At 38.2% G+C, this 483,111-nt stretch overlaps 22 protein-coding genes and 3 non-coding genes across 59 annotated transcripts; 17 read left to right on the plus strand and 8 right to left on the minus strand.

Moving 5' to 3' along the window:
• Positions 1 to 11,435: 11,435 nt before the first annotated feature.
• Positions 11,436 to 143,016, minus strand: sema5ba (sema domain, seven thrombospondin repeats (type 1 and type 1-like), transmembrane domain (TM) and short cytoplasmic domain, (semaphorin) 5Ba). Of its 7 annotated transcripts, none has more exons than XM_056754515.1 (23): positions 142,733 to 143,016; positions 121,980 to 122,049; positions 88,020 to 88,260; positions 73,387 to 73,486; positions 72,721 to 72,766; positions 59,130 to 59,192; positions 57,538 to 57,636; positions 57,236 to 57,449; positions 53,173 to 53,458; positions 48,227 to 48,362; positions 47,777 to 47,984; positions 46,631 to 46,838; positions 39,311 to 39,428; positions 38,902 to 39,083; positions 31,664 to 31,807; positions 31,048 to 31,195; positions 29,025 to 29,250; positions 27,510 to 27,722; positions 24,871 to 25,041; positions 22,686 to 22,820; positions 20,189 to 20,233; positions 19,276 to 19,481; positions 11,436 to 14,403 (listed from the first exon to the last, which is right to left on the minus strand). In XM_056754515.1, the coding sequence occupies exons 3-23, from the start codon at positions 88,204 to 88,206 to the stop codon at positions 14,236 to 14,238; spliced, it is 3,303 nt and encodes a 1,100-aa protein (XP_056610493.1). In that variant the 5' UTR covers positions 88,207 to 88,260; positions 121,980 to 122,049; positions 142,733 to 143,016; the 3' UTR covers positions 11,436 to 14,235. The 7 variants fall into 7 exon arrangements, with proteins under 7 accessions (XP_056610493.1, XP_056610491.1, XP_056610496.1 ...); XM_056754513.1 differs by lacking the exon at positions 142,733 to 143,016 and adding an exon at positions 123,912 to 124,364; XM_056754517.1 differs by lacking the exon at positions 142,733 to 143,016 and adding an exon at positions 123,912 to 124,365 and having other exon boundaries at positions 14,267 to 14,403; positions 19,259 to 19,481.
• A 132-nt stretch (positions 143,017 to 143,148) lies between these two features.
• pdia5 (protein disulfide isomerase family A, member 5) lies at positions 143,149 to 192,381 on the plus strand. The gene is given in 17 exon segments (XM_056755767.1): positions 143,149 to 143,264; positions 151,396 to 151,522; positions 156,421 to 156,512; positions 159,442 to 159,524; positions 159,641 to 159,686; positions 161,436 to 161,528; positions 162,377 to 162,437; positions 162,910 to 162,977; positions 165,008 to 165,099; positions 167,152 to 167,223; positions 169,022 to 169,158; positions 172,770 to 172,840; positions 174,442 to 174,605; positions 180,718 to 180,848; positions 184,109 to 184,179; positions 189,503 to 189,637; positions 190,223 to 192,381. Coding segments are annotated over 17 exon segments (1,629 nt in total). The 5' UTR covers positions 143,149 to 143,159; the 3' UTR covers positions 190,304 to 192,381.
• Positions 192,382 to 195,213: 2,832 nt separating this feature from the next.
• Positions 195,214 to 201,257, plus strand: sec22a (SEC22 homolog A, vesicle trafficking protein). Its single transcript, XM_056755937.1, has 7 exons — positions 195,214 to 195,353; positions 195,856 to 196,051; positions 197,470 to 197,633; positions 197,853 to 198,032; positions 198,940 to 199,058; positions 199,454 to 199,519; positions 199,940 to 201,257. Exons 2-7 carry the CDS (start codon positions 195,870 to 195,872, stop codon positions 200,138 to 200,140), a joined length of 912 nt encoding a protein of 303 aa, XP_056611915.1. The 5' UTR covers positions 195,214 to 195,353; positions 195,856 to 195,869; the 3' UTR covers positions 200,141 to 201,257.
• Positions 201,258 to 203,809: 2,552 nt separating this feature from the next.
• Positions 203,810 to 267,462, minus strand: adcy5 (adenylate cyclase 5). 2 transcript variants are annotated; one of them, XM_056754963.1, is made up of 21 exons: positions 265,445 to 267,462; positions 232,468 to 232,617; positions 231,403 to 231,524; positions 224,896 to 225,007; positions 221,826 to 221,953; positions 220,079 to 220,237; positions 219,024 to 219,165; positions 218,586 to 218,723; positions 216,086 to 216,108; positions 215,518 to 215,662; positions 213,680 to 213,777; positions 212,766 to 212,853; positions 211,029 to 211,145; positions 210,573 to 210,737; positions 210,240 to 210,415; positions 208,540 to 208,560; positions 208,239 to 208,371; positions 207,747 to 208,010; positions 206,567 to 206,771; positions 206,161 to 206,285; positions 203,810 to 206,041 (listed from the first exon to the last, which is right to left on the minus strand). In XM_056754963.1, exons 1-21 carry the CDS (start codon positions 266,366 to 266,368, stop codon positions 205,913 to 205,915), a joined length of 3,564 nt encoding a protein of 1,187 aa, XP_056610941.1. In that variant the 5' UTR covers positions 266,369 to 267,462; the 3' UTR covers positions 203,810 to 205,912. The 2 variants fall into 2 exon arrangements, with proteins under 2 accessions (XP_056610941.1, XP_056610940.1); XM_056754962.1 differs by having other exon boundaries at positions 215,518 to 215,677.
• A 990-nt stretch (positions 267,463 to 268,452) lies between these two features.
• On the minus strand, positions 268,453 to 274,516 carry hacd2 (3-hydroxyacyl-CoA dehydratase 2). The gene is made up of 7 exons (XM_056755865.1): positions 274,317 to 274,516; positions 272,367 to 272,484; positions 271,896 to 271,914; positions 271,251 to 271,339; positions 270,482 to 270,603; positions 270,202 to 270,380; positions 268,453 to 270,018 (listed from the first exon to the last, which is right to left on the minus strand). The coding sequence occupies exons 1-7, from the start codon at positions 274,436 to 274,438 to the stop codon at positions 269,936 to 269,938; spliced, it is 732 nt and encodes a 243-aa protein (XP_056611843.1). The 5' UTR covers positions 274,439 to 274,516; the 3' UTR covers positions 268,453 to 269,935.
• A 447-nt stretch (positions 274,517 to 274,963) lies between these two features.
• On the plus strand, positions 274,964 to 286,310 carry stam2 (signal transducing adaptor molecule (SH3 domain and ITAM motif) 2). Its single transcript, XM_056755763.1, has 14 exons — positions 274,964 to 275,112; positions 278,924 to 279,008; positions 279,226 to 279,301; positions 280,611 to 280,706; positions 280,818 to 280,964; positions 281,961 to 282,027; positions 282,622 to 282,814; positions 282,998 to 283,092; positions 283,174 to 283,262; positions 283,346 to 283,433; positions 283,520 to 283,574; positions 283,652 to 283,808; positions 284,011 to 284,156; positions 284,805 to 286,310. The coding sequence occupies exons 1-14, from the start codon at positions 275,073 to 275,075 to the stop codon at positions 285,004 to 285,006; spliced, it is 1,536 nt and encodes a 511-aa protein (XP_056611741.1). The 5' UTR covers positions 274,964 to 275,072; the 3' UTR covers positions 285,007 to 286,310.
• A 1,682-nt stretch (positions 286,311 to 287,992) lies between these two features.
• Positions 287,993 to 307,559, plus strand: cacnb4a (calcium channel, voltage-dependent, beta 4a subunit). Of its 2 annotated transcripts, XM_056754928.1 has the most exons (14): positions 287,993 to 288,140; positions 289,246 to 289,329; positions 300,035 to 300,151; positions 300,224 to 300,346; positions 300,436 to 300,563; positions 301,291 to 301,367; positions 301,661 to 301,680; positions 301,796 to 301,876; positions 302,246 to 302,304; positions 302,404 to 302,513; positions 302,638 to 302,789; positions 303,025 to 303,120; positions 303,821 to 304,006; positions 304,137 to 307,559. In XM_056754928.1, exons 1-14 carry the CDS (start codon positions 288,078 to 288,080, stop codon positions 304,398 to 304,400), a joined length of 1,560 nt encoding a protein of 519 aa, XP_056610906.1. In that variant the 5' UTR covers positions 287,993 to 288,077; the 3' UTR covers positions 304,401 to 307,559. The 2 variants fall into 2 exon arrangements, with proteins under 2 accessions (XP_056610906.1, XP_056610907.1); XM_056754929.1 differs by lacking the exons at positions 287,993 to 288,140; positions 289,246 to 289,329 and adding an exon at positions 293,098 to 293,400.
• A 105-nt stretch (positions 307,560 to 307,664) lies between these two features.
• On the minus strand, positions 307,665 to 314,836 carry si:dkey-219c10.4 (high affinity cGMP-specific 3',5'-cyclic phosphodiesterase 9A). Its single transcript, XM_056754927.1, has 14 exons — positions 314,739 to 314,836; positions 313,724 to 313,873; positions 313,484 to 313,535; positions 313,238 to 313,340; positions 312,654 to 312,796; positions 312,307 to 312,366; positions 311,386 to 311,563; positions 311,041 to 311,163; positions 310,867 to 310,959; positions 309,176 to 309,243; positions 308,987 to 309,089; positions 308,751 to 308,855; positions 308,501 to 308,647; positions 307,665 to 308,375 (listed from the first exon to the last, which is right to left on the minus strand). Exons 1-14 carry the CDS (start codon positions 314,824 to 314,826, stop codon positions 308,205 to 308,207), a joined length of 1,584 nt encoding a protein of 527 aa, XP_056610905.1. The 5' UTR covers positions 314,827 to 314,836; the 3' UTR covers positions 307,665 to 308,204.
• Positions 314,837 to 315,781: 945 nt separating this feature from the next.
• nifk (nucleolar protein interacting with the FHA domain of MKI67) lies at positions 315,782 to 318,269 on the plus strand. The gene is made up of 6 exons (XM_056755205.1): positions 315,782 to 316,005; positions 316,280 to 316,408; positions 316,718 to 316,826; positions 316,909 to 317,120; positions 317,216 to 317,275; positions 317,680 to 318,269. The coding sequence occupies exons 1-6, from the start codon at positions 315,892 to 315,894 to the stop codon at positions 317,842 to 317,844; spliced, it is 789 nt and encodes a 262-aa protein (XP_056611183.1). The 5' UTR covers positions 315,782 to 315,891; the 3' UTR covers positions 317,845 to 318,269.
• LOC130428089 (small nucleolar RNA ACA64) lies at positions 316,511 to 316,634 on the plus strand. Its single transcript, XR_008907390.1, has one exon. It is a non-coding gene; the product is annotated as a small nucleolar RNA ACA64 (small nucleolar RNA).
• LOC130428090 (small nucleolar RNA ACA64) lies at positions 317,474 to 317,601 on the plus strand. Its single transcript, XR_008907391.1, has one exon. It is a non-coding gene; the product is annotated as a small nucleolar RNA ACA64 (small nucleolar RNA).
• A 474-nt stretch (positions 318,270 to 318,743) lies between the features above and the next one.
• On the plus strand, positions 318,744 to 374,755 carry clasp1a (cytoplasmic linker associated protein 1a). 23 transcript variants are annotated; one of them, XM_056755253.1, is made up of 43 exons: positions 318,744 to 318,847; positions 320,898 to 321,464; positions 332,749 to 332,827; positions 332,920 to 333,023; positions 333,476 to 333,567; positions 333,748 to 333,823; positions 334,231 to 334,328; positions 337,284 to 337,354; positions 344,879 to 345,019; positions 345,796 to 345,869; positions 345,983 to 346,075; positions 346,173 to 346,318; positions 347,137 to 347,272; positions 347,484 to 347,554; positions 347,834 to 347,893; positions 348,374 to 348,451; positions 348,585 to 348,752; positions 350,215 to 350,261; positions 350,339 to 350,509; positions 351,175 to 351,198; positions 352,626 to 352,733; positions 353,418 to 353,444; positions 354,440 to 354,595; positions 357,458 to 357,619; positions 359,005 to 359,067; positions 360,016 to 360,119; positions 360,295 to 360,318; positions 360,993 to 361,222; positions 362,116 to 362,179; positions 363,602 to 363,765; positions 363,856 to 363,934; positions 364,018 to 364,161; positions 364,980 to 365,075; positions 365,753 to 365,947; positions 366,035 to 366,141; positions 367,267 to 367,414; positions 368,046 to 368,286; positions 368,760 to 368,816; positions 369,500 to 369,672; positions 369,856 to 369,984; positions 370,471 to 370,677; positions 370,776 to 370,892; positions 371,018 to 374,755. In XM_056755253.1, the coding sequence occupies exons 2-43, from the start codon at positions 321,270 to 321,272 to the stop codon at positions 371,102 to 371,104; spliced, it is 4,806 nt and encodes a 1,601-aa protein (XP_056611231.1). In that variant the 5' UTR covers positions 318,744 to 318,847; positions 320,898 to 321,269; the 3' UTR covers positions 371,105 to 374,755. The 23 variants fall into 23 exon arrangements, with proteins under 23 accessions (XP_056611231.1, XP_056611236.1, XP_056611238.1 ...); XM_056755258.1 differs by having other exon boundaries at positions 365,753 to 365,899; XM_056755260.1 differs by having other exon boundaries at positions 357,512 to 357,619.
• On the minus strand, positions 332,076 to 332,203 carry LOC130428088 (U4atac minor spliceosomal RNA). The gene has a single exon (XR_008907389.1). It is a non-coding gene; the product is annotated as a U4atac minor spliceosomal RNA (small nuclear RNA).
• A 3,166-nt stretch (positions 374,756 to 377,921) lies between the features above and the next one.
• ddx18 (DEAD (Asp-Glu-Ala-Asp) box polypeptide 18) lies at positions 377,922 to 382,239 on the plus strand. Its single transcript, XM_056755459.1, has 14 exons — positions 377,922 to 378,051; positions 378,371 to 378,535; positions 378,741 to 378,935; positions 379,010 to 379,145; positions 379,238 to 379,338; positions 379,451 to 379,650; positions 379,732 to 379,846; positions 380,019 to 380,158; positions 380,238 to 380,399; positions 380,493 to 380,645; positions 380,749 to 380,862; positions 381,066 to 381,122; positions 381,217 to 381,394; positions 381,690 to 382,239. Exons 1-14 carry the CDS (start codon positions 377,949 to 377,951, stop codon positions 381,833 to 381,835), a joined length of 1,965 nt encoding a protein of 654 aa, XP_056611437.1. The 5' UTR covers positions 377,922 to 377,948; the 3' UTR covers positions 381,836 to 382,239.
• Positions 382,240 to 382,530: 291 nt separating this feature from the next.
• Positions 382,531 to 389,719, minus strand: ccdc93 (coiled-coil domain containing 93). The gene is made up of 23 exons (XM_056755460.1): positions 389,625 to 389,719; positions 389,196 to 389,309; positions 388,930 to 389,024; positions 388,709 to 388,820; positions 388,503 to 388,601; positions 388,328 to 388,384; positions 388,144 to 388,244; positions 387,376 to 387,412; positions 386,814 to 386,912; positions 386,652 to 386,702; positions 386,265 to 386,351; positions 386,031 to 386,144; positions 385,868 to 385,930; positions 385,715 to 385,788; positions 385,461 to 385,542; positions 384,880 to 384,954; positions 384,732 to 384,803; positions 384,547 to 384,655; positions 384,300 to 384,382; positions 384,130 to 384,167; positions 383,921 to 384,005; positions 383,655 to 383,768; positions 382,531 to 382,905 (listed from the first exon to the last, which is right to left on the minus strand). Exons 1-23 carry the CDS (start codon positions 389,706 to 389,708, stop codon positions 382,849 to 382,851), a joined length of 1,902 nt encoding a protein of 633 aa, XP_056611438.1. The 5' UTR covers positions 389,709 to 389,719; the 3' UTR covers positions 382,531 to 382,848.
• Positions 389,720 to 391,326: 1,607 nt separating this feature from the next.
• On the plus strand, positions 391,327 to 397,759 carry plcd4b (phospholipase C, delta 4b). The gene is made up of 16 exons (XM_056754081.1): positions 391,327 to 391,452; positions 392,318 to 392,375; positions 392,470 to 392,628; positions 392,877 to 393,105; positions 393,281 to 393,410; positions 393,501 to 393,732; positions 393,941 to 394,142; positions 394,431 to 394,575; positions 394,665 to 394,817; positions 395,437 to 395,574; positions 395,650 to 395,803; positions 396,026 to 396,142; positions 396,320 to 396,498; positions 396,586 to 396,718; positions 396,853 to 397,002; positions 397,073 to 397,759. The coding sequence occupies exons 2-16, from the start codon at positions 392,354 to 392,356 to the stop codon at positions 397,174 to 397,176; spliced, it is 2,247 nt and encodes a 748-aa protein (XP_056610059.1). The 5' UTR covers positions 391,327 to 391,452; positions 392,318 to 392,353; the 3' UTR covers positions 397,177 to 397,759.
• A 100-nt stretch (positions 397,760 to 397,859) lies between these two features.
• On the minus strand, positions 397,860 to 405,872 carry znf142 (zinc finger protein 142). The gene is made up of 8 exons (XM_056754080.1): positions 405,674 to 405,872; positions 405,023 to 405,180; positions 403,963 to 404,085; positions 403,048 to 403,875; positions 401,929 to 402,106; positions 399,126 to 401,850; positions 398,358 to 398,463; positions 397,860 to 398,282 (listed from the first exon to the last, which is right to left on the minus strand). The coding sequence occupies exons 2-8, from the start codon at positions 405,105 to 405,107 to the stop codon at positions 397,876 to 397,878; spliced, it is 4,452 nt and encodes a 1,483-aa protein (XP_056610058.1). The 5' UTR covers positions 405,108 to 405,180; positions 405,674 to 405,872; the 3' UTR covers positions 397,860 to 397,875.
• Positions 405,873 to 405,924: 52 nt separating this feature from the next.
• LOC130427059 (mitochondrial chaperone BCS1) lies at positions 405,925 to 409,439 on the plus strand. The gene is made up of 8 exons (XM_056754083.1): positions 405,925 to 406,075; positions 406,223 to 406,613; positions 406,703 to 406,842; positions 407,000 to 407,194; positions 407,396 to 407,459; positions 407,742 to 407,914; positions 408,199 to 408,316; positions 409,039 to 409,439. Exons 2-8 carry the CDS (start codon positions 406,294 to 406,296, stop codon positions 409,289 to 409,291), a joined length of 1,263 nt encoding a protein of 420 aa, XP_056610061.1. The 5' UTR covers positions 405,925 to 406,075; positions 406,223 to 406,293; the 3' UTR covers positions 409,292 to 409,439.
• Positions 409,440 to 410,248: 809 nt separating this feature from the next.
• On the plus strand, positions 410,249 to 422,316 carry LOC130427058 (sterol 26-hydroxylase, mitochondrial-like). The gene is made up of 9 exons (XM_056754082.1): positions 410,249 to 410,530; positions 410,787 to 410,977; positions 411,756 to 411,955; positions 412,518 to 412,715; positions 419,788 to 419,951; positions 420,812 to 420,978; positions 421,194 to 421,275; positions 421,358 to 421,558; positions 421,649 to 422,316. Exons 1-9 carry the CDS (start codon positions 410,291 to 410,293, stop codon positions 421,778 to 421,780), a joined length of 1,575 nt encoding a protein of 524 aa, XP_056610060.1. The 5' UTR covers positions 410,249 to 410,290; the 3' UTR covers positions 421,781 to 422,316.
• A 597-nt stretch (positions 422,317 to 422,913) lies between these two features.
• On the plus strand, positions 422,914 to 435,633 carry mcm3ap (minichromosome maintenance complex component 3 associated protein). Of its 2 annotated transcripts, XM_056755365.1 has the most exons (31): positions 422,914 to 422,957; positions 423,254 to 424,751; positions 424,865 to 425,100; positions 425,212 to 425,293; positions 425,428 to 425,578; positions 426,343 to 426,545; positions 426,635 to 426,774; positions 426,870 to 427,067; positions 427,209 to 427,477; positions 427,786 to 427,948; positions 428,231 to 428,391; positions 428,475 to 428,698; positions 428,799 to 429,052; positions 429,165 to 429,265; positions 429,374 to 429,505; positions 429,587 to 429,691; positions 430,531 to 430,683; positions 431,507 to 431,704; positions 431,790 to 431,858; positions 431,937 to 432,071; positions 432,149 to 432,296; positions 432,378 to 432,648; positions 432,761 to 432,858; positions 433,052 to 433,442; positions 433,536 to 433,799; positions 433,955 to 434,084; positions 434,217 to 434,393; positions 434,497 to 434,644; positions 434,748 to 434,851; positions 435,085 to 435,235; positions 435,358 to 435,633. In XM_056755365.1, exons 2-31 carry the CDS (start codon positions 423,353 to 423,355, stop codon positions 435,526 to 435,528), a joined length of 6,426 nt encoding a protein of 2,141 aa, XP_056611343.1. In that variant the 5' UTR covers positions 422,914 to 422,957; positions 423,254 to 423,352; the 3' UTR covers positions 435,529 to 435,633. The 2 variants fall into 2 exon arrangements, with proteins under 2 accessions (XP_056611343.1, XP_056611344.1); XM_056755366.1 differs by lacking the exons at positions 433,955 to 434,084; positions 434,217 to 434,393; positions 434,497 to 434,644; ... (1 more) ...; positions 435,085 to 435,235; positions 435,358 to 435,633 and having other exon boundaries at positions 433,536 to 433,569; positions 433,680 to 433,802.
• A 460-nt stretch (positions 435,634 to 436,093) lies between these two features.
• lss (lanosterol synthase (2,3-oxidosqualene-lanosterol cyclase)) lies at positions 436,094 to 441,750 on the plus strand. Its single transcript, XM_056754935.1, has 22 exons — positions 436,094 to 436,247; positions 436,679 to 436,847; positions 436,934 to 437,072; positions 437,216 to 437,324; positions 437,571 to 437,692; positions 437,765 to 437,861; positions 437,944 to 438,079; positions 438,179 to 438,287; positions 438,376 to 438,494; positions 438,599 to 438,696; positions 438,780 to 438,807; positions 438,884 to 438,940; positions 439,040 to 439,111; positions 439,504 to 439,554; positions 439,653 to 439,802; positions 439,960 to 440,056; positions 440,185 to 440,290; positions 440,368 to 440,433; positions 440,525 to 440,605; positions 440,762 to 440,932; positions 441,024 to 441,102; positions 441,201 to 441,750. The coding sequence occupies exons 1-22, from the start codon at positions 436,231 to 436,233 to the stop codon at positions 441,336 to 441,338; spliced, it is 2,211 nt and encodes a 736-aa protein (XP_056610913.1). The 5' UTR covers positions 436,094 to 436,230; the 3' UTR covers positions 441,339 to 441,750.
• A 389-nt stretch (positions 441,751 to 442,139) lies between these two features.
• On the plus strand, positions 442,140 to 450,115 carry lmln (leishmanolysin-like (metallopeptidase M8 family)). The gene is made up of 17 exons (XM_056755601.1): positions 442,140 to 442,412; positions 442,688 to 442,785; positions 442,869 to 442,899; positions 443,009 to 443,091; positions 443,197 to 443,314; positions 443,434 to 443,612; positions 443,725 to 443,830; positions 443,917 to 444,011; positions 444,252 to 444,369; positions 444,464 to 444,571; positions 444,675 to 444,751; positions 444,857 to 444,967; positions 445,135 to 445,267; positions 445,593 to 445,752; positions 445,841 to 445,971; positions 446,057 to 446,267; positions 446,351 to 450,115. The coding sequence occupies exons 1-17, from the start codon at positions 442,263 to 442,265 to the stop codon at positions 446,449 to 446,451; spliced, it is 2,010 nt and encodes a 669-aa protein (XP_056611579.1). The 5' UTR covers positions 442,140 to 442,262; the 3' UTR covers positions 446,452 to 450,115.
• A 469-nt stretch (positions 450,116 to 450,584) lies between these two features.
• Positions 450,585 to 461,098, plus strand: osbpl11 (oxysterol binding protein-like 11). Its single transcript, XM_056755600.1, has 13 exons — positions 450,585 to 450,856; positions 451,566 to 451,634; positions 451,713 to 451,888; positions 452,102 to 452,181; positions 452,419 to 452,604; positions 452,733 to 452,931; positions 455,671 to 455,813; positions 456,578 to 456,718; positions 456,865 to 457,318; positions 457,390 to 457,576; positions 458,055 to 458,237; positions 459,025 to 459,178; positions 459,452 to 461,098. The coding sequence occupies exons 1-13, from the start codon at positions 450,777 to 450,779 to the stop codon at positions 459,548 to 459,550; spliced, it is 2,151 nt and encodes a 716-aa protein (XP_056611578.1). The 5' UTR covers positions 450,585 to 450,776; the 3' UTR covers positions 459,551 to 461,098.
• Positions 461,099 to 461,966: 868 nt separating this feature from the next.
• Positions 461,967 to 472,709, minus strand: tgfbr2l (transforming growth factor beta receptor-like). Of its 3 annotated transcripts, none has more exons than XM_056755604.1 (7): positions 472,609 to 472,709; positions 467,971 to 468,121; positions 467,144 to 467,346; positions 465,139 to 465,968; positions 464,307 to 464,448; positions 464,083 to 464,210; positions 461,967 to 463,358 (listed from the first exon to the last, which is right to left on the minus strand). In XM_056755604.1, the coding sequence occupies exons 3-7, from the start codon at positions 467,310 to 467,312 to the stop codon at positions 463,080 to 463,082; spliced, it is 1,548 nt and encodes a 515-aa protein (XP_056611582.1). In that variant the 5' UTR covers positions 467,313 to 467,346; positions 467,971 to 468,121; positions 472,609 to 472,709; the 3' UTR covers positions 461,967 to 463,079. The 3 variants fall into 3 exon arrangements, with proteins under 3 accessions (XP_056611582.1, XP_056611580.1, XP_056611581.1); XM_056755602.1 differs by lacking the exon at positions 472,609 to 472,709 and adding an exon at positions 472,067 to 472,248; XM_056755603.1 differs by lacking the exon at positions 472,609 to 472,709 and adding an exon at positions 470,362 to 470,442.
• Positions 472,683 to 482,423, plus strand: snx4 (sorting nexin 4). Of its 2 annotated transcripts, none has more exons than XM_056755605.1 (14): positions 472,683 to 472,819; positions 473,443 to 473,567; positions 475,702 to 475,840; positions 475,931 to 476,080; positions 477,178 to 477,225; positions 477,638 to 477,693; positions 477,796 to 477,868; positions 478,272 to 478,333; positions 478,579 to 478,644; positions 479,675 to 479,764; positions 480,187 to 480,286; positions 480,748 to 480,893; positions 481,002 to 481,116; positions 481,257 to 482,423. In XM_056755605.1, the coding sequence occupies exons 1-14, from the start codon at positions 472,733 to 472,735 to the stop codon at positions 481,302 to 481,304; spliced, it is 1,305 nt and encodes a 434-aa protein (XP_056611583.1). In that variant the 5' UTR covers positions 472,683 to 472,732; the 3' UTR covers positions 481,305 to 482,423. The 2 variants fall into 2 exon arrangements, with proteins under 2 accessions (XP_056611583.1, XP_056611584.1); XM_056755606.1 differs by lacking the exon at positions 472,683 to 472,819 and adding an exon at positions 472,852 to 473,004.
• Positions 482,424 to 483,111: the final 688 nt, after the last annotated feature.

Below are 483,111 nucleotides of genomic sequence, written 5' to 3' on the forward strand. Positions count from 1 at the left end.
TGTGCTTTGTTCTTGTGTGTAAAAGTACAAAAAATCAATGTTGGAGCTTGTTACTTTAATACTTGTTTCATTTATATTTGAATTTAGTCATTTAACAGACGCTTTTATCCAAAGCGACTTGCATGTTGGGTAAACAATGGAAGCAATTGGGTCAACATTAGGACAACAAAAAGCATAAGTGCAATAAAAACATGTTTCACAAAGCCTACTAGAGTGTACAAGTTTAGTTTATCCACGTTTAAATAAGCATACTTTTGTTCTAGATATTGTAGAAAAGATATAGAAATCAAAAATGATCGGTCAGGTGCTGACGGAGGAGATGTGTTTTCAGCCGATTCTTAAAGATGGCCACATAATCTGCTGATCTTGTTACAGCAGGCAGATCATCCAGAGAAGGTTCATGAGAGCGATTTTTTTAACCTTTTTGGGATTGCAGAAGAAGACGTCGTTCGTTTCGCAGATCGTAAGGATCTGACGGCCGTATAAGTCTGCATAAGTGAATGAAGATAAGGGGGTGCCAAACCAGTGCTGGTCTTGTAGGCCAGGAGCAAAGCCTTGAATTGAGTCTTGAGTCTACAATTTCATGCTAAGAGAGTGCGTTGAATTATTGTTCGTGTGCTAAATTACTTTTAGAATGTACGACTAAGTGTACACTTTCAAAAAGTACATGTAAAAACTGCATGTTACTACATTAAAGATACACATGTGTACCTAAATGGTAAATATAGGACCTTTTTAAGGGGTACCCTCTCACTGACAGCTGGGTAAAAATGTGACCGTGTACGCGAAGCATTAAATGATCAAGTGTGTTATTTATAAATAAAAACAATTCCACTCATGTCAGGATCATGTGGCAGATTTGCCAGCTTCATGGTGAATCTCAAATATCAGGAGCTTTTTAAAACTGTAATTCTCCGGCCTGCGAATGTCAGGAAAATCAATAAAACATCTGCAGTATAGCCAAAAGAATGTGTGCACTTATGCTCTGTTCTAGAATGTTTTATTGAACATTTTGCTTATTCAATTGAAATTTTATATGAAATTGGACTATTGTGTTTAAGTGTGTATATCGGTTTAGATTTAACAATATAAGGAAACCCTTCACAGACGGAACTGCAAAAGTTTAAAGACTTGGATAAGTGGCACTTTCAAAACATCTGTTCGTTTGAATGGTTTGACCTGACAACTTTTGAATCAGCCAGTGATGTTTGTTTGGAGGAGGATGACTTGTCTGCAAAATTATATACAATTTTGTTAGCGACGTAGAAAATACTTCCCCTTAAAATTGTTCATACTCTGAGGAGATATTTCATGTAAAAGCTGCGTAATAACAATCCTCAGAGACATCAGGTACCTTTTAAAGTGTTTTCCCTTCACTTTTTGAAGTCAAACTTTTTCCTCCTTTCAAAGAGAAAGTATTGAAATTCTTCCATTTGTTTTTGTATCATAGCACTCCTGTCAGATCATTGAGAGAACATTGATCCCTTCACTCCACCATACCTGAATACCAAAAAGCAGCAGTTTTGCATGTCGTGTGGTGAGTTTTCAGCACACAAAAGCCTCAATCTCAAGGGGTATACTTGTCAATGATGATGACAGCGGCGACAGGCATCCTGGGAGAAGATTGACTTAAACAGTGTTTTCATTAGATGACAAGCAATTTTATAAAATCCATTCTGGCTTTGTTTTCCATTCTTGCGTACTTCTCCGACATGGTTTCTGTTCTTGAGCACATGACGTGCGCTCTTTTGTTAAAGAAGACCTGCTGTCAGTCTAGGTGACGGTTTTATAGGAATTGATTTGTTTTCTGTTTCAGCATTCGGTCCTTATATGCTCTACACATCTTTTTTTGTTTCCAGAAGGATGTTTTGCAGATGACTTGCACAGTGATAGTTAAACTTCACCCTTGTCATATGGACAATTTGAGCAAAATATACACGACCAGAAATATAAGATGTTGTTTGCATAAATTGACATACCCCCTTTTTTTACAGTGCATTATAAAGTATTTAACCTTTAGTAAAGTAGTAAAGTTATTTTCTTTTTACAGATTTTCCACGTAAAATAAAAAAAAAGACACTTTATTTATTTTTGAAAGATGGTAAAAACCGTAAGATTACAAAAAACTGCACATTTACAAGATAAACAATTTATTATATAACCTGTAATATTACAGGGACATTTTATTTTACAGTATATTTCTGTTTTCTCGAGTTGACAGAAAATGTAATTTCTATACAGGTTTTTGTAACACTGTGTGAACTAACATATATCTTGAAATAATAAATATATTGCAGTTCTGTATCACAGTATATCCATCTGCACTTATCATCACTCTTCTTTTGTTCTTAAACTATACCGTCAAATCCAGGTTGTCAACTACAAGTAATTGTTTTTGAAGTCTCATTGGATTGTCATTGTTTTAAGTCTCAAGGATACATGTTTCGGCTAGCACCAGATGGCTGGCAGGATGGTGACAAAGGCATAACCAGCCATCGCGCTCCATCCCTGACTGTGACCGCTCGCTTTGTAAGAAGGTAGGCATGAAACATTGCAGGGTAGAGAGCCAACAAAACATAATGGAGCTTGATAAGAATCTGTGTGCATCGGTTCAGATCGGGACTCATCTTGGCTGAATCTCATCAAGGTGAGTCGCTTTTGTTCCAACAACAGACGGCGTGTTTGGATTCCGTTGCGCAGCTATAATGCTGTTATGCATGAATACATGGTGAAACCAAAGCAGCACTTTACACAATTAAGAGCTGTAGGCAAGTGGAAATGGAGGGTTCAGGACAGTGATCGAGTCTTTGATCAGGCAGTCTTTCACATTTAATCCCACGACACACAGTTTCTGACAGTCATGCTTTACTAATTCAGAGATCTTGGTGGCATAAGCTTAATATAATGACAACGGCATCCAGCAAGCTAAATTTGTGTTATTAGATAGAGAAAGGAACATGAACCCACCTCATACATTTTGTGTGAGCATTTTAAGTTTGTCCTATAATACAGGCTATACAAAAGGGGTTTACGAGGCTTTTTTACAAAGATATTAAAATAATCATTCATGGTGTGCAGAGTCTAAACTTTGTCATGCTCATAGGCTGCTATTGTTCTCTGTGTAACCATGAGATATTTGAAGAAATTATATTGTAGTATGTAGCTTTGTGGGACTAAAGTTTGGGTAGATTACAGAAAATCTTGGAATCCAACGTTTGTAATAAATACTTATTAATGGTGATTTTAAGAGTATGTTTGAAATTTTAAACATACACAGTCATGACACTGTTATTAAATGAAAAATAGCTAACTATTCTGTTTGCGTTCCATTCAAATGTAAAGAAACATCAGCATATTGGTTTACAAACAGAATTTCAAAGTGAATTATTCCTTCAATATCACATAAATAATATTTTGTTGAAACTTGAAACGCATGATGGCTGCAAAAACCTCACGTTTCTATGGGGACATGTAACCTGATAACATGTTGTTGGTGTTTTTAATACATTATGGATTTGGTAAATATTGGACTTCCAAATCCAAGTTTTATGAAATTTGTTTCTTGAAAGACGTGCAAGTGTCTGCATGTGTAGATTGTTACAATCTTGTACAAGTGTTTGGTTCACTCATGAATGAGACGGTAGCAGAAAGTGAGATGTGCTGAGACATGTTAAAGGCCGACAGGTCGGGACTTGATCTGTTCAATCATAAGTGTGGTGAATAGAAATAGCAGGAAATATCATGGGCAGTTGTGTGAGGTCAGGGCCTCCAGTTACCTGTTCTTGCAGTAGAGGCCAAACTAGTAGCAAAAGCATCACGACAGATGCCATGGCCGCTCACCTGCCAGACTGATCACACCTGTGAGATGCTGCCAGTGCACAGAGATACTAATTAATAATTAGTCACTGAGATGATAAGCTTCTGTCCAGAGCATCTTAAAGAATAGGGCTTCAACGGCACGAAAACATTGTCTTACATTTTAAGTTTAACTAAATTGCCTGAACAAATAGTTTTAACATTTATTTCAAATCTTGACTTGTAATCTAACTATAATTGTTTTATAATTGATCCAGGCGTATTTCTGCAAAAACATGTTGACATGACCTATTGATGACATCATTTTTTACAGTGTAACCCAGATTTTGAACCACTAAGGTGTACATGTATTGCCATGGAGATGTGATATCTTGACTGTTTATTGTTTTGTGACATTTTACAAGTTTTTTAATTGTCTGTGATTGTAAAAATTTCGGTAAGACAATATTCGTATTACATCTCATAATTGTAACATTTACGTTTAGACATTTGCCAGATGATTTTATTCAAAGCAACAAACAAGAGTGAGGAAAACTTAAGCGATACAAGCTGAGAGATTTTTTTACCTTAAAGGACCCCGAATGTAGACCTTCTACAATATATTATAAAATATATATATATATATATATATAATAAAAATCTCAGAAATCCACAGAATGTGTCTATGAAGTTTCATTTTTTATTATGCTGTTCCCTAAATGTCCACTTTTGCCTGTCTGTAAAAACTGTAAACATGCTCTCTTTGAGTGAATGTACTTCGTGTTATGTCTTTACAACGTGCACATTGTTTTTCTATGTGACAATACATGGGGCAAACGCGGCATATGTAAAAAAAACTGAAAACATGACCCATTATGATTTCAGGATTTTTCTAACATTCGTTTGTGAAGCATCCCGGTGTAAAGTGACTTCACCTGATGTCCTCTGCACATTCTGTTGAGAAATAAAACTTATCCTGTGGCTCAGTGGTTAGAGCATGGCAGTAATGCCAAGCTCATGGGTTTCATCTCAGGGGATTGCACATAGTCAGAAACAAAAAAATGTATAATACAATAAGTAAGTCGCTTTGGATAAAAGCATCTGCCAAATGCATAAATGTAAATACACAGCGTCTTCAGAGGCTCAATGTCGGGTGTAAATCAAGACCTATGTTTAGTCTTGCATCCAACAAAAAACCTTGTTTGTTTACAAAACATTCTTCTAGCTCACTTTAAGTAGTCCAGCGTGAAAACAATGGCAGACAATGTACAACTCGATGAGGGGGGAGACAGCAGAGTCCATCAGCAGTCATAGAAAGGGCTCAATAAATGTGATGTCAAGTTACTGAGAGAATGGCAACAACTCGTTCAAAGGGACAGGTGAGGTTTATTGGTGATTTAAAAAAATGAATGGGTGAATTTGTGTCATTCTAGGGAGGTTCTGTACACAAACTACTGACACACAAATAAAACAACATTTAAAAGTGCATTTTCTGGATTGGGGGGCTTCATTTAGTCACCCTCAAGTTGTTCCAAATCTGTATATATTTCTTTGTTCTGATGAACACAGAGAAAGATATCTGGAAGAACATGTAACCAAACCAAACATGTAACCTGCTCCACCATGACATAGTTACATAACTTTATGAATGTCTTTATGAATGTCTTTGTTCTTTTAAACACAAAAGAAGACATTTTGAAGAATGTAGGAACTCAAACAGTTCTGAGGGACTTTTGACTACCATTGTTATTTTTCCTACTATCATAGTCAATGATGCCTCAGAAACATCAGTTGCTAACATACTTCCAAACATCTTTCTTAGTCTGTTCTTAACCGACCAATGAAATGTTTACAGGTTTGGAACAACTAAAGGGTGAGTGACCCCTTTTTTTGGTGAACTATCCCATAAAAAAAAAAATACAGAGTGCTGTGTACTAAACCTTCCTGCTCAGCATCTTCTTTGGTGAAATGACCAATGGGATGAAGAGGGGCGATAGATCAGTATATGTTGACAAGCAGGTGGTAAGGTCTTTTTGCAGTGTTCTACACTTCTCTTATTTAAGATAAATTTATAGCATCGCTATACTGTACATAGCCTACTGACCTGCAGAAATCACATCTAATAGTTTGAGAGACGTGTGGGTTCTATGCAGAACTAATTGAATATATTACCAGCAACAATCGGTTCACTTAAGAGACATGAATAACATGGAAGCCGGCATCCAGCAACCAGATACTGGAAGTATATTTTCCGCACCACAATAAGAGAGAAGCATGAACAGCAATGCTGTACAGAAAAAACTAGAAAATACTGAAGAATGTGTTTTCGCTGTGATCAGAATTTTTGCCGGTCTAAAAATAAAATATTTCACAGGCACAAGAAACGCAAACAAACGTCAAATTCAGTGACTTTACTCTCATTTCTGTAGCTCAACTGATAGAACATGACACTAGCACAAGTTGTTCAGTTCCCAGTGAAAGTGAATACTGATTAAACGTATAAGTTGAATTCAGAGTGTCTCGTTGGATGAAAGCATCTGCCAAACGTGAATGTGTCAACCTTGTAAACATGACTTTGTTTTTGCGATTTTCCCTCTGGAAATTGCACAAAGTCGGCCAATTAACTTAGAGCTTCCAGTTATGACAGATTCCTATTTTCTCCAGTATAGCCCTGAATTGACAGCACAACCTTCGGTACACGGTCAAAGCAGTTGATTCGGTTAGTGAATGGTGCTGAAGCAGCGGCCGCCTTTCTGTTATCTTGCTTCTTAAACCCTGTTTTCTTCTCCCTCTTGTTTTAAAGTTTTATGCTTTGAGTGCTTTTTTATTGTTCCGACACAAAGTTCTCTGGAGTTCTTGTTTCACAAGAACAGCAAGAGTGTGTGTTTTGATGGAAAGTTGTAGCGCTATGAAAGATTCAGTTCTGTCATTTGTTCCTCTTTTGTACCGCAGTGCTAGTTCAGTATATAGAAACTTTCTTAAACAATATTAACAACATACATTTGAAGTGAAGTTTTTTGCTTTATAAATGACAGAATTCAAGAGTTGTAAGAAAAGCTTTGACTCAGAGTTTCAGTATTGCTCTGTGATATTTTCCAGAGATGTCAAAGGCATTGTTTCCATTTTGTGTTGTGTCTTCTTTTGCAACCTTAAATTTAGAAAAAAAAAAGATCAATATTGACTGTTGTCATGCACTACATCTTGTATCTAATGAAATACATAAAGTTTGTTAAATGAATGCCCCGCTAAACAAATAACATCTGAGGACAGTCAGATGAGACTTTTCATGGCATTCGTGCTGTAAGGTTTTTTCTGCAGAATATATAATAGAGGCTCCATTTACCTAGAAAAGTGTATGGGTTCAGTGAAGTAATTTAACATCATTTGCTTCTGCTCCTGCTTTCATTAATGTGAATACTCCGGAGGGGAAAAGACCCTTTATCACTGACCAATTATAGTCACTCGCCCATTCTTTAATGTCACATGCAAACAAGAAAGAAAACACTGTTCACTGGTCATATCTGAAATGCTGAATTGACTTTCAGAGTCAGTGAACAGCAAACTAAAAAACGTATGAAACATTGCGTGTTAAGAAAATTTAAAACAATATTCATACTGTAGCATAAGAAATCTTAATAGACATGTTTCATGTTCGTCAAACGAAATGTGATTTTTAATTTATTTGTGACCCTGGATCACAAAACATTTTTAGTAAAAGACAAAAATACATGGTTCAAAATTTTCTTTTAATGCAAAAAATCATTAGGATATTAAGTAAAGATCATGTTCCATGAAGAGATTTTTTAATTTCCTACACTCTGAGATTCCTGAGTTTTAAACGGTTGTATCTCAGCAAGATAGTGTCCTATTCTAACACGTCTTACATAAGTAGAACGCTTATGTATTTAGCTTTCATACTATGTCAAAATCTCAATTTCGAAAGTTGACCCATAAGACTGATTTTGTTGTCCAGGGTCACATTTGGGCTATATCACCAGGACATGTTCTTGACAGGTGATATTCCTTAGGCTAGTGACCAGTTCTTGTATACATGAGAGACCCAATTTGTGACACCTGGTCATAGTTGGTATCAATCATTTCAAAGCATTTTATTTCAAAGAGCCGCACTGCTCCATTTTCCTCTGAGAATAAAGGAGATATTCTGTGCTGAAATGCAGAGCTGTTTATGGCTCTGAGACCCACTCGAAGTGTCTGGTTTGCTCATCTAAACACGTCTCCGGCTTTCTCCCCCTGGATCCCAAACACCCAAAACAATTTCAGCTTTGTTCATAAACATGGTGGAAAAAATAATGTTTATCAGATGTTCCCCACTGTGTTTTCAGACAGAACATTGATTGTATAGAGAAAATAACAGCGGGATACAGCTGTGTTAGACTCGGATGCAAACTGATGCTGGTACTGTGTAATCTGATTACTCCAACTTTTGGCATGCAGGGAACCCATCGGGAAGTATAAAGCCAGATCTGCAGTTTAATGATGTGATGCTATTTCTTTTTATTTTAGTGTTATGGGAACTATTAGTTCCTTAAAAAATGTATTAAAAATGGAATTCATACACATGACCTGAATACACCTCTTTGCACACATTTGAAAGATGCTTTTTAATCTAAAGCAGCCCACTCTGCATTTAAAATACACGTTTTATAAGTTTGTGTGTTCTCTGCAAATTGAACCCACTACCAGAAAAGTTATCAGAGAAGAACGAAAACTACCTTAATTCATTATTTTAGATATTTTGAAGTATTTGTGTAGATTTAAAGATGTACGGATGTTCAACCCGAGCCATCAAACTGGTGTCATCAAAGGATCTGAAAGGATTCCAAAGAAATAAAACAAAAATATGAAAAAAACAACATGGGGTTCAAAATTCTGTATATGTGACCCTGGACAACAAAACCAAGCGTCAATTTTTCATAATCTGAAAGCTGGAGAATAAAGTTTTCTATTGATGTATGAGTTGTTAGGATATAACAATATATGACTGAGATACAACCATTTAAAACTCTGGAATCTGAGCGTGCGAAAAAATCGAAATATTGAGAAAATTGCCTTTGAAGTTTTTAATCTTAGGCGCTGTGGCAGGCCATCCACTCACAAAAATAAAGTTTTTATGTATTTAAGGTAAGAAACTTACTAAATATCTTCATGGAATATGATCTTTACTTAATATCCTAATGATTTTTGGAATAAAAGAAAGATGTATTTTTGGCTTTTACTAAAAATGTCCACGTGCTACTTAAGACCAGGGTTACATATCATCGCTTTCCATAACCTCCAAATTTTATATTTTTAGGGAGAAGGACATTATTAAATACTGTGTCATCAAAGTTTAAAATAACTTTTTAATACTTTTTATGGGTTAGATATTTACAAAACCCATTGACAAACATACATGGTGACTACTAATGATTTAGGCAAAACAATAAAAATCACGAAATATGTAAATACAAGGTTTCAGTAGGACAGCAGCGATAGTTTTTTTGGAATTGCAACCATTCTTCCAAACAAATTCGTCCTTCCTCGCCGTCAGACAATCTTATTTATCACTGAGCTTGGTGCACAGTTTGTGCAAGAGTGAATTTTGGTTATATCACAGCATGTTTTTGAAAGAAGTTATAATGCTGATGAAAACGCATGGATGTGCTGGTTCCTGTCTCCTGAAAGCAGCACAAATTGATTTCACGAGCTTTGCAGTACGAGCCACAAAAGCATTTGTGTCACTTCTCGCTTGATGGCTCGCAGATTCTGCCCGTGCCGTCTTCATGCGACTCTTCTCTGGCATGAGGCCAGCTGGGCACTCAGGGAGGACGGAGGTGGTCATCTGTCAGTGGTGGTCTGTCAGCAGATAGCGGTTGATTGATGGAGCCTCGCGCTCATCAATAAAATTCACTTTGAAATAATTGCAGACCCGTACAGTGACCAGGCCCTCCCACTCAGCCGAGTCTGCCCTTCACCTTACACCTCAAAACATTTGTACGTTTGACTTTCGAGATGAGGAACAGTGGATTTTCTCTACTACAATCAGGAAATGAAATAATTCAAACTGAGGTAAAAAGTTACAGGAAACACATTTTACGTCATGATAATTGATCGGCGCAACAGTTCTGCAATTAACAGAGTATTGATCGTTTGTAGAGACACACATAAATACAGCAGTTAGAATACAACATCACATTGTTTAAAAGATCAAACATCTCTCAATTAAGACTTCAGTCTGACATCTTCTGTAAAAACAAGCAATTCTCGCTGCGAATAAAATAAATCTTCTAATCCCGACTTCATTATTTGTGACCCTGGATGACAAAACCAGTTTTACGTAGCACGTGGACATTTTTAGTAAAAGCCAAAAAATCATAGTATGGGTCAAAATTATCACTTTTTTCTTTTATTCCAAAAATCAATAGGATGTTAACTGTTAACTGTCGGAGCCTTTTTTGAGTCTACACATGAAAACGCATGTTGGAACTAAAATGGCGGTAACTCATGAATTCTTTGGAATACAGACTTACGATTGGTCTTGTTTGAAAAAAGAAAAGTAGCTGATTATTGCAAAAAATAAAATTAACACACACACCAAAAAAATGTAAGGTACGCTGTGTATTGTATATAGCTTTCCTGTAACTCAGTGGTAAGAGCATTGCATTAACAACGCAAGGTTTAGGGTTCGATCCCAGGGGATTGCAACTACCTATGTAAAAATGTATAGGATAAAGCAATGTAAGTCGCTGTGGATAAAAGCGTCTGCCAAATGCCTAAATGTAAATGTATTGTAAAAAAAAAACGTTTATGTTTATCTATGAGTAAAATTTTTTTTTTTTAAAAGGACGTTCAAAAGGATATCAAAAAATCTGAGTACACTCTTTATAAAAAAGAATCAACTACTCTCCCTACAAAAAATATTTTAAAAAACACCAGAGAAATCTGTATTGTTGAGTCAAACACCTTTCCAATGACATATAGTTTGTCATGATTTGATTAGAAATTACATGCACAATATTGACGCAAACTTAGGTGTCCCGTATACGGAACGGGTGACAGTTAACAGGCTACGTAAAGGTCATATTCCATGAAGATATTTAGTCAATTTTCTACCTTAAATATATAAAAACTTTATTTGTGTGCGTGGATGGCTTGCAACTGCGCCTACGATTAACAACTTCAAAGGCAATTTTCTCAATATTTAGATTTTATCGCAGAGTTTTAAATGGTTGAATCTCAGTCACATATCCAAACAACTCATACATCAATAGAAAGCTTTATTCTTCCGCTTTCAGATTATGTACAAATTTCAAAAAATTTACCCATAAGACTGGTTTTGTTGACCAGCGTCACATTTATGCCATCAGGTTTCGGTGAAAAACTCAATCAAGGTATCATATAAAAGACCAGCATCTATTTTCCTCTCGGCGGTGCAAGAAAATATGACGCGTATGTGTGTTGTCAGCATCTCCGATTTCCCTCGCCCCGCCAAACAAATCACTACACCCATAACCTCACATTGAATTGAAAAACATGCCGTGTTGAAAACGCTTACCTTTCACTCTACAGGAGACAGCCGCTTGACCTAGATGGATGTCATGTGAAACGGTTGGGAAAAGGACGAATCAGCTCAAGTTAGAGCGGGTTGGCATCAAGGTTTATTATCTTTTACAATGTACAATGTACAAAAATATAGAGTACCAAAAATTCACAGTGTCTAAAAGGCAGTGATTACAGTCTACATCGCATATCTAAACACCAGGTCAGTTGCATAGAAGGACACCAAGCCTCGCAGGGATGGAGCACCTCGTTGCGGCGTCTGGATTTTCATGCCTGTTTTCGATGCAATAGCAGAGACATTCCTTTCAAATCTCAACAAAGCAGCCACACTTTTGAGCCTGTTTTATCAGTGGAGGCACATGGGGCAAAATGTGGGGGTTTACTTTAGAGCCTTGCCTATTCTGTAGATTGGGAAACACAAGTCTGAGACCACATTTCAATTTAAAACAGGAAATCATATTTGAAGTTTTTTAATTCGTAAGATATAAGAGGAAAATTTACGACAAGAATTGTTAATAATTCTACACTCTTCTAAGGTCATTATAATAACATTTAAAAGCAAATTCTTTTGTACAAAAGCGCAGGTTTCTTTGCTTCTATTGCAAATAAGATGCTTTTTGGAACATGCTCAAATCGAGCTGGGAAAACATGGATCTTAAGCTTTTGGAAACTTGTGGGGTCCATGCCAGCCTGAGTGCATGCTGCCATTAAATCAAACGGCTGGCGTTCTTTTCACTTATTGGCATGCTCGTGATTTAAATGGTAAATGTTGTATTATTTAAATTGAAAATGTTTTAAATCAGAAAGAAAACCAAATACACACATAACTAGTGGTCTCAAACTTGTAACTCATGTGTGGCAATGTAAAGAAGCTTGGTAACTTTAGAGAGCCTGAATCTTTAAGAGTAAAACAATGTTTTATTTACGGACTTCTGGAATTCTGATTTTAAAAATGGCTTAATCAGAACAGGCGCTGTGCCTTAATTCAAAACGTGAACAAAGTGTCATCTACACCAACGTTTTGTGACCAATTTTGTACAATCAATATGAATAATGCACAATTCAATTATTTCAATTTCAACAAACAGTTTTGTAAGGATTCTAACAAAAAATCTTGAATGTTAAAAATCAAATTTGGCCTAGAAGACAGTTCTCTCTAGTGCAGTCAAATTATGGAAACATCTCACCAGATTTACTCCCAAGCTCCATCCCTTTCAATCCCTACGGTTTATATATTTACACATCTGCTGCCCATATTATTTTACAACTATAAGGCTTTTAAAAACAGTGTTAGCTTTACAATATACATGTACGTTATACTAACGTTTGCGTGACGTTACTTTTTCGCAGCGGGGCATCACTAACAGTATGTACAACCCAGGTAGTCATGCTTAACTAAAAGCATGGCTGTCTTAGCATTCATGAATAATGATAAAAAAAAGCTTAGTTTAGTTTTTCAATGCCCTTTAGAAAACAAGCATACCATAAATACTAAATCCCGAACAGAGTCACCATTCCTGAATCGCTTTTATTGACAAGTGTTTATGAAATATTAGCATCTGGAATGCGAACGCGATGTCGTCACACATCATGACCGAACCGCAGTGTTTCATGAGTTCAGCACATAGTGCTACACACAAGCCATAAAATCATATTTAAACTTAAAATATTGTTTAAGATGATGAGGATACATTGATCTGTTCTGACACTGTTTGAATATGATGCTTCATATAACGCTGTAAGACTTTCCTCATATCTCTGATAAATGTGCTGATGGTTATGAATACTGTACACCATCTGGAAACAGTGAAAATATTATCTGAAATCAGAAAAAAAACAAATCATATTATCTCACCGCGCATCTTAAATAAACTCTATCGTGCACCTAGCCTACAGCTTTTCTCCACTGCTGAATAGTTTCCTCTTTAATATAACCGTAAGAAAAAACAAGTGCCAAGCTATCGGTATTTCCTACGTCTTTTCTTGTTATAAAATATAGTCCGCCTCGGTTTGAACCCATATTTAATATGACTACCAAGGCATACAGTAACATAACAGAACTTGTCTGCTTTAGATCTAAGCATAATCCATGTCGGGTGCAATATTCCTCCATTTCCATGCATTCGCAGGTAAAAAGGTGTTTCCGAACGGCAGCATTCTTTTTTTAACCTTATGGTTCTGTTACGTGCTGAATATCATTATTTGCGATCTGGTAGTCCGTTCAGACTAGTCATTATATACGGACGCCGACAGTATTCCTCTTGAGATGGGTTGCTCATATCCAAACGGAGAGGATTTTATGTACGCTAATCCACCTGCATCTGTTCCTTGTGGGTTGTAAAGAAGCATCCCTCCTCTGTTAGGAGTCAGTGGCACTTACATGTGCATCCAAAAGTGACACAATTCTGCAACCTCTATCCAAAGCTTCTTTTATTCTGTCCGTATTGATTTCTCTCCGTCCTGTGGTCTCCCCGTGTTTAGCCTTTGTACTTTTAAGACAAAGCCTACCACGGCTGTGCCAGACCACATTCCTGTAATGAACATTGCCGGAGCCAGCACGATTTTGCCTGCCCACCTTCCAGTAACTGGAGTTCTGCAAAGATCAATGGAGACATCCGTTCATCAACGTCAGTGTAGCTACACGATCTTGTTCGTCCGTTTAAAAGTGCCGTTTGAATAATTGGTCCGTTTCCCCTCACCGTAAGGCATGACTTAAGTGACCCGGTCCTGTCCTTGGGGGAAAATCACTCGGAATGGTGGAAAACAGCACCTGTGTTTTTTTTTCATCAGGTGCAGAGAGGGTGTGGAAAAGGGTGGGTTTAGGAGACATGTGGACTGGAGCAGTCACCATGGTGATAAAGCAGAGTTGGGACATGTGTCTCAGCTGTGGTTATAGGTTCTGCAGGGAGAGGGGGAAGAGTCTGGACGGTAATCATATTTGCCCAGTGCTGTGGGGTAGTACGTGGTCGTGTACACGTTTGTCTGCTGAAGCGGTGAGGGGAAGTAGTTGGTCCTTTCATCTGGCAGCAGGTTGTTCTTGTTTAGAGTCTGTGGATGAGAAATAAATAAATGAGCGTTAGAGGAGCCGAGAGGGAATGAACTAGACATCAATCCTTGAAATGAAGAGGACAACTGATCTCCTTGAACACTATGTAAAAAACCTCACATGACGTGAGAAAGAAAAGATGATTGGAGGCACGTACTTTAGCAAAAAATCAAACCATCAGAAAACACTCCAGGTCGAGGTGTATAAAATCAGTATGCTTTTTCCAAAAACCAACCAATGAGTCAAAATTATCGATTTTTCTTTCATGCCAAAATGATTTAGATTTTAATTTAACACTATGTTGCAAGAGGATGATTTGTAAATATCCGACTGTGAATATATAAAAACTTTGCTTTTGTGAGTGGATGCAGCATAATCACAAACAAAAATGACTAAAAACACCTACAATCTTCGCTCCCTGCTGCCCGCACTTTGAGAATTACACACTCATGTTTGGTATCTATGAAAAGCTTAAAATTTCAGATTTCTACTCTCCTCCACATCATTACAGTGGTGAGCCAATTCAGAGCATTAAAACAAACCTGTTTCTTCTCAGCAACAGCCTGCTAAAGCCCCTCTGATGGAGAACCAAGATGGTGAATTTCTCAATATTTTGATTTTTATGCACTTCAGATAGTCCTATCTCGGTTAAATATTATCCTATCCTAACAAACCATAAATCATCAGCGTTCGTATGATGAATTAATCTCAATTAAAAAAATCACCCTTATGACTTGTTTTGTGGTCCAGGCTCACATATTTCAATTTCTTCTAGACATTAATGAGATTAAATAGAGGGCAATTAGAAAGTTCAGCCTCAATCTTATCTCATATATCTCATATATCCAAAATGTCTCTATTAGAGTTTCAAAAGAGATTTAAACAAAATCACAAACTGACCTTAGATTTGTCAGATCTGGAATTATTAATTGATTAAATTAGGATGAACAGAAAGATTATTTTAATAATATTGTCGATTCACTACAAAATCAAATTTAATCCAGATTATTTGACCTATACGGTCTATATTATTTTATGTACAGTTATCTAACAAATCTCCTTTTATTTCTCCCAAACAATTTTAAGAGAAACTGCAACAATTATATTTTTAAATTAAAACTTAAATGAAACACAACAGAGAACTCTGTCAAATCTTCTGAATTTAATTTCCCAAACCTGCCTCACTAGTAGCACAGAATGGTAATGAATCGTACAAAAAACCTAAAAAGGATCAAATTCCAAGACATACTTAGGACCAAACATTACAAACACTTGAGACTACTTTGATTTGGACCAGTAGGGAAGCAGAGAACAAACTAGCGACCACATGTCAACATGCTAAAACCACTCAGGGCACCACTAGCCACATACGGTAGCAAAACCTTGGCAACCATCCACACCGCTCTAACACTATGATGTAAAATTTCATCTGAAAACATAACATGTTGGTTATTTTTGCAGGGTTGTTTGTTGCTGTCAGCAGTGGAAGATTACCCACATCACTGTTAAATATCTAACACACCACACAGAAGACAACCCACAGCACTTCACCTGCAATATTCAATAGTGTTGGACTTGTGGGTCATGGATGAAACCGGCGTGCGTATGAAACAAGCTTTTCTTGAGAAAACACATCAGTCTAGTTTAAAAAAAGACTCAGTGACTGAGGGAGTAGAGCTATGAAATGCACAAAATTGATTTGAGTGACTCCACCTGAGATCTGCTGTGCAACAATTATATTTTTCAATACCTGCCAAACAATAGCACTCCAGAGGGGTCTGAGATACGGTACCTTTTTTCAGTCTGAACAAGCAGGCTAAAAATGCTTTCTGCCGGAGTGTTATACAATAACAGGTGAAATTTGCATCCGTTGACTCCTCCCCTTCTACTGTCAGTCTGCTGTCAGTTTCATTTCAAAATCAACTCAAACGGCTGTCTCTAAACATCCTATCAATTCGCATTGAAAAACACAAGCCACGCCCACCAACTTTAAGAGAGTAAATTGCATCTTTCTGTGGTGTTTTAAACAGCATGTAGTGTACATGCAGAATTTTCAGCTTTCAGGTTTTTTTTGCAAATTTACAAAAAAATGTTTTAGTTAACTCATTGGCCGCCAGCCTTTTAAAAAAAAGTTGACATTTTCATCCTAATTTAATGGCTCACAGTAAATTGTATGTAAAGAATATATGGACAAACAATATGTCAAATGAAAGAACAGAGTCTCAGCTTTTAAACAAAAGAAACCGTATTCTTCTATCTTCATTTGTTCGTTTTTTATCACTCCCTATATGAGGGTAGGTTTCTACAAAAATGCATCATTTTGATTAAACAGCTGAGATAATTAACGTTTTTGGTCAAAGATTCCGCCCATATTACACTCAGGACAATCATTACAAATTGCTAAAATATATACATTCTAGGTTCTGGGATTCTGTACTTTTTCCCAAAGGTGTGTAATTGCGCCACCTGCTGTATAACAGTGCAAACACTAATTGCCGTAAAAACTCGTCTTTGGCAGGGAACCGTTTTTTTTAAATGACGAGATAACTCGTCAATGGCGGTGAAAGAGTTAATAACAATAACAAACAAATCAGCACAGAGTGGCCTAAGCAACAATCTTCTGCACGTTCCACTTCTTTCTTGTGAAGATCCACATTATTGTCGGAGTCTCATAATGTGTTCAGAGTGAGCGCCGGGCACGAAAGAGATCGTTAGAAAAATGTGGCAAAAGGCTCGCGCAGGTGTCACCGCAAGGACACGAGGTGGAGGAAAAGCGAGCCGAGCCAAACTAATTGGATGAGCTTGACGATCAGTCACAACCAGCTGTGGGAGTCCACGGAACGTCTGCCGCTTAAACATCCTAATGGAGCCCATTAATAAAGACGGAGTGTGTGCCAGGAGCCGCATGCAGCCAGAAGAGGCGGCTAAACAAGCAGCCACGGGGAGAACGAAACCAGCGGTAATCTCCAAACTATCAGCTTTCCTGTGATGCTCATTTCAGAGCAAACAAACCAGAGTCTTCTAACGCAGATCTCAGTTGCTACTCTCCAGAGCTGACTTAGTAACTGTTTTGCTAGCTCACCTGTTGTGTACATTGTCCATAGAGGGAAAAAATAGCATTACAGGAAGGTTCACCCTTAAAAGAAAACTTCCTCTTGTCGGTCAAAACAAGGGATGTCATAATATGCCAGATATACTCATAAAAAAAACTGATATTAAAAACTATGGCTATCCAGTGTTGGGTAAGCTATTCTTTTATAAGTTACTAGTTATTAATTACATATTCAATAGAGTAATTAGATTACTGTACAAATTACTCTCTCCAAAAAGTATTTAGTTACTTATTTCTAATTACTTTCTATATCCTACATCAACCTTGATGAGATAACTGATTCAAGGATAGAGATGAAACGGCTTATTTAATTAATTCAAATAAATTATATCAAACTACATAAGGTAGTATTATAAACTGACCAAAGTATTACAAATCAGAAGTATACATTAAAGCACAATTCCACTATTGCACATGCATATATTCTACTAAGTATTAAGTTTAATTACATCAAAAGTAACTAAATAAATTACAGAAAAAATAAGAGTAGTCCCTTACTTAACTTTTCAAGGGAGAAGTAATTAAATTAAAGTAACTAATTACATAGTAACTAGTTACAAACAACACTGTGGATATCAATATTGTGTTAATTTTATGCATTTTTTGTATTTTGCCTCTATACGGTTCTATCTGCATTGTGAGCAGATTTGAGGAGCTTCAAAGTTTTTTTCAACATCCCATAATGTAAATAAGTTGTTAGAATAACACCTTGTCTACATCGGATGTGACACAGCGAAAGACAATAGAACGCATTATCATTTTACATTTTGTCCACACTGGATGCGTCACGACATGAAGAACAAGCCGGTTTTCGTGTCTGTCGCGTCCAGTGTAGACACAATGTTAAAATATGTGAATAACTCAATTTTGACAAAAATGTCACAGAGAACCTTATAATTCAAAGGTGATGATATATTTATATTGAAAATTAATCAGAACCAGTTTAAAGTTTTCCTTTAGGGGCCACAATGATTAAGATGTCTTTGTTTGAATCACTACACTTCTATTTTTAGTTAAATTCATTGGCCAAAAAAGTGAAAACACAAAATTAGTCAGACTGATATGATTATTTGATAGTATCTTTTTTTAAAAGTGAAAAACATTATAGCCCTATTCCAAACCCATTTGCTGTTATTTTTCTATGAAACGCAGAAGAAAAAATGATTGAAGATGTTTTTATGAACCTCTTGCCAAACAAAGGCAGGTCATAGTGACTCGGAGCTGTCAAGCAAAATGAAAAAAAACACCCCCAAGGTTCTCGCACTTGTGCCATATTTTCTAATGCTTTACGGGTCATGAAAATATTGTGTTGCATTCTACTAAACTATGACGTCAATTTTTAAATCAAGTTGCAGACAGTCATTTAGCTTTAGCAGAGGTCACGATCATCTTTAATGTCTTATATTTTAGTCTGTCCTTCACACAAAGCCATCATATGGCTTCACAACATTCAGGAAATAGTCCACGAGTCATATAGTGCGTGACTATTATGCTGCTTATATGGTGTATCCTGTTCTTTATGGAGCTTGACAAGACTTGGACACAAAAAACGATCATATTATGGCAGAGCAACTCTAACTGATCCATCAGAAATTTTGACTCGTGTGTTTCACATTTCATATCATTTTTTTCTAAACTACAAAACTTGTTGCTAATTATCACAAATCTCACTGCACAAAGCAATAATGATGATGGAAAAAAAGTTTGTGGAGAATTGCTATGAGACTACAGTGAATGTGACAAACCAGGTTGGAGAATTGACCTTGAACTCCATGGGTGTATATTTCTCGTTCTTTGGTGTGGTGTTGCCCTTGTAGTTGAGGTGGTTGGGAGTGGTGGGGTGGATGACGGCAGACTCCTGCGAGGGCTTGTGGAACCGCTGACAGTACACGTACACCAGGAAGGACAGCAGACCCGCGCCCAGGAAGCACGACACACCTGTAGCTATCAGGTGAAGCAGAGTAAAGCCTGGAAAAGTGAGACAAGCCAATATTACAGTAACTGCCAGTCTGCAAATAACTGTAATATGTCATCGCTCCCTTCGACTACATGTGATTTCTTTTGAACAAACAGAAATATAGTCATCCCAGTCAGTGGAATCAGAATGATGGCATCAGATCATCCCTCATCATTAGTTTAACATGTCCGTAACCATCATCCAGCAGAAGGCAGGTGCTGGACGGCGTCTTGCTGAATGATGCCGTGTCGAGGGACTGTGCTGTGATTATCTGGCTGGCGTGATGGACCGGGCATCCTGCTGGCTTGACCCATAATGAGCGTGAATTGTGAGCAAAGTGGACGCCATACTCCCGGACTGAACTGCTTTAATTGGACAACCATCACTCAGGAGCGCACCGCAGCTGAGGCATGATGGGTAATGCACGCGACCCATAGCTGGCTCGGGCTGCCATATGGAGGAACACCAAACTGGCACAGCAGTACTATCTCTGGGCTGAGCCAGTGCCCGGAGTGGCCTGGATACGCAACCTAAATATGCCTCTGTGCCCCCTCGAGTTTGGGATGAAAGGAGCGGATGTGAAACATGACACACAAGCACATCGGCACGGGTCCTCATGCTACATTGATAGCGCATGCGCACAATGACATGCATCTGCCGTCAACACAATATAAACATCGGGTTTCAAAACAAAAAGGGGGGCAGGTAAAGCACTTACCTCCGCAACGTTGGTCCTTGTCATAACTAGATGCTGGGAGAATCGCTGTGAACAGACAGGGAGGGACAGATTTAGTTTGATCTTGAGTTCAAAAACAGCCACAGCCAAGACGTACATCTGCAGATTGTAAAAAACTGTAATTACAGTTTTATGTTTCATCATTTTCATAAACAGCCACAGAAAAACTAAGGAGACCTTTCAAAATGTTCAATCAATCAGCATTTCTAGATTATTGTGGCCATTCCAGTCCAGCGTCTGTTGAATTTCAACAAAATCAAACCTCAGGAGTGACATAAAGTCATCCAACAGCATTATGAAAAACTGACAGCATGATAAGACACATGACAACTGTAATAAAAATATTGGTCATCATAATTATAACTTTTCCTAAATACATGTACATATATTACTGTTGTATTGCTTAAAAGTGAATATGAAATTCTTTGCAGTATTTGAGGTCTGAAAAAATACAGAGCTTCTTTTCTGTTATTTTGATATATTTCTACAGTTTTCATTTACTGTAAATAAATGCAAATAGAAACAAAATTTTTAATCGAAATTTGGTAGAAATGTTGTTAGTTTACATTTTACCAAACACATACCTATGATAGTTCATTTAAAATAAAAAACCTGAATTTGAAACGGTTTCTCCTTTTTTCCTGCAGCTGTATTTTTTAAATGCAATAAAATGAACGTCAAATTACAGAAACAGATTCCAAATTAACAAATTGGTGTAAAATAACATGTTAAACAAAACAATAAGTTACGTTTTTTTTCGCTTGCCTCTTGGCATGCATCTACCCAGTGCCCAAGTAATTGTATCATTTATTTCCACAACAAACTATCTGAATAGTTTTTCGACCTTTTAAAACACTAGCCTGTTTATTTACTCTCTTAACAATGCATGATTATACAGTTAGTTGCATCTTATTATCTGCGTAGTTGTTTCCCTGCCAACTCATCAGGTCTAATGCATATTTACGCACACCAATAATTTGACAATATCACAAACCTGATGCGATCCAGTGCAAACATCCCCTTGCACAACACCCTTGGCTTTATTTTGATGATCAACAGCCAAAACAATCAATCTCATCCCATCTTATTCCACTCTGTTCTCTCTTTTCAAAGGCAACCTTGCTGAAACTTGGACAATTCAAAGAGTCATAGATCAGAGGAGTGAGGAGATATAGTCTCCTGTGTTATACCTGAGGCATCTGCAGGGCAGCAGTGATAAACTACAGCAAATCACATCAAAGACTGTCAGTCGAATCGCATGAAAAAGATGAAATTATTACCGCCTGCTTCCGAAACACAAGGTTCTCAAGATTGAATCTCTTATGAATCAGTGCTCATGGAAATGGCCATAAAACAATTCAAAATGCGTCTGTAAACTTGCTTGAAGCGCTCGCTTAAAATAAATATTCCATTTTGGTTGAGGCAATGAGAGAAAGTGATCTCTCACTGTCGAAATATATTCAAGGTGTTCCATCAACCTGAGTAACTCTTTTAGGGCTCTATCTGAAATCTTGACAAAGAGCAGAGATGGATGAGGAAGGGAGAGAAAGTTTTGATTGAGATGCGCAATTGTCCTTCATCTCCTCACTATCTAAGACACCTTAGGATGTGTAACCTGTATCCCAAAACTGAAGAGGAATTGGATGTGAGGCCGGCTCATGGCGTAACATTAATATTAATTAGTCTGCCTCATTCACTTGGTATTCCGCTCTGATAACTCATGTTCTCGCAGGCTGCGAGCATTTAGTTCTTCACTTTGAACACTTCCACTCCTCCAGCCAAAGCAATGAATAACCACAAGTAAACATATTACATCTAATCTATTAAGAACATCAGCGGATTTGACAGGGTTTAAAAGTGCATTTTTATTTAATATGAGTAACATTTTAATTGGGAAATATTAGAAAAGTTACCAGTATGGAAGTGTGTATAATAACTACATTTGTATGTCTTTATCTTTAATGTTGTTCATTTATCCCTTCAGCTTTAATACTTCTTGTAAAGATGGCTCGGCAAACTACCGTTACTAGTTTAGCTCTTTGACAAAATGTTAAATGCTTTTTCAATCTTGATAAAAGAGTCTACAAAATAAATAACTGTATATTTCTTTCAATTGAAAAATCGACGTCTTCATGGATAAAAAATGTATAACAACTTGCCTGACATGAAAAACAAAAAAATCTGTGTTGCCCAACATTTTTATGCAAAATCAACTTGGTTTTGCACGTCATTTCAACTTCTTTACATTTTGGAGAATTGCGAGTTGATAGGAAATAATCAAATAAAAAAGTCAGATCAAATATAAAATAAAAGTCTTTATTACTGCGATGCAGATGTAATGTAAAAGAAAACAGAAATCATTTGAAAAGCCGAGTTGATTGTAGGCAGAAGTGTTGTTTTACTGTGTACCTTTATTTTATTGTACCCTGAATGTGACATCTTCCCCATGTGACAACTAGGCCCGGTCTCTTTCTCTCACCTGGGATCTCATTGCAGTCTCTGTGCTGGGTGCCGTTTCCCACACATTGTGTGGATTGAGCCCCACACACCCGACTGCGCAGCTGCAGTCCCTGGTCGTCGCATTCGGACCACGTGGACCATGCCATCCATCCACCTGCACACAAACACGGTCACCAACAATTGAAATGAGCAGAAGTGTGTCCCTCCCCTCAGTTCAGATGGCGACCAGAGTACTGCTGACTCGACGCCACCCACACATATGAAACAAACACCGCCACGGTCACACAGGACACAAAAATAATCACAGTCTCGCTAAGGCGGCACTTTCAGAGAGAGCGTACCAAGAATGTTACTTTGTAGAAACTTTGATTTAAAATGTATTTTGTTTGCGGCTGGAAAAATCCAATCCACAAATATACACATTCCTTTTATGTTTCAGCTTTGAAGATGTTTGTCAAGATTACTCGCAATCTTATAATTTTATCAGAGCCTACAAGGAATTTGTCATTCAAGACGGGTGCAGATAGAATGTTTCGAGGATTTAAAGAACTGAGTTTCAGTCCATATCATTGCATTTTTCAATAATGTAAAACATCCCAGATGATGATCTTCATTAAGTTTACATGGCAAAAAACGATTCTATTTTAAATGGAAAGACAATAACTGTGTCCTAAACACAACAGAATATGACAATAAAGCTTTAGGGCGGCCCAGTCTGTTTGCACATATGCAGCACACTTCCATATGCATACAGCTCACATATGGGACCATCTGTAGCCTGGAGGGATTCTCTGAAGTATGTGTTTCTGGTGTATACTGCAGGTGACTGACAGACTTTAAAAGCAGTGGTGATCAGTCAGTCTAAAGTAAAACCACGCTTCAACCGGAGTATGTGAGCAGTGTGTGGAGTGGAATCAGGATTGCGTGATTCGCCTGGAGCGAGAAGCATTTTTGTTTTTGAATTTGCACCGTTTGAACTGTTTTCATACAGCTCCATTACGAGCACAGCATGTTAAAGGGCCCTAACAGACTGTGTACAGTCATAAACACACCATTAGCAGGCAGATTTAAAGAATGACAGAGTTTGTAAAACACTATTGAAGAGACAATACAAATGAAAATAATATAGTAGAAGAATACACATAATAAAGATTTGGGTACAAAATGTTGGGAAGTAAGTATTACTAAGTATTACTTTTACATATGGAAAAAGGTTATGGTAAATAATGGAAATTTTGTATCAAAATGACACATTACATCAACCTAGCAACTATATCTAAATTACACAAAATTAAATTAAAAAAAAATAATAAAATAAAAAAAAAAAGGAGGGACTTTATATGTCGTGTAAATTGTGAAATAGACAAAACTGAAGTGGATTAGGGAGAGGAAACTGGTGTCACTCCACTTACTGTACATACAGCCTTGGAACAAAATAAGAAATATTTTTAAGAGACAAATTTGATTAAATCATATTTTCTTGATGTATTGTGGTCACCGGTCTAGTCCAGTTTCTGTTAAATTCCCTAAATTCCACAAAATTTACCCAAAAGCAGCACAAAAGACTGAGAATATGCGACAATGCATGAACGATAAGATACAATTTTTATCCAATAAATTAATAAAATATTTCAATATTTATAGGAATAGTTCACCCAAAATTTTTCCCAATTGACTTTCCATAGTAGGAATAAAAATGACTAAGGTCAAGTCAATTTGGACCATTTTTGGGTGAACTATTCCTAATGAAATATTTCATTAACTTATTGGATACAATTGTAATCTTATCGTGAACTATTCATTTGAGGTCTGAAAATATCACATTTTTTGTCAAGTTTTCGTTTTACACAAATAATTGCAAATTAAAAACAATAATTTTAAAATGTGGAAGAAATGTTGTAAGGAATATTAATAAATTATTTGACCTAAACACATACCTTTAATTAAATACAGAAAACTTAAAAAAAACTTTTTCCAAAGCTGTACTCCGAACACAACTCTATATAAATAAAAATATTTCTATATATGGTGGTGGTAATGAGTGTTTATGGATAGACAACACAGTCAAAACCAACTGTATCTGTATCTTGTGCATACAGACAGAGACGCAGCCCTTTTTGAGAACATTATTTTCTTAAACTGTGATACAGCATTTAAAAACGTTATCATACATGGCCCAGCGTTTCATCTTGTTTTCATCTTACCATCACAGGTGTGCGTGCTGCAAAGGGCCTCCTCTGTATGCAGACCGATGCAGATGTCCCCTCCATTGTTAGGGGTGGGGCTTGTGCATGTGCGCGTTCGTTGGTAGTGCCCCCCTCCACAGGGCACCGAACATTGCGACCACGATGACCAGCATGCCCAGGCGCCATTTACTGCACAGACCGAACACGCACAAACAAATACGACACACAAAGACAAACACAAAACAATCAGGCAAGCGGGGAGACGCAAACATCCAAGCATCAGATAAGCGGATGCGAATGCAGCCCAAACGCAAAAGACGAAGGATGCAAACAAATACAACCATGAAACAACGTCCATCAAACAAGCAAATGCACAGAACAATCCAAACAAGGACATGGTTGGGAAAATCGCAAAAAGCAGACGAGGCAAGCAAACATCTGTTATGGGATGTGATGGTGATTCAGACATTCCCCCCTTAGCACACAAGAGAATGTCCTTTTGGAGTTTCAAACTGCTTTATTTGACCCACAAAATTCCTTGAGCAACACTTGGCAAGTCTCATTTCTTCCTTTTTTATTTACCCCAATGGAAAATCATGTTTATGATGATAGCAGAGTTATAGAAAACGTGCCCTAAAGTTGCTTTTAGCGGGTCATCGGCTGTTCCAAGCTGTACAAACAACCCACCAAAACAACATCTAATGTAAGCAATATTATCCAGAGTAAATTGACCATCACAAACAGCTTTGGTATTTTCTTCTCTCTGTAAGCGGCTCGATGTCTCATCACACTGATGGAGGAGACGGTTAACACTGGCTCCTCCTCCCTGCCCTTAAAAAAAGCACCATTTAACTTCAGTGGATTAGCATGTGTGTGCCGGGGCGCGACTGAAGTGTGACAACAGACCAATCACAATCACAGCGAGTCCGCCTAGAAGTCACGATGGTGGACTGGAGTGCAAGTGTGAGGTCAAAACCATGATTAAAATGGTTGCAGATGTGGCGGATATAAAAGCTGTGCTTTAATCTATGTCTCCTTCCAACCCGCTATTTCAATCTTATTCTCACTTTTTGTGGAAAACAGTGAAGGAATTGTTTTGGGTGATTTGCTACAGAAAGGGTTCCGATTGATCAATTGCTTGGCATGTGGCTATCAATATGCCTCCAGAAACATGTCAACCTTTGTTGAGAAGCTTCAGGATTAATGGACGGATATGTGCATACATGTTTTTAAAAGGTTTTATCAATGTTTGTCCGTGTCACTTTTTCAAATGTCTAAAGTAAAGTGTAAGTATATCATGTCGACAAACAATGTCACAACAAATTAGTTTTTGTCCGGACAAACCGTGACAGTGACGTGATGAGCTACAGTGGATTCTACATTAGTAGTTTTTTGTTTTAAATGTCATGGATTGCGTCTGGTGTAAACACAGGTTAGCCTTCTTACTGTAGCTATATATAGGATTCAGGCAATGAGTGTAAACTGTGGGATTTTAAAGTGTCAACTTGTAGGTAACCGATGTTGAGTTAAGTCAGGGCTGGTGCAAAAATTGGAAAACCGAAATAAAAAATATTTTATTATTTATTCATAAATGTTATTCCCTCATGTCAATCCGTATGACTTTCTTCGGCAGATCACAAAAGAATATATTTTAAAGAATGTTAGTAACCAACAATATTGCCCCTCTCATTGACTCGCTGACATTTCTCAAATATTCTTTTGTGTTCCACAGAAGAAATAGTCATACACAGGTTTTAAACAACATGACAGAATTTTTTTATTTTGAGGGAACTATGCATTTGTCAGCACGCACCTCTCACGTTTGAAATAGAAGTACACCAAAAAGAAGTATTTTTGCTTTCTTGTTTGGTTCCACTACACTGAAAAAAACAAACTGTTTACATAAGTAAATTTAATTTTAAAAAGCTTTTGCACTCTGAAAATAAACTGTGCAAAAACTTGAAGAAAAATGTACTTCTGCAAGAAATAAACACAAAAATAAATTAAAAAGTAAATCCTACTTGTTATTTTGGAGACGCTTTTCTTGAAGCACGTATGTATAATGCATTATAAAAGTAGTTTTAAGCATTGTAATGCACCTTTTAAAGCATTGTAATGTCTTATAAATAATTGTCATTACAGTTAAAACATTATGACACTTAGCAATTAATTGTTACACTATGCATTTTAAATTGGTTATACTTCTTTACAACTACATTGCAGTACGACACACATTATGAAGAATAATAAGGCATTTTAAACTTTAATAACTCTTTATAATGCATTATACATACATGCTTCAAGGAAAGTGTTACCGTTATTTCTTCAGTGACTACATTTAGCAAATTAAGCACACACCTGCCCCTTACAATTTTTTTGGATATTTCGTAATTTCCAAAACAAGCAAAGTGTTTTCAATTTAACCTTGAGATGGCATTTGTTTGGAATTACAGTGAAACCTCTTGATTTGAACACAGCGGGTCCCAGTGGGGCTTCTCAGCTTTCCATTAGCTAATGAAATCACTACAACACTTCACACACTCTAATGGATACAGCGGCTTTCTCATCATGATGAGCGGCTACCCAGACTCTGACCATACGTGTGTGAATCTATTTCAGTGTATGTTGAGTGTGTTTGTGTTTGCTGTGTGTGTTACCTGGACAGGGCTGTGGATTGCAGTCCTGATATTCCACCGGAGAGCCACGGCAGGCGGTGGGAGCGTTCTTGCCCTCGGTGGTGGTGCAGGTGCGTTTTCGAGTGCGGTAGCCTTTGGCGCACTCCTGAGTGCACGCTGACCACGTCTCCCACGACGACCAGCCTGATCCTGTCAGTCGCACACCGGGCATCCTGAGGAGCTCTTCGATCAAAGCTGCAAAAATAAACATTGCACAAACATTCTCATTATACACTTTCTTTCTTCTGCAGAACACAAAAGAAGATATTTTGAAGAATGTTGGTAACCAAACAACATTGGACCCATTGACTTCCGTTGTATGGACACAAAACCACTGAGACATTTCTCAAAATATCTTCTTTACAGGTTTTAAATCATTTTGGTGAATAAATGACTGAATTTGTCATTTTGGGTGAACAATCCCTTTAATACATTCACAGCACAGTCCTCCAGACTGCCATAATCTCAAATAATGTTTTGCTACTTCTGCTCCCCAATGACACTGTTAGACTTGAATTTATTAGCGAGTCATTCCAAAGGTCGCCCTTTTTCTGGTAATTCAAGGTTAGTTCAGACACCACGCCAGGATTTTTTATACAGCATCTCTGACAGAACATTCTGGACACGGCAACCTCCACAAGGTGAATTCTGACACTCTGTTGCTTCTGATGCATTCATTGTGCACCGTCCCACATTTGACCTCCTGTGAGTTCAGACAAAAACTTACAGTTAATCAATGAGCCGACATGGGGAAAGTTGGCAAGTCCTAAACTCTGACCCCAAACTGAGATTGAGCTGACACTTTTGGCTAAAACCAGAATATTTATACTCGCACACAAAACACACTTTGTGAAACGCATTGGGAGAACTTCCACTCAGAAGACATTGACTAATGAAAATTGAGCATTATAAGACAGAAAATGGAGGCCATTGCCAACACTCACATAGCACTTCATATTCTGCTGAAGTCAGCTCTGTGAAACGCTCTCAGGTACCTGAAGTATTTGCACTTTAGCACTCAGTGTCAGTGCAGTTTGGATTGCTTTTGTGGAAAATCCATCCCTTGAGACTTTGCATAAAGAGTTTCTACATACAATAATGTTTCAATATGCCACCTTAGCCCAGGTTGTCCCTCGGTCTCCTGTACTGTACTGTACTGTACTGTAAGTTGCATCTGCTAGTGCACAAGTAGCTGACTAGTTAGGGATAGTTCACCCCGAAATGAAAAACAACGGCGGTACCCATTCACTTCTATTGTATGGAAGTCAATAGGTACTGCCACTGTCCGGTCACTGACATTCTTCAAAATATCTTCTTTTGTGTTCCGCAGAAGAAAGAAAGTCATACAGGTTTGAAGGTGAGTAAATGATGATTTTTTTTCTAGACTTGACTATTAAAAGCAATGTGACTATGCAAAAACAGAGTTTTGGGCTCTTTTATTTGCATTTTATCATGTCAAAAAGGAAAGGTTGAAATTAAAAGTATCTATACACTCACTGTCTGTCTCGCAGGACACTGTTCCATCATTAGGGCAGTAGCGGGTCTCCACCTTCCGTTTTCCCAGCTGCAGCTCGTGAGGATCAGGCAGCTGGGCCCTGCAGATGTACCGTACCCTCTGCTCCTGCCGCGCCCCTCCCTGGGTTATATTCACCGGCACCCAGGGCGTCCACGGGGTGTTTCGCCGCACCTCCGGGCAGGATTCCAGATTACAAGCCTGGTACTCCTGCAATGATGATTGACATGAGTAGAATATAAAAGATGGATGACATCATCCGGTAGCCTTTCATCATTCATCATGTCTGCGGAGACGGGACAGACACTTCACTTCCTAAGATACACATGACGCCGCACAGCCCGGCATTCATGAGCCGCTACCACGAACTGTTAATAAAATGTAATGGCTCTTTGCTAGATACCCCAGGGGGTGTTACGGTTCTTCGCAAGGAACGTTAATTTGAGTCCTGATTAAGTCGATTAAATCGGAATTAATTGCAGCTCTTAAGAGAGTTGAAGAGCATACTTTTAGAGACTAAAATCTGTCTGATTTCAAACATAAATGCACAGGAGCATCTCTACAGAGACTACATGTAGTCGAGACTACCCTTTTCATAGTACATGCCCATTGTATAGTATTTTCCTAATATTGTATTCTGTATTTATTCACACTGTATATCCTGCACTTGCTAATTGCACTTCTGGTTAGACCTAAACTACATTTCGTTACACTGTTCTTGTATATGTGTAATGACAATAAAGTTGAATCTAATCTAATCTAATCTAATCTAATGTAGATTCAGAGGATTTGTCTAAGTCGGATTTCTCTAAACTTTTTGCACTTTTTGTTTTATATAAAAATGCATTAGAGCATATATTTTATCAACAAATACATTTTGAATCTACAATAACTCTAAGAAATTATATATTATATACAATATAATATACAATATACACTGCATAACAAGACACATCAAAACTATGATTCAAATCGAGGTTATCACATACAAAATCACTTTTGAACTTTTCCTAAATACAAATATTACTGTTGTATTGCTTAAAAGTGAATATTAACATTTTTCTTTGCAGTATTTGAGGTCTGAAAAAATACACAAGTTATTTTGGCCTGTTTCTATAGTTTTCCTTTTCTGCAAATAAATGCAAATAGAAACTATTTTTATTTAAGATTTGGGAGAAATATTGGTAATAGATCACACAATGAAACAAAAATGACCCTTTTACCTAAACACATAAATATTAAATTCAGAAAAACTGAAAATGTACATTTACATTTAGTCATTTAGCAGACACTTTTATCCCAAACTACTTAAAGATGAGATAAACAATGGAAGCAATTGGAACAACAGCTTTCCTGTAGCTCAGTGGTAAGACCATTGCGTTATCAACGCAAGGTTTAGGGTTCGATCCCAGGGGATTGCAAATACCTATGTAAAAATGTAAAGGATAAAGCAATTTAAGTCGCTTTGGATAGAAGCGTCTGTCAAATGCCTAAATGTAAATGTAAACAACATAAGGACAACAAAAAACATAAGTGCAATAAAAAACTTGTCTCATATAGCCTATCAAAGTAAACAAAGCAAAGTTTTTTTTTTTTCTTTTTTTTTGAAAGAGTAGAGAAGAGATAGAAGTCAGAACTGATCAGTCAGGTGAAATAATGAAAATAATCTTTGAAATTCTTCAATTTTTTCGATGGTTGTATATGCAATTTATATTGCTTCCCTGAATGTAGTTAGAAGAATGAACTATGAATGTAGTTCATTCGTCTGCCAAACGAATGAATGTAAATGTAAACAAACAGTAAATGTAAATATCAATGTGCTTTTATTAAAACCCACAGATAGTTTTGATTCGTTAAGTCCTTGAAGTCTAATCCGAAAACAGTATCTGAATGACCAATGAGGTGTTCTCTAAAATCACACATACATTTCTGTGAGAGAGCAGCTATTATCATGGACAAACAGGAGGCTCCAGGATGTATGAGTGTGTGTATTTCAGGTATACATACCAGTGCACAACCCGGACAGCTATTTCCATTCTCACAGTTCCTGGAGCGAGAGTGAACCCCTCCTCCACACTCCGCACTGCACTTGGACCATGGCAGCCATGATGACCAGAAGATGGGCTGAGGGCAAGGCACCTTCTCATTACAGAATCTGAGGAGCATACAAAAAACAGTTCAGTGCTATCAAGAGCCTAGAGAGGCTCCGTTCGAGAAAGCTAAAGAGGAAAATATGAATTTATGAAACAAATCATATCATAAGAAATCACATTTATATTACACTTTTGAAATAAATTGTTTTGATTCTGCTAATCCTGACTTTTGTAGTACCTGATTAGAAATAAGCAACATTGAACAAAAAACTTAAAATGTACGACCCAACTTATAATAGAGCACATACAATAGACTTATCATTATTACATTTTCCATAAAAACCTTCAGGGGGAAAATGTGTAAAACAACCCTTTTAAAGAAAATGATTCGACTTCCTTTATCACGTAGAAGTTAAAGGGTAATTTGCGTTTCTGTAATTATATTTTATCATCTGAATGTAATCTGTATGAAATAACAAAAGGACGTCTAATTACAATAATGACAGCTTTCTGATTTTTAAATGTGATACCTCTGTTCTCTGCTTTGTCCCACACACACACGGCCACCGTGCCTGGGCGAAGGATTGTTACAGGATCGCTGGCGAACTTCAAACCCAATCTCACAACTTGTGCTGCACTGACCCCACGACGACCAGGGTGTCCATCCACCATTCCTGGAGAAAAACAATATGGATCAGAGAACGTCTTGGTTACGTATGTAACCTCAGTTCCCTGATGGAGGGAACGAGACGTTGTGTCGAGAACGACAGATGGGGTTCGCCCTTGAGAACCAATCAACTCTGACTACTATAGAAAAGGCCAATGAAATTTGGCGAATGCAATTTGCATGCCGGGCTCCGCCCCCGGAAATCCGGTATAAAAGGAGGCCGGCGTGCAGCATTCACTTACCTTTGTTCTGAAGAGCCTGAGACCTCTCAAACTGCAGCAGAATACGATACGTGTTCGTGGCATAAGGGACACAACGTCTCGTTCCCTCCATCAGGGAACTGAGGTTACATACGTAACCAAGACGTTCCCTTTCTGTCGGTCTCTCGACGTTGTGTCGAGAACGACAGATGGGGTTGCCTATGGAAAACGCCACAACGCTGTATCGCGTCACAATCTCTAGCGAAGCGACGGTAACAAGCCTGGGCGTGTCATCTCGAAGCTTTCGTGAGACTGTAACCTTCCAGTGTGGTGGTCGGGGGGTTCCAGAGCTTTCTTGGAGAAAGATGGGTACAGCCCTGACCGGTAACTTTCACGGACGGGGCCTTAGCTCTCTATAGGCGAGAGGCCATTCAGATCAGTTTACACCGGGTAAGCGCGACTCTTAATCAGAGAAGCGCTACAGAGGCCACCTCCTACCCGTGGGGAGGAATATGGTGGATATAGGTATGGTCTCGTCCTTGGAGGAGAACGCATGGAACGTGCGGACTGAGTAGTTAACCGCGAGGTGGAGGCCCACCTGGGGAAGCTCATGGGTTACCAGGAGTGGGAACCATTCTCATGAGGATACATCAGACGGAACAGCCCACGGAGGGGGTGTTACAGACGTCCGGTAGCACTAGGTCCGGTTAGAGCTATCTGTGATAGCTCACATGGTATCCCGGCCTAAGGGGGAAGGCTGCTCTGCCCAGCCAGCCCCCAGGGGGTGCTTGTTTGGTGATGGATGGAATGCCTATTCTTAACCAGTGTCTGGGTAAGAAGGGAGGCTGGTGAGGTACCAGTTTCTTAGCGATGTGTTCGGGTAAGAAGAAAAGGTAAATAGCACACTGACCCAACCTGTTAGAGGGTGGAAAGGTGCTTTCGCAGGCATACGCCCCCCCGGATGCCAGTCCTACATGTCGCCACGCAGGACGTGGGCTGACACCGGGTTTACGCGAAGGTTGTTAACCCTTGCGAAGGTGTTTGGGCATAGCCCAACCCGCAGCTCTACAGATGTCTGCTAGAGAGGCGCTTCTGCCAGTGTCCAGGAGGTGGCTAAACTCCGTGTGGAGTGAGCCCTCACTGCCAATGGGCATGGGAGATTCTGAGATCGGAATGCCGTCGTAACGGCGTCCACGACCCAGTGCGCCAGCCTCTGTTTGGAGACAGCCTTCCCCTTCTGCTGTCCTCCAACAGACACGGAGCTGGTCAGAGCTTCAGAGCTCTGCGTGCGGTCCAGTACGTACTGGACACAACACTAATCGGGTTGGGTCTTCCTCCCCTATGGGGAGCGCCTGCAAGTTCACCACTTGGCCCCGGAGGGAGTAGTGGGAACTTCTTGGGCACGCATCCGGGCCTGGGTCTCAAGATAACGTGAGAGTTTCCAGGGCCGAGTTTAAGGCAATCCAGGGACACGGAGGATGCTCGGTGGTCCCCTACCCTCTTGAAAGAAGTGAGCGCCGTCAGGAGGGCCGTCTTACTCCATGAGGAAGATCGGAACCTCCGAGGGGCTCTTTGGGGGGCCCTGAGGCTCCCCAGGACCACTTAGGGTCCCAAGAGGGTATGGAGCGGAGATGAGGCGGATTCCGCCCTCTCGCTGCTTAGGAACCTGGTGACCAGGTCGTGTTGCCCTAGAAACTTTCCACCGACTGAGTCGTGATGAGTGGCAATAGCGACTACATACACTTTCAGTGTGGAAGGGAGATGTTAGTCTCCAGTCTCGTGAGGAGGGGAACACAATCCTGATCAAGCACCTCAGTGGGTCTTTCTCGTTGAGAAAGACACCAGGACGAGAAGAGGCACCGTCTAGAGGCGTGTAACCGCCTAGTAGATGGGGCCCTAGCCTGGGTGATGGTCTCAGCCGTATAGGGGGAGTAGCCATCTTAGGATCTTCTCGTCCCGTCTAGAGACCAGACATGGGTGTTCCAGAGGTCTGATCTGGGATGCCAGAACGTGTCCTTCCCCTGAGAGAGCAGGTCCTCTGTCAGGGGAATGGTTCAGGGGGAGTCGCTGTCCAGAGCATCGGCTCTGAGGCCAAGTGCGGTTAGACCGGTGTGGTGTAACCAATAACACTTGGTGCTCCTGCTCCCTGACCTTGCACAGAGTCTGTACAAGAAGGCTCCTGGGGGGGGGAAGGTGTGCTTCCGCCCATCCCGCGGCCAGCTGTGCGCAAGGATATCCGTGCCGAGGGCAGGGACTATCAAGCGGGCAAATGGTGGTGTTACGGGAGGTGAACAGGTTTTACCTGGGCCTACCCGAACAGCCTCCAAATGAGCTGGACTGCACGGGGGTGGAGTCGCCACTCTCCACGAGGCATAAACTGGCGAGAAAGCACGTCGGCTGTCTAGTTCAGTTTGCCCGGGGTGTGTGGCCTGCAGGGAACGAGTCACCTGTTGACTCCACCGGAGGAGGCGTCGAGCAAGTTGTGTTTAGCTGCTGTGTGCGAACGCCACCCTGACGATCTGTATTCGCTACAGCTATAGTGCTGTCCTCGGAACAGCACGTGCATGTCTCGCACGAGAGGCCGTAGCCTGCTCAGTGCAAGTAGCATAGCCCACAACTCTTGGCAATTGATATGCCAGCGCAGGCGGGGGTTCGTCCAACACCCCACCTGCGTGCCCGTTGCACACTACACCGCACCCCTGCAGGGAGACTTCAGTCGTCACCACGACCTGCCTCATAACCTGCTCAGAGGGACCTGAGTCCGTCGAAAAAGTCATAAAGACTAGGGGTTATGGTGCGTCGGCAGCAGGGCGGCATCACCATGCGCCTGCTGCCGGTGTGCCACGCTCTCCTCGGAACTCGACTCTGAAACCAGTGTTGGAGCGGTGTCATGTGCATCAACTCGAGGGGTATTAGCCCGCGAGGACGCCATGTGTCCCAGGAGCCTCTGAATTGTTTCAGGGGGACCGCTGTCTGCCTAAAATGTTCATTTCAGACAGTTCAACACTGGTTGGGCACAACTGCGGACAGGTGTGCCGACATGGTGACAGAGCTGAGTTCCATACCGAGAAAGAGGATGCTCTGCACTGGGGAGAGCTTGCCCCTCTCTTGGTTGACCTGGAGTCCCAATCGACCTAGGTGCCGGAGCACCAGGTCCCTTTGTGTACATAACAGATCTCGCGAGTGTGCCAAGATAGGCCAGTCGCTGAGATAGTTTAGTACCCGCTCGCCTTCCTCCTCTCAGGGAGAAAGGGCGGTCAGGGACAGACCGAAAGGGAGGACTCTGTACTGATATGCCCGCCTCTCGCACGCGAACCGTGGGAACGGCCGGTGTCGAGGAGGATCGAGACATGAAAGTAAGCGTCCTTCAGGTCGATTGCCACGAACCAATCCTGACACCTCATAGATGTCAGGACGCGCCTCTGTGTGAGCACCCTGAATGGCAGCTTGTAAAGGTGCTCTGTTCAGGGTACGCAGCCTTTGGGGGCAACCCGCCGTCTTTCTTGGGAACGATGAAGTGCGGGTGGTGACCCACTGAACATCTTGGTTTTGAGGGACGAACTCGATGCCTGTTTTGCCAGAAGGGTGGTGACCTCTACCCGAAGTACGGAGGCGTCCCTGCCTCTGACAGAGGGAGAGATGATGCCCCGAAACTTGGGTGAGTCTCTGGCGAACTGGATCGAGTAACCAAGACGGACCGCCCTCATTAGCCAGCGAGACAGTGTGGGCAGCTCTCGAGCTCCCAGGGACTGTGACAGGGTGACCAAGGGGACGGTCTGCTTCATCATTCCCACGGGGGGTGGTTCGTCGGCTGGCGGAGCTAACCATGTCGCGGGGAGTCCCCGGAGGGAAGGTTTTTGCTCCGCCTGCTTATCTGCCTGGCGGGACAACGGCACGCACTGTCAGTTTGAGAGTGGTGACGGCTGTCGTATATGTGTACGACCTCACGCCTCGCCAGGGTGTGAGGTCGGTTCGCCGAGCACAGTCCAGTGGAGTGTGCGATCGGCTGCAAGTAAACCCGGGGAGAACAGAAAACTCAGTGAGTAAGTGGGCGCCAAGCCCTAACAAGGGCCCGGCTTTGGTGACGAGGCAGGAGTCGTCCCGTACCGACCGATCAGAGCCGTGGCTGTGAAGGTTCGGGCCCGATGTTGTTCTCCCTGGGGTCTTCCCGTCAGTGTCCCTTCTCGCGAGGAGGTTGCTGACGGGGTGGAGGTTTCCCCCTCGACCTCTGCTTCCGGGGTGCCGCCTGTGGGGGCACAGGAACCGGAGCCGATGTCGAAAGGGTCCTGGGTTGCAGGGAAGCAGACGTCACGTGAGATCTCGGAGGCCTGTAGGCGGCCGAGTCGCGGCGTGAAAAAAATGTGGTTAATTGCCACTGTCTGCTTCGCCGTCAAAAAACTGCTGAGCGCAGTCCTCGACGGTGTTACCAACAACCCACCCTGCGAGATGAGTGCATCAAGAAAGCGGACTTCCTTGCTGTCACTCTTCTGCACAAGGTATAGCCGGGGGTGTCTCTCCTGGACCACTACCGTGGACATCGTCCGACCCAGGGCCCGTGCCGCCGCCTTAGTCGCCCGTAGAGCGCTGTCAGCGGCGGCACGGAGATCCTGCATTATACCCGGGTCGGCCTTACCCTCGTGGAGCCCTCTCAACGCCCTGGCCTGGCGGACCTGCAGGATGGCCAAGGCATAGAGAGAGGAGGCAGCCTGGCCCGCAACATCGCAAGCCTTCGACACCAGTGATGCCGAAGTCTTACGTGCTTTGGACGGTAGGAGTGGTCGATCCCCCCCCAGGTGGTAGCCGTCCGCGGCACAGGTGCACCGCAGGCGGACGTTCCACCCGGGGGATCTCGACGCAGTCCTTGGCTGCCTCACCATCGAGGGAAGTAAGGGAGCCGGAGCTGGTTTCACTGGAACGGTCCGTGAGAGGAGCGTTCCAAGTTTTACACAGCTCCTCATGCACCTCCGGGAAAAACATGGCACCCGGGGTGGGCGCGGTTTGCACCGCGCACCGACCTCGGGAACCACGCATCCCCGGGTTAGCACGGATGACATCACTTCTGCTTCCTCCTGAACTCGACCGCTGGGGGTGGAGTTTGGATTCGGCAGAGTCGGATGCCAGTCTCCCTCCGATGCTGCGAGCGACATCTCATCTACGTCACACATCGTTTCCGAGTGTGTGCGTGAGGATCCGGACGGTATGCCACCGCCGGTTGGGGAACGTTCAGAAGAGCGAATCGGGGTGCGATCGGCCCGTGAGCACTTGGCTGGCGGGTTTACGTTCGCAGAGTTCCCCGTATCACTAACGCTGCTAACGTGGGTGGTCATCGGGGCCGTAGCCACAGATGTCACAGCCCGGGTAGCAGACGAAATGGTGGCTGGTTCCCGTAGGAAGACAGCCACCCGTGACCGCAACTTCTGAATGACAATCTGCCCGCAGTGCAGGCAGATGTGTCAACGAACGCTGCTTCAGTGTGCTGGACGCCCAGACACCTAATGCAGCGATCGTGTCCATCCCCCTCCTCGATGAGGGTGCCGCACCCAAGAGAACAGCGGGACATGCCGCGCTGGAGAATGCTCAGTCAGTCCTGAAAAGGACTTTTAGAAAAAATCTCTAACACCTCCGGAACCGCCGAGACGCCCAGGGGAAGGTCGCTGCAGAAAGGGACGATCCGCTGTAACACGTCGTAGCACCAGCGTGTAGTTGTAGAGGATTGAATCCTGAGTTGTACTCATGAGCGATGGCTCTGAAGAACAAAAGGTAAGTGAATGCTGCACGCCGGCCTCCTTTTATACCGGATTTCCGGGGGCGGAGCCCGGCATGCAAATTGCATTCGCCAAATTTCATTGGCCTTTTCTATAGTAGTCAGAGTTGATTGGTTCTCAAGGGCGAACCCCATCTGTCGTTCTCGACACAACGTCGAGAGACCGACAGAAAGGGAACCACGAATGATGTCATTCGGAATGGAAACTGTTATTATATTGCAGCACTGTCGGATTTGATGAGGATAATGTGATAGAAAAGGAAGAGAAAAGCTTTGGTAAGGAACTCATTTTGACCGGGAGTCATTCTTAATTTGCTAAAGTGCTCTGTTTCTGCATTGCATCTCTTGTGATGAGAGAAGTGCCACTTTCTGTAAAAATACCGCTGAGTGTGGATATAGTTTTGTATGACTGTGCCACAGGGGGAAAGCTGTTGGGTTGAAATTTTTGTAAAATAAAATTCACTAAACAGTCGTAGCCTTTCATGCATATTATTTTAGAGCAAAAATATTTACTATATTCAAAAGTAATATTCTCAAATCGTCTATTAAACACTAATCACTATCTGCTGTAATATAGGGCTGTATTTAAAGGGATAGTTGACCTTAAAAAGGAAAATCTTTCATTATTTTCTCAACCTCATGTCATTCCAAACCTGTAACACTTTGGTTGGTAACCAAACATATGAAAGTTGGTAACCAAACAACACTGGCCCCCTTTGACTTCCATTGTATGTACACACAATTACCCAGACATTTCTCAAAATGTTTTCTTTTGTGATACATAGAAGAAAGAGTCATGTACGGGTATTGAACAACAAGGGTGAATAAATTAATCCAGATTTTTTATTTTTGGGTGAACTATTCCACATTTATCCCTTTTTACTATGTAAAACACTCATATCAAAAATCGCACCTTATTCACAAAAGTCAATTATTTGCCTAGAGCTATTGCCAGTTGTTCTCTTCTTGAATTTTATTTAGGGGAAATGTTTGTGTGTTTGCTATTATTCACTGAAGCACTGAATGATAGAAAAGAGCATTCACTTTCAACCTTTTCGAGTTTACTTCAAAGGCAACGGCATTTATTACAAAGGGAAATCTTTTTATACCGTACACCTGGTTGGGAAAAATACTTGCCTCGAACAGTTGGAAACCTCAATCGTTGGACCCTCGCATATTTTTCCCCCGCAGCGAGGAGGTGGGCTGTCGCATGCCCGCGATCGGCAAAGGCACGTACTGGTACCTTCGCCGTCATCGTGGCTACATGGTTGCCATGGAGCCCAGGGCCCATACGCACCATCTGTGGTTTGGTTCCTCAGCTGGAATAAATGAGAAATTGTTTGTGAATTTGAAGGTTGGATGCTTACGGAATATCGTTCCTAAAAAATAATGACCGCAAAACAGCTGCCACAATGATGTCATCGATCATGCGGCATAGCACCTTACACGCACCAGAGATTTCAAAGCTGACTGGGAGTCTGACTGAGAGCTATCGAGACAATCAAAATGAATCATGTATGGAGCAGTGAGCATGGTGAACTCTTACCGGGCATGCGGTGATGTTCTGGAACCACTGGCTCATGTTGGAGCTGTCTTCTATAGTGGTGCAGCGTCGCTGCTTGCGGTCCCAACCACAGTATGGGTCCCTGGCTTCCAAACACATCCTAAAACAGAAAGAGACAGAAACAAATATGAGGGGTTTAGGTTTAAAACTTTTTTTTAATTCCTTGTGGCAGATAAAGGTGCAGACATTACAAAAATCTGCAAAAAAAGGGGCTCAATGAGGTGTAATTTAATGTAAACCCATTTATGGAGCTAAACACCAAGTGCCGTTTCGAGGGCACAGGAATTTGGGGTGGTATGTTAGTAAGCAGCAGCAGCCTCGCAACCTTCCCGTCAGCTTGAAAGCCTTGTTTTTTGGCACAAGCGCATCGGTTTGTTTGAGCAGCCCTCTGGCGTTCCAGCCTCGAGGTTGTGGAAACACACAGAGTGTTGATACAGCGCAGAGTGCCAAAGCGGAATCCTGCCGAGGAGAGAGCTCGCGCTGAGTGCTAAAGCACTCCAATGCTAAAAGCACGTCAGAAACATTCAGAAGAGAGTGAAACATTGTTCTCTTTGCATTCTTCTTGTGGATGTGACGGGACGGATCTCAGAAAAAGTGAAAATTGTCATCTAATATTATTAACGAACATGTATTATCAAAAATGTATCATTTAAGAACCATAAAACACAAAAAATAAGTTTGCACAACTTCTTTTCTCAATGTTTATACTTTTTGAATTAAATAGACAGTAGTAGGCAAACAATTTTTGCCAAGATTAGAGAATTGTGGAAACATTGTCGAGTTCCATACTAGGGGACCCAACCAATGATGATAATGAGACAAACAAAATACTATAAAACAGTTATTATCATGCATTATCGTGCACCATATTACCAGTATGAAAAAACATCATATAAATTATCACTTATTTAAGCAAATGTTTCCAATACACATAATTTTGATAACCAACAATATTCCTATTTTAAACTTGTAAAATGCTGGGTCAAATATGGTGGGCCAAATATTATTCTTTTACTGGGTTAAAATAACCAGAAAGATGGGTTTGTCTCTTTTTGACCCAACGTTGGGCACGTTACAGCACTCATGTAAAAAAATATCTGTATTTGGTTCACTCACACTTTGTAGTATCTTCAACAAAATCATGCATGACAGATATAACAGGGGTTCTCAAACTTTTTGACTCCCCCCATGCACCATCTCTCCCACTCACAAAAACATTTCTAGGCAAAAAAATATAAGAGCTTGACATAAACATGAAAAGTGTTAGGCTGATCCATTATAAAAATGGAATCATAATTCAGTTTTTTAGAATGTATTTAAATGCTAATTTTATCTAATTTTAAAATGTTACTCATTTTGGTTCCCCCATCGATGTCAGCTGGGGCCCCCTTGAGGGCCCCGGCCCCCCTGTCGAGAACCACCGAGTTAATAAGTTTTAAAAAAAGCAGACGTAGTAAATCTGTAAAACATCATATGATATGCAAGAGTAAGCTCAAACTTAACAGCTAAAGCCTGTTTCACACATCCCGTGACTGCGGTGCAAAAGTGAAGCGTCAGTGTAGCTGGAAAGCAGGCACACACGGAAATTTCACACCGACAGCTCTTTACAGAAAGTGTTTTGTGGGTCACCACATTAAGCATTTTTTAACCACCGCCATTTATTATGAACTGGAAATTTAGGCCACTGAAAACTATTACAAACTTGATTGTTTTTTAATGAAATCTCAAATAGGAGTTGCTATTATTTTATTCAAAACCCAATCCCTAAATGCAAGCAATAGTGTAAATCGCCATTTTTATTGGCTGAAATACAACAGAAACGTTTAATGTTATTTAGAGTTATCGCATTGCATAATGGTTGCCACATTGTACATTCAAATGACTCGAACCAATTAAAAGCATGTGAGACAGGAAAGAATAATAATAACTTCCTTGTGTAAATCTAAGGGCCAATTACCCCCAGTCACCGGGGGCAGAAACACAAGCCCCGGGGCCAGTGACCTGCGTTCACTACCCATTTAAACAAAAACTTTTGCTGTGATTTCATTAATTACAGTGGAAAGATTTACTCCCGTGAACCGAAGGCAGTAAAAGTCAGTCGTCCATGTAATCTCTTAAGACTATGAAAATGTGGCAGCGCGGAAGGAATGCTGATTTGACACGTTGCTTGGCGTTCGGCAGCAGCCTGTTTTCCTGATGAGCTCAGGAGACAAGAACACAACCCCGAGGCACTGCCAGGACCCGACTGCTCCCAAAGCTGTGCCAGCTGACCTACTGAGAAAAAACTCAATTAAGCACCTCCTAAAGGAGCTTTTTTTAAACTGTGTTCCGCAACTCGGTCCGTAGAGAGATATTTCCGCAAACTGAAAGCTGACCGCCGTCTCGGAAACAAAAAGACAACCGCAGCAGAAATACTCCGCAGTCTGGCATTCTACCCAACCATAAAGCTCACCTACTTTAAAAATAGACTGTTGGAAAAAAAACAAGTGCACTTGTAGGCCAGTTCAGGTTGCATCTTAATTCAAGGTACTATATTGAGAGAGAGCGAGCTACAGCAAAAACAAACCGACACTAATCACACTGCTTTATAATTTAACATGGTTTCCGTACAGCGTACAAGATCAGGAGCAAAGCCACAAAACATGGCTTGTTAAAATTTAAGTAGTGCAGAGAATGAACACACAAACAATGGGGCAAAGCAACGGACAGAGCACAATAAATCTTTCTCGTTTCTCATTGGTTTAATGGATGTTTTAAAGTCACTGGAAGAGCTGCAAAAATGTCTTTTTTATAGGCCTTTAAAAGACGGACAAAAGCAAAAAGTTATTATCATCCATTTAATAGCAATTCATGACCTTTTCGTCGTAAACAAGGGCCAATGATTGGTTTTTATAGAAGCACGGTGAACATAATGCTCCGAATCAATAAAACTGCCGACGTTCAGTGTGTGTTTAGAACACGATTACAATCCATTAAACTCTCACTATTTTACAAATAATTAACATTTTACTCCATTGTTCGACGTGAAATGGTGCAGAACAAAGATCAAGGCAAAAATCCATTGGTGATATGACCCCTTTAATTCTCTGTGAGAAAGGACAGAGTCATAAATTTCAGCTAGAGGAAATTTCTGCACAAACCCACAGTTGACAGCTGCGCTCAGACAGAGATAAGACGGTCAGTCAGATCCTTTAATGGCTTCATCTCAAGAGAAGAAGAAGAAAAGATGCTATTTGTCAGAAGTTCAGGACAGCGTAGTTGGAGACATATTGCCTGTCTTAATCAAGAATGGGAGAAAGCGCGTGAGAAAAATGGCTTCAATTTTGGGGCTCCGCCAGTGGAGAGTCAGTTAAAAGCCAGAAGTAATAAATGCTCTCACCTTCTGATTACTTTCCAACCCCTTCGCTGTTCTATCTGCAGCTCCTCCAGAAGCACAAGAGCTGGGCGATGTGCTAAAACAAGTGGTGAGCTCTAGAACTCTGTTTTTTAGCACCCTGTTGACAAGCTGGCGGCAACGAGGACCGTAAATTGTTTGTGTCAGACTGGGCCTCTGAAATAAGAGCTCCAAACTGACCGGCTATAAGGGCTCAGCCACAGGTAATGGTGTAAAACTCTTTAGAATCTGTATTTATTGCTACATCACCAAGGCCAGTGGAATTTAATGACGTCATTTTACTACATGGACTTGTGAGACATAAAGTTAAGTGACCTGTTCAAGTAAAAAATGAATTATAATATTAAATTATATACTGTAATATTATGAATTATATCTTAACATCATATATGATATAAATATATATTAAATGATTTAGTTAGCATTTTAAATCATAATAATAATAATAATAATAATAACAAATAAATTATGAAAAAAAATGCTAAAGAAATAGTGCTTTAGTATGTTCAAAAGATTACTGAAATGATTCTCCATAAAAATATTTAAAGCTGAAAGTGTAAGTTTAAATGTTTGAAATTACTTTTGTGCCAAAAAATATATATATTTTGAAATAGATGGCTTGAACAAAATAATAAAGAAAACAACAGCCAATAAGAGTCGATAATAAATGGAAAATTCTGTTTATATAATTTTCAAACTTCAGGGCATAGGGTTTGAAGACTCTAGAATATGAGATAAGTTTTGTATATATTTTATTTTTATTTTATGCCTTTAGAAAAATTGAACTAATTCCAAAGTATTGATAAGTTTACTATTATTCTAAAATGTATAAAAAATAAAATAAATTAAGAATGAGTTAATGTTTTCAAACTTTTGAACAGCGTACAGTTTTGGGAAATTGGTTATCGTACGGTTATACTGATTTAAATTGTATAGAATAAAATAGAACGGAACAAAATAAATGATTTACATACTTAGCATAATTCAATGATTAAAGTAATCAAAGTTACAAAAAGGTAAACAAATAAAGCAAATATGATGTAAAAGTCAATGCCATCTTCCGTAACTCTCATTTTGATTGGTAAATAAAGCACTTCTGTAGACATGAGAAAATGGAACTAATGAGATTGGCCACATCATAAATGAAATGTTGTAAAAACATATTTGTGTTTTTTCAAGCAAAGGAATGTTTACTGTATGCTCAGCCTACTACAGTGAAACACATTACAACCTCAAACCCACATTCATCAAAGCATTCCAACACATCATCTCAACCTTTAAACATCACAATAATATACATCATCACTAGCTGTGCCACACTTGCTTAAAAGTTTCTAATGAGCCATAAAAGACCTGATTTTAATATACTGCCAACAAACATGTGGATTTGTTAATCTCCAGCAGTATCTTCATCCTACACACTCACATCTTGGCCCTGTGCTGCTGCTGGAAGTCTCTGTCAAGTGTCATTAGGAAAGAAAGTGTTACCTAGTCCATTCCTACATCAATGTCCACATTCATTTCTTCTTTGATCCCGAATCAGTGTGTCTCAGGGGTGCTAAGGTGGTCTGAAGTTTATTGATCTGGCCGGCCGTTTGATCCATTTAGCACCGTCAAACAATCAGTCGGCTGATCAGAGTAAATTAGTTTCTTACAGAAGAGGCGAGAGGTTAAGGTCCCTGAACGTTAGCAGGAAACAAGAGTTTGAGGGATCAAACTCAATTAACACAACAAGAGTCACCAACAAGGTGAACAATTTACATTGAGCCCTCAATAAACATTTCTCAGAGGAGAATACTTGGGAGACTTTGTTTTTGTTCCTTTTTAGCCAGAAATGGGAAAAGATGTAAAGCACAGAAACCGTGAATAAAAGAAGAATGATTTTGAAGTAATTGTATGTTGAAACTGCCATTGTTATCTTTGTGTTGTTTACATTGATTTGATTTGTTTCCTCTAGACAACGGTAGACTAGAATTTGTCTCGCACAGCACAGATGTGACCTTGCACACCTTATTTACATTAGTTACATAGAAACCTTTTCTTTAGATTGCTTTGCTTGAAAACAATTTCTTAAACAAAGTAAATGTATCAGTAACTAGAAGAGTTCACCTTTCCTGTCAGAAACATGAAAAGTATGGGGCTAAAAATGGCTTATTTTTCTCAGATTTAACATCAATAGCTGTCAAAATTTTTATATGTAAAATTTACATATAGATTTAAAGTTGCTGCAAGCACTGTTTTCGGAAGAAAACACATAAAATGTACTTAATGCCTGACTAAAAAAATGTGTCTTGAGAAATCACACCCGTCTGTGTGATAACCCTTACACTTTTTTGTCCAGTCAGGAAGGGCTAAATTGCTTACATCATCTGTAATATTTTGATCATGGTTTATAAAGATTTAGGTATAAAATATTTAAACATTAAAAATATATATATATGTAAAATTTAGATTTAAAGTTGCTGCAGGCACTGTTTTCGGAAGAAAATGCATATGAAACGCATCACATTAAAATATAAAAAAAATCGTACAATTCTATTTTAAAATAAATTTAACCAAAAAAGTTTTAGGATAAATACGAAAGAGAAATCAAGGGTGTAAAAAAAATAAAGCTAACAGACTGCCCCCATAAGAAACTATAAATCACAGATCAGATCTCTGTTATATCTCAGTTTTTACTTTTATCAGATGAAATGGAGTGCAAATGAAAGCTTTCGCTTAAATCTCATCTGCGTTCAAGATATTTCTTTGAGAAAAGAGCCAGAAATCTCACAAATGTCTCCATTATAGTTTCAGAAGAGAAACTGAGCTCAGAATTGCCAAGTCTGCAAACTAAAGTCAATATTGTTAAAGAATTCATTCTGAAGTCAAACGTTTCTCTTCAAATTTAGCCAAAGCAAAATTATTTTATCTACATAATATAACATCATTTTTGCAGCTACAAACTCTTAACATATTTTATCTCTATAAGTAGTCTATATTTTTATTTTAAGAAAAGCATTTGAGATTTATATTTATATGAACAGTGTGATTGTTCTGTCCTGCTTTAAATAGGGCACTTCCGCTCCATCTCACCCACACCTCATTTAGTATGCAACACCCTCAAAGCTCTTCAACACCGGCCTTTCGTGCATGCACGTATGCGAGAAAGACTGTAGCTGCCAAATCAAAGCGCTGACTAGTCACCTGCACGCACTCAAATATGTTTGAAGAATAATTCACTTGAGACGTCACCCTTTCTCTTTTCTTTGAACCCTCCTGCCTTGCTTTATGTATATTTCATTCATCCACATGCACAATCGGCATTTCACCTACAAGGACGGGGCGCCGAGAGCGGACACAGAACCCTATTTGTCCCTCTGGCAAATTGAGCCTGACTGTTGTCCCCACCCTACGCGTGGAGCGGAAAGTTGATGGAAAGCCTTGATAAAATACACAAGGATTGTGAGAAGGCGCTCTATTCTTACTTGTCCAGTCACCCGTGAGGAGGAATTTCTTTCTCAATGACAGATCAAGGGTATAATTCTGCAGAGGTGGGTAAGAGGAGCTCTTTCCAAAGTGAAAGGGCCCATTCACGCACCTCTGTCATCCAACACCTACAGTCTAATGAGAAAGCATATTGTCTTTTGAATCTGAAATGTGCGTTTGTGAAGCTAGTTTGAATGCAGATGTCAACTATGAAGTAAATAGCGCAGGACAACTTTTTTTACAAATCTAAGCTTTTGTGAAACGTTTCGTTTTTCAGAGCATATAAACAATGTAGATGTATTAAAACTTTTCCTTTTTATCGCTCCAATCCACTGAAAAAGTACAGCAGCAGCATAAGATTGGAACAAGGTTGACTAAATAAGACAGAAGTTCTTTTTTGGGTGCGAACTGTTCCTTTAAAGATGAAATACGGTACTCACAGTTCTGTTTTGTAGCTGGAACATCTTGCCAGCGGGATCTTTTGCACTCTGTCATTCAGGCCCACAAAAAGAGTCCTGTCGCCATGGAGAATTTGAAGGCTCAGGATTGGCTCTCGTACACCAGGAGGGAAGAGTTGCATCTCCTCCAAGTAACAACCTTGCAGGGTCTTGTTTGTGGTTGCCAGTGCCTTAAGAATAGTTCCGTATTCTGATAAAGTCAAAACAGAAGGCGAAGTATAATAACGCGAGGCTGCATGAATAATGTTATTTATACAAGGTTTTAGGAAGGACTATACAGCAAGAGAAAATCTTTCAGAGAAATGACTGAATCATAATAACAGTCTTATGCAATATTCTAAAGACTATAATACAAGCACGAGTTTTCTATATCAAAAGAGAAAACATGAATGGGTTATGGATGTGACGAAAAACAACATTTGAGAGATAACACAATTTGTAGGATTTTTGTGAATTAAAATGAACAAAACAGAAGCTATGATCCCCAACAAATGGAGAAGGGACAGCACTTTATAAAACATAAAATAGTAATTTATTTCTCTTTTATGTGCTCCTTTATGAGGAATATGGATCGTAATGGATGTGATAACTCTTTTAATTGACTATGGAAACTACGCTTTATAATCACAAAAAATGCTTTAAAAACTTTAAGAGAGACTTCACATGGATACTTAAACCAAAAAAATATGGACGCCTGACCTATCAGTATGGTGAAAGCCTTGGGTAGAACTGATCTTAAAGGGATAGTTCAGCCAAAGACTCAAGGGGAGTCTATGGTGTCCACCTGTCTAAGAGTTCCTAAAGCATATAATTCCAAAAAGTGGCTCCTGGCGACATGTTGACGTTTCGTGAAGCAAATCATTTGATATTTTCATAAAACTGAACGTCATTTTTAATACTATTAGCCATAATGTGCAGCCTCTGCACACAATCGCAATCTTCTTTTTGTAGTATTTGGTGGCGGATGGCATACCGGCGTCTGGTATGTTTAGCGCCACCTGCAGAGAGGGAGTGTTGAGGCTGTACAGTATGGCTAATATTAATAAAAATGACCGTCAAATTTATGAAATATTGGAGTTTTTGGCTGAACAATCCCTTTAAGGTTGACTTTCAAATTTCTCCAGTTACCTGTGCCTATGTACATGACATGGTGCAAAGTGTCCTGCCCCTGTACGATGTCAACAACCAACTTGGAGAACCGCACATCATCCTGCCAGACCAGCGGGTCCACGGAAACAGGCTGAACCACGTCATTCATGAGGAAGAGGCGCTGGGCGTCCTGCAGACTGCGTTCAGTTAGTCCCTCATTGGGCCCTTCTTCATCAATGGTCCCACACTGTCAAAAAGTTAAAAAAAGAATAACTGGTGTCAAGGACAACAGAGCAATGCAAATATAAATCCAGAAAAACATCTGACAAATAAAAACTATCAACTGTGAATTTCGGTGGATGCCGAAACATCCAGCTGCTATCGAGGAATGAATCTCACAGTGCTAGACTGATTGCCTGAATTTATATGTTGAATGTTTTAGACACACACAGAGAATAAAATATGAAAGATAATGGGTATATAGCGCACCTGGAAGTTTGGGATGGGGTTTGGGGTGGGCAGCCAGGTGGAGCGAGGGTTCTCCTGGGAGCGGAAGGGTCCGTTGAAAGCCTGCGTGATCGCACTGAGGTTGAATGCGCAAACTGCAGAGGCAGCAATGCTGTTCCTGCAGGAAACACAGAAAAAAACATAGATTGTTGATTTGAATATTTATAGTGATAAAAAATACATAGTAATAATAATATAGTTTATAATGAATATCATTGAATTAATTGTATTATTTATAAATTTTAGTTTAAATAGGTATTATTATTCAAAGGTTGTGAGACACTTAAAATAACTGCATTATTGTTGAATAACAATATAATGTATGTCAAGCTCTAATACAATGACAGAATATGTTTACAGTTTTGTGTAAACTCTTTCTCAAAGACGGACCACACACTCCACATACTGTATCTTGCTCACATGTTGCAATAACCACCTGAAAGACTGCAAACACAGTTTGCCTTTTGACTAAGAAAAGCCTACATGGATAAGACAAAAATACAAGTTTTGAATCGGCTCAGCCAAGCGGATCTTCTCAGCTTCATCTGGCACCAATTATTCTCAAATACACCGAAAGTTAATTCACTCCACCGAATGTGAGTGACAGGTGGCCCGAAGACAATCCTAGACCAAAGTAAGCTGTCAGCAGGGGAGATGAGAAGCTCTGCGGCGGATGGACTGGATGGTTCTTCTTGTTACAAGAGTTTTGAACGGATGACTGTGCAGATTCAGAGCGCTGTTGGTAGGATGTAGTTTAGTTCTGTTACCCTGAGAAATGTCCCCTGAGCAACCTGTGTGCCAGTTCATATTCCTGCAAGTGAACCACACTAACAAGCCCCTTGACATGCACAGTATAGCTCTCAGTAGAAGCGAGAAAGGCGAATGACCAATGTCACTAAAAGTGGCTAAAACGAACTATAAATAGCAATGCAAGTTCTTATGTTCCTAGAGCTCGGTTAGTAGATCAATGTGAAGGTCGTGGGTTTGATTCACACACACATGATCAAATAAACATATACCTTTAATGCACGATAAGACATTTTGGATCAAAGCGTTTGCAAAATACATATATGGAAACTAAATCAATACAACTAACATGACAGTAACTCACGTCGTTTCAAAACATAGCAGCTTTTCTATACAGATGCAGTCATGCAGCATTACGTCGCAAGTTACCGAAAACAGCCGGTGGTCATTCGAAGCCAGCTGACAGAATCATATATTCAAATCAAACAGTTATCGTGGGTAGCACGTAAATGAGCAGCAATAACTGTGGCAGTAAAGCAGAAGCCACAGACAGATGGGCTCACAGGCAGAGCTCCAGGAGAGAGTTCTCACCATGCCAGACTCTGCTGTCTGGCTCAGGGTCTAACTGAAGTCCCTGAGACGGTTCAAGCCTGGTTATGCGGTTCTACCCTGGGGATCTCATATGAAAGCTTCAACACGGAAAGTTAGCATGCTAAGAGAGAGAGCGAGAGGCTGTTGGCCATGCACCTCAAAAAGCTTGTAGAGAGATGAAACGCAGTGTATGAAGAAAGCGGTCAGCCCTCGAGAACACATGAGCTTGTTGTATCCCAATCAGAACTGATTCTGACATATGATTGGCCTGTCATAGCAACTTTTTATTACAAGACTTCAAAACTCTGTATGAGGTTACAGGTTCGGAGATAGAAAGAAAAAAGCTCTGTTTCAAAACCAAGCGTCAACAGCTACAAACTAAAACAGCATTTTTTATTTCTCCTTAAAAACAGATTTTAACTCAAAACTAAGTTATTTTATAGATGAATACCCACTCATCTCCCTCAGGTATGTATAAAAACTATCTAAGGCAACATGGTTTTGCTTTTGGAACAGCTTTTGCGGTAGGCAGCTCAAAAGGTTTTGGAACAGAACTCATTTCTCCCAAAAGACGGAGGAGCACAACATTTCCTCTCAGCCTTAGTCAAACCATGTTGTGTTTAAAGCCTCAGGACTGTAAACAGAACTGTTGACAAGAACACGTTTGCCTTGCGCTGTTGGCCCTGTTCTGCTGTGAAACGGACAGAAAAAGACGGAGAGAACAGCAGGTAGGATACGTCTTCTCTTGCTATAATAAGGTAGGAGGAATTACAGCTTCAGGGCTTAAAAAACAGATTACTTTTACTGTATTGATTTAAAGCTGAGCAGGTAAACCTGGGTCACAGTGATTCAGATCTTCACTCCATGAATAGTAGACAAGGTCCTGCTAAAAGTACAAGCGTAAATGAACTCAGTGTGAAAATAGTTTTTGGTGATATGTTGATATGGGAATGGGGGTTATTGTGATATTATAAATATACTCTTTGGATCACACATAGATATTACAATTAATTTTCTGAATTTGTATTTCCAAGTTATTAAAAATAAAGAGTTTTGAGGAAGATAGGTTGGCCCCCACAAAGCCCTGATCTCAACATCGGTCTTGGTCTGGGGCAACATTGCGCAATTGAGACAGCCTGAATTCATAAAAGAACTGTGACAAATTCTCCAAGATTCCTAAAAAAATTTCCTGCCAAATTCTTTGAAAAGTGTGTTTAGGAGAAATGGTGCTGGTTTAAAGGAACAGTACGCTCGCCAAATATCCATTAACGTTATGCTTTTGCAATAAGTGATCATTTTGCAAAAATTTAAGGCATTATTTTAAAAATGATTTTCAGCAAGTGTTTAAGGCATCTGAATGTAGTGTAAATGCAAAACATCAGCAGAGATGACAGTGCCGTTTAAAGCATGGATTCTCAACCAATTTAACTCCTAGGTCACCCATTGTTCTCAACAATATTCAAAGCCCCCCCTGCTCACAAAAACTCCCCAATAAAATATTTGAGAGCTTAACATTAACAGGAAAAATATTAAGTATTATCATTTTTTCGTATGGATTTCAAAGCTATTTTTTTCTAATTTTAGAATACTGCTCATCTTGAGCCCCCCTTGTGGGCCTCGGCCCCCCTGTTGAGAACCATTCGTGTAAAGTATACAATAACAACAGAATTTGGGCCCGTAACACAGTCACCTACTGTACGCAATCCCATGACATGCATGATATAACACACAACATATGGGCATGAAGTCTTCTCGCTGTGAAAGCAGATGACTATAGAGCTGTCCAAGCAACATATACAGTAGATCACGTGATTAATAAAATGAAGTCATGTTGGGTTGTGGTGACAGGACACACAATGTGGAAATTAACATAGGGTCCTTTAAGGTCATCCAAGACGACCTTTATGTTGATTTAGATGAAACTAGGAAAAAGAGAATACCTGTATCGCAGCAAAAAAAAAAGCAAAACAACAAGGAGCCGATTCAGCATCCCTCCACTGCAGAGACACAGTCAGGAGTAGCAAAAACATTTTCCTGTATCGTATGTACAGTGTTAAGTATATACAGTTGTATATTTTAGCGTATTTTATGTGCCAATTATAAAAACTCGAAACTAGTAAGATATACAGTACATGACAGTATATTTTTGTGCGTGATTTCATTTAGCAAGGATTTTTCTGTTTCATCTATAGACCATATGAAACCTGCTTTAATTTATGATACATTTTCATAAAACGCTTTAAAAAATATGATATCTTTGTAAAGAAGTTTTTAACCACAATAAGTTAACGCTGGTCCAGAAGCACTTCCGTCATTTAATGTTATTCTAAAATCGGATGTATAAAGTATCTTATAAATAATCGTTGAACATTTTGTTACTGTAATGAAAGTTCGGTTGGATTTTAAAAAACACAATATCTTCGACATGTGCACTTTCCTCAAGAGTGAGCCGTGGTAAATAAGTGACTTTTGTCACATTTTTACACTGCAGTATATTAAAGTGTATTCAGATTGCAGGACCCCCACACTTTCATGTGCAAGAAATAAGCATAAAAATAAACCTTGAGTTCAGATTGTTGCTACAGGGGACAAAAACTCATTTCAAGGTGGATTTTGTCTCGTTGCATCACGCAGAGCAAAGTGATGTGCTCGGTTGTTATTCTGTATTTGTCGTAATTCAGGCATGCATGCTCAAGATAGACGTGCTCATTCACACTGGCGGATCTGTTTTCCAGAGAGGTTGTCTGCTACCCTATGAACTGCCAAAAAGCCAATTTCACAGAAACGAGAGCGATAACAATTCCTTAAAAAAGTTAATTAAAAAAGAACAAATATTTTTCAAATACAGTCTTTGCATTAAATAGGCCTTAATAAAAATATAACTTTTATCAAACGAAAGGGTGTTTAAAAATAACATTCCTAAACACTATGGTAAAATCACTACACGGCGCAGCCTGTCACGTTTTATTGTGTTCATAAAATAGTGACAACAGCAATGATAACAGGAACACCTTCATACCCACTGAAATAATACCCCAACTCAATTCCTAAACACTTCACTAAAACTACAACCAACTTTCAGATATTTCTGCCAGCTCTCCTCATTCTCAACCCCATTCCCACACCGCCCTGCCAGTTCCGCAGCCCCAAACCCTTGGGAGGATTGCTTAAGGTGTTCAATTCACGACAGCCAGATGGAGACGCCGTTATTTTGATTGCATTACCATATTCTGTTCCTACTGGGGCAGTGAGTGAAAGGGGACAAAACAAAGACAATAAAGAAACAGTAAAAATGAGGGTGACTGAGAGAGAGCGAAAAATATAGGGAATGAGAGCAAAGTGATGTGCTCAAATTATGTACTACAATACACATGCTATTCAAAACTTAGTTTACAGTATGCATATTTAGGAACGTGCAAAGGAATCCTCAGATGATATGAATTCAAATTTGTGGCATACAGATGTTGCACACTACATAGATCCCAATAAATCTATTATACGCTGTATTTTAGCAGGGCTTGGGCTTCCCAAACAAAACCAAATTCTGTTTACAGTAGACTATACTGTAAAACTCTTGGGTTATAACTTACACATTGGTGGTAAAGATGCCATAAATGAGGTCCTGTTCAGGCAGGTAAAAGGTGCTCTGCAGCTCATTGTAGTAAAAAGGGATCTCTCCCGACCGTGAGCAGTTTAGCCGAGCTTTTGTAAAGGTGGTCCAAGTGTCCTCCAGCAAGAAACGTCCTCCTATGTCGTTCTTGCAAACCCGAGCCACCCGTGAGTACACCGTTTTGCCGCAGTCATGCTCCACGGCATTCTCCCTCAAGAAGAAGAAGGTGAAAAGACCCACGTCGTATGCCGAGATGAAGTGAGGTTCTGAAGGACAACAAAAACAAGAATGCATGGTAAAAGACATTTAAAATAGGCGCATCTTTGGTGGGCTGTTGGTTGCAAAGAGCATCAAAAAGTCGATTACATTCCAAACGGCTTAAATTCCGACTTTAGATCCCCAGCCATTTGGCCTGTGTCCTATTTTTATTTCCTTTAGGAAGGCCTAGAACGGTGGGAAAAGCGTATTTGTATGCGACGTGCAGAAATTGTTCTGTATAAACAAAGCTGTCCCCGTTGGTCCAGGTGGCATTGGTCAGGATTCCATTACTCAGAGTTAATATCACACACTCTAAATAATATCCTCCCCCCAAGGCCTGTTTTTCCCCAGCCGAAGCGTGCGTGCTGTAGATATTCACCTGTAAATAGCAATGACCGCAATCTCTGCTGGGGCTATCACAGCAGTTTAAGAAAATGAGATTACTGTTGGGCTGTGAAGCACACGAGAGGCATCAGGACATTACTGCTTTTTGATTCAATTTTAAACGCTAATACATAATCTTAGTGGGTACAAGTCTCAAAAAAGCAGTCTAGGGAAAACTCAGCATGCATTAGAAATGATGATGCATCTGCAGGAACTAATGTACGTATCTGTATGCATAAGGTGCAAAAGTTAAATGTCTTCTTTTTTTCTGGCACTGTGACTGTCATAAGTAATAAAATAGATAGGACAATATTATGAGACCATTCCAAATTTTCATTCGATCAGCATTTCTAGATGAACTGTGGCCATTCGAATCCAGTGTCTGTTGAATTTGAACTAAATCATATTTTCAGGATCCAACAGCAATGTGAAAGGACAGCATGAGAAGACACACGGAAACTGCAATAAAAATTGAGATTGTTGTATTGGTTAAAAGTGAATGTAAAAATATTTTGTAAAAATATATATTTTTTGAATATAATCCAATTTTCATTTTCTGAAAATAAATGCAAATAGGAACAATTAGAAATTTGGGGGAAATATTGTTAGTAGTTCACAGAATGAAATAGAAATGATTTTTTACCCAGAGCTCGATTTGAGGGGGGATTCGATGGGATGGTATCTGACAGAAAGCCTCCCCTCTGGGATGGCTATGTTAGCCATCCCACTTAAATTATTAAAATAAACATTTTATAATGTAAATCCTCTGTAAGTCATCAAATATTTAACCACACCGTCCCCCTGAATTTTTTTAACAATTCGACCACTGATTTTACCTAAATACATCTTTAAAATATTTGATTCAGAAAACTGAAAATACTTTTGAAATAGTCTCTTAATTTATATATGTATTAGAATTGCATTTGCATTGATTTGTTTGGAAATAAATACATAAATGCACCATAAAAACAAAATATTGTGCTATATGATTTATTTTGAAACTATACCAATAGCTTTGTGTAAGGAGCAGACCAAAACGTTTTTTGGGTAGGGTTAATAATGATCAAATAATGAATTTATCAGATTGCAGAGACATCACAACTGCAGTTTCAGACAGAATATGGTGGATATGGTCAGAGAGACATACTGAATACTAATGCTGGCGTTAGTATAACAGTAATTATATCTCAGGGCAAAATGCATGAATTAATCAAGTCGTTTTGACTAAGCTGGGATGGGCAGTGTGCGCGTGTTGGTTTGCGAAGGACTTACAGTAACATGACAAATAGGATTTTTTTTTCCGGCTGAAAGTAAACACTACCTCATTCCCAGACTGCCAGGGTCAATGTGTGTGTGTGTGTACTGTAAACATGTTTAGATGCTGACCACAGTCAGTGAAAAGCAGAAAATTTAATTCCAAAGGAGAGAGATGTGCTAATATCAAAACTGTTTGCAAATGATGACATCTCTCATTGAAACAGAGCAGTGCTCCATAGTATATCTCATTTCAGGTCTGACCTCACACAAGCTAAAGTAAAAAAACATCCAGTCAGCGCTTGGCAGGAAAGGTACAATAAGGTCCAGATGGATTTCATTCTGAACCCCTGAGGTTCATGCCGTTCCTCCCTGCACTCCACGGGAGCAGCCTTGAGACTACAAATACGTTTTTGATTCACAGATCATTTCCACGGAGTCCGCATCCCTCAGCATCCAGCTAACACGAATGCCTAAATTTCAGTGGCTTTTCTCAGGTCAGGCTGACAGAAGGTGCACTCAGGGGAAAAAAGTTGTTCACCCTATGTCAATACAAACTTGTATGACTTTCTTTCTTCTGCAGAACACAAAAGAGGGTATTTTGAAGAACGTTGGTAGCTGAACAACACTGGCTCCCCATTGATTTCCATTGTATGGACACAAAACCAGAGACATTTCTCGAAATATCTTCTTTTGTGTTCGACAGAAGAAATAGTCATACACTGGTTTTTAAGGACAGGTGAATAAATTCCTTGAATATGGAATAAGGAATATGAATTCGTTTTTGTGTATCTAGCTTCCTTTGGCTGTGGTTGAATTCACATAAGTTCACTATTAGCGTTCTCCCACACAGGTGTGAATCTGCAGTGAACGTGTGGAGTCCGACTGAGTGACATGAAGCATTGCAGCAGCAATTTCACCCTCTCTCTGCCATAAGGAATAATTACACTGCTGGAAGCCTGTGCGTTCGTCCACTCCGCTCAACCCAAGCCCACACTTACACCAGTATAACCTCTCTAACTCCATCCCCTCTCAATGCGCTTTACCCTCTACCTCAACTACTCTCACACCTCCTCAGTGAAGCATCACTGTGTGAATCACAGCTCCGGCAACACAAGTGTCTTCATATTCTGTTTCTACTGGTGTCCGAATTAATATTCCAGAGCAAACTGTTAGCAGATGGGAGATTACTGAAACCTTTATTAATTTTTCAGTAACTCTGCTGAGTATAGTGTTGAAGCGTTATGTTTTTATTATCTTAGTATAAGCTTTTTCTATCTACAAACACTGTGAGTCCCCTTGTATGTTGTTTCTACAGTGGCCCTTAACGGACAAATTGCTCTATAGAGTGTGTTTCATAAATACGTTATCTTCATCAGAAAAGAAGCAAAAATACAATGACATCTTAGCCCAGTGAGTTGCCGCAGTGCTCGATAGAGAGGGGGACGAGCAAGCCGTTGGTTGCAATTAGGAACCTCCCCACTAGATGGTATCTTTGCATATCTGAACACAGTTTATGAAACAAATCTCTGTACCTCTGAAATATATGTAATATATAAACTATAGAGAAAATAAATCTGAAGAAGAGTTTTAAAAGAATTTTCAGGTTGATCCCCTTTTATTTCTATTACTGTCTAGGAAACATGCATTCTGTTTAGGGTCTATAAAGACTAATAGGACATTTTTGCAGATTTACAGTATACAACATTTACCTCAAAAATGTACATTTAGCAGAAAAATGTTATTAGATTGAAAAGCATACACCAAAAATGTAATTAAATAATTTTTTTAATGAGTTCATTTGCAAAATTATATTTTCAAAAATCATGTTTTTTATTGTGTTTTTCAATAAATCAGCCTTCAGTCGGGTTTTTTGATAAGTAATAGTAACAAAAAAAATACAGCTAACGTACACAATGAAACAATAAAAGAATGATAACAAAAATATGTTTTTGCAAATAAACTCTTCAAATGTAAATTTTCATCATTACTGCATATACAGTACTGTATAAAGAAATCAAGAAACTAAAACAAAACCTTCAACTTTTTCCTTTCAAATTTGACGCTATGCTCGAGAGATGGTGAAGCGTTCCAAATGTTCTCTGATATTATCAAGACAGTCAGACAAGATAATGAGATTAATGTACCATTAAGCCATTTGGAGTTGTACTGGGCGGTCCGCAGCGGAGGCATCCCTCCGAGGCTGCGATAGATGACAGGATCCCGCCCTGAGAAATCAATGACTGTAGCGGCGTACAGCTCTCCGTTTTCGGTTACCATGGCTGTGGAGTTATGACGAGGGTCATAGGGACAGCGGGCCACTCCGTTCACCCTCTCCAACACCCTGCTCATGTTCCCTGCCTGAGAGAGGGGGACGGTATGGATCACACACTTTGATAGCCAAGTCCAGATAAGCCATTTGATATGGAATATGTTAAGCACTGTCTACCTCTCTGGTGATGCACAGAGGCTGGAAGGCATTGGTGCCGCAGGTGATCACCTCGGTCTTGTTGACAAGCAACACGCGGATGTAGTTTTGACACTCCACCTGCAGGAGGAAAAGCACTTGTCAGTATAAAAGATAGCAGCAGTAGCTACATTAAAGGGATAGTTCACCCAAAAATTTTAATTCTGACATCATTTACTTACCACTTTGTCATTTCAGAACTGCATGACTTTTACTCTTCTGCAAAAATAGATATTTAAAAGAATGTCAGCAACCGAAGAACAGCGGTACCAGTTGACTTACATTGGTTTTGTGTTCTTACAATGGAAGTAAATCGGTACGTACCACTGTTATTAGGTTACCAATATTCTCCAGAATATCTTATTTTGTGTTCAGCAGCAGAAAGAAAATCATACAGCTTTGTAATGACAAGAGATAGATGATGAGAGAATTAAAAATTTGGGGCGAATACTAAGTGTACTATACTGAATAATGCCCTGGATATGGTGTGTATGGCAAACAATGCAGTAAAATATAGTATAATATAGTATACACTGTTGTCACATAACCTCACTAGCTGAACGCATTGCATTTTGGGATATGTAGTGTGCTCTAAGGGTAAATTGTTAATTTTGAAAATGCCATTTGATTACTAAAAGAGTGCTTGATTATTATTCATAATCAATCCAAAATGTGTTCAAAACAAAAAGCCAAAGAAATATCTTTGTGAAATTGAATATTTTGAATTGAATTAAAAACTTGAATCCTTGGCAGATTATTTCTTTATCCTATTAGGACTGCTTCCAAATTATTAGAGAAATTCCATTAGCATTCCTTTTACATTTCTTTACAAAAGATTCTACTAAACCATTTTAAACAAACCCATTGTCTCTACCGGGAGCAATTACGCATTACCAAAGAGTGATATTACTTCATCTCTCATTTGTCTTATTACAAACTAACAATAGTCCCACCTAACACTGGATCAGTTAGCCTAGGCCTCAACCTTCATAAGCACTTCAGTGTAAAAATGACACCATTTCAAACAGGAAGGGAAGTGATAAGCAGAAAGCCACGTGGCATAGGGGAATTGACTTCAGATGAGAACTGCCACCATGTTGGTTTATAGTCTATCAAATAAGTGAGTGCATAGCAGATCAGTTCTGGCTTTTAATTAAGGAACAACAACAAAATACATATTTAAACACCAAAGACCTCATATAACAATATCTTATTCTTGTATAACAAAGAAAACAAAGAATTAAATAGCTAGTAATTTGAGTGTTTTTTAGTAGTGGAGAAAAAAATATTCCTTACTGTTTTCCTACAAAGCTAAGCTCACCTCTGTACATTTTATTAAATGTCATGCAGTGCTTTAATCGGCTTTGTAAAATTGTATTTTACCTCGAACATACAGCTAATTATATGCTCGAGGAGAGAAAATACTGACCCCTGGGTTTCAGAAATACTGAATAACTAATCCGAACATATTGCCCTCCCACAAACCTCAACAATACCCAACCATCTGACCAATGGCTTGCCAGCTTTTTGAAAGAAATGTGCCTATTCAAGAGAACCTGAGGGTTTAAAGTTACCTCTGTCTTGCCTTTGCTTTGACAGGACCTCCTGGTGTCTTCGTCTGGGCCCCATTCTGTTGCCTAGGAAACCAAAATAAACCCCAAAAAGTGACTTGCAGCAATTCGCAGTTGCCCGGCAGCTGCCTGTAATAATGGACAAGCAAGGTTACACAACTGTTGATGACGACATCGCATTTAGCCAGATGTACCAAAGACATTAACCTTATTTTTTGTGTATTGTGTAAACACCATGATAAGTGGGCCAGTGGCTTAAAAGGAGTTACAAGACAGTTGGAAGACCAGATGCGATTTGCATATAAATACCATCTCCTAGTCTTATTCATTGAACAAAGACAAGCTACTCCATTTACGTCTGCCCAATTATTTCCCTTCGGAGCTACGTGTCCAGCCAGCAATACCAGAGCCAGTGCCTGGAAACTAAAAACCTGCAGTCTAAAGGTGTGCGTAACGGTCAAGATATTCACAAATCGTCGTCTTTTTCGAAGCTTCCTAATCTTTATGGACCCTCATAAGTGGTTAAATAAGCAGCAACTCTTCTCAATTCAATCCCTCTTCTGTCATTTTTCTCCACTGAAGAAATAAAAGCAAGTATACTTCAAGGAGCCATTCTGGCTCTACAGATGAAACAGAGGAACTTTGATGGTAATTGGTTAAGTGCAGTGTTTCACAAACTTTTCACAATGGCTTACCCCTTTAAATACAAACATCATATTGTGAACCCGCTCTCTCTGTACTCACACAGACAACAGTTTATATAAAGGTTACCTATATTATAGTAAATATATTGTGTACAACTGGTGCATTTAGATATAATCTGAATCAATTGAAATAATTGAATAAAGTTTACATATTAAATATTATATAAAAAGAATAGCAAAAGCCTGACAATGAAATCAATTCAACTTCTCAATCGATGTCATTTGCTTTTCATTTGATCTGCAGGGAAATAAAAACTGCCCAATTCAACCTTCAGCTGACATCTTATACTGTTGTGTTAAGATGTCCATATCTGCAATACATTATAAGAAAATAGAGACTGGTAATGTCAACCTTAAAACAATAAATGCTCAGTGTTTCATATACAGTATTTAAAAGGTACAATGTGCAATTTTTGGAGGATTTGCTTCTACAGTAGCCCTAAATGGACAAACAGAGCACGTTTCGATTATACGCAATTTCTTTCAGCAAAGAAGCAAAAACGTGACGACATTTTAGGCCTGTGTCAGCCACCGTAGTGCTTCGAAAGGAAGGGGTGACCGGAGAGAATCGTTGGTTGCAATTTACAATCTCACCACTTTATGCCGCAAAGTGTAATACACTGGACCTTTAAAGTCATGCAACAGCTACAATATGTGTTAGGATCACACATTTTTACTTAGCCCCCTGATATCATTCACACTTCTACACATTCAAACTGGAGTCAAACCTGGATATATGTGAACGCAAATAAGATCCCCCACGACTTTAACGTTTATGCATCTCAACAACCTTTTAAGAGAAATCCTTAAATGTCCAACATGGCTTATCTCACACCCTCATCCATAGATGGCTATATTTAACTATAACCTTAAAAAAAACTATACATTCACACCTCCTCCTTGCTGTACTAACTAGTTCTCAAAGCTGTCAGGTACATCACAAAGCCACATAGATCCGGCTAGCTTTTGTTTGTTTCTCGCATTCATGCGTGTTTCAGGGCACAGGCATGTTTGTGATGGATGCCTGAGGAGTGAGTCATCGTTCAGGTCATTAACATCTCGTCTGTGAGCCCCTGTTTTCGGGAAGAATCCGTCAGCTTAACCCTGACCCCGGCTACGGCAGCCCCTCTCTTCACACCACACTGGAACAATGCCAGGCCTCCGATGCTATTCCCAAAGACCCTTCTGAAGAGGCGGACTGTGAAAAGCACACTGTATGGCATGTTTGGCGAAAGGCCTGAATGTGAAGCTGGAAACCTTGCCACCGTTTCGGGGGTCCGCTATCCACCAGACAGTGGCGGGCGGTGACCGGAGAGCCTTTCACTGGTGGGAGGCTTGAACCTTTGAATGATAAATTGCTTCTGACAAGCGTTATGCCAAAGAGGATGAGGTAATAAAGCCTAGAATGAGAAGGTAATGACGTAACTGTTTGTTCAAAGCGCAGTGTGTGAACGATCATGGTGAATTTATACAGTTTTGCCATTTAAGGGTCAGCTAGACAAATATGGGAAAACCTTTATAAACCTAACACAAAAATACAATCTATATAAACAATTGCAGAACAACAAAAAACATAATATTAAAGGGATAATTCAAACATGTCATTCCAAGATTGTATAAGTTTCTTCCTTCAGCAGAACACAAAACAAGATATTTTGAAGAATGTTGGTATCTAAACAAAATTGGTCCTCATAGACTCCAAATCTGTCAAAAAGTAAAAATCACAATGAGGTGTATTTGTTTGGACTGTAAGGTCTAATGAGCCAACTAGATATGACTGGTTTAATAAGGCCGTCGCACAACAAGCACAAGCTTAGAAAATCACTTTAGTCACCATTATTTGTTTCATAATTGCTCACCCTTCATCTGTTCTAATAATGTGGCGTCACCGAGCTCTCAGCCCCTGGCATCCTCATGAAATAGTATCATGAATTTTTAATTGAGGAATAAAATAGTTGGGATTTATTTATACATAAATTAGTACAGCCGAGAAACAAAGTTGGGCAAGAAATTGCGTTCCATTTATTGGAAGTATCGAGGAAATGCTAATAAAAGCATAAGAGGAGCATGATGGTGGAAAATTGTCATATTGGCAAGCAGTGTGCTGCCGTTGATAAGGTTATTGTGTCTGTCACACATTACAAATGTTATAAATGAAAAGCATATCTGCAAATGGATACCGCAAGTGTCCCTCAAGGGAATGCTGCTTACACAGAAGCATGTTTTCCATTAGTTCATTTAAGGTTAATTTAAAATACAGTTTTAAATTAAGAATATGGTTGGAAATCCGTTCAATATGCTGTATGAGGTCCTAAAACTGAAAAAGTATATAATTAAACTTAAAGAAAAGTATTGTTGCTTTCAACTGTGTTTTATAGCACTTTTCTAACAGGTAATGTTCTGAATTATATGCTTGCCATTTGATACACAGTCTTAAATGTGAAGGAACAACAACTCTTAAGATGTTTTAGGATAAAAGCATTTGCAAAGGCCTCTTAAGGTTAAAACGTCAGTTAGCAATAAAAAAATCCCACAGTCTATTTTCTTTTGCTCATACCTCAAAATCAATCAAACTTTTGCACAACTTAAGAAAAATGTCCTTTTTAAGGTTTTACACAGGTACGTCTGTAAGACGTCTGCTTAAGATCTGGAGGTCTGGAAAGCATCTGCTGTGTAAAACATCTTTCAGGCATCTTCTAGATGTCTACATGACGTCCGCAGCAGACCTTTCGAGACATATTGCAGATGAGCAAACTATGTCTTGCAGATGTAAATGCAGATATCAAAAAGACATCTGTAAGATGTTTGTGTGCTTTCAGAGTTTACCCAGGGTTGTTTCTAGCAAAATCTACATAATCAGCATTGCAAAACTGTTTGTTTATTTTTTGAGGTTGTAATATTTAAAACAAGAGAAAAGCAAATTGCCAGTAGGGTGAGAAAAACAAACTTCTTTAACACATACTCTCTAAAACCAAGTCTTGTTATCTTAAGTCTTATATACATTGTAAAACTTTGCTGTAGTTTTTGCAGCAGGTTTGACAGTAACTTACTTTATATTTAATTACTACTTAATAAACTTTCCAATTATGTACCGTTTGATTTTTGAGATTCAAAATGTGCAAGAAGAGACAAATCAGCAACGCTGCAAATAATATTAATAATGATATTCTTCCTAAGTATGTTTCGCTTGTTTTCAGTAAAAATATTGAAAACTTCTTAAATTAAGATACATTTACAAAACAAGAAAAATGTGACTCAAGATATTTAGTCTTGTTTTATGAAAGAAAAATAAATAAACTAAGTAAGTTTATGCTTAAAACTAAATTTTACATTAAAGGGGTCATATTGCGGAAATACGTGTTTTTCTGTGTCTTTGGTGTGTTATAAGTGGCCGTTGCATGTATAAGACATGTATAATTGCTAAATTTGAAGTGTTGGAACAAAAGATGTATTTTATCTAAAAGCGAATGCGAACCCAGTCCTGCATGAAACGCCTCGTGTAACCACACCCCCACGCATGTACGTCACTTTGTGGAATGATTTGACTAAGACCGCCCAAATGTATATGCGAGTAAGGTGGGCGGTCTTGTAAATCTTATTATACCGTCGCCGATGCAGCCTGATGTTCCGAATATGGTAAGAGGCGTTACATTTCCTTTCAGTATTCGACCAATCACTACGCACTAGTGACCTGGCCAATCATAGCACACGTCGCTTTTCAGAGCGATGAGCTTTGTAAAATATAAGCGTGTTTCAGAGCGGCAGAGCAAAGAGGAGATACAAACATGCAGGTATGAGGAAAATACAGCATTTTTTTACCTTAAATCGTGTATACACATTGTATTACATCTAAAGCAAATAATAATATTTGTTTTAGCCGGGTCAAATGACGCCTTTAAATCTACAGTAAATTACTGGCAAACCTGCTGCGAAATTACAGCAAAGTTTTACACTATATAAAAGTACGGTACACTCTATAGAAAGGTGCTTCACAACGCCCTAGAAGAACCATTTTTGGATGAATTGCTCCACAAAAAACGTTAACTTCTAATAAAAAAAAAACTTTCTATTTCACACAATAAAAAAGGTTTAGACAATAAAAACTACGAAAGAATAGGAACTTTTGAGCAAATAGTAAATCTCTATGAACAACCTTTTGTAGCACATTTTAAAGTGTAAATGTACCTTCTTATTATTCTTACACAAAAGAAAAGAAAAAACTATAATAAAAATAAAGAAAATATTGTTTAGTAGTGCAGTCAGTTGTGCATGTACACTCTATTCCCTCCAGAACTCCACTGACTCTGGAGTGAAAATGTCATTTGCATACTCATCAACGAGGTCCCTGATTAAAGTGCCATGACTCCGCCCCATTCTTGCCGGCTGGATCGCTGGAGCTATCCGTCTCACTGGCGGGTCTTCGAGGTCTGCAGGCTTCAATAGCCAAGCCAAGGCACCGCCCTGTTTTGTCCTTTAACTGAGTGCCCTATTCAAGTGGCCCCATCCCTATTTACCGCCGCCCAAGGATGTGACATGACTCTCAATATCTTTGCCTTATTGTCCAAAAACGCTGAACCTCTCACAAGAGGGCGCAGATACACACTCTACCATCTCCTCCTGCCCCCAGGGCATTCCCTGGATCCAGGACAACAGTCTCCCTCTCACTTCACATACCAACACACCGTGCGTATTCAATGGCCTATTAGAAAAATAGAGCCAGCGTTGGACGGGGGGTGTACACCCCTCTCTGCAGGCTTGAATAAGGGCAGTGCATGGTTTTGTCTGGAGGCGTGTGTGTGCCTAGGCAAAGAGGGGACATGCAAATAAGGAGCCCTTTGAAGTTTCACAGCTGTGCCGTCTGAACACATTTACTTTAGGTTAGAAAAACAGAAGAGAGAGAGAGAACAAGATGAAAAATAGAGCAACAGGTCTAAGATATAGTGGCACAACAACACCGGATCAAATCACTATATACACAGCATATATAGTCTTGGAAACATTAAGAGACCATTCCGAATTTTCATTTAATCAACTTTTCTAGATGTATTGTGGCCATTCCAGTACATGTCTTTTGAATTTCAACTAAATCAAAACTCAGGAGTGACAAAGTCTTCAAACAGCATTGTGAAAGATTAACATTAAAAGACGAAAATCTAAATTATTAAATGAAAATGTTTTTTTTTTCTTTTTCTTAATACATTTACAAACATTACTGCTGTAATGCTTAAAAGTAAATATGAACTTGTAACTATATGTGAACTTTGCAGTATATGATAAAATCCTGAGCATATTTTCTGTTATTTAACTTGTTTCTCCAGTTTTCGTTTTTCTGCAAATAATTGCAAATAGAAGCAATGTTTATATTCGAAATTTGGGAGAAATATTGTTACTAGTTCCCAGAATGAAACAAAAATGATCCTTTTACCTAAACACGTACAGTGCCTATAAATAGTAAATTAAAAATTAAAAATAGTCTTTTAATTTTGAATGTTGAAATGGTATCTACATTTTGTCCTCTGCTGTATGTGGATGTGAATGATGGTTGTTATTTAAACACAGACCTTTTATATGAAGAGTGAAACTTGAGAAAATGCCACAGCGTCTAATGTTTCACATTTCAGGTTTGAGCATAAAGTTACAAAAAGTCCTGTTGTGCTTAGCTGCTAAGGACGACAATTCACATTTACATAAAATGTCGCCTTGTGATTGAGTGAAAAATTCTCATTTTCAAAAATAAAACGCAATTCCTAAATCAGTTTTATGCTAATCGGATCGCTAAATATGCCAATTCAAGTCAACTGTAATCATTTCCTCTTGTTTTCACTTTAAGCTAAGAGGATTTTGCTACTGGGGTTCACTGCACGTGCCACAAATGAGCCGACTAGTGACAAAGACTGCATCAATAATTAAAACTGAGAATATTGCAGAGGGAAATTAATCATGAATAGGCCGGATAATATCAGCCCGACTCTCAGGTCAGAGAGCTGACATGTGCACCTCTGGCGACCGCCGAGCGGCAATATCAAACAGGAGACGCTTAACATGGCTTTCCTTCATTTGAGAGCCTTCCCAAGAGAGCTGAAATCTAAAAGATGGAATACGGAGCATAGCCTCCGCTGTGATCCTGTGAGCCGCTGTCATATCATTAGAATAAATTATAGCAGCAGTCACCATTGTTCCCGAGCTGCTGTTTCATAATCACCGCAGAGTATTTGTGAACGCTGGGCATATTTCAAAGCAAAACAAAACCAGAATAGAATCTAATTGGCTCTAAATCCCATCTGCTATTTGTCCACGTCCGGCACTTCCTGTCTTGTTGGTTACAGCTGAGGAGGGCAATCACCTCTTGACCACAGGGGCCTCTGTCCAAAGCAGCTGTAACAATGTCTCCTGAATGCATTCGGCACATATCAGTCTCAGACCCTTGTCTGTTGACAGAGCGCTGAGAACTCTCTCTTGAGGATGTGGAAGACATCGTCTTGGATGTTTGCGTTTGGGATATAGACCATCCAAAGATTCAAAATGTAACTTTCAGTGCGAAAGGATGTGGATTATGTGCATAGAGGGTGTATTATTGACCTCTGTGTCTGGATACTGTTCAAATAAAGAGAGGAGACAGACATGAAGATTTGTAAATGAATACTGCAAAGCTACAAAAAAAGACATGAACACTTCATGTTGATTCGTTTCTTACAAAAAGCAATCACATGATATCAGGGAACACATTTATATGAACTGAGTGCCTAAGAACGAACAACTTTAATGGTGTTTTTTTCTCCTTTAGCTGATGTGGTAAAAATAAAAATATCAGGCGGTCACAACAATGAGACTAAGAAAATGACAAATCTTCACTTTTCGTTGAGCTATTGTTTTAAAGGGATGGTTCACCCCAAATGAATATTCTTTCATCCATTACTAACCTTAATGGACTTTCTTCTGCAGAACACAAAAGAAGATATTTTGAAGAATGTTGGTTACCAAACAACATGACTTTCAATGACTTTCATTCCTCAAAATTTATTTTTCTTTTCTGCGTCCGAAAGAGTCATATTTTGAACGACATTTATGTGGTTTTGAACGACAGGTTTTGAACAACATTTATGTGAATAAATTATGACAGATTCGTTATTTTTGGGTATCCATATTTTTGGGTATCCATATTTTTGGGTATCCATATTGCACGTGTCTGATGGTGCTGCGTTCCAAGAAATACATCAGAACATTCAAAAGCCTCCAGAATTTTCCCCATTCTTTTTTTAGCATATATGCTTGATAACCACATGAAAACATCATGTGTAACATCAGGTAAAATGGTGATTAAAAAAATCTATCAAGCATGACCCTATTTCGAGAAAATTCGTGAGGTGGTACATTGCAGAGCAGCGTGAAGAAAGGTTAATCTCGAATGCTCTTATCTTGGCCAGGCGAAATGCACTGAAATGGCACTAAAAGGAAAGCTGTGACAGCCTTATTAATCTCTCGGTTTACATTTACCTGCGTTGCTTTCACTTATGTATTCCCTCCTGCACTGATTTATTACTTAAACCTTCATTCATTTTTAGAGGCCAAATAAAACTGCCCAGTTACGTGTTGGTAATCTGCTAGAACTGTCTGTTGTGACATTTTAGACAGTTTTATTGGTCAAAATAAAAAAAGGTCTTTTCATTTTCTGGAGAAAATGTGAATTGTGCACATACTACTACAGTGCTAAGGCTACATGGCAAAGTTTAAGGTTGTGGGTTGTTCAAATCTCTAACCAATGTAAGTGCAAAACTAATACTTTTGCTTGCCTTAGCGACACTAATAACGCAGCATGCATATTTTGCTACAAATACATGACAAATGACAGCCTAGAATAAATAAACAGAATACAGTAAACGGGAACCCGCAGGCAAAGTCAACCATACACAACTGTCTCACATACAGAAAAAGACGATACATCAAGCACCATCCCTTATTTGGGTTCATGCATGAAACTAAACCAAAAAACAACACACCAAATAGACTTTGAGATTGAACAAAGACTTCTGTTTTCTCCTCAGTGGCACTCATTTCTTATGCTTCACTCTCTTTTTGTGTTGTATACATACATCACACAAAATCAAAACACGCCACAGACAACAAAAATAGGTGTTTTGAAATATATGAATCCATAGAGAACTGCAAGGAAGCAAGTGTAATAGACGATGGAAAGTCTAGATGGAGACTTGTGATAGATGGAGACAGATCCCACAAACATACTCCATGCTGCATACCAGGGCTGTTTACATTCCAAACCCGTCAAACCTAGGGCCTTATCTCATTCTTACAGCTCTTCATACCCATGTGTAACATCCTCACATCGCTTCTTACTGACCTTTGGGTCAAGCTCGGGTCTGATCACTGGGGTCTGAGCTAATCCTGAGACTCTGATGTATCAGATCTAAGCTTTTCAACATTATAAAGTTGCGCCACATCTGTGTGAATGATTTTAATAAACCATTAGGACAAATTTACATGATTTATAATAATGGTGAATAAAGATCTGAGACGTACGTGCCAAATGCTAATATCACCATTGAATACTGTGCATAAACTCTTAAATGATGAAAAAAGAAAAACAAGATAATCTTACAAAAAGTAATCAAACCACAAAACATGATTCAGTGACTTCAAATAATACAATTTTTATTAATTCTCTGCATATTATAAAATGACATATCATGTTTAACTGATTGTAATTATCTGCATAATAATCTGCATTATCTGTATTATGATAATTATCCGTTAAGATCTTAATACACTTTAGCAAAGGATTTATTCAACTTCATTTCAAAATCACATTGAGATGATTACTGTTCATCTATTGTTTCTGTACTTCTTACAGCATTAACATCCTGTTTAACATCAGATACGGACATAATACAAATTAATCGCCTTGAGCAATGAAATAAAATAATGTAGCTACTGAGATAAGACCGTCATTTTCCCATTTTTTCACAACTTCTGCATTAGATACAACATCCACAGAGAAAGATGTGCTATATACTTCAACAAGAACATCGAGAGAAGAGCTTCATTCAACCTTGTAAACCGATAAGGATGGAGGCGGATCAGGGCTGGGTTTCCCGAAACCTTCGTATCACCAAACCGTTATATATAATATATATAATATATCGCTTCATCTCTTACGGTATAACTTAAGAATGACGTAGCGTTAAGAAGATTTCGGGAAACCCAGCCATGTCCATTTGCACAGATGAACACCAAAGGGACGGCAGCAACAGACAAGAAGAAACCGGACTTGACAGAAACTGTTCTTTTCTATTGTTGGTGTAATAGGACCTATTGCTCGAATCAAGAGAGCACAGCATGTGGGTGGGACTCAATCACAGCACCTTGAGCCCACCCGTCGTGCCACCAACATCATCAGATGTTCCCGCCTCATTCCACCTGATCCTGTGAGAACTGAAGTCATGCTGCGTCATGCAACCGTTCTCAGGCACTTTTGGGACGTGTCGAAGTGATGCAGGTTGCGTGAGCACTGTGGATTGATCTGATCTCAGGATAGCAGCGTTCCCTCGAGACCATACATAAGTGGCTTGATGCTTTGATGAGGGTGAGAATGATGAAACCATTGTTATAAAGAAATGAAAATGTCTTTGGGGTGCACTTGATGAAAATTAATAGATGTTTTAATTTCGGAAGAAAATCAGTGGTGCTTGTCTATGTATTCACTACCACAATCCTTGGGTGGTTGCCAGGGCGTTGCTAGGGAGTAAAGCAGCCAGAGCTGCAATGTGGTTTCTAGTATATATTTTTATAATATATTTTATCTACTTAATATCCCATTTGAAAAAAACTCACAAAAATAATAATATCATATTCTGCATATCGATATGGGTCTTTACTCTATATTTGATATATACATTTTGACCTATAATATTTTATCCACGACAACAAAATTTGAGGTGAAGGCTCCTCTATTCATAGCCATTGCACAAATTATGTGTAATGATTTAGGTTTTGCTGGTTGTTCAGATCTAAAATCCTTTTTGAGCAAAAGCTTAGAGGGCATGTAATAAATACAAAAATTAAATAGTGTTGAGTTACATTATACCTTGCGATACACTACAGACCATGGCAACTTTCCCATATTCACACTTTCATGGAAATAAGGACAGCAGGTGCACACCCAAAGGTTATCACAGTGAATAACTCAGGGAAGCCTTCAAAGTGTAGGAATCAGCTCTTTCTGCCCGGGAGAAGTTAAAAAGGCTCATCTGAGCTCCAGCCAACGCCTGCATGTTTGGCACAGAGACATACATTTCTGAGATGAGCTTGCTTTTCTCAGTGTCATTACTCGTCTGGCAGAAAGATGTAGGGTAGCTTTAATAGTGTGAACGGAAGGACAAAAGGAGACGGCGAGAGGTGGGATGCCAGTGGTTAAGGAACAAAGTGTGGACAAAAGTACAAAGAGTGAGATGATATGATGGAAAATGGATGTTCTAGGAATAAGGTGAGAAGATACGTTACAGCACCATGACAATGGCTTATTTCAAGAGAAAGGATTAAAGTTTGTAATGGAATCTCCAACTGTGGGATATGATATGAACATTCTGAAATTGATATATAACAATACTGTGTGATAATCAGTGACTGTTGTTAATGTAGCTATTGTTACTCCTTCTTTAAAATCATAAATCATTTTTGAATTAAATGACATCTTGCGCACGTCTGGCGTACAATAGCAAATAGAGAAACGACGAAGACGTTTTGCTCAAGCTTCACACTTCTTAGATAATCTCCGAATATAATAACCTGAGTAATCTAACGTGCCTCTTACAGAGTTTCATGAAAGATCGCATTTTATTCAGATTCCCTAGAAACCAAAGTCAGCTATTAAAAGGTCAGAGATTTCAATATGAACAGCAATTTCTCATCAAATTCTTCCAAGACCAAATTATCTGACCTATGCTAACCACATTCATTTTAAAGCTCTATTCCCTTTCTGTATGTTAACAGTTGTCCGATTCATTTTTTATGACTCCTATGAAATTAAGGAGAAACATCTAGGACAAAGTTCATTATTAGACGAAAAGTAAACTAGCTTACCATTATGTCTCCTGAGCTATTAAAGAGAAAACTATTATCAATAAAATACACTTTGTATATAATATTTTTAGTTGAAATTTTGAAAGAGATGCACCGATATATCGGCCAATAATCGGTAACGGTCGATAAAACTACATTTTTACAGTATCCGCAAATAGTTAAAAAAATGTCCATGGTCAGGGCCGTTTTATCCTGTCAATCAAACGAGAACAGGAAAATGCAATGAATTTATAGAAAATGTCAAACATCAATAGTTTGATGTTTAATATTAATAGTCATTATTTGAATTAATAACATTCAGAAAGTTAAGAAATATTAATTAAATCTTCAGAATCGGTATCGGTTTCAGCATTGGCGTTTATCACTGTGAATATTCGGCTATTGGTAGGAAAATGTAGTATCTGTGCATCTACAAATTTTTCAATATGAAATTATGGCATAACTTAACAATAACCAGTAGCAAAAACTGCAACGTTTATGGACAGTTTTAAAGACATGTAGAAGTTCCTGTGACCTCACACCAGACTTGCCTCGTTCCTCAACCTTCTTTTCACCCACTGTCAGCTGTTTAAGTAAAGACACTTTGCTTCAAAGGCTGGTATGGTGCTGCTCATCAATTTAGGTCCTGCCTCCACATGTGACGCTCCAGTTAGTCCAAATGAAGAAAAATTGGTCTTGTTTATTCCCAGTCTGGGATCACCCGGGAGTGCGAAAGAGAGCTACACAGACGGAGGTGAGATGGAACAAAATGAAATTGCACCTAATCTCTACTGGGACAGCTCAGCAAACTGCTTTAAATTTAGTAACGCCACTGAAACAAAACAGTGGGTGCAAATGGGAATACGAGAGCGGAGCATAAGTGACTTTTAAGTTGTGCAACTAATGTTTGTTGTGATCTGAAGTGAGAAAGAATGGAATGCTATAGCGTTCTGGTACAGGGGTATATTTTATTCAGCCTTCAGCTCTGGCTGTTTCATGCATGAAACATTCTGTGCACCCTGCGAGTGAGAGCGTTCAATAAACATCTAATATTTCTATCAGACAGAATAGAGATTGTATGGGACTTAACTTGATATATGCAACCATGTTGTACCCACAAGTGAGTACGCATCCAATGTATCAAAATGTTGAATTTTTTTAGACATCAGAAAGTCTGTTTGACCTTCTAGAAGTTGTGATGTGTTCATTGAAATTAAAACGATATACTGTCTTACACATTTTGTCTCTGTGCTGGGCCATCTTTCAGATGACTTTTTCAGCACCAATAATCAATAAGCAACAAAAGAACTCCCCAAAAGCCAAAAGCTTTCTAGCAAGCCCCTAATAAGGCTACAACGGCTGCATCACACTGACAGAATGATTTAGAAAAACAATAGTTATGAAAACAAACAGAATGGGAATTATCTATCAACAGAGAATTGAAAACTTAAAACAAAATTTCTTCAAAACAAGCTCCTTTTGTATAAATTACAGTTCTTGGCATTCTCTCAACTACACATGGTACCACCTGGGATGTTTTCAAACTGTGCTGAAACAGTTCCAATTTAGGCAGGACACTTGCTGGCTGCATATTCTTCACTATCCAATCCAACTCAACAATTTAAAACTATTTCTAAGAATAAAACATTTGTGAGTTTTTGTTGAAAAATTCATACATCCATATTATGTAACCCTTGCTACACAACTGATTACGAAAATGGTAGGCCAAAAGACACTAATTCAAAAGAAAATCATATGAAATAAGTTCAGTACACTGTGTCCAACCTTTTGTGTTAATGTGGGGCATTGCTTCTTACCTGAATTAAAGAAATGTTGCTTAGATTCAATCTGAAGAGGTAGTTTCTGCAGAGACATACAAAAAGATTTCAGAAGATTACCAGATCGTCATCAGGAGAAGATTAGGAACATCTAACCACAGGAGATGAAATGCAAAAGTATTTCCCAATGTTTCAAAAGTCTGCATTAAGAGTAGAGAAATAATCGTAAGAAACACCAAATACAGTGGGGTCCAACAGCCTAAAAATGCAATTTTGCATTGTTCTACCATAATTTAAAGCAAAATTTTAGATTAAAATATCAACAAAAAAATTAAGAAAAAAGTATTTTGTAACCTCTTTTGCTTTTATAACATTATTCCATTGAGCGACATGGACTGCTTCGAAACACAATAGACAATTTCATCGGACACTGGCGCAGGCCCGAAGTTAACTTCCGGTCTCTGTATCTGATCTGTTTGATATTTTATTTACATAAATATTTTTTTGTACATTAATTGTATTGAATTAATTCAAAACTACTCAAAAGTTATTGACTCTTTGCATAGGTCTACCAGCAGTTAAGTTTGGGCCACATAACGAAAAAAACAAACTGTGTTTCTGAATTGATGTTCAAGCATCACTTTACATCTTGGCCACATCACATTAAAATATTCATCTGCACAGCATAAACCTGTAGGTTTTTACCTCGCTCCCACTATAAGTTCATTCCTCGTGAGATCCAATGTGAGCTGGGAGTAGTCCCTTACACCAGGGTGGGAGAAAGTGGAGATCAATGGATTTAATGCTGAAAAAGAAGACAGAAAGATACAAGATATTTAAATATCCAAAACTCCCACAGGTTTCCTTTAATATAAGGATTAATAGAGTTCCACCATGGGTATCCCTCAACCTGGAAGTAGGTTCCTCCCATGACTTCTCAGGAACATAAAGCAGGAAAGCTGTACTATACAGTAAAGCGTAAATCAATAAAACGTTGAAAGAGCAAAAATATCTCAGATGAAGTTATATTCTTGGTGGGACTTAGTTGAGTATATTAAGCCTGCAAAAATATTTTTAAATAACATTAAATGAAGACTTATTTTCTAATTCAGTCAATATTCAGAGTGGCTAAAGTTGAAAGGACTAATAAACCCAAATCCAGCCAATATATGATAATACAGCATTACGGAAGCGAAAGAGAAGTGGTTCCCACAACAATTTAATATAGACATTGTTTTTAAGATTTTATGAACTTTACCTGAATATAGGATGTTCTAATTTTGGAAATACATGCATAAGAGCATGGCTCATTTTTAAAAATAGATGGTTAATTTTAAATTCCATGATTCTGGGATAGTTAAAAATAGAAACGGGATAGTTCCAAATGGCGCTTTTCGGGAAGGGGTGAGTCGTGTTTAGGGTGGGAGCGTTATTTCCAGTGTATGTTAAAATGTGGAGTAGAATAATTAATAAATATTTTTAGTTATTTTTAAAGCATTTCAAGCAGCATTGTTAATTTCTTTCTACAACATGTGGCCTAATGGTTCATTGGCACGTGACTGTTCCGTTTCATCTAAAATATATACTTGACTAAATGCCGATTATTCAAAAATAATGCCGATAATGTGTTCATATGTTTTTTTTTATGTGATGTGAAGTTATGCTAATCAAATTATAAAGCTTAGATTAAATAACATAAAACTTTAACTGAATTTGCTGTGGTAGCAAAAATTTACAGACGAAAACATTGTACTTAAATGAACTATAAAACTAGTACTTAAAATTTATTTTTAAAGTTTGAGTCAAGTTTTGGCCGACAAAAAATAACAATTCACGTAAGACTTTGGAGACAGAAATTGAGTGAACGTAAAATTTCTGTGGAACTAGTTACTAAATAATAATGTTATGGAACAACTTGACATTTTTTACAGTAAAGCTGGGCCTCTTCAGGCCTGCTGATCCTAATTCAACATGACACTTCAGTCAAAACTCAGCTTACCAAGGATTCTTAGAACATAAAAGCGCTGTGTGATACAATGTTTCAGAAATCAAAACAATTTGTCCTGGCAGATACTCACAGCACCCACTGAGCCTATTGAAGTGGGAATTACATGAGACAGAAAGGGTATTATGTAAAAATAAAAAAAACACTTGATCCACTGGTGACCTTAATGTGGCTTAGTAAATGGGATTTCACTGTAAGAGGAAACCAATAAAAAAGATTTGTTATCTCTTCATACTGATAAAATCTTGCAGCGGAAAACGTCCATCTAAAATTGGGAAATTCGTCTCTTATAATAAATAATTCCGTTTTCAGACTGTGATTATATTACATGTCAGACTCGGGATTTAAAATTCTAAAGCAGAGGAAAAGCACAGCGTTTAAAATTCATGACAAAATGCCTAGTCATGGGTTACACAATGAACTCCTAAAACATCTATGAGAACATTTCTGTTGTTCATAGCTTAAAGGTGCACACAGCTGCGGCCATCTTGCAGCGCAGGTCAATACCGCAGTGTCACTGGTTTCCATTAACATCACAAATACCACTTCATACAGTTTGAATCTGGCATGGGATGGGAGATAGAGTCATCCAGATGTTGGGGTCATCCAAAGCAATCCGTCATTCACACGGGTACTCAAATCTCATGAATTTAAAAAGTTTGCTCACAAATCACAAGCAAATATCTGGGAAACAGACTACCGTCACTACATCAATCTATTAGAGAGACTGCGACCATATGGCTGTATCACGCAGACATTCTTTACAGACAAATAATGCAAGGTCTACAAGCACAGTCTGTATCAAAGACCTGTCAAATTCACAAGTTACAATACACCCTCAGCGTTGATCTCTTACATGATTATGGTCTTTGATAGTTCTAATAAAATGTGTTCATTGAGATTTATAGAAAATCTTACTGGATAGAGTACATTGTTTAATAATGAAATAAAAGCTGCCTGACAGACAGTAATGAATGAGAACAAGAAAGGAGAAGTACAAGAAAGTGCTCTGTTTTTTTTTTCATTAAATATATATATATATATATATATCACAGCAAAAGCTTGAGGGGCGATGGAGTTTATCGATCTGTTACTGCAGGTCAGAAGTCAGTGGTTCAGACTATAATATAACTCAAGAGTTCTCATACGATTTTGTCAGCCGAAGCCCTGTAACCCAATTTATTAGACCCCCCACCACCGAGATTTTACATGACTGTTATCCTCATCTTTCACTTCCATTATCCAAAATTTACTATTATTTTATATCTTATCTAAAATTGAATCAAAATAGTACTACTCAACCTTTTTAAAATAATGCACATTCTTATTACATTTAGGCATTTAGCAGACAATTCTATCAACAGGGGCTTACAAGAATTAGGAAGCAATGAAGCGATATATCAAGAAGTGCTTACACCAAGTTACAAGTTTTCATGATTCTGGAAGAATAGATAATGAGAGAAAGAGTTTGCTCCCATCCTTCTGAAGCCTTGTATCCATATTTTCAGATTTTTTGCCATGCATCGTTATTAATAGTCAGCCTTTATGTTTGTCACTGGGTTTTGCAAATATCTAACCAATAAAAACATCCAAAAGTGATACATTATTTAATCATTTTTGTTTCAGTTCCTAACCATGAAGTGCAATGTGAACACAAAAAATAACATTATGAAAACGGCTGTATACTGTAATCACATTCCACTGCCTGGTTGTGTGCACTCCATACCCTTCCAGAAATAGCTGAAGCATTGCATGCAATGCAAGGTAAGCTGTTCACCTGTGGGAACTCTGATATTCCCCCTATCGAGCTGCCTGTATGAGGGTTTGTGAAACTTTATAAACAGAGCATGAATAAGATGCACACACATAACACAGCTGGGATTCTGAAGGTTGGAGGACTCTCATAATAATATCCTCTTAGTAACCTGATCAAACCACTGTGCATGTGGTACACTGAGGAGAACGAGAGAAATGCCTATAACTGCAGACAAGAGTTTGTCTATATTAAAGCAAAGTTAAAGTCAGGAAAAGCAAGAAAAAGCTGATCTTTGCAAAAGCAAAGAGTTGTTGAGTTATGTCCAATAAGGCAAAAATGCTTTGCCAACTGAATACTTCTACACATAGACACACATACAGCTGTGGACATTTTTATTTCATTCTGTGAGCCGTTGAGAGAGAGATTTGCGACAACAAAAGTTCATATTTTAAGAACGTCACGTAAGACTTTGGAATCTATTGAGAGGGTCAATGAACCACCACTGCTGTGAAAAAACTGTTCCATTGCAGTCAACAGAGTTGACGCGACTCTCTCGCCCAAAGGCTCTGTGAACTACTAACTATATGTCTCCAAAATTTCATTTAAAAATATTGTTTCTGTTTGCATTTATATGCAGAAAATAGAAACTGGAGAACCAGGTCAAAATAACAGTTAAGATGCTCAGTATTTTTTCAGACCTCAAATACTGCAAAGAAAACTTATTTAATTTAAGCAATACCACAGTCATATTATTTATGAAAATATATATATTTTTAATTCAGTGATAACCTTGTTTTCATGTGTCCTGTTATGGGGTCAAGTCTTTCACATTGCTGTTGCATGCTTTTATGTCACTCCTGAGATTTCTCAGCTGAAATGTCCAAAACACATCTAGAAATTCTGATTAAAAGAGAATTTGGTCTTTTTCTGTGGCTGTATACATGCTGTATCTTACACATACTGTGTACTGTACATACTGTACACACAGACTACGCACACAATCCCATATACATTAAAAAAAATTGTATATGTTAAAGCCCCAGTGAGATTAACATGTAATATGAATAACATAGATTTTATAAATAACTGGAAGAGTTTTGAGGGCAGACCTGACCTGTTGAAACGAGATGGTCTCCATCCCTCCTGGGATGGGGTTTCCCTCCTCTCTAGAAATTTGGCACACAGTCTTAATAATGCTAAAATCTGACTACCTAGGGCCCAGGTCAGGAAGGAGACAGAATGGCTTAACCAACTGTCTGCTTGCCGTCTCGCGTTACAGAATACACAAAATATACAACATGTAATAATCCCTTCTTACAAACAACATAAAATAGAGACTGTGTCTGTCCCCCGGATTAGCAAACATAAGATATTGCGTAAACCTCTTGAAAGTAATTTAATAAACGTTAAACAAATCAAACATGAACAAAATACAGATAATCAGCTGTTACGACTCGGATTGCTTAATATTAGATCTCTCCCAAATAAAGCACTTTTTGTTAACGATTTGATAACCGATCATAAAATAGACATGCTTTGTTTGACAGAAACATGGCTAAAGCCAGATGATTTTATTACTCTAAATGAATCCGTTCCCCATGATTATTACTATAAACACGAGCCTCGTCTAAAAGGTAGAGGGGGAGGTGTCGCTGCACTTTACAAGAATTCTTTTATTACCTCTCAGAAGTCTAATTTTAAATACAATTCTTTTGAAGTCATGGTACTTCACGTATCGACACCTAATACTAAGGACAAAACATTTTTAAAATTTATTCTAGCTATTGTATATAGGCCTCCAGGGCACCACACAGATTTTATTAAAGATTTTGGTGGGTTCTTATCAGAACTAGTACTGGCCGCAGATAAAGTCCTTGTCGTCGGTGACTTTAATATCCATGTAGACAATGATACAGATGCCTTGGGACTGGCTTTCAAAGACACTCTTAACTCCATGGGCGTTAGTCAACATGTGTCAGGACCCACTCACCTTCGTAATCATACTTTAGATTTAATAGTTTCTTATGGTATAAATGTGGACGATGTTAAAATCGTTCAGCAGAGTGAAGATATTTCGGATCATCATCTGATATTATGTTTGCTTCAATGGCCTACGGCTGCAAATCAAACTCCTTGTTACAAATATGGTAGAACGATCACTTCAACTACCAAAGATGCGTTTCTCGATAATCTGCCTGAATTGTCTAAAATATCTAGCATGAGTAATAACGTTGACGATTTTGACACTACTATTGAAAATTTTAACTCTACTTTCTCGGAAATATTAGACATAGTTGCTCCTCTGCGTTTAAAGAAAATTAAAAATAGCAGCCCAACACCGTGGTATAATGAACACACTCAGACTCTAAAAAAGGCATCCCGTAAAATGGAGCGCAACTTTAAGAAAACGAATTTAGAGGTATTTCGTATAGCATGGAAGGATAGTACTCGAAATTACAGGAATGCATTAAAAACGTCTAGATCCGCCTACTTTTCAACACTAATAGAGGAAAACCATCACAACCCTAGATTCTTATTTAACACCGTGTCTAAATTAACAAAAAATAAGTTGTCATCGACGTCAGATTCTGATTATCAGCATAACAGTGATGAATTTATGAACTACTTCACGAGTAAAATCCAAGATATAAGAGAAAAAATTATAACAATGCAACCTGTAGTGAAATCCGCTGAACAAACTAACTACAGCACCCCTAAGGAGAAATTGCAATTATTTTCTACAGTAGATCACGATGAACTCTCTAAAATCATTAGATCATCCAAATCAACAACATGCGTGCTAGACCCTATACCTACAAAACTACTGAAAGAAATGCTTCCAGAAATTATAGATCCTCTTCTTAGTATTATTAACTCATCTCTGACATTAGGACATGTGCCTAAAGCATTTAAGGTGGCTGTTATAAGGCCTCTTTTAAAAAAAACCAAACTCGACCCTAAAGAACTAGGGAATTACAGGCCTATATCGAATTTACCTTTTATATCTAAAGTTCTGGAAAAAGTAGTTTCAACTCAATTATGCTCCTTCCTCCAAAGGAATGACATTAATGATGAATTCCAGTCTGGATTTCGAGCATGTCACAGTACAGAGACTGCTTTGATCAGAGTTACAAATGATCTGCTTTTAGCGTCTGACCGTGGCTGTATTTCGTTATTGGTGCTGCTAGACCTCAGTGCTGCATTTGACACCATTGACCACAGCATACTTCTACATAGACTCGAAAATTACGTTGGCATTAACGGAATAGCATTGAAATGGTTTAAGTCTTATTTATCCGACCGTTTTCAATTTGTAGCAATAAACAATGAGGTGTCCCGCAAATCACAAGTCCAGTACGGTGTACCACAGGGCTCAGTCTTGGGACCCCTGCTCTTCGCATTATACATGCTACCTCTAGGAGATATAATAAAGCGACACGGAATTAGCTTTCACTGTTATGCTGATGATACTCAACTTTATATTTCCTCGATGCCTCATGAAACCCAGCAGTTTCATCGAATAAAGGATTGCATAGTTGACTTAAAAATGTGGATGAGTAACAATTTTTTACTACTAAACTCGGACAAAACAGAAGTGTTACTTACTGGACCGAAAACTGCTATGCGTAACAACCAAGAATACTGCTTAACGATTGACGGATGCTCCATAAAATCCTCGTCATCAGCTAAGAATCTTGGCGTTGTATTCGACAGTACTCTCTCATTTGAAAGCCATGTCGCAAACACCTGTAAAATTGCATTTTTCCATTTTAAGAATATATCTAAATTACGTCATATACTGTCACTTTCAGATGCAGAGAAATTAATTCATGCATTCATGACATCAAGACTAGATTACTGTAATGCACTTCTAGGTGGTTGCCCTGCGGGCCTATTACAAAAACTGCAACTGGTTCAAAACGCGGCAGCTCGAGTTCTTACACGTACAAAAAAGTATGAGCATATAACCCCGGTTCTGTCAACCTTGCACTGGTTACCTATAAAGCATCGCATTAACTTTAAGATCTTGCTTATTACCTATAAAGCCCTACATGGTCTAGCGCCGCAGTATTTGAATGAACTTCTATTGTATTACAGACCTCCACGTACATTACGCTCTAAGGGGTCCTGTCAGTGGGTAATACCTAGAATTTCAAAATCAAGTGCAGGTGGTAGATCGTTTTCTTATCTAGCGCCTAAACTTTGGAATATTCTTCCCTGCACGGTCCGGGAGGCAGACACACTCTGTCAGTTTAAATCTAGACTAAAGACTCATCTTTTTAATCTTGCATACACTACACCTCCATAATATTAATCCTCAGAGGATTTAGGCTGCATTATCTAGATCAACCGGAACCAGGAACACATCCCACAACAAATGATGCACTTGTTGCATCAAAGAGTGCAGAACAGTACTCTACTCTCAGCCAGTCTTGTCTCTTTGTTCCAAGGTTACCGCAGGATGCAGTTCATGCCCAGACCTGATGGCAGAGCTGAGAATGGAAAGCGGTGACCTGACAAGTGCTAAGAGGATAGAGCTGGATAAAGGACGCGACAACTTTGTTTTTCCTACAACATTTCAAATGCTATTAGATTGTTAATGATAATCTTTAATCCTTAATTTTTATATTTTTACTAAGCCTTGTTGTGCAAGCACTGTTGAGCTTGTGCAGAGGCAGCAGCTTTTGCCAGAGGGGAACTGGAATCCCCTGGTTGGGCCTGGGTTCCCCTGAGGTTTTTTTTCTCGATGGGAGTTTTGGGTTCCTCACCACCGTTTGCATATTGTTTTGCACTTTCTGCCTGGCCGGGGGGGCTGCTTTAGAATTCATACTTGTATTAAATGTGTCTCATGTACAGCTGCTTTGTAACAATGAAAATTGTAAAAAGCGCTATATAAATAAAGTTGAGTTGAGTTGAGTTGAGTTGAGTAATCTGTGGTTTTATATGCAAGGACAGTTTCCACACATCATCAAGCAATGCATGCTGCCCAGTAATCCATAGACAAAAACTAAAAATGGGGAGCAGTCCAGAAAAGAGTTGATGGACGATTATTGCGTTTCCTCTCCAAACACACCGTGGAAGAGATTAATGCATTTGCCACCGGATCCAAAGAACAAGAGCGGGTTCAACTGTCAGCATCTTAAACGCTCCCAAGGAAATAAATCATGATCATTATTGTTTGTTCACTTTAACAGATTTAGGAATGACTGCTTATTTATGCTACAACCCGGGAGGAAGATAAAACAGGAAGTTTGGGCGAAAATATTGCCATGGTAAACAACTAATCATGTGACTAATTTATATCATACAGCAGATTTAGATTCTTCTAAATATCTACAGATATTTTCACATTTATTGGGACACATTCGAAACTCTGGAAAACGTATTGGGACCAAATCATATTGCCCAGATTGAACAAACACCTTGTTGAACTTTGTATACTGTATAATGGGAGTTTTAAATCACAGATTTTTCACAAACTGCAATAATGTTACAATGTTTGTTTGTTTGTTTGGTATGTCACTTCTGGGTCATTCCCTACACAGTGAATAAATGTTTATGTGCATCTCAGCGTATAAAAACCACAAACATGCGACTACAATTATTCATATGAGGATCACAACACTATAACAAATGAGAAGGATTTAAATAAGTTTTGTCGCATATTTGTGACACAGGTTGTGAAAAGTGTAAACCCACATTTGTTGTGAAAATAATATTTCATAATTCATCATATATAAATAATGTAAAGAACATTCTGTGATAATATAACATTGATTTATTTAATATTGACTGAGTATAGACATGTTGAAGATTGAAATCATAGTGAAATGAATGGTTGAAATCAAACTGCTGCTGGTTATCTCAAAATTTGATTGTGAGACTTTAGTCTGGTTTTCATAGACCAGGTCACATGTACAAACAATACATTGTCCAAATTTCTGTCTTAACGACCAATTTATTATAGAAAATCCATACATAACATGGTATGTTATGTAACTTAAAATGTCTGTTTATACACATTAAAGGGACAGTACACATAAAAAAAAAGTGTTGTTCCAAATCTGTATACATTTCATTGATATGATGAACACAAAGAAATATATTTGGAAGAAGGCTTGTAACCAAACAGTTCTTGGCCACCATTGACTACCAAGAACTACAATGGTAGTCAAAAGTGCCCCAGAATTATTGGCTTTCTCACATTCTTCAAAATATCTTCTTTTGTGTTCAATACAAGGCAATTTTCCTATGGTTGTCCATGCTGGCATTTTGCTTACAAGCACTCTTCCAAATATCTTTCTCTGTGTTCATTAGAAGAAAGAAATGTATACAGATTTGGAACAATTATTTATTTTTAGTAAATAAAGACAGAATTTAGATTTTTGGAGTGAACTGTCCCTTTAATGGTGTACAATTAAGCTATAAAATTCACAATGTCTGTATATAGTCATGGGGTAGACACGACCGACCATTATTTGTATGCACTACTTGTATGAGGTATAAACAAGTTGTCTTTGAGAAATACTTTTCTAGAGCAACAAGGTGAAACCAATTCAATACAACATCAGTAGCCGCTCTTCTAAAGTCAATATAAGAAAGTGAATATGGATTACCATGGATACAAAGCCACACCCTCATCAGGTAATGTCACCTTTGAAAAGTCAAAAAGCTCGGAGGAGAAAGACATCCACATATGTTGATTAAAGCCACATTATTCTTATTGTGTTATTTTCCATCTCTCTACTCAAAAGACCGGCCCATCTCTCATCAGACAATCTTATCAGAAGATGCAGACTGCAGCTTATCTAAAAACAGAATTTGCTTTTGTTTTGTCTTCTGGTCTCCTTCCACATGCCTGCTGTGATTTCCATGTTGTTGTATCTCTAGGGAACCGGTGGTCACTGCATGAGTGGAGAGCCCCACAGGCATTTAAATCCTCTTAGCCGGACGGCGCTCCGATTATAGAAATAGGAAGACAATGAGACCGCCGCAAGAAATGCCCCGGCACAACAGGAGCGGATGAACTCGGTTAAGGGCATTTGGGGGATAAGGCCATAAATCGAGGGCCGGTTCAACCAGGCAAAGGTCTGAAAGAACACCTTTCACAAAGCCAATGAGAGAAACATTCAGCTCTGGCAATTTCAGACGTCCATTCAAGCGTAGCACGTCACTGTCTACAATGGATGGAAAAGGGCAAGCAGAAGTGCGGAGACGCTGGAGCACGACATGGAGGCCGCTGCTATCTGTTCAAACCACTTACCAAGTTTCATTTCATTCACAGTCAGCAAATGTAAGCCTTGCCTTCCAATTGCCTTCCAATTGAACCCCAAGGTTAGACTCACTTGAAGCAAAGTTAACAGCAACCCCAAGAGCTACTTTTTGTCTCTTTGGGGACAGAACATTGGACAACGTGACAAGACCTTTCAAACATCGGTACCTCTGATGTTACAGACCAATTAAGTATAGTGAGACAGCAAAAGGGCCCAAGGTAAAGCAACTATTTTTCCTCAAGGTCCTTTTATGGAAAGCCGGTGGTTAAACAATCGCATTATTACCCACGAGAGATCGGTTTCTGAACATGTTCTACAGACGAGACTAACACTTTCGAGCCAATTACAAAGACAGGAGAATGGAAGGTAGAGATTGGCCCTGTGACACCAGTCCTCTTGGGACAGATTACTGTAATTCAAGTTTAACAGGTTAGAGATTTCCATTAAATTCCTGGCATTGGACATCCAAACACACACCATATCCAACATTAGCTTATAAATCAGTGTTTTTTTTAAATCTATGTCCAAATGCTATCATTTTATGATTGAAGTTTTATCCTGCAATCTTTGTCAAAAAGACCCCAACGGTTCCAGAAGCTTAAAGGGATAGTTCAACCAAAACTGGGAATTCTGTCATCATTTATTAACCCTCTTTTCATTTCAAATCTGTATGACCTTCTTTCTTCTGCAAAACACAAAACAAGATATTTTGAACAATGTTGGTAACAGAACAACAGCAGCACTACAAATTGACTGGAATTGGTTTTGTGTCTGTACAATAGAAGTGAATATTTGGTTACTAACATTCTTCAGCAAATGTTTTTTGGTGTTCTGAAGATAGTCATAAGGGGTCTGAAATGACAAGAGGGTGATTTTTCGGGTGAACTTCAATGTGTTGGAGATGATAGTGTATGTTGAAATCCTTGTATAGACTAAAATACAGATGAGATTGTGCTGGTTTACTCGTAGAGGAACACGTACACACAAATCCATTCATGCAATGTCCCGAGATATCTAAACTCATCTGAAATTCCTTGTAGTATCAGCATGTTATTGCTACTGCGTGTTTACAGATATCACTGCCATGCTTTTAGATGTGACTGTCACGTATAACCAGTGAGAAAATTTCTCTGAAGTAAATAGGTATCAAGTTACTTTTAATGAGTTGGTATCATATAACAACAAAAAACATCTCTGTAGTCGTGTTTTTTAAAGTGACAGTTTGCACCAAAAATGAACAATCTGTCATAATTTACTCACTCCCGTGTTATTTCAAACCTGTATGACTTTCTTTCTTCTGCAGAACACAAAAGAAGATATTTAGAAAAATTTTGGTAACCGGCACCCATTGACTTGCATTGTTGAAGCGAATGGGTGCTGGCGTTGTTCGGTTATCAACATTCTTTAAAATATTTTCTTTTTTGTCCTGCAGAAGAAGGTCATACAGGTTTGAACTGACTAGTCATACAGGTTTGAAATGACTTTTCATTTCTGGGTGAACTTTTACTTTAAAGTGTTAGTCATACTAACATTTACATTTACGCATTTTAGCAGACGCTTTTATCCAAAGCGACTTACATTGCAATGTCCTATACATTTATACATAGGTATGTGCAATCCCCTGGGATTGAACCCACAACTTTGCGTTGTTGGCACGATATTCTTACCACTGAGCTACAGGAAAGCTATTAAGGATTCTTTCTTTGACATTTGGAAATATTGCAGTATACCATGCAAACATTCTGGAAAATATGTCCATGCTTTGTCCTAAAAAAACCTCTATTGAAAGCAAGTTAAAAAACATCATGTGTCAATGTCTGTACAGTTTCAGAATGTTGCACAAGCTGGCCGTCCACATTTACACATCAATGATACCTGTTGGCTTGTCTAGTCATGGTGAGGTAATCCTGAAGAAACTGCTTGTTGAAACAGAAACAGACTGCTGGCTATAACAAAACACTAAAGAATATTCCAACTGCCAGAGCGTAAAGAGTAAGACACTGTATAGTGAAAGGTTCCCTAATTCCATTCTGACCTTAGAACCATGTAGCATTGTTTTATGAACCAGCCACAATGCAACGCAGGTTTTGCAAAGAATGATGAGGCCAGAACTATATTGGACCTTCTAAAAAAAGCTCTCTTATTTTCTATGCAAGGAGGATGCTCACACTGATGACCAAAAGTCACAGCAAAAAGCAACCTCAGGGTCAGAGAGAGGATGTAAAAGTTATGACAGGCTAAAATATAAATATATTTTGTTGCAAGAAGCTAACTTTTTTACTAACATTGGGCATTATTAATAAAACATTACCAAAACAAATGTTTGTATAAATACATTTTAATATAAAATGTCATACTGAATTGAATGCAATGCAAAAATGGTTTCACATATTAAAATTATAGGCATGTTTTATGTATACTCAATTTCCCTAAAATTCAACCTTTTTTCCAAACAATGCTTTCTTGTTTCTAAATAAAAAGACTTAAAACAAGTCAACCTCTAATGCAGTTGTTAAAGGGCCATTTCACCCCAAAAACATTCTGTTCTCCCTCAAATTATTACAAATCTGTGTAAATTTCTTTGTTCTGATAAACACAGAGAAAGATATTTGGAAGAATGCTTGTAACCAAGCAGCTCTTGGCCACCATTGAATTACAACGGTACTCAAAAGTGGGAAAAGTGTTTGCTTTCCCAAATTATTCAAAATATCTTCTTTGGTGTTCAACAGAACAAAGAAATTAATAAAGCAATTTTTCCTACAATGGCAGTCTATGGTGGCCAAGAACTGTTTGGTAACAAGCATTCTTCCAAATATCTTTCTCTGTGTTCATCAAAACAAAAAAATATATACAAGTTTGAAACAACTCGAGGCTGATTAAATGATGAGAGAACTTTCATTTTTGGGTGAACTGTTCCTGTAAGTCTCTACACCCCAAAAGACATTCGGAAAGAAGAAAAGACGATGCTCCACCATGCTTAACTATCTCAAAAGAGGATCATTTCCATGGTTTATCTTTAGAAAGGTTCAAAGGCATGTGTGAGGCCATGGACCTTGTCAAGATCAGAGATAAGGGGCCCCCGGTACGCCTCAGGAGACTCAACTGAGTAGCTGTCCAAAACTGCCAATTACAAAAATCTCAACTATCAAAGAACCTAAGTAGAGCCAACATTGTTCACAGGCTACCGTACCACTGATTTTACATAAAAGAAGGAATGGAGGTGTACTATGGGTCTTTCAAACCATTGAGTAAACATAAGAAGAGGTATTTGGTGAGGTATGTGAGGTGTGCTTGCTTACAATGCAAAGCCAATTGTTCAACACCTGTTATCATGAAAGTTACGCCACAGTGCGTGCGCTCAGAAGAGCTAAAATGACGGAAAGAAATAGGATACCGCAAAAAATGAAAAGAAATAGTCACCTTGCCGATAAAATTGCGGAACAAAAAGATAGCACCTTTCTTATCCAGCTTTACAATTTACTGCTTGTTTCGCAAATAGCAGTGTTTTCTAACTTTGCAAACAAGGGTGTTTGTAATTCTAGCCCTATTTCAACACCCTCGAAAGGGGAAAAAATCCTGCCACTTTGATAAAGTATAAAATGAAAAATCAAAATGCAACCCGAATTTTCGGTAGCAATAAAAGAAGGGTGCCATAGGCGATGTCCATATGAGCCATGGCGGTCTCAATTCCAGGCAGGTTTAATATATAATATAAAGCCCCCTGGTCATCCAATTCTCCCGCCCCCCATGAGGCTTCAATCTGCTATCTCTATCATATCCCTCAGAGTCAAACAAATCCAAACTGTCCCCACAGTAACCTTCAACAGACCATACATTCATCAAAACACCCGTCGTCTAAACAAAAAATGTGTTCTATGTTCTCACAGTGTAAAAACATGTTTGCATAAAGCTTTTCAACCAATGGCTCCAAATTCTTGGATTTTATTTTGTGTGCTAGAATGCAGGCAGATAGAAATCTTGGAGAATTGAAAGACATTTATCTCTTCTGCAGTACGTCCATCAGAGCTTGCCATCTGTAACACACTCCATCTCTATCTGACAAATGTGTTGCACCCATGATGAAGATATACAGAACAAAAAATGTAGATGTACAGTCTGACCCTGGCAAATATAGGACAGCGATAAACAACACACAGCACCAGGCACTTGGGTCCTCAACGCTTAGAAAACGTTCTGAATAAATATAGGTGAATCTTACAACAGGCAACTTTTGGGAACGCCAAGATAGCTTCGATGAAAAGGCTAAGCTGAAATATTCACAAAAGTCAGGTGTATGCATCACCTTGGATAGAGATGATGGGGTGCTCTAGACGGATACACTCCGGCCTTGTGTGAGGGGCAGGGCTGGGGGCGGGCTCTGTGGGGACCGGGGGCCTCTGGGATAGTATAACAGGAAATGGAAGCGTGATGAAACAGAGGATAAGGCCGGGCACAGCCAGGGAAGCCACGACCCGTGGCAACACTGTCATGGTGACGGAGGCCGACCTCTCCTCTAGCTGCCAAGGTGGGCCTCTTGAATGCACCTACAGGAGGGAGACAAAAATGAGACGGAAGTAAATACTAAGGCTATAAATATATTAGAACTTTTAAACCCGTTTCGTGCAATTAACTACGATTAATCGCAGACGTATAGTGAAATTAAACTTATTATGTTTAAGGTTTATTTTAGTGCTGTCAATCGATTAAAAACATTTCCTTACTAATCACACACATCTAATAATTTCACATTCATTGATAATAAACACATTTCTTTAGCATCATTTTATGAATGAAAGCCAACATTCTAATATTGTTGGCTTTGCAACTGGTTTCTTTATTACATATGTTATTTTTCAAATCCATTATAATAACTCTCAATACAGAAGAATCCTCATAAAAGCTACAAAATCACATTGATTTCTTCTTTTCTTTTGTTTTTTGAATAACAGCTGCAAGTTTAAGAAGTTCCACCATTAAGAGCTGCCGCTCTGAGCAGATCCAATGCGCTTCCTATTTTCACTACTCATTGCATTCATTTGAAGGGGTGAAATGACACGGCTAAAACAAATATTATCTTATATGTGACCCTTGATCTCAAAACCAGTCTTGAGGGTGTCTTCAGGGTGTCAACCAGTCTTCAGGGTGTCATGGAGGGGCTCGCTGTCCACGGCTCACCACATGATCACTGGATAAAAGCATCTGCTAAATGTCTAAATGTAAATGTAAATGTAAGTAGCACTGGAACATACAAAAATATATTGTATGGGTCAAAATTATCTAATTTTCTTTGATGCCAAAAGTCATTAGGATATTAAGTAAAGATCATGTTCCATGAAGATATTTTGTAAATTTCCTGCCCTAAATATATCAAAACTTTATTTATGTGAGTGGATGAAAAGTAACACTGCCTGTTATTTACAACTTCAGAGCCAATTATCTCAATATTTTGATTCTTTTGCACCCTCAGATTCCAAAAATGTAAACAGTTATATCTCCGGCAGATATTATCATATCCTAACAACCTATACATAAATAGAAAGCTTAATTGTTCAGCTTTCAAATTATGTAAAAATGTAGATTTCGAAAAATGTACCCATAAGACTGGCTTTATTGTCCAGGGTCACATGTATATTATTAGCTTTTAGATAGAATGTAATTGCAATTCCAGTGTCTAATACATGTATGGAGATCTTATAAAGCCCCAAAGACCCATAAAACCATGTCTTCGCACCATATGACCCCTTTAAGACTTTATTTAACTCGTTAAAGACTGTGCTTGCGAAAATTCTAGACAAAATCTGCTTCCTGACATAATCTTGTGTGTTTTTGTTCATTCAAGCACGAAAGAGAAGTTAATACTGGTGCATGCGCTGTCTGACAGATTCTGACGCAGCCTTTAGCCCATGTGTACACCAGACGGGACTGCCATCACGTTGCTTTGAGACGTGTTCCACAGCCAGAACTGTCAATCTATACTGGACGTGTCAATAAAACCATTTCAAATCACGCCTTAATAGTTTAAAGGCCTTGAATAAGATATATGAATAAGAGCGTGATTATATAATGTAATGTAAGGCAATGATGACAGAAAAAACGGATGTTGCGTTGGAGTTGAATATTTTTAACGTTGACGTTGACAGCCCAAATAAATACCACAAATACACTTTTCTTATTATTTTAGGTCTTGTAACTTGTTTTTGTACAATGACAGAGTTAATGAAGGCATCATATCAAGAATTAAAACTGAAATCTATCAATTTGGCCTCTATTTGCTTTCAAAACATGAAATTCCAGGTTGTTCATCTTTATGTGGGTACGTCAAGTCAAATTACATTTTTCTTGTTCTGTATCATTGCAAAAGCAAAGTTCACGGAAAGTTGCCTGCAAAATAAAAATTTTGTTGACATGAAAAGTTCATTTCATTCTGACCTGAACAGTTTGTGCAGTTAAGTTCAGCCCTGAATGTTTTGTGATATTGTCACAATGCACTGCAGGCTTTGCACAGAAAGTGTTCTTGAAGGATTTCGCTGACCCGCTGCTACAGGCGCTGATACTCATTTCACGAGTGAACAAGTCAGAAAATCAAAATATAGGTAATTTACATACTGTCTTAAAGACAGTTGCCTAAAGTGATAGTTTTATTGTAACTCTGTCCTGAAAAGGACAAGTTCCGTCCACAGTGAACGCAAAAGTGCTAAGTGACATGATGCAACCATGGCATTTAAGTTTAGACCAATAAGACAAAGGCTGTCAGGTTTCCCATAACAAAATTAAATGGATAAACCCCCCCTAAACTTCTGTCATTATTTACTTTCCTTTGTGGGGTTGAAACCTGTATATCTTTTCTGTGGAACACAAAAGAGGATATTTTGAGAAATGGTTTTGTGCCCAAGCAATGAAGGTCAATGTGTTCAGTGTTGTTTGGATAATAAAGATATCAACATTATTTAAAATATCTTGTTTTGTATTCTGTAGAAGAAAGAAAGTCATACAGGTTTAAATGACATGAGGGTGAATAAATGATAAAAGAATGTTAATTTTTGGGTGAACTATCCCTTTAATATCAAATTAAATCTCGCTCCACATACATTAAAGGCAAATAAACAAACACTGAATATCTTCTGACTGATTTATTTACAGATTACTTGTGACAAAAAAGCAAATAAACACTCATGTAAACCTAAATAATTGTTATTGAGAGTTTTCACCAACATATGTCATGTAAAACGTGCTCTGTCAACGAAACAAACTCTTCAGAGGCGCCCTTAGGTCAACAACATTTGACAATTTCACGGCTAGAACTTCCAGCTTGTCCATCAAATAAATGACGATGATATAATAATGCTAAAACATGTCTGTCAATATTCTCATTCGGTAATTGAACTCTCCGAGGTGAGAAGTGAGGTTGGGGCATTGCTGTTAAAAGTTTCTGGCAGTAAGTACTGGCTTGACTTGATCAGCATAAAAACCCCTTAAGCACCAGTGCACTTCCGTCTCCTTCAGCTGCGGAGGAGTTTTAATATCACTGCCGATCTTATTAGAGGTGAGGGGAGGCATGACATCTCCATCTTTTCTCAGAGCAGTCCCAATGCAGTCATATTACAACACGCAGGAGTTAGCACAATCATCGCTCTCTCTACCACCAGCCACCTGTCAATCTTCTTACACGTAGTATTTGCTGGCTGCTTGACACGCACCTCACACCTCATAGAACTCGAAGCAGGTTGATAGGCTACAGCAGACAGGACAGCGGAACTGGAAGACTGAGGTTTAATTGAACGCCCACTTTCTGATAACTGGAACCCAGTGCACCCATTAGCAAGAATAAACTCCATTTCCCTAAACATACAGTAGCGTCTAATTTAAGCAGCTCTAAACAAGTCAAGGAAAACTGAATATAAACTGTTTTATGTATTTTACAGCAATGAACATTACAAAGCAAGTATATCCGGTAAACATTCTCGAACAGATCAGCTGTAGAATCAAACATAAAGCTGTACAAACCATAAACCCTTTATTTAACATATGGTTGTTTTACGATTATACACTATTTACCTATGTCGTAAAAATGTAAGTGCTCCCATGCATTATCTTGTCTGAGACTTTTAACTTATGCAATTTGTTTAAACAACTTTTATCGCTTTATATAACACAAGCCTTCAAAAACACAAATAAAGACACACTATCTATTCTTTCTGTATGGTTATTTAAAGTTAAACTAAATAAAGTTAAACACATTCCTTGTTTACAGACAAAAAGCACCAGAACGGTTGCAATGTCAAGCATGTTTTTCATGGTCAAGAGTCTTTATTTCATGAATAGTAGTAATCCTAATTTAAAAGATTAAATCCTGCATTTCAAAAAAGTTGTCACTCCCAAAGCATTACATTGTATATAGCCATAGTCACACAGCTAATAACCCATAAAACGTCTGAAATAAGCCTCTCAAAGTAAAGCACCTCCCACATTAATGCCATTTCACTGCAGACATGATATACAGAGTTCAGAGGCACAGAGATGCAGGCAGCACATCATCAAGTCCATGCAGAGTCTGAGTTAACACTGCGGCATGTAATGGCCTTTAAGTGCTTTTAAAAACAAGAGCGAATTCATGCAATCCACCGAGCAGCACCGGCGGCTCATTTTCAGTTTCTCCATTAAATGAGTCAATCAATAAGAAATTATTAGCTTGGTTATGTTGCAGATTATCATGATGGCTGCTCAATTATCTCTCTTGCAACAGTGGGGAACTAATTAGGCAAATGAACATGGGAGGTGAATTGCTATGAAGTCAACTGTTTACTTTTCAAAGTACACATCATACCCTTTCTAGGAGGGTAGATTTTGGATGTGTCGTACATCCATTGTCATTCATTCAAAAGTGCATTATGGGTAAAAAAGGGAAAAAAACAAATGTAGGGAATAAGGTAACTACAAAACGACTGACATAATCTTTATAATGCACTGTTTTATCACTTAAATTACATTTATTGGACCACTAGTCAAAATAAAGAGAAAATGTGAATATTTTAAAGGAGCCATTCTTTTGCTTTTTTTAGGCTTTGAATATGTTTTTTTGGGTGTTTAACAATGACTGTTCATGTTTCTAGTTTCAAAAAACGCTTTATATTTCATATATTTCAAGTCTTTTGTTGACCGCTGTCCCTCTTCTAAAAAAAAACGATTGGATTTCTTCGGTCTATATATTGTCCCTCCTTTTCGAAACACTCTGATTGATGGGGCTGATCAGGTCTGTCATGATTGGTTCCCCGCTTAGAGCGTGTGTCGGAAGGTGTCCCACCCATACCATATCAGCGAGCTTCTTCTTCTCAGGCTGTTGTGATTGGTCGGTGCCCCTCTCATTGCACGTAATAAGCTTTGGCTTTTAGCAATAAACAGTAACAATGGCGTAAACTTCACTTCATCAGTTAAACACATGCTGATTGATCGACCCAAGGTGCATAATAAAACAAGCAGATTGACCAGGAGACAGTTGCAAGCAGGACTTCAAAGGCAATTTCCCATAGGTGTTTAAGAGGTATGCGCACACGCACACAAAATCAGTGTATTACATAGATCAGCTTTCACAGCCGAAGTTAAAGTCATGGAAGCTATTATTTGACCGTTTGTTCTCTAAGAATGTGTGTAACTGAATTCTTATTACCAGCTGTAGGACTAATGAAAGTGAAAGTAGTTCAGCGCGTAGATCAGTCAAATGTTTACAATCTCAAACACAGAGAGAACAGAGAACCAAACACTACTCCAGCGGCTCTTCCTCTTCTCTAAGGAAGGCCTCGCTCCTATTTTTGCGGATTCCTTCTGGAGTTTTTCCAAAAACTCAGAATAGTGACATCATTTAGTCAGGAAGAATAGGGCTGTAGGGCTGTACATAACTGTAAGTGGACTTCTGAATAAAAAAATTAAGTGCTTTACTATTTTTGTGCCTTTCTTGAAAAACAATAAACTCGAAAACCGAAAATAACAACAATAAGTATATTTTGGCATAAGGAATACTACTATGACTAAAGAGATTACACATTATGGCGGATTAACCATTACAGAAACATAAAAAATGCTTTGGGTAATAACCAATACACATTGGGTGGTGGTGGTCTAATAAATTTGGGAAGCACTGCAGCAGATTTCAGAGACTACAGTACAATATGTGCCACGGATCAAATGTGAATCAGAAAGTGAGAAAGAAGCGGAAGTTGGAAGAACGGGAGTAGGAAATTGCTATTTTTCTGCTTTACTTTGTACACCCTTCTGGGTTTGGATCTGTTGCAGATCCTGCCACAGCATAAAAGTGTAACTGGGGACTTGTGCTTCCGATGGACGTCAGAGGAAGCAAGCCAAGCCTGTAAACATACAGTAAGAGACGAGTGCTGATGTGACTTTGTACCATCTGTGCTAAACCCAAGAGACAAGTCTGAGAAAGATCAACACATAAAAAGCGAATGCACACAAAACAAGCACGCATACGTGAAGTTCAAAAGCAGTCGCTAAGTGCTCGCTTCTCAACAGGGACCCAACAGCTGTGAACTAATTATTCCCAATCCTAAATAGCAAAAGCATTAAAGATCTACACAGACATGTCCGTACACAAGCACTGCCCACACTAACAAATTAAGGCGAAACAGCTGGTGGCACTTCTCAGCAGGCTTTGGAGTGGAGTAGATACTAGTGCGTTCAACAAAGTGGCAGAAGACGACGCAAGCCAAAAAAAACACTTAAACCTCTTTTCCTACTGGATACTCACAATATGGCTTATTGAACTTTATGACATGTGTAATCTGTCTTTTTTTAAAGCGTTAAACACCGAGACACTCTGCTAGATTCCAAAGAGAACCGGAGAGTAACAGTGGACGGTCACTTATCTCTGGACCGTGTGCGCTTAAGGAACTTCCCTCCATTAAATTAATGAATGCACACGCAGCGTTTCTGTCAATAGATCCGGATCAGGCGCGATAAAATGTGCTGGCAGGCTTCTCCCTGTTACCCAAGCCCCTCGCATGTTTCCATGGAAACAGACCTGGCTAATGAACAAGTCGTTAACACTGTCGGACAATCGTGGAAGACGGCGTGTTTGCCGCCTCCCGCAAAACCTAAGCCCCCGCCGAGACAAGACAACAAGCGTAGCCAAAGAGCAAACAGAATCTCTCATAATGAGCAGCACTTCTTTATTTAACACCTCATCAATTGAGATAAGAGCATCCAGATCTATCAGGGGATATCGTGTTGAGTCTGGTGTCTGGATGTGAGCAGATTGTAAGACTTCACTGGTGGCACTTTCCGGGCTGCCCATCATGAGAGAGAGATGAACAATCTGCTCTGAGAACACACTGGGAAGGAACATAGAGCTGTTGCTTTGAGATACTCCAGCCCAGTTGCTAGAAAAACATAATCAACACCGAAAGTGTTTCTTCTGTAGCTCAGCTGGTAGAGCAATGTGTTTACAAGGTCATGGGTTTGATTTCTTGGGAACAGAAAACCAAATTACATTGTATATTGCATCGGATAAAAGGGACAACTCGTTTGCATTACACACTGCATGAAATGTCATTTTCATGATCTCATGTTATGTACTCTATAACATGGTAAATGAACAGAACTGTCAATTTAACCTGTTAATTTAGTAAAATTAAGGATAAATAAGTATTAACACTCTAAATCATGCTGACAGATACACATTTTCTGTAAAGGAATTGCCATTTAACCTTATTGCTTTGACAAATAGCAATCAAGGCAGCTTCAGCATCTATAGCGAACAAGACACCTACCAAACCACTGGAAACTAAAGAAAAGATCTGTTCATACCAAAACAAAATCTTAATTTTAACAGGTTAAAAATTTGTGGTAATTTTCAGTGTTGGGGATTAGCTAACTACAAGTAGCGACGCTACTAATTTAACTACATTTTTCTGTAGCTTGACGGTAGTTAAGTTACTTTTAAAACAGTGTAGCTTTTCCGGTAGTTAAATACTTTTACAAGCAGGTAGCGGTGTAGCGTGCCCAAACGCTACTCGCAACATTCCATTGCGACGAACTTTAAAGCAATAAGTAGTGCAGCGCACTGAGCACATGCGTCGTCACCTTACTTACTACTGAAAATGTTTGCATTACTGCCAGCTAGTGTCCTGTGACGCATCTCGCGGCTTACGCACAATATTCAGATCGCGTCTGATGATTACGTTAATTTGCCGAAGTTAACTTGACACACACACATCCATCCAGGATGGAGCAAGGCATGTCGACTGAATTTCAGATTCAGAATCGGAAGATGTATAATGTTTCTATAGCCTTTTAAAGTGGAAAACTGTATTTCTCCAAAACGCTACAGTAAAACAATCCATATGGTGTGCATATATTGCGGGACGGCCCCAACTGAAACCCACCATCCGTTTTTTCTACTTATTAAAAATAGGTTATTGACAAGAGACACGGATCCTCTACATTTAAATAAAGCTTTAAAAGCAGCATTCCTGGAATTTACGGTAAACCACTCAATATCTGCGCATCCAAATCTAAACGGCGGCTGGCTTGACCCTCAGTGATTAATTGCTCATGGCCTTATTTGTCCAAGTTCATGTCTCTTAAAGATGCAAACAGTAATGGTTACACGTTTTTATGTATTCTTTTCAAAACTAAAAATTAAAAGTCTGCATCAAAGACTTTAAGCACAAATTTAAGGAAACACATGCAGGTGAGTTATTTGGCCCAACATTTGTTCTTTCTGTTGTTTTAATAATTCACATTGTCTACATTTTGCAAACTTGAGATAAATTTGAGTTTAACTTTAACTTGCGTACTGTGTAGTTTACAAAATAAAACAACACTGAAATCATAACTGTATTGTATTACATTGTTTTTTAAAATATTTTTCATTTACAATGAATCAGTTATTCTTTATATACAATGACACTCTAAAATCAAAGTAGTTTCAATGTAGCTAGCTACTTTTTTATAGTAACTTGTAGTGTAGCTAACTGCTTTTTCAAATGTGTAGCTAAGCTGTAACTTAACTACTTTTATTGATGAGTAGCTTGTAGCTTATCTAACTACAGTTTCAAAGTAGCTTCCCCAACACTGGTAATTTTATATTAATGGAAATTCTCCAAGCACAATAAGAAAGGACACAAGACAGTCTATGGCATTTTAAACACTGCTACAAAATAAAAATCGTGTTAACAAATCAAATTTATGAATGACTTAATATTTTTCTTTCCACTCATAACTCTCCATCTTTGAATCGTGAGAGGTTCATAAACGTGTTTAATTTTGTTATCAGTTTTCAAAACCATACTGGGGCATATCGATCTTTCCAAAATCGAAGTTAAAGGGGAGACTTTCACATTACACAGGCTGTTGGGTTGCCAGCTGTGTTGATTTCTCTGGCTGCAAGTCACATGACTTCAGCAGCTGTACCCTGTCACCTGCCGCTGCGCTAAGACCTCTCCTCACAGCACGCTGCTTTCCATAATGTAATCATGACAAATTGTGAGTCACTTTAAGGCTGAAATTGCATTTTTATATCAAACACTGGAAACAAGAAAAAGAATTGGACAGTTTGACCATAATCATGTAAGTAATTTTACATCACAGACAATATTGATATAATGTAACATAATTTTGCTGAAAATTGTTAAATAATTAGGTAATTTGCATTGTTTTATATGTTAATTAAATACCTTTGAAAGTACTTTTTATTTACCAAATATTCCCAAAGAAAACAACAAAATATCGCAAAAAAAATCCCCCAAAAAATTATTAAACGTTCAGTATATAAAGTTTAGTATACTTTGACAAAAAATGATTATGTTTAAAAAAAAATGTAATATACATTTGTCCATCAAAATAATAAACATTATAAACAAATAAACAGAACATTTACAAACTTTTAAAGGGGTGCTGCAACGATTTGTCATGCATTCTGAGTTCTTTACTTCTTTCAAGGTCAACTTGTCAAAAAACGAGTTGGGCGTATCACGTAGTATTTCTGTGCTCAATACACTCCCCCAGCGATCATACAGGTTTCGGAAAGTTTTTTTTCGAACATATAAAACTGTTTTGTAACCATTTTTCTTAGTCCCTTATTGGACAATTATCTCAGAAAAGCAAGTGGCAGGATGGACAGCAGGAGAAGGAGCATGCGCAGACGTCACATTCACTTGTGTGTAGGAGAGAGAGAGAGAGAGAGAGAGAGAGAGAGAGAGCATATGTTCACGAAGTTCAGGTGTTTGTTTGTTCACTGCATTTGGTTGATGAATGTTTTATAAACGGTGGTTATAACGCTGGATTTGGAGATCGTTTGAAACTGATATATGATACCATCCCAGCGCTAAAAGATGCCGGACATGAACCGCATGCGGTGAGTGAAACTGCTGTCTGTGTTTTGTTGACAATGTGTTCAGCCTACCCCTCACCCCCACACACGCCATATGATTTCAGAAGTAAATGTACAGCTGTATCTATCTATTATAAATATGATCAAACTAAATACTCTTCAGAGATACGACGTATGCAATGCTACTCCATAGGTACTCAAGATTAATATGAGATTGGAAGAAACCCTGTGTGTTAGGGCCGCTTAAAGGTCTATAAAAGATAGCCGACCTTTTCAACCTTGTTGCATCTGAACAACACAAACCCTTGTGACTAAACATCAGTTTACTGTCACACTGCATCTATCAACATCCCAGCAATGTCACCTTGACAATATGCAAATGTCTGGTGGTATATTGCTTTATTTACAAGAAAATCTTATAGTTTAACAGTAATTTCGATTTGGAGAATAATGTTTCCATCAGTAATTCCTGTCAGTCCTGGCACACTGATTACCACTTATAATATTCTCCAGGTTTAGCATCTTGTGTGCACTCATAAGTCCTCATAAATACCAAAAGTAGGAGAAATCAGTCATCTAGATGGCACATTACACCAGGGTAACCTTGTCATTAGCTTCAGCACTGCAGGAATGCTGATGAGGACCAGTGAAGCACAAAGCCATTTAGAAACTCTGCAGCTCAGATTGTGGGAGGTCTCATTTGCAGTGGAGGGTTAAGAAACACCTGTTTCTCAATTAGCCTAAAAATACAAGGAGAGCTCCACAATGAGAATCTCATTGTCTACAAATTAAACAGGTTTTCTGGAAGAAAAATACATTTGTAAGCATTTCACACTTGTCATTTTCCCATTCACAAGAGGAGTTCAAGAAGAAATAAAACTTCTGTTATCATTTAAACATCCTCATCATTCAAAACTTGACAAAAGGATTCTTTGCTTTTTTTGTTTTAAGATTAACAATTAATTTACAATTTTACAATTATTTACATTTTAACAATATTAACAACTTGCTATGTATTTACGTCATATTACATAACGCCCATGTCCTTGCCATTGCTTTACCACTTAGCACTAGCCTACTACAGGGAAAGTTATATATTTTATCCCAAGTTGTTTGAAGCCATATTGATTGTGATTGATTGAAAAGATTTGACTCAAAAGAATGATTCAGTCCCTATTCATTGTAATTGCCCAGTGTTTAGAGTTTCTCTTTTTGTGTTTCATAAAAAAACAAAGTAATTCAGGTTTGGAACAACATGTAGGTGGGTGGGTGGGTAAATAATAACATTTTCATTTTTGGGTGAACAATTTAAGACAGAAGCCAAACAAAATAAAACACTCTTCACAGGTTGAACGTTCAAAAAATGTTTGTAAAATAAATCTTAGAGTTTCTCCGAACCAAACAAAGCATAAGAAAAGGCAATACAGGGACAACCAAAAAAGGCAACATTCAGCTTTTTTCCTAAAACTTTTTCTCTCACCCCACGCCCCAGATCTGGGCTCAGGTCGGTCAGGGTTATAATGAGCATGTCTAATTCCTCAAAGGCTGAGTCACACCAAATCTCTTTAATGCCTGCTCCAATGTGCACCATCAGGGCCGATGGAAGGACAAAGGGGGCCCTGAAGGCAATGGAATGGGGGTGTGATGGAGGTCTACGCGGTTAATGTCGGAATTACTAAATTCACAGCAAAATAGAAAGAAAGCTGCATAAAGAACCCTTTTGGTATGAGGGTGAGGAGTGGGTCATGGCAATCAGACTGAAGTCATTCATCTCACGCATGAACGTGTATGGCGAAACGCCGCAAGGTTGTCCTATAGAACGCGATTCGCGAATACATAAAAACGATAATCTGACTCAGACAATTGGCGGAGACCCTCGCCGTGTCCAGGAATGCATGATAACGTATCAAAGCTCCATTCCCGGAAAAGGGGCATATCAGAAAGAGCCTTCGGGGCAGGTTGGCATCTGAAACTATGCAATTTCGCACTTATCTGCAATTCTAGAGTGAAACCGCCATCGAGAGTGTAGGTAGGTGTTTTGAGTGCGCACAAGTTTGTTTGACTGATTTTCAGAGCTTCTAGATGTGTGGGAGTAACACAGTACATTAAAAGCAAAGCCATGCGTCAATGCACCAACAAAATTAGGTCAAAACAATATGAAAGCTCAAAACTTTACGTGAGAGCTCGTCCAATCCAGTGGACGTTTTTTTAAAACAAAGGTCTTGACCATATTTCAAAGTGGATCTAGAACCACACAGACATACAAACACAATAAAAACATCTGTCATAACTGTGAGACAGTTCCATTTGGTGTGGGCCAATTGGTCTACCGGTGGTTGGCGCAAGAGTGAGAGAGCAATCATCAAGTTGAGCAGAGCATTGAAGCGATGCTGGTCGTGATCAGCTCAGCCATTTCATCCCTGAAGTGCCTCTTCAAAGACCCTAGAAAGAGCAAAACCTCAATAGCGCTCAGAGTAGCACAAACTCCATTAAAAGCGCGACTTGATTGCAAGTGCCGGCATTTAATTTCCAACTGCAGTTCTAGCTGAATGCAAAAAAAGGTGCTTATCGACTTATCTGGCCGGTTTGCGTCGACTGTGACGGAACCGCTCCGAGCAAGAGATGTGTGAGGGGGATTCATTAGGAATGAATTGTGGCCACTGTGACTGACACTTATTTGCAAATGCAGTGTGCGTTTAGTGGCCGATTCAATAAAGGAATTATGCAAACCAGTTAGCGGTCCATCGTGCCCAGAAAATCAGTGCCGAACGTAAATTGCACGGCACAATTCCCACTCTTGTGGGTTAGTTTTGTGTGCCAGCTTGTCGAAGTACCCCTTTTAGCATACAGTGCTGGAACTGGAACATTACAGTATCGCTACATAACGCCAACCTGGAAACTGAATCAGCTCTTTAAAATGCCAAAAGTGCTCGAAAAACGTCTGCTTAGTGCTTAGTGTACAGTGTGTCTGAATATAAAGCTCTTCGCTGTTTTATGAAAAACTGCTATGATATTCCAAAATATGTATCTCCAAACACTCACAACAAAACTTCATTTGCTATCAATGGGAGGTAGCACGATTTTAACAGCACCAGCAAATAGCACATTTTTCTGTAAAATAAGAAAGTAAAATATTACCTAGCAATGTTTATGATGAAAAGAAACAAAGTACTCATTTATGAAGTATTAGGAGTGCATTTAGACTTAACTACAGGCAGTCAGTGAATAAAACACAGAGTTTCACTCACAAAAGTATCAGCAACTGTTCAGTAAATCCCACAATGCATTGTAATCCTGCAGGATGCTACTTTGCTGCTTGACTGAAGGTCAAAGAGAGATGCTGATTAAGAAAAGCATGCAAATTACAGCTTGCTGATCGCCTCCTGAGGATCCAATCAGAGCTCTTCGGATGAGGTTAACAACGCAAGGTTGTGGGTTCGATCCCAGGGGATTGCAAATTCCATTCCATTCCATTTTCTACCGTTTATCCGAACTACCTCGGGTCACGGGGAGCCTGTGCCTATCTCAGGAGTCATCGGGCATCAAGGCAGGATACACCCTGGATGGAGTGCCAACCCATCGCAGGGCACACACACTCACTCATTCACTCACTCACGCACTCACACCCTACGGACATTTTTTTCCAGATATGCCAATCAACCTACTTTGGACCGTCTTTGGACCAGGGACCAGGGGAGGAAACCGGAGTACCCGGAGGAAACCACGGCACGGGGAGAACATGCAAACTCCACACACACAAGTCGGAAGCGGGAATCGAACCCCCAACCCTGGAGGTGTGAGGCGAACGTGCTAACAACTAAGCCACCGTGCCCCCCGGGATTGCAAATACCTATGTAAAATGTATAGGATAAAGCAATGTAAGTCGCTTTGGATAAAAGCGTCTGCCAAATGCCTAAATTTAAATGTAAGGTATATGAGGCTACATTTACATTACAGATAGGCATTTTGCAGATAGTTTTATGTAACACAAGTTACATATTTGTTTCTGACTATGTGCGATCCCCTGGGATCGAACCCACGAATTTGGGAATCCTTTGGTACCTCGCGATTTGATTCGTCACGATTCTTGGGGTCATGATTCGATTTTTGATAACAATCCTCCCTTACAATTCGATGTGATATATGTTTAGATTTTATTCCTTTTGCAAGAATGATGGCGTTCGATGTGAGCCTTTACATTTAATGTTCTCAAAATACTTCACCTTTGCTTTACAGAGCTTGAATATTGAATACGTCTTGTCAAGCTCCTTCTTTCCATAGAGTTGATAAAATCAAAGTTTTCCAAAAACTTGCCATTGCTAAAAATGGGACGGGGTGTGTTTCTTCTACCCCCTCCATCGCTGTTGCAGAGCTTAAAATGCACGGCCTCACGACTGTCCGGGTGCCTCTCCGCTCCCACAAAAAAGTTCAGCCTTTTTTGTTCCGACAACATCAACAATTGTTAAATTAACTAGAAAATCGATATTTGGAAATCTGTCAATCGATAAGAATCACTAGAGGACTGAATCGCGATTCATATGTGAATCGATTTTTTCATCCAACCCTTAATAACTAGTGTGACTCGGGACAGTTTTTCAACAGAATGCAGGCCAGTAGATCTCAGAACCCAATCTAACGCATAAGTATTCATTGTGGAATGGTCACTTTTTTATCAAGGTTTTCGCGGAGACAGTTTACCCATATCCACGCCAGGCTTGGAGGAGTGCCAAATTGACAATTTTTCACAAAATAGGCCATTTAAAAGGATCTTAAATGTAATGTTTTGACACGCAACTTCAAAGCCCAGAGTGAAACCATTACCAATGACAAGTAAATTGTCTGTCAGAAACCACAGCTGTTTATGCATCTAAAAACCTTCTACTTCTCAGAAAAGGGAAAAACAATATATTTTTTATAAATAAACATTAAAAAGATGTTTTCAACACTTCTCATTGGTTATTGTTGACCAAAAGTAATGATAGAAAAAATAATCATAGATATTTAACATACAGCTTTGTAAAGCATTTTAACCAATACGATTTCGCTTTGAAAACTAATAAGTGATGTCTTAACAATTAAAGGGACAGTTCAGCCAAAAATGAAAATTCTTTCATCAGTTACTCACCCTCCGATTGTTCCAAACCTATATACATTTCTTTGTTCTGCTTAACACAAAGGAAGATATTTGGAAGAATGTCATTAAGTAAACAGATCTCATCTTCCATTGACTCCCAAAGTACTTATTTTCCATAATATGGCAGTAAATGCGGGATGAGATCTGTTTGCTTACTGACATTCTTTCTAATATCTTCCTTTGTGTTAACAAACCAATAAAAATTATATAGGTTTGGAACAATTTGAGGGTGAGTAAATGATGACAGAATTTTCATTTTTGTGTTTTTATCCCTTTTAACACAAATGCTTAAGTGTGCACTAGAGATGCACTGATATATTTCGGCCAATAATCGTCATCAGTCGATAAATTTTTTTGAATTGTCTATAGAAAATGTTACGAAACATCCCCAGTTTGATGTTCAATATTAATAGTCATTATATGAATTAGTAACATTCGGAAAGTGAAGAAATATTCGTTTAAGCTTCAGAATCTGAATCGGTGGAGAAATTAAGTATCCGAGCATCTCTAGTGCCCACAAATACATAGATCAGGTGCATAACGTGAACATAACCCCTCACATCATCTAGTCTGTAGTTGTGGAGAAATGTGTGGGTGGCCAGACCCAGTAATGAGCAGGCTAAACAGGTCATTCCCCAATCTGGGCTCAAAGCGTGGCCACGTCCGGCCCTATCCAGTAACGCACCTTTCTCCAATTGCCCAGGAGTCAGTAATACTGTACGTGTCTATCACAGATAGCCTGGGGTTACATATTATCATCATCTCCATCCACAGTGCTGACACGATCAGATTGCATGCCGAGCTCACATCAACCTTTTGTAGCTTAAGGTATGTTGTGTTAGATGATGATTCATTGGTTTAGCTTTCAATAGGTCCAAAGAGGTCTGGAGCGGAACCAAAGATTTCAAAGCTTATGCAATATGATAGGTTTCTGGCTGATGCAAAAGCAACTGTGTGTCAAGCCACCTCTCCCTCCCCTCAGTCCACTGATATCTTTTGTAGTCTTGATGCTTTACCAGGATCTTAAACGCACTATTTTTTGTGGGTTAGTCTGTGGATAATATTTCCCGTTTTTAAACCTTTTTCACCCCCTGTTAGACAGACAACATGAAACTATGAGGGAAAATGCCACAGGCCAACTCGTGCGCTAACTACCTAGTCACAGCTCTGACAGATCACTTCTAAAACATTCATTTAAGAAATTAAATAATGAGACAAAATCAGTGATGCAAGGAAATGTTTTCTTTCTTTGTATATGCAAGATAAGACAACCATGTTGGGTGGAATGGGGAGGTGCTGTCAGTTCCACCACACAAACTAGCCGTAAAATCATGTGACAGTCATCTCATGAATGTACTGGAACTACATTTTGCATTTAATTAAAAAAAAATGTGAAAATATCTTGGTGTAATGTCGATCTATTTGTATAAGGTATAGTTCACCCAAAAATACAAATTCTTTTATCAGAATAAATTAAATTAAAATAATCAAATACAATCAAATAAAATAATCAATTGAAATACAACAAAAACGAGTACAATAAAAAATTCTTTAACCGGTATGACTTTCTTCTGCAGAACACAAAAGAAGATAGTTTGAAGAACACGGAAAACCAAACAACATTGGCTCCCATTGAATTTCATTGAATGTATACAAAACCCCTTAAACATATCTCAAAATACCTTTTTTTGTGTTCCAAATAAGACAGAGTCATATAACATGTATTGAACCACATGAGCTTGAATAGACAGAATGTTTTTGGGTGACTAAAGTGATCCGTATCAAAAAGCATGTGTTTCTTTCTGTGTAAATCTTTACAGAACAGTGCAGTACAGTATTACCTTAAGGGACTGTTCAGGAAAAAACATCTGCAGCTTTTTCCAGGTACAATGAGATGATGGACAAGAATATGCATCAGCATAAAACCCAGGGTTAAGACTTGTGATGTGCTTGCAAAAAGTTGTCACGTCTTCCATTCCACACGGCTTGATTTTAGCAGAGGTATCTATTTATAAAGTGCAACTCCTCAGCAAAGTGAATCAGGTCAAAAGGTCAGAAGTCGATGACTGCACTACAGGAGAGTGAGATACTAACAGTCTTAGAGGACAAAACAAAGCTAAAGGAAAAAGAGACAAAAGCTTTTAGTGCACTGCTATAAACCCTGATGAAAGAATAACGTTTATGCCAATACTGATTACCCGACTGACGCCCTCTTTAACAGGCCATGCATTTCCGATGATCTTGCTGACCCTTTCATACCTTTAGTCTGTTGTAACTCATGTTTAAAGTTCACTTTGAGTAGCACGACCTATTACCACGAGTGTTTTACACTAAAGTGTCATTCTACATGAGCCGAACCGGATTTCAAAGGATCAGGGTTGACAATAGACTCCAATTAACTGCTATCTCAACAACAACACACGAAATACTGTTCTAATGAACTCGACAGACCCAAAACAAACTGTGACAGGAGCCCGAGACAATTTAATTGATGAGTAAATTGACTGAGAGTGACTTCAAAGGCGACCCAGCCAACTGGGCATGCACTCTAGAGGAAATCGTATCAGTCACACACAAAGACACAAAAGACCCCACAAGTATAAACAAGACACAGATATGTCAGCAACACACAACCAACCAAATTCATTGAAATACCATTAAACAGCATGTGGATTGCATTTGCCCTTTGGAAAAGAGTAACAAGCTGGTCACGCAATTTTGTCTGCAGATGGGCTTTGTGTTTCTATTCGAACATTTGGTTCGTATTAGAATAGTTCGAAATATTAGATTCACATGCTTAACAATCTTTTGAATATCCAGCCAGAGCACACATATTTGTCTTATTTACGGTGACACCCACGAAGGAAAATAATTTTACTGCATGCCACTAAATAATGAGATGAAGTAAAAACACTAAAGAAATGCTGGATTGTTAAAACCATGCTTGGGTAATATATGGACAAACCAACACTTTTTAAATTAATCAAAGGTTATTCTGAACCCATCATTCATTCAAAAATGGACATTCTAAGACGTTGGGTTAAATGATCCCCAGAACATGTTTATATCTGACCCAACAGTGGGTTAAAACAACACAGTATTTTGGATTGAAACAACCCAGCATAGGTTAAATTACAACCCAACAGTTGGGTTCATCCATTTCTGACCCAACGCTGGGTTGAAAATGACCCAAGCATTTTTTTGGAGCGAATGCCGTGTCGTTTCAACATAGAATTATGTTTTTATCCATATTTGAGTCAAAAATTGACATTTTCTAGATTCATTTAAACCAACAGATGGGTCTGCCAATATTTTATCCAACCATGGGTTGAAATAACCTAGCTAGACTAAAAAAAATCAAAATTTTACACAGATTGTAAAGTCAACATGATCAACCTTTAACCTTCAAATTATTCCTTTACAAACCATGTTTTTACTACAAATACATCCTATAAACTATGGTTACCCAAAACAATCTCACGTAACGGTTTCACAAGGTGGCTAATTCCTATGAATTGGTACGATCTAATTTGTGCGTTTTAGCTTGACGTTATGGGTGGGGTTAGGCATCTATATTGCTCTTTACTAATATCGTACATTTCTGTAGTATTCCAATTCAAATAGTAATTCATATGAATTAGTAAAATTAAATGCAAATTCCCCTGAGATCAGGTTGTGTTACCACAAATGAACCAGAGTTTTTTTAACCACAGGATCCAAAATTGGTGTTACAAATTTTATTTAATTAAGCAAGAAAAAAAACGTTCACTATAAATAAAAGCGTGGTTATGTTTCCTAAGCGTTGCAAAACCATATTTTGCTTATGGTTCAACCAGACAAAATTCTATACCACCAAAAAGATCAGCGAATACTGCTTAAACAAGGTCTTTTCAGCAGGGACTCCAAAAATACATGCGTTGTCGCCTCCTTGTTTTTGTCACGGTTCTGCTCCGTGCACCACAAATACGTGTGTCCTAACATAGCGGATTGTTTATAGCTAATTATTTGGGGCATTGAAGGTTAGAAGCAATAACGGATGGGCAGCCACCCGAAGGCCCAGGTTCTGTATGTTATTAATAAGACACCACTGCAGCACTGATCCCATCAGCAGGAGGTGGACCGGGGGCATTTGCGTCCGCCAGGGAATTAGAAGCCCTTCTGTCAGCCCGGGGTCAAAAGCAGAGGAGCAGACTGGATTCAATCAGGAACCCTGTCTAAACCACTCCAACACAGACACACACAAACAGCAACTTTCCTCGTCCATAATTCTGTGGTGGTAAACAAACAAAACTAAGAAAAAGCCCCGTAGTGTGGACCTATAAGCCACCACCGTGCTGCTCTTGTCATCAATTCCTCTCCGAAATTTGGAGGTTTCGTTCAGGAAGATATGAGGCTAAACAGTTTGAGGCTCTGAAACGGAATAAATAAATTCTCAATGAGACCTCTCTGTAGGTCATCTCCACAGAAAATAACCCATGGGGTAATAGATGTGACAAAACAGTATGAAGACACTTCGGTTGGGATATAATGGCTGTGCCTTATACGATACCCCAGCCTATCTTTTTCAGTCTCATAGTGAAGTATTATTGCAGGTAGAGTGGCATTCACAACCAACTACAGCTGCTCGCATATCCTATGCACGTCCTACACTGAAATAAGACAGTACCTGTCTGAGTGTGTGTGTGTGTGTGTGTGTGTGTGTGTGTGTGTGTGTGTGAACTGATGGTTTTCCTACGGCTCCAGCGGTGCTTTTATAACCTGCTTCCTAAGAGTTGTCCTACCGGATGAGAAACCTACATAGGACTCTAAATACACCGTCACATCCAATTAGTGACTTAAAGGGATACTTTTCCCAAATGCAACACGTCTATCATCCTTTATTCAGCCTCATGTCATTCAAAACATGTCTATGACTTTTTTATGGAACAATAATTATATATAATATGTGTATAAACAAATAAAAACATCTGTATACATTTCTATGTAATGATGAAAAGAGAAAAATATGTTTGCAGAAATGATTGTAACCAAACAGTCCTTTGCCACCATTGACTAAAAAGTGGGAAAATCACAATGGTACATTCTTCAAAATATCTTATGTGTCCTAAACAGAAGACCTGTTTGATTACATTATTTCAAATAACCATTTTCTGTTTTCAAAAAAACAAAGACATTTATTAAGATTTGGACTTGAGGGTGAGTGAATGAAAACTGATCTACCTTTAATGCAAGAGCGTAAAATGTATTTAATCCAAAATATGTCCTTTAAGTCGTAACTAACTGACATTAATACCAGGTGATCACAAGGCTTTAAAAATATCACAAACCAGAGATGCATATACAGACAAAGGTAAAAGCCTGCAATATTTTACCTGAAAGAGCTGGTCATTTAGTGATCTTTAGTGTGCATACATGGGAAAGAAGTGAATAGAACCACAATTAATTCAATAATTAGTCATTTGGATGAGTGGTTCACATGCAGAATAGTAATCGCAAGAAATGAACGAAGGATTGCCCTGATGTGCTTTAATCACACCTACATGCTCCTTGGGGCAGGTTTGGAAGCATGTGTGGGCTTTACTACTGCTAGATGCCGTAAGCAGGCAATAAGGCCAAGACCTGTAGTCATGTAGTTGACCTATAAGTCGCTAATGGTTAAATGCATTACGTGCAGAGAGTCCAAATCTTCAGCTTTCTTTACCTGTCTCAAGCAGCATAGCCTGAGGCTTTTTGGCCCGTCATTTTAAGGCTCCGGGGCACTGGTTCCTATTGGCCCTATATATAATCCAGCTGTGAGAAAAATAAATTAAGGCTGATCAGACTGAATATAACTAAACCTGTGATAGTAAGACAGTGGATATCTGTATCAAACAAATAAAAATGTATCAAACAAAAAATTGATTAAAGGATCTGGCTCGGCTAAATGAATGATAAAACATGGCTGAGTAATAAGATAACAGGGAATAATAGGGAAAGCCACAAATATATACACAAGCAACATTTGCCACAACTACCAATGAGACGTAAGCAAACTACAAATAAACTCAAATATAAGAAACATTTCTTTTCTCAAAAATAAGAGAACAAAAAAGTAAAAAACAGTACATGTGTTCCAAGGGCATCAAACACATGATTCTGGTGTTGCTAACAGCATGCTATACCTTTCTGATTTTTGATGCCTGAACATGACACGGTTGATTGAGAGACGTATAGGTGACATCACAGTAAAGCATGGACACTTTATTTAGCCATTGATCAGGGTTGAACATGAGGCTGTGGGTGGGCAGTGACTCTAAACTCCAGCCTTTGCAGGTCTGCTTATTAAATTGAACCCAAGAGCTTTCATTAGTCATCACCAAGGAACATGGCTTAAATAATGTCTACTCCCAGATGGTAGAAAAGCAGGCAATGCCACCCGATTGAGTCTTTAATTTAGTGAATGATAAAAGAGGAAATCTATGATGTATAAATACTTGTATGGTTTAGAATTTGATCATAAATACAGAACAGCACAGAATTAAGGCAAACAACATTTAAAGAGTACATAAGATGAGATCATGACAATGAAAACATTTCATAATGTTGCCGTGTGTGAAAGTAAGCAGTCTGCCAAGTTGTAAATCCCAAGGTGAATGAATAACAAAGTTATTGGCTTGGAAAAAGGGAGTCGACTCTGAATCACACAAACGAGTCGTTCCTAGTCCGAATCGTGAACCGCCGCTGATTTACGTCACTAGAAATAGTCCCTGCCTATGTTTTGCCCGGACTGCCCACACAAACTTCAATCTTCTCCCCCAAACACTGTTGCTGGTGAGCCACCAATAACAAAAGACTAGACCATCTGACCAATCACATCAGACTAGGCTAGCGGAAAGGAGGGGATTAGACAGATGAATCGCGGAACAAATCATTTGAGAGTCAGTCAAGAAGTAAGTTAAGAATAACTGCCTATTATAATGAAATAATAGTGTTTTACACCTTCTATGTACACAACTTGTTGTTGGACACTCCACAAACCAAAGTAGGACTTTAAAAATTCCTAGCTGTGTACAGTGTTTGAAATTTAATGGTATCTAGTGGTGATGTCATCATGTTTTCACATCCTTGCCGAAGGAGATAACATATTTACGAAACACGCTCTATTTGTCCGTTTAGGGCTACTGCAGAAACAACATGGTGAATTCCATGAAAGGGGACCAGTGGTGTATGTAGCTAGTAATGGCTCATTCTTAGTCTGTGCACACTTCTGAAGACATAGTTATGTATATTATATTGCATTTCTGTCAATGGATCCTCCAAAAAAAATTACACACTGGACCTTTAATGCATTTCAATGACTTTGGTATTTTGGAACCATTTGATACCTTTCGGTCGGCCATTGAAGTCTAATATAAAATCTAGGTCCTTATACACCACCAGTTGAGCACCACTGTCATAATAATCCCGACAGACTGTCGCTTTGGAAAGGTTAGTTATTCATCATTTTGTGTCAACGGGAAGCTTGACTCAGAAAGGCTGGAAGGGATAATATTGCTCCTGCCGAGTTAGCGGAAACCATTTAGTGTGCGTTTCCCAAAACTCCTACTCATTCTAAATATCAAAGTAAAATGATATTTCCGTGCAGACTGAATTTGAATTTATAATTCATTGGTTAAAAATACTGTGAAAGACAAACACCGTCCAATTTTTCTTGCCCAGTGCAATTTCAATACACCACTGTTATAGCTTTGATGCATTTTTAGTGAAGGAACAGTATTATCGCCCTATGGAGAAAATATATATAAGAAGCTTGGGTCTACACCCATAGATCAGTAGCTATGGACCTCTTCTATTCTGCCATCGCTTCTAGAAAGCAGCTGTCTATGAGCACAAGACTCTTTGAGCACGTCCACCTTCTAAGAGTGCGCTGGCTGCTTTTATTTCTCCCCTCAGAAGCCCTCAGCCTCTCTAATGCTTTTTTCTTGTCCCCTCCTGGTTCCTGCTGAGGGACAGTGGATTGATCTTCAGCTCTAAGCAAAGTTTACATGCACAAGAACACGCACAACAGACAGAAACACACACGTTTCCTGTGGTTATCCAATGATAGTATTCACACACACAGAGCAATCTCTAAAATGAAAACTGTAACTGGATTACCCAAGGACACGGCACTGTGTGACAGACATAGGAGGAACTCAAAAATATTGTGTTTCCTGAAATTTGAGACTTTCAGGGATTCATTTAGGTAAAATCGGTATGAAAGGGGTCAAGACTTAAAATAAATTGAACGTGGAACTTAAAGGTCCAATGGATACTTTTTGGGGGGATCTTTGGACAGAAATACAATAAAATATACATAACTATGTCTTCAGAGGTGTATAAAGACCTTACATAGTGAAGTGTTATGTTTTATTACTTTAGCTATTTGTATCTACACACACCGCGGGTCACCTTGCACGGACTTAACAATTTTGTTTCTAAAGCAGCCCTAAACAGATAAACTATTCTACAGAGCGAGTTTCGTAAATATTTTATCTTTGGCAAAGAAGCGAAAATGTTACGACATAGTGCTGTGTTAGCCACCGTACTGTCTCGAAAAGGGAAGGGTGAGCGGTGGAGTGAGCCGTTGGTTGCAGTTCACAACCTCAATGCTAGGTGCCGCTCAATTTCATACACTGGACTTTAGTCAAAGCCAATGTTAGCTTTGTTGTCGTTCCTTATGGAGGAATTACAAGCCTTCGTGAGGGAAGCTTCACAGATTTGCATGATAGTTTGAGGTTACCACTTACCACTAACATCTGGAATAATCCAAGTATTTCCCCTCTATACACAATACTGTCAACTTCTCAGTGAAGAACCAAGACACTCAAGTTGAACAACGTCACTCCCAAGCGGGGCCATATTTTACAGAGTTGAAGCACAGCATTTTGGGATATACATTTCCCTGATGCAGGAAATATAGTTACTTGCCAGTTGCTGTGTGGATGAGATGTTTTTACTGGGGAGTTATAAAATAGATAATAGTCAGACAAGCATATTGTCAAAGGATTTATGTAGTCGGGACAAGTCTCTTCTGTTCATCCAAAGGAAAAAAGAAAAGAGACGAGGGGCATAAAACATATGGATGGAATAATTAATAGCGAGTTAATAGCAAATTTGAGAAGAAAATGTAGTTAATTCAACTGTGAAGAACATTCAGAACTTTATCTACTATTAGCAGCTGTCATTTCAAAAATCGTTCACACACGTTTAACAAACAAATGACGTTTGTTGTCTATCAAAGACATAACTGTTATTATGGTACGGTATTTACGTTTTTTCCCCCATTCTGTAATTTCCCTAAAAAAATTGTGAAGTTGTCAACTTGTTAGAAGCATCTTAATGATCTGTCAGTTCCCTGAGCAACAGTGAAAGAAACAGGAACACCTTTTTGTAAGTCAACAATTCTTCAGAGGCAGCATATCATGCGCGCCTTGTCATTTATGTCATTATTTTTTACAGCGGAGAACAAAGAAAAATTAATTTTACATGGAGTAAGACCAGTCATAACAACTGCTGCTGCCGTAACTTAGATGAAATGTACGTCACAATAATTTATTATATTGTGGCTTAATTAGGAGGATGGAAAAAATCAGCTGCCCACTTTTTAATTGGCAGACAATTTCACAGCAGGATTTCTTGTCATGCTGTGCTACAGTAAAGTGCTGAAGCATGATTGAGCTTTTGTACCAGAAATTAAAAAGGCCCTTATAGGAATGTTATGGACTTGAAATACAATATAATACTAGATATGTGTGTATATACAAGTATTCCGCCACGGAAGAAATACGAGACCATATTAAAATTATCTTTTGTATTTCGATTGTTAGGTATGTTTTTAAGTAAAATTCTCATTTTTGTTTTAAATAAAAATATTGATTCTATTTGCATTTATTTGCAGAAAATAAAATCTGGAGAAACAGGTCAAAATAGCAGAAAAGGTGCTCTTTATTTTTTAGACCTCAAATACTGCAACGAAAACAAGTTCATATTCACATTAAAGTAACACAACACTGTTGTACATGTAACATGTATTTAGGAAAATTATTTTTTGTGATAAACTTTTAAAAAACACAGTTTTTAAGTGTCTTATCAGTGCTTTGGATGACTTTATGTCATTCCTGAGGTTTGATTTCATTGAAATTCAACAGACACTGAACTGGAATGGCAACAATACATCAAGACATGCAGATTAGTTGAAAATGTTTACCATACAATTATACCATACATGTGTCCTATGGTGTGACATAGCATACATTTAGAGAACAAATTATTCTTTTAAATTAATATTTATATTTGTAATACAAAATAGCATAAAAATATGTATCTTAAATATAAGGAAGTTTTCTTCAAATTTTTTGCTGTCACACAATAGGACACATTTAGACATTTATTTGTCTTCTACCATAAATCTTTAAATATACCCATGATTTTTAAATCTCAGTTTCATGACTTTTCTAATTAATAAAAACATGATACAGGTAGGCCTCACTGCAAAAAAAAAACATCAGTTGCAGAATCAGGTCAACTCTTCTTAACTCCCTTTTAATTAGATGAAGAACAAACTTTATTTAAATTAAATAATGATTGCTACTGGAAAAAATAATAATATAAAGCATATTTGTGTGTCTATTTTTAATGCTCTGACCTACTCTTGTATTTTAAGGAGAACTATTGTTTTATTTATTTATCTATTGTTTTATCTTCAGTACATGCTTTTCTTGTGAACAAAAATGTTCACAATTTCAGTTCTTATCAGAGGAAAATTCATCTAAACCTACTTTTTACCCAAAAAAGATCTTGTCCTTTCAGATCCTTATTGTAAGGAATGTGCTAGGGGAGAGAACCCAATTGCAGGCAATTGTAAGGGGTTAAGAAAAACTGATTTATTTAACAAAAAATACCAAACAAGGCCCGTGAGGGTGTAAAACAAGAAGGGAACAAAACACAAACTTAAAGCAAACACTTCCCAAGATGGGGCAAAAATGATCTAAATACAAACAGCGACACAACATCTGCAATACAGAAAGGGTAGGTTAGACCAGAGCAATTGAAAGAGAGAGTCGCATCTTCTACGCTGACTCCAATGGAACAGTTTTTTGACATATCGCATTAAAGTACCGTGAGAGCAATTCAAATGGGTACCGAGCAATCTGCCCTTTAATCGCTCTCGCAGTACTTAAATCTCATACGCTGATAGATTTGCGCAGCGTCGCATTAAATTGAACGCATGTAGTCCTAAAGATGCTGATTAGCTTGTTCAGGTGTTTCATATCAGAGTTTGTGCTAAATTCGGCAGGAAAATGGATCTCGCAGGCCAGAGTTGAGTACCACTGTTGAAACCCATTTAAAGAAGAAAGCCATTTAATGAATGAAAAAATGAAGAGGAAACATAACTTCATGGAACTATCTGAAGGCTCCATGAATCACGTGACGCTTCAGCGTTTTGGATTTCAGTTGGCAGAACTCTCTCTATCAATGGCTCTGGGTTTCTCTATCAAAGGCTCTGGGTTAGACAAGGCAAGGTAAAGCAAGGCAAGATAAACGAGCACAGGACAATAGACACAAGGGTATTCTATAGGCGAAATAACAAGAGAAGATAACAACGGGTAGGTGTGGGTAATGAGACACAGGCGGGAAGCTAAACGAGGAAACGAGAGGGGCGGGGCCAAAGACGAGACCGGAGAGAACGCATATTATTTTGTGACCAACAATAATATGTTTCTCTCCACACAAAACATGAGGCCCTGCCATGAATCTACCACAAGACCAAGAAAGACATGACATGATGAGGCAGAATCATGACACTTATTGTGAATTTAGGCCGTCTGTGGTCTACATCTACTTTCATTGTATAAATAGAAGCAGCAAAGGCATGTATTTATACCACCATGCCTGATCTAGAAACTGCATAGCGCTAGGTTAAGACACCTTGTGATAAGCATGACAGAGTCAGCCCCGGACTGGCCATCGGGAGAACCAGGACGATCCCTGTTGACTTGTCGACTTAATGTATAAATCAAAATTCCACAGTAAGTTACTGGCTAACCGGCTGCAAAACTACAGTAACACCCACAGCAGACACCCACAACACCTTAGCATCGTGCACACGTGAGCATCACTTACATTTGCTTCTACAAGTATACACTACAAAACCTAAAATTTGCTGTCAACCTACAATTTGGTTCATGAAAATCTCATCATGCATACCATACTGTGTTCTGTATCATCTACCACATTAATGTCTTCCGATTAAAGCACTGCATTCATCGTCTCCAAGCACATATGCCACGCTTTAAGAACAAAAGAAAAAATGCCCTCAGATAGCATCGTCTCTGAAGCTTTAGAGATCAACCTCCCCATCCTACTCAAAGCCCGCTCACAAAAACATTTCCTACCAGTAAACCGTGTCTGAGGAGGACTATACTTCAAAAGCCGGTAATAAAAATAGATTTGGGAAAAGACACAGACGGCATTACAGCTCTTCACTTCTACTAATGGGGCTTTGTGACAACCAGTGGGAATATTCATTATCATTCCAATTTCTGAAAGTAATGCCTCGGTGAGCCTATTTCAAACAAAGTGGGAGCTCTACAGGTGAACGGGGTGAAAATATTCAATTTCCCCCTGTGTTCTGAATATGGGGTATGATTGAATGCATGTAGAGATGGTGTTAATCACGGGCATTGTGCTTCAGGTGAACTGGAGAGAATCACAAATCATCAAGTGGATTGTAAATGAGGGGCATAATTTGCTTATTTAGATTCCAATCTTTAGCTCTTAACTGACATTAAAAGGGATCTTCAGTAGCATTTTCATTAGAATGCTAAAATAACAGGATACAGCCCATTGTGTCCTGCTGCTTCCCACTTTTCTCATCTCTATCAAAGCGAGTGAACGCAAAGCGCTGGATGCTTTCCAAAGGCAAGATCAGAGTGTGCAGGAGAGGCCGGAGTTATAATTGGGTAAAGAGGTGACTGGCTGCTCTAAACCCAGTTCCCCCCAACCCATCCAAATCGTTATGTAGAAAAACACAATGGTGTGCAAGTAATTGATGGCTTCTTTCAATTTCTATGGAACTGTAAAGGGGATTTCTGGGAGACTATAGCATTTGACAAAAGTATGCTTTTAGATAACAATGCTGAAAAAAACATTCGCTGCTGCTTCTACTTTATCCAGACTTACTAAGACTGTAACAGCTTAAGCAAAGACTAGGATCTGATGGTCAGGTGCTCCGGGAAAATATTTTATACACATTCCTGTGTTCATACTTTGAAATTCATACTGAATTTCCTTTTTTTAATAATGAAGAGACTAATAGAAATTCTAGATCTAGTCAACCCATCTGGACACACTTAAAATGGTGCAACAAAAGATGATTCGATGATAAAACAATGGGAAACATCTTTCATATAATAGCACACTGTAAAATTGATCAATTTCCGTGAGGCTGAAATGTTTTTTTTGACATCTTGCTCCCATGAGTTTAAATTCTTGAATCAAGATCCAGAAAGCAAAGCCCCCCTACACAACCCCGAATAAATTACCCCGAGAGGCTTCCAATGGAGGTCTTTCTCAACCTTCTCTGAGCACACATCCACATAAATATAAAAATATTGCACAACCTTTGAGTGCCTTTTTCATTCAACACATTGAAAATATGTTTACAAAAATTATTTTAAGTATAATGGTCACTAAACGTTTCGGTGTATTTTATTCAAACACAAAGGAAAGAACCACATGGGTTTGATTCACAGGGAACCCTTCTACTGAAAATGCCACTTTAAATAAAAACGCCTGGCAAATGCTTAAATGTAATTGCAAGTAAAACCTTATTTAGAACAAAATTGCAGTATAAATAAAACAAACAACATCTAAAGCCACTATTTTTCTTAAACAACAGTAGTGTCGGACAGATGGCGATGCCAACAGATAAAAGTTCAGAGAAAGGGTGCACCTCTAGACTGCGACTAAATGGACTATTTATCCTGCCAGTGCGACAAGTTTTTCATAATGGTCACACCGGTGCGACTGCCAAACGGATTAATAGCCTATACAATTTTTGCGTATTATAAATGAATTGCGCAGAAATGTTATATTGCGTAAGCGGCAATATTATCTATCAGTGCACCCGCCCTCAAAGACGTAATTCGCTGGTGAGAGGCGAAGGACCGAAAGAGCAGACGAGTGAAGCGCTCAATCATGCAACTGAAATAAATATGCAGAATACAAGAATTTCAAGAAATTACAAGAAATTGAAAGGTACAAAACAGCAAACATAATGAAATGTGTTTGCGAGTATTGTATGAATGTGAAACTAAAGAAGGAAATGTGTTTAAACTTTAAGCACTGAAGGTTTGTATAAATCAAAGCATACATCATACATCACGATAAATACTATTTATTTTAAGTCGCTATTGATAGAAGCCAAACGTGTATCAATGCAGCTTTCATGAAGAATAATCACTAGAAGCCTGCAGGTCTCACGGGTTGTTTCAGATGCGCGCGCCCAGAAAGTCAGAGCACAAAATCCTAAACAGAGTTTTCTTTCACGCCTTCTCACTCTGAAACGGACATATAAAGACCAAATAACTTCAAAATTCCCGTATAAAAAAGAAATCTTTTAAAGGTATTTAGTTTCGTGACCAAACAGTACACAGCAAGTGTGTTCCAATATAGTGCGCAAGCTCTTAAAATAATAAAGATCTCTATAATGTTCATCAAACAACAAAGGACGGGCCCAAAAACAATCGCTGATATTAATGGAATTGTGTTCTCTAATAGGAGTTGTATCTCTGGAAAAATTGTCCGTAGGGTGTGAGTGCGTGAGTGAATGAGTGAGTGTGTGTGCCCTGCGATGGGTTGGCAGTTGTTCACAACAAATAAAGGAAGAAAGTAGCTTTAAGAAAGATGTGCTTTAAACATGGAAAAGTGTTGAAAGAGAGATTACATAAACAATTAAATAATGCAATCATAAACAATGATTTGTATTAATATCTAATAGATTTACTAATGCATTAAATACTTTCACCCCACAACTCTTGTGCTATCAAATAAACTGAATAACTTGGTAGCACCAGTGCCACCTCTCTCAAGTGTTAGTCTAGAGCCCTGAATCGGATAATTATGGGCTAAAAAAATCGTAAATTGTGACTACGTCATTTCAGAAGTCCACAACTCACCACTGCTCGGGATTAATATGCGTATCAGACACAATCATGTGCTCTACTGAAGTAGAGCAGAATATGTTTATCTCCGTTATAATAGTGAATCCCACACAATAAAAGCAGTCGAGTTAATTGAGATAGATAGAGACAGAGTCAATGCATAACGGAGAGACAGAAGCAGATAGAGAGAGACATGGACAATCGGAGAAGGACAGAAATGGTGCAAGCAATGAGAAAGAAACAAAAATTGTGCAGTGGATTTATGTTGCCGCGACCGCTCCAGTCCCAGCCAGCATTAGCTGAACTCATGAGCTGTGGACAGCTAATCTTTTGTTATGGGGAAATAGACACACAAAGTTAGCCGCTATTTTATGGCTGCTGATCCAATGCGGATGATAAAAGATCCAGCAGGCCCGGACCATGCGGCTTAATGACCCCGAGAGCAATACAAAATTTATAGGCTCTCGCCGCCATCATCACTCCCTCTTACTAATTTACGGCAAGAGAGGAATCTGAACTCAATAAAGGAGAAAACAATCTTGGAGAACAAAAAACACCTTTCAAATAGTCAATTCCCCCTGTTGAATTCTTCACAAAAGGCTTTCGGTATATTTCAGAGCAATATGACAACATTCATAAAAGACAGCTTAAAGTTTTTAGTGTTGTTAAGTTTTAAAAAAAGCAAATTAGCTTTACAAGTCATTTCAACTTAATATTTCATCTTTTTTTAGCGTCTTCAAACTAGTTCTAAGTTACATTGATTTAACATTAACTTACATTAAGTTGAAATGACTTTTAAAGCCAATTTGCTAGTACTTAAAAACTAACGGTAAACATAATTACATCAAAACGTTCAAGACTGATTGATAATCCTACTAGTCAGCCGAATCAATTTAAACAACCCTTTTCTCACCTTTTCTCACTTTGGCTTGACCTAAAGATATTTCCTTTATGTTTATTTTGTGATATAAGATCTAATGCATCACGATTCTCTGGGATGGCTGTATGCAACTATATTTAAAAAAAACAAGCTTTCTATGAAGTCGGCATAATTAAGTTGCCTACTAGGTTTTGGAACAGAGCACATGAGTTTGAACAATTAACACAGTCCCAAAATCCTGTTTCATTCTTACAGCAAAACAATATGCGGCCAAAATCCAATGGGAAGCACTCAACTCCTCCCATTTTGAATTCGGCCCAGCTACCATATTAGTCCACCTCTAAATTCCCAAATCCAGAACCAAAACAAGCAAGTCCAACTCTTTCCGTCCACACACACTAACAACATCACAAGCATGGCTAGTTCTGTAAAGGTTTCTAATTCTACACGAATTCTACCGTTTCTTTGCCTGGCCACTTGTCAAATCGAACACCGTAATTGGTTTGCATTTGTGGAAATGGGTGTTCCTAAAGCATTTCTTTAGTAAAAGTTTGTCCGTGCTGCCTTGTGGCCGAGCTCTCTACCGCACGGCCCCCTCAGACCGGTGTGAATAGCTCCTCTGTGAGACCAGCCAAGGATCTGCCAGAGGGACCATTTCTTTGTTAGGTGAATGGGCACAGCTAGACCATCTTAAGGCACACTAATGTACCATGGCTGGACCACAAAGGCTGCGTAGTAATTTGCCAAGCATAATGGCACGTCTTTAATTCGTCCGAGGGGGAAACAGACCTTTAAAAGCTAGCTTACAGATCACAAGTCCCATTCTAGTGCCTACTCTATTCATATCGTAAAAGGCTTGTTTTCTTCCGGCTCATTGTCATCCCGAACCGAATGTCTGCAAACAACGGTGGGTAGAAATTAAAACAACGCCGCAGCTCCTGGCCGCACTGAAAGGGCACAGAAGACCAGCAACATACAAAAAAGGAGCTTCTTCCCAGAGAAGCGTATTGGCGAATGAAAACAAATTCTACAGCTGCAGAAATGATGTCATTCAGCTGGATTAGGTCACTGGTGGAAAAAAACTTTTAGGGATATTGCAATGTAGAGTACAAAATAAGGAGGAAGTGGGGTGCGGTTCTGTATCTAGAAGATGTTTGGGGACAGAGACAGAGAATGGGGAAAGTGGAAATAAATGGATTAATGGTTCCAGGTGCTTGGCAATTCATTATCTACATCCTCTGCAAAGTTAAGACACAGGGTGATTCTTACAAAATCTCTCAAGAGGATGTTCGGGTTACAATTTACCCTCAAATAAAAAAAACATCACACTACATACAATGAAGCCTAGTTGTAAAGATTTTTTGCTACTATGTGCTAGCACACTCAACATCTGGGTACTATTTGTTGTACTGCCTTTAATTTGAGCTGATGTACATATTTCATTATAGTCATTTCCTAAATAAGTCATTGCAAATCAAAACGTCAGAACACAAATTTTTTAAATGGAAATTGGGGAAATTGTCACAAAAAAATTGGATAATGCAAATGTTAATAATCAAACAAACAGGCTTCATTTTCTTCCAAAATATAAAGTTAAATCAGCTCGGGATGCATTTTAATTATGTAAAAACAAGCTGTCAAAATGACATCTACCCTCGCCAGGATAACAACCGAAGAAATGTGCATCTTCAGCAAACAAATTCAGAGTTTCTTCAAAATGTACAATTTTATACCAAAGTGGGAAAATTGTCAGATGATTAAATGGATGTGAAAAAGCTCTTGTGATTTGTCAAACACATCAACATATAAGCTTTTATTAACTTACAAATAGCCAATTAAATATGTCAGGCCTTCCTACGGTTTCCTTTGAGGACGGGAGAAGAACCCTAGGCTGCGCCGCTCCATAAATGGCAGCTATAAAAGTTTCAACCCGGTTTTATCCGCCAGAACGCTCCTTTTCAGAACACTCAATTTCTGACACAGAATAAAGAGATTTGACTTGAAAGGCTCCGTGACTTTGTCCACGGTCACAGAGACGGGGAAACAGAGAGCGGAGTGTGAGGGGGGTGACAAAAACAAAAGCTAAAAAGAACAGGAAAGACAAAGTGTGAAACCTCAAGCAGATTCTCTATGAAAACTGGAGAATTTCACTTTGAATTGAATTCTTGGGAAAGAAAATTGAAAACTTTATCCAAAATTGAAAACGCTCTTTACCGTGTTATTTTCTTTACTTTTCAGTGAAACACAAAAGTAGACATTCCTGAAGAATCATTTAAAAACGTTTACCATATAACTGCAGTGGAAGTCCAAAAGGACAAAAACAAACACGAAAAAATGAACCATTAAAGTGATCTATGTGCGATATTCCAAGTCTTCAGAAGACATGCACGTGCATGAATCAATGCCATTTGTGTCAACAATAACATGTCATATTTGAATGAATGGCTGAACACAAGCTTCTGTGAATGGTTCAAGTAGCAGACCTTAAAAACAGACAAGACTATGATCGCAATATGTTTATGATGCTTTTTAAAGCTCCTGATCTTTATGAATTGACAATTTAACCACTGTATCAAAAGTTTCTTCAGCATCCATAAATAACATGCCACAAAATTAAATGTAGTTTAATTGACTACATTATTTAAAACTTCAGTTTTAAAGATAGGAGCTTTTTGGTTAATGATGTCCTGCACATTGTGAAAAAGGAGAAAAAGACTTACACAAGCATCACGAGCAGGCCATTCTTAAGACTTCAGGGCTACGACAACCACACAGCAATCCTTTTGTACCCTTTAAAGAGAAAATCAGAAGACAAACATCAGTATTTTATTCTGTAGAGTCAGAGAAGGTGCTCTTTGTTAGTCTCTACACTTATAAATAAACACTGTTTTAAAAACAGGGTTGGGAATGATTGTGAATGAAGGGGTTGGGTCCGTTTCAATGCGATTTGAGAATTTGAATTGAACTGGCGATTACTGTTTTGCAATTTACAATTGCAGAACAAAGAAATCTTATTCAACAAATTAACAAAATTATGTGAATATTATTTATTTATTTTTTACGATACGATTCTTCCACCCCAGTCAATATTTTTTTTTTTATCTGCCATGATTATTAACATCATATTGGATTAGAAACTAAACCTACAGCACAGATAATACAATTCTTGAACGTTCTCATACAGGTGTACCAAACAATCCCCGCCCATAGTACATCCCACTCCCATCTTCCACTTCCAAATAAACAGCTATTAGATGAGCCAGACTGACATGCCAGACTACTCAAACAAACAGAGCAATGTTTAAAAAACACCACAGAGACACTTTTTGGGAAAACAGCCTACAAATGGCTTACTTATAGTTTGTTTTCAACATATAACTAGGATAGGAACCGTCTCATCAAAATCCCCTTAAGAGTTCACCAATCCCTCGTTCAGAAAACATTGCTTCACAGAAAGAATCGACACAGTTCCTAGAAGCTTAAAAAGCAGTTAAAGCACTTACAAGTATCCTCAGGGCAGCGTGATTTCAACAAGCATGGAATGTACTAATTTAAAGTGACCAGACAACAGTTCATGAAACATTTATATTTAAACCAGCTAATGGAAGCATCATCCGCCTCCATCCTTGGCACCCAAATGAATTAGTTACATTTGCTGGCACTCTGGGCTAAATGATAGACATCACCAATTCCGATTAAAGATGAAGTGTTTAGTTTATGTACAGTATACATTTCTGTTACATTTACTCATTTAGCAGATGCTTTTATCCGCTGCAAATGAGAATAACACAAACAGGAGAGTGTATAACAAGGCTATTCCAAATCTCCATATAGGACAGTAGCAGCAATTGTGTAGGATCTGTAATGTATTGTTTAGTATTGTACTGTACATGCACTCTATAAATGCCGGAGGGTTTTCAACCCAGCATTCGATCACAAAAAGAAGGACCCAGCTGTTGGGTTGTTACTTAACCTATGTATGGTCAAATATAAACATTTTCTGGGTTAATTTAACACTGCGGTTCATCCCTTTCTGAGCCAACGATAGGTTGAAAATTTCAGCATTTTATAAAGTGTGTATATTTAAAGACTGTTAAAGATTCTGGTGATTGAATGAAAGTTTCTTCCCCCATTGAGGTGAAGTGACCTTGTGACATGCTGGGATGGCACAAGCAGGTCGCTCTCATTAACTGACCATAATGCTTTGAACACTCCCCAAACTACTCTCATTGTGCTTTCACTTTCGTCATGTGACTCTGTGCTGCTGGCTGCAAATCACGTTGTCAACAAATATGAACAAAGTTAATTAGGATAAAACCTCACACTGTACAGATCAGACTGGCCTGACTTTATAACTGTGGAGATTGCACTGTAAAAAGAGCTTTTTATTGCACAGACCGGCTTGATTTTATAACAGTGTTAAGGAGACGCGTGTCTGCGCTGCCAACGTTGTAGGAAGAAGACGAGTGTCAGGGCAGCTTGCGTTTTATAAAAATGATGCCCTTTAATTTATAACTGTTTTTATTGAATATAACATAACAATACAATACGGGCCTCCCTTTATAAATGTGAAGCTTGCGCTGTGCACATGACACATATAGCATGTGCTATATAAAGAAGATGTGTATCTGCGCAGCTCGTCCCAGACCCACCTCACTTTATAATGCCGCTGGGCGATGTCATAGCCTATTCCTTATTGACTTTAACCCATCGTTGCCAAAAGGGTTAAAACAAGCCCAGCGGTTGGGTTTCTCCATTGTTGACCCTATGCTATAATGAAAATAGCAAAGTATTAATAGCACTTCATATTGTTTCATGTTATTGCAATTACAACACTAAAAGGTGTTATTTTCAAATGTCTGCGTATACATATATGTCAGGTAAAAATTAAGCCTTAAAATTATACTACTCTTTCAAAAAAAATATTTTTGTCAAAGCCCATATATTAGGCGTAAACATCAAACATTGCATTACATGACATTATTATGATTTTTTGTGTAAACAGAGCTCATACCTCAGTAACGATATCACTGATTTCTTTGTGTTTTTGAAACCTTGACTCTTTCAAACCTCGGTATACCTTGAAACCGGTATTGGGCCCATGCCCACTCACGACTTGCAAAAACAAGCGCTGATACTATAATAGAAAAGCAGTTTTGTTCAAAAGTTAATTAAGATTAGGAAAAGCAGACATCCCATTCCATAAAGGTCTGCCAACCGGGTGCCGGGCTTTGCTGTCTTTCTGTCCTAAGAGGATCTAGCAAAGGTTAGTCCGGCATTGTATAGTGCAAAGCAGAGAGACAGAAAAAAGGCCACAGGGCCAAAGTAATTAAAGAGTAAATAATGAAGCCCTTCAATGATCCGCTGCTCGTATGATCTGATTGACTCGAGCACCAAAGCCATGTTCAATAAATCAATGAACAACCGCTGAGAGCTCCTGCTTTAAAAGGTCATTGAAACAGAGACACACGTTTCAGGACTCAGAAACCATAGCTTCAACAGGTGGTGCCCAATCTTTTAAATGCCCTTAGAAGACACTGTGATTTACAACACTCAACTACACAGCTACTTCCTGCTCTATATCATTTTCATGTCTTTAATGGATACGTAACATAGCTTTCCTGTAGCTCAGTGGTAAAAGCATTGCATTATCAATGCAAGGTTGTGGTTTCGATCCCAGGGGATTGCATATGCCTAAGTATAAATGTATAGGATAATGCAATGTAAGTCGCTTTGGATAGAAGCATCTACCAAATGCGTAAATGTAAATGTAAATAACCAGCATAGCAACTTGAATCGGGGGTGCAGGCTGAATAAGAACTGCAATAAATTGGACTGCGTCTGAAAATTCGCACATTTAATTAAACATTTCCTATTGAACGCAATTAAAGAGTCCCTGTGTCAGATCATTAGAAATCCATAAAAGTAATTGTACTCAATGACGCATTATAACATTGTTCAAGGGTCTCTAAGGGTAATAATTTCAAGTTAAAGGTCACCATTCAAAGCTTTTCCATTCAATGGTTTTAACAGACCTGGAATACGTTTCATTAAATGTGCAACTGAATGAGGATTATGCGAATCAGTTTTTGGTGCGACATCTTGCATAGTGGCAGGACTATGATGTGGCTCGCATCTAAGCATGTTGGTGCTCAGGGTAGATGGGTAGAAGGCTGGTGAGCGATAGCTGTGTACCGTGGACGTGTATTCTGCGATCAGCCAGGTGTTCGCTGTGGGATAAACATTTACTAACAGGCTCTGACAAGATCCCCCAGGGCCTTAGATTAAGGGAGTCTGGGGAGATTCAGAATCCTGCTGTGTGGGAAGGGAAGAGTTGAGGCAGGTACTGGGTTTGATCTCAAAGTTTTAATTTGGGTCTGACCGTGGCAGAATGATTACGTGGCTTCAGCAGGAGTTTTCTGGCTAAAGTCGTTCCTTTCAACCTATTGCAGTAAGAATACAAAAAGAAACGGAAGCTAAAACGTGCCGACTCTGATGCACAATTCTACGCATGGTTACCAAATGTCTCTAAAAACAGCCTATATTGATGGAAAGAAATAAAACACAGATATGGGTCATTTACAAAACAAAGAGATGTGAGCAAAAAATGGCTGTAACACGAATGAAGTCATTGTCTATATCGATTCCATGTAGTCAGCAGGGGGCTGGGTATGCAAAACACACACAAAAGGCTGCCAGTGAAAGGCACCGTCGTCGAATGTGATAGAGGACCTCCTGTGCCGTTGACTCTGTGTGACCACAGCTGCGGTTATTACATCTCCCACAGTGGATCTAATAACATCCAGCACTGAATGAACGTGAGACGTCTGGAGTGGCACTACACGACCTACACGATTCGGTCTGCCAATAACATGTTTTACAAGATAGTCACTATCAACAACATACTAGACATAAAGTAATATATTACATCGCCCAGTATGAGAAACTTGGCAACAGGTTGATGCAAACTCAAGATAGGCAAGTTTAGCAGCATCCTTTAAATGCTTGCTACTCAAAATGTTCTCAAAAATGCAGGCTGGCTGTTTTACTTAAGGTAGCGCTGAGTGCTTCTGAGGATGAGCTAATGGATTTATAATGTTTCCCAGATTTGTGGCATTAAATCATTAAAAGATGCTCATGGTTTTGCTTCAGGCAGTTAAACGTGATATTCAGATGCAGAACTGTACATTAACCTTTGTTTTTTGAGTTATTTAGTGAAACTAAACGTACAAGCAGAATGTCCATAGAAATATGATTACAAAGTCTACTTCTTTGCATTCGTATATTTCCACAGCGTCTAATGCCCGGTTTCACAGACAAGTCCCAGACCAAAATGAAAATTTGAGTTGTCGTTACGAAAATGAAATTGCCCTGACATATGTGAGGAATAATTGACGACGGGCCGTTGTCGCTTCGCGTCGTTGCCACATGACCACCTCAGGGTGTGCATTAACTTTCGATAATTGAAAGGACCGCAGTCAATTATTCCGCTTATACCACGGTTACCACATCACAAGTAATTTTTCAGGTGTTTTATTTCAAGAGATTTGTTATGCTTGCTGCTCTTTTCATGCTACTGTGAGTGAGGGACTATTTTCTCATCCGAAGCTGCCGGTAATTCCAAGACATCATTTTAAAGGCTTTGAGAGAGAGCGCGCTTGCACACGTGATAGTAATGACAAAACCCTTTGACTACCTACTTTGTTGGTATTTTATAGTCATAAGCATGATGTAAAAAAAACGGAACAAGTATTCAATCGATGTTTATTTATTCATTTAGTGCCAGCTAAAGTTCTCGAAGTTGCATAGAAAGCTCGCAGGTTGTTGTTTAAAGCGTTTGCCCCGCTCTCTTTCTACCTCTTCAGCAGACAGATTTTTTGTTTAAAGCCAATCGTAGAACACATTTACTGCCCAACCTGTTGTCTGTTTGGTGTTTGTTTGGTGTTTTCCACCTTCAAACTTGTCTAGTTGTTCTTCACTGACCATTTTATGACGTTTGCTAATGGTGGCTGCCTTTGATGTTCGCTATATTTTTTTTCATCTTCAGCACTGTCAAGTACAGCTTTCGTCCAATTGCCGAAATTTTCTTGCTTTCCATAAATATTAAAAGATATTTCTGGAAATTTAAATCGTCTTCAATGTTGTTTGTGGTGGACTAGCTACAGTTAAAATCCGTTATAACGATTAAACTTGGCGCAGTGATATCGAACTGTAATTCGGTCAACAGATCAGGAACTACTTCATAGGTGTGCGTTTTACTGACCCTTCGTCAGCCAATCAAAATGAAGCATTCCACAGCCCCGTGGTATAACTATAAATATGTAATTGCCATTGTTTTGTCTCAATATTCACACCAGTAATATTTTTATCTAAGGTATTTTAATGAAGTCAACAAATATACTAATCCTTATTTAACTAACGCATAGTCGTGGCTAAAGATAAACCTATATGTCTCAATAAAAGTGCTGAATTAGAGTATCAAACTCCTGTTAGTGAACAACTCAACCAAAATCAACCTTGAGCAAGATGAAAAGCAGAGATCACAGCCGAGCCCTCAATGCTTGGTGCAATCAAAACTTCACCTGTTTCAGTGTATAACAAAGAACTCTTCTCATTGTTAGGAGTTCTGAAACTAATGAACACTGTAACTTTTCTGTAATGAAACAGAATTAAAGTCAATGGATAAAGTGCCAATCCTGTGAGTAATTACTGCCAGTCAGATGAATCACAAAGCCACAGCGCTCCCTCTCCTCCTGGACAACAGGGTAATTAACAATTCAGCGTAAACCTCTCGCTTTAATGAGATCATTACAGAAAACAAATAACCCCTGAATGGGAGACCTAACTATCTTTTGTCAAAGCTTCAGGGCATAAACTCATGCACTCCTGGTTTGCCAATTTAATGCGAACGTGTTAGTCTTTCATCTGGTTATCGTTAATGAATGGGACTTATCAAGGCATTCAAAATATCATAATTCTGTCCTGAATTAATAAGCCTTGAGTTATTCCGTAACTATATACATTTCTTTGTTTCTGTTAAACACAAAGAAAGATATTAAGAAAAATGTTAGCCATTGAGATTTCTGGGGCACCATTGACTTCCATAGAAAATATCTAAATAGTTGTCCAAGGGGCCCCAGAACTGTTTGTTTTCCTAAATTCTTCAAAATATCTCATTTTTTGTTCAAAAGAACAAAAACAATTATACAGTAATTTGTTTCTACAATAGTGGTCAATGATGCCCCAGACATTTTAATTGCTAACATTCTTCCAAATATCTTGCTCCGTGTTCATCAGAACAAATACATTTATACAGGTTTGAAAAAAACATTTTTGGGTGAACTATCCCTTCAACAAAACAATCTCACGAAAATTCCTACTGTTTTAACTAGATCGATCCTTCGTATCAATTTGTATGATATTATTCATACGTTTTATTACGTTTTACTGTCGTGTCAATGACGGGCTTCAGTATCGCTTTTTCTTATATTCATACATTTTTGTACAATTTACATTTATTTTGCAATGCAATTGGCTAATCTTGATTTATTCAATTCAACTGACAATTGACAATTACGATACTCTTGGTTGCAATAAACTTAAAACAGGTAAGCATGACGAGAAATATTGCTTATACTATTATTTTTACTAATTAAAACATGAATTCACAACATCAATACTTCAAGAGGCATTGATGCGATTGAGGTATTGATGCAATCTACTCATTAAATTGATACAATAAAGCCTATTGTTTTGCACAGGATGATAGTTGAAGTACATGTATGATTCAATTGCATGAGATATCTGTCATGTTTGACATGCATGGATGGCTCATGTGCCCTCACAGCTACATGTTACTGTGACCTTTGGCAGCGTTATACACTGAACACCATTGTTTGTACTCCGGCGCTCCAAGTAGCACTGTGACGGGCGGACGGTTGGCTGGATGGGGTTATGGGCCATTCACACGGTACGCGGCAGTCGCATTTTTCCAGTTCATTTTCAATGGGAAACATGCAGTAAGTGGCAAAAGACAAACGGTTTAATTGGCGGAGTGAAGACAAGCGGTTCTTTGAGGCAGGTGCCATTGAATATAAAATATGTTATCTTCTTGTGAGCGGCAGCAGAGTCGTATTTAACCAATCAGTGAACAGAGTATTACCAGACAGTCAAACAACATTTTACTCATCTTGTAGAAAAACGTTGAAAAGATGGAGGAAAATGTATTTTTAACTCTTATGGCTTCGTATAGAGATGTACGATACGTCGAAAATCTCAAACACAAATTAGAAGATTTAGCATTTCTTTCAAAAGCCTGTGCCTGGGATGCTTTAACTAGAGAAAAAGGCGCAATACCACTGCTCACCGCGTACTGTATAAATCCGCCATTATTCTGAGCAGCGTCTCTGTCAATGTCATTATTAAGACTTCAGAGGGCAGACTTAAAGAGCAGAGATAACTGATGGAGAATCAAACCTACACTCACTTACAGATAAGAGTCTGCCTGGTTTTACACTCATTAGCGGAAGTGATGTGAAATAGATAAGCAACACATTCAGAGGTTCTGACTGGAGTCTTGTCTTGCATTGTTAACAGTTTTATCTGTTTTTCACCGACCAGCTTGGATAGCAGACGGAAACGCAAAATAAATCCTGTTACAGCCGACACATCTCTGACAAAATTTATCTAGCTGTCAACATTTCACTATAAAGCCTTGTGATTGTTAACTAACACTCTCGGCACAATAAAGATAATGTTTCTATAAAGCACTCAACCTGGTTTAACGGCGAGTCATTTACAGCAATGTTTTTGGTTATTAAATCTCTCTCTTAAAGCCCCATCTATCCATCTCATTAAATAAAAGGCGTTCCTTTGGGAATGTTAATGATTTTTCTTTTAATTCAAGAGTCAGACTTTATTTTGCTCACGGTGATGCTGTAAATGTCCCAGCGCGAGACGTGAAAATAAAACTATATCTGACGTTGGCATTTCATTTGCTTCTGTTGACACCGACACCACCTTCCAGGAGGGAGGGGGGAAAAGACTAAACGCAGCATAACGGCAGCACAAATTGGCCGTCTACGCTTAACAAGCTTCTATTTTATGTCTTGTTTATTCCATTCACAGCACAGTGGCAGCAGTTCTGTCATTTTCCAAAGCCTAATAAATAGAAGCACGCTTTTGTAAAGTCAAAGCATGGGCTGCCGCTACATTGTATACTGCTGAGGGCTGCCGGGCTCCATGCCAACTAAGACGCTAAGACATGTTTACTGTTAACAGTTGGAGGAAGATGGGCTGTTCGGTCGGGGGAATGTGAAGTTGGCTCATGTGGGCTCTGCATTGGATCTAAACCTCTATGTGTCAGCTCCGTGTGTCTATGGGCTGAGCAGACCCCCCTAGGCCAGCTGAAATGGAACTGGCACCACAGGGTTAAAGAGTATGATGAGGTACACCATGAGCTTATTTCCCATGAAGGTGTTAAAGTAATGGAGGGATTTGATTTCACTGGTATTGAAGTGGTGGGCCCGGCCCAAATTTGTGTCACAGGTCTGCTCTGACAGCAGGTAAACCAACGGGGAGATGCAACTCAATGTGCAAAATGAGGAGAGCAAAAAAATTACCTTAAATACATCATAACGTAGAAGCAAGTATACTGTAGGTAGATGACAACATGGGCAGGTTGCACAACATTTTCCCAACATATTTATCAGCAAAAGTACCCTAACGTTGATCCAAGATCACAACCCTAACTATATATTAAAAACAAATTCATACGAATAAAAACATGGTTCCGCAGAACATAATAGAAGATATTTTGAAGAATTTTGTTAACCAAAAATTGACGATAAATATTCACTTCTATTGTGCTCTCACAAATCCAAAGCAAGTCAATGGCTACCACCCGTTATTGGGTGAACTATCACTTTAAGAGACATTTCAACGATCTCTTGAGAACCACTAATATTGAAACCTGCAAATCTTTTGGTATTGATGTAATTGTCTCTTGAACAGTCCTCAGTTCACGTACCCATAAATACCTGGTTTAAGAGAGCTGAGGGACTTTTTTGTGTTAACCTGAAGGAGACTAGCGATTTTTTACTGATCTTAATAACATGCCATTCATGTTGGGCAATACAGCCATCCCAGATAGACAGTATCAGATCTCAAACTGAAAATTATAACAGACCAAGAAAGTGGAAATGGAATCCATTTCATGTGTTTTCCTGCAGCTTTAAGCACAAACAGAAACTTAAAAGCAAGTGAAGGTCAATACATTATTTACACCCACTAGATTGATTGTTTTCCTTATTTTGGAACATTGTTCGTACTCCAGGGACCTATTGCTTAGATTCACCGATCGACTGAACCTGTTATCCACTCAGGGCTCTCGCTCCCTCTCCCTCCACCTCTATGGAGAGAGGCCTTTGGCGGGCCTTTGTACTTGTGTTGGCATGCAGGTCCCTATCCCCCTTCAAAACCACTGAAACTTTAAAACTCCCCTCTTAGGAAGTTTTCAATGGGGCCCTTGTCCAAAGCATAGCACTCAAGTGTTAGAAGGGGACGTCTGCAAAGAGACATATTTACTTAAAAACATCAAACATTTTGCTAGCCTGATTCATACAAGTGTGTTTGTGTAGCACTCCCTTCCAAGTATATGTTGCCGTGTTTGCCACCTTCCCTCAAGTCAGGGATGGTGAGTGGTTGCAAGTTTTACATTAGGTTGCCATTTAGTGAGGTAAGGGGGTGTGTTAAAATTCAGTACAGAAATAAAAGTGATAGTTCACCCAAAAATAAACATTATGGCATCATTCACTCACCCTCTTGTTTTTTCAAACCTGTATGACTTTTTTTGCTGCAGAACACGAAAGAAGGTAGTTTGAAGAACGTTGTAAATCGGCACCCATTCATTGGCATTAGTTTTGTGTCAATACAATAAAGTGAACGGGTGCCCGTGCTGTTTGGTTACCAATTTTCTCAAAATATATTTTCCATGTGTTCTGCAAAGAAAGAAAGTCATAAGGTTTGAAATGACAAGAGGGTGAGTAAATGATGACAGAATTTTTACTTTTGGGTCAACTATCCGTTTAACTGTACAGATCACCCCAAACCAATTCACTTCTCATGAATCTATCATCTTTTGCCCTGTTTTTCACATTGCAATTTAAAGTGAAACACTACTGTATTGCTGTAAACCATTATGAAATCAGAACATATTATTTACAAGTCTGATTGTCATCTAGAGCGTAAATATGTTTTTTTATATGCATAAATATGTATAAGTATGTTTTTATATAATATTGCAACATAATTCCTGGAAGCAAAATGAGGATTGGCATGAATGCCTTGGGATGGCATGAAAACCTTTACAGGGAGATCTGAAGGAATTATCAGATGGATGAAATGAAAATTAGACATTTGTCTCAGAACTGCAGTTAAGGCTCTTGACTAATGTTAAACCAAGGACAAAGCCATCCATCTATGTTCATGCACATAAATCCTTATTATACGGGTTATTTCAAGTGAATTAAGAAAACCATCCCAGCCCAAATATAATATTCCGATATTGACATTAGCCATTACCTTGAAAGGACACAGACTTACACTGGGGACAGGGCCACCTCTTAGATTGCTTTTCTATCTGCTTTTCCCACAATTAGATCATAGATGGATGGTCTACATCAGAGAGTAAAAACATGCCATAACCATAATGCATAACCGCTAGTCATATTCTAAATTTAGAATAAAAAATCAATTTTGTGTTAAAAAATGGTACTGTATGTCAATCAAACACATCCATTTATTGTGATTATTTAGAAAAACAGCCTATTTTGTTTACCATCAAAGACGCATGCCCCATCACAGCCAAACCATGTTTACAGAGAAGCCCAGAACTCAAATAAGAAATGCATCGATTAAAAATGTTTTCACATTTATTCGTCTTTGTCCTCGCTGACAGATTATCAACACAAGGCAAGCCCCTGGATTTCCCCCATATTTAAAGCATCATTATTAATCATAACTCCACATAAACAAACTTGTCTGATCGTTGATGAGAGCAGGATGGATGTCCCCTGAATGTTCTGTGTTGATTTGGACTGGACATTAATCACTGTCAAACAAGGTTCTGCCTGTCGATGTGTTTCAGACAGACCTTTGTGCCCCAACACAAAGCTATTTCTTATCACTATAGAAACAGCCACCAACCCCACTGCATAGGCAAGTCCAGGAAAAGGTTTTGGTATTAGCACTACAGAATGGGCATGGTTGGTATAAAAGGCAACAACCGCAACATTAATGTTACCCGTGGTTCCATCATATGATTGTTGTTTGCTTGCGTGTCATAATAAGGCCAGTATGAATGACACAGGCAGAAGAATCAGTTCACCCAAAAATAAAAAAAGTTGTCATGATTGATTTACGTATTCCATTCCAAACCTTTATAACTCAGAACATAAAAATTATGAATTACAAATGAAAAATAAATGAAAATACTTTGAGCCTAAATGTAAATAAAGCACACAAGAGTGTACACAAGAAAGTTTGTACAAGACATAAGTAAATGACGACAACAAATTCACAGATATGATCAGTTTGGGGTAAATTGATGTTTTAACCAATTATGCGAGAATGGGGACGTGACCATTTGTTTTCTGACCAATGAGAGCTAGAGTGTTCGAAACATATTTCACAGTAATTTCTTGCAATTCTGATTGGTTCTGGCTGAGGTACTATGTGTGCAAAAATACATTTTCAATAAAAACTAGGCAGCTAAATACACACATCACCTTGTACGCTTAAATCCAACCAACATTAGGTCACAGATATTCAAAGCACTCAAAGTGCGTAAAGACATTGTTAAATTGTGCGTGCGACTCCGGTGGTTAAGTATAAATGAATATAATGCGTCAAGGATACTTTTTGTGAGCAAACAAAACTAACGACTATATTAAAAAACTTCCAGATTTGAGTGTTAGTTTCCAGGGTGCCTTCCCGAGAGCCACACGACCGGATGCACTGTCATGTGGCTCATGTGTTTGGTTGCGTTGCAATCTATGGAGAAGTCAAAAAGCTCCAAAACTACCTTAGTTTGTGTTGTTACTACAACTTGAGGGTGAGTAAATAATGGCAGAATTAAAAATTTACAAGTAAAAAACATCTCGGAGTAAACTTCTTGAATGGAGTTGAGACCACAGGAGGAATATCCACTCATTTCAGAGCGATATGATACCTGAAGCCATAGATTCGATCCTGAACGCATCTGATAAGAGACTCTGGGGGTCTTTTGCATTCAGAGAGCTATTGTCCATTCTGTATTTATAAGTGACTAAAAGCAAAGGGCAATTAATATCTCATTTTACAGCCAGTGCTTACAAGGTATGTCATTCAGAAAGGCATTCCATTGACATCCACGTTTTAGAAATGCGTAGGTCTATTGTGCCCTTTTCAAATTACCTATCAATATTCAATATCACAGTTCATACAGTTCTGTAAATGACAGTCAGTCAGAGGATAAAAGAGCGAATTGTGAAACTAAATAATAACCTGTCATTTTATTGAGTTGAGCTGAAAGAAATTGATTTCTCTGTTGCTTTTAGAGGTTCTGATAAAAATCAGGTGTGCAAACACAGGATTACAGAGTCTCGGTGGACTGTCACTTACAGCGAGAAGGTTGTGAGAAAATCTTCAGTATCTAGACAGTGGTGGAATTATATCATCATGTATAATTTGTCAAATGTAAAGCCAAGTTATTGCAATGCTCAGATTCCTCTGTTTTTTTTTCCCCTTGAATGTTTCTTTAGGGGATGGAAAAGCCCAAAAGGGTCTTGGAACTTTCTCACAAAATCACTGAGAAAAATTTAAATGGTTACAAATGAGTTGGCCTTAAAATTATTTTATAGAAATTAGCATAGGAGATAAACGTTGACTTTTGATAAACTATGAATGAGAAGAACCCAAAATATTCTGCTGTCCTGAAACGCCCTGATTTTTTAAAAAAGCTCATCGCTCTTAAATCTGAGGTGTGCTATGATTAACCAGTTCAATAGTGCGTAGTGATTGGTCGAATACTGCACGGATATGCTACGCCTCTTACCATATTCGGAACATCAGGCTGCGACGGTACAATGAGATATACAAGACCGCCCAGTCCACCATACTTGCGTTTAGATTTGGGTGGTCTTAGTCAAATCGTGTTACGAACTGAAGTAGATTCGACGGGGTGTGGTTACACGAGCCGTTTCAGGCAGGTCTGGGTGAGCATTAGCTTCTAGATAAAATACATCTTTTGTTCCGACACTTACATTTTTGCAATTTTACGTGTCTAATACATGCATGGGCAACTTATAAAACACCAAAGACAAAGAAAAACACGTATTTCCGACGAATCACCCCTTTAACCAAAGACCAACACAGATCGTTAGATGCTAAATTCACCTTTTCAAAATCAAAAGAGACATATAGTATCACAATCACGTTTAAACATAAATTCACATTTTACTTGGTGAAACAGACTTGTGCCATAGGGCAAAAGATTTTAGGAGAAACACCAAAAATGCCTTGGACCATATTAAATCACCAGAAGGGGGACAATGTTCCCACCGTGCACCACAAAAGCACTAACACCCATCTACCATAGATGTGCAGGGTCACCCATTGCACTGAATGGGCCCCCGTTTCTCCAGCTTTTGGGGGCTTCACCAACAACACCATCAATGGGAATAGTGTTCCTCCCCCACAATGGGCAAATCAACTGTGGGAGCATTTTGGTCTCTACCCTCTTCCCCGTCTCCTCATTGAAGCCTCCTTGGACCAGACAATGCCAAAGAAAAGATGCATGCCTTCACGTCCGCTTTCATACAACCGCATCCTTCTTTTGACAGCGAGGTGGAGAACACCAGCTTTACCAATATTAAATGTTTTTAAAAAACACAAGCTGCTTATGGTTCACACATTGCAATTTGCTGTAGAGCATCTAAACATGCTTTCCTGAGATGACAGGGACTCTTATGAGAAATTTTCATTCAATGCTTTTTCGACTGTGAAAATTACAGGAAGCATGAAGTATTGCATTCATTTAATTAGAACCCACAAGAGTGAGCAATGCGTCTCACTTCATTTGTGTAGAAACATCTCCATGACAACATGAGACATAATTGTTGGTTCGAAGGCTTAATTGTTTGTTTTATTTCATATGTCGTCTGTCTGCAAGACGTTATAAAAAAGCTGATACAAACGTGCTGACAAGATAAGACTCCAGACAAATTGAGCGCCTTCAATCACATCAAGTATTAATTAGTACTGCAGACAGTGAGTAGCCATATAACTGATCACATTTCACAGGCTAAGTAGTGCGCAACCATCCTTCCACAAAGAGGTGTGCGATGGACAGCTGGGGGTTTATAACCATATGCATCCGTATTCAAGATAATTTTTTTTTTACAAACTAGTTGGTGAACTGATTTGCAGATACATTTAATTCACACCACACCAGCCATTCTTTTCACAAAACAAAAGATTGCGGGCGTTCCTACAATATTCTTGAGAAGCAGCCAAGTGCAGCCAAATTCCTTCTGTTCTATTCTGTTCTACCCCTTGATAGCAAGAATAATAATGAAGATATTCATTAAAAGGAACAATTCACACCAATCAGGCATCGAAGCATCACAAAAACCTTTATTTGCTTCAAGACACGGCCTGGGAACGGCACAAGCTAACTTCGCTCTTTCAAAACTGACAGCTCCATGTGCCCAGGACAAGGCACAGCTGTGGGCTAAACAACTTTGTATTTAATGTTATAATAAATTGTGAATCTATCACTGTTAATCAGCAAAATATATACATTATGTGTAACACGTAGCCAATCGTCTTTGTTAAAAAAATGTCTTTGTCGCCCAAAAATGGGTGAACTGTTCCGTCACCACTTACTCGCCCTCAAGTTGTTCCAGACACAGTATAAATTCTTTGTTCTGATAAACACAGTGAAATATTTTTAAGGGAATGCTTGTAACCAGACAGTTCTTGGCCACCATTGACTACCATAGTAGGAATAATACCTTTATTAATTTCTTTGTTTTTAAACAAAAAAGCAGATATTTTAAAGACTGCAGGAAAGCAAACAGTTCTGGGGCACTTTTAACTACCATTGTCATTTTTTCTATGGTAGTCAATGAGGGCCAAGAACTGTTTGGTTACAAGCATTCTTCCAAATATCTTTCTCTGTGTTCATCAGAACAAATAAATGTATACAGATTTGGAACAACTTGGGGGTGAATAAATCATGACCAAAATTTTATTTTTGGGTGAACTGTCCCTTTAAATAAATGATTTAAAATGATTAAATTCTACGTAATTGTTTAAGATTCCGCAAGTGAGTTTATTCTACAGAGATAAACATATGGCAGGCTGAGTGCCAAAAATATCAATATTAGAACAGATCTCTGAAAAGCAATGTAAATGTGCTTTGCAAGTTATATTAATAAAAAACTTAAAGCACACAGTTAAATATAACAGAACTAAAAATCTAATTTGACCTCATGCGTAGCTCTTATCTAATTAGGAAAAGCTTTTTAGAAAGCTGTCTGCAAGTGTGCTATAAAGACTAAAGCTAAGTGTCGGGTCAGACGACTCAGTCTGCGCTGGCGGCAGTACACAACCTTCCTGTTACCTCACACTTGTCTCAAGTGCTTTAAAACACAGAATACCGTGCATTTAAACAGCAACATATTACCATAGATCAAGATCCACACATATGCCATTTCTTCCCTGAATGCTAAAGTGAAGAAACTAAACGATGTTGACTCACAAATGGCATGAAAACTACCTTTACTTTAGACAAACGGGCATGCACATTAGTTGAAAAATTGTATCCGAATAGTACAGCGCTTATCAAAGATATCATTAGGGTAAGTCTAATTCTGTGTGCCTTAAGCAGAATTGCAAATCTTTAATTAAAAATTTAGACATACAAGTTCTGCAACAATAGAAAAATGCTTTCAGTTAGATTGCTAAATTAAGGTTTAAAATTGTTTGACGAACTCAAAGAAACCTCTGGCAGCTTGAGAGGGAACGTTTTCAAGTTCTCTAGCTTTACACCTGGAGATTATGGTGAGTCTTTATAAGCTCAGTTACCCTCACTAACCCCGACACAGGGCAGAAGAACCCTTGGCACTGTCACTCTATAGTCCATGCAGTCATATCTGCTGCCAGTCAGATCAAGTTCTTTCCCATTAAACTTTCATTCACACTCTTCCCTTGCCGACGATCGCTCGGCATCAGAAATAATTCAGATGGCACATCTTATGCGCCACTGAAAGTTTGATAAGGGCTACTAAGTCATCTTTTCCCAAGATCTAAAATTATTTATGCTTATATCAGATGCAATTGATCAGATCTTCCTCTTACAGGTCTTGTTACGGGTGTCGCTCGCTGTGGTACTTGAGGGTCCCTCGCAATTGCTAAGAGAACGTCTACGATGCACATTTTAAACTGACGAGATCTCATCAGATCATCATTGATGAAAACCTGCTTTGCATTTGAAAAGAGGGGCCTCATGGACTTTGAAAACACATGAATCAACTGGCACATGCAATGATGGCGGTGGGGGGGGCGGCTATATGAATATTAATATTCGTACACAAAAGCCTCGGTCGACCTGTAAACAAATGAACTCCTTGGTTGAGGGAGACGTTCACAAGCCGCCTCAGGCACCCGTAAACAAACACAATAGATCCAGACCTAATAACACCCTTCATCGCATGAATGATAAAAATCTACTGCAGAGTGTCAGACCCATGGAAGTAAGTCATAATGGGACTATAAAGAAACTCCTTGTGGTTAGTTATCCTTCTCTTGGACTTGACTTTGAAAATAACTTTACAAATGCACCTATGGAAATAGTGACCAAGCGCCATTAATGTACAATGCAGATGCTTTATACATGTGTGTGGCAACACAACTAAACCACCATTAACATATCTATATGCTATTCCAAGAGACATGTGTACGTAAAGATCTATGAGTGATGTTTGAGAAATAAGTGGACGGACGGTGCTTGACTAGAATATGTAAGTTGGGTAAGCTCGGGTAAATATCTCTGTAGCGTCTGAAGGATACTAAACTACAGCTCATTTATTCACACTTTGAATTACATACAATGGGGTCTTGGGTTATAGAAGTTGGGAAGATCATAAGACCTTCTTAACCAAAACAAGGGTGAAATGAGGCCCATAAAATACAAACAGAACTTCAAAGCAAGCTGTATGCAAGTGTTCCCAATGTAGCGGTGTGTGATTCTTTAGGAAATAAAGCATCTAGATATTCACCTACATTCCACCACATAATGATGTTCTTTTCAAGAGCTGCTAGACAATTATTATTAAAATAAATTATTAAAGCATTTCCCCAACTCATATGGATGATTATTAAATTAAACCTCACGTGTAACAGAAAAGCATATAAGCTTACAATTCTTGATCTACTAAAGCGCTTGGACTTTAACTTAAAATGACATAAATCACGTTTCATTCATTATAATACGATGAGACAATGATGTGAAATGTAAGAGTCTGAACACATTTGGACAGCGTCAGCGGTTTGCTTTTTATTACATTTTAAGTGTATTTCATTTTCAGGAAAGTTAATGTTAAGCTATATTTTCACCTGAGCAGTGCCGAGAAGATACCTTCCTGTGGGTTTAGTTCTATTATAAGATACCCATTTGTACTTTTCAAGTGAACCAAATGACCTTGTTAGATGTTTTATGTATATTTGCGAATTAAAGATAAACTGCAATATGGAAGAGCTCTGGAATTAAAAACCTTTTCATGCCAGGATAACATGAAAATATCGTTTTTGCACAGGTTTATCTTCCTAACAGCAACTGCTCTGTGTGCATAGGCTACAAGACTCGACACTGCCCCCTATCGTGTAAAAGCCAGTGCTGGAGTCTGTGTTCCGTACACCTGCACTCCGCTCCGCCACGAGCCGACTTCAACTTCAACATCATAAACAATAGACATTTTCATCACGTTTTAAACACATTGTTTTGGCAAAACGAATACAAAGAAAACAAACAAAGCCACATAAAACTTTAAACAGCCAGATTGTCACATTCAGAGAATACAGCTGTAGAAAGAACCCCCGAGAGTAACAAAGCCACGATTTTAGCTCACAAAGAAATTGTAAAAGGCTGAACATTGACGACTTAAAACTGTCAGACACAAAATATAAAGGACATGTTAGCAATCAAAGAAAATTCGAAAGATGAAACAGTTGCTTTCTTGTGTACCTCAAATGTGACAGATGTTTTGGACCACATGGTTCAGCGCCTGGTTCAATGTCATGAATATAGCCTATAAGTCAACTATATATTAGCTTCCGTGAATTCACATAAACATATTTCGGATAAAAATAGACGACACTAAAATAATTAAAATCGTTTAAAATATAAATCTGTTGATGCTTAGAGATCCCACAAAACACAACGACATATGTAGGTTTGCGAAATTTAATAGGTGTTAGACATGGCATTTCGTTCTACACCTCATTCACAAGCTCTGTGCAAAAGTATATCATTCTCCTAAACCAAACAAAATCAAGCAATACGAGTAGAAAGAGATAAACAGAGCATACTATGGGTTTAGATGGCGTACGATACAAGTCTAAAGCAAAATTCTTCGGACCCTGGATAGGACGTGAGCTGCGAGTAAATCCATGTCAGAATAAAGGAAAAGCCATAATGTACTGGATATTGTTCGGTAAAATTAACGCCAACTGAACACCTGTCTATTAAAATGCATGTTTGCAAAATATTACATCCCCAAAAAGGGGTTGTTTATCGTGAAATGTTAATAAAATATTAAGACTTTATAAAAACAAAGAAAACAAAAATATTGAAAAAATTGACATCATCTCGTTTAACCTGACTTCCAAAGTTGTTATTTCTAAAAGTAATAAATTAAAAAGAATTCTTAAGAGTAACATAAGAGTCACACTCATGTTGAATTATATGAACAAATCAGTACTTTCCTTCAAAAACTGGAGAAAAATTCGCATCACTATGGCCAGATCGCATCTTCCCGTATACAAACGTCCAAAAGTATCCTATATCACTATTTGCAAGCATAACTCTTTTCTAAGTTCTCCAACTACTTCACAGTCGCATCCTACAGCAAAAAGCACGTATTTATATATAATAAGATAAACAGTCGAGGCAATATTACTGCTTTACCTTCTGATGTCCTCACTGAATAAAAACAGGATCGTACATAAACCGTAAGGTATAAAGCGCACTCTCCGCTTTGGGTATCTCTCCTGTCTGTGCAGTATCCCTTTTCTGTGAATGACTTCCACCGATCGACCCGCAGCTGCTGCTTTACTGCGCCGTGCTGGAGAGAGAGAGCTACTACAGAAGGGCAGATAAAAATCAAACTAATAGGGGCGCACACTCTTAAATGACGCTCGACGTCACATGTGTGACGCAAACGGTACAAGAGCTGGTGAGGTTTCGGTTCACGTTATAAAAACAATTACGTAATAACAACCTTTCCTATGAAGTGTTTTAAAGATTCATATTACTATGTTGTTGGGGTTCAGCAACACCCCTGTATTCAGCCTGAATAGTTTGTCCCTAGAATCTGTGGGGTACCATGGCAATCAATTAACTGTTTAGAGTTGGACAGTGTTGACAAAAGTACCAATGTATCATATCATTATTTCATAGTTTTTAATGCGTTTAAACAATAAACCTCGCTAAAAGGTAGCCTACTCTGTAACTATGTTATGCTATGGTACAATGATGGGATCAGTTTAACTATACTGAATGAATACCACCTCATATAACATGATATATACATTTACATGACTTCTATGTACCTATCATACATTTTACATGGTACAATTTAACTATGACACCTTTGTGTTGGTGCAGGGAATGGACAAATCTTATCTACTCCAAGAAGTTTTATGGTTGAAGCCAATTGAATTGCCATGCTTGGCATATTATAGGTAGGCTACGCATTCGGCTATATAGATTAGTTATTTGTAAATATCGATCATTGCTTCACAATTGTAACTAATTTCACTTTTAACAGTGTTTCTGAAAATAAAGGTTATAAAAAAACTCAATGATTAAAACTACTGATAAAACTTTTACCAATTTTAAAAGCTTTGATAGTACATATGACTTAAACACTTCAAGTTGTAGTAATAGAAAACGAGCATTTTCGAGACTCAATTGAAACAGTTTTGTGGTACCAGTAGGCCACTGTCACATCCAGGTGGTGGCATTGTACAAAAGTGTCTGACTCAAGCACGACCAAATATGACAAGAATAATTAAGTAACTTATTAAATAGATTCCCCAAATCACCACAGTAAATTCAAACACATAAAACAAAACGTTAAACTATAAAAAATATTTATTAATAAACATAAATATCAATGAAACGATGACTGTACAATACTGAGGAACTTACCTTTAAAGGACAGGACAGCACGGTTATGCTAGGTAACTTACATACATTTTGTTACATGGCGTTGTTTACTTTAATAGTTTATACTGAGTATTATTAACAATAAATATACATTCATTTAGCAGTAATTTAGCATTTTACCATTTTTTACCATCTCGTATCACTGTATATCTTTTCCGAATTAACTCTCAGTGTTATACTTCCCCGTTAGCTAATGTAGTTCTTCAGTTTTGTTTAACCAGTTTAAAACAACGCTCCACCGCTCCTAAATTGCTGAATAAATCACAATTTGCATGCGCCTCACACACATTTGAATGTTAACATGTATGTAAACCACAGGCCCGCTAACTTCCACGCCTCGTTAAAACTACATCTCGCGCAAAACTACACTTCCTAAGAAGCATTGCGGCCTCCAGGGATCTCGAGGAGAATGGATTGCGCTTGCGTAGCCAGACGTGGCAGCGGCATCATGGCTTCTGGGAACCGATACGGGAGACGTAAGAGACTGATCGAAATGTTCTTATTCTTATCGTTGGTGAGTCTTTTAAAATAAATTCACGGGTTTATGGAAGCGTTAATACGAATGTAGCCTTTCGGAGAGTTGCGTGTTTCATTTAAGACGAAAACGAAACAAAAGAGAATGATCTTCTCTCTTCCTTGCAGCCCTTGGCTTAAAGTTGACAGCAGAAGACACTCACACACTGGAGCTCAATCCGATCATTCATTCTCATTCATTTTAGTTTGAGCAGGTCTTGTTTTATGTTCAATACGTATGTGCAACTGCACAGTTCGTTTCATGTCTGAACACTGTCCGATGATATTATATGATATGAAATACATCCTCTTGTATGATCAAACGAAATGTTGCATTTGACTTATTTCAGATGTGCATTTGAACTATCGTAGCATTCCCTTAGAACTATTGATCATGATTTGTTTATGGTAAAAGTGCATTAACCATATCAGATTGAATACCATCAGTCTTTTAAATATTAAACTTCCAGTAGTAAAATCACGGATCATTTTCTTAAGGACTCATGCAACTGATAACTTTTTGATTGGCAACATCTTGTCATTTTGACTTGGGCGTGGACATGTACTGTAACTTTTCTTTCTGATATAACCTCCTCTTCTTCTTTAGTTAGTTTTAGGGCAGAAATGAGCTTGTACTGTTTGGATGTCTTTAACCCCGTTTAATTTGCTTTAGTTTGAAGTACATCACCCTCATTTACAAATTCCAAGTGAATCAATACGCACAATACTCAACAACATAGTCTAATGGCCACGTCAGTCAACTCTCATTATGCAGGAGCTTTCCATTCTTACATCCTGTTTTGCGCCTGCCACAGCAAACAAAGGTACTCTTACTGAGGGGACTTTGTCAGGGTTGGGCTACCACTTTCTGGTATCCTTACTTCTCTCAAGCCCTCCCGCTTGTCAGAGCAATTTATAAAATCTCTTCATCCAGGCAAAGTTTGCAGGCATCCAGGCATCTCGCACCCTACTGTATTGTAGAATAGCTATCCGTGTTGGCATCCCCATGCATATCATATAAACTTCAGCCACTCAGTTACAGTTACATTTAACTTGACTCTCAGGGCTAGTGTGTGGGTATGTTTGACTCATAGATCTGCAGAAAATTCGGAGGGGCACTCATTTCCCGTGTATGTGAATTGTGCACGTCATATTTGCGGAATCCCAAGCCCCTAATGGTGTTTGAGTAAAAGCATTTTGTGCTGAATCATTGTTGCTGTATATTTAGCAGATTTGTGATGTTGTACGCACAACGCGTGCAATGACAGATTCCACTGCTGATTAAGCAAGATGTTTTTGCAATATGTAAGATCAATCATTTTTAGTGTTTAAGTATTTTCCGTGCTGTTTAAAATGTCTTTCATGTTGTGCATAGGTGTCCTTGACTGAAGGATTGAGTGCATAGATTACATTTAGAAACCTAGATCTTTAAAATATAAAAGATGTTGGTGGTAGTTGTCTTGAAATTGCTTATTTTTTATAACTTGCAATAATAGTTGGAGAAGAATTTGGTACTGGAATATCATGATCTGTTGTTAAATAAAAAGTTTTCGTAATTGCAATGTCTTTACAACATGTTTTTTTGCCTGTGAATCCGAGATGTTAAGCAGAATGCCTAATTCAGATTTTTTATATGGATGATGATTCATAACTTCAAGTAGGACTGTACAATTAATCTTAATTAATCATTATCATCAATTTTGGTTTTCAGCGATTTACAAAATAACCGAGGTGAGACATTTATTGGGCAGCATGCCATTGTGCTGGAATCTGGTGCAGCTTTTTTTCAATATTTATTTTTGTTTTTCAGTGGAATTCATGTAAAAAAAGTTTGTTGTTGTTTTAAAAGTCAGTAAATAATCATGTTAAATAAAAATGATCTCCATACTGGCCGGAATAATCATAGTTATAATTTTTGACATAACTGAACAGTCTATACTACTCCATAACTATTGTCGGTAAAAGTCACATTCAATTTCATTGCATGGACAACAGAAACTCGTCCTAACCGAATGAAAATATCAAACGTGTTATGTAGCGTTTCTTGTCGTGTTTGGCTTGCTCACTGAACACATTAGGTAATGTTTTGCTCCTTTCAAACAATATGTATTTTCTGAGCACTTTTCAAATAAGCATGATTTGACCTGACAGTCATTTCACGGCCGAATAAAAATAATTGTTTTCGTAACGCCACAAGGTTGAGTATATGATGATTTGTAACTTCTGGCTGAATCTATGTTGTTAATATTAGCTGTTGCCCTGAGATACGACTGAAAACGTGAAACATTAGCTATATTCATAGAATTTGTTACTGTGCAATATAACTTGCAGTTATGCTTGCCGACACTGCTCTACATTATCTCCAAATGTCATGTAGCACTTTGAATTTTCACATTTTACTCCGAAATCTCTTTCTTCATGATATTCATTTTCCCTGTTCTGAGGAGAACATTTTTAAGGGAAGGAAGAAGCAGAGTTATAAAGAAAGTGAAAATTGCCATAACTGTTCTTCACACTGCTATGATCTGTCATATTTGACTGTTGAAGAATGTTTATTTGCAAGTTAATGATTTGCAGACCATCCCTGTTGAGTCAAAGAGTCCAAGAGGACTTCCATCAGAAAGCAGCAACAAAGACACTCGGCTAGGTTGAGACAGAAAAACGTGTTTCTTCATCACCATGTTTCTTCACTGCATGTTCTCCCTCGAGCCATAGCTGCTCATCAGATGAGAAGTGCCACAGCGTGTGGTTTCTCCAGCTTGTTCTCTTTACTTACCATTGATCGACGTGAAATGATCAAGCCTGTCCCTCAGTGCTGTTTAGGGGATGATGATAATAACAATGACAGTTTTGTGAAAGAGGATGCATTGTTGGGATAATGTCCACGTTGAACACTGACGCTCATGGAAAGCCAAATGGAAGTCTTTGTAACAGGTACAGAACATGATGATTGCCAGACAGTAATGGGCCCGTTCTATTGGTCGACTGTCAGGTCTAGACTGAATGTTTGGAGAATAGGTGGTGCCGCAAACAGGGTCGGAATACTGATGTGAATAGACATTGTACAGTGACTCTTTTGTCTCTGAATGGGGTTGAATGCTGCGGTTGTCTTGAGCTGTATGTTTTTAAAGATGGGTTGTTTGAGAAAAGATAAGCATGCTGTATAATGTCTCTGTATTTTGACCGTGCTTTTACAGGTTCTGGGGTCAGCTAGATCTGAAATGTGAGTTAAATGATACTTTTTGCTGTAGGTAGCACTGTAAGGTAGAGGTGTAGGATCGATAGGAAAAGTGTTGGGTGGGCTCATTATAAACCTTTTCAGTTTGGTTCATGAATATTAATTAGGTGATGTAAGATTCGTGGAGTACGACTGAAATTGAGGTTGTGAGTTGATTGAGTTCACTGATGAAGCAACCTGTGTGTATATCAAATGTATTTTACTTTTGTTTTATAACATTAAGGTCATCATATTGTTTTTCATATAATTAATACCAAAGATATTAATCTTAACAAGATACACCACTACCGTTTATGATTGGCAAGGAATGCTTCTATAGATCCACGTCACGCTTACGTCACGGCATTAGCTGGAGGCAAAATAAAGGGAAAACTGGAGGTGGCCAATATAAACCAGCACAGGTTCGGCTATGAGTTAAAATATCATCTTGTTTGGTGCCGCAATTGACAAAACACAGTCTCCAATGCCAAACAAAAACACTGACGACAGCTGTAGTTAAAACTCGGGATGAGTCACGAATTTTGAATATTCGATTACTTTTTTAATTGTAGAATTTCGAATAGTGTGTATGATCTTAAAGAAATCGCTGTGTTTTCACGCGTAACGTGTTCATGTACCTAAAGGGTGGCGCTACCAATAACGGCGCACCTTAAACCAAAAGGCTGTTAATCAAGAGACAAAAAAAATTCTCACAACAATTGTTAACGAAGTTACGCACACTGTAAACCCACGTGGCATAACGGATACGATAAATTGAGACGGTGTCAAAAAGAAGGTGTTCTGTGTGGGTGTCCTTTAATAAAATGAATGAGAATTAAGTGCAGTGCAAACTCTGCAATGCAAAGCTGGCTTATCATGGATCAACAACTACGATTGACAGTCATTTGAGGGCGAAGCTTCCAGCAGGTCCATCCACAGGTCAGCAATCAGTTTCTAGTTCTATGGTCAGACCAACCAATTTGGATGCCAGACTGGCGCAGCAAATAAGGGCTTTAAATACTGAGACTATCGATAATGATATGCTTCCAATGGGCTTTGTCGAAGGAGAGGGCTTTAAAAATCTTATGGAATTTGAAAAGCCTGAGTTTACTGTTCGTCTAGAAAAACAGTCACTGCCAGACTGGATAAACTTTTTCATGACAATAGAAATGGAAGCATTTTGAGCTGTTAATTCATGAAATCGTTTTGGATTGTTAATAAATGCCGTCATTCGGTTAAAATGTTTTAACGCGTTTTAAGTCTGGTCTAAAATCTTTATGCCTTTATTATATTTTTCTTGATCAATAACACTGTTTTTTAGTTGGTAGGCTATAAATGCGCATGCTCATATTTTACAAGGAAATGTCCTAGTATTATGAGCGGTTGATGCTGATCGACGTACTGTTAATACATTCGGTTGGTAATATATTAATGTTTCAGCACTTTAGCATTTTAATGTATGTATTTATGTAAAATTGCCTATTCCATAATAAATAATGCAGTGTGTCGTCATGGATTTAAAGCTTAAATGGTCTCTCTCTCTCCGTTTATGTGTGTGTAATTCTGTAAATGCGTCCATGTTGGACAATCTTCGAATAGTTCTCATCGACCTTTGAATATTATTTTTGCTTTAAATGCCCATCCCTAAGTTAAACACAATAAAATGAGTGGACTGAACACAAACAATCATCAGAATGCTCGCGTTTCACTTCATAACACTTAAGATAAAAAAAACATGGATTATGATTTGGTTATGTGTCTAAAAATATCTCACGAATGCCCAAATCAGAAACAGGGGAACAAGGTTATTTTTCACAAGGCTCATGTTATGTGCTTTCCAGTATAACGAGTATAACGAGTATATATCGTCAAACGATAAATACTTGCCAGCTTGAACTCGGGTTGCGAAAGATGAGGCTACCTAGAAAAAGGCTTTTATCACAATTTAAGCTTAGCAAACCAAAGTTATGATACACTTTAATGATTAGTAAGATATACTGTTTAATTATGATTTTTGCCAGTGAGTTTAGAAATATCTGCCTGTCCCCATTGACGTTCATGGGACTGTGGACATGCTTTGACATAAAAAGCTACCCAGAGGCGTTGCAAACATGGCCGCCTAGTAGGACAACTTGCGTAAACGGGCTTCGTTAATACTCATACATTGATCATTAAACATTTATCCAATTATAAATATGAAGTCTAAACATTCAACCCTTTGGGTAAAGATCAAATTAGTAACTGCTTTCGAACCTGTAGAGAGATAACTGTGCTTGTTTGTCTTTCACATGTTCAAGAAAAAAAGAATTGAATCAAAGAATTTAAAAGAATGAATGTATTTATAAACTGACTAAGGTCCAAGCGAGACATTAAATATACAACCGATGAGCGAACACCCATAATAGAAATTCTACATTGTTCCCGCGACATTTCTAGATATGCAAATACATTTTTCTACAAGTTTTAACAGCACTTACTTATCACATCCATATTTTGTAATATTTTTGCCATAAATCATTAGTTTGAGTCACCCTTTATGTTTTTCAAAGTATCTAACAGTAAAAAGTATTTAAAAGTGCTTTCCAACTTTACAATGTTTTTTAATTTCCTAAAAAACTGTAAATTTTGGAAGGTCAGCAACCATTTGTTTCTATTTCGCGGAGTTTAAAAACTAAGCAACCTATGGAGGTATAATGATGGTGGAGAGCCACTGACCTGTCTGACGTCAAAATATCCCAAACATCAAAGTGAGATGTAGGCCTATTAGCACTTTCTGATTTCAGAAAAGTCCAGAAAGTTATTACAGTTAAGAAGAAACATAGTATGTTTCTATGGTAAAGGAAGTATGAAAGTTTGATTCATTACACGATCCCTTCAGCAACTTAATTAAAGTAAGGTTTTCCTCTCAAATACTTCAGTGAGTTGCTCTGACATTTCTTTATAATGCACTGCGCATATATCTGCGCTCCCTGTCAGAGGTGTCATCAGGTCATGGCGTCTGCGTCAGGTCCTTCATATTTGCAGGACTCTAATTAGCCCAGACTGTCATCTTCATATAACTGCTCCCAGGGCTCCAGATGGGAGTTGATCAGGTTGTCCACACAGCTGGCCCCTATGTGCTTTCACATTTACATTTATTCATTTAGCAAACGCTTTTATCCAAAGTGACTTACTAGTAGGAGAGCATAAACATTTTGTCAACACGCTAAACAGTACCGCAAATTTACCGACGGCCCCAGCGGCACGGGCGCAGAGACCCAGCCCAACCAGAGTGTATCTCCGGAGCGACAGTCTCTTGCCCGAACCGGACTGTCCGGACATGGCCTTTCACAAAGAGGAAGTAATACAGTATGTACACCAAATATTCAAACAATTATTTTAGGGAAAGAACATTTGCTTGCTACTTCCGAGCCTTGATCCTGTCTTGAAGATGTTCTGTATGATATGAATTGAACAAAATGTAGTACTTTTTGGCACCTTTTTGTCATTTGTATAGATATTGGGGGAGGGACGGACACAAAGCAGGAAAACAATAAGAATGCAGCATTGTGGATGGAGTGTTGAAGGCTGTACACTACCTTTTTTTACTATAAACTATTTTTAACTCAATCGCCGCCAGCCTTTAAAAAAAAAAGTTGCCAGCGTTTTTTAACATTTTCACCCAAATTTCATGGCTCACAGTACATTTTCTTTAAAGAATATATGGACAAACAATATGTCAAATGAAAGAACAAAATAAACCGTATTCTTCTATCTTCATTTGTTCGTTATTAATCACTCCGTAGATGTGGGTAGGTTTCTTCAAAAATGCCTCATTTTTATTAAACAGTTGCGATAATTAACGTTTTTTGTCACAGATTCCACCAAGATTACACTCAGAACAATCATTAAAAACCGCTAAAACATATACGTTCTAGGTTCTGGGATTCTGTACTTTTTCCCAAAGGTTTGTAATAGCGCCACCTGCTGTACAACCGTACAAACTCTGATTGCTGTAAAAACTCGTCTTTGGCGGGGAAGCCTTTTTTTTAATTGACGAGATAACTCGTCAATGGCGGTGAAAGAATTAATGATCTTCCCACTAAGGTCCATTTTTGATATTTGTGAAAGTTCCTTGACCATTTTTTCCCTCTGGCCTTTAGAATGGAAAGGTTTATTTTTTTCTGCTACATCGTTGAGACCAGCCTTTGTACACATTTGCAGTTCCTACACGCAGACAAATTCAAGTTTTATAATTTCTTTCTGACATCAAATAATGTTCTGTGCTTTGTGGCAATACAGAAAAGATACATAAAAAATGCTACATAAAAAAGTGCAAAACTCTACAAACAGCTGTCAGACGCTTTATTTTCCGCTGAAAACTGCAGGTTCAGTGAAATAACATGCGATTAGTCTTGTCTTGTAACAGTTAAGTCATATCTCGTGGTTGTGTCATTCCTCATCTAGCACGTGTGCATATGGAGAAAATCATTGTGTGATAGGTTGGTTGACTGTCTGCTCTTGTCATTTTCCTCTGCTTTAAATGACAGGAGCTTTATCTGTTGTCACCTTATCAGCTTTCTCCATCCAAACTCAGATGGAAAACAGCTGTGGAGAGAGCGATGGAGTCTTGCAGAGAGAATGTTCTCTTAGCTTCAGATATACATATTTTTATGTTTTGCAGCCACTATAATATAAAATGTGTAGTTAAAAAAATGAGTAGAACATTTGACGTTCACCATTTTTTCAATGTCTTGCATGGAAAGTATGTATTTTTTAATATGCTCTATAACATCATGGTTTGACACTGTTGTGATTCGCAAAAGTGCAGCAATTGTATTTCCACAGTTGGGCATATTGTTGTGAAGCGCCTGTGATATTTGGCCTTGACAGTGAAAAATGATAATGTCTGTCTCCGTGTCTCTCTTCTCCTCAGGTTACCGTGTTATCTGCTCTCCAGGCAGTGAAGGTGTCTCCACTCATAGAAAAAGTCAATGATCACAAGGATTTCAAGAAACTTCTAAGGACCAGAACTAATGTTCTTGTCCTATATACTAAGTCAGGTCAGTCTCTCTCTTACTGCTGGACTATCGTGTTACAGATGCTATAAATGTGTTTCATCTTTAGTAGCCGATTATGAACTTCACAGATGTCAATGGACGATGTTTTATTGCATTACAAACACATTTAATGCATGGTTTCAGTCTAAATTCTTAACATGCGTTCATACAGCAATATGTCTCAATATTCAAGGGGGGCTATTGAGTTACCTTCATGATGTTATTCTTCAGGTCGCCAGCCTTACTCTGCGTTGAGAGTTGACCTCAAAGAAAAGACAAAAGAGTGCTTGAACGTTGCACTGGCAACCTTTTCAGAAACTCTGAAAATGCCACATGCATAGTGCTGTGATTTGTCACATAAAATACCTTTTGTAGCCAGTGGCACCTTTTTCAATGTCGTTGCAGCCGCTGCACATGCACACAGGTTGGCAAGTGCCTCACATAAGCTCCGCTCTAAAGAATAGTCAGTCTTTGTCGAATGACGATTGGATCGCTCTACTGCAAGGCTGGGTTTCTTCACTAGAGCGGCCATATTGAGCATTGCATTCCTCTCCATTCTTTTGTAATGGCAGTTGCTTATCTTGGTAATGTTTATAATCTTTGCTAAAAAAGGGGGTTACCTAAACCACAAAATATTTGTGTTTTATGCTACGACATAAAACACGCGGTAACCCATTCGTGCACTTTAAAAGCTTTTACATGTTTTAAAACAGCGGTTGCTAACTACTTGCTAAAAGCATACATACATTGGCGGCCAGATTAATCGTCATCGATTCAATTGATTCGCATATAAATATCTCACAAATAATTCAACATGGACTCAAATCTCAAAAACGTGGGTGGGGGTTGATTCACAGAGTAATTACTTATCAGGGAACACATTTTATTAAAGTTTGTTTTTATTAAAGTTTAAAAGAGTTGTCGGAGGCTTGGTGGTGGTGGTGATTTTGATGGTGCGACCGTAGTGTTATCTGTTTAGAGCCTCATGTTAGCTTTTTACTTCTGGTAATCGTATCAAGGCTTCAAAAATAATAAATGTTGTTAATTTGTAAAAATGATCTTGATAGGCAAACATGTAGGTATCATAAACCATTGATAATCAAAGAGCTTTTTTTTATGATCTTCCGCGTTGGCCTACAAAAATATGTCATCCCTGCGGAACTCTATATGAATACTTCGAACTATGTTGAAATTAAAAGCTATGATTCTTTACTAGGTAGGTGAGTCACTTAAAAATAGGTTTCTCGACCTTCCACATATGTCACAACAGCTGACTGGTTTGTTTACATTATTTGCCACACCATTTTCCTGTGTGATATTAATGGTGAAGCTATTCACAGAGCAAATAAAGCGATAAACGTTTAGCACACATTAAGCCACACACTCAAGAGATACTCGCTCGCTATTTGAAAAATCCACCTTTTTTTATTTCATTTTGCATCGCATCTGTTTTAAGCAGAAGTAGCGAATGCAGCAACATGTATGCATGTACCCTATGGATTAACAGTCCATAAACAATCCACCCCACCCTCAAAGCAAGGAAAGAGCCTCTCAAGGTCTTGCTGTTCAAGATTTATGAGTTTCATAATTCATGATCCATTTTGACCACATGAGGTCATTGGATAAGACTGTGTATCGAGCAGTGAAATTGATTGATGGCAGACTCCAGCTACTCATCCAATGAAACATTTCAGCATGCTGTTTACATTCCCTGCACCTGCATATTTGTTCCCCATTAGATGGATCCGTGGTGGAGTGGTAGCTGTTATAGTCCCTTGACGTACTAGAACAGGGGTGGTACAATAAAAGCATTATGTCAATTAGATTTTTTTTAGTTTCTGTTTCTGTGGCACTGTGCGGAGAACCTCAGCCCACATTCAAATCTCAATGGTCCAAATTCACAAAAGATGCAGAGATTTGCGTGTGTGTCGAACAGAATTGTTCATCTGAAATTTCTGTCATCATTTACTAATTTTTCTTCACACTGGTCTTTTTCATGTATAATTTGAGCAAATTCAGTTCAAGTTTTGGTGAAAGGTCCAGTGTATGAAGTTAAGGGGCATCTAGCCGTGAGGTTGCGAATTGCAACCAACGCTCACTCCACCCTTCCCCCTCATGTTAGAAGCACTACCCTGGCTGACACAGGACTAAGATGTCATCACGTTTTTTCTTCTTTGCCGAAGGATATAACATATTTACATAAAGCGCCCCGTATAGCAGTTTGTCCGTTCAGGGCTACTGTAGAAACAACATGGTACGATTAGATTCAGATTAGATTAGATTCAACTTGTCTTATTGTCATTACACATATACAAGAACAGTGTAACGAAATGTAGTTTAGGTCTAACCAGAAGTGCAATTAGCAAGTGCAGGATATACAGTGTGAATAAATACAGAATACAATATTAGGAAAATACTATACAATGGGCATGTACTATGAAAATATGACAGTCGGTATGTACTATGAACAATTAGCAGAAGGCTATATACTGTGAACATTAGTGTACAGGTGGTTATGAACAGATAACAATATACACTATACAATAGTGCAAGTGACTTGAGTGTGCATTAGTTACAGACATTAATTATTAAAGCTACAGTGCAGTAGATGAGTTGATGCGGTTATTAAAGGTACAGTGCAGTACATGAGTTAATGCAGTTATTGAAGTTATAGTGCAATACATGAGTAGATGCAGTTATACAGTTACAGTGCAGTACATGAGTTAAAGCAGTTATTGAAGTTACAGTGCAGTAGATGCGTTAATGCGGTTATTAAGGTTACAGTGCATTAGATGAGTTAGTGCCGTTATTGAAGTTACAGTGCAGTAGATGCGTTAATGCAGTTATTAAGGTTACAGTGCATTAGATGAGTTAGTGCAGTTATTGAAGTTACAGTGCAGTAGATGAGTTAATGCGGTTATTAAGGTTACAGTGCATTAGATGAGTTAGTGCAGTTATTGAAGTTACAGTGCAGTAGATGAGTTAATGCGGTTATTACGGTTACAGTGCAGAAGATGAGTTAATGCGGTTATTATGGTTATAGTTCAGTAGATGAGTTAGTGCAGTTATTGAAGTTATAGTGCAATAGATGAGTAGATGCAGTTAGTTATGCAATAGATGCAGTAATGCAATAGATGAGTTACAGTACAGTAGAGAAGTTGGTGCAGTTATTGAAGTTACAGTGCAGTAGACAAGGTAATGCAGTTATGAAAGTTACAGTGCAGTAGATGAGGTAATGCAGTTATGAGAGTAGTCCATTAGTGCAAATGAGCATTCAGTGTAATATTCCTGGTGTGCAAGTGAGCAGTATAGAGTGCAAATGGTGCTATGTGTGTGTAAACAGTCCGGTAGAGCAGATAACATGAAGTACTGGTGTGTACAGTTCAGTCATGCATTGCAGCCCTGTAGTGCAATGTAAACAATGTAATAGCAGCATTACAGTTAAAGTTATGAGGGGTGGCGGAATCAGTGTGGAGCAGAGAAAGTGAACTCCATGCAAGGGTACCCGGGGTGTATGTAGATTATAAATAAATCATTCTAAGGTTAAAAAAACATTACACTTCAATATGTAAGGTCTTTATATATGTATATCAAATTGCATTTCTGTCTATAGATTCTCAACAAAATTACACGCAACACCTTTAAGAGACACCCGGCTCTTAGTCTGCAAAATTGCTAGTATTTTCATTCTCCTTCATTCACACACTTTCTCTCATCGGGAAGTCCATCCACTTTGGCATAGTTTAAACCCATTAACTGCAAAAGAATCAATGCTCAAGTTAGAACCTGTACATTTTCCCTCAAATCATTAACGGGTTTCCTTGACTGATGTGAGTATACTTAAGAAAGCAGAATGTGACTTCTGAGTGTTCAGTGGTTAGGTAGAACATCTCAGACTGTCAGAAATGTTTAAATCTGCAGCTAGTAAATCATGCTCGGTTCTTTTACACTGTTTTGATGCTCTGTGTAGAAATTCTTTTATCATCAGCGTGAGTACAAACAGAAGCTCATATCCGTCAGTAAGACTGGAGACTTTGTAGAAATGCTGCAAAACAAATATTGTATGTTCTTATTTAATTTTGTATCATTGTTATTAGCTTCTTCAGTTTGTCAAAACATTGGTCTATAGCTGTAGTGCCATTTTTATCACCCAATAAACACTAAGCATTATGCACCGCCTTCGACAGCAGCAATCCCTCAACGCTTGGTAATGATAAATGCCCAACAGTCAAACAATGTGCACATATATTTAATAGTTATTTATGTATTTAATACTTCAGCACAGGGTTGTTTTTTATGGGTGATTTTTATGCGAGTTCAGAAAACACTCATAAAAAAATTAATTTCTGTAAGGTTGGACATGTGCAACTGTGATAGAACCTTCATTCTCAGATGAACATTTTGTCTGTAAATCATATAAGCTTTACCAAAAGGATATCTTTATATATAAGCTCCAGTGGTCTGTCTGAAAATGTTAGGCGTGCTAAAAATCTTATCGGAAGGTCAAGTAGAGTGAATTTAATTGAGGGATACAATACAGTATTCTTTGTTGCATTAAATGCAGAAGGTCATCCAATCATTTCATGTATACAGAAAATGTTCACAATATAGACCACTTCCTGTTTCATTTGTAAGACATATTTAAGACTTCAAGTGCATCAAAAACAGCGATGGTTACGTTTTTTATAATTGTACATATTATATTGCATTATTGCATTTACTTTTAGAATATGTGTAATGTACATGTCAGTGGATATTTTTCTTTTTATAGTTTTTGCATGTATACTTTACATTGTAAAAAGTTTACAATATACAATGATAGCATCTATTAAAATGTCAAATTCATCTTTAACTGTTGTTTTTCTTTCATTCAAACTTTGAATGTGTTCTTGTGTCCTCAGCTTCATCTGGAGATGCACATCTGAAGCTTTTGTCTGATGTGGCTCAGGCTGTGAAAGGACAGGGCACTATCGCATGGGTGAATTGTGGGTAAGTCTGAATCGATTGGTTTTGTGCATGTCACTGCTATGCTGTTTGCTAAGGCTGGCAAGTTTTCTTAGCGTTGCAATTGAATGAGTTTCATTTTCGTTTTTTTTTTGTGTGTCAGCAGCGCTTTGTTTGAACGGAGTTGTTGAGCAGGTTTTTTCAAATATAAACCTCTTTCTTACGGTTACTAGCTTGATTGTGTATTTAAAAACAAAGCTTATCAAATATATCACTTCAGAGGCATGCTGGATAGGCAGTATGCCTAAAATTGAGGAAAAAATTGAATTACATACTTTTAGTAAACTGTCTAGAATTACAGCCAGAACAAAAAGTGTTAATACTACTAACCATTGCTGATTCCATTATCGTGCTACTAATGCCAAGGGTCATGGGTTCGATTCCCAGGGAATGCATATATTGATGAAAAGTTTCTTTGGATAAAAAGCATCTTATAATACAAAAAATGTCGTGATGTCTCTTATGATAAACATAAACACTTCAGCTTGTTGTCAAAAACACAATCCTAGTTTCAATTTCTAAAACCAACTTTTAAGTCATCTTTTTGAGACTTCATTTGGATTTATTGAGGCCGTTTTTATGGAATGCAAGAAATCTTGGAGACTGAATGGTCCGGTGTCATTTCTCACTGAATTAAATACGGCGACTGGATTTATCAAACAATATGCCATCAATTTCTCTCAGGACCAGAGGCTTTCTGTCTGCAAGCCTGAAGATTTGCCATTTGCGATGAGTCATCGCGTTCGCTACTCTGCGCGTCTAATTGAGTTTCCCACCTGACAGACAGAGCTCTGCTTTTCGCACACCTCGCTCGGCCCTCCCACTGAGGCGTTACGTGGGACGTGCATAACACTAATGATGTCGTCTCATCTGCCTGGAGGGGATGGTGAGGGGGAAGCATTCGGCTGATGACGGTTGCTGTCAGAAATGTAATTTAATTCCATCTCTTTGAATTTCCATTTGCATGGAGCTTTAGATTAGGCTCAGAGTCTTCTTTGCTCCTATTTGTTCTTTATGTAATACATTTTCATGCTCATTAAGGCTCAAGAGTGTCTTTTCTATTGGGATATGTGGCTCTCGGGGAAGTTGTGGGTGTATTTGCCATGCCACAGGAAGCAGGTAATTGTGAGTCCTTTTAGATGTCCATTTAGATGTCCATTGTGGCGAGAGTGTTTTTTTCTTTTTACTTTTGTCATCGGCTCTTTGACAAAGATGAGTTTGTCTGGAACTGGAGTGCTAATCATGGACTTCACTCCGTTTTAGAGTGTGGCGAACAGGGGGCAGATGTGCGAGTTAGCCCATGAATAATACCTCATGAAAAGTAATAAAACTATGCACAAATAATGCAATATGAGCTTTATTGTATTAAAGGTCCAGTGGATGAAATATAGCAGCATCTAGCGGTGAGGTTGTGAATTGCAACCAAAGGCGCACACCATCAGGAGATAACGTATTTACGCTCTGCAGTTTTTCCATTTAGGGGTACTGTAGAAACAACATGGCAAAATTTCATGCAAGGGGACCCGTGGTGTATGTAGATAGAAATAGCCCATTCTAAGGTATTAGAAAAATAGCGCTTCATTATGTAAGGGTTTAATACATCTCTAAAGAGTGAGTTGTGTATATTATATTTCATTTCTGCCAAAAAGATCCTTCACATTATTCTATTATAAAATAATATTCTATTATAAAACGGTGGGATGGAGGGGTGTGTCATATATCAAATCGTTCAACCTCAGGCTTAAAAAATCTGTCACAGCAAACATCAACTCGTAACGATTCGCTCACGTTGTGTGCGTGTAAACTTGTAAATGACGACCTGTGTGCGCGTCCTTGACGCGAGTGACCTGCGCAGTTCACTATCACACACATGACTGCACTGGTAGCGGGCTCGCATTCTACTCAGGAAATAACATGAAATAACAACTAGAAGAAATTCCAAATTTGCAGGTCGCACATGCGCGAGCACTTGATCGCCCTGTCTCGAAAACTGACCGCAAAATGCGACCATTTAGTTGCATTTTAGAGCCATGGAATGAAAGGAAGGCCAAGCTCATACAATAGACTTAAGAAAATACAGCTGAACATCTTGTCCTTCAGGAAGAGAAAAATGACAGAGGTTGCCAAACCAAGCAGCGGCCCTTACATTAGCTTATTGCTATGGTCATCTGTCGCTTCCCATGAACGGTCATGGATTGCTGGAACAGCAATTTATTTAATGTCTCGGGACATTAATTGTATCACTTCAGGTTTTTGGCTGCATCAATTTGCATGACAAATGCCCCTCGAGGGGTTGTTTTATAATAGAATAATGTGATTATAATCCTTGTTGAGTTTAATTTGCCATGACTTCAATGTTTGCTTTGCTTAAGAGTTTGCAAGAAAATAGCATGAAGTTAATACAAAAGACTTCTATACAACATGGTTGCTTTATACTTTGCTCTTTCTATTTGCATTATGCCTGGATTGTGTGCTATTCAGTATTGAATGGAGAATGTTTTTTTAATTCAGTTTCCATTTTCATTTTTCAGTATAAAATACCCATAAACATGTCATAAAGTACAAAGAACCTGTTGGGTATTTTCATAAGTATATCAGTGTTTTGATGATGATAATAATTTTTTATATACTAATCAGTTTTATTGGTAGAACATGGTTTCACAGTCCTGTTTTAGATGTGTGTAGCGTATTCTTACTATGTTGTAACGCTATGAACCTAACCCTTAAAGGAATTGTCAATTTCAATCCATAATTTACGCTGACTTAATATATCTCAACACTGATTCAGATTCAGGTTCAGAGATGTTTTTAGATGTACCCTGACTTAGCTTTTTAAATTCTAATATGCTACAACAAACAACTGTTTTTTTATATGATTGACAATTTATTTATCTTTTTCTGTGCTTTTTCCCACAGAGATACAGAAGGGCCGTAAACTCTGTAAAAAAGTCAAGGTAGACCCTAGCTCGAAAACCAAAGGAGTCGAAGTCCTGCATTACAAGTAAGAATAGTCTTTGTATTCTAAGATCAATGGAATGATGGAAGAAGTTCTTATTGGATTATTACTGAGAATCTACAACCAATGACATTAATCTTTTAGTTTTGTGTTGCTTTCAGGGATGGAACCTTTAACACTGAATACAACAGGCCGGCCACATTTAAGGTAATTTATTTATTTATGTATGTATTGGGATTGACCCTTAATTCTCAGAAAATTCCAATTGAATTAAATGACTACAGTGGGATTTATAGCGGCCACAAGCGGCGAATTTGAGAATTGCATCCAATCTCTCAGTCCCCTGCTCATGTCCGCTCACCCTTCCATTTCGAAACACGACGGTTTCCACCACAGTAAACAAAGAAGTCGTCAGCTGAGACAGCGCATGTTTTCTCAGTTTGACGCAGGGAAGAAATCATGCAGGGATTGCTCCTTTAAGTCATATTTGTCTATTCACAGCCTCTTGTGATGCTTGTTGCATCTTTAAAAATCTGTTTTATTAATTAGACTATGTGGGGCATATATCTGCATTTTAGCAAACATTGAGGATAATTTGTGCCATTTTTCGACAAATTGTACTATAATTAACAAATCTGCAATTATAAAAAGTAGTTAAAGCTAATTATTGTGGCGCTGTCTTGATTTTAGATGTAAGAAATTCACGTTTCATTCAGTTTATCTGAAATCCTCCAGTATGTAATTTCTATTTATTGCTTTTCTTTTATTATGCTATTATTTTATATACAAACTTTATTGTTTCTTTTAGGCCAGGTTCAACAGGTTTGTGGTTCTTTGTTAGAAAATAATGAAATTATATTGAATATTGAAAATGTTGATTAAAAAAAAATGTGCATACTTAAACTATTTTTATAAAATAAAAAAATGAAAGTCAAAAATAAAACATTTTGGAAATAAATGATTGGACAGGGATTATTTTAAACCAGGATTTAATGTAACACTAAAATTAACTGAATAAAATTTTGATATAAAAAAATACATGTCAATCTATTAAATGTAAAACTATAAGAAACCTTCTTAACATCCCAAGTTTTCCCATAATCCGTTATTTCAAACCACTGGAGCTCCAGAGCCAATGTCCCTTTGGTTTATGATCAGACGAATCATGTCTCCCATTCCATCCTCTCACCTTTTTCATTCTCCACACTGCTTTCAGCCTAATTACGAGCAAATGTGATGAGGCGTTGATGAATGGCTGTGGAACGAGAGGAGCTGTAATGTGAATATATGTTAAAAATGAATGAGCTGGGCTCTGTTGTATGAGTCACTGATTGGGCATGTTCACTGGCCCCACTGGTGTGGAGAGAATGGGGAGAGCTCTTATTAAATGCACCTGCTGTTCTCATACTGCCCTTCATTTTCCCTGCAGTATATCAGGAAAGGTTAAAGCCTCCACGATTAACCTTTAAAGTCATGGGAGTGCTGAACTCATTTTCAGAATAAATAGAATGGTTTCTAAATTAGTGAAATGATATAAAAGAGAATAAAGTGTGTCATCAGTGATAATTCTCTGGCATGATACTAAAACTAGTAAAGCTTCATGGTTCTTGATACCACTTTTGATACCATAAAAAATTATGCAAATGTAGAAGCTTTTGTGTCTTCGGAGTAAAATAATGTGACCTTAACCCATCTTTTTGATCTTTGTGCACGGAGATGTATTTATCAGTATTTTTCAGTAATTGCACACGGATATTTTGGTATCAATAATTGATCTCTCTCTTAATATAATTAGATCTGTAACTGTAATTTCATTATGATTCCTTTTTCGTTTGATATAAATGCTGTATTGCCATTGGCTCTCTGAAAAGTTGAGCAAAGTTTTTTTTTTTCCACGTTGGAAAGTAAACTCTTTAAGTTGCTTTAATTGTTCATTTGTTCTGTCACCGCTTTTAGTCCATGGTGGCTTTCCTGAAAGACCCTGCAGGTGCCCCCCTGTGGGAGGAGAACCCTGAGGCTAAAGACATCGTTCACATAGAGACAGAGAAGGTAAGTATCACTTTTAGAATCTCACGGTGGCAAAGATCCGCTTTCTGTTTCAGTATTTATCAGTTGTGGGAACTTCACACAGAACAAAAGCCTGTAGCTTAGCGATCCGCTACAGAAGAACCGGCCCATTCTTCTGTCTCTAGAGGATGAAACTGGCTGCTGGACCGTCTGTGTCCAGTGCAGATTCTGGTCTTAAACGACATTAAGTTTGAACTGTTTGCTTAGAGAAACAACAAAGAGTGAATCTTATTAAGCTCCTTTCGAATCTGCACCGCTCATATTTCGTCATATTTCAATAAAAAAAGACAATTTATATATTACTTGAAGAAAATAAATACTCATTTTATAACCTGTTAACATTTTTCCTAATGTGCACTGTAATTCATCGATTTATTTAAAATTACATTACAGTACTTAATTAGAATAATGTGCTTTATTGTCATTCACACAATGTTGTTTCATTTAGTTTATGGAAAATATGATTTTTTTCCCTGTTTTTATCTTTTGAGGTGAATTATGGAATATGCTTTAAAAAACGCATGTAAGGGCCAAGACTCCCGATATTTTAGAAATGCCATGGCTTCGAAACATCTTTATGGACCTCATTGATTTCCAATTACTTTTCTTTTTGTTTTCAAAAATATCGTTGTTTAGAGAGTGTCGATTGCGAAAAATGTTCTCCATTGAGCTGTGAAATGTAGTATTGAAGCAATAAACAATGTTAATGAAAGAGCCTTGTGAATCTATTCCGCTTAATTATGGTGAGACCTTGTAAGAGGTTTTGAGATCATCTGAAAGTCTTCTACAGGTCGTGTTTGAATTCTCATCTCAATGACTATTGCCTGCAGGACTTTCGGAAACTTCTGAAGAAAGAAGAACGGCCCATCCTCATGATGTTTTACGCGCCATGTGAGTCATCTCATGAGTCTGGGCAGTAATCATCAGTCACTACTACACACTTTCTATGATGCAAACTGTGTGCAATCATACAAAACCTGCCATGTAAAATCTACACGTATTCAATTCTTCAATGAAAGAATGTTGTGCCGTATTCTTGCGTGAATCAGTTTTAAGCAAAAATGTAGTCGAGGTATAAAGTCGACTGATAAATAGCTATCAGTATGACATGAGCAGGGGTTTAAAAAATCCTCTTCATCTCCCTACCTCATTTATCTCTGTCTTGGTTCCTTGTGTTACAATCGGAGAAACCCAAAAACTCATTAACAGACCCATAGATGAGAAATTAGTTCCTGTTGGTCTAGATGGGGAAATCGTGTCTAGATCTACAGGAACAGCCTAGCACTTTCTATGCGAGTTCAGTTATATTATATATCTAACGTAACCAAAATGTTGTATTAACGTCATGTTCTCCTGCACGCAGGGTGTGGCGTGTGTAAGAGGATGCAGCCCATTTTTCAGCAAGCAGCCACTGAGGCAAAAGGAAAATATGTAAGTACCTTCAGGGGGAATATGATATACAGCTCTTAAAAAACATAGACCATTCCAAATTGTATTATTATGTGTTTCATTCTGTGAAGTAATAACGATATTTCTCCCATATTTCAAATAAAAATATTATTTCTAATTTGATTTATTTGCAGAAAATGAAACTTGAGAATCAGGTCAAAATAACAAGATGCTCTGTATTTTTTAATACCTCAAATACTGTTTTGAATAAAACAAGTTCATACAGACTTATATGCAATACAACAGTTATATTTGTTTTTAGGAAAACTTATTTTTATTATGCTATTATTAATATTTTTTTTATTTTTTATTTTTTTTAATAATTTTGTTTTATCCTTTTGAACAGTTATTAAATGTCTTGTCATGCAGTGTTTCAAATTGCTGTTGAATGACTCCTGAGGATTGATTTTGTTTAAATTTAACAGACGCTTGACTGGAATAGCCAAAAATACCCCTAGAAGTGCTGAATAAATAAAAATGAGGAATGGTCTCTCAATTTTTTCCGTGGCTGTATAAGGCGAATTATGCAGTATTAGATCAAATATTATTTGATTTTACCTCAACATGAGCTACGAATATAATTATGTGAAGCATCACAGTCCAGTGTAGATGAAAATTTTATTATTTCACGTTTTAAAAGGGATATAAACATGAAAAATAACAATACTATCATATTATGATCCTGATATTGATTTAGTGTGATATTGTGTCGCCAGGTTCCCGCCGACTCCCACCCCCTAATGTCACAGCCATTTATAATTGATTGTGTTATTTCCACAGTTAACGTCAGGCTATGTATTAAAAGGTTTTATTTTAGCCGCTACACTTGTTGAAGTACTTTAACAGTTTGGATGTTTTGCAAAACTATTGATGTCTCTTTTTGACAGATCATTTAGTTTCCCTCATTAGAGCGAGAGGCAATTTTGCCTAAAAGCACTTGTGCTGATTTCAGAGGACAGTTATTGGATGTACTTCCTACTGTTGAAATGTATGGTCAAGTATGGATTATATGCCAGCTCAGCTCAATATCTCTATGTGTGGTCTATGCGGGACCCCCAATGCAGTTCTCCACATACAGTATTTATCTTTTCTTTCCTTGTGTTCTTTCACCAATCTCAGAAGTGCACTCGTGTAGGCCCTTAAATTGGCATTGTCTAAATCGAAAGTGTAGATTTCAAAGCGACACAGAAGCTTACGAAAGTAGGAAGTTTCTCATCCTCCTTTTATCTGGTTTACTAAAACCTAATCGGATAAAAAAATATTGATCAGCATTAGGATCAAGAAAATTTCAGCAGTACGTGTTTCTCAGACTGATGAGTGCGCAATACAGGAGCTAGTGAACACGCAACTCGTTTAGAGATTTGCATAATGAATTGGTGGCTTGCTGGTATAGACGTGACGTGAGTAGATTTGCTGCCTCCTGAGTTTCCGAGTTCCCACGTACGTGTGGCGAGAAGCTGATAGCGTTGCAGAAACGTTGATGGATTCGGGAGGTAATCGCCGGTCAGCAAAGTTGTCTGCACGTTTTTCATTGTCCTGATGGATGCGTTCGAGGCACCGGAGACCATTTGTGACTTACTCTCAGATAACGTCCATTTATTCAAGACTTCATCGTCAAACATGACCTGTCATAACTGCAGTTTGTTTGAAATAAGAGCATATGCTATATCGTTTCAACTTAGAAATAGGACGCGCCAGGGCAACGGAGGAAATTGGTTATAGTTTTGACACATTTAAGCATGAGGTACTGTAAATATGCATATACTTAGTCATCTCAAAAACCAAAGTGGGTTAAAATTAATTCCAGGGTTGGGCCATCACTTCAGGTCACTCCTCGCAATGTTATCAGAAGGGATATAACGTGTCTCACTTTAACGCGTGCAATGCTTTCTTCATCTCCATCGACAAGCTTTCTGCCTACTCTCTAATGCATACATTCATCTTCATTTCATGTGTTTGGGGTTGTAGACAGGGATTGTTTGTTTGCCGTCTAATCCATTGCCTCTGTCCAGGTGCTGGCTGGGATGAACGTGCATCCGGCGGAGTTTGACGGGCTGAAGCAGGAGTACAGCGTCAAGGGCTACCCAACCTTCTGCTACTTTGAGTGAGTTTTACTTAGGTTGATAACTCCAACGACGTACTGTACAAAGTCACCTTTTGAAGAATTGTATGAAATAGGATGGACTAGCCATCATGTTTTTCTCGGCTGAATTAAAAGTCTTGAAGTAGATTTGCATCAGGTACTGTTAAATTGAATTTCTGAAAATAAATTTGTGGTAATAAGAAGGTCGTCTTTTTTTAGAGGGTTGGTCAATTATTACTCATTTACTCTAAAGGAGACGCAGAATAGGAAGTAAGGTTAAGAAAGTAACCCATTTGTTCTACAGTCCAACTCAGGGTCACAGGCTCAATCTCATTTATGAAAATTCATTCTTATAAAAAGAAACAACACTGCTGTTCTTTGAACTTTTGGCCAGTGCTTTATTTTTCAAATCCCAATGCAAGGAAAAAAACTCAAAAAGTTTAAAGTCCCTATAAAATAAAATATGACAATTCTTATTTTTTCATGAAATATTGCAGCGTGTAAAGTAAATAGCTTATCAATGTGGGTCATTTTCTTTTTAAATATCATGTACCCTCATAATCTTCAGTTAAAATCTGAAAATGCTCTTCTGCACTGTAATGACCATCCATCTCAAGTGACGTAAACTAGACGGCTTGGCCGAAGCATCCGTCAACTCCTCCCCTTCAACTGTCAGTCTGCTGACAGTTTCATTTCAAAATTCAATGACTGTTTTTACACATCCAATCAATTTGCAGGGAATAACACAAGCCACGCCCATTACATCTTCTCCTTTTGAAATTCCTTTTCACTCGGAAATGTGTCGGTTCAAGTGGGACCTTACAAAGAAAGCTAATTTTGCCCCTTATTGGCTACTCAAAGGAACAAAACTTAACTAAGACTTAATCAACACTGTTTCAATTTGAAATGCACAAGAAAAAACTATTGAAGCCAGTTCAGTGGGAGTTTAAAGGAATAGTTCACCCAAAAATGAAAATAATTTCTAATTTACTCACTCTCATGTCATTCCAAACCTGCATGGCTTTCACATGCAGAACACTATAGAAGATATTTTCCAGAACTTTGGTAACCAAACGCAATTGACTTCCTTTATATGGACATTTCTTAAATATATTTTTTTGTGTGCCACAAAAGAAATGGACATGAGGGCGAATAAATGATGACCATTTTTATTTCCGGGTGAACTATTCATTTAAGGTCTCTTGGATGCTGAAGGTCATTTAAGGCCGACTAAAAGCACTAATGTGGATATTCTATTTCCAGATGGGTTTCCCATATTATTCTGTTTTGTGTTTAGTTACCACAAATCCAAACTGTTTAGTGACAGTTACAAATGGCCATCCACTGCCAGTGTTTCTTAACTCTCATGTGCTGTGAATTGTTTTCAATCACGGAATGGCAGCAAATATGAGGGCAGATAAAAAACTTGCATGAAGTTTTCTTCCACACTGCTGTGTTACATTCAAGAGCATTTCTGCATACGTTTGTGATGTTGGCTGTTCTTGATTCTGTGGATTAGTAAAGATCACAAAGGCTGTTAGCCGAGGTCTTTGATTATGCTAAGAGCCCTGAGCCCGTTGGCTTAATTAGCTTTGAGTCCAGCGTTCGTTTAAAATGTTTATCTTGGATGGCAAGAGGCGGGCAGCGGTCTCGGATGTTGTTTGTAATTCATCGCTTTGGTGTGTCTGTACAAATATCCTGAGCTGTCTAGTGCAATTTGCGTTTAGAGAATAAGTTTTAATAAGTATTTAGCATAGTGTTATAAAAAAAGAAAAGGAAAGGTTTACACAAAACTGCTTGAGTCTTACTTTTATAAAAACAATAAAGAAAGGAAGTCATGGAATCTTGAAAGGTAGCGAGCCAGAATGAAAGCTGTATCACTTGCATATAAATATATATTTTGGCATCTTGCAATCGGTTAACTTGTTGTAGAGTTGATTTATCTATATTTTATTATGGATAATTTGATTTGATACATTTAACATCCAGTTTAATGGTGGCCTCAAAGATTTGCTGAAGGTTTTCTTGTGTGATTTATTTTTTTCACTAATAATGCTACTTTTTTTCTGAAAGGAAGGGGAAGTTCTTGCATAACTACGAGAATTATGGAGCTACCTCCAAAGACATCACTGACTGGTTGAAGAAGTAAGTAAGCTAACAAAATGCATTTAAAACACAAACAGACATACACAGGCACTTGTTTCTTTCACCCTTATAACATTTGCAATCTGAAATAAGCCGTTCACACTAAAATAAAAGTCTGTGATTATTTGCTCATCCTCATGTGGTTCATATTTGTCCGCGGATCTTCTTTTGTGAAGATTTTAGGAATCGGTATGCAGCTATATTCCAAGTCTTCTGAAGCCATTTAGTTATTGTTGTGTAGAAAGAAGACCAAAACTACATTGCTGCATTAAAATACATTTGAAGAAAAGCTTGTGTACGGATGCGTCTAATGATAACTAGTTTGGAACCACATGAAGGGGAGTAAATAATGACAGATTTTTTCATGTTTAGGCCTAAATTTTCCTTTAAGAGCTTTAAATGGTTATTTAGACTTATTTAGTTGTACGAGGTGTGACTTCCTGGATTCAAGTCACGCAATCTCACAATAGGCACATTATCTAGGGAGTGTTTACTGTAGTGTGAAAGATCTGTTGTGGACTGTGAAGTACTGGATGTAAACACTCCTCTGTGTCACCTTATAAAGTTGTGATGAGGTTTTATGCTCTCTTCTGTGTATTATATTAAAAGGACATGACCGTTTCAAAGTTTGGGGTCAATAACTGTATTGATGTGTCTCAGGATTTTACAAATCTATTGATATGAAGGCATACATGTGAGTGCAGTTATGTGGGAAATATATATAATTGTGTCAAAATATCAATTTCTTTCAATATAAAACCAAAATGATTGACTAAATAAGAAATATGAGCACAACATAGATAGGAATTTCTTTCAACATTGTTTGAAAGGCATACTAGGGTGCACTCTTAAAAATGTTTGGTTATTTTCAACTCAGCGTTGGGTTAAAAAGGGACCCAGCCATTGGGTTATAAATGAACCAATCCTGGTTTGTTTTTATTGATGGGTCAAACATAACCCAACGACTGGGTTTGTTCTTTTTTTTAATTCAGCTAGCATTTTTTTGAGACCTCAGGAAGTTGGTTGCTCAAATTTCAAGCAACTAATTTTACAAATTCTAGACTAGGTGGCTACTTTGAAGTCTGCCTGTTTGGACGTCTCATTTGATTCAAAGCTTAACTGGATTGTATGATTATTATGGGCATGGTTATTGTGATGAATGAAATCTCAATTTGAATCACTGTAAATTAAAGGTGAGGAATGGAAAAACTGATTTGTTTAGGCCAGAAGACTATTTGATCATATTTATGGAATTAAGTTATGCAATGAACTTGGCAATATTTTAAGTTCTGAATTATGTGCCTTGACTTAAACTCTATAATACTCCATAAATTAAATCACAGCTGGAGTGGATTTGCCAATACAACCATGTTGTCTCGAGCTTTTGATAATGCACTTTGTCCTCTGCATGTTAAGGATAGGTTAGGTTGGGTTCTCTAGTGTCTAGCAAAGCTTCATCTGGCAGGTCTTTAATCCGCTGCCTCACTTTTGGGAGACAACCTCCTGTCTCCTTGTCCTCTAGAGAAAATCTTGTGATGTTGATTTATGGAAAAAGAGCCTGTTAAGAACCATGTGAAACACAAGCTTTTTGTGGTTCAGAGAAGCTCTCTTCAGTCACAAGGGCGTTCCCCACCAGATGCATTGAGCTGAAACCAATGGTGAGATATTCACCAATCGTGTCCAATTCTGAGATGTCCGCTTGCCTGTGGAAAGCTGTGAGTCATATAGCTCATATAGTGACTGTAGACAGTAACATAATGACTTATGTAATCCATTTCCTTTTTGTATGTTGTTATAGTCCCCAACCACCACAAGCTAAAACTCCAGAGGTGCCTTGGTCAGAGTCGGGCTCGGCGGTTTTCCACCTGACAGACGACACCTTCGACACGTTTCTAGAGGAGCATCCTTCTGCCCTGGTGATGTTCTACGCTCCTTGTGAGTAGATTGGCAACATGGCTTCTGATGATTCCTTTCAACTGTTTATTTAAAAGGTTTGCAGTATATGAAATTTGGAGGCGTCTAGTGGTCAGGTTGCGCATTGCAACCGAAAGCTCACTCCACTGCTCACCCCTTCCTTTTGTAGCACTATGGTGGCTGACACAGGACTAAGATTTTATCACGTTTTCGTTTATTTGCTTTAGGTTATAACTAGTGGTGGGCATAGATTAATTTTTTTAATCTAGATTAATCTAGATTAATTCCAAGATTAATCTAGATTAATCTAGATTAAAATGGCTCATTTGAATTCTGCCGAAGGCATTCAGAATATGTGTGATACCCAAATAATGACTAAAAGTAAGTCTTTGAGAACGGGTTTCTCAAGCCAGGTGGCGCATTAGACCAGGGGCTCATCTCCTGTTTCCAAAATGCATCACAAACTGCTTGAGAAAGCCAATTACTATGATAATTGGTGATGAAAATTAAATTATGTTCAATAAAATGAACTTGCGTTTACTTCCGCATTAGCTAAGGGATGATTTCCGTTTAGGTGGTACTTGAGACTGGAAGAGCTCCTACAGTACATTTACATTTAGTCATTTAGCAGACGCTTTTATCCAAAGCGATTTACAAAGAGTGAGGGAGCAACAAGCGATATGTCATACAGGAGCCATAATACATTAGATCTCAATACAAAGTTACTGGTTTCAACTAAAGTTAGACCACTACCTGTTGAGAGAAAGTGTTTTTTTAAACCAATTCCGCATTGCACAAGGTGCAAACACCCTTAGTCTTGTCGATGTTCCTATTGGGAAGCTTCTTAAAAATTAATATTCCCTGAAGCAAACCCGGCGGCTTCATAGCTGCATCCATGTTAGCACGTCACGTTTGATGCGGTAATTTCACAGTAACGTTATGTTGTGTTCAGATCAAACGCGAATGGCGCCTCAAGCGGGAGTGATTTATATGTTAATGAAAAGAGCCAATAGACATACTTGCTGCGCGAATCGCGCGAATGAAGCCCTGCTTATGAGATGATGAGGCGGCGAGAATGAAGCCCTGGTTATGAGATGATGAGGCTGCTTCTGCTTCCGCGAATGACGCGAATCACGCGAGTTGAAAAATCTCGTTCTCGCCCCGTACAGTGCAGTTTAGCTGGTATACATCCGCGCTAAAATATCAAGGTGAAAGTCATCATAGCTTGCGTAGTATAGACCCAGCTCACAACCCAACTTTGAGAATAGATTAACGGCGACAATTTTTTTAACGCGCGATAATAGTCTCACTGCGTTAACGGCGGCCCACCACTAGTTATAACGTATTTACGAAACGCGCTTTTTGCAGTTTTTCCATTTAAGGCTACAGGCGAATTTCATGCAGGGGACCAATCGTGTATGTAGATAGAAATAGCTCATTCTAAGGTCATAACCTCTCCACAAAAAGACATTACCGTAATATACCATACCACAGTTTGTACTTATAAGAGCAATTAAAAAAATTTGATAGCACAAATAGTTGATGAGTTTTGGTCAAATTAATGCTACTTGGTAGAATGTGTCGCTGCGGACATGTCCTGTTTAAAAGGGTTAATAGATCCTCCTAAATATTACACACAGCACCTTTAAGTCCAGAATATCTGGACGTTTTCATATAGGAACCATTCAGTACTGTGATAACTGTAAAAAAATTCCCCGCTATAACCATTTGATGCCATCACTCTAAGATCAGGGATTTTCTTAAAATCACATAAACATTTAGTCTATTCATCTTGTATGAATTGTATTTCAGTCACACATCGTGTGTGCACTGTGTTGTTTTTGCCAATTTCTTTCTCAAATGAATCTACCTGACACAGATTTGAAGATATGAGCATGTCAGCCGTGTTTCAATTTCTTGGAGGGATGGCTTTTTTCGGTTTTGAAGGACGGCGGCTCTCGATTTCATACATTTTTGATCAAACACCTCTGATAGAACGTATTCATTTCCTGAAAGGCACGGGATGTATATCCTACCAATCAGGCGCTGAGTGTGTACAAAGATTAATATAGTGAGAAGGTGCTATATAACTTTTACATTCTTGTCAACAAGATCCAATGATGCATCCCTGCTTATATATAAACATCGGTACACATGTGCATTGCTGTTATCGCAACAGTGACAACAACGGTAAGCCCTGAACTCGCATAATCATCATTGCTCAATTTGCTAAAAATGATCCTTTCTCAGCATCGCCTTAACAGTGAATTATGATGTGTAGTGACACCTGACGATGTGCAAATGTCATGTGACTTGATTTAAGGTCACCTTATTCTTCTTAAGAGTTACAACAGGAAATACTGCCAATAAGCTCTGTTGTTCTCACAACCTGGTTGCGTTTTATCTCTGGGATGATGTGAAACCTGTTGATTTCATTGTGTGCAATGAAAATCCACACATATTGAAGATGTGAGTTCATTTGTTCGTGTTTCTGTAGCGTAAATAATAAATACATAATGAATCCAGGCTTGGCTTGTAAGCTCTGGCTTATGTTTGCTGCGACAGCTGTTGTGATTATGTAACAGGTGGAGAATTGGGAAGGAATCTCTTAAAGTACTTGGAAAGAGAAGTTTCTGCTGTTTTTAATCATTATGGTGATTTTAAAGACTTACATCTGGTTCTCTTTCGTAGATATTGAGTTTGACTGTGCTAGCTCTTTGTCAACCTTGTATGACCACCCACCCTAAGCAACAAACCAGTCTAAGGTGGTTTACTGGTATTTGCCTGAACAAAACAAAAAACATCATAATAGGAACTAAATAGGAATGATATCTTTATATATTTTTCTGTTCTGTTGAACAACAAATATATTTTTAAGAATTAATTGGATTTTTTTTAAGTTCTGGGGAACTTTTGACTACCATTGTAATTTTTTCTACTATGGTAGTCAATGGTGGCCGAAAACTGTTTGGTTACAAGCATTCTTACAAATATCTTTCTCTGTATTCATCAGAACAAATACATTTATACAAATTAGAAACAACTGGAGGGTGAGTAAATAAAATAAAACTATTTAAAGTTAATATGAAAAATGTCAAAATTACCCATTCTAAAGCAGTAATGGGTTGTATAAATCCTTATTCACAATTATTCATATAAATGAAAGGGAGATTTCATCCAAAAATGAAAATCCTATCATCATTTACTCACCATCACCCAAACCTGTATGACTTTCTTTCTTCTGCAGAACCCCAAAAAATGTTTTGAAGAATGTTGTTAACCACACAACATTGCAACACAGACATCCACTGTATGGACACAAAACCACAGAGACATTTCTCAAAATATCTTCTTTTGTGGTCCACTCAAGAAAGTCATATACAGGCTTTGAATGATATCAGGATGATTTAAATGATTACAGATTTTTTTTTGAGTAAACTATCCCTTTAAGAATTGAAATGTATTGTCAGTCTAATGCAATGGCAGTCCTGTTGCAACCAGAATCTTTGCAGGCATCATATGAAACAGCAGTGTTTCGTGCAGCATTTTCTGTTGCGTGTTGTTTGTGATGTTTGAGTCTGAAATCTCAATATTACGCCTGACCTTTCTTTCTTGGTTGCCTTGGTTTTCAGGGTGCGGCCATTGTAAGAAGATGAAGCCAGAATATGATGAAGCTGCTGAGTTCCTCAACAAAGATCCAGATGTGAGTTCCTTTATATATTATTCTGACATAAGGAAACTGAATAATATTTACTTATCAAAAAATAATTGTAGGTCTTTGGTTGTACAAACCTTCTGTCCGTGTAATGAAATGGTTCCAGGTGTGAAGTTGTCACTTTGAGTGATTGCTCATAAGACAACTGTGTCCAATTGGTTTGATTGAAATAAGCAAATTGCAATTTTCCATCATCCTAGACAACTTTAAAAACGCCCTCCGACCAATCTGAAAATAACCTCACAGTTCTGCAACTTATGATTCAAAATTTCCTTGAATGCATGTTGATTTTTTTAAGCCATTAACAGTTACAACATGAGACATTTACAATTCACAAACAACATCTCCAGTCACGTTATGCGAGCAAGCAGTGTGGTTCTCATTAGCCGGGTGTGTCCGCCACGCTAGCTCTGCTCGCATCCAGAGTTGGAGGCCAAGTAAGTCACCAGAGCCTCATGGTTGGAGTAGTTATCTCATTTTCCCATGTGCCGTCCCCTTAGCCTTCAGCTCGGTCAGAATGATGCTCTTTCCAAAGTTCAATAACAGCACGTTACGCATTATCTAATGCATGCTAGCCCTCACACCTTCTCCCATGAGAGAGCTGAAGTCATTTATTTTTCTCATTCCGTTCGCTCACGGCCCCTACATACATTCGAATGGGGGGGCCCGCGTTGCGGGATGTTTTTTTTTTTAAAGCATTTTCAATTTGCATCTCGCTGAGCGTTCGGAAAAGGGTATTTAAATTTGCATATATAAATATAAGATGGAACATTACAAACATGATGTTTGAAAAGTGGATGGCAGCGAAATTTAGGGAGCACATTTTATCTCTTAAGTATGTCTCTGTCTCCGAAAGTTAATGATTTCGCTTTGATTAGATATTTTTGTGTATAGGCCCAATAAATCAATGACTTAACATGCAATAGTTTTTATGATGGCACTTTTTGAAAATGTGCATTTGCAGATCATTTTAAATCTGTTTGACTTTCAAAGATGATATTTTAAAGAATTTTGGTATCCAAAAATATGTTGGCACCAATTGACTTTGATTGTATGGACACAAAACCACAGAGACATTTCTCAAAATAACTTATTTTGTCTTCAACTGACATTGAAACTTTTTGACACAACCGAAGTCTGCGTCCCCCGTCTCCTTTGTTGAGCTTCACAAGGCGTTTAATAATTACACATCCTATCTCCTCCACCTGCAGGAGGTCTTCTCAACCACAAAACACGATCCATATTAAAATGGCAAACTGGCTTTTTTCTCGAATTAACACAGCCTCATGATTTTAATTAAGCGATGCCGAGACATTTGAAACTCTTAATGAGTTCCATAATTGCTGGAAAGTTTTTGGAAAGTGATTTGGGTTAAAAATGAGCATCTCTAATTTGATCTTGCTCTGTGGTCACATTGATTTTTCGTGGAAAAGGAGAATTGCTCGGAGTGTTTTTGAACAATTAAACCGGCAATGCATCTTGGGTCCATTTCATTTTGTGTTATTGGAACCAGTGAGATTTATTGCTGCATGTAAGTAAAACGTTCATCTGTAAATGTTTATTCATATATTGTATGTCTGTGGTGTCAGAGTCCAGGTGTACTGGCAGCAGTGGACACCACCATTCACAAGTCTGTTGGAGAGCGGTTTAAAATCTCAGGCTTTCCTACGGTGAAGTACTTTGAAATGGCAGAAGACAAGTACACGCTTCCTCAGTTACGGAGCAAAGACAAGATCATTGAGTGGCTGCAGAAGTGAGTCGACATGTTTTTTTTCTTTCTCCTCTGTAATTTATTAGTGTAAGTGATGATATTTTAACATAAAATATGTGCAAAAATAGAAAATCTACATTTACAGTTGTGCATTTAACAACAGCATTAAAGGAGTAGTTCACACAAAGTAAAATTACATTCATTCTTCTGTAAAACACAAAAAACTGTGGTCCCTGTTCACTTTTATTGTACACAATATTTTTATTTGTTGACACAAAACCAATGTAAGTCAATGGTTAGCAAGAGTTTTGTTTAACAACATTCCTCAATTAAATATTTTGTTTTCTGCAGAAAAAAGAAAGTCATACAGGTTTGAAATGACAAAATATAAATTGTGTGAACTATCCCTTTATGTTTGATCCAATAAGAATTTTAATTGTTTTTTCCCTCGTATCATTTGTGTAGATGGATGTATATGTAGATGCTTTTTCTTTCATATATATATATATATATATACTATAAATTCTATATATATATACAGTGTCTCACAGAAGTGAGTACACCCTTTTTGTAAATATTTTATTATATCGTTTCATGTGACAACACTGAAGAAATGACACTTGCTACAAAGTAGTGAGTTTACAGCTTGTATAACAGTGTAAATTTGTTGTCCCCTAAAAAAATAACTCAACACACAGCCATTAATGTCTTTACTGCTGGCAACAAAAGTGGGTACACCCCTCAGTGAAAATGTCCAAATTGGGCCCAAAGTGTCAATATTTATGTGGCCACCATTATTTTCGAGCACTGCCTTAACCCTCTTGGGCATGGAGTTCACCAGAGCTTCACAGGTTGCCCCTGGAGTCCTCTTCCACTCCTCCATGACGATATCACAGAGCTGGTGGATGTTAGAGACCTTGAGCTCATTAACCTTCCGTTTGAGGATACCCCACATAGGCTCAATAGTGTTAATGTCTGGAGACATGCTTGGCCAGTCCATCACCTTTACCCTCAGCTTCTATTGGGGTCCTTATCATGTTGGAATAGTGCCCTGCGGCCCAGTCTCTGAAGGAAGGGGATGCTTTGCTTCAGTATGTCACAGTAGATGTTGGCATTCATGGTTCCCTCAATGAACTGTAGCTCCCCAGTGCCGGCAGCACTTATGCAGCCCCAGACCATCACACTCCCACCACTATGCTTGACTGTAGGCAAGACACACTAGTCTTTGTACTCCTCACCTGGTTGCCAACACACATGCTTGACACCATCTGAACCAGTCTATTTCCCAAAAGCAACCTCTGGATATGACGCTGAGCATGTGCACTCAACTTCTTTCGTCGACGGCCTGTTCTGAGTGGAACCTGTCCTGTTAAACCTGTGAATGGTCTTGGCCACCATGCTGCAGCTCCGTTTCAAGGTCTTGGCAATCTTCTTATAGCCTAGGCCATCTTTATGCAAAGCAACAATTTTTTTTTTTCAGATCCTCAGAGAGTCCTTTGCCATGAGGTGCCAGAGAGTGAGAGCGAGAACACCAAATTTAACACACCTGCTCCCCATTCACACCTGAGAACTTTTAACACCAAAGAATGAAAATAACACCAGGGCTAATTGGGCCCAAATTGGATATTTTCACTTAGGGGTGATCTCACTTTTGTTGCCAGCAGTTTAGACATTAATGGCTGTTGAGTTATTTTAAGGGAACAGCAAATTGACAGTGTTAAACAAGCTGTACACTCACTTATTTGCATTGTAGCAAAGTTTCATTTCTTCGATGTCGTAACATGAAAAGAAATAATAAAATGTAACGTGTAACGGACTGATGTAGATTGGCCGGGGTGTGGTAACATGAGGCATTTCAGGCACGTCTGGGTGAGCATTCACTTCTAGATAAAATACATCTTTTGTTCCGACATTTTTGCAATTTTACGTGTCTAATACATGCATGGGCAAATCATAACACACCAAAGAAAAAGACGTATTTACGGCGAATCGCCACTTTAAGCATAAAACTGTGTAGCCACAAGGTTAAGATACCGCTACAGAAGACCTTAGAGTTGTCTTATTTTTCTTATCTAACGCATATTCACTTCATTTTATAATGATTTTATAATATACAGAAAATATAAAAGTAATTTGTATGTGTTCCTAAATCTTTTCACACTGGATGCTTGGATCACGTTTTATGCTTGGCTCACATCACCATATTAAAATGTTTAAAGTTTAAATGAGTCACAGAATTCGTTAACATTACTTACATTAGTTATAAAAATATCAACGTTATATTAAATGATTAACAATAATTAATTACCATAAATTGTTCGGAGCGGTTGTTCTTAGTAACTTGAAACATGAAAATGTACATTTCACTGCAACTAATGTTAATTAATATGGTCTTAACATGGCACGTTTTCTATACCTAAAAGTCTGAATTTCCCTTTTAGAAGTTCAAATGGGGTCGTCGCTTTCTACTTAAATTCGCCCGTCTGCTTTTTTTGTTTGTTTTAAAACACGCTGTGATTTCTTACCTTAGTTGAAATAAACAGGCCTATCTTATTTATTGATGCAAATGCAATGCAAAGCTAAACAAGACAGACACTGACCGTGAAAGACAAAGAAAACAATATTTATATGCGGTGCTGATCAGCAGGAAATATCTTCCTCTGATGACTCCTGCGTACAGTGCCTTGCAAAAGTATTCATCCCCCTTCATATTATTCACATTTTGTTATGATGCTGCCTCATCTTAAACTACTTTAAATAAAAAAAAAACATTAATCTACACTCCATGCACAATGATGACAAAATAAAAAACAGGTTTGTGACAACGTTGCAAATTTATTCAAAATTAAAAACTGTAATAAGTATATTGCATAAGTATGCACACCCTTTTCTGGGACACTTGAAATTGAGCTCAGAAGCATTAGTTTTGCTTGTTGATGTCTCTACACTTCTAGTGGCGTTAACCTATGGTAAATTCAATAACTCTGAAAATGCATATCAATGTAAAAACCAAGACATAAGATCAAAATAACTGCCAGTAGAGCTCTGAGACGGGATTGTATCAAGACACAAATCTGGGGAAGACTGAAAAAAATCTACTGTATTGAAGGTTCACAGAAGCATGTATCCTCCATTGAACCTTAATGAAATAGTTTTGGAACCACCAGATCTCTTACTTGAGCTGACCTCCTGTCCAAACTAATCCATCGATGGAGAAGGGTCTTGGTTAGAGCGGTGACCAAGAAGCCGATGATCACTCTGTGGTTGAGCTCCATGATCATATATGGAGATGGGAGAAACTTAGAGAAGGACAATCATCACTACAACAGTCCACCAGCCTGGGCTTTATTGCAGAGTGGCCAGACTCAAGCCTTTGCTCGGTGAAGACGCATGAAACTTTAAATATCTAAAAACGTACTTCAACGAATCTTTCAAACTGTCAGAAACAAGATTCTCTGGTCTGATGAATCTCAGTTTCATGCATCATGTCTAGAGAAAACCATGCACTGCTTAACACCTGTGCGATACCATCTCAAAAGTTATGAGTGGGGGAAACAGCATCATGAAGTGGGAGTGTTTTTCAGCTGCAGGGACTGGGGCATTTGTCATAGTAGTAGAAAAGCTCTTAGAAACGGCACAAAAACACGAGATAATGATTATGAAAACCTAGCCCAGAACATTGAGAACCTCGGACAGGGCAGAAGGTTCCTTCTCCAACATGACAATGATCCTAAGCACACAGTTAAAACAATGCAAGAGTGGCTTATGGACAACTCTGTCTATGTGCTTGAGCAACCCAGATAGTGCTTGGGCTTGAACCCAACTTAACATCTCTTTAGAAACCTGAAAGTGTCTGTCTACTGATGATCTCCATCCAACCTAACAGAGTTTGAGAGGATCTGAGGAGAAGAATGGCAGAAAATTATCAAATGCAGATGTGTCAAGCATGTCACATCATACCCAAAAAGATTTGAGTCTGTAAAGTTGCTATATCCAACTACTGAGTTAAGGGTATGAATACTTATTACTTTTTTTTATATATATAAATTTGCAAAGCTGTCACAAATCTGTTTTTTATTTTGTCATTACCGTGCATCATGTGTAGAGTAAGTAAAAAAAATGTTTTTAAGTAGTTTAAAATAAGGCATCAATGTGAATAAAGTGAAGGGGGATAAATACTCTTGCAAGCAGTGTTGGGTGTAACTAGTTACTAAGTAATTAGTTACTGTAATTTAATTACTTTTCCCTTGAAAAAGTAAAGTAAGGGATTACTCATATGTTTTCTGTAATTTAAATACAGTTACTTTTGATGTAATTCAACTAAATACTTTATTGCACACGCATATATTTAACAGTGTAATTGACTTAGAAATTCAAAGTCTTACTTTAAAATCTGTGCTTTAATGTATAAATCTCACTTTTGTAATACTTTGGTCAGTTAATAATATTATTTCAATGAATTCAATAAGCCGTTTCATGTATATTCTTGAATCACTTAACTAATCAAGGTTGATGTAGGATATAGAAAGTAATTAGTAATGAGTAACTAAACACTTTTTGGACAGAGTAATTTGGATAGTAATCTAATTACACTATTGAATATGTACTGAGTAACTAGTAATGAATTACTTTTTCAGAGTAACTTACCCAACACTGATTGCAAGGCACTGTAATAAACAGGGAAACAAGCACAAATGGCTCTGTCTTTGTTGTGGGGTATTTTTTAGGATCTGAACAGTCGGCATGGAGGTATCAAGCCCGTTTACTATTTATTTATTATCAACATTATGAACAATAAAGCCAGATATTCTTGTCAGATCTGGGTTTTGTTACCGGGTGTTAGAGAAGAGCAGCATGTTTGCTCCGCTGTCAGCTTGTTAACCGCCGGCAGAATAAAATAGACCTATATGCTTGGAATCAAGGAATCAATAACTGTTGAGTAGTTTAAATGCATAATGAATATAATTAATATACAATCAAATAGTAATATAAATGGATAGTAAAATAAGTTGATAAATTATAACCACACACAGAGCGGAAGTACACTTCAGGCCAGGCACATAAGTCCGATGAAACCATCTGTAAAATGTATGGTTACAGATGTTTATCTGCATTTTCCAATGGCATCAAATGCGGTTGACCCCCAAGAATTTAAAGTCTATTTGTTTTAAAGGGGTTGTATGACACGGCTAAAACGAAAATAAAGTTTGTTTTATATGTAATACACTGTGTATACACAATTTAAGGTAAAAAAAACGCTTTCCACATAAACTGCATGTTTGTTCTCTTTGCCCCGCCTCTCTGAAACGCATGGAATTTATTACAAAGTTCATAACTCTGAAAAGTGAGGTCTGCTATGATTGGCCAGTTAACCAGTGCGTAGTGATTGGTCGAACACTGCAAGCGTGTGATGGAAATCGTCTTTTACCATATGTGGAACATCGGGTTCCAAAGCAATTGTACTGACAGGTACGCCCACCTTACTTGCATATATATTTGGGCGGTCTTCGTCAACTCATACCGCGAGCTGACGTAGATTTGTGGGGGTGTGGTAACACACAGCATTTCTGGGAGGTCTGGGTAAGCATTTCTTTTAGATAGAATGCTTCTTTCGTTCCGAATTTTAAGTGTCTACTACATACATGGGCAACTTATAACACACCAAAGACACAGAAAAACTTGTGTTTCTGCCATATGACCCCCTTTAAAAGGTCACTTGCACAATTGTAGGAATATAATCGCTTTCAGATAGCAAAATGTCAAACCAGTAGGCAATCGTTTGTTCCCAACCACAAAATATTCACAAAAACAAGTTTGATTTAAAAAAGTACTGAATATAAATAAATACAGATAAGGTTTAATTAAGATAACAGGTGTTTGCGTGAAAATTATTGGGAACTGACGTAGAGTAGCATCATTTTTTTGTTCAGAAGCCGCTTAGCCGTTGCTCATGTGACTGCACATTTTTTTGTAGCTCTAAAATTAAAAGTTGATTGAACTCAAGTTTGTAAGCCTAATTTTTCATTGTTTTTCTAAGGATATTCCTGTGTTGATGGAAATTTGTATCAATATTACATAATGACCTGACTTGAACTTCTATCATTTTCAAGACCTCTTGAATTTACCTGTTCAATCCCTTATCTCTCTATCTCAGTCCCCAGGCTCCACCGCCTCCAGAGAAATCATGGGAGGAGACGCCATCCGGCGTGAGCCACCTCGCAGCCGAAGATTTCAGGGAAATTCTGAAAAAGAAGAAACACGCCCTGGTCATGTTCTATGCGCCATGTAAGCTGTCATTTAAAAGAAAACCGTTTTAGACAATATTGCACTTGTAGTTTGAGTCAACACACATTCTGGCATCTATAGGCATCTAACATTACAGCAAAATGGTTCAGCATTTTAGTTCCTAGACCATTTATGATTGTTATAAATCAATTAAAGCACTGGAAAGTTAATGTCTATCTGCTGCTATGCATGTGACATTCTCCAGTGTTATAAATCATCACAATAGGTCATAACGATCAGGATTCTTTGATTTGATACTGGCCACTTTGTCTCAATCTCTGCATCTTTTTGCACTTGTAAAAGCCATTTGCATTGCGTAAAGCTGGAAGATCCAAAGTAAGATGAATTACTGACAGGTCGCTGTTCCCCTTGTGAAGTCAAACACAGTGTTCACGGCATCTTGATGGAGGCTTCAAAGCTTATTCATGTGTAGCAGTCCAAATGGATGCTCAAACGCCTCGGGTTTTGTCACGCTCTATTCTCTCTCTGTCTGTTATTTGTCTTTGAGGAAATGTGTGTAATCACACTAACGTGAAGACTGCTGTGTGTTCACACAGCGTTAATTGTAACAAAGCGACGTCTATTAAGGTCCCATTATCGGAATACATATAATCTCATTAACATGATGTGAAACTCAAATCCAAAACTCAAAAATGTTTATATATCATATATCATGCTTGTATTTTTATACTACATGTTATTTAACATGGAGATCATTTACCATTTACTCACCCGTATGTCATTCCAAACCTGTTTGACTTTCTTTCTTCTGCAAGAAGATATTTTGAAGAATGTTGGTAACCAAAAAAAACGGCGGCACATATTCACTTCTATTGTGCGGACACAAAACCAATGCAAGTCAATGGGAACCGCCGTTGTTTGATTACCAACAGTCCAACATTCTTCAAAATATCTTCTGTGGTCTCCAAAAAAGTCATACAGGAATCGTGAATAAACTCAGCATGTTTGTGTTAAACTAGACTCAGCTTTTTCTTTTTGGTTTTTAGGCTAAAATATACCCTGAATTGGCCTTTTTGCGAAATTCACCCATTAAATGACAGAAGCATAACAAAAGACGTGTTTGAGCTAAAGTTATAATGTAATTCCAGCATATACCCATTGTAATTATTTGCCATTAGGTCTCATTGTGTCACAGTCCATCTCTGCTGACCTCCCTTACTCTCAATAACATCTTCTTTTTAGCTTTTTAACAAATCAGAAATGTTACAAAACAGAATTTCTGTAAATATTCTTAATCAAAACACCAAAATTATAGTTTATTAGCCGTGAACTGTGCTATTTTACGGTTAATTGGTTTACTCCATTAGCATTGTTTTATTCTGTTGAAAGGACTGTTCGATTATCAGGAGATGGAAAGACTTTTAAAACCAAATGTCTGGTTAATAATATGGCATGTCTTTACATTTGTACAATCTTAGTTTTAAATATCACCTAGCTGTCCTGATAACAGTGATCCCCGTTATAGAGCGAGCGTGTTCGTCAGAACAAGGTGTTCTTATCGGAGGATGAGCCGACTCAAGGGCTTAAGTTCTCCCAAACCTCCAATCTCTTATGTCAGTGTCACATCAGAGCAACCCCAGAGCAGTTTCAAGAGATCTCCTCACTCCACCATTGAGTTCCTCAAGTTCTCAGCTCAATGTGTTCTGGCCAGCACTTAAAGGAACAGTTCACCCAAATACGAAAATTCTGTCTTCATTTATTCACCCACAAGTGAGTAAGTTGTGTAAAAAAATTCTCTGATGAACACAAAGAAAGATGTTTGGAAGAATGCTTGTAACCAAGCAGTTTTTGGTAGCCATTGACTACCATAGTAGGAAAGATATGTTATAAATTTCACTCTTCTGTTGAACACAAAAGAAGATATGGTAACACTTTCCTTGCAGCATGTATGTATAATGCATTGTGTAAATGTAAATAAGTGTTATTACAGTTTATACGTTATAACACTTTGCAATTCATTGTTACACTACACATTTTAAATGGTTGTAATTCTTTACAACTACATATAATGCATTACATCACACATTATGAAGAATTATAATGCATTTTAACCTTTAATAACTCTTTATAATGCATTATACGTACATGCTTCTATGAAAGTGTTAACAAAGATATTTTAAAGGATAAAGGAAAGCAAACATCGAGGGACTTCTGACTACCATTGTAATTTGTCCTACTATGGCTGTCAATGGTGGCCAAGAACTATCATTTGGTGTTCATCAGAGCAAAGAAATTAATACAGATTTGGAACAGCTCGAGGGTGAGTCAATAATGACATACTGTACTTGTTATTTTTGGGTTAACTGTCCCTTTAATGTTGCACGTGGCATAAGATTAAAAATGAATTATTATAAGAACAACTATTGGCCACACTTGAAGTTTTTAATCAGAGTATCTGACCGGCCGCCGTGACGGACACGTATCGACTTTGCACGGGTTTGGCGTCCATCCCTGCCTTTCTACTCCCCATACAATAGCGACGTGATGTGAGGCAAAAAGGAGGGTAGACAACTTCATGTGTAATTATTTATAATGACCCTCGTGCTATTTAAATTAGATGCCTTGTTCCCCACACAATCAGGCTTTTGTTTGCTGGGTTGTACAATATTACAGGGCCATTAACGGTCATTAAAAGACACCGCTTTCTTGAATTAAACCCACTGAAATATGTTTCAAAGCATACAGTAGTACAAATGCGTGCAAATGAGGTTGCGTGACTAAACCGGCATCAAACGAAACCATTGTGATTTAGCATTTGGCAGGTTTTTAGATTTGGACCGCTGTTTATTTAATAGAAGACGCTCGTTTGAAGCGTTTAGCATCGTTATTCATGCATAATTCATAAGAGTAACACCTTCAGCATCAAAGGCGACTCATAAGAGCGTGTTGAAGATAAGTTTGGGAGTTATGATCTGCAGGAAGTTTGATAGACGTATATTGCCTCAGGATAGCCTCCGTTGGGCTGTCAATAAAAAAAGAAATGACTTTTGAAGCGCTAAAAGCTGAATTTTCGCTATGCTTTTCATACCTGCTGTAAAAAGACAGGGATGGATTATTATGCATGCGTTTATTTGTAGGAAGTGACTGTTATTTTTATAGTATGCAATCACTCTCGGTTTGTATTCATCTCTATATTTGTCCAGTTATTTATTCTGTGATGTATCACCTCCTGCCTTTTGTTCTCAGAATTATAAGGTGAGACCTCTCTGCGAATACTAACATATTGCTCTATTCCGCAGGGTGCCCGCACTGCAAGAGCGCCGTCCCTCATTTTACAACAGCAGCCGAGGTCTTCAAAGAGGACCGCAAGGTGAGGTTCAACCCCATTAAATAGATTTTCAACTTGTCCTTATCAGTGATTCTCGACCGGCGGGTTGTGACCCAAAAGATAGATTGAGCAATGCTTTCTCTCTCATATTCGGTTTTCAGATATCCAAGAATTTAATCACTTTTCATATCCGGAATACTCTTAAGGTTTTCAGTGTCATCTGCTTTGTGCATTTCGGTGCTGTTGACCTTGATTCATACTTTGACTTGCTCTAGTTTTTCTACACTGATTTCTATATATCATGTAGTAGACTGTACGGCTTTGACTGTGATTTTATCAGTTGGAGAAGTGATCTCTCATCATTTGCACACAAAAGGAATTTTTAAAGAATATACACATTGATCTTTTGCGCAGCGAAAGTTCAGCGTGAAAGTGAGCTGTCAGACACAAAAGGCTATATTTATGGTGCTTTTTTTGGATCTTGAGGTTTAATGTGAGCTGTCGTCATATGGAAAGGATCAGTTCGAAGAATTCTTTTAAAAATCAAAGATAAAACCGAACAGGGTTGAAACTACAATCATGTGTCAATAACTGCAGCCTTTTCACTTTCAAATTCACACATTTGGCAGTCACTATTCTTCACGCTGTGCTTCTAACACGTTCTTCCTCCAAAGTAACATGACATTCGTATGTCAGTCCCTCTCACATGTCTACAAACTGATTTTTTCGAAAATCCCTTTGAAAGTAACTGGCACTCTTCTGAATTCTCAGAGTCCTCGTGAAAACATTTTATTTGGCTTCTTTAAGTATAGACATTTATCACTGGCCACAAGACAGAGATGTTGAATTGTTGTTTGCAAATGCCTCAAATTCATCAGGCACGACGTCAGCTTTCTTTAATCTCTCAATTGCTCGTAAGTTTAAACTTACGCATAATCATTATTCAGATGAATAGCATTTGGACATATACTTTGCCAAGATTGCAATGCGTCCATGTTCTCTTTGTCCTGGATTTCGGCTAACGCCCCTTAAGATATTATTAAAAACAGATCTTGTTTGTTAGAAGAATAAAAGATCTGCTCAGAAAGCTCCATCTGCTGGATTCCCAAACAATGACCCATTTAAGTCATAGTTATTTTTCCACATGTATAATCTCTTAAGTGCTTAGAAGTTCTGCGAGCTGTATGGTTTTGGGCTGTGCAAATGATGTGCTCAAGCACTCAGAAATGACCGCAATGATCAATCATAGAAAGTCATTAGACTGTCACTTGTTTTTGTTTAGTTTTTTACTTCAAAGTGTTTTAAATGGATCAAGGTTGAGTAACAACTATATGCAGACGGGCCAAAACAGAGCCGCATATTTCATTCTTGATTTGTTATGGTGGGATTTTTGGGTGGTACCGTGCGGCCCACTTGCTAAGGGGGACCGTGCGTGCGTGTGTGTGTTAGCACTTTACACAACAGCGTTAATCACTGTATGAAGAGGATGTCCAAATTGTTTCTTGGTCAACTATTTGTGAGTCTGTAAAAACCCAGCTAAAGTCATTTTTTTTCTGTAATTTACTGTTCACTGCATAAAATCATTCTACGTCATGTGAAGAAAATTCATTGAAACTTGATATCTTTAATATTGACTTAGTAAGGCCGTGTCAAAGATTGAAAGCAAGTATCGATTCTTGTTTTTGCATAATTAGATTATGGATATTAATATGTTTTTGACAAACAGGGTCACTTTTTAAAACTTTACTTTGTCAACCATCGCTTCCCATCTCTGAGTAAAGTCAGACAAAGCTTTAGACAGTATTGTGCATTTACTGTTACATATACATTGCATTTTGTAAATCATAAAAGGCAAACATCCTAATTCGCATTTCAATTCATGTTGTTTTGTTGTTCAGACTATAAACAACTAATTTCATTTGAGTCTGATAGACAGAAAGATTACATTTTTTATATTTAACAAAGCCTTTGAGGACTTGTACATCAAAGGAATCCTACAGAAATGATGCATTAGGACTGATCTTGTCCATGCCCTCATCTCTGACCCAAATCTGCAAATGATTGTGAACGTGACACCCGAACAATGAATACCTTCAAAGTTAAGTTTTGTTTATGTTGGAAGGAAGGTTTGTGGATCTGGTTCCATTTAAAATGATGATATGTCTTTCTGGTTCCACTGTTCTTCCTGTGCTTCGTAATTGCTCATTTCCTTTCTGCACATGCAATAGTAAACATGGTCAATGATCTTCTTATCTAGAAGAAAAGGGCAGAGAGCATTTCTCCACTTTTATCTGCTAAGATTTACACATTGTTTTTGTAGGAAAAAAACATGCTATTTTGTTTCAGCCCAATTAAATTCAAGTTGTGTAATTGTACAAATAAAACTAGTGGTGTGTGTAGTTGTTTTTTGGTGTTAATGCCACAAAATGTAAAAACGTTTTAGTCCCTTCTGTAATATTCATGAGTTCACGAATTGTTTGATTTTCTGTTTGTATTGACCCGGCATCTTTGTTTGCAAGGCTGGTTATTAACGTCTCTGAAAAGATCCAAGGTACCTTTCTGAATGACTTTTTGACCTCATTCATCTTATAAACCACCGTGTGTAAGCACAAAATCACAGGCCACGAGTCTTATGTTGCTTACATCTATTTATTGGTGAGGTTATAGTGAGATCAGTCAAGTGTCGGGAGGGTTTTCCACTACCAGCAAATGAGGATCAATACTAGAATTGGTCGAGCAACCTTTGAATAAACACCATCTTTCCTCTCCATTTTCTCATGTCAATGGCAAGACTGAATAATAATGGGGACATTCAAATCAGCCCCCAAGGGAACCCTGTAATCTTGGAACATCCGATTTTATTGTTTCTAAATAGTTTTGCATATCTAATATAATGTTTATTCTGTATTTATCAGGGATGGCAAACGATTAATCGCATTTAATCCCATTGTCCCATAATTAATTGTGTTTACATATGTCTCTGTACTGTGAATATTAATTTTGTATTCACAAACACATACACATACAAGCATATATTTAAGAAAAATATAAAAATGATAATATAATATTTCAGTAATTGGTGAATATAAATAAATTCATCAAAATAATTCCTAAATATATACAGGTATACTGTGTATCTACAGGAATACTGTATATACATGTATGTGTTTATAAATACAAAAATAATTTGCACAGTACACAGACATGTATTATGCAACCACAAACTATTATTTTGGATGCGATGAATCGCAAGTGACACCCCTAAAATGTATATATACATATATTTCACATTTTAGTGGATTTCTTTGTAAATTGTAGGTTACATATTTATACAAACAAAATGTATTGCTAAAATCATTGAGCATCAGAACCTGGAGTGATTTCGATACAATCCAGCATCGTTTTTTTTACTAGATAGATTTATGTTATTAGAACAGCAAAAACACTGCAATGTGATTGTCAAACACGCCTGCCATAAAGATAAATATTGTGTAGCTCTGCAGGCAGGGCACTTTGATTTCACATTTGAGTGATAAACTGCAATAAAGACAGGTCCACAGGACTAAAATACACAGCTACACTTTTTTCAGCGGAGCAAAAGGGCAAAATGACAGAAATGTGCTATTCGTCAAGAGACGTTTATGGTTCGTTTGTTTATGTTTCACTAACTGCCGTCCTGAGATATCCTAGAAATAAATCTCTGCTCTTGTTTTTATATTGGCTTGTTTGCTATATTTTTTCTTACCCTGCATTGAATGGCTTTTTTCGACAGGAATGTATTACTCATTTTTCATTACCCTGGAAAAAGCTGCTAAATGAGAGCGGATCGACTCCATCAGTGTCAAAGCAGCTGTGCTGTTAGATTTCACAGTTACGTTCTCGCACGTTAAAATTTCAACTTCCAAAGGCAAAAAATAACTTTTGGTTTTTGAAATGTTGAAGCCACAGTTTTATCGTTTTTTGTCATATCAGAAGAAAATAAATCGTAAGCCGATGGTCATCAAGAGGATTTAAATGGACTGCAGTCTCTTATGGACTATTGACCAATGTTATGAAGTGTCTAAAAATTAGTCCTTTAGGCCGTGTTCAGACTTGACTTCTTTTTTTAAGCTGTTAGCATCTATTTTACATTATAATCCTATGGAAACAGTGTTTGCAAAAAACTTCCTGAGCACTATTTTAAACGCCAGCGCCGGCTTCTTTGGCCTGATTCACATTTCACGTCTGAAACCAAGCCTCTTTCTCTCTCGCAAACGACTATTTGCGCACACCTGCCGCACTTCATCATTTAAAATAAGGAATATGTACGCGGAAAAGACGCAAAATTTGAATCAGGCCTTTTTCTGCAGCACAGAGCGTCTTTTGAGGATGAAAAAGTTCAACTTTTCTGAAAAAACGCCCTACGTCAAGCTCCTTTTTCAAAGATAACCAATGACCGAGACCGTCGGTTCCATAACAACATGCGAGAAACTTGATTGGTCGAGAAGGCACAAGCTCGAAAAAATAAAATGGCGGCCGACACGCCCGTTTGAGCATAGTTTTGTATAGATGTAAGTTTCATTGTCACTTTCAACAACTTCTGATTGCATTTCTAGCGAGAAATTACTATTGTAGTTTTTAAATACTGTTTGTGATTTGTTATTGCAAAGATGCTCTCTGTTTATAATTCAAATAGACTTCCGTCACGGTGCCTATCTGTTTCTCTGGGCTGCCTTCGTGCACAGATGCTGCCTCCGAAGTCATGGTGTTTGGCTGCTATTTGTAACCAAAGGCTGCCAGCGTTTTTTGTACTAAAAAAATCGCCTTTGTCAACTTATTCTTGTCAAAAAAGAAGTCAAGTCTGAACGCGGCCTAAGAGATTCAAAGCTGGATTTAGTTAATCCCTTACTAAACAGCATGTATTAATGTAGTTGGTTTGTTTGAAAATGTTTGTCATGTATGCAGCATTTTCTCTAATGTCTAAATTTTCCCCAGAGCTTGGCTGTCTCTGTGGGTCTTAAGGGATTTAGACGCGTAAACAACAAAATGTTCATCAGACATGCAGCATAATTCTTTACCACACAAGCTACATCCTACAATCTAGAGCTCATTTTATTTTTAAGTTCCAAATGGATAGGTGGATACACTCACAGACAAATACAAAAATACTAATGTGTTACTATGGTAATGCCATTCGCTGGAGTATCTTAAAGTACATTATGATGAAATACTATGATGTATGGTCGTTCAGTACCATGGCACACAGGATTTCAATAGTATTACATGTACTTTATCAGCCACAGAACATTTTATTGAGGGTGTTGGTCTATTCCAGCTGAGTTTTTTTTGTGTGTTAATATTATTAATCATTATCATGATTTTTCAGATTGCGTATGCTGCGGTCGACTGCACAAAGGGACAGAATCATGAGTTGTGTAAACAGGAAGGTGTTGAGGGCTACCCGACATTCAACTATTACAACTATGGCAAATTCAGTGAGAAATACAATGGGGATAGAGGGGTAAGTGTTGTTATTTTTTCACAAGTGATGTGTATTTAAAACAGTGGCACTCTTTGGTGAACTACACTTAAAATCTATGAAAAGGACTGTCAGGGTTGCCAGATCTGCATAAAAAACTAGCACAACTATGGCCAACCAAAACTAGCCAAAAATGATTTTACAGTCACTGTTATGCGTTACACATTATTACCTGTGTTTTATTTTATTAACACTTGATACGCACGCATATGTAATAACCTTTTTATACACGTACACATTATCCACTTTCAGTCAAGCCTAACAACGCCCCTTAGCTGTTATAAAATGCTCTGTAACCCACTGCTTCTTGGGGCTTATTGCTTTATTATAATAGTAATAATAAACACTGTTTGTTTTTAAAACAACTCAATCTTACTCTAAGAACAACCCCTTGTGAAAGAAATATTTTCATCTTAACCCGCCGAATATGAAACAGCCTGTGGCAACAGTTTAGAACTATCCCAACCTTGTTTATGACATTTAATGAGATAAAATACTTTTTGTGCAACCCTGCAGGTTTTCTTTCATTTTTCTCATATTGTCTCATGTTAACATTTTGCATTACAGGAAGCTGGTTTCATAGGTTTCATGAAGCAGCTCAGGGGCCGGGACCAGGAGAAAGTGGGAAAACGGAAGGAGGAGCTCTAACCGTGGGGGCGTGGTCATGTGGGAGGAGCCTATCATTGCACTGTGTCTTGGGAAGGGACATCCCAGCACTGATGCCACAGACTTGAAACCTCAGCTAAAGGCTATTTTTTTATAAAGCTGTGTCCTTATGTTTGTAATACCAATGTACAACCGTCAGATCACTTCAGACTTTACTTTTCATTTTATTTTTTTGAAACTGTTCCCAAATACTGTGACATCAGTTACTAAAATCTACACCTGAAATCTATGCAATACTGGCCCCTCGATCCCCAGGTTCTCGTACGTGTGTCGGGTGGGGCGTTACTCCCACTCCAGTGAAGATGAATAATGTGTACAATCGTATCTGCAAATATTTTTTGTAAAGAATTGAAAAAATGCTGTTTGACATCATGGCTTTTGTTTTGAAGAAAGTTGTAGCTCAACTTTGTGGCCTTATATGTTTGGATAACTGTAGTCCAAACCGTGCAGTGCGTCTTTGACAATATTTTTGGGGATACGCTAGGGCCAAAAGACAACAAAGCAAATACAAGGACATGTATTCAAGTTTTTATTTTTACTGTATTCAAATTCATTGTCGATGGTGAAAGAATAAAATGACATGAAAAACTAGAAAATGCCAAAAAAATTGTGTTTCCAAAAATGTCTGGAGGTTTCGTCCATTCACGTTGGCCTGCTGTAAATGAGCATTTTGCTTATGTCAAAGATTATCATGTGATTTGTACTGTACAGCTGAGTCTATAACTTCCCACTCTTTCTGATTTACAATGCCACACTGTATCTCTAATACACATGAACATTTCCTCATAGTCATGCATATGGTAACTTTAGGTGATAATGGGACCCATAGGTCATTATAGGATAGAATTAGTATCTTGGTTCATGCAGGAGGGAGATGACTTATTTAAGCCTTGTCGAGCGATGCTGCTCTCACAGTTCTGACTAGTTGATACATTGCTGGATGTTCTGTTTTACTCGCTGTCCGCCAGGTGCTGGCTCTCGTACTGATAGCGCGACCCTTACCGATCTCGGTGGCAACCTAACTACCCTGTGCAGAAATACTCCCTGCTCGAGGCAGTATACATATTTAATGCTCCTGTAGCTTAACTTTTGTTGTATAATTCAGAGGCTTGATTCGTTTCATAATGAATAAGGTTCTCAGGGAAAGCAAAACACAATTGAGGAGAGCTACCGCGAGTGGTAATTTGCATTCCATTTGGGTGTTCACTATTCATGTCGTCGAATTACGAATTGTTTACATGTGTCTTCGAGAGACGAAACAGAAAAATCACTGAACCGGAATTCAGTTTACATTTCCCTGCAAAATTTCTGCCGAGAAGTATTGAATAAAACATGATGAGCCTAAGAGGTTATAGAGAAGTCGGTTATATTCAAGATAATGGAGTCAAGTTCAAAATTGTGTCTATAAGGGTAAAGTGGCACTGAATTCATATCACAAAGCTGATCGTAAAAGAGGTAGACGGACAGGCAGCCTGTATAGAATTGATGGACATGTCAACTACGGTCCAAAATGAATAAATGAAAACTTGCAGAGATTTGTTTTGCTGCCAGTGTTGTAGAGACATAGCTCATTCGTTCAGCGGCGTTTACTGCAATGCTTGCCAATGGTCGTACGCCTTCATCTGGTTCCATCAAATTATTATGTTGTAGAACATTCTGCTTCGTCTTATCCCAAAGGTTTGGAGAATGTGAGATCTAACACAATAATGCCAGGAAGTCACTGTCGCATTTGTCATTTTTTTGTGCCCATCCATATGTACAGTTTTCCTGCATTGGTGAATACAATGCTAATACATTTCCCCCAAAAAAACATTGTCATCATTCCATGTACACTTTTAATGTAATGAAAACAGAATGGATCGACAATGACGAAATTACTTTTGAAATGCATGAATGTTGGATTTCTTGTATTCAGCTTCTTTTCAATGAATATTGGGTGGGGCTGCAATATTTATTACAATGCCCAGATATAGGAAAAATGTATATAGCCTATTATTTATTACAGAAATATCTATAGGATTGCTAATAAGCAACAATAAATGCAGAAAGCTTTGACATCACAGCAGTTAGGTTTTCTTTGGCAAATGTTAAAATCTAGCACATATTGCACAAAGCTCTGCTGCTCTTCAATACCAAGGGACGAATGTGGGCTAGTTTGCTGACTTTGTGTGCCCTGCAGACAGCTAATTTGTTTTCCATTTGGCCCTTCTCTGCAGTAAGTCCACATATAGCCATAGTTTTAAGTAAACTTCCCTTGACTTCCTACTTTCTTTCCAGGCAAAACACACTTATAATAAAGATCTAACAGATCTTACCAAATATTTCGAATTTAAAAAAAGATTATTTTGTTAGAAAGCCAGCAAAGGAAAGAAGTTTAGAGATTTGAGCAAGATCTACAGTTCATTTTGATTTCTTATAAGACTGTGGTAGAAATGATCATGGCAAAAATGGGAAGGAAATTATCGCTGTCCTTCCAAAACCTTGGATATTAAAATATTCAGTTTATCAGAACATGGAAAAAACACTACTTTTTGAATGAATAAATATAGTGTTGACAAACACTTTTTCATACTTTTTATTGGTTGGATATTTGCAAAACCCAGTGACAAACATAAAGGGTGACTGATAGTGATGATTTGTGGAAAAAAATAAAAATGACAAAATATGGAGATACGATGTTCCAGAAGTACAGCGATATATCAACGCTAGAAAATTAGTCTTCCCCGGCTCTCTTTTAACAACTATGCTGTCACAAGAAGTGCAAGAAGAGCCCAACAAATAAAATGTTTTGATAAATCTGTGGAACCAAACACAATTTGATCATTCCTTTCTTACAAGTTTCTGTATAATAAGTCTCATCCTGTCATAATCTAAAAATGAGCAAACTCTTTGATGCCAAAATGAAGTTGAAACCTTTAAAGACAGGTGTGCTGCTTGTCAGATTGAAAATGCAAGGGATTTTTGGACAATTAAACTGCTGAGTAAGCTATTCATGTGTGTTGATGTTTGGTTCTGTAATGTTAGCCTAGAAAATCTTACAAATCCTTAATGCCAAATGTCAAGGAACATATTGTGAACGATGTTTAGAGGAAGTGATATGTGCCCAGAGGCTTTCAGATTTTGCTCCAGTCCTGCTGTTCAGAGCCATTGGTTCAGCACAGTCCTTCATGCCTGCGGCTATAAAATGAATAGCACCAGCAAGAAAATAATACAAGCCACCGAAACAAACTCAGTACCAGCAGTCAATGTTGTAAATACACCCCCATTATCTTTTCTGTAGGAATAATGATTTTTCTCCGCTCTCGCTCTGAAAGCAGTAATCAAAATGATGTGCGGCACTTGCCACAAAATCCATACTAACTCATTTTCCCCATTGTTTCATAGACATGCCAGCAGAAACGGAAAAACTTACAGTATGTTTTCTTAGCAATAACAAAAACAAAATTGGTAATTTTGCACATTTAATTGGATTTGGTAGGAGTAGTCCCTGGTCTGTGCTTTTTAACACCATTGCGAGGTTACATCCTCCGAAATGCATAATGCCAATGTTAGTTTTAATCATCTATTAAAATTATATTACAAAATTCTCAAAGTCTAAACAACCATTTGGAGGAACAATATCTATCTACTGTATATCCCATATTAAACCTTTTGTGAGATGTTTTATTCTTTGTATGTTGCTCAAGGGATTTCACCAAAGCTCAGGTCGATCATTATATCCCTCCACATCCTGTCAGTATGAATGACAGCATGTCTCCTGACATAGTGACACGCATTAAAAGCTCAGCTGGACACTGCCTGTCTATGTAGTGGATGTCAGGCTTTCATGGCTCGTGGTTCAGTGAAAGTGGTTTCAGGAGGTCACTTTAAGATCAACACCTCTTGGTTTCACCCTAGTTGAATATGGAATTGAAACAGTTATGGGGAAGCTGAACTATTCATTTTCAAGGTCAAGGATCATAGTGATTTAACATATTCGTGTGCTTGACACAGACAGAATTATAAAATGTAAGTCTGTGTTTGAGTTTCTGTTTAAGTGTTTTTGTGCGAAAAAAACGATTTAATAGATAATGATATAAAGATACACACAATGTGATACCTTTATTTCCCATGTATTTAACAGTATTGTACGATATGTAAAACCTCACAAAAGTTTTTAACTTTCTCAAGGTTGTAATAACCTTTTGATCTGAAGGTAGGCTATACGTTTGATTTATTATAATCAAAAACTTTTCAATAATATTAAATTAATGAATCAGGCCAGAATAATTGGAAATCTTTAAACAGATTCCTAAAAAGAGTTTTGCACAAATGTGACCCTGGATCACAAAACCAGTCTTAAGGAGCACGGGAGCATTTTTAGTAAAAGACAAAAATACAATGTATGGGTCAAAAATCATTAGGATATTAAGTAAAGATCCATTAAGATATTTTGTAAATTTACCGCCTTAAATATATAAAAACATTATTTTTGTGAGTGGATGGCCTGCCACAGCGGCCCTGATTAATAACTTCAAAGGCAATTTTCTCAGCCAGATATTGGCCTAGTCTAACAACTCACACATCAATCGAAAGCTTTTTTATTCACTTTTCAGGTTATGTACAAATCCCAATTTCGAAAACCTGACCCATAAGACTTGTTTTGTTGTCTAGGGTCACAAATAGTGATTACATGAAAGATGCTAAAATATAATTTATTTTGGATTGTTTAGATGCAGCAGAAATCCCATTATAATTACCATGTATGTATATGTGTGTATAGGCTACTTTATACAGTATATGGCTTCTGTATACTTAACACATACTGCATTTCCGAAAGTTACGTCACACAGATTCACCTCAGATCCGAACAACATCGAGGCTCATCCGGAATCATCCGAAGACTGCACGAACTGAGCCGAAGTTGTGTCGAACGTTAGCGAAACCATGATGAGACCTGCGGGAAGAGCTCATCGACAATGACATTATACTGACAATATAACACGAAAAGGAGGATGATGTCTTAATGTTTTAAAGGGACTTTTGTCAGTAGGTATGTACAGTGAGGATGCATGCAGCAATATTCCTACAATGTCAAGCTAACTAAACTGCTTTGCTATGGTAGCAGTTGCATCCACTCCACGTACGACAATTACAGTGATCATAAACGCTATGTGTGCTTTTATTCATTTTAATTTAAAAGAGTCAAATAAACGTGTATTACTAGTTTCTGTTTTTAATCTGAGCAAGAGACCAACCGATCTGATGGCTAGCAGCTGTCAACAAACGTGCTAATGTTGGTAGCTTAGCTTTACCATGAGAATATCATCAGTTCATCACTCTATATGGAGTCGAATGTAATATATGTCATTTTACTTTCTGGCTTTCAAGTAAACTTAAAATCGAAAGTGCTGTCCAATGTTTTCACAATGTTGTGTACAATAATGCATAGTAGTCTCAACGTTATTCACTTCGTTTATTTATTCTGTTGCTAAATCATACACGATATTCTGTTTTAGTTGAATTATATGGAAGTCATATTTTTGTTTCTCCAGGTGTTTAGTGTAAAATGTCTATGGTCCTGTTTGCGTCTGTGGTGAGAGTGAGGGATGGTCTGCCTCTTTCTGCCTCCACGGACCATGAACAGGATAAAGGACTTCAGGAGACTAAGAAAAATCTAAAGGCTCTCTCCAAAAAGCTCAGTCAGTTTCCTGACCGCTGCTCGCTCAGATCTGACGTGTACAATATCAAGTGAGTAGTCAAAGTAATGTAGGGTGACCATCCGTGCCAATTTTCCTGGACATGTCCTGGCCAGGATTTTGGGTGCGTTGTCCCGAGGTCGACCTTTGTCCATCACATACGTCACTGAGGTTCTAGATTTTTGGTTAAAAAACCTTATAAAATGCAAGAGCACACAATACATCATTGAATTAATCCCTTCGCGTTTTTTACAATATGCACGTACACGCCCAATGCCAACAAAACGGGTCTTCCTATAGCACGTTGGTTGGCGCATGGGCATGCTATTTCTTTCGCTTGTCACGGGCGTGATTTTCTGCGAGAGTTGCCCAATAAAAAGGAATAGGATCCCTGTTACGAAGCCAGACAGGGATCCAGACTTTCCGAAACAACTTTGAGTAATGAGTGTATCAAGCAAATACTACGTCATACGTCCAACTTGGTTTTTAACAAGTTGACCATGTTAAGCATGGGAAAGCCAGCATGTTTAACGGCGTAAAGAAGTCCGAATGCATGAAATAGCATGTTAAGAGCTAAAACAACCAAATCAGACATTCTGAACCTTATTTTTCTCAATTACTCAAAGTTAATAAAATTCTCAAACGAGTGTTAAAATCCGGTCAACATTTCCTCACCTTCACACCAATTCAAAACCATAGTATTTTTTTCTGTGAAACATAGGGAGACGTTTACCGTTTACTCTGCTCATTTCCATGCGATACGCAATATTTGTACGAGAAACAGAACGAGATTTAGGGCTTTCACAAATGCCCTCAGTCACAGCTTTCAAATCTCATTAACGTTTGTTTATGTTAAAAGATTGGTGTCAAATATTAGTTCTCTATTGGTTGTGTGTCATGTGACCAATTACGACACATCACACGAGTTTGGAATTAGATGACGGTGAGTAAATGATGACAGAGCTTTTGCTTTAGTCAAAACATCAAACAAAAACCAAACTGGCAACATGTCTGTGAAAAATGTGAAGTTCTCTTTGATTGAGGCCTAATTCAGATGCATGGCATTGGAGGACACTAGGGGACCATTTCCAGACGGCTGCTATTCATCACTCCAAACTTCACATGCAGGCAGACATGAGTCAGCTCTCTCTCTAGAGTTTGACTTGGTGGATTGTTTCATCTCCAAACAGGCATTAACATGGAGAGACACAATGACAATGATGTTAAATTTCTAGAAGCTGAAAAGCAGTGCAAAGAAAAGCAAAGTCTGTTCAAAGAGAGTTCAGTGAACATACAGATCCAAAGAATAAAACAGCGGTTTTGTGACTCCGTCCTAAGTGAAAATAGTCGTGTTCTCATCTCTAAGGTCCGAATTCTTCAGACTTAAATTCAGTTCAAAATCACCATCAATCAGTATTATGTTGATAAAAGGATCATTTTTAAAATAGTACATTGTGCTGCTTTCTATAGTTTCACAAGCTCTCTTGGAGTGGGGTACCTGATGGTTTGCACAGAAAACTATCCCAATGTCTTGGCCTTCAGCTTCTTGGATGAACTTCAGCGGGAGTTCATTGTTACATATGACAAAAAGAGGATCAACAGCGCTTTGAGACCGTTCTCTTTCATCGAGTTTGGTAAGTTTATAGGATAGATGGCCACAATCACAGCCACTGTCATCATGATACCTTCAAATCATCACATTCATCACCTGATCATTGAACATCTGATAAAAAAATGAAATGCTTGAAGCTCTTTCAATCAGAATAATTTGAAATGCAACAAAGTCGTTTTTAAAACAGGCCCTCTTGTGATTGAAGCATTTACTCAGTGTGCTGTTTCTATGGTTTTCACAGATAACTTCATTCGAAAAACCAAGCAACGTTACAACAGCCCACGTTCCCTCTCTACAAAGATTAACCTGGCCGACATGCAAACTGAGATCAAGCTTCGGCCTCCCTATCAGCTGTCCGCAGAGGACATTGGATCAATCAATGGCTTCTCACAACACAAGCAGTCTAAATATAAAGGCATAGGTAAGGAACACACTGTCTTTGTCCAAGCGTTTAAGTCTCATTTTGTTCCAAGGTTTGAACATGATCATTTAAGTTATTTTCCTTGCTAGACTCCATGCTTCTTATGGAAGTGGTTAACCTAATGTCAGACATGGTCTCTTTGTAATAAAGATGAGAATGTTTGATTGTTAAACACATTTTTGTTGATCTTTTAAGCATTGCCTAAGACTTTGATTTCAACAGTTGAACTGTAATGGATTTGTTGATCGATGTGCTTGTGAGCACATCTAAAAATCTAAAAAAACATTCTATGTCGTTGTGCCTTGGACCTAAACCTCAGATCATGTGGCTTAATGATGAGAGGTTTGCTTTTACTTTTCTAAGTGATCAGACCTATTTTCTTTACCTAATGGCTGATAAAAAGGCAAATGATGGACTTAAATGAAAGAGGGACCTGAGGAAAGGTGGACAGTGGAGAAGATTGTCAACTCTCAAGTGCATTTCCAAGTATTTGTACTTTATCAGTGCATTACTTTGGAAACATGATACTTTACTACATTATTGACAGATTCATCAGATGCACGTGCCTAATGAAGTTAACCTCTGTGTGTGTTTGTTAATCGATTTGTTTAGTGGCTAAAAATATATATTTTTTATATTTGATTCCATTTATATGAATATTAATTTAAATAAATTTTTATATTATAATAATTGTATTAAATTATCAATTTGTTGAATGAGTTATCTCATTTTTTGACTTAAAATATTTCACATCATATGAGTCATATCTAGAAACAGGAATGTCATAGAGACTTGTGGGTGAGCTCTTATTGTAACTTGGGCAAGTAGCAGCGACACAGAACATGGCAGCATCATATTAGAATAAAACAGGAATTTTCCATTGTTTAATTGTTTTTTGTTTTTTCAGGTCCTGTTCATATGCTGGAGCCCGTGACGCTGGCGGGTATCGTCACCTGCGTCTTAAGCGTCCTGTGCGGAGCTCTCAATTTACTGAGGGGAGTCCACGCAATAGAAAGCGTATTACAGGTCTAAATCATGCACTAATAATAATTCAAATTCTTGCTGTACTCAACACATCACTTTATATTAGACTTTATGGATGAATTATTTATAGATTATTTAACATATTGGACCAAACATTACTTTTAAAAGTAAATACGGCATTGTAATGTAATCAATTATGTCTAATGCGTAGCAGTCGTACTCATGAATAATTTTGTCAGGCAGTGCACTTAGATGTAATGCATTTTCCTCTTCCATAAATAAAATTGTTTTTGCATTGCTTTGTATATTGCGCTGATAAGTGAACCATCACATCTTGACACTATGTAATTTATCCGGTTTAGCGCAGGGCTTCCTGTTGTGATTTGTTCCCTCCTTAACGCAGCATCCTGTCTTCCCTCTTTTTGCTTCATCTGCAGAACGAAGATGAAGATTTTAATTACGTGATTGCTTTCTTTCTGGGGACTGCGGCATGTTTGTATCAGGTAAGTGACGGCGTTCGGACTGTAAGTTATTGTCGATCTGCCAGGTTTCATTTCCTCTGCTCTCCATCTCTGTCTGACCGTCCAATGCTAATACATCACACAATTCTCACTGTCGTGTAAAAGCGAAACCTGAAGAATTGAAAGAGCGCTGCCCTGCCAGCCGTTATTGTTGATACTTTTTTTTTAGTGATACTTGCTAAGGCAAGCATCAATGTTACTATTGATTTTGACTTGATATTGACTGTAACCATACATATAGGTTGAAGAGTTTCTCAATTTGGTCTCAATTCAGGCGGCTTGTGGAGAAGAAGTGTGCCATTACTTTTTGAAAATCATGTAGACTTGTATAAAAGAAGCAACCCAGGATACACCAAGCCACTTTTTCTACTGAACCACTTTCTCTTGTGTTTCTCTCTCTAGTGTTACCTGTTTGCCTTCTACTCAGTGTGGAGGAACGTCAAGTCATTCCTGTCTTTCACTATGATTTGCCTGTGTAACATGTATCTGTATGAACTTCGCAACATGTGGCAGATCCTCTTCCATGTGACAGTGGGAGCGTTCATCACACTGCAGATCCACCTGAGACAACCGCAGGGAAAAGCTCCAGACTACAACGTTTGACACCTATGAACTAAGACTGCAGAACTCTCATCAGAAACTGTCACTAACCCACCCTAAGAAAAAAAAGAGTCGGGAGTTTCACAGAATGAGTTTGCACAGGTTTTGCATTTCAGTCTTGCTTTTCTGTTTTTGGGGTTTTCACATTGAGTTGTCAACTGTTTAGAAATGACACTGCAAACAGTTCTTAAGGAAACAAAAATAGCTTCATGTTTGAAATATTTAAATAAGTAATTTGCAAAATTAATATAACGTATTTTGATTGTTTACTTGAGCATCAGGGCTTGTAGTGTTCCCAAAAAATTTAAATTCTGTTATCATTTAAGTCATGCAGGTATATGAGTGAGTTAGTGAGAAAATAATTATTTGTTCTCACTGGGCAAGCTGTTCCTTGTAAGATGTTATTTTAGGCCATTTGTACACATTTGTAATTGTTTTTATTATGAATGTTGAAGCCAGCTCATATGCAAGGTGTTTTAAAGAATGCCAACACGAAATGTATTACTGCACAGTACTTACACCTGCACAAACCCAGGTACTGGCGGTTTTATTATGTCATAGACTTATACATGTACACCTAATTTCAGAGTCGCAGTCTTTTTGATGTCATTAGTCAAATGTCTTAGCCCTGAAAGCATATTCAGATGTGTTATTTATCAAGCATGTCCTTGCTGCCTGCAGGTGTGTTTCTTGCGAATGAATGCTGTGGGTTTTGAGGGAAATAGAATCACACTTTTGCCTCAAAGCCGCAGCTAGAGTGTATGCTGCCTTTATTAATGTGTCTGTTTTCCACCCATGTGGTACAGAATTCCGCAAATGAGTAAATGGAAATGTTTTTATTCTGTTAACCTGGCTGTTTTTTTTTCATGATGCCAATGACCAGTTGTACAGTAGTTGATTGACGGATTAAGGGCCAGCGTGCTTTTAAACACCTTGGAAGCTGTCAGTTTTTCTCCAAATGGTTCATCTTCATCTTTGCGTTTTAAAGAGAACATCCAACTTGACCGTAAGATCCTACACTCTTGAGCCGTTAATGTTAGGTGTAACTGGGCCAGTGTGTTTCTGTTCACTGAAGCTCTGTTGCAAAACAATCAGTAAAATTCCTGAATTTATATAAATATACTGTCTCATGTCTTTATTTTTTTACTGAACCAGAGAAGACAACAGACATGTATGGTGGTTTTGTAAAAACTTTGAGACTTGAGTACTTCTTGTTCAAAACTGTCTTAAAGGTGCTGTCCGTAATATTTAGTAGAATCTATGGACATTTACAGACATTTGATAACCAAACCAGGTGAAGACATTGAGAGTTTAGCCAAGATCTAATCTAATGCTACGTTAAAGTCCGCGTGAACAGGAAGTTGCGATCGTTTTCTATCGTTTTGATGCATTTCAAGCTGAAATTGAATTTCTAACAAGAAAAACAGTGGGCGTGGCTTTCGTCTTTCTCTACGATTTGATTGGATGTATAAAACAGCTTTTGAATTTTGAAATGGAACTGGCATCAGACTGACAGTCGAAGGGGGGGAGTTAACGGATGCTCCGCCCAAGCCGTCTAACATGCGTCATTTAAGATGGATAGTCATTAAAGGAAGTGCATTTTCAGATTTTAATTAAAGATTATAAGGCGAATTTAAAAAGACAATAACCCACATTGATAAACTATTTACAATAAACGCTGGAATATTTCACAAAAAATAGGCATGGTATATTTTAATTGGATTTCACTGGGACGTAGATTGGTTTGGGCAATTAAAACTACTCAACAGTTATTGATTCTTTGCGCAGGTCTATGGGAAATTAAGTTTAAGCATATAGCGTGTATTTATATTGTAACAGGTGTTCTGTCGATTTATGCTACCCATCAAATTTTGCAACCATGTTGTGATTGGATTGGCGTGTGGTGATTTAGGTTTGGGGAGAGTCCTGTTTTGTATGAGTAGCAAGCACCGCCGTCCAGATGACCACTAGACCACTCAAACATCATAATCTTTGTTGAGATTGTATATTTTGCAAACAATCAAACGTGTTGGCCTTGGGACATGGGGTCCTTGGGCCCAGGTCCTACATTTCCTGCCTTTCGTTCTCTTCCGTTCCTTGGTGGTTTGTTTTCCTTCCATCTCCTATCCAACTTCTCTGTCCCTACTTAAATGACATATGTGACCCTGGACAACAATAAAACCAGTCTTATGGGTCAATTTTACGAAATTTACATAATCTGAAAGCTGATTAAATTAGATTTCTATCGATGTGTGGGTTGTTAGAATAGAACACTATCTGGCTGAGATACAACCGTTTAAAACTCAGGAAACTCAGGAGGCCCTGTAGCAGGCCATCCACTCACAAAAATAAACTTTTTATATATTTAAGGTATGAAATTTACAAAACATCTTCAAGGAACATGATCTTTACCTAATATCCTAATGGTTTTCGACATAAAAGAAAAATCGACCATTTTGACCCACACAATGTATTTTTTGCGATTACTAAAAATGTTCCTTAAGACTGGTTTTGTGTTCCAGGGTCACATTTGTTTATTATTGATGTTCACCAACCTAAAATACAAACGTCATCAAGCAATTAAATCCCTACAGCTGCAATGATGACGACAGGGAGGATGATGATGATGATGACGGTTATTAGAGTCATTTGGCCCATAGAATCGCGACTAATGAAACTAATGGTCCAGGTGAGGCAGAGAAAATTACAGCTGACAAATCCTTTACATTTCCCACATTTCCTTTATAATTGATGTTATTTTATCTAAGCTTGTTATGTTCACCGCTGATCTAATTGTATTGTTCCGTACACAGTGCGCCATTAGGCTGAGAAATGATGTTGAGCGTCGGTCCCTTTGATTTGTATGATCTTGGGTGAGTCGCCTCAGGTTTTTGCAACCTTTTGCTGTGCCGGATCAAACCCAAATCATTTGGCCATTAGGCGGTTTTTAATGTCAACGAGATTCAATTCTCACGCCCAACACAGTGGCCTTTCTTTAATGCGCTGTAGAACCGCTTCAGTCAGTCAAACTGACCGGATCGGACACACGCAGAGACCAAATTCAAGTGCAATCAAACGTCTCTATCACAAGCGCCATTTCATGGGCATCATTTTTAAAAAAGGTCAAGTTAGCCAGCGGGGAAAGTGTACTGAAATTATGAGAATTATAACATGCTTGGATGGACAGGCAGCCTCTCTGTGGGGGTTCTTTTCTTTGTTCCCACATTGCTTTTAAAGTGACGAAAATGAAATCTCTACAATGAGGGGTACTGTGTAAAGATAAACTTCAAATAAACAAAAATAGTATAATAATAGATATTTTAATTGTAAGCCTATATTATTTAAATATATTAAACGTGCAGCTGTTTGCGTAAGAGACATGAGCATCACATTAAAGTAAACGTGTCATTGTGACTAAAGACGTCAATCGAAGGCGCATTGCTGCCCCCCACTGGACATTTATTGCCTCGCACAAAAGGGTACATTTTGAACGTAATATAGAGTTTGCCTTAACACTCGTGTAAAAGCCGTTCGTATAAATTACTAATACATTAAATGACTAAAAATGATCAACAACAAAGATAGTTCCAGAAAACTCTATAGAAGGCCTTAATAAAAATGATAAAATGATGCCTTGGAACTGCATTCATAATTAAAACTGCATGAATACAGTTCAACATTATAGTGGTTTATTTGAATGTAAAAGAAAAACATTGCATTTTGACATGGCAAATAAGCAAAGACAACCCAAGGTCTACAGAATTGGACAATTCTACTACTGGAATAGAACATGTCAGTATTCCACAGAATAAAATGTTTGTAATTATTTGAAATCCTGAACCTCCATCTCTAGTTTGAATGACACAAATCTGAAGCGTCTTTTCATTTCATCTCAGGACCCGGGAGTTTTTCAATCCCCTTTAAAATGCAACCGTCAACAAGACATTTTTATGTTGATTTCCCCTGAAAAATGTAAACACTCAATATATAACTATTTATTTTGCATCAGCATACAGACCAACGGCATGAATTTGTGAGCGGTCATCATTTTTGCTGTTCTATTCGCAGCTAGTGGCACGGAAATTACACACCTTTCATTTTTGACTTAAAGTACCGCCTAGCATTCAAGGCTGTATTACATTGTATAAAGACGTGACATTTAAAAACATTCAATCAGATTTTTATTTTAAAATGAATGGCAAGATAATGGCAATGACCTTGCGAAAATATATACCGAGGTGAATGGAAGCCCAGCTGGGTCCAAGTTTTGAGAAATGTGAACAGGACCAAATATAATGTGGGTATGATAGCACACGCTTGAGACCGGCATATGCAGAATATTACAGATCCAGCACATCATATTATTTTCCGAAAGAACTTTGCAATGTTTACAGTGATGAACTAAAATGTTAAAAATGTATACTTCACTTTAAAAAGTATACATTTGTGTATAAGCTCTCCTTTTCATACAAAGGCCTCATTGGAGAAAATGGACATTCATTGGGTCACCAGAGTGATCTGAGAGGGAAGGGAATGCTGGTCAATCCGCAGTGCAAAAATGGCATATCCCCAGAGAAACAAAACTTGTCCAACGCGAGACTAAGATCAATATTTGCAGATGTGTTTGCCAAGCTTTAACGACTGTGGCTGTTCTGAAACACTCACTTGCCATTTCACCTTCGGCGAATCCATTTTCAACTCGGAATTACATTGTAGCGTACTTCACAGAATACAGAATACAATTTTTGGAGAAAAGCCAAACGTATTCTTCTTGGTTACAACGCCAGTTTATCTTCTTCCCCAAACGGATGCTGAGACAAAGGGTGAAAATCATTTACAGACACCTTCCCCAGTGTTAAAAATATGTAGGTTTGTAGCGTTCCACAAGGAGGGTGTGTGTGCGTTTATACACACACACACACACACACGGGACACATATAGGTTTTTATAGAGATCCTTCTAATATATTAATGTACAAAATATATACTCTAAAATAGTTTTAACAGTTTGGCTTTCAGAATCAAAATATAAAATGTTCAGAATACAAAAACAGCCATAAAAGTGTACCGTGTCAGTGTAGCAGATTGTTTGCGTGCGGATGTGCGAGTCAGAATGCAAACGTGTGATGCGCCATGAAGCGGTCTAGATCTCGACTCTGAAGAAACTGTACTACTGTCATCACCAGTTTCCTTACCAGTAACAACCACAGTCGCCGTAGTAAAGTTTGGGTAACCGTAAAGGGTTTGTAGTGCTGCTGTGTCCTCCGTAACCATCTACCTATGTTAGCTTATTGTGACATCTCTACCTACCTAGATAGTGTTGAACACAACATTACAGTATGAACAGGACTCTGTACATACATCGATGGACTATATACACATAAAACAGCTGTGTTTTACAGGTATATAGGCTTCAGTGTAGTCGTGCGGTTTTCATTTGGATCCATGATCAGAACTTCCGACTCCTTTTGGCAACCGAAGAATGATTTGATAAAATCTGCTTTGTATTCCTTGAGATTCCTGTTTCTTTGGTCTCTGAGTATTATCCACCTTTCCGAGCTGTTCCGTACATTAAATAAGGGGGGGCAAAGCCCTCCGTTACAGTCCTACTGGAGGTCTCAATGTGCAAAAGGACTAACGCTAAAACACCAGGTGTCTGCTGTTTCTGAACGCATTCTGATTGGTCCAGCAAGTTGCCGCTCAACAGCCTGGCTCAGCCCCGAATGCTCTTCATTTGTCTCGTCTCAAACATGTTCTGAATATCAGACGGTGAGTGTTAACTGTTGTTGGGTCCTCCGTTCAGGAAATAGGTTGTCATTTCTCCTTTGCCCTTGACTTTAACAACCCCCCTGCACTCCAGTGTGTAGTTGTAGGAGTTGAGAACCTGGTAGAGGTCAGTTGTTACCTAATACAGAAAGATACAATGCGACTTATTGTAGTGGATTAAGTATTATCTCAGTATGCTATATGGTAACAATTATGTTCTTGAAGTATCTATCCAGTATAAACAAGTATGTATCTCACCTGTATTCTTTCAGGTACTCCAGTGCTGTCCATCCTGCTGGCTACATTCACAGTATTCCCCCATATGTCATATTGCGGTTTACGTGCGCCAATGACACCGGCCACGACAGGGCCCATGTTGAGACCTACAGGACAATTTAGCAACCATTATGAGTTCATTTCATTTGTTTATAAAGCACTTTACAAGTAAACGAACGCCATAAGAGCAGATAAATACAATACAAAGTTAAACAAATGAAATGACTCTTTAAAAAACGAATGAATAAAAAAATATACATATTAATGTAATCAGCCAATATAAAATGACACTTATGAAAAATGCTTCCGACATTACGTTGAATTGCATTGGTTTCTTCTGAAATGTCCCATGCAGGGGCTGTAGAAGATGGCTAAGCCTGATTCTTACCTATCTTCATTTTGAAGTTATTGAAAGAGTGCTCATTGATGTACTTCATCTGGTCCATGAGGCGCATGGCATAGTCGGCCAGAGCGCGAATGTGTGACCTTCCCGCCTTATCGTAGGTGGAGTCATTCAGCCCAGATGCAGCCATGTATGTGCTGCCGATCGTCTTGATCTTTTCCAGCTGACGGAACTGATCCTCACTTATGATCTGCGAGCAAAATAAACAAAATGATGGATTCTATCCAGAGGTTTTGAATGTAACGCTTGTAAAAATGCAAACGTTCGAAAATGTTTGCAAATGCAAGTCACTTGACTGTTATGTTTTTCATAATGTTTTGATATAAAGGCATACAGTACTGTATGTCTGAATGTTTGAAATAAATATGAATATTACACATTACATAAGTACATATTAATTTCATTGAAGCTTTATTTGAATTTGTGACCCTGTCCGACAAAACCAGTATTAAGGATACATTTGTCAAAATTGAGATTTTTACATCAACTGAAAGCTGAAGAAAACAGCTTTATATTGATATATGGTTTGTTAGGATAGGACAATATATGGCAGAACAACAAATGTTTACAACGCTGGAATCTGAGGGTGCAAAAAAAGCAAAATATTGAAAAGCACTGTAGCAGGCCATCCACTCACAAAATTAAAGTTTTAATATATTTACGGTAGGAAATTTATAAAATATCTTCATGGAACCTAATCTTTACTTAATATCTTTATGATTTTGGGCATAAAACAAAAACCTGTAATTTTTACCCATACCCCGTATTTTTGCCGATTACTAAAAATGTTCCCGTGCTGCTTAAGACTGGTTTTGTTGTCCAGGGTCATATTTATGTTTTTGAAATGGATGCCATGGACCAAACGCTGAAGATAAAACCCAGCCAGTCTTATTTCAAAAGCATCTCTGGGTAAGACCTCGAGAAGCTTGTTAATAAAATGCCTAGAGTAAATTTTCTTACTTTGACAAAGCAAAAATAAAACATAATTTTGATATATTCTATATACATAATCTCCACATTATATTTGTGTCAGTCTATAGTTTTGACAAGTTATTCATATTCTTCGCCCATTTTGGAATAATAGTAGTGTCTGTGAACTTCTGAATGGTAGTGTACTTTATACATTTAGTCTAACCCTATAAAATTTCTCGAAGATCCGCTCTACCTCATCGAAATCAGCGATGATCTCGTTGAGTAGTCTCAAGCACTCGACACCTTCATTGTTGGCCTCCAGTTCTACGTAGAACTCCGAAAAGTTGCTAATGGAAGCGAACATGACAGCCACACATTCACACGACTGATAATACAGTTCGTCGTTCCTCCGCTCGCGGGCCAGGAAGTGTGCGGCCACATCTTTGGGCAAGATGTTGTGAAGAAGTCGACGGTTGTAGGCCTGAAGTTCCTCCATCTCCTCTTTCTCCTCCGTGGCCTATGAAGGCAGATGATTGAAATGTCATCACTTGCTGTTGGTGATGATTTTCATAAGGTCTTTGACAAACTACTTTTTGGTAACTTTGGTTTGCTATTAAGCTAGCTTACAAGCAATACCTTTGAGACGTACACAACGCAACAGATAGGAAAGTACAGTAAAATATCTTAATAGAAAATTAAGTTTTAATAGACTTTCAGATTAATTTCAGGTTAAAAAACATCACACCTGTAACTTCCACAGGAAGTCCAGTCTGGCAGTGGACTCCACCTGCTGTGCATGGAGGTAAAGTGCCAATACAAAGACTGTGATGACCACCGGCGTCATGATTTTTAGAGGAACCCGCGTGTCAGTCACACAGCTACAAAATGTCAACGAATCCACATTTAAATGACATATCTAGGAACATGTTCATGCACATTTACATAGATATTTTCTAGCATAATTACAGGGATCATTACTGTCACAAACGTGCTAGAATACACTATTTATTTCAGCTTAGGGTTTCCATTTGTGGATTTTATCTTACCTTGTTCCGTTGATGTACTCGCTGTGAACACAAAGACAAAAGCAAATGTGTCAGAACACAACTGGCAGCACTTTATCTTCACGATGGATTCCATTAAACTGACCTGAACCAAATCAGCGAGTGCCCACTCAAGAGGGCATTCATTAAAATGAGCGCATAAAGTGATAGGCTAAAGCTAAGAGAGCGAAGAGACAAAAAGAAAAAGAACAAAGATAGCAAGAGATAAAGACAGACGCAGACTGAAAGAGAGAGAGACTGAAAGGTACAGACAGGTAGAGAGAATAAAAAGGTACAGAAAGATAGATATAGAGAGAGCTCAAGAGAGACTGTTAGTGTGAAGGATAAACACACGCAGAGAGACAGGTAGATAGACAAACAAGTAAAGAAGCACGCAGATAGACAGGTAGAGAGAAAAAGACATACACGTACAGTCAGACAGACAGATAGACACAGGAAGATGGAGACCAGATAGAAAGATAAAGACACGACAAGAAAGGTAGACATTGAAAGCAAGAGACAGACAGACAGACAGACAGACAGCATAAAACAGATATAGACATGGGTAGAGAGAGACAAATAACAAGTATAGACAGGTAAAGAGAGACAGACGGGTAAAGAAAGGCAGACACAGGTAGAGAGAGATGGACAGACGGGTAGTGAGAAGTATACATGCAGTAGTGAGAGATAAACACAGACAAGATAGATAAGTAGAGAGAAAGACACACTGGTAGAGTCAGACAGATAGACACAGGAAGAAAGGTACAAACAGGTAGAGAGAGACAGGTAAAGAGAGGTAGACACAGGTAGAGAGAGACAGATAGACAGGTAGAGAGACAGACAGGTAAAGCGAGACAGGGAAAGAGAGATAAACAGACAAGTACAAACAGAAGATAGACACAGGCGGAGAAAGACAGACAGGTACTGAGAGGTATACACGCAGTAGTGACAGATAAAAGACAGACGGGTAGAGAGCCAACAGATGGGTACAGACAGGTAGAGAGACAGACAGGTAAAGCGAGACATAGGGAAAGAAAGATAAATCGACAAGTACAAACAGAAGATAGACACAGGCGGAGAAAGACAGACAGGTAGTGAGAGGTATACACGCAGTAGTGACAGATAAAAGACAGATGGGTAGAGAGACAAACAGATGGGTACAAACAGGTAGAGAGAGACAGGTAAAGAGAGGTAGACACAGGTAGAGAGACAGACAGGTAAAGCGAGACAGGGAAAGAGAGATAAACAGACAAGTTCAAACAGAAGATAGACACAGGTGGAAAAAGACAGACAGGTAGTGAGAGGTATACACGCAGTAGTGACGGATAAAAGACAGACAGGTAGAGAGACAAACAGATGGGTACAGACAGGTAGAGAGAGACAGGTAAAGAGAGGTAGACACATGTAGAGAGAGACAGATAGACAGGTAGAGAGACAGACAGGTAAAGCGAGACATAGGGAAAGAAAGATAAACCGACAAGTACAAACAGAAGATAGACACAGGTGCAGAAAGACAGACAGGCAGTGAGAGGTATACACACAGTAATGACAGATAAAAGACAGACGGGTAGAGAGAGTAGGCTGAGACAGGAACAAGTGCAAACAAACAGGTAAAGAGAGACATGAACGGAGAAAACTGTGACAGACAGTAAGGCAGAGAATAATAGACACAGGTAAAGAGAGACAGATAAATAGATACTCACACGGCATTGGCCATGACAAGCAGGTCAACGTTGTCAAACAGGGTGACCTCAGGCACCTCGATAATGATCACATACAGGATTTCAATGAAGAGCATGAGGAAGAGTTTCCCAATACTGCTGATCTGCAGGAACACTGAGCACGCCAGTAAACTCAACAGTACACACGATGAGAAGTACTGCAAGAAGAAGAGACAAACGTATACTTCACTTTAAGCTACATATGTAATTGATGATATTGCTGGTAGTAATCGATAAAAATGACATCCTTAAAATAACAAACACAGAACAGCCGATACATTCTGATCAGTTATTGAACTGAGAACAGCGGCACACCTCTGGGAAATTGCAGGTGGGTGATGAACTGGTGCACAGGCTGTCCTGAGACCAGAGGGTGTAGTTGAAGGCAGAGCTGTGGACATGGCACGCGTTCACATCCCAGCGGCTGATATTAAACTCTTGGCTTAAACATGTCTTCAGGTCATCCGCACTGCAGGTGAACTAATGGACGGATCAAGAGGGAAAGAGGACACTCATTTGAAAAGGAAGCAAGTCAGACAACATTTTACTGCAAAATAAACTGTTTAGTGCCTATTGAGCAGCATGCGATGAGTAATAAACAAATATATTATAATGATTATCGAGTCGTGTTTTTCTGAGATTTTATTGCATATCTGTGGGCTTCTGTCTGTTGGAACCGATCATGATTTGTATTACTCTGTTTGCTCGAGGTGCAGAAATTGCAAAGCTCCATAGAATGAATCTTCTCTATGAGGCTTTTGGGAGACTCACAATGTTAATGAAAGCAGAGAGAAACACCAGGACGATTGTAAAAACCCCCACCAGGGTGCTGTTGAGTCTGGACTGAACAATCCTTTTGGATAGAGATTGCAGGGGCATAGAGAAAAACTGTCAAGAGAGAGAAAAACAAACTTAATGAAATATCAGTCGACAGTATCTTCTACACCACAGTATTATAAGGCTGTGATTCTTTGTTGTTTCCAAAGGAAAAACATACAGCCGTGAGAAAAATCAAGAGACTATTTCTAGATGTATTGTGGCCTTTCCAGTCCATTGTCAAACATCAGGTGTGACAAAGTCATCCAACAGCAATGTCAAAGACTAACAGCATGACGAGACTGATGGAAACTGTAATAAAATTCAGGTGATCACATACAATTCTTTGCAGTATTTAAGGTCTGAAAAAATAAACGCAAATGTTTGTCTTTGGAATTTGGGAGGAATATTGTAAGTAGTTCACAGAATAAAAATTAATTTTACCTAAACACTTACTGTATAAATAGTAAATTCAGAACGGTCTCTTAAAGTTTTCCGCAGCTGTATATTCTGTAGGGGTGTCGCAATATACTAGTATTGACAATAACCATGATTATTGATATGGTGTAAAATATTTCTAAATATTTGTATTAATTACACATATGATACTATTGTAAATAACTCATCACCAGTACACGACAAACACAAAATAAAGAAGTCTGAGTGATATTACTTTCTAGTTACACAATAAGGTTTAATTTTTTACATTAGTAAATATATTTGCTATCATAAACTAACAATACAGTTTTAAAAAATATAATTTTAATAATTAACATTAACAGTTTTTTTATTTTGTTTCAAAATGTTTTCCTAAATGCTGAAATTAACATGGACTAACATTAATAAATGCTTTAGTACTGTTCATTGTCGGTTCATGCTTGCTAATATTGTACATTTACCAATGTTAAAAAACACAACCTAATTCTGTCACTTATTTCATTGTTTATACAACATTGTGATTATTTTGGTCACAATAATCGTGCAATGCAAAATCGTATATTGTGACAGCCTAATATATACACACACATGTTTACTTATCCATCAAATAATGATATTCCAAAGACAGTTATAGTAATAAATGCTAATAAATGCGTAATAAACCGCTTTTGGGTACATATTTGACGAATACATATATAGTTGATGTTCAGTCTGAAATATTTAGTCAGTATTTGACTTTGCAGAGATTCTGTGAAACTGGGGCTTGCAGGTAGGTTTAAAAGCTCTTATTCCACAGAATCTGAGAGGAAAGATTAGCAGGTTGTAAGCAGACGGCCCGAGCTGCCCGCGCAGCAGGCACAATGACCGTTCCACCTCAGTGTGCACTAAAGGGCTGCCAGCTTCATATTGTGTCTCTGCATTGGCTCAGTGTGAGTCACCGTCTCCTGAGACAAGCTCAGAGTTCCACAGCTGAAAGCACAATTTCAATCAAACCCAAATCGGCATATTTTACTGCCGTTTCTTTATAGCAGTAGTGATGAAGACGAAAAGGTTTGAAATAAACAGGGACAATGTGAATGAGTTAAGAGTTGTTCTAATGAGAAGGATGTTCTAATGCATTCTTTGAACTTTGTGTAGTATTATGGTCCTGGACTGGAGAGAGTTGACCAGCCGTCTCTTACAATCGTGTGCGGCCTGCTGGAGAACAGAACTACATTTACCATTTAAAGATCATCCGAAAGAAGAATTACTCACTCCAAAACATGAGTAAATGGCTGAAATGAACATGACGGCCGTCAGGAGGACCAGACACAGCACATAGAAGCCAACCATCAGTCCGGAGCTGCACAACAACACAAAGGGAAAAAACCGAAACAACGTGAGTTTCAAATAAAATCTCCCATATATGCGTCTATTTATTGCTATTAAAAATTATGTTTCCTACATGATTTCATTTCACCCAAAAATGAAAATTCTGTCTACATTTACTCATCCTCAAGTTGGTTACAAAACTTCCTATACATTTTTTTATTCCGATGAAAACAGAGAAAGATGTTTGGAAGAATGCTTGTTACCAAACAGTTCTTGGCCGCCATTAAATATCATAGTAGGGACAATTGCTTTATACATTTCTTTGTTCTGTTGAACACAAAAGAAGATATTTTGAAGAATGTAGGAAAGCAAACCGTTTTGACTATCATTGTCATTTTTCCTACTATGGTAGTCAATGGTGGCCCAGAACTGTTTGGTTGAAAGCGTTCTTCCAAATATCTTTCTCTGTGTTTATCAGACCAATGAAATATATACAGATTTGGAGGGCGAGCAAATGATCGATGAGAGAATTTTTATTTCTTCTAAAAATGCTATTCATTTCTTTGGGTTTTAATAGTTTATAGGGGAAAAACTCAATTTCCCATTCAAAATGAGAAATTTAAATATGTGTGGATGATCTTTAAGTAGGTTAAAACAAACAGTAAAAATCTGCTTTGAATATTGTGGTTGTTCAGGTACAGAATGTCTTCATGTTTTATGCAAAACTAAAAAAGCTGTAGCTTCTGTCTATCTGATAAAAACATTCTCATTCAAATTCAAACATATTCTAAGCCTGTGGGTTGTTTGGTGAAGCATTTGTTTGGATTAGCCGTTACACATCACTGAAATGTACTTACTGCGGTACAATGACGATCTGAATGAAGCAGATGAATAAAAAGACGAGGGAGGCACAGGCCACGTATGCACCGAACCTGGCGTCTACCTGTTTAGAGTACTGATAGAGACATGAGGAGAAAGAGTGTGGTTATAAATAGAGGACTGGTGGATCGACAGAAGTCTATACAATTTTTGGAGATTTCAGAGTCAATTTACATATTTGCGTGAGATGTTAAAAAGTTTCTAGTCTAGAAGAGTGTGTAAAAAATAATATTTAGTATTCATATTCATATCTGTGTGTATATACAGCCACGTAAAAAAATGGGAGACCATTTAACATTTTTATTCAATCAGTAGTATGGGCTATGTGCATGCGCTAACCTCCATGTTTCGCAGTTTCTGCCACACCGCAGTTCTATACAGAAGTGGCGTTCTACTGCATTTGAATGTTTTAACGACATGTAAACTTATGATAGTATCATTTCAAATATGGTAGAGCACCTCTTCTATATACCACTGCGGTGTGCCACTACGTACAGCATCTGCTAAATAAAAAATAAAAAAACAGTTTCCCATTTCTCTCTGCTTTAGGTCTCCCAACCTGAAACTGCGGGGGTACTTCCTGTGAAACGTTGAAGTAACGTGTGCATGATAAAGTCATCAACAAATGCGTAAAGAATGACAGCATGACAAGACACATGAAAACTGTGATAAAAATATTAAAAATATTATTGTTTTTTTGCATAAAAAGTTTCTATAAACTGGTTTTCTTTGCAGTATTTGAGGTCTGAAAAAAACATAGTATATTTTCTATATTTTGACTAGTTTGTCCAGTTTTAATGGTCTATTTTTATTTGAAATTTGGGAGAAATATTGTTGAATGAATGAAACAGAAATGATCATTATACCTAAATTCATACCTATAAATGGTAAATTCAGAAAATAATTTTGAAATGGTCTTTTGATTTTTTTCTGCTGTATATGGGTCATTCTAGAATTGGGGGACATTTTGTGTATCCTAGATACACCTTTTATTATTTTTCATAAAAATAATGATATTCAAACAGTTTTGAATAATTACACAAATTATATCAAGCTATCACTTAAAATGTTAATATGTGTATTTAGGATCATTTTGCCCTTCATTCATCTATACCTATTTTGACTGTCTATGCCTCCTGAATCATACATTCATATATATATATATATATATATATACACATCTGTGTGTGAAAATGTAACCGGACTGAACAAGGAATTTAAAAAGTAGTACTATTGCTTCTTTCATAAAGCTAAAATATACAGAATATAGATAATGACAGACAACGAAAGCAACATTTCTTTTCACAACAGACTCAGATCACAAATACCAGTCCATAAAATGCTAAAAGTGCAAGCATCTGCAAATGGAAGGACCAACTTCCTTTACTTATAAATTCTGTCATTCTGCTTGGCTCATGCACAGTGTTACACCATAAAACGACTTGAATCAATGTGAGGCATAAAGACATCAGTCTCTGACTTCTTCTAATGCTTCTTTTCTTCTTAGCAGCAGTGCCACATCTTTGTATACTTGTACGCTCCCTGCAAAAGGGTTTTAACATAAAAGACTTCTGATTGTCAGTCTGTTCTATTTCTACTGTCCAACCTGAGAAACACTTTAATAGATTGATAGTTCATATTTAAGGTTAGAGTTGTATTTTTCCTAATGAAACACATCATTGAATAGCATATGGTCTGTTCTTCACAAACAGCTGTCATGTGTTAATAAATTTGTACGATAGATAGTTTACAAGCTGGTTTCGACTTCTGTACTACAGTAAAGAACTGAGATTTGTCAGGGGTGTGACAGCTGTACCTTCTTCTCCAGATCAGGCTCACGGAACGTCAGCAGAAACTTTTTGACATGTTCAGACCGCAACCGGTCGATGCTCCGAGCGTCAATAGCGCGGCCCAAAAACTCGTCCACCTCATCTTCAGGGTTCAGGTTTTCTTGTGTGTTTCTGAAAATGAAATGTCTAGATAACACAAGACGAAACAGTTTTTCCCACTTCTACCTTTTTAAGTAAAGCTTTGCCTGAGAAATTATACTCAGAATCTTATACTTTCACACTAATGGCTGTAAACCAAAAAGTTTTTGAACCAAAAAGTATTGAACCGACAGATATGCATCACATGGGCAGATGGATCAACTATAGTAAAGTAATAGTTATATAAAAAGACAACGCTTCAAATTGTTTTGCAGAATATACATTTTCTACAAAATTCCACGTCCATGTCTGTTTATCTGTATACTAAAAATATCACTGAAAATATCTCTTTTATATACTAGAAATGTAGTGATCTCACTTTTTTACTCATTTCACAGAAATATACATTTTACATATTAAAAACACTTGAAAACGAAGATGTATGAAGGTACGTACTTGTCTTTGGGATCTTCAAATCCCTGAAACAAAATTGATACAGAAAATGCATCAGTGGAGTGTGAGTCAACATAAAAATATCTGCATTGTATAACAAAAACAACAGTGACCCCTTCTGGATAAACTTCAGACAGGGCATAACAATAATAGTCCAAAACCAGGGAGACAGGGTTGGAAAGTAGTACTCAGAGAAATCCCAAGTATTCAGATGTTAATATGCCTTTAAAACATTAGTTCACTCAAAATTTGCAACCAACTGTACGTTAAAATAAAATGTCACCAAAAACAGACTTTGAAGTGATGTGTGCAATATCCAAAAGAAATCAAAGTGCAAAGTGTCGGCTAAGTAACTACATAAAAAACAGCAAATAAGTTTGTCAAGACAAATGGGGATTTTTATGTATTAAATCTATTATGGATCCTTGAAAAAAACTGCTAGGGGTATATTAGCAGTCATTAAAAATATTGTTTCTCAAGACCAAGATGTACTCCCAAACATATACTATGATCCAGTCAGTTAATGTGTTACATCATTGTTTCTTTCCTATGACTGAGCAACACCTTCTGGGCCAAATCATGCCTCTAGACAATACAACAGACAACAACAGGTGCTGTTGTTATTATGACACATATAATCTATTACTCTGAATACACCACATGTTCAGCCCAGTTTGTGTAGGAGTGAACAGATCTCTGGCTATGAAATGGAGTTGATTTTTAAAGGTGCAGCGTCCCATTTCTGCACTTTCAGGGTCTCCAAACAGAACAGCAAAAATAAACAATTTAATGCAGGCTATTGGAATGACTATTCCTAAAAGTATTGCTTAATGAAAAAATGAATATTTTGTCTCACATTTTTATCCCATCCTAGATATAAATCACTTTCTTCAGTTGAATATAATGTAATATGTAATAATGTAAGATATTATAATGTAATAAAAGATATTATAATGTAATTTAAATATCTTTTACATTTTTGTCTTCTGAAGTGAAATGATACATCTGTGAGAGAAAATGGATCATATGTATAGCTTATTTAGCTAAACTGAAACTTAAACAAGTAATGCATTTGAATATAGCAACATGTTGTTATAGTCAAATCTCATTGGTTCTTATGTGTCTTGTGCTAATAAAATGTGACTAGTCATGAGAGTTCAACAAACAAAGAGTTTTGAAGTTATGTAATGTGAAGTTATGTGAAGTTATGCTAATGTTTAGGCTAATATGCTCAAAATATTGTTGTATTATTCATTCACTTCAGAAGAAGCTTTGCTTTGTATTAATCCACTGAATACCTCTACATCTAAACTTCAAATCAAACGTTAAAAACAATAGAGTGAAAGTTTTGATCTGAAGGTGTATGCTTAAATAACTGAAATTAGTTTTATGGACAAAAATATATCAATACATTAAAAAAAAATGTTGTTGAATGAATATTGAAAAAGAACAGCAAATAAGAGCACAGAATAGATGGAAACTACTTCAATATTATTTCAGCTCTCATTGGCTGCCTTTTCTTTATTATTTAGTCCAAAAAAAATATTTCAAAAGTTTTATTAAACAAAATGTTAGTTTTCTAATGAAATGAGTTATGTTTTCACAATTTAGATCAAATGATTTTTAGGACCACAAAATACATTTAAGTTACATCAAACAAAAACACATCGTCCGATCTTAACTTTTGGTTTGTGTCTGGTTGTAATATAACAATTTATTCTATATATTATTTATATTTATAAACATTTAGAAATATATTTCATTGCATATTTCATTGTATTAAATGAAATTAAAACTACTCGACAGTTCTTCATTCTTTGCGGGGGTCACATAATGTTTATTTTTGTCATTGCCGCTGAAACTGCCATATGAGGTGCTCGATATTCAACCGCAGAAAAAAGATTAATTCATTTACAGGTAGCTTAAGGTTAGAAAATAAAAAAAGACATTTTTGAGAAGGAAAGTATTTTAACATTAAAATAAGCTGGAAACCATGGATGTCTGAAATGTGTTTTAGTGAGAATAGGTTCATCTGGACTTCTGTGTCCCCTTCTACCGTGTTAGTCAAGCTCAGATGGAACAGGTGATTTAGACAAAGAGAGATAAGTCATATTCCCATGGAGCAGACACAGGAACTAATTGGTGGTTCCACTTTGCCTGATTAAATCCCTCGGGGTGAAATGTAAGGCAATCCTGCTTTATTTAATTAGTGTGCAGTTCCCTTTGGGTTCCAGAGCTGCGGAACCAAATGAAAGTGCAGGGACTACACAAAGAGCTGGAAGCCATTTACAGTACCTGTGGCCCTAAAGCAAAGTCCTTGGGATCGTTTTGGCTTAGTTAACACATAAACTAAAAGTCCTCCCCTGTCAAATGCTTTGGCCTTCAACACCAAAGATAATGCAGGTTACTCATGGCAATTACAATAAATGCAAACCCCACAGTTTTTCAACCCTCATCCTACAGACTACTTAATGCGGCCCTTTCAAAAGTGTCTCTTCCTCACCATCCTCTTCATCTCCTTGGAAACCTGATTTCCTGCCAGGTGATTGTAGAAGGGTCGGTCCGTCCAGTGAGTGCTGTTATGGTTAACAGAGTTGGAACTTTGCCGGTTCATTTTAGCAATCATGGCCTTTTCTTCATTCTGTAAAGAGAAATAAAAAAACGTGACGTCTTACGGTCTTCGCTTTTTAATGTCACAGTCATTAACTAGCTTGTCTTTTGACATCACTTTTTCTAGAATGTATCTACATAACAATGAATATAAATTAGCTATCTAGCGCCCAGTGCCGTGTGAGTCATGCCATCTCAGAGCGCTAGGTCTTCTGCTGCACAAGGATGTGAACATTAATGGAAAATAATTGCATAACGACGTGTGTCAGGTAACGAGAAATAATGTTTAACATATTTAAGATCTGTTGAAGTTGATAAAAGGGGCTCTCACCCGTTTCTGACTGCATCCCACAATGAGGTAGGTTTCAATGTTGTGCTTTTTGAGATAGACGTTTCTCTCTCCTCCAAATCCAGGTTCTACATCATAATCCCCGTTCAGGTAGTTCAGGGTGGCCTTGGTGATATGGATACGCCTGAGAGGATAAAAACACTTTAATGTGACATGGAAACAGGAAGCTGAGTTGAATCCAATCACAAACAATATTGAAATACTGCTGATAAAAATAGTATTATATGCTTGTTTTTCGTAAAGGGATAGTTGACCCAAAAATTAAACTTCCGTCATGAATTACTCAACCTCAAGATGTTCCAAACCTGTATAAATTTCCTTGTTGTGTTAAACACACAAAATTAAAAATATTAGCGACTGACATTTCTGGGGCATTATTGATAACATAGTGGGGTAAAATTATATGGTACTCAGAGTTGAGCAGGAACTGTTTGTTTTACAAAATTCTTCTAAATATCTAATTTTGTGTTTAACAGAACAAAAATATATATAAAAGTTTTTACTACTATGGTGGTCAATGGTGACCCAGAAATCTCAGTTGGTAACATTCTTCCAAATATCTTTCTTCGTGTTCAACCAAACAAAGAAATTGAGGTTGAGTAATTCATGACAGAATTGTAATTTTTGGGGTGAACTATCCCTTTAAGTGTTTGAAATAGAACAAATGATGCCGTGTTAAACATTCTTGTAAAATCAACTTCATCACAACACACGTGGTGAGGTACTGTTATCATCTCAGGATTAAACTGTATTTTTATTTAAACTCAATTTCCACAAAAATATCGACTCTTGTATATAATGACTCTTGGTAGTTTGATCAAAAACATAATAAAGCAGTTGGGTGGTATGAATTGCAATGGGAATTGTTTAGACACTTGTCCCAACTAGCCTTGTGTTAATGAAAAAAGAAACACATTCTCAGATCCCACATAAAGAGATACAGGGAGTTCTTTCCCGGGATTTTCTGAGGTGAGAAAAAAAAACACCCTAACAAAAATCAAAAGGTTTGAAAAGTAACCCAAAGTTCATAAATGTACCCTGCTTGGCCTCCAGCTTCCATGTGATTGGCCAAGGTTACATCGTTGGACCAGACATCAAACTGCCACTTCCTTAATCCCAGCACCCCACAGTGCACTCGCCCGCTGTGGATACCAACACGCATGTTCACGTTCACACCAGTGACTTCTCTCACCAACCTAGAGAACGGACCGAAAACAGAAAACTTTTGAAAATTCTGTGAATTATTTCCATAAACTATTTACATCATGCCAAAACTGACTTCTCCACTGAGGTTTACACACAAATTAAGTCTTCGAGTATTTGCAGTACAGCATGTATGAAAAGTGCAGTGAGCTGTGTCACTTTAACTGTCCTTGAGTCAAGGAAAAGGAGGCCGATGTATAACTGATGAATATTTCAGGATGTCTGTTATCAACATAAATGCAAAAATTGAGATAGAATAGAGGTATACTGTGTCCTCACATTTCATAAATTTTATTGAAATAATATGTAAAGTAGTGAAGTGATACTGGAGGAGCATATTTGTACAATAGACCTATTTGGTTTTAATGCCTCTTCAAATTAGATTAAATTAATCAAACGATGAAGTGTTTAGTGCAAAACAGACAAAACACTAAAGTATATACAGAACAAAATTATTTGCAAAATATATGCATATCAGGGAATAAGGGTTTTAGTCAAATAAAGAAAAAACACGTTCATAGAAAGTAAATCATACATTAGCCGGGTTTCCATCAAAACGTGATGCGAATCTTTTCAAAGTCGGCAATAACAGGAGAAAAGTTGTTCGCTACGACAGAATTTATTCAGCAAATACGTTTCAATCTCCCATTATTCGCATTAACTGTTTTTCACAAAGAGAAAAAAACACCAAGCGAGACTAAATTTTGGCATTTTAATCATTCGTTTCTGATGCGAAGAGAGGGAAACCCGCCTAATGACAAATATTCTTTCCAGTTATTAATATTTAATATTAAGTAGCCATTCTCCTGGGTCTTGACTCATTAAACTTGCATGTGTTGTTTACATTTTTCTTAAGTCTCTTTAAATTCTTTAATTGAAATTCAATTCAAATCACAACTCTGTGACATTTAAACAAACTTTAATTACCTTTTTAATAAAACATTTGAATAAGAGCAAAGATGTGATTTTTTCAAACTTCAAAGGGATGCTTCCCCTTTTCCAACATAAAATAGGTGCCAAAGTGGATACACTCTCTCTGAATAACTTGGCACAAGTTAACGCCGCACATTGTGAACCGGACGCCACACACGGCAAACAAGCCATCAAACCCCTTCGAACATTGAGAGTGACAAGCAAGTCTGCGGAAAAATGGTCTCTTCCTGTGTGATAGGTCGCTGGGGCTGTTTGCTGCGGCTCAGAGGAAAACAGACATATGCTCAGTGGAGCAGAACACAAGTCCCTACCAATCCTGCTTTAACAAACAACTCCTCAGACACACTCCACATTAGAGAACATAGGCCACATGCAAAGACAATGTCTACTCGATGAAAACAACTTATTTAAAAGACCCTCTGAACCATTGTACCGTCTAACTAAAGTGTCACTTTCCAAAACAGGATCTGAAACTTTTCAGTCAATCTAACGGCAATAAAATGAAGTGTTTAAACCTCAGAATACAGTATGTGGGTCTAGTGCACTACTTTACAACTGTTGTCTCACTGAATCATAAGAAAGAACTTTACACAGCACAGAGGTCATGCTGTTCTTCCTGATGAACAGAAGAGTCACTGTTATACTCACGAGATGGCTTCAATCATGTCCACACCCATCTCCACGCAGCAGTGCGCATGGTCGGCACGGGCCTCGGGCAGCCCCGACACGCAGTAGTAGCAGTCGCCCAGAATCTTAATGCGCAGACAGTGATTCTCCTGGAGACCAAGAGACAAAATTACATTTTGGGACAGTTGCAGATGAAGTGAGAAAACCTTTATCCTTTTTTGCATATAATATTTTTGTCCGTTTGCATTACAAATCTTGGCAGTGGTTTTCCTTGCATATTTGTGGCAAACAGCACAGGTAGATTAAAGGAAAATGGAAAGATAATTTGTGACGTTTACATTTCCTATCCAGCCCCTCAGCTCTACACCCTGTATGTCACTTCATACTGTATCGGTCACTAGGGTGGGATGTTAGATGGCCCTTATGAGGAATGCGTCACATTTACAGCCTTGATCAACTTATATAAACACCACATACTTCAAACGTTTTTCCTTTTAAGGGTGTGGACTTTTATGCAGGAATTTAAATGATTTATGAAGAGAAAACACGTCTATGCCGAATTCCCAAATGGTTTAGAAAGGTCAGATTTTAATCTAGTTTGTCTGCAGTGTATTTTTATGTAATAAGCTCAGCATCCAATTTTGAAGTGAAAAAATGCAACCCGATTTGTTGTGATGTTTTGCTTGGAAAATCTGAGTAGTCTGAAGAATAGCCAGCACTCCTCTGTGTAAAGGTTGGGTAACGCTGTATAAACAGAAAGACCATTAGAACTGATCTGTAACAGGGCTAATGGATTTCAAACAGGCCGTTTAATATTAGATGCTTTCCAAGAATCAGGCACATCTTTGTGTCCAGTGACTTTTCTTTAAAGATGAGGTTACACACGCTGTTTCTGCCAATCTCATATTAATCCTGAGTACCTATACAGTAGTATTGCATTCTTTGTATCTTCGAAGAGTATTTAGTTTGATCAAATTTGTAAAAGAGAGGTACGGTTGTACAATTATTTTGGCGGGACGGAACTACAGCTCTTTCTCTCATGCTCACACTTGGGCGTGCTCTTTCGTTCTGTGAATGACGCATGGGCGTGCTTTTCCAGGAGGATAGTCCAATAAGGGACTAAGAACCCTTGTTACGAATTGGAAATATATGTTCCAAAAATAAGTTAAAAAAAATGCGGTTACCCAAACCCCAAAAAACTGTATCAATAAGCACAGAATAATTTTGGTTACAAATTCGGTTTTATATTTGGTTATGGGGTCAATGACATATAAGGCTTTTCGACATGACAATTTTTTAATACAAAATAAATAATATCTATTGTAGTGATTCAAACATTAAGAATGTGGTGTACACAAATGCATATTAAAAAATTTAATTAAGTGATTTCAGTGTTTTTATCTATGAATAGGCCTTAAAAAAATTGAATGTGTCGCGACCGTGAATTATCAAAAAAATTATTACAGTTTTTCTCCATTGGTTTGGCTCATTTCTTGAAACAGAAATTACATTCTCAAAATTCTAAGATAATTTGGCAAAACAGTCTTACAGTTCAGTACAACACTAGCTCACTTGCAAAAGCTAATATCCCTCCCAAAACTGTTCACTCATGCTTCAAAACTAAATTCCTATCCCTATATTTTTGTCTAGCTAACAGAATACAATTGTGTATATAAACTGAAAAAAAGAAAGAGGATTTTAGAGAGTAGCCTCCAAGGTTTGACATCACACATTGCACTCATACTGTAACATACAGTAACTTAGAAATTTGCAATTGGATGAAACTAATGAGCAATTCGATTCTGTTGTGAACAATTGCTATGTGGTTTGGAGGTTTGTCCATGATGTTTTGATAATGTCATTTCTGTTTCAAGAAATTAGCCAAACCAATGGAGAAAAACTGTAATTCCATTCCATGACATGCTTAACATTTTTTTACAAATCTATACTATATAAACCGTTTAGAAAGAATTGATTTGCATTTGGTTGAGTTTTGGTAAGTAATCATCTCATATTTTTGTTTTATAATTTTGTCTTCTTAAATGAACAAAATTAACAAACCAGTCTTTTCTGAAAATCGCATACAACTGCTATAAATGTTTTAAAAATACAATTCACTTAAGCATACTGTATCAGAAATGTATATTTCAACCACAAAAATTTGATACATTTTATTTTTCATTTAATACAATTACTTGTTAGTAAAAATATCTTCCTCATGCCTTAAAACACCTTTGAAACACCTTTTCTTCATTTAGTATATAATAAATCATGAATATGCAAATTAGCCCCGCCTCCAATCAATTACACCAGGTTTATCTGATCAACTCGGTAAACTGTGTGACGCGACTGGTTACGTGTTTGTGATGTAGGAAACTGCATCTTTAAAAAGAAAATACTCGTACTAGTTAAATTAATTAATTGTTGTAATAATTCTCAATTACTTGATTTTTGTATTTGTACCTTACTTGTGGTAAGTGGCATAAAGAATGATTCTCTAAAGCACTGTTAGGTGTTTATATTGTAAGTCTCAAAACAACCAGAGGAGAAACCAGCTCAGAGCAGAAGAGGAAGCCTGAGGCTGGGCACAGGACTCACGGCAGCAGGCCCGGGTCTCATGACAACCACCTGAGTGTCAACCAGCACATCCCTCGATTTAACCCACAGCCCACACAACAACCTCGATTGTTGCTTGTCAGGGGCAAAAGTGCGCGTGCAAACTTTCTTGTCCTTTTTGCCCGAAGGTTTAAGAAGTGTGCAAACATTTGAACACACAGCAGACGATTATGTCTGGGTTGCATCTCTCTGCGCTAGCAGAGGACGTGCACGCATGCATGGCGACTTCACTGCGATGAGTCAATGCCCCTGGTGGAGATAACAAGTAGATAGCTGGACTGGAAAAGCAGCGGGGATCATTGTGCAAACCGTGAATGCATACCCTCATCCGACAGGAGGGAGGAACGTCTGTCTTAGTCAACTGCGCGAGTGGGATGCAGGCGGAATGAATGTCAATCTGTCTCAGCTTGCCACCGTGTTGTGCTAAAAAAGCTGTTCGGCAGAGGCCATCGTGGGCTGATATGAGGATACTTACGGCAGCTAGTTTGTCAAATCGTGCAAAAAGCTCGTTGAGGGTCATCACTAACTCCTGCGCGGTACACTGGGAAGCCAGACTGGTGAAGCCCTCGATGTCCGCAAAGAGAATGCTGTGGAGACAAAGAGAGGGAGACATCAAAGAGTAATACATGATTGTTCATCCATCCTTTCATATACAGCTGTGGGAAAATAAGAGACCATTCCAAATTTTTATTTAAACAGCATTTCTTCATGTATTGTGGCCATTCCAGTCCAGTGTCTGTTGAATTTTAACAAAATAAAACCTCAGGTGTGACAAATTCATCCAACAGCAATTTAACAGACTGAGCGCATCACAAGACACATGAAAACTCTGATAAAAATATGATATAGCTTTTTAATAATTTTCAAATGGTCTCTCAATTTTTCCCATGGCTGTATATAAATATAAAGTTTATAAATGTAGTAGATGGAAAAAGCAAAATCATTGTTACAAATCCCAGGACAGACATCTGTTTGGTTATAAATGAACCTATGCTGGGTTGCAGGGTCAAATAGGAACATTTACTGGGTTTATTTAACGGGTTGGGTTCGGCCCTTTTTGACGCAACCTTTCAGAATCTGGCTATATTTGTTACTAGTTCCTGTATCTCATGCTTGGTATTGCGGAAACAACTCAAACATCATGACCCTTATGCCATGGGCCCCACCATTTAAGAAGTGTAGCTTGAATGCACAAAGTTATTTGGGATAAAAGCGTCGACCAAATGTGCTGTAAAGGTGGCTAGATTTTTGAATAAGAATGTTGAGTACTTTAAAACTGTAAACTTGCCAAATTACAACATGCTCATAATTTAAAGTAGCTTTTCCAACATCAATAAAATAAAACTTTACTGCACTGAAAAAAAGGTAATGCTCACAAAGCGTCACCACAAGTTGCAAATGCATGGTTGCCAAGGTAACCCGCCAGACAATTCAAGCATCACCCACAGCTTTATTTTCAACTGACTATTTGAAAGACAGACTTTACATAGATACAATATCAGCTAACTAATGTGATCCCAGCATTACAGCTCCATTACCATGCCAATGGCACAGCAGAAAAATTTGGACGCGAGCGTACGCTCTTTTTAGAATAAGATGACATTTATGCTAGGAGAATGATGGGTCCACAGAGAAAAAAGTTAATATAGCGTAATATTCCCCTGTGGGAGGCCAGTAATAGATATGGCTCTTCTTTGCGCCTCGAACGCCAGACCAAACAAAAGCTTATGGGCTGTAATGACTTTTTCTATTCAATAATAATTTGCAAAGCATTCACTAGATGCTGACATTGATCTAGCTGTATTCCAAACAGCTCAGGGCTGGTTTGACACTCGATTTCGTATGACAAACAGTAGAGATATGGACATTTTTGAATAAGACCAAAACTATGGTGAGTGATGCTTCTCTGTTTGGACTCAAAAGATCATTATCTTAGATAAGATCTAAGAAGAAATGTTTAAAGTTGCCCAGAAGGCAGGAACTTCTCACACAACACAATGTCACGGCTAAAGAATCATCCCATGTGGCTCTCTAAAAACAGAGGCAACTCATGTGTACTGGTTTTAGAGGATTAGGCAATTGTTAGCTGAAAGATTTGCTTTTAAATAGGAATAAGTTAGACTGAAGACATCTACTGAATAAAGAGTATGCTCCAAAACGAAACTTACATTAAGAAAAAATAATGCAAAGCATATACTCTATAACTCCCGCCAATACGGATAAACAAGTTTTATGAAACCATTCTGTATTTCACCATCTCATCAGATCTCAACTTCCCGTTACAACTACATCAACACATCATGCAATGCTCAATTAAAGGTGTTGTGTGTAAGTTTTTGAAGGATCTATCAACAGAAACGCAGTACAATATACCTTTGTCTCAAAGACGTATAAAGGCCTTACATAATGAAGTGTTTTAGAATGAGCTATTTCTATCTACATACACCATACTCTTACATGGAATTCGCCAAGTTCTTTCTACAGTAGCCCAAAACGGACAAAATGCTCTATAGAGCGCGTTTCCTAAATACGTGACCTCCTTAGGAAAAGAAGCTAAAACGCAAACTCATCATTGTCCAGGGTAAGCCATCGTAGTACTTCGAAAGGGAGGGGTGGAGTGAGCCATTGGTTGCAATTTGCAACCTCACCACTAGATGCCGCTAAATTCTCCACACTTCTCTTTTAAAAGCATGTCAATGAGTTCGTAACCATACTATTTTAAACAAAGCAATTAACATTGACAAATAGCCACCTTCTCAACTCTTAGGGACCCACTAGGCACTGCATGTTTGTATGTCTCCTTTATTTGACACAGTTAATTTCATAATGCTTATGAGATGATGATTTGAATCAGGTGTGTCACATAAGAACGACATACTAAATGTACAACGCTGTGTATCTTCGGCCCCAGGGAAGCATTGCTTTAGATGCGATGTGGACAATAGATCCCCCAGCTGCATTTGAGCCCAATCCCAACCCTATGATATCATGACACCATACAGATTTATTTTCAATTTTAATAGTCCTGATCAAAAACAAATGAACCAAAACATGAGTTGCCTTTACAACAGTGCCAAGTCAATGGAACTATAACGAGCACTTTGGCTGGATAGACCGTGTTTACGATAAACCAATATTTCATGTGGTTTCTCCAATACGAACCTCTCATTTTCTGGATGCCGCGAGAGCATGTTGTCAAAGCGCAAATTATTCATTTGAGGATGAGCCATGCGGCTTTGCAGTGGTCCATATGTGTATGTGCATCATTGCACATCATTAGAAAAAACGTTACATCTCTCCAAAGTATGTCGCCTTGACAAGTGCAATTTACCGTAGAAGTCCAACAACCTCTCCAGGACCAAGTAGGAAAAAAGTACAATAACTAAATTCATATGAACTTCAAAATGATTTTTAAGATCATAATATTATACAAGATCCTTGTAGATTTACTTGAATCTCTCAACAATAAATGTAAAAATGTACATTTATGGTTAAGAGATTCAAATAAATCTTCAAGGACCTTATATAATAATATGATCTTAAAAATCATTTTGAAATACTTTATTAAAAATCAGCAATATTTTGGCTCCTCAAAATTTCCCATTTTTTATAACTATTCCTTTAAAATGTATACATATCAAACAGCCCACAAACACAACTATGGCTATATCGGATGCCTCCTATTAAGTACACAGCACACTAAACCCCCTTATATTAGTCATAGATCACAGGTCTCTATAGCTGATGGATCTATTAAAGTTAGTTGCTATATATAGCGCCTCAAATAAAAGGCCTCCCCTGAGTGGGTGGATTAAGGTTTGTTGATTCAGAAAGAGAGAGTGCAGTTCTCGGAGGGCAGGCCTAAAACTGCCTGGACTACTAGAAGCATCTCAGGCGGATCTTTAAACCTCATTTAGCTATAAGCTTGAGGTGACTCATCAGCTCACCGCCGCCTGGACCAAAAATGTCACTGTAGTGTGGCGCGATGGCAGCGCTGCTCTTAAAAGGGATTCCAAACACATTACGGGCTCAGGAGTATCTCTGCCAGCTGTAATAAACACACTTTAGGTCCTTTACTAGGTGCTTGTAATCTGGGGCTTTTAAGCGTGTAAACATGACGCAGAGCACAAAATGAAATCCAGTCTTTCCCCTAATGGAAAACTTATCTACATCATTAGCGCCATGGAAACCTATCACAGATTTTGAAGTCAAAGAATGAAAAGGCATTCACACAACCCCTACGTTCGTTGAGATTTTTCTCTAAAGAAAACAACGGAAAATGATCCATGACTCATCCTGCACTGCACAAGCTGTTGTCCAATGAAATGTTCTCTAGAATAAGAAAGTCCCTCCGCCAAGGCCACATGTGACCAACAAGTATTAAATCATTAGTCACGGCTATCACAAAAAACATCTTCCTCTTTGATATGAAATCAAAGTATCACAATTCTAGTGATTTCCTGTAGTCTCCATACTTTAAAAATAAAAGTATGCATTGCAAAATATTCTTGAAGCACACGTTACATTGATATGGTAGACTTCAAATATGTTTTTTTTATTTGTCATTGGCTCCAAAACAATGATTCTTGCGGATGACAATCCTAATGAGTTTGTGGTGACAGCAACCCAAAAGGTCAAATAGCATATGCCAAACTACTTCTTAAATCAGGATGGCTTATTCTTACTGCGTTGACAGAACAAAATACAAAAAAGACAGGAACTGAACTGTCTAGTCGGGCAGTATTACACTGCTCAGAGGAAAATCACACCAGGAAGCCATGTTTTATAGTAGGAGGTCACGCTTCCTGCTTATACAGTATAACATGACACCCTAAATACTTCACAGGTCACCACTCGGCCACTATCAAAGCAGCAGCTCGAGAAGTCTTTACTCCAGACCCCTCACCCCGGAAGCGCCAGGGCTGCTGGTTTTCATCAACACATCAGTTCAGCCTCTGTAACGGATGCCAAAACACATCTTATACCACCTGCACTTGACTTTCACTTGTTTTAAATACCGTATGACCGCTTCTTTGAGACTCAAGATGGGCCACTGTTCTTCTACGGATGCATCTTTAATAAGTTCATTTGCAAAAAGGGTCGAAAAATGTTTCCAAATCATGTTTTTCATTGTGCATTCCAAGAAATAACATTCAAACTGCAATTGGTTTATTTTGATTAAGTTATAATCTCAGAAACACTTACCATACTAACACAAGAAAGCACAAATAATATGTTAACATAATAAAAACAAGATTTTTGATTAAAAAAAAATGGATTATTTGATAACTCTTCATTTGAATTCTCTGCAGTTGAATTAACTTCTTGGCTACTAGGAACTGAAATAAGATTTGACAATTTTATAATTGTACTTAAAATTTACTTAGGACTTTCAATAAAGTTGAGGTAATAAACAAGACGGCAATTTTACTTTTATATTTTTAAAAAGAAGAATTAGAAGGAAAATTCAATGGGATTAGAAAAAAGTGCCGAAATCATTTTGAAGTGCGAATTGGATAAAACATGATCATAATGACAACATATGGTTTATTTACAAAACATTAGTTTATGTTGATAAGCAATATTTGAAATTTCACATATTTGTGCACATTTGTGAACATTCTGTGTTGCTGTATTACAATTTTTTAATCTAAGTGTTTAAATGGCTGAATTAAGTATTATAATAACTTAACTATAAGTAATTTTAACCAAAAAAATCTTATATGTTTGTATGTATAAAGTAATATTTTATTCACATATCCGGGAATAAGGTCAGGGAATAGGCATAGTTAGTCAAATGTTAATAATTTAGATTAAATTTCCAATTTAACATCCTCCTTGTTCAAATTCAATACAAATTTAACTCGTGAATTAAAAGAGAAACTATTCTTAAATTGTAAATCTCTCTTCATCTGTAGCCCTTTCATTTGTGAAACGTATTGTCAGCACATTAATCACGTCTTCTAATGCTTCACATACCTGGTGCCGCGCCAGATCAACTACCTGTTTATTCCTTAAGCAGAATTTCCAGACTCTTCATCCCACAACTGTGTGGGTTTCCCCTTAAGAGTAAAGATTCAAAAACAGTTACTGTTACATAACCGTCTTCAATGAAACCACTGGGTCCTCCAGTAACAGACCTACTGTATCAATATTCTACTTAGCGATATGAGAGGCAAAGCATTTCACTTGGCTGAACACTTATACTGTTTCCTCTGGATGGAAAAGAAGCTCTCAACTACAGACAACAACACGGGTCAGGTGGTCAGCACCTCCATGCACTGATATCAAATAGATATCATGCATAAAACACCTCAACTTGGTTAGATTTGAGAATCATCATGCAAAGTTTTCTTTTTCAAAATGCAATAATCAGTTCCCAGGCTACTACAATCTGCATTTTCAAGAAGAAAAACTACTTACAAAATCAGCTTTATTTAATAGAAGGGATTTATTTTGCTTTATATGCAACTTCAAAAAGACATCATTCACAAATATCTGACTGTGATCATTCTACAGTACATGACATGTCAATCAGACAGGCCGTTTCTGCAATTCTTGGCCAGAATAAATAGCAATGTATCCCAGACTTAATGCCTACAGTCAAGTGAAGTTTGCAGAACACTGTTGCCACAGGGCTGAACAGCAGCTGTTGTCAATCTGCAATCCTATCATAATAAAGGTCTATAGGTTGTCCGTGATAAACCAAAGGAGACGAGCCATTGCTCACCTTTCTGAGCCACAAGAGGGAGCAAAAATGAACGCCTATTTGTCTTAAAGCCATGAGCTGCGCACCGAAAACTAGATGCCTACCTACGCTATTGTCCCACAGAACCTCTTAACCTTACCACTTATCACCTTCATTGACTGTAAAATAATTGTAATTATTATAAAAATAAGTCTGAGAGAAAAGGTTTTATAATTGGTTTCAGATGCAAAGGAAAACTACTGTCCTCCAAGCTATTCATGGGTCCTGTCTTACCTGACATTGTCATGCTTCTGAATGTAGATCTTGTGGAACATCATATCCTCTTGTTTGGCATTTATGTCGGCTTTCATCTCCATGGCGACATGTCGAGGAAGCACAGAGAGTAGGAGGCGCTCCTGAAATTGTTGACAATGATGGAGGTAGAGGGGGGATAGAGGAAATACTTGTAAGAAGAATAAGAAGAGTGACGCGCTATGATGGGCAGCAGAGCGCTATCATTTGTTTATCTTCTCAACCGATCTCCCACAAGAGGAGATCTATCCATCTATCTACTGCACACAATGTACCGTTCATCTATCTATCTACATCTATCTACTGTACATCTATCTGTCTTTATCTATCTACTTTACATTAGGGCTGTAAAACGCTTAATCGCATTCAGATTAAAAGTTTGTGTTTACATAATATAGGTCTATATACTGTGCATATTAATTTCGTATTTTTATAAACACACACACATATATGGATCCATATTTAGGATATTAACTTTTATATTTCTCTTAAATAAATCGATCAATGTGTATGTTTTTATTAATACAAAATGAATAATGCACAGTACACAGACATATATTATGTAAACAGAAACTTTTATTTTGGATAGGATAAATCGTTTGACAGCCTTACTGTACATCTATCCATCTAGATCGACCTATTTACATCTATCTAATGTACATATATAAATATACATCTATCTTCTGTACATCTATCCATCTACATCAATCTATTTAGATCTATCTACTCTACATTTATAAATATGCATCTATCTACTGTACATATATCTGTCTGTCTGTCTCTCTACATCTATGTGTCTGTCTATCTGTCTGTCTGTCTCTGTTCATCTATGTGTCTGTCTGTTTCTCTACATCTATGTGTCTGTTTGTCTGTATGTCTGTCTCTGTACATCTATGTGTCTGTCTGTCTGTCTCTCTACATCCATGAGTCTGTCTGTCTGCATCTTGTGTGTTTGTGTGTATTTCTATTTCTATACAGTATAGCTAGAAAGTAAAAATGAAGACACATTTATGAGCCACCTTAAGTGCTCTTAAAAGTTGGTCTCACCTGTTGCTGGTTTTCTCTTTGAGAGTGCAGTCGGGCTTGAATACATTCTCTGGTCTCCTGGAAGGCCTGTCTCTGTGAGCCCTCCGCTGGGTAATGCGTGCACACACCGACTATATTACTACAGGAGAAGATCAGGACATTGGACACAAGCTGGGGAAAACAACAGAAATCCACATAAAAATATGGCAGATCAACCACTACAACAACTTTCTCGCAGAGAATCTTTGCCAACAGTACTTTATAAATTACTAAAACTAAATAATGGTTTATCACCACAGTGTGTACTTCTCATTCCGTTTCACTCATAAAATCAAAACACTTTGTAAACAAACCATTTTGCAAGTCCATTTAAAACATGAACACTGGTGTTTGTTTCTAATAAAGCTACAGGAAGTCTCGGAGTCTAAAAATAGAATGCATGATAAAGACTAGCCAGACAATCGGGAAGCTGTTCAGTGTCAACGCATTTCAATTTATCTGGGCTAAAACCCCCTCCTCCCTCTCTTCTACAAGCTGGGTCAGGAGGAAGGCGTCTTGACTCCTTTCAAACTCTGGTATTAGGGGCAGCGGGGTCCGTTTCCATAATATCTCCGCCTGAACTGTACTGAACTTCAGCAGACGTATCTTTTCTATGACCTCAGCCTCACCAATCCCTTCAGCCTAATATGGTTTATGTGTTATATCATGACTTTATTATTTGTTGTGTTTGGACCATAGAAATAGAATACTCAGAAGAACGCTACTTGGTATGAAATGGGCAGCGTAATGAGCAGAATAATATTATCTTTAATTTTTAGATATGATGAGTCTACATAATAGTTCTTCTGTTTAAAAGTCAACATGAAATCTAAATCTAAAAGTTTATTTTGTTAAATAATGCATGCTCCTGGTATGCTGCGATTATATTTTTATTCAAAAGTAAAAATAATTGACCCATAAAAATGTTATAGCTCATTTTATTTTGAAAAAGTATTAGTTTGTCAGGTACGAATTCTTAGATTAAAAGTTATAGAGAAATAAAACACGTCTCCGTTAAGACGCTGATTCCTCATCCTTGAGGACGACAACATTGTGTCTCCCTAGAAAACATTTATTAGCAAACAACATCTGCCAAATGTTGTGAACAGGTGTGAGGTCAAAGAAATGACATTAAAAGGTCAAACTTTAATGCGCTTCTGCTTCTTATGTTGAAAACAAATTCATTAAACCTTTCAAAACAAGCTTTGTGTTCAATGTGTGTTGTTCATCCTTCCCCGTTTGTATGTCACTTTGGATAAGTGTCTGATAAATCAATAAAAGTAGTAAATTAAAAGAAGTAAATAAATACAGTATTCTCATTTTTTGGTAAACTATTTGTAGTGAGTCAGTCACAGAGACTGAAAGCAAAGATGTCCATTTCCAACACGCATTGCTCTCCTCAGCCGCAGTATTTGTGTTACTAACAGTGCCATTTCATTTCAGCCGAGATAAAGTCTTCCGATTTATTATGTGATATCAGACCATAGTGTTGGGTGTCGGTCTGTAGTACTGAATGAAAAAGCTCTGGTCCAGGTGTGCATTAACCCCGGCTCCTACAGTACCACTGAAACGCTCTCGCCTCAGATAAGACTTCCAATCCACAATGCAAATATTCCGGGGCAATAACCCTTGCTATTAATAAACTCCCTTTTCACGTTCCGCAATGGCCTTATTAGGAAGCCGGCAAAATCACAGAGTGGGAGGGGATGAGAAACTACCCTTTGTTTCGGCCGCAGGAATGCGCGGGATCCAGAAGCTATCAGAGGGGAGGAGAAGCGCAGTAAGCTTTCGTTTTTAATCCATTAATGCGTGCTTCACACTTCTCAAAGCTTCTCTTCCATTGTTTTATTTACAATGTTTTATTTAGAAATAATATAACCCACCAGCTTGACGGATGTATTCACGTTGTGGAACCGAGCTGGGGGGAAGCTGGGCCAGCCATGGGAGGTCAATAGCTCATATCTGTTAAGCGCAGCCACATGCAAACGCTGCAATTTAGAACTACAGCAAGCTTGTCCTTCCATAACCTTCCCTGTTTTAGCCGGGTTAATGCAACTAAAACATAGATGCGTGTGTTTTATTTCAATACAAATAGAGAGAAAAGAGAAGCTGTGTGTTTGTGCAAAGCACCTCGAATCCACATGTTTTACGGAACAATGCATACAAACAGTGTAGATGATGCAAGCTTATTGCGACCCTGGACCACAAAACCAGTCACAAGGAATTGGATAAGATCATCAGAAAGCTGAATAAATAAGCTTTCAATTGATGTATAGTTTGTTCGAATAGGACAATATTTGGATCGAGATGCTCCTTTTTGAATATCTGGAATCTGACGGTGCAAAAAAAATCAAAATATTGAAAAAATATATATTGTCCATCAGAGGCATTGTAGCAGGCCAAACTATTTTGCTCAAACGCTCTCAATTGGCGTTGTGGAGCATAGATTAACCCGAAAGTGAAAATGCTTATTTCTTTTTACATTTTAGGGGTTTTTTCATGCATAGGAAAGTGGAGAGTAGACATGAAATGTTGGGTAGAGACAGGGGAGCTGGACTTCAGAGACGGAATCGAACCCGCACTGGCTGCACTATACCCGCACTATAGTGCAGTGAACACACTGGCGCTATATGTCGGCACGCTAACCACAAGGCTATTGGCGCGACCGAAAGAGGAAATTCTAAGCTTTACAAAGATACCAAACTTGAGTGTTTAATTTCCAAAGAGCGTGCAGCAGTCGGCCATGTTTGAAGGTGTGTTTCCGACCATTTTTGTTTGCGATTTTGCTGCATCCACTCAAGTTTTGATACTGTATATTGACGGTAGGAACATGATCTTTACTTAATATTCAAATGATTTTGCCTTAAAAGAAAATTCTATAATTTTGCCCCATAAAATGTTATGTTGGCATATCCCAACAGCATTCAGATTACATCTCTGAATACCGCTGTATATGCCACTACTCGCAGCAGTCTCATGACAATAGTTGGAAAGCGTCCTCCAAAGAACACATTCTGTATAACGGATGTTGCTTAACACCACAAAGGTGAGCAGTAGTAATAATCTATGCTAAACTGTGCGGTTTACCACATTCCTAATAGAAAGCCGGTTTTTAACAGAAGAAAAAGTTTACAATGCATTATAAAAACTATGACTTTACTAAAAACGTAAAAGCAAACTTCTTGCTCCACAAGTACGATTTCACATACCAATGCATTCCTGAATGTGTCGAGGCAATGCAGAATCTGCAACGTGTTAGCCAAGCATTTCCATCTGTGTTTTTTCGCATCTGTGTTTCTACAAATGTGGGGATTGTAGTCCCAGATTGCCGGTTTTCATCTAAATATCATACTGAACTCACCACAGTGACAGGCGAAGGCCCTTGTGCATATTTTACGATTCTTAACATTACAAAGAATAATATTCAAAACCTTTAACCATCACAATACAACAACAGCCAACTCGCAACTCATTTGCTATGCAATATAGCCATCGATCATGCGGGAGCGATGAAACGGATAGAGCTGTCATCTCTGTTCCACAACAGAGCCGCGAAGAGGCACGGCTGGCTGCGCTGTCTGACTGTGTTTACAGATGTGCACTGCTTCAGACGGCATGATGTGTAACTAGGGAACAGCCAAAGCCCAGCAAAACATTGTTTCCTAAAGATTAATGATTGCTGGCGGTCCCATAAAAGTCCCAAAGAGCAAAATGTGCCGAAAGTCAATATTTTTCAAATGCATATCCCCCATTTACCACTATCCTTACCAATCCTGCTTAGTCTGACAGTTTGCTAAATCGATTTTAGAGAAAGGCGGATCATACGGATACGGATCATTTTACTAGATTAAAGAACAGAAATGTATCCACACTCATGGCATTCAAAATCTGACTTTTCCTATGGATCAAAGGGAAGATATTTCAAGAAATGTCTCAGTGGTTTTGTCTTCATTCAGTGCCAGTCAATGGAACCCAGTGTTGATTGGTTCCCAATGTTCTTTAAAAAAATGTTCTTGAATAGAATTATATGAGGGTGAGTAAATAACAAAAGACTTAATTGAAATTGAATAAAAATGCATTAAATATCAGATATATATAGTGTTTTCACCATGGTAAAAAGCATCTCATGTGACCTCTAGTCATGTGATAGTAGCAGAGACTTTAACAGAAGTCCTTACAGGGTTTTCTTTTGACCTACACAGAAGAAATTTCCATAAAACATTGATAAAGATCAAGACACACTTGAGAATCATCCACGTCATCTGTGAGGTATTTTTAAAGGACAATTCTTCTTCAGAACCCTTAGAGTTCTCTCATGGTAATAGCAACACTGCGACACTTGTGTGATCCATGGTCGCTCAGAGTCTGAAAGCCTCCTAAATGTCACACCTTTGAAGACAGCACCAGGACCACTGCCAAAAAAAAATTCAATATTTCATCCTTCACATCAAAACAAATAAAGCATACGTGTATTCCAAATATAGCCATTGCAAACGCCAGCCACATGTGGCTCTGGGCTTTGGCAGTCGCTCTTTGATGTCAGTTGTGAGCTTCAAATCAAATTTCCCTCTACAGCTTACAGATGCGAGCAAGATAGGAGCGTTTCAATCCTGTAATGAAGGTATTACACTCAATAGAAACTTAGTCAGCAGACATTAATTATTGTAGTATGTATAACACATTTAAACTATATTCGACAGTTTATAAAAAACAGATCACTTGCAAAAAGGTATTTGAATAGGGCGACAGCATACAAATTTAAAGGCAAAGCATTAAATTTAGTCTTCATTTAGTTACCCTCAAGTTGTTCCGCATCTTTATAAATGTCTTTGTTATGATGAACACAGAGAATGATAATTGGAAGAATGCTTGTAACCAAACAGTTGTCGGCCACCATTGACAACCATAGTAGGAAAGCTTTATACATTTCTATATTCGGTTGAACGTGTACGTATGAACCTAAATTTATACAGATTTGGAACAACTCAAGGGTGGTGATTAAATGATGACAGAAAAAATATTTTGAGAGAACTCTCTCTATAAACGGAAGAGCTTAAATATTGTTGGCATTCTGTCCCTCTCCCTCTTGGTGCAAATCAGCTCCAAGACGTTTCGGGGTCCAAGATTGAATCCCTTATCCAGCTGTGTGTCCATAACTCCAATCCACCATGACAGGCGGACGTGAACGGCATTCCCTCTGCGTAGATATATTTTTCATCGGCTCACCCACAACCCCGGAAACCCCAGGATTACCCCCAAAACAATGGGGAATACGATTGTCTGTGACGTAAAACCGCTGGAAGAGGCTGTTGCTAGGAAACGGCAACCATGATCACACAATTAAACTTTGGTAAATGTGAGCATTTAATGAGTGTCATAACCCTCATGATAATTAGGCTTATTCAAATGACTGTCCTCCTCATTACGGTAAAGGTGAGTGTTGTTTGCAATCTATGAAGTCCTTCACAAATTTAACATGCGCCGTTTTACGTCAGCGTTGCGTCATTCAAGTGCAATTTTAAAAGCTCAGCGTGGACCACAAACAGAATGGCTTTTTTGTGGTTGTAACACATGATGCTTGGAGATACAAATCTAACAGGCTCACAATACAGGTCTCATCTACATGAAAAGAGTCGAACACAAACAGGCTTCACGTGTCATGAACCGACCAATCAATGTTCTCGAAATAATAACAGGAACAGTGTTTCCAGGCTTGCTACCCCACAGGCACGAGAACATTTGAATGTGGCTGTTCTTGTTGTCAGGTACATGCCACCATCAGCTTTATAAAGCATGTGTAAATACAACACAGGAATGTCTATGTGATCTTACCGTTTCCAGAAATGCTGTTAGCGGCTGAAGTCTGGAGTTCAGCTGCACACAGAGAGATGTGACAGATGATACGTATAGGAAAATGTAATTGCTCGGAGGTTTCTTTTTATGCCTCATGAAACTTTTATGCTTTGCATTTATGCTTTGCTTAACTTGGTTTGTTATAAAATGTTTCTTGTAAATTGGGTGGAACACAAATAGGAATAAACAAGACGATGTCATTCAGAAAGAGTACTGTGATGAAAAATGTATTTGGAAACCGGAGCCCAGATCATTTGACATTGACCAAACTAGAAGGAAACATTTGGGTTAATTTGGAAATCGTTGACTTCGGATCACAGACTTGAAACTTTTTGACAGTGTAAAGATCTTTTCTAAAACTGTAGAGACACACATGAGATTACTTGGGTATTTTTCTGAAGGAGGAAAAGTGAAGCGCTTTTTCCAAAACAACTTGCTCTTTGAATTAAAAAAAGGTGGTAGGCCTACTTCCTTTCTTATGGCCACATGTATGTCTGGCTTCAATATCGTTGCTGTCCTTCCAAAACCTGGTCCAAATACACTGTTTTTCAGGAAATGGATAAAAACTGCAATTTTTAAATGATTAAATACTGTGTTGTCAAAGTGGACAAGCACTTTTGAATGCTTTTTATTGGTTAGATATTTTTAAACCCAGTGACAAACATAAAGAGTGACTTATGACAAAAATAAAAATCACGAAATATGGAGAATGAGATGCAAGGTTTCAGAAGGACAGCAGCGATATTCAACCCGATCTTACGGGAATTCGTAAATATTTTACAAGGTGGCTTATTCGTAGGAATTTGTACATTGTGAATCGTACAAAAACGTACAATTACTAGAAAAAGCAAGACTGAAGCCCCCTTAACCCTACCCTAAACATCACTGGCGCCAAAGCAAATCATACTATGATGTTGGCTACATCGTAAAATTATTATGTTTTTGTGTTGGATCATTTTTATACAAGTTTTGTTCAAGTACATCTGTGATTCTTGGTTCCTTTTTTACACATGCAGCTGTCATGTGAGAATATCTATAAGTCCAGTATCTCACCTTCACCAATACCAAATGGATACACGATATTCCTAAACCTGCTCTCCCTTTATATTCCACACTTCTTGAGTTAATGGAGGTCTGACAGAACATTTCCACTTCACTGTGACCGCACTATAGAAAATGATTATGTTGATGCTGATTCAAGAAATATTGTGTGAAAAAAAGGCTTAGCTACGGTGTTTTTTCCAAACGTCCAGTTCATCCCCGAGAGCAATGGATAACTCCGCAAAAAACCCACAGCCAAGTGGTGTGTATAAAAAAAATACATTTATTAACAAGAGATATGTGCTGAATTAAACAGCTGAACATATTTGCCAGGTCACGCAGGCACTCAGACATTGCATTAACAAAGCAAATTGGGCTTTTATGTAGATAAAATGATAATGGCTCACAGCAAAAGGGAGAGAAATTAGATTTTCTAAGACTGCCAAACAGTGATGGGAACTGCTCTGATGAAACATCCCCTAGACCGAATTTTGCCAGAGATGATTGACATAAAACTGACCGGCATTAAACTCTCCAGTTAAACAAGGGATCAAAACTCAAACGCCACCTTGATCTCCAATTAATAAATCAGAAATTAATACTTCGGGTCCAAGTTAGGTTTAGGTTTAGGTTATGTTTATGAAATATCTTATCGCATTTGATTAGACAGGTACCAAGAACAGTTACTGGAAGTTTTGATTCTTCCCAAATCAGAAATGCAAAAAATGCCATCTGGGTAACCCAAAATAAATGATACCTGTTCCAACGTACCTAGGATTACCAGACATAAATAACATTTGACTAGACACAAAACATAAATCAACTATAATCAAAGTTAGATTTCATTATAATACTGGGTTGCCAGATACCTGCTGATACCCACCACTACTTTTAGTTACACACAGAAAAAAGGTACAAAAGCACTGGGGTGGTACCCTTTCAACAAATAGTGTTTTAAACCTGAAAAGTGCATATTAGTCCCTCAAAGCTTGATACCAAATGTATAAATGTTTATCTCTAAAAAGTACATATTGGTACCATTTTATGGGGAACCCCCCCACTGAGAGCTTCTGTAATTTTTTTAAGTAGTTTTTTAAATGTTGTGAGAGATGTGGTTGAACGGACAGAGATAGGAAGAATGTTCCACCAGGAAGGAGTTGTGAATGAGAAAGAGCGGGAGAGCGATTTACTGCCCTTATGGGAAGGCAATACAAGCCGCCGCTGGTTTACTGAACGCAGGGATCTTGATGGGGTGTAGGAGTGCAGGAGAGAGTGAAAGTAAGCCGGTGCAGATCCAGTGATAGTCCTGTAGGCAAGCATTAGTGACTTGAATCTGATACGGGCTGCAACCGGTAGCCAGTGAAGAGAGATGAAAAGGGGAGTCACGTGAGCCCTTTTGGGCTGTTGGAAGACGAGGCGTGCTGCTGCAATTCCACTCCAACTAGTTTTGGCGATTCTCTGAATGACTCGCCAGTCGCCACGATGAGATCTAACAAAATAAAGCAATCGAAAAAACGCTGCCATGCCAACAAAAGAATGATAGTATTAATTAAGTACTCCAAATCTAAAGCGCTGCAGATGGATTTGTTGTCATTGACCACAAGTGCATATGGCCTCCATTCTGAAGTGTGGGATCCTGTGAAAGAAATATAACGAATTCCAATGCTCTCGCTCTCTAGAACACGTTGCACAGCTGTCTGTCAATCTCACAGGAGTTTCAAGCAGTCCGTTTCAAGAACAATATGCCAGATGTCAAACATGACATGTCACTCAACAGCTGTTTCCACTTCTCCTCCCTGAAAAGAAAAATCGTTCGCTTCGTGAGATCTGCAGCGTCCCAGTATTCCAGGTTGGAAGACACTTGTTTACTGCTAAAAATAGCCGTTAGAAAAACAACCGTAGGCAATTCCTATGTGAAATGTGGTGACCAATAGTGCAGGATTTGAAAAAGAACTGTATAGTGATTTTCTGCTTAACATCATCACTCAAATGAAGCCGAGCCTTAAAAGAAGTTACAAATTAAGTTTGCAAACATATCTATATATACATTTCTAGCGAACCCATTTCACTTCGCCTCAAGCGAACCACACATTTCTCAGTTCATTTGCCACAATGCAAAGTGACCAATAACCTTCATGTGCCATATCACCTGCTTTTTTCATTGGCAATATTTTCACACCACGATGAATTCTGCCAAAGATAACGCAGCTGAAGGACACATGCTTGAATTGCCGTTGTCATGGCAACCCATGTTGATGTTGAAAATATGTTAAGTATTTTTAGACTAATTAAATGACTAATGCCTTTGATTCACATGCTTCACCTTTAGACTGCCTATGGATTAGGCTTGCGGCATTAAGACACTGGGTTGTATTGTTCAGATCCACAGAGCGTCCAGATCAGGCAAAGCTGCTAATGTGGACCACAGCTAACCAGACACATCTCTAAGCCTGGGCATGACAAATTCTACCTCAAATAAGCAGTAATCTATGAGCAGGATATACATTCCACAATATTGAAATTTACACATTGTGCTGGTTACATTTATTTTTTTGGTAAGAATAAACAGTGATTTTCTTATTATGTTTTTTGATGTTAACGATTTTTTGTTTATTATTGTCTTTATGTATGATGCATTATAAAGGGTTATTAAACGGTATGAAGCAGAATAATTGTTCATAATGTGTGTTGTAATACAGTAAATGTTGTATTATAACCAAATAAAAAATCCAAAGTGTAACCATGTATTAATAGGTGTATGACATTTCACATGTTGCTACGTGAACTCACTGTAAGTCCCTTTGATAAAAGCGTCTGGTAAATTACTAAATGTAAATGTTATAATGTATTTACTGAAGGAACTTATTCATGAGACATTACAATGCATTTATAACGTGCATTTACAATGCATAATAATACATTAAAACTACTTTTATTATGCTTTATACATACATGCTTAAAGCGTAACTGCTTTAAAGAGTATATTAATAAATCCATAATTTAAAAACTGTAAATTCCAAACAGGTTCCCTTAACAGTCCCATTGTTCGGACACGGAGGTAACTTAACAGAACAAAGACATTCATAAAGCATTTTTCCTACCATGGTAGTCAATGGTAGGCAAGAACCGTTCGGTTACAAGCATTATTACAAATATCTTCCTCGGTGTGACATTATGACAATGACATTTATACAGATTTAGAAAAACTTCAAAGTAAGTAAATGAAGACAGAATTACATTTTTTGGGTGAACTATTCCTTAAGACAAAAAAACCCATCTAAAGTACCACTGTGAAAGTCAACCTTTAATCGGGTACAGGACGGTTATCTTTAACTTACGTTTAACAGAACATTTCGGAGGAGGATTTTTATATAGATCGGAAGAAATCCAGTGGTTTTGTTAGAAGAGGGAAAGCGTTGAGAAACAGACTTGAAATATGCAAAATAAAAAAGCGTTTTTTGAAATTAGAAACATGAACATACATTGTTAAACAACCAAAAAACATAATCAAAGCTTCAAAAACAGCAAGAGACTGGCTCCTTTACGAACAACCCAACGTATTACATGTTAGTGACTAATAACCACTATTAACCATGCTGAATACAACAATGAAGCACATTTATCACCCTCGGTTGGTTATAATGTAACATTATTTGCTCACTTTGGGTTTCTAATGTTTTTAAGGTGAACAATAGAAGTATCTGAACAGCTCGCACACTTCTTACTTTCTTACTCAAACCTCAGAGCACACCTTTACGGACCTTCAGCGACTTTTGCAACTTTTGGCAAACTTCCGCTAGACTTCACCACTATTAGACTGACACCCATTACCTCAAATTTGTAAAAATCCCGCCCTCCAAAAACATGTCTGGCAACCTGACGTCAACAAAACTGAAAATGTAAAAAGCAACGAGCATTTCGGGTTGACTGGCATTCTCGCTGACATTGTTTGCTCACTGTTGGTAATGTTTTTAAAGTGAACAATAAAAGTATCTTGAAACTCTCACACTTCTTACTTTCCCAATTATGCGATTTCTCAAATGCAAACTGTTGGCATTGAGGCAATGGAAAGAGTAGCCTGGAGGGCCTTGCGATCAGGGGGGAGGAGAGGGCAGAAGGGGACTGACTGCCAGATCTGTCCCACCGAGCCAATGTTTCCTTCATATGTTCGAGTCCTGGCACCATGGCCATGCCAGCTCACATGTAACCAGGCAACTATACAGTCGGCTGGACGTAATGCCTCACTGCAAGTGTACAAACACACAGTGACTCCATCATTTTAATTGAGATGACCGAGTAATCAGGCCTTCTCACAGTTGGCTTGAAGATCTTCCTGCTATAATGAATGCTTGGAAAAGACACTACAGGAAGACACAACTCAAGAGGCAGGAGAGAGCATTACAGTATACACATATTACTGTTGCAGCAAACCATCAGATGCTTCACCATCTACACCAATCAGCAAGCGGACAAATTAAAGGTCCAATTTGTAATCTTTTGGGGGGATCTATTGACAGAAATTCAATATAAATAACTATGTCTTCAGAGGTGTATAAACACTTACATAATGAAGCGTTAGGTTTTTATTACCTTTGAATGAGCTATTCCTATCTACATTAACCGCGGTGCACTTGCATGGAATTTGCCATGTTGTTTCTACAGTAGCCCGAAACAGACAAACTGATCTACAGAGCACGTAGATGTAATCTCTTTTGGAAAAGAAGTGTGAGCTTGTGAGGAGAGCGTGAGAAGCGCGTGCCCATCGTCCTTTCACACAGGCAGCGTATGCACCATGCTCGTGCCTGGGTACCACAGTACAACAATGCAATTTCTCATTACGTTATTTAAATACATCAATGAGTAAAATATCATCCAGAACTCAAAGTGCTTTTTAAGTAGATTGCATAACTATGATTTGTTAGATCCGCCTTTTTCATGCTTTTAGATCTACGTAGTACAGGTTATAAATAAAATGCCATCGTGCTTTGAAGGATACGAAGTCACTAAAGGGTTAACTCACCATAGGAGAGAGGGACTGATTTGCGACGCGATCGCTTTTCTCTTACACTTACGCAATACAAGCATATAACATGATGTCTATGTAGTTTTATCTGTTTTTTCAGAAGGTGATGACTGTGGGTTTCAGACAGTACACCGACAGTGTAATGCTATCGTTTTCCACTCCTTCATATGATACATAAGCATAACATTTAAGATATACTTGTATTATAAATCCTTCGAATGTGCTGTTTCTGTTCATCACAGAAATAAAACAAACAGAATATTAAGGACTAATTGGTTGTATTTTGTATTAAGATTTGTGTTCAGTTTAAAACGGTCTATTCATAGTAATTCGTCACAGAAATACAACATCTGGAAACTAGTATAGAAATTTGTACATTATTTATCTCGGCTGTCCCTTGATCTCCTCGAAGTGACCACATAATAAAATTTGTTTTTTGACATTTAGTTTAATCCAGTTCTGAGCCAAATAAGGAAATGGAACAACAGGTTGTTTTTATATAAAATGAATCTCAGATTTGACTTCTTGGTTTCTCCAACCGTTCCTCCCACGAGAATCTAGACTATTTGCAGAGGCTCTCGCTACAAAGGGTGCCAATGTATCTGTCAGTTGCCGTGGCAATTGCTTCTCCAATACACTCAGGTTCATCCTCAATGGCTGACGTACATATGCGTGCAGCTCTTTTTTATAAAGAAGATGTCTGCAAAACATACAGTATCCTTCAACAATATGCAACAGAATTAAACATTACAATCTGTACAGATTCTACAAAGCTATTGACCACCTCTGTTTCGCAACAGTGTAAATGTACCAAAGACAAAGCTGGTACATCAAGTCCGCTAAAACAACAAGACTGAATCACATCTGCAGATTGTCCCATCTGATGAGAATAAGCTATTTAATTCCTTCTTGTCGCATAGACGGATGAATACGAACTAGACAGAAAATCGGGAAGTGTGGAGAATTAAATCAAGAACATTTCCTGAAAAGGTATGTCATTTTGACAGGGAGAACATTAGGTTTCCTGTGTGTGTCTCAGTTTTGGTGTTAAACTGTGTTAGATCGACTGTTCCGCTGCTCGGAGATAAATTAGCTGGAATGGATTTGTCGAGGCTCAATTCTGTGAACTGGACTCTTTATATCTGGATGATATAAAATGCAGAGCAAAGGGATATAATGCCACTATTTTGCAATAATTACCATAATGGCATTGAGATGTTCTCGGTTCATCGGCTCACAATTGTCACAGAATAATGCCAAACCTCCCGAAAAAGGCAAACGCTGTGCCAGTGTTATTCTTCCACCAACTCAACATCTAATTGTCAGAGTTTCATGGCTGCCAATCATATCCATCAAAAAACAATGTCATTAGATGTCAGGAGATTTTTGGAAAAACATTTAGACTGAGAAACATACGGTTAGAAACTAAAAAGGGTCATTTTTCATTTAATTGCATCTTGTTTTTTTCAAACTGATCACAGTATATTCTTTGGAACTACATGGACATATGGTTTAAAGGGAGAATTCACCGAAAAATGAAAATTGTGTCATCATTTGCCCACCCTCTTGTAGTCTCAAACTCGGAAGAAGATATTTTGAAGAAAGTTTTTAACATAATAGCGACATTACCCATTAACTTGCATTGGTTTTCCATTTCCATTGGCTTTAAGCGTTCTATTCTCTGTTGTTCGGATACCAACATTCTTTCAAATATCTTTTGTGTTCTTCGGAAAGAAAAAACTAATACAGGTTTGAATTGACAAGAGAATGTGTAAATGATGCCACAATATTTTTTTTGGTCAAACTATACCTTTATTCTCTTCTTCAAATTTGAATGTTTTCCATAAAAAAATAAAAAATAAAAAAATCGAACAATGCTGTTTATATCGTGCTGTAATGAATTCAACACTGTTCCCAGGCACTGATCTGCTCCACGCTGCCATCCAAGAGAATTGCTTAGACCCTTGTGTATACATGTTTAACACCAGACGCTTGTGCCAAAGCCCCCCTGCCCTTGTTTCGGTCACCTGGATATGCTGCGGCCACCCCGTGATTAGCACAAATATCCTGTCATATTAACAAGCATATGGTCTCACCAGGGGAAGCTACAGCGAGGCAGCTGGGATATTGTTTCCCCGGACAGAGCGGCTCTGATGTTTCTGTGCGCCACAAATGCTCGCTGTTGTATTCATGGAATTCACAAAGCCTGGAGCTCTTCTCTAAATAACAGCTGTTACTGATACATATGAGGGACCCGTGAACTCGCTTTCGTCGTGTCCAGCTCATTGCATATGGCACACTGGAACAAAACAAGATCTGACTAAGTGATGACTATCAGCTAAGGAGAGACGGATAGAAGTGGAGGCAGAATGGACATCACAGGCTAACTCTCTTTAAACATGTCCCGAAGGACAGGCGTTCTGAGGTCATCAACTTTCCACTTTGTTTAAATGCATCGGAGTCTATTTTTCCATGACATTAAAGCCACGGGATGCTGAAACGGACGAAGCAGTGTTTAGATGGAGAGCAGCGTTTACACATCAGGTACAAGGAACGAACATATCTGCGTTTGAAGCTGGACAATTTGAAAGTGATTCAGAATCATGATGAAACAAGCTTTAAATCGTGTTTACATCACTCAATAAAAGCTCCAGATTTGTTCTCAAGCTGTCATGAAAGGTTCCTGGGGCTGTCAGCTGGGGCTTGCCATAAGAACTAGAGATGTTCTTAATGTCATTACGGTCCCTGCAGGGATAAATGAAACCTCAGAGCACACATGCTTACGGACCTTCAGGGACTTTTGCAACTTTTGGCAACCTTCCGCTAGACAAACTCCCATTTCTTCAAATTAGTCAAAACCCCACCCTCCAAAAACATGTCTGGCAACCTGACGTCAACAAAGCGGAACATGAAAAAAACAAAGACCTTTCTGGTTGACTAGTGTTCTCACCGACTAAAAAATACTAGAAATGTTTGACTGCGCTAATACCATTTTGTTTCATCACATTTAAACCAAATTACTTTAAATTAATCGCTATATTACCTGCTATTGGCTTTGTGTATGCATTTACTGAACAAGAGAGTCGGGGTCTGAGGGAAGGAGAAAGAACCTGTGACTGCTATTAAAAGACTATAAAGTGTGAAAACAACATCCCTTTAATCGCTCTTTGTGTGTTTGCACTGATAAACAATCAAATGTTTCTTATGATCCAAAGCATGATGCTTAACCACATGCAATTGCTTGGTTGTGTATTTTAATGTGTTATAATGCAAAAAACTATTTAGTTATTTAAGTTATTTCCCTTATAGTATAGAAAAAGCGGCAAACAAAAAGCAAGCATGCATGGGAACACCTTCAACACTGTTTGTAAAGCATCCCAGGTGAATACCGATGAATCTGGTTGACCTGAAATGACGGTTTTACATTCATCTGCGTTACTTCACAGCTTAAATGACATTATTCCAAAACACGGAAAATAGTCATAAAGACTGAATATGCAAACATTTATGTGGAAGAGCGGGAATAAAAGGCAACTAACCGAGAGCGTTTTGTCTTTCCTATTGAGGAAAAAGTTGCAAAATATTTTTACAACCAACCACACATGGGATATGTTAAAATGGCTTCAGATTCCTCAGACACAAAAAATGAGTATGGGAGTCTAAAACTATTGTTGAAGAAACGCAGTTCCAGAAGCATTTCCCACATTAAAGTCTTTTCTAATATCTGAATCTACCTATAAAATATATATATTTTTAAAATGTTTCTCACATATAAACCTGCCTGCATATTGCACACGCACAAACTACTGTGATTTAAAATGTTAGGAGCGCAAGTAAAAATGTTTGGGGCACACCTTAAATCAGCCTGCAATGCAATTATTCACAAATTCCCCAAAAATAACTGTTTTATTGATACTGACAGATAAGTTGCTGTATGAAAGCAGATTTTGTTCTTTCTTTGTTATTGATTGGTGCTAAATAGAGAGGCAGTAATCTGAGTTCATTTGAACCAACAGAAATTGTGCTTGCCAAAAACTACATATTAATTGTTTACAGTGATACACATTAAAGCAAAACAAAAGGTTTTGTGTAATTAGGTTCTCATGATGATTCTATTGCATATTAAGGACACTTTTCCTCATGTTCACAACACATGTAAATATAACGTCAAATAAAACTTAACAAGAGCATTCGCCTGATGTTCATTCTTGCTGTGAATGGATTTGAAATGATAAAGTGCCGTGTCAAGTATTCAACTGATAAATGACGTTCCTGAACTCCTCCACGGTTAGTTTCCTTTTAAACGTCTCAAATATCAAATCGTTCATCCTCGGGCTCAAGAAATCTGTCACAACAAACAGCTACTCGTAGTAATGCGCTCACATTGTTGTCACAGTCTGGAGCCCTTTAAAGCGTTAGAATTAAATTTCAATTAATTTAAAGGGGTCATGTGACACGGCTAAAACTAATATTATTGGTTTTTTTTGAAGTTATATAAGGTAAAAAACGCTGTATTTCTGTATCACTTATAACACAAAAAAGACATATAAAACACGTATTGGTGCCATATGACCCCTTTAAATTCAAATTCTTAAAGGAACAGTGTGTAGCATTTTGAAGGATTTATTCACCAAAATGTAATATATAATACAAAACTATGTGAGTGGTGAAGAAATACCCTACAAAATGAAACGAAATGTTTATATTACCCTACAATGAGCCATTTTACGTATATACACCGCAGGCACACCCTTACATGTAATTTATCAAATTGCACAGCCATGTTTATATAGTAGCACTACACGGACAAACTGAGCGCGTTTCGTAAAACAAAGGATGCACACGACTAGTTCTTCTTCCTTGGCTGTGTTTTGAGGCAGCTTGCAAAGCCACTACATAGAAGGATTAGCAGAAGAAGAGGAAGAACAATAACAAAATGTACTTGTCGTGTTTTTTATTAGAAATAGAAACGGTTCTTTGTTGCAGTAAGAAGTGAAATTTGCGCTAATGGCGGAGCACACATACTCTGCACAAGAGCCGATAGAGCGTCAATCTGTTTCGTCAAAAAAGAGATAATACGATGCAGCAAGGCGAAGTCGAGACAAAAAAACGGCAGAAAACCTGAATAAAGATCAGTGTGGCTTTTCACAATGGAGGACACTGAAGCAGGAAACGGGTTTCCTAAGCACCGCCGAAGTTGCCAGCTTTCTGCTTGACCGGTAAATTTGTCTAATTTCCGCTATTTAAGTGAACTGTTTGTTTGATAGCTTTAGCTAATAGATGAGCTGATCATCAAGAGAAGTTTTCCTTTTAAGTTATATTATAATACTGCTTAGCTTCCACATCCTCTCTTGTGCGGTCCTCCCGGGGATACTTTAGCTCCTCTGCTACTCCTATCAACATCGTGCAGTGAAGAGAGCTCAAAGTGGCGACATCTGACAGTTGACCAAGTTGACCATGAAAACCGTGTTTTCCAAGATGAATGGTGGACGGATACGCATTTATTCTTCCTGCATCGACGTGTAAAAGGCCATTTGGTCAGAGTCTGTAGCCGTTGTCAAAAGTGGAAACCTTAAACGGCAAAACTAGACACTTTAAAGAAACTTACCCACAGTCCGAGGTAAGGGTAAGGGAAATTTAGGTCCTCCCTCACTCAGTTACAGCCCAACAACGACCACATGAATATTCACTAAGAAATTACAGTCAAACTTAAGAAACACAAGCTCTTTACTAATGTGGAAATAGTAAGAGTGCATAGGTGCTACATGTGAAACACTTTTAGATGGAAAAGAAAGACATGAACTTAAAAGACAAAAATTACAAACTGCAACAGACACAAGAGGAGCTGAAATGTTAGCAGAGGATGTTCGGTCACAACTTCATTCTGCTATTAATCTACCTTCAGCAGAAAAGAACACTTTAGTTCCCTTTCTGTCGGTCTCTCGACGTTGTGTCGAGAACGACAGATGGGGTTCGCCCTTGAGAACCAATCAACTCTGACTACTATAGAAAAGGCCAATGAAATTTGGCGAATGCAATTTGCATGCCGGGCTCCGCCCCCGGAAATCCGGTATAAAAGGAGGCCGGCGTGCAGCATTCACTTACCTTTTTGTTCTTCAGAGCCATCGCTCATGAGTACAACTCAGGATTCAATCCTCTACAACTACACGCTGGTGCTACGACGTGTTACAGCGGATCGTCCCTTCCTGCAGCGACCTTCCCCTGGGCGTCTCGGCGGTTCCGGAGGTGTTAGAGATTTTTTCTAAAAGTCCTTTTCAGGACTGACTGAGCATTCTCCAGCGCGGCATGTCCCGCTGTTCTCTTGGGTGCGGCACCCTCATCGAGGAGGGGGATGGACACGATCGCTGCATTAGGTGTCTGGGCGTCCAGCACACTGAAGCAGCGTTCGTTGACACATCTGCCTGCACTGCGGGCAGATTGTCATTCAGAAGTTGCGGTCACGGGTGGCTGTCTTCCTACGGGAACCAGCCACCATTTCGTCTGCTACCCGGGCTGTGACATCTGTGGCTACGGCCCCGATGACCACCCACGTTAGCAGCGTTAGTGATACGGGGAACTCTGCGAACGTAAACCCGCCAGCCAAGTGCTCACGGGCCGATCGCACCCCGATTCGCTCTTCTGAACGTTCCCCAACCGGCGGTGGCATACCGTCCGGATCCTCACGCACACACTCGGAAACGATGTGTGACGTAGATGAGATGTCGCTCGCAGCATCGGAGGGAGACTGGCATCCGACTCTGCCGAATCCAAACTCCACCCCCAGCGGTCGAGTTCAGGAGGAAGCAGAAGTGATGTCATCCGTGCTAACCCGGGGATGCGTGGTTCCCGAGGTCGGTGCGCGGTGCAAACCGCGCCCACCCCGGGTGCCATGTTTTTCCCGGAGGTGCATGAGGAGCTGTGTAAAACTTGGAACGCTCCACTCACGGACCGTTCCAGTGAAACCAGCTCCGGCTCCCTTACTTCCCTCGATGGTGAGGCAGCCAAGGACTGCGTCGAGATCCCCCGGGTGGAACGTCCGCCTGCGGTGCACCTGTGCCGCGGACGGCTACCACCTGGGGGGGGATCGACCACTCCTACCGTCCAAAGCACGTAAGACTTCGGCATCACTGGTGTCGAAAGCTTGCGATGTTGCGGGCCAGGCTGCCTCCTCTCTCTATGCCTTGGCCATCCTGCAGGTCCGCCAGGCCAGGGCGTTGAGAGGGCTCCACGAGGGTAAGGCCGACCCGGGTATAATGCAGGATCTCCGTGCCACCGCTGACAGCGCTCTACGGGCGACTAAGGCGGCGGCACGGGCCCTGGGTCGGACGATGTCCACGGTAGTGGTCCAGGAGAGACACCCCCGGCTATACCTTGTGCAGAAGAGTGACAGCAAGGAAGTCCGCTTTCTTGATGCACTCATCTCGCAGGGTGGGTTGTTGGTAACACCGTCGAGGACTGCGCTCAGCAGTTTTTTGACGGCGAAGCAGACAGTGGCAATTAACCACATTTTTTTTCACGCCGCGACTCGGCCGCCTACAGGCCTCCGAGATCTCACGTGACGTCTGCTTCCCTGCAACCCAGGACCCTTTCGACATCGGCTCCGGTTCCTGTGCCCCCACAGGCGGCACCCCGGAAGCAGAGGTCGAGGGGGAAACCTCCACCCCGTCAGCAACCTCCTCGCGAGAAGGGACACTGACGGGAAGACCCCAGGGAGAACAACATCGGGCCCGAACCTTCACAGCCACGGCTCTGATCGGTCGGTACGGGACGACTCCTGCCTCGTCACCAAAGCCGGGCCCTTGTTAGGGCTTGGCGCCCACTTACTCACTGAGTTTTCTGTTCTCCCCGGGTTTACTTGCAGCCGATCGCACACTCCACTGGACTGTGCTCGGCGAACCGACCTCACACCCTGGCGAGGCGTGAGGTCGTACACATACGACAGCCGTCACCACTCTCAAACCGACAGTGCGTGCCGTTGTCCCGCCAGGCAGGTAAGCAGGCGGAGCAAAAACCTTCCCTCCGGGGACTCCCCGCGACATGGTTAGCTCCGCCAGCCGACGAACCACCCCCCGTGGGAATGATGAAGCAGACCGTCCCCTTGGTCACCCTGTCACAGTCCCTGGGAGCTCGAGAGCTGCCCACACTGTCTCGCTGGCTAATGAGGGCGGTCCGTCTTGGTTACTCGATCCAGTTCGCCAGAGACTCACCCAAGTTTCGGGGCATCATCTCTCCCTCTGTCAGAGGCAGGGACGCCTCCGTACTTCGGGTAGAGGTCACCACCCTTCTGGCAAAACAGGCATCGAGTTCGTCCCTCAAAACCAAGATGTTCAGTGGGTCACCACCCGCACTTCATCGTTCCCAAGAAAGACGGCGGGTTGCCCCCAAAGGCTGCGTACCCTGAACAGAGCACCTTCACAAGCTGCCATTCAGGGTGCTCACACAGAGGCGCGTCCTGACATCTATGAGGTGTCAGGATTGGTTCGTGGCAATCGACCTGAAGGACGCTTACTTTCATGTCTCGATCCTCCTCGACACCGGCCGTTCCCACGGTTCGCGTGCGAGAGGCGGGCATATCAGTACAGAGTCCTCCCTTTCGGTCTGTCCCTGACCGCCCTTTCTCCCTGAGAGGAGGAAGGCGAGCGGGTACTAAACTATCTCAGCGACTGGCCTATCTTGGCACACTCGCGAGATCTGTTATGTACACAAAGGGACCTGGTGCTCCGGCACCTAGGTCGATTGGGACTCCAGGTCAACCAAGAGAGGGGCAAGCTCTCCCCAGTGCAGAGCATCCTCTTTCTCGGTATGGAACTCAGCTCTGTCACCATGTCGGCACACCTGTCCGCAGTTGTGCCCAACCAGTGTTGAACTGTCTGAAATGAACATTTTAGGCAGACAGCGGTCCCCCTGAAACAATTCAGAGGCTCCTGGGACACATGGCGTCCTCGCGGGTTAATACCCCTCGAGTTGATGCACATGACACCGCTCCAACACTGGTTTCAGAGTCGAGTTCCGAGGAGAGCGTGGCACACCGGCAGCAGGCGCATGGTGATGCCGCCCTGCTGCCGACGCACCATAACCCCTAGTCTTTATGACTTTTTCGACGGACTCAGGTCCCTTTGAGCAGGTTATGAGGCAGGTCGTGGTGACGACTGAAGTCTCCCTGCAGGGGTGCGGTGTAGTGTGCAACGGGCACGCAGGTGGGGTCTTGGACGAACCCCCGCCTGCGCTGGCATATCAATTGCCAAGAGTTGTGGGCTATGCTACTTGCACTGAGCAGGCTACGGCCTCTCGTGCGAGACATGCACGTGCTGTTCCGAGGACAGCACTATAGCTGTAGCGAATACAGATCGTCAGGGTGGCGTTCGCACACAGCAGCTAAACACAACTTGCTCGACGCCTCCTCCGGTGGAGTCAACAGGTGACTCGTTCCCTGCAGGCCACACACCCCGGGCAAACTGAACTAGACAGCTGACGTGCTTTCTCGCCAGTTTATGCCTCGTGGAGAGTGGCGACTCCACCCCCGTGCAGTCCAGCTCATTTGGAGGCTGTTCGGGTAGGCCCAGGTAAAACCTGTTCACCTCCCGTAACACCACCATTTGCCCGCTTGATAGTCCCTGCCCTCGGCACGGATATCCTTGCGCACAGCTGGCCGCGGGATGGGCGGAAGCACACCTTCCCCCCCCCAGGAGCCTTCTTGTACAGACTCTGTGCAAGGTCAGGGAGCAGGAGCACCAAGTGTTATTGGTTACACCACACCGGTCTAACCGCACTTGGCCTCAGAGCCGATGCTCTGGACAGCGACTCCCCCTGAACCATTCCCCTGACAGAGGACCTGCTCTCTCAGGGGAAGGACACGTTCTGGCATCCCAGATCAGACCTCTGGAACACCCATGTCTGGTCTCTAGACGGGACGAGAAGATCCTAAGATGGCTACTCCCCCTATACGGCTGAGACCATCACCCAGGCTAGGGCCCCATCTACTAGGCGGTTACACGCCTCTAGACGGTGCCTCTTCTCGTCCTGGTGTCTTTCTCAACGAGAAAGACCCACTGAGGTGCTTGATCAGGATTGTGTTCCCCTCCTCACGAGACTGGAGACTAACATCTCCCTTCCACACTGAAAGTGTATGTAGTCGCTATTGCCACTCATCACGACTCAGTCGGTGGAAAGTTTCTAGGGCAACACGACCTGGTCACCAGGTTCCTAAGCAGCGAGAGGGCGGAATCCGCCTCATCTCCGCTCCATACCCTCTTGGGACCCTAAGTGGTCCTGGGGAGCCTCAGGGCCCCCCAAAGAGCCCCTCGGAGGTTCCGATCTTCCTCATAGAGTAAGACGGCCCTCCTGACGGCGCTCACTTCCTTCAAGAGGGTAGGGGACCACCGAGCATCCTCCGTGTCCCTGGATTGCCTTAAACTCGGCCCTGGAAACTCTCACGTTATCTTGAGACCCAGGCCCGGATGCGTGCCCAAGAAGTTCCCATTACTCCCTCCGGGGCCAAGTGGTGAACTTGCAGGCGCTCCCCATGGGGGAGGAAGACCCAACCCGATTAGTGTTGTGTCCAGTACGTACTGGACCGCACGCAGAGCTCTGAAGCTCTGACCAGCTCCGTGTCTGTTGGAGGACAGCAGAAGGGGAAGGCTGTCTCCAAACAGAGGCTGGCGCACTGGGTCGTGGACGCCGTTACGACGGCATCCCGATCTCAGAATCTCCCATGCCCATTGGCAGTGAGGGCTCACTCCACACGGAGTTTAGCCACCTCCTGGACACTGGCAGAAGCGCCTCTCTAGCAGACATCTGTAGAGCTGCGGGTTGGGCTATGCCCAAACACCTTCGCAAGGGTTAACAACCTTCGCGTAAACCCGGTGTCAGCCCACGTCCTGCGTGGCGACATGTAGGACTGGCATCCGGGGGGGCGTATGCCTGCGAAAGCACCTTTCCACCCTCTAACAGGTTGGGTCAGTGTGCTATTTACCTTTGCTTCTTACCCGAACACATCGCTAAGAAACTGGTACCTCACCAGCCTCCCTTCTTACCCAGACACTGGTTAAGAATAGGCATTCCATCCATCACCAAACAAGCACCCCCTGGGGGCTGGCTGGGCAGAGCAGCCTTCCCCCTTAGGCCGGGATACCATGTGAGCTATCACAGATAGCTCTAACCGGACCTAGTGCTACCGGACGTCTGTAACACCCCCTCCGTGGGCTGTTCCGTCTGATGTATCCTCATGAGAATGGTTCCCACTCCTGGTAACCCATGAGCTTCCCCAGGTGGGCCTCCACCTCGCGGTTAACTACTCAGTCCGCACGTTCCATGCGTTCTCCTCCAAGGACGAGACCATACCTATATCCACCATATTCCTCCCCACGGGTAGGAGGTGGCCTCTGTAGCGCTTCTCTGATTAAGAGTCGCGCTTACCCGGTGTAAACTGATCTGGACGGCCTCTCGCCTATAGAGAGCTAAGGCCCCGTCCGTGAAAGTTACCGGTCAGGGCTGTACCCATCTTTCTCCAAGAAAGCTCTGGAACCCCCCGACCACCACACTGGAAGGTTACAGTCTCACGAAAGCTTCGAGATGACACGCCCAGGCTTGTTACCGTCGCTTCGCTAGAGATTGTGACGCGATACAGCGTTGTGGCGTTTTCCATAGGCAACCCCATCTGTCGTTCTCGACACAACGTCGAGAGACCGACAGAAAGGGAACGTCTTGGTTACGTATGTAACCTCAGTTCCCTGATGGAGGGAACGAGACGTTGTGTCCCTTATGCCACGAACACGTATCGTATTCTGCTGCAGTTTGAGAGGTCTCAGGCTCTTCAGAACAAAGGTAAGTGAATGCTGCACGCCGGCCTCCTTTTATACCGGATTTCCGGGGGCGGAGCCCGGCATGCAAATTGCATTCGCCAAATTTCATTGGCCTTTTCTATAGTAGTCAGAGTTGATTGGTTCTCAAGGGCGAACCCCATCTGTCGTTCTCGACACAACGTCTCGTTCCCTCCATCAGGGAACTGAGGTTACATACGTAACCAAGACGTTTTCTTTTAAAGATGTTGATGTTGAAATGAATGCATGTTCAGAGCCGGTTTATAAACAGAGCATTTGTTTTCTTCATTATACTGTTGTCAGACATTGTTACTGATTGATCTTAAATATTTTATACCAAAGTGACTTAAAGAACATTACAGAACAGCATTAAAAGACATATTTTGTGAAGGTTTACTTATGTCGTCTTATAGATATGAAAAGACGTGTTTATCCGTATACGAGAATACACTATATTTTGTTCAATAAAAACAAATTCTAGGCAAATTTCTTTGTTCTGCTAAAACCGTCAATTCACGTTTTTAGTATTTAATTGTCTGGACCTGGGCAGTAAGGACAGTTCATTGACTGGACCTCAAGCTAATTTGGTTGGTAACCCCTGGTGTATATAGTGTGAGCAGAACTGAATCACTAACAACCTTGCGCTCTGCCAACACTGCCATTCGTGACTCGTGAGCATATTTATCATCTGTTGTTAATATTTGTCATGGATAGAGTAAAAAACTGCTACTGCAAATAAGGAAGCTGTCAGAATTGGCCTTTGAGTCTCCCAAACATTACAACCATTTACAGGATTTTGAAAATATGTGGTTAGGCACATTCCTAGTTGCATCACAGACAAAAATAAACTATAAAAAAAATAAACGCCCATTTGGTAAACAACAGGTGGTGTGGACACAGGCTATGGAAACAATGAAACATCTCATTCTTGACATGTTGATGCCATCCAGGCATATTCTTTCACATTTTCTAATTGTTCAAATAAAGTTAAATAAAAAAGGAGGCAAAGAGAACCAAAGGCTCACACAAAATTTTCATAACAGCAGTTTGAGATGAGAAAGCGCTTGGCCTTTCTTCTCTCTCTGTGAGGTAGCTGGCTTTTTCTACCATGTTGCAAACCATGTTGGAGCAATTCAACGTTTCGTAACCGAAACTAAATCATATTCGAAACATCGGTGGTTCTTAACCTTGCTGTTTTTAAGATTAGGTAACAAAAGCGAATAAAAACAAAATAAGGGCTGTGTCTTTAGCAACAGCACATGCCTGTATTCAAAGTTTGATATAAATGGAAAAGGACAAATGCAAAACAAACACAGTCATGTATTGTGATGCATTGTAATAAAAAAGACCCCCAAACATTAACTACTATATTAAGAGTATTCACTTTCCCAAGTCAAAGTGTGATACGAAACCTCATGTTTCCAAATAATCCCAAAATAATAAGACGATAAGCAAACAACAGATAAACAACTGCAAATTACAAAGATTATGTAAAAAGAAACTGATTTGAATATTAGGCTGTAAATAGAAAATTGTTTTGCCTGGAAAATGAAGAGGGCGCAATTGACCTTTAGATCTCATCGAGCAAACCCAAATGGTTTGAAAGAACTCAAATGACACCTTCGTTTTACTCTAGTCTTCATTACTACGAACAGTAATCTAAATCATCCACACCTTTCCTCTCACATCCTGGATCTTTGCCTGCAATCGCTCATTGAATAACCAAAACCCAATCAATAACATGATCTTTCAAACACTTTACAGAAAATGTAAACTCTCTCCAACCCTTAGCCGTGTATGAAATATTGTGAGGGATGACTTTTTTACTGATTACCATGCAGAAACGATGAAAACATAGCCAGCTGGCTTTTGTTTTTAGAACGGTGACGGCACTCTGGCACTTTTTAAGAGTGTTCAGCAACCTTACAGTGATACTGAGAAATGAGAGAAACGATGGAACTGGCCCTTAGACCTACGATATCATCCTGCTGAAAAAAAGGCATCTGTTTTTGATCACATGTTGACGAGTTAGTAACAAGATACTAAATCATTCGGGCTCACAGACTACTTGGCATGAGGAAATAGATTGAATATCTTATACAAACATAGTATATCTTTTCTTAGCTATAGAGAACACTTAAAAGGAACAGTTCACCCAAAAAATTCTGGATACATTTCTCTCCTCTGATGAACACAGAAAGATATTTGGAAGAACGCTTTTAACCGAACAGTTCTTGGCCACCATTGACTACCTTAGTAGGAAAAATTGCTTTATGAATTTTATGTTAAAAACAAAATAAGATATTTTGAAGAATGTAGGAAGGATAACACTTCTGGGGCACTTTTGACTACCATTGTCATTATTCCTACTACGGCTGTCAATGGTTGCCAAGAACTGTTTAGTTACATGCATTCTTCCAAATATATTTCTCTGTGTTCATCAGAAAGAAAAAACATGTTGCAGCTTTGGAACAACTCGAGGTTGAGTAAATGCTGACAGAATTTTTATTTTGGGGTGAACTGTCCCGTTAAGAACGTAAGAGCCCTAACTCCTAAAGCAAAGCTTTAACACAGAGAAATGCAAGGGCCCCAAAAGTATTTTGATACAGTATGTGATAGAACAACGCTTAAAAACGTGTCCTGTTAAATGTCAACCTTATTAGCACAGCTACACCCCACCCAAACTCTCAGCTCTTAAAATAAAAATAGATGGAGTCAGTTACAGTATATATTAATTGTATTACTAAAATGTAAACAAAGCAGAAAGTTATTTTCTTAGTCATTCTTGCAATTATTTTAACCTGGTCGCAGAGCAATTTTCAGTTGATATAAAATCGGGTTCACACATTGGGCCCTCGCAGAATAAAACCTAACAAATCTTCTATGCGTGTTGCTTAAAGTTATTTTACATTAATTCTGTTAAACGAAGATTCCTTGCTTTGATATTTTTTAACTGTATCTATTTTTTTGTAAAGCGCCCAAATATTTCTCACAGTCAGTTTATTATGACACTGATACACATTTCATTAATGCATCATTTCACCAGGTTATTGAAACGTCTGTTAAGACCTCACAGTTAACTATCAGAATAACTTTCAGGGAAAACACATCTGATGGTGTCTATAAGCAGATGTTCATATTTTCCAAGCCTACAAATTACTCGCTGTACCAAACATGTGTTTGTTCATTTTTAAGGGACACCAAACAGATATTGCTTCCAATGATTGCATGATAGTTTTGTGAGGGCAACCAATCATGAACACAGCAGGTTGAAATTGAAATGAAACTTGATAATCATATTTACAACCAAATCACTGAACAAAATTCAAAACATGGTTCCGCAAAATATACAGACTAGTTTTGTACTTATAGAAAAGGGTGAGAAACGGCTACAAGCAAAGGCAGAGGAGTGATTCTGCAATAAAAATTGCATGCTGGGTTTGGCTTGAATCAGGATGCATTCCAGAGTCACTTCAGAAATAATCAATTCTAGACGTGACACATCGCTCAATTATCTTGTCTGGTAGACCATTACAGAGGTGAAGAGAGAGTGGTTGCTAAATATTGACAAAACGTTAACATAACAGAAACCATTAAAACGGTTTTGTGTCAATATCCAAGTAATCAAAATTCTATTTTCATCATGGCATTCATTAAAAATGAAAGGAAACCAACTGAAGCAGCACTTGGGATGTATAGACTCTTGTCATTACAAACGAAAGACAGACTCGGACGTTGAAGATTTTATGTATTCAAACAAATACTTTCTACATTTCGATTGGCTTGCAAGAATTATTACACAAAGGATTTAAGTACATCTTACTCCAAAACAAACATTGTTACTAAAGAACGGACAGTGGTGCCACAAGAAGCACATCCTAATAAGACGTTTAATAAAGGTATAGACTGCAGAGATTGTTTAAGCGAGGTGCGGGCGGCAACCCACACGCATCAGAGCCCGATTACCCACAGGTCTACCTTGACAACAGGAAAAACAATAAACGGGGGTGTGGGATGAAGGAAAAAGAGAGTGAAATCTCACAGCACCAGGGGCAGTTGTGCCTTAATTATCTCAATTTGATCCTCTAATGGTGAGATGGCACATTCACTGGAGGTGGTTAAGAGATGAAAAGCAGGGGTCCACTCACAGGAAAGCCTTGAGTGCTTCTGGATGGTGTTTGTAAGAACAGGCCATGGTTGCTAAGATACGCGAAGCATGACTAAGGGTCTGTGTTCAGGAGGGACATGTCAGAGTTGGATCTTGAGAGATAACACAAAATCACTCCTAATGCTTCTTAACAAAAAAAAAAACTTTAGTCATCTCCGAGCTTACACACATTTGTGAAAACCTATGGAGGTCTATGATTATGCGCTGTACTCACCATTAAGAAAATGTAATATATATTTAATAATATAAAGTGGCGATGCGTTTGGCAAACTGATTACCCTTTGTATTACCGGAGTTTTACCACAAATACCATGGGAAGACTTATGTTGGTGAGACCAAAGTAAATTTGTTGTTATGATTGTTTTATTTTGCTATAAAACAAAACAAAAAAAATATGATTACTATAGTAAACCATGTTTGGTTTTTATAAAGGCAGTGTAGGTATCCGAGCTAAATCTACAACCGTAATAATACAAATCTCACAAAATTAACCATTTTATTATACAAGCATCAAAATTCTTTATTCACAATTCTTAGTATTTTTGCAGTACCTAAAATTTCTTAAATCAAAAAATATATATTTACTTGAGAAGCAAAGTGACCTAATAGACCCTTTTTGCACCGACGTCACACTAACATCACGGCATTAGCTGGAGGCAAAACTGGAGGCGGCAAATACAAACCAGCACATTTTTGTCTACATAAGGAGTTTTAAACATCATATTGTTGTGTTATTTAGTGCCACAATTGACAGAATACAGTCTCCAATTTGATATTTTAACACATTACTGCTGACTTTGTCAAAAAAAAACACTGACGACAGCTGTAGTTAAATGAATAGAGGGTACTAAACAGAAACAATCATCAAAAATGCTTGCGTTTCACTTCATAACACTTCAGATAAAATAAACTGCTGTCTCTTGATGGTGTGGATTCTGATTTGGGTATGTGTCTAAAAATATCTCACGAATGCCCAAATCAGAATCTGGAGAACAAGGTTGTTTTTCATGTAGCATTAACTTTTGAACACAAAGGGGATGCTAGCTAACTTTGTTTGTTATACAACTAGCAGTTAACTATCGGCCTGAAACTAAACAAAGGAAACTGTTTGCCATCTCTTTTTCTATAGTTGTCACAAGCGCATTAGTATAAAGGAAGAGGGAACAGTGAGAAGGCTCATGTTATGTGTGAGGTTTGTGTTCAAGTAAATGCATTTGCTAACGTTTAAAGAAAAATAGACTTACGTAAATGAAGTACTTAAAGCAGGCATGAATTAAAAATCACAATTTTAACCCAAGCTTTTGTTATATATGAGGGAATCGTATTCATGTGAACATCATGTCAGAACTAAAAAAACCCTTGTTACAGAGATTACCTTTTTTTATTGACACCATGCCAAGGCGAACGCCAGGTTCTGGAATGCACCTATCTCGACATTGATAGTTTGAACACCACCTCAATACCTCAATTGAGAAATATTAACAACTACTTCTCTAGCCCGCCCACTGGTTCGTGCATGACAGAACCAGTGGTTCGGAACCAGATGGAGTGAGCAAGCAATTAACAAATATGCCGTTAAAGATAGCTAAATATAGTGCCATCCCTGGTTGTGGAAGAATACAGTCGCTGCATAACCTTCCTTCGGATTCCGATATTAGTAATGCGTGGTTAAAGTTTATTTTTAAAGACGTTCCAGCTCATGTGGGAAAAACATGGAGCGTTTGTTTGTATCATTTCTCTGAGGATTCCTTTGTGAACAAGGCTCAGGCCGACACTGAATTTGTGGAAAGTTTAAAATTAAAAAGCAGTGCTGTGCGTTCAATATTTGATCCGATAGGATTGGCGCAGCAATCTTATGGTAGTAGAAAAAATTGTTCTATACGTCACTATTGCTTTGTTAGAGATCGCTTGATGTGCCCTGAGCACTATTCGCATAAGATTAGTATTACCTGGGGACCTCTAGTCATTGGTATTAATTGTAGAAGTTGTCTGTGATCTTAAGTCCGTGCGAATCGCCATCTCTGTGATTTGGTGGGCTCATATATCATTTTTCAAGGTTTTATCCACCGTTTGCGAATAATCGAGGCTGTTTTGAAGTGTTTTGGTATGAAATGGGTGCTGGGTGATATCCATAAGTTACAGGGTGTCTCCCGTTTGTTTATTTATCATGGAAACTCTCGTAACATTTGAGACCCGCGATTGCGGTGATCTTTTGTCCGGTTCGGGAACAACTGGTCTCAAATGCTGACAGGCATGGTCATATATCATTAAACGACTATAGGCTATACAAACTATACGCAAAGCCTTGCCATCACATCCGGGAAATAAATCAGTAAATTTGAGTAAAATCATCCCATGCGAATGCGTCACATGAAATACTGATGAGGGGAGGTCATTTATAAATCACAGGACATCTCCAGATAATACTTATTCCGTGCGAAAACTGTGAATGGTGCTTATGTGTTACCTAACGTTACGTCTCGAACCAAATTCACAGAAGGCTCCAACTACGCTATTCAATCAAAGGAGTGTCTTCAATGCAGCGCGACCATTCAAACCGAGCGTTTGAGAGAGATGGCCTCAGAACCTGGTTAGAAAATAGCCTATTACTTATCGATTTTGATGTTTTTGGATGTAAAAACCACGCAAACGTCATAAGTAGACCTCTTATAACAGTATAAAACAAAAAACAAGCACAGTTCCTCAGACCTTTAAAAATAAGTTAAACCTTCATTTAAGTTTATTTTCTTTCCCAATTAGCAGGTATTTTTTATTGCTTTATCTATAAATTGTTCTATAAAAAATCTATTTTTCCAGTAAACAAGACTTAACATTTTGCATCTGAAGAAAATGTCCAATGTTTAAGAGTTTTTAGATATTTGTACTGCAAAACGTGACCCAAATACTAAGAAATTAAATTCTTGCAACGTACATCACAATGTAAACTGATATTAGACACCAGATAAACACTGTTTACTGATTTCATTGCACATAATTTGTATCCTACTTATTCATTACCACTTGAGTGCTTCATGTAGAAATATCAGATGGCTAACTGCCAAGCAAAGTTGACAACCCATCAAAAGATTATCTGTGTGTGAGCTCCACATTAGTCCCAAAAGGGGTGTTGCTTTCTTCAGCATGCTGCACAGTAGAGCACGTAGTCAGCATGGCCTGGGGGAAGGTTAATGCCTCCAAAGGGGTTGACTCTCCAAGCCAAATTAATAGCAGATCTTTCAAAAGGACCAGGGAGGACATCTGTTTTGAATTCCAGTGGGTCTGCACGTTTCAGTGCGGGCCAATTCAATTAAAGCAGGCACAAACCATGTTACAGCTAGAGATGAAGCAGGCAAGACTTTGTCCACCTTCTTCTCCCCTGGGGAAGCACGCATGCTAGCTCCTCTAACTGGGTCTCACAACCCGCCTCCTAGTTAAATACATAAAGGAAATGGAGCTGGGGACTGTGAAGTTTGTTGATCATGTGTCAGACAATCCTGAAAAGCACATTTGGTTTGATCTTATCCTAAATGAAATGTTTGTCTTGTATCCTATTTCTTTTACTAAAGAGGATGGGCAGGAAATTTAAGAAGACCAAATTAGGCAAGAAGTTTCTCTGGTACACTTTTTAATTATGCTGCTATCATTTTTCAAAATTTACTACAGTGTGTTATTAGAAGACGTGTGAGCGTATCCATCAGGGTTTAGTTTGTGCTGGATTAAGCTGGATCTGGAACTGCACCGGCACCTTCAGAATTGGATTGTATGACTTTGAAAGGAATTTATAGTCTGTTTGGATTTGTGACCCGTCAATACAGTGGGATCCAAACGTCTGATACAAATTTCAAAGTTTGCAATTTTAAATCTAATTTAAACAAAGAGCTAAACAAAGTTTTTCCATTTTGGAAAAAAAATTAAACAAAGTGATGTGTAAAAGGAGAACTATACGCTTCTGTACTATTTCTGTTTTAAATCAAATAACCTTTTTTTCCATTGATCTTCGTTGTACTTCATCTAAAAGCCAGATTTTCTTGCTTAAACTAAAACACACAATGCTCTCTCAGATCATACTGGAACAAAAATAAATTATCAGGTTTTATAAAATCTTAAAGAGTCCATGCCAGTGGGTAAATGCTGTCATTGCAGCAAAAGCGCAACAAATATGTAAATTCATTTTTACTCAGAATGTAATAGCAATAATAAATATATTTTGTTCTTGGCCCACTGTATGTTTCAAGAGAGAGACATCAAGTACAACCAATATATAATCTATAACTTGCACTATATTTATATTAAAAGTAAATATTTAAGAGCTTCATCTTGGAAACAGCAACTCTCGCTCCCAAATTAAAATCTCATAAAAAAACAAATAAATTATCACTAGCAGTCTCTATTTATCCGAGCACATCTAATGCATCCTCTAAACCAGGATCTAGATAACCATAACAAACCATTGGAGAGCCCAGCTATAGGTCCCATGTAAACAGAAAAAGATCTGATATGCTAAAGACAACAGCATTGTGCGGGAAGACCTAAATACTGCAGTCCGTTCCCATAAACACTATTCAAAGAGTCTGTTGTTTTAGTGAAAACACAATTATATAACGCCAAGGAAAACACATTTCCTATAAAGTTATAATTAGTTCATAGAGCAATGAAATTTTAAAATCACATTAGAGTAAAGCACGGTGGTTGACTTTAAAATGTCAAAATGTAATTCCAAGAAGACGTCAATCTGAATTATTATGAAGATCACTACGAAGATTTGAGATTGAGCATCTCTTTTAACCCCAGTTTATTTGGAAAATCAAGCATCTTCCAAATCAAAATAAGAAATCAACAATAAAGTGTGTCAAATTCCAGCAAAATGCTCTTTGAGCAAAATAAACATACAAGTCAACTTTCACTATTAAACACGTGAGCATCATCTAACCGAGGAGGACCTCCGATGTCTACCACCTCTAAGTGTTTCCTTATGGTCATTACTTTTCTAAAGTACTGAAGAAATTTAAATGCAGTTATATTTATAGTAGAAGTTCAGTACAGTATTTGGCTCACCTGTTTCCACAAAAAGACGTCCATCTCGTTTAACTTCCACGACACCAACACATGTATGGCTGACAGTATAATTCCAGTGATGACCGCCGCTCTCATCCGGACCGGCAAAAGAGTGTAAATGACATGGATGAAAAACACGGTCCACCAGATTCCCTCAGACGCGCTCCGCGGCTGCACGAGCAGCACGCCGACCACCTGTACCACCAGTACCACCACAATGACCACATAACACACTATCCACATGTGATCCTGATGGAAGCAGTTTCTGTTGGACACGACCATCAGCGTGAAGATGAGCAAGATCGCCACGGAGAAAACCACAACGAAAGTGAGCCGACACGTTCCCCCGGCGCAGCGGAAGCCCAGCATCACCGCGCACACGAGCACCAGGACGGCCATGAGCATCGTCAGACTGCTCTGGTTAAGTCGGAAAAAGTATCGCTGGTAAAGCCTCTCTAACTTCTCCGACTGGAATTTCTTGGATTTGAAGATCTGCATCACGCCGTTGCAGCACGCGATCATGGAAAAGTTCACTTCGGGCATGAGCTCCTCCTCTGGCTTGGACTTGGTTCTCCTGTCCTCCAAACCCAACTCCACCGACTTGGGTCTCACTTCTCCATCTCGATACCTCGGGGATGACCGGTTATTGTTGCGACTTTCCTCTCCATGTTCCTGCCAAGCGGACTTGGATCTGAAGCTAACCCGGCTGATAGTGGTCGTGGCTCGGCCCGGCTGTCGCTCGAAGTCATCCTCCTCTCTCCACCGACTGTTGGATCGTATGAGCTTCTTGCTGGAGGATCTGGCAGAGTATGGACATCCGTTCGCCACGGACTCAGACTCGCCCCAAGCTGATCTGTGCTCCGTCCCTCCCCTAAGTCCAGGAGCGCCAGCGCCGGGTGGGCTCACACTGTTAGATCTGGACATGGTCTCGATTATTACATAAGATCGATGAATATATGCAACTAAAATGACAAGCTTACACGTGCGTGATCCCACATGAACAGTTTTGACACACAACAGGCGTCATTATTTTGAGGAACATATTGCACTTTACCATTTTAAGACAAAGCTTAGCTTATTAGCTGGTGATGTATTTATAAGACGAATGAATGAAAGCAATACGCACGATTTGCGGGCTGATGATAGACCTCGTGAAAACCAGTAAACGTTGTCCTGAAGAGGTCTTCAATGCAGCATTTCGCCTACTAGATACCCGTTGAACCAAAGTGGCAATGTGAGCGGGGCAAAGTTGTGGAACAAAGACGAAAACAATTCCCCCAAATCAATCTGCTGGTTTTACATCATTACAAATACGTCAGAGGGCACTTAGAAATAATTAAATATACAAAGTAGTCATTGGGGACCCATGAAGGGTGTCACGGGAGATGAAGTGAACGACAGAGGACGGTTACTCTGCTAATGTAACAGCGCTCAACATTTCAATCAACAAATACGCAAATACGCAAACACCGAGCGCGTAAAATGACGTCCAATTTAATGACCAATGATTTTCCGCTCGTTGCGTTTCTTGGTTCTCATTTTTTCTCACAGAAACAAATAGTGTCCGCAAATGTACGGTTTGGTAAGAGCAGAAAGTGCAGAGCACGACTCCATGGCGTGTGCGTATTGATCCACGCAAGCTGTACACCTGTGAATGTGGACGCAGCCCACTAAACGATTACATGATCTCCCCTCACGATTGATGTAAAATCCTGACGTTTCCGATGGTCCTTCATGGTCAGACGCGTCACCCCCATGCAGGTATGACCTCATAGGTGTCCTTTGGTGATGAAAGTCTTCATCCGTGCAGAGAGGTATTTCCAATACCGCCTGATGCAGCAGCAGCATCTGCGTCTTGATGGAGATGGACTGTCACGCCGCCAGAGCGTCGAATCCGCGTTGCGCGCACCGAGCCGCGTATCGGCTGTACTTGGTGAGCTGAACGTCCTTTCCCTGCAGATTCTCGACACCTAAGCACACGAAGTATTGATTAAACGTTATCATTGCTTTCGGCGCCCCGTGCCTTTGTATTGTCATTCAACCAAGTATGATCTTAACGCCCCGCCTTACGCGTTATCCTATTGGTTAGTTGGTAGCACAAGTTTGCAACGACTTTTTCCATTGGTGGACGCATGTGTCACAGCATAGTGATTTGGATAAAGGGGAGTGTCTGTCCATACAGCTGAATACCTTGGAGGAGAAACAAGAAATATTTGTTAAAAGGTTTATGAAACTTTAGAATAATACAAAGATCAAAAATTATGAGGGAGTTTGCGAAGCATTTGACTTGAGAATCAATTCAATATTAGGCATTTATCTTCAGGACATTTATTTGAATGTTATTGGAAACAATGTGCTGTCATTTTTATATTTGAAGTATGTAAAACATATGTTTACAACTGGCCACAGTAAAAAGAAAATAACTGTTTAATGGCAGTCTGACAAAAGGTTTGGAGTCAACAGTCTCCCCTTGTCTGATTTCGTTTTTCATGGGGCTCATGACTTCCATCCTTTCACCAGATGAGATATAAACCTTAAGGAATATTAAACTTTAAACTATTTCCTTTCATAATGAACACTGCTTAAATATAATATAAGGACATGAAATAGGATTGTAGAGTACTTTTTTTTCCACAGGAAAACATCAAAGCACAAGAAACAGGATTTTCACACTAATTCCGATTGACTAACTATTAAAACAATATCAAAAAAAGTTAGAGGATAACATTTTTTATAATTTATGCAACAAAAAAACTAGTGATAAGTGATTAAAAAATGCTACCAAAATTCAAGGGTGAAAGCAAAACATTAAATTACCCTGTAAAATTATTTTATTTGTATATAAATGAACTATAACATCAATTAAATTGAAGTATTTAAAAAAATGCAATATGTGGTTTATGAAAATCAGCTAAACCAAAAAATATTGCCCCATTACAATATGTCAGTGTCATGGATAGAGCTCTACTGCCATCATGTGAAGGACGATTGAACGTAGATTTCATGACTATGAATTAAACAGGTGTTTAATGGTCAGTATGTTTAGATAAAAGAGACAACACTTCCAATTTAACTACAGCTGAAACACTGAAAACAAAACAAATAAATGTTTTAAATCTATATACTGTAAGCACACATGTCCTGACAAATTGGATGCAAATGGTTTTGCTTCCCATGTTATGGTTTATTGTAAATATATATCATTCGATTACTATCCGTACAAAGTTTGCTGGTCCCATGCAAAACTTTAATATCAAAATCAGCATTTTTATTGAAGGGTCATGCTTCTGTTAATCGAGGTATTGCCACACCACTTTTACATGCACTATCAAAGTTGTATTCCAGCCTACAAGCATCTCATCCCATGCTAATCTTTTCTGGAAAAGGCTTGATATGGAAAACAGACCACTTTGTTTGCAAAGACACTCAAACTTAGCGTGGGTCATACTTAAAAAATATAAAGTTTAGGTTTTATCGGAGGCCGAGAAGTTGGATTGCTCTGACAATTACGTAGAAAGACAATTTAGTGTTAAGTTAGTCTTGACTCTGAGCCTTTTCTACACATTATTAGATTTGACTCATTGAGCAAGCATGACTAGAGGCATTCAAATCCAATAAGCTCCAGAGCCGAGGCTAGTGCTCGCTTTAACTCGGGCTGTACCCCTGTAGCCTTCACACAGCCGAACACTTCCACATCTAATACATTAGCAGCGTTGACTGAGGTCTGAAACAGTTTCTTTGAGATTAACACTTTTCCTGGGCAAACAGTCACAAACCAACCAAGACTGATATTTATCTATTACAGAACAAAATAACCAATAAACAATGGTTTGAGGAATTGCTTTTGATCCTAAATGGCCATTTAAAAAAACACACTACAAAACAAACAAATAAAATATTAATAATTGTACAGTACAGTAGGAATAAACCAGCGTTTTGAAGTTAATGGAGGAAAATTATGAAGTTGAGGAATCACTTAAAGTGTTAAATGCAAAACATTATTCACATACTCAAATATAAAACAAAATAAATGAGGTGTGTGAGACGCAAATATTTAAGTCATTCGATTAAAATGCCTGAATTATAATGCAGAGCACATAACATTGAATGATGGGATATTCCTTCTGTTTGAAAACACCATAGACATATGTCTTGCAATTTTCTCTGAATGTCAAAGTCTACAACATTTGGTCAGTTAACCTATTTTAGCAAAAAGATCTTCACACAGTAACTTGTATGTTTTAGTTTGGTAATGCAATTCGCCTCTAAAGTAAAAACAAGCATTTAATGTAGTCACACGAGCCCTAAAATCACCAAAAGCAAAAGTTTTCTTGTTACCAAAGTATTAACATTAGCAATCATCTTAATATCTGTCCTGTTTATCAACAAGAAGGCTTTTTCTTCTTTTTTTAATCTGTAAAGTGTGGGTTTTTAAGGTTATCCTCTTTCTCCATTGGTGCAATCAGTCTGATAAGCGCACGTCGGGGCAAGTTATTCCACTTTGCTGTACTCATCCATGTGACCCAGAACTTTCTTCCTTTGGCGCATCATGTGGAAATAGAGCTGTGGGAATACTGAAAAACACAAACAAACACACTCATTAACAGAAACAGAGCTGTTGATTGATCAGACAAGCTCGAGCATTGAGAGTTTTTACAGTTACACAAGATCAAAAGAGCAACTTATTTATGCACAGAATATCAATATAAAAACATTTTTTAAAAAACGTTCCTCTTTTGAGTGAATTAGGAACTCACATGGAATGTAGGAGATCATGACGAGGATAAGGAAGGTGTGGTAGTCGAAGGAAAAGTTGTACTTGTTAGGCAAGGTGATGGAGTAAAGTCCTGTTTTTTGCACGTATGGTAAAGCAGCGTAGATGGTCAGAAGTTCACCCGCCACACCCATTGGATACAGCACAAAAAAAAATGTGTACCTGTGAAGGTTTGCAAGATGGTAAGTTCCATTACTCCGTTTTTACTATAAGTAGTGAGGTGCATGTGGTGTCCACTTTATTTAAACATATGAAACATTTACCTTGCCCATTTGATGAGGTAAGGCAGATGGTTGAGCAGGCTGAAGGTGTAAAAGGAGTAACGGATGATTTCTGTGATGGTCCAGGCCGCCACGAACAGAAGAACGCTGTCTTCACTTTGGACCTAAGACAGGAGGAGCTATTAATTATAAGGAAGTAATGGAACTCCACAGCATGCAAGTTTCAATGAGTATTGTCAAGTCGAGAACCATGCAGTTATGTCCGCTATGCTTCCATTCCAATTCAACGAAGCCACTCATCACACAAAGATAACTTCGAAAATAGAAAGAAGCATGTAAAACTTTCAGATCTCACAAATATTCCAACATTGTCTCTACACACACACAGGCTTGAAAGGGGTTATTTAACAACAACAACAACAATAGACACTACATACAGTATATTAGTACTACTCTCCAGTTTTGGTTCAGGCAGGTTGCTCGCAGGAATACAATAACTGACAGACCTACAGTATACCCTTTGGCATAGTTGTCTTTCTCTGGGATAGACAATCAAACCCTAATTCTAAGTTTCCAAAAAAGAAAAACATTATAGGTAAATGCAAAGAATGATAAAATTTTAAAACAATAGCTGTTTGTCAATTTCTGAATACGGGTGCTATAACACAGAAGTAGCCACCAGGTGGTAGTAGACTGTCTACAATAAGTTTGCCTTCATAAACAGAATTCAAAATATTTTATTACTACTCATTATGGGTTTGATTATTGATGATAATGATCAAAAGAAAATTGATTTATGGTGCAGACTTACCTCTCTAACACTGTGTGTGACTGCCCAGGTAAGAAACACCCGTGACATCACCTGGAACCCAGTAAGGACCACAGAAGAGGGTACGATTCCTTCACAGCATTTAAAAAAAAGGTAAAGAGATTAGCCAGGCGATTCCTGCAATGAAGCTATAATCAGAGCATTCATGCAGACATAAATTGTAATAGAGAATTTAAAATTACAAACTGTATAGAAAATAATACATTTTTAAATCTCTGATCGGAGATTCTTGTGGACCACAAATGTTGTCAGAGAATCATTTTTTAAAATACACTACACAACAAAAGAAAGCACACAAATAGACTTTAAAAGACACAAATTAAATGTAAGAACAGCAATAATAAAGGCAGAGATTTGATGTAACAGAGCCAGCTGCATGTGGCTGGTTATTTGCTTTGGGAAAGGTCACATTAAGCATTGAGTCCCAGATAATGAGGTGTGGACTGTGAACTCTGTGTTCCACGGTTGCAGCGAGACATCTGCTTTATCACATCACACTGCTAGACAGCGAGAAACCAGTGCCCATACTACTGAGTTAAAGAGCTTCACTTGCATAGACACTCTCATTGTTATACTTAACCGAGTAAATATTTATAATATAGATTTATGTAATGAGTCATTACTTACCAACGGCACAATGCAATATCTGTAAGGTGGGAAAAGACCAAATATTAAACAGTGCACGACCCTCACAAAAATAATCAAATGCAAACAGTCTACACGAAGAGAGAACTATATATTTTAAATGCCAGGTAAATTTACTTTACTAAGAGATCACTGTTGGCTCACTGTGACACAATGACACAAGAGATGGGTGGGTACTTATTAACCCTTTAGTTAATCTTCAGTTACTGCAGCTGACCCAGTCAAGCTTTTTACATTAGGCAGCGAACAGTTTAATTCAAATAATTGAATTAACTCAAGGAAACATAATAAATATCAGGATTATATAATCATAAATTAGGGTTTGTCTAATTGAAAAAATGGAGAGCAGAAAAATTTGCATTTTGCACGTGCATTTATACGTTTGTTTAATTGCAGTAAAAATAAAGCATTAATTAAATGCATTCAAATTTGAATAGCCCTCATGTCACTCACCTCAAGAAGTGCACCAGTTTGAAAGAATTTTAGGGGTTTCTCTATGGAATAATAAAGCCCATGATAGCTGCCTCTGGCAAGGTACGCTCGAACAAGCCCAACAGCAATGACGAGCCACCTAAATGAAATAAGAAGAATAGAGTAACTCCGTTGTGCCACTGGTTTTGAAGAAGCAGACAAACACAGAACTGCATGCAAATCTATTACAGCACAGGGATTGACAGACAGTTATGGGATGTAACAGTCTCATTTCAATAAAGAATCCAGTCCATTTATGCTAACACACATAATTCAGACAGTGGTACATGTGGACGTAAGTAACAATGCATTTAGATTCAGCTTTCATTTGACTTCTTTAATGCCTGGAAGAGAAAGGATAGTCCAGCAACCAGCATACTAGCATGCACACAAGAACCTTCCACATCATCTTCTGAATATCTCCAAATAAATGACCTCAGCAATACTAAACTAAACTGACTCAAAAGAATTGCAAGGTCAAGAAGTAAAACAAGATGGGGTGGTAAAAACTAGACCTAACTGTAGAAAAAGCCCATTGTGGCCCCCAAATAACAGACATCACACCCCGTTGGGTAACTATGGTATTTTTTTACAACAGATGAGTGTATGAAGAGCTCTTTTCCAAAATGCATTAAGTGCCAAATTGTCATGCCATTTTGCTGTGTACTAAACCTATTCACTGCTCCATCAATGTTTCATGCCAAATCGCTATATTTCCTTGTTTAAAATGTACTGCAAGATGCAGTTTCTTTCCAAAACGCTATAAATCCCGAACCTGTTTTTAGCCTAAATGCGATATGTCCTCTCGAGCTATCAGAATTCACTCGTATTTGTATGTGTTATGTCTAAACAATGTGTTGTATGTTGTGGAAAATATTGAAACATGAAATTGAAAATATTTATTTTATTTTACTATTTAGTTTGTTACTATTTATTTTATTTGGCTGTTATTTATTTCATGCATTTGCATTTATTTGATTTATATTAATTTATAGTATGAGTCCCTGATGTCATATGTTTCATGTTCTCTTGTTTGTTTGTTTCTAAAAAGAAATAAACCGAAAATACTTTGAAAAAAGTATGGATTTGTAGCGTTTTGAAAAGAACAATTTGAATTTATAATCGACAATATTGTTGTTTCATTTAACAATCATTGTTTAACATGGTCAGACTGAGCCAACAGACCATTTTTACAGGATAAATTGAATATCAACTAAATGTGTGGGTCTAGGTAAAAAATGTCATTTTCATGAAAACTATTAAAACGGATTTATAGCGTTTTGGAAAAGAGCTCTTAATTTAGTCCAATTTATTATGAACCAATCAGCTCGTTTCCAGTTATTTTCATTGAAAAAAGGGTTTCACCATTAAGATTAAGATGCATCAATTGTTTTAAATTATGTGTTATTTTTGTCACCCATCTAGTCCGAAATTCTGGTTTTTCGACCGACTCACTGAAAAAACAGGTTGAGGCAAAGATTCGTTCCCAAATCGGACATCAATATTGTGCAACAGTTATCAAGTTATGACACTACTGTACCATTAAAGTGGACTTTCATTCATTTATGCATACACTGACTAACTTATTAAACTGAAAACCCCGCTGAATTTGCATACATACATTTAGACAAACACTGAGAACAAGTTACTGTTTAAATAGAACAATACATGCATGTACTGTAGACCCATGTGAATCTCGGTCGTGTGCTGAAAGATTACACGCGCCGTTAATAGGCTTTGAATGTATTGCATTGCGTTGATTTGATTCGTAGAATTATTAAATACATTTAATGCGCTATTTTAAACACTACAGTCGTCAACTCAAAAGAAAAACAACAGTGCAAGCACAGTGGCGGAAATCCTACTACTACCCATTCTTGCTGTCACTCGTTGGAACAGAGAGCACGGAAGCGCATTGGATTTTCATCATACCCTGCTGTCATAACCACGTTGTAAATGACCAAGTAAGCGGTGGCCAGCGTTCCGGGTCCCCTTTTCTTCTTGTTGCTCGAATCGTGCGCTGTTTTGCTGGTCCCCATAGCAGGTGCCGACATGACTGAGCTATCATTAGAGAGACTGGATCATCCAAGTGGTCCGGGTGAATGAAGGCGGATGGCCTTTTTGACATGTATAGGAGATCCTTGCGCTTGTGGCGCCCCCTGTCGATGACAGAAGCTAATTAATCTGTGCATTTCTTTCATTCATGGACCGCGAGCAATATTGTTTGAAATAGCTGTTTATACAAAACACTAAGCATTGAGTAATAATACTAATAAGAACACAAACAATGTATGTGATTTCATTTAATTGTTTGGGATGGGGTTAAACATATTTTATGAAGATTTATTCCGCACCCTAGATGGCAGTGCGCTACGTTTTCTCTAGTTTAAGGGGACCCGACATTTATGCCTGACTGTAAAAAAAATGATATTGTAAACACTTAGAATAATTCTCTTTTCAGTTCTATATAAATGGTCAAATTCTGACACATGGCTTAATTCTAAAATGATTTGTTAGCGTAATAAACATTGTGCGATTTCTTTCAGGCATCGTGTTGGTCTACTAAGTTTACGGAAGAGCAACTGGTTGAAGTGAACGTAATTTAATGGATGTGGGAAGGATATTTCGTCGATCTACATAGACAACACGCTTTTATTTCGGTATTAATAGATAAGAAGAGGTCACAAAATGCCTTTATTTGGCCAAAACCCATTCGATCAGGATGCGGGTAAGTTTGACAGTCTTGTTTTATATCGAAGTGAGTGCGTTCCTGACAGGGCCGATTTCTATACAGTCATAGTCACATATCTTTAAGGGGTTTCCTTGTTCTCCCACTGATCGTTTTTTTTGAGTTGTAGAAGTTTTCTTATGCTTTGGATATTCATATTTATGAGCTCAGACCTATTCAAGATGACAGTATCAAACAATAGGCAAAAACTTATAATGTTGTGTTTGCTGACAGAGGTCCTAACCTCTGTTTGTTTTATAAGTTTACTCAAACGATGCGTTTTGAGCTGTTTGGGTTTACACGATAAGTAATGTTGTTATTTTAGGATAATTGCTTCGATCTGAAACAACATTTCTATTTAATATAAGTTTAATTTGTGAGTTGAGTTTCTATAAAATCTATAAAAAAAGCCTTCATTTGCCTTTATTTTGTAATGTAGGAAGGTTTTTAAAATATTTCTCGAGTTAAACCTGTTTTGTTCGTAAAAGAAAACACATGTTTTTATTTTATATGAGAGGGATGGTTGTTTTGCTTGTTGTGACAAGTTGGCTAGACTAACGTTACTTTATACAAAAGAACAGGCATAACAAGCTTCTTGCATTCAGAGTAACGGATCCACAAACATTATATTTACATTTCAATACTTCATCAAAACCTGGCAGGACACTATGGTAACTTAATTACTTCATCCTTAATTAAAATAAAAATTAGGAGCGCAGACAAAAATGTAGGATTGAATAATTTTTAAGGAACATCAATTTAGCACTGATAAACTACGCTATTTGGTTATCATTGATTATATACAGGGGCTGTTGAATGCCTCTGTGTGATTGGCTGGGGAACATTCTAAGGCTGTGCATTGTTTTTTCAGGAAGCGCACACCAATAAAGTAGTTCCAGATCTGTAAACCACATTACAGTTTCATATCACTGCGGCGAGTTTTAATGAATAACGTTATTATACTGTAGCCGACTGTCCACCACAGAATACAATCGAACCGAAAAATTAATCATTAAAATATATGAAATATATATATGCCTAATTAATATCATTTGATTTGAGATTTACAAACGATGAAATTAAATTGCTCATTAGTCCGTGTGAACTTTGTGTTTAGCCTGGGTTACAGCCAGCTCTCAAACTGCAAAAAAACTGAGGGAGATCAGACGCAGCACTTAATAAATTGTGTGTAATAAAACTGCTTTGGAATATTTATCATATATAGTGGGCGGTCTGCTACTCCACTTTTCGACTCCAGCTTTCACAGTATGTGGTTCCCAAGCTGCCATTTGGGGACATGGTGAGAAAGAGGCACATCTGGCATTTTCCATGAGTTTTAGATGATAATGGTCATTACATAAACACCTTCCCAGGCATTTGTCAGTTTCTTCCCAAATAAATGGTGGGGATATGTTACACCCACAATATGCGCCTATGCAATAGGGCTGGGCGATGTGTTAAAATTTTTTCCGATAATCGACTTTAAAATCATTGTGATGTGCCTGACTCACACCCCTGCAAAGACACCTGAAGAAACACTCATGCACACTCGAACAGCCACAGAATAAATCCGCGGTTACATTTAACTTTCTTTCAATTGACTTCCATTATTACGCATGCGAATGCATCAAATCGGAAACGTAAGCCCATCCGAAGATATTTCACTGTGTAGCAAAGTTCAAGGCCCTGTCCATACGAACACGGGTATTTTGCTTTAGAATACTTTGGAATACTAATAAGGTACGTTACACAAAGGGATCGCCGAACAGGACTTGGTTTTCCTCTACACATTGCATTACATCTAAAGCAAACGATAATATTTGTTTTATATCTGTCATATGACCCCTTTAAACAACAGCAGTTTTCCATAATATTTCTTGAAACAAAAAAGCTGACAATCTTACAAAAAGGAAAAGGAAAAAAGGCTGATGCTCAAAAAGGCAACCCAATGCATTTAAAGCTGAGGTGTGTAAACTTTTTTTAATTGGATAATAGGTTAAATTGTTCTTGGTTTGTCTTCTGGGAGACATGTAATTATTCAAATAAAGGGCAATAATAAATGAAAGTATTTTGAGTAGAAGTATAAGAACCGTTTCTTGTCTAAACTTAAATGTGATAAAGCTACACGGACCCATTCAACAAATAGTTTAATACGATTCATATAAAAATAATTCAACAAATTGTTAATTTATTATAAATATATAATAAAATATAAGAGGCTAAATTGTACTTATTTTGTTTTCATTGAAACATGTAGTTACACATGTGATGGGCAGTAATAAAAGTATGATCTTTAAACAAAATAAAAAATCTTTACACATCATCCTGTTCAAACTCATTGGACATTATAGTTCGCAATTGGAAGTGTATATCAAGATAAGTCAGAACTGCGAATAATAATTCAAGGAACTCACAAACAACTATCACAAAACCTAAAAACGGTCATTGTCATTGATCATTTAGGTAATGGCTGACATAAAAAGATTAAAGGTGGCAATTTGTAAACATTCAGACAGTTTGTCCGGTGGAGTATATGTTAACTTAAATTATGTGAAATAGCTTATTTAGGATAGTACTTAATAAACTTACCTTGCAATTTCTATGAACCCAATATTTTGTTAGAATTATTCAAATTTTGTATATTCTGCCGAGGGGTATGAAATTTATGAGCGTTTTTACAGTCAGAGAATCACTGACTGCTGTTTACATTAATTGTGTGTTACAGTTTATATTAATGTTTAAATTAATGACATAAAATTCCAATTAATCACTATGGTCATCTAAAATACTTTTCAGATGTAACTGTTATTTGATAACCACTCATAAAAAAGTAACTGTAATTAAATACAATTACTACATTTTTTTATTTTAAATTCGTAACTGAGTTACGGGTATTTTGTAACTCCCCAGCCCTGACTACAATTTTAAACTTTAATTATAATATGTGACCCTGGATCACAAAACCAGTCTTAAGTAGCAGGGTAACATTTTAGGTAAAAGCCAAAAATACATTGTATGGGTCAAAATTATAATTGCAAAAATCACTACGATATTAAGTAAAGACCATGTTTCATGAAGATATTTTGTAAATTTCCCATCCTAAATATATAAGTTTATTTTTGTGAGTGGATGGCCTGCTACAGTGCCTCTGACTAACAACTTCAGAGGCCATTTTCTCAATATTTAGATTTTTTCACACTCTCAGATTCCAGAGTTGTAAACGGTTTTATCTCAGCCATTTATTGTCATATCGTAACAACCCATACATCGGTAGAAAGCTTTATTTTTAACCTTTTAGATTATGTAAAAATCTATTTTGAAAAATTGACCCATAAGACATTTGTTGTCCAGGGTCACATATGTAAAAAGATGTGCACTGTGATGATTCCAATAAAGAACCTAACTTATAATATGCAATGAAAACAATAATGCGTTTATCCGAAATCGCATGTTGTTGCCGGCCCGCCCCTTCTAGCCTGAGACTGGTGGTCTGGATTGTGTGTCTTAAAATGAGTGGCTGCGGGCCTACAGGTGAATATTATTGGAAATGGTCGCAGTGCAGAGCCCTGCCTGGTAATATTAACCCTTACAGGTGAAACATAACATAATGTATAAACCTACTTTCAAGCAAGAGTTTAAATCCATCAGGAAAGAGTTTATGCTTTCATCGGTTTCTTATGACTTGTACTGAATGAAGAGACTTTTGACCAAACTGACCAAGAATACAGATATTCTGTGAAAATTGTATATTACAATTTGACATCGTAATAATGTATTGAGGGTCTCATCTGAATCCTCATTTGCATTTTAGAGAAAGCTACTAGTGAAACAAATACGACAGAGGACTGGGCCCTCATTATGGATATCTGTGACCGGGTGGGAACAACTCCAACTGGGTGAGTGGAAATTTAATCACTCTGTTTGCCCCAAGAAAAATTCACCAGATTTCTACTTTCTGTTTAAATATCAGCATATGAGCTAGAGTTGAACAACTAAATGTATCGTTCTGTTAACATTATTTATCAAAAACATCTGTTCACGTATTTAACATGTGTTCTTCAAGTGTTGCCTTTATGGGTAATTCTTCTGATATACACAATTTTTTTTCTTCAGTGCAAAAGATTGCCTCCGGTCAGTTATGAAGCGGGTCAACCACAAGGTCCCTCATGTTGCCATGCAAGCATTAACGGTGAGCCCTTCACTCTCAGTTCTATATTTCAGGAAAAGAGATAAACCCAATACTACATCACTGACTGAGATCCTTGTATCTATTCTTCATCACATTTATATGTGTGCAATAAATTAACAATAAGCAGTGAATTGATTAAAACTCTCACATTTTCAGCCTGCGAAGATGTTTCAGACTCTATTTTAAGACATCACTAAATTCTTTCTCATCAGCTTTAGCTTTATCTTTACATTAAGATCTTAAGTTGTTCATCAGGTTTGTGAGCTTAAGTAAAGAAAAAACGCTTAACTTACCTACACATATTAAAGCGGCCGTAACAGGTTCTCTCTCTCTCTCTCTCTCTCTCTGTCTCTCTCTATCTCTCTCTCTCTCTCTCTCTCTCTCTCTCGCTCTCTCTCGCTCTCTCTCTCCTGCACACAAGTGAAAGTGACATCTGCCCATGTTCTTTCTCCATGCTGCCGCGTGGGCGTGCCGCATACTTTTCCAGGAGAATTGTCCAATCAGGGACTAAGAAAATTAATACAAAACAGTTTTATATGTTCGAAAAAAAAATCTGAAACCTGTACGATCTGTGATTGGTCTGCTTGAACCCCCCTCCCTTCAGGTCCAAATACTCAGTAATATCGTCTGGTTAACTCATTAACGCATTTCCGAACTAATTATATAAAGGAATTAAGTGTTCTTCTGTATTTAACAACTCAAGCTGCAAAAGTGACTGTTTGATTTGTGGTGTCACTGCTAAATGCTTCAGACGTCGTACACAACGAACCGTTTCTTCTTTGGCTGTTGTCTTGGTCACACAAGCAACAGGCCTGTGGACACTGATGCCTAGTGGCCATTGCCAGTCGACACTGACAACAACGCACAAGTATAAACAAAAACCGGCGCGTTGCCTACGGTGTAGGTCCGACGCATAAGTAAAAACCCACCTTAAGGCAAGCCTTAAAAAGCTTCAATCTAATAACTAATGGATTTTATTATGAATACGTAATGAAGTATTTAAACAGACAGATATCACTTTTATAGAGCTTACGTAAAATTTTCTCTCGAGTCATGGTAATATTCAGTTTGAGAGCAAATCATTCTTTGAGTCAGTGAGTCAGAGTCAGTGACTACACAAGTGGTGTGCCGGGTTTACAAATGTCTGAATCAGTTAATCAGTATGAATCAAAATGACTTTCTGTATCGCCTAATCATAAATGTCTTTCAACATTATGAAAAAGTAAAATTCAGTTTTCCAAAAATGTGGAAACTGATAGAAACGATTTGTGTTATGACTCCTAAAACACTTGTCATTTCTGTCATGTAGTTGCTTGGTGCCTGCGTTTCAAACAGCGGGAAGATTTTTCACCTAGAAATCTGCTCGAGAGAGTTCGCCAGTGAAGTTAAACAAGTGCTAAACAGGGTAAACAACTTTATTCCATGTTTAAAATATAATAAATATAATTGCATAGATTGCTTTTAAACTAGGAGTAGGGATTAGACTGAATGATGTCTGCCACTCTCTTCTCCTCAGGCTCACCCAAAGGTTGGCGAGAAACTAAAGGCCCTGATGGTCGAGTGGGCCGAAGACTTCCAGAAAGACCCACAACTAAGCCTTATCAGTGCCACCATAAAATCCCTGAAGGAAGAAGGAATGACATTCCCCAGCTCAAGCAACCAGGTATTCTTACCAACTCCACTCACAAAATAGTGAATCAGCCGTTCTTGTATTTAGACGAGATAAGTGACCTTGTCTCTTGACTGGGTTTAAACTTGGACTCATGTGTCAGAAGTCATTAGTTGTTCTGTGCCTATAGGAGAACCAGAAATGTGACAGATGTTTGTTGTTTTGCCAGGCAGGTCAGTGTAGTTTTGAAGTTTCTGTCATTTCCAAAATGGTGCGCTATCAAAAACACCAATGTGAGTGATGAATTCTAAATCATGTGACTAAAATGACTGCAGTTTCTCACATGACATCTGGTGGAACTTTAGTTATGTGGGTTAGAGGCGTATGAGTTGTGTGTTAAAGAATGTGTGCAAACTTGAGACAAGTGAAGCAAAAGCCTAGAATGGAATTTCCTGTAACATATTTGTTTTACCAACTACTTCTTGGCCTCATATTGTCGGTTAAGCCTCCTCTCCTTGTAGTGTTAAGCCATTATATTTGACTACAGCTACTTATCTGTATAAGTACATATCAATACACTTTTGTATTAAACCAGGTCAGAAGACTTTGTCCCTTGAAGGTCTATTTATGTAGGTCATGAATTACCGACTCGCAACTAATCTTTATCTACCTGTGAATTTTTTATAACTCCTTTCCTTTGGCATTTACAATTGTACACCTACAGAGGGCGTTGTAGTCCTGTCTTGATATAGCAGTTGCACAATAAAACCAACAACAGATTTTTTTTGAGAAAATATAATGCAGTTTTTATCCATACACTAAAAGTCAATGGGAACTGAGGCTGTCAAACCCTTACAATCTTCCTAATGTTTCCTTTTGTGAAAGAAAAGTCATATGGGTTTGAAAGAAAATCGGGTTAGTTTTTACCTTTTGGTTTAAACTCTCCCTTTAAAGTGGATTTATGCAAAATATAAAGTAAATTGAATGATATATGTTGGAAGGTTTGATCGATGCTCATTTTCTGAAATTAGTCATCCTTGTTTCTTGCAGAACTCCAGCGCAAAACCCAACAGCACCCCTACCGTCACCAAAATATCAGATGATGACCTGGCCAAAGGTGAGAGTGTTTGAAGTTCTGTGCACAGTTTGCTGTATAGGTAGATGGGCAATTCCGTGAAAATGTCAACCTTACCATGAAAATAACTTACCAAAGGTTTTAACTATACGAACAGCACAAATATCAACAGTTGGTAGTTCCATTACCCATGTGAGGTCTCTCTTCAAGTTTTTAAAGCACCTATTTTTAATATATTAACTATAAACTAACTATTTTTAGTGCATGATTTTGCATAGGTAAATGCCATTTGCAGGATTGTCACATCCATAACAGCACAAATTCTTCATAAATGGGCACATGAAAATAAAGCAACAATTTTATGTTCTATAAAGAGCCATCCCTACTCCATTTATTGGGTACTATTACTTCATTTTTGTGCATTATAGTTATTTGTCTCCCAAAGACCGTGTCCTTTTTTGTCACATCCATAACTCAAGTTTATTTCCCTTTTTTAAATAGAAAACTTGTGCATAGACTGATATTTTTCTGTCTCTTTCCACAAGGATTTAGTAAATTGGTGACAAATACATTTTTGTGTCACATCCATTGCGCTGGAATTGCCTATATATTAAGGCTATGTCCTGTTTTGTGCAGCCATTGAGATGTCCTTACAGGAGCAGAAACAACAGGTAGAGACTCGACCCCTCACCGTGATCGCTGATCCACCCTACAACACCAACAGCGTGAAGGAGTCGCGTAAGGTGCGCGCCCTCTACGATTTCGAGGCGGCTGAGGACAATGAGCTCACCTTTAAGGCTGGAGAGCTTGTGCTGGTTCTAGATGACAGGTAAACTGCCCATCTACGATCCGATTGTTCGAGAAAATGTACGAGTTCACTGTCTCAGGGATAACTTTAAGTTAGTTATTAGTTATGGATTTTTAATGGCCAATGCTGATATCCTCAACAGTTGTGATTTATTACACTTTTAATAATATTGTGGTAACGCTTTACAATATTATTATCCAACAGTGATCCAAACTGGTGGAAAGGAGAGAACCACAGAGGAACAGGGCTTTTCCCATCCAACTTTGTCACCACCAACTTGAATGCTGAACCAGACCCTGGTAATACACAGTTTAGTGTGTCGTCTTGTACAATGCTGTTGTAGTTGCACATGTATATCTCCCGAATTCTGTCTGTCACAGTGATGTATATGGAGAAGACCACCGTTCCTGAGGAGCCTATCGTTGAAGTTGAAGTTAAAGCTGAACCCGAGCCTGTTTGTATAGATGAGGTGAGTGCTGGATGTCTGGATAGAGTCTACAGATCTTTTTTCTTGGTGTTTGATCTCATGTGTTGGTTTTGTTACCTCTTCAGGAGAAGATGGACAGAACTATTTACCTGCTCCAAAACACAGACCCGGCAGATCCGTCACCCGACAGCGCAGAGCTGATTGCATTAGAAGGTAACAGATAGTTCTACTAGACAGTTCTGAGTGGTGGTTTCATTTTGTGTTAATTGTTATTTATTTATTTACTCCTCCCCTCCCAGGTGCTTGTGAAAACATGAACCCATTGATTGATGAGAAGCTTCAAGAAATGGACAGGTGTGTGTCCAGGGTGCTAAACATCAGGACTGGTTGCATTCTCAATGTTTGAAACCATCTCTCTCTCTCTACTGCAGGAAACACTCGGAGTGGTCCGAGCTGAACGTAAAGGTGCTGGAAGCTCTTGAGCTGTATAACCAGTTAATGAATGAAGCTCCCCTTTACAACGCCTACTCCAAAATGCAGTCTGTGCAGGGCACTTACCCTGGAGCACCTCCTCCGCTCGCTATGCAGGTGGGAATATTTACACGTGTGCTTTTGACAGACGCCTTCATCTGAAATGACTCCTCTGATTCTCTGAGAATCAGACATAAGACTATTGCTAGCAAATTGTACAATGTCATTGGTAGTACATTGCATGCTTTACCACGAAGAAATCTGGTTATTCTCATTTTCATTGTTCTGATTCTTTTATGTCTTATCGGTTTTATTTCAGGGTTATCAGCCGTCTGGAGCATACATGTCCTCTGGCGTTCCTCAAGGCTATAGTCATAGTACAGATCAGGCCGGTCCTCTCTGTTCTCTCCCTCAATCAGTCAATTCAGCATCAGCCGGTCAGCAAGCACAACCTCCCTATATCTGGTAATCACTCCCTTTTGTTGATTCATTCATTGCGATGGTGCTGCCGAATACTGTTCTTGTTCTCATTTTAACTAGAGATTATGATACTCAGTCTATTTATGGATTGAATTTATTTAAAATTATTCTGGTGTGTGGTTCATATGATTTGTTATTGAGGCCGTTTAATTTCCAGCTCTGCAGGATTCTGGTTACTAGGGCTTCACAAAACAGCAATATGTGAAAACTTGCTGAATAATGCAACATAATAATCTGAACTAAATTCAAATGCATTTAAAACTGAAAATTTTGTTGAAATTACCGACATTCATGATTCTTCCTGAAGAATCTACACACATTCATTTTCAACCCAAAACTTTGACAATGCATAACCTAAAAGTATTTAAATCATTTCTTTATTGCAAAGCATTGCTATTTCCATATTGCGCAATGCACATCCAATGTTGATATATTTTGCACCCCTACTACTGCATTTCTTTTCAAGACCTCTTTGCATTTCTTGCGATGCATTCCACTTTTCAGTACTTGTTAAGTTTTTGAAATAAATCCAAATACCCAGCTGTCGTGAACTACTTGCAAATGTGTGATGAAAATAAAACTCGGGTTAGAGGTTACATTCCTGATTAACTGTGATATTGTTCATTCTTGCAGTGGCCCCATGAATGGGGCATACGTGAACCACACTCCTGGAGCACCTGGCGCTTATCCGCCGCAGATGGGTGTGGCTATGGACATATCTGCCTATCAAAACGCTAATGCTGGTCTGCCTCCAACCTCCTATCCAATGTCAGCCCCAGCCCAGCCTACACACCAGCAGCACCAAGCAGCTTACTATCAGCAACCCCTGCTGTAAAGCTGTGTGAAAGGTCCTACTTCACAGTCGCTATGTCTCTACCAATGCAAATTCCAAGTGGTCAAATTGGGTGGAGAGAGTTTTTGATGGCAGGTGCATTAAAGATTTGACATTTGCTGATAATGTCCTGATCCACACAGGACAGAGATTCTCTCAATGGACGCAAAAACATAATTGTCATTCCTTCTTAATAACTCTATGAAGAAGTTTAGGCCAGGTTGAGAGTCGTTGGAATGCATCACACTAACCTAAAACAAGATGTCCTCTCATGATAATCACCAGCATATTTTAATTTTTCTGATTATGAATCATAAGATCATAGTAATGAACATTCTTTATTGAAAGATAATGCTTTTGATTGGTAGGTTCACAGTGGTGTTTTCCATTCTGGTTAGGAAGACTCCAATAGCATCATGCATTATAGAGAGGACAATTATATAAAGATTACCATACAGCATATCTGGAAAGAATTCACGTGCCAAGACTCGGCACTTGTAGAAACTCACAAAATGATGGTTTAAGGTTCTGGCTGCTGTTATTGAGTCCAGAACTATGGGACAGAATTAGAAGACAGCATTGTAACAGCAGTTTAAAGGCTTTTGTGTAATGTTTGTAAAAGCCTTTGCAAACTTTACATGATTTGAAAGTAGTCACAGATGCAATCCCTTTATGGTCAATCCATATGTTTCACTGTATATTGATATTTATAATATGCAAGTGCCGCTTGTGTTTGCGTTGTGGGTGTTTTTCGTGGTCCAATTTAATTTAAGGCATGTAAAATTGCATACATTGTGTTATCATTTTACAGAAATGAAAAAATAGTTGCTTTTTGCTTCTTAGGTAGGTGAAAAAAACAAAAGACTTTTTACTGACAACCCCCACCTTCAATTAATAATGCCATGATAAGGACAAAAATCACAATTTTCGAAATTCTTAGTAAAATGGGATTGTGTAGGGAAATATAGATTTGTCTTTATTATTTTCTTAAACTGTTTAATAAAAGATATTGTATATTAGATGTTAATTATCTCGCTTTTTCTGTATTGCACCTTAACTTTATGAACATTTATTTACCACCAGATGCCTTTCGAGAGATTGAATAAAAGTAGAAATCGACTCAAGACTTTAATTTAGAAAGCTGCTGTATATTTGTAAACCTATAATATGTTTTAAGAGATTTATGTGTATTGTACTCTCTTTGTAACATCAATATTTCTTTGTATCCTGCCTGCTCGTTTTTCAATTTCATTTTGTAACAAGGTGAACTCTTATAGTCTTCAATGAATAAAAATGACCTTACAATAGCTGCTTTTAAGACTTTGCATATTTACAGAAAGAGAGAGGAGAGCTCTTTGAAACTGACTTGACTGCTGCAGATTTCGTCTCATTTCTTTTATTGAATCTTAATGTTAATTAAGCTGTTTTCAACATTTATTACAAGGCTGGGGTTTGATTCATCAGACATTAGTCATTCCAGGCATGTTTTAAAAGAAATGAGCTCAGATACGCTCAGCTAATACTCAGCTAATGATCAACCCCATGAGTGCTGTATCGTCATAGTCTGCCTGGTAAAATTACGGCAACTGAATTGAATTGATACAGATCTTCTGCAGTATAGCATTTCCTTATCAATTCTTTATGCACGAGGCGCTGATTTATTATACCTTTGATTTATAATGTATATATGTGTATTATTAGTATGAATACTGCTTTTACATTAGTGCATATATATATCAAATATGAAAATTCTTTAATCATTTCTTCACTCTCATGTCATGTAAAACTTGTATGACATACTTTCTTCTGCAGAACACAAAAGAAGATATTTTGAAGATTTTCGGTATCCACACAACATTGACCCCCATGGACGTCCATTGTATGGACCCAAAACCACTGAGATTTTTGTCAAATGATCATGTTTTGTGTGTCGTATAGTTTTCGAAACGTGTCGCAATATTTTGTTTTTGGTGAACTATCGCTTTGAAGAATTTGACTTGACACAACTTTTTCAAACTTTCAATAGCTGAATAATGGTTAACTCCTAATCAGGGTAAAACTGCTTTTATATCACTTGCCTGTTATATTTGAGTTGCATGAAAGTGATCATTCCTAAATTGCATAGACTAATTCCAGGTATTGTTCCTTAAATCCTATTTTCGGGTATTGTGAATTTTTTTAAGCTAGATTCTAATCAGCGTTGGATAAATGACTCTGAAAAAGTAATTAATTACTAGTTACTAATTACATATTCAATAGTGTAATTGGATTACTTTACAAATGACTCTCACCGAAAAGTATTTAATTACTTATTACTAATTTCTCGCTTTGTCCTACATCAACCTTGATTAGAATAGCTATCAGGGATAGACATGAAACGGCGTATCTAAGTCATCCAAATAAATAATAAACAACTATAAATTATTCTTATTAACTTACCAAAGCATGCAAATGTGAGAAGGACACTTTGAAACATACATTTTAAAATCAGACCGATAATTGTGATGTCATTTCCACTATTGAATGTATTTAGTCAAATGACATCATGTAACTTAAATGACAAAAAAATAAAAGTAATCCCTTACTTTACCTTTCTAAGGGAAAAGTAGTTAACAGTTACTAGTAACTAAGTAACTAGTTATACCAGACACTGATTGTAATGATGATTTGCATATTACCCTACATATGCATATTGGCCTATCATTGGATTATTGATCATTTTGATTAATGCATAAAGCCAATTAACCTTTACTAATAGTACTGTAATAAATCCGCTCCTTTTCCTGTTGAGTTATTAGCCAATACACTTTGTCAGTATTTGTGTATTTCTATATATGTAGCATGTACACTACGGTTGTGTAATAGGCTATCTCATGAGCCCTCGTGATGATGCTGGGGTGAGTAGCGGTGCATCCGCGCACTACAGCTGCACATATACTGCATTAGCACACACGACTCGCATTCGGACCGCAGAGCCCACTGCGAAACTGGAGCAAACAGTTCAGTATCCTCCACCGAGCCAGTGGATCGGGACCGAAAGGCAACCCCCACCCTGGACCGATGAACTTGCAGAGATGTCCCGGCACATCTACACCCGACACGGGATAGGCGACGGTGTTCAGAAGCCCATCTTTCAGGTAAAGATGCGCGCGATGGGGATCCCACTGCGGACCCAACACTGATAACTGTTAGGTTAGGTATGAATGTCTCTGTAATGTATGCTTGTAAACTTGTGATAGATTTCACATTGCATTTAGAAGTACTGTGGTAGACGACGTAATCAATTTGCACGATATTAAAGGGCATTTAAAATAATACAATGACAATATGTCCAAATACACATCTGCTAATATTTTCTTTTGTTAGTGTGCATTTTCAAGTTTTGTTCATATTTTGTTCTTTCGTGCCTTTCTTTTTCGTATCATCTCTTATCATGCAAAACTTGTTCGTTTAGCCTACATCTCTGTGTTAACATACACAGGTAATATTACAGTTAAATGAAAATGAAACCCAAATAACCTTTAAGATTAATGGACGTCAGTTTGATCTATTGACCCTTAATTAGGCTTCTGAATAATATATGTTCTCATTGATTCCCCTGTCCAAGATCTGAGACCTGACCCAGTTTATAAAGACGGATGGCGATATTTTTATAGATTTATAGATCTCTTTTATATATTTTTAATATATTGTGCCATCCATTAAATGAAAATTGTATCTTTTACACAACCGCTCACTGCAAACATGTGTTCGTATCCTTCTCCATTGAGGGGTTCCATGTGAGACAATTTTTAAACTTAAAAGTTATATATATATATATATATATATATATATATAATATATATATTTGTACTTGCAGACTCGGCAAGGGCAGACCTGCCTGTACTCAACACACTGCATTGATGTCTGTGACATTCAACCACTTGTGAAGATGTGCTTAGCCATGCATCTAAATATACCCCTTTTAATAACATTTTGTCTTGTCACACCCTGGATGTCAAATTTGTTAATTCTGTATTTAGCAGCAGTGCAAATGAATGCAATCACATTTTGCTAAAGTGCCGGTAGTGTGTTGACAGTGAGCATTTGGATCTGAAAGTGATAACTTTGTATTCATTGTAAGGGGCTCCATTAAAACACATCTTATAGTGTGGTGAAAAATGTAGGCGAATGTGTGTGTGAAGGTGCCCCTGTTCTACCGAGAAGTGAAAGATTGATTAATAGCTCGTTCTCTTGCCGCAGGTGAACAGAGGCACTTACTCTCGCCGCAGTCGCCTTAAAAGATCTGATGGTAGCACAACATCCACCAGCTTCATCCTCCGCCAGGTGAGAGAGGACGATGGAGATTTTAGACTTATTTCTTATACTGTGTGCAACGCATGCCCCATCCTTTTACATGTTTGTTGATATCACCATGTTGTCATAAGATTAGCAACGATTTGGTTACTCTTATTCAAGTCTTTGTTTTTGTGAAAGACCCTTTATTAAGGAGTTTAATATGGAGAATATTTACTTTTTAGTAGACTATCTATGCATCCTATTTGTCTTATCTGTAAATCATATAATGGTTTATACTTTACGAATGTGTTTCCGTTACACAACCGTATTAGTTAATTTGCACTCTATACAACAACTTCTAAGTTAAAGTAAGTTCACTATTAAGTAATGCACAATGAACTAACATTAACAAACAATGAACAATTACTGTATATGGTATGAACTAATTATAACAAAGATTGATCAATTCTTTATTGTTATTTCATGTTTGCGAATACATTAAATAATATTAACAGATGGGACCATATTAAGAACTGGTTAAGACTAAAACCCCAAGGTCAGAGGTTTGATTTGTCGGGGACACATAAAAAAATCGTCTTCACTTTGAGTAAAGCATCCGTAAAATGCATAAAGTAAATGTTAATAATTAAGAAATACTTAAGAAGTTATCAAATGTTTTTTTCTTCCAGTAGACACATTTTTTGCAACCAAATATGTATTAAGGCAACAATGACAGCTTGTTTCTTTACTGTTAATGTGAGTCACACTGTTTGAGAGAAAACTGGTCGTACAGTGTGTTGAATCAGAGGTTATGTGTTGTGCAAGAAACATGTTTGATTTTAGGATCTTCATGCCAAATCGTACGTCCTCTATTCTGTACGACACATGTTCAGTATACGGTATATATACATGTATTTAGTTCAGTCAGTCTGTTTTTTAAAAAGACTTGTACTACTGCACAACCTTTTGAACAGGTCATTCGGTTTCCAAGCAACAGATGAATCCTCTCTGTCATCAGATGAATATGAATTACTCATGGCCACCTTTCTAACTGTTCTTGTTCAACATTTAGCTGAATAGAGCAGGCATGGATTCATAGCTCAAAATGGCATTCTGAGTTTTGAATTTGAGTGCTCGATATTCCCTTAGCACACAAGATTTATAATTCCATCAAAAAAGATTTAACATAATAAAGATAATTGTTGTTCATCCTCTCATTTGCTTACTCCAGCTTTAATCCTCCTAGTAGCCTGGCCTTGTTAACCAACGGCACTGCTAAGTTCGGTAAAAAAATTATATGCTCTGCTACTTGTAAGTCGCTCTGAATAAAAGCGTCTGCCACATAAATGAATGTAAATGATACAGTGTAATGGCTTTTGTCTTATGGATCTAGACCTTTGGCTGACATTTAGCTGTGGAAAACAGTGACCATGAAGTGAATAGTTCATCCCACTTTGATATCATGTCAAACTTGTTTGACTTTCTATCCTCTGCAAAACACGAAAGAAGATATTTTGAATAATACGTTTATAAACAAACAACATCGGCCCCCATTGACTTCCATTATATAAACACAAAACGAAAAGAAATTTCTCAAAATTAATTTTTTGTGTTCCACAGATAGAAGAGTTATACACAAGTTTTGAAAGAAATGATAACAGAATTAACAATTTTAGGTGAACTGTCTCTGTAAGGCTCTAAAAATCTAGTTTCTTAGTGGTGCAATGAGGAAACATACAAAATGTACAAAACATATACCGCAGTCTGAATTTGCAATCTAGGTCCCCACACAACCTTGGGAATTCAGTATTTTGACTCCTAGAACATTCTATTCCTGTCCATATACATAGAGGTGGTTTCATGGGCAAGACCCTTCATTCAGCACACTATTCTTATTACCCCGCTTAGTTTTTGCTAAATTCACCTCGAAAGATTTAGATGATTTATTTATACGTTTCAAAGACCCCAGTGTAACATTTCCACATGTTTATAGATCGGGGTTGAACTGAGAGAAAATCTTGCGTCAAACCTGTATGGGTCTTAAAGCTGTGCCTGAATAAGGTGAGAAAACCCTGGGGTGTCAACTACCTGCTGAGATCAAGGTCAAAGTCAAGACTGCAGATAATAATCGTCTACATAAAACCCTTAACTGAACTGGTCTTGGCTGTACTACAGAAACGATGCTTATTGTGCCGTAGAGAGATAGTGAAACATTATTTGTCAAACCACGCCATAAGAAATGTATAAATATCCAGTTACATTCCTAATGATTGGGAGCTTGCATAAATTATTAATTCCTCTGGTATAGGTCACATGTCTAAACTGTTTAGTAATTCATTTATTTCATTGCTTCCCTGCTGTGTTTATTGACCATAGACTGTGAAATCTGAAGCAGAAAAAGAAAGATTAAAATGTTTTAGTAGATGATAAAATATTAACATGCCAGATTTTGGATGTTTTTCTAGCAAAGCAGTGGAATAAAGAAATAAAGGTCTTGTGAAACTTGTGAAATAGGATATTTTTGTAGATAGCATATTAATTAGAATATTTGTTTATTTTCTCAACATGGGCTCATTAACAGACATAATTAATTACCCAGTTGTATGTCTTTAGGCAAATCTAGTTGAAACAGACAGCTGTATTTCAGACTCAGTACTACAGGGGGCGATGTTTGCCTGGATTTGATCCTAAAGGGAGCTGTGATTAATTAACAGCAACATTTCACTTCAGTTTATTTTAATGTAATTACAAGAAATCGTCTGATTAGATCTCTCACTATTTATTCTGCTCAAAAGATATAAAAGAAAATATTAATTCAATAACAATTAAATTGAATTTTTATTTAATAACAATTATACGAGTCTCCATGAATTTTAATTTATTTTAATGTCAATGGACATCTATTTTAAGCGAGCACACTGATAATTTACTTTTATGGTTTGTATATACAGCAGCTGAAAAAATTTCAAGACCATCTCAAAGACCACCTTCAGTTTTTCTGAATTTACTATTTATAGTTATATGTTTAGGTGAAATGATCATTTCTGTTTCATTCTGTGAACCACTAACAATAGTTCTACCAAATTTCAAAATAAATATTGTTTCTATTTGCAATTATTTGCAGAAAATGAAAACTGGAGAAACAGGTCAAAATAACAATAAACATGCTCTTGTTTACTACAAAGAAAACAAGTCTACATTCACTTTAAGCAATACAACAGTAATATTCCTACATGTATTTAAGAATAGTTCAACATTTTTTATGTTTTTTATTTGTATCACAGTGTTCATGTCACGCTGTCAGCCTTTCAGTGCTGTTGGATGACTTTATGTCACTCCTGAGCTTTGATTTTGTTGAAATTCAACAGACGCTGGACTGGAATGGCCACAATACTTCTAGAAATGCTGATTAAATGAAAATTTTGAATGGTCTCGTAATGTTTTCCGTAGTCTGTTGTGGTTGAGATATTTGCACATACTTTCATTAACTTGCCCATAAATGTGTGTAAACTCGTTATAGTACCTTTCCCAAAGCTGCTTACAAATGAGAGAATATTTAACATTTTGTCAAAGAGCTAACAACACTTGTGTCTGGGTCTACGTGTGAATGGGAAGCTGAACAAAAATAGAAACAATGAGGAAAGAATAGCAGGGAACACACAGTGGTCAATGAGTGTAAAGCTGTCGGCACCCTTTAGACCCCTATTCCTCTTCATTTAACAGTCAACAGACGAGAGCACTTGTCCTTTCTCACTGGTGCCCTCCTCGGCCAATCAGAAAGCAGCGTTGCTGCATTGTCATCAGCCTCCTGCTCTGTTTGTAGAAGCTGATAAAATGCCAGGTCTGTGCAGCCTCCGGGGAGAGCCCCGCTTCTTGATGATGTGATCGATCACGTTTCATTCTCATTAATACACTTCGCTAGCGTTTGGAGAGAGGGGCTGGCCGCCGTTTGCTTGTCATTCCCGGTTCGGTGGTCTTTCTGTGGGCAAGGGGATCGTAAGAGATATACTCTCACCACACCTCCTATATTTGCATTTGGTCATTAAGGAGATCCTTTGGGAATATCAGACCTCCATGTACGACAATTTGTACCTGCATGGATTTGAAGACTCGGAGGCGGTGAGTTTGTCAAGCTGTCTTCGTGATTTTTGGTGGATGTTCAATGCATGCACACATAGACCCTCTGGAGAGGACTGGAGGAATTCAGCTTGCAGATTGGAGATGTGACACTGTTGAGTGTTTTGGGGGAGGGGAATGGAGCGGAGTGGGTGTGTGTGAGTGTTAATGTATGTATGGTTCTCTTTCAATATTACCTTCACTGTTTCTCTACACCATGCTCAGTTCTTCTGAAGCCTCCGGAGGTGAGGCAACCGGAGGAGAGCATCATTCAGCTGCAGTAGCCTGTTATTCCGTGTCATTGAGCAGTTGCTAATGCCACACTATTTACTTGTCTAGCTTGTATATAGTGCTGTTGTTTGTTAGATGTCTGAGTACACACTGCTTTTCTGTCTTAGGTATTGTTGGAAAAAATGCTTGCTTAAACCGCACATCTTTGTTTAAAGACGGACCAGACATAAATATGGTCCAAGGATACCACATTTTTTAAAACTGGGATAGGGACCAAATGGTTTTGTTGTTGTTTTTCTTGTTATAGTTGAATTTCATTTATGATTTATTTTAAATGTAGGATCTTGCATTCATTATTGCACTTTATTGAAAAGTGACTTCAGAGTGAGTGTTTAGGATGATGTAGATTTTTAAAGGTATTGTTCACGCCCCTCCAAAAAATCTGTCATCATTTATTATTTTGCTCAGAACTTGTACACGATTGTGGAACACAAAAGAAGATATTTTGAGAAATGTCTCTGTGGTTTTGTGTCCATACAATGGAAGTCAATGGGGGCCAGTATTGTTCTTAATGTATATTTTTTTTGTTCTGCAGAACAAAGAAAATCATTCAGGATTGTAATGACAATGATAATTTTTTATTATTTTTTGGGTGAACTATTCCTTTAAGTGCTGTTCTATTGTTTTTCCAAATAGGACATGTGTGCTTTGGTGTCAACCTGAGCAGAACACAAGGTGCTTTAGGAAATCCTCCAAAGGCAGCAGAAAACACATTTTTCGCAGACTTTAAGACCTAGTTCTAATATTTTTCTTTAGAAGCGATTCAGAATGCGATTCTGGCTGTAAAAAACAGTAATTTTTCATGTAACATTTACTGTTTCTACGTATAATCATCATTGTCAAAGATTGAAGTTATAGTGAAATTAATCTTTGGAATCAAACCTTAAAGCTTTGATTTTAATAAGATTATGAGACTTAAGCCTGTTTTTTATTGCCTCTCGATTGTGTTTGTGTCTTTAAGAACATTCACATCACAGTTTAAAACAGTAAAAGTGACATTTAATCTGACATTATCGATAACTCATCTAATGTGGATGTGTGACTTCATTGTTAACATTCGAGTAGGGAATTGTTACATCCAACTAGACATTCGAGTAATGGCTTGATTTACACTTAATATGAATAATAAAATAATGTATGTATGTGTAACTGAGGCCAGCTAGGACATGATACGCCATTATATGAAGGATTATACACTATTTGTGTTTATCTACAGTATATGCAGAATATAGAACTGAGACAATTTAACTCACTTTGCTTGTATTTCTCTGGAGTCTCACGATGCAAATATAGCATTGAAATTGTCATAAAAATGAAATAATACCAAGGTAGCTCTGCTCTGGTTGTTTCTGAGGATCTTAATATAGCCTTAGTGGTCTAATTGTGTCGGCCTCTCTTTTCTCCTCTTCCTTACGGCTTATGAATAATAAAGGTAATTGAGGGTTCAAACGTTCGTTTCATGCAATATCCGGTTTCTGATATTTATAGGATTGAGGATGTCTCACTGTTCAAAGATTCCGAAATATTTTTGCACTTTTAATTGTTGTTGTTACCTTACATTTTCTTGACGAGCAAAGTAAAGGACACGGAGGCTTTTGTCTCCCCTACAGATCATTGACTTTGTTGCAAGCTTACCAGTTAGCCTACAGTACATTCTACCAAGTCACTTGTGAATTTGTGGCAAAAGTTTAGTTTTTCACACATACCTGTACTTTGACATAGACATTGGCCGAGACTCAGACTTGTAACCCAAACGTTGCCGGTTCGAGCCCCAGTACCACCAGGGCTTGTAGGTGGAGGGAGTGAATGATCGGCGCTCTCCTCCACCTTCAGTACCACGGTTGAGGTGAGACCCTTGAGCAAGGCACTACTCCACAGGTGCTGCAGCAATGGCTGCTCACTGCTCTGGGTGTGTGTTCACCGTGTGTGTTACTCGCTGATGTGTGTGTGCACATGGATATGTAAAACGCAGAGAAATTCAGAGTATGGAACACCATACTTGGCCTCACATCACTTGTTTTGCCTGTTGTTTAGAACCAGACTGCAACACTTTTTTGTGTCACGACCCACCAATTAATAACTACCGATTTAAAGATTAATATTTTAACTGAGATGACAAGTAAGACTATTCTGGCCTTATAAAACATCCCTTGTCATCTCTTTTTATGGTTAAGCGTTTACTTTTATCAGATGTGGCCCTAAATGGTAGTGAGCTCATGCTGTGTTGTTGAGAGATTTATCTGTAATTACCCACCACTCAAGCAGGCAGTGGTCTTCAGCCCATGATACATCTGCGTACATGGAGGATGCTTTCTCACTGACTCACTTTATCAGCTTTTGTTTTCATAGGAAAACAGGAAAGAATCCACAAGTGCAGAGGGCCTATGAGGGCCCCAAATGCTCTCAGACCCAATGGCATCACATAAAAATGTACACGCCGTGTACAATCTCTGAAGATAAGCAGAACGTGTGGCTTGACAAACCCAAGCCCACACACTTGACGCGGTTAGATAATGGTTTAAGCACTGAGGCTGAGTAAGCTTACACGAATGCTGCTTGTGGTTTGGGTTTTATTTCTTCAGTATATGTGTGCTCAGGGGGATATTGACAACTACAAACACATTTTTCAACAGTCTAATTCCCGGTTTCACAGACAAGGCTGAAGACTAGTCCCAGACTAAAATGAATGACTGACCTGTCGTAACTGAAAATAACTTGACATTATTTAAAATGTATCAGTGCCGTTGTTTTGTCTCAAGATGCAAACCAGTAATGTTTTTTTTATAAATTTTTGTAAAAAAAGTGACATGAATATGATAATTTAACTAAGGTTTTAAACTTAGCCTTGTCTGTGACACCGGGCCGAAAAAGTTGAACTGTGATTTTACGTTGAACTCTAAAAAAATGAGTACATTTTAAAGCTGTGAAGTCATAAAATATACTGTTTAAATTAAGGAAATTTAATTAAAAAAATAAGTTAAGTAAATAATAAAATTCACCTAAAATATAAAGTGTTTACATTATAAATATAGTTTGTTAGTTACATTATTTTCATTAAATAAACTTGAATAATATATGTCTAATTTAGAGAAATTAACTGTTGGATTTTTTATAATTCTTTTTCGGTTCCATTGAAAAAAACAGTTAGACCTTATTGATTTGAAAAGCTTTTATTTAGTTAATATTGCTGTTAATTATTGATATTGACTAGGCCACTGAATTATTATTATGATTATATTATAACTATTTATCGAGTGAAGCACACTTTGTACATGCAAACTAAATTTGCATTTCCTGAGGTTTAATTTTTTTAATTAATTCCGTGGATTTTCCTAACAAAATCAACTTAATGTATCTATATCTGCATTTTGGTAAACTGTATTTTATTAAGGACAGTCATAAAGTTAACTGTTTTCACATTAGAACCGTTTTATAGTTAATGCTTTTTCAAGATGCAGAATGCCTCTCGGACACCATTCTCAAATCCTGCCGGATAGACGAGGCGTAGAAATCATTTCTCTGGGCATTCAAGTGAGAATTTCTTGCTTTTCATCTTCTCAATCAGATGCTTGTGAATAAACCTTTGAATGAGACTTAATTATAAGAATTAGTTTTGCAAGTTTGAGATCAAGTTTATTAAAGTGTATTGCTTAATAGTTACAATATGCCTTATCATATTTACTAAAAGCTGAATTATCTCCATTAATTCTTGATAATTCTATTATTATTTTTCCCTTATAAGATCACTGTATGTGCATCTTTAAATACAATGTTCCTTTTAAATAGGACATGTGGGGAATATTCATTTTATTCTATTTAGATTTTTAAAATAAAAACTAGTTTTCTAGAAATCTAGTTTACTGTAATCAAACCAAATGGGATACGGAACATTCAAATTGAATATTCTGTAATAGTATGAAAATGAAGTCAGAATGTTCTCACCCTCTTGTCATTTCAATCCCTGTATGACTTTTTTCTCCTGATAAAAACAGTCATGCAAGTTTAAAATGACAAGAGGGTGATAGAATTTTCCCATTTTTTGGGTGAACTAGATAGATTTGCTGGCAGTCTGTGAAAGAGTAACTGTGCTAGCATCTGTTTGGGAAATGTTCTCGTCCCTTGCCCTCTTCATCTCCCTCCATCCAACCATCAGTATCGCTGAATCAGCAACACATAAGCAAACCAGCTGGCCGTGGGGTGTAACGTGTCCCAAAGTGGAGCCATTGCTTGACAGCAAATTCCTCGCTTGCCCGTCTCACGCGCCAGCTATCATCGATTATTTTCAGCTCTGTCAAATCTTGCAAGCTCACTAGAATTAAAGGCCAACTGGCTGAGACTTTAGTTTTAATATTTTATATACTGGGAATGAGATGATGGAACGAGGCATTAATCACGCTGGCTTTGATGTCATCAACAGCCTTTCACTTGACTCGCCATATGTAATTCTGGTCACACGAACATCCTTCCTGGGCACAGGGGTCTATCATTTTTGGTCAAAACACTGACCAGTGTGTGTTTAAAAGCACCGAAGCTAATTTTTATTAAACGCGTCCTGTAAATGTAATAACATGTTTCTTAACCATCAATGCTTTGTTCAGACAGCCAGCAAAGTGTTTGAATTTATTTTTAGCATAGCTGAGGCAAACCCATCCAAATACAGTTTAAATCAATTCCAGGTTTAATTTCACAAAGCTTAATATTACATTTATATCACATGTTTTTTCCACGTCTTGAAAGTTACATCAATACACGTTGCATTTAAACAGGTATATAGTCTATAGCTAAATGTTGTTTCTATAGCAACCAGAGTAGACCTGGCTAATAGGTGGTACACTGAGAAAACAGATTTGATCACTTTAAAACGACAGCGTGGACATCCAGATTAGATGAATCCTTAAATTAGATTTGTGTACATTGTGAATAAACACAGATAGATTTTAGTGGTTGGTTTATCCGATATTGCATTTCTTTTGAATCGAAGCCTTGACTTTGCTCGTGCCATGCTCTAGCGATTAAGCCACGCTCAAGCAATCTGTTACTGGAAGAGCACACCTTCATCATTGGTGAGGATCTTTCACGTCACAGATGTTCAGAGTGCTTATGTTGTTGAACGAAAGCACCATCCAATGGGGTCTTCTCCAAAGAAAAATTCTAAAGCCATTTTTGGCTCTAAAAGCACATTTTGATCAATTTGTGAAAGAACGTTTATTTATAGAACCAGCAGACATGATGAAATGTGGATTACAATGGAAGTCTCAGTGCATCTTTGAGGGTATACCAGGAATAGAATCAGCATTCTTCTCCTTTCAGCACACAGTCTCATTTCACTGTAGTTTGCTGGTCTTCTGATGTAATGACATGAGACACAATGAGGGAGAGAGAGGGAGACGTATGCATTCCCAGTCAAACTGCATTAGCAGACGTTGTTTATCTTTCTTGACAGCTGTTAGACACTAAAGATTATATTGAATGTTGTGTAATATGCTATGCCACATTGGGCAATATCAATTTTATTATTATGAGCTATTTTACCCTCATAGAAATCTGATGCATGCATATATGTAAATAATATTACAGTTTATATGGCCCAGTTTTTGAAAACCCAGCCAGACGTTTTTTTTAGATTTAGTGTTTTCTACATAAAATCACTAGAATCATAAAAGAACATTCTGTGAATATTGTTTTTGGTGGAGATGTAATGAAATGGTTTTACCTATCTTAATGCATTATAGGTAATAAAGCCACTCATGCTTTTCCTAGTTAATGTGTCATCTCATTATGCTGTCGTTTCTATTATAGGTTGTTTTTGTGCTCTCAGGCTTTATGTAATATCATTGTTTGTTCTTCTCTCTTGAATATAAAGGATTAGTATATGCACTACATAGAATAGTTATTTAATACAAAGTATAGCGTAGAAGCTTAGAAATTAAGACAAAATTTCTATTTCATACAGAAGTGTGAGAGTAAGAGAGCTGTGTACTTGGTTTGGCACATTTACTGTACATCATACACAGGTCATAAACACAACATAAATTATATTAAAAAGCTACTTTTCTAAGTAAGTAAGTAAGTTTTAATGCCAAGAATATATTTCTTCAGAATTATAGGAATGTTTAAACTTTGAAATTGACTCAATTTTTTTACTGTTTACAAATCATTATTTTCATCATCGCACATTGATATTACATCCAGCAGCCTGTAATGGATAATATTCTGTAATCATTTATGTATAATCATATTTATTTGTATAATCAGATGCATAAGTTGAATGTATGACGCATTGATTCATTTGTCTCAGGATGGATTTATAAAACACATGATGAACAAGTGTTTCTTGTGTGTTCAGGGTTCGGCTGACTCATACACTAGCAGGCCATCTGATTCAGATGTCTCACTGGATGAGGAGCAGGGCGGCCGACAGGAGAAAGAACAGCAAGCCACTGTCCAGCTGGAAAGGGCGAAGGTCTGTCTTTCTTAACCAGATCAATCTACACCTAACTAACCCGACTAAAACATGTGTTTGAAATCTTCCCAGACCAAAGCAGTGGCCTTCGCCGTGAGAACAAACGTCAGTTATTGTGGTGCCCTGGACGAGGAGGTTCCTGTCGCTGGTACTGCCATTTCCTTTGATGCTAAAGACTTTCTTCATATCAAGGAGGTGAGGGCTGTTTAAGAATTAAGAGAGTCTATCGATGTCATGTATCACCATGAAATGCATACATATTTTGTCATATTTGTTTCGTACAGAAGTACAACAATGACTGGTGGATCGGGCGACTGGTGAAGGAAGGCTGTGATATAGGCTTCATTCCCAGTCCTTTAAAGCTTGAGAACTTTCGCTTACAACAGGAACAGAAAAGGAGTCGCTTCCACGGGTAAGACTTTTGAGTTATATTATTATGAAACAAGAATGGATTGGAAGCTTTATACTACCATTCAAAAGTTTAGCATCACTTACTTGATCTTTTTTTTTACATTTTAGAATGATAGTAAAGAAGTTCAAATGTAACTATGAGAATTATGTTCTAACCACCCATTGCTTGGAATTTATTTGGTCCGTTAAGTCACCCATTTAAAAATGTAATAAATGAAATTAATATGTTGCAAAAAATATATATTTTTCCACAAAACTAATTTTAAATGTTTAGACCTATGCCTTCATGACAAAAGGTTTTAAAAAGCAAGTCGCTTTCAGTCAAGCGATCTTAAACTTTATCAGTTTAATTTCACATGGCAAATTTCAAGGTGATTGCAAAATATTGTTACGCATGCAATGTCCTGTTTCATACTCTATGCATGATTGGGTAATGGAATTTAATGTATAAGATGACGCATGTGCCAACAGTCTGTTCTCTACTTGACCTTCTTTATTTGGTCTTTTTAAGAATTAAAATCAGTTTTTTACATCTTTGTCATTATACTTAAAGCTGGATTGAATGTTCCCAAGATGATAAATGGGCGCAATTTTCAAAATTAAACTTCATGGCATAGGGTTTTGCCAACTCGTTAAAAATTGTCCAAAATGAGATAAACAGTTGGCTGTACACTAGGTAGTCCAGTACTCCAATCTGAACACGGCTCTTCTTTGCTTCACCCCCACAGGAAGTCCAGTGGAAACTCCTCCTCCAGTCTGGGTGAAATGGTGTCGGGCACCTTCAAGCCAAACCCTCCATCTGCAGGTGAGCTTCAGCTCTTAACACAACAGTGTAGAGAAAAAAAACTCAGAATTAATGGATGTTTTTTATTGTTGTTTATTTTACTTGACTTTACATCACAACATAGTAATGGGACACATAAATAATTCTGAGAATCATTGTAGAGACTGTATAGAGTATTATGTTATAATAATAAAATGAAAAATAACATGACATGACATGACATGACATGACAAGAAAATAAAAATTAAATTAAATTAAATTAAATTAAAACAAATTAAATAATAATTGTATAATTTCTCCTGTCTTTATCACAGGTAAACAGAAACAGAAAGTGGTAAGTTATTCTGTTATTTATTTGTCAAATCTAGAGACCATTTTTGCTAAATCTAAACAACACTTGACTTGCAATCCGCATATTGTTTCATGATTAAATTGCTGTCGTCCTATAGGCCGAGCACATTCCTCCATATGATGTGGTTCCCTCCATGAGGCCGGTGGTCTTAGTTGGCCCATCACTTAAGGGCTATGAGGTAGGCCTCCCCCAATCCCTATGGTGTGTGTGTATACTTAGACATGGTAACCAGGGCATCACTTCATAAGCGGAAAGCAAGAGATGTCGGTTTGTCACTGAATAGCAGTCATCATCTCCAAGTAGAGTTACCAAGGCAACAACCTTCTGGGTACAATGTGCCAGTCTCAAAAAATAGAGCATGTTTGAAATTAGAAACAGAGAAACAACATAACCACTGTGACATTTTCCTAAAATTAGAACTTCAATGCAATGCAATCATACAGTATGTCACCTGCTCGCACACAAACACAAGTCCCACACATCTCTTGCATGTACTGGTCACAATTACTCATTAACATTTACCTGTTTGTCCTCGTGGATTTGACAGGTGACGGATATGATGCAGAAAGCACTCTTTGACTTCTTGAAACACAGGTTTGAAGGCAGGTGAGGTCATGAGCTTTACCTTGGGAAGACATTTTTTGTGTCCTTTTGTGTTTGCTGTTTGTGTAGTGAAGTTTGATTTTGCATTTATCCCAACTACAGGATATCAATAACAAGAGTAACCGCAGACATCTCTTTAGCCAAGAGATCTGTGCTGAATAACCCCAGTAAAAGAGCCATTATTGAGAGATCAAACACCAGATCCAACTTAGGTATGTCACCTGCTGACACCTGAACCTTTGAATGCTTATTTGATCATTGCTAGACATATTTGCTATTTCCAAATCAGCACGTTTCAGGTGCCGGCACTAAACCTCTGTGTCTGTTTTCTTACAGCTGAGGTTCAAAGTGAGATAGAGAGGATCTTTGAATTGGCCAGATCCCTTCAGCTTGTTGTCCTGGATGCGGACACAATCAACCATCCAGCCCAACTCATCAAGACATCTTTAGCTCCTATTATCATCCACGTCAAAGTGTCTTCCCCAAAGGTAACATCGTTGATAAAAATGGGTTTTACTAATCGCAAATTCCTTTTGATTCATTTCATGCTTTGCCGAACTAAATTGTGGCTCCGTCATGCCGTGTAGCTGCTGTCGCTCCTTGCAGAAGTTTAAAAAACATTTGGCTGCTGTGAATGTAATGCAGTTGCATTATTTATGCAGAGATATAAAAATGCTTTGAACGATGTAATTGTCCCTTTATTTAATATTTGTGTGTTGACAGGTATTGCAGAGGCTGATTAAATCCAGAGGAAAGTCTCAGAGCAAGCATTTAAACGTACAGTTGGTGGCTGCGGACAAATTAGCTCAGTGTACTCCAGTGAGTATGCACACTAAAGACTCATTTACGAACAATAACTATAAAGATAACTACTGTTTTAGCATCCATACCAACAGTATCACATTTATGATGCACGAGCCCTTGAATTTAAATTCAATGTCAATGTTTTATCATTTTATCATTCATCAGATGGATCCCAACAATATTGTCTTCCTGTGTTTATACTGTTTTATTGTAGTTGTGGTGTTCATATACTATATATTTATATAGATTTCTAAAACTATATAGTTATTGGTGTGACAAGAGCTTAGACGGATAGTTCACCTTAAAATGAATATCCTGTCATTATTATTTACCTTTATGTCATTTAAAACCTATATACCTATTATACAAAATTTGTCATTTTGTGAAATGTCTTCAGTGGTTTTCGTGCTGATACAATGAGATCAGTGGGGGGCATTCTTCAAAATATCTTCTTTTGTGTTTTGCACTTAAAGGCAGGCCAACAGCATACAGTTACAAAAATGACAATAGTTTCAAACGTTAAAATAGTAGTTCACCTCAAAATTTTCTCTTATTCACTTTCCATAGTATTTTTTTTCCTTACTATGGAAAGTCAATGATTTTGAAGTGAACTACTCCTTTAAAAGCAAGAACTCTATAGACGCAGGCGTCTTGCCTGAAGCTAACTTCAGGTCTGTGTTAGTTGATCGGTTTGGCTCTTCCTATCCCAAAACAGGATATGTTTGACATCATTTTGGATGAGAACCAGCTGGAGGATGCATGTGAACACCTGGCAGAGTACCTGGAAGCCTATTGGCGGGCAACGCACACATCTCTCAGCACTCCTCTGAACCCTCTGCTGAGCCGGAACCTGGGCTCCACTGCACTGTCTCCATACCCAACAACCATCTCTGGATTACAGGTGAGAAACCTTGTTTTTAAAATCCCAAAAAACAATTGCATGAAATGGACCTATGATGTTTTCACCAGGGTTCTTGTCAAGCAACATGTGTTGCATATCTTCGCTGTTTATATTGGTGTGCTTTCAACAGAGCCAAAGAAATAAAAACAGCAATCACATCCGCGACCACTCTCCGATGGAGAGGCACAGTTTGATGACCTCAGATGAGAACTACCACAACAACGAACGGCAAAAGAAGAGCCATAACCGCTTATCCTCCAGCTCCCAGCAAAGTCATGACCACTACCCGCTGGTAGAAGAGGACTACCAGGATCCCTATCAGGATGCATACAAACCTCACCGCAACCGGGGCTCCCCCGCCGGCTACAGTAATGACTCACGGCACAGACTCTAGATCAATACCCAAACCACAGCTGTCAGAGCTATGGGATAACTCTCATGTAATTGTCTAAGCCATTTTTCCCAAAATGAATTGCAGTGCATTCTTGTGCCCGCCTATGGGCTGTCTTATCTAAATGCAAGATCTTAGCACCCTTGCCCTTGAATATCTCTAGTCAGGCCATTGAAGGCGGGAGGTGCTGATGTTTATGTGCAGTAGTTAAGAGATAATGTTCTTTTAAAGATGTCACACGTGTAGCACAGGACGAGAAAGTGAGATTTTTTTAATATAGATCTAGAACCAAGGTCTGATATCCCTGTATTTGCAGGAATTGCTTTGATGGCATGCATATGTTCAGCCTGAATTTACTGGCACACGAGAATGCGTATCAGTACCAACAGCCAATCAGCACAAAGGCTGTTTGCACGGTTTAGTAGCCAATGGAGTATCATGCATTTACTATTATACCATTTTTTTTCATTTTTCCTTTCCCAGGCAGCCTCAGGTACAGAGCACGAAAGCTTCACTCGTGCCAAAAAATTGAGCTGTTTTTGTGACATCCCTGTAGTTTATCCTGTCTGTTTCTCATTGAATATATCCACAGGTAGTGTCAAAGGATGCTTTTCTCAGCAGAATGCAAAAGATAGCAACAAGTTTTCATGTTTTTGTTACATGCACCATGATGCCTACAGTTAGATGTCCTAAAGCAAAGAAAATATCAAATTGGGGAGGGGGTGAAAAATATAACAACATGAAAAATGATCAACCCCAAAAGAGACATTTTTAATACAAAGTATAATTTATCTCTTTTTTGATTTTGGGGTCAGACATGTTGGGTCAGATTCATCGCAAAAGGTATTAAAACAACGAGATTAACACAGTTTGGTTTGTTCATAATATATCATATTCCACTCTCTGCATATTTGCTGATTCTGTCATACAAAAATGTGGCAGCTAAACGGAGATCTGTTCTTTAAACCTTTTCATGAGTCACGTATGTTAGTCAAAATGTGTTAGCAAAGTTCCTTTGTTGAATTTATCAGGTTTAGGTGTATCAGACATTTTCTGTTTAGCTTGTGGCTGATCAATAATAGTCTCTGTGGGTTTTAGCAGGTACACTGGAGGTTTACTTGTAGTAAACAAATATTGGGATTTAGTTTAGATAGATTTAGATAAATTAAGATGCTATGTAAACAGCTAAGAATAAATTAGTGTTTTTTTATTGTTTGTACATCTTTTGTAAAGGAACATCTGTAGTTATAGGGATACTCAGCACAAAAATGAAAATTCTGCCATTAGTGGCTTACATTTTTCCAAACATCCTTCTTCGTGTTTAAAGGACAAATACATTTATACAGGTTTGGAACAACTTGGAGGGTGTAATTCATGACAGATTGTTCATTTTTGAGTTGAGTATCCCTTTATTGGGCCGGTTTGCAAAAGTTATATATGCACTGTGTAGTTTTGCTAGTGTAAACGGCACCAATCACGTGTGATTATTGGCTTTGCGTGCAAACTACATGGTTGTGCTGAAGGTTTATATTCTGTCTTTTATGTTTTGTTCTTTTTAATTTTTTATCCATCCCATTCCCATTTATCATATTTTCATTTTTTTTGTTTCATCAGACAAATGGTTCCAGAAATAAAATGTTTTCAGTCAGCACAGTTATTCACAGCAAATATATTTAATAGCACTTTTCTTGAATTTACTTGAAATACTGCATTTAATACGTTTTAAAGAGCATTTAGTCCTAATTTAGTGCTTACTGTATACTTCAGTAGCTTTATATAGTTAAAAATGTGGTCATTTCTGCTGTACAGTAGCCTATGTTTTATTGGTGTGAAAAAACTGCTGGGTTTGGCCACGTGCCATCTGCTGTGAGTTCTTAATAAACCTGCAACAATTATGAATAGGTAGCTTTGATCAAAACTGCATTTGTCCTGTGCACAACCAGTAGGAAAGAGATTCTGAAGGGTTTCAGTATATATGTAGCATTTGAAAGCATTCAGTAAATGTTAATAGCTGGAGTTGAAGGGCCAGTAGAAGTCTTTGTAGTTTAGGTTAAGTGTCCTTATTCTCTATGATCACTGCCACTCCCATTCCCCTTTAAACATGTAGAATATTTCATAAACTGTAAAATATTACACTATTCAATTGTCTTGCTTAAACCAATAAGTATCTCTGAATTAAAGAATGTCAGGATTTTTTTCAATTTACTTTATACTGTATGAGAATAATTTTAAAGTTTTGGATGTTTTGTTTTTAAATTATTTTTATTATTAAATAAAGGTAAACAAAACTATTAACTATAAATAAATACAATTTCAAATTTACAAGGCTTATTAAAAAAACAGATAACATTTTAAGCATCAAAAGCGCATTTTTCTCCAAAAGTATATCAGAAACTCATATTTTGGCATAAGAATCAAACCGCAAAATGCTCAAAAACATGCACAACAACCTGTACCTATTATGATCCTTCAATTTAAACTGGTTTTGGTGACACTACTACCAAATGCTCAGGACCCATCAATACCCCATATTCATTTTTATTTTATTGACTATGGTATTGTCTCCATGAATGTCTCATGTTACTGTTGTATTATATTTCTTTGTAAGTAAACCCTGTCAGTGACTTTACAATTATGCCATATATTTTAAATAAGAAGTTTTTGGGTTAGAGAAAATTGTAGGCAATTTTCATGCATACATCCAATATTTCGGTTTAATGCTTTTCTCTCTGTTCTATTTTTTCAACTAGTGTTCAGATATTGTAGAAGAAAACTTTCTGTCTTAAATACCACAGCCCAGGAAAACCATCCCCAGATGTATCTTCCTGGCCTGGTGACAGATTGTGTTTTTCCTCAGTGAAAGTTCTATATCATGCAATGGCATGTTGAAAAAAGATGATGGGAACTTACTCTAAATAAGCGACAGCCATTAACTATGCAAATGTATACAGCGCATGCTACTGCTTTAGCTCCCTCTGCAAACTACTGGCTTCATTTGAGGTTCAGACTGAATTGTGGGTAGGCCTATTATTTTTGCAGGGTGGTATTTGAGAGAAGTGCACGGATATATTTTGCATCATCAGATGTTTTGGGGAAAATAAATGTGTGAATAGGTGATTTAGTGGCATTTTCTTTTGTAAATAAAATGTATTGTAAAAGACACTGCAATGAGAATTATTTGTGATTTTTTTAACTCTTTAACTAATAAGCAATAGTTAATCATAACAAAACGTCTGTAGTTTCATATAAGACAGTTGCATTATAGTAAAAAGGTGAAAAGCCTCTGGTAAGCTATTATAGATTCTTGCAGCGCCATCTTCTGGCCTGACTTTGCATGTTCACGACCTCCTGCATTAACTCCATGCGAAGCTTTATTTATATAGACAATCTGAAGAGGTCGACCATTTTTTAAAGCAGTGTTGTTTTATAACAGTTATTAAAGCATGAAAAAACGAAACTTTAAACATAAAAGTTTTGATATACAATGAAGAGGAAACATTTAAGATTCTTCACTGCTTCGAGATCCAATTACAGTTCAATATTAGTCCAATACTGTCAAATCTGTTCTACAAAATATGATCTTTAGAACATTCACAATGCATTTTGTTATAAAGTGGATAATGCTTTTAACATGTGATGACTGAAATCATTCAACCCTCTTTTTAAATATAAAATTTGAAAGTAGCATACATGCATTTTAAGCCTATAAGAATTTGTCTATCATTTACTTTAATAACAACACTCTCTATAGCATTGCTCTTTTACATTCGATCTTATCTTTAAATTCAGACAAAGTCTGATGAAAGATTACAGGGGTTTTGTTGCTCCGGTGGGCTCTGAATGAGCTTCCGGCTCTTGTGAGGAACTGGGCTTGATCTTCTTTTCAATCTGGACCCGGTTCTGTTTCTCTCTCTCTAAAGCTTTCTCCATTTCTGTGTAATAGTCCAGGGCTTTACGTACTGGGTCAATGATGTGTTGCTGTAAGATGCATGAACAAATTTTGACCTTGTCACAAATAAATAACATTTTTGCATTGCTCTATGCACATTTTTATAGCACTATTGTCATACCCATTTGTCACCAATCACTTCAATAGCTCTTACCTCAAGATTTGGGAATAGATTGGCTAGTTCAATAAAGAGAGGAAGGAGAACAAAGCGGATGAAGCCAGTCTGAGAAGAAGGTTTGTTCACTTTATCTCGATCCATGAATGGGGTAACAGGGAGACCCTCCAATTTCTCCATGTCACTCTGGACACAGATTGAAATGACTAAATATAGCTTTTTATTGCTAAAATTTTGGAAAATGATGGGAATAAAACTAATGCTAGCAGCTGTTTTTCAGAGATTTAACCTGGTTGAAGAACTCCTGTAGCAGACAGTCCAGCCATGGTTCTGCCACGTCCATAGGTCTTGCCTCATTGGAGATGTCACTTACTTTAATCATAATCATCATCAACTGCAATATAAAAATGTTCAATTGACTGCTGTAAACAAGCCATGGGTTAATATAAATGTTTTCCAAATAGGATGGAATTTCATTTGAATTCCTGGACCAATGTGCACACAGAATTATATTATTGTACTCACCACGTCTCTGTGATCTTTGTTGCTGAAGTCAAACACAGGTAGAATAGTTTTGAATTTGTTGAGGATCTCTGTATGTCTGGTCATATCAGTAGCGAGAATGCACCTGCAGGTATAGTACAGTAGTCATGACATAGTTTCTGTTTACATATACAGTAGATATATGTGTTATATGTAGAAGTGTCACTATACTTAATGATGCCCTCTCTTATTCTTTTGAATTGCTCCATTGACAGGTTTCGGAAAATGTTACTTTCAGTCTGAAAACAGATACCAGGACCATCTTTGATTTGGCTTTTGTGCTTTTATACAGCTCCATTGTTTTACTAGATCTCCAGAAGTAAATACCTGTGCTTGCAACATCTGATGAATATAATAGTTTTATGTCATTTATTTAGTTTAGGATTTACGTTTCAATTTTTTTGTTTCTGTTGCATCAGAGCCGTTTTGCCGTTGTCATTACAACCAGTATGCGTCTTGTTTAAAGAACACTTGAATCAATTGTATTGAATCAAATCTTCTTTAAGTAAAGGCCTCAACCAGTAATTGCGAGCAAGACACCCTGACAAATGAAAAATATGTCATCTTAATTTTCATTAAAAGTATATTTTTTACATATAAAAATCAGATTCTATGTCAAACTCAAATTTGCATTGTCTTAACGCTTTAAAGTTCTACTGAAGTGCCTTGAAAAATGCAATTTTGTATATTGAGTTAAAGTTATTTACATTGAAACCCGAAAGTATGGTGGGACATAGGCTACTGAGTGACTCCTCCCTCTCATAATATAGCAAAAAGTATTTAGTTGATGAGCAGACTTTCATAAAAATCATTGATTTGTACAGATTTGAATTTGAAGTTTTGAATGCTTATAGTTTCTAAATGTGGATGTTATCAATATTTTGGTGCACCAGGCTAACAAATTTCAACAGAGTCGCACTGGAATTAGTGACATATATACAGAATATGTAATCTATTAATTTGTGTTTACTGACACAAATTTGCCCCTTTTTACGTGTCAGTCAGCATGACTAATGTATTTTTATATGCAGTATCCTTCTTATATTTAAATATACATCAACGCAATATGGAGGGAATTCATATTTATTTTACAAGGTGAATCATTCGTGTGAATTCCAATTTCTCACGATCTCATTGGTATGTTTTCGTTATGATTTGACATTTCCCCTATGACCTTAGGTTTAGGGGAGCCATTTGTCATTGTTCTTCCTTTCGCGTTTTTAGCAAAATGAGCCTTTAAGGCTGGGATTTTAGGGTTTGGGGTGAAGTAAGGTGTTGCCATGTCCTAAAATATGTACGACTTATTATGATGTCAGGTTATAAATATATAAATGTTAATAATACATACGCAGTCTGTGTATTGAAAGTCGTGCTGAGTGACACGAAAAGAAAGTCGTGCTGAGATTGACATTAAAAAGGTTGGTGTTCACTGACACGAAAAAATGCACGTATTCGTGTCCATATAGAGAATATGCACGTGTCGTCACTTTACCACGTGAGCTCACCGGAGCGTGCCCTCCTGGGTGGCAAAACATTCAGTAAAATGACTGCTTACAATATCAGGAAACGCAATTCCGCGCCACATTTCAGTATCCAGGATCACCTGATTCCTCTGTAAATCACAGTAAAGCCGTAAGCGTAAGAGACCATAACCGTAGAGTCCACCTGCTTGTAATTTCACCAATACTTTTAATCCTGGTTTCTGTATTTCTCATATTCTCATATTCATAGTCATTTTGCCGCGTGTTTTACCACTCAGGAGAACGTGTCCCGGCGTGTTCACGCATACCCTCTATTCATACAAAAGGCAGAAAACTTTTCACATATACACATGCAGTACCTAAACCACAGAATAGGTTTACCTTTTCAAGGATTTCAAAGGCTACCGCACAGTGATGGTTTTCCAATGGGGAGATGTCATTATATCTCAAGGCAAGTTCAGTGCGTGCGTTAATCTGAAACAGGACAGATTTCCATCAATGTGCTGTTTATACCCTTCTCAACAGTGTCTAAGCATAAAACAACGTTCATCTCACCTGGTAGGCATTGTTATAACCTGTGTGATCCAGATCGTGACAGACAGCTGAGGTCAGCATGATGAGAAGGTCAATACTGTCAATTTTACTCCTGAGATCTGTAAGCCATATCAGACCATACATCTGCCAAACAGATGGGACATGAGTGCTCTTGAAAAGAACATTGTACCTTTCACTGACCTTCAAATATGTATGTCTTTGATAAAAAAAGATCCTGCACTATGGGTGAAATGAAGGCTGTCTGGGACATGAAGGTTATTAATCAAGCAGAAGGTGAAAAGGATAACTGAAGTGCTTTGGTAGAAGCTTAATGTTGGGACTGATTGGCCCTTCACTCAAACTCACCATCTGAGTGACGCAGAAACAGTGCTTGAAGTTGTGGAAAGGGATGTTGTTGTAGCGTCTATACACCTCATAAAGGAACTGTTGCAGTACGTCCAGCTCAATACTGAAGGCGGAGATGAAATCCAGATCTGTGTACATCACCTGAAGCAGCACCATTATCTCAGCATCTTCCCATTGCCTGCAACGGTACACAATATTTTTAAAGCATAACACATGTGTGTATACACACATATTTACCAACAGATCGATAGATTCCCTAAAGGGACAGTTCATGAAAACTCTGTCATCATTTATTCACCCTCACGTCAATAGAAACCTGACTTTTTCCTTTCTCATATATTTGGAGATATGTCTGTGTGGTTTTGTGACCATGCATTTAAAATCAAGATGGTAATGTTTTTAGGTTGTGAGAAAGTCTTAGGTTTGCAATAACATGAGGATGAGAAGCCAAAATAATAAATATTTTTGGGTTGAAATATCACTTTAAATCTGATTAATAACTGTTTCCTTTTTCTGTTAAACCCCTTAGCAGGAACCGTATCTTATGTGTTTGAAAAGCCTAGTTTCAACAACTCCTCTTGTAAGACTAATACATTAATGAACACAGAGCTCCAACCCTTTGCTCATAAGAACTGCTTTTGATTTGTAAATCTCTGACAGAAGCATTGATATTGATATGAGGCCCTTCGGGCAGATGAAAGGGCTCTCGTCTGTGTTCTTTATGCTTATTTTAGAAGTGCTGTGCTTTGCTTTACTAACAATTTGCTATTCGTGCAGGTGCACCACTCTTCTGCTGTTACAACAACTGTGAAGACACTATGTTTTGCATTTATTTCCGATACATTGCTGTCATGAAGCCAATGTTAGGTGGAAGGAAAATAAAAACTGTGTGATTGTATTGTGCATTAAAAAATAACTCACCAATTATCAAAAGTTGGTTTTTTAAGATACTGTCTCACCTCTTCAGACACTTCAAGCGAACTGTTTAGAATAAACACATTTTTGTTAATGAAAATTGTACTTTTAAAACTAAAACAAACCAGAATTTGAATCATATATTTTTTGTCCCCACTGAAAAGATCACAATAGATCAGTGTGAATTTACAGAACTATAAACTAACCAGCATAGGCCACCCATGCAAACTTAGGGTACTAAGTCAACCAATATGGTCGTTCTGATGTTCGCTTGACTAAGTCAATCTTTTGGTATTGTAGGTCTTTTCAGCAGCTACAGTATATCGCACCTGTGTAAGCGACAGAAGTGTTACCTCATTTGGATGAATTGTTCCCTGACATGCTCACACTCATCACGGGCCTTGCGTAGAGTTCTTTTATGGTAGAAAGGCGAGGGCTTGTGAGTGCCTTCAGACATGTTTTTGAACAACCCCAACCAGCTCAGGTGCTCAACACTCTGCATTAAAACACATGATCCTTTAGACTTGAAATCTGTATGCACACCGGGAAAAACATATATTGAGTTTACGCAAATAGTACTACTTACTGTATTTACAGAAAGAGGGATAAAATAAGTCATTCATTAATATTAATTAAACCTCAACATTTCTAACTATGAATAATGTAATGCAATTTTTAAAAGAAAAACATGAGTATGAATATTAACATCTTTGAATAGCAAAATACATCTGTTGTTTTGGCTTTTGATCAACCCAGGGAAGTGAAGGTTTGTTCATTCTGCTTACAGAAAATACTGTGGTAGACTTGTGGTACCATAGTACAGTACAGTGATGGTCATGACAATACCATGGGATTATGGTATTTACTCCAGGGTATATGTCCAAAAAATCTTCTAAACAAATCTTAAAGAAAATTATACCCAACACAAAGTTTATACCTCCAGCTTTTCTCTGAATGATTCCACCTGTCTCTTCATCTCATAAACAATGGCAGGAGTCTCTTCTGCTTCAGTAAGGATTCTTTTCTCCAGACTCTGTAATCTGGTTCAAATACAAATGATTTATGAATTAGACGTTCATGCAAACATCTTCTTCATGGGATAAACTTATCTTTTTGATTGGTCAATGGCAGAAAGGGGTAGTGACTTTTCTCTTTTAAAAAATTGACGTGTATTATCGACTACCTTTTCTCCATAGAGGAGAGGTCGAATCCCAGATCAACTACCAGCTCTGCACCTAAAAGAGCACAAAACAGTTTGACATGGTTATGATTGGAAATTCAACAGCTTTACAAAAAAATAACCAAAGACATTAATTTGTCTATCGCTGTCTTTCTCTTAGTCCTGGTCCTACAGTAGGATACATAATCCAAATAAAATACAATATCTAATAATAGGACAATATATGATATTAAAACATCTCACTGTTGCAGTCTGCAGCCACCACTTTCAGTTTATAGCATGAGTGAGGGTTGTTGGGGGCCAGCTGAGGGGAGATGTTAATGATATTGCCTGTAGTATTATAGAGTTTTAGGATGTCATGAGGTCCCGCCTCAGCCGCGGCTCGGAAAAGGTCTGTAATGCAAACACACACATTATTATTGTTGATTTATCGCATCCTCTTTTGAACTGAGTTAAAATATGTACGAGCTGTATAATCATGAACATTTCTTAAGTCTTGAGTTAATTGAGAAGGGGACTAAAAACGCTATGTCTGCTAAGGCTGCTTGACACTTGAGGGCCGACAGACAGCAGGACCACCTGTGGCTCTAGATGTCTAACTGAAGTCAGTGATTACAAATCTATATATTTTCAATACCGGGAGAATTGTTTTATACAAATGTATAAAAAAGAGCTTCAACTGGATGTTTATAATACTCCAAACATGCCGACTGAACAGGAGTCTCAAAAACAAACAAACGCATCCTATATGGTCTATTAGTTATCCAGATCAACAGGAAAGCTCTTCATATGCTGGCCATAATGAAGAGGAGCTTATTAAAGACGTTGTTATATTGTACTTCATATTCAGAAGAGTCCTCAAGCTTGGTTTCAAGAGAAGAAAGGTAATGAGGGAAGAGAGCCGATCTGGACATAACAAAAACCTTTTTTCATAGAGAAAAGTATTTCATGCAGTGTAAAAATTTAAAGCTGAAGCCATTCATAACAGAGAAAGACAGAAGCACTCTTTCTCTGATTGACAAATTTATACATGCTTTCAATTATAATATTATATTTTTCATTATTTTTTATATTACTTACTTAACCCTTAAAACGGTTCATTTAAAAACGAATTGTTTAATTAATACGTTCAATATTTACTAAATTAAATGACACAACAATTCTTCAATTCAACTAAAACATAATTTTACAAATGTTGAATTAATTCTGCAACTATGAATAAAACTATATATGATTTGAGAGAAAACATTCACCTTACCCTTGACATCTTGTGCAGGGCAGTCGAAAGGAAATTCTGCTTGTTCTGGTCTACCATTCACTGTAAAATAAATGATTTTAGTTGCCATGTCAGGTGATGATCTGCTGCACTCTCACCTTTGCTGACTGATGTGTGTGCACCGCAACATCAGTGACACAGCCCACCACTTAAAAAACCCGCCCCCTTTTACAGCCTATATCTAGTACACTCCTACTTCATCTTGCACCCTGCATGCTCTTTTCATCAGTACAAAAGCAAAAATTTAAAGTTTTGCTTAACTATATTCATAAATGTATTATTTATATTTATATGTTTGTTGATTTTTATATAAAGCACAAATGTTTAATTGATAATCTTTTTTTTATTATCTGAAGTAAACTATTTCTACTCTGTGGGCTATACAAAAAAGAGATTAAAGTCCCAGTAAAATTATGAATGACAATTCTTATTTTTTCATGAAATATTGCAGCGTTTAAAGTAAATAGCTGATTAATGTGGGGTCATTGTCTTTTTAAAATTCATCTACCCTCATAATCTTCAATTAAAACTACTAAATATAAATCTGAAAATGCACTCCCCCCTGAAATGACTATCCATCTCAAATGACGTAAACTAGGAGGCATGGCCTGCGCATCCGTTAACTCCTCCCCTTAAACCTTTAACTTGTCAGTCTGCTGCAATTTTCATTTCAAAATCAATGCAGCAGTTTTTTTACATATCTAATCAATTCATATTGAAAAACTAATTTTCTTCAAAATTCTTTTGCACTTGGAAATGTTTCAGAATACGGAAGCAAAACTACCGGTTACTAACTAATCGCTACTTCCGGTTCACGGAGACTTTAAATGAAGAACCTGCAACAAATAAAGCTCCAAAAATATATCAATGTTGCGTCAGCCCATTTATATTTAATATTTTAAAACAAAATCTCATTAAACCTGTTAACTAATAAAAAATATGCATTAAAAGGAAACTTTGATCAATCTCATGTTACGTCACGTTTGTTGCTGTGGTTTTAAACCTTTAAACGTGACTTTTATTTTGAATTTTCACGAACCACCGCAGTTTCCTGAAAGCACAACGTGGTTTGAGGAGAGGCTGTAAGACACACGGTTGTGTAGATCGAAATATTTGACAAAACACATATTAAAATATGACAGAAGGTAAGTCGTCAATAAAGTCGCAAAAAAGCCTGCTTGCTTTGAATCCAGAAGAAGATGCAGAGTTTCAGAAGAAGATTCGGCAAGTGAAGGGTCGTCCCAAAACGGTACGATATGTGAACATGTGCTGACATTAGTTAGCCCTTACCGTTATTTAGTTAACTTTACAAAACAGGTTAAACTGAGAAACATATTTCACTCAGTGATTTTCATTAGACATAATTTAGTTGTTTGGAAAGTCGTATCTCGTTATTGAGTTAAAACGTGCTACTGTAATTCGCGACTTCTCCAATGGCCGTTTGATAACGTGCTTTTTTCCTGATGTTCACAACGACATTTATGTTAATCTTTGTAATGTGGATTAATTCTTTCCATACCAAGGCCCAGTCTATGACTCCTGGAGTGCTTTATGTGGCTCATCTTCCACGAGGATTGTTCGAGCCTCAATTGAAAGCTTACTTTAAGCAGTTTGGCACCGTCTTACGAGTAAGAGTTTCCAGGAGTAAGAAGGTATGTTGTGTGCTATTCTAAGTGTACTTGTGTTTTGATGTATTTATGTTGTGTATTTGGGTTTTTGAGTTGCTGTAAATTAGCAAACATACGGAGTATGGCACATATGAAAATTACCTTTGGCATTCGTTACCTTGGGTGAGATAATTGTGCCTACAGCAATTTGGCACGTATAGCTTATTGCCAACTCCATGTGTTGTGCAATGAAACCCATGTACCAACACTACCAATGTACAAACACTTATTTGTATATAATTGCTTTTACTATGGATATTGTATTAAATTTAAAACATACTTTTTATTTTACAGACTGGAGGGACCAAGGGATATGGATTTGTGGAGTTTGAATGTGATGAGGTGGCTAAGATTGTCGCTGAAACTATGAACAACTATCTTATGAGAGAAAGACTCATAAAGTGTGAGTTAAAATGAACTGAAATGTAGCATTCATTCAATTCCAACATTTAATCTGAAAAATATATTTTTTATGTTCTATTCAGGTGAATTGATACCACCCGAGAAGGTCCATGAAAAGCTCTTTGCGGGTTCACAAGCAGGCTTCAAGAAGCCAAAACATCCCGCGGTGACTCGATATAACAGAACACATGAGCCAGATGCCATGAAGAAACTTACTGCAAAGCTCTTGAGGAAAGAGTCTAAGCTACGCAAGAGACTGGCAGCAAAGGGCATCGACTATGATTTCCCAGGATTTGTAAGCGATTTGATTTGAACTGCTTAGAGATGCGGTCTTCTGTCTTGTCTTCATTTTTATTTCTCTAATCATCTTTTTTATACTCCACTCTGTAGTCAGCCCAGGTTCCTGATAAAAAAGTCAAATCTGATCCAGATGTTTCAGTTTGCAGTGAGGTAAGATGAAGTATTTCTGGTTTGCTGGAAAAAGTTATTTATTGCTTTTTCTGCCTGCGATATTCAGAATTAAACATGTTCTTATTGGGGTTATATCATACAAAATATTTTCTAAACCCCTAAATAATGTGTTTGCCTGATGTTTGTGAACTGAATGGTTGTAAGCTTTTAAGTGATTGAGACAGCTTTGTTTTTGGCACATACTTTAAATCACTCCAGTTGTATCCATGGATTGGAGTAAGATAACTGTGCCTACAGAAAATGGTACATTTTAAAGCTTATTGTCAGCCAGTATGACTCACAATAAAACCCATGTGCCAACACTTACTATATTCACTTACTATCTATATCACTTAGATTATATTCTTACACCTCCAGAGTTTTAACAGCTTTTTTTATTGTAGGATGTCACACCAGTGTGTACCCCATCACTGCTGGAGAGGAGGAAGTCCATCAAAGTTGAAGAGGATGATGAAGAGATTGTCATCAAACCAGTCCCGGAAAACTTCGATGATATTGAAGATAGCGAGGAAGACTCTGATGAGTGTGAAGAGGAGGACGCACCGTAAAAAGACCTAATAAAACCAATGAACTCAAAACCCTGTTTGAAAAGGGTCAATGGACACTTGTTTTCCAAGGCACTTTATATGACTAGTGCTCAGTCCTTCCCTATAGCAGGAGAAGAGGAATACACACACATTACCCTGGCTAATATTGTTGCATGATTTGGGGAAGTGCCTCAATATTTATGCATTGTTTTGATCTGAGATGTTTTAGGGGTACAGTGTGGTCTTTCCGAGGCTGTACCCAATGAAATGACTGTGTCATACACAAATTATATGTGTAAAGCTTATTTGAAAGTGAGTTTGGAGCAGTTAACAGAACAGTTTTTGTATGACTGTATGTATTTTGTATAGTACTATGTTCAGACATTTTGCAATATTGTTAAATCGAGTGATTAAACCAGAAATTGACGTAAAACAAATATATCATCTTTTTAGAGTGTGTTTTCTACTAAATCCTGAATTCCAAGCTTAAGTCTTGTTTTTGAAATCTGGGCTAGTGACAAAAATGCTGAAATAGAATTGCATTGCTCAGTTAAACCGCTAGGTGGAGCTAAATAGTATCTATTGTGAAGGTTCATTGTTTTAAACACATAGCACCATGTGGCAGCGAGACGAAAATAACATCATTTCTAATACGTGGTTGTCAAACAGCATCTCCATTGACGACTATATTTCAATATTAGACCAGAAAACGCTGATGATAGTGAAAAGCTACTTGCACATGCAAAATAAACGTAAAAGCCCTTTAATTTATTTTTTAGAGAATAAACGTAGGGTAAAAAAGGTATGAGACCAATAAAATTCCACACGTTGATATGGTGCAACATTTGCATCAAAGCTGTAAGGGGATTTCTTATTAAATCAGTTACAGCGTCGATGTGCTTGGCGCATGCGCACAACGGCTCCATCATTGTGTCTACAAGAGTACTAGAGAGACAAACCTCGCTTACCATTAATAAAGCAACGCCTGACATTTTATTCCGAAACCTCCGTGAAATCCAGCAGAGTGAGTATATTACCTGTTTTTTCAACCGATATTGCCATTCTTGTGAATGATTTTCATACTGTTCCCGGAGTTTTGACAGTTTATTCGACCGGCTAATGAGAGCTAGCATAACCAGCTAGATGATCAATGAAAAAGATAGAAATTCAGCCAGATCTCGTTTGAAAACACTCGGTATACAATGACAGATGAGATATCTTTAAATTAAGGGTATTAATCTTTTAGTTGTTAAAGTGTGTACAATTGGACAATGGGATCTTTAAAGCCGGGGTTCGGGAGTAAAGCATCTCATTTAGAGTATATGACAGATACAGTACTACAGGATCCTGTGTAAATACTGCCTACGTGTGTTATACACATGATTGTTTATGCTTTATTTTAATCGCTATTCCAGTTTTTCTTTATACAATACGTTTTATGGACTTATAAGGAAATGTTTCTTATAATCATATATTTCAATTGTATATTGATGCTTCTGTTGTGTGGTTAAAAGATGGTGCTGTTAAATCATGGATGACATTAGCTGTGGCTTACAGGACAGTATTGAATGATGATGTAATGTGTGATTGACACATATGATCAAAATAGTATTTTACTAAGTGTATGATCCCATTGCTCTCTGGTCTTTAAAGAATAAGAAGGTATTGTAAATCTCCTCCCACCATTGTGTAGTGTAGATACAGCTACAGGCACCGGCTTGTGAAGTAAACTATTTTAAGCAAAACTTCACATGACAGCTAAGGTTAAAGACAAAGCAGAATTGATCCTTTTTTTTCCAAATTAATAGATATTAAACTATCAGCACAGGAATGTGTGAAATATTTATTTAGAAAAAATAAGGTGAAGAATTGGGGATTTCATTTTGGATTTATAACAGGTGTTTACAAAACCTAATGATCCAAATTATCCCTCCCGTTCTCAGAATCATTTCAAGAGCATATTGTGTACTCAAATTTAATTGTACACCATTAACATGACTAAAGGAATAGTTTGCCAAAAATGAAATTTCTTTCATCATTTTTTCACCCACTTGTCATTCAAAATCTGCATCTGACATTTTCTGCTAGAGAACACTAAAGTATTTTGAAGAACGTTGGTAACCAAACAACATCAGCCCTCACATTGTAAGGACACAAAAGCCACTGAGACATTTCTCAAAATATCTTCTTTCGTGTCCACAGAAAAAGTCATACACAGATTTTGAATGACATGAGGGTAAACTGTCAACACGAGATGACAGAACTATTATATTTGGGTGAATTGGCTCTTTAACATGTCATTTAACTGCTTTTCAACGGTGACCTGAGATAGGGCAGAATTATAAAAATGTGCATATTAATTGTATCTACATTATTTTACAAATATGTTAGCTCTACTTTAACTTTGTTTATTTCCATAAAATAGACTTTTAAATTCCTGATTTCCAATGTAGTCGTAGACTTGAGTCTGTACTCACACCCACACATCTCCTTATGAGATTCACATCTCCTTATGAGATTAGTGCATTCATCATCTTAAATTTTTGCCATGATCAATGAACATTACATCTTAGATTTTGTTCTGAAAAATTTCATAAAAATTGGAGTCGGCTGACCGTCAGATAATCTTCTTATTGGCGTAATACGCTTACTTTTTGCAGACTCCACCCGTGAATGTAGCCACATAGTTCCCATGAGTGCTTTAGCAGATGAAGTGGGTAGGCAGGTATGCCTCTGATGGTATAAATGCTTTTACAGTGTTAACAAATTCACAGCTTTATGTAACCTACTAATCTTAAATTTTGCATACTTTTTAGATAATCATGCGAAATGGCCAAATAATTTATTTTAGGGAACATTTTTTCAATGTGCTTGTGTGATTCCTCTTTTGCTGTATGCCTCAAAACCCCTTATTGAGGTCAGCCAATAAATGGTTGAGAGCAAGCTGGCAACATTTGAGTTATGTCACCATCAAAGGGTGATGATCTGAGTTGACCAAAAACAAAGGTCTAGCCAGGTTGGCCTTTGATGTCCGGAAAATGAAACTCTGCTAACAGCTCTCTTTTCTCTTCCAGAGCAGGTAGGACCTCCGAATTATGAAGCAGAGCTCTCCTTCTCTTTACTCTTCTAGTCATCATATGTCCTGCTGGTTCATCCAAGACCACTTCTGCTGCTCCTAGTGGTTTGCCTTCCTCTCTCCAAAAGGAAAAAAAGGAGAATTTGCAATCCACATCAGCTGTTGTCTGGTCACATATGGTGCATTGTTTGCATTCCCAAGCTTACATCCACACTACTCAATCTCTTGCCCGTCTGTGGCACTCATAAGTTTCATCAACACGGAATAATAATAAGGGTGTTCCTGTTTTTCCTGGATCACACTTGCTAAAGGCAGTTTTTCCGTTTTCCGTCCCCACTGCCACGCGGGTAGTGGCCGGACATCGTAGGCCATGGAGCCCAATATGGAGTACTGTCTCACGCAGGTGCTACAGAAGGATGTGGCCCGCAGGTTGCAGATGGGCCCGGAGCTCATCGACTACATCACAGATGCTGACAAGTGTCAAGACCTGGAGAGTGACCAGACCGCGTTGGATAAGATGGTGGATGGAATTGCCACCTCCTGGGTTAATTCAAGCAACTTTAAGGTAAGAGTTTGCTATACTATGTGCTTTTACAATTACCATAAGGATGCTCAAATGTAACGTTCTGCAGGTTTTGTGGTGACTTTGAGACAATAAGGGGACAGGGTGGAGTTTTATGGGTTGTAAAGAAAGGGCTTTTGTTTAAGGATTCTCCTTCAGGCAGTTGTCTGGCACAGAATTTAGGGCCTGAAACGACCCTCGAACACGCTCATCACAAACAGAATAGGCTTTTGAGGTCACTGGAACATTAACAGACATTCATATTCTGAAATGACAATGACAGGCTTCCCTTTGTATCCTTGTGCTTAGATGATTAAAGGGTTATTTGATGCTTAATGAAACTTTGGCTACATTTACTCACCCTCATGTTGTTAGAGACTTATAGGGCTTCTTTTCTTCCGTGGAAGAAAACAAAACATTTTCTCTGTCCAAGCTGGTGTTTTCAATACAGTAAAATCTTACAGTGACCAGGGACTGTCAAGCTCGATAAAGCAGAAAAATAAACACTCAGAAAATGAATTTATTACCCTTATATAATTTAATTAATTAATGTTTTTATTCCAATTAAATCGGTTTAGTTAGGTCAACACAATTAAGTTGGTTTCGGTCAAATCAACTACTATAATGTGCTTTTATCTATATAATATATTCTCATCACTTTTATTACTTTTTTTGATGAATTGCTTAAGTTGATTTACAAAATAGATTTGATTTTTCAATTAAAGTACAATTATTTTCTTTCTTTACAGTTTGTGCAACTACTTAATTTTTTCTCTGTTCCATAAACTTATACTTGAATGTTTTATTCTAAGCAATATATGTTTTTGGAAAAATGTGACTTTTTCATTGTTGAATGCAAAGTATTGACCTTAATGATGTTAAAACATCTCTATATCTGCAATTGGTTTCTTAGATTTAGAACTAAGGCAGTAGTCATTTTAGAAGACGGCAGGTTGAAATAAGATGGCTGAGATACATTCTTCTCAGTTGCTGGCTTCGTCTCTGAGGAAATCTTACTGTTACAGTAGCAATTAATGGAGATAAAGTGTTTTACAGGAATCATGCCAAAAATCCTTTTACAACCACTAGACAGTCTGTCATTGAGATATTCAGCTTTGACCTCACAGTGCTGAGTCAGAGATGCCCATGCGTTTTGTTTTATTTATTATCTTTTGTTTTGTTTTGTGCAGCATGCTGTCTGAGATGTATTATTTTGACAGGAATTTCTTGTGGAGGTTAGACTTTTTTGATGATTCGACTTCCTCAAGCGCGTAAACATCAAGCATATAGACTGGTCTCAAAGCTGTCAGGTCAGCTGAGGTTTTGGGTTTGTCACCCACATGATGTAATCGATAAATTGAAAGACAATAGGACATTATAAGAGGTCTCTTTCACAAGCCCTTTCATTTGAATGGGGAACGATGGCCACTAGTCAAGTGGGTTCATTATCATTTATACTCATTTATTTTTCTTCATATTTTCAAAATTGCATTGCTTTTTAAGTTATATTCTTACACGTTGATTTTTGTTTAGCTAGCTGTTAGATGAAATATCTGACCCTCCCTACCACCAGTGCTGTTTTTTGTGTCGTTGTGTATCTACTGAAGTGATTGTCGATGTCATGTTTTGGTGGATGTCTACGGTCTGAGGCAAAATGACAATGACAGCAGCCTTGACAGTGAGAGCAAATGATGAGAGGAGTAATGTGGAAAGTATTCGGGCAGGGCTCGGGCGAGGTTGCCCCTTCGAGGGAGGCGTGTCTCCGCAACAGCAGATTTGTCGCTGACTGTCGCAGTGATTGCTGTCAGAGAGTAAAACTTTTGGCCCTGTGTGATAGTTTTGGTACAGTAGAATAAACTATTTGGCTCGCTCAAAAGTTGTGGGTTTAGTTTACCCCCTTGTGGTTTGGCAGCTATAATAGATGAAGTGAGAGTTTTTGTCCGGTTGATGATAGATGTTCAATCTAATTTCTGATAACCCTTTTAAGTGATCGGTTAACCTGAATTAAAGCGATTGTGGTTATTTTGATGGTTGTTGTCTCTATTATAATGGTGGTATTGCTGAGCTTAATGCTGATGAACAATAGCTTGTGTATCCCATCAAAGCACAAATCATGCACTGACACGTTTGGCATGTTTGCATCATACGCTCATACTTATCTAGACTTTATATGGAGTCGAGACGTTCAGTCTAGAAGAGTTGTTCAGCCTCTGTTTAAAGGACAACACTTTCAATTATTTGTTTTGGCACCTACAAGAAAAGAACCAAGCCTCTAAATGGTTCCTATGAGTTAAACATTCTGCATTGTGGCCGCTTTGTAAAATTAGTCAGGTTCTGTGTAATAAAAGCCATTTCTGCCCACCCCCATAACACACATATGGGGTTTTTCAACTGCATAGTACTGCTACGGTATGGCAAGGTAGAGCTCACTTTTGGGGGGTGTACCGATACTGTACCGATACCAAAATGTGACGTGTTTACAGACAGATCACTGATTGGTTAGAGAGAATCATTACCAGCGTCATTGGATTTGTAACACAAGAATACGCATTTTAATACTTAATATTGCCATTTTGTTTTATGCTTAGTTACTGTAATATAGAGATTGAGACTCTGAACGCAATGCTAAATGGAAGTTTAGCTTACCCTTGTGCGCCATCGAGCAAACCAAACCATCGTTGTCTGCTCTTTACTGTAAGATTAAACAAACTATCTGTCATTTTTAGCAGTATTTGGTTTTGCTCCCATCGATATGCTCCATTTCTCCTGTGTTGTTCGTTTGTTTGTGTCAAGTCGACAATAAGTTTATAATCCCACCAATTTTGTAGCGCTACTAAACTGCAGTGGAAAGTGCAAACTGAGCCGAAGTGAAGTGAGGCGTACTAAACCATGACCTTATTATAAGTGCCAATAGAAAAACACAACATACTGTACTTTACATTAACTGTTGTTTTTTTTAAGATGCTGTGAAAAAATTCTTTGTCTAAGCAATTGTTAAATTATTCTTTTTTGAAAATAGGAAGTCATGCTCTAGAAAAAACAGCAAAATGTGTTGAAATCACAACAGTGTTTACACTTATGGAGAGAATAGATTATAGTTGTCTCTGCATATAAAACTGGGACAAGATATTAAAGGGATAGTTACCCAGAAAAATCTTGGAAATCTTAGGAGATGTACTGTGAGGAAATTTCCCCACCATTTCTTTGAACAAAAAGTATTATTAACATAATTGCCTGGTTTCATAGACAAGGTTTAAGGCTAATTCCAGACTAAAATTAATGTTTAAGCAGTCTTAACTGAAAATAACTCGCCTTAAAACATCTTTAAGTATGTCAGGGCCATTGTTTTGCTTCAAGATGCACGCCAGTACTGTCTTTTACTATGGCATTTTTAGAAAAATAGCTTGAACATCCTAATTTAACTAAGGGTTAGTCCAAGCTTGGTAATAACAAACTTTGCTACTTCGCTTTGCTTCGTAGACAGAGTCTGGAAGGGCATAATTGACAAGCGTTTACTTTCTCGTGGGGGGACGCTTGTCTGAAGTTTAAAATCATTGGTGTGCTCCGTAAGCCGGTACCCATTCACTTCTATTGTACGGACACAGAACCAATGCAAGTCAATGGGTACTGCTACCAACATTCCTCGAAATCTCTACAGAAAGAAAGTCGTAAAGGTTTTAAATGACAAGAAAGTAAATGAATGATGACAGAATTTTCAATTTAGGTGAACTTTCCCTTTAAGAATTGCCATGCAGGAAAAGACAACCTTGTATGTTTAACTGGCATGGGCTCATGTTTACAATATGTCCGTGCAAGTTAAACATTTATTAGCAACATGAACGGCTGTAATAGAGAAAGTTACTCGTGTCATTTGAGTAAGGCTCAAAGTTTAGTGGCTGCATAACCTCTCGTGCTGTTTGTTAAGTGTGCACTGAAATGTTGAGTTGGTGAAGTCATCCTGTATTTGGTAGGTGGCATATGTGACTTGAACCCTTCAGCTCATGCAGAATTTCTGGAAATTCCAGCTGTTGGAGATTTATAAATGAAGTGAAAATGGTTTTCTTTGAAAATGGTTTTACTTGTGATTATAAAATGTATATATATTATAAAAACAATTTGGTAGAAGCTAGTGGTGAAGTTTCACACTTCCCCTTTGGCATTTGTTGCTGTTTTGATAACATTTTACTTTAAACAATACTGTTTAATTTGAATTCCTGTACATAAATAGACTGAGCAACACATTTTCTGATTTCCTCTTTTTTTTATACCCTATATGTTCAGTTAATTCACATTATTCATGCTATTATTATTGGCATTTGCATAATTCATATTCCTCCATGCACCCGTCTTCATCCCTCTATTCTCACTATATAAACGTGTGAATCTGTGTGATGTGCATGGAGCCAGGCTGGCAGCAGGGGAGCGCCATGATGATGTTGTCGCTGGGGTTGATGGGATACTGGAGTAAACGAGGGGAGGGGACGTGATCGGATGCAGTGAACGGCTGCTGTAGTCCATCTCTCTTAAGCTACTGAAGCTGCTGGAGGCTGATTTAACTGGCACCATTCCAATTTTTTCTCAATGTCCAGCTGTTGGCCATGCTTCTCCTTCTTTAACTACTTAATATTTATTTCTGAAGTGACTTCTACCTTTTTGACATTTATGAGCTGTAGGTTTTTCTATTGTTCTTGCCATGACAGAGCAAAAAAAAGGTTTATTTGCCTATCCCAGACAGACCTTTGTTAGGTTTTCTTCATGGGGAGTTTGAAATGATATGAAGTATACAATGCAAAAGTAAGATGAGCACCTGTGCAACAGAATACTACAACAAAAGACAGAACAGAAACAGTCGCTGGATGTTTCACTGTCTGAACATGAAGAGAGCATCCTGTGGTTTTGTGTATGGACATATCGTCTGGTCTAACTGAATTGGGGTTTTTTTCGTAATCCATCTTCCGGTCCTTGTGCTTTTGTTGGTCTTGTTGAATGAGCGGTTTCAGTCCTATAATAATAGCATGTGCCTTTGTTTGTTTGCTGAAAACTAGACAAATCTAGTCAGGAACTGTGGATCATCATCAGGTTTCATTATTCACTCATTTTAATTGTTACTAATAGTTCAAATCTACAAGTTTCGCCTCTGTTTTTTTTAAACACTGGGTTTGGGTGGCTGTTTTTTGCTCCCTTATGACAAATGTGAACACATTATTGCTCCGATTAGTCATGAAAGGAGTGGGAATCAGTGTTTTAGGAGTTTCTGGATTTATGGATTATATCTGGATGGTCCACCCAAAAATTTAAATTCTGTCCTGATTTACTCACCATCTTGTCAACGGTAAACAACCAAACAACAGCGGTACCCGTTGACTTGCATCGGTTTTGGTCCCTACAATAGAAGTGAATGGATACCGCTGTAGTTCCATTACCAAAATTCTTCAAAGTATCTTCTTTTGTGTTCTGCTGAAGAACCAAAAGACATACAGGTTGGGTTGTCCTTAACACAATAGTTTTTAGAGTGTACAGAACATATTTTCCAATTCTTTTCATTGCTTAACTGTAATTGAGCACTTCTAACAGGACTGACATTTGAAAAAAAAAAATGGCTATAAACATAGCCACAGTGAGTCTCTTTCTCTCCTTCTTTCTACTTCTGTGTCTCTCTATTCTGCCATTGTGCTTCATCAATGCACCCATTTATAAACAGGCAACTAATGAAGTCTGTTAGCACTAAACGGCCACACTAAACCTACCCGCACTCCTCCATTGGTTTGCAGTGGTAAATTATCTACAGTTCTTCTCCATATACAGTATGAGATAAAGCTGGGATCATGGCATGTTCTATTGAAAAGAACCCACATAACAACGCTGGTGTGTTATCAGCTCATCCAGGCTTATGAAGGAAGCAGAGCTGAACTTCACGCCCATACAGAGAGTTCAGTCTTCTGTACAGCCACTCTGATTGTTGAGAATAACGTGTGTCTTTGTTCCTGATAGGCAGACCCCTTTCTGTCTGCCTTAGTTCAACATGAGATAGAATGAGGTCGCTGAGGTGCTGATGTGGATGTGATGTTAGAAGGGTGTCGAGACATGTTAATTCAGCTTCCTTCAGAATCATGTATTATCCAAGTAATCGCCTGTTCGCTCTTCTGAGCTGTGTATAATGTTTATGTTGTTGTTTTTCTGGGTCAAAGAGAAAAATGCAATATCTGGAGGGATGCTTATTTACCCTTCTTCCCCATTTTAACATAAACGTGTGACCTGTATGGACCACACACTAGCTAAGGCACAACCCCGGCAACTCCAAGAGAGAAAGTTGCCTATCAAACACAAACTCAGATGCCCTGTGCCGGTCAGCACCTGCTGTCGCTGTAGCTGCATGTGTGTGTTTGATAAGAGGAACTGCTCTCTTAAAATATCAGCTGTACACTGTTGTTTTGTCTCCTTCAGGTTTCCGTTTTGCTGGCTAGGACTGTCCACATTCCTAGCTTGCCCCGACGTCGACCCATGACATTCTTGAGCATGTATTCTAAGCATTCTGAACAATTTCTTGACTGTGAATGGGTGTGCCTATTATTGTGAGGAAGAGGAAATGCCCTGGTTGGTTGTTTTGGATTGACATAATAGTCAGGCCCAGTCGATAGTACTCGACTTCTAATGGTGTTGCAAATTGAATACATGTAACCGTCTACTTGTACAGCATTCATTGTAAAATAAAGATTGATTTAATTCAGTATCAAAGTAAATATGAGTGTTTTTTTGAGTAATATTCGTGAGCAAATTGGGGATTTTAGCAGCATCTAGCGGTGACATTGCGAATTGCAACCAACGGCTCACTCCCCCCTCCCTTTCGAAGCACTACGGTGGCACTCACAGCACAAAGATGTTGTCACGTTTACGCTTCTTTGCCGTTCATGTCATGGGGTTTCTTTTGCAGCATGATTACCTTCCAAACCCATCTATTCTGAGGCAGCACCACGTTTTCTTTGTGGAAAAGGTAATCCCAGAATGCATTGCCACTACCCGTACTTTTTACTTTGCGACATGGATTTTCATGTTTTGTTGATAGTAATACATTTAAAAGCTTTTGTTGTCATTTTAAATAAGAACTGTCTGTGGACAGTGCTGTGTGTTCTTATGTAAAAAGAGATTAACAGGGTTAGGATCAGGGCACCAGTAATGATCCCTTTTGAATACGTGTCATGCATGTTTAAATATTAATGCAGTTCAGTATCGGTCACATGGGTAATAGAAAGGACATAAGCATTTTGTACGCTCTGTGTCGCTTGTAATAATACCTCACTCTCATTGGCTATTTTAATGAGTTTGTGTCTGTGCTAATATTGTATATTGGTTTTTGAAAGGTTGTGGTTTCTTGTGTACCTTCTGTGTCTGGTGTCAAACACTAAACAAGTCCCGTAAGGTCTATGTTTTGTTGCTATTATTTTTGTTTTCATCTACGCAAGCTTACACTTAGGTCCTCGTGGTTTGTGCATGTTGTTTTGATAGTGATCGTGCCTGGAGTAATCTGTCTCATGAGCTTTCAGAAGATCTTAACTGTTCCCTTGATGTGCTTTTATAGTGCATGTCTTCAGAATGCACTTTCACTTTGTCATGTTATCACAGCAGTCTATCAGAGTTTCTAGTGGCAGCCCACAATAATGATTCAAACCATAACCGCTGAACATGGATACGTTTTCTGAAAGTGTCTTGACAGTGACCCCAACATGTATTTTAGCCAGAGGACACTGTGGAAATAAACACACATTTATTCATATGCTTTGTGTGGTGTTGAACATGAAAAGTTAGTGTTTAACTGTTTTCTTCATAAATAACTAAGCATTAATGCATTCATTGTTTACCTCATTTGTAAGTCACTTTGGATAGAAGCGTCCGCCATACGACTAAATGTAAATTTAAATGTATAGCCATTTAGCTCATATGCCTGTCCTGTATTATTAAAAAGTGAAAATGTAAACGAAAACAAAACTGTTACGTGTCTTATACTTTAAATCTGAAAAATATTACGATGGATAATAATTATGACAAAATTTATGAATTTAGATAGATTTGGATAGATTTATGACATTTGCCTCTAGGAAAATAAAGAAAATAATGTGTAGCTATAACTGTTGATTTGATTTAGCAAGAAACAGCCGTAAGTGTTCAGATTGTATTACATTACAGATTTTTTTGCAGCATTTAACATTCTTTGGCGATTAAGAAAGAATATAGTATCACAATTGTAGTGCCACTGAAATCAAACCTAGGAGCAAATATTACAAATAAAAAGTTTATTTCGGACTTCTGCAGTGTCCCTCTGAATCCCCCAATCTCACCTGAGTTACCAATGAGATGAACGTTTTACTCAAATAGCATTTAGAGGTGTTTTTGTGTGGGATGTGCAGGCCTCTAATATCTAATATAAACAGAAGAATTTCAGAAGCAGAAAAGCATTCCTTTGTTGCGATTGTGATACAGTGTAAGTGCTTCTTTTGGTTTCTGCTACAGTGCTGTACGTGTTTTTATTTACTCAGATTTAGTGTGGGTGTTTACTCTGTTCAGACTACACTTAACGCTCCCGTTGTACCTCAGGCTGTCCTTGCTAGTGACTCAGAGAGCCACTTGACTGCTCAAGAACAGCTGTGCTGCAACATTAGTCTAATATTACAGCTGGTCTTGAATCTTTTCCCCCTTAAGCGCTGACCTGTGACCAACTTATTTAATTAAAAGTCTTTGGACTCCTGATCCTCCCAAAATCCTGATCTATGGTCTGAGATCTGTTACGTTACCTTGATGTGGTTGCCGGTATGATGATAATAATACTAATAATGGCCCGGGATGTAGAGATCAGGCCTGTGTTGATACCGTGCGCCCATGTCTGGGCCTGTTCAGTTCAGTTCACAGTCACTCGTCCCAGCTGCTCCCTTTGACTCACGAAAAACCACAGGGAATGTTCACAAAGCTGGCAGCAACTGAGCACAGCCTGCTTGGAAGCACAACCAGATACAGGAATGCGTTCAATGTGTGCAACTCAGCCCTGTGCCCTGGATAATTTCTTCTGATCCGGACAGGCCTAACGGGGACGCTGTACCTGTGAGGATCTGGGACGCGCTTATTTTACCAGCATCATTAATCTGGATGAGAACTTGCCAAGAAGTGCCACCCAGAAAACGAAACTGGGGAACGTGCACACCTTTTTGAAACAGATCTTGTTAGTGTTTCTTGACAGATGCACACCCCCTCTTTCCTCATTTCCACAATTTGTTTGACCAGGTGTGACACAACGTGTGCAGGATCGACATCTTGTTTAATTTTCTATTGATTTGAGCTTAAAGCAGAGACAGAAACCATCGATCACTTTCTTGTGTATATCTCATCATATCTGATGCTGAAGGAAACGCAGGAAGCGAAAAGAGAGATGAAACAAAGCTCTGTAGAACAAAAGTCTTTGGCTCTTTTCTTTGACTCGGGTAGAAAAGGTATAAATAGCTGGAAAGGGTATGTTTAAATTTGGCATTCTGAAGAAGGAGATTGCTGGTGGTTGGGTGGTTTGGACGGCAGGCTGGGAGGGGCGGGATGTCATCTGTCTGTCTGTGGGGAGTGGGAGGTCGGTTGCTGGAAAAGTGGGTGTGGTTATGTTTTTCTACCTGGATGGATCAAACAGCAGTCGTTTACTTTAATTGTTACCATCGGGCAGAAAGACGCTCAGATTTCTCACTACCCACACACATGATTTTATTCTTCCTACTAGTTAAAATTCTCTTGCAGGTACATAAAACTGGTCTCGTAATCTTTAAGAATTGCACATTTGTTCATTTGAAATGGAATCGAAAGAGTTGTAATCTTATGTAGATGATGTGCGTGATTCAAATTTAATACACATGAATCATCTTCTAAAGAAAGCATCTGTCTCAACTCGCAAGATCTTTTGTTTGAGAACTTCTACATCAAGTGACGAATTTACTTGGAGTTGTTTTCTTTGTGACAGCACATATGTGGAATATTTCATTCATATCGTTTCTCAAAAATAAGTTGAACATGTTCAAGGTTGCACTGGACCTGTGCTGTTTGTCACAAACAATATATAACTTATAATAAATATAATGTGAAAGTTTTATTGCCAGCCGAATTATTAATGACTTGTAAAGTTTTTCACTGTATCTGATAAATCATCCAAATTAAAAGTGCCTAAATATGTTTACCCCTATGTATACCCAAAAAGCAAGACTACGAAGAAATCAGCTGCCCGGTGTCTCATGATATGATTTGCCAAAGAAGAAACCTTTATAACACCTCCTCAAAGGCATTTAATACTCTCCTCAGCTGATGGGATTTATCTCAGTCCTCTGTTGGGTGTATCCGGCATAATTATAGTTGTTTTCTATTTTGGTGAGAACAAAGGATCATGATTTGGTTATTCGGTTAAGCCCAGCATATTAAATGCATTTATTAAATAAGTCCTATTTCTTGTTATGCAGAGAGTAAGGACTAATTAAATAAATAATTGTGTTACTTTCAGATCAACAAATTGTGAGAATGTACAACAGGACTATTTAAGTAAACTTGACTGACATTTCAAATCATTTATTTTGTTTATATCTTTTAACTTAATGGAGGGTTTCCAAAAATTGCACCATTGCCTGACTTCGAAAGCCAGGTGATGCTTATGTGTCGATTATGGTGTTGGCAAGACAGCTCTCACTATACGTTCATTGAGCTGTCCTTCACCCCATGACAAGGAAAGATGAGTTTGGGGTGGAGCTATGACATAACCATTGATTTGTGAAAGTCTTCTCTGGGGTGGTGGGAATTTTAAATTCAATTTTTTTTCCTTGCAGGGAAGTATGTTTGGCAGAAACAGATATCATTTATTTTGAAAGGAACACTGAAAAGTTTGTTAAATCCTCAGAAATTAGAAAGTAAATAAGAAATTAGGGTTTTACCCATAATCCTTTGCACTGCTCGTTCAGACTGGGCTACAGTTGGAACAACATTTCTATTTACTTATTTTTGCAGTATGTGGTGTGTACAGTATTCTGCAAAAGTCTTTGTTAAAAGTCAAATGTTTTCAAGATGTTATTAAAAACAATATATATGTTAGTTGCTTACCCATAATTCTCTTTCTTTAAAGAGCAAACAAAGGTTTCAAAGGAGAAATCATTTTGAATATAAACGCGTTTAATTGACAGTGGCTAAACATTTATAGAGATAATTAAATATAAAATGTGTACTGTGTATAACTGCAATACACAAATAAAGTAATTGACTTTTATTTCTTTCTCATCTTTAGCTGGCATTGTTGGGAATAGATCTACTATCTGCCTTCGTGACAAGATTACAGGACCGATTTCGGCCCCAAGTTGGTACAGGTATGATTACTTTTGCTATGTTCTAACAATTCTAATAATTTTCCTGTCAGATTTTATTCTAAATATTCTGTTTTATTGTTCCATCTCTCTAGTTTTGCCCAGTTTGATAGATCGTTTAGGTGATGCCAAAGATCAAGTCAGAGACCAAGATCAAACCCTGCTTCTAAAGATCATGGAGCAGGCAGCTTCTCCTCAGGTATTTCTGTTGTTGGATCTGTCTGTATTTAAAGTAAAGATGTTCTACGACAACTTGACTTTGTATCAGCCGATAAAACTCTGATGTGCTTTCTAGAGGCGAAGCCATTTCGGCTTCAAAGTTACATCCATCTGTTGAGCATAACGTGGACAGTTTATATATATATATAGGTTTATATTTGTTTTTATTTTATAATTATATCCTTTAGAAACACAGATCATTACTGATGTGTATTATTCAATAAATTCATCATGGCCTGATAAAACAATATTCCCTATGTGAGGTTTGAAGAACGGCCCCCACGCAGATCACTGAAGTTATCCTTTGGGGTGTTTTAAATAGCCATTTCATTTATTTAATGAATAGATCCTTTAGCTCCATGAAAATATCTCTTAATCAGATATCATATTGAATTGTTCTGACGGCGTGTTCCCTGTGGTTTGTCGTTGCAGTACATATGGGACAGAATGCTGGGGGGGTTCAAACACAAAAACAACAGGACCAGAGAAGGTGTTTGTTTCTGTCTAATAGCAACTCTGAGCACGTAAGTCCTTGCACCTTTTGTAAAGCGTAAGTTTGGTTAAATAATTGTGTTTTTCTCCAGAGCCTAGTGCTTTTCTATAAGCCTCTTAAGCCAGACTTGGCTATGATTGTAACCCCCCATGATGCATTAATGCCACTCCCCTACCCCCTCACCTCATGCTGCACATCTCCTGTTTTTCAGATATGGTGCCCAAGGCTTAACCCTAAGTAAAATTGTACCGCATATATGTAATTTGCTTGGAGACCCTACAAGTCAGGTACTCAGACTTTGATATTGTAAGATCATTTAAAGGCATGAACTGCATGACTTGGCTTATATACAGAACAATGGCATGGTTGAAAAAGGCAAAATGACTGAATGCAAAGCTTTGAGGACCTCTAGTGGGGGTTTCTTATGTGAAGTCACTAGGAATATAACAAATGTACATATGATGAATAAACAAAGATAACATTATATTTTAAGTTTTAATAGCAAATCTACAGTATTGCGTTATACAGCTTCTGTAGGATTTACATTATATGTGACAATCTTCATAGAAGAGCAACAAGTCATTGATTTTAAAAGAAAATAGTTATATCACACGTGTGAGATAAAAAGTATGAGTTATGAAGTACAGTGTAAGACTTTACAGTGAATGGAATTATAATGTATTCCTGTTCCCAGGTTCGAGATGCGGCTATGAACTGCCTCGTGGAAATATATAGACATGTAGGCGAGAGGGTTAGGATCGACCTTAGCAAAAAAGGACTGCCGCAATCACGGTAAGAACGTTTTGAACTGTTCTTTCTCTTGTTTCCTGTTAAAAAGCGTTTTTTAAATGGACCTTATGGACATGTTTATGATCCAGCCTTTATTTGTAACATAATTTTTTTTGGCTAAAGAGAGGAAAGTCTTTGTACAGGTCATTAGGTCTCAAATTTCCCTCCAGACCCTAATCAGGCTCTGCCCTCTTAACGTGAGGCTAATTTGGTCTCATCGGCTAACGTTATGAGCTCATATCACACAGTCTGTGGCATGCAGCGTAAACCTTCTCACAGCCAGCATTCAGAACATTGTCGCTCTTGTAATGTTTTGGATATTTTCGCTCTTTAGGGTTGAATGTGCAAACGAGAGCCTCCACCCTTACTACACCACAGTGGGGTTATGGCAGTGGATTTGGATAGCTCTGTGTGTTTTTCTGAACGGACTCTAGTGAACTGGGTAGGATAAGAAGAAAGGCCAGCATTTGCTTGTGGTCTGAATTTGTTTGTAACATCTGTGAGGCGGCCCTCCTTTAATGGAACATAGGGATGTCTTGAGGGAACGTTCAAGCATCTGTTTCTCTGATCCTCTCAGTGGCTTTAGTCTTAAGTCTTAGAAGGCAGGCTCAATTAGAAAATGCCTGCGGGAAATGACATCGGTTTCAACTCATTTAAGGTCACTTCACTGTCAAAATTTGAGGATTCTTGAGGTATCGATAGTCTTTAGATTTCATGCAGGAAGTAAGAGCAGATTTCTCAGAGAACTTATTGGTGCAAAGAAACTCATTGTTGCCGACCGAGACCATCAATCTGTCCCGTCCATCGACTAGTTCTCAGAGACTCAGCAGGGCCATTAACGCCCATAACGGGACTGTTAAATGTGACCATCCACACCCAACCTCTGTCGTTTGCACGCGACAATTAATGAAGCTTAATTTATGATTGAAGATAAACTCGCCAGAATGGGTTTCTGAGCTCTTACCACGTTCTCTGGATATAGAAACTCAAGAGGTGGGGGTGAAAAGAATGGAGACATGACATTGACTGGAATGGAACCTGCATTTCCTGCTCGAGCATTATTGCGCAACAGTTTATGCTTAATACTTGGCCATAGCTCTGTTTTTGAATTTGTTTTGCAAATCTCTTAAATCTCTTGTGGTGGTGCTAAAATATTTTGAACCAATTATCATTTGTTTTCATTTAAGAGCTGCAATTATTAGATTAGAGAAATGAGATTAGTGTAATTTCAGTGCCAGCATGTCAGTCAGTTTCATGCTCATCTGTATCTGAATTATTTTGGTTGCGATCAAATCCTGTCACTATAAATGTTTCCCACATAGATATAATGTCCCTCAGAGCGATCTGTGAAAGAATCAAACCCTTATTTTTTTCTTGCCAAAGCCTGTGTTTGTTTTCAGATAAATGTGCCCAACAAAGTTTGCCTGTTTCAAGTCTAAAACACTGTCACTTGTGTTACTAGGTGTGATTTGGGATGTTCTGAGAGACCTTTCAGCCTAATTTAAATGAAGAATGAATTCTAAAGAAGTCGAAATCTCAGTTGAATATTGCACTATATAGGAACAAAACAGACACTTTCACTTTACTTCAAAAGGCAACCCATCCCATCTCATTTGCAATTCAAATCTGGGTGCGGTGCAAAGTGACGATGATCCTGTAGGATTAAATGTTTTGCATTTTAGTGGGTGTCACTATGGAGGTCCTTGATTCATATAGAAAGCTGAGTCCTCCTGAATCTTAACTTGCTTGTTCAATAGTAATTAGAAATGCTTAGAAAAATTGTGCTTTTGTTGACATTATGGCAATATATTTGATGTGACATCTGCTATCAGAACACGGAAAAGGGAATATGTGGGGATATTTTACAGTATATGCTAAAATGATATTTTTTCCATACTGCCAGTCGAAGTGGCCCAGGGGGCCGAAATTGCTTGTTGAATTTCTGAACATGCAGATGAATCAGCTTTGATGCTCAAAGCACTGCAGAACAGATAATCTCTTAAAAAGGATGAGGGATTCTCAGGGTCTTTTCAGGAAAAAATATGCTTCTGGTCTGTAAAAGCTCTGTGGAAGCAGTTTCTGGGTGCTGCACATCATGGTTCTGATTCACATTTACTCATTGTTGGATTTAAGGAATTTGATCTCAAATTAGTTTAGATTTCTTAAAGTGACACTTCAACCCCATTCACTACCATAGTAGGAAGAAAACAATGGTAGTCAAAAGGGCCCCAGAACTGTTTGCTCTCCTACATTCTTCAAAATGACTATAGGAGTCAATGGGGGGCAAAATCAGTCTGGTTATAAGCATTCTTCCAAATATCTTTCTCTGTGTTCTTCAGAACAAAGACGTTTTTACAGATTTGGAACTCGATTTTGATTTTTAAATAGCTGATGTTCACTTATGAAGTTGATGGTTTACAACTGTGAATATTTTGTAATGAGCTGATTGACTGATCAGTTTTACATTTAACATTTTTACGTCGTAAAGCGAAATCTTTTCTCCCATTTTATTGATTAATTTATCTTAAACAACAGATAGTCTGCTTTGATTTTCATTAATGTGAGAAGGATGTTGTTGAATTATTTGTAGCTTCAATCACAACTGTGCAGCTCTGTTAGGTAGGTCATGATGTCACTATGTTCATACAGTACCTATGATAGGTGCCAGAAAATAGGCAGGCGAATATTACAAAGTAGAATGGTGAGGAGCATGTTTATACAGGTATTTTCATTTCGTAGAGTTTTCTGAAAACGTTCCTGTTATTTTATAACACCTGTTTCTGTGGATTGTGTTGTATACATTGTGGGTCATGTTGGAAAAGCAACATGCCTGAGCAAATTTCCAAGAGTTACTGGTTACTGTTTTTCTCTGACTTGGGCAATCTTTAACTTTTGCTAGTTCATTTAAAACAACATTCAGTTTTAATAAACCATCCTGTTTTTTTTATCTCAATACAGGTTAAATGTCATTTTCAGCAGATTTGATGATGTCCAAAGATCTGGGAACATGATCCCCTCATCTGGTTCAGGTAGGAGAATTATATAATTCCATATCGATCCCCCACTGTTATGAATATTTAGATCATGTATCCCCCTCAATGTCCAGGTGAATTTGTAAGTCTATTGACCTTATTAGATGCAGTACAATAGACCAAATACAGGATCCCTAGGTATGGGATGTGAAATACAGTAGCAGTTCAAGAAATATAGGAGGCTGATATGAAGCATGTTTGTTAGAAAAACAGGAGGGAGGACTGAATTATAATTCTGATCTCCCTTGCGGCCCATTGCACATAATATTGCAAGATTTAGACTAATTTTGCATTTCAGTAGGTGGTTGAAATCCAGGATCTGCGGCCCACGTTTGTTGTTATTTCACTAAATTTGTAACTTCTTTTTTAGTGTTTTTTTGGTCTCTTGAACTCTTTCGTCGTTGTCTAAATCTTGTAGAACTTTGTCTCTGTCTATTTAATCATATTGAATATTAGTCTTAGGATCAGTTTCTTGTTAGTATTAAATCTGAAAAAGACTGATATACATGTTTATGTAAAAGTTTTTAGCGTTGACACAGCATTTTAATGCAATATAGTTGTGCTATTTTTTTTCTCTACTTCAATAATTGCTGTCCTTGTAGAAATATTAATAGCATTACATTACAGGATATTTCTGTCAATTCCACTGCTTGTATTTAGTGTAAATCTATCGCACGAGGGCCAGCCTTTCCGGAGTGTCTTTCCTGTGCCAAGATGTTAGTTGGGTATTAAAAAGCTTTTTTTAATCCATCGAAGATGATCTCCATTGGTGAGCTTTTTTTGACATGCAGGAGAAAAAATGACAAGCAAACAGATCAAATCTAAGAACATTACATGCTATCTTTGGGAAGGGAATATTCTTTCTAGATGCTTTATTCGAAAGAATTGGGTGGCTTTTGTCTAGGGTGCAGTCACAAGACCAAAGCAGCAGGAAGGGAAAGGGAGGGAGAGGCGGAGATACGAGTGAGAGAGAGAGTGTGTGTGTGTGTGTGTGTGTGTAAAAACAGAGCTTTGTTGTGTATGCAGTCTCTCCATGTGAATTGAAGAGACGCTTGCTCTATGACAACTGGAGAAGGTAAGCAGTGGAATGGCCATTTTAATGACAGGGACAGATGAAGGTAACGTTGGGTGCTAGCTTTGTTAAACCTGCAGCTGCTGTTGTGCACAGTGGACAACATGTTTTTCCGTCTGTTGTTGTTTTGGAGATACGTGTGCACTGTTTTGAGATGAAAATGTTTTTTTTGCATCGCTGGTTTTCTGGTGTGTTTGGTTGGCGTGTTTTTCAAAAGGCAAAGCGGTTGATGTTATGTAACTTTGGAAGAATGAAATATCTTTTCATTCACGTTTGTCAGTGGATGAATATCTATGAAATATACATTAAAAATATTCTAAAAATGCATTGTTGTATTTCAGGATCCAATTACAGTTTGTTTGCTTTCGTTTCGCATGGCTTCACTGAATTTTATTAGAAAATGTGCATGTTGTTCCTTTTTATCGCTCGCATTCTCCACTGATAAATAAAGAACTGGGGGTGGCAAAGAATTTTCTGAGAGTGAGTATTTTTTAGTTGTTGTTTTACGTAGGCAAGCATCAGACAGACGTCTATGGCGGTTGCGTCACGTATCACTGTCTTTTTTCATGAGTGTTAGGTTTTTAAGGTGGTCAGTACCTTCAATATCTGCTTTAAATAATGCCAAAGTCACTATTTGACTATTGATTAACAGCGTTTGTCTTGTCCGGGTGACCCAGGTGATGTCATCTAAAGAAAGAAGTGGCACATTTGAATAAAAAATATGATGTGACGCACACAATATAACCAGAAATATGTAGGCCTATTAAGAAAGTAAATTGGGTTCATTTAAATTTTTTTGTGTACTTCATAAACAAAGTTTTATTCTGTAAATTCATAGCTATGCAACTGTATGTATGTATTTGAATTACTCATCAGAACCAAATCTTTCAAATGTTCACCTTCAGCCTTTAATCGTAATACCGTTTTCCTAGGGCTGGATTATTTGGCCTAAAATCTATATGTATATTATATTACACATAAATGACCTGATTCAGATTGAAATCAAATATTCTAATTAAATATTTTAAGCCTTCTTTAGATATACGTTTCGTGTTTGTGTGATAAGTACTTTCATAGAAATATATGCTCGGAATGGAGCCAGAGGCGGCTGATAACGCGGCCTGTTTATTTTCTTTATTTTAAAAAATCACAACGTTTTGTTGTTATTGTGAATGTACATATATAAAGTAGACCACTTACAGTTTCAAATAATGTCTTACATATATCTGTACACCCAGAAATAACAAGAGTATTTGAAGTCTCTTTTGCTCTGATAAGAAAGAAGTGAGGTAGCGGCACCCGTCGACATGGATGTTAAAGGGAAAGTAATAGAAATAACCGACATGGGAAAATTACATCGGTTAGAGGTTCTGAATTCTGATTTTGATTACTTTCAAATGAATCACTAGACACACTGCAGCAAGTGATCAGAGAGTTAGAGAAGTAAAAAGGCAGGAGTTCAGGCAGGACATTATACTTTAAATAGTTCCTACAACCAAAGAATGTGCAAATGTCATCTGTGACTTTCACTTTATATTAGAATACAGTTAGCAACACAGCATTGCATGAGATTAGGACAGAACAAGAGTTCATGTCCTACAGCACTATTATGTAAACATGTCGCCAGGGTTTGGAGCGCTTGGCCTGACATTCCCAAAGTCACTCAGATATGTTATGCTGTGTCATCTCAGTCCAGTCAGCAGCTACAGGAAGTTGTCATGTGACACAGCGACAAGCGTTGTGATCAAAATGATAGGGAGGGCTTTTGGAGAGTAGGTTTTAGTTTCTTATTTGTAGGGTAAACAAATTAAATAGCTTTAGGTATTGCTTAATTTGTAAAGTATGTACTTTTATTGGGGAAAGCAAAATGCTAATGGCACACATTAGTTTGTCCTATTACGCCAATTTTGGTCAGCATTTAAATATCTGTACCAATGTATGTTTTGTCCATCCAAATAAATGTCATCAGCCTTTTGCTGCATATGTTAACTCAGTCAAAGTCTGCCCACAGTCACATGTGAGAGTTGGAGAAGCACTTTTTTTAGAAATCGTTCAAAGCTTTGCAAATCACTCAAAAAAAGATTAAAACTCTACATGAAGTGTCAGGGAGATTAAGAGGTTTTGTCACCTTGTTAGGACACTGTGAAAGTTTAAGTAATGAAAGTAAATATCCTCATTTGAGCACCGCCCTGCTAAATAAATAATTTGGAATAAATATTGTCTGTCTCATATTAGATGCTCAGAGGCATTTACCTAGGCATAGATGAATAATAAGAGGTACATGGAAATTATATATCGTGGGATTCAAACTCTATTGTATCCTTCTTTTATAAATCGTGTGCATGCACAAGACCACTGAAAAACAGGCCAATCCCAACATAACACCGACTGTTACGTTACAGTCTGAATGTATGCCCCCAATGTTGCATAGACCCGCCCATGTTCTAGGCCAGCCGGACGTGCACAGCCGAATCACAGGAAGTTCTATAGGTATTGTGAGTAAGGTTGGGCAATGTCTACCAAATTGCCATCGCACGTCCCGAAAACACTTTTGTGAAAGCAATGTGGAGTAAAATTAAACAGCAGATATAATTGGTTCTTTAAAAATGTTCTTAAGCCACACTGTGTTATTTGTAAAGGGATAATTCAACCAAAAATTGTCATTATTTACTTATACATTTCTTTGTTCTGTTAAACACAAAAGAGGATATTTCGAAGAATGTCGGAAACCACATTCTATGTGGGAACAAATGAAGAGTTTGGTTCCAAAATGAGATCACACCTTTTGCATTTTTTTTTAATAATGTTTTTTAATATTTTATCATGAAATGACTTGAGGGTGAGTAAATAATGACCATTATCTCTTCAAAAGCAAGGTACTCAAAATAACAGAAAATTTCTTTCGATATACACTCACCTAAAGGATTATTAGGAACACCATACTAATACTGTGTTTGACCCCCTTTCGCCTTCAGAACTGCCTTAATTCTACGTGGCATTGATTCAACAAGGTGCTGAAAGCATTCTTTAGAAATGTTGGCCCATATTGATAGGATAGCATCTTGCAGTTGATGGAGATCAACTTCCACCACATCCCAAAGACGCTCTGTTGGGTTGAGATCTGGTGACTGTGGGGGCCATTTTAGTACAGTGAACTCACTGTCATGTTCAAGAAACCAATTTGAAATGATTCGAGCTTTGTGACATGGTGCATTATCCTGCTGGAAGTAGCCATCAGAGGATGGGTACATGGTGGTCATAAAGGGATGGACATGGTCAGAAACAATGCTCAGGTAGGCCGTGGCATTTAAACGATGCCCAATTGGCACTAAGGGGCCTAAAGTGTGCCAAGAAGACATCCCCCACACCATTACACCACCACCATAATTGCATTAATGAGAAATTTAACAGGTTTTCCTAATAATCCTTTAGGTGAGTGTTTAACTACATAGCATAACTATATATAAAGAAAGGAAATTGTTAACATTTAAAAATATGCAAGGCAAGTAAATATCAACAAATAATTTGATCATTTGGTGAACTGTTATTCCAACATACATGTTGTGCCTCCGGGTAAAAAATACTATTGTTGTATTTTAGTGGCACATGATAAGAAAAACAATTGAGATGAGACATTTCTGAGCCGAGGGAGCGATCGCTATTTAACCAGTGATCTAAGATCTTGCTGTTAGATTGATTTTCACAGCAGTTAAATGAAGCATCGTCTCATTCTCCAGGCCAAATAATTGAGAATTTTGTTACCATTGCAGCTGTCTATGCGAATCAGTGAGGCTTGCTTATGTTGTGTCTCAAGTCAAAGCAAACTGTTATTAAAAGGCAAATTGAGAGATTTAATTGCTTCTTGAGCTTGATCCAGAGCTGATACTTTGAAATTAAGACAATAGAATTGTGAATGAGCCTCTTGTATAGTTTTTGTCTATGACTGTAAGTGGCCCACATGCTGTCTTTTGAAAGATGGCCTTTGTAAACGTATTAAAGTTGGTCTGATCTTCTTTTTTCCCTACCGCCCACCAATGCTAGGGGTTGTTCATGTCTGCAGTCGGCATACTTAACAGCAGACATTAAGTGGACCATCACTGTTTCCGTGGCCACAAAGGTTCTTCAAAATCTCTTATTGGAGAGTTAGTCATTGCTCAGCTGTGGCCAGACATCCATGCCTGAGACTGGTTCTGATCATTTTTATTGCCTTTCTGCTGACTCTATATGACTCTTTCCTCTGTGGAACACAAAAGAGAACATAAAGACATTTCTTGGGGGTTTTATGTCTATGTCCATTCTTTAACTCATTCGCCGCCAGCCTTTTTAAAAAAAAGTTGCCAGCCTACGCCAGCGTTTTTATTATTTTCACCCAACTTTAATGGCTCACAGTAAATTTTTTGTAAAGATATTCTGCCCGGATTCCACTCTGGGTTCTGGGATTCTGTACTTTTTCCCAAAGGTGTGTAATAGAGCCACCTGCTGTATAACAGTACAAACACTAATTGCCGTAAAAACTCGTCTTTGGCGCGGAAGAGTTTTTTTTTTAAATGACGAGATAACTCGTCAATGGTGCTGAAGGAAATGATGTAAGAATTTTCGTTTTTGGGGAAACTATCCCTTTATATACTTTCTACCATCTGAGCACAGCAACATTGGCTTGACCAATAGTGTGAGTTCGAGCTGGGGCTATACGTTTATTCAGCCAATGGTAATGGCTCTTTGGGAACTGTAATGTGCTAATTTTGTAAGTGAGGATATTTTAGTATTTATTTTCTATTCAAAATGACAAAATCCTAAAGGGATTATGATAAGGAAGAAGATCTCAAAACCGTGAAATACATTTAGCTATGGTTTTATTTTAGGGTGGTAAGGACTGATTTTGTACAGTGTTTGGCTATAAGTCGTTATAAATGTAAATGCGGTGATCAAGAAATATAAAGGCAAAAATGTCATGATGGTGACAGCCCTAGGACAGCAGAATAGACATCCTGTAGCTATTTCCTTTTCAGAAAGTTATCTATTTTCACAGCCATGTTTGAATGAAGCCAAAAAAGGTCTTTGCCTTGGAATTCCGACAGAAGTTTGCTCCAGTCTTTAGTATAGTATGTGGTCTAGCCATTATGTGGTCTCTAAGTCATTGTGAGCATCCCACTGTTCTCTCAGATAGATTGTTCTTCATGTACTCATCCAGTCAAGATTAATCCGCTTGACATTTGTGTCACCAGTTGATGAAATATGTGTTTGATTCTCTTGGTCAGTGTGCTACATGCTGAGTTTGGTCCATACACCATGTCCTAACCAAGCATGCCGTGATAAGATTTCTCCCAGAGGATATTTGTCTGTTCACACTAAATGCAGATAAGAGAACAATCACAAATACTGCCTGTCGGAAAACTATCGGAAAAGTTTTTGTATTTGACGCACCTTCTCACAGTCCTCTTGCAGCTGAAGAATATAAAGATACAGAGAGGGCTCCCTTGTATATTTTCTTGACTTTCAAGTTAGGTTGCCGACCACAATTAAAAATCAAATAAGCTAAAGGTATTCTGATGACTTCTGTGTTGCTACACTGGACTGTATAATTTTTAAAGTAGCCAGTCTTTTGCTGTTTTTGAGGCTTTGATTATGTTTTTGGGGTGTTCAACAATGTTTCTAATTTCAAAAAAACTTTTATATTTCACATATTTCTAGTCTATTGTTCACCGCTACCCCTCTTCTAGCAAAACAACTGAATTTCTTCCGGTCTATGTTGAATTCCTCCTTCCAAATGCTTTGATTGGTAAAGCTTACCTGGTCTGTCGTGATTGGTTCCCCACTTAGAGTGTGTGAAGATGTCCCAACCATACCATATCAGTGAGTTTCCTCTTCTCAGGATGTTGTGATTGGTCGTTGCCCTCTCAGTGGAGGTGTATTCATAAACTTTGGCTTTTAGCAATAAACATTAACAATGGCATACTTCACTTTATCAGTTAAAAACGATGCGGATCGATCGAAGTGTAACGCAAAATCTATTTTTGATTATTAATATTCATGAAATGCAGAACTTCCATTGAATGAAATCTGTGTATCCAAAGCTGTAGGCCTAAATTTAAAATTTGTTTCTAAAGTCAAATTCACTGTTGCGTGTTGTATATTGCCATCGTGGCTGGTTTGTAATAAAAATTGTACTGACCTTTCATAGTGTGCAGCAGGATCTCTACTGGTTAGGACATTGGTCATCGGTTCTTGACCATTTGATATGTAAAGATAATTAAATATTGTGTCTTTTGTAAAGTCTTTTGTCAGTCCTGTTTCTTTTTCCTTTTCGACTTATCTAATTTTTAACAAGAATCTGGACATCTGACTTTGTCAGTAGCATGCTGTTTTGGAACAGATTATTGATGTTCACGACTGACCTGTTTTCTCAAATGAGAGCACATCTGTATCATTGTTTCCTGTGTCCTCTGCAGATAAGAACTTTGATGACGAGGACTCTGTGGATGGGGGCAGGTCCTCCTCTTCCATATCGAAGGGCTTCAACAACAGCAGAAGAGTAGCCAGCATGGGCTCAATGAGACGACCCAGTTCTGCCTCTGGATCCAGGGCTGCGGGTAAGACCTAGTTAAATTACTAAAGCAAAGCCTTAGCTACAACTAAGAAACTAAAGCCAAACGCAGCTCATCAGCGTAAACATTGAAGATGTTCATAAATGCTGCATCAAATGGTTGCAATAAATTATGAAATAATAAGTGATCCTAAGACCGTGTTCACACTTGACATCTTTTTTAAAGCACCAGTGTTTTTTCTGCAGCTCAGAGCATCTTTAGAGATCGAAAAAAGTTTTCTAAAAAAAAAACACCCTAAGCTCCTTTGTCACAGCTAACCAATGACAGACAACTGTCTTTCAATAACAACATGCGAGGAACGTGATGAGTCGAGAAGGCTCAAGATGGAAAAAATAAAATTTCGGCCGAAACGCCAGTTGAATCATAGTTTTGTATAAATGTAAGTTTAATTTTCACTTTCAATAACTTCTTATTGCATTTCTATCGAGAAATTAGTATTGAAGTTTTTGAATATGTAATTGGTTATTGCAAAGACGCTCTCTGTTTATAATGCAAATAGTCTTCCATTACCCTGCCTATGAAGCATTACTCTCTATGCTGCCATCTGCTTATCTATGAACTTTGCCGGCTGCTATTTATTGTAACCACAACGCTGGATTTAAAAAAAAAAAGGTCAACTTTTTCTTGTCCAAAAAGAAGTCAAGTGTGAACACGGCCTAAGAAGGTAGTGGAAATGAATGGGCCTTATATTGGATGGCATGGAGACGTTGAAAGAAATTGCTTTGTGAGTGAAATATTATTTTGTGATTATTGTTTTTCAGGGAAGGATGTCAGTGCCGGGGCTGTAGATGAGGAGGATTTCATCAAAGCTTTCGAAGATGTTCCTGCAGTGCAGGTAATGAGCACCTGAGGTTCAATGCCACATGTAACACCAAACAATCACCTAAGAATTAAATTATCTGTCTATCTTTAATTTTAAACACACCTAATTGTGTTCTCCATGTTCAGATATATTCCGGTAAAGATTTAGAGGATTCATTGAGTAAAATCCGTGAAGTTCTATCCGATGACAAGCAAGACTGGGAGCACAGAGTCACTGCTGTAAGTTATTACTACTCACTTTATACTGCTGCTAAGAAACTTCATGAAGAATGTGTTTTCGAAGAGGCACTGAAAAATTGTTGCATCATGTATTCAGCTGAAGAAGGTGCGATCGTTACTTCTGGCTGGTGCAATCGAACATGAGGGTTTCCTTCAACATCTCCGGCTTTTAGAAGGTGCCCTCAAGCTCTCGGCTAAAGATCTTCGGTCCCAAGTGGTTCGAGAGGCCTGCATCACGCTAGGGTAAGAAGCCATACTACTCTACATTCTATTTGTCACTTAAATCTAGTGATTCACCATCCTGTGTTTAGTTTAGTCCATCACATCTTTTCAATTCTCAATCAATGAGTGCAACAGACCATACCAAGAACAAGATGTTAGTTCGTAGCTTTGTTGTCCTCTTTCAAAACCAAATCCGCTTCTGGGATCTGTAGATGTTCATTCAGAAAGACACCCTTCAAACAGCAATGTTATACACACTTAAAAAAAAGGTGCTTCAAAAGGTTCTTTGATGCCAGAGAAGAACGTTTTGGTTCCATAAAAAACCTTTAACATCTGAAGAACGTTTTTGTTTTACAAAAAGTTCTTTGTGGACAAAAAGGCTATTTAGATTTAGGTTCTAAAGGTGATGAAAAGAGATTTGTTTCAATGGTTCTTTGTGGAACCAAAAATAGTTCTGTTATGGCATCGCTGTGATGAACCCTCTAAGCACCTTTATTTAGCAATTAAAAAATGCAAAGACTCCATCATAGACACTCATAGTTCTCATCTTCAAAACCAGCGGTAAATGAAGTTGTGATGCGAATCGCTGTGATTGAGAACGGCCCAGCGGAGGTCTTTAATTATTCTCGGCTTTAATGTGTTTCTAATGGAGTGAAACGGAGCTGCCTGGACCGTGCAGGACAGCTCCTCTGGTAAAGTGCAGCCACATGATGGATGTCTAAACAAACTCCATGGCTTAATGTCACACAAACATGATACATTTCCATCTAGAAGTCAACCCATCCTTTTTCCCGTCTCGCAATGCGTCTTGTTGATCGGTGGGTTTTGTCCTCTCACAGGCATCTATCCTCACTGCTGGGGAATAAATTTGACCATGGGGCTGAAAGCATCATGCCCACGCTCCTCAACCTGGTACCCAACAGCACCAAAATCATGGCCACGTCCGGAGTGGCAGCCATCCGCTTCATTCTCAGAGTGAGTTCTGATGACATTGTTTTGGAATAAATTTAATTTTTCTATTATGAGTCTACTTTGAAGGTAAATAAAACGTATGCCTCAACCACTATCTTTTTTTTATTGATAGCCAACATTTAATAAGCTACATTTTTGTGTTCCTGTACATAAGCAGAACGTTTTTGTTGCTAGTTCTTGTAGAAATAATTTTGCCTTATTTGGTCTCTTTCAGCACACACACTTCCCGCGCCTTATCCCCATTATCACCAGCAACTGCAATTCCAAATCCGTCGCTGTTCGAAGGTAAAGTTGCCCTTTCTAAATGATCTCAAAACATGAAAAGTTGAAACAAGAAGCACCAAACAGAATTGGCAAAATATTGTTGATTTTCAAATCTGCTGTTCAATAGGAAAACCATATTGTCCTGCGCCCTGACTCATGTCATTGGGTGCTTTGATGACCTAGTATGATCGATTATAATTCTGTTTGATGTCACAAGTGGCACATAAATTGCAACGGTTGAGCTATTTTTATACAGAAAATAAACTTAAAAGAAATGTTCTGTTTGTCAACCTCTATCAGACGGTGTTACGAGTTTTTAGACGTGTTACTGCAGGACTGGCAGACACACACTCTTGAGAGGTGAGTACAGACAGTGAAAAATCACTAATGCTATAATGGGAACAAAGAAGCAGTTATTGTTTTTTGTAAAATCCTTCATGCCCAATATGTGTCACTTAATACTTGGTACTGTGTGTATTTATTCCTCCCGTGGCTAACCCCTCCTCCTATTTTTGTGACATTTAACTTGTGAAACGTGTGTTACTTATCAAAGCTCGGCTGAATGGGCAGCTGATGATTTTTTTCGCGGGTTGAATTGATGAGCCAAGGATGTGTGGCAACCATGCGTCCCGGCCGTTTCCATGGCAATAGAGCCAAGAGCTCTTTTATAAGGAGAGCAGGGCTCCCCTTCTCCTTTCTTTCCCACTGTGCCGCCTTTAGAGAGATTTGGGAAAAGGGTCTGGCGCCAGGTTCAGAAAGTTTCAAAGGGGTCTGAGTGTATTCACTGTTGCTTCTGAAGACTGATTGTAAGAAACTCAACATGTTTCCCTACTACCCCAGACATGTGGCGGTTCTCACCGAGACCATCAAGAAGGGGATCCATGATGCTGACTCAGAGGCCAGATCTGTGGCCAGAAAGTAAGTCTCTTTTATATTTGTATTCGTTTTATTTGTTTAATGCGTGATCATGGGCTTTGTTTTTTGTTGCGTGTTCTTTGTAGCATTGCTATGATTATTTATTTTACTAATAAGAGTTGTATGTCTTCTGTAGGTGTTACTGGGGTTTCCATGGTCATTATAGTCGGGAGGCAGAGCTTCTGTTTCAGGCGTTGGAGTCGACCTATCAGAAGGCCCTTCAGTCTCACCTGAAGAGCTCAGACAGCATAGTGTCTCTGCCACAGTCTGACCGCTCCTCCTCCAGTTCTCAAGAGAGTCTCAAGTGAGACCTGCATGCTTTCACTTACATTTTAAATATCGCAGATGCTTTATTTCTATATACACTATATAACTACAAACCAGATTATTTTAAGATTAGATTCAACATTATGGTGATGGCAAATGCAGGACCAATAAAATGCAGTAGAGTTGAGTGAGGGTCATGCAATGATTTTTATCACATACCTTCAAAAACGTAGACGATAAACAGCGTTTATATAAATATAGCTTATTTACGTCTTGTCATGTTGAAATCGATTTGCTATCTGTGGCTATAAGAGCATGTGCACAGATTGATGGTTGAGTTTTTGGGCATGACAAGTCTTCTCCGTATTTGTAGCAGTGAGCTCATCTCATATTAGTCTGCAGCATCTGTTAAATTCTCTTTCTCTGTTGTTCAAAGCGAGTAAGATAATTTTGTATTAACACTAGGGTGATGACTGATAGCTCTAATGATCACAACCCGTGTCCAGTTTCTGTACACAAAAGCACCAAACAGTGCTGTCCTGGTAACAAAAACGCAAAATGTCTGGCTAGTACAGTGTTGAGCATGTTTGATGTTGGTGTGAGAAGTTGGGGGCACTGAGGTGTTGTGATATAAAAGTAAATATTTGTATGATTATTTTAGATTAGTTAAGATATGTTTACAATGAAGTTGTATTTGTTAACATAAGTAAATGCATTAGCTAACAAAGATCAATTTAGCATTTAGTAATCTTTGTTAATGTTTGGTAATGCCAATTAAATGTATTTGTAAATGCAAAAAATACCGTAAACTAAAATGATTAAATGTTTAAAAGTATTGTGTATTGATATTTTTATATTAGCTAATACATTAACTAATGTTAATACACAGAACCTTATTGTAAAGTATCACCTGTGTGGATAATAATTTCACCTCTATTTTAAAATAAAGCAGCATAAATATTGTGATGATTCTTATGGGCTTCTAATTTTGACCATTTTTGACAAGTGTATCAAATGCTGTCAGTGGACTAATTTTGTGATTCCTTATTTGTTTTGCAATTCATATGCATAAAGCTTTAGAATGGAGATTTTTAATAACATACATGATTAAAATTAGAATTAAAATCAGAAAATGGAATTACAGTTGCCAAATTCGATTTCCTGATATCCTAAAAAAAGAAATTTGCTTCTTGTACTACTAAATCTGGCTTTTTAAAGTAAAGACCAGATACATAAATACTTGCATCAACCTTTTGAATGCCTTGTGTCTAGTTCTCTGTTATTTCACTATAGTAACCGTCTATGTTATTTTTATCATTCAACTCCTGCCAACAACATGAAGGGAACTTTATTATACAGCAATTATGCCGTAACAATGTTTGCTTTCAACCTTCTTGACAACCTTAAATAGTCCATTGGTTTGAAAAAGACTGGCTTGTTGCTTTTGTCAGAACCTATTGGCTGTTTCTGAAAACTATTTCTCATTTACAATTTTACAGCCGGCCTCTGTCAGTGAAGACTGTCATTGGAGCCCCCGTTACCAGAAGTAAGTGCGAAGAACCGTTATACTCACGCCACTCGTTTGTAACACAGACACGCAAACGTAATGTGTTGTCTTCTCAGGTAAAGTCATTGGCTCAAGGGTGTCCACGACACCCGGCGCTCTACAGCGGTCCCGTAGCGACGTGGACGTTAACGCGGCCGCCAGCGTCAAATCCCGCATGTCCAGCGCAACCTCCCCGTCTCCTTTCAGCTCCGCCGCAGCTCTGCCTCCAGGCTCCTACGCCTCCCTGGGTGAGACTCGGTCACATACTATTTATCTTCTCTCTCATCTTTGATTAGGAATTTTAATAAAATACTCATAAAAATCAGTGGCTTTTATGGCTGCAGCGGCCCATTAATAAAACTAGATGCCATTAAGCTGCTCTCTGATGAGGAACAAATGACGGGCGTGTCACACATATCCTGCCATTTATTATCCCGTAAGGGGAAAAGTTCAGTCTAGTTATTTTTGAAAAGAGTAAAAAAATATTAACATAGCTATATCATTATAATGTTAGCTTTGGCAGAATAGCATGTTTAAGCGCTAAATTGTGACACATCGTTCCATCTGAGCAATATTCTTCCATGAAATATTCGCCCACCCGTTATTTTAACTTGGTCTTATGCAACAGGCAGAACTCATCTCTCGACGTTACTAACTTGTCTATTACTGTGTGTAATGTTCCCTCTGATCCGCTTTCTAACTCCATAATTCCTCTTAACTGATGGAGGAGATTTTATTTCCTTACCCGCAGTAACACTCATTAGATCCCGTGTGCTTCCATGCAAGGCCTGTTTCTCAGCAGACCCCTGACTTCCACGCTGCCACGGGCTTAACTGACTCTAACCTCTGCTTCTTATGCCTCTCCTCTCCACCCTGCACACCTCTGCTTTTCTTTTGTGTTTTTGCCATAAAGATGGTGCGCCTGGTAAAATAGATGGTAAGATGTTTGTGTGTATGTGTTTGTATGTATGTGTGAATGATCAGATGTATCCGTCCTATCGCGGGGATTCAAGCAGTGTTTTTTTGTCTCGTCTGTACTGCTAGTGGTCTCACTACTAGACTAGTGGTCTGCATGACCTGTGTGCATGATATCCCCCCTCCCCGATAGTAACTTAGTGGTTCATTCAGATAGTCACTTGCCGTTTATATTATCTTATTGGCTTCCACAAATAGATAACTGAAATATGACGATTCTTAATTTACCCACTCTCATGCCATCCCAGATGACTTTTTGTTTCTTTGTCTAAACACAATCAAAGAATTGTATATAAAAATGCTGTCATGTTATATGGGAAGTTCCAAAAGAGCACATCCGTCCATCATTAAAGTAATTCAAATGACTCCTGTGGGTTATAAATGACTAATGCGAAATGGTACATTTGTGAGAGGAAACATTTAATATGAAATAATTTGTTTGTGTTCATCTGAATAATCAATCTCTGGAATGCCATGAGAGTTTTGATATTTCTGTAAACGTTTTAGTTAAAAAGTCACTTAGTTTGTTATCTCATGCCTAAGGTCCTTATTAGTTGATATTATTGTGTAATGAGCAACAACAGCCGTATATCTCTCTGACTTGGATATGTAATCTTAGCCAGTTCTTAGCCACTGATTCAGTATTTAATTATTTGTAGGTTCTTTAAATGGATTGTGGTGTTGGTTTAGTTTATGTTTCATTCTTAAAGGGACGGTTCACTCCAAAATGAAAATTCTGTCTTCATTTACTCGCCCACAAGATGTTCAAGGTTTGATAGATTTCTTTATTCTAATGAACACAAAGAAATATATTTGGAAGCACGCTTGTAACCAAACAGTTCTTAGCCATCAATGACTAGCAAAGTAGGAAAATTGCTTTATAAATTGATTTGTTCTTTTGAACACTTTTCTTTTTGAACAGAATGCAGGCAAGCAAAAGTTCTGCTGAACTTTTGATTACATTGTAATTTTTCCTGACATATGACAAATACAGTCTATGGTTATCATTCACAAATTGCTAAATAATTGTTTTTTTAAAAATAAGAAAAATGTGTCTTTGAAGCTTTATCAAATTATAATATTTCATTGTTGGGACTAGAATAACATGAAGAGCAGTTATTGACTAGAATTGTTATTTTTATAAATTATAACAACTATTATGTTATTGCATTTATTTACAAACCAACATTTCATACACAATGTCATTAAAGTCAGTATATGTTTATTCTTATCACAAGGGAATTCCTCAGTGTTTGTCCTCAGTATCTCTGTCTCTTATTGTTGTTATTTCATTACTTTGCGATATGTCTCCGTGTCCGTCACTCTGTACCTCTCTATTTCTCAAGCGTTCTGCACGGCCTCATCTCTTTCTCTGCTTCTTACCCACAGGTCGCGTTCGCACGAGGCGGCAGAGCTCAGGCAGCACGTTGAGCACCAGCAGCACAGTGACGGACAGTCGTGGTCGAACCAGAGCAAAAGTAGTGTCACAATCCCAGCGTAAGTGTCTGTGTAGGATAGTCTATCTAGTCCTCATTCATCTGCAGAACATACTACAGTATAACTCCAGACTCATTACAAAAAATCATTGTTACACACAAATATCAAATATATTAAAATGTTTGGAAAAAAGGTATTTGTTGTGAAAGTGTTTTGTTATACTTGTATTTAAATTATGCTGATTTGGATTTAAAACATCATTGTTTTACAGTTATGAAGATTTACTGAAAAACACATTTTAGAATATTATCAGAAAAAATATTTAACACTGAATATTAATGGAGAATTATTGGGAGAATAATTTCACAATGCAAAAAGACATCTGAAGGATTTTAAAAAATGGGTCTTATAAACATGCAAACGTAAAACTTCTCTTACTTTCACCTTTTATAAAAGCAGCTCAGACTCTTAACCACTGGCCTGCCTTCACGCTCATTTTTTCATTTTTGTCTCTGTTAACTTTTTAATGTTGTCACAACTTGGTTTGGCATCTTGCTAAAGTGGAAGTTTATGGCACCATTTCAAAGTTGAAGCTGCTTTACGATCACATGTTTAGATTTAAGTTGCTAAAGCACGAACGAACAACATCTTGCCTGGTGCATGCTGGGTAACCATGTGTCACATCAAGCGTCTTTTGTAACTGGCTACTTTTCACCTGTCCGTTGCCTTGCCTCCATACACAAGGATCCAGATCAGCTAACCCCACTAGTGGTAAGAACCCCGTTCATCAGAATAAAGCTACCCCACCACCCCTCCTTCAGGAACAAGCATGCATGAATCACATGTCTACCATTGTTGCATGTCCTACTTTTTTTAAATCATACTTTTATTTGTTTAAATAGAGAATCAGTTGTGATCATTGTCGGTTATGTGTGGTTGCTTTGACATGGGTCTTTATAAATGTTTAGTGATGTCATGCATATGCCCGTGATTCCCTTACAGCTCAACCTTGGATCCAGTCTCAGACTGTTTGTCCTGTAGATGTCTCGGTGTTTCTTTGTGTTTCATCAAAGATCTGTCTGTATCTCTCAAATATTTAGATGTCAATTGATTTCATTGATCTTAATGTGACCTTTCTCTTGTCAAAAGGGTATAAATGGAATTTAAGGAACAGTTGGAACAGTCATTTACTCACCCTCAAGTTGATCCAAATCTGTATAAATTTCTTTGTTCTGATGAAGATATTTGAAAGAATGCTTGCAACCAAACAGTTGTTGGCCACCATTGACAACCATAGCAGGACATTTTATACATTTGTTTGTTCTGTTGAACACAAAAGAAGATATTTTGAAGAATGTAGGAAAACAAACAGTTCTAGGGCACTTTAGACTACCATTGTCATTTTTTTTCTACTATAGTAGTCAATGCTGGACAAGAATTGTGTGGTTACAAGCATTCTTCCAAATATCTTTCTCTGTGTTCTTCAGAACAAATACATTTATACAGATTTGGAACAACTCTAGGGTGAGTAAATGAGTTTATATTTGGATGAACTGTCTCTTTAAGGAAAATGTAAAGTGGCAAATGATGCAAACAACTATTTGATTATCATGCCTTCATTTCTTAATATTATTGTATTATAAAAACATAAATGTCGAAACAGTCACAGAACATCAAGAATTATTTGTAGCAGACTTAGCAGCTCGTGGTTGATCACCCTCCAAATCACTTATAATCCCTCAATGTCTCCATATTTTCATTTGCAGCCGGCAGTCGATCCAGCTCTCCTGGAAAGCTTTTGGGGCACACGTATGGCAGAATTCCGAGGGCCACTGCCCCAACAACACCCTCAGAGAAGTACTGCAGGATCCCTAAAAGTCAGGGCTGCAGCCGTGAGACCAGCCCTAGCAGACTGGCCCTAGGTAAGACCAACACACTCACATCTCTACACCAAATTTATTTAGTTTTTTTAGTTAAACGTCTTGTTTCCTTCTGAAATACAGCCGCTTTTAATAAGGATGCAAAATGTGTTTCATGTTGACATCTTTAACATTATTGAAGGAAAAGAACTGGAGTGTTTATATGCAAGTATTTATGGGATTGATTTACCTGTTATTGAAGGATGACAGCTGCTTCCATCTCATCAGCATCTCAGCTTTATCTTGAGCTCACCGTGTTTTGTCAGCACGTTGTGAGATGTTTTAAATTGTGTGGAAAATACACAGAAAATGTGTCCTGGGATCGTTAGATTTTCTTCATTCACACTGCTAGTGATTATTTGGAAACTTTGTGTGCGTTCACACACATCCCGTGAAAAAACATGAGCTAATATACTGCAATGTAATGTTGTTGAAAATTTGGATCTGTTTTCTGCAGGGAACGTTCTGGGAACGTTAGCTTTTGATCAGGAAAAAAAGAACCTGCAGGGAACGTTCCCCTAAAGTTCCCAAAAAAGAACCAAATGGGAACGTTGTGGGAACATTGTTTGTTTGCTGTATTTACGCTAAATATAAGATAGGCCTAAATCTAGAGTGTAGTATAAAAATAAATAAAAGCAAATTGTAAAGGCCATAATGAAAAATATTATGGAACTCTGCAAAGTAAAAATTTGTAAAAAATTAGCTTCATTGCAATATAAAAGGCACTCTTTAATTTTTTTTCTAGTAATATGATGTACAAAAATGTGAGTTTAAAAATAGTTTTATCATTTATATTTTTTAGCAAAAGTTTTTTTGCATTTCGATTTTGAACCACCATAAGATCACGCAGATCGAATAAAAAACCTGAATGAAAAAACCCTCTAACAAAGCATATTGCACATAATGCTATAAAAACCATAAATAAACACTTAGATCAGTATATAGTCATCATGTTTGTATTGTTTACAATGTTTTTGTTGAGAAAAACAATCTTGTTCGGGTGAAAGTCGAGCCGGTGTCTACAATGAAACACACGGGCTTCTCCGCAGCACAGCAGGGCACACATAGCCATGTTTTTATGGTTGGTGAGCGATCAAGTTTATTGAAGCGCTGTGTATTTTCTAAAGTAATTTCAAGTTAAAACTGCATTTAAAATCAAACAACGCTATTCTCGCATCGGAGCTTAAGTTTGGTGGTTATCACTCTTGCATTCAACGTTGATTTAGCTAAAGACGAATAGTATTTTTTAGTTGTCGATTAACTAATGAACATAAATTAAAAAACTCTATTTGTTTTTATATTACAAATATTTTAGATTTATTATAGATGCGTGTCATCAGAGCACAGCTTTTACGGCATTGTTTCTACCTTTTGTTCACACAGGGTACTTTCCGGGACTGATCCCGTTAATGTTATTGGGTCCCTTTCCGGAATCACTTTTCGGATCAGTCAATGTTGTGTTTGCGTTCACACAAAAGAAACTCTGGCAATTTTATGTCAATTTTCTGGGATCAGCGGTCTGTGTGAATGGGGTTTATAAATCAGCCTTTTTTAGATCTCACCAATAAATCTCCAGCTAATTATATGATGGGAAGTTATTTTTCTGTAAAACAAGAAAATGTGTATAAAACTGACTCTTGTAATAGTTTTTGAATCACTCACAAGTGTATATTAATGCTTCTAAAACAAATGTCTTTTTATGTCTATTTTATTTTATTTAAGGTGCACCAAGCAATTTTTGTCCACAAAAGTTTATTTATTTATTATTTGCTACTGTTGATGGTTTCAAAGCAACAACATAGACAAACGTTACTAAGCATTCATGCTCTTGTGTGCCATAAACATAAATTTCGGGGCACATCCGCAAAGAATAGAGACCCTGTACTGTAGATTATTTCTGATAACAAGCAAATATAAAAGGTCAATTACATTAGCTAGCAAGTTAAAAGTATGTCTAGTTAGTATTATTTTGTATTAGTATTAACATAATAAGTAACACGACCCATTCAACAAATTGTTTATTACAAAAATTCTATAAAATATTTGTATACAATAAAATATTAATACAAATCAATATTACTATAAATTCAATTTAATATGAATAGTTATATTATTAGGCACTAGCCAGACCGATTAACAAACACAGACCGAAAGTTAATTTCAGGTCAGGCACAGAAACCGTCTGTATGAATTTCTATTTAGTATTTCAAAGGTACTCTAAGCAGTTTTTCCACAATAGCTTCAAACCTAAATTGATCAATTATATAAATTGTTTATCTTCTTCAATATACAATATGCTTATATGGCAGCAGTATTGTTTATATCTTTAAATGTTTAAAGCCATTTAAAGGGAAGATTATACTAACAACAATTTGCATGGAGCAGAAAACACCTGCTGTCCATGAACTCTGGCCGTTTCCAAAGTTTAGTTTTATGCAAATGACCATTGACATGATGCATCTACTGCCAATAGGATTAAAGACATTGCAGCACATGTGATCCGTCTTCTGTCAGACACCCTAGTCATGTAGGAGGCAAGACCGAGTACTTCTGTATGATACCTTGTCAACATTCTGAGTGATTTTGATGTATGTGTTAAGAATGATTCATCTTCTGTATAAAAAGAACATTCTCGGTGTAAATTACTTGGCGCACCTTTAATGCTTCATGTTATAAACTGCCCTAATGTTGTCTAGATCTAATTCAAAATGTTCAGCTTAAGCCTTTGCTTTATATGTTAACCTTTGTAAACCAGAAGGACCCCATGAACAACCAGCCCAGACAAACTCAACCTCCCTCCACATCCACTTTTGCCCTTTCTCTGACCCCATTGCCTCACTAATGCCCTAACATGTGTTCTAACAGCCAGGCTGTGTGATAAAGCTCTTCTTCCTGCCACTTCTCCCTATCGCACGCTAGCCCGGAGCAGTCGCATCCCCCGCCCCAGCATGAGTCAGGGGTGCAGCCGTGACACCAGTCGCGAGAGCAGCCGTGACACCAGCCCCACTCGGGGCTTTACTCCTCTTGGTGAGTAGAGCGCATAAGTGGCCAATGGAGCCAAGATAACAACAACCTATCCTTCCCATATCCAACCCACAAACTTTTCTCTTCAGTTCTACTGGGCTTTGGTCTGTGTGGATCTTATTTCCTAGAGTAAAAGATGTCTTGCTTGCCCTCTGTCACGCATGCACTAATCCGTGACCCCGGAAGTCTTGAAGTGAGGGGGGGGTTATTTGATAGTTTATCATTATATTCCATTGACTTGCATTGTGAATAACGTGCAGATGATATAATATCACAGAATACAGTGAATATTGAAAAGAATTGGAAACTTAGTTTAGGGCGCTTAAATATTCTGTGCTGCAATTGTGTGTTTTAATATCTAAATCTTTTAAATACTAGGGGTGTGACGATTATGAAATTTGGCTGATGATTAATTGTCTAATAAATCATTGCGATTATGACGATTTATTGTCGGTTTTAGAGGTTTGACGTTTAATTCTCATACTTTTATTATTCAGCTTTGAAATGACCATATAGTGTCTGAATATAAGACAATGGTTTTTTTTCATGGAAATACTTCGGAAAAAATTGGGTCATCATATATTTAAGATTTAGGCTTTTACCTGTCAATAATACAACCGCCAAATACTTGTACAGGAAGTAGAATGATCAGGATTGAATTGAAGTTGCCGTTAAAATGCCATCAGTCATATAATTGCTTCTAGTCTGTTTTTTCTTACGTGCAAGACTTCAATAAAAGTTTACTTCTTTGTTAATTCAATTTTGGTAGACTGGTTTTCACACTGAGATTATCTAAAATAATATTAAATTGTGCTGCAGGTTATTTTTATCGTATATCCTTTAGGTTTTTTTTAAGCGATTGTGTTGTGGTGGTCAATTTTACAAGTATTACCATGCTTTGGTTACAATATAGACACCAAAATAAGCAATATGCAGGCACTACAGCTCTCCCTTGTGTCTTCTATAGAGATGTGCAATAATTGCAATGATCTTAAACCATAGCGATGAGGTCAAACAATCGTGATGAGACGATTCTTTACATCAAGTGCTTTTTGTGTTGGTTTGTCTATCAATACAGGATTTATCTGCTATTATCTTATGATCTGTGGATACAAATGTTGATCCGATCTTAAAAAGAAATAACTTTGGAAAGAAATATCAGAACAAAATACTGCAATGTGAAGCTCATTCCAGTGGGTATTCATTGTGCATAATCTGTTTGTTGTCTATTCTACAGCGGGAAGACTCAGCGCTTGGTCTTGTAGATGTGTAGTTGAATAGTTGACTGTGGCATGTTGGATGTGACGTGTATGGGAGATGGCACTAAGTGTTTGAAGTGTAGCACTAACCTTCCCTGGGGTGTCGCCCCTTTTCCTGTCCCCCTGCAGCTTCCCGACGTCACTCTCGCTCCACCAGCGCGTTGTCCGCGGCCGAACCCGTGGGCCAGTCAGGTGACCTGCATGACCCTTCCACTGGTTCATCATTTGGCGCCGCCGGCATGCATTCATACATTACTTTTTTTTTTAAATGGCAACCCGCTGGGATGCCAGATCGAGCTAAAATCCTCACACTTCTAGATTTGTAATGAAAAGAAAATCGTCCTTGTCTGTCAGAAGTGTGAAGTTTTATGCTTCGCTCGTCATGACATCAGTCATTCCTCATTCCCCATGTTGTTTTGTTTTACTTTCGTAAGAGTGCTTGTTTGCGCCTTGGTTGACTTGTCGTTCTAGTTCTGTGCTTTATATGTTGGATTTCGTTAACTTGCTATATCCCCTTATTTTACAAGCAATCTGCATTGCTGGTAATGAATTTAAAAGTAATATTTGTTTTTAGTTGCTGTGTATTTTTATATTCGTGTTTCAGCATTTGGGACGCATAATTCACGCACATTTGGCATTTGATCATCTAAGCAACTTTTCTGTTGTTTTTTTGTAATGTCACCAAATGAAAGGGAAAAAATTTAAAAAATAATTTAATACAAATTTTCCCAAACATTACATTTGGCCACAGTGTTAACATGTCTATGGAAACTTGCACTGGGGTAGAAGAACATTATAAACAGAAAAAATACACACATAATCTTTCACCAATACGTTAGCAAACCACCTTCCTTTTGTTCAGGTCAGCTTTCTCTTCATCTTTAGTTTAAACGGGTATAATACTTCTATTTTGTGATGGTGTCGATTCTGGGCTTATGACACTTATGTGATGGGTTGTCTGTCATTGATTCTTTTACTTTCTATGTCATCCTTTTTTTACATCCTCATGAAATGTACAGGCCTACTAGCCTGATAAGATACACTTATCATTCAACTTCAGTATAATGTGATAAATGGTAAGTATTTGCTACTTGTCTTCCTCCTTTCTTACTGTCTTGTCCTGTGATTAAAACCCCACAGATCGGCTCGGTCTGATCCATCAGGCTCGTATTTCTGCATCTGTCAATGCCATGAGGGTCCTGAACACTGGGACGGAGGTGGAGGCGGCCGTGGCTGATGCTTTGGTAAGAATACAGACTCAGGCTATTGAAATATTACTCATTTATCTAATTTGGGATAATAGAAGTGATGCCTCTGAATGATATAATAGAGGGTAAAGTTGTCCGATTGTGTGTGTTGTACAACATCTCTGCTCTCTTTGAAATGTGTCTCTGCTCTTCCTCTCTTGGTTGTCTTCAGCTGTTAGGAGACTCCAGAAATAAGGTAGTGCTTCCATTCATCTACTGTATGTACTTCCCATTTATGCCATTGCGGACTGTTAAGCAAATTGCATTTTGGGCACAAATATTTGCGCTTATTAAGTTTAATTTTCTATACCAACACCACAGATTACGATATATTTTATTGAGCCATTTATCCATTTCTATATATTTTGTATATATCAGTCAGTCATATTGATTTACGTGACATCAGAGTAGGATTAAGGAAAGATTTTATGGATTAGCGTCACACATCTCTTTTGCTACATATGCAGATAAAATTAGCCAAGCGTTAAAACTCTTGATTTACATCATCTGCGTCTACTGCTCTTGAACTCAAACACTTTCTAAACGCATTTCCATCTGCTGGAAATTATCTTTGAATTATTCATGACCGTCACACCAAATATCGTAACTGTTTTTTGTCACACTCCAATGCTGAAGGAACCTTTAAAAGTCACCAAACTCACGTTTAGAGTAGAAAATTACATTTTAAATGAACTTTTTAGCCACTAGTCACAGTGGTTTGTAGAACCTAAATCATCAACGCTGCATGGCTTACTTATTTCAACAGCTTTACTTGTGTTTGAGTAATGCACGATAAAAGGTGGCCCCTGTAAGTCTTCTGCTGTGTCAACTTCTTGTTGAACTTTCTAATGGGTTCTATGCTTTCCTCAGCGCAAGCCTTTGAGAAGGAGGTATGAGTCCGACGATGACGCCAACAGCGACGCATCCAGCGCCTGCTCTGAGCGTTCCTACAGCTCCCGTAACGGAGGCATACCGCACTATCTGCGGCAGACGGAGGATGTGGCGGAGGTGCTCAACCACTGCGCAAGCTCCAACTGGTCTGAGAGGAAGGAAGGCCTGCTAGGTTTGCAAAATCTGCTGAAGAGCCAGCGCATTCTCAGGTGCAGTAGTCAGTTCATTGTTTTTAGTTCTATTTTGCTAATGCGTTTTTGTTTTTTAAGGCAATTACTATCGGTACATCCATTATTGCAGTTTGACTTTATAGCGCTATTTCTATAGAGTATACAGTGTTATTGTATAACTACTGTATATAAGTGCATTAAAATAATTTTGTTATCATCAAATTTTTGTTTTGTATTAGCTATTTTATTGTTTTTTGTTACTAAGGTTATATCTTGCATTAACAGGTTACCCAAAATCAGAAAATTCTATCATTATTTACTCGCCCTCTTTCCATTATAAAGCTGTATGACTTTGATTCTTCTGCCGAGAACAAAAGAAGATATTTAGAAGAATGTTGGTAACTGAACAACTGCAGTACCTATTTACTTGCATTGCTTTTATGTCTATACAGTAGAATTAAATGGTTTTGGGTTAACAAAATGAATCAAAATATCTTCTTATGGGCTGTCCACCAAGGCACTTTTACACGTCTGAAAACGGAAAGAGCTCCGCTGAAAACGGCCACTGCAGGCGCAGCGTTCTGCCCAAAGTTTAGCATTTTTCAACCGCGCCGGTCGAATGCTGGCGCTGATCGCAGAAAATAGTCATAGCACCAGCACTGAGCACAAAAAAAAACGGCAGCTGCTTGAACAAATGCGGTGTTCTCATTGGAAACGATTAAAAACACACTGTACGCCGGAGGAAACGCCTTGGTGGACACAGCCCCTTAGTTAGTTTTTTATTTTTGGGCGTGTCTACAACGGACGTGACAGACGCGACGCGACACAACAAAAGACATTAGAAACGCATTAGAACCCATTATTATTTCAAATATTGTCCATGCGGCGGTGTAGACACAGAGTCTTATTAGGTCTTTAATTGTGTGTTTCAGCCGAGTGGAGCTTAAGAGATTATGTGAGATCTTCACCAGGATGTTTGCAGATCCTCACAGCAAGGTAACCTGCATGAGGAGACATCCATTCCCTCGTGGATGCTTTGATCACATAATCTACTGTATCTAACAATGACTGGATTACTGGAACGATTTCCATCATTTCTATATATGATAACCTGAAAATGTGTGGTTTTGTGTGAAACGATTGAATCCGAATTGTGTTTACTATTGCTTTGTCTTGAACTGTTTGATGAAGGAATGTGTTTGTACTAACGGAATGTGTTTTTTCCTGTGGTTTGCATGGTCTGCCTTGATGTGGATTTTAACAATAGAGAGTAAGTAGACGTTAAAAATACTATTCTGCTGTATTATTTGCTGTGCCAGGGCAAGGATTGCTATTGTTATTGGTTTTATTTTAAACTTAGACGTTCAGAACAAACTTTTATGAAAAAACATCTAAGCATTGAACGCTTTAGGTACTGAATCGGTGTCTGACAAAACAGAAGTTGCACTGTAGACATGACTGATACTTAGAATAATGTGGTTTGTTGGGGAGAGGTTGTAGACAATAAAGCATGACAAAAATTGTATAGGCGGTTTCATCGGACGCACACTACTGGCCTGAAGTTAACTTCTGGTCTGTGTTTGTTGCTAATAATATAACTATGCATTATTTATTTAATGTATATTAATATTGATTTAAATTACAATTTTATTGTGTAATAATTGTATTAAATGAACAATTTGTTGAATGTTACTTTGTTCTTCTACTGGTAACCCAAAATAATACTGGTTAGACATTGACTTTTTAGCTAATGTAATTTACTTGTTATTCCTCTTGTGTGTTATCAGAAATAATCTAAAGATACTCTATTCTTTGCGGATGTGTCCCAGAAGTTACGTTTGGTCACAAAAGCGTGCATTCGCATTAACATTTGTTTATGTTGTTGCTTTGAAACATCTATAGGTTTATGTTGAAAAAGGAATTTGCTATTAAAAAGATTTGAGCTGATTAGACCAGTTAGCAATTGTCTGGTAACACCTTACGAACAGAACACACCAGAAACTGCATAGCAACATTCAAGAAACCATAATCCATATACCATAGTATTCCATAAGAAATCATTAACCGTAGGTCTGCATGATAATGGGTAAAATGATAACCACAAACTTCTAATCGCGATTAATAATCACGATTATTCCATCACTTTTATTTTTACTTTAGCATATTTATTGCCGCTGAATTTCTGCCCGAAATACAATTTAAGACCATATCAAGTTCTTTTGTGCCCTCTAATAGCTTTATAAAATTAATGTTGTGATCACTTTTAATCACGGGGGGTTGCAGAAATTGCTGTTGTGATTACAATTCGTGTAGACATAATTATTTATGAATTTATTAAATATATTTTCGGAACCTACATGTTCTGTGATCACGTGTGCACTCAGTATAACAGATCATGGATTGCTGTTCTGCCTCCAGGTGTTCAGCATGTTCTTGGAGACTCTGGTGGACTTCGTCACCGTGCACAGAGAAGATCTCCAAGACTGGCTCTTTGTTCTTCTTACTCAGCTACTGAAAAAGATGGGGGCTGACCTCTTGGGCTCAGTCCAAGCTAAGGTCCAAAAGGCTCTGGACATCACTCGGTCAGTCTCTAGTCATAATTCTAATCCAGGTTCTCATCTTGGTTTTCCTAGCACATGGATAACGTGTTGTGTATCTTGTTTTTCTCTTAGGGAATCGTTCCCCTTTGACCAGCAGTTTAACATCCTGATGAGATTTATTGTTGATCAGACCCAAACCCCCAATCTGAAGGTGCAGTCTTTAATGTGACTTTTTACTGCAACTTGGCGACCAGAAAGACGGTTAATATTACTTTTCTTGATATAACAACACAGGTGAAAGTGGCCATCCTGAAATACATTGAGTCACTGGTACGGCACATGGACCCTGCGGACTTCGTGAACTCGAGTGAGACGAGATTAGCTGTGTCCCGCATTATCACTTGGACCACAGAACCCAAGAGTTCTGATGTTAGAAGGGTGAGTATTCAGAGATCTGCTTTCAGACAACACACATAAGGATGCTGTGTTTGGGTTTATGTACAGGACATGTGTTAAAGGATTGTTCACCCAAAAATTCTGTCATCATTTACTCCTCTTGTCATTTCGAACCTGTATGACTTTCTTTCGCAGAACACAAAAGAAGATATTTTGAAGAATGTTGATAACCGAACAGCGATGGCACCCATAGACTTCTATGGTATGGACACAAAACCAGTGCAAGTGAATGGCTGCCATCGCTGTTCAATCAACAACATTTTTCAAAATATCTTCTTTTGTGTTCTGCGGAAGATTGAAAGTCAGACAGGTTCGAATGAAATGACGAGAGGGTGAGATAATAATGGCAGAATTTTCATTTTTGGGTGAACTATCACTTTATAGGGATAGCCCCAAAAAAGAAAATACTCACCCTCATGTCATTCCAAACCTGTGTGATTTTCTTTCTTCTGCAGAACACAAATGAAGATATTTTCAAGAATTTAAGCAATCAAACATTGGTCCCTATTGACGTTCATTTTGTGGACACCAAATATCTTCAAAAGAGATCTATATACAAAAGAGTCATAAACATGTTTGGAACGACATGAGTGTGAATAATTGATGACAGAATTTTTTGGTCCTAAACTAAGCATTGTTTTATGTCTGCATCCGCTCAGGATTTATTCAATTCAAGTTTAATAATTAAAGAACACTAAATTACAATTCATTGCTGTAGGACCACTAATAAGTGGTCACCAGTCTTGTCTTGTATTGTCTGTTACCCTGACAAATCCTGTTGCTATGATACGGTGGCCCAGACCCTTCATAACTGGGCAATTGAGGAGTTATCAGGCAGGCCCAGCACTACAGCCCTACTGCCCGGAGAGGGTCACCTGGAGGACAGGTGCAAGCAGGTAGTGCCCATCCAACGGCCTAACCAACAACCAGCACGTAGCCGCTGCACCTAACCGCGTGCCTTTCCTCACTTTAATCTTCCTTGCCAAGTGACTCATGAACTCTAAATATGCAACATTTCTCTAGGGTTAAGTAGAGAGCAGATATTACAAATGTTTTTGAGTTTGTGTGTGAAAGTGTCTCAAAGCTTTTAACTCTCCACTGCTTAAGGAACTTTTTTGTTGTTTGATGGAATAATAATGAGTGAAGCATTCCTTGCATGTGTTGAACATAAAACAGTCGAATTACAGACAGCTGAGCTCCGTATGCAGTATGTAGTATAAGGGCAGTATGCATTTATACAATAAGAAAACAGGCAGGAGCGTAGCCGATTGAATTTCTCATTGGTTAACAGATTACACACAATTGTTGAGACCTTTTCTTTGCATGACAGAACATCATTTTCACAAACCTTTGCGTTTTTCTTCTGCGCCCTATTGAAGTGAATGGATTCAAAGCGTTCTTTGACGGCCCAACAGATCAGATTGGCTTCTCTTCGTAGGAGCACGGCAGTCATCATTTCCTAAACGTCTTTCTTTCTCTTTTACGTCATAACCTCCGGCGTTTCTCGGCATGTATAAACCTCACCGTCTCTCACCGCAGTGTTTGTGGTTTAACAGTGTGCTGTGTTCTGCAGGCGGCCCAGATTGTGCTGATCTCACTCTTTGAGCTAAACACGCCCGAGTTCACCATGCTGCTGGGCGCCCTGCCTAAAACTTTCCAGGACGGGGCCACAAAGCTCCTGCACAACCATCTGAAGAATTCCAGCAACACCAGCAGTGTGGTAAGATCAAAGGCTGTAAAAGCACAAGACAGAAATCTGCACTTACAGGTGACAGGTTTAATTTCCACCAGGTGCACCGAATTGATCAAATAATGCTTCTGTCTGTTTAAGTTTAACCTTTCGCCTCATTTGCAGAGTTCTCCAAGCAATACGATGGGACGCTCCGCACCCCGTCATCCCACCAGCAGGACCAGCCCACTCACTTCTCCCACAAACTGCTCCCATGGTGGACTGTCACCGAGGTAACGCATCCCCTGTACTTCCATCAGTCCAAAACACCCATCCATGAACTCACCTCTGGGCACCAGAACCTTCTAAATCACCCGTTTTAAAGTGAAAGTTCACCCAAAAATAAAAATTCTGTCATCATTTCCTCGCCATCTTGTCATTTTAAACCTGTAAGACTTTCTTTCTTCCGCAGAACGCAAAAGAAGATATTTTTGAAAAATTTTGTTAACTGGACCCGATTCACTTGCATTGGTTTTGTGTCCATACAATAGAAGTGAATAGGGTCCAGTGCTGTTCGGTTATCAACTGTTCTGTGGAATAAAGACGAGACGAGAGTTTTCATTGTTTGGATAAACTGTCACTTTAACACATTTATTTACTGAATGCTACTTTACTTTAGTGTGACAAGTCTGCTTGTCATGTTTTCTTCCCATTTAAAACCTGAAACCCTTCAAATGACACATTTTTACATTTGCACGGTATAAACAAATCTTACCACCCAACCCGATGTATGAATAATTATCAAATGATGACATTATGAGCGAAACGGTTTGGGGGTTTCCGGTCCATTAACTTATTAACCCATGCTGCTAACCACAACCTTCGGACTGGACCACTCTTTTCTTCTCTCTCTCTCTCCCTCTCCTCCTCTCCGGCCGTTCTGTGGACACAGTCGGTTATGGGGTTGGAGTGTCGATGGGCTCTTAAAGCACCCCCCTCCCCCTCCTCCTCCTCTTCCTCCATCTCACTCCTCTATTCCTGCTGGCCCCTCGCTCAGGGCCTTCCGCTGCGCTCTCTCACCAAGGTAACTTGACCGCCGGACCAACACGGCGAGAAGTGGCGGGACGGGTGCTTAAACCTACTCGCAGGGACATATATTTATACAGGCTTGGATCATGTCACAGATATGTTGGTGCACTAACAAGAATTTAAACTTGCATTAATATTACATAAAGGCTTTGGAAATGGATGCTTTTGAATTATTCACTATTCAGACAATGTTTATGAGCGGATGGCATGATGGCTTTAACCTTGAGCATTGCATTTGGTATTAGAAGCCGGAGCTTGTCTGAGTCTGAATGTTGTGGTGAGAGAGTAGTAGACCTCAGTGTTAATCTTTCTGTCTCTTCTTTTTTCAGTATGCTGGAGTATGACACGGAGAACATGAACTCTGATGAGATCTTTAGCTCGCTGCGGGGTGTCACAGAGGCCATCCAAAGCTTCAGTTACCGCAGCCAGGAGGACCTGAACGAACCGATCAGACGCGATGGCAAGAAAGACGATGCTGTGAGTGTCTGGTTAAAATCTGGGCAACAACATCACTAGATTTGCCTTTTAAAACGTATATCAGTCAGTTTTGTTGAATGTTAAACACTCCTTGGTGTTGTATCGCTAAAATGACATGTAACAATGAAACATTATAGTTCACCCAAAATTGAAAATTCTGTCATGATTTTCTCACCCTCATTTCTATTACAAACCTGTAAAATTGTCTTTGTTCTGTTGAATACAAAGGAAGATATTTGGAAGAATGTCTTTAACCAAAATGATCTCATCCACCATTGACTCACAATATTTCTTTCCCTACTATGGCAGTAAATGGGGCATGAGATTTGGTAACTGACATTCTTCCAAATATCTCCCTTTGTGTTCAGCAGTACAAAGAAATGTATATAGATTTGGAACAACTTGAAGGAGAGTAAATCATGACAGAATTGTCAATTTTGGGTGAACTATAATCTCAACATGAGGGTGAGTGAACGATGACAGGATTTTTAATTTTGGGTCAACCATCCCTTTAAGTTCGGTTTTATTATTTGAAATGACATGCACATAATCATTTTACAATAAAAACAGTTAAATGCATAAAAATTGGTTATATTTTAATTTATTCTAATGTGAACTGTTTCTGTCATAGATTGGAAGGGAAGGGGCGTCTCCAGGATCTGACGCCAGACTGGGATTGGATGTAATTGAAGGAGGCAGAACAGCTTTGGATAACAAGACGTCTTTGCTTAACACGCCATCCCCGCGGTCTTTCGCTGTGCCCCGTACACGCGAGTTCGCCCCCTACGGCTACGCAGACACGATTACGGCCTACGACAAGAGCGCCCTGAAAGAGGCCGTTTTCGATGATGACGTGGATCAGTTCCGTGACTGTGAGTCGACATGCTGACCATAGCCTATACATTCACTCTCATTGTTTTCATCATCTATACTCCATACATGCTTCCATTGTCTGGAATTGTGTCAAGAACAACTTTACATGGGAAAAATCAAGTGAACGAGCAAAAAAGAATGATAGTGTCAAAGTTTGAAAAAATTATAAAGCAAACCCAGTAGAGGTTTGCATTCGATTTTAAACATTTAGTATTAAAAGTATTTTAAAGCTTAAGCTAGTACAGAATGTTTAAGAATATGGCTTTATATGTTAATACTTTTATATTTGAGATTCAGGCCCATTTCTTGACGGAAAGGTAGTTAAAGGTTTACTTTTGTAGTTTTTCTCGGCCAAGAGACACAAACAAAACATAACTAGTGAATCACCTCTATAAGGAGAGGTTTAGTATGCAGTATAAAGTATGTGTGTCATCACATCCCCTGCTGTCCTCCCCTCCTCTTCCTCTTACAGGCCGGCGGCAAGACTGTGGTGAGAACAAGATGGTGCTACCCAAGAGCTTTACTCCTGGTAACCAAGACTGTTGCACTTTTTCTATGTTTACTCCCTTCATCATTTCTTCCCCGCCATCCATCTCACTGTCTCTCATGTGATATCAGCATATTTTAAAAGCCACAGTGATGTTACTAACAGGTTCATGTGATAACACAGAGACCGTTCAGATGCACTAATACAAGGCTGTCATACAGTAGGAATGGTTGAATGCGTACTGCATTCAAATGAGGCCTTACATTCAAAATGAGCCCTGCTGATGATTCTTTACTACCGCTTTGCTTTAAAACTAACAGAACTTGTTTTCAACCGCATCGGTGTCTCTCAAAAGCTCTCAAAACTCTTCGAACTACTAAACTAATAACACATCTGCCTCACACATTGCTAACTCATCATATTATGATCAATCTACGATTCAAAAACACGTTCAGGCCACATTTCACCCCAACATTTGAAGATAAAATGAAATCTGTTTTTAAAACCAGTAAAGACTTGCATCGCATTGTGCCGTGTTTTTACTGCATTTAAATATTGAGGTGAAATTTGACTTCAAGTTTCTCTGAAAATTAATCTGAAACGGATTAGCCATGTATGCTTAAAATATAGCATACCTGCTAAAGTCCAGATAAAGTTGAAGAAGGATGATAGTTGGTTCCTGTTTTCCTGACTTTGTCTGACTCGATTAGTTCTGGTTCGTTCAGATATGGTGGCAGACCTGCTGAAGGAGCTGTCCAATCACAATGATCGAGTGGAGGAGAGGAAGGGGGCTCTGATCGAGCTGCTGAAGATCGCTCGCGAGGACAGCCTGGCTGTGTGGGACGAACACTTTAAGACCATCTTACTGCTGCTGTTGGAGACACTCGGGGACAAGGATGTGAGCATTATATTACTTGCATGTTCAAGTTAAATAAAAAAATCACTTTTTCATGTGATTTAAAACCTGTATAACTTTTTCTGTGGAATACAAAAGATCATATTTTTAAAACTGCCTTAATGTGTCCATACTTGAATGGGGGAAGACTGACATCATAAATACACGTGTTTTGTGCCTTTTCAGCACACCATCCGAGCGTTGGCTTTACGGGTCCTGAAGGAGATCCTTAGGAACCAACCGGCACGCTTCAAGAACTATGCAGAACTTACCATCATGAAGACGCTGGAAGCTCACAAGGACTCTCATAAGGAGGTGTGAATCAACTCTTTCGAAAACACTTCTGTGCATCATTTTGTGTTAATGATTAAGACCAGAATATCATTAGGATTATAAAAAAAGTATCAAAATGTATGCAGTACATGTTTCTCTTGTATAAAATAACTTATTTGTATTTGTTGATGTACAAATAATATTCATTGTCACCATTGTATCCCTGACATGTGGTCATGTTTTTGAGGATACAATCTGGCCTTTTTTCCAATGTCCTCGATAAAAAAAGAAGCAAACATCTTGATGAATAAAAGAATAGAGTCACTGGTGCAAACACCAATTTCCTCTTCTCAGTGCAATTCTAGCTGTTGGGATGACGATCAATGCTATTGAAATTGAATAAAGGAACCAGAATCAAGTGGAATAAGAATCTGAACCAGAATTGTTCCTTGGTTTCCATGGAAGATCTTGACTGAAATATCAACTTTGCAAATTCACTCCAGTGCTTTATTGATGTTATATGTGCAGGTGGTAAGAGCGGCTGAAGAGGCCTCGGCTACGCTGGCCGGTTCCATTCACCCAGAGCAGTGCATCAAAGTGCTATGTCCCATCGTACAGACAGCAGACTACCCCATCAACCTAGCTGCTATTAAGATGCAGTCCAAAGTCGTTGAGCGCATTGCTAAGGAGTCTCTGCATCAGTTGATGCCGGACATCATTCCCGGACTCTTACAAGTGAGACTTTTATAGTGTTTGCAGCATTCACTAACAGATTATTATTTGCCATTACACAACGTGTGTGTGAGGATTCATACCAATCTGTCGGTCTGCAGGGCTACGACAACACTGAGAGCAGTGTCCGCAAAGCCAGCGTGTTTTGTCTCGTGGCCATCTACTCAGTGATTGGTGAAGAGCTGAAGTCCCACTTGGCCCAGCTCACGGGCAGCAAGGTATGAAAGTTCAGCCTGTTCAACCTCCGTATCGCCCTGTCCTGTATTTATCGGTGACCCACCCTCACTGCATTAGCGTTAGCATTGCTGTTTTGAAATTGACGTCCTTCCTTTTATTCTCACAGATGAAGTTGCTGAATCTGTACATTAAGAGAGCCCAGACTACGAACAGCAACAGCAGCAGTTCCTCAGATGTGTCGTCTCACAGCTAGTCGGATGTTCTCCGATCAGTGCCCTACATGGGCGTTTGGAAACATAGTCGTGCCTCCTCCAGACATCGATTTCTTTTTTTTATCGCTTCATCAAAATCTTGCTGGATTTCTCTAGGAGAAACGTGTGCTCATCACAATCAGCAGACCTCTGTGTTAGTCATGCTTCTTTTCATCCGTGAGTGAATGTAAAGAAGTTTGGATAGTGGAAAAAGAACGCCGGCTTTTTGATAGGGAACAGATCTTCCATGATTGGCATTGCTTCCTTTAATGGAGCGAAAAGGCTTTCTTCGACTTCTGAAGAGATGATTAAGTTTAATATTAATAACTTATTCATGTTTGCAGGTTTAAGTTGTTTGGAAACATTTTAAATGGGCACAGTTGTGTGAGCTTACACGTCACTTCTTAGTTAATGCTAGTGGATCATTTGGCTGGCCGAGTGATTAATGTAAAGAGAAGAGAAAAAGTTAAGCAATTTGTAGGCTACAATGACAACCAAAAAACGAACATTCTAATAACCATTTTTAGTTCTTGTATTAGTAAGTATGCCGCTGACATGGTACGCAATACCATACGCCACAATGCTGAAAATGTAGGAAATGTTTTTTGTTTCTCGTAAAGGCAAATGATGAAGCCTTTGTTGATTTTATCATGAATTATGCGTTTAAAAATTTGCAAAGGCCCTTACTGCGGAACACTAGGACAAACATCTGAATGTAAAGTTGTTTGGTTTTTATCATATGAAGAAGCGAAGGGTTTGGAAAGCATATTATATAGAAAACATGCAAGACGTGCAAGCCACTACAAACAAGTTCTCTTGTCATTTCTGTGGAACGGAGTTTGAAAATATGACCATGAAGTATCCTTGAAAAAAACAACATGCAGTTGCTTGAGAGGCGAGAATATTGTGATGGAAATTTGAAAGCTATAATGCCTTATTTTCGTTTTATTCTGTTTCAAAACTCAGACTGTTAAAACATCCACAGGCATTCACACACTACAACGTTAAAGCATGGCACTGCACATGTCTGTGACACTAATTGTAAACCCTCTAATGTTACGTTATCTCAAAGGTGAACAAGAAAATGTTCCACCTGATCTTAAATGCTGGGAGATTGGTGTTGTGTACATACCTTTCAATCATTGCTTCTCACTCCCCACAGAAAGAAAAAATGTGTTGAACTCTTTTGCACGTTAACAATTAGCCTGCATGTTCCGAAGACGTAACCATCCTGTGCTGCCGCGACCGCCCTATAGGTTTGGCTGTTTGAGAAAAGCTTAACCTCTGCAGTCGGGTCAGTCTGTAAATACAGTATTATTATTGTTATTATTAATATTTTGCCCATGTTGGGAAGTAGGCAAGTGGAAAATTTAAATTGCCCTCAGAGTTGACCAAAATGTCTGTTTGTCCTCAGACTGTGAACCAGACCACTTTAGAAATTCAGGAAAGACATTGGAAGCAGCCTACTATCATTGAGTATTATATACTGGGGCATGTGGCTTTTATTGGTATGCTAAGTGTGCATACTCATGTTTGATGCAGCGTTTCATTCAAATAGATTTTAACTGATTTAGAAAACGGACATCATTTTGGTTTAGACTGGGGCAAGTTGTGAAGAAAATATGTTAATTTAAAGAAAAATGTCAACGGTAAGGATCAACAGTATTAAACCTAAACGCAGCTCCCTGAGTTTCCTGATATGTTGACTTCTGATGGTATTCCATCTAACTGTTCACTAAGCATGTTAGATTTTGTTTTGTTATTGGACACTGATACACTCTTGTATTTATGTTTACTTTATTTCCTTTACTTTCCCTATGTACAGTTTTTTTCAAGGCTTGTGATAGAATTACAACTTAAGTTTGCCCTAGAAATAAACAATCAGAACTATTAATGTATATTCTTGATATTATTCTTGTGTTGACTGTTTGGTGTGTGTGAGTGTTTAATTTGTCTGCTAAATTTGTACTAGTACATTACATTTTTAAGAAAACCAATGCGAAAATTAACCATGGTTATACTACATTAACAATAGTTTAACCGTGGTATTTGTAGTAAAACTATAATAACCACAGAACTTTCAGGGTTGGCCTTACCGGGGCCGTTGAAAAACAGAGTTGCGACACACTTTGATGTTGCCGCCACGTGGTTCATTGAGCTGTCGGTCTGTTTGTATAGGCTTAAGCGGGAGAGACAGTGGAAGCATCTATATTTGCAACAAATTTCACAAAATATCAACACAATATATGCACTGATTACTATTGTTGATTAAATGTATTATAGCATTTTGTTTGATGAGTTAGAAACAGTATTAATCTGATTTGTGTGTTTAATGTGACTAGGAAGGATGCATAATGTTCTATAAAATTAACAGAATGCACGCATTCATCTGTTCCTTATGCTTCTATGATCATCAGTACATACCAATCCCTTACGTGGTACAACCATTGCCCGTACTGTTTGGATATAAAAGCTGCACTTAGTTCTTCATAGATCCACGATAACCAAAAACCTTTTTTTTGTCAAATAAAGGAAGCCAAAAGGATGTACTTTCTAATATCTGTGAACTGTTTCTCTCCATTTGCAGAAGTGATGTGACATTATGTGAGTGATGTTGTTCTGTTTATGCTGCCATTTACAGTATCAGACACTATAATACCTGAACCTCCTAAAGGGCAACACTCTACGGTGCTTTAAGTAGAGTCTTGTCTTTAGTATCACGCTGCTTTGAGGAAAAAGTAAGACAACTTAGAACAAAATGGCACATTAGAGGATCACAATGCTGCTTAATCAATTAAAATGAAAAAAATTGTGATTACAGTGCAAATCATAATAAACACAAGGCTCGGACTACAGTAACTGAGTAAATTAATGTAGTAAACAGTCAGTTGCATGAACCATCAAAGATGTACACAAGGGGAGACAAAGATTTCTTTTTCACAAAGTTCTCTCAGTGGATTTTATTTGTCTTTGAAAATCTTTCCTCTCCTCTTATTGGCCTTTTTTAACAAATAATTTGCTATAGCACAATGCAAATCTTGTTTTGATTTAAAATCAGTTCCAGTTCAAACCAGCTCAAACCAAACATACATCTTGATGTAGAATCACTTAATGCTTTAGTGTTCATCTGACAGCTGAGAGGTCCAGTCACTTACCTGCTTGCTCTCTGTGATTTGACAATGTCTTTAGCTAAAACAGCTCGCATCTACTACTCCAGTGGACTGATCCCCGGTTCTGCTTTGAGGGTGAAAAAGAGGAGCAAGTTGAAAGTCATAAAACAGCGACCAGCTGCAGCTTTCAATCCCTCGTTTCTGGCTCAGGTAACGATACACGTGCCAGATGAGGTTCCGATGGAAGTGATGGTGGAAGAGGACGATTATATGGACTGGTCTTCCACAGTACCCTCATCCAGACCGCTTATTGTAAGGAGTCCCACAAGAACCGCTGCCATCCCGCAAACAATCCTTTTCCACGGCCAACTCAGTTTGTTTATTAAAGCCTGATCCACACATCCAGCACATCCTACATCTGAGCAAAAGAAAAATGTCCCCCGAGCACAAGAAAAAGTCCAAAGCGCATGAGAAAAATGTCTCCGATCACAAGAAAAACTCACCCAAGCACAAAAATAAAAAATATTTTATGCACAAATGTTATTCCTGTGTCACTGATTCAAAGCTGTCCATTTAAAATCATAATGATTAATGAAATCTTTGAACAATTTTTATTTATCGACAATGTTTGAAGCAGCCATGATGAGAGAGTTTTTGTTGTGGTCTCTGTTGTCATGGAAACCAGCATACTGTCGTCTGGTCTAGACTCAAAAGGGGCCTGACTTGCTTTGAGCTATTAGCAATATATATTTATAAAAGAGCAATATTTATTTATTTATTGTTTCATTATTAACGCCATTCCAGCATCTTAGGCTAAATTCAAGGCGGAAATAGTCAATCTACACACAAACATACACAAGTTACGGGAAGGTGGATTTTAGAGTCTTGAATTAAAGGGATAGTTCACCCAAAAAAAATCTGTCATGAATTACTCTCTCTACTGTATAAATTTCTTTGATTGGAAGAAACAAACTTGGAGAGAGATATTGGGACGCGACGATATATTACTACTGTACCATAGGAAACATGGCAATAGTCAAAAATAGCCCAGAAACTTTTTGCTGTCCTACATTCTTCAAAATATCTAATTTTGAGTTCAACAGAGCAAAAAAAGGTAATATTTCCTATTATGGTAGTCAATGGGGTCCAAGAATGACCTGGAGCAGGCAGTTTTACGCCCCTGTTTTTACTTTTTTGAAGACGCTGTACATTAGGAACCACCAGAACAGACCTAAGAACAGATAACTTCATCGTCCATCACGAGTTATGCTAAATAAACGTTTTTGTTATTAAGCAATCGTCCAGCATTTATAGTTTTTAAACGATTAACTTCTATCGATATGAATTTATTTCTTCATCTTAACAGATATGTATGTGTAAATTATACTTATAAGACAATCAAATTAATACTTTTTGACCATGTCGATGTTCTGTCTGGATCAACCTCAGCTTACCACGTGTATGCTTAACGTTACTCGATATCTCTTACTTATCTTCATAAATATTTTATTTTTATTTTGTTGTCTGTCTCTAGCCTATGTGAGATGGCCTTGTCTTGTTAAGATATTCTTCTGACCCTGTTTACCTGCATTAAAACCTACCACAGTTGTCTTATATTTGTGTAAACTAAATCAATTTACAATGAATCACAGGTGAGATCATCACAGTCAACATAATAATTAGCCAGCAAACAATTTTCTTAAATGTGTATTAAAAAAACAAAAGATCAATAATTGAGCACCAACAATCACAAACATGATGAAACTCAAATTGAAAACTTTATTCCCATTTAATGTACTTCCTTGTTAAAATAGCTTAATGATCCTGATTAAAATGTATGTGCACCTAATGTGGGTTTTATTATGTTTGTTTGTGCTCAATTGATTGTGTATCTTGTTTTCTTAATAGCTTGTTGACTGGCTAATTAGACCTATTATGTTGTGATGTTATTGATCTCATCTGTAATAATACCTGGAAATAATATAAATGTGTTCAAGAATGCATTTTACATATTTACTGCACTTTAAACCAATAGCTTGTCTAATGAATACATAAATGACTCACAGAGAAATATGTGGAAGTGTTTTAATGACATTCTCAATTTTATTTGCACAGTCCATCAGTGGACAAAAGAAATCAAAGTGGCTTGACATATGTTGCAATCCTCCGGATTGGAAAATCTCAACATGCTGGAGGCTGAGGAGAAATTTCTAGAAGGGCCCGTCATTGACATAAGGTATGTAAGGATGATATGAAGCCGAAATGGTCAAGCATGACATCCTGCAATTATTTCCAATAACAATTTTGTCTACAACTTTAAACTTTCTTTTATCAGTGAGCGAGACCAGCTTGACAGGAGGATTAAGAACATTTTGAAGAATAGTGGCAACCCATGAATCATTACCGAGACCCATCCTATAATTATCATCAATCCTGCTTTTGATAATGGTCTTAATAAATAATGTTGTTCACAGGAAACTTGTCATTTTTTTCTTAGAAGAAAAAATTGTTCCACGGATAATGTATGGGATTTATGAGTAATTCCTTTCTTTTTTGTATTGTAGAGTCATATCCCTTTTTGTTGTTATTATTATTCATTATTGTAGCTGCATACATGTGTATCTGGTTGTTTTCAATCCATGTGATCATCTTTATTTATATTTTTAAATGGGTTGATGGGTATGTTATGTCTTATTCTTATCTGTCCTTCTACACATAGTAGAATCACGTATTGTTAGATTGAAAAACGTCAATCGAACTTGTCAAACCAACATTTACCATTTGACGCCACAATGGGACAGAACACCGTCCATCAATTTTTCTTAAAAATATCATCTATTTACTTTCTTTTCGGCTAAATATAAGCAAACTGGCTCTGGTCTGATAGCATGCTGCATTGTGTAAATGTTTTTTACATTGTATGTATATCAGTCAGTGCTTCACACAGTGTGAAGTGAATATAAAAAATTTAGGGGTGTGGCTAAAATCAGTCTCAGCCAATAGACCAAAATATACACTGTTATACAGGACACATTTTTTTACATATATAATGTACCTATATAAATATATATACTATATATAAAAAATGAACATCAAAAAGTTATTTTTAAGAACAACAATGTAAAAAAAATGAAGTTTAAAAGTTGAAATTTAGAGTTTTGGGTTCGGGACACCCATCTCTCCACTAAGAGCATCCAATACATTTTGATTATATAAATATATATATAAGTTGAATCATATTATAAATATAATTATGTGTTTCGAAAGGTGATATAAGGATCTTAGTAAACAACTAAGATTTGAATACTTGAATGCTTTTTAAATGTTTTTTTTATGTGGGACAGCAGTTCTGTAGAATGGCCCATATATGAAATAATTTTTTATCATACACAAAGCACAAAAATGCGAAAGACATTAGTTTAACGAGAGAATATGTTGCCTACTATCGTTAGACAGTTTCAGTCAATGTCCTTATAAATATGCATAATTAAAATACATTCACACTTACATGAACAGCTACATTGTGAAATGTGAAAAAACTAACAATATTTAATTATTGTTGACGACATTAGTTTCTTAAAATCGAATTTTGCTATTTATAAACTAAAATGAAACTAAGTTTTTTTATCTGTTTAAATGGTCTCGAGTTGTTTTCAATCAGGCATACGATAGGGCAGGCACCTGAGCGCAGGACCCCGCATACGCACGCATACACACGTGTTTGTCGTCTACAGCCATGGCGGACATGCAGATGAGAATTATCCGTAAGAAACTCGACAAAAGAGCACAGAAAAATAAACAACGCAAACTGCTACAAAAACAACAACAAGAAGACAACGGTGAAGCTACTTTTTACGTTTTTGTATAAATGTGACGTTATTTAAGACATAATTGAGATGTTTTCAGAATCATGCAAGCGTTAGTGTGCCATCGCATTGCTTATGGTGTTTTTGTGCATGTACTTTTATTTCGCTTATTTGTCATCAGTTGTATTAATTCAGTACAACGTTGTACTTATAATGCTGTCGGTGTGTTTAAAAAAAAATCTAAAAGGTTAAATTGGATATTTATGTTCTGTAACGTTGACTTGTGTTGGCTTGTGTTGAAACCACTGTACTGTTACTTGTGTAATAAACTAGCATGTTTATGATCTGACAGAGGTAAATGTTGATCTGGAGGAATCTGATGTGATCAGTGAATCTACACTGACAACCACTGAAAACCAGCAGCAGAGTTTCTCCGCGGAGGAGAATGAACCCTCACACAACATCAAGAAGAAGAAAAAGAAAAGAAAACTGGATGGGACAATAGATTCAACATCCAGTAAGTGTTAATGACAAATCTTAACTCTAACAATTGAGAGTTTTTATTAAACAACGTAAATTAAGAATTGATAAGGTTGTTGGAACTGGCTAAACGAAAAAGTGTGTGGTCCTGGTTCCTATATTGATATAACTTATTAAAATAAAATAAATGTTTTGCAGTTTGTCAGTTTAAAAAGTGTTGTTTGATGGGTCTTCCTCATTAGGTTTAAAAAAGGTAAAAAAGCAGAAGGCAGGTGAACATACCACCGAAGCATCAGAAGTCAGAGAAAATGAACAGATTGTGGAAATATCAGAGGAAGGTGAAGTGCCTGAGAAGCTGCCAGAAAATGGAAATGAAGAAAAGGAGGATTCCGAAGAGGAGGATGAAGACGGACCAGAGCTTCCTTTAGGGCTGACAGGTACACATGGCAAAATCTGGAAATTACGTTGTGCGCTTATAAAAATTGTTTCTTAAAATGTATATGTTGCCCAGGTGCATTTGAGGACAAATCATTTGCATCTTTGGCGGAGGTCGTAAGCGAGAATACACTAAGGGGAGTGGAAGAAATGGGCTTTGAGACCATGACAGAGATCCAGCACAAGACCATACGCCCTCTGCTGGAAGGACGGTGAGTCTGCTATGCTTTCAGTGAATTTGCTATTAATAATTGATGTGTTGTTTGTTGTACTGATTTTTGACAATTGTGTTCTCATCCAAAAGAGACATTTTGGCAGCTGCTAAAACAGGAAGTGGTAAAACACTGGCTTTCCTGATTCCTGCTATTGAGCTCATCTACAAACTCAAATTCATGCCCAGGAATGGTGAGTGTGCACACTGAGAACATTTACATACTCTAGACTTCAAGCTGCTAAGTGGATTTAATGTTGCCACACTATATAGACACTAAGATGTGATTATATCATTTTTTTTCAGGAACTGGAGTGATTATTCTGTCTCCTACACGTGAGTTGGCCATGCAGACGTATGGAGTGATGAAGGAGTTGATGGCTCATCACGTGCACACTTACGGCCTCATCATGGGAGGCAGCAATCGCTCTGCCGAAGCCCAGAAACTCGCTAATGGGGTCAATATTCTGGTTGCCACACCTGGGAGACTTCTTGATCACCTGCAGGTAAAGTCATTCACGCTTTTGCCACAAGTGTCTTGATTTATTTGACGTATACTTGACCTCTGTTGCTTTGCATTTTCCCAGAACACACCTGGCTTCATGTTTAAGAATCTTCAGTGTCTGATCATCGATGAGGCAGATAGGATTCTGGAGGTGGGCTTTGAGGAGGAGCTCAAACAGATCATCAAACTGCTGCCGAGTAAGATGACCTTACAGCCTCAAACAGCACCGCAATTATTATTATTATTGCTCTGCCTATATATTATAATACTTGGTATACGTATGGACTATAACACAGAAATATATTTGAAGCCGTGTGGCATAGCAATATCATGTGATGGAATCATGACAATTTCTATTTTCTTCTCCAGAAAAAAGGCTGACGATGTTGTTTTCAGCAACACAGACACGTAAGGTGGAAGACCTTGCACGAATCTCCCTTAAAAAGGAGCCGTTGTATGTGGGGGTGGATGACAACAAAGACACAGCCACTGTGGAAGGACTAGAACAGGTCAACCATTCACACGAGTGATGCCTCTGTCAGGACCAGTCGGACATGTTTTTTTGATTTGAGGTTTTTGTGTTTTTAGGGTTATGTCGTATGTCCTTCAGAGAAACGCTTTTTGCTACTCTTCACATTTCTGAAGAAGAACCGGAAGAAGAAGATCATGGTGTTCTTCTCATCCTGCATGTCTGTAAAGTATCATTATGAGCTGCTGAATTACATCGACCTGCCTGTCATGGGCATTCACGTAAGTTAACTTAAATCACTACGTGGAGTTAGATGACGAAATATGTTTATTTAGTGTGAGGAATGTCTATTTAATATTTGATTCATTTCCCAGGGCAAGCAGAAACAGACCAAGAGAACAACCACGTTTTTCCAGTTCTGTAACGCAGACTCTGGCATTCTTCTCTGTACTGATGTCGCTGCCAGAGGTCTGGACATCCCAGAGGTGGATTGGATCGTTCAGTTTGACCCACCTGATGATCCCAAGGTACAGCAGTCATGTTTGTTGATATATGCAGTCCAATATGATAGCGTCATCTCTTTTGTACGTTGTGTGTCTAGATTTTGATGAGTTTCTGTTGGCATTTTAGGAGTACATACATCGTGTGGGGAGAACAGCACGTGGAATTAACGGCAGAGGACACGCCCTCCTCATCCTGAGACCAGAAGAGCTCGGCTTTTTGAGATTCCTCAAGCAAGCAAAAGTAGGACAGCATTACACTGGTCTTTCATAAGAACCTAAATATGTGCACTTAGGACACTAGAGTCATTACATTGTTTAGTTAGTAGCCAACGAAAATAATTTGTGGGTATAATTTCAAATATGTACATCATCGTCAAGTAGTCTTGCCTCATTGACTTGACGGCATCTTTGTATAGTGTTTTATTTTCACTTTCTTCCACAAAGGTTCCTCTGAGTGAGTTTGAGTTCTCCTGGAGTAAAATCTCTGATATTCAGTCACAGGTGAGATTTAGAATTTGAACTCCTGGGGATTCATCTGGTATTAGATTTGTGTTTTCATGCTGATTGATCTTTTTATGCTGTTGCTTTTTTTCAGCTGGAGAAGCTGATTGAGAAGAACTATTTCCTCCATAAATCAGCTCAGGAGGGATACAAGGCCTATGTCAGAGCCTATGACTCACATTCCCTCAAACAGATCTATAATGTAGAAACCCTCGAGCTCCCCAAGGTGGCCTTGTCCTTTGGGTTTATAGTGCCACCCTATGTAGACCTCAGTATCCTTTCAGCATTATACTAAATCATTTTTATCGTTCCATTATTGCAGTGTATTTATTTAAAGAGAATTCTGGGTCTAAAGTTGGGATGTTTTTGCTTTTTAATTTGATCAAACCCACTGCTGCCATGTGAATACTATGTGAACTATGAATGCGTTAAAAATATAACTTGAGGTATATTTCTCATTACAATTATGTTCTGATGTATGTAATGTAAGTATGGTTGTGTGTGGGAGTATAAAGCCTCCAGTGTTATGTTCTTCCGTGTGTGTGTTCCTTAACCGTTCTCTCTCAGACGTTCACAGCAGTAGAGGAGCGAAGATGATGAAAAGAGGAGGTGGAGGAGGTTTCGGCTACCAGAAATCTAAGAATGTCCACAAGGCCAAGATCTTCAAACATATCAGCAAGGGGAGAGGAGAAAGCAGGCAGTTCTCACGCTGAGATGTTTCCTGAAATGCACCTCTTTAGATGTGGATTTACTCGGACTACACGACTGTAATATTGTTCAAAATTCTGCTTGGTTGTGTAACAAGCCTCCGACGGTCTGCATTCCATGTGTTCACAGCAATCTGTTTTCAGAGGCCATAATATTGTTATATAATATTTTCTTATTGACTTTATCATGTTAAGCATTGTTCTCTTGATAAGCATTGTTACTGGCTAAAATTAAAACATGGAAACATCTGTGATTATCTAATTATTAAACTGCATCATTCTTGCTTGAACTTGCAATTATCAGTGTGTTAAAAAAGAACCATAAATAGTCTTTAGTATGTCTATTTGTATAAATATCTTCACGTTTAAATGGTGCTTTGCATGATTTTAATAAAGAAGGCACAAAATGATACACTATTTACTCTTTATTAATAACTAGTAATACAAATTTAACATTAATAGTGTTATTAAAACAGTAATACTTGCAGTTTGTGATACTTTGCACAAAACTGCAAAAACACGTTTGATGGATTTTGTCAACAAATAATGAACTCTAATGTAAATATAAAAAGCTATTTCCATGGTGAGAATGTTCAATAATAAAGGTCTGGCAACCAGTTAGACCCCAGCATAATTCAGCCAATAATTTACGTATTGTGTGACTTTCTCAGGTTAAAAAAATAATCAAAATCAAAAAAACGGCTTATTGACTCTTTATTGAGTTTTTATGGTAGCAGATTATTATGATAATGCTACAAACAAGACAGTGATTAGTAAATTAAACAAGGTAAATGTGTGTTAAACGGTATAAAAAGGCACGGATGAAAGGTTTAACAGTTCTGACATCAACCTGTCCAGGCTTACACACCCAATGTTTCCCACCCAATCTGCTTTATCAATATTAGAACGGCTCTAATCTCAGCATCAGTCTGCATTAAAACAATGAAACACAAACATGAAGGAATATGTGATTTGTTTGAAGTGCCACTTTGTGTACTGTTGTCGGTTGTGTTCAGATGTTATGAAGCTCCCTTTGCTCTTAGTTTAGATAAGAGCATCTCATTCTTGCGGCACTCCTGTAACAACAGACAATGCATGCTATTAATTTCACAGTACAACAATTACCGTATGAGTTTAATCCCATCCCTGTATGTTTAGTAAAGATGTCCAATCGCGTATTTACAATAAACCCTCACAAGCCACTGCTCTTCCAGTAAAAGTGTTCGTTCACCCATAAATGAAAATCTAATCATTTACTCATCCTCTTCTCATTTCAAACCTGTATGACTTTCTTCCTTCCGCAGAACACAAGGGAAGATATTCTGAAAAATGCTCTTGCCCAAACGATGGCAGCCCTTCACTTTCATTAGTTTTGTGTCAATACAACAGAAGTCAATGGGTGCCACCGCTGTTCGGCTATCAACATTTTTCATTTTTGGGTGAACTATATACGAGGAAAAAATATTTGTGCCAGACCAAAATTAAATCTTATCGTTCAATTAACCACAATTGTTCCACATTAACAATGTGTAGCTCAGTGGTAAGAGCATTGCGTTAACAACGCAAGGTTGTGCGTTCGATCCCAGGGGATTGCACAAACCTATGAACAAATGTATAGGTTAATGCAATGTAAGTCGCTTTGGATAAAAGCGTCTGCCAAATGCATAAATGTAAATTGAAGAAACCAATTATAAGCAAAAAAAACACTAGCTGCCCTTTTCTTTATGCATTCTATATAATGAAATGACACTTTATTGATGGTGAATCTGTCATTGGATTTTTAATCACTAAAAACCTAAGTTTTTCTATTGGAGTGTGTATTTACCTCTTTAAAGTCTTTAACGGTTTTAAAGTAGAGTCTTTGCTTGTCCAGCAGTTCCAGATACTCATCATTCAGCTGATCTCTGCGCATCTTATTCTCCTGCCGTTTCTTTTCCATCTTCAATAAGCACATATACACACGTTAGACACTAATGTAATTCATGTTTCTGATTGGCTAAAAACAATGTTGGAGTGGAACTAATCCATGCAATTTATTTAGTCAGTATAAATTGCCTGCATCTTTTTCTGTGTGTGTAGTACGTATTGTACCTTCATACGGCTCTGTTTGATTCCTTCCACAATTTGCTCCATCTGTCTAAGAAACTGCTCTTTACCTCCTGAGGAAGCCATGGCCCTATACACACACACACACACACACACAAAACATACATTTTGCCTGTGCATTTTTAATATTTCATTATAAATGTAGTAGTATTTGGAAATCTTTGCACAAGTGCTTTAGTTTATTTGATACGTACTGGTGAAAATGATCGTGTATGGAGTTCAGTAGATTGACCTGAAAGGAAATACAGTGCCTGATTAATGATGTTCATTACAGATTTTGATTTGACTTTATTCATAAACATATGAATACATATATGAAATTAACTTCTAATTATTACTACAGCAGCTACATAAATGCAGATACCTCTTTCTCCAGGTAAACTTTTTTGTCATCTAGTGTGTTGTACAGCGTAAAGAACTGTTTTGTCTCCTTATGTGTTGCAGAAACTGTAAAAACACCAAATGAACAATATGTGCTTAATAAAACAGTAAAGTTTTTACTGCCCTTAAAAAAGTTCAATAATTGTTGCGGTAACAGGTGTGCATTTAAGAGCATTGTACAATGGCTTAAATCAGCACATCATTTTATAAAAATTGATGCACACAAACACCTTGGCTGTACAGTTCAATGAAGCGCTTCTGATACTGCGTCAGCTCTGCTCTGCTAGGAACCTCATCAATCTTTCTCTGCAGGATGGCGATCTCACGGTTCCTCCGAGCCTGCAGTGAAGTGTAACAATGAGAAAAGAAGATTCTCGAATAACTCTAGTACCAGCGTCAGTCCTCGTAGCCTCACCATGAGCAGACGAATCTTCTGCAGCTTTTCTCTGTCTGCAGAGTGCTGCTGATCTATCAACAGATTCATCTCCTACAGACATACACAGAGGATTAGAATAAGAGACTTAGATCGATACAGACGGTGCGACTGTAAATGTGATTGAAACCTTTTTGTCGTCGCCTTCATCTCCAGACTCCATCTTCAGCTCCTCAATGCTCTGCTGCAGACGGGTCATTTCCTCCTTTATACACACAGCCATAACACAAAAAACACAGATGTTTTGCATAACCCCAAGCACAATAGAACTGCCGGAAAACCCACACATTTATTGGTTTGTTTATTTCATTACAGAGTTATACCTTTGTTTTGATTTTTAATGTGAAATAAGCTTTTAAGTTGATTTTAGATTATTTTTTAACAATTCTAATGTCCTTTTGACATTATTATTTTTATGTTGTTATTTAATATTAATATATCTTTATTTACATTTAATTTATTATTTATTAAATTAATTTATAGACTTAACATATTAAACTTCTAAATTTATTATTTCACCTATTTAATATTATTTTGGAATTTCATATTTAGGCCAATTTTTTGTAATTAACAAATGTTTTCACAGTTTTGGTTTTAGTAAACTATAACCAGCTTGGTTATACTGTTTACATGATGCTGGGATACTACTATTGACCTAATGTGTGAGTTTTCCTTGGTAACTTGTGAGGTAGATTGAGGATGGAAACATACGCGACAGTGAGCACGGAATGTTTGCTCTTGGTGTTTCAGGTTTTCATTCATGGCCACTAGATCACAAAGTTTTTCCAGCACCCTGAAACATACCAAAAATCACAATCGAAAATGAAGTCTGAAATCAGAAATGACCTATTGATTTATATTTTGCACTTCCTTTTAAGCATGGTGCATTCAAGGTAGACATTTTATGTAAGAAAGTACTTCAGAGATGACGTTTGATTATTACAACTCGAGTTTTGCTCACATACCCAGAATCCGCCTGGCACTCCACATCCTCCAGAGTGCTTAGCTCTTTCTCCAGCTTTTCAGTGCATGTGGTGGCCTAAAAACACACAAACACACTTCAATGGTCAAGGTCAACCAGTCATCTGTCAGTACGTGCCAGTGTCTGTCTGTCTTACCTCTGATAGTTTGAGTTTAGCATCCTCACATGCTGCTCTGATCTCCTGCTGCTTGACCTGCAGCTGAAATAACAATAAATAATGATTTTAGTCAAAGTAAGTTTAGTCGAAACTGCCCAAAATGTGGGGCATATTTATGAACAGGTGTGAACATGTCTGTTACCTCTTTCAGTTCTTTGTTCTTTTGTGTGATTTGTTTATTAAGTGATGTAATCTGGCGGCGGTGTTGCTGTGCGGGTCCAAATCTCTCGGGTCGATCCTCGGCTGAACGCTCGGCCTGTCAAATCACATATGTTCAGTAACCCAGAGGCTCAATTTTAAATATAAAATTATAATAATTCATAGAAGTTAATATAATATCTAATAGTTACAGACGTATTATTAAAGCTGAACTCACCTTTTCAGCATACTCTGTGACAATTTGCTTGATCTCTTCAGATTGTAGGCCAACAATCTGCCCAACTGTACTAGCCGACAGCTTCCCCTGTAAACAGAATATTTTAAATATTGCTTTGGTAAGAACTCATGCTGAGCACATAAATGCATTGTATATAAACAACTCTTAAAAGAAAAGTTTACCCAAAACTGAAATCTTTAAAACATTTTTTTTTTATTATATATAATTTTTAATTAATATTTATTTTCAATCTAATTCCATAGAAGGGGAAGGTCATTTATACTGTCAACCTCCAGAAAAGAACCAAAAACGGAGAAAAATATGTAATTTAAATTTTAGGAAACAATGCCGGTTTTATACAATTTATGCAGATATTCAGAAGCTTACCTCCTCTGTTGCCATGGCAGCCATTCCAGTCATCAAGGCTTTAATTCTGAGCTGTAAGAGAGACAAACACAGCTTCTGATTGGTCAAATGATTCAAACTCAGGATGGTCAGGATGAATGACAAGTGAGTGATAGATAAGTTAATATGATGCTCATATCTGACCTCCTCCGCTGCCTGCAGGTCCTCTTCTTCAGATACTTGAGTCATTCCAGGAGGAACAGCCTGTGTGCCCTGAGCCGACACCTGCTTCTGCTCCGATGCCTGTTACAAACATCAACACATGAGAACCCCACAGATCTAAAGAACCAAAGGTCAGTACCAAGTCATTTTTAGCCAGCAGTGATCTAATGTGTCTATTTGAGCAGAAATATTATTAGGATCAGTGAATGTTTATGGCTGCATATTGGGGTATCAGTTGAAATAATATTGAAATTATCAAACAGCTATTTAAATATTACAAAAAATCATGATGAGAAATTGTTTGTTTTTTATTGTAAAATGCTACACTGCCAAACAAACAAACTTTTGGCTTAGATAGACCAATGTGCACTAAACCGATGACAGTTTTATGTTTAATTTAAAAGCTAAAGACCAGTGCAATGAGTGCTTCTGAAATAAAAGTGATGTATTTGCACAGTTATAGCACCACTGTGTCTTAATAAAAGTAGGATTTAACTTAATATATGCTCTAAAACATCCCTATCAGAGTGATTTGTATACTCACTGTGCCTGCTTTAACCTGTTTGCTAAATCCATAGCGCCTGTAAAAACAAGAGAGAAAGAGCATTTTAAATGTTTCATCGTGTTCTTTACACTGACATTATAGACAGCATAAGGCTCACGTCAAACAAAACCAAATCCAATGACATCAAAGTATGGATGCGACACACAACATGATGAGAACAATCCCATCAAAGAAAAACATTCAGATGCAATGTCTGAAAAACAGCAGATGCAAAATTAAAGATGATGCAAAGACAACACATTTAGTGTCATTCTCATTGGCAGAAAACTAACCGCATTCATACTCACTGCATATATTGTGACATGAGAAGACATGGACTGATCAGTGAAATATAGACAGAGAGAATAGAAATGAAGAATAAGAACATGAGAGAAAAATCAGGAGAAAGATGCTTACAGAAACCTGCAAAATGAATGAATGAAGATAAAAAATAGAGATTTGTGGTGAGCAACAAGGAGTGTGTGTGGACACTGCCCCAATACACATTTTGAATGACAAAAACAAAAGTACAATTTAAAAATCTCATACGGGTATGGCTTGGATTGGGTGTTCAAACATCAGATTTCTTGTACTTTTTATTGCTGATGATACTTGGAAAAAAATGAAATGGATTTGAGTTGGATATGGATACGCTAAAAACATCAGATAAAAAAACCCAGGGCCAATGAAGAAGGAAGAAACAGATGATAATGTATATAAGAGTGTAGATGCATATATGATCAATGCATAAAAGTAACATAACAGTACCTGCCAAACTCCAGCAAGGTTGAGTGAACCCGAGATTCCTCATCAAAAAGATCACCGGCGTCCACCTGACGTTTATATCGCCTTTGAGGAGCATACACCCCCTTCACCCAAATACATACATATTCCTATTCATAAATATATATATTGCATGTGTATAAAAGCATGAAGCTTATCAGATACTCACACACACATCCACCAAAGTGCTGATGGCTTTTTCCTTCCTCACTGCAAACTCCTCGTCCTAAAATAAACATGTTAATTAAGTTTTCAACAAAAAATATTTTACAGAGCATGAAGAGTCATCCGCAGTTCTAGTCCTTTAAAGTTCTGGTTTTAGTTTAGTTGTCCTGTTGGCTCACCTCAGGGAACGTATGCGTTTTCTGGAACTGAGAGATGGAATACGATCTGACATAATCCCCCATCTCCTCCCGGGTTTCAATTGCCTTTTTTACCAACCACTGTGTATGCCACAAAAAAGATGCATTTTTTGTTAATAATGTGAAATGTTTCATAAATGACTAGAAATTTAGCCCTTAAGAGGCTTCAGGTATGCAGGTATAGGTACCTGTACAACAGGGAAGATATGGATGAAATCCAACCCTTGGATCTGATGAGGTTCCAGCCTGTGAGGACATTTCATTTTGGGCAGAACCGACACAATCTTCTCCGTCAAAGCACTTCAATGGAGATGACAGAAACAGAACAAAACATTGCACAGAAATCAGTTCAACCTATCGGGAGGAAGAGAGCTCTTTGTTTGTGACTCCATTATTTGATGTCACTCACATTTTCTGGCCAATGGTGGAATTTTCCTGGAAGAGCAGATCAACGTCTATATCAAAGTTGCATGTAGTTATGCACCAGGTCATTCCTCCGACCACCTAAAAAGCGAAAGCAAACACAAATGATTGGACAGTGGGGATCATAACCCAGCAACATGTCATTGCAAAACTATAATAAAAGTCCTGTTTTTTTACACACCTCGTGAAGATGTGTTTAGGGCATTTATGGTGTGTTGATCTAAATGTCTGTATGAGTTGGTGCAGATATACCTTGTCGAATGGTGATAGTCCTTTAATGCGTGCTCTGAAATAACCAGCCGCCAGCAACAACTCCAAAATCTCAGCAAGCTTGATGCTCTGCTCCTCATCCTCACGTGTCTCCACCTGTCACCATGGTAACAATGACACTAAACGTCAGTACACAGTGTGGGCAGGTTCATGGTAATTAAGTATTAATGAATTACTCTTACTTACTTTGAAAGGCAAAAAGACAAGTATAGATTTAAAACATATATAGAATACTGCAACAGATGCTTGTCATTGTAATGACAGCGAAGTATTAACACACCCTAATGTTTAACCTAACTGATATATTATTTACTGAACTTCGCCTTCCGCAATGAATTCAATAACAGTAAAAAACTAATTTATCAGGTACTTCGATTCGTATGTGTTTACGTGTTTGTGTTTTCGTCGTACCTTGATGAGATTTCCATCTTGATCATACTGAGCTCCTATTTTCGAGCCCGTTCTCACTCTCTGGAAAACAGAGGTGGCCGCCATGATGATCACGACGTGTCACGTGACGACGATCACATGACGATGACAAAGGACCTAATCTGCTTTTTATGTATTTGTGTATTTTATATTTTTTTAAAGCATCGGGGCGACTATATTTATACGTGTATTATATTTGCATATTTTTAAATAATCTGAATGGTATATTATTGTATATTTCCTATATATTATGTTTGTTTGTCCCTTTGTTTAGCATTTTGCTGCTACACTGTAATGTTTCCCCCATGGTAAAGCTAAACTTGTTTTATTAAATTGAATGAAATTCACATTAAAATATATCTACGATCCAGAGAAATATGTAACCAGTAAAGCTTGATGATAAGGATGAATCTCACTAAACAGTGAAAAGTTCAGCTTTATTCATCAAAACATGGTGTTGTCTTAATGTACACAGTTTGGTCAGAATTTGGCATATATATTTGACTGTTATAGGCTAATGTTTAGAGTAAACACATTTACATAATAGGCATGAATAGTACATTAGTTTCCTGAGGACCAAAATAATCCTTGCAGTTGAATTTATACTGAAAATAATCTTGATCAAATTTGATAAATGAAGTGCCCACAAACTGATAAAAAACAGTAAAATGTTTCAGGCCTATGTTAAAGTAAAGTATATGTGATAAGGTTTGCATGTTAATTAAACAATAATTGAATGCATAATTTTTGTAAATATTATGTAAATATATATGCAAATATAGTCTCTAAGTGTTTATGTTTGCAGCATGCCCATTGCCCACAGACAACTACCAAATACAACAGCTTGAGGGAACATTTACATTTACGTTTACGTTTACGTTTAGGCATTTGACAGATGCTTTTTTCCAAAGCGACTTCTATTGCTTTTATCCTATACATTTTACATAGGTATTTGCAATCCCCTGGGATCGAACCCACAACCTTGCGTTGTTCATGCAATACCACTGAGCTGCAGGCCAGCTGACATTCTTGACAAAATAAACATTTAATTTACAAAATAAAAAACCTTTCCTGTAAATCTGTGGACTGGTTGTGTGCATTATGTTCTGGGAAAAAGTGATGTTGAATTACTCTTGAGGCATCAGTGCTCAGTAAAGATGTTTTGATATTATTCAGTGATATTCTTCAGTCTGGATGTTGGAGATAGCGTTGTAAAAAAAGTAAATAAATATATAGGCTACAGAACATTTGATATAATTAAATGTTTTTGGCTGTGAATACAGCATTTGTGTTTTGTTTTGTTTTGTTTTACATCTTTCCTCACTTGTAAGTCAATTTGAAAAAAGTTGAATAAATGTAAATGAATGTAAATGTAAGGTTGTGTCCAGTCAAGTTCCCTTTAAGAAGCTGACAGAGAACACTATGTTACGTATAATACAATATGTTTTACACAAATACACTGTATCCTGCTGTCCATCATTGGCAATTTGATATGGCATCTATAGGACAAGATTATAATCTAAAATTATTAGAAAGAGAATTTTCAACTGTAATTGAGTGGTTGTAAACTGACCAGAAAACAGGTTTCTTAATAATGCAGGACGAAAGGGAAAGTGGGTGTGTCTAGGAAGTAATGAGGCAGAGGAAGAGGGTGAGGAACGGGGCAGGCTTTGCATCACCTGTGGTAAAACCGCAGACTGCAGATCTGTTTTCAGCAGTTCAAACACACAGCACAGCCCATCGCTGTTTCTCTTCTGAGCTCTGTGTAGCTCCTTCAGATGTTTTTATTCATCATACGACCTTAAGTCCGGTAAGTTAATGTTATTCCCTTCTCCTGAGTCATTCCTCTGTGCTTGCTTTAGCAATGCATTTAGAAGATGCAGACTCTATCTTTCTCTCTTTGCTGTGTGGTAGGAATGCTTTGCCAGCATCTACTAATACTATTACTGGCCTTACTTTGCTGTATTTTAAAAAAACTGTAATTTATGTGAGGATTATGTGATGCCATGTTTATTGTTTATCTTTGTATTTTATAAGAAAATGTGACCATCATTTGTAATGGTTTTATTTAGAAGTCTGATTCACATTGACGACAGTTTTCATATACAATAGAAATGTAATTATTAAAGGCAGAATAATGGCAACAGAATTAGCTAAATCAGATTAAGTTTTCTTTACTTGGGACAGGATGGTGCCAGCAGAGGACCGTGTGGATATCAGAGTCATATATTTAGCCATGACTCATGACTCACGCCTGGCTGCCCCGCTCCAATTCTGCCTAAATGAGCTTCTATTTTCCCTTTAGATAATTTTACTACGAGAAAAGGACAGTGTTTTCCCTATTGTACATCTGTTATGCATGCAACCTTTAACATTTTTGCAGCCTGTCCTGCAGAATCACAAAAGAGTGCAACAAAATTATGTGATGTCTGCGAGTTTTGTCAAACAATTGCCGTCAATAAGGGTGTTGGGAAAGACCTGTTCTCCAGAGAATGGATCATATTAATGCCACCTCAGCATGTATCTGAACAAATATACACAATACATCAGTCCAGTGTATGTACTGTTTACATGAAAAGAGTTCACTTTAGCTTATATATTTTAAACAAAAATCTCAGCATTCTCACTTGCTTGTGAAATGATGATAATTTATTAAAGATTATTTGTTTCTGCAGAAACCTTGTTGAAAGTTTGTTGAACCATTGTTGAAAATGGAGCCACACCGAAGTTTTTGTAAGTCTTTCAATGGTTCTTTGCTTATAGATGTTGTTAAGAAAAGTTACTTTTCAAAACACTGTAGATTGGTACCTTGCTGTTATTTTTGCAGGTGATGAGGGTAATAAAAACCTTGAGGCCATGAAGGCAGGGATGTTTCTGCGGAAAGTGAAGTCTCGTCTGTGGAAACGTCAACGTCACTATAAACTACAGGACGACTGCAAGACTATCGCATATAAATCCAAATGGGCAATAAACTCTTATTCAACCTGTAAGCCCTTGTGGAACAGTATAAAAATACATTTTATTCGTTTTTTATATTGTTTTATTAAATCACACAAATCACGGTTTATAACTCTATGATTAGACATTTCCGGTAACATTGTTGCTAAACAAAAAACTTTTAACAATAAAAACTGAATTTAAAACATGTTTTTGACCTCCTCAGATTAAGCATCTTTCACTGACAAATGTAATTTATTTCTGTTTTACGATATTTGTGTTCTTTATTGTTTTCAGTCTCCATTGGTGATGTAGAGGCTGTTCGTGAGGGGCATCAGTCGGAGACCCTCCTCAGCATGGCAGATGCGTTTCCTGCTGAACGCTGCTTCACGTTGGTCTTCTATGGACGCAAGGGAAACCTGGACCTTGTGGCTGAGTCAGCAGAAGAAGCTAATGCCTGGATTCAGGGGATCAGAGCCCTCATGGAGAACATGGAGAACATGGACGAGAGCACAAAAAATGACCAGTATCCTTGTCACAAAAATCACAATTTCAGCCTTTTTAAACTCAAAATCTTATCTTCTCTTGTGGGATGATTGGATTATTTATCAATATCATTTATGATTTTTATTTATTATTATAATAGATTTGATATAAATGAGCTCGAAGCTCTATTGTCCTAAACGCTTGCTTCTGCTCAGATGGATTTCAGATTGGTTTTTCAAAGCAGACATAAACAAAGACGGCAGGATGAACTTTAAGGAAACAAAAACACTGCTGAAAATGATGAACATAGACATGAATGAAGAACATGCAAGCAATCTTTTCAAGGTGATCATTTGTCTGCACACACAGTTGCCTGCATTTGCATCCATATAACACTGAAACTCGTTGATTCCTATCGTTGGCATGCTCTCACAGAAGGCAGATAAATCTCAGTCTGAGACACTGGAGCATGAGGAGTTTGTGGAGTTCTACAAGACCCTCACAGAGAGAAAAGAGGTCCTGGAGCTGCTTCAGGAGTATTCAAGTGATGGACAGTGTCTCTCTCAATGTGATCTGGAGGAGTTTCTTAGAGAGGAGCAACTGGAGGGCGAGAGCAGTTATGAACATGCCCTTCAGCTGATTGATCAATATGAGCCTTCAGACACAGGTAAGGATTGTCTCTAGAGTCGCAATCTAAATAAAATCGGGTTACAACATCTGATAGAACTCACTATGTTGTTAGCAGAGTAGGTTGGGCCCTGAAATGGGTATAAGAAGATATAGAAAGTATGTTGGTTGGGGGGAACAGTAAAGTGGTCATTTACTCAGCGTTACTGGGTAATGTATGATGATGGGTCTTCCTGTTTTCTGCACAGCCAAAATGAATCACTGTATGTCAATCGATGGCTTCTTAATGTACATGACGTCTCCTGAGGGATCCATCTTCAATCCAGAGCATCAAGGCCTCTATCAGGATATGAACCTGCCTCTCTCCCATTATTACATCTCCTCCTCCCACAACACATACCTGATGGAAGATCAACTAAAAGGGCCCAGTAGTGTTGAGGCATACATCCAGTGAGTGTTCAGTTAAGGTGTCAATATGGAAGTTAGAGCAACTTAACACTATAGAGCAAATTAAGTTTTTAACAGAATTTAAAAAAGTAAATACAAATAATTTGATTAAATATATTTTCACAGTGTGGGAGAGCCATGTAGAATTTTCTATATTTTAAATGTAAATTTACGTTAGTTTTAAATCATACATTGGTAGACCCCTCTTGAAGACCCCTGTAAACAGAGAATGCATTGATTTATCTGTTCATGACAGCGGTTGTTTATTTGTGCTCGACTGAACCTTTAAAGGGCCCTTAAACGCGGCTGCAGGTGTGTAGAGGTGGACTGTTGGAATGGATCGAATGGAGAGCCTGTAGTTTACCACGGACACACATTCACATCTAAGATTCTTTTCAAAGACGTGATTGCTACTATTGCAAAATTCGCCTTCAAGGTGATCGTTAAGGTCCCACAAATTCACAAACACATGCAGAAAATGTAATTTGTGCGAGTGTAATCCTTTTTGTTCCATTTTTTTATTAGGCGTCTGAGTATCCACTCATAATATCCATAGAAAACCACTGCAGCATCGAGCAGCAGGAAGTTATGGCTCAATATTTCAGAGACATCCTGGGTGACATGTTACTGACAACCACAGAGAAAGACAGAACCGCCAGTGAACTTCCTTCTCCAGAGGTAAGGTCAGGTTAGCCATTCATTGCTTTAATACATATAAACAAGCAGAGATAGTTGATCGTTTAAATTAATGGTAGTGCTAAAATATTTAGAAGATTTGTTGTTCTTAATGACCACCACATGAAATCCTGGATGTGACAAATCTTGAATTTTTATGCTCATGGAGTATAATAGGCACATTTAGATGGTGACTAAGCTACATAAAACATAAAATAATCTTATATACTGTATGCACTTTATAAATTTAGTTTACAAATACTTCTCTCTCTGTATAAAAATAAGGTAATACGCAAGTACTGTAACAAAGACCTGAATCTATTTTTTCGAAGATTTATTTGCTTTATTAATTAACTTATTTTAACGTATAGAATTTTACTGTTTTAAAATTTTTTGATGTAAATTATGTATACAATTATAGGAAAAGACCGCAAATTTACTAGAAAACGCGGGGGAAATGTAATTTTACCAGAAAAAAATTTTTTGTTACTGTTTCACTGTTTTACTGGTTTTTTTTTAAATACGGTCAAAAACTGTAAAAATTACAGAAAAAGACAACTTATTTAAAAGAAAAATGGGGGGAATTAGAAGCAGATATGTATATGACTTGATTTCTTTTAAGGCACTTAGGATGAAAATCCTGCTGAAGGGAAAGAAGATTGAATTTGAGAGCCTCACAGGTGAAGTAAGTGATGAGGATGAGGCCGCCGAAATGGACAAGGACAACGCAGCAACTGAGACCCCACCAACAGATGAGAAGGTAAAATTTTGAGAAATTAAATTTTGTGTTGTCTATTTTTGTAACAAGGTTTTTGACCTTTTTTTCTTTCTGTAGAACTCAAAGCAGAATCTATGCAAGGAGCTCTCAGACCTTGTGTTCTGTAAAAGTGTACATTTCGATGGCTTTGACCATTCCTCTAACTCCTCCAAGCCTTATGAGATTTCATCATTCTCAGAGTCTAAAATCCGAAAATATTCAAAGGAAGCAGGTCAGAAAGACTTTCTTTGTATTAGCCCACTACATTTAAGTCCTACATTATAAATATTTTTATTTTAGTTTTTTGTGTATTTCATTGTTTTTTTCCTTATTATATAATAATGTACGCAGCTATTGATCATGAAATGAGTAACCATACCTAACACATATATGTGAATATTTTACAATTTGGTATAATGTATTTATTTTTTACCATTCTGTTTCCACACATCAGGCCGAGATTTTGTGTTGCATAACACAAGGCAATTGACCAGAGTGTATCCAAGTGGAATGAGGACGGATTCATCAAATTACTGCCCCCAGGACATGTGGAACATAGGATGCCAGATTGGTAATCTTATTAAAACCCATTTTGTCATGAGTAGTGGAGGGTAAAATAGCAAAAGCATGGCAAGCAAAAAAATTCAACACTTTAGGAGATGTAAAAAGAAAGGAAACATGGATAATGTGTCGTAAAGTGGTAAATGTATTTGAAAAAAATGTAAAGTAATATGCTTCTGATTTATAGTGGCATTAAACTTCCAGACAGCAGGGATGGAAATGGATCTTAACGATGGGCTATTTAGTCAGAACAGCCACTGCGGCTACTGTCTAAAACCTGAGATCCTACGCAACAGAGAGAGATGCTTTGATCCTGATAATCCAAATTCACGAGACGATTATCACCCTTTACAACTGTCTATTAAGGTATAAGTGTTAGAATATTCTTTCTGTCTGACTGGTTTGAGATGTCATATGTTCATTGCTCTTTTTGTGACGTTTCTGTTTTTTTAGATTATTAGTGGCCAACAGCTTCCCAAAGTAAATAAAAAAGAATGGTCCATTATAGACCCTTTAGTAAAAGTGGAAATTTATGGTGTTCCTTCGGATCAAGCCAAACAGGAGACCGAATACATTGAGAACAATGGTGAGGAAGTGAACAAATGCTTATAAGCGGTGCCAAGCCACTGTAAGAGAGACATGAAAATTGTTCTTGTTGGTATGAAATAATTATGAGAGTGCATTGCTTGCATCGATCTTTCAATGTTTTTACGTGAACAGGATTTAATCCATGTTGGAATGAAACTCTACAATTCCCAATACACACCCCTGAGCTCGCACTGGTGCGTTTTGTAGTTGAAGACTATGATAAAACGTCTAGGAACGACTTTATCGGACAGTACACGCTTCCTTTTACTTCTATTCAACCAGGTATGCCTTTCCAGAATAGTGTTCAAATAAAATTAAACCTGTGTTCATTTTTTTCATCTTCTCTTTCCAGGGTACCGTCATGTGCATCTGTTATCAAAAGACGGAACGAGTATTTGTCCATCCTCCCTGTTTGTTCATATAAAAATCACAGAGCTCGTAATTTCAGGAGTTTAATCAACAATATTTTCACAGGCGAAGTCCTAAACAGCACATACTTTCCCAAAAATATATAGGCTTTAAAATTGTCTTTAAAGGGCCAGAAAGAGGTGCTGGAAATAACCTCCGCAAATAAAAAACAATATTTATTCACAAATACTACATAAAAAAAAGTAAAGGAGTTGCCTTGATTTCCGTGATATGATATTTGCTTGGTGTTGGAAGTGCCTGTTTACACTAAATGTGGTAAAAGGTCACATACAGTATATGCAGATTGTACTCGTATAATTGTAAAATGTACGCAATATAAAGTACACCGTTCTATTGTAGCGATAAATGATAAAATGCACTTTGTTTCAATAATTTTTTTTCGTAGTAGACAGGGAAGAAATCATAATGTGGTATAAGGCAATACATAATATGAATTATTATAAATAAAGCATGGTAACAGTGCCTTTTATATCATTTACTCTCCCTGTGTATTGACATCCTTGGCTAAATATCACATTGTGAATCTGATCTACTGTATCATATATTCATTTTTTTCTTAAAAATGCCAATTTATACTTTGGAAGAGAATAAACAGGAATGAACAAAATCATTTAGTGTGTTCAAATTGTTTTAATGCATGTCTGTGTCACCTGCTGTCTATATGTCACCTATTGTTTTCATGTCCGAGAAATAAGCTTGTCCTTCGTGTCTCTCTTCTACTCTTAATCATGACTTTTGTGTGATGCTAGAAGCCTCTTGGTCTTTACCCACACCATCTTGCACTGGCTGGTCGGGGTGATGCCTCCGAAGGTGCTTTACAACCTGAAATTTCTGTTTGGCCCTGTAAGGACAGTGGAGGCATTGAAATGGCAGCTGGTTGGTGTGAGACAGGTGGTGATGACGGAGACCTGCGGGCCAGCGGAATGTCCTTTGACATTCGGAGCAAACGTAAGGCCGATCCTCACTGTGCTTTCTCTGGTGATTCCTGAGCAGGAAGCGCGTCTTAAAAGCATTGCCGCACTTCTCGCAAATGAAGGAGCGCATGTCTCTGTGACGTGTCTCCCGGTGGATGCGGAGGGAGTCGGCGCGGTTGGTGCGGTAGTCGCAGTCTTCACAAGAGTACGGTTTAGCTCCTGTTGAGGATATAAAACACTTGTGAATTTGGCAACGTTACAGTAAAGATGATTTAATATTCTGCAGATAAATACCTGTATGTTTTGTCATGTGGTACTTCAGCTGGTTGATCCATTTGCATTTGTAGCCACATTCTGGGCAGAGATATTTACGTTCCTCCATGTGAATTCTCATATGATACTACAAAAAAGGAAAAGCTGTTTTGTTAATTCAAACTGAAGGTCAAAATGCTAAAGAGTTATTATAGTTTTGTTTGACAGTTTTAATGTAGTTTTGTTCATGTTTTCAATTAGCTTTTTATGTTTTTAGCTTTTTTGTTAATTTTAGTTAAATTGTGCAAAATGTGCTTTTGTCGTTTTATTATTTATGCTGCTATATAAGTTGAATTAACTTTATTTTAGTTTTAGTTTGGTTCTGATGCATTTTTTGTTATTTTATTTAGTTCATAACATTTTTACTGTAGCTTTATTCATATTTTAAATTATTTGTTTATATTTTGTCATTTTTTATTTTTAGCCATTTTAATTTTTTTTATCTTAAGTTTTCAGTTTTACTAATATTTTGAATTAGCTTCTTATACTTCTTCATTTGAATAGATTTTTTTATTTAAAATTATTTTTTCATTTATTTGTTTACACTGTTATACACATTGAATTTATTTATTTATTTTCAGTTCGTAATTTTATCTCAGTTCACTGCTCTGGCAAAATTTCTGATTTCATTTAGTTGAGAGTTTCTCAAATAGTCTTTAGGCAGATACTTTATTTGAAGTCAATACAAATAAATGTTTAAATATTTTTAGTCTTTGTAAACCATAATAACCTTGAAATGGTGATTTGTACCTTCAATCGTGAGGGATCAGCACATGCATAGTTGCACTTCTCACAGCGATAAGGCTTCTCTCCTGTATGGGTCCGAATGTGCCACGTGATCTTCTGTTTATTCCTGGTGGAAAACGCACATTCGGTGCACTTGTACAAGCAGGTTCCTCCATGTGACCGTACGTGTTGATCAAACACAACTTGGTGTGCGCAGGAGAAACCACAGACATCACATTTGTGTGTTTTTTCTGCGGCTGGCCCATCTTCATGCTCATCTAACATGTGCTGGACCAGAAGGAGTCTTTTATGGCTGCTGAAGGAACAGACCAAACACTGATATGTGATGGAGCTCTTGCTTTGTCTACCTGGACCAGAATCCTCTGCCGTAGCACTATTTCTAATGTCAGAATGGTCACTTTGAAGATGAGCTTTGAGATCAGCTTGGCGGTTGCAGGTAAAGCTGCAGTGAGCGCAAGACAAGCTGAGTCTGTCAGGATGCACACGGTTGCTGTGTTGCTTAAGGGCAATGTCGGAGCTGAACCGTGCGTCGCACTGGCTGCAATGGTGGCTTAGGTCACCAGTGTGGCAGCTCAGGTTGTGGCGGCTGATGTCATTGAAATTATAGGCTTTGTAGTCACACAAAGAACAGAAATGCGTTGGCTGTTTGTCATGGATGCGCTGATGGTGCAGACGTAGCCTGGATGTGGTGCCGAATGTTTGGCCGCACAATTCACAGCAATGTCTCCCAACACCCGTATGCATGGACTCATGAGCCTCTAGGCGGTACCGTCGTGTCGTACTAAACGAACAAAAGCGACACTGGTGAGGTCGAACTCCATCATGTTTCACTGCAACATGCTGCTTTAAGCATCGCTCCTGTTTGCAGGTGAATGAACAGATCTCGCATTGAAGTTTGCCGGGTGTTTTTTCTCTAGTAGCATGTTCGTCCTTTCTGTGACCTTGAACATGATGGTTTAGAGATCGTTCTGATTTGGACACAAATGAACAGTGCGGACATTGTAGTTCACCTGGTTTCAAACATCCTTTTATCTTGTGGCTTGTTAAAGCTCTCTTCTGATGGCACACAAAAGGACAGTTGGAACATGAGAAGCCTGGTTTCGGGTCTTGAGGTGTCTCTTCGTCCGCTGAATCTCTTTCAGATAAATCTTCCCCATCGTCTTCAGGATTATAATCAGATTCACTAGAATTATCCTTCAGCTCGAACCGCTTTCGGAATTGTGCGTTTCCAGTGCACGTTGCACAATGACGATCTATTGTGACTTTTCTGACAGAGGAAAAATGACATACTTTGCAAGTGTACCGATTGTCATCTTCAACGTAGCCAGAGATCTCATGATGTTCAGTGCCCCCTACCTCACCTAGACCAGTTTCAGTGCTTTCGATTGAATCAGCTCTAATGACCTCAGAAATTTCCGGTTGCTTAGTAAAACATCCCGCATTACTTCTAATAGTAGTGTGGGTGCCCTCTTTTGAATTACTTAAATTTGATTTACTTAAAGTATCTGCAAATGTCTTTTTCCCCCTTTGCAGTGACCGGCACTTCCTCAGTCTATGGGTTTTTAAAGAGCGTTGCTGTTTAAACTTCATGCCGCAGTCCTGGCAGAGTAGTGCTGCTTTTATCACATGGCAGGACGATCTGGTGTGCCGGAGTAAAGCTGCCTGCTTTCTGGTCACATAGGTGCAGTGGCTACATTGGTACATGTTGTCCTGTGTCTGGACAACAAGCATTTGCACCTTGCCCTCCAATACTAGGGCTTTGGCCTGGTCTTTGTCCTGCCTTCTCATGAGCTGTAGACAGGTCTCGGAAGCTAAGGGTTCGAAATTAGGGATCTTAGACTGACAGACTTCAGAATTTTCAGGTTCTTGCATATTATTCTCTGTTTGTGTGACCTCTTGCAGATTTTCAGAGTCACAGTAAGCAGTATCATCATTATCGTCTTCAGCTCTTGGTTCTCTGGAGCTCTGGTGGGTTACATGTATTGCCTGAGACACATCACAAGTTGTGTTTCCTACTATTGCAGTCTCAGCAGACAAAAGCCTTACTTGTGTGCTACCTGTGCTTGTCTGTGATGTAAAAATTGTACTGCAATTTTGCTCTCCATCAGTGGGTCTTTGATGCTCTTCAGAAACCTTACACACCTCTACTCCTGCATCTACATTATCGGTTACTCCAGTAGTGGCTGTTACTGCTTCATCCTCATTATTATTATTATTAATAAAGATATTGGTTTGTTTCCTATTAATAGTTTGTTCCCTACATTCCAAATCTGCAGTCTGAGTTGTAGTTTTGGTGAAAAAGTTCTGCGCCACATCTCTTGAGTTTTGTTCTTTTTCTTTCTCTGCATACCTCTCAAGCCACGCCACATCTCCGGGTACGTACCCGTGCGTTTTCTTTTTGTGCAGGAACAACCCTGTGTTGCTAAAAGTAGTATAGTGGCAAAGTGCGCAGCTGAACATGCGTGTACGGGTGTGCTTGCAGTTCTCGTGGCTGTGCAGTGCTTGACAATGCTTTGTTGAGTAAGGACAGAATTTGCACTGGTAAACCGGAGGCTGGATTTCTGCATGTGTGGAGTGCTTGAGCTGCATGTGCCTGCGTAGTTCAGTCTTTCTCTTGCATGAGTATGCGCAGATCTCACAGATCAGTGACTTTTCCTGGTGACGGAGTTTATGGCTGTTTAGTTGGTCAATGCGGTGGCAACGATATGGACACTGATTACATTTGTACCTGAGAGAGATGAGAGTCGGGTCAGTGAACTGAATAACTGTGACACTTATTTATTACAAAAATAGTGAGGGACAATACCTCAGATCTCCTGTGTGCTTACGCATGTGGACGCTGAGATAATGTTTCCATTTCGTAACATATCCACATTCAGAGCACATGTGCTGTTTGTCGTTGGAGTGGATCAGCATGTGTTTGGATAGGTACGTCTCATCACGGCATCTGAAGTCACACAGTGTACATTTGTGGGGCTTTTCTCCTGAAAATAAAAATGATTAATCATTTCATTCATTATTAGTAATTAAGATGAACTTATAATAACTATACAGAAACTACAGAAAATGTACACAGTTAAGCTCTCATCCTATGTGAGTTGCCATGCTGTCTATTTATCAATAAACAAAATGTTCAAATTTCAGGATTTTCCAAAGAACTAGAAGTGTCACAATAAATAGTTTGTAAATGTAAGAATTCTAATATATATATATATATATATATATATATATATATTACATTTTTCTGTAAGATCAATAAACTTCTTACAAACTTTCTTTTCCTCCCTACAATTGTATTTTGAGGGAGATTCATTGGCCAAAAAAAAATAGAAAACACAAAATAAACCAAATTAAATTAAAGATGTTAACTATCAACATTATGAGTTTATTTATTAAAAAAAAATGTTAATAGATATTGTGATAATATCTTTATCTGAAATTAATTTGGCCTCGAAAACAATGTGATATTGTGAGCCCTACTGTTACCTATCAAAAATATGTAGGATTATACTAGAAAACATAATGCAATATATTCAATAATACATTTCCATATATTTGAACCAAGTGCTTATATTTTGAATATATGAAAATCATAATTTTTTGTGTATAATTCAATATCACGTAATATATATTAACAATGCATTTTATATATTTTGTTTATATTAAATGATTTATTATATTTACAGTGAATGTACAAGAAAATATGTTTTCTTTGCGTATTGGTACATCAAACCTGAGTACTAAGCGATTCTTTTAAGTACTGAATGACATTGAGTATACTCTCACCTCATTTGCCATCTGAGATTTTTTTACACTAAAGTGTAATGCATTATGGGATTACCTTCTCCACAAAGGATATATGAGGTGTCTTTGCATTTAGCTAAAATGAGGTCTGTTTGATTTTTGAACAGAAAATATATCTCACCAGTATGCATCAGCATGTGTCTTTTCAGGACCCGTTTGTGAGCCGTCAAAAAGCTGCACTGTGGGCAGTGGTGTGTTTTCTCATTGGCATGAAAGTGGCCAATGTGTTGATCGTACTCTACAGGGTTGAGAGTGCAGAAAGTACAGAAGCTACAGCTTAGCTCTTGTTTCCCTGGATGTCCCTGTCTTTTGTGCTGCAGAAAGCGGCTTTTGTTCGAGCAGGAGAAGTCACAGTGTGAGCAGTGGTAGGCCTGGTGCGTGCGGAAGTGTTTCTCCATCTCTTCTCGGCTGCCAAAAACGGCACCGCAGGAGTGATGATGGCACTCTACGGCCTCAATTCTGTGAGCATCTAAAGTGTGCTTTAGAAGGGTCTTCTTTTCTGTACATTGAAATGAGCAGCCCTTATTAAAGCAGAGCAACGACTGGCCCTTTTGTGTGTTGTTGTGAGACTTCATGTGGCTCTTTAATGCCTGACTTTGACTGAACTTCTTTTGGCAAGTCGGGCAGGTAAACAGATCTTCATTGTGAGAGTCATCGCCTTGCTGCCCATGCACGCTTGCAAGGTGCCGTCGCAGGGAATTGCGTTCCACAGCTCCGTATTCACAAATATGGCACCGGTGAAGTTTTTGTCCGGTCTCTCTCAGCATGTGGACGCGTAGCTTACTCTTGCTGGTGAAGTAATGTTTGCAGGTGGGACACTGCAGAGCGGGATCGGGGAAATGAAGACGCATGTGCTCCATCAGATGAGAGCGAGACTTAAAGCATCGTCTACATTCTGAGCAGATGTGCGTACGAAACATGTGCTCGGTGCCCTCTTCAACATGACCCACTGAACAGGAACAGACAGGATGAGTAAAACATTTTTGATAACATTTATAAAGGGCATAAAAGAAAACAAGTTCAGAAAACAATCTACCTTTAGATTGTCCTTGGATAATGGAGGTAGACTTCTTCCCTTTTTTTGATACTTTCAATCTTTTGGCTACTCTTTTCTTGCTTAGTAGCACAGGCATGTCCGCACCTTTCGATTGAGACAAAACTACAAAAGGAATATAATAATAATAAACTTCTTATTATACGTGAAGTGACAAATTTGTCTGAAAGAAATAATATATAAAATATGCTTTGAGAAGTACACTGACTGAATGTATTTTTAAAGACCTTATAATGTTATCCATTTAAGAATAATCCATAAGATCATAACTGACAATTTAAACTGTGACCATGCATGAATATATTTGGAAATCAAATATTTTAATTTGACATAATCTGAACACAAAATAAAATAGAGAAAAAGCTGCCAACAAGTGCCAATAGGAACTAGCCAAAATGTATACTATTCATGAAGTTAAATGAGAAAATAGTGCTGTAATTTCGGGTGGCTACTGTGAAGAGTATAAAATAAAACACCAATTTTATGTTTATTTTTCAAAGCATTAGATGTAAACAGTTCTGTTATTTTTCCAATATTTAAAATGTAAAAACAGTACAATAAAAGGGCGTGTTTATGTGTGTGTCAAAACACCTGATTGTACTATACGTGATCTTTATATCAAAGATCCATACAACTTGTCTGTTATTATCAATATTAAAGTGATAGTTCACCCAAAAATAAAAATTCTCTCATAATTTAATCACACTATTGTCATTTCAAAGCTGTGTGACTTTCTTTGTTATGCAGAAGACAAAAGATATTTTGAAAAATGTGTTAACTGGACCCCATTCACTTGCATTGGTTTTGTGTCCTGAATTGAATGTGGTCCAGGGCTGTTCAGTTACCAACTTTCTTCAAAATATCTTCTTGTTCCGCGGAAGAAAGAAAGTCATAAAGTTTTGAAATGACAAAAGAGTGAGTCAATCACTTCAACAATTAAACTCTATTGCTTTTATACAGTTGTATATACAACCTTCACATTATAGTAGGTTGGATAGGATTAGACCTTTAAATTAAAGACTTGAATTACTGTTTCTTTTACCTTCAGATGTACCCTCTGTTGTAACAATATCCTTTTCCACATAGTTAGAGACTGTTTCATCACATCCAGGCTCTTGCTGCTCCATGTTAAAGCTCCAGTGAGTGAGGGATAAAACTGTTACAGCATCAGGACCATGAAGTGTCTCCCATGTGATAATTCTGTATCACAAATAAATGTATGATTGACTATTTTCTTAAAACCAGATAATATTTATAAAGTGATCAAATAACAAAATAAAAGGTTGCATATCTTTTGCACAGGGTTCATTTTTAGGAATTATGTTTTTATTCATACTATAATATTTTACATTTCTGTCCAAGCTCTCGGTATTTTCTGACAAGCTGCTTTGAAACAATGCAAAATAAAATTATAAAATTGATTTCGTTAAAACAATCGACAAATACAGTTTATACTACAGACAGCGAGAAGTGATTTAACTGCAGCAGAAAACGTATCAATCAGACCTACTGCGCGAACATTTCTGTTGCATTTGCTCTGATAAACAAATAAACAACACAGAAGATGTGTTCACTTCATACAAGACTGCTGAATGTGTTTATTATAATAAAACTTAATAACACTTTTAATCAAAAGCCTTTACTCCGTCAATACGTCATACTTTATAACATATTAACGTAACGTTAACGTTACCTGCTGTTTTTTGGATGGAAACGATGTGAGCGGCGCCATTTCTGTGCTTTCTCAGTTCAAAGTAAGAGTAACCAGGTCGTATACATGGTGTTAATAGATCCATTTAAGTTGCACAAAATATATCTATAGTTGTTTAGAAAGCAAACAACGAAAAGATCATTACATGACAACGAAGGAACACTCACAGCGGAACTGTTGTTGCGAAACATATTTCTGGCGGAACTATTTTCTTAAACAACACCGGAAGCAACACAGAGGTCGCCATGTGATTTGTCCAATGAGGGACAACGTATGGGTGCTGTAGGCAGGTTCTGCTGTAATGCAATATCTATATGATCGTTATGATTTATTTTAAACAAGACAATGCTGTGTGAAAAATCTGCCGTTGGTCTTTGTATTACCGTAAGTACTTAACATTTATTTCATTACAAAGATAAACATTGTATCAGAACTGAGCAATGATGTGATGTTAGTCTTAAGGCTTCTGCTTCTTTATAATACCACAAACATTAAACATGTACGTATCTTCATTACTTTTAACATATACAGGAAGAATACTGTTTGGAGAGGACAAAACTACTTTTCCTGACTGTCTGAGAGAATCTGAAGACACCCTCATCATGACCATGTCAGATTTCCTTGGAGCCCTAAAGGACAACCCTTACTTTGGGGCAGGTTTTGGGCTGGTGGGTGTCGGCACAGCACTCGCAGTTGCCAGAAAGGGGGCACAGATTGGAATGATCTTCTTCAGGAGACATTACATGATCACTCTGGAAGTGCCCAGCCGAGATAAAAGTTATCACTGGTTGTTAAGCTGGATCACTGAACATGCCAAACATACACAGCATCTGAGTGTAGAGACCTCCTATATGCAGCACGAGAGCGGGCGTGTACATACGCAATTCGACTTCCACCCGAGTCCGGGCAACCATATTATTTGGTAAGATGACTTTGTACTCTAAAGGTATAGTGTAAACCGGTAAAGTTGATCTATCAGTCCGCCTCTCTTAGAATGCCGTGTGCTTTCAGGTATGGAAGGAAGTGGATCCGAGTGGAAAGGACCAGAGAAAAACAGATGGTGGACCTGCACACTGGAACTCCATGGGAGTCTGTCACATTCACAGCTATGGGCAGAGATAGGCGGATATTTTTTAACATACTCCAAGAAGGTGTGTTAAAGAGAAATATGGCAAAAACAGATGACATAGCTAATTGTTTTCGTATGACCTTTATTCAGTGGGCTAGTCCTGCAGTTTCGTGATGATGCTACTTGATGCATTAATTTCAAGGTGAAATTATGAACCGCCTGAATTTGTGTTCGTACAGCTCGTGAACTGGCTTTAAAGCAGGAAGAGGGACGGACCGTGATGTACACAGCCCTTGGAGCGGAGTGGAGGCCGTTTGGGTTTCCAAGGCGACGACGACCTTTGTCTTCCGTAGTACTGGAGAATGGAGTGGGGGAGAGGATTGTGGATGATGTAAAAGAGTTTATTGGAAATCCCAAGTGGTATACTGACAGAGGTAAACTATTACTGGATATCTACTGTAAATAACATCTATCTTTTTGTTTTTAAAACTTAACCCATATCAGTGGAAATCCATCCTGCAGTTTACATCTTTAGATTGTCTTGTTGTATTTTGTGAAATAATAGCTTTTTGTTTCGTGTTTTGGTTCACTTTTTAAATTCAATTTCATTTTTCTTTTTTAAATGTTTCGATCAGGTATACCATATAGGAGGGGCTATTTGCTGTATGGACCTCCAGGTTGTGGAAAGAGTAGCTTTATGTAAGCACAACTTACCTTCTATACACTTCAGTATGTTATAGAAGCTGTAAATTAGTAGTATCATATAATTTTATATCTGATGCTACTCCACAGTTGTAGTCTTTCCGTCAAGGCAGGTAACTGCAATATGATGAAAGACACAAATGTACATTTTTATGTGATGATTTGAATAAACTATTAATTTGCAAAGTAATTTAGCTCATTAAGGGTTCACTGTTTGCAGATTCCTTAATAGTATATTTTATTAAATAAATTGTTGTTGGACTGTGTTTTGTTTTTCAGCACCGCGTTGGCCGGTGAGCTGGGTTACAGCATCTGTTTGATGAGTCTCAGCGATCGCAGTCTGTCTGATGATCGTCTAAACCACCTGCTGAGCGTCGCTCCACAGCAAAGCATCATCCTGCTAGAGGACGTGGACGCTGCCTTCGTCAGCCGAGACCTGCTGCCCACTGAGAGTATGTTGCTGCTGGGGAGAAATACCACGGGCTGTTGTGTTGTTGGAAACCGTTTGTCTTCTGTCTATTTATGTTGCCTTATGCTGTCACAAAATATCACCCCATCTTACTCATACAGTTTTTAACAGTGTCACTGTTGAGTGAATCACACTAAACCTGTCACATTTTACCTAAAAGACCTTACATTTTACTTATAGTAGATGAAGCCTGAGCAAATACAAATGCTGTATATGTATTTCTGTATCATGGTAGAATTTGTTATGTATTTGTGTATTTTTGGACAGGTCCGATGGCGTATCAGGGCATGGGAAGACTTACATTCAGTGGACTTCTAAACGCTCTGGATGGAGTGGCATCTTCAGAGGCTCGGATTGTGTTTATGACAACTAACTTCATTGAAAGGTAAAGCCTGACATTATGGCTTCAAAGTTGTGTCATTCTCTGATACTTTAATTTTTTTGTTTTATTTCAGAATTTGTATTCCTGGCCCATTTCATCTATTGATCTCGTTTTAAAATATGTTTTATAGCAGTCAGGTTTTAACATTCATGGATAACCTAGAAATATAAATTTTTAAAATTGGATTTTCAGGGCCATGAAAAGTCATTTAAAACGAGTCTCAACAAGCAGTTGAAAAGTTACTTAAATTTATATTGTCATTAAAAAAAATTCAGCTATGCCAACAATTATATTGCAAATTATACATTTTGATCATTTTATTGTTACTTTCTGTGGTCTAGGCTGAAAAGTCTTTCTGGTATTGATTAGTAGGTGTCACTAGAAACTATCTTCATGCAGGTCAAATTCTGCTCTATGCCCCAGGTTTTTACAGATAAGGCTTAAGGCTAGTCCCAGACTAAAAGGAATTTTGAGTTATCTTAACTGAAAATATCTTGCCCTGACATGTCAGTGCCATTATTTATAATGTTGTTTCTAAGGCATTTTAATAAAAGCTACATGACTTGTCTTAGGCTAAGCCTTGTCTATGAAACCGGGCCTAAGTGAGATAAGCAGGAGTTATCACAGTACATTGTTCATTTATATTTTTATAATAAAAAAGCATGATTCCTTAAATAGTACACTAAACCTTTGGTCTAACTTTTTCTGTTTTGCATGTGCTGAAGACTGGACCAGGCTCTCGTCAGGCCCGGACGTGTGGATTTGAAGCAGTATGTTGGCTACTGCTCCCACTGGCAGTTGACTCAGATGTTTAGGAGATTTTACCCTTATGAATCTCCGTGTGAAGCGGAGAGATTCGCACAGCAAGCACTGGAAGCACATACAGAGCTCAGCCCCGCTCAAGTGCAGGGACATTTCATGCTCTACAAAGCAGACCCGTCTGGATCTATCAAAAACACTGCAGAGATCAAGGAATGAAGAGCTGTTGAGGGCACACAGACTTTTGTTGAAAAATGATGCTAAGTGAACCACAACAAATTGATAAACATTTGTTCCTTTTATGTTTACACCGTTTGGATAAACAATTTTCACACAACCGACAAATAAAATCCAGCTGTGAGAGGTTTTTTCTTTTTTTGTGTGATTGAAAAGATTTAAAGCATTTAACAAATTTCTTAATGGCTCAAAAACCATTATGAATATAAAGAGAGAGTTCTTGCTATTCTGTTTGAATGGCCGTATAAGGCATATACAGTATATGTATAGACAGTGCTCAATTTTTTATTACAATTCAATGTTGTACCGAATTTCGACTCCCCTACTTCTGATTGGTTCATTCACCTAGGATGCTGCTTTTTGATTGGTCCTTATCTCTAAAGCCCGCCCCCACACCTAACCCTAACCATTGTGAGGATGCATAATCTGGCAGGGGTGCATTTCTCAGCATTACACCGGATTGGATTTTGGAGGTGCCCGATCCAGATCCGACTTGTTCCGGCACAAATTAAGCTCCGTGAATTAGGGACTGTATAAGTTTATTATGTTATCTCATGTTGTTCTAATTCTATGGGGCTTTTCACATGGTATACAAAAGAAAATATTCACTGTTGTATTTCAAACAATAAAAGTGGATGGTACCATCCGTGGTCGCCTTTCACATTTGTTGTATGAAAAATATCTGCTTTGACTCCCTTTGTGCTCCATTCAAGAATGAAAGCCCTATCAGTTTCCAGCGAATAAGGAAATCAATGTGGTGCCTTGTTTTCAATTTTGCCCAAGATTTGACCAACAACTTGAAGTGTCACATGTTATTATGCTCCATAGGCTTGTCTGTTAGTACGATGTTTACACAGCACCCCCGCACACGAGATTCCTTCAGACAGTGAGGGGTTAACCTGAGAGGCTTTAGCCCCACCTCCCCCTCCCTTTTAAGTGAAACAAGATCTTGGTTCCCTCATTCTTCATACTGCATCCGTAATGGCTTTTCAACTAGCCTTGAGCTCTGCAGGAAAAAGGATTGGTTTTGTTTTCCTGAGGACCACCACAGCAGCCGTGGACATCAGAAGGGGAGCAGTGGGAAATACTAGTGCTGATGTCACTGACCACAACAGCCACATGAAGCTCAAGACTATAAGTCATCTCCCAGAGATCAAAATCTGTAGAATGTTGTGGAGACTGTTCTTTAAAGGCTACCTCAATCGCATGCATGAGCTGCAGGTAAAGAGTGGACGTCTATTGTATGTTTAACGTGATGCAATCTGTATTTCAGATATTTATTCATTGTTAACTGTTATTCCAGAACTCATTGTTTCAGATTCTTAATCATAGTTAAAAAATAGAAAAAAAATATTTCCCAACTTAATTATTCTAAAGTGGTTTCTGCCTCAAATGCTCTAAGTTCTTGTTTAGCAATAACTATGGCAGGCAGATGAATCATTCTCTATGTACCAATTTCTTCCCTTTTTCTTTACAGTTATATGAAAAACTGCTTTATGGCCCTTTGTACAGAGTGAATGCTGGAAACTACAATTGTGTTTCAATAAGCAATGCAGAATTACTGGAAGAACTGCTTAGAAAAGATGAGAAGTTTCCCTCCAGAGGGGACATGACACTGTGGACGGAATACCGTGACATGAGAGGCATCGGCTACGGCCCTTTCACAGAGTAAAAACAACAGTCAGGATTGTTATTTCTAGGAATTTATTTTAAATTATATTTCCTTTCGATTATCTTTCTATTCAAATCAGTTTTCCTCAGTTTTCACTCATTAACTTATCAAATATTTAAAATTTCTCTGAAATGTTTACCTGTAACTTGGGCTGTCAAACGACTAAACGTGACTAATCGCATCCATTATAAAAGTTTGTGTTTACATAATATGTCTGTGTAGTGTGCATATATATTTTTTAATATACACTTATATGTATCCATACTTAGGAAATATTTACATGTATTAACTTATATTTACCAATAATTTAAATATATATATATATAAATATATATATACACACGCATGTGTATATATATATACACAATATATACGTATGTCTTTATCAGAAGAAAATTAATATGCACTGGATGCGATTAACTGGGATTAATTGTTTGACAGCCCTAGTTTTAACAAGTGGCAATTTTTTTTAATAAAATAAATAAATATTTAAAATGTACTATTTATAATCATGTTTTATTTAAATATTTAACAAATATGGTTATTTTATTTATTTTATAGTAACATGGATAATAGTGCTGTGATTGAAAAAAAGTTAAATAACAACAATGTTATGTCACATGTGATTCCAATAAGCTTAACAAGGTTGTGTACCACTGCCAGGAGATCTAATGAGGCCAAAGTGCATTTGAAAATGAGGGAAAATGTTAGCTATGTGGCGTTATCTCAACTATATAACTATTATGTTGTCTTTTATTATATGTTTATTAACAGAGAAGGAGAAAAATGGTACAACCTGCGTACAGTGCTGAACAAACGTATGCTGCATCCAAAGCACTCAGTTCAGTACGAAGATGTAATCAATGAGGTGGTCACAGATTTCATCAAAAGGATTTACTATCTGCGTGAGGTCAGCCCCACGGGTGACCTGGTCTCGGACGTGGCCAATGAACTTTACCGCTTCTCTCTTGAAGGTATTCGTATGCAAAATAGTTTAAAGAGAGTTCCTGTAACTCGGGCTCCAAGTTTATTTGTCATATTATTTGTCATATGTACAGAAAGTCATTGACAATCTGTAGCTACACTGAAAAGCTTGATGCAAGGCTCATGCATTCTACAGCAAAAACAAAATAATTATAATGTAAAGCACAAATTAAACTCACAGATAAACACAGAATAAATGATAATAAACATAGCCTAAAATGTACAGCGATATGTTAATATTTAAGCAAAATATGTGCTACAAAATTCATGTCAGACTGCTATAAGCAGCCCGCTGTGGTTGCCAGCCTGAAGAGTATTAATTCACATTTAGCAACATATGTTCCTACTTAGTTACTGGCTACCGTTAGTTATGGTGTTTCATAACAAATAACATTACAGTCTTGTGTCATCATTACGGTTAATGTTGATATTCATTCCCATCTGTAACGGACACAGCACAACAACTGTCTTTCAGTTTAGTCTATTTTCCCAGGAGCTCTGTGTGAAAAGGGCTTATTTGGCTTACGTTTTACTGTCTTTTTTCTCATTCAGGGATATCATCCATTCTGTTTGAGACACGAATTGGTTGCCTGGAGAAAGAAATTCCTTCAGAGACACAAGATTTTATTGACTCCATTGCACGAATGTTCACCTACAGCTTGCCTGTGATGGTGCTGCCAAAGTGGACGCGCAATTACTTGCCATTCTGGCAACGGTACATCAGTGGCTGGGAAGGCATATTTAAATTGGGTAAGCTTATTTGTGGTGGTCTTATCATCGTAATCAGGTATTTGACACATATTATATTGCAGAAAGAGTAGGAAAAAAATAGGACTGCAATATGTGCAATATGCAGCACTCATAGATAATATTTTTGTTGCATATTGTCACATTCTACTACAATATATAGCCAGCAGGATGGGGGCCCCTGGGCTTGAATTGATTTTGGGGCCCCGTTCTATTAAAAATCATGTGTTTGTCAGCATTAGTAATTATTTTTTGTCCAATGGCTAACAATGACACTTGTTCATTTGTTTACACGTTTATAATGCTTGTTTTGACAGTTGGATCTGCAAACATTACAATATCGAGGGGATTAAGTTTTTTGACACAAGTGAGCGGACACAAGCTGTGTCCCACTTCGGGGGCTGCAGGACTCTTAAAACGGAGGACTTGTTCTTCAAAGCATGCAGCCTCAAAAGTCTTAGAACCAAATGGAAATGAGACGGTCTAGCCACGCAGGGGATTTCCTAATTGCGTCAACTGTTGCTCATGTAGTGATATCCTTCAAACTTCCGTAGTAGTAGTGTTGCGCAAATTTGTGTCCTTAAGTGAACTTCAGCCGATTTCCTGTGTGGAGGGAGTAGAGAGCAATGAACACTGTTCAGGGAGCATGTCAATCGGAACGCAGTTCATTCATTGAGCTCTCTTCTAACGAGCTGGCGATTAAAATCAGGTGTGTTAAATAAGAGAGAGACACAAAATATGCAGGGCGGGGACAAAGACAAGGATTGAGAACCGCTGCTCTAGGCTATGAGTGAAATCAACCAATCCCCATTTCTCTAAGACGTTCTGATGCTTAGATATAGGTATTGCTAAACGGTTGTTAGGCTAACCTGTTTGGTTGCTAGGGCCATGGCTTAGCATCTGCCAGTAAAGATACTCTAGGCTAGTTTTTGGTGTTTTTTTGCCCCCCTATTGAAGACCCGCCCGATCGCTTATAAATGTCATAGGAGACCATTCCTGTATAGGCCGGCCATTTTGAGCCCTCATCTGTGAGCCTACGATAAAAGCTGCGGGATAAGTAGCGTGGTGAAATTTTGGCAGAAAAAGAAGAAGCAGAACTAGAAATTTACATTTTCTGAAGAAAATGAGAGTGGTGCATTGTGAAAAACCACGGAACTGGGCATTCACTAGGGTGATGACACATGAGGGCAAGAAAGAGTTTATCGAATAGCCATTTCTCAACAATATTCTGATGTTGATAGCGTCATGATGATCTTGAAAGACTGATTGGTTGTCTGAATCAAATGACCCCACCCGACACTGTTCTGCAGAGATATCCACCTGGTTCTTTTATAATGGGAGACTATGGGAGCGGTTACTAGGTTGTTGTAAATGGTTGCTAGGGGCGTGGCATCATAGCGTCATGATGACCATGTGATACTCGCTGCCTAAATCAAATAAGCCCAACCCCTTGTCTCTAAGTGGTTGTACTGCGAAGATATTCAACACGGGACAGTTGTGACAGGTGTGACGCCTTATATGGGCATGTTCCCTGCCCCATGTTAAGTCATTGGGGTACTTTTGGGGGCTCAGGGGTACAACTTACACCGCAATGTGATGTATGTTCTTACAGAGGCTGATAGGCTCCTCAAATGTGGTAACCCTCATATTACTACGAAATTCTCGCTCGGAACTACGACCCATTAAACGCCATGTTAAGTCAATGGGATGTTTTTGGTGTTTTTTTTGCCCCCCTATCGAAGACTGATCGCTTATAAAAGTCATAGCACAACATTCCCGTATAGGCCGGTCGTTTTGGATAAGTTTACCTAATTAAACGACATCATTCCTTACATAAGGCAAGGCAAGGCAAGGCAAGGCAATTTTATTTATATAGCACATTTCATACACAGTGGCAATTCAAAGTGCTTTACATAGAAGAAATTAAAATAATAAAAAGAAATAAGAGTAATTAAAACAGTTTATAAAAGTAAAATACAGTACAGTACAGACAGTCGGACGAACATTGGCACAGTGCTCATTCACTAAATGCATAGCTAAACAGATGCGTTTTGAGTCTGGATTTGAAAGTGACTATTGTAGGAGCACATCTGATCTCCTCTGGAAGCTGGTTCCAGCTGCGGCTGGCATAATAGCTAAAAGCAGATTCGCCATGCTTTGAGTGAACCCTTGGTATTTCTAGCTGATATGATCCTAGTGATCTGAGTGATCTGTTGGGTTTATATTCATTGAGCATATCTGCAATGTATTGAGGTCCTAGGCCATTGAATGATTTATATACCAGTAATAATACTTTAAAATCAATCCTAAATTTAACTGGGAGCCAGTGTAAAGACCTGAGGACTGGTGTGATATGTTCATATTTTCTAGTTCTGCTCAGAATCCTGGCGGCAGCGTTCTGTATGAGCTGCAACTGTCTAATGGTCTTTTTGGGAAGGCCAGTGAGGAGTCCGTTACAGTAATCCACCCTGCTGGTGATGAAAGCATGAACAAGTTTCTCTAAGTCTTGTCTGGAAACAAAGCATCTAATTCTTGCAATATTTTTCAGATGGTAGTATGCTGATTTGGTTATTGCTTTGACATGACTACTGAAACTAAGGTCTGACTCTAGTGTCACACCAAGATTCCTGACTTGATTTTTAATTGTTTGACCCCTAGAGTGAAGGTATGCGTTCACCTTGAGAACTTCATCTTTGTTTCCAAATGCAATTGCTTCAGTTTTGTCTTTGTTTAATTGAAGAAAGTTTTGACACATCCAATTATTGACTTCATCGATGCATTGGCACAGGGAGTCAATGGGGCTGTAATCGTTAGGCGATAGAGCTAAGTAGATCTGTGTGTCGTCTGCATAGCTGTGGTAAGCAATTTTGTTCTTTCTCATTATTTGGCTCATTGGGAGCATATACAGGTTGAACAGGATTGGCGCAAGAATTGAGCCTTGAGGGACTCCGCATGTCATGGATGTCCACTCAGACTTATGATCTCCTATACTCACATAATAACCTCTCCCATCTAAGTATGACCTGAACCATTTTCGGACTATCCCAGAAAGCCCCACCCAGTTTTCCAGCCTGTCAAGAAGTATGTTATGATCGACAGTGTCAAATGCAGCACTGAGGTCGAGTAGTATCAGCACTGATAATTTGCCTGAATCAGTATTTAAGCGAATATCGTTTATTATCTTTATGAGCGCTGTCTCTGTGCTTTGATGTGGTCGGAAACCAGATTGAAAATTGTCAAAGTATCCATTCGCGCATAAGAATTTATTCAGCTGATTGAAGACAACTTTTTCAATGATCTTGCCTATGAAAGGAAGATTTGAGATCGGTCTATAGCTGCTTAATATGGTCTTATCCAGATTGTTCTTTTTCAGGAGGGGCTTTACAACTGCAGTTTTCAGGGAGTTTGGTAAACTCCCAGAGAGAAGTGAGGCATTTACCACTTCTAGAAGATCTGCTTCTAAGCTGTTTAACACACTTTTGAAAAATGATGTGGGAAGTGTGTCAAGAGAACAGGTTGATGTTTTAAGGTGTTGTACGGTTTCTTCCAAAATTGTGCCATCAATTTCTTTGAAGTCAGACATAGTAACAACTTTCTCAGGTGGTTTGATTATCTGTCTAACCCCAGGGCAACTCAAGGATGTGCTGATCACCTTTCTGATATTATTGATTTTCTCACAGAAGAAAGAAGCAAACTCACTGCACTTGTTGTCTGAGAGCATTTCACTGGGAATCTGGTTTGGCGGGTTTGTCAGTCTCTCTACAGTAGCAAAAAGAGTGCGTGTGTTGTTTAAATTACTGTTTATAATATTTGAGAAGAAAGTCTGTCTAGCTTTGCCTAGTTCCATATTAAAAGCATGTAGGCTGTCTTTGTAGATGTTATAATGGACTACAAGTTTTGTCTTCCGCCATATGCGTTCTGTTTTTCTGCATTGTCTTTTCATATTTTGCACTGCTGTTGAGTTTCTCCAAGGTGCTTTTTGTCTGCCACTCTTCTTCCTGACTTTCACAGGAGCAATATCATCAATTACAGTTTTTGAGTTAAAGGAATCAAGGAGAAAATCAACAGAGTCTGCAGATATGCTTGGTGTTAAGGATATAGCCTTCATAAATAGTACACTAGTGTTCTCATTTAAGCATCTCTTCTTGACAGACACAGACCTAGCTTCAGTGGCAGGAGAGATCAATATATCAAAGAAAATACAGAAATGATCAGACAGTGCTAAATCCTTGATAACAATCGATGAAATGTTTAGACCCTTACTGATAAGTAAATCTAGAGTGTGCCCACGATTGTGTGTGGGTGCATGTACATGCTGAGTAAGATCAAAAGTTTTTAAAACAGTATTGATTTCTTTTGGCATATTGGTTTCTGCATTATCTATGTGGATGTTAAAATCTCCAGCAATGGCAAAACAGTTAAACTCTGAGGTAATTGTCGATAACAGTTCTGTAAAGTCCTCAGCAAAGGCTGGAGAGTATTTTGGAGGCCTGTAAATAATGATAAGTAAAATGCGTGTAGCACCTTTTAACACAATACCCAGATATTCGAAAGACAAATAATTCCCAAATGATTTTTGCTTACATTGATAGATATCTTTAAAAAGAGCAGCTAGACCCCCACCTCTCTTAACAGCTCTGCAAACACTCATAAAAGTAAAGTTAGGGGGGGCTGCTTCATTTAGGATTGTTGCACTGCAGCTGTCTTCTAGCCAGGTTTCATTCAGAAGCATAAAATCCAGATTGTTTGTGGTTATTAAGTCGTTGACTAGAAGTGATTTATTTTTAAGTGAGCGGATGTTAAGGAGTGCTAACTTAACAGTCTTACTTATCCCCACAGCAATATTAGTTCGACGTGTAATAGGCACCAGATTAGTTAGGTTTGCAGTACGGCTATTGAAGGCCTTAGACTTTCTATCTTGTAATAGAACAGCAATAGAGGAAGATGCAGGCACACTGGGTTCCCGCTTGTTCTGTAAACATTTGAGAAAGTTACTGTTATCAAAACGGGGACCCGACACACATCACTGAGAGCTGGTATCAGTTGTTTTCGGTTCACCTCGAGCAGATGAAGGAAGGTGTGGGGCCTGGCGTTGTGGCAGAGACCGAAGAATTCTCACAGGAGCGGTAGGGCGAGCTGGGCCCGCAAGCTTTGCTGCAGGCTTCGAAGTCGGTGGTAATGGAGCCTGTCTTTTTTTGGTTGTTATCTGGGGGCTTGCGGCAAAAGAGTGGGATAGTCTGGTTCCAGCATACACCAGTTCTTCCATTTTCTGTGAGAAGCACAGAAGGGGCGAGGCTGGTGAGAGGGAAAAGGTGTCTGGTGAAAGGTCCCGTTGCTCTGCTGTTATCGGAGGTTGTGATATGCTGTCCTGGCTTCCCTGGCTGTTTTCCAGGAAGTCGTCCTTGGGTGCTGAATCTTCAAGCAGTTCTGATATGTCTGTCTGTGATGAGCTCTGTGGGCAGGGCTCAGCTGAGATTGTGTCCGTGAGCAGAGGTTGTTGTGGTGGAGTGGTGTTATCATGTCCATTTTGCTGCTGAAGTGAAGTCCCATGGTCATTCATACTGTGTCCAGATGTGTGTGTGCCGTTCAGATTGAGTGGATTGGCACAAACTGCAGAAGGATGATTGAGGGAGAAGTAAATATTATCCTTTAACACTATTGAACCAAGTTTGTTTGGGTGATGCCCATCCCGATGAAAGAGTTGTCTCTGACTCCAGAAAAGATTGAAATTGTCAATGAAGTTCACTCCTTTTATATTGCAGGTTTTTTGCAGCCACGTATTTAGCCCAAGTAACCGTGAAAACCTGTTTGTTCCTCTTGCTGGGAGAGGTCCACTGATGAATGTTTGAACTTTCAGTCTTTCAAGTGTTTCAAAAAGTTCATTGAAATCCTTCTTAAGGAGTTCTGACTGCTCTTTATGAATATCATTCTTCCCCACATGAATGATGAGTTGATTTGCAGTCTTATGTTTCATCAGAATATTCTGAAGTTCCCTGTTAACATCAGAAGTTGTTGCTTGTGGAAGGCAGCACGTAGTTGTATCCCTGCCGCTAATGTTTCTGATTATGGAGTCCCCCACTATCAGAGTCCTGGGCTCTGCTGCTCTCTGAGCGGAGTGCCGGTGTCTGCTCAACCTTGAGCGCCAGTTAGCATCAGTGTTAGCTACTGGCCCATTCAGTCTGTGTTCGATCCCATTCATCACGTTTGGGGATTCCTCATTTACATTCATTAGCACTTCAAATCTGTTCTCAAGATGTATAGGCGGTGGTAGGAGACTAGTGTTTGCAATCCTTGTCAGAGCTGTATCTGGGGTAGAGGATGCTACTGCAGTAATATGTGATGCTCGTGACAGTCTGATGTCTCGAGTGCCTTTGGGTCTCGATCCCTGTTTGTGCCATCGATTAGTAAGTCGATCGGCTTGTTTCTCTACCTGTCGAGGAGCACTAATTTCATGGGACTCACCGGTATGCTGAGGGTGTCCATGACGAAGCTCCGTTGTGTGCTCCGTCTGGTTTGGTGGTCTCGTAAGTAACTTTGTTTCAAGAACTGCAATCCTTTCTAAAAGTCTGTGGCAGTTTGTGCAGCAAGTAGATTCCAGAAGAGGCATTTTCTGTTATCCTTTGGGCAGTTGTGTTTTCCTTTCCCGGAATGTAAGCTGGTAGGGTAAAAGAATTCTCAGTTTTTGTAGTAATCCAAACTTTGTCGTATGAGCACTGTGCTGATTTGCTAAAGTTAAAATTAGGTGATAAAAGGAAATAAAATAAAAGAAGAAATAGGGGATAAAATGTCAAAGCGATAGAGCAAAGCGCGGAGCAGTAAGCGTGAGCGTCCGAACAGTAGGAAGTGCTATTGAATCGTGCTAGGCCAATTAACAAAGTTTAAAATAAAAATAACATGACTGGCATAAAACTAAACAAATCAAATGAACGAGAGCAGATGGGCCCCCTAAAGGGCGGGGCCCCTGGGCAGGAGCCCAGTCAAGTCCTAAGGTAAGTCCGGCCTTGTATAGCACAGGCACAGCCTTTCGTACCTTATTCTCTAGATATACTTTTCATCAGTTTATGGTTCTGCCTAGCTGCTAAACTGATTGACATGAAGATGGAGGACATTCAGAAGCGTGTGGAGGCAAATCAGGAGGTTGCTGGAGAGTATCTTACCTACTTGCTTTCCAATGTCAAGATGTCCAGTAAGGACATTTATGGAAGCATTGCTGAACTGCTGTTGGCTGGAGTGGACACAGTAAGAGATATTTACTTTAGCTTGGACCATTTGAATAGGTTTAAAGTGGTAGTTCACCCAAAAATGAAAATTCTGTCATCATTTACTAACCCTCTTGTCATTTCAAGCCTTTATGACTTTCTTTCTTTCACAGAACACAAGAGAAGATATTTTGAAGCAAGTTGGTAACAAACAGTACACCAAACCAATGCAAGTGAATGGGGTCCTGGTTAATATCTTCTTTTGTGTTCTGCGGAAGAAAGAAAGTCATACAGGTTTGATATGACAAGAGGGTGGGTAAATGATGATAGAATTTAAATTTTTGGTGAACTATCAGAAGACTATCAGAATTCATGAAATGGCTCCCAAAAATTCAAATATATTTTATTTTTTATAGCACTTTTTCTCATTTTGCATTACATTATAGAAAGACTTACATTAATAATGTACTAAAGTTATTTTTGCACTGACATTTCCAACTGAGCATTGCAATGGAATTTTATTTAATTTTATACAGACTTGTTTTATCAACGATGACGACCAACAAAAATGTCTGAAAAAAACATTTAAATAATATATTAGTATATATTGCTTTTAAAAGGATCTTTGTGAAATAATTTGTTTGAAATGTGTTTGTGGTGTCTTGTTATGATCCATCGTTTCCATTCTCTCTGCTTCTTTACATTTTCTCTTTTAGATTCTGTACTAACCTTTTTACTCTTCAAACTAAGCATTGCAGTACTAGGAGTATTATTTACTCTTATATAAAAAATTGCTTGTGACTTCGTAAGTTTCTTTAGATAAAATGTCTGCTAAATGTAAAGACGGTAATGCTTCTCGTTTGCATTAAAACAGTGTCCTGCTGTTTTTTTTTGTGCTAGACCTCAAACACAATGATGTGGGCACTGTATTTGCTCTCAAGAGACCCAGCAGCACAAGTTGCTCTATATGAGGAGGTAAACCGTATTGTAAAGGATGACAGAGTGCCAACAGCGCAGGAAGTGAACAGCATGCCATACCTAAAAGCTGTCATTAGAGAAGCACTAAGGTAGAGCATTAACACAAAATGTTATGTTGTGCACATATAGATGGACAGTTATTTTGGCTTCATTACTATGTGTTGAATTATTTTGGGGTTACTTATCTACTGTATATATCTACTGTATATGTAAAGTGAATTCAGATAAGCGAATGCACTTTTTTCAACATTAAGATATGTAACAGTAAGATAACAAAAACACTCATATATAATTTTCTCGGCAGAATGTACCCTGTGGTCCCCATAAATGCTCGTATCATGACAGAAAAGGATGTAGTCATTGGTGGACACTTTTTCCCCAAAGAGGTGAAATTTTATTACCAATTGTTCTTAAACTTCTGAATATTTAGAAATCAGCACAACTTCATCAATTGCTTCTTTTGTACAGACGACATTCACAATAATGCATTACGCAATCAGCAATGATGAGAAAGTGTTTACAGAACCAAGGAAGTTCAAACCTGAACGGTGGCTCCGAGATGGCAGAGCAAGACCGAACCCGTTTGGCTCCATCCCGTTTGGTTTTGGAGTCAGAGGTTGCGTTGGTCGTCGCATCGCTGAATTGGAGTTGTATCTGGCTGTGGCGAGGGTAAGAATCAGTTGATTACTCATTTCATGCTACATATTTAAATGATTTATTTGATTTATTTTGCTTGTTGAATCCATCTTTTCCTTTCAGATAATCAAGTTGTTTGAGATCAGACCAGACCCAACTATGGGTGAGGTTCAAGCACTCAATCGCACAGTGCTTGTGGCAGACAGACAGGTCAACCTTCACTTTGTGGAAAGACAGAACACACCTCAGTCGTAGCTAAAGAAGACTGTACACATTGGCCTAAATGAATAATGAGAATTTTTACTTCTTTGTGTGAGCTTCACCTCTCTTTCCATGTGATATGTTTTGCAATATAAAGGATACAACACTGTGAAAAATTCAGTTCTTTTATTTTGTATAACCTTTTCATGAAATATTTTTTCATGTATTATGCTGAAATTAAATTGAGCTTTTAAGGAGTGTTTTTATGTAGTCTACTAAATGAGCTGATAATCGGGTAATTTGTATACATAAATATTGTATTTCATGATGCTGTTTAGGCCCTACATATAAATGTACTTTATTTTATGAATTTTATGAATCTGGTCTTTTTTATACATAAATATTTTATTTCATTATGCTGTTAAGGCCCTATGTATAAATGTACTTTATTTTATACATTTTATGAATCTGGTAATTTGTATACATAAATATTCTATTTCATTATGCTGTTTAGGCCCTACATATTAATGTACTTTATTTTATGAATTTTATGAATCTGGTCTTTTTTATAGATAAATATTTTATTTCATTATGCTGTTTAGGCCCTACATATAAATGTACTTTATTTTATGAATTTGAATAAAAAAATCTAGCTTTTAAGGAAATGATTGACCTGTGTATTTAACTTGTTTTTCAGCATTAGATATGCATAGAAATCACAAAAATGTATCGATTTATTTTACTCATAAATATTGTATAACTATAGTAGGCTTATACTGTATTTTGCTCACTGCAGATGCAAAAGCCTAATTCATGTTTGCTAACACAGACCAGCAATTTCAGATTTTGCTAATTAAATGATAATAATCATTGTTTAATTAAATTGATGCAAAACAATGCAAACATGTTTTTTTATACATAAAATGTTAATTATAGAGATATTTTAAAAGACTGAAAAAATATATTTTGAGATGTTTTTGCTACGTTCCACATTTGTCTCATTCGTGTATTTAAAAACCATTTACGGGTAAATTATTTAATGTTGTGTGTGTGTTTTTTTATGGGAAAAGTTAAATTCACAACAGTCGCCTCATGTTGTTGTCATGCTCTCTCACCGTCGCTAAATGGCGCTGTCGCCAGACTTGAAGTGAAGTGAATCATCGCGCCAACCGATAGCTGTAGAAGGAGAGAAATCAACATCCGGTCGGAGCGCGAGGGGAACAGCGACCAAGTATTTACTTTTTATATTTGTATTTTATCTATTTATGTCTGCTGCTCTTCAGTAAATAGCATGTTAAGCCAAAAAAATAATGATTAGTACTTCAGTAAATTATTTTGTGTAGTTGAGTTGTTCGTTACAAGTGGTATTCGGAGCAACATCATTGAGCTATATTATTTCTGATCAGCTATGTTATTGTTATGTTTTCTTTGGACTGTTAAATTATATAAATTGCGGTTTTATAACGTTAAAGGTTGGGATTAGCTAAATTGGCAAATAAGGAAATGTTTTCTTTCTTTGTTTTACAGGACCCAAAGGATTTTTGTCATGTTACGTCACTCCGTAGGATTTACTCTGGATCATTAATAACTCCTAACCTTTTTTGTATTTTTCCCCTGTGATCCACAATGAATCCTTCAAATATCTTTGGTAGACCACAAACTCCCTTTCAGGCCACAAGCAACCCTAATCAGTCTGCCAGTTTATTCCAGTCTTTTACACAGCAGAACACAACGCAGGGTGTTGGCTTTGGACAGACATCTGCCTTTACTCAACCATCGTTTGGCCAGCTAGCAGGACAGTCTTCTGTCTTTGGCCAAGCTTCTACTTTTGGCCAGACACCTGCATTCGGTCAGAGCGGTGGGTTAACCCAAGGACTGGGGCAGCCTTCTTCATTTTCATCTTTGGCGTCAACAGCAGTTTTTGGACAGGGCTCAAATTTGGGTCAGGAGACGCAGGGATTTGGACCTCCACCTCCTTCGTACTCTCAAGCCACAGGTCAAAACCCAGTGCCTGCATTTGGTCAGGGCTCTGCTTTCAGTCAACCATCTGGATTTGGTCTCTCCTCTAGCATCCCCTTATCATCAACCAGCTTCAGCAACACTACTACAACCCAGCCCAGTTTTGGTCAGCTTTCTGCGTTGCCTGTACCTGCAGCAACATTAAATTCCTCTGGAGGGGGCAGACCTGAAAATCCCACAGGTGGGAGTTTTAGTTTCAAGCCATCCAATGAATCTGTTTTCAAACCTATTTTCAGCGTCAGTCCGGAACCTCCTAGCTCAAACCTGTCCTCTGCTCCAGTACCTTTTGGGTCATCCAAGGCTGTGACTAGCAGTAGTACATCTGGTGGTTCTCTATTCTCATGTGTTAAACCAAGTACTTTGGGCTTCAGTTTCTCGCAGCCGGCAGCAGCCCCATCTGTTTCACTTTCAAGTTCAAATTTTCCCCAGGAGACAGTCAGCGGCGGCAACAGTATACAGTTCACCTTCTCTCAACCTGCGAATCCTACCATCAGCAGTATGCCTGCTTCTCAGCCCACCACTCCTTCCTCCTTCAGCTTTACAGCTAAGACTCTCCAGCCACAGATAGAGACAAAATTGCCTGCGTTTGGTACTGCTGACAGTGTATCTTTTGGATTTGGGGCACCCAAAACCGAAGCTTCACAAAGAACAGAGGAGAGAGCTGATGATGGACAAAGCAGCGGGGGGGAAACAGCCTTTGGGAGTTTTGCCATGAAGCGGAAGGAGGAGATGTTAGATCCAAATAATGCTCAGGGAAAAACTGCTAAAAGCGAATGCGGTGAGGCTGGCGCAGAGGGCCCAAGACAACCAGCCAAACGTCCGCTGCTTAGGACCCGAGGTCCAGGCCTCTTCCGTAGTGTGATGTCTGATTTATTAAAGTCTAAAGTCAGCCCTTTAAAAAGAGAGGGTCCTCCACCTCCAGACAGACCTGCTCCTCCTGGTCCAGCTAGTGATGTGCCACCTAATTCTCAGGATCCGACAGATGTGAGAAAAGCTGAGGAATTTTGTAAGTTGCTCACCACAAAATATTCTGTTTCATTTATAACCAAAAAATGCTTTCACTCAATGTTGTTCTGAAAATCTATCCTCGCTAACATTGCTCTTATCGCTTGTCCTTAGCACATGAGCCTGACTCTCAGTTGCTCACTTCAGTTAGACGTATTGGTCGAAAGGAGAGCACTGATAGTTTGGGTGGTCTTTCCCCCACTGATGCCACCGCGATTCAGTGTAAGGGGATACCACCCAACTACAACAGGAAGGACCTCATCCTACAGCATTTTGGGCACTTTGGGAAAGTTCTCAAGGTGTATTGCAGGCCTCAGAAGAATCTAGCCATTGTGCATTTTAAAGATCATGTGAGCATTTCTAATTTAGTTTATAATACTCAGTGTTAAGTGTTCGAAAATTAATTTTATTAAAATATTTTCCTCTTTAGGGTTTAAGTTAACACCTTTCTTACCTTTCAGGCATCTGCTGCCAAAGCCAAAAAGAAGGGAAAGCTGTTCCAAAGGAATGAAATTCAAATATTTTGGCAAAGAAAAAAGCAAAGTAAGCAAAGCCACCATTTGGATGCCAATTGTGTGCCGTCTAATACGATTGCCGTTTACCTATACAGAGCCAAACATTTTAGTCTGATTTTCATTATGATCATGCCTGATGAGCATTATGATTTTTATTTACAGGTCCAAGTGAGAAAGGCGCCAGACCTACAGAGGTCAAAGATCCTGTGAGCGGAGAGATGGAGAAAGCTGATGGATTGTTGCAGTCGTCACCTATTCGCAAGCCTCTTCCCAGATCAGTAGCCACCAGCATCCCTAGCACTCTCGCTAAAGGGTATTATCAAAGAACACTTAAAAATGTGTAACGTAAAATAATAAATATATTTAACTCTGCAGTAGATATGCACCGATACAAAAATTTTGGCCGATAACGGATACTTCTTTAACAAAGCCGATAACTGATATATTGGTCAATTTACATTATCTAAATATTAATACAATATTGAAAAGTGTAGACAGATACTTTTATTTGAAAACATTCACTGAAGAAAACAAGGCAACGGATATTTATCTTTTTTTCCCTGAAATTCATGTACCAAGCCTGTTTTACACTAAACTTTTCTGGTATTGTTTTTATTTAATGAACAAATCAAAGATGTTCTACCGGGGCAACCCAGAAAAGTGTTCTTAGTAGCCACAAGTCTAACAGGTCTCAAGATGGGAAGCATCCAGACAGCAGTCTGATTCAAACAATATGCTTTTGTTCCTGTAATTTACACATTCAAAAAATATTTACATATTGTACCTACATCAACAATGTTTTGCTAATAGCATTAAATAAATGATCAGGACAAAAAGACAGCATTGTACTGTGAGCAGCGTGCAGCTAATTTGGTTTAACCAGAGTAAAGGATTTACAATTTATCAGCAATAATATACCGGCCAGGTTTCATCGTTGGGCCGATACCGATAACATTAAAAATGACCATTTATTGGCCGATTCCAATATAGCTGATAATTTATTGTGCATCCCTATTCTGCAGCCCTTTCTTGGTTATTTAGCTCATGCCTAATTATTGTTGCATGTATTTTTTGCAGCTCTCCAATCATGATGTCCTCAGTTGCTAAAACACTTCAATTTGAGAGTGAAACATCACTGGAATCGGTCTCGGAGAAGGGAAGTATAGAACGACTTGTTGTCAACCTGCCTTCGGTTCTTCAGCCTCTGATAGGTCAGGTGGCTGAAACTGCAGAGGAGAGGTACCGCCTCCTAGAACAGAGAGACAAGCTCTTACGGCAAGGTACATAACATATGTTGGTATTGTTTTTATTTTCATGGCTTTTGTCAATGGACATTATAAAATAAATGTGTTTTTTTTTGTCCCTGAAGCTCGGCCCAAAAGAACAGACCTAGACATGTCAAAGGTGTTTGTGGGAACATGCCCTGATATGTGTCCTGAAAAGGAGCGGTACATGAGGGAGACCCGAAATCAGTTAAGCGTCTACGAGGTTATTCCAGATACAGAGAAGGTTTGTGGCTGCAGAGTCCATTTATGTTAAGATATGCATACATTTCTAGCTTTAAATGCTTACGTTTACCTTTGAATAATTTTGGGATGCCTCAGGTGGATCATTTTGCCACTATCAAAGAGTACAGCAGGTCATCGGCCGATCAGGAAGAACCTCTCCCTCATGAGCTTAGGCCACTTCCTGTGCTGAGCATGACTATGGACTATCTGGTGACGCAGGTTATGGACCAGGGTGAGGGAAATTACCGTGACTGGTATGATTTTGTCTGGAACAGGACCAGAGGAATTCGCAAGGTGGGCATAACTCTCATTGCGTTTATACTAAATGGTGAGCTGTGTTCTCCATAATTCATTGTGATATTCAGTGTTCAGTGTTAATTTTCTTATTACCATTGTTTTTAATGTTCATTTATTTGTCTCAACCCCCTGTTACAGGACATTACCCAGCAGCATTTGTGTGATCCGATCACGGTGTCGCTCATTGAGAAATGTACTCGTTTCCACATTCACTGTGCCCATCACCTATGTCAGGAGCCCATGATGTCTTTCGACACCAAGATCAACAATGAGAATATGACAAAATGCCTGCAGAGTTTGAAGGAGATGTATCAAGACCTGGCAACCAAAGGGGTGTATTGCCCAAATGAGGCAGAGTTCCGTCAGTACAACGTGTTGGTGAAGCTCAATGATGGAGACATTCTACGGTATGGCGATTACAAAAAGAATAAAACCAAAATAATAATCATTTGAATTTGTCTTATTACATTGAATAGGGTGTTTTGGTTGAACCTGGTTTGGATGGGTAGCACTAAGCTACTTCAGGTAGTGAAGATTCACATTAGCAATTTAATACTTTAACAGGATTTAATGGGCAGCCATTGTAACTGTTGTCGAGGTTTGAGCTGACTTTTAGTTTTATTTAGAATTCTGGTGTGGACTTGAAGCTTAGTGCATTAGCAGAAGTTCAGAGACATTCTGTGCATTGATGGATGCTATTCTTGTGTGAACGCAGTGAGGTGCAGCAGTTCCGTAAAGACGTTCAAAAATCTCCGGAGGTGGATTTTGCAGTGCAGGCCTTTGCAGAGCTCAACAGTAATAACTTTGTTCGCTTCTTCAAACTTGTGAACTCGGCTTCCTATTTGAGCAGCTGCATACTTCACAGATATTTCAACCAGGTACGTGCATCTCTTATTGAGTTAGTATTATTCCAGAATTCAGGCCAGGAGAAATTCGCCAAAACTCTGAATTGCTAAGGAGGTTGGCCAATGTAATGGAGTGGAGATAAAAGGGAATGAGACAAAAATAAATGATGACAGAATTTTCATTTTTGGGTGAACTATCACTTTAATGTCTAGATATAAATGTAATGCTTAGTAAAGTGTGGAAACTGGTTAAGATATAATGTAGAGTTGGTCCAGATTGTTTTTTTACAGTATCTGTCATTCCTTTTTGCTTAGGTGAGAAGCAAGGCCTTGAAAATTCTCAATATAGCCTATACCGTTGGCTCTCAGAGATCTACAATTTTTCCGGTCGACGACTTTGTCAGAATGCTCATGTTCCGCAATGCCGCTGAGGCGTCAGACTTCATTCAGCAGTTCGGTCTTAATATCAGTGATGGGTATGTCCTGTATTAAAACTATCATTTCGATCCTGTCTCACATCCAGTAGTGTATGAAAATAATATTGTGTCCATTCTCTCAGTCTGGTGGAACTTAGTCGGACGTCCTTTCAGGAGCCAGATTTCTCCCTGCCTCAGAGAAAATCCATCATTATTGAGAAGAAGAGAACTGTTCTGATTGGAGAGGTGGTCAATGGAGGACCGCTGCCCAGCCCGCCCCAGCACAACCCCGTTCTCAGCTTTGACTCCAACAACAAGTACACTGGTGATGGTCTCTCTACAGAGGCTCCACCAACTGCTGGGAAAGGTGTGAATGCAGTGATAACTGGCATACAGAATTACAAGGATGTTATTAAAACATCACTGTGAGTTGAAGAACAAATGTCTCATTTTCTTGCTTTTGTCAGGTTTTTCTCAGAGACAGGACTTGGTGCCTGATCTCAGGCTTCAGATCAAATCCAGACTTCTGGCCGAACCACATGTGTTTGATGAGACTTCTGACACAAACTTATCTTTTAAACCCAAAGACACAGAGGAAAACAGAGAGAAGTCCCAAACTGCAGAATCCACTCTGCCTACGCTTTTCCAACCTATATTCCCCCTACAGCCAGCCAAGCCCCAGCCCCCACCACCAAAACCAGAACCAGCATACACGTATCAGGTGAGACATCTATGTCACTGCGGAATGGAGTTAAAAGCTGTTTTCTTCCACAGCTGCCTTGGTGTCAGAAATTTCATTTTGGCATGTTTCTTTCCCCATGCATCTCTGACAGGATGTCATGGCTGTGGTGGATGCAGTACTCAATGAGGTCGTGGAAGCTGAAGTTTCTGACGTAACTCGTACAGCTGCTGAATACGTGTCCACGGCCAACAGGTAGAACGTCTGGTTATATATTTGCTTAAGATACAGTATCACCTCAGTATTAGTTATCATAGTGTATTCTCAACTAGTATAGATTCTAACACAGTGTTTGTCCCACAGTGTGACGGACAGCGAGCTGGAAATGGTCCTGAATGGGGTCATTAAACAGATGCTGGGGGAAATATCCGTATCAGAGATCAAAGCTGAGAAAGACAGAATTGCAGTGGAGAAACGCAGAATGGAAGAAGCCAGGTAAATAAATGACTTGTCTTTTAATGTAATAGAAGTCTATGCCGTGTATGCTAAGGTTCTTCGTAATGTGTTTGATGTCAGGCGGAGAGAGGCCTTCCTTGAGCAGTTCAGTGGGGAGCTCTGTGCTAAGATCAGTGAGGAGGTGCTAACAGAAAGGATCCATGAAACTGCTAAGGCTGAGATCAGGTACCTAAAGTTAAGCATTTCTCACAATTTATGTTGTAAAATTAGTTTTTCAAAGGAAAATAAATGAACAGCCATGTAAATTGGGCCTGGTCTAAGGAGAAAAGGTTCTTAAAGGGACAGTTCACCCAAATCGTCGCCTTTGATCCGTCCCACCATCTGTGGATAAAACATCTATACAACAATTAACACAACCGTTTATTCTTTACTTGAACAAGAAAAAATCATCATAAAATATGATACTTATTTCATGTTCAAGTAAATTGTTTGTGTTGCTTAAAAATGTACTGCTGTAATGAATGTTTTGCAGATAGAACATTATCATTCTAAACCGAAAGTGATTTTTCAGAATCAGAAGGTTCTGTCTGCGTTTGACCTGTTCCAAACAAAAACATTTGCAAATTTCAGATGTTGATATTGCACATTTGGAAGACATCAAGTGTCTCTGTCTGTTTCATGTATTAAAGAGTTTTTTTCCTCAAATATCAAATTCCGGCATCATTAATCACCCTCGAGTTGTTTCAAAACTGTATAAATGTATTTTCTTCTGATGAACACAAAGATATTTGGAAGAATGCTTGAAACCAAAGAGTGCTTGACCACCATTGACCTCCATAGTAGGAAATATTACAACGGTAGTCAAAAGTGCCCCAGAACTGTTTGCTTTCCTACATTCAAGCCACCATTGACCTTTCGATTATCTTTCTCTGTGTTCATGAGAACAAAGACATTGATTCAGATTTTTAACGACTTGAGGGTGAATAAAATGAAGACAGAATCTTACATTTTTTGAGTGAACTGTTCATGACATTCATCTAACCTGCACGATTTTGTTCATTCAGGTTTGCATTAGAGGAGAAAGCAGCCTTTATTGTTCAGTGCTCAGTGGAGGAAAGTAACAGAATAGTAGAGGAGACATTGGCTGAGGAGGTGGCCGCAGTGGCTCAGGAGATCCTAAATAATGAGTTGAGGCGTATCCGCAAGTTCATCAAGAGGTTTGTTTGTGGAGCTTTGTGTCTGTATATGTGTTTGAGAAAACTGTTAAAGATATGGTAACACATGCCACACGTTTCTGACAATCGTATTAATCTTCTTGAGTACCTATACAGTAGTATTGCATACTTCGTATCTTCTTAATTTAGTTTGATCAAATTTATAAAAGACGGAGACAGCTGTACGTTTTTTTCCAAAAAAGATGAGTGCCTGGAGCGTGCAGGGCGGGCGGAACTACAGATCGAGCAAACAATACATCATCGCATTATTCCTGCTGATTCACTACACGTTTGTGTTGTTTACATTATGCACGTACATGCCGATTACCAACAAAACACACATGTGACTTAGTTTGACTTACCGCGTGCGGTTCATATCCAGCATCTTTTGGCGCTGATCTCCAAATCCAGCGTTATGTCCACAGTTTATATAAAATCTATCACCGAAATGCAGTAAGCAAACAAACAAAGCAAAACTTCTGTCAGCTAAACTTCTGTCAGAGGTATTGATGGACGTGCTCCTTCTCTCGCTGGCTGGTTGATGTGAGGGCGTGCTCTTCAGCTCGCTGGATGATGCGTGGGGATGCGTTTCTGGGAGAATTGTCCAAAAAGGGAATAAAGAACCCTTGTTACGAAACGGGAATCCATGTTTGACACCTGTACGAACCCTGACGGAGTGAATCGTGCACAGAAATACTACGTCCTAGGTTCAACTCCTTTTTGACAAGTTGAGCTTGAGAAGCCAGCACGTTTAACAGTGTAAAGAATTTTTTGTCAATTGTGTGAAAGATTTGTGGAGTGAGTAACAACTTGGTTTGTACTCTAGGTGGTCTGACGTTGTAGCTGTGCGACGTCAGCTGAAGAGACAGATGCGTGGTTTTCCTGCTGCCCCAGGCTGTGTGGATCCACGGTTCAAGTTACAGGCGCTCGTCCCCAGTGCACCTTCCAGCCCCTGTCTGGACCTTCTAGCCCAGGGAATGGTTAACCTGGGGAACTCTGGGAACATGTCTGTGTCTTGCACAAGGTGAGCATACAGCTCTATATATTTACACTTAAGTTGTTTTTTGGAGTTCCTGAGATAGATAAATTGAAAACATTTGCTGTTATAGGCTGCTCAAAATGAGACAGGAAGCAGTTCAGCAAATGAAAGTTTCCTACTACTACAATCTTTTATTGAGGTAAGTAAAGTACAAATGAGTAGACAATATTATACATTGACATTGTTATTGTCAGTATACATTGTTCATTTTTGGCAGTGAGCGTGTGTGGATGCCTCTTGATGTGCCCATGCTTGTGGCAGAAAGCGTTCCTGATGCACCTGACAGAATCTTCTGGAAAGCCACTATTCTGTTGCCAAGCGAACGTGATTGCGATTTAAGCTTTGCCAGCAGGTAAGGAAACGTGTGATTGGAAGTATTTTATTAATTAAACTGTGGCGTTGTGACTGACCTCCACTACCTTTATGCAGGATTCTGACCGACTGGCTTGAGGTGAAATTGGGTGCAGGAAGCACAAGTGAAGAGAGTGAAAAAGAAGCAACAATGAGGACGCTGTGCCTCAGTCATAGTTTCCAAAATGTTGGGGAAAAGACTCATGAAGTTTACCTCTCTATGAAGGTGAGCTTAAAAAAGTAAGCTTCTTAAATTTCATTTTATTATAATTATCAGTTAATGATTAAACCTTGTGTCTGTGTGCAGGCAAGTCATGGCCCCCTGAGCCAGGAAGATCAATGGCTTTCGGAGAAACGGAAAGACCTTCATGGTACCAATGCTTTGCTGATCCTACTGCCTCCTCCACTTAGTGTTGGACTGGGGCAGGAAGAGGAGGAGGAGGATGTGACCCTGCTCTCTGCCCTCCTCCAGCTGAGACAGGTGCAACAAGCCAGCTGCTTGCACTCCCCTGTACCCCTGGCTGTGGTGGTTACTGATAATGAAGAGGGTAGAACCAGTGATCAGGGTTTAGTGGAAGGTAATTACATTTTTGGTAAACATATTCTATGTATTGCTTTGCAGACATCCAATACTTATGGCTGGAAATCACATCTCTACAGTATATTTATTGTGTTGTCTAACTTTCACAGCACTCATGTTGAATACATTGATTAAAGATGGTCTCATCTCTGAATACATCTTCATCCATATACCAGCAGCCCTCACTGACCTGCAAGGCTCAGAGCAGGTCGGTACTAAATTGTATTATTAAAATATCCTCTCTATCAATCTGGTCTGCTTGCTCTTAGTTAATCTGGTTTTTAATAAAGCCATGTTTCTTCATTTAAATGTTTTTTTAATAAACTTGAATAAAAAATCATTATAAATGTGATTTTAATATTTTGTTTTAACTTATTCTTTTTGTTAATGTTTCACCTCAGATGAGTCATGTAGTGAGATGGCTTGCCTCCCACTCCTGTACCAGCCCAGCCTTGTCCTCTCAGACCCTGGTGCAGGTCGTTGAATCAGGCTTGTGCCGTGAGTTCCACTCCAGACTCCAACGAGACAAGCAGGATAGAAAACAAGCAGGTCTTCCTTCTCAACACCCGGAGCCCATCGTGCAGCTCTGTAACAGCGTGTTGAGTTTTCTGGCAAGTGTTGTTTCATCAGAGCTGCTGTCCAGTCTGTGCTGGCCACCTCCTGAGTTTTCTTACCCTGAGAACAACAAACTTATTCCTCATCCGGACTGGAACTCGCCAGAACACCTGGACTGGCTGAGGAGGGCCATCCTTAGCCGACAGCTTCCGAAATGGGATCTGCCTCCCATAAGTGGTAGGTTCTGTTTTCTATAGTAAATTAAGGGTCTTTTAAACAAAACTTGTCCTACATACGGTAAAACTTAAACCTCTCTTCCCCTCTCCACAGCCACCTGGCCACAGTTGTGTACCTCTATATCGAAGTATGTATTCCAGATTCCCACCTCACCCCTAAGCCAACCCATCCTAATGTCCCGACTTGAGAACCTGCTGAGAAGAGTCAACTATCAATATTTTCATGTGAATGGTGTAGATGAGGATGACTTTGAGGAGATGGGACCGTCCTTTCATGATATTCCTTGGGATGAGATAATATGTCTGTGTGTAGAGCACCGTATGAAGGACTGGAGTTTAGATCCTCTTGTAGTGGAAGGTGAGAGCCACAGACTTTTGAGATGGATTGGTACAAGAATGACATTTGTAGTATAAATTAATTTAGATGTGTTTGAGTTCCCCTGATCCTCGCAAATGTATGAATTTCAGACCCTTTTCATTGGTATTAAAATGCCTATTTTGCTGCTGTCACAGATGCACTCACAGATGATGGGGAGATTCTCGTGTACTTCAACAAAGACAGCTTGGAAGGTTTTAAGCCGCCTGACAGCTGGATCAAGGCTGTGAAACAGACATACCGTGAAAAGCAACAGGCGTCAGAAATGTAACACTGTCACATTCACACTGTTTTGTATTTTTCATTCTTATTCTTTACAGTATCAAATATAAAAGCCTCACGTATTCAAACAGTTGTCTGACAACAAATATTCAAACTGAATTTAATATTTTTTTGTAGGCTTAAGGTCAGAGTGCTGCCCACTGCATCCAGATACCTCTCCAAGCAGCAGCTGTTTCAAAGTCAGATAGACATGGAGGAGGAGCCTTTCGTTTCAGACACCCCAGATGTTCCCATAGCCCAGCGCTTTGAACGTATTCTTTCTTCTGTTCGTGAGATGAATGTTAAGGACAGGAGGTGCGCTTTTACAGTTTTAATATTATTAGATGGTATACTGTAGTTGGCGACACCCTTTTTTACTTTATTAAAAAAATGTGTTTTTATTTTAATCTCTCATTAGCATTGGAGCTCAGATTCATCGTCGGATTGAAGCAGGGTCTGTGAACCCTGCCTCTTTTGCTCTTCCTCTGCCCACCAGCCTCCTCTCAGCATCTGTACACATGAACCCCTCACACAAGCGCCCTGCTGCTGGCACAGTTCATATACAGGTACAGTTTAGCAAAGCCCAAGCTTTAAACAAAGGTGAGCGTCATATTTACATGTTGCATTCATCATAAATCTAATCTGTCTGTATTTGTGTGTGCCTAAAAGGGAATGATGACAGAAGGGTCTCTAGACAACGCACATGCTTCTATAGTGCAGCAGCTTCAACATAGTCTATCTGCTGTTCATGAGATGAACGCTGAGAGCCAGAGGTTAGTGTTAAGAATTATATTTGGACTGCCGGTATCAAAAAAGCTTGAAATAAAATCTTAAAACATAAGCCAACACAACAATTTAGGATCAATTGGGTTAATAAGCATACAGCACTGGACTTAATGTTTTGTTTATAGTGTGGCTACTAAACCAGAAGTGATATTCAATAGACCTCAATCAAATCAAGTTTTTTCCCCAAATAAATGTAGAATTTTTCTACATTTGTCTGTAGGATCGGAGAGCAGATTCAGCGTCGGATTGACACAGATCCTCTTTACTCTGCATCTTTTCCTCTTTTTCTGCCCTCTACCCTCCTCTCTGCACCTCCTTTAATCGTAACGCCGTCCCGCAAGCGCCCTGCTGCTGCCAACTTCTACTTACAGGTACAGCAGTAGCAGTCTTAAATAATCTTGACATAAAATAGTCCTTTTTTAATGTATTGTTGTGCGTTTTTTGAAGGCCTCTACAATGTGTATTTAAATGTATTGTGGTGTGTTTTCTTAAGGAAATTGAAACCGATGAACCAGTTAAGAAGTCATCTCCTTGTGAAAAAAACAGACCAGTATCTCTGTTGCAGCGTCTGCAGGACTTGAAACAAGAGTTAACAAGTCAACAGGAGGAGGATCGTGTGTGTGATCTTAAACTGAAGTGTCTTTTTGACATTGTAGATACTTGAAAGTGTTTTAGGTCTCTTTGATCAAATCTTTATTTGACCACATATTGCTCTTTAATTGTATGCAGTTTTATTTGTTTTTTGCAATTAAAATAATTTGTTTTCCAATTGCCTCATCTGTTTATTTGTATAATTGTGATCTTTGGACATTTGTTTAAACGTTGGTCAGATCAGTGCATTTCTCTTTAGACATACTTTTCACCTACATACCTGTAAATGTGTTCACTAAAAGTGTGTTGTATTAAAGTGTCTACAACAATAAAATCGGCTGTTATTGAACGGCAATGCCATTTACGTTTAGAAGTGTTACGCTTGTCTGACGATCATATCTATGTTTTTAGTAGTCGATGTCGGTGTTTTGAACTGCACGTATTGTGAAAAAACATGCACGTTGTTGTTTATTCAATACGCTTCAAACGTGATTCGCCCAAACCTGAATGTCACGCCCATCTCACTGGACTTCGAGCTTGTGATTGGATTGACCGCACTCTGGTCATATCTCTCCACGCGAAAAGTCGCTCGGAAGGCGGCGCAAAGCATCGTGGGGCATGTAGTTTACCCGAGAAGCATATTTTCGTTCGTTCGACGTTTTGAGGGAGGAAAAAAAACGACATTGCCCAGATGTATTTAAATAAGGCGTTGAGAGGCAGGTCTGTTAAAATGTGACAAGTCTTGTTTGGGCCATAGAGTTTCGCTGTGAACTGCATGATGACAGAGGGAACGTGAGTTATTCTTGTTAATTTGTGAATATTATTGTTGCTATTTTATACATATATTTACGAAATAATTATGACTTATGGTTTTACAGTCTTGTATTTTTTAGATCCGTATTCTCATCACTTATCCAGTCTCACCAATTTACTTATTATTATAACAATGCGTGATTTTTCAATATGACATATTTTACTTACTTTGGATCTCCAATGCAAGTCAATGTTTTAGTAGCATTGTATAAAAGCTTTTAAATAAATCAATAAATTATTAAAATACCTAAGCATGAATGTAGTGACACTTGAATTCATGTATTTTTAAAATTAAAATACTTGTTAATCAATAAAATCAAATTTTCATCATTCATGGTGTGTTGAATTTAAAGGTTTGTAAAGATGTTATAAGTGTCAGTGCAAGTGTAACTTCTTTAGGTTTCATACAGGTCTTTGCGAAGAAGGGGTGGCCCATATAAGACTGAGCCTGTGACAGATCTCAGGCGCTGGAGGTTGAATAATGTAGAGGGCAGACAGACCTGGAGGTATATAGAGGATGGAGACACCCTTGACAGACAGCAGCACATGCTTGAATGCCACTCCCTGGGACTGGATACGGTAAACATAAAACCATATAATCAGCATTTGACTACATTAAAAAGCATGGCATGCATTACACTCTCTTACGTTACTTTTGAGTTCAGACGGAGTTTTTGTCAGCGTCCCCAGCTGCACATACCGCAGTAGAAGCTGCACTGAAGGGAATGGATTTCTACAGCCGTCTGCAGGGTGAAGATGGACATTGGGCTGGAGATTATGGTGGACCCCTTTTCTTACTGCCAGGTAACAACGGATTCATTTGGATTTAGAAATTAGATTAAAAACGTAAAAGATTAGAGTGAACATCATATTTTTTTTGTCCAGTTAGTTCATGCATTATAACAACATAGAAATAAAGGGTTCACTTAATGTCTCATGGTTTTCAGGTCTACTTATAACATGTCATATTGCTAAGATCCATCTCTCAGAAGCATGGAAACAGGAGATGGTTAGGTACCTGCGTTCTGTACAACTGCCTGATGGAGGTTGGGGCCTGTGAGTATTTATCTTTTGTTAAATGTGGACGAATCTCACCAAACATTGACAGCGTTATTTTAATGACAAATAACCTGTTCTCGTTGCTATAAATTCATAATTTTAAGTCAAATTTTGTTGCTCCAATGTTAATACAATTGTTTATATGCAAACTAAAACAATTTATACTTTTTAGGCTTTTTAATGTGTATAAGCTATAGCATCACTTAAGTAATAGAGGAATTATCAGAAATGTTTATTTTCCAGGCACGTTGAGGATAAGTCTACTGTTTTTGGAACAGCTTTGAGTTATACCACCATGAGAATTCTTGGAGTTGGTCCTGATGATCCAGATATGGTTCGGGCGAGGAACAATTTGCACAGCAAAGGTCTGTAAATGCTGTGAGATGTATGCTTATCTATAATGTTGCCTACTGAACGAGAGACATGCTCTGTTTCAGGGGGTGCTGTCGGCATACCCTCTTGGGGTAAATTCTGGCTGGCCATTCTTAACGTTTACAGTTGGGAAGGAATGAATACTCTCTTTCCAGAAATGTGGTACGTAGAAATTTCAGTTGTAGTATTATAGTACAATAGTGTTTGTTTTGTTCATTGCATTTACCGTGTCTAATTCGATTAGGTTGTTCCCTTCCTGGGTGCCAGCACATCCCTCCACTTTATGGTGCCACTGTCGTCAGGTTTACCTGCCCATGAGCTACTGTTATGCAGTCAGATTATGTGCTGATGAAGATTCTCTGGTGCTCAGTTTAAGACAGGTGCAGTTCCACAATTTTACCACTAGAGGCCAGACCTGGTGTAATTGGTCAAAGCAAATATGCATAGTGTGGCATATTTATGTTATTTGTTTCAAACAGGAACTGTATGTCCAAGATTACTCAACTATTAACTGGCCAGCTCAGAGGAACAATGTCGCAGCCTGTGACATGTACACACCACACAGCAACTTGCTCACAGTCGCATATTGTGAGAAAAATGTGACATCTCAAGTAAAATGCATATTTTTCTCATTTTGGTTTTAATTCACATAATATTCATAAACATGATCTTACAGGGATTCTGAATGTCTATGAAGCTCATCACAGCACATTTTGTAGAGAAAAAGCAGTGGAAGAGCTCTACGATCACATCAAAGCAGACGATCGCTTCACTAAGTGCATCAGCATCGGCCCGGTGAGAGAGTATTGTAAAATCAGCTGACCCTAAACCGACAGTGAAATCTGAATTCTGCCTTGATAATACAGCTTACTCAATGTTACTCAAACGTGTTTTGTCAGATCTCAAAAACGATCAATATGTTAGTCCGCTGGCACGTGGATGGACCCCAATCACCTGCTTTCCAGAAACATGTCTCTAGGATTCCAGACTACTTATGGTCAGTGATCTTTGTATAGAAATATTTCATGAATTTTTTGGTTTGTGACCCCCAACTGTTGAACTTTTCTCCTAATTTTACAGGCTGGGTCTGGATGGTATGAAAATGCAGGTGAGTTGTTTTTCTCATGACAGAATGGACAGGTTGGATCATATTTATGCTGAACGTTATTATTTCCACCCTGCAGGGAACAAATGGCTCACAGCTATGGGACACAGCCTTTGCGGTACAGGCATTTCTGGAGGTGCACAGGACATTTTTCGTCGTCAATAATCTTCACTCCCAAACAGAACATAGTTGTAAATAACTTTTTTGGTTGAATTGTGCATGTTTCTCTGAACAGGCAGGTGCCCAAAATAATCCTAGCTTTACAGAGTGTCTCAGACAAGCCCATCATTTCTTTGATCTGACTCAGGTACTTTATTAGAGCCTCTTTATGGATATTTAGTTGACTGTGGGTGGCAATGCTAAATATGTTAATGAGTGAACCATGACCTGTCAAAATCAAAAGAAAGACTGACAAAATATATTTTGCTTCATGACAGTTTACCCTATTAACCTAATTAATTTGATTTTAAAAAGAAGTAAAAAAAGATATATATATTCAGTAATAACATTGTGTGTATATATACATATATATTGCAACTTCATTCATATATTATATGCATTGATGTTTAATGCATTTTTATTTTAAATTATTTTCATGGATATTAAAATTAAAGGAATAACTGTTCTTTAATGAAACAGGTTTCATAAGATTTGCCTTAAATGTTTGCTTGATATCTAACCAGTATATTTTAATTGTAGATCAAAGATAATCCTCCAGAATATCAAAAATACTACAGGCAAATGAACAAGGTAAGCAGTCGCATTGTTTCTCAACATATAAATGTAATATTAATCGTTAATTTGCCATATTATGAACAAATTTCAATGAGCGTTTGTGTTTGTGTCAGGGAGGATTTCCCTTTAGCACACATGACTGTGGTTGGATAGTTGCGGACTGTACAGCAGAAGGGCTGAAATCTGTAATGTTACTGCAGGAGCAATGCAGTTTCCTTCAACAACAAATTCCCAGAGAAAGACTATTCGATGCTGTCAATGTGGTAAAACCCTAAAATTACCATTAAATTGTTTATGTTTGTCGTTGGATATCCTTGGACAATAGTCTCAAAAAGACGCCATTACATCTCAAAATCTCTGATCAGACAGAACTTTGTGTTCATGTTCTATATAATCTCTTACACTATAAATCAATTTCAGCTGCTAAGCATGAGAAATCCTGATGGAGGGTTTGCCACGTATGAGACAAAGCGTGGAGGAAGACTCCTGGAGCTCCTAAACCCATCGGAGGTTTTTGGTGAGCATGCTGTTTGAAAGATGTTATAGATGCCCATTTAGAATACTAAATTAAACAGTAACAAATTAAACATGACAAAGTTTGATTAAGTTCCAGTCAGTTTTATTTATTTCATCATTCTTTCTCAGGTGATATCATGATTGACTACACCTATGTTGAGTGCACCTCAGCTGTAATGCAGGCACTGAAACACTTTCATCATGTTTATCCAGAGCACAGAGCGGAGGAGATAGGGTACATTGAATCACAATATTTCATCATGTTGAGGTTTGAGAAATGGTTTGGTTAAAATACGTCTCTTGATTTTACAGGTCAACTCTGCATGAAGGGCTGAACTACTGCAGGAGGGTCCAGAGGCCTGATGGCTCATGGGAAGGGTAGGCATTGGTTTTTAAATGCATAATTTCATATAATTCTGTTATATATGTTGTCTTTAGACGTTAGACAATACCATTGTTTTTGACTTAGGTCTTGGGGAGTGTGTTTCACGTATGGTGCCTGGTTTGGTCTAGAGGCATTCGCATGTATGGGCCACACCTTCCAGAATGGGTATGTTAGATGTGTTCTAGCTGATACAACTTGGAGAGAGGAATCCCATAATGCACTGATTTCGCAAAATGTATTTGTTATTTGTTCAATGCTATTCTTATATTCCTTTACTGCACTTTCCACCTAATGTAACTTCATGCCTTTTTCATGCTTGAGGTCTGTTTGTGCGGAGGTGAAGCGTGCATGTGACTTCCTGCTGTCTAAGCAGATGGAAGATGGAGGCTGGGGTGAAGACTTTGAGTCATGTGAGCAGCGACACTACGTTCAGAGCAAGAACTCCCAGATCCACAACACCTGCTGGGCACTTCTGGGCTTGATGGCTGTCAGGTATCATTAGTGTTTGTATATTAGTAGATTTTAAGATTTGTTGATATCTCTGCAGAACTTTATGAATGATTTCATAAAAAATATTTTTTAGGTATCCTGATATCAGAGTAATTGAGAGAGGTATTCAATTATTAATTGACAAGCAGCTTCCCAATGGAGACTGGCCTCAAGTAAGGAATAGTTTTGTTTATCTACTCAAGTTTTGTACAATCTTCAAAATTCATCTTTTGTTTGAATATAGAAATGTACTGTTTTTTTTCGTTTCTAGGAAAATATATCTGGAGTGTTTAATAAGAGCTGTGCCATCAGCTACACCTCTTATAGGAATGTTTTTCCTGTGTGGACATTGGGACGTTTCTCACGACTCAACCCCAGCAGCTCCCTGACTGGAAAACTCAAACTGTGATTCAGATATATTTGTATCTGTGCTCCAAATAAGTAGTAGCTGACACAGCCTGATCAAAGACTACTTTTCTTTGAAACAAACCTATTTGCTGCTCTTTAGAAAAATAGGGATGATTGTTAAACTCTATAAAAAATGTATTTTACAGGTAACAGCTTTGCATTTTGTAGATGGCTCTTTAATTACAAGTTTTTTCTGTACTCTTCTAATTAATATTTTGTCAAATATTGGTTCACAATTTTTGTAATATGACTCTTGCCTTTTGTATCTGTAGTCCAATAAGAAAAATGACACGGAAAAATAAAACTCTATTTTTGTGTATTTTTGCAGGCATTTCAAAAGGTTACCGATTGTGCTGTGTATATCTCCTGTATACTGCAAAAATAAGATTATTGATAAGATTATTATCTCAATACACCAAGTGTCTTGTCTCGGTCTTGTCTTATACTGTAAACTTGTGATTTTTGTATTTATTTTATTTAAATAATAATTTATTATCTTACTAACACAATAAGCATATTAAAATAAACAATAAGTGATAAATTAACAATACATGTATTTATTGCAATTCAAATTTTACAACTACAACTTTAATTATAATATTTATATACAGTAATTATATATTATTATATAAAATATCACATTTTCACCTTACTAAAAGAATACATATAACTGTTGTATATTTATAATAATAATATTTTTATAGACGTTATTAGGAATAATGTTTCATGACCGCCGTACTTTTATTTTGAAATATTGACGCTTTGTATCTCCGTTCACATTGCCAATGGGTTTATGGGTAAAGCCGGTTTAAAGAACATCTGATTTGATTTCCTCTCGGAACATCCTTGAATTTTGTGCGATTTCGAGGGATATTATGCAAGATGACAGGAGGGTGATATGAATGTTAAAGTCACGGGTTGAAGGATGGCGTCAGGGTGGCTGTGGCAGCACGGATCAGTTAGAGATGCTTTATTCTTAAACAGCATCATCTGGCTCTTCTTCATCATCAACACCAGCAGCAGCACCGGGACACAAGCGCACACCTGTAACCATAAAGTGCCCCTTCATACAGAGGTCAGTCGTCCAATCTGCACTTATGCTTTTCATTTGTATTATATTAATATACGTTAATAGCCTCCTATAAACAAATAGGACGTTCTTGCTGTCATATGATTACAAATAACGTCACTGTATCAGTGATCATTATAGCTCCTGTTAAAAAAATACAATTCCTATTATAACCGTCAAATCCCTTGTTGTCTTTGTAGTGGTCTGTGTTTTAATGTAATGTAGTGGAATGAAGTACTGGTAAAACCAGATGTGTGTATTCATGCTGGTTTTACTTGCAGGTTATACACAAAGTGTTTCTTAAGCCAAATAGATTGACCAAAAGAAGCACAGAGCAGCAGTTAAAGATCCAGATAGAGTACGACTCCAGCTTGGACGGGTTAGTTTCTTGTCTATATGTGATGCTGAACATCTATATTATGAATATACATTGACTTTACAATATCTTTACTGCTCACACAGGTTAGATGAAGACAAAAGCAGTCTTGTGAAGGTAACAATTGAAATAATAGATTACATCCTTTCTTTATCTCTGGATGGTCATACACGCCCATCAAAATAGAATCATATGCATGATTGATTTTCTTATGCTTTGTTTAAAGGACAAGCTCCTCCCACATGCCATTGATTATCTTCAGAAGGCGTTTAGGGTTCGTAGGCAGTCTGGTCCAATATTACTGAGCAGGTAATTCTCCTCTAAGCCTGTATTGTCTGACAGCAAATCCTCTTAAATGTGTTCCTTGGTCCTTTATCTCGTTTGTGTCTGTTGTGTAACTTCAATATGTTTTAGACAATGTTCAACAAATCAGTACCTAAGGAAAAAAGATGATCCCCATCGCTACTGTCAGGGACCATGTGCAGAGATCACAAAGTGTGGTCCGGTTATTGTGCCTGAGCGTCATTTACAGGTGGGTCCCATTGTGAACGTACATTATCATTATTCAAATGCAGACTCAATACTTCATTCCTACAATAAACATTGTTAAAATTGTCTGAATTTGTGCATCTCTATTGTTATATTTATCAGCAATGCAGGGTGTGTAGTGAGTCAGGGAAGTCCTGTGGCCCTGCTGGTCCTTCTGATGGTGAAGGGGTGGAGAGGGCCGATTTTGTGCTTTACGTAAGTGCGATGACCACAGAAAGGTGCGGGCAAGAGAATATTGTAGCATATGCAGCGTACTGCCAACTCGAGTCTGAACTAGACAGGTAACAACAATACATTTCGAAACAACATCTTGGGTATTTAATATGTATCATTATATTTCATTTTATGTAATGGTTGTTGCTGATGCTAACATCACATTTTTTATATATATAGGCCAATTGCTGGATACGCCAATTTGTGTCCCAATATGATCTCTACTCAAGCTCAGGAGTTTGAAGGGATGCTGTCCACGGTCAAGCATGAGATCATTCATGCCCTGGTAACAACATTACATCTGGAACATTACATATGACATCAGCTTGGTTAAAACTGCTGATGTTTTGATGAACCCTATTTGTTTCTCAGGGTTTTTCTGCTGGTCTCTTTGCCTTTTACCACGATGACGATGGGAAACCTTTGACGCCACGTTCTGCGAGCGGTCTTCCTGCATACAATGAAAGGTAAAGGAAATATTTGCGTATATATTTATTCCTTTGTTTGAAATATTAAAATTTGTGTTACGTTAACATTTTGAATACAAACGTCTTGTGTGAAGCTTTGATTTACCATGTCCTACCTAAATCGTGAAAATTGTGATATTCAACTTTTTAAATATTTTTTTATATGTAAAATGGATATTTATGGTTTGAAATATACTAATGTGCTCAGCACCTTATCTCTGTCTGTATATCTCTATTCAGTTTAGGGTTATATCAGTGGAGTGATAAAGTCATCAAAAGAGCGACCCGGCTATGGGACATCCGAGGCGGCCGCATGGTCCGACACAACGTCCATCTTCTCGTCACTCCACGTGTAGTGGTGAGTTCTTTTTTCTTTTTTAAAGGAATGCCATCTGAATGGCAGATATTGATCAATGCTTATGAAATATTATGTTTTTTTCATATTTCATCAGGAGGAGGCCAGGAAACATTTTAATTGCCCCATTCTGGAGGGCATGGAACTGGAGAACCAGGGAGGTGCTGGCACTGAGTTCAACCATTGGGAAAAGCGTCTCTTAGAGGTACTGAAACAAAATCCGTTAATGAAAATGGATGGCTTCAATTACACTATAGTTAATATTGCTTTAATTAATTCATTTATATCAACATGTTTTATTTGAACAGAATGAAGCTATGACTGGATCTCACACACAAAACCGAGTGTTTTCCAGAATAACTTTGGCTATAATGGAGGATACAGGGTGAGGGAAGTGTGACGCTCTTTTATAGTGCGATTTATAAGCAGTGGACGTTCTTTAGTCAATAAAATACTTGGCACAATGACTATACTATGTTGTCTGTTTCAGGTGGTACAGAGCCAATTACAGCATGGCAGAGAATCTGGAATGGGGAAGAGGGTTGGGCTGCGACTTTGTGATGAAAAGCTGCAAATTTTGGATAGACCAACATCGCAATACGTGAGCTTTGCTATATGAGATCCATAACAGTTCTTTGTACCCTCTCATATTCATCTGACATTAGATTTATTTTGTTGATCATGTGAACATGTTCACATATCCATTGACTTTGTAAATAGTGGTTGGGGTCACTGATGGGATTCAAACTGAGTTGGGTTTTTTATCAGGAGGCCGACGCTGAGCCCTTACTGTGACTCTGTGAGGTCGGCACCTTTGCAGCTCACCTGCAGGCAGGACCAGCTGGCAGTGGCCGTCTGCAACCTGCAGAACTTTTCGCGTGCTCTCCCTCCAGAATACCAGGTACGATTCAGGAGAAATGCAGATCTGCACTAAACAAGGTCTGTATGTGTGCAGAGCCTTTGGTAATGGCTCATCTTTGGGTCCCAGTTGTGATCGGTCATGTGTTAATGAAAGGTTACTGTTTATGGACTTGACATTATTAATCAGACAAGATTACAAAAATGTTTAACATTGATATTTTTGGAAGATAGCGTTAATATATTGTAGCTCAATTTTTGGAGCATGGTGCCAGCAACAACAAGGTCAAAGGTTTGAATCCAAGAGAATCCACATACCAATGAAAAGAATATATTCTGAAATAATTGTTTATATATGTGTGCTGTAGTACTTTGACCATATCGCTGGTGTTCCTGAGGAGGATTTATCGGCATATGGAGGCGCGGTGGAGATCGCAGACTACTGTCCCTTTAGCCAGGAGTTCAGCTGGCATGTAGGCGGAGAGTACCAGCGCAGTTCTTACTGCAGAATACAAGAGAACCAACCAGGTGGTATCTCACTCCCCAACACCTCCCACACATTTTTTTCTCACTTACAATTGGAGTGTAAAGTCCCTTGTTTGCTTTCTTTTTTAAGCTGTTTGGAGGAACTATGGGGCAGAGCAGTATGGGCCAGGGTCAGTGTGTCTATACCAGAAGTCAGCATTTGTGATGGAGCAGTGCGCTAAACGGATGACCTACCCAGACTGGGGCAGTGGTTGCTATAAGGTGACTTATGAACTGTAATAACATTAGAATAATATAAAGTGGCATTTGAAACGCACTGAACAACTTAACAATGCCTTTTTTGCAGGTATCTTGTACAACAAAGGGTCTGTCTGTTTGGGTGCAGAATGAGTCCTATTCATGTGCCCGTGCTGGTCAGGCGATCAGTGTGAGCGTGTGGATGAACGGGTGGGTTTACAACGGGCAACTCATCTGCCCCGTCTGCGCTGACTTCTGCAGCGACTGCCCCCTCCCTCACGAAATCCACTCCATGAACACCACCAAGAGTGTTCGCTTAGGTAAGATTCAGCCTTTCCAACATGCATCAAGTGTATTTAGGAGAATGTGTGTTTGATATCATAATATAATCTGTTTCTCTCAGATCCCTGTTCCAGTTCTTCCTCCCTGATGGTGAATTTACGGAGGCTTGTGTTTATTCTCACTCCACTGCTGGCTGGCATCCTCCTCTGTGTCAGGGACTGAAATCTTGATTGTGACAGGTGGATACAGGCACCATGCTACCGTTGACTTCCTTTGAGGTTTAGCTGTTGTGTACGGCAAACTGATGATCACGAGTTGATCTGAGTACTCTTCTCTTTGTGGAGTTGTATACTGTAGGGATTGAAAAGCCATGGATTGCTCACCTCAGCTTGGTTGTCACATGTCAGCGAACTGTAGATCCAATGAGAAGCCATAGTCACGCAAGCTGCAGTTTGGCAGCACTGTTATGCAGGTGCTAATTAATGTTCTCCTTGTCTGTTTGATGGACCTGTAGCATTTTGGGCCATAAAATAGCCGTCCGGCTGAGAATCATGAGTGTTTTACCATGCTTCTCTTTTGACCTATGAAATTATTTGTTGTTGACATTTTGGTGAGCTCCGATCAGGTTATGTTACTGGTGTTTTTGAATTTGCATGGAGAAGTCCGTGTGAGAAAATAACTAGAAATTGAACGTGGCTTAGTGTCGAAGTCGTTTTAAAGGTCATTGTTTATATACAATGGGTTCTGTATGTCTGTGACTTACAGTTTGATGGTTTGAAAAAAATTACGACACAGAGAAATATATGATCTTCTGAATCTGCACTATTTCAAGTGTCTATCTGCAATCAGATAAAAGGCATTTGTGATTTTCTTTTGGATGTTAACCTTTGTACAAAATATCAGAATTCCTATTGTTAGAGAGTACATGAAAATTACATTCATGCAGTGTGTAATGTTGCTGTGTTTGAAAGTAAGCAGTCTGGCAAGTTGTAAATCCGAAGGGGAATGAATAACAAAGTTATTGGCTTGGAAAAAAGAGAGTCGACTCTGAATCACGCAAATGAGTCGTCCCTAGCCTGATTCGCGACCCGTTTTATGTCACTACATATAGTCCCCTCCTACGTTTTGCTAGGACTGCCCGCGAAAACTTCACTCTTCTCCCCCAAACACTGTAGCTCGTGAGCCTCTTTGGCAGAAGACCAATCCCAGCAGACTAGACCATCTGAGCAATCACATCAGACTAGGCTAGCGGAAAGGAGGGGATTAGACAGATGAATCATGGAACAAATCATTTGAGAGTTAGTCTAGAAGTAAAGTAAGAATAACTGCTTATTATTACGAAATTTAAACCAAATCGGGACCTTAAAAATCCCTAGTTATGAACTCTTTAAATCATGTAGGGATCCCATAGAACAACAGTTTTATGAATTTATGTAATTTATGCCAACTTGAATATATGCTGTCATTAACGCAAAAAGAGGATATGCCAAATACTAAAAATAGTTTTAAATTTGTGCGAAAATTGTAATTTAACTCCTCAATCCAAGTGTTATGGTGATAAATATCACTCCTGTACTTCTGAAACCTTGTATTTCCATATTTCACGATTTTCATTTTTTTGCATAAATCATTATTGTTAATAGTCCTTTATGTTTGTCACTGGAGTTTGCAAAAATCTAACCAATAAAAACTATTAATAATTACAAATCATTAAATACTTAAAACGTACAGTGTTTTTTCCGTTTCCTGAAAACAGAGAATTTGGTAAAGGGTTTCAGAAGGACAGCGACGATGTGTATAAGAAAATCAATCAAGTTGTCTCAGACATTTGGAGCCCTTTGTATATGTGCGTTTTTGTTTTTTTGTCACAATTAATAATTGGACAAAATTCAGCCTTGTTTAAGACTGATTCTCCGTTTACCTTGAAATGTGTTGCCAGATCTGTGTCATGAAGGGCTGTGCGTACAAGGGCTGCAGATTGTAGATATTGTCTTCTTACAATCAACTCACTTAAAGCCCTAGAGAAAGTGCATTTCAAGTCCTTTTGTATGAGATAAGCTGTTGATTTATTTACCATTCAACGTGTTTGATTCGATTACAAGGTGCCATTTAGTTTCGCTTTTGACTTTTGTTTTATAACTGAATTGCAATTCGATTCCATAGACTGTTCAACACTGTTAACTATTTTTATTTTTTTATAATTTGGGAATGACACTGGTTCAGTTATTCATAATTGTAAAAGCACACACTAGCTCTAGGTCTTACAATTCTATGGTCAAAATGTTTTGGCTGAGTCACAATACGTATGTGTGAAGCAGGTATTGATTGTTTTGCTTCAGCAACATCAGGAACAAAAATATACAAAACACTTTAGATAAACGTTATTTATGGATGGATGGATCTAAAGACAATAATTTGGGAACAAACTAAGGTGCTGCAGTGCCCATGTGATCATTTAGATCTATTTAGATGACAAGTTTGGTGCTGTTTAGGGGTTAGTGGACTACTAAAGTTTTCTGTAATGTAATCTAATCTAGAATGTTACTAAATTCACAAATTTATAGTTTAAAGATTAGATCCTTGACTATTCGTAACATTTGTAACATTTTTGTTAGGGTAGATAATGTTTTCATTTCAGACAAAAATACTTATTTAATTGCAGGTTACCTGTTATCTGCTGGGAGCTTGCAAGAAACATGGCAGCTTTACTTACAACTAACACTTCATTTTAAAGCCTTTTCAAGATTACTGTATGTTTTCTGTTGAATATTCTGATATATTCTTTGAAGTAAATATGTAGTATTTGTATAGTGATTGATAAATGTAAATGAATGATAGTTAGGACATCACAAGATCCGTTTGCAAGATTCTTTTCCCCATCATAAAACATGGTGTGATTATAGTATGATCTATATACTGTATGTATTGTTTTGTGTTATGTCAATGTCAAGAAATTATGGACTGAATGAGCCTTATCAATGCAGGTTTTATATAATTAAACTGAAGATGTTTTGTACTCTCAATCAAACTTCAAATGAAATGCCTTTCTCTTGATGATATTCACACAAAGAAAGATAATTAGTTTGAACCGTGTCTATCAATAGTTTTCAATATTTTTGGAGTAAGAAGTTCAACTGGTATTGTCTTATTCACAAGCAAATTATGATTAATATTTTTTTGCATTTATTTGTCAAATCGTTTTAAATGTCTTCTATAATTACCCAATTTTGTTTAGCGTTTTTAGGATTATTGCTACTAATAATTATATATAATTATTCATCAATAGTTCGTCAAAACAAATATGTATTGTGTTTAATAATTTAATTATATATTATTTAAATGCTCCTGCTATATTTTTTCCAAATGTTTGACTCTTGAAGCAGAACATGTTTGTCTTTGTAAATTATATAAACTGTGTCTTCATATTTATCCGTGTACATTGTTTTGAATGCATTCAAAACATGTGGTTGTTTTTAAATCTTTTTCACTGTAAAATGTGATCAATTAAATACATTATTTATAAGAGTTTTTAAGTAGCCCAAATGTGATTGTAGAGGTTGTGTCATTATTCTAGTGTATTGCAAATTGCATTGTCCAACTAAAAAAAGGTTATAAAAGAGCATAAAGACATGGAAGATGTTAAAAAAAACCAAGCCATGAGACCGATGCAAGACCAAAGACAAGTCTATGCATACTTTTAGGAACATACCACATGATTTCCCATTATTTGTTTTTCTTGATGTTTTGTACTTCATACGACAGTAGCTCTTTTTTCAATTTTACATTATCAAAAGAGGTGTTAACAATCACAGGCACCTCTTCTGAATCATAAACTGATCTGTTTAACAATTGTTTGATTTTCCCAATAAAATGAATTGTTTATGAATGACAATGGCAACCCTTTATTTCTTTTTACAGGCAAAAAGGTTCACCTCTGGAGGCCAGTAAGTGTTGCAGCTTTCTAACCCCATCAGCACCCTATTAAAGATAACTTTAAAGTTTTTGTAAGAAAAAAAAGGCTGTAATTCTACTATCAATACTCCAATTTCATGTGCTTAAACCTTTTTTGGGCAAGATTTGCCTTTAAACGTCAAAAGGGTGGTGGTATCACATCTGACCAATCAGGGAAAGCTTAGCTACCGCGGCTCTTCGTCTGGCCACCACCTAGGACTTTTATTTTGAAAAGAGCCTAATACGTTTTTCGAAATATATCATTTCAATGATAATATTTTATTGAATTTTTTCATACTTAATAATATTGTTTTAGGGCAAAATAACTTCAAACGAAATATTTATGAAATAAATGTACCTGATTTTATTTCATTTTGAGAACATCCTTGTCACATGATGCGGGCCAAGATGACTTCACGTTCTGTCATGGCTGCGCGAGACGTAAACATGCCAACGGTTCTGTAATTTTCAGCATAAGACTTCTGCGATGATTAAAAGAACGACAATAACTCATATTTTAGACTTGTGTCTCACTTTATGAAACGGCTGGTCGGTGTTTTGTGCGGCAGGTAAAGTGTTAGCTGAAGGATCTGATCATGCAGACCGAAGCCGTAGTGGAGCATCATAGCGGCTCACAGAGTTCCTGCAGGACGGGCTCCAAATCCTGGCAGTACAGGTACTGTACACATACTGTACACTATTATAATATTACCATAACGTCTGTCAAGTGTTCAGCTCTGTGATATATGTCTTGCTGTATTTAAATCCCTCATACTTTCTTTGATTTCTACTTCACACACTTAATTCAGCACCGATGTTGGATTAATTCCCACGAAAACCTGTGATTTCTGCCATGAATGTCATTCCACACATCTTAATGTCGTTCAAATAGGTGATATTTTCTTTTAGTCGTAAAATACAGGATAGGCTTGGGAGATTTTCCTTAAAACGAAAGTAAATGGTGGCCAGAGATAGAAGGAAGGAAACCATTCAGTGTTGGAATGACATGAAGGTGTGTGAATGATGACACTATTTCTTTTGAGACATAAAGAAGCTTGATCTGTCTTTATCAAACATTGCCATTCAAACACTGATGTTTACCACCAGGAAATGCAAATCGATATTTAAAGTTGTATATCTCTACCCAGAATGATTATAGCTACATGTATTTCTAACTCTACTAATGTGACAGTGTCTTATTGACATTTATACACGCTGTATGTTTAGTTCTTTAGTGATAGAGATGGGCCATGATCTAGCTCAGCATTATAGATAATCATAGTAATCTGTGAATAGAATTTACGATTTAGTGATCAGACTTTTGGTCATGGTATGAAAAATAAATAAATGTAATTCGTCTTTACACTTTGTTTTATTCACTAAAGTGATCTGATGGAAAAAGTGGACGGATATTTGATGAAGTACACCAATCTTGTGACTGGATGGCAGTATCGGTGAGTAAACCTTTAAGGTTTAAACGGTATATGCACTTCTCTCCTTTATTTTGAACTAAAATCATTTTCCCGTTATAGATATTTTGTCCTCAACAATGAGGCAGGGCTGTTGGAATACTTTGTGAACGAGCAGTCCAGGAATCAGAAGCCGCGGGGCTCACTTCCGCTAGCCGGTGCTGTGATTTCCCCCAGCGACGAAGATTCGCACACCTTTACCGTTAATGCCATCAGCGGAGAGCAGTACAAACTCAGAGGTTGTTACATGATCTCACTGATTTAAAATCTTTTTTGTTTTCGTGGGTGGATTGTATTCACAAAATCTTACACTTTTTTTTAGACCGCTCTGTGTAAAAACTAACTTCATACTCCTATTCGCAGCTTATGAGATCTGAAATAAATGAACGCTATAAATTATTTATTAAACGGCTCTTATGCTGAAAAGCTATTTCTAATGTTTTGTTCTTCAGCTTCGGATGCAAAGGAGAGACAGCATTGGGTCAGCCGGCTGCAGATCTGTGCCCAGCACCATACAGAGGCGATGGGAAAGGTGAGGCTTACAGCCAGTTTCATGCCGTGCTGTTGGTATCACAGTACTCCTCAATGACTTTCAAAGTAACAGAAAATCGGTTTTGTTGGTCAGAATAATATTTTCATGCAAAATGCTTATAGGAATAGTTCAGCTTTTATGAACTTACTGTCACGTTGTTCCAAACCTGTAAGATTTTCTTTCATGAAATGATTTTTCTTCATTACCGCTATGCAATCATTACCCATAATCCCACAGACAAACCCACCTCTGCAGACTCGTAGTCAATCCCTGTTGTCTCAGGGCAGCGGGAGTTCTCCGGGATCTCAGCACAGGATCAACCAGAACGCAAACTCTCTGTTGGGTGTGTCCCAGCTGCAACACTCGTCTCTGTACTCCAGCAGAAAGTCCCTTCTGCCTGATCACCTACTGGAGGCCAGAGAGGTAAGAATGACACTTTGTCTGTTATCTCGTAACTTTATCCACTTTATACATTTATTAGTGCTTGTATGTGTATAAGCAAGCTGTAACAAGATCAAATCCTCGAATCAAAACTGCTTTTCTGTTTTAAGATGATGAGTAAGGCCCAGGTCCAGCACAGAGATCTGATTCAGAGCATTGAGGGCCTGCCATCCTCTCAAGGTCCTTCTCCCTTGGACCAAGACCTGTTGCTGCTGAAAGCCACATCTTTGGCCACCATGAACTGCCTCAGCGACTGCCTGCATATGCTGCAGCTTCAGCAGATGGCTCGCCAGAAAATTGTTCTTGGTGGTGAGGATTTTTAAACTTTGTTTAAAGGTGCCGTTCTTTGGGTGTTTTCGAAGCATTGGTTATGTTTTTTTGGTGTTTAACAATGTTCATGTTTCTAATTTCAAAAAACGCTTTATATTTCACATGTTTCAATTATATTGTTCACCGCTGCCCCTCTTCTCACAAAACAATCTTATTTTTTTCTGTGCAATATAAAGTCCCTCTTTCCGAAATGCTCTGATTGGTAAAATTTTTTATTACCAAAACCGATATATAGTGAAACACCTAATCCCAGCATTAGAAATAAGCTACTCTAGTTTGATACTCGATAAAACTTTTCACTTTTTATACATTTCAAATTGCATAGTTTTGTGAACATTTCACAGTGTATTAAGGTTTTGCAAAAGCTGTTTTTGAAGGATGGGGCGGTGCCAGTTATGTAGTGCAAAGTCAGCACGGCTGGAGCCCGTGTTTAAACACAGTCGAGTGGTGTTATTTCCTCATGCAAAGAGAGTATTTATATAGAGTCGAAAATATATATTAATTAAAAGAGACTGAATGCAGAATGGTCATGAAAACGTACGACTGAAAGGTTTGATTTTATTGTAGGTGGAGAAAACAGAATGAAAAATATTTGATGTAAGATAATGTGAAGTAAGCAGGAAATTCACAATGCACGACGTCTGTGAGTTTCCCCAGTTAAAGTCTAAGACCTGTACATTTTCAGTATAGTAAGTTGTCTTGTGCACCTGCACTCCTAAGATGTTAGATGAAAGCATTCCTCTGCCAGTAAAGAGAGACAGGGTTTATAGAGTTATTTATAAGCACTGTTTCCATCACAGGCGATATTGACTGGTGCTGCTTCTGTGTTTTTTTGCTTTAATGAGAGTCTCTTATATTCCTCTCTGCTATACTTCTCTTGGAAAGGTTTCATTTAAAAGTTGGCAGCATTTGTTACTTCGCTGGCTAATTGTTAAAGAGACATTTTATCTTCTTTTCAAGCATTACTTGTAACCTTTTGAAGGTTAGTAGAAAGTTATTCAACCCAATATTTTAGGACTGTTGTTCATTCTTACCCATTTTTTTTGGTCTTCTTATGAGAAGAAGCAAGGCAGAAAGCGAACTGCATTGCCCTCAGGGAACATCACGACCTTTGTGTTGCTTAATGCAGTGCTCTAGCAGTTACAGAGTGACAGGTACCTTTGCCCTGAAAAGCCCTGTGTACATTGTGACATGTTCACTAATCAATTTACTTTAAAATGTGCTGCTTAAACTGTTAAGATTACAGTAGTAGTAGTAGTAAAACGTTTGGCACCCTTTCCCACATTTTAATCTTCTAGTTCGATTTTCAGGTGTGGAGAAATGGTATCTGCGTTACTTCCTCCCTTTTACCCCACCTTAACTGGGTAAGCCAAGTTTGTTGAAGTGTAATGTGGGTGGTGATCGACTGATAAGACTTTTTTGATAACCGACATTCAGAGCAATCCAGAGGAAAGGGTGCTGATGGCTGAAATAATTCACCTTAACTATAGAATACATAAAACAAACACAAATCGGCTTTGTGCATTTTGCGGTCCATTTTATCCAGAGTACATTATCCAAAGTACAGACTGAAGAATCAGTTCCTTCGTGCATTCTTTTGGAATCAAACCAAAGGCATTGCTAGGATCAAGCTGTTATAGTTGAGTTACTGGAGTACTGTATTTTTGCATTGATTTTATACAGAATACTTATACGCCTGTCTGTTTATTACCTTCACGGTGTACAGCTTGTATAACACTCTGTTCATATATGGGCAGTCGAAACGCAATCCAAAAAAATGAATAATGTAGAGAGCAAGACGTCTCTGCTTCTCCAAATCTCCTATCGGACAGTTATTGAATACCTTAAATCACATATTCACTGCGACTCACTGAACCTTATGTGTAATCCAGGTCATTGCGATAAGATCTGAATACACAACACGATAGGCCGTTCTGTTCACATCTTGTGGCCGATGTGCACCTAAATAGCCGTTTGCCTTGAAAGCTTTTTCCATTTCATAATATTGGAAAAAGTCAAATGTGTTTGAGGTGGCACATCCAGTAATCTCAGGTCGTGTTTGTACCTGTAGAATTTATGACCTGAGGCCCCGCTCGGGAGTGGAATATTGCTATATAATTCATGAGCAACTGTATCCGCAGCTGATAGACCTCTGCAGGTAACCGGACCTTTGCTGGCGTCAGCCAAGCGCGGTGGTTGACAGACTTCCCAAATCGTGTTGCCATACCACTTTCAATTCATAGAGGTAAACATCTGCTGTCAGATGTTTTTGGTCTCTGTGAAACTATAGGACAAACATAGCTTTCGCCAAACTTTAAAGTTGTTCAGCTTGATTCAATCAAGATTGAGAGCACACATATCTTATTCGCAAATGAAACTATTCCAGCAAAACAAAACCTATCCGACAATTTTCTGGGAAATTCAAGTCCAGTAGGTAAACCAAAGGCAACCTGTGACCCTCTTTGAACTTTCGAATTACTGGAACACAACTAAAACCGCTAGACTAGTCTCTGGCCAATAAGCAAACATATTGGCAATGGGCAGGGCTCCATGCAGATGGTGAGACCCTGGGTTAAGGTTTCAGTTCTCTGTGTCAGTTGTCAGAGAGCCGGACACCCAGAAATCCTGTGGCGTTAGAGGCTGCTGTTGGCTTGTGGGTGTCGTTGTGGTGGGCCAGCGATATGAACACCTCCGATTCGGGTTTTGTATGTTTCGTAGGCCCCGCCATCGAGTGGCTGGAGCCGAAGATTCCCGACATCCTAAAAAATGGAGGTACCCTACCCAGCATCACCACAGAGGATGGAAAAACAGAAGGAACGCTTCTGGACCATTTAGAAATGGATTCTTGTGATATCACTGGGGTAAGATTTTCGATCTGATTCATTTTATTAAGTTTATAGCGTAGAATATTTTTCAGCTTTTGTCTCAATCCAGACTGTGCTTGCAATGTATGTTGTTTTATAATTTTACTCAGATTCTCCATGAATTCTAGAATAAGCAATGGCAAGTTTCGATTGGTCTGGTTAAATATATAGTGACCCTAAGAAGTGTCGGAACATGAAAACCGTAGTTAAATATGCATGAATGTCATTGAATAGACCCTGTGGCACCTGCAAACAAACCTTTCAATTCCTTTTGGTCTCAACTGGCATTACTTTTATAAGCCATTTTGTTTGATTTTTGTTGCTTCCAAGGTTCACACAGGTGAATAACTTTTAGGTTAAAAATCAAGTTGAAATGTAAAATCATAAAAAATATGAGAATGAACCCTCCGTTTGTTGGACAGACAGATTGTTCTGTTTCAAACTCATTGGCATTGGTCGAAGCAGTGTGTTGGGATGCTTAAACGAGTATTTATATAGGTCCACTTTACAAATGGCTTACTTGTAGTTCCCCTAACTTTGTCATCCAGAAAGTTCCCAAAATATTTTACACAGCATTGTACTTTAATATCCACCATATTTTATTTTAAGCATTTCATTTTCCAAGTAAAATATTGGCTGGATTGTAATTGCAAAAAACGTTACAGAAACGTCTCCCTCTCCAATCTGTTTTTGTACTTGTTTTTAATCGTTTGTTTTCTGTACATGTAGGATGTAATGATGAAGTTTGTTATGTGTTTCAGGAGCAGGAGGAGATTGATTTCTCACAGGAAGTGGATGACTCCTCATCGTCTGAAGAGGAAGATCTGGGTGCTGTTGAAGAGGAGCGCAGTGTCATTCTGCACCTCCTCTCTCAGCTTAAACTAGGAATGGACCTCACCAGGGTATATCAGTTTCATCTTATTGATAGCGTTTCAGTTACATTATATTAGTGTCTTTCTAAAATCTCATATAAGATGTATGTTTGTACATATTCAAATATAGTTATGGGATAAACACCAGGTTCTCATTGTAAATTAATATTTTATAGGTGGTACTCCCTACCTTCATCCTAGAAAAGCGTTCCCTTCTTGAGATGTATGCAGACTTCATGTCCCATCCGGATCTTTTCGTGGCCATCACCGATGGTCCCACCCCGATGGACCGCATGGTCTGTTTTGTGGAATATTATCTCACTTCCTTCCACGAGGGTCGCAAAGGTGCCATAGCCAAGAAGCCCTACAACCCCATCATCGGAGAAACTTTCCACTGTTCTTGGAGAGTACCCAAAGCGACAACATCTCCGACAGGGGTCCCGCAAGAGGGGACGTCGTGCACTTCAGAATGCTACAATGTCCACTTTGTGGCTGAGCAGGTTTCTCACCATCCACCCGTGTCGGGATTCTATGCAGAATGCCAGGAAAGGCAGATGTGCGTCAACACGCACGTGTGGACCAAGAGCAAGTTCATGGGCATGTCCATTGGTGTCTCCATGATCGGAGAAGGTAAGTTCATTACATTTTTCTGGGTCTTTACCTACACTGTTTCGTTCGAGCTAAACGTTCTGTGCTTTCAGGTAACCTGCACCTGTTAGAGCACGGGGAAGAGTACACCTTCAGTCTGCCCTCTGCCTATGCCCGCTCCATCCTCACAGTGCCCTGGGTGGAACTGGGAGGAAAAGTCAACGTCAACTGCGCCAAGACGGGCTACTCTGCTGTCATCACCTTCCAGACCAAGCCCTTTTATGGGGGTAAGCTGCACAGGTAAGGATCGTATGGATCACGTTCTCTCTGTTTGACAGTATTGAGTTTTCAATGTTAATGTGTACATTTGCATTTTTGAAGAATTATGTTCTTGAATTATATATGTATAATTTTGTAAATGCCAAATAAACGCCAATTTAACACTAGGTGTCATAATAAAAATGGTGTCAATATGTAACTGTATTTATCATTATATTTAAATGATAATGATGTATATTCAGTATTTTAATTATTTAAAATAAAAATATTCTAACCATTTTCATTTCTTGGCAATTGTTGTTGTGCCTTTAAGAGTCCTGTTTTGCCACTTCAGATGGGAAATGAGTTGTCCCTTGCTGCAAAACTTGAGACAGCAGAATTTATTCCTCATGTTATATACGTTACTCGTGTTATATATGTTATGTCTCATGTCAGAACACCTTAACAACAAGTCTTCGATCATTGAGAATGTGTAATGTAACAGAGATGTGTTCCTCAGGGTGAACGCGGAGGTCAAACACAACCCCACCAACACAGTGGTGTGTCGTGTGCAGGGGGAGTGGAACGGCACGCTGGAGTTTGCCTACACAAATGGTGAGACACGTGTCATAGACGTTACCAAACTCCCTGTCACCAGAAAAAGAGTACGGCCCAATGAGCTTCAAGGACCCTATGAGTCCAGGTAACACCATCCAATCAGAAATATATCTTAAATGCTGACTATAAATACTGCAGTCTTATACTCCATAGCTTTTCATTTTCATGTTGCACAAAGTAATGTTTTGTTACTTATTGAACTGTTTTGTCTTAACGAAAGGATGAGAATTTATAATGTATTAATAAACATGCACGTCTTTAATATTTTTATAATGTGGTAACTAATTGTGACCCTGGACAACAAAACCAGTATTATCGAAATTTAGATTTTTACATAATCTGAAGGTTGAATAAATACGATTTCTATTGATGTGTGAGTTGTAAGAATAGGATCCTATCTGGCGGAGATACAACCGTTTAAACTCAGAAATCTGAGAGTGCAAAAAATCTAAATATTGAGAAAATTGCCTTTGAAGTTATCAATCAGGGTCACTGTGGCAGGCCATCCACTCACAAAAATAATGTTTTTATATATTTAAGGTAGGAAATTTACAAAATATCTTCATGGAACATGATCTTTACTTAATATCCTTATGATTTTTGGCTGAAAAGAAAAATCAATCATTTTGACTCATACAATGTATTTTTGTCTTTTACTAAAAATGTTTCCGTCCTACTTAAGACTGGTTTTGTGATCCAGGGCCACATTTATGCAAGCATTTGAGCTATATACATTATTGTTTAAAATACAACATATGGGCAAACCTATTCCTTTAAGCTTCATAAATATTTAGCCGTCTGCTTGTCATGTTTTAGTGTTTACTAAAAACATGTTGACAGTAACGGTGTCTTTAACTCGTGACTCTCTCCAGGCGACTATGGCAACATGTGACAGAGTCACTAAAAGAGAGAGACATGGATAAAGCCACAGAACACAAACGCTTCCTGGAGGAAAGACAAAGAAAAGAGGAAAGACATCGTGCAGAGACACAGACACCATGGAGGACCAAATGTTTCGAAAGCAAAGTAAGAACAAAACTGCTTTCATCTGTATTTATACTGGGGGTTTATAGTTAATGTTTGGTTTTTGAGAAGATCGAAGTCTTGAAATAAACCCTTTTACATTCTTGATGAACATTCCTGGTCATTCCATGGTTTTTTCAAAGTAAATGAATTTATAAAATTTTTGGCTAACATTGCCACTGTCTCTTAGTTTTTTGTAATTAATAGAATTAATTAATAAAAATCTGTGAATTTTATTTCAATATTTAATGTTTTTCTCCCTCTCTCTCTTTCCAGGGTGACGGCTGGGTGTATTACCAATCGCTGTGGAAAACAGCAGCCCATAGCTCTTCCTCAGTCCCCCCACAGCCCAACCCATTGCCTCTGACCTCCTAAAGTTAAGCCCGGGCACTTCACAGCCTTCTGCTGGACCAAACCTTTGGTCCATCTTCCCTCTCTCACGGAAAAAAACATAAGCTCTCCTTTGTATGATCCCTAAAGTGTAATTTCACTTCGAGTGTTCGTGACACGCTATGTGGACTACGGGTTTGCACCCTGATGTCCATATTTTGCATCCCTCGACAGTAAATTTTGTAGACCCTACACAGTGAATGATTTATCCAATTCGCACACAGATATATTTCGTTGATGTTGCCTTAACGAGTTTCGTACGAGGGCCGAGTAAAGTGTGACGGTTCTTTACGTGAGATTGTGTTTGAGGTTTGTTCACGAACAATTTAATCGAACCATACCGTGGTATACTGTATTTGACCACAGTACGGTCCAGGTTTTCGGTTTCTTTTAAAATCTTACGTGAATTGATTTATACAATATCGAATGAAACGCAGGTGGGCGGAGCTCTTTCAGAAAGGTGGAGTTTGAAAGGACGGGCTGACAATGTTGTTGGACAAGTCGTTGGCTTTTGTATTATGCTGTTCTATTCTTTGTTTACTCTGGTGAAAGACGCTTGCAGGCGCTGTATACTTCTCTGTTGATATCTGGGCTAACGTCAATATGATTCACGTCTCAGGTAGAGGCCTGCTTGCTCTGTTTCTGTTTCATTAACCGTGAACAATTGTATCGTCGGCTTCAGTTACTGACAAAATGTTTTTATGCTTTTCAAACAAAGGAAAAAGACCAGCCTTATGATCTGTATATGCATAGCAATGTCTTTATGTGTATACTGTACATGTAAACTGATCTGAAAGTATTAGTAGAAATTGGATTTGTCAAACATTAAACCAAACTACGACAAAACAGCAGTTTGATTCTACCTCGACTGAAAAGTTAATTTTTCAAGAGACAGTTCACCCCCAAAAATAAATTGTCACTCACCTGTACCGAACCCTGAATTGTTGTCTTTCTTCTGTGAAAAAACAAACATCTGTTTTCTATACACTCAAAGAGGTTGGTGACATTCTGAATGTCTCTTTGATTTGTTTCAATATAGAAAACAATACAGGAAATGACTTAAGGGTGAATAAATGATGACAAAATTTTTGGATGAACTGTCCGTTTAAAGGTAAGCAGATCTTTTGAAAGAACATTCGTAAGCGTTCAGGTTTTAGTTAGCTGGTCCAGTCCATTTGATAAAGATGATAGTAACTCACATTTTTTGTTTGTTTTATTTGCCCCCATCATGTACCCACATTCATTTTTTGTATTCAGTCCCATTGGTCGTGCTGAGAAACTTGTGGTGCCTTATTTGTGTTTGTCTTCCTCAAGTTCTGTCAGCTTTCTCTGTAAATCAGAGTAAGAGTGAAGCCACAGCACTTGTGCACATCCTCTTTTCTTTCACTGTCAGCAAAATTCAGAAGTCCCATCTGCTGTGCTGAGTTGTTTCACTGAGCCATCAGCTGCACTGATGTTTTAAATACACTCCCTGTAGCCTCAGATTGAGAAATATGATTGAAAATAATAAAATTGTTAATATATTGGATTTCAGCTTTTAGTGTACTTTTGTAAGTTATTCCGTTGTCTGGTACTTTTTTGTGCACGTGTCAAAATATATTTGATAAAAGAAACAAACCGTTTGTTAACGGGAATGTTGTAGTTGATCAACGACAGGTTTTACAAGATTCCCCAGTATCACATCCTGTTCATCTTCCAAAATATTAAAAGGTATAGTAAACCAAAAATGAAGATTATGTTATAATTTACTCACCTTCAAGTCGTTCCAAACCTGTATACGTTTCTTTGCTCTGTTGATAAAAAAATAAGATATTTTGAAGAATGTGGGAAACCAAACAATTTCAGGTGTTTTTCTATATATAATAGTTAGGAGTGCCCCAGAATCATTTGGTTACAAACATTCTTCCAAATATCTTTCTTTGTGTTCAGCAGAACAACAAAATATATACAGATTTGAAACGACTCGTGGGTGATTAAATGATGATTCAATTTTCATTTTCAATTCATTTTTTGGTTCATCTTAAAAGTATAGTTCACACTAAAATGAATTTTTTTGCCCTCATGTCATTCCATATCTGTATGACTTTCTTTCTTCTGCAGAACACAAAAGAAAATATTTTGAAGAACAATGGTATTCAAACAAAATTGCCCCACATTGACTTCCACTATAAAAACACAAGACTAAACTAATGAGACATTTCTCTAAATCTTTTCTTTTGCGTTCCACAGAAGAAAGAGTCATATACAGGTTTTTAACCACACGAGAGTGAAGAAATGATGATGATATTTTTGATTTTGGAAAAAATATCCCTTTAAGTAATAAAAGCCAGTTTCAAAAGGTGCAGCATAACAGGAAAGATCCATCCGCTAACTGCGAAGACAAGAAACAAAGACTCGCATAACCAGGAAAATACATACATTTTATTTACTGAAACTGTACAATTGTGAAACCAGTTCACAATAGGAATGGGTAAAATGACTCAATATCTTTATTCCCTCTTCAGTAATGGAAAAAAGCATAACAGGTTGCCATATGATCATTGTGATATTTCTACAGAAAGTAATTATCTCCATCAGTTCTGCAATCTGGTATAGATTTTCCCTGTCACTCCAACTTGCTCTCTGCAACTTGAGTGAACCTCAGATTGCTAAACAGTCCTCATAAGTATGCTTGGCAGTTTAGAGATAAAACATTTGATGCAAAAGAACAAATTATCTTCTCAGTTAGGATCTGTTTGTGACCTGGTCTCGACACAAATCCTATTAACAATCCTATTTTATGATAAATTAATTATGTGATCAAAGTCTTGCAAAAACAGTATGTTCCACAACTTCTAAAACGTAAGGTCAGATATTCTGGCTCATGAGAACACTTGATCTACTTTTCCTTTAAGTAATGGGATCAGTGGTTACAAAGGGTCAGTGCAAAGAAACTCGTTCTGAGTAAAAGAAAGAAAATAGTTTGACACAAAGCGCATTTTGTAGTTATTCTTAAATCTGTAGAAAATAATACAATCTTCTCTGAGCAATAAAATAAACCTCTTTTTTTTTGTCTTTGAACACCAGTTATTTCCAGTCGCTGGTCTATCGTACTTTTGAGTTGTAATTTCAGCTGCAGGTCTGTGGTAAATCAAATTGAAGGCCCCACAAAGCCGAGTTTATGGAAAGATCACGTGGATGTTAAAAACAAGTGACTCAGAGGCCGATGGAAGTTTTCGAATGGGTAAATTATGTGTGGTAAACATTTTTAGGAAAACATTTGTATAATACGAGCTGTACGGCTTGCGCAGAGCTTACTGCCAAGAGTCCCCTCAACGTTCCTTCCACCTGCAATGGCGTATGTCGTGTTATGGCGCAATGCCTCGTGGAGAAATTTCACAACAGTACACAAGAAACCATGACATATCAGAACAAAAAACCTTTTCGGTTTAGATTAGCATTTAAAAACAGAGACCAGCTCCACATATTGAACCAATATGTATTACAAAAAAACAAGTCTGATTTTCCAGGCAGGTCACATTGGACTCGGTTGTCTGGAGGAAGCAGAGATCTGCGTGTCAGCTGCAGGAGGAGGATGCTCGCCAGTGCTGTGGTCTGTGCACGGTGGAAGACAGGGGAGGGATGGGGTTTGCTGTTCTGTGGATGTCAACACTGGTGTGTGGGTGGTGATGGAGTTCTCCAGCTCTTCCTGGGCCAAGGTATTAAAGCGCTCCACCACACAGTATGCTGTCAGACGGGCTTCTGGGTCGTGGTCCCAGCATTCAGTTATTGTTGCACACAAAAACTGCATGCCCTGCGAGACAATAACAGAAATGTCTGTAATGCTTTGTTTGAAAATGCTATGTTAAATGACTTATAATTGAGATCCATTGTGTTATATAAATGTTGCCAGGGCATCACTATCATCACTATAACATCTTCAGAATTGTTTTAAGTGCATGTTTATATATTCGAAGGGCTATTCTGGGCGTCTACTAAGTGGTTGCTTCCAGGTCCAATGCAACTTCAGTCTATTTGTTTGTCTTTTTTATTGGGTAAGGAGTATATGTTCAGGGTTAAAATAATTTTTGGGGTTGCACTTTATTTTATAGTTATTTATGTACTTTTACTGATATTTTCTTTGCCTAATACATTTAGTTTTTGTTGTTACATGCATTAGTACTTGTTCTATATGTATACATGCATTAAACATGTACATTCATATAAATGAAACATTTAAGGATTTCAAAATTGCTGCTGTGCTATCGAAACCTTGTATCTCCATATTTGGTCATTTTTATATTTTTTGCACAAATCATTGTTATTAGTCACACTTTATGTTTGTCACTGGGTTTTGCAAATATTAAACCAATAAAAAGTATTAATAACTTCGACAACATTGTATTTAATCTTTTAAGAACTACAGTGTTTTTTCAATTTCCCCCTAAAAGAAAATTTGGATATCCAGGGTTTTGGAAGGACAGAGATGATATGAAAGTTTTTCTCTTTTTAAGCATTCTGTCCTGTTGTTTACTCACTGGATGTGTCGTCCAGCACTCGGGGATATCTGGTCGTCCTCTGTCTTTTAACACCAGATCTCTCATGCTGTCTACACACGGCTGCTCACACACCTTGGAGCCAAAGGGAGGCTCATAATTCTTCACCTCTGTTTAAAAAAATGAAAGCGTTTATTTCTACATAGAGTATACATCTGCATCTGCTGCATGACAATATTTGCACAGGAAAGCTATTGTGTACTCGCCTCCTATGACATCACACCTTGAGACCATTTCCCACAGTACCAGGGCCATGGAGTACACATCCATCTGTTTAAAAGACTCCAAGTCCTCAAGATTCACTCTGGATTCTAGAACTTCAGGGGCCATGTAGCGTGCTGTCCCCACCTACGAGACACAGGCGGCATAACTCAGACAAGGCTTCACCAAAATCAATTACAAATGGTATCATGTGATTACCTTAAAAAACGACAAAAGAGCTTTTAGGTGAAATTACTTTCGGAAATAGACCTGACTGTGTTTATTTTCTGCGATGATACAGTTACAAATGGAATATTTGCTTTCTTGGTGTTAATAAAGGATGCTACATTTGGGGACCATTGCTCTATTTTAAAACCTTGTGAGATGTCTGTGTAGGGCCAAAAAGTAGATACAGTTAATGTATGTTTTTGTAGCAGAAGATGCGATCCCAAAATGCATTGCAATCAGCTTAGTCGTGTCAGAAAAAGCCAAATAAATACATTTTGGGTCAAGTGTATTTTATTTTTAATAATGAAGTTTTTTATCGGCCCTGCGATGGGTTGGCACTCCATCCAGGGTGTATCCTGCCTTGATGCCCGATGACTCCTGAGATAGGCGCAGGCTCCCCGTGACTCGAGGTAGTTCGGATAAGCGGTAGAAAATGGATGGATGGAAGTTTTTTATCGTTAATAATGATCATAAAAATCTTTGGTTTCTGAGGGATTCATATGAAATTAGCTATGCAGAGAAAAATTGTGCATAATACAACATTTTATTTAAAAAAAAATCTGAAAGCGTAAACTTGAGAATAAAGCCTTAAAAAACATGTCTTCCTACCTGTCCACTGTTGGCAAAATCATCCACAGTGAGAGAGAAGTCGAGTCGCAGAGCCAGTCCGAAATCACATAGCGCACACTCGCTGCGGCTCTTCAACACAATGTTGCTGCTCTTCAGATCTCGATGGGCGACTGGCACCTTCGGCGTGCCACAGGGTGTTGTGTCGCTGTGCAGGTGTGCCAGGCCTCTTGCCACAGAACCTGCCAGTGCACACAGCTCAGCCCACGTAATAATATGACCAACAAGAAAGTCTTGAAGGTTCCCCAGGCTATAATAAGCCATGATGAGCCAGTATTGCTTCTGAGAGGTCCCACAACGTTCCTGAGCCGTTAGAAACTGTACCACATTCTCATGTTTTAAGTTAGCGTCAGAGAAAATGGCTCTTTCGTTATACCACGAGGTATATTCCACGGCCGGGAAGATCTTCACAGCCACCGTTTCGTACTGCCCAGTTTCCTTATGGCTGAGTCGTGCCCGCCACACCTCAGCGAAGCGGCCCTTGCCCACAATGGTCTCCAGCTGAATGGGCAGCTGCTCTGTGTTGTGGTTTAGGTTATTGCCACAAGTTGAGGATATTTCTGAATTGACGTCATCAGTATTTGAATGCAGCTTGCCGCGGTAATCGCTACCATTTGCTTGGTAGGCGCAGGCCTCTGCTGGGTCCAGGCATTGATAGTGGGTGCGTCTTGGTGCCCAGTCTTTGGGTTTGCTGGGTTTGCGCGTGCGGTACAGGTAAAAGATCAGGGTAGCAATGATAGCTACTAGAAGTGGAGGAACAAGGCTTATGACTACCACTGGAATGACGTCTTTAGACTTCAGCTTAGAGTACCCTAGAAAAATCACATTCATTATATTAGCTTACATGGGCTCTGGGCTCCTTCCAAGACAGCATCTTAATGAAGATGGTACCTCATACATGACAGGCCAGCTAAAATATTGTGCACTTAAATACACTTTTTTTCAAGTGGTCTATTTTTAGTTAAGAGAGTTACATTAGTTATATTTTTAAGAGAACATTCCATTTTATTTAATCAGCATTTCTATATGTATTGCGGTCATTCCAGTCCAGTGTCTTTTAAATTTCTTTCAAACCTCAGGAGTGACAAAGTCAACCAAGAGCAATGTGAAAGACTGACAGCATGTCAAGACACATGTAAACTGTGATAAAAATGTATAAATAAATAAAAACATGTACACATAAATACATAATTACATAAACACATACATTGTATTGCTTATAAGTGAATATGAACTTGTTTTCATTACAGTATCTGAGGTCTGAAAAATACAATATTTGTATTTTAAATTTGGGAGAAATATTGTTAGTAGTTCACTGAATTAAAATAATTTTGAAATGATCTCCTATTTTTTCTGTGACTGTATATAACAATCCTTTATTATATTAAAAATATATAAATAATAACTAACATTTTTATCAAAGTATTTTATTATAATATTTTTTGTTTATCTATAATGTAATCTATACATGGTTCTCCCATTTTGTCCACAGTTCATGGCAGATCTTTTTACTTTTACTTTACTTTTTGCCATCGTAAAATATGACTTAAAAGGTTTCTTATGAGCATTATTCATATTTTCATATTTTACATAATTTAATTTAAATTTTATTGATAAGTTATATTTAAATGGAACAGACAATATAACTTCTGGAGTGCATCAATGACATTTCAAAATACTGCATAGATGGACGGCTTACTTGGTTTTGGAACAGAAGCTTGGTTTTAAATTGCAAAAACCAAATCATTTGGTGGAAAATATGCGATACAAAAATCCACTCATGTAATATGTTCGCATTTGACAGAGGCTTTTATACAAAACATCTTACGCAACTGATAAACACAACTGCCATTTATACAATTTTTGTCAGTTGGTCAGTATGAAATTAACCCATAACCAACTAAGCTAGAGAACCAGATACACCGAGTAGGCCTACAGCAATATGAAAATCATAACTTTCAGATGCGTTTATTAGACATGCACGTACCATTAGGTCCTTTGTCAAAAATCAGCTGGTCATTGCACTCTTGATCACCGATACAGGCACAGATATACATCAGGCCATCATCAGAGGGTTGAGGTGTCATCAAACACTCTGTGGTGGAGTAATTTGCCAGAATGATGTTCTCCAGTGGATTCTGCGGGTTATAGCACATCGTTCTTACGCTGACACTCGCGTTGTCCTTCCTCCTACGAGAAACATCAAAGGAACGCAGTCAAAAAAAGCACGATACTCGAAAGCCCAGAGGAATCTCCTTCAGTTGGTTAAAACAACAACCGATCCCCTCAGAAATACAAACATGGGATCAAAGTTAGAAAGTGGGGGTTGAGAAAAGGTCCTCTTATGGTCCTCTGATGAATTTTTTAGTAAAACGTATCCAGGGAATCCCTGCTCATTGGCGCACTTTGTATTTTATGCCAGAGTCTAAACTTCGCCGAAGGTTTGAAATGTGTTTGATATTTGTCCCGGAAAGAGAGTCTTTATTTGACCCCACAGAGAACACTTTCTCTTTCAGAAACACAAATGTGAGACAAATATTTCATAAACCAAACTGGCTGGAGATGGTTTTAAAAGAGAAAAGCAACACGGCAACACAGGTCATAAGGGTTATATGGCAGCGAAATCCTTATTCCTTGGAACCTTATTGGAATATGCTGCCATGTTTTTATTTGTACCATATCGTTGTACAGTGTTGCCAAGGTTCGCATGAGCATAAAAGCCATTTGAGTTTTCCACAGAGCTTTGCTCATATTAGGAACAGTAAACTCAATTTGTGTGCACATCATTTATGCGTAGTCAAATTTTAGACTCACCAAATTGCTACACACACTTCTTCAGTCAGTTCACAGTAAGAGCTCAGACTGCAGTTGCTCGTGCAGACGTTGTCTTCGCATATGGGACTCGAGTGGTTGCACCACTTACAGAAGTTGGTTTGTATCAGAGTAAAAGTCTTCGCTTGCAGCACTGCAATAAGACAGACAACAAAACATTATAGTTTACACAGTATTATTACGAACCCGTATTTGCAATATTTCTGTGATGAGGAATCAGGTAGTGGACAAATAATTATGCATTTGGCAGATGCTTTAAAGGTCCAGTGTATGAAATTTAGCAGCATCTAGCGGTGAGGTTGCAAATTGCAACCAACGGCTCACTCCACACCTCCAACCCCTCCCTTTCGATGCACTACGTTGGCTGACATAGCACTAAAATGTCGTCTCGTTTACGCATATTTGCGAAGGAAATTACTTTTTTACTAAACTTGCTCTCTAGTGCAGTTTGTCCGTTTAGGGCTACTGTAGAAACAACACAGCGAATTCCATGTAAGGGGACTTTCGGTGTACTGTATGTAAATAGAAACAGCTCGTTCAAAGGTAAAAAAACATAACGCTTCATTAGGTAAGGTCGTTATCCACCCCTGAAGACATATTTATGTTTATTGTTGCATTTCTGTCAATAGATCCGCCAAAAAATACATATTGGACCATTATCTCCTTACAGTGCATTTAAAGGGTCAGTACATTCAAAACTAACATTTCTTCAGCCTTATGTCCTTCCAGACCTGTATCGCTTTAAGTCTTTTGCAGAACACAAAAGAAGATATTTTGAAAAATGTAAATAACTAAACAACAATGCCCCTTTCTGATTTCAATTGTACCCACACAAAACCGCTATTCTTTTGTGTTCCACAGAAAAAAAAGTCATACCACATGAGGGTGAATGGAAAAACCCAATAACCTAAAAGCACATCAAACTTGGCTTGATTACGGCATGCAATAAATGCAGTCAAAATGCATTAATAATGAAAATGACAAAGCTATAATGCTTATAATTATTAAGCTATAAAGCTTAGTAATGCTTTGACAAAGCTAAATGGCCATAATGCAATTAAGATAGAATTGAAGACCAGATCTTTGAGCTAAGCGACCCATCTGGAGTTTATAAAGTTCAAATTAGATTTGGATGAATGTAATATAGCTAGATGTGTGCGCACTGGGCCTTTTTAGTTTGGTGCGCAAACGCACTTTAAGCAAGCATCTGTGTTCATGAGTGTCAGGAGTTCCTGTGGTAAGTGGGACAAGCTTGAATTCCTTCCCACGCATGGTGTCTCTACACTGAAGCTACCACATCACAACAAAATTAATTGTTTATTGAAAGCAGATGAGGGGCGTGAGCCACTTCACTGAAAGATCGCGGCAACCTTACAGTAAACTGTTTTAAAGGAAGGAGAGGAGAGATTTGACACACACGTCCAGATGTCCACTCATGCAAACCATGAAAATATACAACAGAGAGAGCTCTTGCGTGAAAGGTCGAGGGACATGAAGGCAGAAAAAAGAGAGAGAAGAAAACTTAAAGGCTAAGCACACCCCCCCCACAAACTTTAAAGTAATTAAACTCAGCAGCGACCGCTCCAGAAATAAATTGAAGCCAGAAGCCCTCGCACGGGCCAAGTTTGAAGCACTGCCCCTCGGTGCTTATGGGAAATCCAATGGCTGCCTACAGAGGCCAAGAGATGTTGGCCTGCATTTATTTGGTTTGCGCTCAAGCGAGTTTCCCTTCTCGTTACCTATTTGTAATTCATGAGCACTGTGTATAATAATGAAACGCGTGTGCCAAGTGATACGTAGATTTTCAGGGTGGTATTTTCTTGTACTAACAAGCTCATTTGTGTGAAAGATTTTGGAGAACTGAAATGGACTTTGATGTATATGTGCTCCTAAAAAGCATGCGGACACTTAATGCATCAGCACACTCCCACTATTGCTCCCAAGATAATTTATTAAAATTAATGTTTTGACTAGCACTAGGCAAACAACAAGTTCATGCAACAACATAAAAACTGTTTATCTTAAAATAACCAATCATACTGTATGTGAATGCTGTTGCATTACAACAACTTGGCATTCATTTTAAAGAAAGAAAGAACAATCACACCCTCCACATAAAATATTTCACACAGAAAAGATGTTTTAAGGTGTTTTAAATGATAAACTGATTGAAATGTATTAATAGTATTATCCGTGTCTCGGCTTATATATACTTTTAAGAGGTACATTTTGGAAAACGTCCTTACATGAATAGTGAAAAGCATTTCTTCCTAGTAAAAAAGACTCATCATTTGGTTTCTAATTTAATAATATCAACTGGCTTGTTTGAGGGTAAGCTTAAGGAAAATATATCACTCCCGTATGTAAACAAACCTTTTCATGCCATGAACATTTTGGGGGGGCCCCAGTATGCAATAATCAAACTATCCCACTGGGTGGCACGTTTCCAAGTTTTTCCAATTCCTTTTAAACTCAGCTTGATCCCCGAAAGCATTTCCTGATATTAAATGAAAAACAGTACAATGAAAGCAGGACTGTCGCATTTATGATAAACAGATGTCTTCAGATGTTGCCTTTAATGTTGACCGTGGATCACACACAAGTGCTGTTTATATGTCAGTAGGGTAACACCCTCTTCCCATTATTCAGAGACTGGAGGAGCTTCATCAATGCCAGTAAAATGTTCTGCCATATCATGCTAAAGAACAAATTTAAGTACCAAGCAAACCCATGCCCACAAAGAACAAGTTCTTGAACTCTTCTCAAGAAAACAAAGGAGAAATGAGAGTTAGGCCCTGTCACCACTGCTTAACTAATAACAATGTTGCCATTGTAGACAATCATGATGACAACGTTTAGAATCATCAGGCACCCTAGATAGATGTCTTTGTGTTATTATATACAGTCTCTATGTGCGGTCACATCTGCTCACCCTTACACAAGCCCTTTCTCTCCATATTCCCCAGATTTGGTCTTAAAAGGTCATTACAAACAACAGATGGGAAATGATTAGTGTGTCTTCGAAGTAATGATTTTCTTCTCTCCACCCTCATGGTTATATTTCATAATTGTTGTTGAAAGTGGAAATTCTCTACACACACCCAAACCATTTAAAGGGGCCTCTACTGTGCAAAGATCATTTGGATTCTCAAGATCTGGTTTCCCTTTTGGAACTTTCCATATGCTGTCGTGTCATTTTAATGCAGATACAGTGCTTGTCATCGTATTTGTCTCTACTGCAGTGATTTCTGGTGTACAATTTCATAATAGTTGTGATTCAAACAAAACATTAAGTTAAAATGCATGTATTTTATGTTTATCACAAACGAAACAAACGAAACTGTGCAGTACTGTGATGTTAAAAGGGGATTTTGTTGTCTTTAAAAAACATGATATTCCTAAACAACTGCTAATGAAGTCATCTTATTGACTGATAACAGAATATTATCAGACAAAGGTATAGCCTATTAATAATTCAAAGTTTCATCTCGTTTTTCTTTACCAGTATTGCTTATCTGGGTGTGAAATGTTTAGACCGTTTTTAGGATCTGCTGCATTCATTTTGGGGTTCTAGATGAGATCTAAATTTGTTTTCAATTTGATATGTTAATGGTGCAGGGATCAAAACGCGTAAAAAAGATTGTACTGAAATTGTCTAAATAGTTTAAAGAAAATAGACAAATAAATAACCTTTATAATAAATAAATATAATTAATTTGCATCAATTAATGCAAATGCACCATATGCTTCTTTTGCATAGTTTAATAAACAATGAATAAGTGAAATGCAATTGAGGCCCTTTCTTCTTTCCCACGGATTTGTTAAAGTAGACATTATGCATTAGTGATTATTTTTAACTAATAGACCAACTGTTTAACCCAACTTTTTGAGCTATATTTTCGGGAAATCTTTCCCTTTTCCTCTTCTTCTTTCTCAAACGTTTCTCAAGTATACAAAACGTAGAGATTCTGTTATAGTAGCCTATGTCGACCTTAAACGGCACATAAACTCAAAGACAAGGCTCTGATGCGCGCTGGACTCCAGACAATGAAAGCAGAGAGAGACTCTTTCTACTCACGGCAGAAACAGAGAAGAAGAGATGCCTGAACCCACAAACTCCAGCCTCTGCAACCCATAATATCTTTACAGTCCCAAATCCTGAAGTGTTAAAGCGACGATGTTATTCTCTCGATTCTGCTTGTGTCAAAGGCGCTGATAAAGTCATCTGTAAGAGAGTTTAAGGCTCTGTGTGTAACTGAGTTCCGTGTAGGCGGATCCAGATGTTTTTAATCCAGATGTGACTGAGATCGGGTCCGCCCAGGAACTCATATTTATCAATGCCCCATTCCAAATATAGCCGATACAGAATAAACAATGAACAGTATTGCGTTGATACAAAAATGTGAGGGGATCTTTAAAGTATGTAAATAAACACATTTTGGAAAAGGTGTGAATCCACGAAAGTAATGAATAAATGTAACGAATGTGTAGCGAATGTGAAATGGGAAACATACAATAATTTTTTTCTCGAGTGACCTATCTAAACACTTTCTTTCTCATTCTTTCTTTCTTTCTTTCTTTCTAATTAGTGTTATTATAAACTTCATTACATTTCATTACCTATTATATTTCATGATTAACTGTAGTAATATCCAAATCCTCGTTTGACGGACGCCAGCACACGTGAACGCGCACAAACTCGCGTGAAAAAGTCCTCAACGCGCAAGCGCGTGACGAGTAAACCATGGCGGATTCAGGAAGCGGGGATATAGCGGTGATAGGAAACACAGACCTGACTCCGTCGGAGTCGGAAAACAACATAAAGAACACGGTAAAGCCGGTAGTCGAAGCATCTCTTTCTGTGGCGAGACCGATAACGGGTTATTTTGTAGATGTCGCGCGCGCTGAATCGAAAGCGCGTGATCTGACTGGGACAGGGTTCACTCCTCGGGGTTAACATCTATATATTGCAAATAAATCCGCATATTCGGGGGAGACGCCCAAAACAAACCACATGTATGTTTTTCCAAAGCGTTTTGTCATGTAAAGAAGGATTGTAGAGCGACATATACGTAGGAAATTGTGTTGTTTTACGCTTATGTCAATGAAAACATTTGCCACGTAGTTTGTAAACACCCAGTTCGTTACGTATATCATATGTAATTAAATCAAGTTGCGATGAATGTCAATGAACATATTCACCCTATACGTCAGCCAAATCCTTTGACATGTGCAAATTTGGTTTCATGATTTGAGTATGGCTGACCTTTAAAAATAAGGAAAGCTCATTGTGAGTTACTAATGGTGATACTTCTCTACATCTATGGTAGAGTAAAGTTTTGGTCGACTGTCAATGTAAAATGCCAATGACACACAATTTATGACTTCGTAGTAAATTTAGTTTTTCTCCTTTGCTCAGACATTCAAACGCTGTTATTTTTCTGGTTCTTAAAGATGGTTGAAAAAGGCACAAATCTTCTGAAGAGGATGGAGATCGGTGTGGCTGAAGCAGAGAAGAGAACTGGGAAAAATGCTGTCAACATGCAGGAGACTTATACCGTGTATCTTGTAGAGACCAGGTAAGATACTTTGCTTTATTTTCCTCCATGCTGTGACTTGTGTGAATGAGACTCGCCCTGTTCTTAATGTCATTTCATTCAATTGCTTTTTGTATACACCATTATTGCATCTAATCGTCCACTCTTGAATATATTATAAATGCCTTCAGCTTTTGGATGCAGTAAATTTTGATGAAATAAATGGCACCGGTTTTGTGTATTTAAAGGATTGCATCATTACAGTGTTGTACATTTAACAGGAAACAACTTACAATTTTAACTTGTTTCATTTGTTATCTAGCCTTTCGTGTAACAACCGAGATAAATAATATTTCTCATTTCAACATATTTAACTCCATTTTGCCAAAAGATGCACATGCATATTTGGTGTAAAATATGCATAACCAAGATAGAGCCGTTTTAAACATTGACTTTAAGAATGCACTATGATCATACAGAGTCACATAAGCAACAAACAAGACGAGCCTTCAAATTTAAATAGTCAGCAGATTTTGCTTTTTTAAAGAAGTCAAACCCAAATGAATCGATGCTTCCTGTTACTGGGCCTGAAAATGTAACATTTCAAAGTTCTCTTACAATATAAAAACAAAACGATCCCACTGAACACAAAGTGACATACAGCAGATCACTTTTACCGCCCGTCACCCAACAAGCTTTGTGTTGAAAAGAGGGATATGTCATTTCTGAAGAGAGTGTTGAGTCAGCAGTTAAAGCAGATGTGGTTTGTCTCAGTTTTTTGTGCAGAGCCAAATGCACAAGCTGGCCAGAGTGTTATGATTTCAAAATCACATGATTTCACAAAGAAAAGTGATCTAACTCAACATGCAATCTGAATGTGCTTGTTGGTGCTTTAATGTAATCGTAAAAGTGCTTAAATTGATTTTCTAATCATTTTTTTCCTAACCAGTATTTTTGTCTGCTTGTTGAGCAAATTTGTGGAAGATATTTGAGTATTTTAGTCTGTGTATCTTAAAACTAGATTTATGTAGACTATTGACAAATACTTTTTAATTTCTCGATGTACTTAAAACGAGAAAGAAAAAATCCTTACAATAACAAAGTTTTTGCGTGCTTTTGCAGATCACGCAATATGATGATGTGGGTACTTTTTTCAAACCCTTAATATGACATGTAGAAAATTCCTGCCTCAGCATGCACCACAAAAAAATATATCTTATATCACTTCATTATGATTGGTGATAACTTCACAGTGCTGTATTGTTCCCATAAAAGGAAACACATGTTTTTGTAAGGATCATGTAGAAAGCGCGCACTAACACTACAGCAGGCTATGGAGAGCAGTTTGGTGCCACTGTGCTTGGGGAAAGTCTCTCAGCCAATCCGCACCTTCCTTCTGCTTTGATTTCATCATGTATTATTAGCGTGTAGAACATTTTGTGTTCCCAATTCTTCCCTGGAGCCCTCTGGAAGTTCAGCTCTTATTTCAAACCTTCCTACCTCTCATGTTTTTTGCCATTTCAGCCATTCATTTTATTCATGACTATGGAAAATGTGTGAACATCAGGGAGTTTAAAGAAACATGATTTCCAGGTCTTGAAAAGCAAAAGCTTAAAATGATAGAGTGAATTTTGTTTTTTAGTTTTATGTTCAATACATTACATAGCTATATAATAAGATTCCCCATCAGACCACATTCTCTAGTCCTTCAAAAAACATTACAGGAAAAGACATATACAATATCACTTGGTAGAATTAATGCAGAAAAAAATTCTACTTGTCTTTTATATTGCATTTTATATTGTGATTTGGTAGCCTTTTACTACTACATTAGCTATGTGCTTATAACTTTACGCTCTGGGAATTCAGAAAGATTACACATCACCATTAAACCTATGGCATGTGTTTAAAAGAGCCTTTAAAATGACTGCTTTCATACACTAGGTTGCCATGCAACCTGAAACCATAGAGATCACTCCCGTGTCTATATTAAGCTGATTAAGTTAAGTTTATTTAGAAAATAGCTTAAACTGTTAACCAACCTCACGTTTCACCACGAAAATGTTTTTAATTTAAAAAAGCTTTGTACACCAAAATTGATAGTCAGAATTAAAAGCTCTATGTGTTTCACTTATTCCACTTCTGATGATCGATGTTTGTTTCTTTTTCCTCGTAGGGCAGTGGATGCTTCGTCGGAAGGGACCACTCCTGTTCCAGACTCTCTCTGGAGACGCTACAGCGAGTTTGAGCTCCTTAAAAACTATTTGTTGGTCACATATCCATTCCTGGTGGTTCCGCCTTTACCTGAAAAGCGGGTATGCAAATAAAACGCTCCATTAACTGAACCTCATTAAGATGTTTAGCTAAGATGCAATGTAACTGCTTGCTGTTTATTCATGGCACAGGCTGAATTTGTTTGGCACAAGCTATCAGCTGACAACATGGATCCGGATTTCGTGGAGAGGCGTAGAGTTGGACTGGAGAACTTCCTGCTTCGAGTGGCCTCGCACCCAGTTCTGTCCAATGACAAGATCTTTTATTCATTCCTTACTGAGGTACAGAGGTCTTGCTTTAAGGTCCAGTGTGTAATGTTTTGGAGTACCTATTGACAGAAATGCAATATAATCTACATAACTAAGTATTCAGAGGTCTATAAAGACCTAACATAATGGAGCATTATGTTTTTATTACCTTAGAATGAGCTATTTCTATCTACATACATACACCAAGTGTCCACTTACATTGAATTTGACATGTTGTTTCTACAGTAGCCATAAATGGACAAACTGCTCTTCAGCGCGCGTTTAGTATATAAACATATTATCTCCTTCGGCAAAAATCCGAAAATGTATTATTATAAAATGAATGCTGTAAATATAATACAATTTGTTACAATATGCACTTAATAATTGGTTAACAAATTAATTATAAAGAACTACAGATCAATATTTGCTGGCCAACAAAATATTTTTTCACACAAATGCAGATGCTATTTATACAGTACCTTAAAGAGTACATAACTAGGGATTTTTAAGTTTGGTTTGTTAAGTGTCCAACAACAAGTTTATGTACATAGGTGTAAAAGCCCTATTGTTTTTGTAACAATAGGCAGTTAATCTTATCTTACTTCTTGACTAACTCTCAAATGATTTGTTCCGCGATTCATCTGTCTAGTCCCCCCCTTTCCGCTAACCTAGTCTTATGTGATTGGTCAGACCTGGATTGGTCTACCGCGATTGAGGGACACAAGCTACAGTGTTTGTGGGAGAAGAGTGAAGTTTTCGCGGGCAGTCCTAGCAAAATGTAGGCGGGGACTATATGTAGTGATGTAAATCCACGGCGTTTCGGGAATGGGACAAGTGACGACTCGTTTGCGTGATTCAGAGTCGACTCCCTTTTTTCCAAGCCAATAACTTTATTATTCATTCACCTTCGGATTTACAACTTGGCAGACTGCTTACTTTCAAACACGGCGACATTACACACTGCACGAAATGTAATTTTCATGATCTCATGTTATGTATCTTCAAGATTGAGTTTGATAAAAAATGACCTTTTTTGTTTCTAAGTATCAATTATGCTAAACTAATATTTAAATGCTTATAATGTCTGTTGTCATAGTCAGAAATCGTGTCTTTTGTCTGCCTCGCAGGAAAATGGTTGGAAGGAATCTGTGTTTGAAACAGGATTTCAGGCGAAGGTATATCAGCACTTTCAAGTTTATCACGTTCAACTTCTCCCCCTTTGTAAACCCCAAGCAGATCTGTCCCTTCTCACCACATGTTTATATTCTCTGTTGATATGAAGCTGACTAAATACTATATTCGTAGTGTGAACAGCTGAATCGCTATTGCAGTGAACATTTTGTTATCAGTACAAGTTAGTTTCTATAAACAAGCACAGGAAGTCTGTTGGACCAGCCTGGATCGAACCAGAAAGAGCGGCAGTTTTTATGTTTGTATATATAATTCCGTATTGCAGTGTTTATCTGACCTCAGCAGTTGAAAAAGATTATCGTGAGGAGGGGCTCTGATTCTCCTTAACACCATCTGAACAAACAAAAGCCAAACATGAATCTGTCAGTCAACTTGTGCCCTGTGTCCTCTTCACAGGCGGATTCAAGATTAAAGGCTTTGAACGCTACATTCAGAGTGAAGAATGCAGACAAGTAGGTTGTTGTGAAACCATGCTGCACAAAGTGTCATATTGAAATGCTAAAGATGTGGGCCGTGCTGTTTGTGACCTTGACCTGTGCGCGTATGTATCACAGGCGATTTGCAGATATGAAACACTATGGAGATGAGCTACAGTCTGTTATTTCTCAGCTCCTGAGAGTACGAGCGGTGAGTGTAAATAATGAAACGTGCAGCTCACAAAAAAATTTTTTTCAAACAAAAGCCCTATTGAAATGCATGTTAAATATTGATATATTGCAAGCTTGTTTTTTTTTCTATTGGCAGTTGTATTATACAACATTTTCTGTGTTTAATTTTGGTCAAAGAGCATTCATTGAGTGTTTATTGACCTAATGTTTCTGTATCTTTCATGTCATAAACTTATTCTTAAATTCTTCAATGTAAATCTAATTGGAATTTAGGCTCCTTTGGACCGAAATAGTACTGTTAGGCGAAATATTGAAGTACTTTCTTTAATATTCTCAATCCCCAACACTACAATTCTTGATTTTAAAATGCACATATCATATTTTAGGCTAACATTTACTAACAGACTTTATGCCTCTTACAGAGAGCTGCTGATCGCCTGTATGGTGTCTATAAAGTGCATGGAAATTATGGAAGAGTCTTCAGGTGAAAGCCATTAATAGCAAAAAAGTCATTAAGTACTCCAACCTAATTTGTTTAAAACATTTCTACATTGCATTTATGCATGTGCATTATGTTTTATGTATTCATTTGATCATGTTAATGATTTTTTTCCGGGGATTTAACCTGTCGCCTTGGTGTTGCAAGCACTATGCTTTTTGTAAATCAGCTCTTTGGGCTTGAGCGTGTGCTGCGATGGCTAACTGTGAATCTGTGTTTGTTTTGGACAGCGAGTGGAGTGCAATTGAAAAAGAGATGGGAGATGGACTGCAGAGCGCCGGGCATCACATGGACGCGTGAGTTCACAGCGCACATGCAAAAGTAGACTAGGGTCTTTTTATGAGCCATTCTTAAATAGCCTTTATAGGATTAGTGTAGTATTTTATTGCAGGCGGATTTTATTGTATTTCTGCTTCCTGAGCCCGATCCTGTTACTCTTCGAGAGCTCATTGAGAGATCTGAAATAGAAAGGTGTTGTATGATCCACCTCAGGGCTCTGCTGTGGTTTAACATGTGTGTGCTACTAGGCTGTTAAACACATTGGCCAGATTGATCTGAATCCCTCTCACATTTCCATTCTCGAGTCCTCCTGTAACTAGTAGCCTATAAGGTGAGCCCTAGGGAGGCTCAGGTTTGATTGGCTGACAGGCAGCTCAACAAATCTGCTCGAGCTGTGGTTAAAATGTTTAGCAGCATCTTTTTTAATAATATGATGAGAATGTTGTGAGAGGGAGGGACTCTCAGTTTGCAGTCTTTAACCAGCCCATTTTGCTTCTTCATCGGTTTGTATTGCTCCATCTCTTGATGGATTCCAGATTGCTGTACTCAGCAGAAAGGTTAAAGGTCAGAGCCCAAAGCGCTGCCTGTCTACACATTGAGAGAAACAGGCTGTCCATCATCAGCGCCCATTTGGCAGCTGTCAGGCTGTTTTATGGATCATGTTGCTCACCTATTCCCAAAAATTACTCAGAACACGCTGCTGTGGATTTGGCTACAAGTTCCACAAGCTCTACTCCCTATTTAGAGTAAATAATACATGCAGTTCCACCAAAATGCCAGTCAGCAAAATAAGCGTTTGGCTTTATGTCCAAAGTCTTATGTCACTGTAATTTCATATTTAATAATACTGTATAGTTTCCTTTAAATTCTGCCACATTTTGGAAGACTAAATGGACTATTAAAAAAATGACACGTCCTCATAGTTAAGTCGTTAAGTCATCTTTTTCATATTTTTGCATCATAGTTATATGTATGCATATGTATCTTTTGAACAAAATAATTCTGTTGTTTTGGATTGTTTTAATCGGACACTTTTATTTGTTACAGGTACGCCGCCTCTGTGGATGATATTTTAGAAGAAGAAGAGCATTATGCTGACCAGTTGAAAGAGTATCTTTTCTACGCAGATGCATTAAGGTACTGCATTTGGCTTTCCTGAATGTCTTCATTTTAAATGAACTCAAGCATGCCAAACACAAGCTGTTATAACAGTGAGGCTTGTGAGCCCATTAGAAACATTCCCCATTAACTCCTGTTCTTATTGCACTCTTACCTGATCTCCTGGGAGCTGAAAGCCTCCTCTGGCCGATTCAGTTGCACATGCAATGTTCCCTGCACTGTTAACACAACCCCCATCGATGCCCGGTGTTCCTTAAAATTATCTTAAGCAGAGCAACTACTGTTTGCTGCATACACCATCTTTAACTCTTTATTCAGTTCACATTTATCTAATGTCTTTTGTTTCCATGATTAGTATAAAGTAATTTCTGTGCTTAGTAAATAGATGTGCTAAACAATATCTAATAATTGTATTGCTTGATTCTTATGTGTTTTTCTAGGGCTGTATGTAGGAAGCATGAACTGACACAATTTGAGCTGGAGATGGCTGCCCAGGATCTGATTTCTAAAAAACAACAGCAGGAGGAACTTGCCACCGGGGTCAGTGTCCATCCGAGCAAATGACATCAGAGATTAGAGAACACGCATCACCCCATTTTTTTCTGTAATGGGGGACTTTCCAGCCTGACAGATTGCCCTATAATGAAGTAGATTTCATCATTTACACACCCTAATGTTATTCACCAACCCATATGCTGGAATTTCCTTTTTGGACCGCTTATCTCAACTCAGGCTAGCAAAGTCTGTTTTTTGAGGCAGTTAAAATAGTGGAGTCCACAGAGAATTAGTTTATTGGCACATTTATCATGTAATCATTCGTGCAGCAAAAGAAGCCAACGATTTAACAAATTCTGAAATGGTTGGCAGATAAGGCTAATTACTTTGTTCAGTTGAACAATAAAAAGAAAACAGTTTCTGTATTACAGCCTTTAAAATAAACATTTCAGAAAAAAAAATTGATTTTACGTTAGCAAATGAGTAATCTGAGCTTTTATTTGCAGACGTTACGAACCTTTTCTCTAAAGGGGATGACCAGTAAGCTGTTTGGGCAGGAGACTCCGGAGCAGAGGGAGACCAAGCTAAAAATGCTGGAGACACAGATTGAGGAAGGAGAGGAATTAGTCAAAGAAAAAAACACAGAATGCGAGTAAGCAAAGCACTCGTTTACGACATGCCTTGTTTATTTAAATAAAGTTGTATTAATCTGTAAAACGTATTTCCCAATAACATTTTAAATCTTTGTGACCTCATGAAGAGAGTTTGTGAAGAGTGCATGGGTGGACATTGAGAGATTCAAAGAACAGAAAGACCACGATCTCAGAGAGGCTCTCATCAGCTACGCCATCATGCAGATCAGCATGTGCAAAAAGGTAAGTATACATGTGCCAACCAAATAAAATGTAATTTTACAAATTAAGCAAAATTATTTGATGGTATTTGAAGATAGATTTTTAACTAGATAAAGGCGTCCCAAATGCATAAATGTAACTAAGATTTTTTTGTTTTAAAGGGAATTCAAGTATGGAACAATGCTAAAGAGTGCTTCAGCAAGATGTGAATGTCCACCATCACAACACCAGAAGGCCTTGGACACATCAAGAGAACTCCAGAGAAGCACAGAGATGGAGGGCCAACGTCTTGCTCTCAAATCTGTGCTTAATCTTTTGAAACAAAAGTTCTGTAAAGATACTAAATATTATTGACAACACTACATTCAGAGAACTATAAATGAACAGTGTGGTTAATGTTTATTTCCAGTTATGTTCTGCAGCCGTATTCGGACCTGGTTGCATTTTATGACTGCACTTTTTTGTGAGGCAAAAATAACTTTATTATCATTCCTTGTGGTTACTCCAAAACTATAGAATGATTTCTTTACAATTTAATGTCAAATTCTTTTTTTAGTATTGATTATCTTTGTGCTTTTGATGCCAATATTTGTGCTTAAATCTTTCCTTTTATGCTTTTTTTATTACTTGGGTTCACCATAAAGTTTTCTTGCATGCATCAGGCCATAAAGAGTACATTTTGGGAAAGACAAAAACATTTCACAGTGTGCCCAGCGGTTCCATTTTTATCCTGCACAGACCCCTCACCATAATGGCGGATTTGCACATCTGGAATGTGTCTAGTTTCTTAGAAAATCTGAAATGAGCTTTATCATCTCCACTGAAAAGCTAGATTTTCATAGGAAAGCACCATATCTTGACTTATTTGCATAAATGGTAAATATGCCATGAATCCTGTGCCACAAACAAAATCTCATGATTGATGTTCATCACAACATCTGTTACTTTTCTGCACATGCAGTTATCAAGCATGAGCTGTTTATAACCACTGACCCACTAGTTTTATATGGATCATTTCAGCTGTTTCTGTTTATGCCTTATCCAAAACCTAACTGTGCATTTATTCTTTGTTGCTATTGACGTACTACGAAAGTCACATTTGTGACCTCAAGTGGGCGGATCAATGTTTTGATATAAATCTAGCTAATGGAACTGTAAGATCACACAGGAAAGACAGGATTAAATCATTTTTCGCGTTTTTGAGCTGCATGTGTGTAACTCGGCTTGACCCCTGTTTTTTTGTGATATTATAGTGGGGGAAATATTTGTATATAATGTTAAAATCATTGTTGTGTGACACTAATGATGATTAAAAAATAACACCATTATTTGCTTCTGTTTTTATATGCTGGGATGGTTATAGCATTTTAAAGTTTGGTCCCATTTAAAGATCAGCTATGGTATGCATCTTGTAAGTCTGAGAGTGTTGCACACATTTTTAAACTGATTTCCACATACAGTATATTTAATAATACAGTGTATGAAAGTACCACAAATCAGCAGTGTTAATATTTTCGGGGTGTGTCAAACTGCTATTTTATTAATTGGAATAATCTAATGGTATTCATGTTCATGTGTTTTGTGTTCAAAGGAAGATTAAATGCTTCCCTCTAGTGGTGCTTAAACTCATGGGCAGCTTGATTTACATTATGAGAATGTGAGTCAAAACAAGGTTTAAAAAAAAAATCTCCAAAATTGAGTACGTATGAATGCAGATTCTGTATCTTCCAGAGCTATTTTTGTCTTCTTTTGAGAACCATCATATTTAGCTGTCAGAGACCATACCCCTGTCTTCCATGAGATAGAAAGTTCACATTTACATTGCTGACTTTCAAAACCACAAGAAGTAGGTTATCAGGGTTTCAGACTTGCATCACAAAATGTTTTAATCTAAGCAAGAGAATTTATAATGTGTTCAATGAGATAAAAAGGAAAGGTAGGCCTCAAACCAATGACCTCCCATACACAAACGGAGAGCACTAACCACAACACCTATTGAGTTAGCCTGCGTGAAGG

Source organism: Triplophysa dalaica, chromosome 8, assembly GCF_015846415.1.
Source record: "Triplophysa dalaica isolate WHDGS20190420 chromosome 8, ASM1584641v1, whole genome shotgun sequence".
Taxonomy (NCBI): domain Eukaryota; kingdom Metazoa; phylum Chordata; class Actinopteri; order Cypriniformes; family Nemacheilidae; genus Triplophysa; species Triplophysa dalaica.

What these genes read in the sequence shown, in the direction of transcription:
- sema5ba (XM_056754515.1), bottom strand. Translation starts at nt 88,206, where the DNA reads ATGACAGTGTTGCCACGGGTCGTGGCTTCCCTGGCTGTGCCCGGCCTT. An exon ending in CAACTCCAAATGGCTTAATG is followed by an intron (nt 53,459 to 57,235) that starts GTACATTAATCT and finishes GTTGTCCTTCAG; the next exon opens with AACCTCACTTCATCTCGGCA. An exon ending in AGAACATCACCGCATGCCCG is followed by an intron (nt 39,084 to 39,310) that starts GTAAGAGTTCAC and finishes CATTTATTCCAG; the next exon opens with CTGAGGAACCAAACCACAGA.
- sec22a (XM_056755937.1), top strand. Translation starts at nt 195,870, where the DNA reads ATGTCTATGGTCCTGTTTGCGTCTGTGGTGAGAGTGAGGGATGGTCTG. An exon ending in CAATAGAAAGCGTATTACAG is followed by an intron (nt 199,059 to 199,453) that starts GTCTAAATCATG and finishes CTTCATCTGCAG; the next exon opens with AACGAAGATGAAGATTTTAA. An exon ending in CTGCGGCATGTTTGTATCAG is followed by an intron (nt 199,520 to 199,939) that starts GTAAGTGACGGC and finishes TTCTCTCTCTAG; the next exon opens with TGTTACCTGTTTGCCTTCTA.
- adcy5 (XM_056754962.1), bottom strand. Translation starts at nt 266,368, where the DNA reads ATGTCCAGATCTAACAGTGTGAGCCCACCCGGCGCTGGCGCTCCTGGA. An exon ending in CCACCTGCAATTTCCCAGAG is followed by an intron (nt 210,416 to 210,572) that starts GTGTGCCGCTGT and finishes TTCTTCTTGCAG; the next exon opens with TACTTCTCATCGTGTGTACT. An exon ending in ACTTCCTGTGGAAGTTACAG is followed by an intron (nt 208,011 to 208,238) that starts GTGTGATGTTTT and finishes CTGCCTTCATAG; the next exon opens with GCCACGGAGGAGAAAGAGGA.
- hacd2 (XM_056755865.1), bottom strand. Translation starts at nt 274,438, where the DNA reads ATGTCGGCACCTGCTATGGGGACCAGCAAAACAGCGCACGATTCGAGC. An exon ending in AACGTGGTTATGACAGCAGG is followed by an intron (nt 272,485 to 274,316) that starts GTATGATGAAAA and finishes TATTTCATTTAG; the next exon opens with GTGGCTCGTCATTGCTGTTG. An exon ending in CATGATCTCCTACATTCCAT is followed by an intron (nt 270,019 to 270,201) that starts GTGAGTTCCTAA and finishes TGTGTTTTTCAG; the next exon opens with TATTCCCACAGCTCTATTTC.
- stam2 (XM_056755763.1), top strand. Translation starts at nt 275,073, where the DNA reads ATGCCTTTATTTGGCCAAAACCCATTCGATCAGGATGCGG. An exon ending in TTAAACAAGTGCTAAACAGG is followed by an intron (nt 280,707 to 280,817) that starts GTAAACAACTTT and finishes TCTTCTCCTCAG; the next exon opens with GCTCACCCAAAGGTTGGCGA. An exon ending in AGATGATGACCTGGCCAAAG is followed by an intron (nt 282,028 to 282,621) that starts GTGAGAGTGTTT and finishes TGTTTTGTGCAG; the next exon opens with CCATTGAGATGTCCTTACAG.
- cacnb4a (XM_056754928.1), top strand. Translation starts at nt 288,078, where the DNA reads ATGTCCCGGCACATCTACACCCGACACGGGATAGGCGACGGTGTTCAG. An exon ending in ACTTTCTTCATATCAAGGAG is followed by an intron (nt 300,347 to 300,435) that starts GTGAGGGCTGTT and finishes TGTTTCGTACAG; the next exon opens with AAGTACAACAATGACTGGTG. An exon ending in TCAAAGTGTCTTCCCCAAAG is followed by an intron (nt 302,790 to 303,024) that starts GTAACATCGTTG and finishes GTGTGTTGACAG; the next exon opens with GTATTGCAGAGGCTGATTAA.
- si:dkey-219c10.4 (XM_056754927.1), bottom strand. Translation starts at nt 314,826, where the DNA reads ATGGCAACTAAAATCATTTATTTTACAGTGAATGGTAGACCAGAACAA. An exon ending in CCCTGCACAAGATGTCAAGG is followed by an intron (nt 313,874 to 314,738) that starts GTAAGGTGAATG and finishes TTTGCATTACAG; the next exon opens with ACCTTTTCCGAGCCGCGGCT. An exon ending in ATAAGAGAGGGCATCATTAA is followed by an intron (nt 309,090 to 309,175) that starts GTATAGTGACAC and finishes CTATACCTGCAG; the next exon opens with GTGCATTCTCGCTACTGATA.
- nifk (XM_056755205.1), top strand. Translation starts at nt 315,892, where the DNA reads ATGACAGAAGGTAAGTCGTCAATAAAGTCGCAAAAAAGCCTGCTTGCT. An exon ending in GAGTTTCCAGGAGTAAGAAG is followed by an intron (nt 316,409 to 316,717) that starts GTATGTTGTGTG and finishes TTTATTTTACAG; the next exon opens with ACTGGAGGGACCAAGGGATA. An exon ending in ATGTTTCAGTTTGCAGTGAG is followed by an intron (nt 317,276 to 317,679) that starts GTAAGATGAAGT and finishes TTTTTATTGTAG; the next exon opens with GATGTCACACCAGTGTGTAC.
- clasp1a (XM_056755253.1), top strand. Translation starts at nt 321,270, where the DNA reads ATGGAGCCCAATATGGAGTACTGTCTCACGCAGGTGCTACAGAAGGAT. An exon ending in AGTAGTGTCACAATCCCAGC is followed by an intron (nt 352,734 to 353,417) that starts GTAAGTGTCTGT and finishes TCCATACACAAG; the next exon opens with GATCCAGATCAGCTAACCCC. An exon ending in ACCCAAGAGCTTTACTCCTG is followed by an intron (nt 368,817 to 369,499) that starts GTAACCAAGACT and finishes TGGTTCGTTCAG; the next exon opens with ATATGGTGGCAGACCTGCTG.
- ddx18 (XM_056755459.1), top strand. Translation starts at nt 377,949, where the DNA reads ATGGCGGACATGCAGATGAGAATTATCCGTAAGAAACTCGACAAAAGA. An exon ending in GACAATAGATTCAACATCCA is followed by an intron (nt 378,536 to 378,740) that starts GTAAGTGTTAAT and finishes CTTCCTCATTAG; the next exon opens with GTTTAAAAAAGGTAAAAAAG. An exon ending in GCCACCCTATGTAGACCTCA is followed by an intron (nt 381,395 to 381,689) that starts GTATCCTTTCAG and finishes GTTCTCTCTCAG; the next exon opens with ACGTTCACAGCAGTAGAGGA.
- ccdc93 (XM_056755460.1), bottom strand. Translation starts at nt 389,708, where the DNA reads ATGGCGGCCACCTCTGTTTTCCAGAGAGTGAGAACGGGCTCGAAAATA. An exon ending in AGAACAAAGAACTGAAAGAG is followed by an intron (nt 385,931 to 386,030) that starts GTAACAGACATG and finishes TTGTTATTTCAG; the next exon opens with CTGCAGGTCAAGCAGCAGGA. An exon ending in CATTGAACTGTACAGCCAAG is followed by an intron (nt 384,383 to 384,546) that starts GTGTTTGTGTGC and finishes GTGTTTTTACAG; the next exon opens with TTTCTGCAACACATAAGGAG.
- plcd4b (XM_056754081.1), top strand. Translation starts at nt 392,354, where the DNA reads ATGGAGCCACACCGAAGTTTTT. An exon ending in ATATGAGCCTTCAGACACAG is followed by an intron (nt 393,733 to 393,940) that starts GTAAGGATTGTC and finishes TTTTCTGCACAG; the next exon opens with CCAAAATGAATCACTGTATG. An exon ending in CCCCACCAACAGATGAGAAG is followed by an intron (nt 395,575 to 395,649) that starts GTAAAATTTTGA and finishes TTCTTTCTGTAG; the next exon opens with AACTCAAAGCAGAATCTATG.
- znf142 (XM_056754080.1), bottom strand. Translation starts at nt 405,107, where the DNA reads ATGGAGCAGCAAGAGCCTGGATGTGATGAAACAGTCTCTAACTATGTG. An exon ending in ACACATGCTGATGCATACTG is followed by an intron (nt 402,107 to 403,047) that starts GTGAGATATATT and finishes TTTTATTTTCAG; the next exon opens with GAGAAAAGCCCCACAAATGT. An exon ending in CTGATCCCTCACGATTGAAG is followed by an intron (nt 398,464 to 399,125) that starts GTACAAATCACC and finishes CCTTTTTTGTAG; the next exon opens with TATCATATGAGAATTCACAT.
- LOC130427059 (XM_056754083.1), top strand. Translation starts at nt 406,294, where the DNA reads ATGACCATGTCAGATTTCCTTGGAGCCCTAAAGGACAACCCTTACTTT. An exon ending in CCGGGCAACCATATTATTTG is followed by an intron (nt 406,614 to 406,702) that starts GTAAGATGACTT and finishes GTGTGCTTTCAG; the next exon opens with GTATGGAAGGAAGTGGATCC. An exon ending in AGACCTGCTGCCCACTGAGA is followed by an intron (nt 407,915 to 408,198) that starts GTATGTTGCTGC and finishes ATTTTTGGACAG; the next exon opens with GTCCGATGGCGTATCAGGGC.
- LOC130427058 (XM_056754082.1), top strand. Translation starts at nt 410,291, where the DNA reads ATGGCTTTTCAACTAGCCTTGAGCTCTGCAGGAAAAAGGATTGGTTTT. An exon ending in TTACCGCTTCTCTCTTGAAG is followed by an intron (nt 411,956 to 412,517) that starts GTATTCGTATGC and finishes TTTCTCATTCAG; the next exon opens with GGATATCATCCATTCTGTTT. An exon ending in GACACTTTTTCCCCAAAGAG is followed by an intron (nt 421,276 to 421,357) that starts GTGAAATTTTAT and finishes TCTTTTGTACAG; the next exon opens with ACGACATTCACAATAATGCA.
- mcm3ap (XM_056755365.1), top strand. Translation starts at nt 423,353, where the DNA reads ATGAATCCTTCAAATATCTTTGGTAGACCACAAACTCCCTTTCAGGCC. An exon ending in AGACAAGCTCTTACGGCAAG is followed by an intron (nt 426,546 to 426,634) that starts GTACATAACATA and finishes TTGTCCCTGAAG; the next exon opens with CTCGGCCCAAAAGAACAGAC. An exon ending in TTCACAGATATTTCAACCAG is followed by an intron (nt 427,949 to 428,230) that starts GTACGTGCATCT and finishes CTTTTTGCTTAG; the next exon opens with GTGAGAAGCAAGGCCTTGAA.
- lss (XM_056754935.1), top strand. An exon ending in AAACCCATCGGAGGTTTTTG is followed by an intron (nt 440,057 to 440,184) that starts GTGAGCATGCTG and finishes ATTCTTTCTCAG; the next exon opens with GTGATATCATGATTGACTAC. An exon ending in CCAATGGAGACTGGCCTCAA is followed by an intron (nt 441,103 to 441,200) that starts GTAAGGAATAGT and finishes TTTCGTTTCTAG; the next exon opens with GAAAATATATCTGGAGTGTT.
- lmln (XM_056755601.1), top strand. Translation starts at nt 442,263, where the DNA reads ATGGCGTCAGGGTGGCTGTGGCAGCACGGATCAGTTAGAGATGCTTTA. An exon ending in TCGTCACTCCACGTGTAGTG is followed by an intron (nt 444,370 to 444,463) that starts GTGAGTTCTTTT and finishes ATATTTCATCAG; the next exon opens with GAGGAGGCCAGGAAACATTT. An exon ending in CACCAAGAGTGTTCGCTTAG is followed by an intron (nt 446,268 to 446,350) that starts GTAAGATTCAGC and finishes TGTTTCTCTCAG; the next exon opens with ATCCCTGTTCCAGTTCTTCC.
- osbpl11 (XM_056755600.1), top strand. Translation starts at nt 450,777, where the DNA reads ATGCAGACCGAAGCCGTAGTGGAGCATCATAGCGGCTCACAGAGTTCC. An exon ending in CAAGGACCCTATGAGTCCAG is followed by an intron (nt 458,238 to 459,024) that starts GTAACACCATCC and finishes GACTCTCTCCAG; the next exon opens with GCGACTATGGCAACATGTGA. An exon ending in CCAAATGTTTCGAAAGCAAA is followed by an intron (nt 459,179 to 459,451) that starts GTAAGAACAAAA and finishes CTCTCTTTCCAG; the next exon opens with GGTGACGGCTGGGTGTATTA.
- tgfbr2l (XM_056755602.1), bottom strand. Translation starts at nt 472,124, where the DNA reads ATGGGTTGCAGAGGCTGGAGTTTGTGGGTTCAGGCATCTCTTCTTCTC. An exon ending in GAAGTGTGTGTAGCAATTTG is followed by an intron (nt 467,347 to 467,970) that starts GTGAGTCTAAAA and finishes TGTTTCTCGTAG; the next exon opens with GAGGAAGGACAACGCGAGTG. An exon ending in ATTTTGCCAACAGTGGACAG is followed by an intron (nt 464,449 to 465,138) that starts GTAGGAAGACAT and finishes TGTGTCTCGTAG; the next exon opens with GTGGGGACAGCACGCTACAT.
- snx4 (XM_056755605.1), top strand. Translation starts at nt 472,733, where the DNA reads ATGGCGGATTCAGGAAGCGGGGATATAGCGGTGATAGGAAACACAGAC. An exon ending in TTTATTCATTCCTTACTGAG is followed by an intron (nt 476,081 to 477,177) that starts GTACAGAGGTCT and finishes TCTGCCTCGCAG; the next exon opens with GAAAATGGTTGGAAGGAATC. An exon ending in GCCGGGCATCACATGGACGC is followed by an intron (nt 478,645 to 479,674) that starts GTGAGTTCACAG and finishes TATTTGTTACAG; the next exon opens with GTACGCCGCCTCTGTGGATG.